The sequence below is a fragment of the Scyliorhinus canicula genome, chromosome 5, assembly GCF_902713615.1.
Source record: "Scyliorhinus canicula chromosome 5, sScyCan1.1, whole genome shotgun sequence".
Taxonomy (NCBI): Eukaryota; Metazoa; Chordata; class Chondrichthyes; order Carcharhiniformes; family Scyliorhinidae; genus Scyliorhinus; species Scyliorhinus canicula.
The window spans coordinates 172672894-173144002 of NC_052150.1; the positions used below are offsets into that span (position 1 = coordinate 172672894).

The following is a 471109-nucleotide window of genomic DNA, read 5'->3' on the forward strand; positions in this document are numbered from 1 at the left end:
CCGTCCTCTATGCGGGTGTAGCACAAAGATTTGAACATCCAAACGGAGTTTTGCTCTGGTATAGCAGTTCCGTCCACTCTTTTGTTTATGCTTATCATTCTTATCTTTGATTATCTGGGGTAGAATCCTTGTCATGTGCTTTCCAGCTCCTCGGGAGGTTTATTAGATTTCCAAAGTAATTCACTCAAAGAAGATGAACCTACAAGTCCAAACATACTGGCCTTCTTTGGATTCTGTCCTTTAAATAAGTTGTTTAAGGTGCCTGGTAACAATGGTGAATTCTGAAGTAAGCTGCACGCCCTGCGAGGTGCCTGCTTCTGCATTTTTGTCAAGATTGCTGGCAAGTCAACATAAATGCTGTTCACAATTCAGCCGCGTTGACTGGAGACTATTTTAAAATATACTCCTTAGAAAGGTCTGTCTTAAAATAACGGGGGAATCCGAAGTTTTCCAACCATCACAACTTAAGTGAGGGACTATCTACCACATGAATTAGTGCACGTAGGGCAGCGTGGAACTCTTTAGGGATACACGATGTGTGCACATTCTTCTATATTAGGATAACAGGTTCACCTTCTTATTTGTTAAGTACAATCCGACCATCAGAACATGCAGATGCCAGATGTGTTTATCTTTCCGGTGGATAGATCAAGGTGCAATAGACAAAACAGTTTATAGGAATCCTCCCCGTTTAATCACGATTGTGAGCGCCGATACAGAAGTTGAAGGAATAAATTGGCTCTGGTCAACGCGACAGCACATTTGGCGTATCTCACTTCGGGTTTATTTCCAGTTTACAAAAGTTCACCATAAAAGCCACTGAACCTTAAGTGCCTTTTTCTTTCATTCATTATGGAGTTCTGCCATTCACCCTCGATTGTGACTATGATTACAGGTATTGCTGCTCCCCCCCCCCCCCCCCCCTCATATTTGCACTGCCCATTGCTAAAATAGGTACCCGCATTGTTGGTTAGGAACATTTATACTGCGAGAGGGCTACATCAATTTTAATGCTGAGATACTGAACTTGAATTATGAATATATGGAAGATATGTAAAAATAGGCAAAAAGTTACACGCCTTGCTCTGCAATTATATTAATTGATATTGACTTCAGCAGGTTGCAGAGGAAGGTCATTCCAATTTAATTTTCGGCTTTAACCTCCAATTTGAATATGCCTCTTTGTGACAAATCGCTATGCATGCAAAACAGGAAATCTTATTGCTATTTTCCTAATCCCATTTGTTGGGGTTGCCTCCAAAAATAAACGTTAACCTTTCCTTTTCACCAAGCTCCAGAGGGAATCTGCAAAAGATAGGCTGAGAGGCTTTGGTTTAATACCATTGCCTTGCATCTGATAAAGGAAAGTGGATTCGCGTTAAATAATCGTTCGTGAGGGCAGCACAGTGGCGCAGTGGGTTAGCACCACAACCTCACGGCACCGAGGTCCCAGGTTCGATCCAGCTCTGGGTCACTGTCCGTATGGAGTTTACACATTCTCCCCGTGTTTGCGTGGGTTTCGCCCCCACAACCCAAAGATGTGCAGGGTAGGTGGATTGGCTACGCTAAATTGCACCTTAATTGGAAAAAATGAATTGGGTACTCTAAATTTATTTTTTAAAATAATCGTTCTCCACAAATTAGCAAGTGTTACAAAATAGTTCAGCAAACATACCTTCTTCGCCAAAATATATTTCCGAGAACATATATTTAAAATAGGGGATAGCCCAACGCAGTGATTTGCAACACTTTTTTTGGCATGAGTCCTCAGTAAGTAAATTAAGTAAAATAAGTTCCAGTACATTTGTATGCATACTCGTGTGCTGCAATGTACGTTGAGTTTGGGCTCACGTCGTTCCTTAATGCAAAGTATCACAAATGCGACTACCGAGCAGGGGTGGGTGGTCAGGGATAAATGTCATCTCTTTTCTCTCTCCCTCTCTCTGAGGTTTTACCTGTGATTATTTATCCTGCTCAGGATATTATTATTTCCAGAAGAGACCACGACAGTGCAAGTTGCACACAATATTAGGGAAGGAGTGGACTCGCTGGACTGGATGTCTTATTCTCGTGCCAGCCTTGCATTATCATTGCACCGGGTATAAAACATGCGCCGTGCTTACTGGAAAACAACCTGCTTGTTTTTTCATTACCCTAAAGAGAGGGAAATGCAGTTTATTTTTTTCACTGGGTGAGACTATTAAAAACACATTATGCTCATTGTCTAGTTCTATCTAATAATAAAATTGGATCAATGGATAGCACTTTAACGCCGAACATGAAGTGGAAATGCAGAGTTCGCCAAAGCAGCTGTTCGGTGTAGAGTCAGAACAAAGAGAAAACCATTGATGTAGATCCAGCTTGTTTGTTCTAACCCCTGAGTTTCGGAGAGAGCTGATGGTGTCTCTTAAATTTATAATTGTGTATGATATTTAAATCCCCTATTTTGTTTTTGCAATACAAAAGGATATTTGAACATATAGGCGAACATGCTTCTGGGTCGTTTCATAAACTGAGTATCAGTCCTAACCCAGATTACAATCCCTGCCACATTTAGCACAAATGATAGGTGCATAAAATCTTACTTTTCGGTCCTTGGTGCAGAACAGCTTAATCGCCTCAATTTTCATTGGAAACTATATTGGTCAGAAACTGGCAACTAATTACTATAAGGCCAAGTTTCATAATTGATAGCAACATATTTTAAAATCAAAATTAATTTGTACTTCTGAATCCCCATCTCGGTCTCCAATTCGACATTTGCTTTTGTGATATACTTTGTCAAAATGTGACCATGCAATACAATAATTGTTCGGTTTTGACTAAAGTCTCACAAATCAGAATATTGTAAAAGTCAATTAGCAAAGTTTAAAGAAAAAGAAAACGAAAGCTACTACAATTTTACATGGACGCCATCCATACAATGCAAATGATGTGCAAATATGGAAGCCCTATGCAGGAATATAAAATAATCAGAAATAAACTATCATTTAATTGTTTTATCCAGAATCTCATTGGATTCTGCCGATAACTTGCCAATTCATTGTAAGGTCTTGTGTTCTCTTTCCTGTGATTACCACCCCTCCCCCCGTCCCCCTGGATACCCCTTTCTTGTTTTCATAGCTTAAAAAGCAGCTAATGTTTTATTACTACAGTTTAATTAGTTTTTGAGAATCTTTAAAATGTAATATATCCTTTATTTTAGACGTACATTTAACCTACATTTTATTTTGATGGGATTTTAAATATGCATGACAATTGATCTCTTTGCTGTTGTGTGGTTTTTACTTTAAGTTTAGCGGGTAGCTCGAAAACAAGTTACCTACATGACCTGTGTAGTTCTTAATGATTTCACAATGCAGATACCCACACTGTTTAAAGTCAGAAATGGCATTTTCGTGTATTAGAGCCTATTTCTCGAAAGACATAATCAAGAGCCTCTGTGTTATTTGTAACCGAAATGTAATAGAACAAACACAGAATGCAGGTTTTACAGTAGCTAAAGCGAGGGTAGGTTATTGTGGGGGGGGGGGGGGGGGGGGGGGGACTATAGAGGCTGATGAACGTCGCTTTGGTGCTCCATTGGACTAAATCACTTGGAAATTCACAACTGATTGGGGGGAGGGAGCTGCAATTCTACAATTAATTCAACGTAAACAAGAAAACCTTGGGAATTTCCTAAAGACATGCTTTGCTCTCGGAGTAGAATACCTATCATTCAAACTTTCTATCGACTGTTACCGAAAACTGGCACCGATAAGATCGAACAGATCGTTAAAGGGCATGTTTAGAGATCCGGCCTAAACAACATTTTCTGAACGGTTCCGTTTACCTTGCCTTGAAGCTTGGCTTATCTCTTTAGTTGCACCAAGCAAGCCAACCTTCATCCGTTTACAGTGCTTTTTTTTTAAAAAAAAGGTTTCCACGAGTAAAGACAACAAATTGGTACAGAAGCTAGAGGAATGCTGAGTGATTAAACAGGACACGAAACACATCACGACAAACGCCAATATTTTTCGCACGCCTAAAACGGATGCTTCATTCTGACCTGCTCCATTTTACAGAAACAATTGTCTTTCTTTCAACAAAAGAATGTAATAGTTTGACCAAAGTCATGAACTGCATATTATACATTAATTGCGAGTCGGCCTAATCGACTGATGGCTCCTATAAACACGTTTCAGGGTCTGCAGGAGTTTATATATTTTACGATCGGAAGGAGCATTCCAACTTTTCCTGACACACAGATTCACTTTGTCCCTGTTTCCTCTTGGAGCAGAGTCTCAATCACCTACAGTTAAAAACATAAATCTTCTTTGTGTGCGTAAATTACAAAACACAGTAATACTGATACTGATTTTATTGCAATCTCGTGGTTTAATCATTAGCACAATTGAATGTTTTATAGTGCGTATACCTATATTGCATTATTTAAAAAAAACATTCCACAGCAAAGCGGGACTGCAGCAGGAGAGTGCGGGGAAAGGGCCGCTGAAAGTAAAGAATTAACACGCCTCCACTTTTGGAAAATATCCCGACCCCACGTGTCACTAGCGTCTGTTCCCCTGCTGGGTCCTTTGCTGTCTCTGGGAATACCAATCGCAGATTAATGAAACAAGCCTGTTTGTTCTCAAAATTGGAGTTTTAAAAACACTATAAATTTAACCTGCGGATACTTGAGGCTCCACCCGCCTCTCAAAACTAAGACAATAAAGGAGCGATGTTAAAGATTAAACCCTGAGATTCCAATAAAATCGATAATTTGATTGTACAACGATTTTCCTGATTGATTGTGAAATGCTTCACAAATGTCCTTTGATGGATTGTTTCTGAATTGGCAAACAGCGTGTTAAGGAGGTCGTCTGTATAACACGATTTTTCTATATTTCTTGAAAACACAAACTTCACACAGTACCAGAATCCAATTACGACATCTTCCATTACGATCAGCAGTAATCTGTATTCAATCATTTGATTCTGTCGATTTTTTTTCTTCCTCTGGACAGAACGTAGGGTTATCTCTCGCCTTCTAACTTGAAATCCAAGAGGGGCTCATTCTGCTCGGAAGAAGAGCCGTGATGTCACAAATGTGGAATCACTTAAAAATAAAAGCCAGTTTACAGATTGATTTGTGTCAAACTGGTAATTTATAAAGATTATAAGTCTCATACTGTCATTTTAACAGTTGTGTACTGTTGTTGTTCTCAATATAACGCTTTGGTATTGCGCTCATTAAGCGTGACAGCCCGGCGAATCCGTGCACCTAATATTTTTTTGGGTGAACAGGTCGCCCAGATTGCATTTTAGATTCCTGTGTTTTAAGGCACGCCACTGCAAGCATTTACTGTCTCTTGATTGCAGCAATGACCAGGTTAGCCCATAAACCTATTCACGTCTAACAATAGGGATTCTCAACAATTAACAAGAAACAACATAATAAAGTCGTTTACAAAGAGCTGACTATTTACGATAAATTATCCAGTCTTTAGGAGAGCAGTGCGTAATTTCACACGCTTTGTAAGTAAATTGGGTTTCAGGGGACGCACACGCATTCTAGCTGTGCTCATCTCGTATTTTTAAGCAAACTCCATCCACAACATTCCGATGCTATCAGCATTAAATCAAAATGTCTAATTGTTAGATTTTTTTTTAGCAGATCGAAATGTTTTAAATGCTAGTTGTGATAAAGTTAATCTTACTCAGACTCTCCCAATGTAGCTTTTATTTTATCTGCCTGGCTGTGGCTTCAGAAACTCATTAGACGATTAAAAAGGTGGTTTTGATACGTTAAGATGTAAAGTTTTTTTAAAAATCGGCGTTATTAACTGTCGAATTTCATTAACTCCGATCAGGAGGAATGCTGATGCTTAGATTGCGGTGATTTAGTTTCATTTGCTTTATTTTGGGGGTGCTTTTGGAACAACAGGCCAACAACACAAAAGAAAACTGGACAACCCTGCTTAACAGCGAAATTAACATGTGAACTGCGGGGAAGAGAGGGCAAATTGCTAACCACACACAGATTCGCCATCTTTAATGGAGTTTAATTCCAGTTTATTCCTTAGCATGCTGCTGCTTAATATTGTGGAGAAAAATGTCAGAGGAGCGTATGTTATAAATCACACTAAAAGGAAGATCTGTTCCGCCTAAACTAATGAGGTAGTCACAAATTCGGTAAACACTAGTTCTAACTGAATAACAACAAAGACCTTGAGATCAGTGGAGCAATATGGCGGAAATTTTAAGCATTTCCTACAGGATATAAGATATCTACTACTGTTGTTTTATTTATCTCAACAGCTTGTTTAGGATAATCATCATTATTATTTGAACCCAGATTTATATACATATACATATAATCATGTGTGTGTGTATGTGTGTGTGTATATATATAAATCATTATGTGCAAGACAAAACCTTTACGTTAACGTATAATCCCTTCAACCCAACCAGCTAAACAATGTAGCCCATTCATTATATTTGCCGTGGAACATAGGCATTTGCAGTTTCGCAGATCATACCAGTTTTAGTAACTATAAAATAAGTGGCACTGACCCTGAAAATGGCCTTTGTTTGCAAACACAGCTGTTGCAATCTTTACATTGCAAACTAAGGTATGCGCAGCAGAGAATTAAATACGAAGGATGGTGTGAGGAGAAACCCAAGCATCTGGAGAGGCAAGCGGCCTTGTTTTGAAACTGTCAGTCCACTAAACCCCTATTGTGAGAGCCTCATGCAAAAATTTACCAGCCTTTTACTGCATTAATTTCAGGCCGCCTTAAAGTTAAAAAGAGGTAAAACAGAGGCGGGACATGTTTAAATAGACCAAAAAATGCGTTAGCAGAACAACATGAAATAGAAACTTTTATAACGCACACAGCAACAATGATTTTCACTTTTTAAAAAAGAAATCGAGATCACTCAATACAAGCGTGTGAATTCAATGTCCATACAAGACTTGTTGTTTCAACACCAAAATGCATTCAACTACATCACCTATATGAATATACTTAAATCATTGTTTGGCCTTCTGAACAACTCTTTACACACATAGAGATACCTGCTTTCATTAAATTATGGCTGCTGGGTGAACAATTATTGAGTCTTTAAGGAAAATGACACAAAATGAAGCTGTTTTGCTGAAAGCAACATTTGTGGGATGGTCTTTCCATCGTTAATTTTACAGTATTTCAAATGGTTTTTAATCAGTGCTTGACCAATGAGAACACCCCTTTTAAAACCAAGACTCTTAGGATAAATCATCGCAATATAGACTGCTAATAAGTCACATATGTCAACAATGGCAAAGTGTTCTACAGTTAGCAGCACATTAACTTAAATAAGCAATGTGTCATGCATGTTCGCTGGTTGAAAATTTCACCTATTTATGTACATGGATTAGGAATAAAATCGCTGTAGATTACAATAAAAGTAAAAGCTTTTGCTTTATCCATTATTGTAAAACGGTTCCAAAAAACATGCACAATTAATGGAGTATGAGAAGCATAGAGGATCGTATTGAAAGCTGAAATTACCACTGTCTGGTTCGAATATCGAGTGACCTTGGGAGATATAACAAGGGACTAGTCTGTGGTGATAGGGGGATTCAAAGTGGTATCTACTGACACTGCTAACAGCACCGTTAGTTACTCGTGTACTTTTATTCTGCACGTTCTGATTCATCATTCATGTAACAATTCTATAAATATTTGAATGTAAGTCATGAGAGTCCATAAAAAGATGTACAGAAGATAGTGACAACACAAGAGAACTTTCATTTTATGTTTCTGTTATTCACGTGGTTGTTCTCTTTGTAATTCTCTTATAATGCCAAAACTGGTTATGCATCCTGAAAAGTGAATTTACCAACACCAGCCTTACCATTACCACTTTCCAGAGACCTAGACACTTATGTGTGTGCAAAGCATGAATGTAACATCTTTTCTAAATAATTGATTTCTGTGTATTTCCCTTTGATTCAGTTTTACAAAGTTTACAACACCTTTATTTTAAACCACCACACTTATCTTGCATATCTCAGAGAACTAAAACGCTCTCATTGTGTGCAAAATATCTAATTAACATACCCATTTGCCAATCCATATAATTGTCATTCTTAAATTAAAATGCCAAGTGACTTTACCTACTGCCTTTCAAGCATTGTGTAAATAATAACATATTCGATTCTAGAAAAAGAAACAAAAGAGGTCCAGCTACATCTACATCATTTATGAACCTTTTCACTGCAAGGCTAAGTTATATAATATTAAGAGTGCAAACACTAGATTTTCTGGAGTAAGCCCCTGACTGCAGTAAATAAAGATGCCTCACCCAATTCTTTGTAATGCAGTTTTTTTGTGTAAATGTAAATATGGTTGAATGATTGTCATTTGCAGCATTCCTGGTATGTTCAGTGAATCTTTACTTCTGCATCACACGCAGAATTAGTCTAGTAAGGCCTGAAAGCTGTAAGTTGTCTGGTGGACCACGTGCCTGTATTATTTCTTCATTGTCTTCAAATTAAATGTTAAAATATAATGGTCACCAAAATTAAAAATCCCTGACTTAATTGATTCTACTTTGTATGCATTCCTTAATCAGTGATTTATTTATTGTTGTTTTTATCTTAGTTACTTGTGTGCAAGCCTGTATAAAGTTAGGTCAGATGAAAACACTTATGAAACATTAGCACTATAACTAGGGTTAATTTTGCAGCTATTCTCAGAATTCCAGTGGTGAGCATTTAAAGCAATTATTTTACGTTCAAGAACTAAAGGCAACAAAGCTTTGAAATCAGTAACCTGCTTGCGCTTATCTATCTAAACGGCAATGATATGGACTTTTTCAAGATAAAAGCTTATTTTATACAGAATGACGGCCATATTGACTCAGATGAAAGTACATTTTTCCTTCTTTTTAAGTTTAACACACATTCATACTTTGCCACGGATTCAATACAGCATAATCAATCACGCAGGCAAAACATCAAGTCATTTGCGATTTAAAACTGTAGTGCATAAATTTAATGGCTCATTTCTAACATTTCACTATGTCGACTTCTGACGTACAATGTGCAGTAACCTTGTGGAGGTACTAATAATTTGAACATTGATTTTTTTTATTTAAATTGCTTGAAAACAACTGTAAAACAACCTCAAAGTGACATTAGTAGTTCAGAAAGTGTACGGTGGAATGCCTCGGTCAGTAGATAGCAGTGTTTGATAAATCAAAAGAATAATCCACACGGAAGGTTTTAGGTCTTTAAAACAATATTCCAATATGAAATTTTGCTGTATGTCGAGACTTAATATCCGCCCATGGCTCATGGCAAAGAAAATAGGAAAGTAAATCTTTTAATATAATTTTGCACAAGCAGAAGTTTCCTTATCCAAAATATCTCTTTCATAAGTTAAATCGTCTGAATTTATGGCTAGGCGGGAGAGGTATTACAGCACCACCCATCTGCCATTTCCACACGGGATGGGCCTTCTGAGGTGCTTCGGGATCCTTAGTAGAGTTCAGTGAATAAGCAGGGCACAAATCCCCATCGTTGCCAATAATTAGTGACGGTGGAGGGGGAAAATTTGCCATGAAATTAAATGGCCTTTTCACCGTGGATGCTACACCATTGGCTACTCGTTTACGTTTATTTGTACCAGCAAATTCTTCTAGTGTTCCTTCATGCACATCTGTTTTACCTGTAAGACGCGGATTCTCTGATTTCACAATTGTTTTGACTGACGAGTTTTGCAAAGTGTGCTGTTTCCCTAGCACCAAAGTCCTGTAATTCCTTCTTATTCTTGCACCGTTTCGAAATTCGCAGTCCTCTAATACTGGAATGTTTAAAGTGCGTTGAAGGTCTTCGCTGCGTCCGCATGCGTTTTGGGACGTGGTGGCCTTTTCAGTGCACACATGGCTTTCTTTTGCTTTAGTCGAAAAACAGTCTGGTATTTTAGTTTCCCTTAAAGTGGTCACTGCTCGCTTCGATACATTGCACGCATACTTGAGTTTCTTCCCAGGCTGCTGAGTCACATATCCATACTCTTCCTCGCAGCTACTTTCTTCTAATTTCACTGTAATATTGTGCATAATTGCTTTCCCCATGTCTGCATCGTCACTCTGGATGCGGACGCCGGGGCCCTGACTGCTATCCGTGTTTAAACTCTGGAAAGCTGAGGATAGTGCGATGAAATTGCCGATTTTCGAGTCTTTTTCTGCATTTGCTGCAAATGGGGAATGGGTGTCCGCAGGCTGGGAAACTATTGTCACGTTGTTTTCTTCTGCACAGTGTGTTATAGATGCTCCAAGGCATTTCTTTAAGTCTGTTAATGTTCTTTGTTGTGGAAACTCGGTGTTTCCCTTTGGGTTAGGCGCAGGGCCCCCGTCTTTAGCACAGTTACTCGCCGATTCAGTCCTCTTCAGATAATGGGAAATTTCGGAATGTGGGAATGCAAGCTCAGATATCCTCTCATTATTTATCTCGGCAAAGCAACTTCCATAGCCAGTCGAGCAGCACACGTTGTGTGCCTTAATAGTCCAGTTCTGCTCGTTTCTCTTAACAATAGTGGCGGACTTTAAATTACAAAGGGAAGTTCGCCCTTCGAGGAGATCGCTACTGGCTGTTTCGTACACCACATTGTTGCTTTTGGCTTGGAACTGGTAGTGGAAACTGGGCTGCGTCAAGACAAGGGGCTTGCTGCAGATGCTCGAGAAGCTGGTCCGCCTGAATCGGATGCTTTGAACGGAGACTTGGCTGGAGACGGAGCTGGAATCGGATTCGGACGAGCTGTCTTCATCACTGGCCGAGGTCACGTCGGAGGATTCGGACAGCGAGTCCTCCTCCTCCTCGTCTGAAGAAGCCGAGTTGCTGGAACTCGACAAACTTGACCCAAAGTCCGAGTCGTTGTCTGCGCGATCAGAGAAGGAGCTCGACTCAGAGTCGCTGCTGCAGCTTTCCTGCAAGGGCCCCTGGTTACAATGCAGTCCGCTGCCAACATGGAATTTGTTCAAGCACTGGTAGCCTCCTTTAGCTTTGCAAGATTTCGGCGTAGCTGCCGCCAGCAAGACTCGCTTGGCCGTGCTCGAACTCCCCGAGTGTTTTTGAGTGATTTCACAGGAACTTTTGCGCCTTAAGTAATACGTCAACCCGGTAGCGTTTGGAGACTTGGGGTAATAGGCGATGGCGGATTGGTAAAACACGGGATGCCGGCAAATCATGCTCCGAAATAAGGAGTGGTTTGTGTGAAGTGCGACGCAGTTGCTTGATATTTCCGCGGTTTCATAGTTTGGGGGGATTTTGCAGTGTGATCGGATCATTTCAGTGTAACTGTGGCTGGTAAATTTGCTGTAGAATTGAGGTAGATTGGAGGCCGGTAGCGAGCTGCTGTCTCCTTGCAGAGCTCTGCTCATTCCAGCCAAAGGCTGGGCTTTTCCATTCAAACTCAACCAAACTTTGTTCTCTTTCAAAAAACTTGCGTAGCGATCAGTGGGGGCTTTCTCCTGGTTAAGTCCGGTTGATAACAATGTCCTGTTTATTTTTCTCCTCTTGGTCTTAAGAACTCGTTCAGTTCTGCACGAGGTGTACAGGGCTTCCACGTCCTCCCGAGAAATGAGAGTGCATTTAGCTGCGTGAAAAGCAATAGAATTTATTGCCTTGAGTTTCCTTAATTCCTCCAAATCGCAGTGATGCTTTTTCACGTTTAGATGGTCCATTCTCTTGTGCACAGTTGTTCTGGGAATGTTTTTCAGCAGATTAGTGAATACTTGGGAAAGCGCAAACATTTGCTTCCCTTTAATTATAAGGTAGCCAAGTCTCACGCCATCCACTTCTTCATAACCCGACTCCAAGTCTCCCATTTTGCCACCTAAATTATGTCCCACATTCGCTGGAAAAAAAACATCGACTGCGGAATTCGACATTCCTCATGGCATCCTGTTTAAAAACACATAGAATTATTGTTTCTGACACAGCTGATTAAAGAAAAAAACTTTGGGATATATTTAATACATAACATATGGTACGATAATAGATTTCTATTTAAAAAAAATCAACATCGCCTGTTCTTTATCTGAAGCTTAATTTTCAAGTGATGAGCATTGCTATACCTGCAATTTTAAAAAAAAATTCCAAATGCTCATGGATATACTGTATTGTATAAGAGAGAATGAAAAGAGAGAGGATAAAAATGCAGCTGCTATTCCCGTCGCTGCTTCTCCCACAAATAAGATGACAGAGTGAAGTGAGTTCGTCGGGAGACACCTTCATCAATTAATTCCCCTAAAGCCAGCTCTGATTGGATGTCACTGACAGGTGATGCAATAAAAATTGATATTCCACCCCCTTCCAAAAATCCCCCACTAATTAGCATAGCCTTATACTCCCACCCTCTTGCTGAAGTAAATACAGTTAGTATGCAAATCTTTAATATACACAGCACCTCCTCACCAACCCCCCCCCCCCCCCCCCCCACACACACACACCGCCCCCTCCCCCCGCCAAGACAAAACATCATCCAAAAAATAGCGCTTCAGCAGCCGCAAGCTACCTGGTTTATTTTATGCATTTATATATTATGCCTTCCGACATTGTGGATATAAATGTATATAGAAGAAGCCTGCACTTAATAGTTATATATTTGACTTTCCACGTTGTTTAGCTCAACCATTGCTTTCGATTCAAAACATTGATGCACGTATTATATGGATATTGCATTCATTTAAAGAACGAGTTCCCCCATGGGCTTCCGGGGCCATTAATTCCTTTAAGTCAAAAGTTCTAATCATATTTCATAAGAAAGATATTAATAATATTTTGTGGTTTTAATCTAAAATATATTTTCTCCTTAGGGGGGAAAACAAATCACCTTTCCGTACTCAGCCTCGAGTTTGCACTCCAGGCGGTTCAAGATTGCGCGTTCTTAGACAAATTGAATTTTATTTCTTATATATTGTCTTATTTGTTTAGCAGCACATGTTTAACAATGTGACGGGGATAAAGCCCACATTATATCCAGGATAGAACAGAATTCTAAAATGTTATAATCGTGCATTTAACATTTTCCTGTTTAACTGTTATTTGCAGAATGTATTAGCAACCTTGCTTCAGAAGCACAGCGTACGACATGACTGTTGGGCGAGCGTCCGCAACTAGCTAAATGCCAGGCTTATTTTCCCCCATTCTTCAAAGCGTATGAACTGAGCCCATAGCATGAAGCTATTAACAGGGGACCACGTATTAATTGGAACTTTATGATTGTAGAAATCGAGAAGCCTGGCGGAATATTTACATTTTTTAAATTCTGATTTTAAATTCGCCTTTACGTTTTCGAAAAAGGGACATTGTTCATTAAAAAACGTACTTTTGAATGTTAGCGTGCAATCCTCCCAGCGCCCCCCCCCCCCCCCCCCCCCCACATACACACAAAGATCTCCATGTGATAAATATGGTATTGCAACAGTCCCTCACTGAATAAGACGAGTGAACTTACTCGCAGTTCACACAGCAGATTAGCATAACATCCACAGCAAGAATCATAAACACGGATATTATAATGCCTCGTGAAACTGAACATACATATTAAATTGAAGTCAAGTTTTAAAAAAAAGTTTATCTCTGGATGAAAACAGACTGGATGGATCGCACGTATTTTGTGCTTTTTATAGAAATTTGTTTTCACAATGGCCACCTCGCTATTGGCGAAGCAGGTATCTGGAAACTGCCATGAAGACCTCCGCAACAACGTTAAACTTTATATTTTACTGCGGTGAAGAAAAAGCAGCGTGGATCGTGATTGAATATCCAATAATTTAATATACGAGAGCTCTTCTTGACCGGGCAGTTCAGCATAAAGGGAGTCGATTGCAGGCAGCGTGTAAAAATCTTGTACGGCAGTTGAGCGCTTTGATTGGGTATATAAGAAATGTTGTGCGGAAAGCCAAGCACTGTTCTTACAAATGTAAAACCGAACATGATACATAGATCGCCAGAAAAGGTCCACACACAAATTTAGACGCAATCCGAGAGAAAGTCTGAAAATTAGGGTGACCCAGTGCATATTAGGCGGAACAGAAGGGTTATTTGCGACGCAACAGTACTAAACTGCAGAGGGGCGATGGGTTACTGAAGCGATGAAAGGGAGCTAGTTATTTCTACAATCAAACTTCATTTAATGGTCAATGCACCAGACAACGCATCATTGCAGTTATTGCTGACGACAAGCAGATCTTTAATGCTTCTTTATTAGCCTTCCGTTTAAACGGTTCTTGGTTTGTAGAATTCTTAGGTTCACAGTATCATAAAATGTGTCAAAACAGAGACTCATACACAATAGTTGCGCTTCGCCCAAGTATAGGTCATCTTTACAGGCCGGCCTTCATGTCCATAAAGATGTATTGATTGTTATTAAAGAAATTCTGGATAACGATTTGCACAATGTGCTATTAAAAAAAAGCCCAACAGAAAATATAAAGACAAATTCAACACACATAGAGCTTTTGCCAATATTGAATAGTCTACACAGACAGTACAATGGAATAATCATCAAATCACTTTCCATTTATGCAGCTGATGTAATGTATAAAACTGGATTATGGGGACCATAAGGGCAAAACATGTCATGGCCGTCCATTTGGAGCACGCAAGGCATTTGGGGAACTCCTGTATATGCTAAACTGAGAACAACGAAGGCATATTTAATAATTTCTGCGTACAATTCACAAAATTACGGAACAATTACTGTCATACTTGCATTTTATACAACCATTTTTTGCTGTTTAATTCTGCCATCAGTTTTTTTTTTCCATCATCAATATTTGACAGAAAATGACAGGTCGCTCTTGCACATCACTAAACGTCGTACATCCCAGGCTGTTTAGGAACACGGGGTTGAATCTGAAGAGAAGCTTTTCGAGGCCCTTCCATAAGTACACGAAAGACAGGTTGCCTCCGGATGGAGTTGCTTGGCGAGCTGGTTTTTTTTGGTTACTAGCCACCGACATACATCATTGGAGTATAGGTGCAAAATCCTTGATTAAAATATAAGGGAAAATACACCAATGCAGTTATACAACCACACAGAGGGATTTTATATGTATATTTATCCAACGTCTAGATGTCTGAATTGATAACAGCAAGATAGCACAGCAAGGTGGCTGCCTGTCATTTTAATCAAATATAAGACCATTGTGAATGATTTGATCTCAGCGACAGCAACATCCTTCATAGGACAACAATGATTGTTCTAATTACAATAGCAGGTGATTCCCGCAGATACACACGATTCCTCATTTGATACATTAAACTTATAGTGTGGATAAATAGAATTTGGAGCAGTAACATAAAATAATCTATTTTCTGAATTTGAACATTCCGCAAACACGACATAATCCACTCGTACTACAGGATATTTTATATTCGCCGGGATAAATAGGAAACACAAATTAGCTGCAGAAATAAACTGTCGAACGAGATGGATACTCTAGCAGTAGGGTAAATAATCAAATATGATTTCCCTCACACAAAATATCATACTGCAGGTTTTAGAAATATATTCATATAAATACTTTTGCTTTATTTAAATTAAATTATGAGCAATTTTTAAATCACAAAGGACAGTAGAACTTAATGTGCTTGTTTTAAACACCAACTGCCATCCATGTTTGGATGGAATTGTATATCAACAGCTTTGATCTCAATTGTCAACAAATCTTATTTATCAATTTTACCCCTAAATAAATAAAAGCCTCGTGGCCTGTTTAACTTCATGTTGTGCGATGGTTCATGATTTTTAGTCAGAGGCCCCAGTTTATTTTTATTCACAGCCATCAGAAAGAGACGTGACTCACACATTTGCAGAATGGTTTCTTGCTTCTCTCCTTGGCCAAAAAGCGTTTGATTCGACAAAATAAGCTTTTACAACCATGCAATTAGCTGCACTGTTAAAATGTGTACTTTAGAAACTACGATAGTTAGCATATTAAACAGCTTTCGAGATGATGCAGTCACAATATATAACATATCGATAAGATGGAAAAGCAGACGTTTTAATGACACACTTTATCGAATTAATTAGACCTTTATATCTCTAGTCAAAAATCCCGACTTGTATCAAATTTATAATCACATCAGAACGATCTGTTAATCCACAATTTAATAGTAAGGTACATTTTAATATAGGATAGGTACAAAGGACAGTTGAGGGTTACTACAGGAAAACTATTGGAACTGAATGACACCAAGATGCGGGTTAATATTGTATATTTGTTCAAGCGACATCTAAGTTTAACCAATCCTGTTTACTTATAAAGTATTGTAATTGTGTTCGCCCGAATGGCATACTGTTACAAAAACAACGAGTCTTACTGCGTGTGGTGAAGTATCACTTCTGTGATCAATTTTAAGCACCGCAAAAGTGACACTTTATAAATATACCAGCTGCGTAGAATATTTACATATTGTTTGGTTTTTCTGCAAATTCATCACGTACTTAATAGTTGTTTTCCCCTTTTAGATGAATGCATGGCAAAAAGGAAAAAAATAGTTTGTCGAAGAATAAATGTTAACTGCGACTTGAACCGTCCAGGATGGATTTCCACCAGGAATTTGTTCTATTTTACTTGCATATAGACTGTATGCCAATTGTCTACTGACCCATAATCAAAACGTGTTGACCTTTCTACCCCTCTCCTGCCCCCTGACCTATCCCGAACTCAATGCAGCCTTTCTAAATTTGCAAAGCATTGAACATGCAAAAGGGGGGCTGGGGAGGCTTTGTTCTCGACAGACCATAAGAGTGTGCATTCTGCTAAAAAGAAAGGACTCCCTTTCTTATTGATAATGGTTAAGCAAGAAAAAGCAGCTAAGGGGACTATACTCCTCTCTCACAAGTATCAATATTCAAGTAATAGGTACCAAGAGAAATAAAGCAGGAATTCAGAATGTTCTGGTCAACCAAGTAATCATGATGAAAAAAAAGATCCACCCACACAAGTTCTGCAATTTTAGCTTGCATCAATCCTGAAAGTAGTATAAATCGGTTAAATTACGTAAGAAATTGTTAACTCCAGTCAGATGGCAAGAAGAGGTAGTGTCCCAAATAGTTTTATAATTTGTTGAGGGATGAACTTCCCTGTGTTGTCTATTTAAAGACAGAAATATTTATTCATAACCCTGCATTTTCCAATCAAGTTAGGAGAGACAATAAGTACCTTAATAGATTCAGATAGCTGTTAGCTGACAATACCATGTGAACCTTAATGTATGAGCTGAAAATTTTAAAAAAGTACTTTCAAGACACTGGGTTATGCAATTTTGTTAGGTTAACCGACAAAAATAAAGGTTGAAATGAAACTACTATTAGTTGCATCACAACACTTAGCTTGTGATGATACGTATCGTTTAAAATCCCCGTCAGGTTATAAAATTCACATGTTATTGGATTTTTAGATTGCTTAATTTAAAGTGTAATTACTTTGTGGCTGGGCAATAACTAACGATTAGCAACAGATAAAAACAAAGACCGTTGCCTATGACTAACCCAATTTCAACCTTCTTTCTAAACCTGTCATGTGCTTATACAGACAGTACACATTTATGATGAAAATATGGAATGTTTTCCAGCTTTAGTACATTGTGGCAGGGCGAACCATTGCCACAGTTTCGCTGAATATTTACTCGGGACTGGAATTTACATTTTCCTGGTTGAATTCACAATTCCGCGGAGAATGTAAACTTTGCCCAGGTTTTTGAATGCACTCTGTTGATTGTGCCTCACGAGGAACATGAACAAGACGATTTATTTCAAAATAAGGAAAACATTTTTGTAAGAATATTATTGGGACTTGGGGGGCAGTGTCTCTGCCATTGATTTTTCCTTATGCTTAAAACGCATTGACTTAAACCAAATTTAAACAATTGCAGTGCTCAAAGATACATAAGCAAAAGTACACTTCGAGGAAAATATTTATTTTTTCTGGGCTGTTACTGGAGTTGTATACCACTTCCTTTGAAAGTTCGGCATTCAATTCGACTGGCAGCAGCAGAATTAGGATGGACTAGAGGGTCGTAACGTAACCGATTCAGAAGGCGGGGGTCTACTTACTGCAACAACGTGCTCGGCAAGGCAGTCCTTAAAGAAACAACAAGATTAGGAAAATATATTGTGCTTTAAAGACCGAATGCTATATTTGTAGCGACCGCTGAAGAGCTCCTGAGATCTAGTATGCACGGAAACACTTTTGTCGATTTTAAAGCACAGAAGGTAAGCCATTTCCAAGCATGCCGTTGTTGGGTTCGTGGGCAGCAAGGCAGAAACAAAGGGAATTCATTCTCGATCTCGAAAATCACTTGGTCATTTCTAATCTACAGCGCAGTAAGGTGTTTTAAGTAGCAAATATCTCGATTGAAGATAAATTTCACTTTGGATGTTTTCAATCAGAATAAAGTTGGAAGGACAAAATGTCCAAGCGCGGAGAAAGCACGTCTGAGGTTTCCCGCAGAAATGTGAATTCAGCGTCTTAAAGCGACGCGGTATTCCCTTTTAATCTCGAACTGTACATATCATAAGTAATATTTTCAGCAGTCCAAAAGATTTTATGGCGAAAAACCGAACATATATAAAGGATTACCAGGTTTGCAAATACCGATGTGCATGGACTTTTCTGACTTTATACATATTATTTTTAAAAAAGGAATTCGCAACATTGCGTCCCACGTAAAGCTCAACATTTTTAACGCTGGTGACATGGAAGGATTAACGCAACACAGTTGATTGAACCTTTTTAATGCAAAGATTTCCGGAAAAAATACAGGGGGAAAAGGTAGATTTTTCAGTGAAGAATTTTTAATAACAAGATGTTTACAAATCAGCAGTGTCTAACGCATGCATTGAGAAATTCCAGTGCCAGCGGTTCTTTCCATGTCTAGTATCATCGTCCCTTTATCGACAGCGTTTTGAATCTAAAGTAAAATCGAACTTAAAAGAAAGCTAATCAGTTTGATAGCTCTGTATTTTGACTCTTTAACAAGCTGGTCAAAAAGGTTATATTTTAACTCGAGCTTGCAGCGCGCTTTTTGCAGATTTGATGAACCTACCGTGAATAGAGTGATAACCTCAAAATGAATAGGTGTTTTAAAAACTATAAATTCTTTGTGCTGTATTCCCGGGGATATTTAAAGTTCAAAAACTGCAGCAGATTCTTTATATATCTACGTATTAAAAAAAAGTAGAAATTAAACTATTTGTAACTTTCCAGATCTCCCACCCCGTCCCCGCCCCCTCCCCCTCCCCTCTCTGCTGCGCTCTGCAACTCAAATGTTGGGATCTGCAACTACTTAGTCTGATTCACGTGGGTAAGGCTAGGTTGAGTGAGTCACCTTTAACCTTCCCTCGTTCCGGCTTTGGCTCATTTATATACCCACAATGCCCATTTAGTCCATCAAAGCGCGCACGAGGAGGAGGAAAGCAGTTTTAAATAAAAGCAGCAGCAGCAGAACCGGAAGCTGAAATCCCCATTTCATTAAAAAAAACATTTTTTTTCTGGGGGGAGGGGGTTTAAAAAAAAGACCCGGAGCGTCCTGGAATGGGCTGACACTGAGCTTCTAAACGCGATCAGCCTATTGGTCGACGAGCTTGTCAATCACGATGAATCCACTCCCTCCCCCTCCCCCGCGCACACTGAACAAAAACACACACACAGAGTACCGGAGGCTCGCGCGCAGTTTCCGTTAACAGTTTCGGTTGCGCGTGAATATTCTCGCGCACGCCCCTCCCCCACCCATACTTCCTCCTCGTTCTCCCTTCGTGGGTCGCCAGTGCGCCTGCTCGAGCTGTCGGCCAAAGCTGAGCTCAGGCGGTTCAGAGTGCTCCCCCCCCCCCCCTCCTCTCCCTCCGCACACACACAGGCACGCGCGCGCACACACTCACACAACCTCCCCGCGCGCGTCAACATGGGTCTGCAGCAATGTGGGACGTGAATTTAAAAACAAGATTCTTCTCCCCCTCCCCCCATCCCTTTCCCATTTTGCTCCCCTATCTTTTCCCTCTCGTTTCCCTTCTACTCGTAGATGGTTTCAAGTGGACTTCCGGCTGACTTTTCAAATATGAAGGAGATGATTGGCGGCTGTTGCGTTTGCTCAGACGAGAGAGGCTGGGCTGAAAACCCCCTCGTTTACTGTGACGGACACGGTTGTAATGTTGCTGTTCATCAAGGTAAAAACAATGTGTGTGTATGTGTACAAACATAAAAATAGAACAGAAGCTGTGGGGCAAGGGAAACACCTCTCCCAGCCTGGGCGTGGAGGCCTCGGCCCCTGACTTTCTCCTTCAACTCCTCATCAGTTTTAGGCCTCGGAAGGTCAGAACTCGTTACTCATTTAAAAAAAAACTTCAAATGGTTTTTATGATGTCGTCCTGCTTCAGTAAGATTGGCTTAAGTGGATGATCTGTGTTTTGTCCTGTATATAAAGCGTCCCATTTGATTAGAGGTGATGCCTCATTCCCTAGATTCCATATCGTGACTTTATAGTTTCTTACATTTAACTGGAATGATACGATAGAATTAGTAATTAGTATCAATGTATGTATATGAATGCCTATATGTGGCTATACTCGTGCAGGTGTGTGTATATATGTATTATATATGTGCATCTAATTGAAGGGAGGAATAGGCTTGCGAGGCTAAATGGCCTACTCTATTTCTAGGTTCCAAATTTCTGTGTGTATGTACAGAATATTTGTACGCATCTCTAGATATGTGTATGTGCCATGGCATGTATCTGCAGTATGGGTACCTCTTTTGTGCCTCGATGTATGCTTGTATATAGTCTGCAAGAATGGCATGTATGTTGGCATTGCTGTGTCCACGAATGCTAGTCTGTTTAAGTCTGCATGCATGTATGTGTTGATACATGCATCTTGATGTTTATGTATGTCTGTATATAAAAAGTATTTGTCTTTTTATGTGCCAACACTACATGGATGCATGTATGGATACATGTATCTGTGCATCAAATATTTAGTCATGTGTGTGTATATACATCGACTTGTCTATACGTAAATGTATGGATGCACGTATAAACATCTGTAGATGTGTATCTAAGTGCACTTATATGTACACTGGAGTGGCACGGTGGCACAGTGGTTAGCACTGCTGCCTCAGTGCCTGGCACCCAGGTTTAATTACGGCCTTGGGTGATGTGTGAAGTTTGCATGTTCTCCCTGTGTCTGTGGGTTTTCTCCCGGTGATCCGGTTTCCTCCTACAGTCTAAAGATGCGCAGGTTAGGTGGATTGGCCATGCTAAATTGCCCCTTAGGGTCCAAAGGTTAGTTGGGGTCACGGGTTTGTGGGGGAATGGGCCTGTGCAGAGGCATGGTGCAGATTTGATGAGCTGAATGGCCTCCTGTAGGGATTTTATGGTGCACATTGATACAAATGCACTTATATATGTAATTGTGCACAATGAATGTTGTGTCTGTACATATATACTAGCACATCTATTTACATTTATGTCTATAACATGAATGCACATATCTGTGTATGTAATATATATATATATATATATATATATATGTCTGCATATATATATAATTGTATACATGAATATGTAAAGAACATGGGTGAATACATAATGTATACAATATGTGCATGTATACACGTATGTAAACATACATATTTGTCCACAGATATATTTGGATACAGATACATGTATCTATGTGTACAACCACATTTGTAGAAAGATATACTTAGTGGCTTGTCTATTTGTATGCATGTGAGTGTGTATGTACACTGCATGTTATATTGTGCACTGCATGTTATGATGTGTTTGTGTTTTTGTTGCAATGTTTGCACATGTACATGTTTTAACCTGTGAATATTTGCTTGTGCATATGGGTTTATATATGTAATGCATGTAAATGTATGCACACATGTTTATGTCCAGACTAAACACGTTTGTTTGCACATGCCATGCAGCCTGTCTGCATGCACGTGTCTACGTGCTTGTATTTGAGCATAAGTATATTTAATTTTCTGTCTGCGTATGTGTGTGTGTACCTGTACTTGTATTTGGATTGGATTGATTTATTGTTACGTGTACCAAGGTACAGTGAAAAGTATTTTTCTGTGTGCAGCTCAAACAGATCATTTAGTACATGAAAAGAAAAGTAAATACATAATAGGGCAACACAACGTACACAATGTAAATACCTAGACACCGACATCGGGTGAAGCATACAGGAGTGTAGTATTAATCGTCAGTCCATAAGAGGGTCATTTAGGAATCTAGTGGCGGGGAAGAAGCTGTTTTTGAATCTGATCGTGCATGTTCTCAGACTTTTGTATCTCTTGCCCGATGGAAGAAGTTGGAAGAGTGAATAAGCCAGGTGGGAGGGGTCTTTGATTATACTGCCCGCTTTCCCAAGGCAGTGGGAGGTGTAGATAGAGTCAATGAATTGGAGGGGGGTTTGTGTGATGGACTGGGCGGTGTTCATAAGTATATATGTAATTTTATCTGTTTGCATGTGTATGTTTTGTGTGTGTGAAACTATGTATACCTGTATGTGTATAACTGACATTTAGTGTACATGCATGTACACATATGAATATGTACATATATGTGATTACATGTACTTACAGATATGTACATGCACATTGTGCACACATATATATTTGTCTCTGGACTGCTGAGTGAAGATGCGCATGTTTGTTTATATGTATGTGTATATGCATGTGCAGAAGTGTACATGTGTCTGTACATCATGTATACATTTATACAGATATGTGTATTATTGCACATGTGTCTGTAAATGTGTGTGCATGTACCTATCTGGAGGTCTATATTTGTGTATATGTGTGAGTGCCTGTTTGTGTGTATGTGCACATCTGTGCAAATGAAATGAAAATCGCTTATTGTCATAGGTAGACTTCAAATGAAGTTACTGTGAAAAACCCCTAGTCACCACATTCTGGCGGCTGTTCCGGGAGGCTGGAACGGGAATTGAACCGTGCCGCTGGCCTGCCTTGGTCTGCTTTAAAAGCCAGCTATTTAGCCCTGTGTTAAACCAGCCCCAGTGTGTGCCTAAGCAATGTTGCTACCTTGACATGGATGCAGTCATATATTTACATGTATACATTATGTCTGCCTGTATCTGCATAAACGTTTGTGTATGTTCACATGTAAGTATTAGTCTGGATATATACTTTAAGCATGTTTGTACGTATATTATCCATGTGCTGATATTTAAACATTCAAATGTATGTTGCGTTTTCTTATGTTTTTTGTGTGTAAATGTATTATGTGGAGATGTTTGTGTATTTATGTGTGAGGTGGCATTCATGTATAACAGTAGAACTGTGGTTTGGCTCGCTGCTTATTTCTGTCACTGTCATCCAGCAGAGGAGGATATATCTGCCTCATGGGACCTGGTGTCTCAAATTTGGTAGCACTGGCATAATTTAGACCACTTTTAAATGTAACATATTTGTCTTTTGTCATTTGATTCTCAGAAGTTTTACTATGTTTCTCAAAAACACGTGGCAATAATTAGAAAAATAATATTTTTTAACTAGCCACAAGCACAAGTGATCTGGTAATTAAATGCATTTAATAATTTGAATTATTAAGCTAAGGAAATGCAACATTGTTTCTCTCTCACAAGTGTTGGTAAATAGGCGGTTCACATTTCTAATGTTCAAAACAAAAGTAATCAGCTATTCAATATCAAAATTTAACTATGATTTCTGTAAAAAATATCCAGGTGAATTAAAATGAGGAAAGTCTCTTAGTACATTTTGAGATAACTAGCGTATAAGATTTTAATAACAATTAAAGCTACAACAGGTTTGTAATCAATAAATCTGCTATTTTCTCCCTTGTACTCTGTTTTAAATTAAAATAAGGATTATCATAGATAGATTTTTTTCAATTTAGGGATTATTATTACTCTTATTTTGCCCTGCAGTGGAAATGTCCTCACTCAATAACTTTTAATGAATGCAAACCAAACATTATCTCTTATAAATTAGATATAGATTTTTCTTGAATAACATGTTTGAAATTTGCAAACGTATTTTTTTCAAATAATAAACAAAAAAACAGAAAGGTTGTAGGATGTTGGATGATAAACATTGCATTTTTTGGCTAACTTAAATGCTCTGATGCATTCTGTGAAATAGTGTACAATGTACATGGCATATTTGCTAGTCTGAACTTAACACAGAGCCTATGTTGTGGACAAAAAAGATTGTATCAAGTCCAGTCTTTTGAAGGGAGTTGAGGTCTTCAGGTAAAAATTTTAATGGAGGCCTTAAAGGACAAAACAAAAATAATTGAATATATTATTTTGGATATGTATTTTATTAAGACTTTGTTTTGAAATCTTTCTTTGGAAAGTAAATTTTATTAGCATTTTTATAAACCAGTTTTTCCTCAAGTATTTTGTGTAATTTGAGTGGTTCTTTACAGACTGACCGAAGTTAACACTGGGTTTTGATTAAAATAAATTGCATGGGATTTTTGGTTTCAAGATGTTACAGGAAGTAAGGCTAATATCTATAGAATTATATGACAAATGGAACAGTTTTGTATGTGAATGTACTGCTGCTTTTAGTGTTGTTTAAATGGTGGTAAGTTGGAAATAGCTTGTTTTTCCCCCTCTTTGCTATTGCAGCATGTTATGGCATTGTGCAAGTACCCACTGGACCGTGGTTTTGTCGAAAATGTGAATCGCAGGAAAGAGCCGCTCGAGTGGTGAGTCCACGACTTTCTGAGGCCTGTACGAGCTTTATCTCCGGTTTAACTGTCGCTCTAAACTGCTGCTGACGAACTCCAGCAATGACGAGATAACCTGATATTGTAATTATTGCAGTTTCAAAATGAATAGTTGCAATAAATTCCTTCATAACCTCAGTTTGTGGAAATTGGACTAAATGGAAATATTCAGTCCAACAAAATGCAAAGTACAAGCGCTTCGTATCTTATTGCTCTTCACAGCGATTGTGAGTTTTTTACTGTACAAAAACGGACTGTGTTCTAATTTTGTAAAGCTATATAATGTCGATTGAACAGTTCTGTAGTCAAGGATTCAGAACTTGTGTCACAGATTGTTAAGACACTAGGATAAAATGATGGTCACTGGCGTAACAAAGCTGTTGAGATGGCTGGATGTGATTTCTTCTCTTCCCTTCCCCCTTTTATTATGGCTCACGTGCCGGTTTTGCAGAGAATGTGGATTTTTTTAATTCCCTAGTTGCCTGGTGTCGATTGGTGGAGCAATCACGTTGGGAGCATAGAACCGTCATCATTGCGTGCTTTCACTACATGATCAGCGGCCTCCCAAAGTGACGAAAATAAAATATGCGGAAGACGGTGAACTGCTGCTATTTGCAGTATGTAGGGCAGCGCCTCAACGACATTCATTTAGCAGAGCTACAAGAGGGAGTTGTTTTTCAAAACCGAAGGATCGCCGCCTTAGTACGTTTTTCTGGGGCGGAGGTTGACTTGGGCTGTTTTTAAAAAAAGTATTTAATGAGTAAAACAAGGACTTAAACATTTCAATCGTGGGCTGAAACAAGCGATTAAAAATTTTTTTTTAGCTGGTTGAGTTTCGATTGCCCCGAAGTTGTCGGAGTGCGAATGCTCGTTTGCGTCTTCATGCAAACGGCTCCGCGTATTGTTTGTGTATGTGGGAGATGGCAATTCTGCATTGGTATATTAGCAAATTTTATTAGATGGCAAAATGATGGAAAAAATAGTTCAGTTGTGCTGCTCTGTTAGAGGTATTTGTGTATGCGTCACAAGACCAATGCACAACAATGTTATTTAGGAGTAGAAAGGCTAGAGCAAGTGACATTTTCAGCGCAGTTGGGGGTAAAATAAGTGGAGCATGCTAATTTACGACGCTATGCATATAGAGTGGGATCTTATTGAAGTATACGAGGTTGGGCGTTTGAATCGAAACCGATTTCAATAAATGACAGATACTAGGTGACTTAATTGATTGTGATTAATTCTAGCGACAGCACAGCTTGGCAGCGAACGCCAGTAGTTTACATGTGGTATAGAGTAGAGTACTTGTTTATTTTTATACCTTTCTTTTTCCAAGAAATGTGAACTTTGCCCTCATAAGGATGGCGCTCTCAAGAGGACCGACAACGGAGGTAAGTACATTTTAACAAGCTAAACTGTCCTATGTTCACGACAATGTTATATATTTGTGCATGTTACAAATCGTGTGTTTAGTGATAATTGTGTGATTGTACGGATATCGCCATCCGGTTAATAAACAGGGAAAACACGATTCTTTCGTCAGTAGGCATAACTTTTTAGTTGGACTCAAATGCTATTTTAGAGAGAAAATCTGTATAAAAGGCATTTAGTTTTGTTATCTTAGTTTAGATTTTTAAATGAAATTTTGCAATTGGTTATCAAGTGAAGGTTGTTAAAACAAATCTTGTTTTTCTAAATATTTACAGTAATTCAAAATTTGAATATTTGTTGGAAAGCAACTACAGAAGGAATTTCTGTATAGTTGATATGCTATCTGCTTTCAAGATCACATTCATAATACTAATAATAATAGCCTTTTATTGTCACAAGTAGGCTTCAATGAAGTTCATTTTGAAGAGATTAGTCGTTGGATATATGCAAGGACATATATCTTGATACTTGGGTAGCATTTGCTGATTTTGTATTTTGTACTTCTCATTTATAGAAAACAGTGACATTAGGTCTAATAACTCAAGAGTGAATGTTCCATGTGATTTATTTGTTCACACAGCAATGATTTTTTTCACACGCTGAAAAGCAAATATTAAGTATATAGTTTGAAAAGTGGACTCCATCTAGTGGCTGATTGTATGTGAAATGATTTCTATTTGTGCTGTGTATGCTGATTTCATAACAATATGTGGTTTGCACGTCTATGCTTGAGGGATGGCAGCATAAAATGTATTCAGTACTTGGCATGTGAAATTATTTATCTGCGTAACTTTTAAAATAGCCTACTTTATTTGAAGTGGGATTTAATAAATGCAAACTTAATACCTAGTCTTTTCTAGCTGAATATTTTACTTTTGGTAACATGCTTGAGCTTCATTTTGCAACTGAAGAATAATTATAATCTACAGTGATATATTTGCTGCTTTTATGAGGAAAGTTTTAATATAGATGTATGATATAGTAAATTTTACATTCCTATATATTCAACGTGAGCACCAATTTGGGATCAGAGTGCTGAATACGCCATCTCTGACCGTAAAGGGGGGGGGGGGGGGTGTGAGGGAGGTTCAGATTTGGGGCACACTCTTCTTATTGACCTTGGAGCCTCCCCAGATCGTCATCCTCCCAACCCCTGGTTCTTTCCTGGTGAGGCCCCGGGACATTGGCTCAGGCACTGTGTTACACTACCTCTGCTGGCCACTGCAGCACTGCCGAGAGGGTTTGGGAAGCTGTTTGCCAATCTGGGTGGTTGACAGCCCTCCAAGGCGGGGAATGGAAACCCTGCTTGCTATCAAATAACACTGATGAAATGCTCTATTTTTAATAAGAGTATTAAACTGAAAAGTGAGTCCTAAATACTACTGTACGTATAGTTTCATCAAACAGAATATTATTACTGAAGATCTGGTTGAAAGAAATGGGTGGTTTCCCTTGTTTGGCAAGTTTGATTCCTGACTGAATTAACTGATGTGAATTTCTGTAGCAGTTGTGCTCTAGAATCATAGAATCCCTACAGTGCAGAAGGAGGCCATTTGGCTCATCAAATCTTCACTGACCCTCTGAAAGAGCAGCCCATCTAGGCCTTCCCCGCTCTCTCCCTGTGACCCCACCTAATCCCTGGGCACTAAGGGGCAATTTAGCATGGCCAATCCGCCTAACCTGCACATCTTTTGACTGTGGGAGGAAACCGGAGCACCACGCAGACACGGGGGGAAAGTGCAAACTCCACACAGGCAGTCACCCAAGGTCGGAATTGTGCCCAGGTCCTTAGCGCTGTGAGGCAGCAGTGCTAACCACTGTACCACCATGCCACCCTGCAAGAAAAAACATGACCTAACTTGTTGGATGGTTATCTTGTGAATTTGCTTGTTGTGAGTGCCATGTGTGTGCATGAGATGAAGATTGGATCAAGGTTGTGGTGTCTTCCATAGTCAAATAGTTTGGCACTATCTAGAGTCTCACTTGAAAAATGACCAGCTAAGTGACTTGGTGGAGAGCTGCTGATGCCTGTTGAACTATTCCTCCGCACAAGATAATCCTCTGAGGAGAGAACCATAGAATGACCTCCTTTGTGCTGTAACATTCGGCCAGTCATGTCTATGCTGGCTATCTGCAACAGCAACTCGGTTAATTCCCCCTCCCTTGCCTTTCCCCGTAGTCCTCTAATTTTCTTTTCTATGACAACACCTCCAGCTTTCCAATTTGTTCAAATGCTAAAGTCGCTCAACCCTGGGATAATTCTCCTAAGTCTTTCCGGCTCTCTTTCCAGTGCATTCACACTCTAGGAAGTTGGGTGGCCAGAATTGGACTCTATACTCCAAATCAGGCTGAACAAGTATTTTATAAAGGTGCACCAAGGGCGGCACGGTGGAGCAGTGGTTAGCACTGCTGCCTCATGGCGTCGAGTACCCGGATTCGATCCCGGCTTCGGGTCACTATCCGTGTGGAGTTTGCACATTCTCCCCGTGTCTACGTGGGTCTCACCCCCACAACCCATGCTGAATTGCCCCTTAATTGGAAAAAAATACATTGGGTACTTTAAATTAAAAAAAAAAGAGGTTCACCGAAAATTCCTTGCTTTTGTATTCTGTGCCTGTATTTGTAAGACTCGGGATCCTGTAAGTGGAAGGGATGGAAGTAATCATTTCTTTCTCTTATTCCCTTGATTCATTTTGGCAGGCGTTGACTCTTTTAGGTTTGCTCAATGAGCTTATCTATTAAGTAAACGTAGAGTCAGAAGAGCAAACAGACCGACTCAAAGACAACTGTCTTAGTCTTAGAATTGCAGTACCATACTAATTAAAGTACTGAGTGCCACTGTGATGTAATCATGAGTAGGATGTGTAAAATTCAAATTTTAAATTAATTGTTTTGTCTTTGATTTGTACATGCACTTCAGTTGCAATAAATGGGAAGAATATGCATAAGGAACCTGCCATAGTGGCATATATGCTGAGGCTTTTAATAATTTTGTTTGTGTTCATAGCATGTTGCTTTGTATGAGCACTGTCTACTTTATATTATGTACTTCATTAAACAGGACACATTATTTATGTCCAAAGAATGTCCTTGTTCTTATAGGGTGAAACAGGATAAGCATATGTACAATGGCATGGCAGTTCTCTTGCTCATAATCCCTGTTTGACACAGTGTGATTTATATCTCCTGAAACTGGAGCTCCCGCAGACATCTGCAAGGTTTCTAAAGTTTAAAGTTACCTGTCCCCATTAAAAGTCCTATTGGATGGTGATTTCAAATAGGTCGTGGTGTTCTGCAAGGCATGACTTGCGTTAATAAACCTAATTCTCGTGGTACTCTTGTCGGCAATTTTTTCTTTTGTAAACAGTTTCAAAGAAGTTAGTGAAATATTGTTCCTGATTGTTTTACACTATAAGGAATGAAATTAATTAAGGTGTAAGGAATATTCATTACTACATGATGGTGTTTTGGCCATGGTGGTTTCAGGAATGTTTGCTTTTAGCACTCAAATGCCTATTGTTTTGGTTATATAACCACTTAAATCTGTACATTACCAACTTTAATGAAATATAATTTTTACTGAATCTTTTTTCAATGCACTAATTATTTGTATGATGCTTTTTAAAAAATCTGTATTTTAGAGATTTTACTGTGAGATCTGTAATGGTAGCATGAAGTTTGTAAAGCACAGACTGTGTGGAATCAGCTATAAGCCTATGCAAAACTGCTGGAACTGTTGGGACTTGCCATTGGGAAGATCTCGTTTCAGTTATTCTTTTAGTTTGTGCGAGTCCCTATGGATTTATATTGACTTGTGATCAGCTGTGTAAAATTTGCCTGGTAATATTAGAATAATATGAAGATATTACTGAGCACTTTTCCGCTGTATAAACAGATTTCCCTAGTAGTTTATCGCAACTCCGTATGCACTGGGTGTTGACAATTGCATGAAGTTTTATTCAGCATATCGCATCTTACCAAAAGTTCATAGTCTTGATTTGCTTTGTGACAAATTGATCTCTCCCCACCTACTGCAGATTATCTGAACCCTCTGATGCTTAGTTGTCTAGGTTTTTAGAATCCTTGGGTTGGATTCTCCATTGGCAGGGTCCTCCGGTTTGCTGGCAGTGCACTTGTGGCCATTGATTTCCTGATGGCGTCGGGGTGCCAACAATGGGAATGCCCATTGGCCGGTTGCCGGGATGTAGGATCCCGCTGCCGGTGGGGACGCGCCGCACCAGAAAATGGGTGTGGTGGGATGGAGAATTCTGCCCCTTGTCTTTGGACTTCTATCTCTCCTGGATGGTTTAGATGGTTAATATGAAGAATAGCTGGCACAAACAATTATGGCTGGTTCTAAAGTTAGTTTGATTTCAAATCTGTACTCGTTTGTTCTTAATTTGGGCAGTTATTTGGCCGCAGGAAGTTAGCTGATTTTCTGCTTTTGATCAGTATCCAGTGACCCTTGCTAAAAGCCCATGTAGAAAGACATGGCAATATATTGTAATTTCTTTGGTCCAAAATGCTTGGGACTAAGTTGTTTCTGGATTCTGGAATTTTCTGGATTGTAGAATGACTTTGGAATGACTAACCACAAGTTGGTGAACTGGAAAACATTGTAGACGTAAATACTTGTAAAAATAAATTTAGAGTACCCAATTCATTTTTTTCCAAATAAGGGGCAATTTAGCATGGCCAATCCACCTACCCTGCACATCTTTGGGATGCGAGGGCGAAACCCATACAAACATGGGGAGAATGTGCAAACTCCAGACGGACAGTGACCCAGAGCCGGGATCGAACCTTGGACCACGGTGCCATGAGGCAGGAGTGCTAACCACTGCACCACTGTGCTGCCCTTAGATATTTACCTGAGATATAAATGGCTGATCATCAACAGCAGGAGCAGTCAGGGTGACTATCTACTGAGGGTGACAACTACTGTGGATTACAAGCCTTGCATTATATGAACACAACGTTGAGTTTGTTTTAACATTTTTACATTGGACTGATACTTCATACCTGCTCTGATTGCTCCAGCACTGTGTTTCCAAAAAAATTGTGATCTAATCAGCAGTAAGAAGGAGTTAAATGTTCATTATCTTTACTGAGCCCATGCCTTTTTGATTTATTACAGCGCCTGAATACTCGAGTGGCAAGTCCATGAGTTGCTTGTGTCTGTTTAAAAGATTTATGGCCAACTGGTGTTTCTGTGCAATAGATTTTTGGACTCTGGGAGGTTACAATACATTCTTAGGTGCAAATAGCTTGCTGACATTTGCTGTCCCGAATCACACATGTAAAATGGCAAGGGATTGTATGGGTGTGCTACCTTTTCAGCAAGGTGTTGAGGACTTCAGAAGTGGTGGGGTCAAAATTGATGTCAGAATTTGGAAGAAAGAAATTAGAACGAAAAAATTAAGAATGTTTTATAGAATGTGCTTTGATATTTGTCTATCGTTTTAAGTTTTTATTACAATAAAAATGTGCATTGACATACTTTAATTTATACTTTGTCACTTGACACAATCCCATGCTGTATGCAGCAAATTATTTTGAAATGATTATTATGTCAAAGTAGAGTGGCATAGTTCCTTACAGGGATAAATCAGATTGGTGTTAGACCTAATATTCATTTTGTAATCTTGTGAAGTTACTGAGTTGTTTAGTTCCCTTAGCACTCAATGGCTTTTTGTCAGATGAATTACCATTTGTCACGTACTTCTGTATGCCTGTGCTTGCATGTAACATTTTAAATGTGGAGCTACAAGCTGCAGTTTATTCATTTTGCTGCTCTAAAGCTAAAGTCCATTATTATTTTCAAAACTTCTTTGTCTTAAATTGTAGTTTTTGAGGTGCCAGCTGGCCTATTGAGCAGACTGTTTTAGAAGTCTAGACAACTTAATTCAAATGGATTAAAATCACAACTGTTCACATTTAGTTCTTGAAAATTTATTTGTTGAGTTGCAATGCCTGAGCTTCTCTGGAACTTGGTCTTCATTGAAATCTTCAACAAAATACATGGACCTTTATGAATTAAAAAAAAATGTTATCCAGTGCCTTCCTACTTTTAAACGTGAGATTACAGTTTCAGGAATATAATTTTCTTTCCAGAATTTAATATGGCATTAATGTTGTGTCTGTTCCAAGTGTTGAAATGGAAATTGAAGGGCAGCACGGTGGCCTAGTGGTTAGCACAGCTGAGGTCACGGCGCTGAGATCCCAGGTTCGATCCCGGCTCTGGGTCACTGTCCGTGTGGAGTTTGCACATTCTCCCCGTGTCTGCATGGGTTTCGCCCCCACAACCCAAAAAAGTGCAGAGTGGATTGGCCACGCTAAATTGCCCCTTAATTGGAAAAAGTAATTGGGTAATCTAAATTTATTTATAAAAAAGAGTAAATGGAAATTGTTATTATATATTTTGATAAGCAGCCTTATTTTAAAGCTTAACAGCTGGTAGTGCCCGTGATTCAGAATGTGGAAGAGTGAAGCCGATACACAGGCTTTGTAAATTTATGTTGTTAAAATTAGTATCCTTGGACTTCCGGCGGCAGCTATGAAGGAGTAAGTCGCACATTTGGTGGCTCCTGCTCTGGTTGGACTTTTGGACCTTTCCCCCGTTTTTCTACCGGACTTGAATTGTAAAACGGATGTTAGTGGCAATTGTTTACTGAATTCCCACTTCGGTGCATGGAGAGAAGGACTAGCAGTGTTCGTAAGGGCAGAAACAAAAAGATGGAGAAGGCTTGGGCTGTAGCTGTAGCAGAAGACTGCGTGGCGGAGGTTTGGACCTCGGGCTTGTCGACCCAGCAGTCTATGGAGCAGCTGATGCAAGTCATTCAGAAAAGCTTTGCTATGCAGAAACGGGACTGATTGGACCCGATAAAAGAGTCTATTGAGCGGTTGGAGCCTAGATTGGATGCCCAGGATCGGGTGATCCAGAAGGTGGAGAAGGTGCTGGCTGAGCAGAAGGAATATAAGACTGCGGTGGAGCTGGAGGTGGGGATGCTGAGGGACCAGCAGAGAAGCTCCTGGAGCAGGTGGGGGACCAAGTAAATAGGTCCCGCCGGCAGAACCTAAGAATCGTCGGGCTCTCGGAGGGGTGTGAAGGAATGGACGCTGGGGCATACATCGCAGACATGTTTGTGAAGCTGCTGGGGCTTGGGGCATTTTCCCGGCCCTTGGAGGTGGATAGGGCTCACAGAGCACTCGCGAGGAAGCTGCGAATGGGAGACCCTGCCGAGGGCAATGGTGGTGAGATTCCACAGGTTCTCTGATGAGCGCATTTACAGTGGGTCAAGCAGACACTGAGCTATAAATGGGACAATAGCATCCTGCCGATTTACCAGGACCTGAGTGTAGAGGTGGCCAGGAGGAGAGCAGGCTTCAACCAGATCAGGTCAATCCTTTTTAAGAAAAAGGTGAAGTTTGGACCATTATATCCAGCCCGTCTCTGGGTCATGCATGAGGATCAGCACTTCTACTTCGAGTCACCTGAGGACGCATTGGACTTTGCGAAAAAGAAAGAGTTGGTGATGGATTGAGAACTTTTGAACTTGGCTGCAACGTTCATGTTTGTTTTTTCTTTTTGTTTTTCTGTTTTTGTAAAAAGTTTCTCGTTTTGCGTTTCATGGAAGATGTTTGTGATGCCGTTGGCATTGATTTGGAACCAGCGGTAGAACTGAGTGAGTTGAGGTTTTCATTTGCACTGTTGGGGGTTGGAGGTGTGCTTGTTTTTATCTTGGTGTTTTTCTGTTCGGCAATTGTGTGGGGATTATTTGATGTTGGAGTTTGTTAGTATGAGTGGAGGTGGGGGGGGAAAAAATAGGTGGGAGAATATCTGGTGCCGGGGATGGGGGCCACCAAGCTAGCTGGGCGAGCTAGCTCTGAGAAGCGCAGTGGGGGGGTGCATATGTTTGGTTTAGTAAAGGGGTTGGGTTACAGTATGTTGTTACTTGGGGGGGGGGGGGGGGGGGGGGGGGGGGGGGGGGAGGTGAATGTTCTGCTGACGAGGGAGGTGCTTGGGCTGAGGGACAGAGAGGAGGTTGGGGGCGGGGGCTGCCTGGGAATGGACCGGTGGAGGCGCGGACCACAGGCTGGAGGCAGGCCTAAAAAAGGGGATGGCTGATCGGCAGAGGGGGGTGGCAATGAGCCCACCACATAGGCTGATTACCTGGAATGTTCGAGGGTTAAATGGGCCGGTCAAAAGGGCACGTGTGTTCGCGCATCTTGGGGATTTAAGGCGGACGTCGTAATGTTGCAGGAGATGCACCTTAGAGTAACTGGCCAGGTTACACTGGGGAAAGGCTGGGCCAGTCAGGTCTTTCACTCGGGACTAGATTCAAAGACCAGAGCGGTCGTGATCCTGATCAATAGGTGGGTGGTATAGTCTCGGACGTGGGAGGTAGGTACATTATGGTCAGTGGGAAGCTAGAGGAGGTGCAGGTGATATTAGTAAATGTGTATGCGCCAAATTGGGATGATGTGGAGTTTACAAAGTGGATGCTGGGGAAGATACCGGACCTGGACTCGCACAGGTTGGTCATGGGAGGGAACTTCAACACAGTTATGGACCCCGGCTTGGACTGGTCAAGCTCAAAAACGGGCAGGGTGCCTGCAATGGCAAAGGAACTAAGAGAGTTTATGAGGCTGATGGGGGGGGGGGGGATTACAATTTCAGACCATGCTCCGCACTGGGTTGACCTGCAGGTTAGTAAAGACCAGCGCCCGGACTGGAGTTTAGATGTGGGATTTTGGCAGATGAAGGGGTGTGCGAGCGACTGAGGAAATGTATTCAGAGCTACCTGCAGGTCAATGACACGGGGGAAATTTCAGCAGCGGTGGTGTGGGAAGCATGAAGGCGATGGTCAGGGGGGAGCTGATCTCGATCCGGGCCCATAGGGAGAAGATGGACAGGGCAGAGACGGACCAACTGGTAAAGGAGATACTACAGATTGATAGGTGGCATGCGGAGACCCCAGAGGCAGGGAACGGCGGAGGTTACAGGCAGAGTTTAGCTTGCTGACCACAGGGAGGTGGAGCAGCTGAGAAAGGCGAGGGGGGGGGAGATCTATGAACATGGAGAGAAGGCCAGCAGAATGCTTGCACAGCAGCTTAGGAAGAGGGAGGCAGCTAGGGAGATAGGGAAAGTAAAGGACGGAGATGGGAACCTGGTTGATGATTCAGTAGGGGTGAATAAGGCATTTAGGGATTTTTACAGCAGGCTGTACACGTCGGAACCCCCCTACGGGGCCGGAGGGGATGAGGCTCTTCTTGGAGGGGCTGAATTTCCCAAAGGTGGACGGGGAGTGGGTAGAAGGGCTGGGGGCCCCAGTTAGGCTGGAAGAGATAGTGGAGGGCTTGAAGGCCCCGGGTCCGGACGGGTACCCAGTGGAGTTTCATAAAACGTGCTCGGGGATATTGGGGCCTGTGTTGTTGAGTATATTCAATGAGGCAAGGGAAAGAGTGGTGTTGCCCCCGACAATGTCACAGGGTACGATTTCGCTGATTCTTAAGAGGGACAAAAACCCGGAGCTGTGTGGGTCCTACAGGCCGATCTCCCTGTTGAATGTAGATGTCGAGTTGCTGGCCAAAATCTTGTCCTCCAGGATCGTGGATTGTGTTCCGGATGTTATTGGGGAGGAACAGACGGGGTTTGTTAAGGCAGGCAGTTGGTGGCCAATGTCAGAAGGCTGTTAAATGTGATCATGATGCCCCCGGAAGGTAGGGAGATGGAGGTAGTGATTGCAATGGATGCAGAAAAGGCTTTTGATTGGATAGAGTGGGACTATCTGTGGGAGATACTGTGATGGTTTGGATTCGGGCGGGGCTTTATTGACTGGGTCAGGTTACTGTATCAGGCTCCTGTGGCAAGTGTATGGACGAATAGGACAACATCGGACTATTTTAGTCTGCACAGGGGGACGAGACAGGGCTGCCCCTTCTCTCCACTGTTGTTTACGCTGGCGATAGAGCTGTTGGTAATTGCTCTGAGAGCCTTGAGGGGCTGGAGAGGACTGGTCGGTCGGGTCGGGGGGGGGGGGGGGGGGGGGGGGGGGGGGGCACAAGGTTTCACTCGATGCGGATGACCTGCTTCTGTAAGTTTCGGACCCAATAGAGGGGATGGAAGAAATCATGAGGACTGTAGGGGATTTTGGCCGGTTTTCGGTGAATAAACTTAATATGGGAGAGAGTGACATGTTTGTGGTCCAGGCGAGGGGTCAGGAAAGGCAGCTGGGAGAGCTGCCATTTAGGTTACCAGAGGGAAGCTTTAGGTACCTAGACATCCAAGTGGTGTGGGAATGGGACCGGCTGCATAAATTGAATCTGGCCTGGCTGGTGGACCAAATGAAGGACGATATTCGGAGATGGGGCGCGCTTCCGTTGTCTCTGGCTGGGAGGGTGCAAATGGTGTAGATGACAGTCCTCCCGAGATTCCTATTTGTATTTCAGTGTCTCCCCATCTTTATTCCGCGGTCCTTTTTTTAAGCGGGTCAACAGTGATCACGGGTTTCGTCTGGGCGGGCAAGACCCCGCGAGTAAGGAAGGTAATGCTTGAGCAGAGTCAGGGAGAGGGTGGGCTGGCGCTGCCAAATTTTAGCAACTATTATTGGACAGCTAATATAGCCATGATCAGGAAGTTGGTGGTGGGGGAGGAATTGGCATGGGTACGTATGGAGGCGGCCTCATGCAAGGGCACCAGTTTGGGGGCATTGGTAACTGCGCCTCTGCCGTTCCCGCTGGCACGGTACTCCACCAGCCCAATGGTGGTGGCGGCCCTGAGAGTTTGGGGCCAGTGGAGGCAGCATGTGGGAGCATCGGTCTGGGCCCCAATCTGTGATAATCACTGGTTTGCCCCAGGGGGTATGGACCGGGGGGGGGGGGGGGGGGGGGGGGGTTCTGGTTATGGCAGAGAACGGGGCTTGAGAGGATGGGGGATATGTTCATAGAGGGGAGCTTTCCAAGTATGAGGGCTTTGGAGGGAAAGTTTGGGTTGGCGCGGGGAAAGAAATTCAGGGATTTGCAGATGCGGGACCTCCTTCGTAAACAGGTGTCAACCTTCCCCATCTACCGCGAAGGGGGATTCAGGACAGGGTAGTTTCCAGAGGGTAGGTAGGGGAAGGGAGCGTCTCGGACATTTATAAGGAGCTTATGGGGTCGGAGGAGACGCAGAATGAAGCGCAAGTGGGAGGAGGAGCTGGGAGGTGAGATAGAGGATGGTCTATGGGCAGACGCGTTGAGTAGAGTCAACGCGTTTGCAACATGTGCCAGGCTCAGCCTGATGCAATTTAAGGTTGTTCACCGGGTCCACATGACAGTGGCCCGGATGAGCAGATTATTTGAGGACAGGTGCGCAAAATATGCGTGAGGACCGGCGAACCGTGTCCACATGTTTTGGACATGTCCAAAGCTTAGGGGATTTTGGCAGGGGTTTGTGGATGTCATGTCCACGGTGTTAAAAACAAGGGTGGCGCTGAGTCCGGAGGTAGCGATTTTCGGGGTGTCAGAAGACCCATGAATCCAGGAGGAGAAAGAGGCAGATGTTCTGGCCTTTGCTTCCCTGGTAGCCTGGAGACAGATACTATTAGTATGAAGGGACTCGAGGCCGTTGAAGTCAGAGACTTGGCTATCGGGGGGGGGGGGTAGTGGTTTTGTTAGAGTAGCAGGTCAATAAGGGTGGGACCTGTACAAGAGGTAAATGGCTTTTTCACTGTTTATGGTTTCATGTATATTGTTTATTTTGTTGTTTTTACTATACCAAAAGTGCCTCAATAAAATGTTTATTTTAAAAAAAATGAGTACCCTTAAATGACAACAGATTTGTTAACCTATAGTTGCATAGTATAAGGTTCTACTGCAGGGATAAGGGAACTAGTTTTATGATAGGAAAATGAATAGACCATTCAGCCCCTCGAACCTGCTCTTCCATTCAACTAGATCATAGTTTAAAAAAAAGTATTTTTGAAGCTGCTGACATTTCAATTTACCCCGAGAAAGTCGACGAATGACTGCCACCTCCAAGAGAACCCTAGTGTAGACCTTCTTAAGGCAAACTTTATTTCCTCGAGGCTGAGAAACCCAGCCATGTCAATAACCCACGTCTCTACACTCGGGGGACTTCGAGTCCCTCCACATTAATAAAATCTGTCTCTGGGCTACTCGGGAGGCAAAGGCCAAGACGTTGGCCTCTTTCGCCCCCTGAACTCCTGGGTATTCTGACACTCCAAAGATCGCTATCTCTGGACTCGGTACTACCCGTGTGTTAAGCACCTCGGACATTGCCCTCACGAACCCTTGCCAGAACTGTCTAAGCTCCGGGCATGCCCAAAACATGTGGGCATGGTTTGCAGGGCTGCCCTTGCACCTCACACAGCTGCCTTCTACCCCAAAAAACTTGCTCATTCTTGCTGCCCTCATGTGTGCCCAGTGGACCACCTTAAATTGAATTAGACTGACCCTGGCACATGATGAGGAGGAATTAACCCTGCCCAGAACCTCTGCCCACAGACCCGCTTCCAACTCCTCACCTAGCTCCTCCTCCCACTTGCCACAGATCTCCCATCCTTCTGATGCCTGCCCCCTGCCAGCTCTGGAACCCACCATCCATCCTACCCGGGACAAACCTGTGGTTGTTGCATATCGGGGTCCAGACCGACGCTCCCTCCACCTTCTTGTACCTCCTCCACTGTCCCCAGATCCGCAGTCAGCGAGAATGGCAAAGGAGCCGTTATCGAAGCTCCCAGACTAGTACCTTTACATGACACCGCCTCCAGCTGCTCTTCCCCCCCCCCCCCCCCCCCCCCCCAAAAGAAAATCACCCACTTCCTAATCATAGCTATATTGGCCGCCCAGACTGTGCTCCAACAGCGATCTCCTTACTCGCGGGGTCTTATTCGCCCACACACAGCCTGTAATGATCCTACTCACCCGCTTAAAAAAGGCCTTGGGGATGAAGATGGAGAGGCACTGAAAGACAAACAAAAATCTGGGGAGGAGGACAGTCATTTTCACGGTGTGCACCCTACTTGCCAGTGACAGCGGGAGCATGTCCCACCTTTTAAAGTCCCCTTCCATTTGCTCCACCAACCGGGTCAGGTTGCGCCTGTGCACGGCATCCCATTTCCTGGCCACCTGTATACCCAGGTGACGAAAACTTTTCTCGACCATGCTGAGCGGCAGCTCTTTCAGTCTCTCCTCCTGCCCCTTGACCTGGATCACAAACAGCTCGCTCTTTCCCATGTTCAGTTTGTACCCTGAAAAACTTCCAAAATCCCTCAGGATCCGCCGAACCTCCCCCATCCCATCCACAGGGTCCGAAATGTACAGGAGCAAATCATCTGCGTATAGCGAGACCCGATGTCCCCTCCCCCCCCCCCTCCCCGAACTAGTCCCCGCCAGTTCCTCGAGGCTCTCCGTGCCATAGCTAGTGGTTCTGTAGCTAGGGAAAATAGTAACGGGGAGAGGGGACACCCCGCCTCGTTCCCCGGTGAAGCTCGAAGTACCACGACCTCAGCCGGTTTGTACATACACTTGCTACAGGCGCCTGGTACAGAAATTTCACCCAGCCAATAAAGCCCTCGCCAAACCCAAACCTCCCCAGTGTTCCCCAGAGGTACTCCCACTCCACCCGGTCAAATGCTCTCTCTGCGTCCATCACTGTTACCACCTCCGCCTCCCCTCCCTCTGAGGACATCATAATAACAATGAGATCATAGTTAATCATCGACTTCAACACCATTTTTCTATGCTATCCTCACATCCCATGATGCCATTGCATCTAGAAAACTATTGATCTCTGTCTTGAACATACTCAATGACTGAGCGTCCACAGCCCTCTAGGGTAGAGAATTCCTAAGATCCACCACTCTCTGAGTGAAGAAATTGCTCCTCCTCTCAGTCCGAGATGGCAGGCTCCTTTATTCTGAGACTCTGTTCACTTATTCTTGACCTGAGCACCACCCCCCCCCCGAGAAACATCCTTTCTGCATCAACCGTGTCTAGCCCCAAGAATTTAGTAAGTTTTACTCTCATTCTTCTAAACTCTAGAGAATACAGGCCGTCTCCTCAAAATTTCGTTGTGCAATAAGTTCCATCATCCCAGGAAATAGTCTGGTGAACCTCTGCTGCTCTCCCATCTATGGCAAGATTATCTTTCCTTAGGTCAGCTGACCAAAACTCTGTGCTCAACTTCAGGGGAAGGGAAACCCCTCCAATGTCCACAGTCTGATCTGTCCCAATTACGGCATTGAAGATGATCACAATTACGGCATCTCTGAGATCCCTGGCATGCATTCTTCCTTCTTGACTAGGGTGATAAAGGTCGTGCATTTGTGTCCATAGTGCCTCTTTGTTGCATTTTAGTATTTCACCGAAAATTCCATCTGCGCCGGAGGCTTTGTTGTTTTTCCTAACATTCCAGATCCCGAAATTCATTTGTGGTAGTGAATTCCATAGATTCACTACTCTCTGGGAAGGGCCGGGATCGAACCTAGAACCTCGGTGCCATGAAGCTGCAGTCCTAAATACTGCGCTACCGTGCTGTCCCACACACATTCAAATCATAATCTACCTCACCGAAGTGGATAACGTCACATATACCTACATTATACTGAACCTACCATGCATATGCCCACTCACTTAGCCTGTCCAAATCCTGTTGAAGCATCTCTGCACCTTTCTCACAGATCACCCTCCCACCCAACTTTGTATCATCTGCAAATAAATTTGGAGATAATACATGTAGTTACCTTATCCAAATCATTAATATATATAATGTGAAAAAGTGAGTTAGCACAGGTACCTGTGGTACCCCACTTATCACTGCCTGACAATCAGAAAAAGACCCATTTATTCCAACAACAAACTTTCTATCAATCTCGAGACACTGCCTGCAATCCCATGCGCTTTAACTTTACACAGAAATCTTGCTATGTGAGATTTTGTCGAAAGCCTTCTGAAAATCTAAATAAGCCACATCCGGCAGTTCTCCCTGGTCAACTCTACTAGTTACACCTTCAAAGAATTCCAGTAGATTTGTCGAGCATGATTTCCCTTTCCTTAATCCATGCTGACATTGTCTGATTATGCCACTCCTTTCCAAATGCTGTGCTATGAAATCCTTGATAATGGATTTGTATATTATATATTTGTAATCAGTTATGGTAAAGGGTAAAATGGCAGGAGATCCCAGACCCGTGTTATGCTCCTCGTGCGCAATGTGGGAGTTCAGGGACGCGGCCGATGCCCCTGACTCCTTCATGTGCGGGAAGTGTGTCCAGCTGCAGCTCCTGTTAGACCGCATGATGGCTCTGGAGCTGCGGATGGACTCACTTTGGAGCATCGGCGATGCTGAGGAGGTCGTGGATAGCACGTTCAGTGAGTTGGTCACACCGCAGATTAGGATTGGTGACGGAGACAGGGAATGGGTGACCAAAAGGCAGAGAAAGAGCAGGAAGGCAGTGCAGGTGCCCCTGCGGTCATCTCCCTCCAAAACAGGTATACCGTTTTGGATACTGTTGGGGGAGATGACTCACCAGGGGAAGGCAGTAGTAGCCAGGCTCATGGCACCGTGGCTGACTCTGCTGCACAGAAGGGCGGGAAAAAGACTGGCAGGGCTATAGTCATAGGGGATTCAATTGTAAGGGGAGTAGACAGGCGTTTCTGTGGTCGAAAACGAGACTCCCGAATGGTATGTTGCCTCCCGGGTACTCGGCTCAGGGATGTCTCCAATCGGCGGCAGGACATACTGAAGGGGGAGGATGAACAGCCAGTTGTCGTGGTGCATATAGGCACCAACGATATAGGTTTAAAAAAAAGGGATGAGGTCCTACAAGCAGAATTTAGGGAGTTAGGAGATAAGTTTAAAAAGTAGGACCTCAAAGGTAGTAATCTCAGGATTGCTACCAGTGCCACGGGACAGTCAGAGTAGAAACTCAAGAATAGTCAGAATGAATACGTGGCTTGAGAGATGGTGCAGGAGGGAGGGGTTCAGATTTTTGGGACATTGGAACCAGTTCTGGGGGCGGTGGGACCATTACAAACCGGATGGTCTACACCTGGGCAGGACTGGAACCAATGTCCTAGGGGGTGCTTTTGCTAACACTGTTGGGGAGGTTTTAAACTAATGTGGCAGGGAGATGGGAACCAGATTAGGAAGTAGAGGTCAGTAAAGAAGCAGCAACTAAAGCCAGGACGGTACGAGACAACAAACTCAATTTGACTAAGGGGAAGAGTAGACAGGGAAGAGATGATGAACGCAAAGGTGGTCTGAGGTGCATTTTTTCTAATGCGAGAAGTGTAGCAGGTAAGGCAGATGAATTTAGGGCTTAGATCAGTACCTGGGAATATGATCATCATGATGTGGAGATGCCGGCGTTGGACTGGGGTGAGCACAGTAAGAAGTCTTACAACACCAGGTTAAAGTCCAACAGGTTTGTTTCAAACACGAGCTTTCGGAGCACGGCTCCTTCTTCAGGTGAATCCTCACCTGAAGAAGGAGCCGTGCTCCGAAAGCTCGTGTTTGAAACAAACCTGTTGGACTTTAACCTGGTGTTGTAAGACTTCTTACTGGGAATATGATGTTATTGGTATTACTGAGACTTGGTTGAGGGAAGGGCAGGACTGGCAACTGAATATCCCAGGGTATAGATGCTTCAGGAGGGATAGAGAGGGAGGTAAAAGGGGTGGAGGAGTTGCATTACTCGTCAGAGATGATATCACAGCTGTGATTAAGGAGGGCACGATGGAGGATTCGCGCACTGAGGCAATATGGGTGGAGCTGAGAAATAGGAAGGGTGCAGTAACATTGTTGGGACTTTACTACAGGCCTCGCAAAAGCGAGCATGAAGTAGAGGTACAAATATGCAGACAGATTACAGAAAAATGTAGGAGCAATAGGGTGGTTGTGATGGGAGATTTTAACTTCCCCAACATTGAATGGGATTCGTGTAGTGTTGGAGGCGTAGATGGAGCAGAGTTTGTAAGGAGCATCCAGGAGAGTTTTTTAGAGCAGTATGTAAATAGTCCAACTCGGGAAGGGGCCATACTGGACCTGGTATTGGGGAATGATCCCGGCCAGGTGGTTGATGTTTCAGTCAGTGATTACTTTGGGAATAACGATCACAATTCCGTAAGTTTTAGAATACTCATGGACAAGGACAAGAGGGGTCCCAAAGGAAGAGTGCTAAATTGGGGAAAGGCAGAGTATAACAAAATTCGGCAGGAGCTAGGGAATGTGGATTGGGAGCAGCAGTTTAAGGGTAAATCCACATTTGAAATGTGGAAGTCTTTTAAGGAAAGGTTGATTAGCGTGCAGGACAGACATGTTCCTGTGAAAATGAAAGATAGAAATGGCAAGATTAGGGAACCATGGATGACAGGTGAAATTGTGAGACTAGCTCAGATGAAAAAGGAAGCATACATAGGATCGAGGCAACTCAAAACTGATGAAGCTTTGGAGGAATATCGGGAAAGTAGGACGAATCTCAAACGCGCAATAAAGAGGGCTAAAAGGGGTCATGAAATATCTTTGGCTAACAGGGTTAAGGAAAATCCCAAAGCCTTTTATTCGTATGCAAGGAGCAAGAGGGTAACTAGAGAAAGGATTGGCCCACTCAAAGACAAAAGAGGGAATTTATGCATGGACTCAGAGGAAATGGGTGAGATTCTTAATGAGTACTTTGCATCGGTATTCACAAAGGAGAGGGACAAGACGGATGTTGAGGCTAGGGATGGATGTTTAAATACTCTAGGTCAAGTTGTCATATGGAAGGGGGAAGTTTTGGGTATTCTAAAAGACATTAAGGTGGACAAGTCCCCAGGACCAGATGGGATCTATCCCAGGTTACTGAGGGAAGCGAGGGTCGAAATAGCTGGGGCCTTAACAGATATCTTTGCAGCATCCTTGAGCACGGGTGAGGTCCCGGAGGACTGGAGAATTGCTAATGTTGTCCCTTTGTTTAAGAAGGGTAGCAGGGATAATCCAGGGAATTATAGACCTGTGAGCTTGACGTCAGTGGTAGGCAAACTGTTGGAGAATATACTGAGGGATAGGATCTATTCACATCTGGAAGAAAATAGACTTATCAGTGATAGGCAGCATGGTTTTGTGCAGGGAAGGTCATGTCTTACAAACCTAATAGAATTCTTTGAGGAAGTGACAAAGTTAATTGATGAGGGAAGGGCTGTAGATGTCATATACATGGACTTTAGTAAGGTGTTTGATAAGGTTTCCCATGGCAGGTTGATGGAAAAAGTGAAGTCGTATGGGTTTCAGGGTGTACTAGCTAGATGGATAAAGAACTGGCTGGGCAACAGGAGACAGAGAGTAGTGGTGGAAGGGAGTGTCTCAAAATGGAGAAGGGTGACTAGTGGTGTTCCACAGGGATCTGTGCTCGGACCACTGTTGTTTGTGATCTACATAAATGACCTGGAGGAAGGTATAGGTGGTCTGATTAGCAAGTTTGCAGATGATACTAAGATTGGTGGAGTTGCAGATAGCGAGGAGGACTGTCAGAGAATACAACAAAATATAGATAGATTGGAGAGTTGGGCAGAAAAATGGCAGATGGAGTTCAATCCAGGCAAATGCGAGGTGATGCATTTTGGAAGATCAAATTCAAGAGTGGACTATCTGGTCAATGGAAGGGTCTTGGGGAAAATTGATGTGCAGAGAGATCTGGGAGTTCGGGTCCATTGTACCCTGAAGGTGGCAACGCAGGTTGATAGAGTGGTCAAGAAGGCATACAGCATGCTTGCCTTCATCGGACGGGGTGTTGAGTACAAGAGTTGGCAGGTCATGTTACAGTTGTATAGGACTTTGGTTTGGCCACATTTGAATACTGTGTGCAGTTCTGGTCGCCACATTACCAGAAGGATGTGGATGCTTTGGAGAGGGTGCAGAGGAGGTTCACCAGGATGTTGCCTGGTATGGAGGGTGCTAGCTATGAAGAAAGGTTGAGTAGATTAGGATTGTTTTCGTTGGAAAGACGGAGGTTGAGGGGGGACCTGATTGAGGTCTACAAAATTATGAGAGGTATGGACAGGGTGGATAGCAACAAGCTTATCCCAAGAGTGGGGGTGTCAGTTACAAGGGGTCACAATTTCAAGGTGAGAGGGGGAAAGTTTAAGGGAGATGTGCGTGGAAAGTTTTTTACGCAGGGGTGGTGGGTGCCTGGAACGCTTTACCAGCGGAGGTGGTAAAGACGGGCACGATAGCATCATTTAAGAGGCATCTAGACAGGTATATGAATGGGCAGGGACAGAGGGAAGTAGACCTTGGAAAATAGGAGACCGGTTTGGATAAAGGATCTGGATCGGCGCAGGCTGGGAGGGCCGAAGGACCTGTTCCTGTGCTGTAATTTTCTTTGTTCTTCTTTGGACTCCAGCAACTTCCCTGCTACCGACGTTGGGCTCATTGGTCTATAGTTCTCTGTTTTCTCTCTATCTCCTTTTTGAATAGTGGGGTTATATAATAAGTTTTATTGTCACAAGTAGGCTTACATTAACATTGCAATGAAGTGACTGAAAAATCCCGAGTCACCACATCCGGGTGCCTGTTAGGGTACACAGGGAGAATTCAGAATGTCCAAATTACCTAACAGCACGTCTTTCAGGACTTGTGGGAGGAAACCAGAGCATCCGTGGAAAACCCAAGTAGTCACTGGGAGAACGCGCAGACTCCGCACAGACTGTGACCCAAGCCGGGAATCGAACCTGTGGCCCTGGAGCCGTGAAGCAACAGTGCTAGCTCCTGTGGTGCCGTGCCGCCCTGCCACCCTATTAGCTACCCTCCAATCTATAGGAACCATTCCAGAGTCCAAAGAATTTTGCAAAGCAACCACCAATGGATGTAGTATTTCTAGGATAATTTTGTCCTGTTTTACTTGCTGGTGAGTCTCATTAAAACTTGTGCTTAAGAGGAGCAGCATGGTGGTGCAGTGGTTAGCACTGCTGCCTCATGGAGCAGAGGACCCAGGTTCGATCCCGAGCCCGGGTCGTTGTCCATGTGGAATTTGCATATTCTCCCCGTGTCTGCGTGGGTCTCACACCCAGAACCTAAAAGGATGTGTAGGTTGGGTGAATTGGCCATGCTAAATTACACCTTAATTGGAAAATAATTTAAATACTCTAAAAGTATTTTAAAAAAAAATTTGTATTAAAGAGTTGGGTCGCTTCTGGATAGGAGGATCCAGAAGGAAAGAGTGGAGACTGGTATTTGTACTGATCTACAGCATCACACTATGATTTAGTGGCCATCACTGAAACATGGTTAAAGGATGGTCATGACTGGGAGATAAATATCCAAGGGTATCAAACTATTCGGAAGAACTGAGTGGATGGTAAGGGAGGTGGTGTAGCTCTGTTATTTAAGGGTGACATCCGGGCAATAGTAAGGGATGACATCGGTGCTATGGAGGATAAGGTTGAATCCATTTGTGTGGAAATCGGGAATAGTAAGGCGAAAAAGTCATTAATAGGAGTAGTCTATAGGCCACCAAATAGTAACATTATGGTGGGGCAGGCAATAAACAAAGAAATAACGGATGCATGTAGAAATTGTACAGCAGTTATCATGGGGGATTTTAATCTACATGTTGATTGGTTTAACCAGGTCGGTCAAGGCAGCCATGAGGAGGAGTTTATAGAATATATCCGCAATAGTTTTCGAGAACAGTTTGTAATGGAACCGACAAGGGAAAAAGCGATCCTAGATCTGGTCCTGTGTAATGAGACAGGATTGATTAATGATCTCATTGTTAGGGATCCTCTTGGAAGGAGCGATCACAATATGGTGGAATTTAAAATACAGATGGAGGGTGAAAAGGTAAAATCAAACACTAGTGTTTTGTGCTTAAACAAAGGAGATTACAATGGGATGAGAGAAGACCTAGCTAAGGTAGACTGGGAGCAAAGACTTCATGGTGAAACAGTTGAGGAACAGTGGAGAACCTTCCAAGGGAGAGACACAAATAACATGGCAGTGACTGATAGAAATGAGGCTATGACAGGTGAGGACCTTGAGATGATTGTTATCACTAAGGAGGTAGTGATGGGCAAGTTAATGGGGCTAAAGGTAGACAAGTCTCCTGGCCCTGATGGAATGCATCCCAGAGTGCTAAAAGAGATAGCTAGGGAAATTGCAAATGCACTAGTGATGATTTACCAAAATTCACTAGACTCTGGGGTGGTCCCGGCGGATTGGAAATGAGCAAACGTGACACCACTGTTTTAAAAAGGAGGTAGGCAGAAAGTGGGTAATTATAGGCCAGTGAGCTTCACTTCGGTAGTAGGGAAGATGCTGGAATCTATCATCAAAGCGAGGCATCTGAAAGGAAATTGTCCCATTGGGCAGACGCAGCATGGGTTCCTAAAGGGCAGGTCGTGCCTAACAAATTTAGTGGAATTTTTTGAGGACGTTACCAGAGCGGTAGATAATGGGGAGCCAATGGATGTGGTATATCTGGATTTCCAGAAAGCCTTTGACAAGGTGCCACACAAAAGGTGCCACACAAAAGGTTGCTGCATAAGATAAAGATGCATGGCATTAAGGCTAAAGGGCAATTTAGCATGGCCAATCCACCTACCATGCACATCATTGGGCTGTGGGGGCGAAACCCACGCAAACACGGAGAGAATGTGCAAACTCTACACGGACAGTGATCCAGAGCTGGATCAAACCTGGGACTTCGGTGCCGTGAGACAGCAATGCTTGCCACTGTGCTGTCCAGGAGATTATTTTTAAATTACCTTTAATTTGACTTTAGTTTGAGAGTTGACATCTCAGTTGGAGGGTGGCACGGCGGCGCAGTGGTTAGCACTGCTGCTTCGAGGTGCCGAGGATCCGGGTTTGATCCCGACCCTGGGTCTCTGTCCGTGTGGAGTTGGCACATTCCCCCTGTGTCTGCATGGGTCTCGCCCCAACAACCCAAAGATGTGCAGGGTGGGTGGATTGGCCACGCTAAATTGTCCCTTAATAGGAAATTTTTAAAAAAAAAGCTCAGTGCTGACAAGAAATTTGTACTTCGTTTTGAGGGTTTGTGGTAGTTTTACAATGGAATATTAGCAGCAGAGTTCAGATTTAGAGACACCGTAATAGAGAACGTTTAATCCAGGTCATATACATCTCTGTCTCTACAATTAATTTGTATGACATTTAATGAATAAATAAAATAATTAAAAGAAGCAAGTAGTTGAGTTAAGTGAAGTTTGTAATGTGTATATCGATATGTGCACAAAATCTGGCTGCTGTGAATGATGCTGCAGCTGTGGACCCAGGTGATGAGAATTTTTGAAATTGAGTTGCTTGTCAGGTGCAGTACAGTTTATTTTGATACATTGGACGTCTCTGTACTATCTCGATCGTAGATATATATTTGTACAATTACTAAATCATCTTCAATCATTTTACCTGAACCAAAAATAGTCTTAAACATTTTTATCTGTTTGCCTCAATTCAGTAATATATTTTGCATTTTTGGTTTTCTGGTTGGGAAAGGAACGATTGAGATTTATTTTAATTACTAACTACTTGATCTGGCCGTAACTACTTAAAACTGTGTCAATGTGTGTTTGTATTTTAGGGTGTTATATTGGCATGTTTGTCGTACAAGAGCATGAAAGTTCAACTGAAAATAAGGCCCATTACTTTGAAAACAAAATATTAGCTATGGGAAAATGTATATAGCGTATTCTGCAGAGAGTTATCATAATCACTGGAGAGAAGATTGTAATATTTGGATTTTCACTGTTATAAATATATTAGTTACAGTTCTTTAAAGATTTAAAGAGTTTGTGATCAAAGTGATTACTATATAGTGGATCACTCTAGGCTAGAATTGTTTCTGCCTGGCAGTTAACATTGCGGGAGGGGGATGGTGTTAGAAATTTGAACCATCTGGATGATTGTCAGGAATGCTGAGCTACAAGGTTCTTTGTTGGTCTTCCACCAGTGTTTCCCACGTGTGTCTGGCATAGTGCCACGTAACAGCACAGTGCGTTTAATGTGTCATATTCTTAGACTATTGGTTTGGAAACCCTACCAGCCAAGGAACTGACACATGCCAAGCTGTTCATTCAACGCATTCAGCACATTACTAGGATTTTCAAGCTATGTGCCGGGATGCCTTTGGTCAGTTTGATATGAATGTAATGCTATGTTTTCTTTAATTGCTCACAGACTGATTTAAGGAATTTTTTTCTTATAAACTGAATTGAAAAGATTTTGTTTTTGTACTTAACAGACAAAATCTAAACTTTGTGTGACTTTCTGTAGTTTATAATGTTTTTTTTTTGTTTTGTTTTGATTTATGTGCAGGTTGGGCCCATGTGGTTTGTGCACTTTATATTCCAGAAGTGCAGTTTGCAAATGTTACTACAATGGAACCCATTGTACTGCAGTACGTTCCCCATGAACGCTTCAACAAGGTAATTAAATTATTAAACCCAAACCAAAATTATACTAATTTTCAGATAGTTTGTAGTGAAAGCATTCAAATATGCACTTCCAACTAAATTGTTTCAGGCTTGGGTCTTGGGGATACCTATAACACATCATCTTGCTACAGTAGCTAGTCTTAGCTACTTATCCATTGTGTAATCTGTAGGAACATCTAATTAGATGCTTTTCCAGGATATGGCATCATAAAATCATAGAATAATAGAATCTCCACAGAGCAGAAGGAGGCCATTTGGCCCATTGAGTTTGCACCGACCCTCGGAAAGAAAGAGGCCCACTCCTCTGCCCTATCCCCGTAACCCCACCTAACCTGTGCATCCCTGGACTCTTAACGGCAATTTTTTATCATGGCCAATCCACCTAACCTGCACATCTTTAGATTGTGGGAGGAAACCGGAGCACACGGAAGAAATCCATGCAGACATGAGGAGAAAGAGCAAACTCCACACAGACCAATCCACCTAAACTGCACATCTTTAGACTGTGGGAGGAAACCGGAGCACACGGAAGAAATCCATGCAGACACGAGGAGAAATAACAATCTCCACACAGACCAATCCACCTAACCTGCATATCTTTAGACTGTGGGAGGAAACTGGAGCACCTGGAGGAAATCTACGCAGACACGAGGAGAAAGTGCAAACTCCAGACAATTAGTGACCCAAGGCTGGAATTGAACCTGGGTCCCTGGAGTTGAGAGGATGCAATGCTAACCATTGTACCACCATGCTGCATCATTTGCTCTGTATCATTGCATGTGGGCTTCCTGTTGATTCTAAATGTTAGCTCCAAACGCCCAGTAAATATCCTCACCCATTTGAAATTTCAGTTTGAAATCGGGCCTTTTAAGTAGCTTTCTGCATGGGTAGCGAAAATTTTGAATCACTTATTCTAACTGTTCTTAAATGTCTCTTTCCATAATATGCAGTGTAAGAAACAGAAGTTAGCAGACTCAAATTATCAGGCATACTACATTTCGCTCATGTATTTTACCTGGGGGAAACCCAGACGGGAACTCATTTTACAATGTGTGATTGTGAGCAAGTGTCTTTTACATTTCTATTTTCACAAAACAAAACTGACAGATTGTTTTTCTTCTGGATTAGTTTGCTCTTGAATGTGCTTAAAATTATTTTGTCTCCCACCAAGAATTGATGGTTGATTAGTTATTAATTTGTCACCTCCAACAAATGTCCAGCATTAAAATTGAAATCAATTACTTTTGAAGAGCAAAGATACGTAGTACGTATAGTTATAGAGCAGTATGTTTCAGTTCAAATTAAGTCGTAGAGAGACAGCCAGATTGATAACAAATTAGATTGAGAAACCTCTGAAGTTCTGTTCTTTTCAAATTTTTCCTTTTTTTCCCTGAAGCCAGTGACTCTGGTTTCAGGAAACAATTGTCCATATATGGTGGTCATCAAAATCCAAAATGGTATACGTTAAGTGAAAACAGAACTTGTTAGCTAAAACAGTCTGGCCTGCTAGAAATCAATCAATTCAACACTGATGTGATTGAATGTTCCATTCAATCTTGTTCAGTACCAGCTTTAGGCAGTGCTTTATCTTGCTAAGCCATGGAGTCCTCTATTTTTTAAACATTAATTTTTCAAGCATATTAAACAATTATATTTTTAAAAACAGCTTTACTTTTTTAAAATTTAGAGTATCCAATACTGTTTTTTTTCCAATTGAGGGGCAATTCACCTACCTTGCACATCGCTTTGGGTTGTGGGGGTGAAACCCACGCAAACACTGGGAGAATGTGCAAACTCCACACGGACAGTGACCTAGGGCCGGGATTCGAACCCAGGTCCTCAGCGCCATAGGCAGCAATGCTGAGGCAGAAGTGCTAACCACTGTGCTGCTGTGCTGCCCCAAAATGGCTTTACTTTTAAGTTTTTCTCTCATGGTATGTCAGACTGTCTGTTACTAGTACACAGCTAATGCGATTCAGCTTCTTGTAACTCACACTCCATTTGCTTTCAGAGTGGAGTATGTACTTTCTATGACTATGGGAAGGTAAATTGGCTATAAATCAAGATCTGTGAATCGCGACTTAAAAACTACATGATTGATTGTTTTTCTGTTCTGGCTGTAAAAATCTGCCCTGAAGTGTAATAAGGTGGAATTTATGGATGTGGAATTTTGAATTCCACTTTGCAAGATACAGCACCTTAAAATATGCCACAACTAACCCAACTTTGCTGTGCTTTTTGGAGAGAGAGAAAAGAAGGTGATGCCCGATAACCTAAATGAGGCTCAGAACAGGTGTCTGCTCTGCCAAATACAAAATGACATGGCTGAAATAGAATTCTGTAATCAAGTCAACTATGGTAGTTTTAGGATCTCTTGGATCTTTTAGATTTCTTGGGAAAGAGATGAGGAGAAATTTCTTCACCCAGAGAGTGGTGAGCCTGTGGAAATCGTTACCACATTGTGTGCTTTCAAGAAGCTGTTAGATATAGCATTTGACCATGTGGAGTTTGCACATTCTCCCTGTGTTTGCGTGGGTTTCGTCCCCACAACCCAAAGATGTGCAGGATAGGTGGATTGGCCACGTTAAATTGCCCCTTAATTGGAAAAAATGAATTGGGTACTCTAAATTTACTTTAAAAAAGTATCGCACTTGGGGCAAAGGGGATGAAAGGATATGGGGGAAGGTGGGATTAGGTTATTGAGTTGCATGATCAACCATGATCATAATGAATGGCGGCGCAGGTTCGAAGTGCTGAATGGCCTCCTCCAGCTCGTATTTTCTATGTTTCTATTTGGTAATTTAATACCTGAACCTAATGGGTATCTCTCGTCCAAAGCACTGTTGATTGACCCAACTTGTTTGGCAGATTGATGTAACCTAGAGGAGTATATGTATCATTGAGGCCTGAGATTCTTAATCAACCAATGAAAATGCAAGAGTACAAAATCAAAAATGATAAGCAACTCTAAACAAAAACACAAAATTAAACTTAAAGAGACAAAGGTGACGATGTTCACCCCCACCCCAGAGTGAAACACTGGTGAATCTGAAGCCCCAAATATAGCACCAATGGACATGGATTTAAAATCCACTTGAAGAATGCCCGATATAGTGCTTAAAAAAAAAAAAAAAAAAGCCCAGAATCTGGCAAGTTTGGGGCAGGACCAATACACAAGTGTACGGTTAACTGGGGCAAGTGAACAATGATCACATCTGTCGTCCATGTTTGGAAAGAACTCACTCATCCTTGTCTTGGTCAAGCGCATCCTGTGTAACACTTTGAACTGAAGTAAGCTCAACTGGGCAGAAAAGGATGTGGAATTGACCCTGTAAAGACCCTCCCTTCAAGCCTCACTAGAAGGTAAAGGACCAAGCCACCTGCCATCTCTCCCTCGCTCCATTTAGTGGGGCGGGATCTGAATAGAGAATATAGCCATATAGTTCCGAAATAGATGCCTCGCCAGGCTGACTTGAGGATAAAATGTTCTTTGACCAGGAAGGGGAAACCTGATGGGAAAAGTTACAAACCTGAAAATAATGGAAGAAGCTAGAATTGGGTAGACCGCTCTCTAAAACTAGCAAACCTCCCCTCCACGCATTAAGTCCCTTTGCTTTCCAAGATTTAAATGATGGATCCAAACCAGAAGCGCTAGAACATAAACAAGCAGCTTAACATCCATGTTTAAAAGTGAGATGGGGTGGTATGAACCACACTCGGTCGGGTCCTTGTCCCTCACGAAATAGAGGCTTGGGTGAGGGTTTGTTCAAAGTGTTACACAAGCTTATATCTAACAGCATCAGAATTTTGGATGAACTTAAGCATTTGGATGTTGGAAAACAGAAGGATGGCCAAGTTTCAGCTGAAGATTAATTGAGGTTGGTGGAGACCGGCAATATTGCAGAGGTGGAAGTAGGCAGTCTTTGCATTAAGAGGTGATTTGGAGTTCGAAGTTGAGCTCGGGGTCAAATATGATGCCAAGCGCTAGTTTGGATTTAGAATTTTTATCTATCAAATCCCTTGAAGGTCTCATCCCTCCATATCAGCGCAACTTCCAACACTCTAAGTACTCTATGTTCCCCTAACTCTTAATCACCAGTTTTATTCCCCAACTGTGTCCTCCCCTCCATTGCCAGCCATAGCTTCAGCTACACATGTCCTAGCTTGAAATCCTTTCCCTAAACTTTTTTACTGTTTTTAAAAAAAAAAAATTTTTTTATTGGAATATTTTACAGAAAATATAAAACATAACGACAAACAATGAAACGCAACAAAATAACCCATAATAGCTGTAACACCCCCCAGATCGTATCGACGCATGTATCACATCCCCCCCACCCCCCCAACCCCAATGAACAACAAAAGAACTTAAAAATAAATTAAATAAACAAACATAGTCATCGACCCCCCCCCCACCGCCTAAAGAACCCTTGTACCGACCCTCTCAGGGCGAATTTGACCTTCTCTAGCTTAATGAAACCCGCCATGTCATTGATCCAGGTCTCCACGCTTGGGGCCTCGCATCCTTCCATTGTAGCAAGATCCTTCGCCGGGCTACTAGGGATGCAAAGGCCAGCACACCGGCCTCTTTCGCCTCCTGCACTCCCGGCTCCACCCCAACCCCAAAAATCGCGAGGTCCCCATCCTGGCTTGACCCTGGATCCCACCACCCTCGACAACGTCCTCGCCACCCCCTTCCAGAACTCCTCCAGTGCCGGGCATGCCCAGAACATATGGGCATGGTTCGCTGGACTCCCCGAGCACCTGACACACCTGTCTTCACCCCCAAAGAACCTACTCATCCTCGTCCCAGTCATGTGGGCCGGTGCAGCACCTTGAATTGGATGAGGCTAAGCCGCGCACACGAGGAGGAAGAATTAACCCTTTCCAGGGCATCAGCCCATGTCCCGTCGTTGATCTGTTCCCCCAGTTCCCCCTCCCACTTAGCTTTCAGCTCCTCTACTGACGCCTCCTCCGCCTCCTGCATAACCTTGTAGATATCAGATATCTTCCCCTCTCCGACCCAGACCCCCGAAAGCACTCTGTCACTCACCCCCCTCGCGGGAATCGAAGGGAATCCCTCCACCTGCCGTCTAGCAAATGCCTTTACCTGCAGATACCTGAACATGTTTCCCGGGGGGAGCCCAAATTTCTCCTCCAACTCCCCCAGGCTCGCAAACCTCCCATCAATAAACAGGTCCCTCAGCTGTCTGATGCCCGCTCTGTGCCAACCCTGAAATCTCCCATCAATGTTCCCCGGGACGAACTTATGGTTCCCCCTTAACGGAGCCTCCATCGAGCCCCCCACTTCTCCCCTATGTCGCCTCCACTGCCCCCAAATCTTGAGGGTAGCCGCCGCCACCGGACTCGTGGTATACCTCGTAGGAGGGAGCGGCCACGGCGCCGTTACCAGGGCCCCCAGGCTTGTATCTCCACAGGACGCCCTCTCCATCCGTTTCCATGCTGCCCCCCTCCCCCTCCATCACCCACTTGCGCACCATCGACACATTGGCTGCCCAATAATACCCCGAGAGATTGGGTAACGCCAGCCCCCCCCATCTCTACCCCGCTCCAAGAAGACCCTCTTCACCCTCGGGGTCCCATGCGCCCAAACAAAGCTCATGATGCTACTAGTTACTCCTCCTCTTTTAAGGTCTCCCTCAAATAACTCTCTTTTCTACAATAAATTTAGAGTACCCAATTCATTTTTTCCAATTAAGGGGCAATTTAGTGTGGCCAATCCACCGAGACTGCAAATCTTTGGATTGTGGGGGCGAAACCCACGCAAACACGTGGAGAATGTGCAAACTCCACACGACAGTGACCCAGAGCCGGGTTCGAACCTGGGACCTCGGCGCTGTGAGGCAGCAGGGCGAACCCACTGTGCGAAATAACTCTCTTTAACCAACCTTCTAGCTTCCATCCTAACGTCTCCTTTCTTGGCTCGGTGGTTACTTTTCTCTGATTACATAGATCCCTCTCAAATATCACAAGACATTTTCCAGTGTTGTTTTTCAAAAAAATAATTTTTCACATTTTCCTCAATTTACACCCACCAATAAACAATCAACGGTAACAAATACAGTGTCAACCCCCAACAATCCCCAAAACTCTGATTTTGTTAGATATAAGCTTAGAATAAACAAATATTTAGTAGCCTAAAATAGGCTCTGCAACAAAAAAGTTAGGGAAAAGAGATTAGTGCAGTCCTTTGCCTATATCCCCAGTGCCACAGATGAAAGCACTGGATACTGTAAAGGCTATGATGGGTACTGACAACATTCTGGTAATAGTAGTGAAGACTTGTGCTTTTCAGAATTCTGTGGTAACTCACCTCCTGACTCACGAAAGGCTGTCTGTCACCTACTGGTCACATGTCAGGAGTGTGATGGAATACTCTTCCTATTTACCAGGATGAGTGCAACTCCAGCAACAATGAAGAAGCTCAATACCATCCAGGGCAAAGCAGTCTGTTTGATTTGCACCTCATCCACACCTTAAAACATTCACTCCTTCCAGCAGTGTGTACCATCTGCAAGATGCACTGCAGCAACTATAAATTCTACGATTCTAACTCGCCCAAGGAACCTTCGATAGCACCTTCCAAGCCCATAACCTCTATCACCTTGAAGAACAAGTGCAGCAGAACCATGGGAATGCTATCACACGCAAGTATCCCTCCAAATCTCACCATCTTGACTTGGGATTGCATTGCCATTTCTTTACTGTCAATGGGTAAGAATTCTGGAACTCCCTTTCTAACAGCACTGTGGCTGTTCTTAAACCATATGGACTGCAACAGTTCGAGAAGACTGCTCACCACCATCTTGAGAGCAATTAGGGATGACAAATTAATTATGACCGAGCCAGCGATACCCACATCCCCTGAATGAATATCCTAACTAGCGGAAAGGACAACCGCCTATCACTGCTGCATTCTGTGATCTGTATTGGTTCTCAGTCTACCACTTAGCTATAATTAAGAAAAGGACTTTACAAAATTGAGTTAAAAGTCCACTTAAAATATTGAAGCCTCTTGTACACATGTCTTGTCAATGCTGTAACATTTACCTTGTTGAGTTCAGTATATGTTCGTAATGCGCTTGCTACATAAATTTGGATTTTCACATTATAGGGTTGCTGTGCTCTCCGTAGAGTTCAAAATGTTTTGAAATATAGTCGCGTTTAGTTTTATTGTTACAGATGAAAGAATAACCTGTCAAGATATCATGTTTTGAAACCTTTATATGTTAACAAGTGACTAAAGCATTATTTTTGTATGAATGTTCCCCACTTATAAAGATTAGACACCTCACTCTCCGCAGAATTCTAGTCTTTATTACAATCAGCCCACGATTGCTCCCAGCCTCTGTGAATTTATATTTCCTCTTCTCATCAAGTCGTGCTTTTAGGCTCTTCCCTTAGTCTTCGGGAGGTTTCTTAAATCCACTACCAGCAGCAATGACTGTCCTGATGATTTTCCCCCTTTGGCCAAGGCAGGATGCATCTACTGAAATCCTTAAGATGGCTGCAGGAGTTGGCTTGTAGTTTACAATGTAGCTTCTCTCCGCTGACCACGCAGAACTACTGCCTTTCTGTGATATTAGGAAGCCTGTAACTTGATCCATGCAGCAATGTGAAACACATTAACATTGCATTTAGGTAGAAATGCTGATTAGGGGGCAGCATGCGTTGCAGTGGTTAGCACTGGGACTATGGTGCTGAGGACCCGGGTTTGAATCCCGGCCCTGGGTTACTGTCCGTGTGGAGTTTGCACATTCTCCCCGTGTCTGCTTGGGTTTCACCCCCACAACCCAAAGATGTGCAGGTTAGGTGGATTGGCCATGCTAAGTTGCCCCTTAATTGGAAAAACAATAATAATTGGGTACTCTAAATTTATAAAAAAAGAAATGCTGATTAGCTATTCTTGACCCCCAGCTCTTTCATGTCAGAAGTAAATGGACAGTTTGCAGTACAACTGTTTACAATCCAATACCGTCAACACCTTTATGAAGGAGATTCAAAGACTCATTGTAAAGTTACAGATTGCTGCTCTTATCCCTAAGTGTAAACATTTTGCACCTTCTTTCCAGTAAAATAATCAAGCCTTCCTCCAGCAGACTTCAGACAGGACATGTTTACCCTGAATTTAAAGACTGTCCCAAAACTTCATAATCTTTTGAATCTTACATTGGTAACAAGGTTCAGATTAATGATTAATTGTAAAAGTGAAGAGTCCTTCACGAGTTGTAGAATATGGTGCTGTATATTTTTAAAACTTAATACAGATTTGACACAAATGGAAGCTTTTCGAGCCAGAAAGATGTTATTCCAGACTTCAGGCCTTGCTGTCTTTTGTATGTACAAATAACTTGGATGAATGAAATAGAAGTCTATAAGGGGCAGCAATTAGTGAGAATCACTTTAATGAGGTTCAAAAAAATGTTTTTTTTTAAAGAATTAGTTTATATGTTACTTTGACAATGCGCACAAGTGTATATTGTAATGAGAAACCAATGAAGGAATATGTGTTTACAGTTGAATAATGAAAATGCTGATTGCGAAAGATGCGTATTGGGGTTATCGGGTAATTCTTGGCCACAGAGGAAAAGGCACATTACCACTGCTGGATATTTATTGCGTTAACAAAGGATTTTATTACTTTACCAGTTATTTATTTATTTACTTTAAATAAATTTAGAGCACCCAATTAATTTTATTCAATTAAGGGGCAATTTAGCGTGGCCAATCCACCTAACCTGCACATTTTCTTTGGATTGTGGGGGCGAAACCCATGCAAACATGGGGAGAATGTGCTAACTCCACACGGGCAGTGACACAGAGCCGGGATTGAACCTGGGACCTCGGCACCGAGAGGCAGCAGTGCGAACCCACTGTGCCACCGTGCTGCCCTTAACTTTACCAGTTGTGATTGTAACTGTTATGCAAAACATTGTTGCTCTGTCATGCTGCAAGATAATCAGATAATAATTCTTGTCCCTTCAATGTGGTATTTTACATGAAGGCCAAATGCAAATAATTAGGATAATTTTGAGGAGCAATGAAGAAATGTAGGTTTTCCTTTAGCCAAAAGTTAAAATATCAGGGTTTAGGTGGATTTGCTGTGGTAAATTGCCCCTCAATATGCATATTAGGTGGGGTTGCAGGGATAGGGCAGGATAGTGGACTTAGGTCAGATGCTCTTTCAGAGGGGGGTCAGTGCAAACTTATTGGACCCAATGGCTTCCTTCTGCAGTGTAGGGATTCTATGGGACATGTTTTAAAAATGAGAAATTAATAAAGTCGTTGGGCACAAGTTTTGAACATGGATAATAGACTTTTGGATTAAGTTACCAGGCAGGCCTTTGAAGTTCAGAATAGAAATAGATCTAAGAGGTCCTAATGTATGCTTCAAAAGAGAGAAGGGGCCACACCTTGTGTATTGTGTGCAATTTTGGCCTCCTAGTTTGAGGAAGGACATTCTTGCTATTGAGGGTGTCCGGCAAAGGTTCACCAATTCCCGGTATGGCAGAACTGACACATGAAGAAAGACTGGATCGACTGGGCTTGTACTCGCTTGATTTGGAACAATGAGAGGGGATCTCATCGAAACATAAAATCCTGATGGGACTAGATAGGCTAAATGCGGGATGTTGGAGACGTCCATAACTTGGGGGCAAGCCATTCAGGACTGAGATGAGGAAGAACTTTTTCTCTGAGAGTTGCGAACTTGTGGAATTCTCTACCACAGAAAGCTATTGGGGCCAGTTTGTTGGATATATTCAAGGACGTGGCATTTGCAGCTTAAGGGACCAAGGGGTATGGAGAGAAAGTGGGCGTGGGATACTGAATTTGCATGTTCAGCCATGATCATATTGAATGGTGGTGAAGGCTCGAAGTGCCGGATGCCCTACTCCTGTACCTATTTCCTCTTCCTGTAGTAAATTTGGAGTTGAAATCAAATTAAATGGACGTGGTTGCCCTTTTGATCTTTCCCTGTTCCTTTTTGTCATTCAATACATAACTCTGCAGCAGCACTGCCTAATTCTGTCTGCACAGTTGCATGTTTCAAACTTACTATCAAAATTGTTACCAAATTGAATATATTATGTAGGTACTGTAGAAGGCATGTTAACTGCAGTTAAGTGATTAAATGATCATGAAAGTAAGCATGTTGTTGCAAAATGATTAATCTACTGTATTAGGTTTAATTTACAGCCGAGATTTAAGAAATTTGTTATTAAAATTGTGTTCATATTCATTTAAAAAAAAAAAAAAAAAAAATTTTTATTAAAATTTTTACAAAATAAAAACATCTCAACTCTATTAACAAAACAACCGCGGTAACGCCCCAAGAACAATACCCACCCAACTTCAAAAGCAACTACAAACAAAAAAAAAAAAAAGAACACCCAAACAACAAATCCCTTCAGGGCAAATTTCACCGTCTCCAATTTAATGAACCCCGCCATATCATTGATCCAGGCCTCCACGCTTGGTGGCCTTGCATCCTTTCATTGGAGCAAGATCCTCCGCCGGGCTACCAGGGACGCAAAGGCCAGAACACCGGCCTCTTTCGCCTCCTGCACTCCCGGCTCCACTGCAATCCCAAAAATTGCGAGTCCCCAGCCTGGCTTGACCCTGGATCCCACCACCCTCGACACCGTCCTTGCTACCCCCTTCCAAAACTTCCCCCAGCGCTGGGCACGCCCAAAACATATGGGCGTGGTTCGCTGGGCTCCCCGAGCACCTAGCACACCTGTCCTCGCCCCCGAAAAACCTACTCATCCTTGTCCCAGTCATGTGGGCCCTATGCAGCACCTTGAACTGTATGAGCGTAAGCCTCGCACAGGAAGAGGAGGAATTCACTCTCCAGGGCATCCGCCCATGTCCTGTCCTCAATCTCCTCACCCAGCTCCTCTTCCCATTTACCCTTTGGTTCCTCCACCGAGGCCTTGTCGACCTCCTGCATCACCCGGTATATGTCCGAAATCCTCCCTCCTCCAACCCACACCCCCGAGAGCAACCGATCCCGCACCCCTCGTGGGGGCAGCAAGTGGAACCCCTCCACCTGCTGTCTGGCAAACGCCCTCACCTGCATGTACCTAAACATGTTCCCCGGGGGGGAGCCCAAACTTCCCCTCTAACTCCCCCAAGTTCGCGAACCTCCCTTCCACAAACAGGTCCCTCAACCTCCTAACCCCTGCCCTGTGCCAGCCCAGAAATCCGCCATCAATGCTCCCTGGGACGAACCGATGGTTCCCCCGTATCGGGGCCTCCATCGAGCCCCCCACTTCTCCCCTATGCCGTCTCCATTGCCCCCATGTTTTGAGGGTAGCCGCCACCACTGGGCTCGTGGTATACCTCATTGGAGGGAGTGGCAAAGGCGCCATTACCAGCGCCTCCAGGCTCGTGCCCACACATGATGCCGCCTCCATCCTCTTCCATGCTGCCCCTTCCTCGTCCATCACCCACTTACGCACCATCGCTGCGTTGGCAACCCAATAGTACCCACAGAGGTTGGGAACGCCAGCCCCCCCTATCCCTGCTCCGTTCCAGGAACACTCTTCTCACCCTCGGAGTCCCATGCGCCCACACAAATCCCGTGATACTCCTGTTGACCCTCCTAAAAAAGGCCTTCGGGGTAAGGATGGGGAGGCACTGGAACAGGAACAAAAACCTCGGGAGCACCGTCATCTTAACGGACTGCACCCTCCCCGCCAGTGACAGCGGTAACATATCCCACCTCTTAAACTCCTCCTCCATCTGCTCCACTAACCGTGTGAGGTTGAGCTTGTGCAGGGCCCCCCCAGCTCCCAGCCACCTGGACCCCATGGTACCTGAAGCTCTTCCCTGCCTGCTTCAGTGGGAGCCTACCAATCCCCTCCTCTTGATCCCCCGGATGCACCACAAACAACTCACTCTTGCCCAGGTTCAACTTATACCCCGAGAAACCCCCGAATTCCCCAAGAATCCTCATCACCTCCGGCATCCCCCCCACCGGGTCCGCCACATACAACAACAGGTCGTCCGCGTACAGCGACACTCTATGCTACCCCGCACCAGGCCCCTCCAGTTCCCTGACTCCCTCAATGCCATGGCCAGGGGCTCAATCGCCAACGCGAAGAGCAAGGGGGATAGGGGGCACCCCTGTCTCGTCCCCCGGTACAGCCGAAAGTACTCTGACCTCCTATTTGTGGCTACACTCGCCATCGGGGCCTCGTAGAGCAGCCTCACCCATCGGATAAACCCCTCCCCAAACCCAAACCTCTCCAACACCTCCCACAAATACTCCCACTCAACCCTATCAAAGGCCTTCTCCGCATCCAATGCCACCACTATCTCCGCCTCCCCTTCCATGGCCGGCATCATAATGGCATTGAGGAGCCTTCGCACGTTCGTATTCAACTGCCTTCCCTTCACAAACCCCGTCTGGTCCTCATGAATGACCCCGGGCATGCAATCCTGTATTCTAGTGGCCAGGATCTTTGCCAGCAGCTTAGCGTCGGTGTTTAGCAGCGAAATCGGCCTATATGACCCCCACTGCAGAGGGTCCTTGTCCCGCTTCAGGATCATGGAAATCAGCGCCCGTGACATAGTTGAGGGCAAAGCCCCCCCCTCCCTTGCCTCGTTAAAGGTCCGGACCAACAGGGGGCCCAACAGGTCCAAATACCTTTTATAAAATTCCGCCGGAAACCCGTCCGGCCCCGGCGCCTTCCCCGACTGCATGCTCCCTATCCCTTTGACCACCTCCTCCAGCTCGATCGGCGCCCCCAGTCCCTCCACCTGCTCCTCCTCCACCCTCGGGAATCGCAGCTTCTCCAAGAAGCGCCCCATTCCACCCCCCTCCACCGGGGGTTCCGACCGGTACAGTTCCGCATAGAAGTCTCTGAAGACCCCATTAACATCTACTCTCCGCACCACCTTCCCAGCCTTATCCGTCACCCCCCCAATCTCCCTGGCCACGTCCCGCTTTCGGAGCTGGTGTACCAGCATCCTGCTCGCCTTCTCCCCATACTCACACGCCGCCCCCTGTGCTTTCCTCCACTGAGCTTCCGCCTTTCCCCCAGCAATCCCTCCTCTGGAGCCTCCACATATCTCCTATCCACCCGCACCATCTCCCCCATCAGTCTCTCCCTCTCCCTCTGCTCCCCCCTCTCCCTATGGGTTCGGATGGAGATCAGTTCCCCCCTCATCACCACCTTCAATGCCTCCCAGACCATCCCCACTCGGAACTCCCCGTTGTCATTGGCCTCAAGGTACCTCTCGATACACCCCCGAACCCTCTCGGCCACCTCATCTGCCAGCAGCCCCACCTTCAAGCGCCAGAGGCTGGTCCCTCTCTTCCCCCAGCCCAAGGTCCACCCAGTGCGGGGCATGATCTGAAATGGCAATGGCGGAGTATTCCACATCCTCCACCCTCGAAACCAACCCCCTGCTCCGGACAAACCCCCCCCCCCCCCATCTGGTCCATAAATCCCCTCAACACCTTAGCCCCCGCCGGCCTCCTACCCGTCCGGAACTTGGATCGATCCAATGGGGGATCCAGTACCGTGTTGAAGTCCCCCCTGCATGATCAGGCCCCCCACCTCCAGGTCCGGAATGGGGCCCAACATACGCCGCATAAACCCCGCATCGTCCCAATTTGGGGCGTAAACATTCACCAACACCACCCGCTCCCCCTGCAGCTTACCACTCACCATCACATATCTCCTGCCACTGTCAGCCACCACGTTTAACTCCTCAAACGACACCTTCTTCCCCACCAGGATCGGCAACCCCCCGACACTTCTCATCCAGCCATGAATGAAATACTTGACCCACCCATCCCTTCCTCAGCCGAACCTGGTTCACCACTCTCGGGTGTGTCTCCTGGAGCATGGCCACATCCGCCTTCAGCCCCTTCAGGTGCGCAAATACCCGGGCCTGTTTGACCGGCCCATTCAGCCCCCTCACATTCCAGGTTATCATCCGGATCAGAGGGCTCCCTGCCCCCCTCCCCTGCCGATTAGCCATACCCCATCCCTTGCCCACCACCGGCCAGTGTCCCCCGCTCTGCCAGTTTCCCATGGCGGCAACACCCCCCCCCCCCACCCATCACCCCCTGCGTCCTCCAGCTCCTTCCTGACCGTTTCAGCAGCAACTCGGTACCCCCCCCCCCCCCCCCCCCTGGCCCCCCCAAGGCTAGGACCCCTCCTAGCCGCGCCCCTCCCTCCATAGCACTCCCGTGAGCCAGCTAACTTCTGCTGACCCCGGCGACTCCCGCCCTACCTCCAACTCCTCCCCACGTGGGACCATCAATGGTTCCTCCTCCTCCCCCCCCCGCTCTTGCGCGGGAAAAGAAAACAGCCAGCAACGACCCGCGCTTCTCAGCACCGACCCCGCCCCCACCATCTCCCAGCGCGGGAAACCCGCAGAAAGCCCATGCTTTCGCCCTGCCCGGCCCCGCCTCCTCTAGGGCAACTCCCATTGTCAGTCTCCCCCACCAGCTCCCCGAACTCCCCGTTTACCCCCCTGCCCGAACCCGTCCACCAGACCCCTACAGAAAAACCCATACAGAAAAGACAAATCGACATCGCCCCACCCACCCTAAGGCCAACCCACATCTTACATTAAACCAAGCAAATACAAATACAGTATTATACAGCATCCCCCATCTTAGACCCTCAGTTTGAGTCCAATTTCTCGGCCTGCACAAAGGCCCACGCCTCCTCCGGGGACTCAAAATAATGGTGCCGATCCTTATAGGTGACCCACAGACGCGCCGGCTGCAACATGCCGAACTTCACACTCCGTCTATGGAGCACCGCCTTCGTCCGGTTAAACCCGGCCCTCCGCCTCGCCACCTCCGTACTCCAGTCCTGGAAGATCCGCACCTCCGTGTTCTCCCACTTGCTGCTCCGCTCCTTCTTGGCGCACCGGAGCACACATTCACGATCCACGAACCGATGAAACCGTACCAACACCGCCCGCGGCGGCTCGTTCGGCTAGGGCCTCCTAGCCAGAATTCTGTGGGGCCCCTCTAACTCCAGGGGCCCCTGGACGGACCCAGCCCCCATCAGCGAGTTTAACATAACCGCCACATAGGCCGTCAGGTCCGACCCCTCCAGCACCTCCGTGAGGCCCAGGATCCGCAAATTCTTCCTCGACTGGTTGTCCAGCTCCTCGAACCGCTCCTGCCATCTTTTATGGAGCGCCTCGTGCATCTCCACCTTCCCCGCCACGGCCTCATCCTCCCTTTCGGAGGCCTGCTTCTGCAGCTCCCGGATCGCAGCCCCCTGGGCTGTCTGGGTCTCCATCAGCTCCCTGGTGGTTACCTTCAACGACTCCAGCAGCTCCAACTTAAGCTCCTGGAAGCAGCGCAGCAGAGTCGCCTGCTGCTCCTGGGCCCACTGCCTCCAGTTGTCCGTGTCTCTGCCGGCCGCCATTTTGTCGTCTTCCCCCGCTTTTTCAGGGGTGCTTTCTCCGTTTTTCTCCTTACTCCACTCCTGGTCCAGACCATAGGACCGTAGGGGTCGACTCCTGTCCTCTTCCCACGTCGAGATTTGCCGACACAGCTCCGTTGGGAGCCCTGAAAAGAGCCCCAAAGTCCGTTTTCAGCGGAAGCTGCCGAATGTGCGGCTTAGCTCCGCATTGCCGCCACCGGAAGTCCCGGTGTTCATATTCATAACAATGATTTTGAAACATTAACATTTCAAATCAATTGTGTGTGCTTGGAAAATGAACTGTCAATCTTAATATTTTTATGTTTATTTTTACCTTGTAAACTACAGCAGTTCCAGTTTCAACACAAAATCATAGCTTGGTCTGCTTTTGAGAGAGACCTTCATCAAAAGGCTCCAGATTCATTGAAAGATAATTTTAAAAAAAATTAAATTTAATGTGCCCAATTTTTTCCCCCAATTAAGGGGCAATTTAGAGTGGCCAATTCACCTACCCTGCACAGCTTTGGGTTGTGGGGGTGAGACCCTTATAGACGCGGGAAGAATGTGCAAACTCCACACGGGCAGTGACCCGGGGCCGGGATCAAACCCAGATCCTTGCCACCGATGGGCAGCACTGCTAACCACTACGTGTCCCACGCCCTCTCCCTCTCCCTCTCCCACTCCCTCTCCCACTCCCTCTCCCTCTCCCTCTCCCTCTCCCTCTCCCTCTCCCTCCCCCATTGAAAGATAATTGACCTGAATTGTTCACTCTCTCTCTCCACAGATGCTGACTGACCTGTTGAATATTTCCTGAATATTCCATTCTTATCCCATGTTCATGGTAGTTTAATATACCAACTAACCACAGCGCTGCATCAGTAGAATTAGGGACGTTAAAATTTTTTTTCTCTTTTATAGGTCTTCAAGGTCCACCTTGCTGTTCTGTTGCAGAGAGGATGGGCAGTTTTTGGCCAGTGACTACCTGTCACTGGCTGTTTAAAAATGCTTAATATGACTTGCATTTTTTGGATACGTAAGATTTTCCTCCTTTCCCTAATTTGAGTAACAGCTCACCTTGGTGGTACAATTGTATGCTTCTGGGAAAGAGTCTTGTCACCCTGAGATGTTTAGCGTTCAGTGAGTAGGATGGTGTTGGAAAAGGCAAATAAGTAATCAAGAGTAAAAATAATTAACTGGAAGAGGGCCGGCTTCAATTGGGCAAGAACGGAGCTGGGCCAGTTGGACTGGAATTAAAGGTTGGCGAGAAAAACTGTAGCTGCACAATGGACTACCTTCAAAACAGAAATGGTCTGGACACAGTCAAGTTATACTCCCTTAAAAGGGAAAGGTAGGACAAACAAATCCTGAGCTCCTTAGATGAAAAAGGAGATAACATTTAAGATCGTGAAGAAAAGTGTGCTTATGACCAGGTGTAAGGTAGAAAATTCAGTTGAGAACCAAGAGGAATACAGAAGGTTCTGATGGGAGATTAAAAAGCTCACCAGAGAAGCAAAGAGGGATTATGAGAAAAGACTGGCAGCCAACAAGAAGGGGAATTTCGAATTATTCTATAGACCGAGAAATAGTAAAAAAGTTGTAAAAGGCAGATTAGAGACCTCAAAGGGAATTTACACACTGAGGCTGGGGGCATGGATGGGGTATTAAATGAATACTTTGCATACTTCTTTACCAATAAGGTACCTGGGACATGGTGATAGATGAAGGAACTCTCCCTCGAAGGGTTCAAAATTGAACAGAGTGTTGAATAGACTGTTGCTACTGAAAGTTGACAAAGCACCTGGACCAGATGAGGTACATCCAAGGATATTGAAGGAAGTGATAATAGGAATTGTGGGGTGCTGGCCATAACCTTCCAGTCTTCTCTCGACTGAGGGAAGGTCTCTCGACTGAGGGAAGGTCTGGTGAATTGCAAATGTTGTATTCTCTTGTTCAGAAAAGGTTGTAAGAATTGCCCCAGCAATTGCAGGCCAATCAGTTTAACTTCAGTGGTGGGCAAGCTTCTGGAAACAATTATTCTGGATAGCATTAGTGGTCACAAGAAAAAATCTGGGGTGGACTTCCGGTTGCGGCTATGCGGAGCTAAGCCGCACGTTCGGCAGCTCCCGCCAGGAACGGACTTTTGGGCTCTTTTTAGGGCCCCCAGTGGTACTTATTCGACGATTCCAGACATGGGAAGGAGTCAGCAGCAGTTTCCCATCGGTATATGGCCTGGACCAGGAGTGGGGCAAGCAAGAGAGCGGTGGCAGCGCCAAAGAAAAAGTGAGGGAAGAAGCACAAGATGGTGGCCGGCGGAGACCTAGAGGAATGGAGGCAGTGGGTGCAGGAGCAGTAGGAGACTCCAGCGCTGCTTTCGGGTGCTCAAAGTGGAGCTGCTAGAGCCGTTGAAGGCTTCCGTCGACAAACTGCTGGAGACTCAGACAGCCCAGGGGGTGGCAATCCGGGAGATCCGACAGCAGGCCTCTGAAAGAGAGGATGAGGCCTCAGCCCTCGCGGTAAAGGTGGAGATGCATGAGGCGCTCCACAAAATGTGGCAGGAGCGGTTCGAGGAGATGGAGAACCGGTCGAGGCGGAAAAATGTGCGGATCCTGGGCCTCCTGGAGGGGTCGGACCTGGGGGCCTACGTGGTTGTCCTGCTGAATTCGCTGACGGGAGCTGGGTCCTTCCAGGGGCCCCTGGAGCTGGAGGGGGCCCACAGAATACTGGCAAGGAGGCCCAAGCTGAATGAGCCGCCACGGGCGGTGCTGGTGCGGTTCCACCGGTTTGTTGACCGGGAATGTATGCTCAGGTGGGCCAAGAAGGAGCGGAGTAGCAGGTGGGAGAACGCGGTGGTGCGGATCTACCAGGACTGGAGTGCGGAGGTGGCTAAGCGGAGGGCCGGGTACAACCGGACGAAAGCGGTGCTACACAGCAAAGGAGTGAAGTTTGGCATGTTGCAGCCGGCGCGTTTGTGGGTCACCTACAAGGACCGACACTTTTACTTCGAGTCCCCGGAGGAGGCGTGGGCCTTTGTGCAGGCCGAGAAGTTGGACTCAAACTGAGGGTTGAGTGCGGGGGTCTGTATGCAACTGTTATTTTCTGAGGGGGGGCTTTCTGTTTAATGCTGGTTCTGTGTTTTTTCAGGGCGGGCGGGGCGCTGTCTTTTTGCGTGGGTTCGGTGGATGGGCTCGAGTTGGGGGGTAGATTTGCAGTGTGGGGAGCTTGGTGGGAAGGGGGCTGGGGCCCCGCGAGGGGCTTGGGCCGTCAATGGGAGCTGCCTTAGAGGAGGCGGGGTTGGGCAGGTGGAAAGCGCGGGTTGCTGCTGGAATGGCCAGGAAGGAGCTGTAGTATGCAGGGGGGGTCAAGGTGGGGGGTTTGCCGCTGTGGGGAACGGGCCGAGCGAGGGGCACTGGCCAGTGGCAGGCAGGAGAAGGGTTATGGCTAGTCGGCGGGGGAGGGGGCAGGGAGCCCCCTGATCCAGCTGATAACTTGGAATGTGAGGGGACTGAATGGGCCGGTCAAAAGGGCCCGTGTGTTTACGCACCTGAAGGGGCTGAAGGCGGACGTGGCTATGCTTCAGGAGACGCACCTGAAGGTGGCGGACCAGGTTAGACTGAGGAAGGGATGGGTAGGCCAAGTGTTTCATTCATGGCTGGATGCAAAAAATCGGGGGGGGGGGGGGGGGGGGGGGGGTGGCGATCCTGGTGGGAAAGAGGGTGTCGTTTGAGGCGTCAAAAGTGGTGGCGGACAGCGGCGGGACGTATGTGATGGTGAGCGGCAAGCTGCATGGGGAGCAGGTGGTGCTGGTGAACGTATACGCCCCGAACTGGGACGATGCGGGTTTTATGCGGCGCACGTTGGGCCGCATTCAAGATCTGGAGATGGGGCGCCTGATAATGGGTGGGGACTTCAATACAGTGCTGGATACCCCATTGGATCGATCCAGGTCCAGGACGGGTAGGAGGCCAGCGGCGGCTAAGGTGTTGAGGGGGTTTATGGACCAGATGGGAGAGGTGGATCCTTGGAGGTTTGCAAGGCCGAGGGCCAGGGAGTTTTCATTCTTCTCCCATGTGCATAAGTCCGATTCCCGGATCAATTTCTTTATTATGAGCAGGGGGCTGGTTTCGAGGGTGGAGAATGCCGAATATTCGGCGATAGTCATTTCGGATCATGCCCAGCAGTGGGTGGACCTCGAGCTGGGGGAGGAGAGAGACCAGCGCCCGCTCTGGCGCTTGGAGGTGGGGCTGCTGGCAGATGAGGAGGTGGGCAGGCGGGTTCGAGGATGTATCAAGAGGTATCTGGAGGCCAATGATAATGAGGAGGTTCGAGTGGAGATGGTTTGGGAGGCATTGAAGGCGGTGATTAGAGGGGAGTTGATCTCCACCCGAGCCCATAGAGAGAGGAGAGAGCAGAGAGAGGGAGAGGCTCGTGGGGGAGTTGGTGAGGGTGGATAGGAGATACGTGGAGGCTCCGGAGGAGGGATTGCTGGGGGAGCGGCGTAACCTTCAGGCCAAGTTCGACTTACTGACCACCAGAAAGGCGGAAGCTCAGTGGAGGTAGACACAGGGGGCGGTTTATGAATATGGGGAGAAGGCGAGTAGGATGCTGGCACATCAGCTCCGTAAGCCGGATGCGGCCAGGGAGATTGGTGGCGTTAAGGATAGGGGAGGGAATGTGGTACGAAGGGGGGCAGACATCAAGTCTTCAGGGACTTTTACGGGGAATTGTATCGGTCTGAACCCCAAGCGGGGGGGGGGGGGGGGGGGTGCTTCTTGGACCGGCTGAGATTCCCGAAGGTGGAGGAGGGGCAGGTGGAGGGACTGGGGGCGCCGATTGAGGTGGAGGAGCTGGTCAAAGGGATAGGGAGCATGCAGTCGGGGAAGGCGCCGGGGCCGGATGGGTTCCCGGTCGAATTCTATTAAATGTATGCAGACCTGCTGGGTCCCCTGTTGGTTAGGACCTTTAACGAGGGGGGGGGGGGGGGGGGGGGCTTTGTCCCCGACTATATCCCGGGCGCTGATTTCCTTGATTCTAAAGCGGGACAAGGACCCCCTGCAGTGTGGATCACACAGGCCGATCTTGCTTATTATTGTACACGCTAAGCTGTTGCCGAAGATCTTGGCCACAAGGATAGAGGACTGTGTGCCGTGGGTCATCCACGAGGACCAGACTGGGTTCGTGAAGGGAAGGCAGCTGAACACCAACATACGGAGGCTCTTGAATGTTATTATGATACCGGCGGTAGCGGGGGAAGTGGAGATAGTGGTGGCGCTAGACACGGAGAAGGCCTTTGATAGGGTTGAGTGGGGGTACTTGTGGGAGGTGCTGGAAATGTTTAGGTTTGGGGAGGGGTTTGTCAGATGGGTGAGGTTGTTATGAGGCCCCAATGGCGAGCAGGCCACGAATAGGAGGAGACCGGAGTACTTTCGGTTATACCGAGGGACGAGACAGGGGTGTTCCTTGTTCCCCTTGCTCTTTGCGTTAGCGATCGAACCCCTGGCCATGGCGTTGAGGGAGTCGCGGAACTGGAGGGGACTGGTGCGGGGTGGGGAGGAGCACCGAGTGTCGCTTTATGCGGATGACTTATTGTTATATGTGGCAGACCCAGTGGGGGGAATGCCGGAGGTGATGAAGATTCTCAGGGAATTTGGGGACTTCTCAGGGGATAAGCTCAAACTGGGTAAGAGCGAGCTGTTCGTCATGCACCCGGGGGACCAGGAGGAGGGGATTGGTAGGCTCCTACTAAAAAGGGCGGAGAGGAGCTTTAGGTACCTGGGAGTCCAGGTGGTCAGGAGCTGGGGGCCCTACACAAACTTAATCTTACAAGGCTGGTGGAGCAAATGGAGGAGGAGTTTAAAAGATGGGACATGTTGCCGCTGTCGCTGGCGGGCAGGGTGCAGTCAGTCAAGATGACGGTGCTCCCGAGGTTTTTGTTCCTGTTCCAGTGCCTCCCCATCCTTATCCCGAAGGCCTTTTTTAGGAGGGTCAACAGGAGTATTACGGGATTTGTATGGGCGCACGGGACCCCGAGGGTGAGAAGGGTGTTTTTGGAGCGGGGCAGGGATGGGGGGGGCTGGCGCTGCCCAACCTCTGTGGGTACTATCGGGCTGCCAACACAGCGATGGTGCGTAAGTGGGTAATGGACGGGGAAGGGGCAGCATGGAAGAGGATGGAGATGGCGTCCTGTGTGGACACGAGCCTGGAGGCGCTTGTAACAGCGCCGTTGCCGTTCCCTCCAACGAGGTATACCACGAGCCCGGTGGTGGCGGCTACCCTCAAAATGTGGGGGCAATGGAGACGGCACAGGGGGGAGGTGGGGGTCTCGATGGGGTCCCGATACGAGGGAACCACCGGTTTGTTGCAGGGAGAATCGATGGTGGGTTCCTGAGTTGGCACAGGGCAGGTGTTAGGAGGTTGAGGGACCTGTTTGTAGATGGGAAGTTTGCGAGCCTAGGTGAGTTAGAGGAGAATTTCGGGCTCCCCCGGGGAACATTTTTAGGTATATGCAGTTAAGGGCGTTTGCCAGGTGGCAGGGTTCCCTCTGTTGCCCCCATGTGGGGTCCAGGACAGGGTGCTCTCGGGGGTGTGGGTTGGAGGGGGGAGGATTTCGGACATGTACCAAGTGATGCAGGAGGTAGACGAGGCCTCAGTGGAGGAGCTGAAGGGTAAATGGGAAGATGAGCTGGGTGAGGGGATTGAGGAGGGGACGTGGGCGGATGCTCTGGAAAGAGTGAACTACTCCTCTTCATGTGCGATGCTTAGCCTCATACAGTTCAAGGTGCTACATGGGGCTCATATAACCGGGACGAGCATGAGTCGGTTCTTTGGGGGCGAAGACAGGTGTACTAGGTGCTCGGGGAGCCCAGCGAACCATGCCTATATGTTCTGGGCATGCCCAGCGCTGGGGGAATTTTGGAAGGGGGTAGCAAGCACGGTGTCGAGGGTGGTAGGATCCAGGGTCAAGCCAGGCTGGGGATTCGCAATATTTGGGGTTGCAGTGGAGCCGGGAGTGCAGGAGGCGAAAGAGGCCGGTGTTCTGGCCTTTGCGTCCCTAGTAGCCCGGCGGAGGATTCTTCTTCAGTGGAAGAATTCAAGGCCCCCAAGCCTGGATCAACGATATGGCGGGGTTCATCAAATTGGAGAGGGTGACATTTGCCCTGAGGGGATCAGTACAGGGGTTTTTCAGGTGGTAGCAGCCTTTCCTAGATTTCCTAGCAGAACGGTAGGGAAAAAAGGCCAGCAGCAGCAGCCCGGGGGTGGGGTCGTTTTGGTGGGTTGGGTTGAAGGGGCGTGTACAGGTGTTCTTTGGTTATGATGTATTCTTTTTGTATTTAACGGGGGGGGGGGGGGGGGGGGGAGGGGTTGTTTGTTCTTGTTTTTCTTAGTTGCTAATATATTTTTTTTGTTTCGTTAATATTTTCTGTTATTGATATTTTGTGAAAATCTGAATAAAAATTATTTAAAAAAGAAAGAAAATCTGGGTTAATTGGGAAGAAGGGGAAAATCTTTCTTAACTAAGTTTTACTGGAGTTTTTTGAGGAACTAACGTAAAGGGTCAATGAGGCTGTTGATGTGGTGTATAAGGACCTTCAGAAGGCATTTGATACAGGGCAACACAACAATAGTGAACAAAGTTATAGCTCATGGAATAAAGGGGACAGTAGGAATGTAGATACAAAGCTGGCTGAATAAAAGGAAGCAGAGCGTAATGGTCAGTGGATATTTTTCAGGCTTGAGGAAGGTTTGTAGTGGTGTAGCCCAGGTGTCCGTATTGGGAACCTTGCTTTGCCTGATATATATTAATGATCAAGCTCTTGGTGTGCAGGAGAAAATTTCAAAGTTTGTAGATGACGCAAAACTTCGATGTATTGTAAACTGAGGAGGACTGTATAGAACTGCAAAAGTGTATTGACCAGTTGGCGGAGGGGGGCAGATAAAGTTCAATATGGAGAAGTGTGAGGTGATACATTTTGTTAGTGAGAAAATGGAAGAGACAAAAATAAGGTGTAAAATTCTTAAGGGGGTGCAGGAACATAGAACATAGAACAGTACAGCACAGAACAGGCCCTTCGGCCCTCAATGTTGTGCCGAACAATGATCACCCTACTTTAAACCCACGTAACCCGTATACCCGTAACCCAACAATCCCCCCATTAACCTTACACTACGGGCAATTTACCATGGCCAATCCACCTAACCCGCACATCTTTGGACTGTGGGAGGAAACCGGAGCACCCGGAGGAAACCCACGCACACACAGGGAGGACGTGCAGACTCCACACAGACAGTGACCCAGCCGGGAATTGAACCTGGGACCCTGGAGCTGTGAAGCATTGATGCTAACCACCAATGCCCCGTGAGGAGCAGAGGAACCTGGGTGTATATGTGCACAAATCATTGAAGGTGGCAGGACATGTGGAGAGAGCAGTTAATAAAGCATATTGAACTCGAGGCTTTATTATTAGAGGCACAGAGTACAAGGAGGTTATGCTGAACTTATGCAAGACACGAGTTAGACACTAGTTAGACACTAGTACTATCCTTCCATCTTGGGAAGGATAGTACTATTATTGGTGAAAGGCTAGCATTTAAAGAAAATTGTTAAATTTGTGTTATATTCCAAGTAGATGAAGAAATTGAAGAGTGATGTAACTGAGGTTACTAAAATAATGAACAAACCTGAGCAGGTACTTGCAGCACGGTGGCGCATTGGTTAACTCCGCTGACTCATAGTGCCGAGGACCCGGGTTCGATCCCGGCCCTGGGTCACTGCAATGTGGAGTTTGCACATACTCCCCATGTCTGCATCGGTTTCAATCCCTAAACCCAAAAAGATGTGCAAGATAGATGAATTGGCCATGCTAAATTGCCCTTTAATTGGAAAATAAGAATTGGATACTCTAAATTTAAAAAAAAACGTGAGCAGGTAGATGCAGAACAATTCTTGCCTGCTGGGACATCTAAAATGAAGGGATTTTATATTTGAAATTGAGACAAAGCTAGCTAAAACCAAATCCAGAAACAAAGTTGTTCAATATGTTGAACATACACAAAAGATTGTGACAATATGAATTGCATTTTCCCAGCAGGCCATAATGACATAACCCACTGGTGTTTAAAAAGGATGCAGATTCTTGGAAGTAAAGGTATTAAGGCAGAAGAAGAAGTAGTGGATGAAGGAATTGAGATTACAAATATGAATTTCTGTAGCTGGCGCGCACACACACACACACACACACACACACACACACACACTAGAATACACCAACTAAAACCCAGATTAGGATTAGTTAATTCAGGACTGACTGAACATTGAACCTGGAATCTTATGTTGCCTGCCTTGATACAATACCGGGCAGTACTTTCAGTAGGCTATTAAGAGATTGTTGGAAGATGCAAAATATTTTGAAGTCACCTTGGTGGTTGACCGTGAATGCCACTGGGAGTGGGAAATTAGCTGATTTGACAACCGCAAGCCAAATATAAAAGTAAGGAGAATTGAGAAATTGGGTGTGAAAGTTGATTTGCATGGGCAATGAAAAATTATTGGCTTTGGTATCTAGTGGGCTTTTGAACTTTCTCTAAAACTTAATGTGCCACAAATTTTTAAAGAAGTTACAGGGAAGGACAATATCTTTTTTTTTTTTTTTTTCTTTTTTTTTATAAATTTAGAGTACTCAATTCATTTTTTCCAATTAAGGGGCAATTTAGCGTGGCCAATCCACCTACCCTGCACATCTTTGGGTTGTGGGGGTGAAACCCACACAGACACGGGGAGAATGTGCAAACTCCACACAGACAGTGACCCAGGGCTGGGATCGAACCCGGGTCCTCAGCGCCGTGAGACTGCAGTGCTACCCACTGCGCCACCGTGCCGCCCGGAAGGACAATATCTTAACTGCTCAGCAATTTTGTATGCATTGGTCACAAGATTTAAAATGATCCTCAATGGTTAAGTGACCCTGGAATACAGATGGGAGAATGATGAAGCTGGGTATTCATTCAAAGTTTTAAACTAACCTTAGAGACAAAAAAGCAACAACTGGATTAGCAGGAGCTACTGAGAATCCATTCAGAGAAATTAATGCAATTGCAATATACAAACTTTGTAAGACATAAGAAATTAAGTATGAATTGACCATTTGATCCTTCAAGTCTGCTCCACCTTTCAACAAGGGTTTGAGGTTTCGACCTCAAACTCTACCGTCCAACACTATCCATATAATCCCTTAATTCCCCGAATACCTGAAAGTCGACTAACTTTTGCTTGAACATATGTAATGACTGTGCATCCACAGCTTTCCAGGGTTGAGAATTTCCAAAAAACATACACCGCCATTAGTGAACAATTTCCTTATGCCAGTCTCCAAAGGCAAACCTCTTGTTCTGAAACTGTGACTGTGAATTCTACATTCCTCACACGGAAAATATTTTCGCAGCATTCACCCTGTCAACGTCCTAAAGAATTTTATATGTTTACATCCAATTGCCTTTCCTTCTTCTTCCAGGCAATATGGGCCCAATCTCTCCTCAAATAATAATCTTTATTAGTGTCACAAGTTGGCTTGCATTAACACTGCAATGAAGTTACTGTGAAAATTCCCTATCGCCACTCTCGGGCTCCTGTTTGGGTACACTGAGGGAGAATTCAGAATGTCCTATTCACCTAACATCTTTCTGGACTTGTGGGAGGAAACCGGAGCACCTGTTGTAGACCCACCCAGACACGGGGAAAACTTGCAGACTCCGCACAGACAGTGACCCAAGCCGGGAATTGAACCTGGGACCCTGGCGCTGTGAAGCAACAGTGCTAACCACTTTGCTACCGTGCCGCCCTTCATCCCAGGAACCAGATTAGCAAATCTTTGTCACACTGTGGGGGAAGGTATTTCCTTTATTCGTTAAGGAGACAACTATATACACTGCTTCTGGTAGGGCCTCACCAATGCCCTGTATAATTGTAGTAAATATTCTTTACATTTATGATCCAGTATCTTTGCAACAAAAGCTTACCATTTACCTTGTTAATTGCTTTTGTATCTGTATGTTAATTTTGTGGTTCATGCACAAGGGCACCTGGTCCCTCTGCAGATATTTCACAGTATCTCTCATTCAAAATAAATATTTTTGTCTACCAAAGTGAATAACTTTACAGTTTGCCACATGGTATTCCATCTGCCATTTTCTTGACCGGCTCACCTTTGCATCCTTTTCACCACTTAACTTTCCAGCTAACTTTGTATTTTCCCCACTCCCCCCCCCAAACTTGGATACTTGGCACTCAGTCACATCATCTAAGTTATTAATATAGATTGTAAATAGCTGAGGCACAAGTATTGATCCTTGTGATATCCCATTAGTTATAGTTTGCCAATCTGAAAATTTCATGTTTACTGCCTATTTTATGACCACTAAACAATTCTCACTTTTATGTGAATATCTTGGGTAGTCCCTCAACGTCGAGGATGACTTACTTCCACTCCGGGGAGGTGGGTTCTGCGGTGGCTGAATTGTCTGATCCTGCTTCCGGTTGCGGCAATTAGTGAGTGAGCCGCACATTCGGTGGGCTCTCACTCCGGCGGAATTTGAGGACCTGGTTCCCCGGTTTTGCGGGACTGTGGAGTGGTGAAAGGACGGCCACTGAGGTGTGGAGGAGCGAGCAGAGCTACATGGAACCGCGGGTAGAAAGCAGCGAAAACGGGAGAGGAAGGGACAAAGGCAAGGTGCAGGCGAAGCTGACTCGGGAGCCAAGATGGTGGACCTACGAACCTCTGACCCGGCGATCCAGCAAGCGCTGGAAAACATGCTGTAGGTTATTAAAAACAGTTTTGAGTCGTTGAAGCGGGATAACTTGGACCCACTTCAGAAGGCAGTGGATCAGCTGAACCAGAGACTGGATGCCCAGGATGAAAAAGTTAAGGAGCTGGGAGAGGCGGTGGAGGAGCAGGCGGATGCGCAGACGATTGCGGTGCTAGAAGTCAACGGGTTGAAGGAGAGACAGGGAAAACTGCTGGACAGAGAGTAGAGGAGCTGGAAAATAGAGCCCGCAGACAAAATCTGAGGATCATCGGCCACCCGGAGGGGGCTGAGGGAGCTGATGCCACAGCGTTTGTGGCGGATCTGTTGATGCAGCTGATGGGGGCTGAAGCCTTTCCGCGACCGCCGGAGCTGGAGGGGGCACACAGAGTACAGACGAGACAGGTGCATCCGGGGGGGTCCTCCCCATCCGATGATGATTATTAGGTTCCACAGGTTTGTGGAAAAGGAGCAGGTGTTGCAGTGGGCAAAGAGTGCTAAGAGCCACATGTGGAATAACCGTGTTCTTCGCATCTACCAGGACCTAAGCCAGGAGGTGGCTAGGCGGCGAGCAGCCTTTAAACAAGTTAAGGAGGTGTTATTCAAAAGTGAAATTTGGTCTGCTCTTCCCGGCCCGTCTTTGGGTTATACATCAGGGCGAACACCACTACTTCTCCGAGCCCGAAGAAGCAATGGACTTTGCGAGGGATAAGGGGCTGGTCCCGAAAAAAGGACCCACGGACGCAAGCTAGGGTCCGTGAATTACCGTTTGAAGGGATGCCTACTGTGCCTGGACTGCTGGTCGACTGTTTACTGTTTTAAAGGTGCCATGTGGTGTATTTTTTGTGGGCAGTTTTTGCCGGGGGTGGGGGTGTTCTTCATGCTGTGGTGGGTACCTTTTGTTGGGCTCTCTGAATGTGCTGGAGCCGGTATTGTAACAAAAAGGCGGCCGGTCAGCAATGGGGATTAAAGATGTTGGTTGGGGGTTTTCGTTTAATTTATATCTCTGGTTTTTATGTTTGTTTCGGTTAGGTGATGTACGGGTACTGGGTTGTTACGGCGTTATTTTATTTATGCTCAGAAAGGGATGGGGGTTAACACTTCTCTGTGTACACAGGTGGAACTGTATTGTATCTGGAGCAGCCTCGCGGTGCTGTTTGATGTTTACATCTTTTTTGATCTTCCCATTTTAGTGAGATTGCTCCAGTGGGTTGGAGTGGGGGATGGTGTGCTGGGGAGTGGGGAGATGAGGTCGGGGAAACAATGGGAGTGGGACAAGTGGGCGCCGGAGCGATGAGTCACCGGGCTAGCAGATTGGCTAGTCAAGGGAGTCAGGTGGGGGGGGGGGGGGGGGGGGGGGGGGGAGAATACAGCCAATGGATGGCAGGGGTGGGGTTACCGGGGGATGTTGCTGGAGGAGGGGGGCGTGCTGTTCTGCTGACGTGGGGGGGGGGGGGATCTGAAGTAGGTAATGGAAAGGAGGTTGGGGGTGGAGGTGGCCAGGAGGCGAGCCAAGAATGGCGCGGCGCACGGGCCGGGCGCGGGCCCAAGAAAGGTTATGGCTGACCGCCGTTGTGGGAGGGGAGGGGGGGGGGGTGTTTGTGCCCCCCAAACAGGCTGATCACCTGGAATGTCAGGGAACTAAATGGGCCAGTTAAAAGGGCACATGTATTCACGCATTTGCTGCCTCTGAAGGCGGATGTAATTATGTTGCAGGATACCCATCTGCAAGTATCTGACCAGACTAGGCTAAGGAAGGGCTGGATCAGCCAGGGCTTCCATTCAGACTTGGATTCTAAATCCAGGGGGGTAGCAATTATGATCAATAAGCGGGTTCAATTTGAGGTGGAAGGCCTAGTCGCAGATGGCGGGGGCAGATTCCTTATGGTAAGGGAGAAGAGTGGTGCTGGTGAACATATATGCTCCAAACTGGGACGACGTGGACTTTATCAAAAGAGTGCTGGGGAAGATCCCGGACCTAGACTTACATATGGACTTTAGTACGGTCCTTGACCCGGGGCTGGACCGGTCTTGTCCCAGAACGGGTAGACTCCCAGCAATGGCAAGGGAGCTGAAAGGTTTCATGGAGCAAATGGGGCAGTGGACCAGTGGAGAGCCAGACAGCTGATGGGAAGGGGCTACTCGTTTTACTCACATGTTCATAAAGTATATTCTAGGATTGATTTTTTTATCTTGAGCAGGGACTGTGTAGGGGAGGTAAAGAATACGGAATATTCGGCAATCACTATCTCGGACCATGCCCCGCACTGGGTGGACCTGCAGGTCGGGGAGGTGAATTACCAACGGCCGCAATGGAGGTTCGACATAGGATTGTTGTTGGAGGAGGGGATATGTGAGAGACTTCGGAAGTGTATGCAAAACTACTTGCAGGTGAATGATACGGGGGAGGTTTCAGCAGCGACCCTGTGGGAGGCGCTGAAGGCAGTAGTGAGGGGGGGGAGCTGATCTCAATTCGGGCTCACAGGGTCAGGGCGGTCAGAGCAGAAATGGACAGATTGGTTAGGGAAATGTATCGGATAGACGAGGAGCATGCGGGGTCCCCGGGGGAGGACCTACTCAGGGAGAGACGGAGATTACAGGCGGAACTGGGGGTGCTATCCACGAGTAGGGCCGTGGAACAACTTAGGAAGGCGAGGGGAGTGGTGTATGAGCATGGGGAGAAGGCCAGCAGATTGCTAGCGCAGCAACTCAGGAAGAGGGAGGCGGCCAGGGAAATAAGTAGAGTGATTGATGGGAGGGGAGCAGAGTGGAGGACCCGGCAGGAATGAATAAGGTATTCCGGGACTTCTATAGTAAGCTGCATACTTCAGAACTCCCGGAGGAGATGAAAAGGTTCCTGGACGGGCTAACATTCCCAAAAGTAGGCGGGGGACTAGTGGACGGGCTGGGGGCCCCAATTAGAGCGGAGGAGGTATTGGGGCCTAAAGGCCATGCAGTCGGGGAAAGCCCTGGGGCCGGATGGATACCCAGTAGAGGTTTACAAGAGGTTCTCTGAGATAGTGGGACCGGTCTTGACTAGGGTTTTTAATGAGGCAAGGGACAGAGGGACCCTGCCACCGTTGATGTCGCAAGCCACCATCTCGCTGATACTGAAGCGGGGCAAGGACCCGGAATCCTGCAGGTCATACAGGCCAATCTCCCTGATCAATGTGGATGCCAAGCTCCTGGCAAAGGTCCTGGTGATTAGAATTGAGGACTGCGTACCGGAGGTGATAGGGGACGACCATACCGGGTTTGTGAAAGGCAAGCAGCTGACAGCTAGCTTGAGAAGATTGCTTAATGTGATCATGATGCCCCCGACGGGCAAGGAGGTGGAGGTAGTGGTGGCAATGGACGTTGAGAAGGCCTTTGACCGGGTGGAGTGGGGCTATTTGTGGGAGGTGCTTGGACGGTTTGGGTTCGGGAGGGACTGGTTAATTGGGTCAGACTATTGTACCAGGCCCCAAAAGCTAGCGTTTGGACGAACAGGGTAATGTCAGATTATTTCAGACTACATCGCGGGACCAGACAGGGTAGCCCACTCTCCCTGTTGCTGTTCGCGCTGGTCATAGAGCCGTTGCCGATTGCGTTGAGAGCTGCGAAGGGGTGTAAGGGAATGACCGGGGGGTGGGGTGGAACACAGGGTCTCTCTCTCTATGCGGACGACCTGCTCCTGTACGTGTCGGACCGACTGGCCGGGATGGAAAATATATTGGAAACATTGAGGAAGTTCGGCCGATTTTCAGGGTACAAATTAAATATGGCCAAGAGTGAGATGTTTGTGGTGCAGGCAAGGGGCCAGGGGAATAGACTGAAGGATCTGCCATTTAGGCTGGTTGAGGAAAGTTTCCGGTACTTGGGGATACAGGTGGCACGAGACTGGGGCAGGTTGTATAAGTTAAATTTGACGAGAGTGGTGGAACAAATGAAGAGGGAGTTTCGGAGAGGGGATGCACTCCCGCTGTTACTGGCGGGGAGGGTGCAGACTGTAAAGATGACAATCCTCCCTAGATTCCTGTTCCATCTTCCAGTGCCTCCCGATCTTTATCCCACGGTCCTTGTTCAAAAGGACTGGCAATATCATCAAGAGCTTTGTCTTGGCGGGAAAATCCCCACGGGTAAAGAAGGCGATGATTGAAAGGAGCCGCAGTGAGGGAGGGCTGGCATTGCCGAGTCTGATCAACTACTACTGGGCGGCTAACATAGTCATGATAAGGAAGTGGATTGTGGGTACGGGGTCTATCTGAGAGCGGGTGGAGGCGGCTTCGTGCAGAGACACCAGTTTGGCAGCCCTGGTCACGGCTCCCCTACCACTGTCGCCGGCCAGCTACTCCACCAGCCCGGACCAGCGAACCACGTTCACATGTTTTGGGCATGTCCTAAGCTTAGGGGGTACTGGGAGGGTATGCGGGGATCATGTCCCGGGTGCTGAAAACAAGGATGGTGATGAGTCCAAGGGTGGCAATTTTGGGGGTTTCAGAAGACCCGGGAGTCCAGGGCGAGAAAGAGGCCGATGTTCTGGCCTTTGCTTCACTAATAGCCCGGCGGCGAATACTGCTAGCATGGAGGGACTTAAAACCCTCGAAGACCAAACTATGGCTTTCGGACATGTCAAGTTTTTTCTGGGTATGGAAAAAATTAAGTTTGCCTTCAGAGGATCTATACTGGGGTTCGCCATTCATCGACTTCTTTGTGGGAGAGTGAACGTCAGCAGGGGGAGGGGGAAGATTATAGAGTAGGAGGGAAAAATCGGTGGGTAGTGTCTATGGGAGAGGAACGGGCTTGTGCAGTATGGTTTGATTGAAGTATTGATTTTACGTTGATGTTTGCACATTTTTGCTTTGTTTTTGTTATCTGTAACTGTTTACAATGCTGAAAAATATCTCAATAAAAATTGTTTTAAAAAAAATAGTCTGATCCTGTATCTGCAGACTCTGCCATACATTTGGCAGGTGGTGTTTGATGAGATGAGTGGGGCGCTCTGGATTCTGCGATCTCCTTTCGCTGTTTACACTTGACCTCCTCGTGCTGGATCCAACAACACTTGAGGTGATTGGCACCTTCGCGGATGCTTTTTCTCCAGTTTGTGCGTTCTAAGGCAAGCGATTCCCATGTGTTGATGGGATGTTGCATTTATTAGGGAGACTTTCAGAGTGTCCTTGTCACGTTTCCTCTGCCCTCCTTGTTATCTCTTGCCATTGCGGAGCTCGGAGTAAAACTCTTGTTTCAGGAGTCTTGTGTCAGACATGCGGGAATATGGCCCACCCATCGCAGCTGATCGAGCGTGACCAGTGCCTCGATACTGGGGATATTGCCCTGGGCGAGGACGCTCACTTTCGTATGCCTATCTTGCCAGTGGATTTGCAGGATTTTGGGGAGTCAAGATTGGATTGGATTGGTTTATTGTCACGTGTACAGAGTCACAGTTAAAAGTATTGTTCTTCGTGCAGCTCAAACAGATCACTCCGTACATGAAAAGAAAATACATAATAGGGCAAACATAATTGGTAATATCTCTCCAGGGAATTGGTAATATCTCTCCAGGGATTTGAGGTGTCTGATGTAAATTGTCCATGTTTTTGGTGCATGAGCTTGGGGCTGGATTTAAGGTTTCAGTCTTCGAACACCCTGTTTCTCATGCGTCCGAAGACTGCATTGGCGCATTGAAGTTGATGCTGGCTTTCATCGTCCAGTCTGCTTGCACCTAGAGGTGGTTGCTGAGGTATAGGAAATTATCCACGTTATCCAAGGGCTCACTGTGGATCTTGATGGTTGGGAGGCAGTTTTGTGTGGCTGGACAGGATAATAGAGAACCTTTGTTTTCCGGATGTTTAGTCTGACGGCCATTCTCTCATATGCCTCTGTGAACGTGTCAACGATGGTTTGTAGCTCGGTCTCTGAACGCGCGCACACACTGGCGTCGTCTGCATACTGCAGCTCAACTGACCCGGAAGCGTCGGGGGTTGAACAGCTTCCCATTTGTCCAGTCGGATAGCTCCACTCCAGCAGGGAGCTTCAGGGTGACTGGGTCGAATGTTGCTGCAAGGAAGATGGAGAAGAACATTGTTTTTTTTTTAAAAGATGAATTTGAGTACCCAATTATGAATTAAAGGGCAATTAGCATGGCCAAACCACCTAATCTGCACATTTTTGGGTTGTGTGGGGGAAACCTATGCAGACACGGGGCGAATGTGCAAACACCACACAGACAGTGACCCAGGTGCAGTATCATAGGCAGCAATGCCAACCACTGCGCCACCATGCTACCCAGGAGAAGAGCGTTGGTGCGATGGTGCAGCCCTGTTTGCACAGGTATGTGAATATATTGCCCCCATGAGACCTAATTTTGTATAATAACATATATGGGGCACCTGAATGTCTTTTGAAAAACCAAATACACTGGCTCCCCACCGTACCTGCATTAAGACTGGGGCACTGTCTGTGCGGAGTCTGCACGTTCTCCCCGATTTTGAATGGGTTTCCTCCGGGTGCTCCGGTTTCCTCCCATGGTCCAAAGACGGGCAGGTTAGGTGGATTAGCCATGATAAATTGTCCTGTCATGAGCAAAAAGGTTTGGAGGGGTTATTGGGTTGTGCGGATAGGGTGGAAGTGAGTGCTTATGTGGGTCGATGCAGACTCGGCCGAATGGCGGCCTCCTGCACTGTATGTTTATGTTCTGTGTAAGACACCCTGGGCTAGGGCATGGCTAATTCTAGCCCCATTTGACCCGGAGTTGCAACATAAGTGAAATTAGATGTCATTTTAAAATGCCTGAGGACCTGGCTGACCCTAATGAACTGCAGTCACCAGGTTTGCAAATTTAACACAAAAAAAAAGTTTATTATGTAACAGTAATATAATTAAACGCATAAAAATGTAACTGCTTAATACCTCTTGCGTCCCACTCTATTTAGAACATAGAACATAGAACAGTACAGCACATTACAGGTCCTTCAGCCCACAGTGTGCTGACCATTTATCCTCACCTAAGATCAATCTAACCTACATCCCTTCACTTTACTGCTGTCCATGTGCCTAAGAGTCGCTTAAATGTTCCTAATTACTCTGACTCCACCACCTCTGCTGGCAGTGAATTCCACTTTCTGTGTAAAGAACCTACCTCTGATATCTCCCCTATACCTTCCTCCAATCACCTTAAAAGTATGTCCCCTCATGACAGCCATTTCCACCCTGGGGAAAAGTCTCTGGCTATCCACTCTATCCATGCCTCTCATCACCTTGTACACCTAATATTTATATTTATACCTGTACATTTACATCTATTTATATTATATATGTTTATATATATGTAATATATAAACACACACACACACAAAAGAGGGAAAGGATAGTGGAGTATGAAGAAAAATGATAAAGTATAAAGGACGGCACAGTGGTTAGCACTGCTGTCTCACAGCTCCAGGGACCTGGGTTCGATTCCGGCCTCGGTTGACTGTGTGGAGTATGCACTTCCTTCCCATGTCTGAGTGGGTTTCCTCTAGGTGCTCCAGTTGCCACCCACAGTCCAAAGATGTGCAGGTTAGGTGGATTGGCCATGTTAAATTGCCCCTTTAGTGTCCAAACATTTAGGTGGGTTTACGGCTATAGGATGGAGGAAGGGCTTAAGTTGGGTGCTCTTTCCAAGGGCCGGTGCAGACTTGATGGGCCGAATGGTCTACATCTGCACTATAAATTCTATGATTCTATGAAAAGATCTCCGATACACGATAATGGTTTTCAGTTAAAGTCTTTCGGGAGTTTAAGCTTTCACTTCGATGTTCCTCCCTTTTCAGATTGAGAGAATTTTGTCTGACAAGGCTGTCGACTTTCTTTGTAAATTCAAGATCATTTGAACTATACAGTAAAGATGTGCTTATGCACACACTGGTTTTCAAACAATAAAACAGTCCTTTATTTCAGCCGAGAGAGAGAGAGAGAGCGCTCCTTCTTTGTTCAAGGTCTAATTACTTCTGACCAGCTCTCTCAGAAGCATCCAGCAGGAACCAAACATTGACTGTTGTAAGACAGAACACTGTCACTGGCCAACCCACACATTGCCAGCCAGCCAATCAAACTGACTTTCTCCAAAGCTAGTCCTTAAGATTGCCTTGGCGCCAACAAGTCTGTTCTCTGCTCTCCAAGAAACAAATCCTGGAACAAAAAGACAAAATACTGGGCAATCTCAACAGGTCTTGACAGCATCTGTGGCGAGATAAGGGAGCTAACGTTCGAGTTTGGGTGACTCTGTCAGAGCTAGAGAGAACTTGAAATTGGGTGAGATTTCATACTGTTGAGGGGTGGTGTGGAGCAATGGGGCTGAATAGAGGACCAAAGATGGGTGGAGATTGACAAAGATGTCGTGGACAGCAAGTCAAAGGGAATGTAAATGGATCAAAGCTAAGAAGGGTGCTGAGAGTGGCACATTGAGAGATCAAATTAATTAATGGCAGAACAAAGTTAAGCAGTGTGTCAAAGAACAACGGGGAACAGATGGCCTGAGTTTGAAGAGGGGGGGGGGGGGGGCACAATGGTGAGGGAGATATCGATTTGATGGAAGAAATGAAAATAAATTGATAGAAATAAATATGGGACGGAGGTGGAGGGGAGAGTTCACAGTCAGAATTTGTTGAACTCAATGGAATGTCTGGAAAGCTGTAACGTGCCTAATCGGATAGTGAGGTGCTGTTCCTCCACTTTGCACTGGGCTTCACTGGAATATTGCAGCATGTCAAGCACAGACACATGGACATGAGTGGACAGTGAGTTGAAATGGCAAGCGACAGGAAAGTTTGGGTCCTGATGCGGAAGGATGTAAGGTGTTCTACAAAGCGGTCACTCAGTCTGCGTTTAGTCTCTCCGATGTAGGGTGGACTGCATTGGGAGCAGCGAATGCAATAGACCAGATTGAAGAAGGTGCACATGAAGCGCTGCCTCGTCTGAATCCTGAAACACTGGCCTGATTAGCAGGCTACCTCAGCTGAAGACCACTGCGTAAAGGGACATTCCGATTATGAATCGACGGACCAAAAATGATCAAATGAAACAAAAGAAATGGCAACACAGGGAAATCAGGGAAAACAGGAAGTCTCTTTAACACCTGTATCATCCTTAAAAAAACTTGAATCAAATTGGTCTAATGTTTTCCCTTTCATAAATCTCTGACTTTTTGTTTCTTTATAAAAAATTTTAGACTACTCGATTCATTTTTTTCTTCCAATTAAGGGGCAATTTAGCGTGGCCAATTCACCTACCCTGCACATCTTTGGGTTGTGGAGATGGGACCCATGCAGATTCGGGAGAATGTGCAAACTGCATATGGTTTTCTAAGTGCCTAGTAGTCATATTTCTTATAAATAATAGCATTTGTCCTACTGTAATAAATTGATAGTTCCCTTTTTTTCTTCCTTTCTTAAACAGCAAGATTATTTTTGCTACCTTTAGGGGAGGCAGTGGCCTAGTGGTATTGTTGCGGGGTCCAGGGCAAGGTCTGAGGATCCAAGTTCAAATCCCACCAGTGCAGGTTGTGAAATTTGAATTAGAAATGTGGAATTATAAGTCTAATCATGATCATGAAATCATTGTTGATTGTCATAAAAACCCATCTGATTCACTAATGCTCTTTAGGGAAGGATCGCTGTTGACCTTACCTGGTCTGGCCTACACGTGACTCCAAATCCACAGCGATGTGGTTGACTCTTAACTGCCCCCACAAGGACAATTAGGAATGGGAAATAAATGCTGCCCCATCTGGCGACACCCATGTTCCATTTAAAAATATTTTTGTTATGTCAGGTATTGTGTTTGATATTTTGGGTTAGCCATTGTTATCACTGTTGACTTCAAAAGTCTATTGAAGGGTTCCCATAACCATGCTTTACGTTTTAAAGCTTCTATTCAGCAAAAAATAATTTAACCTGATGTGTTTTAATGTCTTACATTAAGCAATAGCCATAATAAGCTACGCCAGATTCTCAGCAAAGATGTTGAATTAAATTTGCAGTCAGATGCCAAAGATATAAAAGAAGGATTCCGCTGCCTTTTGACCAGTGTTTGAGATGGTTAAAATTGAGCCAATGTCTCAGGAAATTGGAGATTGGCACCACAGTTTTGGAAGTTGTCCAAACAGCTGTAGTCTAAGTTAGTCCAATGTCTGTTGTGAATAAACTCTCAAAAACCATACTTTGAGATTATATTGATGAGCCATTTAAAGAAATCTGAGCTACCTAAATATGCCAATACTCCTGGCACTTCCGGAGCCTCCTCTCCCAGTCAAGCCAGACACAGGAATCTCCTTTTCTATAAACATGTTTAGTTCTAATATGGTAATTAGCCATAGAGCACGAGGGACCATTGGCATCCCTCTTTGTTAGTGAGCCCCAAACAGTTGTATGTTTGAGTGGCAGCACTCTGAATGAAGCATGGGGCAAGGTAAGGTGGCATGCCTCCCTGAATTACCATAGCTGGTATGTGGATTTAACCCACACTATACTCCAGCTATCTAGCCAACTAAATTAGTTATGAGCTCATTCTGCTATAATTATTATACATTGACAGGATGGGATTAAGTAAATAGAGTAGGAAGAAGCTCCTGTGGAGCATAACCAGTACTGTTGCCAAATGACTTGCTAATGTACTGTAAATTCTATGTAATTGAATTGCAAGTGGTGCCTGAGGCAGTAGGGAATTTCTTTTGTCCTTTTTGTTTGTGAAATAGTGAATACTTCCTGCTCGTGTGATTCTAGAGTTTTAAAGAATGATAGGAAGCAACTAGCATTAACTGCTCTTGCACTTTCACATGCGAGTTTCATGATAGATCGGTTTTTCCAAGTGCTTGGAAAGTCCTGTTCATTTTTAAATGATGACATATGGCCTGACTCCTTCTGTTCCTTGCATTTTACATTTAACTGAAATCATAGAATCTCAGCAGTGCAGAAGGAAGCCGTTCAGCCCATTGAGTCTGCACCGACCCTTCAAAAAAGCAACCTACCTAGGCTCACTCCCCTGTCCCATCCTGATAACCCCACCCAACTGTTGGACACTAAGGGGGCACTTTAGCATGGCCAACCACCTAAGCTGGACTCCTGGATAAATTGCAACTAATAGTATGTTTAATTATTGTGTTTCATTGTACATCTGGTTAGAGATGCCAAATAAGTTTTTCGGCGCAACCTGAAAATGAGATTTAAAAAGACATTGCTTACTAAGGGACTGTCTCATGAGGCAAGATTGTTATGTGCTTCATTATGGTTAAGAATGCTTAATTTAGGGCGGCATGTGGCGCAGTGGTTAGCACTGGTACTGCGGTGCTGAGGACCTGGGTTCGGATCCCGGCCCTGGCTCACTGTCCATGTGGAGTTTGCACATTCTTCTCATGTCTGCGTGTGGGTTTCACCCCCACAACAAAGATCCACCTTACCTTGCCCCATGCTTCATTCAGAGTGCTGCCACTCAAACATACAAAGATCTGGTGGGTTTCATCCAGCAGAGGGCAGCAGAGCAAAGCTACTGATCAGCTGTTCCGGGGGAATTTGCATACGTGCAGTGCGGTCAGCCTAAGTTGAAGGTGAACCGGCGAAGGAGACCCAAGGAGTTTGAGTGAAAGCAAGCATCCAGCAGAGGGCAGCAGAGCAAAGCTACTGATCAGCTGTTCCGGGGGAATTTGCATACGTGCAATGCGGTCAGCCTAAGTTGAAGGTGAACCGGCGAAGGAGACCCAAGGAGTTTGAGTGAAAGCAAGCATCCAGCAGAGGGCAGCAGAGCAAAGCTACTGATCAGCTGTTCCGGGGGAATTTGCATACGTGCAGTGCGGTCAGCCTAAGTTGAAGGTGAACCGGCGAAGGAGACCCAAGGAGTTTGAGTGAAAGCAAGCATCCAGCAGAGGGCAGCAGAGCAAAGCTACTGATCAGCTGTTCCGGGGGAATTTGCATACGTGCAAGTTGAAGGTGGTTTGTGGAAGGGCTGTTGGCAAGTGACAGTTAAACCCGAAACACTTCGTGAGTGTTTCCCACCCTACCTCCTCCTCTAACCAACCCCCCCACCCCACGGTGGTTGGGAAGCGGGAGCAGGGGCCTGTCATGAAGGTGAGTGAGTGCCTTTAAATTTGCTTAACTTTCAGCGGGAGCAGGGTTTGAGGTAATATCAGGTAAGCTCTTCCTTTCTTTTTCTTTTTCTTGTTTTTTTTTAAATCTAGAGGTGATGTCAGGGAAGGCAGTACAATGCTCCTCCTGCAGAATGTTTGAGGTGAGGGACGCCGTCAGTGTCCCTGCTGATTTCATCTGTGGGAAGTGCACCCAACTCCAGCTCCTCAAAAACCGTGTTAGGGACCTGGAGCTTGAGCTGGATGAACTTCGGATCATTCGGGAGGCAGAGGGGGGTCATAGATAGGAGCTTCAGGGAAGTAGTTACACCAAAGACTGGAGATAGATGGGTAACTGTAAGAGGGACTGGGAAGAAGCAGTCAGTGCAGGGACCCCCTGCGGTCGTTCCCCTGAGTAACAAGTATACCGTTTTGGATACTTGTGGGGGGGACGACTTACCAGGGGTAAGCCATGGGGTACGGGCCTCTGGCACGGAGTCTGTCCCTGTTGCTCAGAAGGGAAGGGGGCAAAGGAGTAGAACATTAGTAATTGGGGACTCAATAGTCAGGGGCACAGATAGGAGATTTTGTGGGAGCGAGAGAGACTCACGTTTGGTATGTTGCCTCCCAGGTGCAAGGGTAAGTGATGTCTCGGATCGTGTTTTCCGGGTCCTTAAGGGGGAGGGGGAGCAGCCCCAAGTCGTAGTCCACATTGGCACTAACGACATAGGTAGGAAAGGGGACAAGGATGTCAGGCAGGCCTTTAGGGAGCTAGGATGGAAGCTCAGAGCGAGAACAAACAGAGTTGTTATCTCTGGGTTGTTGCCCGTGCCACGTGATAGTGAGATGAGGAATAGGGAGAGAGAGCAATTAAACACGTGGCTACAGGGATGGTGCAGGCGGGAGGGATTCAGATTTCTGGATAACTGGGTTCTTTCTGGGGAAGGTGGGACCTCTATAGACAGGATGGTCTACATCTGAACCTGAGGGGCACCAATATCCTGGGGGGGAGATTTGTTAGTGCTCTTTGGGGGGGTTTAAACTAATTCAGCAGGGGCATGGGAACCTGAATTGTAGTTTTGGGGTACGGGAGATTGAGAGTATAGAGGTCAGGAGCACAGATTTGACTTCGCAGGAGGGTGCCAGTGTTCAGGTAGGTGGTTTGAAGTGTGTCTACTTCAATGCCAGGAGTATACGAAATAAGGTAGGGGAACTGGCAGCATGGGTGGGTACCTGGGACTTGGACGTTGTGGCCATTTCAGAGACATGGATAGAGCAGGGACAGGAATGGTTGTTGCAGGTTCCGGGGTTTAGGTGTTTTAGTAAGCTCAGAGAAGGGGGCAAAAGAGGGGGAGGTGTGGCGCTGCTAGTCAAGGACAGTATTACGGTGGCGGAAAGGATGCTAGATGGGGACTCTTCTTCTGAGGTAGTATGGGCTGAGGTTAGAAACAGGAAAGGAGAGGTCACCCTGTTGGGAGTTTTCTATAGGCCACCTAATAGTTCTAGGGATAGAACATAGAACATAGAACAGTACAGCACAGAACAGGCCCTTCGGCCCTCGATGTTGTGCCGAGCAATGATCACCCTACTTAAACCCACGTAACCCGTATACCCCTAACCCAACAATCCCCCCATTAACCTTACACTACGGGCAATTTAGCATGGCCAATCCACCTGACCCGCACATCTTTGGACTGTGGGAGGAAACCGGAGCACCCGGAGGAAACCCACGCACACACGGGGAGGACGTGCAGACTCCACACAGACAGTGACCCAGCCGGGAATCGAACCTGGGACCCTGGAGCTGTGAAGCATTGATGCTAACCACCATGCTACCGTGAGGCCCCAATGTAGAGGAAAGGATGGCGAAGATGATTCTGGAAAAGAGCGAAAGTAACAGGGTAGTTGTTATGGGAGACTTTAACTTTCCAAATATTGACTGGAAAAGATATAGTTCGAGTACATTAGATGGGTCGTTCTTTGTACAATGTGTGCAGGAGGGTTTCCTGACACAATATGTTGACAGGCCAACAAGAGGCGAGGCCACATTGGATTTGGTTTTGGGTAATGAACCAGGCCAGGTGTTAGATCTGGAGGTAGGTGAGCACTTTGGAAACAGTGACCACAATTCGGTGACCTTTACGTTAGTGATGGAAAGGGATAAGTATACCCCGCAGGGCAAGAGTTATAGCTGGGGGAAGGGCAATTATGATGCCATTAGACATGACTTAGGATGTGTTGGTTGGAGAAGTAGGCTGCAAGGGTTGGGCACACTGGATATGTGGAGCTTGTTCAAGGAACAGCTTTTGCATGTTCTTGATAAGTACGTACCAGTCAGGCAGGGAGGAAGGGGTCGAGCGAGGGAACCGTGGTTTACCAAAGAAGTGGAATCTCTTGTTAAGAGGAAGTAGGAGGCCTATGTGAAGATGAGGCGTGAAGTTTCAGTTGGGGCGCTTGATAGTTACAAGGAAGCGAGGAAGGATCTAAAGAGAGAGCTGAGACGAGCAAGGAGGGGACATGAGAAGTCTTTGGCAGGTAGGATCAAGGAAAACCCAAAAGCTTTCTATAGGTATGTCAGGAATAAAAGACTGACTAGGGTAAGAGTAGGGCCAGTCAAGGACAGTGGTGGGAAGTTGTGTGTGGAGGCTGAGGAGATAAGCGAGATACTAAATGAATACTTTTTGTCAGTATTCACTCAAGAAAAAGCTAATATTGTGGAGGAGAATGCTGAGACCCAGGCTATTAGAATAGATGGCATTGAGGTGCGTAGGGAAGAAGTGTTGGCAATTCTGGACAAGGTGAAAATAGATAAGTCCCCGGGGCCGGATGGGATTTATCCTAGGATTCTCTGGGAAGCCAGGGAAGAGATTGCTGAGCCTTTGGCTTTGATTTTTAGGTCATCATTGGCTACAGGAATAGTGCCAGAGGACTGGAGGATAGCAAATGTGGTCCCTTTGTTCAAGAAGGGGAGTAGAGATAACCCCGGTAACTATAGGCCGGTGAGCCTAACGTCTGTGGTGGGTAAGGTCTTGGAGAGGATTATAAAAGATACGATTTATAATCATCTAGATAGGAATAATATGATTAGGGATAGTCAGCATGGTTTTGTGAAGGGTAGGTCATGCCTCACAAACCTTATCGAGTTCTTTGAGAAGGTGACTGAACAGGTAGACGAGGGTAGAGCAGTTGATGTGGTGTATATGGATTTCAGTAAAGCGTTTGATAAGGTTCCCCACGGTCGGCTATTGCAGAAAATACGGAGGGTTGGGATTGAGGGTGATTTAGAGATGTGGATCAGAAATTGGCTAGTTGAAAGAAGACAGAGAGTGGTAGTTGATGGGAAATGTTCAGAATGGAGTTCAGTTACGAGTGGCGTACCACAAGGATCTGTTCTGGGGCCGTTGCTGTTTGTCATTTTTATAAATGACCTAGAGGAGGGCGCAGAAGGATGGGTGAGTAAATTTGCAGACGACACTAAAGTCGGTGGAGTTGTAGACAGTGCGGAAGGATGTTGCAGGTTACAGAGGGACGTAGATAAGCTGCAGAGCTGGGCTGAGAGGTGGCAAATGGAGTTTAATGTGGAGAAGTGTGAGGTGATTCACTTTGGAAAGAATAACAGGAATGCGGAATATTTGGCTAATGGTAAAATTCTTGGTAGTGTGGATGAGCAGAGGGATCTCGGTGTCCATGTACATAGATCCCTGAAAGTTGCCACCCAGGTTGATAGGGTTGTGAAGAAGGCCTATGGTGTGTTGGCCTTTATTGGTAGAGGGATTGAGTTCCGGAGCCATGAGGTCATGTTGCAGTTGTACAAAACTCTAGTACGGCCGCATTTGGAGTATTGCGTACAGTTATGGTCGCCTCATTATAGGAAGGACGTGGAAGCTTTGGAACGGGTGCAGAGGAGATTTACCAGGGTGTTGCCTGGTATGGAGGGAAAATCTTATGAGGAAAGGCTGATGGACTTGAGGTTGTTTTCGTTAGAGAGAAGAAGGTTAAGAGGTGACTTAATAGAGGCATACAAAATGATCAGAGGGTTAGATAGGGTGGACAGCGAGAGCCTTCTCCCGCGGATGGGGGTGGCTAGCACGAGGGGACAGAGCCTTAAATTGAGGGGTAATAGATATAGGGCAGAGGTCAGAGGTGGGTTTTTTACGCAAAGAGTGGTGAGGCCGTGGAATGCCCTACCTGCAACAGTAGTGACCTCGCCAACATTGAGGGCATTTAAAAGTTTATTGGATAAGCATATGGATGATAAGGGCATAGTGTAGGTTAGATGGCCTTTAGTTTTTCTTTAGTTTTTTTTTTCCATGTCGGTGCAACATCGAGGGCCGAAGGGCCTGTATTGCGCTGTATCGTTCTATGTTCTATGTTCTATGTGCAGGTTAGGTGGATTGGCCTTGCTAAATTGCCCCTTAATTGGAGAAACAAAATAATTGGGTACTCTAAATTTATAGTAAAAAAAATGTTTAATTTATAAGTTAACGGGCTTGAAGATATTTAATGCTTAGTTATGAACCTAAATAGGGCAGTACGGTGGCGCAGTGGTTAGCACTGCTGCCTCAAGGCACCGAGGTCCCATGTTCGATCCCAGCTCTGGGTCACTGTCCGTGTGGAATTTGCACATTCTCCCCATGTTTGCGTGGGTTTCGCCCCCAGAACCCAAAGATGTGCAGGCTAGGTGGATTGGACTTGCTAAAAATTGTCCCTTAATTGGGAAAAAAAATGAATTGGGTACTCTAAATTTATGATTTTTTAAAAAACCACTGCTACCTCAAGGCACCGAGGTCCCATGTTCGATCCCGGCTCTGGGTCACTGTCCGTATGGAGGTTGCTCATTCTCCCCATGTTCGCGTGGGTTTCGCCTCCACGAACTAAAGATATGCAGGGTAGGTAGATTGGCCACGCTGGATTGCTTCGTGGTTGGTAATTTTAAAAAATAAGTTATGAACCTAAATCACTGGAAATGGTCAGCGTCTGTGTGTGTCAATTTTTGTGTGTATCAATTTCAGTATTTAATTATTGTTTGATGGAAATATGGATGTTGGACTGTGCTTGTCTACTCCAACATGGATGTTGGAATGCAGGTCAGGGTCTGCACTTTAAATTTGGTGTGAAACATTGCCATCTGGAGTTGCAGACATACTATTTTATCTCTTTGTTCTATTAAATATAATAATTAGAGGGGGAAAAGCCCACTTAATGCAGGGCTCTTTTGATCTGGAGCCAGAACTGGCAAACACTTCACCACTTTGCCATAAAACGTGAAGGGTCAACCATTGTCTGATAATGCATTGCGTGGTATTTGGTTTTCTGATTATTAGAAAACAGCACATTCATTAATTTTGTGAGCAATGCCACAGGAGAACTAGTAGATAACACCTGAGTACGTGCTTTGTCTGTGAATAAAAACATTAAATTTTTCAATCTGCAAATTCATGTTGCTTCTATCTGATCAAGTTCATGTTGCAAAAAACCCCACAAATGAATAAGCAAGATGCTAATGAAGCATAAACAATACATAAAAGGTAATGATCATAATCAGCATTGATAATCTATTGACCTTTTCTCAGCAGTAGCACTCTTGCCTCTAAAATTGAAAGGTTGTGAGTTCAAGTCCCATTCCAGAGACTTCAACACCTAAACCAGGCTGATAGTTTAATGCATTCCTGAGGAATAATTGCTATTGGAGGTGATGCTCCATCCTTCAAAAGAAATGTAAAACTGAGGCCTGCCTGCTTTTAGATGGATATAAAAATTTCATTACATTATTTGAAGACGAGCTGGAGAAGTTATTTTGGTTTCCAACATTATCCTTCAATCGATAGAACAAAAGCAGATTTTCTGGCCATTTCTTTTGAATAAGAATTTGATTGAAAAAGAAATAATAAAGGATAAGGAAAGCATGCTTAAATTTGGAAACGTACACAGAAAAAAGCAGGAGGCGGCCATGTGGCATTTTGGAGCCTGTTCCGCCATTTATTATGATCATGGCTGATCATAAAGTTCAATACTCTTGTGTGTCTGTCCCCAAATATTGCTTGATTCGCTTAGCATCAAGAGCTATATCTAACTCGTTGAAATTGCACGATGTTTTCACCAAGTACTTTCGTGGTAGTGAATTCCACAGATTCGCCACTCTGGGTGAAGAAATTTCTCCTCACCTCCAACATAAAGGGTTTACCCCATTATCCTCAAACTATGACCCCTAGTTCTGGACTCTCCCACCATTGGGAACATCTTTCTCAATCTATCTTGTCTAATCCTGTTAGAATTTTATAAGTTTCTATGAGATCCCTTCTCACTTCTATTTAAAAAAAAATAAAATAAATTTAGAGTACCCAATTCATTTTTTCCATTAAGGGGCAATTTAGCTTGGCCAATCCACCTACCCTGCACATATTTTTGGTTGTGGGGTTGACACCATGCGGACACTGGGAGAATGTGCAAACTCCACACGGACAGTGGGCCGGGATCGAACCCAGGTCCTCAGCGGCATGAGGCACCAGTGCGCCATAGTGCCACCCACTCTTCTTGACTCCAGTGAATCTAATCTTTAACCGACTTAGTCTCTCCTCGTATGACAGTCCTGCCATCCCAGAATCAACCTGGTAAACTTTTGCTACACTACCTCTACAGCAAGAACATCTTTCCTCCAAAACTATACACAATACTTAATTACCTGCAAAAGTTCGCATTTGAAGTTTAGTCTTGCATCTTTGACTTTGTCTATATATATATATATATATATATATGTATATGTGTTTCTGGAACCTACCTCTTCATTCACCTGAGGAATGAGCAGTTCTCTGAAAGCTAGTGATTCGAAACAAACCTGTTGGACTTTAACCTGGGGTTGTAAGACTTCTTACTATACAATTTCAGTAAAGCACTTCTGTCCCTAAACTCCAATCCTCTCGTAATGAAGGCCAACATGCCATTTGCCTTCTTTACTGCCTGCTGTACCTACATGCTGACTTTCAGCGACTGATGCATGATAACACCAAGGTCTCGCTGAGTTCCACCTCTCAATTTACACCCCTTCAAACATTGACCTGCTCTCCTATTTCTGCTGCTAAAACAGATAACCTCACATTTATCGATCTGTGGAGAGGAAGACCATTGCAAATACCTAGCCTGTAAACATTCAATGAGTGAAAAAGCTCCACCTAGTCCTGCCGAACATCTTCCAGGGAGCAATTGCCTCTCTGTTGTACCTGAGAAGCACCACCACAATTTTGGAATGACTGGCTGAATAGTTTAAAAAAATTATTAGTAAGATTTTTTCTTCACAGCATGTACTACAGTTTACATCTGTCAACGTTAATGTCCCACAACTATACTTGCACAACACCTGAGCAATAAAAGCCAGGTGTGGGGGTTGTCTAACTGAGTTGGCTTGATGTCAGTGACGTGGGTTCAATCCCCGTAACCGCTGAGGTACCGTAATTTCCGGACTATAAAGCGCACCTGACTATAAGCCGCACCCACTGATTTTGAAATTTTTTTTTATTTTGAACATAAATAAGCCGCACACGTATATAAGCCGCAGGTGCTTACCGGTACATTGAAACAAATGAGCTTTACACAGGCTTTAACGAAATACGGCTTGTAACAAAAATAAAAAATTAGCGGTAAAGAATAGCCTACCAAGAAAGTCATTGGTCACTGTGGAGCGAAATCAATCCGATTAAGCTCTTAAGATTAACATAGAATCATCAGTTTGAAACATTAAAAATAAATAAATCATGTGTAAAAAGAAGTATTTTATTACTGATCGTAATCAAGATATCACCAACCCAGGTGATCAGAGTCACTATCCTCCTCTTGTGCACTGAAACCACTGAAGTCATCTCCTTCAGTGTCAGAGTTGAATAGCCTCAGAATTGCTTCATCCGATGTTGGATTGTTTTCATTGTCGCTCTCATCACTTTCATCCGGAGGCAAATTTCCCGCTGAGCTCATGCTGCCCTCTTCAACACGCAGCAATCCAGCTTTTCGAAACCCGTTGATGATAGTGGATTTTTTAACAATGCTCCACGCTGTCAGGACCCACTGGCAGACTTGACCATAAGTTGCTCTTCGCATGCGGCCCGTTTTAGTGAAGGATTTCTCCCCACTTGTCATCCAAGCCTCCCACTGAACACGAAGCGCCACCTTAAATGCACGATTTAAACTGATGTCGAGTGGCTGTAAATACTTTGTTGTGCCCCCAGGAATCACAGCTGGAATTGAGTTTGTCCTCTTGATGGCTTCTTTCACAGAATCTGTTATGTGGGCCCTCATGCTGTCCAAAACGAGCAATGCCTTGTTCCTGTGAAAGAATCCTCCCGGTCGCTTGCCGTAGCACTCCGTATGCCATTCGTGCATTAGGCTTTCCGTCATCCATCCTTTCTTGTTGACTTTCACAACAATTCCTGTAGGGAATTTTTCTTTTGGTATCGTCGTGCGTTTAAAAATCACCATCGGTGGAAGCTTTTCTCCCGATGCCGTGCAACTCAGAACACAGGTGAAGTGCGTTTTTTCATGCCCAGTTGTTTTCAGCATGACGGATGATTCACCTTTCCTGTTGACAGTCCGAGTGAGAGGCAGGTCAAATGTCAGAGGAACCTCATCCATATTTATGATATTGTGCGGGCCAATGGAATGCTCCGCTATCTTTGCATCAATGAATTTGCGGAAGTTTGAAATTTTTTCCTCGTAGTCGGGAGGGAGCTGCTGACACAAACTCGTCCGTACCCTGATGGACAGGCCTTTACGTCTCATAAATCTGAGACACCACGATGGTCCACCTCTAAAATTCTCAAACTTCATTGCGGTGGCGATTGTTTTGGCTTTCAGTCGGATCTGTACAGTTGAAACACCTCGGCCGTCTGCTCTCTGCATGTTGACCCAGTCTTCGAGCTCATTTTCTAGTTCGGGCCATCTGCTTTTCTTCCCTCTGAAAGCTTTAGTTGTCTTTTTGCACTGAGTCAATTCCTCACGCTGCTGTTTCCAACGTCTTATCATCGACTCATTAAGACCAAGCTCTAGTGCAGCAGCTCTATTTCCTTTTCCAACAGCCAGATCGATCGCCTTCAACTTGAAAGCTGCATCATATGCATTTCTCCGTGTCTTTGCCATGATGAGGGTGACAAAATGACTACCGTAATCAGAATGATGGGATGTTTGAGCGCGCTCGATTTAATCTAAACAGTAAGCTAAAAAGTTACATTGTTTTACCTTGACCCGTTACGCAATTTCATTGGTTTAGTGAAAAGAAAGCGGGAAAAATCCATAAATAAGCCGCGTCGTTGTATAAGCTGCGAGGTTCAAAACGTGTGAAATAAGTAGCGGCTTATAGTCCGGAAAATACGGTAGTTCATGGAAGCCTGCCTCCTTGCCTTGCCCCATGCTTGATGTGGAGAGGTGCCTCTCAATCTATATAACCAATTGCATCTCTCTCTGGAGAGAGCCATATGGTCCCTTGTGCACGATGACAAATTACCCTAAAAACAAGTGGCATTTCTTCAAATAGGTTTGGAAAAGGGGACATATTTCAAAAGTTTAATCTGAGTAGCATCAGTACTCTTTTTTTTTTTAAAAAAGAGGCTGTGTCTCTGGCTGAGAATGTACTATTTACAAATCTGTTTTCTTGAACAATAACAAAGAAACAAGTTTGTGGACCTGTTTCTCAGCTGAGAGAATTCTGAAATGAAGATTGAAACAGGATATAGTCATGATGTCTAAATTTTTGCTTGTTAAGTCTTTCAAAAAATAATACCCTAATTTAAATTTTAACTGACGGTAACCAACTCTTTTAAAGTGCAATATAAACAGACCCCATCTCTTGGAATCCCTCACACACCCCTCAAAATGAACTTAACCATTCCCAAGTACAGGAACTCAAGTCCCCCAGTCATACTGAGGCACAGGGCGGAAAAGCTGACCCCCACCCCAACTAGGCCCCCTGTGAGCAATCAGCAAGGCGAAGGCTAAAACATTTGCCCCCACTCATGTCTGTAGCTCTGGCAAGTCTGACAACCCAGATATTGTCCCCAGGGGGCTGGGCTCCAAATCCATGTGCAGGTTCACTGACATGGTGCTGAATAAAGACCTCCAAAATTTCTCCAGTTTCGGCAGGACTAGAACATATGTACATAGAACATAGAACAGTACAGCACAGAACAGGCCCTTCGGCCCTCAATGTTGTGCCGAGCCATGATCACCCTACTCAAACCCACGTATCCACCCTATACCCGTAACCCAACAACCCCCCCCTTAACCTTACTTTTATTAGGACACTACAGGCAATTTAGCATGGCCAATCCACCTAACCCGCACATCTTTGGACTGTGGGAGGAAACCGGAGCACCCGGAGGAAACCCACGCACACAGGGGGAGGACGTGCAGACTCCACACAGACAGTGACCCAGCCGGGAATCAAACCTGGGACCCTGGAGCTGTGAAGCATTTATGCTAACCACCATGCTACCCTGCTGCCCCTAGCATGATTGGCTAGACTCCTCCCACACCATTCTCAAATGTCCTCCACCCCCTCAAACAACCAGTTCATCCTCGACTTTGTTGGGTGTGCGCTGTGCACCACCTTTAGCTGTATTAACCCCAGCCTCGCGCATAAGGTTGCGGCATTCTCCCTCCGCAACACCTCTCACCACAACCCCACCTCCTGCACAACCCCACCTCCTGCGCCACCCCCAGCTCCTTCTCCTAATTGGCCTTAACCCCCAACAGCTACACCATGTCCTCCGTAATCCACCCATAGATCGCCGAGATGATGCCTCCAGCCCCATCACCGACATCACCCCCTCCAACAATGTGGAGGCTGGTGCCACTGGCAATGTTGGGAAAATGGTCTTCACAAAATCCTGCACTTAAATATACCTAAAGGCCTTCAGACCCCATCCCCCTCAGCAGAATCCAAAACTTTGCCACCAACTCTTCCAAACTCGCAAACAGCCCTTCTAGAAATAAGTCCTTCATTTCCATCACATCCCGCTCTTTCCATCCCCGAAACCTAGACTCGGTGGCAATTCGCTCAGATCGGCATCAGCTTCGACCCCGCCCCTAATCTAAAGTGCTGCTGAAATTGCCGCCATATCTTTGGCGTAGCCACCATCACCGGACTCCCCGCGTATTTCTCTGGGGCAAACGGGAGTGGCGTCGTTAACAGCACCTGCAACCCCGACCCACGACAAGAGCCTGCCTCCACCCTCCCCCACATAGCCTCCGGCTCCCTACTCCAACCCTGCATCTTTGCTGTGTCTGCTGCCCAATAGTAATACAACAGGTTTGGAAGGGCCAGAGCCCCTCACTGCCACCCTCTCTGAAGCACTGATTTCCAAAACTTTGCTACCGTACCTGCCCAGACAAACGACAAAATCAACTGTTCCACCCCCATAAAAATGCTTTTGACAAAAAGACCTGTAGGCACTGAAATAAAAATAAAACCCGTGGCAAGATATTCACCTGCATCCGACCTGTCAATGATAGGGGAAGGCTGTTCCATCACAACTAATCCGCCTTGATCCTACTCAGCAGGCATGTGAAATTCAGTTTTCGTAGCCGGGCCCATTCTTGAGCCACCAAATACCTAAATTTGGGAGTCGCCACCCAAAACGCCAACCCTCCAAGCCAGCTCCCGCCCCGGAGAAGGTACCAAAAAGCACTTTCTAAATTCGGCTTAGAACCCGAAACAGCCCAGAATCTCCCGAGCAGCCGCATTACATCCTCCACCATGGAACCCGGGTTGGAAATGTACAACAACAAATCATCAGCCTATAAAGGCACTCTGTGCTCCAACAGCCCCCCCCCCCCCCCCCCCCCCCCCTTCACTATCCCTTTCCACTTATCCGAGCATCTCAACGCAATGGTCAAGGGCTCTATCGCCATTGCAAACAGGAAGGGATATATGCTTCGTTCCCCTATGTAACTGAAAATACCCCAAATTCACCTCATTTGTGCGCGCACACTCCTTTGGTTCCCAAGATAACAACTTACCCCTCGCCACAAACTTAGGCCCAAACCTCTCCAACACCGCTCTGCACTGTCAAATGCCTTCTTCGCGTGCAGTGCCACCACCATCTCCAGCTCCCTCCTGACTGGGAGAGCACCACGTTTTAAAAAATAAATTTAGAGTACCCAATTATTTTTTCTCAAATGAAAGGGCAATTTAGTGTGGCCAATCCACCTATCCTGCACATCTTTGGGTTGTGGAGGTGAAACCATACAGACGTGGGGAGAATATGCAAACTCCAACAGACAGTGACCCAGGGCCAGGATTTGAACCAGTGTCCTCAGCGGCACAGTCCCAGTGCTAACCACTGTGCCACATGCCGCTCCAGAGCACCATGTTTTTAATTCTACTTAATAAACCATTGACTTCCAGAAAACGTGTAAGCTGGTCCTTAAATGTCTTCTAAATTCCACAATTGCTTTGTCTCATTGCAATATTGGAAGTAAATTGTGTAATTAGAATGGCACATTCTTTACACAAGTGAAATGTCACATTTTAATGATTTATAAAATATAATTTTTCAATTTGCTGCAGTGGCTTGGTGGACTGTTGTAGCAACCACTGAATGCAGATGTTGTACTTGAGTGCTGTCTGATAGGTTTTCAAATTAGATTTATTGACCGTACCATTTCTGTTCAAAAACGTTGTTTCCAATTAAAGGGCAATTTAACGTGGCTAATCCACCTACATCTTTGGGTTGTGGAGGTGAGACCCATGCAGACATGGGGAGAATATGCAAACTCCACACTGACAGTGACCCGGGGCTGGGATCAAACTGGGAACTCGGCTCCATGAGGCAGCAGTACTAACCACTGTCCCACTATGCCGCTCGTCCATACCATTTGTAAGGGATCATTAAGTTTCTAAATATTTCCCCATTTTTGTTGTATACAGATAAAACAGGTTTTCTAGAATGTATGTAGTGGCCTTATTCCTAGCTAGACACCTGTTGCCTTAATGCATGTAAGTTGCTGCAGACTTTGGACTTGTCAGACGCAATGGGCGATGGTGTACAAGAAATGCCAATGGCCTGGAGTTTGAGGTGGTAATGATATGAAACTGTCAACATTCGCTGTCAGTACTCCAGTGGAACTGGCAGCAGCTTTGTAAACCTACATATGCGCAGCATAACGTGGAATTCCAGAAGGGGAGAGGAAGTCAACACAATAAGTATTACTGGCGAAAAGCACTCGGGAAACTAATGGGGCTAAAGACTGTTAAGACTCCTGGATCTGATGGGTTGCATCCTAGGATATTCAAGAAACTAGCTTCAGAAATATTGGATGCACTGGCAATAATATTCCAAGAATCCTTAAATTCTGGAGAAGTCCCAGAGGATTGGAAAACTGCCGATGTAATACTCTTATTCAAAAACAGAGAGACACAAACGGATTACTACAGGCCAGTTAGTTTAACATCTGTCATTGAGAAAATGTTAGAGTCCATTATAAAGTATGTAATAGAACATGCAGAGTCAACATGGCTTCATGAATCATGCCTGGCAAATTCATTTGAATTCTTTGAGGTGATAGTGAGCAAGATAGATAAAGGTGAGCCAGTGGATGTAATATACTTGAATTTCCAAAAAAAGTGTTCAACAAGGTAATGCACGAAATGGTTAGCACTGTTGCTTCACAGCGCCAGAGTCCCAGGTTCGATCCCCGGCTTGGGTCACTGTATGTACGCAGTCTGCACGTTCTCCCCGTGCCTGCGTGGGTTTCCTCCGGGTGCTCTGGTTTCCTCCCACAAGTCCTGAAAAACGTGCTCGTTCGGTGATTTGGACATTGAGTTCTCCCTCTGTGTACCCGAACAGGCCTGGCGACTAATGGATTTTCATAGTCAGTAACTTCATTGCAGTGTTAATGTGAGCCCACTTAGAGTTTGCACATTCTCCCCGTGTTTGCATGGGTTTCGCCCCCACAACCCAAAGATGTGCAGGGTAGGTGGATTGAATATGCTAAATTGCCCCTTAATTAGAAAAAATGAATTGGGCACTCTAAATGTAAAAACGAAAAAACAAAACAAATGTAAGCCTGCTTGTGACAATAATAAAGATTATAATTATTATAAAAGGCTACTCAATTAAACAAGAGTCCATGGCATTGGGGGTTGTATATTAGCTTGGATAAAGGATTCATGAACTAATAGAAGACAGAGTTGGGATAAGAGGGGCATTTTCCAGATGGCAATCTATAATAGTGGAGTGGCAGAGGGATCAGTGCTGGAGCCACAATTATTTACAATATATAGTAATGACTTGGATGAGGGAAGTGAATATACGATTGCCCTGTTTGTGTATGACACAAAAACAGGTGGCAAAGCAAGTGTGAGAATGGCACACAGAATCTACAGAGGGATATAGACAGGTTAGGTGAGTGGGCAAAAACTTGGCTGATACAGCACTGGCCCTGCACTTGTGGGAGATGTTTACAGACTCGCCTTCCATCTACGCTAGCACAAGCCTCAAACACGCTGATGCCTAAGAAAGACAAAGACCCAACAGAATGTGGGTCCTACAAACCCATTTCTCTGCGAAACGTGGTCACGAAAATACTGGCCAAGATCCTAGCCAGGAGACTGGAGTGCTAGAGGTGGCAGCAGAAGACCAAATCGGTTTTGTCAAAAGTAGACAGCTAACATTGAACATCAGGTGTCTGCTGAACGTGATAATGACCCCATCCAGGGAGAGGACACGGGAGGTGATCATATCCCTAGATGCAGAAAAGGCCTCCGACAGAGTCGAATGGAAGTACCTCATAGAGGTACTGGAGTGGTTCGGGCTTGAAGCAGGGTTCACCACCTGGGTGAAACCCCTGTACAGCGCTCCCACGGCGAATTTACGGATGAATACCATCAGCTCTAAGCACTTCCAGCTGCCCAGAGACACACGGCAAGGATGCCAGTTGTCCCTGCTGCTGTTTGTCCTGGTGATTGAACCACTAGTGATTGTGCTCGGGGTGGCAAAGAATTGGAAGGAGAGCAGACCGAGAGTACAGAGTCTTGCTCTATGCGGATGACCTGCACCTCCATGCTACTTTGGACCCACAAAGTAGCATGGAGGGAATCATGGTGCTCTTGAAAGGGTTTTGGAGCCTTCTCGGGTTACTAACTGAACCGAAGCAAAAGTGAGATCTTCCCAGTGAACCCGCAAGGGGAGGGGCAGAGCTGGAGGGTTTGCCATTTAAACAGGCCGGACACAAATTCTGCTACTTGGGGATCCAAATCATGCCTGGACACTGATCAACAAATGGAACCTGACCAGTCTGGTGGAGGATGTTAAAAAAGACCTGCAGAGATGGGACAAACTCGTACTCTCCCTGGCAGGGAGAGTGCAGACTATCAAGATGAATGTACTGCCCAGGTTCCTCTTCCTGTTCAGATACAAACTGATCTACATTCCCAAGGCCTTTTCGACTAGTTAGAAAAACTGATCTGAGTGTGTGTGACTGTGTGTGACTGACGGTGTCTGACAGATGACTAAAAGGGGAGGGGGGAGGGGGGGGGGGGGGGGGAGGAAGAAAAAGTACTAAACGCCTACTGGAAAACGTAAAACAAGACTCTGCAACCGTTGTAAATAACGTAAGACAACTGAGATAAATAATGGAAGACGAATGATGTGTATATATATTTTTGTGTTTGATGTATGTTCATGTTTGTCGTTCTGTATAATATGAAAAATCCTTAATAAAATCACTAAAAAAAAAACTTGGCAGACGAATATAATGTACGAAAATGTGAAGCTATGCACTTTGGTCGGAAGAGTAAAGGAGTTGAATATTTTTTAAATGACGGAAGCTGCAGCATAGGAATTTGAGGGTTCTCATACATAAATCACAAAAAGCTTGCATGCAAGTTCAGGTAATAGGGAAGGCAAATTGAATGTTGACCTTTATTTCAAAGTGAACTGAATATAAAAATAGTGAAGACTTAATAAAATAAGGCACAGTTTTAGTCCCCTTTATCTAAGAAAAGATATACTGATTTTAGAGGCACTTCACTAGGTTGATCCCAGATATGGAGAGATTTTCTTATGAGGAGCGGATGAGTAGGTTGGGCCTGTACTCATTGGAGTTTAGAAGAATGAGTGGCAACCTTGTTGAGACATATAGGGTTCTCTGGATCTTGACAGTGTAGATGTTGAGAGGTTTTTTCCCCTTGTGCAAGGGTCTGAGATCAAAGGGTATAATCCCTGAAGTAAGGGACCGTCCAATTAAAACAGAAATGAGGAGGAATTTCTTCTGAGAGGTAGTGAATCTGTGGAATTATTTACCGGAGAGGGGTGTAGAGGCTGGGTCGTTGTAGACCGATTTTTAATCAGTAAGGAAATTGTGGGTTATGGGGATAAGATGGGAAAGTAGGGTTGAGGATTACCATTTCAGATAAGACATATTGAATGGTGGAGCAGACCCGATGGGCCAAATGGCCCACTTCTGTTGCTACGTCTTATGGTCTACGTTGGTATCAGTAGTTTTGTATTTGCCCAAAAGGGTGCGTCTTTGAAGCACACCCAGATTGCAATTAGTGGAATACGCTATTGGGCCTTCTCCGCCATTAAATAAAATCACGGGTGATCGATTGTGCCCTGAACTGCACTTTCTTGCTTGTCCCCCTCAACTCCCTTGTTGATCAAAAATCTGTCTAACTCTAGCCAAAATATATTGAATGACCCAGCTTCTCACTGCTGCTTGAAAGAGAATTCCACAGGACTTCTGGTGGTGACCATGGTGTGACTGATCGCACATTTGGTAGCTCCTGCACATGCGGTGTTTTTGGACCTTTCCCCAGCGAATGGGTGGATGTGTTGAGGAAAAAAGGTGCAGCAGTGGTGAAAGAAGTGGGTGTCCCACTGGTGGATTGAGTTGTGATCAAGGAGTAGTTTTAAAAGGAATGAGCAGTTGCAAGAAGTTATACTTGCAATACAGGAAGATGGCGGAGGGCAAGGGTCCAGCCCTAACGTCTCAGTGGTCGATGGAGCAGTTGATAGACTTCTTGAATGAGAAGTTCACCCAACAGAGGAAGGAGACTTTGGTAGACCTGGCAAGGACCGTGGATCCAACAACCACCTGGAAACAAGGCTGGAAGCTCAGCCAGGTGAACCAGAAGGTGGAGGAGACAGTGGGGAAGTATGAGGAGGCAGCTCACCTTGATAGCTGAGTTGGGTATGATGCAGGATACTCTGAGGCGGCTGCAGGAGAAGGTGTAGGATTTGGAGAACCGGTCTTGGAGGCAGAATTTGAGGATCACGCGAGCAGCGAGGGAGCGGATGCTGGCTCGTATGTGGCTCGGATGTTTGAGAAGTTGCTGGGAGAGGGGGCCTTTGAGCAGCCGTTGGAGGTGGATTGGGTGCACAGGGTACTGCTGATGAAGCCGCAGGGTAATGAGCCGCCGAGGGCGTTGGTGGTGCGGCTGCACTACTTATTGGATAAGGAACATATCCTGAGATGGACCAGGCAGATACGTCGATGGGAGGGCAGTGAACTTCGTCTGTACCAGGACCTAGGTTCGGAGCTGGTCAAGAGGAGAGTGGGGTTCAATAAGGTGAAGGCTGCCCTCTTTAAGAAGGTGAAGTTTGGAATGCTGTACCCGGCTCACCTCTCGGTCAAGTTGTCATACGGAAGGGGGAAGTTTTGGGTATTCTAAAAGGCGTTAAGGTGGACAAGTCCCCAGGACCGGATGGGATCTATCCCAGGTTACTGAGGGAAGCGAGGGTCGAAATAGCTGGGGCCTTAACAGATATCTTTGCAGCATCCTTGAGCACGGGTGAGGTCCCGGAGGACTGGAGAATTGCTAATGTTGTCCCTTTGTTTAAGAAGGGTAGCAGGGATAATCCAGGGAATTATAGACCTGTGAGCTTGACGTCAGTGGTAGGCAAACTGTTGGAGAATATACTGAGGGATAGGATCTATTCACATCTGGAAGAAAATAGACTTATCAGTGATAGGCAGCATGGTTTTGTGCAGGGAAGGTCATGTCTTACAAACCTAATAGAATTCTTTGAGGAAGTAACAAAGTTAATTGATGAGGGAAGGGCTGTAGATGTCATATACATGAAGTTTAGTAAGGCGTTTGATAAGGTTTCCCATGGCAGGTTGATGGAAAAAGTGAAGTCGTATGGGTTTCAGTGTGTACTAGCTAGATGGATAAAGAACTGGCTGGGCAACAGGAGACAGAGAGTAGTGGTGGAAGGGAGTGTCTCAAAATGGAGAAGGGTGACTAGTGGTGTTCCACAGGGATCTGTGCTCGGACCACTGTTGTTTGTGATCTACATAAATGACCTGGAGGAAGGTATAGGTGGTCTGATTAGCAAGTTTGCAGATGATACTAAGATTGGTGGAGTTGCAGATAGCGAGGAGGACTGTCAGAGAATACAACAAAATATAGATAGATTGGAGAGTTGGGCAGAAAAATGGCAGATGGAGTTCAATCCAGGCAAATGCGAGGTGATGCATTTTGGAAGATCAAATTCAAGAGTGGACTATCTGGTCAATGGAAGGGTCTTGGGGAAAATTGATGTGCAGAGAGATCTGGGAGTTCGGGTCCATTGTACCCTGAAGGTGGCAACGCAGGTTGATAGAGTGGTCAAGAAGGCATACAGCATGCTTGCCTTCATCGGACGGGGTGTTGAGTACAAGAGTTGGCAGGTCATGTTACAGTTGTATAGGACTTTGGTTCGGCCACATTTGAATACTGTGTGCAGTTCTGGTCGCCACATTACCAGAAGGATGTGGATGCTTTGGAGAGGGTGCAGAGGAGGTTCACCAGGATGTTGCCTGGTATGGAGGGTGCTAGCTATGAAGAAAGGTTGAGTAGATTAGGATTGTTTTCGTTGGAAAGATGGAGGTTGAGGGGGGACCTGATTGAGGTCTACAAAATTGAGAGGTATGGACAGGGTGGATAGCAACAAGCTTTTCCCAAGAGTGGGGGTGTCAGTTACAAGGGGTCATGATTTCAAAGTGAGAGGGGGAAAGTTTAAGGGAGATGTGCGTGGAACGTTTTTTACGCAGAGGGTGGTGGGTGCCTGGAACGCTTTACCAGCAGAGGTGGTAGAGGCGGGCACAATAGCATTTAAGAAGCATCTAGACAGGTATATGAATGGGCGGGAACAGAGGGAAGTAGACCTTGGAAAATAGGAGACAGGTTTAGATAAAGGATCTGGATCGGCGCAGGCTGGGAGGGCCGAAGGGCCTGTTCCTGTGCTGTAATTTTCTTTGTTCTTTTTTGGGTGACTTATTTTTTTAAAATTTAGAGTACCCAATTCATTTTTCCAATTAAGGGGCAACTTAGCGTGGCCAATCCACCGAGCTTGCACATCTTTGAGTTGTGGACTGGCAGGACAAGGAGGACATTGAACTTTGGAGGAGGGGTTCGTTTTTGTTAATTTTGCTTTCTTTCTCTCTGGGGTCCATTGTTCTGTCTTCTTCTGTGGAGGATGGTTGTTTGCTCTTTTCTTTGTTTTGGGGTTTTGACTGTTGGTGTTGTTGTTTGCACCAGGATAGTGTTTGAGTGGGGGAGTGGGGGGTAGGCCACTAGGAGCCATGGGCAGGGGCTGCCAGGTTAGCTGGGTGTACCAGTTAACGGAAGCGCAGTGTGAGGTGAGCAGGTGGTTAGAATATTGATGGGAGTTGGGATTGTTATTTTGTGAGGGGGGGGGGGGGGGGGGGGGGGGGGGGGGGGGGTGGGGGGGGGGAGGGACTGCTGGCAGCGGAGAAAAAAAAGGAAAAAAGAAAGACAATTCCACAGATTAATGACCTGAGAGAAGAAATTCCAACTAATGGAAGTCCCGTTATTTTTAAATTATAATCATCTTTATTAGTGTCACAAGTAGGCTTACATTAAGTACAGTGAAGTTATTGTGAAAGTCCCCTTGTCGCCACACTAAGGCGCCTATACATTGAGGGAGAAATCAGATTGTCCAATTCACCTAACATAGAACATAGAACATTACAGCGCAGTACGGGCCCTTCTGCCCTCGATGTTGCGCCGACCTGTGAAACCATCTGAAGCCTATCTGACCTACACTATTCCATTTTCATCCATGTGTCTATCCAGTGACCACTTAAATGCCCTTAAAGTTGGCGAGTCTACTACTGTTGCAGGCAGGGCGTTCCATACCCCTACTACTCTCTTGAGTAAAGAAACTGCCTCTGACATCTGTCCTATATCTACCACCCCTCAATTTAAAGCTATGTCCCCTCGTGTTGGTCATCACCATCCGAGGAAAAAGACTCTCACTGTCCACCCTATCTAACCCTCTGACTATCTTATATGTCTCTATTAAGTCACCTCTCAGCCTTCTCCTCTCTAACGAAAACAACCTCAAGTCCCTGAGCCTTTCCTCGTAAGACCTTCCCTCCATACCAGGCAACATCCTAGTAAATCTCCTCTGAACCCTTTCCAAAGCTTCCACATCCTTCCTATAATGTGGTAACCAGAACTGCACGCAGTACTCCAGGAGCGGCCGCACCAGAGTTATGTACAGCTGCAGCATGACCTTGTGGCTCCGAAACTCAATCCCCCTACTGATAAAGGCTAGCACACCATATGCCTTCTTAACAGCCCTATTAACCTGGGTGGCAACTTTCAGGGATTTATGTACCTAGATGCCGAGATCTCTCTGTTCATCTACACTACCAAGAATCTTGCCATTAGCCCAGTACTCTGCATTCCTGTTACTCCTTCCAAAGTGAACCACCTCACACTTTTCCGCATTAAACTCCATCTGCCACCTCTCAGCCCAGCTCTGCAGCTTATCTATGTCCCTCTGTATCCTGTAACATCCTTCAGCACTATCCACAACTCCACCGACCTTCGTGTCATCTGCAAATTTACTAACCCATCCTTCTACACCCTCTTCCAGGTCATTTATAAAAATGACAAACAGCAGTGGCCCCAAAACAGATCCTTGCGGTACACCACTAGTAACTGAACTCCAGGATGAACATTTGCCATCAACCACCACCCTCTGTCTTCTTTCAGCTAGCCAATTACTGATCCAAACCACTAAATCACCTTCAATCCCATACTTCCTTATTTTCTGCAATAGCCTAACAATCATGTCTTTTGAGACTTTTTATTTTTTATTTTTAAAAATAAATTTAGAGTACCCAATTCATTTTTTCCTAGGGGAAATTTAGCGTGACCAATCTACCGAGCCTGCACATCTTTTGGTTGTGGGGGCGAAATCCGCAAACATGGGGAAATGCGCAAACTCCACATGGACAGTGACCTAGAGCCGGGATCGAACCTGGGACCTCAGTGCCATGAGAAACCTCAGAAACCGGAGCCCGTGGAGTAAACCCACACAGACATGCGAACATGCAGATACAAAGTGACTCAAGCTGGGAATTGAACCCAGGTGTCTGGCGCTGTGAAGCAACAGTGCTAACCACTGTGCTACCGTGCCGCCCATATTGTGCCCAGTTTTAGGTTCCCCTATACTCTCGTCAAACCCTAATAATCTTTTATGTTTTAATAAGAATCTCTCCGAAACTCCAATGTGTTATCGGCCAACATTTCAACCTTTTCTTAAAAGGCAATCCCTTTGCTTGAGGAATAAGCTCAGTGAACCTTCTCTGAACTGTCCAGTGCAAGTATTTTCCTCAAATAAGGGACCAAAACTGCATGCAATGCTCCAGGTGCAGTCTCATCAATGCCTTGCAACAGTTGTGCCAGACTTCCCTACTTTTAAACTCCAACCCACTTGCAATATAGGCCAACATTCCATTTGCCTTCTTAATCACTGCTGTTGTGTGCACATGCTAATGTTTTTGTGATTCAGGTACATGGACTGCAGATCCCTCTGTACTACAGCATTCTGCAGTCTCTCTCCACTTAAATCATATTTTGCTTTTCTATTCTCCCTGTCAAAATGGACAACCTCACATTGTAATCCATCTGCCAAATTGTTGCCCACTCTGTGTTTGTTTGCAAACTCTTTGTATTCTCCTCAGGAGGAGATAAGTGACACAGGTGTAATGTAATGTCACTGATAATGTAGAGGCTCAGGCTATTGCTCTGAGGGCATCGGTTCAAATCCCACCACATCAACGGTTGGAATTTTACAGTCTACATCCCACCCCAGGCGGAAGTGAAGAAACCACTGGACGAACTATACCATCAACAACCAAGAAACAAATCACCCTGAAGCCCTGACAATTGTGGCTGGAGACTTCAACCAGGACAATCTCAGGAAGATTCTACACAAACTCCATCAACATATCTCTTGCCCCACCAGAGATGCAAACACCTTGGACCACTGCTACACGAGCATCAAAGGCGCCTACCGCTCCATTCCCTGACCACACTTTGGCAAATCCGACCACAAGTGAGTACTCCTACTTCCGGCTTACAAACAGCAACTCAAGTGTGTTGAGCCAGTCAAGAAAATCGTGCAGTGCTGGTCCAAGGCTTAGGAGGACATCCTCTGCGATTGGAGTCTGTGGACTGGTCCATATTCAAGGTCGCAGCAGCTTACCTGGAAGAGTACGCAACCACCGTCACAGACTTATCAGTAAGTGTGTCAAGGACTGTACCAAAGAAGACAATCGGAAACCTGGCTCAACCAAAGGGTTCACTCCCTGCTGAAGTTCCGGACGGAGGCATTTAAGTCTGACGACCCTGACCTATATAAGAAATCCAGATGCAACATAGAACATGCAGTGCAGAAGGAGGCCATTCGGCCCATCTAGTCTGCACCGACCCACTTAACTCCTAACCTTATTGGACACTAAGGGCAATTTAGCATGGCCAATCCACCTAACCTGCACATCTTTGGACTGTGGGAGGAAACTGCAGCACCGGGAGGAAACCCACGCAGACATGGGCAGAACGTGCAGACTCCGCATAGACAGTGACCCAGTGGGGAATCGAACCTGGGACCCTGGCGCTGTGAAACCACCGTGCTAGCCACTTGTGCTACCGTGCTGCCCACGTGCGGAAAGCAATCCGGGACGCCAAAAGACAATACCACATCAAACTGTCCCAGGCCAACGAAACAAACCCATGGCGTCTATGGCAGGGCTTACATGAGATCACATGCTACAAAGCAAGGCCGGCAGAATATCTGGGGCTGGAGCATCCCTCCCCAATTAACTGAACAAGTTCTATGCCCGCTTTGAACAGTCAGCCACACATCAGTGCCACGCACCCAAACAACCCTGGACACACCCACTATTACAGCCTTTTGAGGTAAGAGCTGCCTTTTTGAAAGTGAACCCGCGGAAAGCGACAGGTCTCGATGGCGTTCCTGGGCGAGCACTCAGAATCTGCGCTGACCAACTGCCGAGTGAATTCACAGACATCTTCAACACCTCACTCCTCTGCTCCAAGGTCCCCACCTTCAAGAAGACTACCATAATACCAGTACCAAAGAAGAACTAGGTAGCCTGCCTCAATGACTACCGACCGGTGGCCCTGACGTCTGTTATCATGAAATGCTTTGAGCCGCTAGTCATGAGACGGATCAACGCCAGCCTCCCAGACTGTCTCGATCCATTGCAGTTGGCGTCTCACTGCAACTGGCCCACAGCAGATGCTATCTCCGTGGCTCTACAATCAATACTCAAACACCTTTACAACAAGGACACCTCCGTGAGACTTCTGTTAATAGATTACAGCTCCGCCTTCAACACCACTATCCCGACGAGACTTAAACCAAACTCTGCAATCTTGGACTTGATCTCACCTTGTGCAGCTGGATCCTTGACTTCCTTGACAGACCTCCTTTCTTGAATGGCAATGCAATATTTCTGGTTTCCCAATCGACTGGGACCTCTGGAATATGTGTGGAAATTTGGAAGGTTACAACCAATGTATCCATTATCTTTGCAGCCACTTTCTTTCATAACATAGGATGCAGACCATCAGGTTCTGGGGTAGTCAGGGTGGCACAGTGGTTAGCACTATCGCATCACAGCGCCAGGGACCCGGGTTCAATTCCCAGCTTATGTCACTGTGGAATCTGCACGTTCTCCCCGTGTCTGCATGGGTTTCCTCCGGGTGCTCCAGTTTCCTCCTCCCACAAGTCCCGAAAGGCGTGCTTGTTCGGGGAATTGGACATTCTGAATTCTCCCTCGATGTACCCAAACCGGTGCCGTAGTGTGGCGACTAGAAGATTTTCACAGTCAGTAACTTCATTGCAGTTAGAATGTAAGGCCTACTTGTGTAAGGCCTACTTGTGAAACTAATAAAGATTAGATTAAGATTATTTTATATTGTTGTCAGTCTTCAATAATTGGAATTATATTTTCAATAGCATGCTAACTTTATTTTCTAAACACCCATGCTGGCTCTGATAAGTTGTTTTTGTTAGTGGAATGTCATATTTCTCCATTGACTTTGGGTCACTGTCTGTGTGGAGTTTGCACATTCTCCCCGTGTTTGCGTGGGTCTCAGCTCCCACAACCCAAAGATGTGCAGGCTAGGTGGATTGGCCACGCTAAATTGCCCCTTAATTGGAAAAAATGAATTGAGTATACTAAATTTATATTTAAAAAAATAATAAAAAATATTTCTCCATTGACTTTTAAACCACATTTAAAAAAATGTAAACTACTACTACGTCAACGACCCCCCGCCGAGAGAACCCTGTCATGGGCCCTCTCTAGGCAAACTTTATTTTCTCCAGACTGAGAAACCCAGCCATGTCACTAACCCAGGTCTCTACACTCGGGGCTTCGAGTCCCTTCGATTGGATTTGTTTATTGTCACGTGTACCGAGGTACAGTGAAAAGTATTTTTCTGCAAGCAGCTCAACAGATCATTCAGTACATGGGAAGAAAAGGGAATTGAACAGAATTCAAGAAAATACATGAGAATACATAATAGGGCACCACAATATATACAATGTACTACATAAGCATTGGCATCGGATGAAGCAGACACGGGTGTAGTGTTAATGAGGTCAGTCCATAAGAGGGCTTTACATTAATAGGAACCGTCTCCGGGCTACCAGGGAGGCAAAGGCCAGTATGTCGGCCTCTTTTGCTTCCTGAGGCCTCATGGTAGCATGGTGGTTAGCATCAATGCTTCACAGCTCCAGGGTCCCAGGTTCGATTCCCGGCTGGATCACTGTCTGTGTGGAGTCTGCACGTCCTCCCCGTGTGTGCGTGGGTTTCCTCCGGGTGCTCCGGTTTCCTCCCACAGTCCAAAGATGTGCGGGTTAGGTGGATTGGCCATGCTAAATTGCCCGTAGTGTAAGGTTAATGGGGGATTGTTGGGTTACGGGTATACGGGTTACGTGGGTTTAAGTAGGGTGATCATTGCTCGGCACAACATCGAGGGCCGAAGGGTCTGTTCTGTGCTGTACTGTTCTATGTTCTATGAACTCCCGGATCATCTGACACACCAAAGATCGCTATCTCTGGACTCGGCACCGCCCACGTGTCTAAGATCTTGGACATTGCCTGAGCAAATCCCTGCCAGAGTCCTTTAAGAGCCGGGCATGCCCAGAACATATGGACATGATTTGCAGGGCTTCCGACACACCTCGCACATTTATCCTCAACCCCAAAGAGCTTTCTCATCCTGGTTGCCGTCATGTGTGCCCGGTGGACCACCTTAAACTGAATTAAGCAAAGCCTGGCACATGATGAAGAGGAATTGACCCTGTTTAGGGCATCCGCCCACAGGCCCGCACCCAGCTCCCCGCCTAGCTCCTCCTCCCGTTTGCCCTTAAGTTCCTCCCCTGGGGCTTGCTTCGCCTCCTGAAGTTCCTGGCAGATGTCCGACACCTTCTGCTCCCCTACCCAAGTGCCAGAGACCACCCTATCCTATATCCTGCGTGGGGGTAGCAGCAGAAATGATACCACCTGTTTTTTGAGAAAGGCGCATACCTGAAGGTATCTGAAAGCATTACCAGGGGGCAAGCTGAATTTCCCCTCCAGCGCTTTCAGTCTGGGAAAGGTCCCGTCTATGAAAAGGTCCCCCATCCTTTTAATGCCTGCCCTATGCCAGCTTTGAAACCCTCCGTGTATCTTGCCCGGGACAAATCTGATTGAGTATTGGGGTCCAAACTGAGGCTCCCTCTACCCCCCTGTGTCTTCTCCACTGACCCCAGATCTTTAATGCCGCCACCACCACCGACTGGAGGAGAAGCGGGCTAGCGAGAACGGTAGAGGCGCCGTTACAAGTGCCCCTAGGCTGGTACCTATGCATGAGGCCGCTTCTAACCGCTCCCACGTCGACCCCTCCCCCAATACCCATTTCCTAATCATGGCTATGTTAGCCGCCCAATAGTGGCTGCAAATGTTCGGCAGCACCAGTCTCTTTACTCGCGGGGGTCTTATTTGCCCATACGAATCCCGAGATGATCTTGTTCACCCACTTAAAGAAGGACTTGGGGATGAAGATGGGAAGGCACTGGAAGACTAACAGGAATCTGGGGAGAACCGTCATTTTAGCGGTCTGCACCCTCCCCGCTAAAGATAGCGGGAGCATGTCCCACCGTTTGAAGTCCCCCTCCATCTGCTCTACCAGCTGAGATAGATTAAACTTGTGGAGGGCATCCCACTTTCGAGCCACCTGTATCCCTAGGTACCGAAAGCTCTTCCCGACCATCTTCAGTGGAAGCTCTCCCAGTCTCTCTTCCTGCCCCGTAGCTTGGATCCCCCCCCCCCCCCCAACCACCGAACCAACCCCTGCCAGTTCTTTGAGGTCTGCAGTGCTATAGCCAGCAGCTCTTTGCAAGGGCGAATAATAACGGGGAGAGGGGGGACCCCTGCCTCATCTCCCGGTGGAGCCTAAAGTATTCCGACCTCACCCTGTTCATGCACACACTGGCCACGGGGGCCTGGTAGAGTAGCTGGACCCAACCTATGAACCTCTCTCCTCCCCAAGACGCAAATCCACCCAGTGTGGAGCATATCGGAGACCCACAGACTCGCCGGATGCAACAGCCTGAACTTCACCCCTTTGCTGTGGAAGGCCGTCTTAGCCCGGTTGAATCCAGCGCGCCTCTTGGCCAACTCTGCTCCCAGATCCTGATAAATGTGGATTACGCTGTTCTCCCACCTGCTGCTCCACTCCTTTTTAGCCCATTGCAGGACTCGTTCCTTATCTGAGAAGCAGTGGAACCGTGCCACCATGGCCCTCGGCGGTTCATTCGTTTTGGGCTTCCTTTCAAGGACTCTGTGCACCCCATCCAGTTCCAGAGGCCGAGGGAATGCTCCGGACTCCATCAGGATCCTCAGCAACGTGGTCATGAATGCGCTTGCGTCTGACCCCATCGCACCCTCAGGTAGGCCCAGAATGCACAGGTTTTGCCTCCTGGACCTGTTTTCAAGATTTTCCAGCCTCTCCTGCCACCTCTTGTGTAGGGCGCCGTGTGCCTCCACCATGACGGCTAGGCCCAATATCTTGTCTTCATTATCGGAGACCTTTTTCTCAATCTCCTTGATCGCCGTCTGCATTTTCTGGGTCTCAACCATTTTCACCATTGAGGCCTTCATTGGGGTCAGCATCTCCGTTTTCAAGTCAGCAAAGCAGCTTCTAAGGAGCTTCTGCTGTTCCCACGACCACTGGGCCCACGCTGCCTGATCCAAGCCAGCCGGCATTTTCTGTTCCTGTGCCTGTTCCTGCCGCTTCTCACTGGTCATTTGTTTGGCCGTCCTGCTCCTGGTCCCCTCCATAAACTGCTGTGGGGAGCCTTCTAGCGCCATTTGCCTGCCGATTTGTGTCGAAAAGGGGCAGTCAAAGCTCCTTAAAAGGGTCCGTTAACGGCGGGAGCTGCCGAAAACGCGACCTACCTGCACATGGCCTCCACCAGAAGATCGTCTGTATGAAATTTTTAACTTCCATCTAAGTTGCATCATCATTTATTACGCTATCGAAAATTTATTTTAGAAGTGAAGGAGAAAGTGCTCATAACTTCGCTTGCTCTCGGAGAGTACTTCTCTGTGCTACTCAGTCTGCTTGCTAATGTTATTGCTGCTGTCGACTGGAGATTCCCTTGACTTGCCAGATTTAAATTGTCATTGAGAAAGCAGTAAACCACACTACAGAGATTGTCCGATCTTTGTAGGCAGCTTTCTTCAAGGTCAATGTTAGTGCTGCCGACTGCAAATCCAGCCTCTTGAGAATGGTTGTAGCAATAACTTTCATTTCGTGGTGATGGTGATTGTAAGATTTATGAAAACCCTTTCTTGGTTTCCGAAGTTTTATGGTCCTCTTGTTTCTTAATTTATTAATTGGTGGCCTAGATTGCAATAGGAACAGGGTATTGGTTTATATTTAGGTACTTGAAATTGCTACACTCGACCTGAGAAAGGATGGTGATTCACATTCATGGTATATTAATACCTGCACTCTGCTTTTTGAGATTGGATAAGGTTTCTTTGTTTAATGAATTAAAATTTACTGATCACTTTTGTAATGATGATGTTTAGCTTAATGTAAATATCTTAGGAAATGATAGAAATAAGGAAAGGATACTTTGTTCAATAAGCAACCATGCTTTTTTTGCTAATCTCTACCCACACGTCATCAGTTATCTGGCAGCGTGGTAGCATAGTGGTTAGCACAGTTGCTTCACAGCTCCAGGGTCCCAGGTTTGATTCCCAGCTCTGGGTCCCGTGTGGAATTTTCACACACTCCCCGTGTCTGTGTGGGTTTCCTCCGGGTGCTCCAGTTTCCAACCCACAGTTCAAAGATGTGTGGGTTAGGTGGATTGGTCATGTTAAATTGCCCTTCATGTCCCAAAAAGATTAATTGGAGATTATGGGGATAGGGTAGGTACGTGGGCTTGAGTGGGGTGCTCTTTGTAAGGGCTGGTGCAGACTCGATGGGCCGAATGGTCTCCTTCTGCACTGTAAATTCTATATGATTGGCCACGCTAAATTGCCCCTTAAGAGCCGGGAATTGAACCCGGGACTTGAAGCAACAATGCTAACCACTGTGCTACCGTGGCAGCAGTGTATTCCTTCCCGATGATGCACTACAACAGCTCACTGAGGCTTCTTTGACAACACGTTCCAAATTCCCCCCACCACCAACTATAGACCACGTACAGGCGCCACCTCACGCCCTGGAGAGGTACCATCCATGCTGTTGGAAATGGATTCTCTGCAACAGCTGGGAGGACAGACTTGCTAACATCAACATCATTGAAGGAGCCAAGAGCACCAACATACAGCCTTGAGCAGCTGAAACCAACTCCGCTTGACTGGCCTGGAGTTCCTTCGGTGGACAATCATATTCGTTAGTGAGTGATTGCCGAACAAGAAGACTAGCAGAGTTGCCATTTTGATGCTCATGGTCAACAGGCATGTGGAAGTACAACATGAGTTCACATTGCCATTGACCAGGTTTGGAAATAAGCTTGCAAGTAATCCCCCAAGTTTGCTAGTGATCCCCTCAAGAGGTTGCAAATGAAACCCTTTTTGAGTGGCCGTGGGAAATAGTATTTCCCTGAACGACTGAAGGTGAATAAGTAATAAATATATGACAACTACATATGTATGTTATATAAATTTCACAGGCCAACCTCACTTTTCAATTTGAAACCAGCATTTAACCATCCATGTGAGTACTTGACTTTTGTTATTTCAGCTCCTTATCGATTTAGCTTTAATTTTCATGCATCGTTTTCTCTCAAGTCAACTGGCTGGTATTAACATCAGCTGAATTAGAGAGTGTGGTTTTAGAGGCAGATAATAGCTGACAAATTTACTGATTTCCTTTGAGGAGGTTGTATATCTGCAGGATAAGGCTGTCAAAACTTGTTTTCTAGTACTCCTGTGAAGCACCTTGGGATTTTATTTATTGCATTAAATATGCTACATAAATACAAGCTGTTTTTGGGTTCAGGAAGTTTGAAACTGTCCCACTATCAAGTAACTTTGGAAGCTGATCATTGATTCGCTATGGAATAGGAACCAAAACATTCGGCTGCTCTGAAGTATGAGCTAATGATAGTCAGCAAAAGACTGTGGAAGACCGAGAGGTGCTAGAGTCAAAACTGGATTGACTGTGAAATCAGAGGTTGAAATAGGGTTTATAGGGCAACACGGTAGCACAGTGGGTTAGCCCTGCTGCCTCACGGCGCCAAGGTCCCAGGTTCGATCCCGGCTCTGGGTCACTGTCCGTGTGGAGTTTGCACATTTTCCCCGTGTTTGCGTGGGTTTTGCCCCATAACCCAAAGATGTGCAGGCTACGTGGATTGGCCATGCTAAATTGCCCCTTAATTGGAAAAATTAATTGGGTACTCTAAATTCATAAAAAATAAGAAATTGGGTTTATTATGGTATTTTTTGTGAATGAATCAGAGGATGTAATATTTTACATTACATCAGTGTTTTTTTTTTACAACAGCAAATGGATGTATTGACCAATGTACAATAATTTAGAGATTTGGTTACTCTTACGGGCGCCTGGTCAGCTCTCCACATTGGCTAAGAGATTGGACCAGGACCATAACTTTTTAAGTTGTTAAATTTTTTTTTTAGCATACCCAATTCATTTTTTTTCAAAGGGGCAATTTTAGCATCGCCAAATTCACCTATCCTGCACATAATAATAATATCACTATTGTCACAAGTAGGTTTCAATGAAGTTACCGTGAAAAGCCCCTAGTCGCCACATTCCGGCGCCTGTTCGGGGAGGCCGGCACGAGAATTTAACCCACGCTGCTGGCATTGTTCTGCATTATAAGCCAGCTATTTAGCCCACTGTGCTAAACCAGCCCTGATCCATCTTTGGGTTATGGGGATGAAACCCACACAAACACAGGGAGAATGTGCAAGCTCCACACGGACAGTGACCCAGAGCTGGGATCGAACCTGGGACCTAGGCACCATGAGGCAGCAGTACTAACCACTGTGTCCCCGTGCTGCCCATCCTTTTCAGTTTTCAAAGTGATGCGGAATGATCGACTCGTTCCAGGAGTGATAATATAAAAAATATTTAAACAAATGCAAAACAATATTTTAACTTTTACGCTTCAACCTAACAATAACAGATGACATGTAGTTTCTTAACCTTTACACACAAATTCTCATTAAACAGCACCTTAAATGAACATGCAGCTCTCATTCCACTTACATAGGCAGGCAAAGATGATACTAGCAATTTTCTGCTGTTAATTAATTTCCTTTAGAACCCTTTTGAATACCTGTCTCTGTAACAGTTGTTTCATGACCTCTCTTGATGGCTTTTCAAATCCTCCCCACCTGCACAAAACAGGATTCTTTCGTTCCCTCTCTCTGAGCTCCGCCCAGCCTCTCAAACAAAGGTTGTCTCCTGGGGTGTTCAGACTTGAACCCAATATCCTTACCGTGGCTGTTTGATTTTCCGCTCCCGTTTATACAAACGAATAGAGCCATGCTATTGATATACAACTAATCTCCTACTGATGGGCGAAGAGGCCATCAGACTCTGGAATGGGCTAATGGCTGGTCAGACAGGAGTGTCCCGAAGGACAATGGATCTTGACTGACTTACCCTTGCTGAACAGGGGCATCCTGCGTATTCCTGCTAACGAGTTTAAGTCTGCATGGGACAATGTAACTCAGGCCAGGCGTAGGCTGACTCCGTGCTAGCAGTTTTTCCCTCAGTCTGTTTAACCCCTAAATTGTCTGCTACATCTTTGATCCCATTTCTGGACCCAAGTTCCCAAGATATCCATCTCTTAACACCAGGTTAGTGTGCAGAAAGGTGACAGACGAAGTTCAACATGATAACTAAAACTGTGGCATCAGAAAAGGGAAAATACATTCTGTAATAAATGTTATATGTTTCAGGTATCAGAGCAGAAAGGGACCTTGAAGTTTTGGTGGGTAACTGTTGATGTGTTAGGCAGGTTGGTTCGATGTGGACTGCACTCTGCAGGGAAGTTAGAAACAGATGTCTAACACTGGAGAAGATCCAACACTGTTTTATTCAACTATAGAACTGCTATACATATTCAGCTGTGGGTCGACTGGTGACCCTGTAGTAGCCTGACCAGACTTACTAGCTATCGCATGGTGTTTGCACTCGCTAGCTCGTGCACTCTGACTGTCTCAGTAGCTGGGTCCCGAGAGAGCGGGAAACGTAGTGCCCTCTGGTATTATAGTGGTAGTGTCCTGTCTGGTGATTGGCTGTACTGTGTTGTATGCTTACTGGTCATCCTAAGTGTCAATCGCTGCCTGTCTGCATCTCATTATATACATAAGTGGATATTATGACCTCTCTTTTCCCCCCCCCCCTTTTCTTTTTAGTTAAATAAATACTGAGGTATGTATACGTGTATATAAATATATATAAACGGTGCTTGAACAAACGTATATACATGGGAAGGTGTCGATGGTGCAGATACATGGCAAACAAAGCAATATTTACAAAGGTTAAATCGATGAATTCAGTCCCAAAATTTACAAAAGTTCAATCTACAGATTCAGTCTTTGTGATGGGTGACGAATTCTTCTCGATCGCCACAGAGGTGGATCAGGAGCCGCCTTCACGTGGATAGATGGGATTGGTGCCATTGCGGTGGTCGCGTGGGCCGGCAGGATCGCTAGCAGATCGGTGGCCTAGTGGCAGGGTACGTCCGGAGGAAGTATGATGGCCGGCGGAGCACTGCGGTCAGGTGGTGGGCGTGGAACTCTTCGCAATGCCCGTCTGTTGCGCCGTAGCAGGGAGCCATCAGCCATGCAGACAAGGAAAGACCTTGGGGCAACTTGTTTGACAACAACAGCTGTGGCTGACCAGCCACCCTCAGGCAACTGGACGCGAACATGATCGGCTGGAGCCAGCTCGGGTAGATCCGTGGCACGAGCATCATATGTGACCTTCTGTTGGGCCCGGGACTGCTGCATCTTTTTGTAAAACCATGAGGTGGTCAAGGTCTGGAACATGGATGGCTGGAAATGTGGTCCTCAGAGTGCGATTCATGTGCATCTGCGCTGGAGATAACCCAGTGGACACTGGGGTTGCCCTGTATGCCAGCATTGCCAGGTTGAAGTTGGAACCTGAGTCTGCAGCTTTTGCACAGCAACCGCTTGACAATATGGACCCCTTTCTCGGCCTTCCCATTTGATTGCGGGTAGTGGGGACTGGAGGTAACGTGACGGGAGTTGTAGGACGGTGCAAAATCAGACCATTCCTGGCTGTAAAAGCATGGACTGTTGTTGCTCATTACCGTGAGCGGTATCCCGTGCCTGATGAATGTTTCTTTGCAGGCTTTGATGATCGTCTTTGACGTGAGGTCGGACAGTTTCACCACTTCTCGGTAACTGGAGAAGTAGTGACCAGGAGTACGTAGTCACGCCCCTTGGCGTGGAAAAGGTCTACACCTACTTTGGACCACGGAGAGGTCACAATCTCGTGCTTTTGCAGTGTTTTCTTGGGTTGAGCCGTTTGAAACTTCTGACAGGTGGGGCAGTTGAGGACTGTGTTGGCAATGTCCTGGTTAATGCCCGGCCAATAAACCGCCTCCCGAGCTCTGCGTCGGCATTTCTCGACTCCAAGGTGACCCTCATGGAGTTGACCCAGCACCATAGCCTGCATGCTCTGAGGAATAACGATCCTGTTGAGTTTCAGAAGGATTCCCTCCACAACCGTCAGCTCGTCTTTCACGTTAAAGAATTGGGGACATTGTCCCTTCTGCCAGCCATGGGTAAGGTGCTGCATCACACGCTGCAGTAGAAACTTGGCCGTTTCCTCACGAATTTGGACCACCCGTTCGTCAGAGGCTGGGAGGTGGTGGCACACAATTGCACTTGTGCTTCTATGTGGCAGATGAAGTCACCTTGTTCACACGGTGTGGTGATGGATAGGGCATCTGCAATGATCAGCTCTTTGCCTGGCGTGTAGACAAGTTCGAAGTCATAGCGGCGGAGTCGAAGAAGAATTCGCTGTAACCGAGGTGTCATGACATTTAAATCCTTCTGGATTATGTGGACTAGAGGCCTGTGATCCGTTTCCACAGTGAATTTCGGCAGGCCATAAACGTAGTCATGAAACTTGACTATTCCTGTCAGGAGACCCAGACACTCCTTTTCGATCTGGGCATACCGTTGCTCAGTGGGCGTCATGGCCCTGGAGGCATATGCCACTGGAGGCCAGGACAAGGAGTAATCTCGCTGGAGGAGCACCGCCCCAATGCCGTCCTGGCTTGCATCAGTTGATATCTTGGTTTCCTTGGTTGGGTCGAAGAATGCTAGAACTGGGGACTGTGGTGAGCTTTGCCTTCAGCTCACACCATTCCGCTTCATGTGTGGGCAGCCACTGGAATTCCGTTGACTTCTTGATGAGATGGCGGAGGGCCGTGGTGTGGGATGCCATATTGGGAATGAATTTCCTGAGAAAGTTGACCATCCCGAGGAAGCAGAGGACCGCCTTCTTGTCCTCCGGGGTCTTCATGCCGTTGATCGCCAAGACCTTGTCAGCGTCTGGCCGCACACCCTGCTGCGAGATGTGGTCACCTAGAAACTTAATATCTGATTGACCAAATGAGCACTTGGCCCTGTTGAGCTGGAGACCATGTTCATGAATTCGCTGGAAGACCTGCTTGAGGCGAGCGATGTGTTCCTGGGGCGTTGTGGACCAGATAATCACGTTGTCCACGTATACTCGCACCCCCTTGATGCCCTCCATCATCTGCTCCATGATGCTGAGAAACACTCCGGAGGCAGATATGATGCCGAAAGGCATGCGGTTGTAGCAGTAGCGACCGAACGGGGTGTTGAACGTGCACAGCTTGCGACTGGACGCGTCCAGCTGTATTTGCCAAAAGCCCCGGGAGGCGTCCAGCTTAGTGAAGAATTTGGTATGAGCCACCTCACTGGTCAACTCTTCACGTTTCGGGATCGGGTAATGCTACCGCATGATGTTGCGGTTTAGAGCCTTAGGATCAATGCAAATGCGGAGCTCCCCTGATGGCTTCTTTACGCAGACCATGGAGCTGACCCAGTCTGTTGGCTCTGTGACCTTCGAGATGATGCCCTGGACTTGGAGGTCCTGTAGTTGCTTTTTCAGACGATCCTTGAGGGTCGCCGGCACCAGGCGTGGTGCATGAATTACAGGGGTGGCGTTCGGCTTCAGCAGGATTTTGTATCGGTATGGGAGTGTGCCCATTCAATCGACTACGCTGTGGTACTGCGTGATAATGTCGTCTATGTCGGCTTGCAAATTTCCATCGGGCGAGGCCGTCGCCGGTGACGATGACATGATGTGGACTCGCTGAACCAGGTTCAGGAGCTTGCAGGCGTGAGCACCGAGCAGGGATGCCCTGTCAGGCCTGACGATTTCAAACCGTAATGTTGCCTTGATCACCTTGTTGGATACCCCTAGTTGACACGAGCCACTGCCAGCTATGGCATTGCCATTGTAGGCAAGGAGCTGGCAGGCCGGTGGAAGGATGTTTGGTCGAGCCTGGATGGTGTCGAGGTCGGATTGTGAGGTGAGGTTCGCAGACGCGCCAATGTCCAGTTTAAATTGGATGCAAGCCTTGTTAACTGTGAGGACAGCACACCACCTGTCGTCTGGATCCACACTGAGGATCGAGAGGCGTTGCGCAGGTGTGGTGGAGGCCCATTCTCCCCGTGTTTGCGTGGGTTTCGCCCCCACAACCCAAAAATGTGCAGAGTAGGTGGATTGGTCACACTAAATTGCCCCTTAATTGGAAAAAATAATTGGGTAATCTAAATTTATATTTAGAAAAATGTGTGGTGGAGGCCAGCTCATGTGTGCTTATGATGCCCACCCAATATGGAGACTTGAGGCAGTCAGCATCAGGGTCCGTTGGGCTGTGGGGATCGGAATCTGGCATGCCTTGCTGTATTGAGCGGACACTTCTGCGCCGCAGCTGGGATCGCTGGCTGCTGAGCGGTGGAACAGATCTGCAAAGGGGTGCGTGTGGCCAAGTTTGCCACACTGGAGACATCGGTGTCCTTTTGCCGGACATTGCCGCTTTAAGTGGGCAGAGCCACAATTCGGACACGTCATGATGCTGACGTCAGCGCGTTCCGTGCGCCATCGCGCATGCGCAGTGCGGTCAGTCGACGTACGCACCTGCGTAGTCAGGTTGTCAGTCTCATCGTCCACTCGGTCATGGCGCGCATGTGCAGAGATCTGGGAAAAGCGCGCAAAATGGTCACTCTCCTCGATGCTCAGGCCCTGTATCTGTGCGATGGCCTGCACCATTCCCGCCTCGTGGGAGGCCAGCTTTGCAGTTTCTGCCGCCGTGATGTGGGAGTAACGATTCTTGGCATTCTCATGGACAACACACGTCTCAATAGCGGCAGAGAGGGTCAACTGTTTGATTTTAACGAGCTACAGTCGTTGAGTCATAGTTACAGGACTGCGCTAGGATGCGGAGATGGGTCAAGAAGGAGTGAAAAGGTTCATCCTTACCCTAAAGCCTCTGTGGAAGACGTACCCGTCAAAAGCTCTCATTCACCTCAATGTCGCAGTGGCTGTCGAACTTCAGCAGGACTGTTTTGAATTTTGTTTTGTCTTCGCCGTCGGCGAACGTAAGGGAGTTGTAGATATGGATAGCGTGATCCACCAGAGTGGAGAGAAACTACGCTATCTTTCTGGCATCCGATGCTGCCTCGAGGTCGGAGGCCTCGATGTACAAGAGGAACTTTTGCTTGAAGATTTTCCAGTTGGCGCCGAGGTTGTTGGAGATGCGGAGTTGCAGAGGAGGCTGGATGTTTTCCATTTCGCTGGATGGCTGCTTGCTGGTCAATGCTGATTCACTCGAGGTAGGTCCGTCAATTTCAGTACCACTCTGGTACCATGATGTGTCAGGCAGGTTGGTTCGATGTGGACTGCACTCGATGGAGGGAAGTTAGAAACAGACGTCTAACACTGGAGAAGATCCAACACTGTTTAATTCAACTATAGAACTGCTAGACATATTCAGCTGTGGGTCGACACTATACTGATCTGACTGGTGACCTTGTAGTAGCCTGACCAGACTTACTAGCTACCGCATGGTGTTTGCACTTGCTAACTCGTGGACTCTGACTGTCTCAGTAGCTGGGTCCCGAGAGAGCGGGAAACCTAGTGCCTTATGGCTTTATAGTGGTAGTGTCCTGTCTGGTGATTGGCTGTACTGTGTTGTATGCTAACTGGTCGTCTTATGTGTCAATCACTGCCTGTCTGCATCTCATTATATACATAAGTGGATATTATGACAGCCGTTAGCTCCAGAGTAGTGATGAAAGCAAATAAACAATTATTAAATGGGTTATCAAACAAAAGGTGTGACTTATTATTTTGAGACAGTGTGATGTTGAAGTTGTAGATTGCTTTAGTGAGGCCACATCTGGAATGACATAACAAATTACAGCTCAGCACCAGACCATTTGGCCCAAATATTCTGTGCAGGTGAATTCCATACTAGTGCCCTCCCATCCTACTTCCATTTCACCGTAACAGTATATAATTCTGTTCCTTGTTCCCTAATGTACTTCCCTAACTTGAATACATCTATGCTATTTGCCTCAATTACTACTTCTGGTATCGAGTTCCACAGTCTAACCACTCTCTGGGTAATGACGTTGCTTCTGAATTCCTTATTGAGTTCAGATGAGGACCACATGATTGATTACTCATAACTCGGCTCTACAATTTAAGCGAAGCTTGTGTGCACTGGAACTTTGCTCCTTGGAGAAGAGGAATATGCGTTTCTCAGATATGTTAAACTTTAATACATAAAATCTCTGGCAGATGCAAGTTGCAAGGATTAGGTGACCTAGTTTAACATAAAGCATTTCAAAATGAGGAATGGCAGCAATGTTTACTTGACCTAAAATGTTGATAGACTTGTGGAACAGGTTGTGCCTTGTGGCGTGGGGGATTTATTTTAAAGCAGTAGATAAATCATTTCATAAAAGAGATCGGTCATTGTGGGCCATAGCTTCAGAGCTCCCCAGCATTGGGCAGTGGGTAGCATAGTGGTTAGCACAGTTGCTTCACAGCTCAAGGTCCCAGGTTCAATTCCCGGCTTGGGTCACTGTCTCCCCGTGTCTGCGTGGGTTTCCTTCGGGTGATCCAGTTTCCTCCCACAGTCCAAAGATGTGCAGGTTTGGTGGATTGCCCATGCTAAATTGCCCTTAGTGTCCAAAAGGTCGGGTGGGGTTGCTGGGGTTGCGGGAGTTGGGTGGAGGTGTGGGCTTGGGTAGTGTGCTCTTTCCAAGGGCCGGTGCGACTCGATGGGCCGAGTGGCCTCCTTCTGCACTGTAAATTCTATGAAATCTATGAATTCTCTGAAATTGAATTTGGGGATACCCCAAAGATGTGGTGGGGAATCCCTGAAAGCTTCCCAGGTAAGGGTTTGCACTGCAATTTTCCAGAAGTACAAAGTTCCTCTGGGCAATTGCCCTGCACTGGAAACCATCCGGAAATGTGATTTGTATCACAAACTTTGGAGGTTCTGGCTTTGTTAAACAAATTAGTTACCCAGAAAAAGTTAGAATTAAAACCTCTTCTGATTTGTGGGTAACTATTATAAAGGCTCAGTCAGACGTCCACCACCACCCCCTGACTCACTGTGGGATACCCTCCCCACCCCTGAACTCCATCTAAATCCTACCATTTAAAAACTTGCCATCTCCCTGGCCTGTCAATTTCAATGTGACCTTTAACTTCAAAAAAATAAATGGTGTCCTTTGCCGTAAGACCATAAGTCATAGGAGCAGAATTAGGCCACACGACCCATCGAGTCTGCTCCGCCATCCAATCATGGCTAATACGTTTCTCATCCCCATTCTCCTGCCTTCTCCCATAACCCCTGATTCCCTTATTAATCAAGAACCTATCTAGCTCTGTGTTAAAGACACTCAATTGATTTGGCTTCCACAGCCTTCTGCAGCAAAGAGTTCCACAGATTCACCACCCTCTGGGTGATGAAATTCCTCATCTGTTTTAAAGGATTGTCCCTTTAGTCTGAGATTGTGTTCTCTGCTTCTAGTTTTTCCTACAAGGGGAAACATCCTCTCCACGTTCACTCTATCCAGGCCACGTAGTATCCTGTAAGTTTCAATAAGATCCCCCCTCATCTTTCTAAATTCCAACGGGTACAGACTCCAGAGTCCTCAAACGTTCCTCATGCAACAAGCTCTTCGTTCCAGGGATCATTCTCCAACGGAGCTGGACTTTGACATCTCGAGGACAGCTGTGTTGCCTGGATTCAATCCGACCTGAGTTTGAAGGTCGTGCGAGACAGGCATGGAAGAAAATCCAGAGTGGCAATCTGACACTGATTGCCACTCTGAGGATGTTACCGTCCTATTTGTTCCAAAATAATAGAAATATATTTTGTTTTCCATCTCTCCCTTTGACTGGGTTCATTTGCCTGCCTTGCTGTTTGCCTTTTCTTTTTGATTCAATCGATTCTTTTGTTTTAAAAGGTACTTTATTTCCGAACATGTTTTATACAGTAACACAACTTTAACATCAAACAGATTATACAATTTGTACATTTAACCCCCAACCCCCACCCCCCCACCCACCCACCCACGTGACAAACAGAGCATTGCATATAGTCATGACCGGCCTCCACTGTACCTCGGAGCCCTAGTCTGACCCTCTTAGGGCAAATTTGATTTTCTCCAACCTGAGAAACTAGTACAAGTCTCCCAATCATGCTGTGACCCCTGGTGGCATGACCTCCAATTCAAAGGGAAATCAGTGAGGCCAAGGCAACAACATCGGCCATTTTACTCTGACACCCCAAAGATTGCCGGCTTCATTTCAAACCCAACAATCTTTGATTGGTTCCAAAACACCACATCCCAAAAGTTCTCCAACTCCACCCCCCGTCCGAACATATGAGCATAATTCGCCTGACCCCCCACACCTCTCATCTGTCCACTACCTCCGAGGGAAAAAAATACTCATCAGAGTCATGTGGACCCGATGCACCACCTTAAACTGTATAAGACTCATCCTTGCGCAGGAAGAAGTTGACATTGCATCGCACCATAGTCATCCCACCTCTCCCCCAACCCTCCCACTGTCACTTGATTCTCACACAGTGGAGCCATCAGTGAAAGTGCCTCTTCAGATGGTTCCAAATTTTTATGGACGACTCCACCACAGGACTGCTCGTGTACTTCCTCTGGGTGAATGGCAGCAGGGCCGTCACAAGGATCCTCTGGCTTGTCCCCTCGCATGACGACTCCTCTAACCTGACACAACCTGCACTTTCACTGCCCAATAGTCATGCAGCAAATTTGGGAGCGCCAGTCCCCCGTCCCGCCTCTGCTTTTGCAACAGGGTACCACTAACCCTCGGCCCCCTTCCTGTCTCCACAAATACCGAGATTAATGCATCTACCTTTCGAAAAAAGCCGTTGGGGAGGAAAATCGGGAGAAACAAACAGGAATATTGGCAGTATGTTCATCTTTGTCACCTGTACCCGCCCTGCCAAAGTGAAATGCAGACTATTCTCCTCCACCAACCCTGTCAGGTTCCACCTCTGCATTGTGACCCACTCATGTGATGCCTGGATCCCCAAATACCATAACTTCTCTCTTGCTACCGTAAAACGGCAGAGCCTCCAGATTTGCCTCAAAACATTTACTGGGAAGACCTTGCTTTTCCCAACGTTCAATTTATAGCTCGAGAAGGCCCCACATTTCTCAGGTAAGCCCATGATTCTTCCCATGCTTTATATTGGATCCGTCACGAACAGCACCAGGTCATTGGCATGCAGAGGTACCCTGTGTCCCCCCCCCCCCCCCCCCCCCCCCCCTCCCCCCCCAATCCCCCGCCACTGAGCCAAGGCACAAAGAGCCATCGCCCAGGGCTCAATCGCCAACATGAACGTAGCGGGGACAGTAGACACTCCTGCCTCGTTCCCCTATGCAGCCCAAAATATCCAGTGTTTGTTTCATTAATTTGCACACTTACCATGGGAGTCGCATACAACAACCGAACCCATGCCCCACAAACCTCCCCAGGATTTCAAACAAATACCTCCACTCTACCTGGCCAAAATCCTTCTCGGACACACTCCAACACTTCGTTAGCCCTGATGGTTCCTCCAGCACCTGCCTTTTCCCCTCCAACTCCAGGAAGTCTAGCCTGCCCAGAAACTGACCCATCGCAGCCTCCTTGCCCCGGGCCCAGCCCTATACAGTCCCTGTAGAAGGCTTTGAACACCAAATTTATCCTTTCTGGATCCGACACCACCTCCCCCATCCTATATGATAGTGGGCCAATATATAGATCGCCTTCTCCCCAATACTGGTACTGCATTCCCGTGCCTGCCGCAGCTGACCCGCCACCCTTCCTGTTGTCAACCGGTCCTCTTACTTTCGCCAGCAACTCCTTCCTGGGGGCTCCAGAGTACCTCCTAGCCACCTCAATTATCTTGTTCTACAATCATCTCTACTCCCTCCCTGTTCTATCTTTATGGGCCTTGAACAAGATAATTTCCCCGGGACAACCGCTTTCAAAGCCTCCCAACGCCGATACCTCCCCACTCTGATTGAGCGTGACATAATTCTTAATCTTCAATGTCATCTTCCTGCAGAACTCTTCGTCTGCCCAAAGAACAAAGAAAAGTACAGCACATGAACAGGCCCTTCGGCCCTCCAAGCCTGTTCCGACCATGCTGCCTGTCTAACTAAAATCTTCTACACTTCCTGGGTCCGTATCCCTCTATTCCCATCTTATTCATGTATTTGTAAGATGTCCCTTAAATGTCACTATCGTCCCTGCTTCCACCCTTCCTCCGGCAGCGAGTTCCAGGCACCCACTACCCTCTTGTGTAAAAAAAAACTTGCCTCGTACATCTCTTCTAAACCTTGCCCCTCGCACCTTAAAGCTATGCCCCCTAGTAATTGACCCCTCTACTCTGGGGGAAAAAGCCCCAGATCCAACCTCCACTCCGGCTTCTGCGCTTGACCCAAACAAATTCTCACATCTAGATAGTGCGGAGCGTGATCCGAAATCCCTATTCCTGCATACAGTATTAAGCTGCCTCCACCTCTCTTAGCACTGCCCGGCTCACCACAAAAAAAGTGGCCTATATATACCGTATACACATGTGAGAAGGAGTACTCCCTCTCTCACAGCTGTCCAAACCTCCATGGGTCCACCATCCCCATTTTCTCCACAAACCCTTCCATTCTGCATTCTTGACCTCCCCATCGACTTAGGGCCCTCCTAACAATCCTCAGTTCCAGTACACAATGAAATTTCCCCCACACCCCCATAATCAGCTGGTCCAAGTCTGCAATCGCCTAACTGCCTCTTCATGATCCAATGTCATGCAATTAGGCGCATATACATTTACCAGTACCACCGGAGTTCCCACTCGCTATCACAACCACTCCCCTCTCGGGTCCCACACCTACCTAGCTCCTGTAAACCCCGTTTTCTTATTCAGCAGTATGGTGACCCCCCCGTCGAAGCCCGAGTGGAACACTTGCCTCTCCCACCCCTTCCTCAGCCTCATCTGATCTTTCACCTGGAGATGCTGTCCTGCAGGAAAATCAGCTGTGCTCTCAAACTGTGCAGGGCATAACAAACAAGAGTGCAATACGATTGAACATTGTACACCATAACCCCAAAAAAGGAACAATTTAACTTCAACACAAAAATACAAAAAAGGTGGTGCAACCACTGCAACCTTTCACAATCGGCAAACAAAAACATACGACAAATTTTAACAGATAAAACCTCCACCCATGACCACCACCAGAAGTGATTCAATCCATTCTATGATTCTTAGAATGGTTATAGAACTGATGGGGCCATTTGGACCATCGAGATTCTGAAAGAGCAATGCCCTTTCCTTGTAATCCTGCCTATTTGTTTAACTTCAGGTTCTTCTACAATTCCTTTTTAAAAAAATAATTTTTATTGAAATTTTTTGAAAAATATATATCAACAAAACAGTACAATAATAATAATAAACACCCCCCCGGCACCCGTAACAACGCATATAACAAACCCCCCCCCTCCCCAACCCCAATAAACAACAGAATAAATTAACAATAAGCAAATTAACTTAAACACTAAACCCCCCCCCCTCCCCCCTCCCCGCCCCGGGTTGCTGCCGCTGCTGACCTAGTACCTTATCGTTGAGCCAGAAAGTCGAGGAAAGGCTGCCACCTCCTAAAGAACCCTTGTATCGACCCCCTCAGGGCGAACTTGACCCGTTCCAACTTAATGAATCCCGCCATGTCATTAATCCAGGTCTCCACACTCTGAGGTCTCGCATCTTTCCACTGCAGCAAGATCCTCCGCCGGGCTACTAGGGACGCAAAGGCCAAGACATCGGCCTCTTTCGCCTCCTGCACTACCTGCTCCACCCCAACCCCAAATATCGCTAGACCCCAACCTGGCTTGACCTTGGATCCCACCACCCTCGACACCGTCCCTGCCACCCCCTTCCAGAACTCCTCCAGTGCCGGGCATGCCCAGAACATATGGGCATGGTTCGCTGGACTCCCCGAACACCTGACGCACCTGTCTTCGCCCCCCAAAGAACCTACTCATCCTAGATCCGGACATGTGGGCCCGGTGCAGCACCTTGAACTGGATGAGACTAAGCCTCGCACATGAAGAGGAGGAGTTCACCCTCACCAGGGCGTCCGCCCATGTCCCCCCCTCAGTCTGCTCCCCCACCTCCACCTCCTACTTAGCCTTCAGCCCCTCTACCGAAGCCTCCCCCACCTCCTGCATTACCTGGTAGATGTCAGACACCTTCCCATCCCCGACCCATACCCCCGAAAGCACCTTATCCCTTACCCTCCGCGGGGGCAACAAAGGGAACCCCTCCACCTGTCGCCTAGCAAACGCCTTGACCTGAAGGTACCTGAACATATTCCCCGGGGGGAGCTCTTACTTTTCCTCCAGTTCCCCAAGGCTCGCGAACCTCCCGTCGATAAACAGGTCTCCCAACTTCCTAATGCCCGTCCTGTGCCACCCCACGAACCCGCCATCCATGTTCCCTGGGACAAACCGGTGGTTCCCCCTCCACCGAGCCCCCCCCGCTTCCCCCCTGTGTCGCCTCCACTGCCCCAAATTTTGAGGGTAGCTGCCACCATTGGGCTCGTAGTGTACCTCGTTGGAGGGAGCGGCAGCAGCGCCGTTACCTCCACAGGGCGCCATCTCCATCCGTTTCCATGCTGCCCCCTCCCCATCCATTACCCACTTACGTACCATCGAGACGTTAGCCGCCCAATAGTACCCAGAGAGGTTGGGCAGCTCCAGCCCCCTCTATCCCTGCCCCGCTCCAAAAAGACCCTCCTTACCCTCGGAGTCCTGTGCGCCCAAACAAATCCCAGAATGCTGCTGTTCACCCTCCTAAAAATGGCCCTCGGAACGAAAATGGGGAGGCACTGAAACAAAAACAAAAACCTCGTCATTTTCTAGGACTGTACTCTACCCGCCAACGACAACGACAGCATGTCCCACCTTTTAAATTCCTCCTCCATCTGCTCCACCAACCTAGTAAAATTGAGCTTGTGCAGAGTCCCCCAGCTCCTAGCCACCTGAACCCCCACGTACCTAAAACTCCTCACTGTCCTCTTTAGTGGGAGCCTACCAATCCCCTCCTCCTGATCTCCCGGGTATACAACAAACAGCTCACTCTTGCCCAGGTTCAATTTATATCCCGAGAAACTCCCAAACTCAGCAAGAATCGCTATCACCTCCGGCATTCCCCCCACCGGATCTGCTACATACAATAGCAAGTCGTCCGCATACAGCGACACTCGGTGCTCCTCCCCACCTCGCACCAAACCCCTCCACCTCCTCGACTCCCTAAGAGCCATGGCAAGAGGCTCAATTGCCAGCGCAAAGAGCAAGGGGGACAGGGGGCACCCCTGCCTCGTCCCACGGTGGAGCCTGAAGTACTCGGACTTCCTCCCATTTGTCGCTACACTCGCCATCGGGGCCTCGTACAGCAACCTCACCCATTTAATAAACCCCACCCCAAACCCGAACCTCTCCAACACCTCCCACAAGTACCCCCACTCAACCCTGTCAAAGGCCTTCTCCACATCCAATGCCACCACAATCTCCGCCTCTCCTTCTGCTGCCGGCATCATTATCACATTTAGCAGCCGTCGCACGTTAGTGTTCAGCTGCCTCCCTTTCACAAAACCCGTCTGATCTTCATGTATCACCCCCGGCACACAGTCCTCTATTCTAGTGGCCAAGATCTTCGCCAGCAATTTGGCATCTACATTCAGCAGTGAAATCGGCCTGTATGAACCGCACTGCAAGGGGTCCTTATCACGCTTCAGGATCAGGGAGATTAGTGCCCGAGACATCGTCGTGGGCAGAACATCCCCCTCACATGCCTCGTTAAAGGTCCTGACCAACAGGGGGCCCAACAGGTCCGCATATTTCTTATAAAATTCAACCGGGAACCCATCCGGTCCCGGCGCCTTCCCCGACTGCATGTGGCCAATCCCACTGACCAGCTCCTCCAACTCGATCGGCGCCCCCAGTCCCTCCACCTGCTCCTCCTGCACCCGTGGAAATCTGAGCCTGTCCAGAAAATTCTCCATTCCACCTCCCACCGCCGGGGGCTCCGACCGGTACAGTTCCCTATAGAAGTCCCTAAAGACCTCATTGACCTCTGCCCCCTGCTGCACCACAGTCCCATCTCTGTCCTTCACTCCACCAATCTCTCTAGCCGCGTCCCGCTTACGCAGCTGGTGCACCAGCATCCTGCTCGCCTTCTCTCCATACTCATAGACCGCTCCCTGCGCCTTCCTCCACTGTGTCTCCGCCTTTCTGGTGGTCAATAAATCAAACTTGGCCTGCAAGCTACGCCGTTCCCCCAGCAATCCTTCCTCCGGGGCCTCCGCGTACCTCCTATCCACACTCAACAACTCCTCCATCAGTCTCTCCCTCCTCTCGACCCTCTCCCTATAGCCTCGGATGGAGATCAGCTCCCCCCTAATCACTGCCTTCAGAGCCTCCCACACCATCCCCACCTGGACCTCCCCAGTATCATTGACCTCGAGGTACCTCTCGATACATCCCCAAACCCTCCTACACACCTCAGCCAACAACCCCACGTCCAGACGCCAAAGCGGGCGCTGTTCCCGCGCCTCCCCCATCTCCAGATCCACCCAATGCGGAGCATGGTCCGAAATCGCGATAGCCGAATATTCGGCCTCCTCCATCCTCGGGACCAGTCCCTTGCTCAGAACAAATAAATCAATGCGGGAATAAACCCTGTGCACATGGGAGAAAAAGGAGTACTCCCGAGCCCTCGGCCTCCAGGGATCCACTCCTCCCATCTGGTCCATAAACCCCCTCAATACCTTGGCCGCCGCTGGCCTCCTGCCTGTCTTTGAACTAGAACGATCCAAGAGGGGATTCAGCACCGTATTGAAGTCCCCCCCCCCCCCCCCCCCAAATGATCAAGCCCCCCACCTCCAGGCCAGGAATGCGGCCCAACATACGCCTCGTGAAACTAGCATCATCCCAATTTGGGGCGTACACATTAACCAATACCACCCTCTCCCCCTGCAGCTTACCGCTCACCATCACATATCTGCCACCACTATCAGCCACAACCTCAGATGCCTCAAACGCCACCCTCTTCCCCACCTTCCCCCCTTTTCCAGGGGAGCTGCTGCCGTTTTTCTCCTCTCCCCACTTCGAGTCCGAACCATAAATTCCGGGGGGGTTTTTGCTCCAGACCCCTTTATCCACCGGGAATCGTCGAATCAACGCCGTTTGGGGCCCTTAAAAGAGCCCACAAGTCCTTTTAAAGCGGGAGCTGCCGAACGTCCGCTGCCCAACCTCTCTGGGTATTATTGGGCGGCTAACGTCTCAATGGTACGTAAGTGGGTAATGGATGGGGAGAAGGCAGCATGGAAACGGCTGGAGATGGCGTCCTGTGGAGCCACGAGCCTGAAGGCACTGGTAACGGCGCCGCTGCCGCTCCCGGAAGTGATCTACAATTCCTTTTTGAAGGACTTAATTGAATCTACCTTGCATCACACCCTCAGGTAACCCAACTCTTCCTCCCACTTACACTTCACTACCCTTATCAGGGCTCCCTCCCAATCCATCAACTCCGTGTAAATTTTTGACACTTTACCCTCCTGTATCCCTGTTCTTGACACCATCTTGTCCTGTAGCCCCTGGGGCGGCAGGTGAGGAAAGGACGGTACCTGCTTCCGAACAAAATCCATCACCTCCAAAAACTGGAACCCATTCCCGGAGGGCAACTCAAATTCCTCCACCAACACCTCCAGCTCGTGAATGTTCCCCCAACGAATAGGTCCCTAAACCGCTCAATCCCTGCCCATTGCCACCCCCAAAACCTATGATTCCCACAGATCGGTGCCCAAACTGAGGCCCTCTCCAGATTTAGGTGCTGCCGCCACTGTCCTCACACCCTCAGTGCCGCCACCACTACCGGACTTGTGGAGTACCTGGCCGGCGAAAACGGCAGAGGCGCCGTCAACAGTTCCCCCAAACTCTAATCCTAACGAGACGCTGCCTCCATCTGCTCCCATACCAATCCCCCCCCCCAACCCGGGCTTAGACAAACCCCGATATATGTGCATTCATCCTCCTTAAAAAATACCTTGGGGATAAAATCAGGAGATTCTGGAACACAAACGAGAATCTCGGGCGAACTGTCATCTCCACCGACTGCACCCGCCCTGCCAGGGACAGCGGGAGTACATCCCGCCTCCTAATATCCCCCTTCATCTGCTCCACCAACCGTGCCAGATTGAGCTTGTGCAGCTGCTCCCACCCCCTTCCACGCCACCTGAATACCAAAGCTCGCCCCCACTGCTCTAAACGGCAACTCCTCCAGCCTCTTCTCCTGCCCCCTCACTTGAATCGTAAAAACTTTGCTCTTCCCCATATTCAGTTTATATCCCGAAAACTTGCCAAACTCCTCCAATATACCCATAATCCTCCCAATATCTTCCAAACGGTTCGAAATTCAGAGCAGCAGATCGTTCGCGTACAGCGAGACCCTATGCTCCACCTCCCGTACTATCCCCTGCCATTCCTTTGATGCTCCCAGCGCAATTGCCAATGACTGTATAGCCAAACCAAAGAGCAATGGGGAGAGTGGACATCCCTGCCTCCTGCCCTGATGTAGCCTGAAATATTTGAAACTTACCCGGTTTGTGCCCGATACAATAGCCGGACCCAATCCAACAATCCCTGCCCAAACCCGAACTGCTCTAGCACCTCCCACGGTCCCCTTCCAACTGGTCGAAGGCCATCTCAGCATCCATGGTGACCACCACCTCCACACTTCGTCCCTCTGGGGACATCATTGAAAGAAAAATGTAGAGTACCAAATTATTTTTTCCAATTTAGGGGCAATTTAGAGTGGCCAGTCCACCTAACCTGCACATCTTTGGGTTGTGAGGGTTGAATCCCATGCAGACACGGGGAGAATGCGCAAACTCCACGCGGACAGTGACCAAGAGCCGGGATCGAACCTGGGGTCCTCAGCGCTGTGAGGCAGCAGTGCTACCCACTGCCACCATGCCACCTCTCATTATAACATGTAACAGCTGCCTGATGTTAGACGACAAATGCCTCCCCTTAACAAACCCCTTCTGGTCCTCCACTATCATGAAACCAAAATCTTGGTCAGCAACTTAATGTACACATTTAACAATGTATTTGGCCTCTCGGACCCACACTGCTCCAGATCCTTGCCCCTCTTTAGGATTAAAGAGATCAAGGCTTGCAACAGCGTAGGGGAGAGCACCCCCTTGCTGCCTCGCCTCATTAAACGCCCTTATCAGCAGGGGTCCCCAAATCAACAGAAAATACTTTATAATATTCCATTGGGATCCCGCCCGGGCCTTCCCCGCCTGCATCGCCCCATACCCTCCACCAACCCAATGGGGGCTCCCAATCCCTCCACCATGTGGTCCTCCACACTACGGAACTCCAAACCCTCCAAAATGGGTCTCATTCCCATCACCCCTGCTGGGGTTCCGACTCCTACAATCTCTTAGAAAAATCCCCCAACACCCCATTCACCCTCACCGGGTCCACTTCCGTATTCCCACCCCTACCCTTCACCTATCCAATCTCCCTTGCTGCCTCCATTCTCCCACCCACACTCTAGAAACTACCCTGTCTTGTATCCCCCTTGGTGGTAGGAACGGGAAGGTTAAAACTTGCCTGTGTAGGAAGTTCCGCGCCTGCAGGTACCTAAATTTGCTTCTCCTCGCCAATGCAAATTTCTCCTCCAGCTCCCGCAGGCTAGGAAAGCTCCCCTCTATAAACATATCCCCCTCCTCTCAATCCCTGCTCTCTGCCATCTCCGAAACCCTCCATCCATCCTTCCAGTGGCAAACCGGTGATTACTACAGATCGGAGACCACACCGATGCTCCCTCCGCTCCCACATGCCTCCTCCATTGCCCCCAGTCCTTCGGGGCCGCCGCCACCACCACGGGGCTGATGGAGTACCGTGCTGGTGGGAACGGCAAAGGTGCTGTTATCAGTGCCCCCAAGCTGGTGCCCTTGCATGAGGCCGCCTCCTCTTGGCTGCCCATACAAAGCCAGTGATTACCTTATTGACCCGTTTAAAAAAAGGACGGCGGAATAAAGATGGGACACACTGAAACACAAACAGGAGTCTCGGGAGGACCGTCATTTTCACTGTCTGCATCCTCCCAGCTAGTGACAACGGGAGCGCGTCCCATCTCCAAAAATCGTCCTTCATTTGGTCAACTTGTCGGGTCAGATTAAGTTTGTGCAGCCCTTCCCATTCCCGCGCCACCTGGCTGCCTAGGTACCGAAAGCTTCCCCCTGCCACTCGAAACGGTAGTTCCCCCAGTCGCCTCTCCTGCCCCCTTGCCTGGACCGCAAACATCTCGCTTTTCCCCATATTTAGTTTATACCCCGAAAACTGGCCAAATTCCCCCAGAATCCTCACAATTTCTTCCATCCCCTTCAGGGGGTCCGATACATATAGGAGCAGGGCGTCCACGTAAAGCGAGACTCTGTGTTCCACTCCCTACCCGGATCAGCCCCTTCTAGCTCCTTGAGGCTCTCAGCGCAATTGCCAGTGATTCTATGGCTAACGTGAACAACAGTGGGGAGAGGGGCATCCCTGTCTCGTCCCCCAATGCAGCCTAAAATAGTCCGATGTTCTATTCGTATGGGGCAGCACGGTAGCATGGTGGTTAGCATAAATGCTTCACAGCTCCAGGGTCCCAGGTTCGATTCCCGGCTGGGTCACTGTCTGTGCGAAGTCTGCACGTCCTCCCCGTGTCTGCGTGGGTTTCCTCCGGGTGCTCCGGTTTCCTCCCACAGTCCAAAGATGTGCGGGTTAGGTGGATTGGCCATGCTAAATTGCCCGTAGTGTCCTAAAAAGTAAGGTTGGGGGGGGGGGGGATTTGTTGGGTTACGGGTATAGGGTGGATACGTGGGTTTGAGTAGGGCGATCATGGCTCGGCACAACATCGAGGGCCGAAGGGCCTGTTCTGTGCTGTACTGTTCTATGTTCTATGTACGCTCTCAGCAGGAGCCTGATACAACAACCTGGCCCAGTCAATAAAGCCCCGCCCAAAACAGAACCGTCTCAGTACATCCGACAGATATTCCCATTCTACCCAATCAAAAGCCTTCTCTGCATCCATTGCGACCACTACCTCCACCTCCCTATCTTCCGGGGCATCATGATCACATTAAACAACCTTCTGACATTGGCCACCGACTGCCTTCCCTTAATAAACCCCTTCTGATCCTCCCCAATAACATCCGGGACACAATCCTCAATCCTAGAGGACAAAATTTTGGCCAGCGGTTTGGCGTCCACATTCAATAGGAATATCGGCCTATAGGACCAACACAGCTCCGGGTCTTTGTCCCGCTTCAGGATCAATGAGATCATGGCCTCTGACATCATCGGGGAAAGCACCCCATGCTCCCTTGCCTCATTGAATGTCCTGCCGAAACTTTACCCATGTCGTTGATTTCCAGGTAGTTCTGAATATATTTCCTCAGCCTCTTCGTCAGCTAAAAGTCCCACGTTCAGCCTCCAGTGTGGGCACTGGCTACTCCTTGCTAACCTGTAGGTGAACCCAGTGTGGGGCATTATCTGAGATTGTGATTGCCGAATACCCCGTGTCCACCAACCCCGTCAGTAGAGCCCTGTTCAAAATAAAGAAATCAATCCGGGAGTACACTTTATGCACGTGCGAGTAGAAGGAAAACTCTTTTACTCTCGGCTGTCCAAATCTCCATGGGTCCACCCCCCCATCTGTTCCATGAACCCCATTAGCTCCTTTGCCATTGCTGGCACCCTGCCCATCTTTGAGCTTGACTGGTCTAAACCATGGTCAATAACTGTGTTAAAGTCCCCTCCCATGACCAACTTATGTGAATCTAGGTCCGGGATCTTCCCCAGCATCCTCTTTTATAAACTCCACATCATCCCAATTTGGCGCATACATATTTACTAGCACCACCTGCACCCCCTCTAGTTTCCCACTGACCATAATGTACCGGCTTCCCACATCCGTAACTATTCCTCCCTCCTCGAACACTACTCGCTTATTAATCAGGATCACGGCCCCTCTTGTATTCGAGTCCAGCCCCGAGTGAAAAACCCGTTGGACCCATCCCTTCCTTAATCTGATCTGATCAGTTACTCTAAGGTGCGTCTCCTGTTGCATTACCGCATCTACCTTCAGTCCCCTCAGATGCACGAACACGCGTGGCCTTTTAACCGGCCCATTTAGTCCTAATACATTCCAGGTGATCAGCCTAGTTGGGGGCCCCCCCTTCGCTGATCAGCCATCACCTTTCTTGGGCCGGTCTCCAGCCTGTGCCCCACGCCTCCACCGGCCCGCCCCCAGGCAGCCTCCGCCCCCGACCTCCTTTCTGTCCCTCCACAAAAGTCTCCCCCACCCCCCCCCCCCTCAGTAGCAGCACAATGTAAACCGACCCCTTCGACAAGCATAACATCTGCTCACCCCCCACTGCGCTTCCGTGAGCTAGCCCGCCCAGCTAGCTTGGTGAGCTCCGCCCATGGCACCAGACAATCTCCCATCTATTGGGCCTTTTCTGCTCGTCTCTCAGCATCCCCAACTCCACCGCAGTTTGATGCTCCTCGTTCTGTACTTTCTGGATTGCCCGATCTTGGGCATCCAATCTGAGCTCCAGCCGTGCAATTGATTCTTTAATCGGGTCCAAGCATTCCTGCTTCTGCTTGGCGAAGCCCTCCTGGATAAATTGCATCAGCTGCTCCGTTGACCACTGGGTCGACAAGCCAAGACTCCGGTCATCCGCCTGCTTACCCCTGCTGCAGCTTCATCCCAAGCCTTCTCTGTTTGTCTGTTTCTTCCTTTGCGATCACTTCTAGTACGCCTCTCAAATGCAGCGATGTAGGAATCCAATCAACATTTGCCTTTACCATCAATTTTCCAAATCAAGTCCGGTAAAAAAAATCGGGGGAATAGGTCCAAAGGTCCGACCCGAGCGGCAGCCACCAAATGTGCGACCTACTCCTTCATAGCTGCCACCGGAAGTCGGGCATCGCAAGAGATCTTTTGACACCTGAAGAAAGACATCTGACGTTGTCAGAAGAATGCAGGATCTGTAGCTGAAGTCTTCAGAAAATTTGGCTGTATTTCTTCAGAAGCTGCTCCTCGCTTGTTTCAGCTGGCCTTCCAGGCGCACAATTCTGAAGTGCCTGGAAAGAAATTGCTAATCTGTTTGCAGACATTTTTTTTTAGAAATGTTTTTTATTGAGTTTTCATATTTTATATCCAACAAATTACTAATTATTAGAAAAAAAAACACGCAAAAATTAACATGTACATTTACAGGTAAGCATCTTCATAATAACAACTGTGGCCGGCATACATATTTGACATTCCCCAATATGGCTGAGGCACATGTTTATAGGCATTTATTTACAATTTGGTTTTGAGCCTTAGCTTGCCATCAGACTGTCGCTTGCGGCTTTGTCCTTCCTTTTTTTTTGGAATAATTTTTATTCAAGTTTTCAACAACAAATTTTATCACAACAGAGAAAAACAGTAACCCCTCCCCTCCAATACAAAAACAATAAATTAACAAGAAAAATAAATAAGCATAAAACCATGCGAACAAACCCCCATAACGAACCCGTCCATTTTCCGCTGATTCTTGGCCACCCGACTATTCTTCCTCTTGTTGGCCACAAACAGGTCCCGGAACAATTGCATGAATGGCTCCCACGTTCTGTGGAAGCCGTCGTCTGACCCTCTGATGGCGAATTTGATTTTCTCCATTTGGAGAGATTCCGAGAGGTCGGACAGCCAGTCTGCAGCTCTGGGCGGTGCTGCTGACCGCCAGCCAAACAGGATTCTACGGCTGCCGATTCTACGGCGGGCGATCAGGGAGGCAAAGGCAAGGGCTGCAGACATTTCTTTAACTAAACTGCAAAGAGAACAGATACTTGACTTCTGCTCACACCCAATCTTTAAAACTCAACTAAACTGTTTTTCTGCAAAATGCCTGGTACCTCAACTCCTCCCATTAATTACATAATTTTTCCAAGCTGAAAAACGGTGTATCTAATTAACTCCCCTTAATCCAAACAAAATTCCATTAGCTCAAGCTTTAACGATGCCTTAATTGCACATCTGGCTCCCAAAATCCTTCAATCGAGGGCTCTTTAAAAACACTACCACAGCAGTCATACACATACTATCCTAAACCTTTAACCCTTATTGCACCAAATACATAACTAGATATATGTATGTGTACATGTCTGAGTTAGAGTACAACTGAGATGTGCTCCTCATGGATACTGCAACTCTAACAGTTGTATTCCCAAAATTGAATTGCATATGTTGACATTGCAGCTAATAGTGAATGCTGAAAGAAAGTGTGATAAAAGCTGCAGGAACAAGTGTTCACTGTAGGGAAGTTTAAAAAAAAAAAATGTATTAAAATATTTGTGATCCCGTGATGTTGTTGACCTGATTGATCCGATTTCACATGTATTGTGATCTCACAATTATTAAGAATTGCTGATTTAAAAAATTGTCTATTTCTCCCCACAGACTTGCTACATCTGTGAGGAACAAGGTCGTGAAAGCAAAGCAGCAACTGGTGCGTGTATGACTTGTAATAAACATGGATGTCGACAGGCTTTTCATGTGACTTGGTTAGTATTATCATTTATTTTGTGAGAATAGACATAAGGACTCCAGGTAATGCATACCTAGAGTGCCACATTAAGCGTTATGGTCGGGATGATCTCCACTACTCTGTGAAAGGAGGGAAGCAGTTAGTTTAACATTTGTTGTTGAGAAATTGTTGGAATCCATTATTAAGAAAGTAATAACAGGACATTTGGAAAATCAAAACACAATCTATCAGAGTCAGCTTGGTTTTATAAGGTGTTGCTCGAGCTCTGAATAATGGGGATCCTGTAGACGTAGTATATCTGGACTTCAAGAAGGCATTTGATAAGATGCCGCATAAAAGGTTAATTAATAACAAGGTAAAATAACAGGAGGTTAGGGATAATTTAATACCTTGGATAGAGGAGTGGCTAAGCGACAGAAGGCAGAGAGCTGGGATAAATGGGTCCTTTTCTGGTTGGCAAGATGTAACTAGTGGGCTGCTGTAGGGTTTGGTCCTTGACCCAATTTACAATCTATATTAATAACTTGGATGCAGGGATAGAAGGTATTAAGCCAAACCTTCAGATTACACTAAAAAGTTGGGATAACAAGTTGCAGTAGAGAAATAAGAAATTTACAATTGGATATGGATACGTTAAGGTGAGTCGGCCAAAATTTGGCAAATGGAGTTTAACTTGGATAAGAGAGGTTACCCATTTTGGTTGGAAAAAATAGTACGGCAACTTATCATCTAAATGGAGAGAAACGTCAGAATACTTTGGTGCACAGAGATCTGGATGTAATTGTGTCATGAATCACAGAAAGCTAGTACGCAGGTACAGCTGGTAATTAGAAGGCAAATGGATTTTTGGCACTTATGGCTAAAGGAATAGAGTATAAAAGTAGGGAATATTCCTGTAGCTGTACAAGGCATTGGGGAGACCGCCCCTGGAGTACTGAGTACAGTTTTGGCCTCTTGAGGAGGGATGTAGTTTCATTGGAGACAATTAAGAGGAAGATCACTAGATTTCCTCTAGTACAGGGGCAGCACGGTAGCATTGTGGATAGCACAATCGCTTCACAGCTCCAGGGTCCCAGGTTCAATTCCGGCTTGGGTCACTGTCTGTGCGGAGTCTGCACATCCTCCCCGTGTGTGCGTGGGTTTCCTCCGGGTGCTCCGGTTTCCTCCCACAGTCCAAAGATGTGCAGGTTAGGTGGATTGGCCATGATAAATTGCCCTTAGTGTCCAAAATTGCCCTTAGTGTTGGGTGGGGTTACTGGGTTATGGGGATAGGGTGGAGGTGTTAACCTTGGGTAGGGTGCTCTTTCCAGGAGCCGGTGCAGACTCGATGGGCCGAATGGCCTCCTTCTGCACTGTAAATTCTATGTAAATTTAATCCAGAGATGAGGTTTGTCTTACGAAAAGTGTTTGAGCAGTTTAGGCCTATACACTGTTGAGTTTAGAAGAATGAGAGGAGATCTAAATTGCGGTATATAAATGAAAAAACATATTGACAAAGTAGAAGCAGTGTGGATGCTTTCTCTTGTGGGGCAATCTAGAATGCGAGGTCATAGTTTTAGGATAAGAGGTAGCAGATTAAAAAAGATGAGGAGAAATTATTTCTCTCAGAGTCATGAATCTGTGAAGTTCACTACCCCAGAGTGTGGTGGATGCCGGGACATTGAGTAAATTTAAGGAAGAGAGAGACAGAATTTTAATAAGTAATGAGTTGAAGGGTTATGGAGAATGGACAGTAAAGTGGAGTTGAGGCCGAAATGAGATCAGCCAGGATCGTATTGAATGGCGGAGCAGGCTCGAGGGGCTGAATTGCCTACTTCTGCTCCAAGTTCTTATGTTCTTAAGTTTGTTGATCTACCTGACAAAGCACTGTGCTTTTACATGTTGAGGCACTTTTGAACTAGGAATAGAAGGCATGTCACAACAGTTCTTAGTTATAGACACTGGATATTACACATTAGACGCAAACAGCAAAATATTTGAGTTAAGCAGTGATGCTCCTCGCAATTGAAATATCAGTTGACAGTCTTGCCTGGACTTGCACATGTATAATGGCCATCTGGGATGTCTGCTGATAACATGGAATAGTTCCCCTGTATGATATGGTAACTTCAGGAGAGGAAATTAGAGTTTTTGGAAGGAATGTTGGGAAAAGGAAGATATCTAATCGGCATTGGCCATTCAACCCAATTCGCGTCTATGCTGATATTAATGTTTTTCACAAACGTCCACCCCAACTTTAATTATCTCTCGCAGAGACAAGTGTTGTGTTTGGTCCTTTGTAGTTAAACACTTCGACTTGTCCAAACCAGAATTGTTTATCGAGTCTTGTGTGGTAAGATGGCAATCTGATACAGAACACGTTATCATGGAGTCTGCAAACTACTCCTCTGGAACTTGCACCTAGCACTGACCATTCACATGTATGTTTCATTACCTCTCAATTGTCTTCTGAAGATGGCTGGGTGTTTCTCCCTTTATATCGGAGTCACAGGTCAAAATGACCTTGTTCTAGAGACCGCATGTTGCATCTGTACCGTCACCTGCTGGCTGGTGATCGGCACCTTCCAATTATGATGTATCCCACAGGCATATCATAACATCCCCTTTCCTCACAAAACATTAAGATAATTTTTTTACAGGTAACATTAAACATTAAACTTTATACATTCATTATTTTCCTTTTTTTTGATTTAGAGTATCCAATTATTTTCTTTTCCAATTAAGGGGCAATTTTAGCGTGGCCAATCCACCTACCCTGCACATCTTTGGGTTGCGGAGGTGAGACCCACGCAGACATGGGAGAATGTGCAAACTCAACACGGACAGTGACCCAGGGCCGGATTTGGACCTGGGACCTTGGCGTTGTGAGACAGCAGTGTTTGTACATTGAGTATATGTAGCTGGTAAAGTGACCGAGTTTTATTAAAGTGTCCATAAACATGTTCCTGACAAGTGTCCATTTCCTTTGTACAGCTCTCATTCTTTCGAGTTGTTGTCCTCCTTGTCAGAGACTGGTTTACTTGCCGGCACCTTGCTTCTCTTGCGCTTCGCCCTGTGCCTTTGAAAGGCCTGTGTCCAAGATTGCCATACTTGTGTTACCAGTCGCTTTCTCTTTCTTGCATGATATTGCTTGTTACTTGCGATTGTTTTCTTTGCTGGTTGGTTGGTGGGATGAATTAGTTCTCTCCGTCTTCTCTTTTTTTTCTCTGAAGTGTTAGGACATGGGGTGTATTTTGGCATAATCTCTTGGTTTTTTTTTGTCATAGCAGTCTCTGGCATGGCGCTATTTGTCGTTGCATGTTGAGTTGTTTGCAGAGGGTTAAGCATTATGTCATCTCTGGGTGGTGCAACCACGCCCACTTATGTGGCCTCATCGACATGCTGGATTACCTCGGTTTCTAGTGCCGGCGTGAAGGATGTAACTGGGATTAGTGGATTCAGCTCCTCTTGGCGTGCTGGAGCATCGGTGACTTTCTCTTCATCACTGGCGATTACTATACTTTTTGGCTGAGCTGATCCAGGCACTGGCGTTCTTGCTCAAACACTGTAGAGCTGCATAATTAGATAGTCATTAGGTCATCCTCAGAATCAGTGTCAGAGTTGCCTACTATTGTAATCTCCACGTCGCTGTAATCAGCATCTTCATCTGTGTCTTCCCATTCGTCATAGGTGTCATCGACTGTTTGGGAGTAAATTACTGGAGCAGTTTCAAGGACTTGTGGACTTGTGACCTCTTGAGGCCAGTTTTTCCAAGTTTGGGACGACTTCTTGCGTCTCTGGTTCAATCTATAGCTGATCTTTGGTAGTATCAACAGCTTCAGTTTATACATGCGGATCTCCAAACTCCTGCACTCCACAGAGTCCAACACGATTGTGCTGCTGGAAAAGCGATGTGCAAGTAGCTCATAGTGTTCGTCATCTGTCTCACCTTCCATGTCATCACTTTCTGCATCATCGTCGATAACCTCAAGCAGACATTCATAGTAATCGTCCTCGGATTCAGATTCATTGTCAGTCTTTTCAGCTGAAAAATATAATTTCACATACGGAATTATTAGTTCACGAAATAGAAGGCAAGTTCAAAACCAGCCTTTTGTTTGGCCGCAAAGCTTGGCTTAAAATTCCACTCTGTGGAACTTCAGTGCGACTGAAGAATTTGAAGAACGATTCATTTGATATAGTTCTTGTCGCTGTTCTTGGTGTGCTCTGACACTTGTACTTTGGTTTCGTTCCGATTGTTACACTTTTGCTTTCTCTCCAGTCGATTGTGCAGCCAAAGATTTGTGGTTCAGCAAAGATCGATTTCAGCGGCTGTGACCCAACTCGTGCAGTTTAGTCATAGAATTTTCAGTGCAGAAGGAGACCAGTTGGCCCATCGAATCTACAGCGGCCCCTGAAAGCACCCAACCTTTTTTTAAGGGGCAATTTAGTGTGATCAATCCACCTACCTTGCACATCTTTTTGGATTATGGGAGTGAGACCTTCGCAGACATGGGGAGAATGTGCAGATTCTACACGGACAGTGACGAAGGGCCGGGATTGAGCCTGGGTGCCCGGCGCCGTGAGGCAGCAGTGCTAACCACTTGTGCCACCTTGCCACCCAAGAGCACCCTACCTAAACCCACACCTCCACTCATCCCCGCAACCCAACAACCCCACCTAACGTTTGAACACTAAGGGCAATTTGGTGTGACCAAGCGACCTAACCTGCACATCTTTGGATTGTGGGAGGAAACCGGAGCACCCAGGGGAAATCCACGCAGTCATGGGGAGAACGTGCAGACTCCGCACAGACAGTGACCCAAGCCAGGAATCAGTGCTAACTGTGCTACTGTGCCCCATTCGTGAAATATTCATTAGGCCCGAATGTAAACTCCAGAGTGAAGCTCCATGGATTTCCATACTCTGCCTATTCAACAGTCCCATCTCGCAGATGCTTTAATACGGGTTCTTGATGCTCTCGTATCATGCCATTGAGCCTGTGCACGTTCTTCGAGACTGTTAACTTGAATTACAGGATGCTCACCGGCAGTTCCGTCCCCTTGTCTGATTTGTCGTCCTCCACTGGGATTTCGTCTAAATCTTCATACACCTTGCACACCGTAAGTCCTTGCAGTGATTCACTGTGCTCAGTTGACCAGCCATCTTCCAGGATGTTTAGCTGCTTGACTAGATTCAGGGATTCACATGATTTTATTCCAAGTACTTGGTCCACATCCATATCTGCAGAGTGAAAGAGTATTGTGTGCTTCATGCCTGCCACTGAGTGCACTAGTTCGCAAACGTCAAAGGTCTCCAGAGTTCATGTTCCTAAGTCTATCATCAGCCCTGCCTGATCAGCAAAGTCCCGCTTCGCGTATAGCTTTTGCAAAGTATGTCGACTCATGAGGTTGGCTGTCGCTTTAGGGTTAAAGTCACAACAAATGAAAGTATCATTTAGCATTACCTTTGATTTGAGTACGGATGTAAAGGTTTTTGGAGTGTTCTTATAATCCTCATTCTATTTTACGATTTTATTTTCTCAGAGTTTTCTGCTTTCTCGCCGCGATGTAATCGATGAAAAACTGTTCTTCCGAGGCAATTCTTAGGGGGGTGCTGAGGTTCCCGAAGGTGAAAGAAGGGTTGGTAGAAGAACTAGGGGCCCCAGTAGGGATTGAAGAAATAGCAGAAGGGCTGAAAGCCATGCAGTCGGCTAAAGCCCCGGGGCCGGAAGGGTACCCAGTGGAGTTTTATAAAAAGTTCTCCGGGATGCTGGGGTCGCTGCTGATGAAAACATTTAATGAGGCAAGGGAGAGAGGGGTGCTTCCCCCGATGATGTCACAGGCCACGATCTCACTGATTTTGAAGCAGGAGAAGGACCCGGAGCTATGTGGGTCCTACAGGCTGATCTCCTTACTGGGTTAGGCTGCTGTATCAGGCGCCTGTGGCGAGTGTATGAACGAACAGTTTGACATTGGGCTATTTTGGGCTGCTCTGGGGGACGAGGCAGGGATGTCCCGCCCTCCTCTCCCCGCTGCTGTTTGTGCTGGCCACAGAGCCGCTAGCAATTGTGCCGAGAGCCTCAAGGGGCTGGTTCGGGGAGGGGTGGAATACAGAGTCTCGCTATACGCAGATGACCTGCTCCTATATGTTTCTGACCCACTAGAGGGGATGGAAGAAATTATGAGGATTCTGGGGGAATTTGGCTGGTTTTCGGGTTGTAAATTGAACATGGGGGGGAAAAGTGATATGATCGCAATCCAGGCAAGGGGGCAGGATAGGCGACTGGGGGAGTTGCCGTTTAGGGTGGTAGGGGGAAGCTTTTGGTATCTAGGCATCCAGGTGGCACGGGAATGGGAACGGCTACATAACCTAAATTTGACCCGACTGGTGGACCAAATGAAGGAAGACTTCCGAAGGTGGGACATGCTCCCGCTATCAATGGCTGGGAGGGTACAGACAGTGAAAATGATGGTCCTCCCGAGATTCCTGTTTGTTTTTCAGTGCCTCCCCATCTTCATTCCACGGGCCTTTTTTAAACGGGGAAACAAGGTGATCTCTGGTTTTGGATGGGCAGGCAAGACCCCGCGAGTAAAAATGGGGATGCTTGAGTGCGTGTCGCGTCTTTTCGTCCGACGTCACTTCGTCCAACGACACTTCGTCCACGTCTTTTGGTCCAACATCTTTTTGTCCGCCCGTCTTTTGGTCCAACGTCACTTCGTCCAATTATCCAATTACAAATTAACTCCGTATAAAACCATTTAACTGATAAAATGCAAGTACAATACAGCAAGTGAATTTAATTGCTAAAATGCAAGTAATTGATAAAATGCAAGTAAAATGCAAGTTGAAAAATGCAGTTTAAAAAATCTAAAAATGCAGTTAAAAAATCTAAAAGTTTACTAATTACTTAAAATTCCCGAATTAAGAAAGAGAACGGTAATATCTATCCTTTAACGAGGCTCGTTAAAGGAAAGAGACCGGTAATAAAAATCCTTTATTGCATATTATACCTTGCTATGTGCATTGGAGAAGATTTATATTTACAAAAAGTTAATGTGGGGAGTGGAGTGGAGTGCTACTAAGCAAGTTACAAAAAGTCAAGTTACAAAAAGTCTTTTACAAAAAAAATCATCCGACAAAAAAACGTAACAAGTCACAAAAAGTCTTTCACGAAAAAAATCATCGGACAAAAAGACGTTGGACCAAAAGACGGGCGGACAAAAAGACGTTGGACCAAAAGACGTGGACGAAGTGTCGTTGGACGAAGTGACGTCGGACGAAAAGACATAGCACCGCTTGAGTGTAGACAGGGTGAGGGTGGGTTGGTGCTGCCAAACTTTAGCAATTACTATTGGGCGGCAAATATAGCCATGGTTAGGAAGTTGGGGGGGGAGGGGGATCTGTGTGGGAGGGAGTAGAGGCGGCATCATGTGAGGGCATTCGTAATGGTATCTCTGCCGTTCCCGCTGGCACGGTACTCCACGGTACTGGTGGTGGTGGCCCTGAGAGTTTGGGGGCAATGGAGGAAACATGAGGGAGCATCGGTTTGGTCTCCAATCTGCAATAATCATCGGTTTGCCCCGGGGAGGCTGGATGGAGGGTTTTGGAAATGGCAAAGAGCAGGGATCGAGCGGATGGGTGATCTGTTCATAGAGAGGAGCTTTCCCAGCCTGAGGGAGTTGGGGGAGAAATTTGATTGACGGGTGGGAATGAGTTTAGGTACCTGCAGGCGCGGGACTTCCTACGCAGGCAGGTCTCAACCTTCCCGCTCCTTCCACCAAGGGGGATACAGGACAGGGTAGTTTCCAGAGTATGGGTGGAAGAGGGGAGGGTTGCAGACATCTATAAAGAACTCATGGGGTCAGAGGAAACGCAGATCGAGGAGCTGAAACACAAATGGGAAGAGGAGTTAGGAGGGGAGAACGAGGGATGGTCTCTGGGCGGATGCGTTGAGTAGAGTCAACGCGTCCACATCATGCGCCAGGCTTGGCCTGATACAATATAAGGTTGTTCAGCGGGCGCACATGACAATGGCCTGGATGAGCAGGTACTTTGGGATAGAAGACAGGTGTGCAAGGTGTGCGGGAGGACAAGCAAACCATGTCCGAAGCTTAGGGGATTTTGGCTGGGGTTTGTGGATGTCACGTCCACGGTGTTAAGAACAAGGGTGGCACTGAGCCCAGAGTTGGCGATTTTCGGAGTGTCGGAAGATCCGGGAATCCAGGAGGAGAAAGAGGCAGACGTTCTGGCCTTTGCCTCCCTGGTAGCCCGGAGGCAGATACTATTAGCTTGGAGGGGCCCCTGAAGTCAGAGACCTGGCTCACTGATGTGGCTAGCTTTCTCTGTCTAGAGAAAATCAAGTTCGCCCTGAGACGGTCAGTGTCAGGGTTCGGAGGTGGCAGCCATTCGTCGACTTCTTTAGAGAAAATTAACTGTCAGTGGGGGTGGAGGAGGTTAGTTTAGTTTAGATTAGTGTGTAAGAAAGGTGGGATCTGTGAGGGAGGAAGACGGCCTTTGCATGTACACTGTTTCTTCTGTTATTGTTACAAAATCACAAATACCTCAATAAAATGTTTTAGATTACTTCTGTGATATCTCATCTTACGGCATGCACCGCTCATGCATGGTCCATGGTGGAACGCGCAAAACATTGTTTTGCAAAGTGCCCAACATGGCTGCACCTCGAACACACTTTTTTCCCAAAGGTCGGACAATGCTGTGGGCCATGTCGAGTGCCACACTTTTGGCACAACATGGCAGCAGCGGCTCCTTTCGTCAGCTTAAAATGGCCACCCGCGAGATCAGTGAGGGGTAGAATGCTTGGTGCCATGGGCGGGGGCTACCAGACTAGCTGGGCGGGCTAGCTCACGGAAGCGCAGTGGGGGACGAGCAGATGACTTTTCTGTTATGGGGGGTTGGGACTGTTGTTTTCTTTAGGGGGAGAGGGGGTGGGATGGGGGAGGAACTGTTCTGACAGGGAAGGGACTGGCACTTGGAAACAAATGGGAGATTGATGATGGTGGACACCCAACGGCGGGCCTGAGGAGGTGCGGGATGCGGGCCTTAGGCTGGCCTAAGGAGGGTGATGGTTGATCAGCAGGGGTTGCGCCCCCCCGACCAGGCTGATCACCTGGAACGTGAGAGGGCTGAATGGGCTGGTCAAGACAGCTTGTGTGTTCGCGCATTTGAAGAGGCTGAAGGCGGACGTGGCAATATTACAAGAGACACACCTAAGGGTGGTGGATCAGACTAGGCTGAGGAAGGGTTGGGTTGGGCAGGTATTTCATTCGGGGCTAGATTCTAAAATGAGGGGAGTTGTGATCTTGGTTAATAAACGGGTTTCATTTGAGGTAGGGAGTATAGTGGCAGATTTGGGGGGTAGGAATGCTATGGTAAGTGGGAAGTTGGAGGGGATGCCAGTGGTCTTAGGAAATATTTATGCACCAAACTGGGATGACGTGGAGTTTGAGGCGGATGTTGGGGAAGATCCCGGACCTGGACTCAGGTCGATCATGGGAGGGGACTTTAATACGGTCATTAAAGTGTGGGGGGAAGATCCGTGGAGGTTTGGGCGGCCAAGAGTGAAGGAGTTTTCCTTTTTCTCCCAGGTTCACAAAGTGTACTCCCGGATTGATTTTTTTTGAACAAGACTTTGCTGGCGGGTTGTGGTGGAGGCCGAGTATTCGGCGCCTGTTGTGTCAGACCATGCCCCACACTGGGTGGATTAAGAGTGAGCAAGGAGGGGGGAGGGGGAGGGAGGGAGGGGGGGGGGGGGGTCAGCGCCAACAACGGAGACTGGATGTAGCAGATGAGGCGGTGTGCGGACGGGTAGGAGAGGCCATTCAGAATTATTTGGAGATAAATGATGCGGGGGAAGTTTCGGCAGCAACCGTATGCGAAGCGCTGAAGGCAGTGGTTGGGGGGGGGGGGGGAGCTAATTTTGTTCCGGTCTCACGGGAAGAAAGTGGAACGGGCAAAGACGGACAGGTTGGTTAGGGAGATACTCCAGGTGGATAGAAGGTAATCTGAAGCCCCGGAGGTAGGGTTGTTGAAGGTGCGGCAGAAGCTAAAGATGGAGTTTGAGCTGTTATCTACAGGGAAGGTGGTGGGGAAGTTGAGTAAGGCGAGAGGGGCAATATGAGTATGGTGAGAAGGCCTGTACAAAGCTAGCACACAGTTAAGGAAAAGGGAGAAGGCCAGGGAGATAGGAAGAGTGAAGGACCGAGGAGGAAACACTGTACTGCACCCAGCAGAGATGAATGGGGTGTTTAAGGAGTTTTACAGTCGGTTGTATGAGTTGGAGCCCCCAGCTGGGGTTGGAGGGGATGAGGCAGTTCTTGGAAAGGTTGAAGTTTCCGAAGGTGGAGGAAGGGTTGGTGGAGGGGCTGGGAGCCCCTATCGGGATTGAGGAAATACTGGAGGGATTGGAGGCCATGCAGCCAGGCAAGGCCCCGGGGCAGCTACCCAGTGGAATTTTACAAGAAGTTCTCTGGGATGCTGGGCCCGCTGCGGGTGAGGGCATTAAATGAGGCAAGGGAGCGGGGTGTTCTCCCCCCAACAATGTCACAGGCCTTGATTTCATTGATCCTGAAGCGGGAGAATGACCCAGAGCAATGTGGGTCTACAGACCAATCTCACACTCCCGCAAAGAAGTCAATAAATGGTTGCCACCTCCGGGCGAACCCCTGTACAGATCCCCTCAAGACGAACTTAAATTTTTCCATACCCAGGAAACTCGACATGTCCGCAAGTCACAACTCAGTCTTCGGGGGCTTTTAGTCCCTTCACGCCAATAGAATTCGTCGCCGGGCTATCAGGGAAGCAAAGGCCAACACATAGGCCTCTCTCTCCCGCTGGACTCCCGGGACTTCCGAAACCCCAAAAATTGCCACCCCTGGACCCATTGTCACCCTTGTTTTTAGCACTCGGGACATGACGCCCACAAATCCATCCCAGTACCCCCTAAGCTTAGGGCATGCCCAAAACATGTGAACATGGTTCGCTGGTCCTCCCGCGCACCTAGCGCATTTGTCCTCTATCCCAAAGAATTTGCTCATCCGAGCCACCGTCATGTGGGCCCGGTGAACGGCCTTAAATTGAATCAGCCCAAGCCTGGCACATGTCGCGGTCGAATTTACCCTACTCAGGGCCTCTGCCCACAGCCCGTCCTCCATTCCCCCGCCTAGCTCCTCCTCCTATTTAAGTTTCAGTTCCTCCGTCTGGGACCCTTCCTCCCTCATGAGCACCGTATAAATATCAGAGACTCTACCCTCCCCTTCTTCCCCCCTAGAGACTATTCTGTCTTGGATCCCCATTGGCGGGAGGCGTGGGAAAGATGGGACCTGTCTACGAACAAAGTCCCACAACTGTAGGTATCTAAAATCATTTCCCCTTACCAGCCCAAATTTCTCCTCCAAGCTCCTCAAACTCGCAAAGCTCCCTTCCAGGAACATATCGCCCACCCTTCCCACCCTCGCCCGCCGCCATACTCGAAACCCCCCATCCATACTCTCGGGGACAAACCGATGGTTGTCGCAGATTGGCACCCAAACCAACGCCCCCGTCTCCCCTACATGCCTCCTCCACTGGCCCCATATCCGCAGGGTAGTGCCATCATAAGTTGACACTCACATATTTTGTCCAAGTGTTGTTGAGCAGCAATGCAGATTTGTTCAACCTATCATTACACTTCATCATGTGGTACCTAGCCATTTAGGTCAGCAGGGTCCTAGGATTGATACCTGATCTTTGTTGTTAGTTGATTTCATCTGGCCCTAAGGTTGGTGTGCTGCAGTTATTGTGTGCTTGGGTGGGGAGGGGAATAATTTACGTTCCAGTTTCTGATTGCTAACTTCTGCTCCATGTTGCAAAGTGCATGTCTGTTAATATCGCTTGATCATCGAATTAGGATTGACTGTGGTGCGCCTATTGTAAAATATTCTGATATTTATTGTCCATGCTTATACATGAAGATAGCCACTTAGTTAAATTGCTTGCAAATGGATAATGCACACTGTTCCTCTGGAGGCACACTCCACTAATTTTAATTTAAACAACATAGGTGCACACGGGCAGAGCTGCAATTTAGAGCCAGTTGAGCAGCATAATACTAATGAAGTTTAATTATCCAAAAACTGTACAGCTACTAGAATACAGCTTCATGGTACTCGTTCAGCCTGAATTCACTTAGCTGTTAGTCCCTTGGCTTGCAGATATATCTAGAGTTGAATGGGAAGCATCAGCCCTTAGCAATGGGTCCAAATCAGATTATTCTATTCATGAACTTGGTTGCTGTTTAGTCTATAGTGCTTTCAAATACTGCAGGCCAGTTTGGCGTAGATATTTGATTCACCAAGTTCTGCCAGAGAGTTGATTTGGCTCTGAACTTCTACTAAGGAAATTCGGCATGTCCACATTAACCCTTACCAACTTTTACAGATGCACCATAGAAAGCATCCTATCGGGCTGCATCACAGCCTGGTATGGCAACTGCTCGTCCCAAGACTTCAAAAAACTTCAGAGAGTCGTGAATACCGCCCAGTCCATCACACGAACCTGCCTCCCATCCATTGACTCCATCTACACCTCCTGCTGCCTGGGGAAAGCGGGCAGCATAATCAAAGATCCCTCCCGCCGGCTTACTCACTCTTCTAACTTCTTCCATCGGACAGGAAATACAGAAGTCTGAGAACACGCACGAACAGACTCAAAAACAGCTTCTTCCCCACTGTCACCAGACTCCTAAATGACCCTCTTATGGACTGACCTCATTAACACTCCACCCTGTATGCTTCATCCGATGCCAGTGCTTATGTAGTTACATTGTATATCTTGTGTTGCCCTATTATGTATTTTCTTTTATTCCCTTTTCTTCCCATGTACTGAATGATCTGTTGAGCTGCTTGCAGAAAAATACTTTTCACTACCTCGGTACACGTGGCAATAAACAAATCCAATCCAATCTGGTTTTGCATATTGGAGTCACTTCCATTCCATTCTACCACCTCTTTTCTCCCATTCCCCCAAAGAAGGTTAGCCACTAGTTTGTCATGAGCCAAATGGGTTTGACCCCTTGGTCAGATGTGCAGCCAGTCTCAAGAATTTCAGCACAATGCTGATTTATAAATTCTCTCAAATCCAACTTTTAGGCAATGCTTTCCACCCACTATCACCTCGATATTGAGGCCGGCCATGGCGACTAACCTGCTGCTCCAGCTGAGGCAAATTAATTCATTATAATTAATGGATTCTCCTTTCGCTTTGACGGATGAGTGTTCAGCCAAAAAAGACCAGTTTACAGTATTGGTTGATGTCATCTTGTCATCATTTGCATAAGTGATTGCAAGTACTGCATATGAAGTCATTGTTGGAGGGATGAATGGAGGGGCTTTGAGCTGCAGTCTGTTCTCCTCGGATGTTGAAATGTGTGGTGACAATGATATTGCCATTTGAAATTTGTCCAGGGTTTCATTGAACATACATTGGATCCACCTTGCAACCTCTGAGGTTGGCTTTCAGATGTCTTTATATCCAAGTTTGGGACATCCTCTGATGTCGGTTCCTATTCTCGCCTGGCGGTAGAATACTGCTGTTGGTGTGTGGGTATCCTCCATGTAAACCACGTGATCAACCCATCGAAGCCGAGTTCTGATGAACATGCTTTCGATGCCAGGTATACAGCACTTTGCAAGGATCTTAGTGTTGGGGATATTGTGCTCCAACTTGATGTTGCAAAGAGATCTCAGATAGTGGTTGGAATGCTTCTAGTTGAGCTGTTGCAAGTTGCAGAGGTGGGGGAGGCGTCTCAGCTCCCACTGGTCTGCCATGTCCTGGATCGTGTGTTCTCATTCCAGGGGCAAACCCAACCTGCCTGCCCCACCGACCACCTATAACTCCTGCTGACTGCGGAGGCCTCTCGCATTGCAGCTGAAGGCCATTGCTAATTTGGAATTGACAATCATAGTGAAGTGAGCATTTCACACATCCCAAGTGGATCCCCATGAGTAGGTGTGCTATGTTGCATGTGGGGGTTACTGCCTCGCATCCCAATCAGACTGATGCCTGGACACTGCCTGAACACTGCGGGAGGCAATGCCACATATTCAGCGGCCAACATTCAAATAATGCGGGGGGGGGGGGGAAACTAGAAGGTCCCGGGGTGGAAGACCCCACTGGTTGTCGGTCTCACACCCTCTCTCAATTCCTTATAGATATCCCATGGTAAGGATGATATCTTGGACCCCGCTGAAGCTGTCCTAATGGTGCTGCTGGCAGGCCTGGTGGCCAGATGCCGGAGGAGGCGCCGGCAGCAGCGTCGAGGCTCGAGACGACGACCCATGTGCAGGCCCGGCCCCCCCCGGCTAGGCTCAAAGTATACCGGCGTCGCTGGTCTTTCCAACAGATGACGGACAGAGTGTCGCAGGAGGCTCCGCCTCAGCAAGGGGATGGTGCGACACCTGTACCATGTCCTCGCGGATGTGGAACCACGTGGAGGAGGAGAATACGTACTCCCAGTGGCAGTCAAGGTCACCGCAGCCCTGAACCTCGACGCCTCTGGATCATTCCAGGACTCGAGCAGGGACTTGTGTGACGTCTCACAAGGTCACGGATGCCCAGTCTGCCTGGGCAGTGGACTATATAAATGTTGACATGGACCAAGCCCAACAGGATGCCTGGGCAACTGGTTTCTCCGCCATTGATGTGAAGTGACTCGATGGTACCAGGGGATAATAGATGGCACGCATGTTGCCTTGCTCTCACCGGGCCACCTGGGAGTGCCCTAAATCAACAGGAAAGGGTTGTACTCCCTGAACATCTAGCTTGTGTGCGACCATCGCATGAAGATCATGCACGTGTGTGCATGCTTCCCAGGAGTCAGCATGGCAGCTACATCTGTGAGGTGGTTGGATATCCCCGGCCTCTTTGTGGATCACCAGCTGATGGCCAGTTGGCTCTGGGAGATGAGAGGTACCAGCTGAGGACCTGGCTAATGACGCCAGTACGGAGACCGGTGACCGAAGCGGAGACCTGATGAAACAGGACCACCAGAGTTGGCATTGAGTCTCCTTAAGATTCGGTTTTGACACCTCGACCGCTCTTGTGATGCACTGCAATATACCCCTCGCAGAAGGTTGCCTGCGTTGTGGCGATCTGCTGTGTCCTACATAATCTGGCATAGTAGTGGGCGACGTGCTGCAGGTGGAGGAATATGTGGCCACCTCGGATGAGCAAGCGCAGAATAGGAGAGACTGGAGGACAAGCCTGGGGAGGACCCGCAGGACCAGCGGCAGTGGCAAGGATCCGGCAGTCTGGAGGGCCAGGGAGGCCTTCGACCTCACCCGCTTCACTTCTATTTGAGAAGGATCAAGATCAAGCTCTTCCAAAGTATGGTACTGGGAAGTGACTCAATGGTATAATTGCACTCACTGGATTGTTGGATTGGAAAATTGCTGAGTTGTTCCAGCCATGCCTGTTTATTAAAAGCTGCTTGTCGTTTGCTGAGAGAATGGGACATAGGACTTAAGAGCAGGCCATTCGGGCATCCCAGCCTGCTCCACCATTTGTAAGGTCATGGGAGATTCAGTTGTGGTCCTAATTCCAACTTCCTGTCTACCTATCCCTTAACCCTTGTTTCCTTTTGTCTTTCAAAAATGTATCTAACTCGGCCTTGAATACTTTCCGTGACCAAGCTGCCACTGTTTTCTGGGGAAAAAAATTCCACGGACTAACGACACTGAGGGAAAGAAAGTTCTCTTAAAATACCTCTTATTTTTTAAATATATTTTTTATTGGATTTTAAAATTTCTACAAATATTGCAACAAAAAAAGTCACCAATGCAGGATACAGTCAACAATATAGAGCTAGATCACACCCATCACTACATAACACAAAATAAAATTCACAAGTACCCCAGCACTACAGGGAATTATATTTGTACCAATATAACGCAATCCAACCCCCATCCAGGCCCGGGACAGAACAGACATCAGTCATACGGCTACAAAATGATGAAGAGACGCTCGGCAGCAACAGGTCACCAAAGATATTCTCATACTCTGTCTCTCACATGGTCGTACCCAGGGCCCCCCCCCCCCAACCCACCCAGGGGATCGACACGATACCCAAAATTTAAGATATTCTATAAATACATTAAGGGGAAGAGGTTAACCAGGGAAGGTGTAAGGCCCATAGAGTCCAAGGGAGCAATCTGTGTGTGGAGCCGCAGGACATTGCTAGGGTGCTAAATGAATACTTCTGATCGGGCTTCACTCTGGAGAAGGAGGACGCTGGTACAGAATTTAGGAAAAGGATGTGAGGACCTTGAACAGGTTGACAAACAAAGTGAGGTAGTATTGGAGGCTTTGCCGGGCTTAAAAATAGACAAATCCCCAGACACAGATGAATTGTATCCGAGGCTGCTGTGGGGCTGGAAATTGCAGGGGATCTGCCACTAGTTTTTAATTCCTCTCTGGCTACGGGAGAAGTGCCAGCGGCTAATTTTGTTGGCTTTTCACGAAGGGAGGTAGAGATAAACCAGGGAATTGCAGAACGATGAGTCTCACGTCAGTGGTAATGAAACTATTGGAGAAAATTCTGAAGGAGAGAATTAATTTCACTTTGAAAGGCATGGGTTGATTAGGGATAGTCAGCATGGCTTTCTTAGAAGGCAGTCATGCCTAACAAATTTGATACAATTTCTGATCAAGTGACCAAGTGTGTGGATGAAGGAAGTGCACTCGATATCATTGATATGGATTTTAGCAAAGCCTTTGACAAGGTCCCACCATGGGAGACTGATGGGAGACTGATGGGAGACTGATGGGAGACTGATGGGAGACTGATGGGAGACTGATGGGAGACTGATGGGAGACTGATGGGAGACTGATGGGAGACTGATGGGAGACTGATGGGAGACTGATGGGAGACTGATGGGAGACTGATGGGAGACTGATGGGAGACTGATGGGAGACTGATGGGAGACTGATGGGAGACTGATTGAGAAGGTTGAGGCACATGGAATTGAAGGACAGTTGACCAGATGGATCCGAAACTGGCTTATAATAGGACACAAAGGGTGGTGTTCGAAGGCAGTTTGAATAACTGGAGAGCAGATGAATAAGTTCATAGATCATAGAATTTACAGTGCAGAAGGAGGCCGTTCGGCCCATCGAGTCTGCACCGACCCTTGGAAAGTGTACCCCACCCAAGCCCACACCCTATCCCCATAACCCATTAACCCCACCCAACGTTCTTTGACACTAAGGGCAATCTAGCATGGCCAATCCACCTAAACCGCACACCTTTGGATTGTGGGAGGAAACCAGAGCACCCGGAGGAAACCGATGCAGACACAGGGAGAACGTGCAGACTCCGCACAGACAGTGACCCAAGCCGGGTATCGAAGTTGCGACCCTGGAGCTGTGAAGCAAATGTGCTAACCACTATGCTACCCTGCTGCTCTAAGTTGTTAAGGCATACTGAACACTTGCCTTTATCAGTCGTGGCATAGAAAATACGAGCAAGGAAGTAATGTTGGAGCTGTACAGACTGTTCGTTAGGCCAGAGCTGGAGTACTGTGTGCAGTCTGGTCACCTCACTGGGAAGGAGTGCTAGAGGGGGTATAGAGGAGATTCACCAGGATTGTTGCCTGGGATGGAGCATTTAAGGGGAGACTGGATAGGCTTGAATTCTTTTCTTTAGCACAGAGAAGACTGAAGGGGGAATATAATTGGGGTGTATAAGATTATGACTGGTTTGAATAGGGTAGGAAGCAGCTGTCCCCCCTGGTTGAGGGGTCAATCACAAGGAGCATAGTTTTAGGGTGAGGAGCAGGAGATTCCGAGGAGATTTGAGAAAAGAAAATCTGGACTGCACTGCCTGGAAAGGCAGTAGAGGCTGGCAACCTTACAACCATTAAAAAGCACTTGGATGATCACTTGAAACACCATCACAATCAAGTGCTGGTAAGTAGGATCAGCACGCGATTAGGGTAGTTATTGTCGATGTAGACTTGATGGGTCGAAGGTTCTTTTCTGCGCTGAACGACTCTGACTCAATGACCTGCTCGGCTCTGCTCATCTTCCCTCTAACCAAGACGGGAAAGGGCGACATGGTGGTGCAGTGGTTAGCACTGCTGCCTCACGACACCGAGGATCTGGGTTCGATCCCAGCCCCGGTTCGCTGTCCGTGGAGTTTGCACATTCTCCTCGTGTCTGCGTGGGTCTCATCCCCACAATTCAAACATGTGCAGGGTAGGTGGATTGGCCATGCTAAATTGCTCCTTAATTGGAAAAGTTGAAAAAGTAAAATAAAAAAGATGGGGGAGACAACAAAGAACACAGCCCTCCGTTCACCATGAGGATTATCAGACGTTGTAAGACCTAATATATTTAAGATTGAAACTGCACAAATCCTGCATTCAACATTTGTCTGAACATGAACTTACTAAATCAGAATAACCAGCGATATCACACCCATATTGCAGTGAAACACCCATTTCACTGTAGGGAAAAGGACAACATCAAACCAATGACACTATCAACAGGGAGCCATGTCCACGATAATGACTGAGTTACAGGGTAATCCCCAGGATAAAGACTTCAAAGAAAGCAGAGGCCAAGTATAGAACAGGATTAACAAGCACTCCTCAGGATCTTTGAAGGATTCCAGCGATCGAATCATGATAAGTACGTACCAGTCAGGCAGGGAGGAAGGGGTCGAGCGAGGGAACCGTGGTTTACCAAAGAAGTGGAATCTCTTGTTAAGAGGAAGAAGGAGGCCTATGTGAAGATGAGGCGTGAAGTTTCAGTTGGGGCGCTTGATAGTTACAAGGAAGCGAGGAAGGATCTAAAGAGAGAGCTAAGACGAGCAAGGAGGGGACATGAGAAGTCTTTGGCAGGTAGGATCAAGGAAAACCCAAAAGCTTTCTATAGGTATGTCAGGAATAAAAAGACTGACTAGGGTAAGAGTAGGGCCAGTCAAGGACAGTGGTGGGAAGTTGTGTGTGGAGGCTGAGGAGATGAGTGAGATACTAAATGAATACTTTTCGTCAGTATTCACTCAGGAAAAAGATAATGTTGTGGAGGAGAATGCGGAGACCCAGGCTATTAGAATAGATGGCATTGAGGTGCGTAGGGAAGAAGTGTTGGCAATTCTGGACAAGGTGAAAATAGATAAGTCCCCGGGGCCTGATGGGATTTATCCTAGGATTCTCTGGGAAGCCAGGGAAGAGATTGCTGAGCCTTTGGCGTTGATTTTTATGTCATCATTGGCTACAGGAATAGTGCCAGAGGACTGGAGGATAGCAAATGTGGTCCCTTTGTTCAAGAAGGGGAGTAGAGATAACCCTGGCAACTATAGGCCAGTGAGCCTCACGTCTGTTGTGGGTAAAGTCTTGGAGAGGATTATAAAAGATACGATTTATAATCATCTAGATAGGAATAATATGATTAGGGATAGTCAGCATGGTTTTGTGAAGGGTAGGTCATGCCTCACAAACCTTATCGAGTTCTTTGAGAAGGTGACTGAACAGGTAGACGAGGGTAGAGCAGTTGATGTGGTATATATGGATTTCAGTAAAGCGTTTGATAAGGTTCCCCACGGTCGGCTATTGCAGAAAATACGGAGGCTGGGGATTGAGGGTGATTTAGAGATGTGGATCAGAAATTGGCTAGTTGAAAGAAGACAGAGAGTGGTAGTTGATGGGAAATGTTCAGAATGGAGTTCAGTTACGAGTGGCGTACCACAAGGATCTGTTCTGGGGCCGTTGCTGTTTTTCATTTTTATAAATGACCTAGAGGAGGGCGCAGAAGGTTGGGTGAGTAAATTTGCAGACGACACTAAAGTCGGTGGAGTTGTAGACAGTGTGGAAGGATGTTGCAGGTTACAGAGGGACATAGATAAGCTGCAGAGCTGGGCTGAGAGGTGGCAAATGGAGTTTAATGTGGAGAAGTGTGAGGTGATTCACTTTGGAAAGAATAACAGGAATGCGGAATATTTGGCTAATGGTAAAATTCTTGGTAGTGTGGATGAGCAGAGGGATCTCGGTGTCCATGTACATAGATCCCTGAAAGTTGCCACCCAGGTTGATAGGGTTGTGAAGAAGGCCTATGGTGTGTTGGCCTTTATTGGTAGAGGGATTGAGTTCCGGAGCCATGAGGTCATGTTGCAGCTGTACAAAACTCTGGTACGGCCGCAATTGGAGTATTGCGTACAGTTCTGGTCGCCTCATTATAGGAAGGACGTGGAAGCTTTGGAACGGTTGCTGAGGAGATTTACCAGGGTGTTGCCTGGTATGGAGGGAAAATCTTATGAGGAAAGGCTGATGGACTTGAGGTTGTTTTCGTTAGAGAGAAGAAGGTTAAGAGGTGACTTAATAGAGGCATACAAAATGATCAGAGGGTTAGATAGGGTGGACAGCGAGAGCCTTCTCCCGTGGATGGAGGTGGCTAGCACGAGGGGACATAGCCTTAAATTGAGGGGTAATAGATATAGGACAGAGGTCAGAGGTAGGTTTTTTACGCAAAGAGTGGTGAGGCCGTGGAATGCCCTACCTGCAACAGTAGTGAACTCGCCAACATTGAGGGCAGTTAAAAGTTTATTGGATAAGCATATGGATGATAATGGCATAGTGTATGTTAGATGGCCTTTAGTTTTTGACTTCCCATGTCGGTGCAACATCGTGGGCCGAAGGGCCTGTACTGCGCTGTATCGTTCTATGTTCTATGATCGAACCATGGCCAGCAGGGATGATACCGGTTCGGCCATCTCCAGCCCCTCACGATTCGCGTCGGCAACTTGGCAGGCCAAATCGACCCCAGGCCTTGAAAACAGGATATGTTGTGCTGCATTGAAGCTGATACATCCATCCTCCAAATCAAGAGCCCCAAAACATGGCATCCAATTCTCGAACTTACTAGGAAACTATTCCACCACCTCGCGCCAAGGACTGGTCTCAGTGGTTGATCTTGCTCTCTCGCTCCCTCTATCTCGCTACCTCCCTCGCTCGTACGCTCCCTCCCTCGCTCCCCCTCTCGCTCCCTCTTCCTAAATCTGTCAGGCTGGACGACAGGCCATGCAGCAGGATCCCACCAGTGCAGAAGTGGACCCTCGCCAGAGACAGTTCTCGCTCTTTTCCAAGAGCCACCTCGTGTACCCTACAACTTGTGGAATTGAGCCCTGATACCCTGTACCACAGTCGGGATTTTCAGCCAGAGCAATATCTTCATTGGCAGCCATCATTTATCGATGCACACAGCACTGTTAAGACATTGAGCATTGCTTAATGGCAACTATGGCACGGAAAGCAGGACCCCACCCCTGTCTACTCCAGTTAACACGAATAAACTAGATTTAAGCATTTTATCTCTGCTCTTTCATGTAGAGACACCAGTCAAGCACTTCTTGGGACATAGTACACCGGGAAGAAACATATGAAATGCACACCAGGGTGAAAAGATGGATTAAAAGATGAACAGAGCCAAAGCTCACGAAAACGCAGCCACTGCTGCACTCTCATCACATGATCTCTCTCTCTCTCTCTCTCTTCCCCCCCCACCCCCAAACACCTTTTTAAAGAAAAAAATGTCTACCCTAGTTCTCGTCTCCCCCACAAGAGGAAACATTCTTCCTGTACCCCCTCTATCAAATCACCTCAGGACCTCGTGTTTCAATAATATCACCACTCATTCATTCAATTTGTATAGGCCCAATCTGTTCAACATTTTTTATAAAATAAGCCCTTCATCCCAGGAAAGTCTAGTGAACCTTCTCTGACTGCTACTAATGCATTCTATCCTTTTTCAAATAAAAGAGACTAAATACTATAAATAATGCTGTAGATGTGGTCCCAAATAGGCCTTGTGCAGCTGCAGTAAAATGTCCTAACTTCCCCTTGCAATAAAGGCCAACATTTGACTTTTTAATTTCGCAATTATTTACTGTGTCTGCTTATCATCATATATCCAGTTCCTTCATTCATGTTGTTGATGGAGATTATGATGTGTGATGGACACACCCACCATTGGGAACATCCTTCCTGCATCTATCCTAACTAGTCCTGTGGATTTTGTAGATTTCTATGAGAGTCCCCTTATTCTCCTGAACTCCAGCGAATACAATCCTAACCGACTCATCTCTCCTCATACCTCAGTTTCGCTATCCCAGGGATTAGTCTGGTAAACCTTCTCTCGATGCCCTCTTAGAGCAAGAATATCCTTTGTCAGATAAGGAGACCAAAACTGCACGTGATATTCCAGGTGTGGCCTCACCAAGCCCCCCTCAATTGCAGCAAGATATCCCTACTTCTGCACTCTAATCCTCTCGCTATGAAGGCCAACATATCATTTGCCTTTTAAAAAATAAATTTAGAGTACCCGATTATTTTTTTTCAATTGAGGCAATTTAGCATGGCCAATTCACCTACCCTGCACATCTTTTTGGGCTTTGGGGGGTGAGACCCACACAGACACGGGGAGAATGTGCAAACTCCACACGGACAGTGACCCAGGGTCGGGATTGAACCTCCGGTCCTCCACACCATGAGGCAACGGTGCTAACCACCGTACCGCCCACCATTTTCCTTCTTTACCATAAGCTGTACCTGCATGCTTACCTTCAGTGGCTGGTGGACGAGGACACCCAGGTTTCGTTGCACATTCCCCCCTCCTAATTGATGGTAATTCAGATGATAGTCTGCCGTCTCGTTTTTGCTACCAAATTGAATAAGCTCTCATTTCTCCAAATTATACTGCATCTGCCCACTCACTCAACTTGTCCAAATCATACTGAAGGATCTCTATTTTATATATTTCTATCCGTAGTAATGGAAACTCACATTTCTCTATGATAGATGTTAGGTGAACTGGCCTACAGTTTCCAGATTTCTGTCTCCCACCTTTTTTTGCATAAATGTGTTGCATTTGCTATTTTCTAATTCCCTGGGGCCTTTCATTATTTTAGGAAATTTGGAAGAAGATAACCAATGCCTCAACTACTGTACAGCCATTTATTTTAAGTAAGAAGTCTTACAACACCAGATTAAAGTCCAACAAGTTTGTTTTGAACCACTAGCTTTCGGAGCACTGCTCCTTCCTCAGGTGAAGGAGCAGTGCTCCGAAAGCCAGTATTTGAAACAAACCTGTTGGACTTTAACCTGGTGTTGTAAGACTTCTTACTATGCTCACCCCAGTCCAACGCTGGCATCTCTACATAATTTATTTTAAGACAATAGGATGTAGGCCATCAGGTCCTGGGAACCTGTCATCCTTTAGGTCTAATAGTTTTCCCTGGTGATGGGGATTGTAAACTTCCCGCCTCACCTCAATTTCAAGTATTTTTAGTATGTTTTCCAAGTCTTTGTACAATGAAGATAGATACAAAATACCTTTCAACTCCTCTGCCATTTCCTTATTTTTCCATGAAGTTCCTGAGATAATTTTGCACAGAATGCACATAGATAGGGAGACAAGGGAGGAACGCCAAAAGTTGGCAGATGATATCTTGGATGTAGACCACAGCTACTTGGATGACTCAACCCCAGAGCTCCTGGCTTGTAAGAAGAAGCTGCAGATGCAGTTTGACCTGTTATCTACAGACAAGGCAGTGTGCCATTTGGGGCCCTCATGAGGGTTATGTATGAGCTTTTGGAGAAGGCCAGTCATCTCTTAGCTTGTCAGTTGAGGCGGCAGGTGGCCTCCCGAGAGATTATTCAGGTCAGACACTCGGGTGGCAGGCTGGTGTCAAAGTTAATGGGGCGTTACATTATTTCTTTACTTAATGTAGACACCAAGAACTTGGCCAAAGTGTTAGCATGTAACCATGACTTCAAGTTATTGGGGAAGCTCAGATAGGTTTTTTTAAAGGAAGGCAATTGTCATGTAACATGCAGTGATTGCTAAACGTGATGCTTTTCTCATGAGGGATCGGATCCAGGCGTAATTGTCACATTAGATGCCGAGAAGGCGTTTGATAGGGTAGAATGGGGGTATCTTGAACTAAGTGACTTGCTAGGCCATTCTGAAGAGGCATGAAATGAAAAAATGAAAATCGCTTATTGTCATGAGTAGGCTTCAATGAAGTTACTGTGAAAAGCCTCAAGTCCGGAGAGGTTGGTACGGGAGGCTGATGTGGAGATGCCAGCATTGGACTGGAGTGAGCACAGTAAGAAGTCTTACAACACCAGGTTAAAGTCCACCCACCAGGTACGCGGTACATACTCGTGCGACTCGGCCAATGTTGTCTACCTCATACGCTGCAGGAAGGGATGTCCCAATGTGTGGTACATTGGCGAGACCATGCAGACGCTGCGACAACGAATGAACGGATATCGCGTGACAATCACAGGCAGGAATGTTCCCTTCCAGTCGGGGAACACTTCAGCAGTCAAGGGCATTCAGCCTCTGATCTCCGGGTAAGCATTCTCCAAGGCGGCCTTCAGGACACGCGACAACGCAGAATCATTGAGCAGAAACTTATAGCCAAGTTCCGCACACATGAGTGCGGCCTCAACCGGGACCTGGGATTCATATTGCATTACATTCATCCCCCACCATCTGGCCTGAGCTTGCGAAATCCTACCAACTGTCCTGGCTTGAGACAATTCACACCTCTTTAACCTGGGGTTACACCTATCTCTGGATCTGTAAAGATTTAATTACCTGCAAATCCTCGCATTCTAAGCATTGTCTGGCATCTTTGAATTTGTCTATATATATATATATATATATATATGTTTCTGGAACATACCTCTTCATTCACCTGAGGAAGGCGCAGTGCTCTGAAAGCTAGTGTTTGAAATAAACCTGTTGGACTTTAACCTGGTGCTGTAAGACTTCTAACTATTCTGAAGAGCAGTTAAGAGTCAACCACATTGTTGTGGATCTGGAGTCTCATGTAGGCCCGCCTGGGTAAACATGGCGGATCCCCTTCATTCGTGAACCAGAAATTCAATGATAGTTGTCAAGGTCACCATTGTCTTGTTTTTATGTTGCAGGATGACTGACACCATTGCTGAAAACTAAATTTATTACTGACACATTTTCAGAACATTAACAAGGCAATTGCGGCCTGTTGCAATCTCCCCTTGCATGTGCATCTAACCACCAGGTGGCTCCTTGAAGTATAGTGTACCATATTGTATCTAATACTGGAGTCCACTACCACAATCACACTATTATCATGACAACCATTACTGAGACTAGCTTGGTTTACTAGTCCAATGGCATTATCACTATCACCATCACTACCTAAGTAGTGCTCCAGCTCTGTTTTGATCCAAGCTAATGGCGTTTTACTTGGTGAAATAAGAATATAGTGGGAAATTGAATTCTTGATTGATTGCAAGAGATGAAGCTGGGATCGCATTTAAAGTAGCATTTTATATGTTTGTGAAACTGTTGGGGGAGGGTTGGAAAGAAGGAAGAATGAACTTCAATCACAGGTGCAACCTCTTCAGATTTTGCATCATGTAATTTGGTAATTTTGGTACTTTTATCTTGACAACTTTATTGTTTTTTGTTCAGTGCACAGCTGGCAGGACTTCTGTGTGAAGAAGAAGGTTCGGAAGCTGATAACGTTAAATACTGTGGCTATTGTAAATACCATTTTGGCAAGTTGGTAAGTTCTATGAGTTTTTCATAAGTAATGGCAAGAATTTTGTAAAGAAAAATCCAGAGTAACAACCCTTTGTGATTGAATTGATTTTCTGCAAACAAGCTGGGGGAAATGTTCTACCATATAACCTTGCTTGCTACTCTATGGTAGTACACACTTTATATCGTTCTGACCTCACCATTTCACTTATGCTGTACAGGGTATTTTGCGCGCACACACACATATATTATATATATATATATATCTAATATGTATATTTCGTAGAAAGGGATGTGGACTGCCTGTTACTCTGAAGGTAATTAACAAATGTAAAAAATCTTGAACACTTAATTGGTAATGAAATAATGTTAAAACTAGAGTATTTTCTGAGTTTAAAAATTTGGTTTTGATCCACTTCAGTGAGTGGAGATAAGAAATTAGTAGAAAAAAGATAAATGGCAGCACTAAATGCAATACAATTTATAATTAGTACTATTTTCCTACATAGATTATATTGAATATCTGGCAACGTAAAAGCATCCATGCCTTTGCTACTCATGGCCAGCCTCTCCTACATTCTATCGCGCCAGCACAGTAGCACAAGTGGCTAGCACTGTGGCGTCACAGTGGCTTCACAGCTCCAGGGTCCCAGGTTCGATTCCCCGCCGGGTCACTGCCTGAGTGGAGTCTGCACGTTCTCCCCGGGTCTGCGTGGGTTTCCTCCGGGTTCTCCGGTTTCCTCCCACAGTCCACAGATGTGCAGGTTAGGTGGATTGGCCATGATAAATTGCCCTTTGTGTCCAAAAAGGTTGGGAAGGGTTATTGGGTTATGGGGATAGGGTGAAAATGAGGGCTTAAGTAGGTCGGTGCAGACTTTATGGGACGAATGGCCTCCTACTGCACTATGTTCTGCAGACTTGAAGTGATCTAAAATTATACTGCCCATGTCCTGACACACCAACTCCTATTCACCCATCACTGCTGTGCATGCTTACCTATATTAGCCCCTAGCTAAACAACAGTCCGATTTTAAAGTTCTCATCCATGTTTTCAAACCCTTTCATCGCCTCACACCTCCCTCTCTCTGTCGTCTTCTCCAGCCCTAGATATTGGCCTCGAGCATCCTTGATTTTCTATCAATGACATGTCTTTAGTTGCTGGAATCCGAACTTCTGCAAGTTCCTTACTTCTCTCTCTCTATCCCTATTTGCCCTCCTTTGAGACATTCCTTAAAACGTATAATTTTGAGCAAACCTATGATTATCTATCTTAAAATCTCCGTACTTAAAATCTCCATACTTGGCTGAGTATCAGAATTTGTTTGATAGGTTGCTGTGATGCATATTGGGACATTCGTTTCATTAAAGGTGCTACATAAATAGAAGATTAACAAAAAAAGAAAGACTTTGGGAATTTTAAATCAAGCCTTCAAACAAAGAGTTAGCATGAATTGCCTTTGTTCACAGCCTGTTAAGAATGTTTTAATTGTATTTAAACTATAAAACTGCTCCTGTCTGGAGTAGGCAGTCTGTGTCTCACAGCCTATAGGAGAATAGGTATTACTAAGGTTTTGTATGCAAAAGTTTGATACTTTGTTTCCATCACAGTCTCTTGCATAAACGATCAAATGCTGAGCTTGGTCTGGCTCCTCTGGGAGGTGGTAGTTTTTGCTTTTGCCACTAGATTAGTAATCCAGAGACCCAGGGGAAAATCTAAGGACCTGGGTTCAAATCTCATCATAGCAGGTGGTGAAATTAGAATTCAATAAAAACCTGGAATTAAAAGTCTAATTTTGATCATGAAACCATTGTTGGTTGTTTTACAAATCCATCTGGGTCACTAATTCCTTTAGGGAAGGAAATCTGCCGTCTTTACCTAATCTGGCCTACTTGTAACTCCAGATCCACAATAATGTGGTTAACTTGCAAATGCACTCTGGGGAGATAGGGATGGGCAATAAATGCTGGCCAGCCACCAGTGCCCACAGATTTAAAAAATAATAATTCCATTTCCTGCCTCGCTGTCAATGCAGCCAGTTCTGGAGGTGGTGCTTCCGAGATACTTCCAGACATATCTGGAGTACTGTATTGGTCACCTTATTTAACGATGGATGTAAATGTGTTAGAAGCAGTTCAGACAATAGGGCGGCACGGTGGCGCAGTGGTTAGCACTGCTGCCTACGGCGTTGAGGACTCTGGTTCAATCCCGGCCCCAGGCCACTATCCTTGTAGAGTTTGCACATTCTCCCCGTGTCTGTGTGGGTTTTGCCCCCACAACCCAAAGATGTGTAGGTTAGGTGGATTGGCCATGCTAAATTGTCCTTTCTTTGGAAAAAAAATTAATGGGTACTCCAAAAGTTTAAAAAAAAGAGGCAGTATGGCGAAGGTTTACCAGACTAATACCTGGAATGCGCATTTGTCTTATGAGTAAAGGTTAGGATTATATCCGTGGTAGTTTAGAAGAGTAAGAGGTATGGTAGCATGGTAGTGCAGTGGTTAGCACTGCTGCCTCACTGCTCACTGAGCGCGCGGGTTAGATCTCGCCCTCTGGTCACTGTCCGTGCGGAGTTTGCACATTCTCCCTGTGATTGCGTGGATCTTGTCCCACAATCCAAAGAGGTGCAGGGTAGGTGAATTGGCCATGCCAAACTGCCCCTTAATTGGAAAAAAAAGAATTTGATACTTTAAATTTATTTTTAAAAAAGTAAGAGGCGACTTGATTGAAATATATAAGATGCTGATGTATTGACAAGGTGGATGTGGGCAGGATGTTTCCTCGTGTAGGAGAATGTAGAGCTAGGGGTCACGCCTTATAAACAATGAGGTGAATTTTTTCCCCAGATGGTCAAGTCTTTGGAACTATTTTCCTGAAAAGGCAGTGGAAACAGAGTCTTTGAATATGTTGAAGGCTGAGGCAGGGGTGTCTCCTGTCCCCCCCTACTTTTTGCGCTGGCAATTGAACCCCTGGCTAAGGCGTTGAGGGAGTCGGGGGATTGGAGGGGGCTGGTCCGGGATGGGGAGGAGCACCGAGTGTCACTCGACGCGGACGACCTTTTGTTGTATATGGCGGACCCGGTGGGGGGAATGCCGGTGGTGATGGGGATTCTCTGGGAATTTGGGGATTTCTCAGGGTATAAGCTTAACTTTGGGAAAAGCGAGCTGTTTGCGGTACACCCGGGGGACCAGGAGGGCTGGATTGGGAGGCTCCCACTGAAAAGGGCGGAGAGGAGCTTCAGGTACTTGGGGGTTCAGGTGGCCAGGAGCTGGGGGCCTTGCATAAGCTTAACCTCACAAGGCTGGTGGAGCAAATGGAGGAGGCGTTTAAGAGGTGGGACATGCTGCCACTGTCTCTGACGGGTAGGGTGCAGTTAGTCAAGATGACGGTGCTCCCGAGGTTTCTGTTCCTGTTCCAGTGCCTCCCCATCCTTAACCCGAAGGCCTTTTTTAGGCGGCTTAACAGGAGCATTACGGGGTTTGTGTGGGCACACGGGACTCCAAGGGTGAGACGGGTGTTCTTGGAGCGGGGGGGGCTGGCGTTGCCCAACCTCTGTGGGTATTATTGGGCTGCCAATGCAGAGATGGTGCGAAAGTGGTTATTGGATGGGGAGGGGGCGACATGGAAGAGGATGGAGATGGCATCCTGTGTGGGCACGTGCCTGGAAGCGCTGGTAACGGCGCTGTTGCCGCTCCCTCCAACGAGGTATACCACGAGCCCGATGGTGGCAGCTACCCTCAAGATTTGGGGGCAATGGAGACGGCACAGGGGGAAGGTGGGGGCCTCGATGGGGTCCCCGATACGGGGGAACTACCAGTTTGTTCCAGGGAGAATTGATGGCGGGTTCCTGAGTTGGCACAGGGCAGGTGGCAGGAGGCTGAGGGACCTGTTCATAGACGGCAAGTTCGCGAGCCTGGGTGAGCTGGAAGGGAAGTGTGGGCTCCCCCCGGGGAACACCTTTAGGTACATGCAAGTAAGGGCGTTTGTCAGGCGGCAGGTGGCGGGGTTCCCTCTGCTGCCGCTGCGTGGGGTTCAGGACAGGGTGCTCTCGGGGGTGTGGTTTGGAGAGGGGAGGATCTCGGCAGCGTACCAGGTGATGCAGGAGGTAGACGAGGCCTCGGTGGAGGAGCTGAAAGGTAAATGGGAGGAGGAGCTGGGTGAGGAGATTGAGGAGGGGAAGTGGGCGGATGCCCTGGAAAGGATGAACTCCTCCTCTTGTGCAAGGCTTAGCCTCAAACAGTTTAAGGTACTGCATAGGGCTCATATGACTGGGACAAGGATGAGCCGGTTTTTTGGGAGCGAGGACAGGTGTATTAGGTGCTCTGGGGGCCCAGCAAACCATGTCCACATGTTCTGGGCATGCCCAGCGTGGGGGAATTTTGGAAGGGTGTAGCAGGGTGGTATCGAGGGTGGTAGGATCCAGGGTCAATCCAGGCAGGGGACTCGCAATATTTGGGGTTGCAGTGGAGCTGGGAGTGCAGGAGGCGAAAGAGGCCGGTGTTCTGGCCTTTGCGTCCCTAGTAGCCCGGCGGAAGATTCTTCTTCAGTGGAAGGATGCGAGGCCCCCAAGCGTGGAGGCCTGGGTCAATGATATGGCAGGGTTTATTAAACTGGAGAGGGTGAAATTTGCCCTAAGGGGGTCCGTGCAGGGGTTTTTCAGGAGATGGCAACCATTCCTAGATCTCCTGGCAGAACGGTAAAATCAAAAGGTCAGCAGCAACCCGGGGGGAGGTTGTCTCTTTGGTTTTGTTTTGGGTTGATTCGACGGGCATTTATTTATTTTTTTCTCTTTATATATACGGTGGGGGAGGGGGGGGGGTTGTTCTTTTTGTTCTTAGAATTTTCTGTTACTGATTTCCTATTTGTGAAAATTTGAATAAAAATTATTTTAAAAAAAAGAATATTTTTAAGGCAGAGTTGGTTAGATTCTTGGAAAGCAAGGGGGTGATGGGTTGTCGTGGGAGGCAGGATGCAAATTTGAGGTTACTATGAGATTAGCAATGATCTTGTGAAATGGTGGAGCAGTCTCACGGAGCCTACTCCTCCTTGTTCATGTGATGGGTATTATTATGAGGTTATATTAGGTGGGGCATGTGCAGAGTTTTGGTAGTTGATGGAGTATCTCTGTCTTGAGCTGATGGTGAGCCCATAGTCGTTGGGTACTTGTGAAAGGCAGTCCATTATCCATTGAAGGCCTTGCTCAGTGGCTGACATAAAGGCATAATCATTAGCAAACAGCAATTCCCAGCATCTCTGATACCTTAGTTGAGGATCTCGATTTATCTTAGGTTGAAGAAAATACCATTTGTTCTGAATTGGATGTATATTCCATCAACATTTTCATCTATTATTCCAGAAAACATGGCAACAAAGAATAGGCTGTGACATACCCTTGCTTCATACCACTTGTTACCTTTGCTTCACACCATTTGTTACCTCAAAGGGGTCAGTTGTATTCACCACAGCTGTCATTCCATTGTGTGATGATTATACCAGGTCTACAACTTTATCAGGACACCCAGGTTTGGTTAAGACTTTCCATAAGATCCACACGTCAGTGAACAAAGGCACAGTCGAGTTCCATTTTTGTCACTGGAGTTTCTATTGTATTTGCCGAAGATCATGTCACAATTGCCTCTATCTTTCCTGAACCCACTTTGATTTTTTTCTGGCAGCACACATTTTGCTTTGTGGTTTACCAGACTGCTGAGTAGGACTCTTGCGACAGTCTTACCAGCCATCACAAGCAGTGAGATTTCTTTCTGGTTGCCACACACACATTTTGTCGTTCCCCCTTGTACATGTGAGCAGTTGTGGTATCATTGACTCCTGGGGAATGACTTGTTAGTCCCACATCCTGTGATTATGATGTGAATTTGACAGCTAACTGAGCTTCCCCAGATTTTCAAATTTCTCTTGAGGTCCTGTCTGAACCTGGAGCTTTCCTTGTGGGCAGGGATCTGATGACTTTGTCAACCTCCACACAGAAGGTTTGCTGTCCACATTTTCACTCTAGCTAGCCTGGAAGTTTTTCTATAGTGACCCCATTTATGGTGGATGGGCAGTTAAGCACATCCGAAATTCCTCAGTCCAGTGCTCTTTGCTAACTATCCTGTCCGTCAGGAGAGATTCGCTGTCTGTGCTGAGAACAGATGAATAGCCGTGTGAGGGAGAGTCATGCACAGTCTTACAAAGAACAAAGAAAAGTACAGCACAGGAACAGGCTCTTCAGCCCTCCAAGCCCGTGTCGACCATGCTGCCCAACTAAACAATCTTCTCCACTTCCGAGGTCCATATCCCTCTATTCCCATCCTATTCATATATTTGTCAAGATGCCCCTTAAATGTCACTATCGTACCTGCTTCCACCACCTCCTCCGGCAGCGAGTTCCAGGCACCCACTACCCTCTGTGTAAAAAAAACTTGCCTCGTACATCTACTCTAAACCCTGCCCCTGGCACCTTAAACCTATGCCCCCTAGTAATTGACCCCTCTACCTTGGGGAAAAGCCTCTGACGATCCACTCTGTCTATGCCCCTCATAATTTTGTAGACCTCGATCAGGTCGCCCCTCAACCTCCTTCGTTCCAGTGAGAACAAACTGAGTTTATTCAACCGCTCCTCATAGCTAATGCCCTCCATGGCAGGCAACATCCTGGTAAATCTCTTCTGCACCCTCTCTAAAGCCTCCACATCCTTCTGGTAATGTGGCGGCCAGAATTGAACACTATACTCCCAAGTGTGGCCTGACTAAGGTTCTATACAGCTGCAACATGACTTTCCAATTCTTATACTCAATGCCCCGGCCAATGAAGGCAAGCATGCCGTATGCCTTCTTGACTACCTTCTCCACCTGTGTTGCCCCTTTCAGTGACCTGTGGACCAGTACACCTAGATCTCTCTGACTTTCAATACTCTTTAGGGTTCTACCATTCACTGTATATTCCCTATCTGCATTAAACCTTCCAAAATGCATTACCTCACATTTGTCCGGATTAAACTCCATCTGCCATTTTTCCGGCCAAGTCTCCAAACGATCTAGATTCTGCTGTATCCTCTGACAGTCCTCATCACTATCTGCAATTCCACCAACCTTTGTGTCATCTGCAAACTTACTAATCAGACCAGTTACATTTTCCTCCAAATCATTTATCTATACTACGAACAGCAAAGGTCCCAGCACTGATCCCTGCGGAACAGTCTTGTGGGCTGAAAGGAAATTCCTTACAAAGAACAAAGAAAATTACAGCACATCACAGTGCTGATCAGTGAGGTCAGTGAGAATGATGTTCCTCATTAACCCAAAATGTGCCACTGGTCCCATCTTATCGTGTTGTATCTTTTTTGTAAGTTGGTCCTTGGACTGAGTGTCGCTGTTGAGGCTGGGATTTATTGTTTTAGATGGGAGTGGCTTGCATGGTGCTTCAAAGGATAATTACGAGTAAAATACACTGGTGAAAAACCAGTTGAATTTTATGACAGCTTGACAGTTTCCTGGTCATCTTTACTGATACCAGATTTTCTAAACTGAATTGTAATATTCAAATTACCACGACCTAGTATTATCACAACTATACTGCCGTTTCTTAGCAAATGCCTTTTGAAGTAAAAGAATGTCAATTGAATAGTAAACCAATAACAAACCTGTTAGTACTACATGATGTCTTTAAATATCTCTGATGAGCGGGTCTTCATGCTAGTTGGTTTAATTTACTAATTGCTGCTGAGGTGGTTCAATTTCCTGTTTTTGTTTGCTTAAAAAGTGGCCGGGTAAATTTCAGGTTGCACTGCCATCCATTCCTACTTTGTCATTTGGAGATATGATTACAAGTGAAGGTTAAGCCCAATGAGAGCAATTCTTGAAGAGCAAAATACTGGTGTGATGGTAAATGGAAAACAAGAAAGGGTGGCATGGCAACTGCCACTAGTGTCTATCACCCAAACTCAGGTAAAAGCTCATTGAAGAGCAGTTCGAGTATTAACAGACCTCTCACTCCCAATTTAGCAAAGTCTCGGCACTTGTTACAATTTCTCTTGTACCCGAAATCTGATTGTCTTCATTCACTTCAAATTTCTGTGTGTTGCCCTTGCTGCATTGCAAAAACAAACCTCAAATCCAGAACAAATGCAAATTTAGCAAACAGCACTGGCAAAAAAAAAATAATGGCCCTCATGCAAGCATATATTGTCCATCTTGTGTGTTTGTTTTCCTAACTTGGTGCTTCTACAAGTGGCTACAACTTTGAAAGTTGAAGGCTGCTGAGCTCTCATTGAGAAAGCTTTAGATAGCCTTGGAGGACGACTTTAAGCAACTCTGGGCATACATGGCTCTATTGCAGTCTGCGGCATTTCAGCATAGATTGCACCAATTTGAAGAAATAACAAATTACCGTGCATTTTTGCAGCAACCTTTTTGGTATTAGAATGTCCCAAAGAGCTTTGCAAGATTATATAGTCACTTGCTGTAATGTAGGAAATATGATAACCAATTTTTGCATAGAAAACAGCAAAGTAGTCTGACCCAAAAATAAGCTTCAGAAGCATAAGCGCAAAGAAAAAAATGCCAAGGAAAAGCACAATGGAAGACTTGGAAGCTGAAGACAGAGATTTACAATTCCTTACTGTAACAGAAGACTCCGTTACACCTCCGTTACAAAGCCCAGCTTCAAATCCCAGAGCAGACCTAGCAAGGGTGAGCTAAATATTTTAAAATTCCAGGCGACAGCAAATCCTGGGAAATCTTTAACAATTTCAGAGTCAGAAGTGCAGTTTGGAAAAGAAAAAGCGTTGCTCAAGCCTGATCCCCCAAATCAGCGCCTTAATAGAACTCGCTGTGAATTATTTTTATTGATAATTGATTGAATACTTTGGGACTTTTCAAACACAGCTAAAGGAAAGCAAAAGCCAGGATTTGAAGAATTCGGGACTTGCCAAAAATGATGAGCAAGAGAACTCTGCAGTAAGCCGTTGTTGGAAATTTTACTTTCAAACTGTACAATCACCATTGTAGCAGAGCCTGCTAAAACTGGCAAGTGCAGGAAATCCCTTTGTCGCCGACGGCAGTGTCATCTTCAAATTCAGAAACTTCTCAAAGACAGAACCTACACTTAACTCTTAGCATGGATCAGAATCCACACTGACAGTTCAATTTGTGTTAATCCAAGGCCCAGATCAGTCATATAATTGGGGGCTTTGGAGGAAAATATTCATAAGATACAACATCTCTTTGCTCTGTAGAGGGGGCCGGTTTAGCTCAGTTGGCTCGGCAGCTGGTTCATGATGCAGAGCGAGGCTAACAGCGCGGATTCAATCCCCGTAACGGTTTAGGTTATTTGTGAAAGCCCACCTTCTCAACCTTGCCCCTCACCTGAATTGCGGTGATCCTCCAGTGATATAACCACCAGTCAGCTCTCCCTATCAAAGGGGAAAACAGCCTATGGTCATCTGGGACTTTCGCGACTTTACTTGGGAGGCCCGATTGTGGATAACATTAGGTGGATTGGCCATGATAAATTGCCCTTGGATAAATTCACCAAAAATAGGTGAATCGGGGTTACTGGGTTACGGTGATAGGGTGGAGGCGTGAGCTTAAGTGGGATGATCTTTCTAAGAGCCGGTGCAGACTCAATGGATAAAATGGCCTCCTTCTGCATTGTAAATTCTATGAGAAACATTATTGCAAAATTAGTGAATTGCCTGCTACATTTGAAGAGGTACTAAAATCTTTCAATGTTTATTTTAAGCTAAGAAGTAATAAAGTACTCTAATTAAATTTAACAGCAAGTCCTGAAGCCAGGGGAAACTGTTGATTGATTTATTCATTATTGATCTGTGCAGGATGGTAGAAGATTGTGAAACAGGGCAACTTCAAATCTGAACTTGTCAGAGTCAGAATAGTGGTAGGAGTAGCAGACGACATACTTTCTGACTTCATGCAAGAAAGTGGATCTCACCGTGGAAAAGGCAATCCAGATAGTTAGGCAGTCAGACCACTGTAGCACCGAACCATTTTAAGGGGAGAAAATAAATCGTGGCGTGGAGGCCAACCCATATTTCAGCTAATTAGCCCTTAGTGTTGGGTGGCGTTACTGGGTTATGAGGATAGGGTGGAGGTGTTGACCTTGGGTAGGGTGCTCTTTCCAAGAGCCGGTGCAGACTCGATGGGCCAAATGGCGGCCTCCTGCACTGTAAATTCTATGATAATTGAGCAACCAAAACACAGGACTTTCTAGGCCAAGGAAAGCAACATCTGAATCGGTCAGCAGAGCGACCAGTGCTGTGGAGCAAATCTTCCCTCCAGGTGAGATCAATGTCCTGCAATTTCAGCTCAATGCTTTCCGTGCAACAGGATTGGACACTATGGCAAACTGTGCAGGGTGAAAATTCTGAAATCCACAGAAGGCCCAAAGATTATCCACCAGGTTGAGACGGCAAGCCGGAGGAGAGACAGCCATGCCCCTTGGGTGAGCTCATTTGGCTTCTCATTTTGGAATGCAGACATTTAAGTAGAAGGCCATTTAGCAAATTTTAAATTAGACACACGAGGCAAAGGGGCAGTCAGTCAGATAGACGGCTATGTTTGGTGATCCAGTGGCTGGCGCTGCCCACAGCACCCCTATATGGGGCAGGAGTCTTAAAACATCTTGCAGGTGACACTGAGGTTACAATCCAAGAGATTGATTCACAGTCAGGAAAGTTCATTACTAAACTGCAAAGCATGTGTTGAACTTAATCTGTTACAGGAGATTGGCAAGATCAGCTAGCAAAGGGCCTGACTGCAGATACAAATGTGTGTTCCTGATACTGTTCAGTCTGAGGCAACTGAAAACGCACACAGGATCACAGACAGATGCTAAACCAGATTGCCTACTCACATCATATAATCCCACCGCACTCACGCAGCAGGTGCAGCGCAAATGGACAAGATGACCAATATGGGAGTCATCTCTCCAGTCATACAACAATCTACATGGTGTTCTGGGATTGTCCCAGTCCTAAAACTTGAGTGGGTCCATTCATACACAGCTCAATAAAACCGTAGTGGGGCAGCATGGTGATGCAGTGGTTAGCAATGCAGTCTCACGGCGCCAAGTTCCCAGGTTCGTTCCCGGCCCTGGGTCACTGTCCATGTGGGTTGCTCCCCACAATACAAAGATGTGCAGGCTAGGTGGATTGACCACGCTAAATTGCCCCTTAATTGGAAAAAATGAATTGGGTAACTTAAATCCATTTAAGACAAATTTTTAAAAAATAAAACCGTAGTTAGGGTAGCACGTCCCACGTCCTCAATCGACAAAAGCCTGACCAAACTCGTGAAGAAAATGGTATTTTTGAAAGAGATGCAAACAGCGGCTTTTTGCAGCTCCCTCTTCGTTTATTACTCTGCCCCACATTGGGTGCCACCATTTAAGGGCAGCACAGTGATTTGCACTGCTGCTTCACAACACCAGGAACCCTGGTTCGATTCCAACCTTGAGTGACTGTCTACATGGAGTTTACACGTTCTCCACGTGTCTCTGTGGGATTCCTCTGGGTGCTCTGGTTTCCTCCCACGGTCCAAAGATGTGCAGGTTAGGTGGATTGGTCATGCTAAATTGTCCCATACTGTCAAGGGATGTGCAAGTTAGGTTACAGGATTGAGAGGTGGGCGGCAGAGTGTACCTGGGTACAGTGCTCTTTCAGAAGCTTGGTGTAGACTCGATGGGTCGAATGACCTGCTTCTGCGCTGTGGGGATTCTCTGATTCAGTTTGCCAGATTTTGCTTTATCTGCCTGCCATGTGGAATCATGGTGGCGCCAGAAATAGAACCATAGAATTCCTACAGTGTAGAAGGAGAGGCTATTGAGCCTATTGAGTCTGCACCGACCCTCTGAAAGAGCACCTTACTAGGCCCACTCCACCGCACTATCCCTGTAACCTAACTTGTACATGCCTGGACCCGAAGGGGCAATGTAGTATGGCCTATCCACCTAACCTTCACATCTTTGGACTGTGGGAGCAAACCCCCTCACAGTCACCCAAGGCTGGAATTTAACCTGGATCCTTGGTGCTGTGAGGCAGCAGTGCTAACTACTGTGCCACCTCAACATAGCATGTCAACCATCGGCGGTCGTTCGTTTGCTACATGGACAGTGTATTGCCTCATAGTGTAATGGTAGATGGATATGACAAGAGACTCACAGCAGTCTTAGAGTCTGCAGGAAACTGGGCAGAAGGTGATCAAGTCCTGGGCCACATTGTCAGCAACAAAGGCATGATGACCGACCGACAAAAAACCAAGGCTATCAGCGTGTTCCCAACTCCATCCTCCGTTCTAGACCTGCAGTGATTCTTGGGCCTGTTGAACCAGCTGGCAAAATACTTATTGAATTTAGCACAAATACCAGAACCAGAGGCATCTACTTAAGAAAGACTATGCATGGTGCTGGGACACACATCAAGTGCAAACATTCGATAACATCAAAGCGGTGCTTCTCTCCACGGACATTCTGACCCACGGCAAGCCAGCTCTGCTCATCACCATAGAAATAGATGCTTCGTTCATAGGTCTGGGAGTGGTCATATTCCAGGAATAACTGGATGGAAGTCGCCAACCTGTGTACTATGCATACAGAGTGCTGTTGGACATGGAGATGAGGTACACCATCATAGAAAAGGAAGCCCCAGCAGTTGCATGGGCATGTGCAAAGTTTTCAAAATATATCATCAGCCTCAAGATTGCAATCGAAACTGACCATAAGCTACTAGTCTCCTTGTTGGGTGAGAAGGAGTTAGCAAAGATGCCTCCTGAAATCCAGAGGTTTCCCCCACGCCTCATGAGGTTCGCCTATACGATGGAACGTATCCAAGGTAAAAAAAAAACAAGCAATGGCAGGTGCATGTTCACGGGCCACATTGAGCCTCCCGACAAAACTGGATGCCAACTTCATTGAACAACTGCAAGCGTCCTCCCATGTGTGTGTCTCTCAGGTCCGTGGTGCTGTTTGCACCCAGGTGATAACAATTTTTATTTTTTCTCCCATGTGCACTCGGAATACCAGCGAATCAACTTTTGTGTGGTGGATAGGTGTCTCCTCCCTTTAGTGGAGGTGGCGGACTACTCAGCGATTGTGATTTCAGATCATGCTCCACATTTTGTTGATTTGGCACTAGAATTGGGTCCCTCCCAGGGTCCACCATGGAGATTGGATGTGGTTTTATTAGCAGACAAGAGATTTTGTGAGCACGTGTCAATTGCTATTGGGGAATATATTAAATTTAATAGAAGAGTCTCTCTCACCTATGCTGTGGGAAGCCCTTAAGGTGGTTATCAGAGGGGAGATAATTTCCTACAAAGTGCACATGTGAAGATAGCGAGGGCGGAGTGGCAGAGACTGGTGGGTTCCATTCTTGAGATGGATCACCACATGCCCCAACCCCGGAGCTTTTGGCAAGTAGGAGAAAGCTGCAATTTGAATTATTATTGATGGATACGTTCAAGGAGTGTATTTCATGAACACAGGGAAAAGACCAGTCGCCTCTTAGCTCACCAGCTGAGGCGGCAGGCAGCTTCCCAGGAGATTGAACAGGTACATGACTCAAGTGGCAGCCTGGTTTCCGCCCCGCTTCCGGCAGAGCGGCTTTTTAATAAAAATAAAAATGTTTTTTTATTGGATTTTTGCACAGAGTATATTTTGCCGTTATTTACCCAGGATATGATATATCTATATATACGTAAGTAGGCATCCATTCCTGCCGGCGAGGCATTTCCGGAGGGCAATCCTCGAGTGGGTCTGGTGCTGGTGTTGCCCCTCGCTTCTCCTGGTCGGATTTCTCCGCCGTTGTCTTCTCGTGCGTGCTGCCGCTTAATCCAGTCCTCCCATCTTCCGCCTGTGTTCTCCTTTTTCTCTGTTCCTGTGGATGTCAGGTCGCTTAACGTTTCCCTGCCTGCCTGGTTCTCCGCTATTGTTCACTGTCTCTCTCTCTTCCCCTCCCCCCACCCCCACCCCCACCGTGGTTCGCCTTTCCTTCCTCTTAGAATGAGTTGCCCTCCCCCCCCCCCAAACACCTCCTGTTCTATCTCCTCCTCTCGTGCTTTGGCTGCTTTACCCTGGTTCCTGGCTACCTGGCTATTCTTCTCCTTGTTTGTTGGCCACAAACAAGTCCCGGAACAATCGGGTGAATGGCTCCCACGTACTGTGGAAGCCGTCGTCTGACCCTCGGATGGCAAATTTAATTTTCTCCATTTGGAGGGATTCCAAGAGGTCGGGCAGCCAGTCTGCAGCTTTGGATGGTGCTGCTGACCGCCAGCCAAACAGGATTCTACATCGGGCGATCAGGGAGGCAAAGGCAAGGGAGTCTGCCCTCCTCCCCAGAAATAGATCTGGCTGGACTGAAACCCCGAAGACCGCCACTTTCGGGCATGGCTCCACCTTCACCCCCACCACTTTGGACATTGCCTCGAAGAAGGCAGGCCAGTACTCCACAAGTCTGGCGCAGGACCAGAGCATGTGGGCGTGGTTGGCCGGGCCTCCTTGGCACCGTTCACATCTGTCCTCCACCTCCGGGAAGAACCTACTCCTTCTGGTTCTTGTTAAGTGGGCTCTGTGTACCACTTTTAGTTGCGTCAGGCTGAGCCTTGCGCAGGTGGAGCTGACCCTATGCAGTGCTTCGCTCCAGTGTCCCCACCCAATCTCGATCCCCAGGTCCTCCTCCCATTTCCTCCTTGTTGCGTCCAGTAAGGTGTCGGCCCCTTCTACCAGTCGGTTGTACATGTCGCTACAGTTTTCTCTCTCTAATATGCTTGTGTCCAGTAACTCTTCCAGTAATGTCTGTCATGGCGGTTGTGGGTAAGTCCTTGTCTCCTTTCGTAGGAAGTTTCTGAGTTGCAGGTACCTTAGCTCGTTCCCCCTGGCCAGCTGGAATTTCTCCGTCAGTTCGTCCAGTGTCGCGACCCTGCTGTCGGTGTACAGGTCCCTGACTGTCAGTGTCCCCTCGTCCTGTCTCCACCTTTTGAAGGTGGCGTCAGTCAGTGCTGGTGTGAACCTATGGTTGTTACAGATGGGAGCTTTGTCTGACATTTTGGTCAGGCCAAATTGCTGCCGTAGCTGGTTCCAGGACTGGAGGGTGGCTATCACCACTTGGCTGCTGGTGTGTTTTTTGGGTGGGGTGGGAGTGCCGCCGTGGCGAGGGCCCGGAGGGAGGCCCCCTTACAGGAGGCCTCCTCCACGCGCACCCACTCGGCTTCTGGCTCCTTGATCCATCCCCTTACTCGCTCGGCTGTTGCCGCCCAGTGGTAGAATTGTAGGTTTAGGAGGGCTAGCCCTCCCCTTGCTTTTGTTTTTTGTAAGACCGTCTCTGTGATCCCAGCATTCTTCCCCACCCATACGAACGCCATGATTAGTTTGTCTACTGCTTGGAAAAAGGCCTTGGGGATGTCGATCTGGATGGCTCTGAATAGGAAGAGATACCTGGGCAGCACGCTCATTTTGATCGTCTGTACTCTCTCTGCAAGGGCGAATGGGAGTGTGTTCCATCTTTGCAGGTCCTTTTTAATTCCTCTGTCAGACTGGTGAGGTTCCATTTGTGGATCCCTTTTCAGTCATGGGCTATTTGGATCTCCTGGTAGCGAAATTTGAGTCAGGCTTGTTTAAACAGCAGTCCCGTTAGTGCTGCCCCCCTACTTGTGGGTGTACCGGGAAGATCTCGCTTTTGCTCATGTTGAGTTTGTAGCCTGAGAAGGCGCCAAACTCTTTCAGGAGCGTGATGATTCCGTCCATGCTGCTTTGTGGGTTCAAGATGTAGAGGAGCAGGTCATCTGCATAGAGACTCTGTGCTCTCTGCCGCCCCTTTGGATCCCCCTCCAGCTTTTTGCTGCTCTGAGCGCAATTGCTAGTAGCTCGATTGCTAGGGCGGACAGCAGCGGGGACAGTGGGCATCCTTGTCTGGTGCCCTGTGCAGCTGGAAGTATCGGGGGTTGGTGTCGTATGTCCGTACGCTCACCATGGGAGTGTTGTATAGGAGTTTTACCCAGGAGGTGAATCCTGTTCCAAGCCCGAACCGCTCCAGTACCTCTGAGGTATTTCCATTCGACTCTGTCGAAGGCCTTCTCTGTGTCTAGGAAGACGATCACCTCTGGTGTTCTCTCCCCGGAGGGGGTCATTATCAGGTTCAGCAGGCGCCTGATGTTCGAGGTAAGCTGTCTACCTTTGACAAAGCCCGTCTGGTCTTCTGCGACCAGTCTTCTAGCCTTTTGGCTAGAATCTTGGCCAGTATTTTGGCATCTGCGTTCTGCAGTGAGATGGGCTGTATAACCCACATTCCGTTGGGTCTTTATCTTTCTTAGGTATCAGCGAAATTGAGGCCTGTGCTAGTGTGGGTGGCAGTGTGCCCTTGGCCAGCGAGTCTGTGAACATCTCCCGCATGTGCAGGGCCAGTAGATGTCTGCCGGGAATCCGTCCGGTCCCGGCGCCTTCCCCGCCTGCATGGAGCTTATGCTGTCCATGATCTCTCCCAGTGCTAATGGTGCTTCCAGGCCCTGTTTTCTGCCCTTCCCAACTACTGGTATGTCCAGTCCATCAAGGAACCATTTCATCCCAGCCTCCCCCATTGGGGGCTCTAAGGTGTACAGCCCTTGGTAGAAGCCCTGAATGCCTTGTTGATCTTTTCTGGCTCTGTTTGTAATGCACCTCTAGTATCCCTGATTTACACAATTTCTCGGGTGGCTGCCTGATTTCTCAGCTGGTGTGTCAGCAGGCGGCTGGCTTTGTCTCTGTGTTCGTATAGGGTCCCACATGCTTGGCGGAGTTGAAGCACTGCTTTCCTGGTGGAGAGCAGATAGAAGTTCCTTTGCAACTGTTTCCTCTACGCCAGGAGCTCTATGGTCGGGGCCTCAGAGTATTTACGGTCTACCTCCAGTATGGTGTCAATCAGCTGCTGCCTAGCCTCCTTTTGCTCCCTATCTCTTTGCGCTTTGAAAGTGATGATTTCCCCTCTTCGTATGGCCTTTAGCGCTTCCCAGAACGTGGAGGGCGAAATCTCCCTGTTCTGATTGTTCTCTGCGTATTCTGCTATGGCCTGTGATATCTTTTCATTGAAGGCCTTGTCAGCTAACCCAACCTCCATGTGGGGCGTTGGGCTCTGCCCGTTTCCAGCCTCACGTCCATGTAGTGTGGAGCGTGGTCTGATATCAGAATTGCGGAGTATTCCACTTTGTTTATCCCCGGAAGCACTGTTTTCCCCACCACAAAGAAGTCAATTCTGGTGTATACATTGTGCACTGGGGAGAAGAATGAAAACTCCTTCTCCCCTGGGTGGGTGAACCTCCAGGGGTCCATCGCTCCCATCTGTTCCATAAAGTGACCGAGTTCCCTTGCCATGTTTGCGGTTTTCCCCGTCTTGGGTTCAATCTGTCAGTCGTAGGGTCCTGTACAGTTGAAGTCATCGCCCCCCCCCCACCCCCCGCCCCCCGGTGGGCGCATACACGTTAACTAGTACTACTGGTGCCCCATCCATGGTCCCGCTAACCACGATGTACCGTCCCCCTGGGTCCGCAACCGTCTTTGTCGCCCTAAACATCGTCCATTTGCTGACCTGTATGGCAGCCCCCCTGGCCCTCGTCCCGTAACAGGAATGGTAGGTCTGTCCCACCCAGCCCTTTCTTACCCGCAGTCAGTCCTGCTCTCTCAGGTGTGTCTCTTGAAGGAAGATTCTGTCTGCCTTCATGTTTCTTTGGTGGTTGAGGACTCTGGGTCTTTTCACTAGGCCGTTGAGTCCCCTTACGTTCCAGGTGACTATCCTGGTGGGGGGCTTCTGTCCCGTTGCTCCTGTGGGATTAACCATATTCACCTGGTGGACGCGCCCTTGCCCTCTGGGGTTCCACTTGTTGCCGTCCTGGATGGTCGCTGTCACTGCTCTCTCCATGTGGTCGGGCCCCTGCACTCCGTGGCTTCCCTCCGTCCAAGGGGCCCCACCCATGGTCGCCAGCTGTGCGACCGCCACGCGGGTAGCCTCCTTCACTTTGGGGTTTCCCTTCGCCCAGAGGCCGTACTGGGTGGATGCTTGCAGCGATTCCTTGTTCCGAGCCCTTGGTTGCGACACTTGTGTCGCCCTATTGCTGTTCCTTTTCTAGCCTTGTTTGTCCCTCTGTCCCTGTGTTCCGCTCCCCCCCCTGTGCCACTCCCCCCCCCCCCCCCACCCCCAGTCCCTCCTTTTCCTCCCCCTTCCTCCCCATCTCCTGTATGTCCCTCCTTTGTTCCTCTTTCCCCTGCTCCTGACCCCATTCGCCCTCCCGCCCCTGTTGAGTGGTCCCATCCGCCCTCTGCCTGGCGCCGTCCCCTCTGTTGGGGGCGCGCTGCGGCCCTGCTTTTTTGCATGTCCCCTGTGCTAGCTTTCTTGCTGGTGCGGCGACCCCCCTCTGGGGCATTATTGTCTCGCTTCTCCCCCACCCAGCCTCTGCATTTTTTCGCCCACTCTTCCCCCGCTCACCCTGTTTGCTCACCCTTCTCCGTTACTCTCATCCTTGTGCTGGGGCCTGGTTTCCCACTTATGTTGGTTCGTTAGGTAGCGGTTTGCTTTTCTTGTTTAAAAAAATAATTTTAATTCAAATTTTTCAACAACAAATTTTCTCCCAACAATAAAGTAAACAAGGTGTAGAAATAAACAGAAAGAGAAATCCCCCCCCCAGTACAAAGCAATAAATTAATAACTTAATAACAATACAAAAAAGAAGAAAATAGCAAACACACCGTCGCAAAACCAAACCCCCTTAACAAACCCTGAACCCCACCCCCCCCAGGTTGCTGCTGAGATTGACCACCCTCTAACCCTCCGCCAGAAAATCGAGAAAGGGCTGCCACCGCTGGAAGAACCCTTGTACCGACCCTCTCAGGGCAAACTTAACCTTCTCCAGCCTGATGAACCAAGCCATGTCATTGATCCAGGCCTCCGGGCTCGGGGGCTTCGCGTCCCTCCACTGTAAGAGAATCCTACGCCGGGCTACTAGAGACGCAAAGGCCAGGGTACTGGCCTCTCTAGCCTCCTGTAGTCCTGGCTCCGATGCTACTCCAAAGAACGCGAGCCCCCAGCCTGGCTCCACCCTGGACCCGACCACCTTGGACAAAGCCCCCCCACCCCCTTCCAAAACCCCTCCAACGCCGGACATGCCCAGAACATGTGGGTGTTGTTCGCCGGGCCTCCCGAACACCTCCCACACCTGTCCTCTCCCCCAAAGAACCGGCTCATCCTGGCCCCAGTCATGTGCGCCGTATGCAGCACCTTCAGCTGAATTAAGCTGAGCCGTGCGCAAGAAGAGGACGAGTTCACCCTCCCCAGGGCATCCGCCCATGTCCCACCATCGATCTCTTCCCCTAGCTCCTCCTCCCACTTCGCTTTCAGCTCCTCCACCGAGGCCTCCTCCTCTTCCTGCATCATCTGATAAATTGGCAAGATCCTACCCTCACCGACCCACGTCCCCGAGAGCCCCCTATCCTGCACCTCCCTAGGCGGCAGCAGCGGGAATTCCGCCACCTGCCGCTTAACAAATGCCCTAATCTGCATATATCTGAAAGCATTCCCAGGGGGGAGGCCCCACTTCCCCTCCAACTCCTCTAAAGTCACAAACTTCCCATCGAGGAAAAGGTCCCCCATCCGCCTGATGCCTGCCCTATGCCAACTTAAAAACCCACCATCTATTCTCCCTGGTGCAAACCGGTGATTGATCTGTATCGGGGCCCACACTGAGGCCTTCCCCCCCCCCCCCCCCCCCCCCCCCCCCCCCATGCCGCCTCCACTGCCCCCAAAATTTGAGGGACACCACCACTGCCAGACTCGTAGAGTACCTTGCCGGGGGGGAGTGGGAGCGGTGCCGTCACCAATGCCTCCAAACTCGTACCCACACAGGACGCCACCTCCAACCTCTTCCATGCGGCACCCTCCCCCTCCATCACCCACCTGCGAATCATTGCCACCTTCGCAGCCCAGTAATACCCACACAAGTTGGGCAACGCCAAGCCGCCTACCTCCCTTCCTCGCTCCAGGAATACTTCCTCACTCTCGGGGTCTTCCGCGCCCACACGAACCCCAGAATACTCTTATTAACCCTCTTAAAAAAAGCTTTCGGAATCAATATGGTGAGGCACTGGAAAAGAAACAAAAACCTCGGGAGCACAGTCATCTTAACTGACTTGACCCTACTCGCCAAAGAGAGTGGCAGCGCGTCCCACCTCCTGAACTCCTCCTCCATCTGTTCCACCAGCCTCGAAAAGTTTAGCCTGTGCAGGGCCCCCCAGCACCTAGCTATCTGGACCCCAAGATATCTAAAGCTCCTCTCCGCCCTCTTCAATGGGAGCTCTCCTATCTCCCTCTCCTGGTCCCCCAGGTGCAGCACAAACAGCTCACTCTTCCCCATGTTGAGCTTTTAGCCCGAAAAATCCCCAAACTCCCCAAGTATCTTCAACACCTCTGGCATCCCCCCTGCCTCGTCCCCCGGGAAAGCCGAAAGTCCTCTGACCTCCTCCCATTCGTCACCACACTCGCTACCGGGGAGCTATACAGCAACCTCACCCAGCTGATGCATACCTCACCAAACCCAAACCTCCTCAGCACTTCCCACAGATAGCTCCACTCCACCCTGTCCAAAGCTTTCTCCGCATCCATCGATGCTACTATTTCTGCCTCCCCCACCGCTGACACCATCATCATAACATTGAGAAGCCGCCGCATATTGACATTCATCTGCCTCCCCTTCACAAACCCCGTTTGGTCCTCATGGATAACCATCGGGACCACATCTTCCAGCCTCCTGGACAGTACCTTAGCCAACAACTTTGCATCCACGTTGAGGAGCAAAATCGGCCTGTAAGACCCACACTGGAAGGGATCCTTGTCCCGTTTCAGGATTAGTGAGATTATTGCTCTAGACATCGTCGGGGGCAGAGCCCTCCCCTTCCCTCGCCTCATTCAGGGTCCTCACAAGCAGCGGGCCCAGCAGATCTGAAAACTTCTTATAAAACTCGGGGCCCCGGTGCTTTCCCTGTCTGCATGCTCCCCAGCGCCTCCATCAGCTCCTCCAACTCGATTGGGGCCCCCAGACCCTCCACCCGCTCGTCCTCTACTCTTGGGAACTCCAGCTTATCCAGAAAGCGGTCCATCCCGCCCACCTCCCTCGGGGGCACCGCCCGGTACAGCCCCTCGTAAAAGGATCTGAACACCCCATTAATGTCCCTGCCACTCCGCACCAAGTTCCCTCCTGCATCTGTGACTCCCTCTATCTCTCTCGCTGCCTCCCGCTTCCGGAGCTGGTGGGCCAGCATCCGACTTGCCTTCTCCCCATACTCATATACCCCCCGCCCTCCTCCACTGTGCCTCTGCCTTCCGGGTGGTCAGTATATCAAACTCCGCTTGGAGACTGCGACGCTTCCTCAAAAGTCCCTCCTCCGGGACATCCGCATACCTCCTTACCATTTCTTCCACCAGCCTCTCCCTCTCAACCCTCTCCCCCCTCTCCCTGTGCGCCCGAATGGATATCAGCTCCCCTCTAACCACTGCCGTCAGCGCTTCCCAAACCACCCCAACTTGCACCTCCCCGTTATCGTTGGCTTCCAAATACCCCTCTATACCTCTACGGACCCGCCCACATACTTCCTCCTCTGCCAGAAGCCCCACATCTAACCGCCACAGCGAGCGCTGATCCTTCCCCTCCCCCAGCTCCAGGTCCACCGAATGCAGAGCATGGTCAGATATGGCTATCGCCGAATACTTTGCCCCCGCCACTCTCGGGATTAGCGCCCTGCTGAGAACAAAAAAGTCAATCCGCGAATAAGCCTTGTGGACATGGGAGAAAAAGGAGAACTCCCTACCCCCGGCTCCAAGGGGCTACCCCTCCCATCTGATCCATGAACCCCCTCAGCACCGAGGCCGCCGCAGGCCTCTTACCCGTCCTAGACTTGGAACGATCCAGAGCTGGATCCAACACAGTATTAAAGTCCCCTCCCAAGATCAAACCCCCCCCCCCCCCTCTCCAGGTCCGGGATCTGGCTCAACATTCGCTGCATGAAGCCCGCGTCGTCCCAGTTGGGGGCGTACACATTGACCAGAACCATCCGCTCCCCCTGAAGTCTACCACTCACCATTACGTATCTACCTGCACTGTCTGCCACCACACTCGACGCAACAAATGACAAGCTCTTGCCAACTAAGATCGCCACCCCTCGATTCTTCGCATCAAGCCCCGAGTGAAACACCTGCACCACCCAGCCTCTTCTCAGCCTCACCTGATCCGCCACCTTAAGGTGCGTCTCCTGGAGCATAGCCACGTCCGCTCCCAGCCCCTTCAGGTGCGCCAAGACCCGGGACCGCTTCACCGGTCCATTCAGCCCCTCGCGTTCCATGTGACCAGCCGAATCTGGGGATCTTCCCCCTCACTCTGCGCCGGTCAGCCATAGCTCTCCCGTGGCTCACCACATGCCCGGAGAACCCCCCAGGCCCGTTCCCCACGGTGGCAGACCCCCCCCCCCCCCCCCCCCCCCCCCCCCCCCCCCCCACAACCTCCCCCTTCACCAGCCGTTCCCCTACGGCCCCTGCAGCAGCAACCCGGTACCCCCCCCCCCCCCCCCCAAAGCTAGGCCCCCCCCCCCTAGCTGCGTAACCCCTACCATTGTACTTCCGTAAGTCAGCCGACTCCTGCTGACCCCGGATTCTCCCGCCATCCCGATGACCCCCACCCCCCGGATGCAACACAGCCACCATTCCCCCCTCCCAGTGCTGGCCCCGCCTACTACTCCAGCGCGGGAAGAAACCCCGCCCCGCGCTTCCATCCCAAACCCCGCCCCCCCCGACGCAACACGCAGGAAAAAGACGTGCACATGACCCAGCGGGACCGCGAACAGCTCCCCAACCCTCCACTAATGAAAAAACGAAAAAGCACCAAAATAAATAAATAACAGCCCCAAAAAGCAGAACAGCAAAAAGGCAACATCAAACACAGCCAATAAAAACGAAAGGATACCAAGGAGGACAGAGCCTCCGGACTATGTACATCCTTCCCCAGCCCCCCAGTCCTCAGTTCGAGTCCAACTTCTCTGCCTGGACAAAGGCTCAGGCCTCCTCCGGAGAATCAAATACGAGCTGGCGGTCCTTGTAAGTGACCCAGAGGCGGGCCGGCTGTAGCAGGCCAAACTTCACCCCCTTCCTGTGAAGCAGTCCCTTCGCCCGATTGAAACCAGCCCTTCTCTTCGCCACCTCCGCGCTCCAGTCCTGATTTCTACGTTCTCCCGCCTGCTGCTCCTTTCCTTCTTCGCCCATCTCAGCACGCACTCACGGTCAACGAAGCGGTGAAAGCGGACCAGCAGCACCCTAGGCGGCTCGTTTGGCCTGGGCTTCCTCAACAGCACTCGATGGGCCCCCTCCAGCTCCAAGGGTCCTTGGAACGATCCCACGCCCATTAACGAGTTCAGCATCACAACCACGTAGGCCCCCAAATCCGAACCTTCCAGCCCCTCCGGGAGGCCCAGAATCCGCAGGTTCTTCCGACGGGAGCGGTTCTCCATCTCCTCCACCCTTGCCAGCCATTTCTTGTGAAGCGCCTCGTGCGACTCCACCTTCACTGCCAGGCCCAGGAGTTCGTCCTCGCTCTCCGAGGCCTTTTGCTGTAGCTCTCGGATCTCCGCACCCTGAGCCGTCTGAGTCGCCATGAGCTTGTCCAGCGAGGCCTTAAACGGTTCCAGGATCTCAGCCTTCAGCTCTCTGAAGCAGCGATGGAGCAGCTCCTGTGCTCACTGCTGCCATGCTGCCGGTTCCCCACCCCCTGCCAGCTTGTTTTTCCTGCCTTGCACCCTTTCTCTGCTCCAAAGCCGATTTTTGACTGCTCCGCACCTGGTCCAGTCCATCCACTGGCAGATAAGCACAGTGGATGTGTTCCCACCCGGGGAAAAGTCCAACCAGCACCGCTTCGGGCCCTTAAAAGAGCCCAAAAGTAGCGGGAGCTACCGAACGTGCAGCTTAGCTCCGCATCTCCGCAACCGGACGTCCTAGCAGTTTGCTTTTCAGGGTGCGCTTGCCATGTTGGGGGTGGGGGCAGGGCGCGTACCTTTCCTCCCTGCGGCCTCCTTTCCTTCTCCCCGGGGGAATGGGTGGGGGTCTCCCCTCGCGCCTCTCCCCACGCGCCTCTCGCTCCTCTTCCCTCGCTCTCGCCGTGGGAGTGCCCAGTCGGCCTGGCTCACGCACCCGGGCGAGCGTTCTTCATGGAGGGAACGGGGTGCAACTATGTTCCCGCCCTCCGGAGCTCCTCTGTGTGCGACCGCTCCCCTCCGCAACCGGAAGTTGAATACCCCGGCCAGTGCGGCTTTGAGACGTTTAATCCGCATCTTTCTAGATCAGAGCCTCTGAGGGAGAGTTCAGTCCTAACTGATTTTATTTGGATGGAATATCCATCCCAACTGTGGCGGGGCATGAAGAGCTGGATTCCCCGTTGAGCCCAGAAGAAATTATGAAATACATTAGGTTGATCAGACGAGTAAAGCTTCTGGCCCTGATGGCGTCCCCATTGAGTTTTATAAGATGTTTGCGAGGATATCAATACCTCTAATTTTAGATATGTTTGATACCTCCTTATTCCAGGTTTAATTGCCCTTCACTCTTGCACAGGCGTATATTTCCTTGGTTCTTGAGAAATACAAAGGCCCAACAGAGTGTGGGTTGTACTAAGCTATTTCACTTTTAAATGCAGACGTTAAGTTACTTGCTAAAGTGCTGGCACAGCAGCTGAAGCCCTGCCTCCTAGAGCTGATCTCAGCAGACCAGACAGGCTTCGTCAAAGGTCAGTTGTCGGTCAATATGCGTTGTCTGTTAAATGTTATCCTCTTCACCCCCCCCTCGCTACCCAAATCGGAGGTGATTGTTTCCCTAGACGCTGAAAAGGCTTTTGATAGAGTGGAGTGAGGATATCTCTTTCAGATTCTTGAGAGGTTTGGATTTGTTTATATCCTGGATTTTTTTTTTGTATCGGGCCCCTACTGCCTATGTTGCACAAATGTGTTGAATTCTGGCTACTTTTTGCTGAATAGGGCACGCTGGGATGGAATGGAATGTCCATTGTCTCTGCTCCTGTGTGCTTTGACAATAGAACCGCTTGCCATAGGGCTGAGGTCTTCTATTAAGTGGAGGGAGATAAGTCAGGGAGGGGTGGAGTAGGTAACGGACCCAGTTTCCACTATGGACGGAAAATGAACCTGCTTGGGAGTTTTGGCTCTTTCTCTGGGTACAAGTTGAATTTGATTCAGAGCAAATGCTTTCCGGTTAAAACCCAGGAGTGGGGAGCTTATCTGGGGATGTTAACTTTTCACCTTGCTAGATCTAGCTTTCGTTATCTGGGATCCGGATGGCTCGCGATTGGACCTCACTTATTAATTAAGTTATATTACTCTTATTCAAGGTGTCAAATTTGACTTAAAGAAGTGGGACAATCACTTCCTATCCTTTGCGGGCAGGGTTTAGACTATTAAATTGAAAGGGCTCTCCAGATTTTTGTTTCTTTTTAATCAAACAAAATTTTCATTATTACAAATACAATAAATCCTAACCCCATATTATTCTAGAAGTACACCCTCCTAGTCCCCCAATTCCCCTCACCCCCCCCCCCCCCCCCCCCCCCCCCAACAAAGAGAACAAAACTTTAGTCAGACTAAAAAATAAGTCAACCTCACTCCCTGCCCCAAATACAGCTGACGGTAACCAGTTCCTCGCAAAAGGGGACGAAGGACTGCCACTTCAAGTAAAACCGTTCAAAATCCCATCAGGTGCCCCAACAAAGGCAAGTGCTCAGGTGCACCTGTCCCTGAGAGCATCACTCACACCTATCCTCCACCCCCCCCAAGAACCGGAATCATTAGACATACACAGCAGAAGTGGGACCAACTGATCAACAAATTCTAAAATCCACCCACACACGGTGCTTTGCCCATCAACATCAACTGAATGCAACCCATGATCTCTTCCAGCCCTCTCAATATCTCCAACTTCTGCCTCTCCTACTCCACCTCCAGGAAGATCAACCCATCCAAAAATTGCTTCATTGATGCACCCTACTCTGTATTCGTACAACCTGTCGTAGAAAGCCTCAAACACCTCATTAACCTTCTCTGAGCAGAAACTATCATGCCACCCGAATCTCTAACCTGCATTATCTCCTGGGAGGCTGCCTCAGCTGGTGAACCAACAAACAACTAGATTTCTCCCCATACTCATAAAAAGTTCACCTCGACCGACATAGCTGGGTCACTGCCTTTTCAAATGACAACTCAAAATCCATTTGCAATTTCTTTCTGTCTGTCAATGACTCTAGTGTCAGGGAGATCAGGTACTGGTGGTCCACCTTGAGAATGGAATCCACCCGTCTCTGCCTCTTCACCTTCCCAGATTTATCCCAATGCACCTTAATAGTGATAATCTACTACCCCCCCAACCTTCACGGCCTCCCAGAGCGTGGAAACCACTGCGCCACCGTGTTGCCCCGCCAGGACCTTATTAATGAATGCCGTGCCATCCCAGTTGGTGCATAAACTTTAATTTATTTTTCAGTGTCTCTCCACATTTCTCCCCAAGTCTTCCTTTGTTGAAGCTAATAAATTAGTGTCCTTATTTATTTGGACGAGTAAGACTGTAAGGATCCACAAGGTGTTCCTTTAGAGATTGACAATCAGGAGGCTTGGCTTTACCCAATTGATTATTTTACTATTGGGCAGCCAATATTCAGAAGGTACTATTGTGATATCTGTGATATGGAGGTGAGTTCCTGTTAGGGTCCTAGCCTTGGGGCAATAGTAACTACATTGCTGACGTTTGGTCTGGTAAGATTAGTTCTGAATCCCCCCCCCCAGCCGAAGAGAAATTTGTCTTGGTGGGGGGACTATTTCATGCATATATGGCCAGATATTATCAGCAGAGTTGGATGAGGTAAAGATGAAATGGGAGGGTGAATTGGGTCCCATTCTGCATGATGAAGTTTTGAGCGAGGCCCTCCACAGGATCAACTCCACGTCCTCTTGTGCTCGGCTGAGTCTGATCCAATTCATGGTGTGCTCAGGATGCATCTGACTAAAACAAGGACGAGTGGATTATTCGCTGGGGTGGAGGACAATTGTGCGCGTTGTTCTTGGGTGGACGGGAGGCGAACCACAATCGTGTTCTGGTCTTGAACCAAGTTAGGAAGCTTTTGTGTCTTTTTGTTTTCCAACACTATGTTAGCGATACTCAATTGTGGACTTGGAGCCATGTCCGCTGGTGGCCATTTTTGGAGTGTCAGACTCGCCAGTGCGCTAGCCCGGGTGGAGGCGGATGTCCTCGCCTTTGCCTTGTTAATGATCCTGAGACGGGTTCTGCTTGGGTGGAGGAATCCTACCCGCCCAGTGCCTCAGCTTGATTGGGTGACCTCATGTCTTTCTTACATCTGGAGAAGGTTAAGGTTAAGTTCACCATCAGGTCGTCGGTAGAAAGATTCTACCTAAGATGGTCACCATTCATTTCTGTTTTTCAAGAGCTAGTCGCCAACAGTTGTTAAGGGGACTGGTTTGCTTCTGTGGAGTTAAGTTAATTAACAAGCATTTTGCTTGTTTGCCTTGTTCTTTGATATTGTAACTTGGGTTAATTGTTTGATACTATTTTGTTCATAATGAAAATTTTCAATAAACATTTTTTTAAAAAAAAGCATGTAATTTCCTTTAGTAGTGGGATAATACTCCAGATGGCTTGAGATAAAGCAAATATATATGACTACCACAGAGGCATTAACTAAGGCACCAAAAGAGATGTTTGTGAGCCATGGCATCCCAGACGAGATCATGTCCGATAACAGCACAGAATTTTCAGATGAGTGCTTTGCATGCTTCTCCATCATGTCTGTCTTCCAGCTCCCCGATATACCCACAAATGGGTAGAATCGTAGAATTTATAGAGCAGAACGAGGCCATTTGGCCCATTGAGTCTATACTGGACCCTGAAAGAGCACCTTACCTACGCCTACACTTCCACCTTATCCCCGTAACCAAGCAACCCCACCTAATGTTTGGACACTGGGCAATTTAGTGTGACTGATCCACCTAACCCACACATCTTTGGACGGTGGGAGGAACCCGGAGCACCCGAGGAAACCCATGCAGATGGGGGTAGAACGTGCAGACTGCACAGACAATGACACAAGCGGTGAATTGAACCTGGGACCCTGGTGCTAACCACTGTGCTACCGTGTAGGCTGAATGAGGTAAAAAAGCTCCTTTTAAAAAAAAAAAGAGGACTTTTCAACAGTACTGCTCACATATAGGTCCACTTCTTTAGATGCGTCCTGACCCCATCTGACCTCCTGGTGAGCAGGAACTTAGCACACAACACCCAATTCTGTTTTAAAAAACTTATACATAGAACATACATACAGTGCAGAAGGAGGCCATTCGGCCCATCAAGTCTGCACCAACCCGTAAGTCCTCACTTGCACCCTATCCCCGTAACCCAATAACCCCATCTAACCTTATTGGACACTAAGGGCAATTTAGCATGGCCAATCCCCCTAATCTGCATGTCTGGCAGGGGCTGGTTTAGCACACTGGGCTAAATCGTTGGCTTTGAAAGCAGACCAAGGCCAGGCCAGTAGCATGGTTCAATTCCCGTACCAGCCTCCCCGAACAGGCGCCGGAATGTGGCGACTTCATTGAAGCCTACTTGTGACATTAAGCGATTTTCATTCATGTCTTTGGACTGTGGGAGGAAACCGGAGCACCCAGAGGAAACCCACGCAGACACAGGGAGAATGTGCAGACTTCGCACAAAAAGTGACCTAGCGGGGAATCGAACCTTGGACACTGGGCACTGTGAAGCCACAATGTTAGCCACTTGTGCTATTGTGCTGCCCTACCAGGGTTGATCACCAAGGATTACCAAGACATCCAAGAAAGAGAACAGACTTCCAGGCAGAAGCAAGTTCCCCCTAAACAGAAGGGACAGCAATTACAGACAGGTAACAAAGTCTGGATAAAAGGCCCTGAGAGAGACGGTACCCTCGTTAGAAAGGACGAGGACCAACTTCACTTCTACCTGGTTGGCACAGTGGAGGGCACAGTCAGGAGGAATAGGAGGAGTCTCCTCCTCATTCCTAGACTGGGGAGGTGGGGTGGGGGGAGGGTCGTCATAATGTAGTACAGTAGTCCCCCTTTATAACGCGGGTGTTGGGGTCCAAGACAGCCACCCGCATTGCATCCGAGCCGCGGATATCCACGATGGGGGTTTTAAATTTATTTAAAAATCTATGCATGCGCTTCCCATTGTGAGTCTACGGGGGGCGGGGGGAGAGGTCAGACCCCCGTAGACTCACAATGGGAAGCGCATGCATAGATTTTAAAATAAATTTAAAACCCCCATCGTGGATCTAATTAAAACAAGCACTGCTGCATTTTTAACAACTTAAAAGTTGGATTGGAGGGAGAGAGCAGCCGGCAGTGTCAATTTCAGCGGCCGGCTGATTGTTTCAGTGAGAGAGCAGCTTCCCTCTCCGGATCAAAGTGAGCCGGCCGCTGAAATTGACACTGCCGGCTGATTGGAGGGAGAGAGCAGCCGGCAGTGTCAATTACAGCGGCCGGCTCACTTTGATCCGGAGAGGGAAGCTGACAGTTGGGGTCCATAAGCCCCCCCGCCGTATATCGCGAACCGCGGTATTGCGGAGCGCGGTATAACGGGGGACTACTGTAATGACAATGTAAATGTAAGAAAAGACTGGCCGGCTGGGGACGGCTGTTGGGGTGGCAATGTAGTTTGAGGGTCTGGAGTAATGTGGGATTGAGTAGTGCTACCTACAAAGTGATTTAAGAGAACACATGACCTCTACCAAAGGTCAGTTGAGTATTGGACAGAGCCATGTATACCAGTAGGCAAGGCGACATCTTGCTTTATTGTATATCTGTAAATAATTCTTAGAGCCAACAAAGAATTACAGTTAACCTACATTTGACTATGAAACATAAAAACTAGGAGTAGGCCATTTGGCCCTTCAAGCCTGCTCCGCCATTCAGTATGATCATTCCCGATCTTCTATCTCAATGCTATGTTCCTGCTTTCTCCCCGTACACCTCGATGCCATTAAAATCTAAAAAAATTATCTATCGCTTTCTTGAATACATAGATGCCACTATCCTTCGAGTGAAAAAGTTTTTCCTCATCTCAGTCTTGACTGGTCTACCCTGTATCCTGAGATGGTGTCTCCTGTTTCCAGATTCTCCAGCCAGGGAAAACATCCTCCCTGCATCTGGTCTGACCAGCCCTGCCAAAATTTTGTACTTCTCAATTAGATCTCCTCTCATCCTTCAAAACTTAGTGAATACAGGCCCAGTCGAATCAATCCCTCATAGGATAGTCCCACCAACCCTGGTATTAGCCTAGTGAACCTCTGCTACTTTTCCATTATGGCAAGTATATCCTTTCTTGGTAAGGACACCAAAATTGCACACAATACTCCAGGTGTGGTCTGACCAATGCCCTGTATAACTAAGTAAGTCACCCCTACATCTGAACTCAAACCTTCTTGCAATGAAGGCCGACATACCATTTGCCTTCCTAATTCCTGCACCTGCCTCGCCATTTCCATTGATTGGTGTATAAGGGCACCCACATTCTTTTATACATCCACTCTTCCCAAAATATCACCATTTAAAAATCACCTTTTTGTTTTTCTACACTGAAGTGTTTAACATCACATTTAGTCACATTGCACTCATCCATGTGTTTGTTCAGTCGCTCAACTTTTATAAATCACGTTGAAACCCTCTTGCATCCCCCTCGCAACTGAGTTCCGCCCAGTTTTGAGTCGTCTTTTGGTTTCATTGCCTGCCACTCGGAAAAAGACCCATTTCTTTCCACTTGTTTCCTGTCTGTCAACCAATTCTTGATCCATGGCAATTCATTACTCTCATCCCATGTGCTTTAATTTTGCCCACTAACTTCTCATCAAAATCTTTCTGAAAGTCCAAATACACCACATCTACTGGTTCTCCCTTATCTATTCTACGAGTTACATCCTCAAATAATTCCAGTAGGTTTGTTGAGCATGCTTTGCTGACTTTGTCCAACCCCGTTAATGCTTCCCAAATGTTCTGTTATCATGCCTTTTATAATAGACTCTAGAATCTTCCTCACTACTGTCAGTCTTATTGGATGGCAATTTTTCCTTTTTTCTCTACCCTCCAATCTGTAAGAACTGCTACAGAGCCTGTACAATTTTGCAAGATGACCACCAATGAATCCAATATTTCCAGGGCCGCTTCCTTTAATACTCTGGGATGTAGATTATGCCAGCCTTTAACCCCATTAGATTCCTGGTACCATTACCTAACTAATACTGATTTACTTCACATCCGCCCTCTCACGAGACCCTTGGTTCTGTCCTTTCACTAGACCTTTAAAAAAAAAATTCATTTTTCCAATTAAGGGGCAATTTAGCACGGCCAATCCATCTACCCTGCACATCTTTCTGGAGGTGAAACCCATGCAGACACTGGGAGAATGTGCAAACTCCACATGGACAGTGACCCAGGACCGGGATTGGAACCCGGATCCTCAGCGCCACAGTCCCAGTGCTAACCACTGTGCCACGCGCTGCCGTCATGTGATTGTTAGTGGGTCCTTGGTGGGCACCTCAGTGGTTCTGGTTAACATTTAAGCAGCAAATTAGGATGATATGGGTTTTCTTAATACATTGCTGGCCTCCCTGACTAGACTGAGATGAGGGGTTTGTTGTATGAAGAGAGATTGAACAGTTTCGGCCCATACTCTCTAGAGATCAAATTGAGGTTTACATGATAAAAAGGTAAGTAGATGTGGAATGGATGGTTCCTCTTGTGGGGCATTCCAGAACGAGAGATCATATCCTTAGGATAAGAGGTAGCAAATTTAAAACAGAGATGAGGAGAAATGACTTCTATTAAAGGGTTATGAATCTGTGGAATTCGCTAACCCAGAATGCGGTGGATGCTAGGACAGTGAGTAAATTTAAGGAGGAGGCAGACAGATTTTTAAATTGGTAATGGGTTGAAGCGTTATGGAGAATGGGCAGGACGGTGGAGTTGAGGCCAGGATGAGATCAGCCATGATCGAATGGCGGAGCAGACTCGATGGGCCAATGGCTTAATTCTGCTCCTTTATCTTATGGACTTAATTGTGTTCTAGATCGTTAATTGTGTTGGATCGATCTAGGATGGCAAAGGTGTTATTGGCTTATATGGAATAGGGGCAGGGGAGGGGGCAGGACCATGGTGATGTTTACACTTGGGAGATAAAGATGTCTCATTTTTTCCCCCCATGTCCAACAGGTCAACTCATGGATTGACTTTTTTATGATGGGAAGGTCTCTCCTTCCCTGGGTGAAGAAGGCGGGGTATTCAGCTACTGTATAGTGATTTCGGACCATGCTCCACATTTTGTGGATTTGGCCCAAGAGTCGGGTTCCTCCCAACGTCTGCCATGGAGATTGGATACTGCGCTGTTGACAGATAAAGGTTTTTGCGATCATATATCCTCCGCCTTTGGGGAGTATATCAAATTCAATGAAAGTGAGTCTATCTTTATGATTTGGGAGGCCCTTAAGGTGGTCATTAGGGGGAGATAATTTCTACAAGATACACGTGGACAGGGCTGAGGGTGGAGCGGCAGAGGCTGGTGGACTCCATCCTTGAGATGGACCATCAGTATTCGTCCTTATGCCGGAGTTATTTGCGAGTAGGAAAAGTTACCCACGTAGTTTGATTTGCTATCAACAGGTATGCTAGTGAGACAGCTGCGACGCTCGAGGAGGCATTTTATGACCACCGGGAGAAGGCCAGTAACCTTTTATCTCATCAGCTAAAGCGTCAGGCGTCCCGGGAGATTGTGCAGATAAAGGACTTGGGCAGCAATTTGGTTTCTGCCCGGTCTAAAGTCAATACGGCTTTTGAAACATTTTGTAGGATTTTCTATAGAGCGGGGTCCCTGGAGAAGGATTGAACCATGGCGGCATTTTTGGATGGGCTGTCCTTTCCATTGGTGGAAAGAGAGAGAGGCGGGAGGGGTTGGATTTCCTGTTGGGTCCTGAGGAAATTATGAAATTTACTGCAAACGGGTAAGGCTCCTGGCCCTGATGGATTCCCCAAGGGGAATCAAGACATTTGCAGGTCAATTGATCCCATTAATATTGGACAAGTTCACTGACTCTTTGACCCGGGGTTCGTTGCCCATTACATTGGCACAGGCCTCTATTTCCCTGATCTTGAAGAAGGACAAGGCCCTACGGAATGTGGGTCGTTTCGTCCCATTTCGCTTTTAAGCACGGATATTAAATTGCTCGCAAAGATGCTGCCACTGCAGTTGGAGCCCTTCCTTCCAGAGGTGATCGAGGCTTCGTTAAGGGTAGCCATGATGTGGGGATGCCGGCGTTAGACTGGGGGTTAGCACAGTAAGAAGTCTTACAACACCAGGTTAAAGTCCAACAGGTTTGTTTCAAACACTAGCTTTCGGAGCACCGCTCCTCACCTGAGGAAGGAGCAGTACTCCAAAAGCTAGTGTTTGAAGCAAACCTGTTGGACTTTAACCTGGTGCTGTAAAACTTCTTACTGTCGTAAAGGGTAGGCAGTTGTCGGCCACTGTACGTCGGCTGTTGAATATCGTTCTCGCCCGCTCTCTTGTACCCGAACCAGAAGTGATTGAGACCATGGACGCTGAAAAAGCATTCGATAAGGTGGCGTGGGGATATCTCTTTGAAATTCCTGGGAGGTTTAGTCTTGGGCAAAAGTTCATTTCTTTGGTTTGTTGACTGTATAGGGCCCCCACAGGGCAGCACGATAGCGCAGTGGTTAGCACTACTGCTCACATCGTCAAGATCCCAGGTTCGATCCCGAAACTGGGTCACTGTCCATGTGGAGTTTGCACATTCTCATTCTCCCTGTGTCTGCGTGGGTCAATCCCCACAAACCAAACATATGTGCAGGGTGGGTGAATTGGCCATGCTAAATTGCCCCTTAAATGGGCAAACAAAAGAATTGGATACTCTAAATTTAAAATAAAACTTCGCCTGTCCCTGGCGGGCAGGTTCTAGACTATTAAATTGAATGTCCTCCTGAGGATTTTATTTTTTTTTTGTCTCCCCATTTTTCTCCTTAAATCCCATGTGCTAGAGTTAACAAATTGTGTCCTCTTTTATTGAGCAGGCAAGACCCCAAGGATCCGTAGGGCATTTCCGTGAAGGGATAGACTGTCAGGTGGGTTAGCTTCGCTCAGTTTGTTATTTTATTATTGGGTGCTAATATTGAGAGAGTATTTGGGTGGCTGAGTGATCAGGGTTCCATTTAGGGGCAAATGGAGGTAAGTTCTGGTAGGGGCACTAGTTTGGGTGCTTTAGTGACTGACTCGCCTGACTGTTCTCTCCTGTGTCCCCCCTGAGAATCTGGAAGGAGTTCTTTTAAAAAAAAATAAAAATTTAGAGTACTCAATAATTTTTTTTCCAATTAAGGGCCAATTTAGCATGGCCAATCCACCTATCCTACACATCTTTGGGTTGTGGGGGTGAGACCCACACAGACATGGGGAAAATGTGCAAACTCCACACAGACAGTGACCTGGGGCTGGGTTTGAACCCGGGTCCTCAGCGCCGTAGGCAGCAGTTCTAATCACTGCGCCACCATGCCTCCTCATCTGGAAGTAGTTGAGACAGCATTTTAAATTTAACTCCATGTAATTGTTAGCCCCTATCTGTAATAATCATCACTTTGTGCCGGCGAGCTTGGACTCGATGTTTAGGACATGGGAGGGTAAGGATCTGGAATGGTTTGCGGACTTGGTCGTGCATGGAAGGTTTTACCAGTTTTGATTGGATTGGATTCGTTTATTGTCACGTGTACTGAGGTACAGTGAAAAGTATTTTTCTCCGAGCAGCTCAAGCGGAGGAGCTGTCGGAAAAATTTCAAACCCCTGCGAACAATATTTTCAGATTCTTCCAGATTCATGATTTTTTGCAGAAGACGATTCTTTATTTTCCCCGGTGCCACCGTCCTCCCAGTTGAAGAGGATTTAATCTTTGACCGGGTCTGGTGGACGGGCGTATTTTGAGTATTTATGGTCAGCTGACTCGGCTCCATTGAATGAGGTGAAGATAAAATAGTCGGGTGAGTTTGGTCCTATTCTGGATGAGGTATGGAGCGAGGCTCTTCATAGGGTCAACTCTTCGTCCTCCTGTGCTCTGCTTAGTTTGATTCAGTTCAAGGTGATGCACAGCACTCATCTGACCAAGGCAAGGAAGTGTTTTTTTTCTGGGGGTAAATGGCAGGTGTGAGCGGTGTTCTTGGGGCCGGCTGATCATATGCACATGTTCTGGTTGTGTCCCAAATTGTATAGCTTTTGAGACCCCTTCTTTAATACCATGCAGTGATTCTTCATGTCGAGCTGGAGCCTTGTCCTCTGGTGGCTGTTTTCTGGGTATGAGACTTGCAGGTGCTGCAGACAGGGGTGAAGGTGGATGTCCTCTCCAATACCTTGTTAATAGCCAGGAGGTGGTTTCTGCCCAGTGCCTCAGCAAGGTTGGGTGACCTAATGGAATTTCTGCATTTGGAGAAGGCATTAGGTGATTGGTTGAAGGATTCTACCTAAGATGGCGGCCATTCATTATTTTTTTTCAAGGTGCTAATCACTGTCAGTTGTTGAAGGGTTTTTTGTTTTAATTCATTGAGGGGGTGGACTGGATTTGTTGATTGTATTCTTTATATATCATAACTTGTAGCATATGATGTGTATTATATTTTCTATTGAAAAAGCTTTTAATAAAAAAAAAAGATTTTAAAAACAAGTTTCAGCTTGCTTCAAATAGCATTCTGTACTCCAGATGTTGATCCCCCGATAGGCCTGCGGCCAATGAATATCACTGGCTCCCCAAGCAAATCTTTGTGTTTAAAAATGTTTTCTTTTAGAAGAGATAGCAGTATTTATCTAGTGCATGTGATTACGGTTTGAGTGACTCCTCTACATTTTCACGACAAATCGGGTTGACTGCATGCAAAGAAGAAAAGAGTATATCCTCCTTTTCTTTTACAATAAAACTTAATTTGAGGGGATTGCATTGACCCAAGTGCACAATCTGGGCTAAATCGCTGGCTTTTAAAGCAGACCAAGGCAGGCCAGCAGCACGGTTTAATTCCCGTACCAGCCTCCCCGAACAGGCGGCAGAATGTGGCGACTAGGGGCTTTTCACAGTAACTTCATTGAAGCCGCCTCGTGACAATAAGCGATTTTCATTTCATTTTCATTTCGTTCCATTTATTTATCCAAAATAAGTAGTAAGAACTTTTAAAGGGGAATACAAGAAATGTGCACGGGATATCAAGAACAGCACTGCAGGTTTAAAGAAGTAAATTAAGAGAAATAGAATAATATAGTCCCCTTAAAGACCAACATGTGGAGACATCTTGCATTTTGCAGTGTATTATTATACTTTACCCTGCTCAAAACATTTTTCAGTTCAAACTGGCTGGAAGTGTGAGATGACGACAGCGTGGTGAGAGTATCCTGGTGTTAGGAACCTCCGTGGGATGGCATGGAGGACAGTGTACCTTAACTAATGAGACTTGAGGATTGAGAAATAAAAACAGGGAGCCACTTGAGGTGGGATGGGGGTTGGACTTGAGTCAAATCGGGTACAGAAAGCAGAAAAGAAAGATTGGATTGTGAGAGAGAAAAAAGTGGGGAGAAAAGATAAATCAAACTTTTAATTTTGATCTTTGTAAACTTTCAAACAATTCATGACCTGAAGGAATGAGACACCACAGCTAAATTGTTAGAAGTTTAAAAAAAAATTAGCGTACCCAATTATTTTTCCCCCCAATTAAGGGGCAATTTAGCATGGCCAATCCACCTAGCCTGCCTATCTTTGGATTGTGGGAATGAGACCCACTGGGAGAATGTGCAAACTACACATGGAAAATGACCCGGGGCCGGGAATGAACCCGGGTCCTCAGCGCCATGAGGCAGCAGTGCTAACCACTGCGCCACCGTGCCACCTAAATTGTTAGAAGTTATGAACAATTAACATTATTAAAAGGGCACTTAATGTTAGTCATTAGATGCCACTTTCTGTGGTGAGTTTTATTGGTAGTTAATGTGCAAATTCAGCAAGTTCTTAAAGAAAACAGAGTAGCAGGCTAAGGAATAGGGGCTGTATGTGTGAAGCAAACTGCAGGGCAGTGTACATTTATTTTTAAATTCCGAAGATTGAGAAGTATTGGTGTGTTCTTAACTTGCTGGCAGGTTTGCACATTGATAATGGTGCACGTCATTAATGTCACTATTTTAACAATTTTATACCCGATCTAATTGAAAGTCCCAAAATGACGGACTTGCTAAACACTTGCTTTGAATCCACCGTTACAGTCAAGGGTGAGTACCAAGTCCCAGAGTTGGCAAAAAGCCAAAAATAAATTAAGGAGGAAACTAAGATTCACTATTATCAAATTATAGAAGCACAGAAGGAGATATTTTGCTCTGCTTTCTCTGTGCTGACACAGCTCAACTCGTCCCACTCTACTGTCCTTTTCCAATACCCCAACATTTTTTGTTCACTTGCATGTACTTATCCCAATTCCCTTTTGAAAGTCTAATTGAATCTTTCTCCACCAGACAGCCAGGTTGTACAATCCAGATCCTAACCGCTTGCCGTGTAACATAGCTGTTCTCTTGTCTGCCGTTGGATCTTCTACCAATTGCCTTAAATTGGTGTCCTCTAGATCTTGATCCTTCTGCAAGTGGGAGCAGTTTCTCTCTTTCTACTCCATCTAGACCCCTCATGATTCTGCTCATCTCTATCAAATCACCTTTCAACCATCTCATTAAGGAGAAAATCGTCGCTTATGCAATCTATCCACGTAACTGATGTGCGTCATCCCTGGAATTATTCCTGTAAATCTTTTCTGCACCCTATCTAAAACCTTAGACACAGTACTCAAGTTGAGGCTGAACTAGTATTTTGTAAAGGTTCATCATAACTTCCTTGCTTTTGTACTCTAGGCCTCTATTTATGAAGCCCAGAATTGTTAAGTGCAGAAGGAAGCTCTTCGACCCATCATGTCTGCAACAGCTCTCTGAATGAGCAATTCTCTTAGTCCCACTCTCCTGTCTTCTCTCCTTAACCCTGCACCTTCTTCCTTTTCAGTTAACAGTCTACTTCCCTTTTGAATGCCTCCCTCAGGGAGCCTCACGGTAGCATGGTGGTTAGCATCAATGCTTCACAGCTCCAGGGTCCCAGGTTCGATTCCCGGCTGGGTTACTGTCTGTGTGGAGTCAGCACGTCCTCCCTGTGTGTGCGTGGGTTTCCTCCGGGTGCTCCGGTTTCCTCCCACAGTTCAAAGATGTGCGGGTTAGGTGGATTGGCCATGCTAAATTGCCCGTAGTGTAAGGTTAATGGGGGGATTGTTGGGTTACGGGTATACGGGTTACGTGGGTTTAAGTAGGGTGATCATTGCTCGGCACAACATCGAGGGCCGAAGGGCCTGTTCTGTGCTGTACTGTTCTGTGTGTTCTGTGTGATTGAATCTGCATGCACCACACTCTCAGGCAGAGCATTCCAGACCATACCAACTCGCTCTGTGAAAAAGTTTTTCCTCATGTTGCTTTTGCTTCCTTTACCAATTGCTGTTAACCTGTGCCTTCTCATTCTCAATCCTTTCCTGAATGGTAACAGTTTTTCCCAATCTACTCTGTCCAGACCCACCCTGATTTTGAATACCTCTATTAAATCTTCTCTCTGCTTCCTTTTCTCCAAGGAAAACAATCCTAACTTGTTCAAGCTATCTTCATAACTGAATTTCCAAATTCCTCGAACCGTTCTCCTAGATATTTTCAGAATTCTCTAATACTCCAGCTGAGGCCGAGCTTGTGTCTTATACAAGTTCAACATAACTTCCTTGCTGTTTTTCTCTGTGCCTCTATTAATAAAGCCCAGCATGCTCTATGCTTTATTAACCTTGCTCTCAACCTGCCCAGCCAACTTCAATTGCTCGTGCACATATACACCCAGGTCCCTCTGCTCGTGCATCCCCTTAAGAGTTGTGCACTTTACTTTTATACTGTCTTTCCATGTTCTTTCTACCAAAGTGAATCACTTTACATTTCTTTGCATTGAACTCCATCTGCCACTAGTCTGCACATTCCACCAACTTGCCTGTATCCTTTTGAAGTTCTACTTACCGTTCACAATGCTTCAAAGTTATTATCCACAAGTGTTATGCCTGTTCGCCGAGGTCTAGGTCACTGATAAATATCAGGAAAAAACAAGGGTCCCAACATTGACCTCTGGGGAACTCCACTCCAAACCTTTCTCAAGCACAAAAAAAAATCCATTAACTGCTACTCTCTTTTTTCTGTCACTCGGCCAATTCCATATCCATGTTGCTACTGTTCATTTTCTTCCATGAACTATAGCATTGCTCATAAGTCTGTTGTGCAGTACTGTATCAAATGCCACTTGGAAGTCAATTCACACCTTCATCAACTCTCTGTACCTCTTCCAAAAAAACCAGCAATTAGTCAAACACAATTTTCCCTTAAATCTATGCTGGCTTTCTTTAATTAATCTGTATTTGTCCAGGTGACTATTAATTTTGCCCTGAATTATTGTTTGGGGATGTTTCCCACCACCACAGTTAAACTGACTGCCCTGTAGCTGCAGAGCTTATTTTTACAGTCCTTTTGAACAAAGGGGTGAAATGTTTGTAATTCTCCAGTCCTCTGGCACCGTCCCTGAGTTTGAGAAAGACTGAAAAATGATGGACAGTGCCTCCACAACTTCCACTTCACTTCTCATATTGGGTGCATCTCATCCAGTCCTGATGTCGTATCAACTTTAGTGCAGGCAGCCTATCCAATGCTACTTCCTTATCAATTTAGCCCCATTTAGTATCTGAATTATCCTTTTCACCATGGATTGGGCACCATCATGGATTGGGTAGCATGGATCAGGCAGCACAGTAGCGCAAGTGGACAGCACTGTGGCTTCACAGCGCCAGGGTCCCAAGTTCGATTCCCCGCTGGGTCACTGTCTGTGCGGAGTCTGCACATTCTCCCCGTGTCTGTGTGGGTTTCCTCCGGGTGCTCCGGTTTCCTCCCACAGTCCAAAGGCGTACAGGTTGGGTGGATTGGCCATGATAAAAAAAATTGCCCTTAGTGACCAAACCCAATCCAATCCAATGCACAAAAAGGGTTAGGAGGGGTTATTGGGTTACGGGGATAGGGTGGAAGTGAGGGCTTAAGTGGGTCGGTGCAGACTCGATGGGCCAAATGGCCTCCTTCTGCACTGTTTGTCCTATGTTGTATCATCTTCCTTGGTAAAGACAGGTACAAAGTATTAATTTAATACATCAGCTATGCCCCTTGCCTCCATCTGTAAATCCCTTTTTGGAGCCTAATTGGTCCTACCTTTACCACCATTTTACTATTTATAATCAGATGGGATAAGTCTTTGGGATTCCTTTTTAGTTCTTTTCATATTTCTTCTTTGCTTCTCTTATTTGTTTCTACAACTCCACTTTGAACCTCCGATATTCAGTCCGGTTCTATCCGTCACAAGCACATGTTTCCATCTTTATCTTCATTTCTATCACTTTTTTGGTCATCCAGGGAGCTCTGGATTTGTTTGCCCTGCATTTCCCTTTCAAGAGAAGTGACTTGACTGTGACTGAACTATGTCTTCTATGATAGTAGCCCATTGTTCAGCTATTGTTTTTAACGTCGTTAATTTATTTGATTCACCCAAGGGATGTGGCATTGTTGACAGGCCAACGTTTATTACCCATCCCTAATTGTCCATGAGAAAGTGGTGGTGAGCTTCTTCTTTGAACCATGTGGTGTAAGTACATATACAAATACCATGTTGGGTAGGGGGTGCAGGATTTTTGACCCAGCAAAAGTGAAGGAATGGCAATATATTTCCAAGGCAGGATGGTGAATGGCTTGAGGGGAACTTCCAGGTTGTTGTTTTCCCATGTGTCCACTGCCGTTGTCCTTCTTGATGGTAAGGGTCGTGGGTTTGGAAGTTGATTTCGAGGAGCCTTGGTGAATTCCTGCAGTGCATCTTGTAGGTGTGTGTCAGTGGTGGAGAGAGTGAGTGTTTATAGATAGCATGTAAATCATGCACGCTGCTTTGTCCTGAATGGTGTCAAGCTTCATGAATGTTATTGGAGCAGCAATAATCTAGGCAAGTGGAGAGTATTCCATCACACTCCTGACCTGTGCCTTGTAGATGGTGGACATGCTTTGGGAAGTCAGGAGGTGAGCAGATAAGTGGCAAATGACGGCCAATGTGGAGAAGTATGTGATGATGCATTTTGGTAGGGAGAACATGGAGAAACAAAACAAAATAAGGGGCAAAGTTCTTCAAGGCCTGCAGGAAGCAGGAGGACCTCAGTGTATATGTGCATCGATCATTGTAAGTGGCAGGACAGGTGGAGAGAACTGTTAATAAAGCACATATAAAGTTCTGGGCTTTATTTAGAGGGGCATAGAGTACAAGAGCAAGGAAGTTGTGCTGAATTTATTCAATGCACTAGCTAGACCTCAGCTGAAATATTGTATCCCATTCTCGGCAGCACAATGTGAATGCATTGGAGAGAGTGCAGAAGAGGTTTACAAGAATGTTCCACGGATGAGAAACTACAGTTATGAGGATAGATTGGAGGGTTTGGGACTGTTCTCTTTGGAGAGAAGAAGGAATTTGATCAAGATATTCCAAATCATGAGTGGACTGGACAGAATAGAGAAGGAGAAACTGTTCCCACTTGGAAAAGGATCAAGAACAAGTGGGCACAGATTTAAAATGATTTGCAAGAGAAGCAAATGTCATGCAAGAATAAACCTTTTCGTGCAGTGAGTGGTTTTAAGTCTGAACTTCACTACTTGGAGGTATGGTGGAGGCAGGTTGAATTGAGGCATTCAAGAATGTATTAGATGCTCACTTGATGTGCAGGGGTATGGGAAAAAGACTGGGGAAATTATACAAAGTCATGTTACTTGCTTGGAAAGCTGGTGAAGACACGGTGTACCAAATGGTGGCCTCCTGTGCTGTAACAAATCTGTGATTCTGAGAGTTACACACTGCAGGATTCCTAGTCCCTGATCTGCTCTAGAAACCACAGTATTTGTATGGCTATTCCAATTTAGGTTTCTGGTGGGTGGTAACCCGCAGGATGTTGATAAAGGAGGATTCAGTGAAAGTAATGTAATTAAATGTCAAATGGAAGTGGTTAGATTCTCTTGCTGGAGATGGTTATTGCCATGTCATTATCATCCACTACTGTTTCCTCTTTCCCCGCCATGTGACTTTTGTTCCCCTCCGCACCCAAAGAATTTTGCTCCTTTTCCCATAACTTGAGTGGAGCCATTCCATATCAGATGGGTGTGAACTATTAAGGTCAATAAAGAATTCAAAGACTGGATTGCAATGCATATTTGTAAGTGCACAAAGTGTGTTGCATAAGGTTAGTGAACTACAAGCACATGTGGGAATTTTGCAGTAACTTCATTGTGGTAATGTAAGTCTACTTGTAACACAATAAAGATTATTAGTAATGGAAATGTGGCTGACAAATGATGAAAACTGGATGCTTAATATACAAGGATATATGAAGTATTCAGAAAAGATAGGAAGGACATAAGGGAAGTGGGGATGCGGTACCAATTAGGGAGGACATTGTAGTTTTGGAAAGAGTGAATGTCCTTGAGGGACAGAATCCGATTGGTTAGATTTGAGAAGCAAAATTAGTATTTTATAGGTCTCTAAACGTGCAAGAATTAGAGTGGTGATAGTTGAGGACTTTAAAAAAAAAAAAATTAATTCATAGGATGGATGCAGGCATCGCTGGCTGGCCCAGCATTTGCCGCCCACCCCTAAATGCCCTTAAATTCAATGTTTTGCTAGGCCATTTCCGAGGGTGAGTCTGGAGTTACATATAGGCGAGACCAAATAAGGATGGCAGATTTCTTTCCTTAAGGGGCATTAGTGAATCAGATGGGTTTTTATGCAAATAACTTCATGGTCATCATTAGACTTTTAATTCCTAATTTTAAAAAAAAATTCTAATTTCACCATCTGCCGTGGCGGGATTTGAACCTGGGTCCCCACAGCATTACCCTCGGTCTCTGGATTATAATACCACTATGCCACTGCCTCCCCAAATTGCCCAAATATTCATCTGGATATGTTAAAAGATAAAAAGTGGATGGAATTTCTGAAATGCATTCAGGAGAACTTCTTTGATCAGTATGTTCTTGGCCAACTAGAAAGGAGTCATTACTGGCTCTGATGCTAGAAAATCAGGTGGACCAAGTGTGTGTGTGGAAATATTTTTGGAACAAAGAGCAATACAGCACAGGAACAGGCCCTTTGGCCCTCCAAACCTGTACTGGTCATGATACCAACCGTTGCCAAAACCACTCAGCACATCCTTGTGCCGTGTCCCTCTATACCCATCCTATCCATGTGTTTGTCAAGATGCCTTTTGAACGCTGATAAAGTATCTGCTTCCACAACTTCCCCTGTCAGCGCGTTCCAGAAACTCACCCTCTGTGGAAAATCCTGTCTCGCACATCTTTAAACTTTGCCCCACGGACCTTAAACCTATACTCCCTGGTGACTGACCCCTCCACTCCTATCCATCTCCCTCCGCTCTTATCTGTCCCTCTCCGCCCCCTCCGCTCCTCTTCACCCCCTCCGCTCCTCTCCGCCCCCTCCGCTCCTCTCCGCCCCCTCCGCGCCTCCCCGCCCCCTCCGCTCCTCTCCGCCCCCTCCGCGCCTCCCCGCCCCCTCCGCGCCCCTCTCCGCCCCCTCCGCCCCTCTCCGCCCCCCTCCACCCCCTCAGCACCTCTCTGCCCCCTCCGCGCCTCTCCGCCCCCTCCGCGCCTCTCCGCCCCCTCCGCGCCTCTCCGCCCCCTCCGCGCCTCGTCGCCCCCTCCGCGCCTCGTCGCCCCCTCCGCGCCTCGTCGCCCCCTCCGCGCCTCGTCGCCCCCCTCCGCGCCTCGTCGCCCCCTCCGCGCCTCGTCGCCCCCTCCGCGCCTCGTCGCCCCCCCCGCGCCTCGCCGCCCCCTCCGCGCCTCGTCGCCCCCTCCGCGCCTCGTCGCCCCCTCCGCGCCTCGTCGCCCCCTCCGCGCCTCGTCGCCCCCTCCGCGCCTCGTCGCCCCCTCCGCGCCTCGTCGCCCCCTCCGCGCCTCGTCGCCCCCTCCGCGCCTCGTCGTTCAATTAGATCACCTCTCATTCTTCAACTCTAGAGACGACAGGCCCAGTTTTCTAAATCTCTCCGCATCAGACTATCCTGCCATCCTGCGGATCAGTCTAGTGAACCTCATTTGCACTCCCTGTATGGCGAGTATGCCCTTTCTTAGATAAGAAGACCAAAACCACTCAGCACATCCTTGTGCCGTGTCCCTCTATACCCATCCTATCCATGTGTTTGTCAAGATGCCTTTTGAACGCTGATAAAGTATCTGCTTCCACAACTTCCCCTGTCAGCGCGTTCCAGAAACTCACCCTCTGTGGAAAATCCTGTCTCGCACATCTTTAAACTTTGCCCCACGGACCTTAAACCTATACTCCCTGGTGACTGACCCCTCCACTCCTATCCATCTCCCTCCGCTCTTATCTGTCCCTCTCCGCCCCCTCCGCTCCTCTTCACCCCCTCCGCTCCTCTCCGCCCCCTCCGCTCCTCTCCGCCCCCTCCGCGCCTCCCCGCCCCCTCCGCTCCTCTCCGCCTCCCCGCCCCCTCTGCGCCCCTCTCCGCCCCCTCCGCCCCTCTCCGCCCCCCTCCGCCCCCTCAGCACCTCTCTGCCCCCTCCGCGCCTCTCCGCCCCCTCCGCGCCTCTCCGCCCCCTCCGCGCCTCGTCGCCCCCTCCGCGCCTCGTCGCCCCCTCCGCGCCTCGTCGCCCCCTCCGCGCCTCGTCGCCCCCTCCGCGCCTCGTCGCCCCCTCCGCGCCTCGTCGCCCCCTCCGCGCCTCATCGCCCCCTCCGCGCCTCGTCTCCCCCTCCGCGCCTCGTCGTTCAATTAGATCACCTCTCATTCTTCAACTCTAGAGACGACAGGCCCAGTTTTCTAAATCTCTCCGCATCAGACTATCCTGCCATCCTGCGGATCAGTCTAGTGAACCTCATTTGCACTCCCTGTATGGCGAGTATGCCCTTTCTTAGATAAGAAGACCAAAACTGTACACCATACTCCAGGTGTGATCACGGGCGAAATTCTCCGACCCCACGCAGGGTTGGAGAATCGGCCGGCAGCGGCGTTAATCCTGCTCCCGCCGGGTTTTTTATTCTCCGACCGGCCAAAAACCGGCGTTGTGCAAATCCCGCCGGCAGCGTCTGGAAACAGCTGGCGCCGGCGGGATTTCATTATATTTTTCTTTCACCAAATCTCCGGCCCGGATGGGCCGAAGTCCCGCCGACGTGGGTAGGGGGGGTGGGGATGGGGGTGGGTAGAGGTGGTGGGGTAGGGGTGGTGTTGAGGGGGGGGGTTGCGGCGTTGAGAGGAGGGGGGGACCCGTCGTTGGGGGGGGGGGACCCGTCGTTGGGGGGGGGGATAGGTCGTTGGGGGGGGGGGGAGACCCGGCGTTGAGAGGGTGGGGGGTTGCGGCGAAGAGGGAGGCGTGCACCGTCGCCCCCCCCTCTGCACGCCCCCCCCCTCTGCACGCCCCCCCCCTCTGCACGCCCCCCCCCTCTGCACGCCCCCTCCCTCTGCACGCCCCTGCCCCCAACCCCCCCTCACCACCCCTACCCCCCTCACCACCCCTACCCCCCTCACCACCCCTACCCCCCTCACCACCCCTACCCCCCTCACCACCCCTACCCCCCTCACCACCCCTACCCCCCTCACCACCCCTACCCCCCTCACCACCCCTACCCCCCTCACCACCCCTACCCCCCTCACCACCCCTACCCCCCTCACCACCCCTACCCCCCTCACCACCCCTACCCCCCTCACCACCCCTACCCCCCTCACCACCCCTACCCCCCTCACCACCCCTACCCCCCTCACCACCCCTACCCCCCTCACCACCCCTACCCCCTCCAACGCCCCACCCCCCTCACCACCCCTACCCCCTCCAACGCCCCACCCCCCTCACCACCCCTACCCCCTCCAACGCCCCACCCCCCTCACCACCCCTATCCCCTCCAACGCCCCACCCCCCTCTCCACCCCTACCCCCCTCTCCACCCCTACCCCCCTCTCCACCCCTACCCCCCTCTCCACCCCTACCCCCCTCTCCACCCCTACCCCCCTCTCCACCCCTACCCCCCTCTCCACCCCTACCCCCCTCTCCACCCCTACCCCCCTCTCCACCCCTACCCCCCTCACCACCCCTACCCCCCTCACCACCCCTACCCCCCTCACCACCCCTACCCCCCTCACCACCCCTACCCCCCTCACCACCCCTACCCCCCTCACCACCCCTACCCCCCTCACCACCCCTACCCCCCTCACCACCCCTACCCCCTCACCACCCCTACCCCCCTCACCACCCCTACCCCCCTCACCACCCCTACCCCCCTCACCACCCCTACCCCCCTCACCACCCTACCCCCTCACCACCCCTACACCCTCACCACCCCTACCCCCTCACCACCCCTACCCCCTCCAACGCCCCACCCCCCTCACCACCCCTACCCCCCCTCGCCGCCCCTACCCCCCCTCGCCGCCCCTACCCCCCCTCGCCGCCCCTACCCCCCCTCGCCGCCCCTACCCCCCCTCGCCGCCCCTACCCCCCCTCGCCGCCCCTACCCCCCCTCGCCGCCCCTACCCCCCCTCGCCGCCCCTACCCCCCCTCGCCGCCCCTACCCCCCCTCGCCGCCCCTACCCCCCTCGCCGCCCCTACCCCCCCTCGCCGCCCCTACCCCCCTCGCCGCCCCTACCCCCCCTCGCCGCCCCTACCCCCCCTCGCCGCCCCTACCCCCCCTCGCCGCCCCTACCCCCCCTCGCCGCCCCTACCCCCCCTCGCCGCCCCTACCCCCCCTCGCCGCCCCTACCCCCCCTCGCCGCCCCTACCCCCCTCGCCGCCCCTACCCCCCCTCGCCGCCCCTACCCCCCCTCGCCGCCCCTACCCCCCCTCGCCGCCCCTACCCCCCCTCGCCGCCCCTACCCCCCCTCGCCGCCCCTACCCCCCCTCGCCGCCCCTACCCCCCCTCGCCGCCCCTACCCCCCCTCGCCGCCCCTACCCCCCCTCGCCGCCCCTACCCCCCCTCGCCGCCCCTACCCCCCCTCGCCGCCCCTACCCCCCCTCGCCGCCCCTACCCCCCCTCGCCGCCCCTACCCCCCTCGCCGCCCCTACCCCCCCTCGCCGCCCCTACCCCCCCTCGCCGCCCCTACCCCCCCTCGCCGCCCCTACCCCCCCTCGCCGCCCCTACCCCCCCTCGCCGCCCCTACCCCCCCCTCGCCGCCCCTACCCCCCCCTCGCCGCCCCTACCCCCCCTCGCCGCCCCTACCCCCCCTCGCCGCCCCTACCCCCCCTCGCCGCCCCTACCCCCCCTCGCCGCCCCTACCCCCCCTCGCCGCCCCTACCCCCCCTCGCCGCCCCTACCCCCCTCGCCGCCCCTACCCCCCCTCGACGCCGCCCCCCCCATCGACGCCGCCCCCCCCATCTCTCAACGCCGCCCCCCCCCATCTCTCAACGCCGCCCCCCCCCATCTCTCAACGCCGCCCCCCCCCATCTCTCAACGCCGCCCCCCCCCCTCAACGCCGCACCCCCCCCTCAACGCCGCAACCCCCCCTCGCAACGCCGCAACCCCCCCTCGCAACGCCGTACCCCCCTCGCAACGCCGTACCCCCCTTCCTCTTCGCCGCAACCCCCCACCCTCTCAACGCCGGGTCTTTCCACCCCCCCCCCCCAACGACGGGTCCCCCCCCCCCCCCAACGACGGGTCTCTCCCCCCCCCCCCCCCCCCCCCCCCCCCCCCCCCCCCCCCCCCCCCCCCCCCCAACGACGGGTCTCCCCCCCCCTTCTCAACGCCGGGTCTCCCCCCCCTCCTCTCAACGCCGGGTCTCCCCCCCCCTCTCCTCTCAACGCAGGGTCCCCCCCCCCCCCTCCTCTCAACGCAGGGTGCCCCCCCCCCCTCTCCTCTCAACGCAGGGTGCCCCCCCTCTCCTCTCAACGCAGGGTGCCCTCCCTCTCCTCTCAATGCAGGGTGCCCCCCCTCTCCTCTCAATGCAGGGTGCCCCCCCTCTCCTCTCAATGCAGGGTGCCCCCCCTCTCCTCTCAATGCAGGGTGCCCCCCCTCTCCTCTCAATGCAGGGTGCCCCCCCTCTCCTCTCAATGCAGGGTGCCCCCCCTCTCCTCTCAATGCAGGGTGCCCCCCCTCTCCTCTCAATGCAGGGTGCCCCCCTCTCCTCTCAATGCAGGGTGCCCCCCCCTCTCCTCTCAATGCAGGGTGCCCCCCCCCTCCTCTCAATGCAGGGTGCCCCCCCCTCTCCTCTCAATGCAGGGTGCCCCCCCTCTCCTCTCAATGCAGGGTGCCCCCCCTCTCCTCTCAATGCAGGGTGCCCCCCTCTCCTCTCAATGCAGGGTGCCCCCCCTCTCCTCTCAATGCAGGGTGCCCCCCCCTCCTCTCAACGCAGGGTCCACCCCCCCCCTCTCAACGCAGGGTCTCCCCCCCCCCCTCTCCTCTCAATGCCGGTACCCACACCCCCCCTCCCCCTCCCTCTGAAGGCCGGTACCCACACCCCCCTCCCCCTCCCCCTGAAGGCCGGAACCCACACCCCCCTCCCCCTGAAAGCCGGTACCCACACACCCCTCCCTCTGAAGGCCGATACACACACACCGCCCCCCCCTCCCTCTGAAGGCCTCCTCCTCCCCCCTCCTCCTCCCCCCCTTCCTTCTCCCCCCTTCCTTCTCCCCCCCTCCTCCTCCCCCCCTCCTCCTCCCCCCCTCCTCCTCCCATCCCTTCCTTCTCCCTCCACCCCTTCCTTCCTTCCATCCCTCCCCCCTTCCTTCCTCCTCCCCCCCGTCCTTCCTTTCCTCCTCCCCCCTTCCTTCTTCTCCTCCCTCCCCCTGCCTTCCTCCTCCCCCCCACCACCTTCCTATCTCCCTCCCCCACCTTCCTTCCTCCTCCCCCACCTTCCTTCCATCGCCTCCCCCACCTTCCTTCCTCCCCCCCACCTTCCTTCCTCTCCCCCCCCCACCTTCTTCCTCCTCCGCCCCCAACCTTCCTTCCTCCTCCCCCCACCTTCCTGCCTTCTCCCCCACCTTCACTTCCTCCTCCCCCCCACCTTCCTTCCTCCTCCCCCCACCTTCCTTCTCCTCCCCCCCACCTTCCTTCCGCCTCCCCCCCCCACCTTCCTTCCGTCCTCCCCCCCCACCTCCTTCCATCCTCCCCCCCCTCCCCCCTTCCTTCCTCCTCCCCCCCCCACCTTCCTTCCTCTCCCCCCCCCTACCTTCCTTCCTCCTTCCCCCCCCAACTGCCTTCTCCTCACCCCCCACCTTCCTTCCTCCTCCCCCCCACCTTCCTTCCTCCCTCCCCCCACCTTCCTTCCTCCTCCCCCCCACCTTCCTTCCTCCTCCCCCCCACCTTCCTTCCTCCTCCCCCCACCTTCCTTCCTCCTCCCCCCACCTTCCTTCCTCCTCCCCCCCACCTTCCTTCCTCCTCCCCCCCACCTTCCTTCCTCCTCCCCCCCACCTTCCTTCCTCTCCCCCCCCACCTTCCTTCCTCCTCCCCCCCACCTTCCTTCCTCCTCCCCCCCACCTTCCTTCCTCCTCCCCCCCACCTTCCTTCCTCCTCCCCCCCACCTTCCTTCCTCCTCCCCCCCACCTTCCTTCCTCCTCCCCCCCCACCTTCCTTCCTCCTCCCCCCCCACCTTCCTTCCTCCTCCCCCCCACCTTCCTTCCTCTCCCCCCCACCTTCCTTCCTCCTCCCCCCCACCTTCCTTCACGCCCCTCATCTGGTCTCTATGCAATTGCAGCACACCTTCTTTACTCCTGTACAGTAGGGTTGCATGGTAACACAGTGGTTAGCACTGCTGCTTCACAGCACCAGGGCCCCAGGTTCGATTCCCGCTTGGGTCACTGTCTGTGAGGAGTCTGCACGTTCTCCCCATGTCTACGTGGGTTTCCTCCGGGTGCTCCGGTTTCCTCCCACAAGTCCCAAAAGACGTGCTGTTAGGTGAATTGGACATTATGAATTCTCCCTCTGTGGACCCGAACAGGTGCTAGAGTGTGGTGACTGGGGGATTTTCACAGTAATTGTTGAGTTAATGTAAGCCTACTTGTGACAATAATAAAGATATTATTACTCAGATCCTCTTGTAATAAATGAAAAAATACCATTTTCATTCCTCGTTGCTTGCTGCATCTGCATGCTCGTTTTTAAGTGACTGTGTTTGCACATTCTCCCCGTGTTTGAGTGGGTTTCACCCCTACAACCCAAAGATGTGCAGGGTAGGTAGATTGGCCGCACTAAATTGCCCCTAATAAATTGGAAAAAATGAATTGGGTACTCTAAATTTATAAAAACAAAAACTAACAAAAAAATAATAAATTCTGATATTTTCACTACTGATGTGAAACTAACAGGTTTGTAGTTCCATGTTTTCTCCCTCCTTTCCTTCAATAGTGGCGCTACATTGGTTACTTTCTAGCCTTCACGAACGTTTGTCTCACAGTGGTTTTATGGTTTTAGCTCAATTATTTTATCTTTCAACCTGTCTTCATGAGATCCTTTGAATTAGGCTGCTTGCAGATGAGGAATGCCATATTTTAATTGATGCACCCAGAATAGCCCTATAACTGCCGACATTGGAACAGTTTTCTGTTAAATTATACCAGGATATTCATCTCTGCGATTCTGCCTGGGAGTTGCTACAAAATATTTTTCACTCTCTTTGTAAAATAAACTCCTTACATTAGGGGTAAAGTGTTAGTTTTGATCTATGTTCTCCGGTCCTGCTTTCACGGTTTACTTTTGTCTCCAAGGTTAATAGCTGGAGTCTGAGTCTTAGATCAGACCCATTAGGATTCAGCCCTGATCTGATAGGTGCAATGCATGAATAGCATCTCTATTCCTTTGTAACCAGAACTGATTTGTGTTTCAACTGTAACTTCTGCTGTTTTGCTATGTATCGAATCCTGTTTAAGGCTTCAAAATTATATTAGCCGAGCATTGATAGGACATTAAAGGTACTGGAACTTTTAGGTACATTTAAACCATACCCATTAATTCACCAGAATTTGTGGAGTATATGCATATCAATTTCATATACTCCCGTGTGAGCATGGGTTTCCTCCGGGTGCTCTGGTTTCCTCCCACAGTCCATAGATGTGTGGGTTAGGTGGATTGGCCATGCTAAATTGCCTGTAGTGTCCAAAAAGGTTTAGTGGGGTTACTAAGTTACGGGGATAGGGTGGAGGTGTGGGCTTGGGTAGCGTCCTCTTTCCAAGAGCTGGTGCAAACTCGATGGGCTCAATGACCCCCTTCAGCACTGTAAATTCTATGAATTTCCCTTTTTATCTGCACACTTGAAATTTTGAATTACATTTCTTTAACTATTCTTCATCCCACTTACATACTGTTTAGCTCAAAGTGCTTTCTAGGCTATTCTTGCGGTGGGGGTAAATCTGGATCATTCTGAATAAGTGGGCGGTGTTCTGGCTGGGTATGTGAATCTGCTGCGCTACTGGTCCAGCCCAATTTCACTGATTCGGCGATACAGAGGCCAAGCTCTCAGTGGCTGCTGCTCTCTTATGGAGCCTGTAGACTGCTTTCCTGCACTGGACTAACCGCTTGTCTCTGGGGGTTGATGCCACCGGAAGTGTGGCCAGATAGGCTCTGTTGGGGTGTGTGAAGGACCGAGGCTTTTTAAGGTGAAGGGGCTGACACGAATGGGGCTGGGAGGGTATACTAAAAATTGGGGCCTTGGGCTTAGGCCAACAGTGATTTTCCTCCACTCCAACTCTCCCACTGAGGCAGGAAGGGTGGGAGGAGTCTGAGGAGGAGATGAATGAGGAGGAAGGGGGTGTGGCATGGTGGCTCAGTGGTTAGCACTTCTGCCTACGGTGCTAAGGACCCAGGTTCAGTCCCAGCCCTGGGTCACTGACTGTATGGAGTTTGCACATTCTCTCTGTGTCCGTGTAGGTTTCACCCCCACAACCCAAAGATGTGCAGGGTAGGTGGATTGACAACGCTAAATAGCCCTTTAATTAGAAAAAATTAATTAGGTACTGTAAATTTTAAAAAAGCGAATGAGGATGGAGAAAACTTAAATGTGCGCAATAGTGTCTGTAAAAGTTGACCATGTCTTGTGGCTCTCGAATGACTGGAGATTTTCCTGATAAATCTGGAAGGTTCAGAAAGCTTGGTCACTGCTAAATTATAAAGCACTCTGGGATCTCTTGAGCTTGTAAGTTTAATACAATTTTCAAATTTTATCTATTTGCATTGAGTTTCTATTAGTTTTACTTAGTCCTGCAAATATGTGCATGTACACAAAAATCTATTTTTGAATTAAATTTACATGTAGATCTCTTGCACCCTTCAATCTGCCTCATACATTGGGAGTAATTGTGCAGAAATTGAATGTTTATGGCTTATTGGCTCAGGCGCCTCCGCTCCTTGGGGCCATAACCCGGAGGTACCCCAGAAAGTGTTCTGGGGAGAAGTACCCCAGTGATACCTCAGAAGTCCCTATGCAAGGATTGCATGGGAATTACCTGGAAAGTTTAAACTTCCATTTGGCAATTACCCTGTACCTGGAACCATCCAAACTCTGATTTAAATCTGAGACTTCAGATGATTCTGACTCTCTTAGCAGAATAGTTATCCAGAAGAAGTTAGAAGGATAAAACCACTTCTAACTCCTGGGTAACTTGTGGAGAGTCTTAAATGAGAAGAGGTGAAGAGGCAGAGTCTTTTAAAAATATAATTCCAGAGAGTAGGTTGCTGAGGTATTGATATCCATTGGTGGGCTAAAGGAAAGTTTGATATACAAGAATTCTAACCAGTGTTTGGGGATGGAAAACCAAAATAGGTTAGTAAAGATCAGGGCATGAGCAATGCAATAGGATAGGATGCATTGTTAATTTTTGTTTTCAATACTTCCACAATAAAATGTTTCACAAAAGAATATTTCAAGATTCATATACTTTCCTGCAGAAACAGAAGGACAGAGATAAATACAGGCAACAAAAAATCAAGAAGTCTTTAGATTTGTCATCTACAGTTCCATCTCTCACTGTGACAACTGAAAAGGTAAGTGTCAATGCATTTTAAAATTAAAGTCCATTAGTGCATTGGGATTAAAATAGAATCCCAAATATAAATCTGTTATTGCTTCTGTGTCTCAAGTTTAAGAGTAAATTTTTCAGGCGTTTTGTCATCAGAATTTTAAACCTTTATATAAATCGAGCTGATTGACCTTTGAATGCTCTACAGTAATAAGTTAGATATTTTATCTTTCTTAGTTTCATCCTTTGTTTTATAAATGCGGCTCTCGGTGGGCATTTGGTCTAATGTGTAATCAGGCAAACCTTTTTGCCTGCCCCTCTCTAAAAGTAGGGTTCAGTTCCATGAACACAGTGGAGTACCTTACACTAGCTCGGACCACTTCATTAGATTTTAAGTAGTCTTGGTCAGAGCAGACGGGATGGGTCAAAGGGCCTTTTGTGTGCTGTGGAACTCTATGACACAAGCTGGATTTTATTAAATCCGATGGCAAGCCAGCAGGTGATGCAGGTGGCCATAAAATTGAGTGCCATGCTATGGCTGCTTTTCCCAGTGCCTACCCACCTGTTCTAACCCTGCTACAATTTTACCAGCAGTGGGGAGTTAGCAGGTTTTTTTTCCAGTGGAGTTGGCAGGAGGTTCAACTGCCCATGTGCAAATTGAGGCCCTTAAATGACCACATAAAAGCCAGCACCGCAAGTAACTAGGGTGCCATAGTGCGTTTCTGGTATTACTCTGGCACTATATAAATGAAAGAACAAATTCAATTTCAGGCACCAATGAGGGGCAAGAAACTATATAATGCATCATCTCTATTTGAGAGATCCTCCACTAATCAGAGAGATTTCAAATTTAAAATCTAACTGGACAGTTCAGATCTGTTCCCAAGAACAGTCACAATAATTATAACAAATAAACATAATTCTATAAGTATACAAAAGCAGCTTTAAAATCCTGAGGAATATTTATATAATCGGGTGCATCTCAACTGAGGTTAAATGATTTGAATATCTCAATATAAAGTTTGTGCTGGATCTATGCAAGCAAGATATTTTATAGTTAAAATATCGTAACTGTTGAGCAGCACAGTGGCGCAGTGGGTTAGCTATGTTGCCTCATGGCGCCGAGGTCCCAGGTTCGATCCCGGCTCTGGATCACTGTCCGTGTGGAGTTTGCACATTCTCCCCGTGTTTGTGTGGGCTTCGCCCCCACAACCCAACATGTGCAGGGTAGATGGATTGAACACGCGAAAATGCCCCTTAATGGGAAAAAAATGAATTGGGTACTCTAAATTTATAAAAGAAATATTGTGACTGTTATAATTGCAATTGCTAACGTTCCTAGAGTTGGTGTAGACGAGTTGCTTGTATCTGAGATAATTGCATTGATTCTTTGCATGGTTATTCCACATGCAATATCAAAATATTGGTGGTGGTTCTCTTTTGGCACCAGTTTGGTTCTTATTAGTTGGCAGCATATGTTCATAATCTGCATCTTTTCCTAATTTTAATTGTCTAGTCGTATACAAGCACCAACAGTGGCTTTATATCGGGTTCCTTGAAGAGGTTGGAAGAAACTACTGCTCGATTTACAAATGCAAATTTCCAGGAAATATCTACCCACCCTTCAAGTGGGAATGAAAATGCTGAGATTAAAGGGTTGGAGGTCAAAGGGAAGAAATCTGGAGGACCTGGTTCCAGTCAGAGGGGAAGAAAACCAGGCACTGGGAAGAATTCAGCTTGTACATCTGTTACAGCAGCATCAGTGAGCCCTTTTTCACAAGGTATGCTTAGATTTACTCGGGGATCCTGTCGTCTTTATAACAAATGGGAAATTTGCATTTTTTAAAATTGTTCTGACTGCTGTATGTTTGAAAGCATAAAGTCAAAGTATAAAAATATTTGCTTGCTTTCGACTATAGGCTAATTGACCACACAGCAATTATGTTTCGCTCAAAATAAAAAGTGAAAACTGCTGATGCACTTAAAATAGTTTATAAAGAATTGATTAAATAGTTATGAATTGGTACAAATATTTTAAACTAGCCAAACAGCTAATAACACTAAACCGTTTTCTCAATTCATTGCAAAATTGAATAATCTGATACTTTAAAATAAGTTTACGATTATATTCACACTTTGCTACCCTTGTTGCTAAACTCGAATTACTGGATAACCTTGAGCAATCATAAATAGGATCCTGCAGCTTGAACTGTAAACGTCTGACAATATGCAAAGATGTGTTTATTGGACTGTTTTAAGTAGAGGTTAAATAAACCATTCATTTCATATGCCCCTTTCATCTGTGAAATGGGCAGTACAGGGGTAATATAGTTGGTGCAATTCTAAATTTTGGGTGCATCTATAGTGAGAATTTGGAGCTGTAGAACACAAAACTGAAATACGAGTTAGTTACAGGTGTGTCACAGATGATTGTTTGGAGCAGTGTGAGATAAACTAAAATCACACGTGTGTTGTCAAAGCATTCGAGTTATAATGGTTTGGATGCAGTTTTGTTTTTGTAAATAATACAACTGACAACATTGATTGTGTTCACAACAATTTTTTAAGGTTTCTAAATATGGAGCTGCTATTACCATCACTTGATAATTTGTTTAACTGACTGGTAATTAAATAAATTCAAAAACAGCTTCATGAACTGTATAAAACAAATCGAGCAAGTAAGTGAACTTCAAACAGCCTTGGGAATTACATGAGTAAATTAGGTTAGGTTTTGGACATGAATGTGTGGAAGGTTGGGGAGGGAGGAGGAGAATCAGTTATAAAGAGAGGGGAAAAAAGCTACAGTGGCAAGGACTGCGCATTCACAAATTTCTGACCAGCTTATATACATTTGTGATTAAACTTTCTGGAACCAAAAAGTATATCTTGACAATGAAAGAATAGGCATTTGAGAACTTGAGTTTCCACTGCACAGTAAATTTCTCAACCGTTAAGTTTCAATCCAATTTTTTCATTCTGTCTCATGAACAGAAGACACTGAAAAACTCAGCAGGTTGTAGGAGAGAAACAGAGTTAACATTTTGTGTCCCTGGACTCTGTCAGAACTGAAAGGAGGGAGAATGTAGAAACTGCAATGAAAAGTAGCAACTTTTAAGAACAAAAAGTAGATGACTTAGTGTGAGGAGGGGGAGGGGGGATTTTGCATTGAGGCAATACATGTGTGGAATATTAAAAAGACAAAGGTGGGTTTAAGATGGAGGAGAAAGGTCAAAATCTAAAGTTGGCAAACTCAATGTTGAGTCCCGAGGACTGCAACGTGCCCAACCAGAAGTTGAGATGCTGCTCCTCCAGCTTGCGCTGAGCTTCACTGGAGCATTGCAGCAGGTCAAAGATGGACATGTGGGCATGAGAGCAAGCTGTTGATTCAAAATGGCATGCAACAGGAATGTCGGCTTCATGCTTGCAGACTGAGCAAAGTTGTTCCGCAAAGCAAACACCCTTTCTGTGTTTAGTCTCCCCCATGATACCAAATTGAAGGAAGTGCATCTCTCCCATGTGAGAAGAAAGTGCAAGTGAAACATTGTTTAACCTGAAAGGAGTATTTGGGGCCTTGAATGGTAAGGAGGAATGAGGTAAAGAGACAGGTTGCACCATCTGTGATTGCAAGAGATGTTGTCATGAGAAGAGGATGATGAGTTGGCCATGGTGCGGGAATGGATCAGAGTGTCAATCCCTGGGAAATGCTGATTTGGGGGTGTGGCGGGTGGTGTGGTGATGTGTTTTGTGGTAGCTTCGGGCTGGAGCTGGTGGAAATGGCAGAGGATGATCCTTTGAATATAGTGTCTAGTGGAGTAAAAAGTGAGGACAAGGGGGAATCCTGTCATGGTTAGGGAGGGAAGGGAAGGGGTGAGGGCAGACTTGCGGGAGATAGATTGAATCCGGTTGAGTGCCCCGTTAACCACAGGTGGGAGAATACCTTAGTTAATGAAAAAAAAACAGACATGCCAGGAACACCATTTTCGAAGATTACATCAAAACAAATGCGATGGAGGGGGAGAAACTGGGAGAATGGAATGGAGTCCTTACAGGGAGCATGTTGTGAGAAGTTGTAGTCGAGGCAGCTGTGGGAGTCGGGCTTTTGTAATGAATATTGGCAATCGGCCTATCACCAGAAATGGAGACAAAAGTCAAGGAAGTGAAGGACATGGACCTGAAGCTGAGAGAGGGGTGGAAAGTGGAAGGAAAGTTTGTTTTTAATTTTTTTCAATTTTTGCAATTAAGGGGCACTTTCGTGTGGCCAATCCACTTACCCTGCACATCTTTGGGTTGTGGGGGTGAGACCCACGCAGACACGGAGAGAATGTGCAAACTCCACACGGCCTGTGGCCGGGATCGAGTCCGGGTCCTCGGTGCCATGAGACAGCCACCGTGCTAACCACCGTGCCACCCTGGTGCCCAATTAGAAGGAAAGTTGATACATTTTTCCAGGTCCAGACGAGAGCATGAAGTAGCATCGATGTATCGGAAAAAGAGTTGCAGGAGTGGGTCTGAGTAGGACTGGTTATATGGGTGTTCCATATAACCCACAGAAGACGGGCATAACTGGGACCCATGTGGGTACGCATAACCACACCTTCTATTTGCAGGAAATGAGACAAGTTAAAGGAAAAATTATTTAGCTGCAGAACAAGTCCAGTCGGGCGGAAGAGAGTGGTGGTGGATGGGGATTGTTCAGGCCTCTGCTCAAGGAAGAGGCGGAGAGCCCTCAGACCTTATAAGGGATGAAGGTGTTGAGGAATTGGACATCCGTTGTGAAGAAGAGGCAATTAGGGCCAGGGAACTGGAAATTGTTGTGACTTGGGGGCTTCAGATGGATCACGAGTGTACGTGGGAAGCGGCTGAACTAGGGCGGAGAGGATGGAGTCTAGATACAAAGAAATTTGTTCCGTTGGGCATTTTCATTCTGCCTGTCTGTTTTAAACTCTACTGTTTTCTGCATTTAGTTTTCAGGATAAAAAGTTCTTAAAAGTGTCAATAATTTGAACCTTTGCTTTGCCTTTTAGCATTGTAATCTCTAGTACAAAATACTGTGAGACGTATATGCTTTATTTTAATGTTTGAAAACTGTGTTTAAATTTAAGGCTGGGTCTTTGAACTACTGAGCTAAAAATTTGCAGGCACAGTAAATGGAGCACTAGGGAAGAGGAAGGGCTCCTAGATTCACGAATGCAGTGTGGTAGGCTTTAGTGCTAGAAGTTGGTGGGGGTGGGGGGGGGGGGGGCAGAAAGAGAATGGAGAATGAAGGAGAGCCCCTAGGAACACCCTCTGAATGAAGTGAGAACAGATAGCCAGGGCTGTCAGTGCTGGTGTCTGGCTCCGAGGACTTGACAGAAGTGTGACAAAATGTTCAATGTGCTCATACCGGTGATCAAAGGATATCTCCTATCTGCAGCACCACCAACCTCACATGCTGTTCAAAGCACCACATCCAGATTTTTCACCTCTTAGCAGTCCCTAGAACCCAGGACTCCAACCTAACATGCAGATAGTACAGTTCACCCTCACAGCAATGCCAAATTCTTATCCAGCTCCCCCTGCTTCTCCATAACCCAGCTATTCAGCGGTGGCAGGCACAATACCTAAACGGAGTAGCGCTCAATAAATGACATTCTTCCCTTTCTTGCAGTTCAGGGTGAATCATAACTGGCAGGAGGAGTGCAGGACCAGTGGGGGACAAGGACATTTGCTCCTCCTGAGTTTTGCAGAGGACTCTTCCTTGGTGATTAACGCATGCAGAACCCAACTTTATATGAAAGATTAGGAAACGGGCAGCACCAATATCTGTTCTTTGGCTGTGAGCATCAGGTGAAATGGCGGAGCTTTTTTATCAGTGCTGTGTTATGTCGGCAGTGACAGAATCCGAAGTCACCCAAAACGTGAGGTAAGTCTTGGTTCTGTGCCCCTTTTCGATTTGCACCTAATGCTCATCCTGCTATATGGCCTTTGTGGAGAGATGGTGGCATTGTGGTAATGTCACTGGACTACTAATCCTGAGGCTCGGGCCTATCTGGGGATGTGGATTTTTATCCCATCATGGCAGCTGGTAGAATTTGAATTCAATTAACAAATATAAAGCTAGTGTCAGTAATGGTGACCATGGCAACCATCATCAATTGTTGTTTAAAATCCATTCGAACTCACTGATGTCCTTTAGGGAAGGAAATCTGATGTCCTTGCCTAATCTGGCCAAGATGTGGCTCCTTGATGTTTGACTCTGCTCTCGAGGGTAACTAGCGATGCCCACATCCCATGAAAGAGTAAAGAAAGGCATGATATACAAACTGCTGATAGTGTGACTATGGATCTCCTTACTTTCCAAAACATTCCCATCCCTCACACCTACTTTCCCTTGCTGATTTTCTGCAGTCTGAACTTTCCCATCTCCAAGAGGAAGAGAGAACAACACTACAGCACGAATGAAGAGACCCTGATGCTTGATCTAATGCTAGCAGCCACCAAAACAGATATTGATGGTGCATGTTTCTTTAAAGCTAGAATAGTGTCTTGATCTGCATGTGTGCCGAACAAGAATTGGCTACATTGGAAAAGATAGTTTGTGTGCAAGGTCACTGGATACTTGGATTGGAACTTGGATGGGGCATTATGCAGGAGAATGTTGATAAGCAGGCACATTGAAATGCTAGGTGCATTTACAGGCTGACCAGATAGCCTCCTGTTACTGCCATAAAACATGGAAGAGTCCAGCTCTAACTTGGCAGAGCATATTGTGCAGAGCTTCCCTTTTCCAGGGCTCTGTGGCATCTCCCTATTGTGTTCCAGACTTGACAGTGTAACTGCAGTGCCCCAGATTTATTCCAGCTTTTGTGTGGTCAGTTCACCAAATCCTCCGTGGATCCCTCGCTAAATCCAGATCTCCCCACAACGTCTCCAAAAGCATTCCATAAACTTTGCAATAACTCTAGTCGGTCTATTTCACCTTAATTGCAAATGGGATAACTGAATGCTTAATGTTCAAAGATACCAAGTATTCAGAAAACATTGGGAAGGGCAAAACAGTGGGAGTGGTGGTTGGGATTACCGCACTGGTTAGCGTCAGAAAGGGAGGATGTCCGTGAGGGGGCAAAGACAGAATCCACTAAGTTAAGCAAAAAAGGAGGCATGGTGGTGCAGTGGTTATCACTGCTGCCTCATGGCACCGAGGACCCGGGTTCGATCCCGGGCCTGGGCCACTGTCCATGTGGAATTTTCACATTCTCCCCGTATCTCAGTGGGTCTCATCCCCACAACCCGAAGATGTGCAGGGTAGGTGGATTGGCCATGCTAAATTGCCCCTTAATTGGAAAAAAATAATCGGGTCCTCTAAATTTACTTCTTTTTTAAATCAAAAAGGGGTATGATCTTATTACTTGGGGATATTTCATTTCATATTATTGGTCTGCAAACAAACAGAGAGACAGAGATAGCTGTCATATTCTGGGCCCGGCAAAAGCCTGCGGAGTCAGGTTTCTGGTTTTCCCAGAAGCCTTTGGAGAATACCCGCTCCGCCGCTGAAAGGGGGTGGTACCTCCAAGGACTTTCGGTCCAAATCTAGCTGGCTCAGAACCCACCGGTTCACGGGCAGCACGGTGACGCAGTGGTTAGCATTGCTGCCTCACGGCGCCGAGGTCCCAGGTTCGATCCCGGCTCCGGGTCACTGTCCATGTGGAGTTTGCACATTCTCCCCGTGTTTCCATGGGTTTCGCCCCCACAACCCAAAGATATGCTGGATAGGTGGATCGGCCACGCTAAATTGCTCCTTAATTGGAAAAAATTAATTGGGTACTCTAAATTTATTTAAAAACAAAAACACCGGTACACACTCGGAGAGTAGCTTGTATGGATGTCTGGCGACAGGGAAAAACTAGCGGTCCCCTGTTGACATTTAGACCTTCCTCCTGGACCTCCTGTTGCAGGATAGCACCCATGGTCCTTTACGGTGCCTTTATTTGGCCGCTTGGATGTGTTCAATGCCAGAGTTGAAGGATGGACCCGTTGTGCAGAGTGCATGCTATAATGGACGTTGAGCGGCGGATGGTGATATTACTGACCATGTGTGGGGCTCAAATGTACGGGATGATCGTTACCTCGTGTATCCGGTTGCGCCAGACACCCACACTCAAACAGACGGTCAAAATCATTGGCTGACATGTCACCACCCCTCCCTCCATCTCTGTCCAATGCTACTGCCTGATGACAGCAGAGCATGCCCGGGTGAGTCGGTGGCAGGCTTCATGACTCGGTTAAGGCGCCTTGCCATGTATCCACGTCGATCTAGGGCTCAACCTCGTTTTTTTAGGCCTCGGCCCGTTGATGGACAGGGTATATGAGGAACCCGACCGCTTGGTGAACCTGAGCATCATTGTGTGGCACCAGTGGTTCCGGTCTTGAAACCAGACGGGACCGTATGCCTCTGCTGTGACTATAAACTTGCGTTCAATACGGCTTCACAGTTGGATCCTTAGCCCATGCCCCATATAGAGGACTTTTGTGCCACGCTGGCAGGAGGCAGTGCATTCACCAAACTCAATATGTGCAATGCGTACCTGCAGCTGCCGCTGGATCTATCATCGCATAAATACGTTACCAACAACACGCAATGCCTCTGAGTATATAGGGTTGCCTTTTGGGGTTTCGTCGACCTACATGATTTTTCAGCGTGTTACGGAAGTTATTTTGCAAGGCCTCCCGCAAGTCACAGTATACCTGGATGATGTCCTGGTCACAGGCGCAATCGACCGCAAACATTTACGGAACCTGGTGACTGTGCTCCAGTGGTATTTGGAATCTAGCATCTGCTGCGGCAGAATAAGTGCGTTTTCACACTAAAGAGGATGTCTACCTGGGCTACCAGGTGGACAAAGCAGGGTCACACTGGGTGGAGAGCAGTGCGCGCCATACAGCTTTCCCCAGCACCAATGGACATAACAGGGCTTTGCTCCTTTCTCTGTCTGGTGAATTACTGTACGAAGTTCATCCTAAACCTGCCAACGGTGCTGGCCCTTCTGTTGAAGAAACACCAGGAGTGGCTCTGGGGCTCTGCCCAGGAGGCGGCTTTCCATCGAGTCAAACAGCGATGGGCATGTTGACCCATTAGAACCAGGGTAAGCCCCTAATTGTCACTTGTGATGCGTCGCCCTATGGGATCGGGGCCATCCTGGTCCATCGGATGCCGGATGATAGCGAACGACTGACCATTTTCGCATTCAGGGCACTGACCACCATCGAGTGCAAGTATGCACAGAGGAGGAGGATTTGGCGGTGGTCTTTGGAGTTTAGCGTTTCCACCAATACATCTATATTCGCCATTTTACTCTAGTTACAGACCACAAGCCACTCTTGGGTCTTTTTTGGTGGATAAGGTGAATCCGCCCATAGCGTTGGTGGGCATCCAGAGGTGGGCTGTGTTACTCCTTATGAGTATTCTCTAGGACATAGGCCAGGGACTCGGCTCATGCCAATGCGTTGAGCCAGCTACCCCTGCCTGCCACAGCCTCATCTTGCCCTCTGGCAGATGTGATAGTTTCTGCGTTGAAGTTTTTGGACTCTTTCCTGGTTACCGGATCTCGCATCCGTGACTGGACCCGGATGGATCCCAACCTTGCCTGGGTGCATTACCTCGTCCTCCGGGGTGGTCAGCATCACTAATTGCCCAAGGAGCTGCGAGCTTTTTCTAATCATGTCAGAATTAAGTATCAAAGTCTTTGTTCTGCTGTGGGGTACACGAGTTGTGATCCTGCCCAAAGGCCAGGCATTTATGTTAAGGGACCTACACAACGGGCACCGAGGGGGGGGGAGGGGGGGGGGGGGGGGTGACCAGGCTGTAGATGGTGGTGAGGAGCTATGTATGATGACCGGGCCTCAACGGTGACATTGAGAAGTTAGCACAGCAATGCTCCGTCTGCCAGGAACACCAGCAGCTTCCCGCCGCCACCCCCTTCGGACATCGGTGCGAAGTTGCGATGTGCCCAAGATCAGCAGGTGTGAGCCCCTGCCCCACATTGTCTGGCCCGTCATTTTGCCCTGGGAGAATAGGTTTTTGCCTGAAATATCGCCCTAGGTGCCCGTTGACTATCGGCACTGGGCTGCAATAGACAGGTCTACTATCCTATCGGGTTCAGGTAGAAGCCCAGTGGTTACAACCGCATTTGGATCATCTCTGGACGCGCTGATCTCCCTTGTGTCCATAAGCAGTGGCAAGTCCGTTCCTAAATATCCAGGTTCAGGATCTCGTAAATCTGTAATGCCATAGTCTACCCACCCCCGGACATCCCGATGATAATGTCCTTGTCAGATTCAGAGATGGAGCCCGGACCCCTGGGGCATCTGGTGAGGAAATTGGAGGTATAGGTTACGCCTGCCACTGTCCTGCCGTGGCGTTCCAATTTCAAAAGATGTTCTCTGGCGCGGTACACTCTGCCAAGGACGCCACCACCCTGATCTTCAGAGGTTCCTCCGGCACCAAAGAGGGTTTGTCAGCCCTCTGCTCCTTTGATCTCTCTTTCTTCTACCAATCAACGGTTCATGGGGGTGTTTGGACTTTTGGGGGGTTGGGGAGGGGGGGGGGGGGGGGGGGGTTTAAGATTTCATATGGCCTGACAAAAGTCTACTTCGTCAGGATCTGGTTTTCCCGGAAGCCCTCGGAAAATACATGCTCTCCTGCTGAAAGGTGGCGGGGCCTCAGAGGACTTGCGGTGTAAAGCCGGCTGGCTCGCAACCAGCCAGCACTCACTCAGAGGAGTAGTAAGTAGTAAACTTCAATTAATCTCCTGTTTATCCTGCAACCTGAGCAGGACTCCTTCCCCTGGGGGTGGTTATATAATAAAGGAGCAAATCTACAAGGAAATCGAAGATGTGCAAGAACTATAAAGCGGTGATATTGGGTGACTTTAGTTATGCAAATAATGATTGGGATAATGTATGTTCTTGGCCCAACTAGGAAGGAGGCATTGCTAAATTTGGTGCTGGGGAATTAGTTGAGCTAGGTTGGCGAAGTATCTGTGGGGAATATTTGGGTAAGAATAATTATTTGGGTAAGAATAATTATTGTATCATCAAGTTTAGGCTCGCAATGGAGAAGATTACAGGACGATATAGATGGACTGATCCCATGGGCAGAACAGTAGCAAATTTAACCCTAAAAAGTGTGAGGTGATGCATTTTGGGGAGGACTAAAAAGGCATGGGAATGCACAACAAAAGGTAGGATGCTAGAAAGTACCGAAGATCAGAGGGACCTTGGGGTGCATGTCCAAAGGTCCCTAACAGACGCAGGACAGGTAGACGAGGCATATGGGATACTTTCCTTTATTAGCCGAGGCATAGAATATGAGAGTGGGGAGATTATGATAGAGCTATATAAAACGCTTGTTAGGCACAGCTAGAATATTATGTACTGTACTGGTTGCCTCACTATAGGAAGGATTTGATTGCACTGGAAATTGTGCAGAGGAGATTCTCCAGGATGTTGCTTGGGCTGGAGTCTGAGTGAGGCTGGTTAGGCTGTTGTTGTTTTCTTTGGAACAGAGAAGGCTGAGGGGAGACCTGATTGAGGTGTTCAAAATTATGAAGGACATAGATAGGGCAGATAGGAAGAAACTTTTCCCCTTAGAGAATTCAATAACTAAGGGGCATAGATTTAAGGTAATGGGCAGGGGATTTAGAGGGGATTTGTGGAAAAACCTTTTCATCCTGAGGGAATCTGGAACTCACTGCCTGAAAGGGTGATAGAGGTGGGAACCCTCACAACATTTAAGAAGCATTTAGATGAGCATTTGAAACACCTTAGCATTCAAGGCTATGGAGCAACTGCTGGAAAGTGGGATTATAATAGGTGCTTGATGGTCGATTTAGACATGATGGGCCGAAGGGCCTCTGTCTGTGCTCTATGACTTTTTAAAAGTATATTTTTATTGAGCTATTTACATTTTATTTCACAAATTAACAAAGCCAAACAATATCAACAAAAGAAGAAGTTCCAACCGGCAACTTCCTCAACGAATATGCTCCTCTTGCAGACTTTACATTGCTAGACTTGGCCCAAATCCACACTTAGTGGTTTATGCACAGTGGTGTTCAGACATTAATTTGTCAGCAAACAAATCTCTTGTTGTTTTCCTCCCTTCTGCCTGGGTCCTCTGGGGTGCGTTAGTCCCCTATTATCTCCCTTTCTTTTGCTTCCTTCTTCCGTGATTTGCTCTGCGTCCCTTCCCTTCTCCCTACTTTATTGGTTGCTGGCTGCGAGCAGGTGTTGAAACAAGTTGATGAACGGCTTCCACGTCCTTTGAAAGCCTTCTTATGACCCATGGATGGTGAGCTTTATCTTTTCCAGTCTGAAAAATTCTGCCAGATTGGACAGCCAGCGTGCAGCTGCCGATTGCCAGCTGAGCAGGTGTCTCCGGTGGGCGATCAGGGAGGCAAAGGCTAGGCTGTCAGTCCTCCTCCCTGTGAATAGATCAGGCTGCTCATATACCCTGAAGACCTCCACTCATGGGCAAGGCTCCACCCTCACAACCCTGGACATGGTTTCAAAGAAGGATGTCCAGTAGTTGACAAGTCTGGGGCATGACCAGAACATGTGGCGCTGGCTGGGCCTCCCTGGCATCATTCACATTTGTCCTCCACCTCTGGGAAGAACCCGCTCATTCGTGTTCTTGTTTGGTGCACCCTGTGCACCACCTAGAGTTGCGTTCAGCTGAGCCCTGTGCATGTGGAGGTGAAGTTTGCGTAGCTCTTCTGACAGTTGCCCATACATGTCTGACCAGTTCCCACCCCTCGGTCGCTTGCTTTCAGTATTCTTCCTGGCAGTGACTGTCCTGGTATCTGGGGGTAGGTTGTTTCCTTGTGGACAAGGTTTTTAATCTGTATGTACTTCAGGTTGTTCCCTCTCGGGAGCTGACACTTCTCTGTGAGTTCCTCCAGGAACGCTACTCTACCGTGCATGTACATGTCCCTAACCATCAGTGTCCCCTCGTCCTGTCTCCACCTCTTGAAGGAGGTGTCTATTGTTGCGGGAATGAACCTGTGATTGTTGTTCCAAAGTGCTGCCTGATTTGATTCACTTTTGGAGCGTGCCCTCCCCCTTCCATTGTTCCTACCATGCTGGAAACGCTATGATTCTTAAGGATAAGGAACAATTTAAATAGAACTTTTAAATTAGAAGAGGTTGAACTTTAATGGCATGGATGAAAGGAGAATCTAGTCGGTGTTAAATGGAACCAAAGATTGATGTGAAAAACTTTAACTGATTTAAAAAAAATGTATTTTATTCCAAACAAACAGCAACTTATACAAAGACACTCTGCACACACAGACCACAGTTTATACAATCTTTTCCCCCCACCCCGTGACAAACAGTTCTGTAAACATTGTCATGAACAACATCAACCGTGTCTCAACCCCCACCCCTGCTGACCCCTCAACTCTAATCAACTGGAGAAAATCGTACAAATCTCCCAGCCAGGCCGTCACGCTGGCAGCATATCCGACCTCCAATTTAGCAAGATCCTTCGCAGGGGAATTAGAGAGGCGAGGGCCCCCATTGGGTCCGGCCTCACTTCCACCCCCACAATCTTAGATAGCGTCGCAAACACCACTTCCCAGTATCGCTCCAACTTCTCGTAACCCCAAAACATGTGTGCATGATTTGTCGGCCCTCACTCACTCAAATTTCTCACACTCATCGACCACCCTTTGGAGGAACCCAATCACTTTCGCCCGGGTCATATGTACCCTGTGCACCTCCTTGAACTGAATCATGCTTATCCTCGCGCATGAGAAGATTGAATTCACCTGACCCATCCTCGCGCACGAGAAGATTGAATTCACCCAACCCATTGCCTCGCACCACAGTCCCCCGCCTAATTCCCCCCCCCCCCCCCCCCCCCCCCCCCCCGGCAGCTCCTCCTCTCATTTGTTCTTGATCCTCCCCACCTGCGTCCCTTCCCCTGCTCCCCCATCCACCCATATATGACCCCAATCCTACCCCTTCTCAACTCATCCATGAGTAGCAGTTGCTCAATTAAGGTGTACTCCAGCAACCTGAAAACGTCCTCCACTCCTTCCGTGCAAAGCCCTTCATCTGCATATATCTAAATTCACTCCCCGCTCGACAGCTCAAACCTTTCCGTAACTTCATCAGACCTACAAACTTCCCTTCCAACTACAAGCCGCTCGCCCCTTCCAGCACCCCCTCCCTCCACTTCCCATCCATTACCCCCGCCGTAAACTTATGGTTCCCGCATAGTGGTGTCAACACTGACATCCACTCCAACTTAAAATGTTTCCTCAGCTAATTCCACACCCAGGCTTGACGACTGTACCACTAGTCTTCCCTTAAACTTCCCGGCACTAGTGGCAACGAGGCTGATGGTCCTCAGACTGGATCCCCTACAGGATTCCTCCTCCATCTCGACCCACTCTGACCCCCTCCCCCCTACCAAACAACGCCTCGCATCGCCTTTTCCACATTCACCGTCCAATAATAGTACAGCATGTTCGGGAGCATCGGCCCCCCTTTCTGTCTGTGTAACACGGTCCTCTTTACCCTTGCTACTTTCCCTGCCATTTAAGCTCCAAAATCACTGTGTCTGGGACCTCTTAATCAGCCTGTTTAACCCACGAATGTTCCGCGTTTCAATTCCTACCGGAGTCTTATGCCTCCACTCCCGTCTACCGTTAGCCATCTTCGCCCTCCAGCTCTAACTCTCCTAATACCATCCTAAACTGGGCCCATCCAAGATGACCCCCCCTCCACCCATGACCACGCTCCGTCTCCAACTCTGCCACGTCGCAGTCCAACTCTTCCCCCCCCCCCCCCCCCCCCCCCCCCCCCCCAACACCAAAACCCAAACCTGCCCACCTCTCGCAGCCTCCTCCCCTACCTCACTTCCATTCGTCAGCATTACCGGCCAGCGTGGCAGCTACAATGGTGATTTTTAAAGAAGAGTTATTCCCGGTAGAGGCTCATTATATTTCAACAAGTCCCTAAGTAAAGGGAACAAATGCCAGGGCTCCTTGATGACCACAGAGGTTGTGATGAAACATAAAAAAGAGGGTGTGTGATGCATTTAAGGTGAATTCTTAAAATGAGAATTAGGTCAAACACAATAAGTAGAGAGGGGGGTAGTGAAGAGGAAAATAAGACTGGCAACGCGTGGATGTGACAATAGAATGACTGCTGTTACTACGCCCTGGGCAAATGTGCGATCACTTCCAGAGTCACTGATCCCAGTGTCATAAGTTAATTAATGAATAATTCTTTGAAATATATTCCAAGTCTTTAACCCTTGGCTGCCCAATAATTACATTCAACATGTTTGTAAAGGTAAATACGATGCTATTTATTTAAACCGAGAACTGTCATGAAATATGCAGTAAATGAAATTGGTTAACAACAAGCTAATACCTACCATCCACTTCAACTGTCCCACCTTCTACCCACACACAAGACAAAGACAGAGGGGGAAAGGGATAAATATAATAAGGATGAGAGTCAGAAGATGAGAGTACTTGCCTCAGATGGTGTTTCCTTAGCACACTTTATTCACAGCACGCCTGCTGATTAAAGTCTTTGGTTTACAGCCCGTACTCATTTCGCTGCAGTTTATTTTGAAAACACCGGACACTAACCTTTCTCGGAGATGCAGAGACTTTATTTCTTCAGGCACCTGTATTGTAGAAAGGATAGTACTCACAGGCAGCAGGCATTCTGGAGCAACGCTTTATTTCTCATCAAACTGGGCTTCCAGCTCAAGGTTTGACCTCTGGTCCCTATCTTTCTGTAAAGAGAATCTATTTCACATCAAACCTTGCTTTAAATTCATGGTTTAACTTCAGGCCTCTGCAGTTCCAAGAGAATTTCACCCAGAATTGCTGGAGAGAGAGTCAGCTCTCACAGAGGTCTTCTGGACAGAATTAGCTGTATCTTTTTGGGAGCGAGTTAGCTGGATCCCATCACCAGGCAGCCAGAATCAAAACTAAAACCAAACTCAACCCTAGAGCTCTGAAAAACATTCCAGTCGGATCAGATCTAATCACCACCTGTTACCGGGCACAGCATACCCTTTTGGGCCAATTCATTGGCCACCAGCAAAATCAATCAAACCGAATCCGAGCTAATCTCTGTCATTGGTGGAGGTCAGTCTATAGCAGTGGCGTGCAGAGGTCTGGTGATGCCCGGGGCAAATCTTGATTGTATGCCCCAAAGACTCAAGTATAAGGCCTAATATACTGAGAAATATTATGAGAAAGGAAAACATTTTGAATATATAAACACAGATGAAACGTGAAATAAACGCTTTATTCGATTTTAATATAAATCAATCAAATTTATTAAGTTCTTTTCCCCAAATGATACCTCCTGTCACAAAACACCTAAACTACTTCACTTTTTACATCAGCTGTGAGAAATTCTTTTTCAATGCTTATTAAAGCCAGGTTGGTCAGTCGCTCCTGTGACATAGAAGACCTCAGATATGTTTTTTATTAATTTCAGTTTTGAAAATGACCTTTCACAGCTTGCGACTGAAAATGCGATTGTAAGCAGTAATCTGTATGAAACACACAGCGTCGGAAAGACAACCCTCCCATACTGCAGTAAAGACTCCAGAGAATCCTTAGGATCAGGGGGAACTCTATTCCCTCCAGCTCGAAGGAGCATCACAAAATCAATAATTTTGTCATATAACTGAATTGCAACCACATCATTGTCATAATAATTTGCAAAGTCTGAACATTCCTTTTTTAATTTCTCTCTTTCTTGTTCATCTTCAATCACTACTGAATTCAAGTTCAGAAGAAAAGAAAATTGGTTATTGAGTCTTTGAAGACGGACACTGCGGTCTTCAATTTCAGCTTTTAATCTGTTCACAATCTCTACCATTACTCTATTCATTTCTTCTTGTGCCGTCAGTCCACTATCTCTTGCTGACTCTCCAGGCATTTTTCTTCTTCTCCTTCTTCGTGCAATTGGTATTCCCCAATTTTCACAATATTAATTGGCTAAATCTATTGCATTGTGGATAATTTCGTCATTCTTCAAATTCAAGATATGAATAAGTCCTCTCAGATCACAAGAAGCTTCATGGAACCCCATTTTCGGATCCTGCAAACGTTTTGAGACTTTCTCCACTGATGATAAAATTGAGTACCAAAAATTTAATAAAGCTATAAACGGGAACTGTTGAATAGAGTTCAGTAGCGATCCTGCATCAGATTTAGTTTCCCTTGAAAATTCTCCTTCCAGCAGGTGTTGAAGGCTTGCAATAACGTTGTCACACTCTTCGTGGATTACTTGCACAGCATCATGGCTGGAACTCCATCTTGTGTCACACTGTCTTTTCACAGTCCGAGTGACAAATGATTTTAACACTTCCCAACGAGAAGTAGATGAAGAAAAAAAAGTAAAGAGTTTTTCTAGAATGCCAAAAAATGTAACAACAACAGGTTGCACCTCACTTGCATGGACACAGGCCAAATTGAGGCTGTGGTTCTCGCAGTTCACAAACACAGCTTTTGGGTTAACTTCAAGAATTTTTTGTTGAACACCTCCTCTCACTCCAGCCATAACTGCTGCGTTATCATATGCTTGACCACGACAGTCATTCATGGAAATTTTGTCATCTTCCAATTTTTCCTGAATTTTATTTACCAGGCTGACTGCATCTTTCTTGTTGACTTGAAAAAATCCCAGAAATGTCTCCTTTGTTTCTACTTTTCTGTTTTCATCAATATGAACGTAACGCAGAATTTCAGAAACCTGATCTTCATGGGCAATATCTGGTGTTGAATCCAGCATTATGCTAAAATATTTTGCGTCCTTAATTTCGGAAATTAGATTTTTCTTGACAGTTTCACCAAGAAGATTGATTATTTCGTTTTGAATTCTGTTGGACAAGTAGGTGACACTTTTTGGTTTCTCTTTCCCTCTCTGCAAGTGTTTTGCTAAGATGTCATCATATTTGGCCAAAAGTCTGATTGTTGCTAGAAGGTTTCCTGTATTTTCACTGACTGTCTCCCCTGGCTCTGATAACCCAGATATTCCTTCTCCTCTATGTCCACGATAGGCCAGATTCTGTTTTGCCAGAAAGGATATAACCTCGACAATCCGTTCAGTTATAGCTTTCCATCTTTTCTTTTCAGCAGACATTTGTTGTTGAAGTTCATCATCTATCGTAGTTGAATGATGGAGTCGAACTACGAGGTTCAGGTATTCCCTCATGTGAGCTCTATGAGAAGGGCTTTTCTCATGGTCAGGTATTCTTGGATTTAATTTTCTCCAAGTGGAGAAACCGTCTTCCTTTCCAAAGTTTGGCACAGACGACAAATGCTCCTTTGAAAACAAAAAGCAAACAAAACAGTAGCATGCTTTCCGATATGGAGAGTATAACAACCATTTTCTCTCCACAATTTCTCCGTTTGTGGAAACTTTATCAAACCACTGTTTGGAAAATGATCTCCCATCCTTCTCAGCAAATGGAGCACTTTTATTCTGATATCTTTCAGGGCTATGTTGTAATATTGTCATCTTCAAATGATCTGGAATCGGTTTCTTCAAACAGCCAAAATCACTTCTTTGCAAAAATATGCTAAAATCTTCTTTATTTTCTTCACATGGATCATCATCTTGACAACGAGACTGAGGAGAGAGAGTATTATGTTCTGACCGAGCTGAATCCGTATCAGAAAAATCCTTCTCTGCACCCACATCATCTTTTACTTCTCCAGGTTCTCCTACTTCTTCTTTACTTCTTTTTATCCATGCATCTAACGCCCCTCTTTGATGGGACTCTTCTTCGACTCTGGCCCTCTTTTTTTTTCCTGTTCTGTGCTCCACTCGGTTGTACACGAAATACTCGTAACATTTCATTTTCTATCTCAAAAACCGTAAGACGCATGAGAAAATGGGAAGAAAATGGTAAACAATCGGTCAGTTGCAGACGGATAAACCATATTTCATTTCTTTGTTCCTTCGTATCAAATTATTTCACACTGATTCTCCACTGATAATTTTGTGCAATTTATATCATAGACATGCAAATTAGTGGTATCTGTATTCGAATATTAGCATGTTAAGGAATAAATGTCTCCTATTCCGAGATTAAATGCCATAGCAGTCCTCTGATCATCCAGGCTTCACTCTTACTACATCCCAGGTAAATATTTCATTAAATATCACCACAAAACCTATAAAAACGTAATTGCACCTGTTCTAGAGCTATTCACTGACCTCTTTATCTTTGTCATCTCTAAGGTATAGGACGGCTGCCTGGTCCAGTTGACAGCTATAGAGAGGGTGCAGTGAAGAGCTTTAAAATGGATCAAAAGATAAAGAATATCAGTTCTGTGGATGGACTGCAGAAAAAGGGAATGTTGCCCCGGGAGAAGATTGAGAGATTTAATGGAGATGTGTTAAAACTTGTGAAGGGTCTGGACAGATTAGGTAAGATGGGGCTATTCCCATTGGCGGAAGAGCCAAGAACTAAAGAACACAGGTTTCAATTGATTGGCAAGAGAAGCAATGGCAACATTCAGAAAAGAAGTGTTTGTGCAGCGAGTGGTTTGGATGTGGAATGCAGTGCCTGAGAGTGTGAAGGACATAGGTTCAACTAAAGCTTTGAAAAGGGAGTTGAAGAAGTGCCTGAAGGGAACGAATTTTCCGTGTGGTGGGCAAGGTAGGAGTGAGGCAAAGTGAAGTGTTCTTCCAGGCTGCCAACAGGGACAGGGTGAGCAGCCTCACTGGGTGCAGCAGCCATTCTATAACACGATGTGGAGATGCCGGCGTTGGACTGAACACACTAAGAAGTCTTACAGCACCAGGTTATTCACCTGAGGAAGGAGCAGTGCTCTGAAAGCTAGTGTTTGAAACAAACCTGTTGGACTTTAACCTGGAGTTGTAAGATTCTTACTGTTCTATAACACAGGGTTGGGCAAGGCCAGGCCATTCGGGCCGTCAGCCCTGCACAGGCTCCTTCCAACTTCGCCTCATTCCCCCTGCTACCTGCTTCCGAATAACCTCCGCCAATTCCCCACGAGCTGGGCCTTGAGCCCAAAGCCGTGGGGCGGAAATCATAGCTATTCAAGTATTATTTCGCAAAAAGCACTCGTTCGTTAAAAACGCACACAGGGTGGCATTGCCGTCGATTCGGGAGAATTCGCGCCCTTTCTGTTCCCGCTCCAGCCGCCAAGTGGTAAGCCGCCACTTCACCAGCGGCGACCGCGGTGCGCAGGCGCGATCCATTCTCTGATTGAATGCCCCCATCCAATGGATGCCCGGGGCCAATGCACCGTCGCCCCCCCCCCCTCCTCTGCACGCCACTGGTCTATAGCTCCGCTTTGAACCAGCACAGACTCGGAGGTGATCTCTCCTGCTGCTGAAATCCTCTGCTTGAATTAAAGGCACAGGCCACTTGCGGTAAAAACACATGTCCATTAATCATACACGAGTCAAAAACGGCAAAAATAAAAGGAAGGGGAAATAAGGGAAGAAACAGGAAATACCCGTAGACTGTTAATATAAAAGAGAACCCAAAAATAGTTAAGTGGGTAATGGTTTTTCACACTAAAATAAATTAGTCTATGAATACCACAACAAACTGTGCCTTTGGTGTTAGCATATATACCATTAGATAACTTCAATTAAACAACTTTAAATTAAGAGCCATGCACAGTATTTCCTTACAACCAGAATTACTTGCTAAATAAGAACATATTTGATGCACCTTGTATCTTAGAACTACCCTTTATTAGCTCTGGTTACTTTAAATACCATCATTGTTGATGAGGATATATATGATTAATATTTCAATGTATTACAAATATGTTTGCACCAAAATAGTTTTGAGTGTTTATGATGACTGTTAACTGCAGCATGCTAGTAATTTGGTATAATTCATGTTCTTTCATCATTCTGACATTCGAAGGATTTGCATTTATTTATATTGTACTTTTTTACATCCTCAAGACATCCTAAACTATTTGGGGAGAATAGGATTATTTTTGAAAAGCAAACACTGATTTTATATAGGTGAACACAATAACCAGGTTTTGCATAGCCGGGCACTGCAAGCACCAAATAAAGGTCCAGATTTTATTTTGTTTTTGCTGGTACTGGTTGAGGAAGAATTGTTGAGTTGAACACCAGAACTGCTCCCTATTCGTTGAATAGTGCCATGGGATCTTTCATATCTACTTGAAGCAGGCATATGGGGCTTTGGTTTAAACCTCATCCAAAGGCAGCACTTCCAATAATACAACTGTTGTGCTGTTCTGAAATGGAGGTTTTGTGCTCAAATCTTTAATGGCGATTCACAGTGCAACTTTCTGATTCCGGGATAACACTACTGACTGAGCTGAAGTACCATTCATTCGGCATTGCTTGAAAAATTGCTTATGTGAGGAATGTTATTTCTCTTGATATAGTTTTGTTCAGTAAGTGCTCAATCTGCTATGATTAAGTTGCGATGGCCTATGTGACATTTGGGGACCAAGACTGTAATTTATGTTGGGGGTCATGGTTCCTTTAACAACTAAATCTCTTGAGGAGATGAATTCTGGTAAAGCACTAGACTGCTTGTAACTGATCCATGTGGTTAAATTGCCTGGGCGATGAACAATATAAAAAAGGTCAACAAGAAGTTAATTATAGTATTGAGTAGATTGTGAGGTGATTCTGGTCTCTCGCAGGGTTTCAGCTTGCTGCCGGAAACATTCTTTAAGCCGAATTCAGCTGAAATTTCATGTGCTGGCTAGAGGAGACTAAAACTGTTGTAAACTGAAGGACTCCTAACAATGAGTTGAACTTCTCGGGATAGCCAAGCAGAGAATTGAGATAGAGTTTTAGATGCAAGACTTCAGAATTAAAGAATCCTAGAACCAGGAGAGGACACTAGCGATGCTCGTGTTGATAGAGGAGTCCAGAACCATGGGATTAGTGAAGGAGAATTGAAGGGGCATCTTTGCCAGAAGTAAGCAGAAGGCCGAAGAAATCTCAACCCATGAATCAATCTTTTAAATTTACTAATCCCACATGGTTAATCTTCCACTTTAGGCCAAGTATCTTACTTGGATTTTTGAGGGTGCAAGTCAAACGGGTGTAGAAGGAAAATTGAGTTGAAAAATTTGGTCTAAAGTGTTGTAGCTATATTCATTGTACCGTTGTACTAGGGGCTTTTCACAGTAACTTCATTGAAGCCTACTTGTGACAATAAGCGATTATTATTAAGTTACTCTATTTAATGTGCATGACTATTTAAAATGAAAGTGTAGTTAATAGCATTCTCATTCCTTAATTTTGTGCGGTACAATTCTTTTGTTTCAAACCGTGGACCTGGACCTTTGTGATAAATACATTGATTTTCGGATGCTCAAAGAAAGTTGTTAATCTCTACCGTGATTATGGCAATTAGGGACTCTATCAAGTAGAATAGTGATATGGGTACGTTGGGTTTGCTAATGCTTAGGCTAACAGATGTTCACTATAAATTTTATTATCCTAAATGAATAGCAGAATGGTTTTGTCAATTGCTAAGACTTTTCTGAGAAAGGAAGATTTGTCCCTGAGTGATTTGCAACAATTAACAAAGGTTAAGTTAGTAGAATTAGTAAAAGTTTGAAGTTGGAGGTAAAAGCAGGTGTTAAAAATGTGGACATAGTGGATATTTTAGTCCAGCAGATGTAATTGGACAAAGAGAGGGAGGCTCAATTAGATAAAACGTTTTGAGATAGTTATGCAATTTCAGGACTCAATGACTACCGCCCGGTGGCCCTGACGTCAGTTGTAATGAAGTGCTTCGAGAGGCTGATCATGAAGCACATCACCTCCATACTCCCGGAACGCCTTGACCCACTTCAATTCGCATATCGTCGCAACCGGTCCACATCAGATGCCATTTCCCTGGCCCTGCACTCATCCATAGAGCATCTCGAAAACAAGGACTCCTACATCAGACTCCTATTTATTGACTACAGCTCTGCCTTCAACACCATAATCCCAGCCAAGCTCATATCAAAGCTCCAAAACCTAGGACTTGGCTCTCCACTCTGCAACTGGATCCTTGACTTTCTGACCAACAGACCACAATCAGTAAGAATGAACACCAACACCTCCTCCACAATAGTCCTCAATACCGGTGCCCCGCGAAGCTGTGTACTTAGCCCCCTACTCTACTCCCTGTAAACACACGTCTGCGTGACAAAACTTGGTTCCAACTCCATCTACAAGTTTGCTGACGATACGACCATAGTGGGCCAGATCTCGAATAACGACGAGTTCGAATACAGGAGTGAGATAGAGAACTTAGTGGAGTGGTGTAACGACAACAATCTCTCCCTCAATGCCAGCAAAACTAAAGAGCTGGTCATCGACTTCAGGAAGCAAAGTACTGTACATACCCTTGTCAGCATCAACGGGGCCGAGATGGAGATGGTTAGCAGTTTCAAATTCCTAGGGGTGCACATCACCAAAAATCTGTCCTGGTCCACTCACGTCGATGCTATCACGAAGAAAGCACAGCGGCGCCTATACTTCCTCAGGAAACTAAGGAAATTCGGCATGTCTACATGAACCCTTACCAACTTACAGATGCACTATAGAAAGCATCCGATCGGGCTGCATCACAGCCTGGTATGGTAACTGCTCGGCCCAGGACCACAAGGAACTTCAGAGAGTCGTAAATACCGCCCAGTCCATCACACGAACCTGCCTCCCATCCATTGATTCCATCTACACCTCCTGCTGCCGGGGGAAAGCGGGCAGCATAATCAAGGATCCCTCCCACCCGGCTTCCTCACTTTTCCAACTTCTTCCATCGGGCAGGAGATACAGAAGTCTGAGAACACGCACGAACAGACTCAAAAACAGCTTCTTCCCCACTGTCACCAGACTCCTAAATTACCCTCTTATTGACTGACCTCATTAACACTACACCCTGTATGCTTCAACCGATGCCAATGCTTATGTAGTTGCATTGTATATCTTGTTTTGCCCTATTATGTATTCTCATATATTTTCTTGAATTTTGTTTAATTCCCTTTTCTTCCAAGTACTGAATGATCTGTTGAGCTGCTTGCAGAAAAATACTTTTCAATGTACCTCGGTACACGTGACAATAAACAAATCCAATCCAATCAGGTGAAGCACCTTGGAAAAGCAATTTGGAAAATTAATTATAAAGCTTGAATTGGAAAAAGAGAACTGTGGAAATTCGAACAAGCTCCAGAGAGAGAAGTTAGCATGGGAGAAAAGAGATGAGCAAAGAAGCAGAGGCGCAAGCCTGTTTGCAGATAAGGGGGTCAAAGAGATACCACACTGTTTACTGACGGAATGAATGAATGAAGACTCCAGAGGTAGAGGTCCACGTGGGACGTGGACGCCTTGCAGGTGATGTGGTTGATTTGAGGAACAGACTTCTTGAAGCTGCTGGTCTTTTCCACTGGGTTGCGGACATCCTGCATGGTCTGGTGAAGGCAGATGAGTTGCAGAATGATATGATTGTGCTGGACTGGCATTTAAAAATGGCGTAGGTGCGTTTGAACCTGCCAGCTATTGGTAGGTGGATGAACCAACTGCTGTCCCGCCAGGAATAACTTGCCTGTGCATAATTAAGAAGTTCCAAGAGCAGAATCTTGCACGGGATCCCACCATTCTAGGTGACGCGACAGGTCCTGGCGGAGACATCTGCCATTGCACTTCATCTCAAAATGAGAGAATTCTGCCCATTGTGTCTTGATCAGAGAATTCTTCTACACTGATGATAATGCAATACTCGCGGACCCAGAACCTTGGCTACAGAGGCTCATGGACTGTTTCCCACATCTATAACTTGTAATCCCTGACTATAACCTTCAAGAAAACCGTGGTCATGAGATAAGGTGGTACATCTCTGCTTCAATTTTAATAAATTACACCCCGCTGGAAGTGGTTCGCAAATTCTGCTACCTCGGGTCCAAGATGACAGACAATTTGTCCCTTAATTTAAAAAAAATAAATTTAGAGCATCCAATTATTTTTATTTTGCAGTTAAGAGGCAATTTAGCGTGGTCAATTTACCTACCCTGCACATCATTTTTTTGTTGTGGAGGTGAGACCCACGCAGACACTGGGAGAATGTATAAACTCCACACGGGCAGTGACCCGGGGCCGGGATTGAACTCGGATCCTCAGTGCCGTGAGGCAGACGTGCTAGCCAATGCGCCACCGTGCTGCCCGTAATTTGTCCCTTCATACAGAACTTGATTCACACACAGGAAAAGCAGCTACCATCTTTGGCTGATTCATATGAATGCATTGAATAGTGTCAAACTGACCCTTGGGAGTAGGCTGGTGATTTATAAGACCTGTGTTCTCAGCACCTTGCTGTGTGGCTGTGAAATATGGAAGACTTACAGCTGTCAAGAAAAGAAGCTCAACTATTTTCACTGTGGTGTATTATGGGTATATCTTGGCAAGACAAAATCAGGGATGTGGCAGTCCTCTCAAAGGCTGGGTTCCCAGGTTTCTAGCACTCATCAAACAAGTGGATTAGTTAGATTGTGCATGTCCATAAGATGCAAGGCGGTCACATGAGCAAGACTTCCTGTATAGTGAGATAGTTGGAGCCAGGCAGCTTCAAGGATGCTTGTGGGTGTGATATAAAGGCCCTGAGCATCGACTATTGCTCCTGTGGGCTGGCGTGCACCAATTCGCTGATTGGTGGCTACAGTGGGTATGCAGATGCCAACACCAAAAACCACAACCCACAAGCTTCACGAGAAGCACTTGTGGTAGAACCGTACTCTTAGGAGGGGGCATATTAGCACAATGGTTAGCACTACTGCCTCACAGCACCAAGGACCTGGGTTCAATTCTGGCCTTGGGTGACTATCTGATTCGAGCTCATACGTTCTCCCCATGTCTGCGTGGTTTTCATCCAGGTGGTCTGGATTATCCCTCCGTCCAAAGCTGTACAGGTTAGGTGGATTGGCCAAGATGTGTCGGGTTACGGTGTTAAACTGGGGAGTGGGCTCTTTCAGAGGTTGATGCAGACTTTATGGGATGAATGGCCTCCTTATGCACAGTATAACATTGTTCTATAATGAGGTGTACCGTTGCTCTTTGTCAAACTAGTGCCATGCAATCCTTTTATATTCATCTGTGAGTACAGAGATGATCATGATTTAACTTCTCATTTGGAAGATGTCATTTCTGATAGTGGAGCACTCAATTTTGAAGTGGATTGTCAGCCAACATTTGATGCTGAAGTCGGACTTGAGCCCATAACCATCTGACTCGAGAGGTGCTCGAGTGCTACAACTGAATAGGGTCCTAAATGTCGTTGAGTCTCAGCAGCAATCATAGATTATCATAGAATTTACAGTGCAGAAGGAGGCCATTCGGCCCATCAAGTCTGCACCGGCTCTTGCAAAGAGCACCCTACCCAAGGTCAACACCTCCACCCTATCCCCATAACCCAGTAACCCCACCCAACACTAAGGGCAATTTTGGACACTAAGGGCAATTTATCATGGCCAATCCACCTAACATGCACATCTTTGGACATCAATGGGGGTAATACAAGAGTGGAGGTGGTGTCAGAAAGGTGATGTTGGCAATAGTTAATATTTTGTATATACACCAGGGGGGGTCGTTGGGGTGGCCTGAGCAGCCGGGGTCAGCAGGAGTCGGCTGACTTACAGAAGTACGACGAGAGGGGCAACGCAGCTGGGGGGGGGCCCTAGCTAAAGGGGGGGGGGGGGTGTTGGGGGGGGTACCGGGTTGCTGCTGGAAAGGCCAAAGGGGAACATTGGGGGGGGGATGGGGATCTGCCACCGTGGGGAACGGGCCGTGTGGGTGCTGTGGGCACATGGTGGACCGAGGGAGAGTTATGGCTGACCGGCGCAGAGGGAGTGGGTATAGCCCCCCGATTCAGCTGGTCACATGGAATGTAAGGGGGCTGAATGGGCCGGTCAAGCGGGCCCGGGTGATTGCACACTTGAAGGGGCTAGGGGCGGGTGTGGCTATGCTCCAGTAAACGCACCTTAGGGTGGCGGATCAGGTTAGGCTGAGAAGAGGGTGGGTTGGACAAGTGTTCCATTCGGGGTTGGATGCAAGGAACCAGGGTGTGGCGATTTTGGTGGGAAAGAGCTTGTCGTTTGTGGTGTCGAGTGTGGTGGCGGATAGCTGTGGCAGATACGTAATGGTGAGCGGTAGACTCCAAGGGGAGCGGGTGGTGCTGGTTACTGTGTACGCCCCAAATTGGGACGATGCAGGCTTCATGCGGCGCATGCTGAGCCGGATTCTAGACTTTGAGATGGGGGACTTGATATTGGGAGGAGATTTTAATACAGTGCTGGACCCAACCCTGGATCGTTCTAGGTCCAGGACCGGTAAGAGGCCGGCGGCGGCCACAGTGCTGAGGGGGTTCATGGACCAGATGGGAGGGGTGGACTCTTGGAGGTTTATGAGGCCGGATGGGTAGGGAGTTCTCGTTCTTCTCCCATGTCCATAAGGCTTACTCCCGGATTGACTTTTTTGTCTTCAGCAGGGCGTTGATTCCGAGGGTGGTAGGGGCGGAGTATTCGGCGATAGCCATATCAGACCACGCTCCGCATTGGGTGGACCTGGAGCTGGGGGAGGGGAAGGATCAACGCCCGCTGTGGAGGTTAGAGGTGGGGCTGCTGTCGGACGAGGAGGTATGTGGGCGGGTCCGGAGGTGTATAGAGGGGTATTTGGAAACTAATGACAATGGGGAGGTGCAGGTGTGGGTGGTCTGGGAGGCGTTGAAGGCGGTGGTTAGAGGGGAGCTGATTTCTATTAGGGCACACAGGGAGAGGGGGGAGAAAAAGGAGAGGGAGAGGTTGGTGGAAGAAATGGTAAGGGTGGACAGGAGGTACGCGAAGGTCCCGGATGAAGGGTTTTTGAGGAAGCATCGTAGTCTCCAAGCGGAGTTTGACATATTGACCACCCGGAAAGTGGAGGCGCAGTGGAGGAGGGCCCAAGGGGTGGTATATGAGTAACGGGAGAAGGCAAGTCGGATGCTGGCCCACCAGCTCCAGAAGCGGGAGGCAGCGAGGGAGATAGTGGGAGTCAGAGACGGAGGAGGGAGTCTGGTGCAGAGTGCAAGGGGTATTAACGGACTGTTCAGGACCTTCTATGAGGAGCTGCACCGGTCAGTGCCCCCTGGGGAGCAGGGTGGGATGGACCGCTTTTTGGATAAGCTGGAGTTCCCGAGAGTAGGGGAGGAGCGGGCGGAGGGTCTGGGGGCTCCAATCGTGTTGGAGGAGCTGATCAAGGCGATGGGGAGTATGCAGACAGGGAAAGCACCGGGGCCTGACGGGTTCCCGGTGGAATTTTACAAGAAGTTCTCAGACCTGTTGGGCCCGCTGTTAGTGAGGACCTTAAATGAGGAGAGGAGAGGAGAGAAGGGGGGGGGGGGGGGGGCTTGCCCCCGACGATGCCCCCGACGATGCCCAGAGCATTAATGTCATTGATTTTGAAGTGGGATAAGGACCCCCTCCAGTGTGGATCTTACAGGCCAATCTCGCTCCTCAATGTGGACGCGAAGCTGCTGGCCAAGATACTGGCCAGGAAGGTGGAGGAAGTGGTCCTGCAGGTCATTCACAAAGACCGAACGGGTTTTGTGAAGAGGAGGCAGCTGAATGTCAATGTGCGGCGGCTTCTTAACGTCAGAATGATGTCGGCGGTGGACGGGGAGACGGAGATAGTGGCATCGATGGATGCGGAGAAAGCTTTTGACAGGGTGGAGTGGAGCTATCTGTGGGAGGTGTTGAGGAGATTTGGGTTTGGTGAGGGATTCATTAGGTGGGTGAGGCTGTTGTATAATGCTCCGGTGGCGAGCGTGGTGACTAATGGGAGGAGGTCGGAGAACTTTCGGTTGTACCGGGGGACGAGGCAGGGGTGCCCCTTGTCTCCCCTGCTGTTCGCGTTGGCGATCGAACCCCTGGCCATGGCGCTGAGGGAATCGAGAAACTGGAGGGGGATTGTGCGGGGGGGGGGGGGGGGGGGGGGGTGGAGGAGCACCGGCTGTCGCTATATGCGGATGATTTATTGCTGTACATTGCAGATCCGGGGGGGGGGGGGGGGGGGTGCCAGAGGTGATGAGGATCCTGGGGGAGTTTGGAGACTTCTCAGGCTATAAGCTCAGTGTGGGGAAGAGTGCGTTGTTCGTGGTGCATATGGGGGACCAGGAGAAAGAGATAGGGGAGCTCCCGCTGAAAAGAACAGAGAGGAGCTTCAGATACCAGGGAGTCCAGATAGCCAGGAGCTGGGGGGCCCTGCATAGGTTAAACTTCACGAGGCTGGTGGAGCAGATGGAGGAGGAGTTCAGGAGGTGAGATGTGTTGCCACTCTCCCTAGCGGGCAGGGTCCAATCGGTTAAGATGACGGTGATCCTGAGGTTTTTGTTTCTCTTCCAGTTAGGTGATTATTATTATTAGGTGATTATTATGATTCCGAAGGCTTTCTTTAGGAGGGTTAATAGGAGTATTACGGGGTTTGTGTGGGCGCAGAAGACCCCGAGGGTGAGGACGGTAGTCTTGGAGCGAGGCAGGGAGGTGGGTGGATTGGCGCTGCCCAACCTGTGTGGGTATTACTGGGCTGCGAACGTGGCAATAATTCATTGGTGGGTGATGGAGGGGGAGGGAGCTGCATGGAAGAGGATGGAGCGGCGTCCTCTGTGGGCATGGGTTTAGAGGCGCTGGTGACGGCCCCGTTGCAGCTCCCCCCAGCAAGGTACTCTTCGAGTCCAGTAGTGTTGGCTATCCTCAAAATCTGGGGGCAGTGGAGGCGGCATGGGGGGAAGTGAAGGCCTCAGTTTGGTCCCCGATACGGAGGAACCATCGGTTTGTACCAGGGAGAATAGATGGAGGGTTTCTGAGTTGGCACAGGGCAGGTATCAGGCGGATGGGGGACCTCTTCCTAGACAGGAAGTTTCAACCTTAGAGGAGTTGGAGGGGAAGTGGGGTCTCCCCCCAGGAAATTCCTTTAGGTACATGCAGATTAGGGCGTTTGTTAGGCGGCAGGTGGTGGCGTTTCCGCTATTGCCGCCAAGGGGGGTTCAGGTTAGGGTGCTCTCAGGGATGTGGGTCGGCAAGGGTAGGATCTCTGCAATTTATCAGGTGATAGAGGAGGGGGAGGAGGCCTCGGTGGAGGAGCTGAAAGCGGAGTTGGGGGAGGAGATTGAGGAGTGGACGTGGGCGGACGCCCTGGGCGGGTGAATTCCTCCTCTTCTTGCGCATGGCTTAGTCTAATCCAACTAAAGGTGCTGCATAGGGCGCATATGACTGGGACCAGGCTGAGCCGGTTCTTTGGGGGAGACGACAGGTGTGGCAGGTGTTCGAGGAGCCCAGCGAATCACACCCACATGTTCTGGGCGTGTCCAGCATTGGAGGGTTTCTGGAAGGGGGTGGCGGGGGACCTTGTCCAAGGTGGTCGGCTCCAGGGTGGAACCGGGCTGGGGGCTCGCCATTTTTGGGGTAGCATCGGAGCCGGGAGTGCAGGAGGCGAGAGAGGCCGGTATTCTGGCCTTTGCGTCCCTAGGGGCTGTTTAGCACAGGGCTAATTCGCTGGCTTTGAAAGCAGGCCAGCAGCATGGTTCGATTCCAGTAACAGCCTCCCCGAACAGGCGCTGGAATGTGGCGACTAGGGGCTTTTCACTGTAACTTAATTTGAAGCCTACTCGTGACAATAAGCAATTTTCATTTCATTTCATAGTAGCCCGGCGAAGGATTCTTTTACAGTGAAGGGACGCGAAGCCCCCGAGCCCGGAATCCTGGATTAACGACATGACCAGGTTCATTAAACTGGAGAGGGTCAAGTTTGCCCTGAGGGGGTCGGTGCAAGGGTTCTTCCGGTGGTGGCAGCCTTTTCTTGATTTCCTGGCGGAGCATTAGAGGGGGGTCAACTTCAGCAGCAACCCGGGGGGGGGGGGGGGGTATGCTACCAGTTTGTTAGGGGGGTTTGTTCTCATGGTTTTACGCTTATTTCTTTTTCTTGTTGTTAATTTATTGTTTTTGTATTGAAGGGAGGGGTTACTGTTTTTCTTTGTTGTGATAAAATTTGTTGTTGGAAAATTTGAATAAAAATGATTTAAAAAAAAAGATTTTGTATATAAAACTCTGCTCTGGGCTGAATGTGACAGTAAAGTCCCATCAGTATGATTCAAGCTGAGTGAGCAATCAGGGAGGGGAATAGAGTTCTTGGTGGAGCCTGCAAGCAAAAGCTTTAGTTTTACTGGTATTCATTAAGAGGGAAATATGGCGGATGAGAATTTAATGTGAGACGGGCACTTAGACAGACCAGGGTTCTTTGTTTTATTTTTTGAAATGTAAATCTCTCTCCTTGACACTTTTTTCTCTTCCTCTTTGTCTTTTTTCTCTGTCTCTACCTCTCCTACTCTTTCTTGCTTCTTCCCACTGCTTCTCCCCTGCTGTGCTGAGTAAAATATTGTGCATTTCAACACGTGATCTTATCAGTTTGATCATTGGCAACTTTGGAAAACAAAAGTATTTCGCAGTTGACCATCTTTTTGTTTATGGTCTGAAAGCAGCAAGCAAACCATTGTCCTCTTGGCCAGCTGTAACAATAAAGGAGACTAGAAAAAACAGATGGCAAAGGCAAAACCTCTTCAACATTTCTGTTGGGCAGTCATACTGATGGTCAAATCAGCAATGCAGTTTCTGATGCAATAGATTCAAGGTTGTAAAATTCAGCTACATAGTATCAGGTTTTCTGGTGCTACTGGTACCGATTTTCCTCCAAAATGGTGTATGTGCACATTTCTAGTGCTAGCCCTGCCAATAGTAATTTTCGTGAGGGCAGATAGCATCCATCTGAAGTATGGAGAGGAGGCAGTTTATGACATCAATTTGCATGTAATGCTTATTTGATATTAGCACTGCCATTTTAGGGCACAGCGTTCTGGCTTGCCCTCTCAACTTTGCACAGCTCAACATGTGTTCAGCAGCAGGCAAGAACACCCACCAGCAATATTTAAAGGGATCATCAAGAGCTTTAAGGTTGGTTGTGGTTGATTTCTACTGGCTGTTTCTGTGATTGTAGACGTGTTTGATAATTTCAAGAGTTCATAGAATTATAGAATTTACAGTGCAGAAGGAGACCATTCGGCCCGTCGAGTCTGCACCGGCTCTTGGAAAGAGCACCCCACTTAAGTCTACGCTTCCACCCCATCCCATTAATCCCACCCATCCTTTTTGGACACTAAGGGCAATTTAGCATGGCCAATCAACCTAACCTACACATCTTTGGACTGTGGGAGGAAACCAGAGCATCCGGAGGAAACCCATGCAGACATGGGGAGAACATGCAGACTCCGCACAGCCAGTGACCCAAGCCGGAAACGAACCTGCGACCCTGGAGCTGTGAAGCAACTATGCTAGCTACTGTGCTGTCCTTGTTGTTTAAAGTCATTGGTGTCTGTTTAGAATTGTGTGGTACATGCTGTTCTGACTTTAAAAATTCTTTAGCTACTTGCTCCCAGTCAAAGTGCAGCAGTATGTATCTACCTTTGCCTAAGCATGAAAAAAGAGAATGAGCAAGAGGTGAGGCAGAGCAGGAAGAGGGAAAAGGACTCTCATGTGGAGGCCATACCCATCCAGGGTGTTCAGGGAGTAATTCTCCTGAACGTCAGTGAGAAATGATATTTCAGAGATCTCCGCTTCACTAAGCATGTCCTTGCTGAAATCTTCCTCATCCAGAAGTTATAAGTACAACCTCTGTGAGAGGCATTGCCAGCAGCTGTGAAGGTGGCTGTGACCATGAATATTTCGTGGCAGACCTCTTCCAGGCCAGAGCAGGCAATGTTTGCAGCTTCTTCCAATTCATTATCAGCTGTTGCATAAGTGAGGTCCATTGAGTCTCTGTATTCCAAGAATACATATCATTCTGTCTTCCAAGAGAGAGGTATGAGCGCACGACTTCATCAGGATTGCAGGCTCCTCCATGATGCATAGTGCCATTGCATGTGAACAAGTCACCATGTCAATTTTGAGATGTACCAGAAACAAAAGGAATTTCACGGTGGCGTGCAACAACGTGTAATGAATCAAGAAGGTCTCTGCTCTGTCCCCTTGCAGCAATAACGGTGCCTTCCTTCTGCTGCAGTCCGCTGTGCTATTTGTACCATGATAAATTTAAGAGTTGCTGCTGAGCCAGGGCCGGCTCAAGGCACCGGCAACTCGGGCTGTCGCCCGGGGCGCTATGTGCTCGGGGGCGCCAGAGACTCGGGTCCCGCGCATGCGCAGTTGGGCCGGTGCCAACCAGCGCATGCGCGGTGGCCGCCCGCCCCCAGGGCGGCCCCCCGGCTCGGTCCACCCCCCCCCCCCTCAGCCCCCCCGCCCCGCCCTCGGGTCTGCCCCCCGCCCCGCCCTCGGGTCCGCCCCCCCCGCCCCGCCCTCGGGTCCGCCCCCCCTTCGGGTCCGCGGGGTTGGAGCCGGTGAGATCAGACAGTGTGTAACCCGGGGAGGATGGAGCCAGTGAGATCAGACAGTGTGTAACCCGGGGAGGATGGAGCCAGTGAGGTCAGATAATGTGTAACCCACATTAAATGTGCCGAAAGCATGCAGTAATAATAACATTTTGATGTGTACTGTGGATATTTCCTGGAGTCAGGCAGTTGCAGGCATGAAGTAAAAGAAAGTAACCTAATTTATCCTGTCAATATTTGTCTCCTTTTCACTGCTACGATGATCAGATCAGTGAATGATGGAGTGCGGAGGAATCACATGGTGGTTCGTAAACAGGAATGATAGACCGTAGAACAACAGGATTGTGAGAATGTGACGACATGGAGAATGCAACAGGGAACAATTAACTGCAATGGTTTTGTGCTAATTCAAACCACATTGGTTGTCTCTTGGATTTGTGCACGACCCAGTTCACTGAGGAAAGAAGTCCTGTTTATTCTCTCTTTCACATCTCTCTTCCCACCCCCCTCCCATCTGAAGGTATTTGCTCTTACCCTTGACTGCGTGCTTCTCCACCCTGTGCTTACTTTGCCTTGAGCCTTTTCAATTCCGTCCCATTATAAACTGTGTTCACCATTTGCAATTTAACCTTGAGATCTAGTGGGAGTGGAATTCCCGTGAATGGTGGGAGTTGACTATTTCCATTTGCAGTTATTTACTCTCAGTAATTTCCTTCATTGCCAGGGGAACAACCTGTGAGATCTTAGTCCAAGAGTTGGTTGTTATAATTTATACGTGAAAGACAGTGAAACATTCAGTGTCAACTCCTGTCTATGTATTCTCTGGTCTGGGAGTGGGACCATCATCTGGAATCCTGGAATTTCCATACCTGTGAAACAGGGTTAGAACTAGATGGTTCAAAGAAGGGTAGTTTGCTGTTTTCTCCCCCCACAATAGCAGATTATTTGGATGACCCCCCTCGGGTCCGCCACCCCCGCCCCTCCTCGGCCTCGCCCCCCCGCCCCTCCTCGGCCTCGCCCCCCCGCCCCTCCTCGGCCTCGCCCCCCCGCCCCTCCTCGGCCTCGCCCCCCCGCCCCTCCTCGGCCTCGCCCCCCCGCCCCTCCTCGGCCTCGCCCCCCCGCCCCTCCTCGCCCCCGCCCCCCTCACTCCCCCCCCCCCCCCCCCCGCGCCCCCCCCCCCCCCCTCGGCCCCGCCCCCGCCCCGCCCCCCCGCTCGCCCCCCCCCCCCCCCTCGGCCCCAGCCCCGCCCCCCCCGGCCCCGGCCCCGCCCCCCCCAAGGGCGCCGAAGTTCAGCTTGCCCGGGGCGCCAGCAACCCTAGAGCCGGCGCTGTGCTGAGCAACAAGGCCTATCGTCTGATGATATGTTTCATGACTTTAGTGTGCAATTTTCTCTCCTCCCGAACAGAGCTTGGGTGTCCCTACACCACATGGACTATAGCAGTTCAAGGTGGTGGTTCACCACCGCCATTTCAAGGACAGTTATGGATGGCATGAAGTGGTGGCCTCGCCAGTAACAATCACTTCCCATAGATGAACTTTGAAATATCATGCATGTGTATATGACAACGCCATACTGCTACATGAAATGTGATAGGAAAAACCATTGTGGTGTTAAAGCAATGGCTAGCTGCCTGGACTTCTCTGGAGGTACCTGACAATATCTGGCGATGTGCATGTCAAGATTCATGGTCCCTGGGGCAACGCACTGGTGAAGTGGTTAGCCCTGCTGCCTCACGGCCCTAAGGTCCCAGGTTTGGATCCCAGCCCCGGGTCACTGTCCATGTGGAGTTTGCATATTCCCCCCATGTCTGTTCGAGTCTAAGCCCCACAACCCAAAGAAAGTGAATTGGCCAGACTAAATTGCCTCTTAACTGGAAAAAGTGAATTTGGTACTGTAAATTTTTTTTTTTAAAGATTCATTCTTCTGGTGGCATGGTAGCACATTGGTTAGCACTGGTGCTTCACACCACCAGGATCCCAGGTTCGATTCCCAGCTTGTATCACTGTGCTGAGTCTGCACGTTCCCGTGTCTGCGTGGGTTTCCTCTGGGTACTCCGTTTTCCTACCACAGTCCAAAGATGTGCAGGTTAGATGGATTGACCATGCTAAATTGCCCTTAGTGTCCCAAAAAGGTTAGGTGGGGTTACTGGGTTATGGGGATAGGGTGGAGCTGTGGGCTTAGGTAGGGTGCCCTTTCCAAGCGCCGGTGCAGACCCGCTGGGCCAAATGGCCTCCTTCTGCACTGTAAATCCGATGAAATCTATGGGCTCTATCGAGCTCTGGAGGGGGTGTGAATGCACCCTTCCCGCATCATCTTCCCAAACATCTGCAAAAAATGCACCATGGGAGTCAGGACTTCCACATCCTCCAGCAAACACCATTTATCGTATTTTTGCTGGCCACCAGAGTGATCTCAGCCTCCAGCGAGGCAATTTGCTTCGACAAAGTCGTCTTCATGCCCTTAATCAGCGCACCAACCTCCGTTTCTTTCTCAGAGGTTTTCTCCAGCTTCGACTGTATGGGACCCAGGGCAGCCTGTATTGATTTTCGAAATCCCAAACATAACTTTCCACTGTTTCTCGAATTGCTTCTCAAACTCCGTCGTCATCACACCAGCCGACATATTGGCTGTGATTGGTAGTGGCCAGAGTCACAGGAGCAGCCACCGACATTTTCTCCACTGAGGAACCCTGTGAAGTCACTGAGTCCATTGGTGAATTTCTATCTCTAGGTTTCTTTCCTCTGGCCCTTCTTGGGCAGCACAGTAGCACAAGTGGCTAGCACTGTGGCTTCACAGTTTCAGGGCCCCAGGTTCAATTCCCCGCTTGGACATTGTCTGTGTGGAGTCTGCACGTTCTCCCCGTGTCTGCGTGGGCTTCCTCCAGGTGCTCCGGTTTCCTCCCACAAAGATGTGCATGTTAGGTGGATTGGCAATGCTAAACTGCCCTTAGTGTCCAAAAAGGTTAGAAGGAGTTATTGGGTTATGGGGATAGGGTGGAAGCGAGGGCTTAAGTAGGTCGGTACAGACTTGATGGGCCGAATAGCCTCCTTCTGCACTGTATGTTCTTGTGTTCCATCTCTTTATTGAGGGCACCGTATATTAAAAATAATCGCTTATTGTCACAAGTAGGCTTCAATGAAGTTACCGTGAAAAGCCCCTAGTCACCACATTCCGGCACCTGTTCGGGGAGCCCGGTATGGGAATTGAACCCGTGCTTCTGGCCTTGTTCTGCATGACAAACCAGCTGTTTAGCCCACTGTGCTAAACCAGCCCCTTAAAAAAAAAAAAAATTATTCAGTGGATGGGATTTTTTTGAAAAAATAACCCCAGAAACAGGGCAAAAAAAGCCAAAATTAAGAACTCTGCCGGGAGCTACCTCTTGCGCGACCTCTCCCTACATGCAGCCACCGGAAGTATCCCTTGTATGTGAAGATTCATAATGATTTGCTGTATCCTGCATAACAACCCTTGTTACCAACTAGATGGCCACCAGCTGAAGAGGAGAAAAGGAGGAGCAGCACCCAACTGAGCACCTTTCTGGCTGGGTTATCCTACTATATCCATTACACCAGTAAATGTAACTTCAATTCCCCATTTAAGAGAGGCAGCACGGTGGTGCAGTGGTTAGCACTGGGACTATGGCACTGAGGATCTGGGTTCGAATCCCGGCTCTGGATCACTTTCCATGTGGAGTTTGCACATTCTCCCCGTATCTGCGTGGGTTTCACCCCACAACCCAAAAGCGAATGCAATGTTGTCATTTATCTCAAGAGGGTTGGAATATAAAAGCAGCGATGTGCTACTGAGCCTTTATAAGGCTCTGGTTAGGCCCCATTTGGAGTACTGTGTCCAGTTTTGGGCCCCACATCTCAGGAAGGACATACTGGCACTGGAGCGTGTCCAGCGGAGATTCACACGGATGATCCCTGGAATGGCGGGTCTAACATATGATGAACGGCTGAGGATCCTGGGATTGTATTCATTGGAGTTTAGAAGGTTAAGGGGAGATCTAATAGAAACTTACAAGATAATACATGGCTTAGAAAGGGTGGACGCAAATAAACTGTTTCCGTTAGGCGAGGAGACGAGGACCCGTGGGCACAGCCTTAGAATTAGAGGGGGTAAATTCAGAACAGAAATGCGGAGACATTTCTTCAGCCAGAGAGTGGTGGTCCTGTGGAATTCATTGCCGCGGAGTGCAGTGGAGGCCGGGACGCTAAATGGCTTCAAGGCAGAGATAGATAAATTCTTGATGTCGCGAGGAATTAAGGGCTACGGGGAGAATGCTGGTAGGTGGAGTTGAAATGCCCATCAGCCATGATTGAATGGCGGAGTGGACTCGATGGGCCGAATGGCCTTACTTCCACTCCTATGTCTTATGTGCCGGTTAGATGAATTGGCCACGCTGAATTGCCCCTTAATTGGAAAAAATGTGTTGGGTACTCTAAAATTTTGAAAAAAAGAGGTACCGGGAATCTGTCAGGTCCCGCCGCCTTTCCCGCCTGCATGGAGCTGATGCTCTCTGTAATCTCTCCCAGTCCTATTGACTCCCTTTGCCTATCGTCCCCCACGACTGGCATGTCCAGGGGCTGGTTTAGCACACTGGGCCAAATCGCTGGCTTTGACAGCAGACCAGGGCAGGCCAGCAGCACGGTTCAATTCCCGTACCAGCCTCCCTGAACAGGTGCCGGAATGTGGCGACTAGGGGCTTTTCACAGTAACTTCAGTTGAAGCCTACTTGTGACAATAAGTGATTTTCATTTCATTCCAGTCCATCGAGGAACCGTTTCATCTCCGTGTCTCCGTTCGGAGGTGTACGGTCCCTGGTAGAAGGTCTCAAACGCTCGGTTGACCTCTTTATGCTCGGTCACCGGTCTGCCTCTGCTAATCTTCACCTGTGGTATTTCCATTGTGGCTGCCTGCTTTTTCAGCTGGTGAGCCAATAGGTGGCCAGCCTTTTCTCCGTGTTCATAGAAGGTCCCCCGTGTCTGGCGGATTTGATGCCTTCCTGGTGGATAGCAGGTTAAAGTCCATTTGTAGCTTTTTCCTCTCCTCCAGAAACTGTATGGTCGGGGCCACGGAGTTCTTTCTGTTGACCGTCTAAAAAATTTAGAGTACCCAATTATTTTTTTTCAAATTATTGGGCAATTTAGCATGGACAATCCACCTACCCTGCACATCTTTGGGTTGTGGGGGCGAAACCCACGCAAACATGGGGAGACAGTGCCAACTCCACGTGGACAGTGACCCAGAGCCGGGATCAAACCTGGGACTCGGCGCCGTGAGGCAGCAATGTTAACCACTGCGCCACCGTGCTGCCCTGGAATCGATCAGTTGTTGCCTGGCCGACCTCTCTTCCCTATCTCTACCCACTTTGTAGGCTATAATCTCTCCCCTAATCACAGCCTTCAGTACTCGCCTATGGCCTGTGATGTTTTCTGGCAGAAGGCCTTATCGCCAAGAAGCACGTGTCCAACCTCCACGTGGGACGTGGGCATGGCCCGTCTCCAACCTCACATCCACGTAGTGTGGATCGTGGTCGGAGATAACTATCGCGGAGTATTCCGCCCTTACTAATCCTGGAAGCACCGATTTTCCGACTGCAAAGACGTCTATCCTTGAGTATGCTTTGTGAGGGGCAGTACAATGGCGCAGTGGTTAGCATTGCTGCCTCACGGCGCCAAGGCCCCAGGTTCGATCCCGGCTCTGGGTCACTGTCCGTGTGGACTTTGCACATTCCTCCCGTGTTTGCGTGGGTTTCGCCCCCACAACCCAAAGATGTGCAGGGTAGGTAAATTGACCATGCTAAATTGCCCCTTAATTGGAAAAACTGAATTGGGTACTCTAAATTTATTTTTTAAAAAGAGTATGCTTTGTGCACCGGCGAAAAGAACCAGAGTTCTTCCTCAGCAGGGTGTAGGAACCGCCATGGGTCCATCGTCCCCATCTGTTCCATGAATGCTCCCAGTTTTATAATAATAATAATCTTTATTATTATTGTCACAAGTAGGCTTATATTAACACTGCAATGAAGTTACTGCGAAAATCCCCTAGTCACCACACTCCGGCGCCTATTCGGGTCCACAGAGGGAGAATTCAGAATGTCCAATTCACCTAACAAGCATGTCTTTCTGGACTTGTGGGAGGAAACTGGAGCACCCAGGGGAAACCCACACAGACATGCAGAGAACTTGCAGACTCCTCACTATTTCAACATCCTGGCAGAGGCAAACAAATTCATACGGACCAATGGCCTGGACAAGGGGCAGACAAGGCAAAGATGAAGGCTGATCAGAGGAGTATCGCTAAAGAAATAGAGACTCATTGGACAGTTAATAGGTTTGCGCGGGTCTGTGCTGCCTCGCTCTGATCAAAAAGACCTGGTCACAGGAAACAACGAGAGCAGGGGAATGCAAGTGAGAGTACAGACAGAGAAAGCAGACAGTCAGTGGGCGTAGGTTCGGGGCTAGACTAGCCCTGGGAGGGGGGGGGGGCACCACACTAGCAGAGATAGCTAGCACGTGAAGACAGACTAAGCAAAGGGGACCTCGGTGCCAATCTTTTAACTTCTGTTTCCAGGGCATCATCCAGGTTGTGGATTGCCCTCTCCTGTGCTTCCACCTTCTTCCCCAACCCATTGATCGTCTTTTGTATGGTGACCATCGCCCCTGTCACCGTCACCTGGATTTTGATCCGGATTGCTCTTTCATGGCGGTCAGCTCCTTCATGAGGAAGGTCTTCCATCCGTCTCTAGGTGGTGGGGGATGGGGGGGAAGGCTGATGCTTGGACTGTTGGTCTCCCTCTCTCTTGGGTTACCGGGGCCCCCTCGCCTCATGGGCCCACTGGTTCATCCGCTTGCTGCTCGTGGCCCTTTCCGCTAGTTCTGCCATCCCTTGGACTCCTTGAGCTCCCGTTTTCTGGCATTTTAGTGTTTCTTCTCACCGTTGAGGTTAATTTGCCTTTGACGTTTTGGGAAAATCTGTCTAAAAGTTCCTATTTGGTTCTGGTCTGGAGGAGAGTCACCTGATGTGCGTCCACTCAGCACATCACCATCACCGGAAGTCCTATATTGAGGAACTTCTGCTTCAGTTCAAATGGAAACTGAGCTTGAGTCTTTATCATTTACGGCATGGAAGGGGACCATTCCACCCATCAAGTCCAAACCAGTTCGCTCTGGAGCAATCTGGTCAGTCCCGTTCCCCTTGCTCTATCCCTGTGGCCCTGTAAGTTAATTTCCTTTTGAAATCATTTATTGTCTCTGCTTTCACCAAAGGGCAGCAAGGTGGCCCAGTGGTTAGCACTGCTGCCTCATGGCGCCATTGACCCGGGATTGATCCCGGCCCCGGATCACTGTCTGTGTGGAGTTTGCACATTCTGCGCGGGTCTCACCCCCACAAACCAAAACGATATGCAGGTTAGGTGAAGTGGCCATGCTAAATAGCCCCTTAATTGGACAAAAAGAATTGTGTACTCTAAATTTTAACAAAAGTCTCTGCTTCCACTATTCTCGTGGGCATTGAATTTGTTATTGCCACTTGCTGCGTAATTTCTCTCATATTATCTTCGTGTCCCCTGGTCCTTTTATCATCAGCTAAAGGGAACAGGTTCTTTCATCGTCCTGTTTGCCTCGATCAAATCTCCCTTCAGTCTTCTATGCTCCAAGGGGAACAACCCCAGCTTCTCCAAACAAACCTTGGAATTCAAATCTTCCATCGCTGGAATCATTCTGATAAGTCTCTGTTGCAACTTTTCAAGGATCCTCACATCCTTCCTAGAATGTACTGACTAGAACTGGAAGCAATACTATAATTTGTGGCCTAACCAGAGCTTTCTAATGGTTTAACATAGCTTCCCTGTTCTTGCACTCAATGCCTCTTCTTACTCTATTTTTGAAGCCCAAGGTACCCAATGTTTTGTTAACCGCCCTCCCATTAGACCCTGCCACCATCAAAATCTACGTGAATACACTTCCATGTCACACTCTCCTTGTACACTCTTTAGAGCTGTGCCATTGAGTCTATAGTGCCTCCCCCTGTGAGATAGAAAATTAAAGCCTATAAGTTGAAATACTTTACATACTAAATATTCCTACATTTTTAAGTGAAATAACTTAAATTATAAAATGTAAAATAAAAATACTAACTCTTTCTGCTCAGCTTCCACTTGCTGATCCTGCAGCTTAGCGTCTCCCGCTTGTCCGACCGATTGGCTTTCTATCGCACCGATCCTCTGTCTCCTTGTGTCTCTGGATTGCCACTTCATTGGCTGTCCGACTCGCTAACTGGCTTGCAGCTGCCTCCTGCTTTCTAACCCTTCAGCTTGTTGCCATTCCGGTCCTGGCCCCCTGCCCTGCCCCTCTGCCTAGCTCCTATCATGCTCCCTGACCCCCTAGCTTGCTGCCAAAACTCATCCTCATCGAACCTCCCACTCTTTGCATTTTCTGCTTGATGCTCCATTCACCTAAGCCCTTCCTCTGAATGAGCGTTCTGGAGATGAGCAGTGAGAGATCGGAAAGATCAGCTTTGAAGCAAAAGCAGCTTTTATAGTGATATGTATATGCGCTGGTGTATAAAGAGTTAACAACTACATTATAGTGTAAGACAACCACTAGATGGCAGCACTAGATTCATGTATAAATAAGTGAACTCAAAGGCTCTTGGGTCTCTTCGAACCAGGAGATACAGTTTAGTTAATACTTACGTTAAATAAAGTTAATACTTATTCTGATTTACTTTATAACCAGTGATAGTTCTGTAAGAGTGAATAAACTCTTAATATTTAATTCATTATTCATTAGACCTATTTTGCTTTGAATTGAAGATTGGTATTTCTGTGAAATCTAGCTATCAGATCATTCTGGAAGTAAAGCAAAGTGTAACAACATATTACAAACAAGTAATATAACAGCTTTGAGTTGCAATGTTGTGGAGGTAAGCTGGAGAAGGGTTGATGAGCCAGAAGGTTGTTGGCTAGCAGGAGTGATAGTGAGAGGGAGGGTTCAGGAGTGAGAGAGGCTGCTCCAAAATGATCCAGATGGGTCACATGATCATCAGATCTAGTGCAAAACTATGTTAAACCAACTTCTGACACTAAATGCAAATATTGTCTCCACAATGTAAAAGCGGAATTATGCAAAATGGGGCAACTTAAACTAGGGACTTACTGTATCATCCTCACAGTTTGCCACTCTTCCAATTTTGGTATCATCAGAAAACTTTGAAATTTTATTGTGTATTTCAGTATCAAACAAAAGCAGTGGGCCTAGCACTGATCCTTGGGGAACACTACCGTCTACCGTCCTCCAATGTGAAGAATAGCCATTTACTGCAAAGATAACAAATTTCCTTAAGTCAATTATTTTATTTAAGTAAAAATACTAATCTTTATTAGTGTCACAAGTAGGCTTACATTAACACTGCAATGAAGTTACTGTGAAAATTCCCTAGTCGCTGCACTACCCAAGCCCGCTTGGGTACACTGAGGGAGAATTCAGAGTGTCTAATTCACCTAACTTGTGGAAGAAAACTGGAGCACCCGGAGGAAACCCACGCAAACACGGGGATAACGTGCTGACTCCACACAGACTGACCCAAACCGGGAATCGAACCCGGGTACCTGGTGCTGTGAAGCAACAGTGCTATCCACTGTGCTACCATGCCGCTCTTTTGACACTGACCCTCCTGTTCCATTTGCTTCAACTTTGTTTTTATTTTAAGGAAACATTTTATTGAAGCATTTGTAATTTTCACAGTTTAATAAATTAACATTCTAAACAGCCTAGTGTTTATATGGTATTTTGTCAAACACTTTATTAAAATCCATATTAATAACATTCATCCCATTCTCTTCATCAACTGTTTCTGTTCCTTCAAAAACATTCAGTTAGATCAGTGAAGCATAATCTGCCTTTTACAACTCTTTTGCTGGCTCTCGCTAATTAATTCAAACCCCTCCAAGTACCTGTTGATTTCCTCACCCCACCACTCCTCCCTGGCTTTTGTTTCTAAAACCTTACCCGTCATTAATTTTAAAGCAACTTAGTTTTGAAGAATGCCCTTCCTTGAACAAAGATGCCTCGTGCACCATTTTCCAATCCTCTGGCATCTCTCCCGGACCTTGGCAAAATTAGAAGATTATACCCATCCTCAGTCACAACCCCCACTTTCTTGCCATCCAGATCTGATGACTTATTCACTCTTAGCATTGGCAGCCTTTTCTGTATCTCCTGCGCCTCAATTTTGATGCCAACCATTACATTGAACATTTCCACTTCTACCAATATTTTATCAGCGCACTCTTGCACAGTAAATACTGACGCTAAGTGCTCATTAGGTGTTATAGTATTGCTCTGTACCTCTAAGCGACATCACTTATTTTGTCACTAATAGGACCCACTCTACTTCTTACAACTCACATTCTGTTGACATGCAGTGAGAAGAGTTTGGGTTCTCTTTTACATTGACTGACATTCTACTATTCTCATTTTCCCTGTTTAATAGTCTATTTTTCTCCACTTCTCTCACCTATTCTCATAAGAACATATCTTCTGACACTTGCAATATTTTGCATAATCAATATTGCTACCCTACCTTTTTATTCTGTGTCTTTTATGAACCTTTTTTTATATCCTTGAATATCCTCACCTGTTAAGTTGTGTTTCCATTTTTGCCACTACATTAAATTTCTACACAGATATTTGAGCTTGTAGCTAACCAGTCTTATTCTCCACACTATGTGCGTTTAAGTACATACATTGTGGATGTGAGCATGGGAATAGATGTGCTTCCGTGGGCCCTGACGCTACTCGCTCTTTAATCCTCTCATTTATCGTGCTCACACAGGTCATCCTTACCTAATACAGGAGTGAGAACTCCATATTATATCCCTGGAAGATTTCTAGCTAAATGTTGGTGACAAAATGCCGAGAAGTCCTAGGAAAATGGTCAACAAAAGAGGGCAGCCAGAAGCAATTGGAGTGGACCCGACTCCTCAACATGACGACTTCATCCTTGAATGGGCTCTCGATCCAACATTCTCGAAGGCATTACGGCTTATGACTGCTAATATTATTAAGGTTGCGTTATTAGCGCAAAATACTTGTGCTCATGCTACAGAACTGCAGAATACTGGTCAAGGGCTCGATGAAGCAGAGGAGAGAATCCTTACTGTCAAAAATGAAACCCTCCGTTGAGGCCCGCGTGAAATCTTTGGCAAAGCAGTTACATGGTATGTCAGAATTCCTGAATGATGAGGGCAGCACAGTGGTTAGCATTTCTGCCTCACGGTGCCGAGGTCCCAGGTTCTATCCCGACTCTGGGTCACTGTCCTGATGGAGTTTGCACATTCTCTCCGCGTTTGTGTGGGTTTCGCCCCCACAACCCAAAGATGTGCAGGGTGGGTGGATTGGCCTCACTAAATTGCCCGTTAATTAGGAAAATGAATTCGGTACTCTAAATTTAGTTTCAAAAAAGAATTCCTGAACGATCTGGAAAACCAAGGCCGAAGGAAAAATGTCTGGGCTATCGGTTTATCAGAAGGAGCTTGAGAGTAAACTGCCAGTTAAATTATTTGAGAGCTGACTACCATGTTTTGTTAATCTGGGCACGAAAGCTGAGAATATTAAATTAGAAGGGGTGTACTGTATCCCGCCTTTGAGGCCTCTATGATGGAGCGAAGGTCTCTTCTGAGATTTCTTGGCGGCGATACAATAGAGGCACAAGGATTTCGGTGAAGTTAGAAAATGTCTGAAGGCTACCTGAATGCAATATGTCCTGTAATATCCTGCTACATTGAGGTTGATATCCGATACCCTGTAAAGACGTTCAACAGTACGGCTAAGGCCATGGCCTCCGTGGAAGACACTAATTTTGGAGTAACAATCTGCTGTGCACTGTAAATTCTGGATTCTATCACATGTCACTATAATTCCTTCCTGATTCTGTGTTATTTACCACGCTAATAAGGATGGTTTAGCAACTGAGCCCTACAATGAATGTTTTTTCTCAAGAATATCAATGACGGGGCGGCACAATGGCGCAAAGATTAGCAATGCTGTCTCACGGCGCCGAAGATCCGGGTTCGATCCCAGTCCTGGGTCACTGGGTCGACAATTTTTTTTCCTTTTAGTAGGATGTAGTACTCCCCGCACATTCCAGGAGCAGAGTTTCAAAGTAGCTCTTGCCATTGCTTATTAAGCAAAAGAGAGTATAGGATATTGACGCAAAAAGAAAAAAGCTTATAAGCCAAAGATTTTTGTTCCCCTCTTGGGCATGCACCAAAACATACCTCCCCATCTCCAATAATGCCAGAGGCACCATTGACACATTATAAAAGTATTTTTGATACAAGACCTGTACCGTTGATTCTTTAACCCCCAAATTTAAGAAAAAGTGCAAAGTCTAAGGAGGCATTACTTACCAAATCAGAAGACCCATCGGGCTGTACCTGCAGACTTTCCACCTTTACACCGGGCCGTGTCCCTACAAAAAAAACAAGATATGCCACAATAAGGATGAGTACTGAATGCCCTTTCTGCATTCACACCCCTCCTCATTAAGACTTAAGCCACTCAGTCACCTCCCAGCAGTGGCCTACTCATATGTATCAGGATTAAAGCAAAGGAGTCTGTATGTGAGTGTGTGCACCATTTTGCCATGTTTTCTTGGCTTTATCCTCTCTTCCCCCATTCTCTCGTTTGTCCTTTCAAGGTTTTTTTGTTGAAATGGAGGTGACAGGCAAATGATTAAGCTGATCCAACTATGTTGATGCCCTGCCCTCCTGTCTTTTTCTGCACTCGTGTATGGAGAAATATGCTGTACTTTGCCAGTTTTGAGGGTTTGTTGCGTTATTTGTAAAAATGGAGAAACTCTAATAAAAATATATTTAAAAAATGAAAACATACATTATAAACCTATCTTTGAGACTTCCGGTGTCGGCCATGGTGTGGGCCGCACACAAGATAGCTCCTACCTGGAAGTGTTGGTTTTGAATCTTTTCACCTGATTTTCGGGGACCTTGGTGGAAAGTTGTGGAGAGTGGAAGGTGATAAGTTCTCTCCTGGCCTGGGATGTCTATGGGATATCAGACCTGGTTAAAGACGGTGAGAGCCACGGCAGAGTTGGACGGGACTCGTGACGCAGCACAAGCTGAGAAAATGGCAGATGGGAAGGGTCGTCGTCAGTGGCGAAGCTGCAAATGGATCAGTTGATGAGCTTCACCAAGGAGGAATTTCGGCAGCAGAGGAAGGAGATGCAGGGGATTCGTTGAAGGTGATTGAGGGGGCCGTTGCACCTCTTCCAGGGACATTGGATCAAGGGGAGAAGCGCTTGGAGGCGTAAGGGGCGAAGATCCAAGAGGTGGAGAAGGTAGTGTCCGATGAGAGCAACCAAATTCTTTTTGATGAGGAAATGGCAGTCCTGGGGGACGTTTGCAAGTCCCTGCGGGCGAGGGGAGAGGCTCAAGAGAATCGATCTTGGTGGCAAAATCAGCGTATTGTGGGCCTGCCAGAGGATGTTGAAGGAACAAGCACCACGCTTTATATCGCAAGGATTTTCGCAAAGTGGGTGAAGGAGAAATTTCTCGACACGGCCCCGGACGTGGACACGGCTCATAGGTCCTTGAGGCAGAAGCGGAGAGCAGGGGAGTCGCTGTGGGCAGTGATCATGCGTATGCACATGTTTCATAGAATTAACAATGCAGAAGTCCATTCAGTCCATCGAGTCTGCACTGGTCCTTGGAAAGGGCACCCTACCCAAGCCCACACCTCCGTCCTCCTGTAATCCAGTAACCCCACTCAACCTTTTTTTTGAACACTAAGAGCAATTCAGCATGGCCAATCCACCTAAACTGCACATCTTTGTACTGTGGGAGAAAACTGCAGCACCCGGAGGAAACCCATGCAGACATGGGGAGAGCGTGCAGACTCCGCACAGCCAGTGACCCAAGCCGGGAATCGAACATGGGACCCTGGAGCTGTGAAGAAACTGCTAACCACTGTGCTACAGCTGTCCTTTCAGGAGAAGGAAAAGATTTTAAGGTGGGCCAGAGTGAGTCAGGATTGCAGCTGGTAAGGAAAGCGGATCCAGATATACCAGGGCATTGGGCCAAGAGACGGGTAGGGGTCAATGAGGCCAAGGCAACGCTGTATTGGTGCAAGATCTGCTTTTGGGTATTGTACCAGCTAAAATGTGGGTACATTTTGAGGTCTGGGATTATTATTTTGTGAATTATTTCGTCAAGGAGCGTGGGTTGCGGGATAGATGAATGGGAGACATTTGTACCCATCAAAATTTGGGTGTTATATGGTTGGGTGTTACGTGCCGTTTGTAACTGGCAGTAGTCACTGTGTCTCTCGAGCCTCTTGGTGTGAGGCACATATTGTTTAACTTTTGTACCTTTTGTAAAGTTTATGATTCGTTATGCTGGTGGCTGCATGGGTCCCGAGGAAATTGAGAATGTAATGTATGGGGTTTCTTCAGCGTGCTTTTCTTTTGTTTTTATTGTTATGGGGTTGGGACACTGGGCGGGGAGAAAAGGGAAAGGCGGTGGTGCAGGTCGGGGGGAGATGGGTGAGTAGGGAGGTGTAGGTGGTGCCCTTTGGGCCTCCATGTGGGAGTCGCCACGCTAGCAGGCAATGCTAGTGAAGGGGGAGCTGCGGTGATTAGGCAGTGTGGGGTGGGGCAGGGGAGAGATGCGGCAGAGGTGGGATGCGACATGATTGGTGTGGATGGAGGGGGTGGCCATCTTAGGTGGCCCCAGTTTAGGGTGGAGAAGGGCGCTGGGTAGAGGCAGAGTTTGGTTGTGAAGGCAGATCATAGTGATTCTAGGCAGAAGCCTTCGGTCAGATTTGTGATGTGGAACGTCCTTGGGTTGTATGGGTCAGTCAAACAGTCCCGGGTGATTGTACACCTGAAAAGTTTAAGGGAAGAGATGATTTTCCTGCAATAGAGACACTTGCGGGTGAAGGATTAGATGCGGCTGAGAAAGGGATGGTTGAGGAAGGGATGGTTGAGGCAAATATTCCACTTGGGGGTTTGACTCAAAGTCGAGGAGAGCCGCGATCTTGTTTAACAAGAAAACTGTGTTTATGGTGGCGAGGGAGGTGCGAGAACCGGGGAGTAGGTTTGTGATAATTGTGGGAGCACCCATGGTGCTGATGAATGTGCATACGCCCAACTGGGTGATGTTGAATTTGTGAGGAAGTTGTTAGGTGCGAATCCAAACCTGGACTCTCACCAACTGAGTGTGGGCAGGGATTCTAATTGTGTAATGGAGCTGAGGATGGACAGGTTACGTTCCAAGTCGACGTGGAGGATGGGAATGGCGAGGGAGTTTATGGCGTTCATGGATCAAATGGGGATGATGGATCCGGGGGAGAGGGAGTACTCCTCCTCCTTGCATGTTCATCGGGTGTATTCCCATATTGCCTTTTTCATGGTGGGAAGGTGGTCAAGGGTGGTGGGGGCAGAATATGTGGGGATTGTGATCTCTGACCACGTGCCGCATTTCTTGAATGTTAGATTTGGGCCGGGCGCAGAGGCTTGTGTGGAGGTTGGTTTTGTTGCTGTACCAGATAAGGAGTTCTGAAGTAAGGTGGCAGGGTCGATCAAGAATTATGTGGAGCTTAATCAAAATGGAGAGGTCTCGTTGGCCATATTTTGCGAAGACTTTGAAGGCGGTGGTTTGGGTGTTGGGGGTGGAAGGAAATCATTTTGTTTGAATCTTTGTATCCTCACTGTCTAAAGGGGGAGGTCCCAGAGGATTGGAGAATAGCAAATGTTGTTCCTTTGTTTAAGAAGCGTAGCAAGGATAATCCAGCTAATTACAGGCCGGTGAGCCTTACGTCAGTGGTAGGGAAATTATTGGAGAGGATTCTTCGAGACGGGATTTTCTCCCACTTAGAAATAAGTGGACATATTAGCGAGAAGCAAGATGGTTTTGTGAAGGGGAGTTCGTGTCTCACTATCTTGATCGAGTTTTTCGAGGAAGCGACGAAGATGATTGATGCAGGTAGGGCAGTGGATGTTGTCCATATGGAACTCAGTAAGACCTTTGACAAGGTCCCTCATGGCAGATTGGTATAGAAGGTGAAGTTGCAAGGGATCAGAGGTGAGCTGGCAAGATGGGTACAGAACTGGCTCGGTCATAGAAGACAGAGGATAGCAGTGGAAGAGTGGGTTTCTGAATGGAGGGCTGTGACAAGTGGCATTCCTCAGGGATCAGTGCAACCGTTGCTGTTTGTAATATATATAAATGATTTGGAGGAACATGTAACTGGTTTGATTAGTAAGTTTGTGGACAACACAAAGGTTGGTGGACCGTCAGAGGATACAGCAGGATATAGATTGGATAGTTACTTGTGCGGAGAGATGGCAGATGGAGTTTAATCTGGGCAAATAAGGTCATGCATTTTAGAAGGTCTAATCCAGATGTGAAATATGCAGTAACTGGCAGAACCCTTAAGAGTATTTATAGGCAGAGGGATCTGGGTGTTACAGGTACACAGGTCACGGAAAGCGGCAACGCAGGTGGAGAAGGTAGTCAAGAAGGCAGTCATGCTGCAGCTGTATAGAGCCTTAGTTAGGCCACACTTGGAATATAGTGTTCAATTCTGGTCGCCACATTACCCGAAGGATGTGGAGGCTTTGTAGAGGGTACAGAAAAGATTTACCAGAATGTTGCTTGGTGTGGAGGGCATTAGCTATGAGGACAGGTTGGAGAAACATGGTTTGTTCTCACTGGAACGACTGAGGTTGAGGGGCGACCTGATAGAAGTCTACAAGATTATGAGGGGCATGGACAGAATGGATAGTCAGAAGCTTTTCCCAAGGTGGAAGAGTCAATTACTAGGGGGTGTAGGTTTGTGCGAGGGGCAAGGTTTAAAGGAGATGTACGAGGCAAGTTTTCTTACACAGAGGGTGGTGGGAGTCTGGAGCTCGCTGCTGGGGGAGGTAATGGAATCAGTGATTTTTAAGAGGCGGCTTGACAAATACATGAATAAGATGGGAATAGAGGGATATGGTCCCTGGAAGAATAGGTGGTTTTAGTTCAGTCGGGCAGCATGGTCAGTGCAGGTTTGGAGGGGCGAAGAGCTTGTTCCTGTGCTGTAATTTCCGTTGTTCTTTTTTTTGTACTTTGAGTCCCACAAAGATGGGACTGAGAGGGAGAAGAGGCGAAGGTTGCTGGAAGAGGTATTAGAGGTGATAGGAGGTATTCTGGAGCCCCAACTAGGGAGTTACTGGTGCAAAGGAAGAAGCTGCAGCGGCAGTTTGTTCGGTTGATGACGGGGAAGGTGGTGGGGCATTTACGGCAAGCGCAAGGGGTGCAATACGAGCATGGGTAGAAGGCGAGTTGACTGCTTGCTCACCAGTTGCGGCGACAGGCAGCGTCAAGGGAAATTGTGCAGGTGAGGGTGGCAGGGGGGAGGTAGTGTCGGAGCCAGGAGAATCAATGAGGTGTTTGAGACCTTCTATCAAAGCTGTATGGGGGTTGCAGGAGGTAATGGAGTGCACTGGCATGACGCAGTCGGGAAATGTGCCAGAACTGGACGACCTCCAGGTGGAGTTCCATAAGCATTTTGTGGCAGAATTGGCTCACCATCTGCTGAGCATATTCAATGACGAGGTCGAGGGGGGCACTGGGAAGGAGAGAGTTACCGGTTACGCTAGCGAAGGCGTCCATTTCGCTGATCCCAAAGAAAGGGAGGACCTGATGGAGTGTGGGTCAGATGGGGTTCATGAAGGAAAGCAGCTCTCCAGTAATATCTGGAGGTTGCTACATGTAGTGATGACCTCCTCAGAGGCGTGACCTGGATAGTGTCAATGGACGCAGAGTAGACCTTAGACCGAGTAGAGTGACAATACCTGTCGGAGATTCTTGAGTGGTTTTGGTTAAGGACGATATTTGTGGCGTGGGTGCAGCTACTGTCTGTGTCCCCAATGGCAAGCATGAGGACAAATGAGATGAATTAGGAATATTTTGGGTTGCATCGGGGGAATGAGACAGGGGTTGTCCGCTTTTGCCATTGCTGTTCGTGCTGGCGATTGCATCCCTTTGCATGCATCCACTGAGTGCAGAGGATTGTGAGGGGTGGCAGGGAGCACAGGTTGTCACATGCCAATGAGTTATTGTTGTTTGTGGCAAACCCACTGGAAAGTATGGGGAGGATTATGAACTTGTTGGGATATTTGGGGATTTTTCCTGGTATAAATTGAACGTTTGGGAAAAATGAGGTCCTTCCGGTAAATGCTTCGGCATGGTAGGCAAATTTGGGGCACTGCTTTTCAAGTCGCCCACTATGCGGAATCTGACGGGCTTGGTGGAGGAGGTTGGAAGGGACTTCAAAAGGTGGGATGTCCTGCATTTGACACTGACAGGGAGGATGCAGGTGGTAAAAGTGAATGTAGTGCTCACATTTCTGTTTATCCTCCAGTCTCCCAATTTTCCTACCGAATGCCTTTTTCCTGAGGGTGGACAAGCTGATATCTGAGTTTGTTTGTGCGGGCAGAACACTGAGGGTTAGTAGGGGTCTGTTGCAAAGGCGGAGGTGAGATGGTGTCCCCGAATTTGCTGCATTATTATTGGATGGCAAATGTCAAAATGATGCGACAATGGGATTAACTTTAGAGTGAAAGCATGACTTTGTCCGCATAAGATGTGTGATGGTCATTCCCACTAATACAGTCATGGACTGTAGCATCTTTGACAGATGTGTTGGTAAGACTGAGGTCAAGGAGGTGTTGATCACAGAGTACTGATTCATGAGGGACTGCGGTAGGTGATGATCTTCAGGACGTTTCATTGTGATATCTGACCCGATGTCTTGAGACTTAATGCAGCCAGAGTCCATGTAGAGGACTCCCTGTGCTACTCCGTCCCGACTATATAACACTGTACCCCCACCTCTAGTGCTGCCAGTGGGAGAGGACATACCTAGAAATGATGATGATGGAGGAATCAGGGCCGTTGGCTGTAAGGTATGATTTGGTAAGTATGGTTGTGTCGGTTGTTTACAGAATCTGTGGGATAGCTTTCCCAATTTGGGGACAATTCCCCAGAGGTTCATGGGGGTCGTTTGGGCAGGGTGTGCCATTGTTGTTTCCGGTGCCAAGGGTGGTCCATCCAGTTTTATTCCTTTTCAACTTTTCTCTAGCTGCTTGGTGCAACTGAGTGGTTTGCCTGGCCATTTCAGAGGGCGGTTAAGAGTCAGCCACATTGCTGTGGGTCTGGAGTCATGTGCAAGCCAGACCAGGTAAGAATGGCACGTTTCCTTCCTTCAAGGATGTTGGTGAACCAGATGGATTTTTTGCAATAATCCAATAATTTCATGGTCACGGTTACTGAGACTAGCTTTTAATTGCAGACTTTTAAATAATTAATTATTTGAATTCATAATACACCAGCTGCCAGCCTCTAGATTTGCGTAACATTACCATTCCACCACCGTACTACGCTGCTACTACTCAATTATCTTCATGGTTTCAGCTCACTGCTGGCTACTGCCTCAGTCATGGTTGCTTCAATGTTGGTGAGTTCTGTCTCCTCCATTGAGGTCAGGAGATGCAACCATGCCTGACCCTATTGGTTTAGTGCCATTGCCTCTAATTATTCATTACCTTCCCCTGCAAGAAAAAGGTAAGTGTTTCAGTGAGTGTGGGGAAAAATGTGTTTAGGTTGTTGGGGAGTGCAATAGTTAACTGTCAAGAGTGTTTGTGGGTAATTGTAAGTTAATTAGCTACTTCACTGGGTATGTACATAAAGGTATAACAAGTAAGACAAGGGGGCGGAGAAGTTTTATGTCAAGGGAATAAAGATGAGTTTGAAGAAGTCAAGACTTGGTCTCTGTCTTTGCCATCAAGCAGCAATTGAAACTTAATGTGGGTAATTGGCTGCCAGAGTTTAATAGTTTGTAGCGTGAGGAAGCTGTGAGATGAGTATGAGGATTATACCTGTGCTAAGTGTGTGAGGGTTTCATGAAACCAATTGCTGGATCTGAGTTGTAATAGAGATTGCTTGTGGTTGAGCGATGGGCATGTGATGCACTAAGCAATGTGAACCTACTACTGTAGTACAGTTAGTGGGTATGACAATAGACGGTATGTTCACTCGTAAATTTCTTTCAGAGCAGCAGCCAGTTCCACACGGCGAGACTTGACTATCTTGTCCCATTGTCTTTTCAACTTTGTTGGACTCCTTATGGGCAGATGACATCGCCTGCTGCAAGGCTTCCAGGGTAGCATTGGAAAATATTTGGAGCCTGCTGTCTACCATGCTGTGGAATTCTAGTGGCTATCCCAAATGAAATCACTTTCAGAATTACTTCCCATATCTGTTCTTCGCAAAAGATACATCTCCTTTAAGAGGTGTAGACTGATTTTAATTGATGAAAGCTATCCTTTAGCAGCGACACGGTGGTTAGCACTGCTGCTTGACTCACAGTGCCAGGGATCCGGGTTCGATTCCAATCTCAGGTAACTGTCTGTGTGGAGTTTGTACATTCTTCTCGTGTCTGCGTGGTTTTCCTCCGGATGCTCCTCCCACAGTCGAAAGATGTGCGGATTAGGTGGTTTGGTCATGCAAAATTGTCCTTTAGAGTGGGGTTGCAGGAATATGGCAGGGTATTGGACCTAGGTTGGCTGGTCTTTCGAAGGATTGGTGCAGATTCGATGGGCCAAATGGCTGCCTTCTGCACTGTAGGGATTCTATGATCCTCAGGCAAACCTCTTACGATTTAGTGTCTCCTGCTCAGGCATGCAGCCACTCAGCAGTGCGCTTCGCACTAGCTGCTTGCTACAACTATTTAAATTAGCAGACGGAATTAAATGGGTGTGCTGTCAGTTTTAGAAGCCACGGGTGCGGGTTAGTCTCGCATTGCCTGCAGAGTTCTGATCTTCAGGGCTTATTGAATTTCACAGCCTGAATGCTTCAGTTGGGGTTCAACCAAAATGCTGAAGTATCACTTTTTTTGTATTTCAAACCCCTTGAGGTAAAGGCCAACACTTCTTGAGTGGTTTTGGTTAAATTTTCCAATTTTTAGTTCCTTTGTGCCTTTATGTCCTTTTTTATATGGGCCAGAACTGAGTAGCATACCCAAATGTGGTCTAACCAAGGTTCCATACAACTTTAACCTTGTCTGATTTTGAATTTTGTTGCTCCGAAAATGAACTAAAGTTTTTTTTTGTATTTTGTTTAACTGTCCTACTATTTCTAATGATTTGTGAATCTGTGCCCTAATATCCCTTTGCTCTTTGACCCTAGTTCGATCCTTATTTTTGAGATAGTTGGTAACCTCCAAAATTACGACCTTGCAATTATCGGCGTTGAAATTAATTTTCTATTTATGTAGCTGTTCTTTGCGTTATTAATATCATCCTATATTTTGCTGCATTCTTTCGCAACATTAACCAACTACCCAGTTTGGCGACATCTGCAAACTTTGATTTATTTGTATTTCAGACTCCTGAGTCCATATCATTGATGTAAATCATGAACAACCAAATCCCGGAAAACACCAATCCCACATTCTGCCACTCTAAGGAACTACCTTCAACTGTTACTTTCTGTTTCTGGTTTTTAACCAGTTTACTACCTATTATGTTCTTTGTCCTCCAACTTTGTGTTCTGCCTTAGTCGTGAGTCTTCTGTTGAAATCCAAGTATATTACATTAAGTACCTTGTCTACTCTTTTCGTTGCTTCAAATAAGTTAGTTAAACATGACCTACCTTTTTGAAATCTGTGCAGACTATTCTTTATTAGAATTCGTTACTAAATATTTTTCTATTTTGCTTAAAAAAAGACATGTTGTGTCAGCTTTTTATCTTGCATTCACCAGGACAGCTTACAAGAATGCCAATATTTAAGGGAACAACAATTTATACTGCATAATAAGAGAGTTTGATTGGTTGGCAAATGTTCTCTGACTGGTAGAGGTGTTACCCTGGAGTATACACCAGGAAACAGTTAATGGCTAAGTTTTTGCTCCAATTCAAACGGGCAGGTCAACTTTTCTATTTCGATCATCGGATTTGGGCATCTCTGGCTGGACCAGCATTTATGACCTATCGCTGAGGGTATTTGAGAGTCAACCATATGGCTGTGAAGCTGGTCAAGGCAATGCTGCAGCGAATGAACATACGTAGACATGCTCCTTCTGTTTGCAAAAGACAGGGTCCTGTGTGTGAATATATGTAACTTCTAGCATGTGCAAGTGAATTATGTTGCAAGTCTGACTGATGATCTTAAATTGACCATGATATGATAGAATTCTTTATCATGGTGGATAGTGACGTAGTTCATTCTAAGACTAGGGTCCAGAATCGCAATAAAAGTAGCAATGATAGTATGAGGCATGAGATGGCTATGATGGACTGGGAAACATTACTGATGGACAGGCAATGGCAGACATTCAAGGAACGAATAGGTGAACTCCAAAAGTTGTTTATTCATTTTGGCGCAAGATTAGAACGGGAACTGTGGCCAAACCATGGTTTACAAGGGAGATTAGAGATAGTGTTAGATTCAAAGAAGAGGCTTACAAACTAACAAGAAAAAGCAATAGACCTGAGGATTAGGAACAGTTTAAAATTCAGCCAATATGGACCATGGGATTTACTATGAAGGGGGAAGTACAATATAGAAGTAAACTAGCGGGGAACATAAAAACTGACTACGTTTCTATAGGTAGCTGAAGAGAAAAAGATTGATAAAAAAGAATGTACGCCCGTTACAGACAGAAATGGGGAATTTATAATGTAGAACAAAGAAGTGGCTAAGGAATTAAATTCATACTTTGCTTCTGTCTTCTCAAAGGAATACATGAATAATGTATCGAAAGTTCTGAGAAACACAAGTTTTAGTGAGGAGCTGAAGGAAATCAGTATGAGTAGAGAAATTAATGGGATTCAAGGTGGATAAATCTCCAGGGTCTGATCATCTTCATCCCAGAGTACTTAAGGAAGTAGCCCTAGAAATAGTAGATCAATTGGCAGTCGTTTTCCTAAATTCTTTGGACTCTGGAATGGTTCCTACAGATTGGAGAATAGCTAATATAAGCCCACTTTTCAAAAAGGGAGGTAGAGAGATAACGGGGAACTATAGACCAATGAGCCTAACGTCGGAAGTAGGTAAGTTGCTAGAGTCCATTATCAAGAATTTGGGATATTTATGGGTGATTGGGAGAGAATGGGTCAGCCCCAGTGGAAGGGATCAAGCGGAAGAAGGAGGAAGATTTGCGAATCAAGATGGGGTGGGGAATTTGGAGTGAAATAATGTGCCGAATCAACTCAACCACCTCCTGTGCAAGGATGAGCCTTATATAGTTGAAGGTGTCAAAGGGTCCATGTGACTCGGACCCGGATGAGTGAGTTCTTCCTGGGAGTAGAGGATGTGTGCAGGAGGGGGCCGGCGAACCATGTTCACATGTTTTGGGGGGTGTGTAAGGTTGATAGCTTTTGGGAGGTGGTGTTTGAGACTTTGTCGGGAGTTGTGGGGATTAAAAGGTGAAAAATTAACAAACAGTATGTACAATGTTTGTTTAGTGAAATGATGACGTGTTTGAGTGTGTTTGGAATAAAATATATTGTGGAAAAAAATGCCGAATTTCAAACCACCTCCTCAATTTATGCCATAGGAGAAAAGGGATGCTGATTGGTTGGCATGTGATAAAACTGGCCATCTCTTTCACCTCTCGGGCAGCACATCTCGAACCATTATCTCTTTTGTTTTCAAAATGAATAGGGGTCATCTGGGCTTAATGACCTGGGATGAGACAATTGACTCTTGTTGTCTTCACTTGAAGGAAACTCTGACCCAGGATTTTGCACATGATAGCCTGTCTAACTTCAGCTGAGGATTGGTTGCTTTGGCATGCTTTAAATGTAACTTTCTGTGAAGAAAAAACTCAAATATCCTGAAATGTGAAGATTTGTTATTCATAAGATCAATGCTTCCATTTTGTGTCAGAATTACTGGGTTATAATGATGAAGCAAAATTTATTTTTATTAGACATGATTCTAGGATTTCTGCTGGTCTTAATTGGACTTTTGTCTCTATTTATTTAAAAAATAAATTCAGAGTACCTAATTCATTTTATTTTCCAATTAAGGGAGGGGAGAGGGGGAGGAGAGGGTGTGAGGAGGAAGGGAGGGGAGGAGAGGGGGGGAGGAGGTGGGAGGGAGGGAGCGGAGGAGGGACGGTTAGAAGAGGAGATGCGGGGGAGAGTAGGAGAGGAAGGGAGGAGGAAGCGGGGGGAATACCAGAAATCTGAGTCCTCACCCCCTATGAAGAACGGGGCCAAGAGATCGCAGGGCCGACTGAGCAGATGAAATAGCTGCGTCTCTAGCAGAAATCTTTGTTTCCTCGTCCACAGGTGAGATCCCAGAAGATTGGAGGATAGCCAATGCTGTCCCGTTATTTAAGAAGGGTAGCAAGGATAACCCGGGGAATTAAAGGCCAAAAAGCTTGACGTCCGTGATATTGAAATTGTTAGAATAGATTAACAGAGATAGGATCTATGCACATTTGGAAGTGAATGGTATTATTAGCGACAGACAGCATGGTTTTGTACAAGGGAGGTCATGACTCACTCATTTCATTGAGTTTTTGAGGAGGTAACAGAAATGATTGACGAGGGAAGGGCTGTGGATGTTGTCTACATGGACTTTACTAAAGTATTTAACAAGGACCCTCATGGCAGGCTGGAGCAATAGATTAAATCACATGGATTCAGAATTGGCTTGGCCGTAGAAGACAGGGTAGCAGTGGAAGGGTGTTTTTCTGGATGGAGGACTGTAACTAATGGTGTTCTGCAGGGATCAGTATTGGGATCTCTGCTGTTTGTTATAAATCACTCACCTGATGAAGGAGCTGCGCTCCGAAAGCTAGTGATTCAAACACAGCTGTTCGACTGGAACCTGGCTTTGTAAGACTTCTTACTGTGCCCACCCCAGTCCAACGCTGGTATCTCCACATCATGTATTATACATAAATGACTTGGAAGAAAATGTTGCGGGTCTGATTAACAAGTTTGCGGACGATACTAAGATTGCAGGAGTGGTGCGGATAGTGATGAAGATTGTCAGAGAATATTGCAGGATATAGATAGGCTGAAAAATTGGGTGGAGAAACGGCAGATGGAATTTAACCCGGGCAATTGCATTTTGATAGATCCAATTCAGGTGGGAGCTATAAAATAAATGGCAGAACCATTAGGAGCATAAGACACACTGTCGATTTCTGGTCAGCACACTACCAGAAGGATGTGGAGGCTTTGGAGAGAGTACAGAAAAGGTTTACGATGATGTTGCCTGGTATGGAGGGTATTCGCTATGAGGAGAGATTGAATAAACTGGGATTGTTCTCCCTAGAAAGATGGAGGCTGAGGGGCGATTTGATAGAAGTTTATAAAATTGAAGGATATAGATATATAGATAGGGTGAACAGTTGGAGACTTATTCCCAGGGGCGGAAGGGACAAGTTCAAGGTGAGAGGGGATAGGTTCAGTGGAGATGTGCACGGGAAGTATTTTTACACAAAGGGCGGTGGTAGCCTGAAATGCACTGCCAAGTGAGGCAGTTAGCGATCTTTAAGACTTACCTGAATAGACACATGAACAGACCCCACCTCACCTGAGAGACATGTCCCATACACTGGTAAACATTTCCAAGACACTGCAGATCATGTCCCAGACGCAGGTGAACATTTCCTTTTTTTAAATAAATTTAGAGTACCCAATTATTATTTTTTTCCAATTAAGGGGCAATTTAGCGTGTCAATCCACCTAACCTGCACATATTTTGGTTGTGGGGGTGAAGTCCACGCAGAGATGGGAAGAATGTAGCAGGTGAACATTTCCAGGGGAGTAGTGTGGCCCAGTCACTGAGGGGCGTCAACACCGTGGTGTAGACCAGAGGGAGGTGCTAGGACTGGCAGAGCCAGATGACGCAAAGGCCACTGGAGCCAGTAACACTGTCAAGTCGGGCGGTGCATCCCGCTCCAGGCCCTTTAGAGGATGTCTGCCAAGGGCATCAAAGGCCGCAATGCACGGAAAGCGCAGGCTGCCTCCGCCTTTGATTAGAATTATGGGGGTAATACCTAGATGTTGCCGTAGACCATGTAAGATCAAGAGAGAGTAGCACTCTGGGCACTGGCGGGGGGCACTATCTAACTCGTTGGAATGGAAATATCCAATGTTCACTACTAAAACGTGTTAAATCTGATACATGTGAAGCCTTTGTCACATTAATCTCACAGAGGGTCTGCCTCCATCAACCCCTCTTGCCCCCCCCTCCCCCCAGGCACAGTGGCCCAAGATCAAATGCCCCCTCTGCAGACCCCGTTCAGAGGATGTGTGAGAGTGCGCTGTTAGCAGAAAGACGGAAGTCAGACTTTGACATAAACTGAGGAGTACCAGAGCTTACTGCTGAGTAAGTTATCATCACTCTCCTGCCCTGTATATTGACCACTGACAATGCCGACACAGGTTCATCACCTTGGGGTGATGTTACTTGGACTCTGGGAGGGTGGATCGGAGAAGTTGCAGGGGGGTGGAAGAGTGTACTGCAGTGTGCCATCAGTGCAGTCCAGACATCGGAACCACATTTATGAGCAGCCTGATTCATCGCTCAATGACAGCACGGGTGGCAACATAGACCTTGTTATTTCAGGTCTCTGCCTCTGACTCCGGCCTCTGCACAGCCGTCATCAGCCATGACTTCAGCGGGTACCCCTGATTCTTCAAGAACAAATCCATCATCTTGGGGCAGTCCTCGAAGATGCCGGGGATCTCAGAGTGCCTCGGGATATAGCTGTCATGTACACTACCTGGGAAGCATGCACACACATGTATGATCCGGAGGTGGTGGATGCACATGAGTTGAACATTCAGGTTGTGCAACCCCCTTCCTGTTGATGAAGGGCACTCCCTGATGCCCTGGTACACGCAAGGCGACATGCGTGCCATCAATTACCCCCTGGACCTGGCGCATCCTGGCGATGGTGGAGAATCCTGCAGCTCGGGCATCTTTGTGGTCTTGATCCAGCTCAAAGTTGATATAGTCTGCTGCCTAGGCTTGTGGACTGTAGCTTGTGATAGCCACACATGTCCCCGCTTGAATCCTGGAATGAACTGGTTGCACAAAGGTGCAGTGCTGCAGTGACCTTTCCAGTCATCGGGAGCAAGTGTCGTCCTTCACAACGGGGTGGCAAATCGTCGAGGACATGGCAGAGGTGCTGCACTGTCACTTTGAAACAAAGTCTCCTTCGGCACATGCTGTCTGCCATCGCCTCGAAAGAGCAATACAGTAACGCCTTTACAAATTGGGCTGTCGCTGGCCTTCCTCTCTGGGTTCCTCCTCAGTCTGATGGGCAGCCGGGTCTTCAGGGTATGAGGCAGCCCCCTGCACATGGAGTGCCACCTCCAGCCTGCGGCAGCACTGCGCCTTATCCAGTGTCTGGCCGCCTGGGCTTCCACCAGCACTGCGAGGACTGCCTCTGCAGGACCAACATAATCATAATATTGTTAATCTGTAAGGTAGAGGAAAAGGTGAGAGACCAATGATCAGGTAGGGCTTCCACCCTAGGACCCTTGAATCTCCCAAGCCTCCCCACTCTTCCGTGTCCCCCCTTCTCTGAGTGCCATCCAGCGAGCCAGTTGTGATGGAGAACCTCGCTCTGCACACTTACCCCCGGCTACATTAGGAGCTCCCAGACCCCAGACTCCTGCCTGGAGCATTAGGGAGACTGTGCTCAGCTGCCCTCCCCGAGTCCACACACTTACCCTATGGTCGCGAGGATATGCCCGGTGCTGAAGCCCAGCTCTTGTGTTTAATTGTTGGCTGCTGCCTCTCTGGTGCTGGCGCTTCTGGAGTCAAGGCAAACTGGTCAGGCTTCAAAGTTTGATTGAAAGGCAATGCAATAATCATCGCCTGGGACATAGTACGTGTATCCACTAGAAGCCACTTGAGAATATTTTGTTTTTTAAACGGTCGGCAGTACCTTTATATAAAAAGATGAAAACAAATTACAAAACAGTCCATATATCACATTAACCAGAACCGACAAGGAAAAGTTACCATGCCATACACACACAAGCACCTTTACACTACAGAGCATCGGTACAAACAAAAATCTACACCTGTGCATTTATGCAAAGAAAACCAAATACACTAACATTGAACAGAGCTGTGAAGTGTTCTCACAACTAACAAGGCCAATTCCTTATTAGCAATAGCCTTCACCTGTGAAGACTCTGACCTGCACGTTTTTGGTATGACAGCCAGACAGGCAGCAGCTGTAGTTACCCGTTTAAAAAATATATAAATTTAGAGTACCGAATTCATTTTTTCCAATTAAGGGGCAATTTAGCATGGGCAATCCACCTACCCTGCACATCTTTGGGTTGTGGGGGGCGAAACCCATGCAAACACAGGGAGAATGTGCAAACTCCATATGGACAGTGAGCCAGAGCCAGGATCAAACCTGGGACCCTCGGCGTAGTTGCCCATATTATGGGTATCCATAATATTTAAAGAGGGCTCAAAGGCCTCGCAAGACGAAAAGGCCCATGCCCCTCTGGCCCAGGGTGACCCCGACCTTGAATGCGTCAGCCCCTGACTAAGCTCAAACCCAGCCCCAGCCCGGGCACTGGGGGGTGTTTGAGCTACATGCCTGAAAATGGCTACTCACCTCCTCAGTTTCCCTCAGCAGCCATTGCCGCAAATTCATCTTTTTTAAAAGTGTAATAAATGACGGCCATGTGATTTCTAGCTGGGGAGCCGGTTAATTCCTGGAAGGCTATCACGTTCAACTTCAGTCTCGCTAATGAGATGGAAATTAATGTAGATTAGAGTTAATGATGTGATCACCATATTTGGGCGAGATTTGGAACTGGTCATCGGGAGCAGGCTGGTTAGAAAACTGTCCCTTCCTGTTATTTAACCAGCGCTCTTGGATCCATGCCCAAGGCAACGTGGTGGTTAAATTACGGCAATTGTTTCTCAGGTAATATGTTAAACTTAAACCACAGGTACTTGGTTAGTTGGCCGGAAATGGTTCAAGGACACTACTTGAACACAGCTCTGCCAAAACTGTTTAGCTGCCTGTTGATTTGTTTGTTATTTGTGTAACTTTGCACTATCTATGACATTGTTGCCTACATACAAATAATGACACTGTTTTTGAAGTTCTAAACATCTGTTTTGTGCAGACATGGTAACATGCTTGCAAAATGCAAGTTTTTGTTTATTTCTTTGTTTCATGTGTCTTTAATAGTTACAACACTTTGTAATTCCCAAAGAGTTGTATGACCCCAATTTAAAATTCCGCAATTTTTCAAACTCTGCTGTCTCACTTTCCACTGACCCAAACAATTCTAAATTAATTCTTCGTTAGTTTAAAATTGGCACTGCTCCCTGATATATTAAAAGTTTCCTTAAGTGAGTAGATGCTATTTCGACTTGGTTGAATTAATGTGTAACAGGGAAAACTTGGTCGCAAAAAGCGAGCTGACCTTTAACAGTTTAGATTTATCAATCCATGCATCGGCTAAATATATGGTGCAGATAGCTGAGCACAAAACAAGATTTTAAAAAATATTATTGAAATACCTGAGTAATTGAAATGCATCTACCATTCCTTAATTCAGCTGCTGAATTGGTCAGCAAAAGATACTTTATTAGCTGATTCAACCGCGAATGAGGCTTGCTCAAGGAATACTGCTTTTGAAGTGTGCGCTTCTTATTACTTTGTAAAAATACTGTAAATCTGAAGTGAAAATTCTTTATTTGTTAAGCTGCACCTTGCTTTCTCGAGAAAGCATGAAGATTTTAAATAGATCTATAAAAAAGATGTAAAAGGTGAATGAGGTCATGGTGCTCTAATTGGTAGAGCTAATCATGACATTTGTATTTTGAACTATAAATTTTAGGTATGATTAAGAAATCAAAGTCCTGTTCTTGATTTTTGCACTCATCTCACTCATCTCTCTTGTAACTTACTCAGTTAACTAATATTTCTGTTGCAGGCAGTCTATTGGGGACCCCAACCAGTGTAAAATCATCGAACAGTTCAGTCCAATCACCACAAGAATTTCAAACTTTCGCCGAACCAGAAACAAAAAGTGACGGTCACAGTCATTCACAACTGTCTTCAACCAGAGAGACAACTAAAGGAGAAATTCTTGACCAAGAAACAACTTTGATTAGTGCTAGTCCTGTGCTGGGCCTTCCACTGACATCACCCGGACCTCCCCAAACAATAAACATGGAACACTCAGAGAGTGGTTGTGGAGATTGTGACATCTCCGATGTTGCTACTGTGACTTCAACTGCTGTACCAGGGCACAGAAGAGCTCAAACTTCAGTCATGGAGGAAGCAACAGTAAAAGAGAAAAAACGAAAGGGAAATAAGAAGTACAAACATGGACCTGGCAGACCAAAAGGAAGTAAAAATAAGGATAGCATTTCCCAACTGTCTCTCTCTTCTGCATCACCATCATCATCTATTACATCTGCTGCAGGAAGTGTGGCAAGTGCAAGTCTGCAGAAATCTCCATCTCTTCTCAGGAATGGAAGTTTACAGAGTCTTAGTGTCAGCTCATCTCCAGCTGGTTCAGGTAGGTGTATAGATATGTTTTTGTATCAAAAACATTTCTTACAATATGAATGTCCACATAATATGTTTTATTCTCCTTTTTACTCCCCATTCCATAATCTTCCCCATTCCATAATCCTCCCCACTCCTTAATCCTCCCCACTCCTTAATCCTCCCCACTCCTTAATCCTCCCCACTCCTTAATCCTCCCCACTCCTTAATCCTCCCCACTCCTTAATCCTCCCCACTCCTTAATCCTCCCCACTGCTTTATTCTCTTCTCTCAACACCTTTTTCCTCTTCCCACAAATCCTCTTTCTCTTCCCACAAATCCTCTTTCTCTTCCCACAAATCATTTGTCCTCTTCCCCCAATCCTTTGTCCTCTTCCCCCAATCCTTTGTCCTCTTCCCCCAATCCTTTGTCCTCTTCCCCCAATCCTTTACCCCAAAATCCTTTTTTCCTCTACCCCAACTCCTTTTTTCTCTCCCGATCTCCTCTTTCTCTCGCCTTCTTGCGTTTTTTCTCCGCCCTTCTTTTCCCTTTGCTTTTCCCAGAACCCACGCAGCTGCCAGCATAACGAAACATAAACTGTACAAAAGGTACAAAAAGGGACAAAAGTTAAACAATATACACCTGGCACCAAGAGGCTTGAGAGACGCAGTGACTACTGCCAGTTACAAATGGCATAAAGCATCCAAGCATATAACATCCAAAATTCCTCAAACAAATGAGAACAAATCCTTACCAGCTGCAATCCTGACTCACTCTGGCCCACCTCAAAATCTTTTCCTTCTCCTGAAATGGCAGTGGATAGCACAGTTGCTTCACAGCTCCAGGGTCCCATGTTCAATTCCCGGCTTGGGTCACTGTCTGTACGGAGTATGCACGTTCTCCCCTTGTCTGCGTGGGTTTCCTCCGGGTGCTCTGGTTTCTTCCCACAGTCCAAAGATGTGCAGGTTAGATGGATTGGCCATGCTGAATTGCCCTTAGGTTAGGTGGGCTTAAATGGGATGCTGTTTACAAGAGCTGGTGCAGATTCGATGGGCCGAATGGCCTCCTTCTGCACTGTAAATTCTATAATTCCATGACTGCCTCTCGGCCCGCTTCCCCACCCACCGTCTGCCTCTTGCCCGCTTTCTCCCCCGCCTCCCGTCTGCCTCTCGCCCGCTTCACCATGCCGTTGCCTCCTCGACTGCCTCTCACCCGCTTCCTCCACGACTGCCTCTCGCCCACGACTGCCTCTCGACCGTTCTCTTCCCCCCCCCCCCCCCAGCTGCCTCTCGTCTCTTCCCTCCCCCCCCCACCCCCCTCGCCAATTGCCTCTGGCCTCTTCCTCCCTGCCGCCCTTTGACCTCTTCCTCCCCGTCACCCACCTGCCTCTATCCCCGTCCCGCCGCCTCTTCCCCCTCATCACTCTCTCGCCTCTTTCCCCCTTCGCCGCCTTTCGCCTCTTCCCCTCCCAGCGCTGCCCTCTCGCCTCTTTTCGCCCCCCCCATTGCCACCCCCTCAGCTCTTTCACCCCCCCACCCCCTCGCCACTCTCTCGCTGCTTCGCCCTCGCCGCCCTTTCGCCTCCTCCCCGTCTCGCCGCCCTCTCGCCTCTTTCCCCCCCCCGTCTCGCCGCCCTCTCGCCTCCTCCTCCGTCTCGCCGCCCTCTCGCCCCTTCCCCCCTCGCCGCTTCCCCACCCTCACCTCCCCCTTGCCTCTTCCCCCCTTGCCTCCCTCTCACCTCTTTCCCCCCCTCGCCGCCCTCCGCCGCTTCGCTCCGCCCTCACGCCTCTTTCCCCCCTCGCCGCCCTCTCACCTCTTCCCCCCCCCACCTCGCCGCCCTCTCGCCTCTTTCCCCCCCCCTCGCTGCCCTCTCGCCTCTTCCCCCCCCCCTCGCCACCCTCTCACTGCTTCCCCCCCCCCCTCGCCGCCCTCTCTCATCTTTCTCCCTCGCCGCCCTCTCGCCTCTTCTCCCCGTCTCTCCACCCTATCGCCTCTTCCCCGCCCCGTCTCACCGCTTTATCGCCTCTTCCCCCCCCGACTCGCCGCCCTCTCGCCTATTCCCCCCTCGCCTTTTCCCCACCCTCACCTCCCCTTCGCCTCTTCCCCCCCCTCGCCTCCCTCTCACCTCTTTTCCCCCCCTCGCTGCCCTCTCGTCGCTTCGCCCCCTCTCCGCCCTCACGCGTCTTTCCCCCCCCTTGCCGCCCTCTCGCCTCTTCTCCCCCTTGCCGCCCTCTCGCCTCTTCTCCCCCTCGCTGCCCTCTCGCCTCTTCCCCCCCTCGCCGCCCTCTTGCCTCTTCTCCCCCCCCGCCGCCCTCTTGCCTCTTCTCCCCCCCTCGTCGCTTCCCCCCCCCTCGCCACCCTCTCGCCGCTTCCCCCCCCCCCTCGCCACCCTCTCGCATCTTTCTCCCTCGCCGCCCTCTTGCTTCCCCCTCGCCGCCTGCCTTGTCTCAAGCCACCCCCCCCCCCCACCACCCTCTTGCTCCCCTTTGCCTCCTGCTTGCCAGGTATGGGAAAAACAGCCGTGGATTGAACTTAATTGAAGTAAATGTGGGGTGCCAGGTTTTAGCTTGAAAATGTGAAAATACATGTGCTTTGAGGAGTAGCTAGGTTATATCCAAGAGTGGGAAAATTTACGGTTCAGGTTCTCAAGATGTTAAAAGCAATGTCTCAAATGGTTGAGGCAATTAAAAACGAAGTCAACACCTAAATATACTGGTGGAGCACGACTCCCCAGGCTGGTGTTGATGGGGTCTGTGCCATAGTAGCTATGATTCTGTTTACTATGCGTTAGGTTGTTGCTTCAATGCTCTCACAACTTTGGCACAATCCCTAGATGTTAGGGAGGAGATTTAGCAGGATTAAGTCGGCTATGCCTAGATTGGATCCTGATTCGATGCTTAGTTTGCAACTGAGTCGACAATCTTGTTTTGTTCTTGTTATTTTTTGTAGCCACTTGCTTGGCTAACTCAGGGCAGTTTGTGTGAGACCATATCAGCCAGCAAAAACTGCAGTTTTTTTTTCTAAAATATATTAGTGAATCAGTTGAGTTTTGCAACTGGTCGAATGCTGCAAATTGCTATTTTGTTCCCTTTTTTTAATGAACCTTGCCAATATTGTTGGCAAAGTAATTAACCAGTGCAAATTTTGTATCCTTATTAACATCTTTACTGTTTAATTTATAATCTTTGCATTAAGCAGAATGAATATTTAAGTGCAATGATTCTGCATGCTTCAGGAAGCTTAAACTAATTAGATGTAAGAATTCATGAATCATCAAATTTAATCAATTTTCTGGGTCAACAACCGCTAGTCTTGTATTAATGCGTTGCAATGCAAGAATGTGTTGTTTCCTTCCTTTGATGAAACCTGAGGCATAAATGAAACAAAGTAAAAGGAAGCTGGCCTTTTAATCCTTTTTGATAACAATTACCATGGATCTTAATTTGGGGATTAAATTTCTGTGTCTTCAGAATAAGCAAATGAACAATGTTTCATTATTGTCAAATTACTTTGGAATTTGTCTTTTAAAATAATCTATATTTAATGTTACAATGATATCCAACATTTTGCAGCCTGTATTTTTAACGTATTTTTGTTAAATAAAAGCAGAAACAATCAGTATATAACATTAAATTAAATCTGATGTATTGGTTGGTAAATTAATGTTGTATCAGAAAGCTGATGCAAAACTCCTATTCCCTTGACCTTATTCCATAGCCATGCAAATTTCCCCCCTTTGAACATTATCCAGTTCCCTTTTGAACATTACCGTTGAATTTGCTTAATAATAATAATAATAATAATAATAATAATAATCATCTTTATTATTGTCACAAGTAGGCTTACATTAACACTGCAATGAAATTACTATGAAAATCCCCTATTGCCACACTCCCACCATTCCCTCAGTTGTACATTCCGTAACATAATACTGCATTTTGTCTCTGGCTCTTTTGCTAGTTTAAATCTGTGTTCTCTGGTTACTGACCACCTTGTCAGTGGGTGCAATTTCTCCTTATTTACTCCATCAAAGCAATTCATGGTTTTGTACATTTCTATCAATCTCTCCCTTAATCTTCTCTGTTTTAAGGAGAACAGTCCCAGCTTTTCCTATCTCTTCTCGTAACTGAAGCCCCTCCTTCCTGATACCTTCCTACTAATTCTCCTTTACATTCTCTCTAAAGCCTTGACATCATTCCATTAATGCTCAGACCGCTGAACAAGTGGTTTCAAAGGGTTTAGCATGAATGAATTGTTTTTACACTCAATGTCTCCACTTATCAAGCCATGGATTCCAAATATCTTACTTGTCTACTTGTCCTGCCACTTGCAAAGATTTCTGCCCATCTTTCTGTCCCTGTATCCCCATTAAAATTGAACCAGATAGCTCATGTAGTCTCTTCTTACATTGCCTCTGTGGCACTGTTTGTGGGTTCAAGTTGCACTACAGGGATTTGAGCAGAAATTGTAGGCTGACATTGCAATTCAGTGTTGAGGGAATGCTACACTGTCGGAGTTGACGTCATTTGGAGGAGATGTTAAACTGATAGCTCGTCTTCCTTCTCACCTAGATGTAAAAGTTCCCACGATACTATTTCAAAGAAGAGAAGTTATCCCTGGTGTTCTTACAATATTTGTGGTGAAAGTTTATGAGACACTTTGATGCTGACATTGAAAATTGAGAGTTGCTAACTCTATCAGTCACTGAAGATTAAGATTTAAGAGGAACACGCTTGTCAGTGATGCATCTGTTGCAGTTTGAGTAATTAAATAGAAGTCCAAGGCTGGCAAATATTGGCATTAATTGCAAGAGGAATGGAATGTAAAAATTGGTAAGTTTTACTGCAGCTGTACAGAATCTTGGTGAGACACTTCTAGCGTATTGTGTACAGTTTTTGTTGTCTTATTTTAGAAAAAGATAGAATTGCATTCGAAGCAGTTCAGAGAAGGTTCACTTGATTCATTCCTGGGATGGGGGGCTTATGTCATGAATAATGGATGAACAGGTTGGGCCTATACTTATGGCATTTAGAAAAATAGGTGATTTTATTTAAACATCAAAGATCTAGAGGGGATTTAATAGGATAGAAATCGGGAGGATGTTTCTACTTGAGAGAGACTAGAATGGGGGCCACAGTTTAAGAACAAGAGGTTTATCCTTTAAGATGGAGATGAGATAATTGATTGATTGATTGAGCATTATGGGGGGCAGATAACAAAAGTGGAGTTCAGACTGCAAGCAGGTCAGCCATGATTTTTTTGAACAGCAGAGCAGGGTGAAAAGATTGCTCCTCCTAAATTCACTTTGTGAGGAAGAGGGAGGATGAAAAATACATTACTTACACCATGAGCAATATTGAAAATCCACCCAAGAAAGATTAAACCCAAAAGTAATGTATTTTATACCATAAAAATGGGAGAGAAACAGACTTCAAAGAAAAGATGAAAATTGCTTATTGTCACAAGTAGGCTTCAAATGAAGTTGCTGTGAAAAGCCCCTACATTCCGGTGCCTGTTTGGGGAGGCTGGTACGGGAATTGAACCGTGCTGCTGGCCTGCCTTGGTCTGCTTTAAAAGCCAGCTATTTAGCCCAGTGTGCTAAACCAGCCCCTAAAAATATGGAATGCTTCACGAATTTGCATGTCATGTGGAAAAGTTAATTAGACTTTATCAAGTCTTGTGATGTGATAGTACCTATAATAATACTTGGTTTGTCTGTCCAGACTGTTTTGATTGACCAATTTAAAGGGCACATTTATTGGTGGGTTTATTTGATTGATGAGTAGTGCCTGGTGCATGTGAAGGGCAGTGGGGTATGCAAAAGACTTTAGCGCTTGGCATGTGTGCACACCAAAGGTTGTTGGTACGGTCGGGTGGGGGACGGGAGGGGTGTTGGCATGGTTTTGGGAGCCCAACAGGATAGGTTGATGCAATGGTTGGGTTGGCATGGTATGAGAGGAAGTGAATGGCATGGGATGGAGATTGCAGGCGTAGGGTGGATGACGTGATGGAATTGGTTAAGTGTGGCAAAATGCTGGACAAATATTTGATACAATTTATCATTTGAAAGCTATTCTTTGTGGTGAAAATGAGGATGTACTAGATTTGAATGAAAATATTTTAGAAAAGCTGTTAGATGAATTAATACAGTGCATCAGCCTTGGTCCTTTAGATGAGGAAGATGATTACAGTATACACAGACTCTCCAGTTTCCATGCAGTCTAACCCAGTGGGCATAACACCTCATGATCTTAAATCTGAGGAATGATCCGTTATAATGTTGCTACAAAACTTTAATCCTTGCCGAGGACCCCGGTTCAATCCCGGCTCCGGGTCTCTGTCCGTGTGGAGTTTGCACATTCGCCCTGTTCCTAAGTGGGTCTCACCCCCACAACCCAAATATGTGCAGGTAGGTGGATTGGCCACACTAAACTGACCCTTAATTGGAAAAAAAATAATTGGGTTCTTTACATTAAAAAAAAAACTTGAATCCTAAACAATGACTTAATTGTTGCAGAAGATTGGTGTTTAGAAAGCTGTTTTCTTTCATGGTAGATGCTGAAATTATAAGAGGTAGATTTCAAGGAAATATAGTCTTCATTCTTTGAATAATATTGAGCCCATCAGATGCGCCCCTTAATTGAAAAAAATGAATTGGGTACTCTAAATTTATATTTAAAAAAAGTTTGGATGAAAGATTAATTAGAAATCCTATTGTTTTGACAAGCAAGTGTTTTGCAGGTCCCTGCTAGTTATAAATATTATGTTGATTAAACCTGTATCTTTCAGCATCTGGAAAGTGCATAATACCTTATCATTGTCCATGAATTGTTTCAGTAAATTTGCTGTAATACAATAATAGATTAAGTTTTGGTTGCAGCACAAGAGTAATTTAAAAAGCCAAAAACTGGTTCTCATCCTGGATGAATGATTAATGGCATAGGATTTATATTAATATATAGATGAAAGATTGTTATCCTTAGATGAATGGGAAGTTTCGGACAATGAGTTAGTATGAATTTTTAAGCTGAGATTTACACAACCAATTTTTCTTTTCAGGTATTTACACAAGTATTGAAGTACCAGTTTCACTGCAGAATACACTACCAGGCTCAAGCTGCAGTACTCCACTTTCCAGTTCTATTTTACCTCCACAAAGTGCAACCCATTCACAGCCAATGAGCACGTCACCGTTGGCCACTGTTTCTGTTTCAACTATGGTTTCCACTACCCAGGTAAGAGATTGTTTACTGTTTGTAAGAATTAAAATATCATAACATGACCAAAGAGAAAATCATATTCCATTTTCTTTATTCCAATAAGATTAATTTTTTGCTCCTTTTTATACCAATTGTTTCATCTCTTTTTCCCTAAAAGAATTTGCCTCCTGATTATGGTACAGTTCAGTGGGCATCGAATGCTCTCTGATGCTTTATATGCAAATTCTTTGTAATTTAGTTTAAACTGTTACCAACAGGTTACTTACTGTGGGGCCATCACAGCTTATCTGTTGTGTAATAAAATTACATCACCATCAAAAAAAATAATAATTTGAAGAAGAAAGTCTCTCGTGGTCATGGACGAAGGAAGCTATTTCTGTTGCAATATGGAGCACTTCTGCAAGGTGGTCATCGCTAGTGGTGGATCTTTTCTTTGATATATTGAATTCCATAATACAAAATGTCTGTTTGCAGATGCAAGTTGACCCAAACAGTACAAGCATCTTTTGATAAGCCCTGATCTTCGGAAAGTGCTCCCAAAGAGAAAATGCTGGAAAATCTCAGCAGGTCCGGCAGCATTTGTAGGGAGAGAAAAGAGTTAACGTTTCGAGTCAAAATTACCCTTTGTAAAGCTGAAAGCTTTGGAAAGTGCTGTTCACCGAGAGATGCGTAAAACCTTAGGAGTGGCACTGATTTGAAAGTCAATAGACTGAAAGTCAATAAACTGAAATTGGCCTCCAGTTGGAGAGTTGTCCACATTGCATTGAATAGGGAGGAGATTAAGACCATGTCATCTTCTTTCATAAAATCGTCAGAGCAGCGGGAAAATTCAGCATTCAAAGCAAGCAGCAGTGTTCTATGTTCAGTGCAACATCTTTTCAGGTTCTGATCAGATATTGTAATCTGTTGCCAAGTGGAAGGTGTGTCAACTTCTTGCCTTCAATTTAACAGGAAAAGAAGAGCTACTTTGTCATGAAGGCCTGGATAAGGAAATGCATGTCATGAGCAAAAAATCTTGTAGTTTAGAATTCAGCAGTTTAGAATTCAGTGGAATAGAATTTGGTAGTTTACATCAATGGCAAACGTGACATCAACCAGCAAGTTCACATTTTTGCCAGTCTAGCTAGAGATTCTAATAATGATCACAGTCCACATCTTCGGGGTCCTATTGATCAGAAACTGAACTGGACTAGCTATATTAATACTGCGGCTACCAGAGCAGATCAAAGGCTATAACTCATCTCCTGACCCTCCCAAAGCCTATCCACCATCTACATGCACAAGTCAAGAGTGTAATGGAAGACTCTCCACTTGCCTGGATGAGTTCAGCTCCAACAAAGACGCTCAACACAATCCAGGACAAAGAAGCCTGCCTGATTGCTCCCCTTCCACAAACATTCAATTGCTCCACCACCGGCAAACAGTGTCAGCCGTGTGTACCATCTACTGCAGCAACCCGCCAAGGTTCTTCAGCCATTACCTTCCTAACTCACAACCACTACCATCTGGAAGGAGAAGAGCAGCAGATACCTGGGAACTCCACCACCTAGAGATTCCCCTCCCAAGTCACTCATCACCCTGACTTGGAAATATATTGTCGTTCCTAAACTGTCACTGAGTCAAAATCCTGGAACTCCCTCCCAACAGCACTGTGGGTGTACCTATATCTTGGGGACTGCAGCGGTTTAAGAAGGTAACTCACCACCTTCTGATGGGCAATAAATAAATGCTGGCTTAACCAGTGACGCCCACATCCCATAAATGATTTTTAAAAAACATTTTGAGACACTGTTATTTAGTGATTTCAATAAATCTTTTCCAGTAGTTCTGTTTTTCATTGACAGTATTGAAGCCAGTTCATCTGTAAACTCAAAATTTGTGTCAATGCCTCGTATGAAAACCACCAAAGGACTCTGTCTTTAATGTCTGTGCCATAGCGAAGTAAGGAAAATCCTTTACCTTACTTTTCACTGTTGACCCAGGTTCTCCGATATTTCTTCCATACGCCTCGTCACAGTTCATCTTGTCTTGTCTGGTATTGCAGCAGAGTCAACCAACCATTCCTTTGTGAATTCTCCCTTGGAAAATGACTTGCTATTCTTTGCGATGTGTCATCATGTGGCTCGCCCTGGTAATTCCATCTTTTGGCGCATATAGTCTGGTTAAAAGAAAATTGTGCCTTTTTCTTTTGAGCAACCACCTCATGCAATTGTCTAGCTTTCTCGTCAACGATATTCTTATATCTTCTGCATGTTTGCTTTTGAAGAATCGTTTCAAGCTGTATTCCTTGACTACTGCAACACTTTGCAAATTAAGCACATAGCTTTCTCTGCTACATCCGTAAAGAGGTATTTGGAAGTACATTCCTTGTTAAACACTGGACATTTAGAATCTACTTTTCTCTTCTGCGACAAACTCACATTTGTATTACACCCCTCTACTGAAGCGTTGCAAATATGTATCCCTAGAAAACGGAAAACTGCAAAATAACTAATTTTCGCGGCTCTCCCCAATTAGCAATGTGATCATAGCAACCAAACTAAGGCCCTTACACTGCGCGCAGACATTGCATTGCCGCTGTGCAACATTCACTGAGAAAAGCAATTTTGATCAAAAAATCTTAATTATTTTTTGGTCAGGCCTGGGAGTTATGTAAGTAATTGGCGTCGGATCCGGCCTGGGGTCAGTATTTTGCCTGTCCCTGGCCTAGCCTGATGCTGCTCTCACTCGTGTAATTCCAGCAAGAAATAATGATCAGGCACATGATACCCGGATGATTTTTTTTACCCACCTCTCTGTGGCTAATTTTAGTGCCTCACTGCCTGGAGCAGATTAGCAGTACGAAAGGGCATCTAACTTGGGAGCCTTTGTTGTACGATAAGCTACTTCCCCACAGTGGAGCTGAAATATTAAAAAAAAAAAAAATTTAGTGTACCCAATTAATTTTTTCCAATTAAGGGGCAATTTAGCGTGGCCAATCCACCTAGCCTGCACATCTTTGGGTTGTGGGGGCGAAACCCACGCAAACACGGGGAGAATGTGCAAACTCCACACGGACAGTGACCCAGAGTTGCCTGCCATTTGGAAAAAGACCCTTTAATTCCTACTCTTTGTTTCCTGTCTGCCAACCAGTTTTCTATCCATCTCAATACACTACCCGTAACCCAATGCGCTCTAATTTTACACTCAAAGAGATAATTTAATTAATTGAGTCACTGGAACAGACTTGGTTTTTACCTTTCAGAAGGCAGTGGCACAGTGGTATTGTTGCTGGACTGGTAATCCAGAGACCCAGGATAATGATCCCGGGACCCGAGTTCAAATCCCACCATGGCCGGTGATGGTATTTAAACTCAATAAAATTACTTAAATTAAAAGTCTGATGGTGATCAGCAAACCATCGTCGGTTGTCATAAAAATCCATCTAATGTCACTAATTTCCTTTAGGGAAAGAAATCTGCCACCCTTACCTGGTCTGGTACATGTGACTCCAGACCCACAGCAATGTGGTTGACTCTTAAATGCCCTCTGAGACCGCCTAGTGAGCCACTCTGTTGTATTCAACAACAAAAACACAAAAGAAAAAAGGAATGAAAACCAGATGGATCACCTGGCATCGAACCAGGCACCAGAAATGCCAATGACAATCCCAGCCCTGCCGAACCTGTAAAATCCTCCTTACTAGCATCTGGGGACCTGTGCCAATGTTGGGAGAGCTGTCTCATGACCAGTTAAGCAACAGCCTGATATAGTCATACTGATTACCACATACTGGCCTCAATCAGCTGATGAATCAGAACTCTTCGATATTGAACACCTCTTAGAGGAAGCTCTTGACGATGGCAAGGGCGCAGAATATGCTCTGGGAGGGGGACTTCAATGTCCATCACCAAGAGTGGCTTGGTAGTACCACCAAAGACTGAGCTGGCCGGGTCCTAAAGGGCATAGCTGCTAGACTGAGATTGCAGTAGGTGATAAGGGGACCAACAAGAGTGACAAACATACTTGACCTCATCCTCACCAATCTGCCTGTTGCAGATGTATCTGTCCATGACCGTATCGGTAGAAGTGACCATCGCACAGTCATTGTGGAAACAAAGGCCTGTCTTCACATTGAGGATACCCTCCATCGTGTTGTGTGGCGCTACCACCGCACTAAATGGGATAGACTTGAACAGATTTAGCAACTTGAGACTTGGCATCCATGAGGCGCTGTGGCCATCAGCAGCAGCAGAATTTTATTCAACCCCACTCTGCAACCTCATGGCCTGGCATATCCCCACTCAACCATTACCACTAGCCAGAGGATCAACCCTGGTTCAATGAAGAGTGCAGGGGAGCATGCCAGGAGCAACATCATGCATACCGAAAAATGAGGTGTCAACCTGGTGAAGCTAAAACACTGGACTACTTGTGTGCCAAACAACATAAGCAACAAGTAATAGACAGAGTTAAGTGATTCAACAACAAACGTATCAGATCTAAGCTCTGCAGTACTGCCACATCCAGCCGTGAATGTTGGTGGACAATTAAACAACTCACTGGAAGAGGAGGCTCCACAAATATCCCCATCCTCGATGATGGAGGAGCCCAGCACATATGTGCAGTAGATAAGGCTGAAGCATTCGCAACAATCTTCTGCCAGAAGTGCCGAGTGGATGATGCATCTTGGTCTCCTTCAGACCTCCGCAGCATCATAGATATCAGTCTTCAGCCAGTACAGTTCACTCCATGTGATATCAAGAAACGGCTGAAGGCACTGGATACTGCAAAGGCTATGGGCCCTGACAATATTCCGGCAATAGTATGGAAGATTTGTGCTCCAGAATTGCGTACATCTATAATAGTGGCATCTCCCTGGCAATGTGCAAAATTGCCCAGGTGTGTCCTGTACACAAGATACAGGACAAATCCAACCCAGCCAATTACCGCCCGATCCGTCTACTCTCCATCATCCACAAAGTGATGGAAGGGGTCATGATCAGTGCTATCAAGCAGCACTTACTTAGCAATAACCTGCTCACGGATGCTCAGTTTTGGTTCCGCCAAGATCATTCAGCACCTGACTTCATTAGAGACTTGGTTCAAACATGGGCATGACGGCACAGTGGTTAGCACTGCTGCCTCACAACTCCAGGGACCCGGGTTCAATTCCGGTCTCTGGTGACTGTGTGGAGTTTTCACTTTCAGTCTGCTCTGGGTGCTCCTGTTTCCTCCCACCGTCCAAAGATGCATAAGTTAGGTGGATTGGCCAGGCTAAATTGCCTCTTAGGGTGGGGTTGCAGGAATAGAACGGGGGATTGGGCCTCGGAAGGGTGGTCTTTCAAAGGGCTGGTGCATACTCAATGTGCCGAATGGCCTCCTTCTGTACTGTAGGGATTCCATAATATGGACTAAAGAGCTGAATGCCATAAGTAAATGACTGCCGTTGACATCAAGGCAGTATTTGACAGAGTATGGCATCAAAGAGCCCTAGTTAAACTGGAGTCAGTGGGAATCGGGGAAAACTATCCACTGGTTGGAGTCATACCCAGCACAAGGAAAATGCTTGTGCTAGTTGGAGATCAATCATCTCAGCTCCAGGACATCACTGCAGGAGTTCCTCAGGCTAATGTCCTAGGCCTATCCGTTTTCAGCTGCTTCATCAGAGCAGGTCAAAGGCTAGGAATCCTACGGCGAGTAACTTGCCTCCTGAACCCCCCCCCCCCCCAAAAGCCTGTCAACCATCAATCCACTGTCGAGTGCCCCAGCAGCTCAAAACATACCCATACCCACAGTCACAGCTTCTGAAATCAGATTGGCCTTCATGAAAGTGAACTCTCGAAAGACAACGGGTCAGAATGGGATCCCTGGTCATGCACTCAAGAGTCTGCACGGACCAGCTCGCAGGTGTGTTCGTGGACATCTTCAACCTGTCCCTACTCTGCTCCGATGTCCCTACCTCCTTCAAGAAGACCACCATCATACCGATCCCAAAGAAGAACCTGGCAACGTGACCACCATCCGGTGGCCCTGACATCAATCGTAATGATGCGCTTCGAGAGGTTGGTCATGAAGCGCATCAACTCCATACTTCCAGAATACCTAGATCCACTGCAATTCACGTACCACCGCAACCGGTCCACAGCAGATGCCATCTCCCTGGCCCTTCACTCATCCCTAGAGCATCTCCACAACAAGGACACCTACATCAGACTCCAATTTATTGACTACAGTTCCGCCTTCACCATAAGGTCACGGTGATCATGGGGGACTTCAATATGCAGGTGGATTGGGTAAATAACGTAGCCAGTGGATCCAAAGAAAAGGAATTCATGGAATGCTTACAAGATGGCTTTTTGGAACAGCTTGTCATGGAGCCCACAAGGGAGCAGGCTATTCTGGACCTAGTGCTATGTAATGAACCAGACTTTATAAAAGATCTTAAAGTAAGGGAACACTTAGGAAGCAGTGATCATAATATGGTTGAGTTCAGTCTGCAGTTTGAAAGAGAGAAGGCAAAATCGGATGTAATGGTGTTACAGTTAAATAAAGGTAATTACGAAGGCATGAGAGAGGAACTGGCGAAAATCGACTGGAAGCAGACCCTAGTGGGGAAGACAGCAGAGCAAAAATGGCAGGAGTTTGTATGCATAATTGAGGACATTGTACAGAGGTTCATCCCCAAGAAAAGAAAGATTATCCGGGGAGGGATTAGACAGCCATGGCTGACAAAGGAGGTCAGGAAATGTATCAAAGAAAAAGAGAGATCCTATAAAGTGGCCAAAAGCACTGGGAAATCAGAAGATTGGGAAGGCTACAAAAACAAACAGAGGTTAACAAAGAGACAAATAAGGAAGGAGAGGATCAAATATGAAGGCAGGCTAGCCAGTAATATAAGAAATGATAGTAAAAGTTTCTTTCAATACATAAGAAACAAACGACAGGCCAAAGTAGACATTGGGCCAATTCAAACTGATTCCGGAAGGCTAGTGATGGGAGACGAGGAAATGGCTGGAGAACTTAATAAGTACTTTGCGTCTGTCTTCACAGTGGAAGACATGAGTAATATCCCAAAAATTATAGAGGGTCAGGGGGCTGAGTTGAGTATGGTTGCCATTACAAAAGAGATGGTGCTAAAAAAGCTAAAAGGTCTTAAAATTGACAAATCTCCTGGCCCCGATGGGCTACACCCTAGAGTTCTGAGGCAGGTGGCTAAAGAAATAGCGGAAGCGTTGGTTGAGATCTTTCAAAAATCACTGGAGTCAGGGAAAGTCCCGAACGATTGGAAGATCGCTGTTGTAACCCCCTTGTTCAAGAAAGGATCAAGACAAAAGATGGAAAATTATAGGCCAATTAGCCTAACCTCGGTTGTTGGTAAAATTCTAGAATCGATCGTTAAGGATGAGATTTCTAAATTCTTGGAAGAGCAGGGTCGGATTAGAACAAGTCAACATGGATTTAGTAAGGGGAGGTCGTGCCTGACGAACCTGTTAGAATTCTTTGAGGAGGTGACAAGTAGGTTAGACCAGGGAAACCCAGTGGATGTGGTCTATCTGGATTTCCAAAAGGCCTCTGATAAGGTGCCACACAGGAGGCTGCTGAGTAAGGTGAGGGCCCATGGTGTTCGAGGTGAGCTACTGGCATGGGTTGAAGATTGGCTGTCTGACAGAAGGCAGAGAGTTGGGATAAAAGGTTCTTTTTCGGAATGGCAGCCGGTGACCAGCGGTGTCCCACAGGGTTCAGTGTTGGGGCCGCAGCTGGTCACCATATATATTAATGATCTGGATGAAGGGACTGGGGGCATTCTAGCGAAGTTTGCCGATGATACAAAGTTAGGTGGTCAGGCAGGTAGTGCTGAGGAAATGGGGAGGCTGCAGAAGGATCTAGACAGTTTGGGAGAGTGGTGCAGGAAATGGCTAATGCAATTCAACGTGAGAAAATGTGAGGTCTTGCACTTTGGAAAAAAGAATCCAAGCATAGACTACTTTCTAAACGGTGAGAAAATTCATAATGCCAAAGTACAAAGGGATCTGGGAGTGCTAGTCGAGGATTCCCTAAAGGTAAACATGCAGGTTGAATCTGTGATTAAGAAAGCGAATGCAATGTTGTCATTTATCTCAAGAGGGTTGGAATATAAAAGCAGCGATGTGCTACTGAGCCTTTATAAGGCTCTGGTTAGGCCCCATTTGGAGTACTGTGTCCAGTTTTGGGCCCCACATCTCAGGAAGGACATACTGGCACTGGAGCGTGTCCAGCGGAGATTCACACGGATGATCCCTGGAATGGCGGGTCTAACATATGATGAACGGCTGAGGATCCTGGGATTGTATTCATTGGAGTTTAGAAGGTTAAGGGGAGATCTAATAGAAACTTACAAGATAATACATGGCTTAGAAAGGGTGGACGCAAATAAACTGTTTCCGTTAGGCGAGGAGACGAGGACCCGTGGGCACAGCCTTAGAATTAGAGGGGGTAAATTCAGAACAGAAATGCGGAGACATTTCTTCAGCCAGAGAGTGGTGGTCCTGTGGAATTCATTGCCGCGGAGTGCAGTGGAGGCCGGGACGCTAAATGGCTTCAAGGCAGAGATAGATAAATTCTTGATGTCGCGAGGAATTAAGGGCTACGGGGAGAATGCTGGTAGGTGGAGTTGAAATGCCCATCAGCCATGATTGAATGGTGGAGTGGACTCGATGGGCCGAATGGCCTTACTTCCACTCCTATGTCTTATGGTCTTATAATCCCAATCACGTTCATATCAAAGCTCCAAAAGCTAGCACTTGGCTCCTCACTCTGCAACTGGATCCTCGACTTGCTGACCACAGACCACAATCAGTAAGAATAAACAACAAAATCTCCTCCATGATAGTCCTCAACAAAACCTCCCCCATGATAGTCCTCGATACCGGGGACCCGCAAGGCGTACTTAGCTCCTTACTATACACCCTGTACACACACGGCTGCTTGGCAAACTTTGGTTCCAACTCAGTCTACAAGTTTGCTGACGACACAACCGTAGTGTGCTGGATCTCGGACAACAATGAATCAGAATACAGGAGGGAGATAGAGAACCTAGTGGAATGGTGTAACTACAACAATCTATCCCTCAGTGCCAGCAAAACTAAAGAGCTGGGCATTGGCTTCAGGAAGCAAAGTACTGTACACACCCTCGTCTGCATCAACAGGGCCGAGGTGGAGATGGTTGACAGCTTCAAATTCCTAGTTGTGCACATCTCCAAACATCTGTCCTGGTCCACCCACGTCGATGCTACCACCAAGAAAGCACAACAGCGCCGTTAGTTCCTCAGGAAACTATGGAATTCGGTATGTCCACACAGACTCTTACCAACTTTTACAGATGCACCTTAGAAAGCATCCTATCTGGCTGCATCACAGCCTGGTATGGCAACTGCTCGGCCCAAGACCGCAAGAAACTTCAGAGAGTCTTGAACACAGCCCAGTCCATCACACAAACCTGCCTCCCACTCATTGATTCCACCTACATCTCCCACTGCCTTGGGAAAGCGGGCAGCATAATCAAAGACCCCTCTCACCTGGCTTACTCACTCTTCCAACTTCTTCCATAGGGCAGGAAATACAAAGGTCTGAGAACACACACGGACAGATTCAAAAACAACTTCTTACCCGCTGTTACCAGACTCTTAAAACAACCCTCTTATGGACTGATCTGATTAATACTACACTCCTATAAGCTTCACCAATGCCGGTGTCTATGTATTTACATTGTGTACCTTGTGTTGCCCTGTTATGTATTTTCTTTTTATTTATTTTCATGTACTAAATGATCTGTTTGAGCTGCTCGCCGAAAAATACTTTTCACTCTACCTCGGTACACGTGACAATAAACAAATCCATCCATCCACCATCAACAAAGCACAAGTCAGGAGCGGAATGGAATACTCTCCACTTGCCTGGATAAATGCAGCTTTCACCTCCCTCCCTATTCTTGTTAAAACATCTAAACCATGGAGCATCGAACAACCATTCCTGCCCCTGTGAAATCCATGTCTCCGTAATGGCCACAACATCATAGTTCCAAGGACCGATCCATTGCCTCCGTTATTCCTGACATTCCTTGCATTGAAACAGACTCACTTTAACCTATCCCACTGAGTGCAACTTTGCCCTATTAACTGTCTATCCTTCCTCACAGACTCGCTGCATACTATTTCTGCTCTGTTCAACAGCTACCTTATCCTCTGATCCATAGCTCTGGTTCCCATTCCCTGCCAAACTAGTTTAAACCCTCCCGAAGAGCTCCAGCAAACCCCCCACCCAGGATATTGCCTTTATATATTGCCCTTTCTTCACTGTCACTGGGAAAAATCCTGGCACTCCCTCCCTAACAACACGGTGGGAGTACCTACACCTCGAGGACTGCAGCGGTTCAAGAAGGCAACTCACCACCACTTCCTTAAGGGTAACTTGTGATGGGCAATAAATGCTGGTTTAACCTGTGATGCTGACATTCCATAAATTAATTTTTAAAAGGATGCTTCCTCCCTTGGGGCAATTGAGAAGGAGCGGTCAGAATTTTAGGATAAGGTGTAGCAGAATTAAAAGTTTTTTTTATTATAAATTTAGAATACCCAATTCATTTTTTCCAATTAAGCGGCAATTTAGTGTGGCCAATCCACCGAGCCTGCACGTCTTTGGGTTGTGGGGGTGCAATCCACGCAAACACGGGGAGAATGTGCAAACACCACATGGACAGTGACACAGAGCCGGGATCGAAACTGAGACCTCAGCGCCGTGAGGCAGCATAGCTAACCCACTGTGCCACCGTGCTGCCCTGATTTAAAACAGAGTTGAGATGAAATTATTTCTCTCAAAGGGTTGTGAATCTTTGGAATTTACTACTCCAGAGTGCGGTGGATGATGGGACATTGAATAAATTTAAGGAGGAGATGGACAGTTTATTAACGGGTTGAAGGGTTATGGATAATGGGCAGGAAAATGGAGTTGAGGCTGAGATGAGATCAGCCATGATCCTACTCCTTAGTGGAGTGGGCTTGAGCGGCTGAATTGTCTACTCCTCCTCGTTCTTGTGTTGCTTTTTTGAAACAAGTTAGGAACAAGTTGGTGAATAGTCTGCACGTTTTATGGAAGCCTTCCTCCGATCCTTTAATGGCATATTCTATTTTCACTAGTGTGAGAGGTTCTGTCAGGTCGGACAGCCAGTCTGCAGCCTTGGGTGATGCTGCCGATCATTAGCCAGTTGGAGTCTGGTTGGCTATCAGGGGGACAAACGCTAGGCCGTTCGCCCCTCTCCCCATGAAGAGCTCAGGCTGTTCTGACACTCGAACAACGCCACTAGCGTTGGGCCAGGTTCCACCCTTACCCCCACAACCTTGGATATGAAGAAGGATGTCCAGTACTCGACAAGTCTGGGGATGACAAGAACATGTGGGTGTGGTTGGCTGGGCCTCCTTGAAACCGTTCACACTCGTCCTCCACCTCCGGGAAGACCCGTCTCATTCTTGTTCTGGTTAGGTACGCGCTGTGCACCACCTTTAGTTGCATAAGGCTCAGCCTTGCGCACATGGCGGTGAAGTTTGCCCTTTGCAGTATTTCAATCCAGAGTCCTCCCCTCATCTGCCTGCCCAGCTCTTCCTCCCATTTCTCCCTTGTCTTGTTCAGGGGTGATCTGTGGATGTCTGTATAGTTCCCATCTCCTAGCCAGTCCACAGTCATTAGTCTGTCCACTAGTGAGTGTCCTGGTACCTGGGGGAATGCTTTTTTTAAATAAATTTAATGCACCCAATTAATTTTTTCCAATTAAGGGGCATTTAGTGTGTCCAATGCACCTAGCTTGCGCATCTTTGGGTTGTGGGGGCGAAACCCACGCAAACATGGGGAGAATGTGCAAACTCCAGACAGACAGTGACCCAGAGCCGGGATCGAACCTGGGACCTCGGCGCCGTGAGACTGCAGGGCTAACCCACTGCACCACCCTGCTGCCCATACCTGAAGGAATGTTGTTGTCTCCTTGCGGAGGAAGTTTTTGATTTGATTGTATCTTAGTTTGTTCCCTATCGGTAGGTGGAACTTGTACGCGAGTTCCCCTAGGGTCGCTACACTGCCTTCTACATACATTTCTCCTACTGTCAGAGTATGTTCGACCTGTCTCCACATTTTGAAGGATATGTCCACTGTCTTGGGGGTGAATTTGCAGTTTTTGCAGTTGGGGTCCATAGTGGACATTTCAGTCAGACCAAAGTGATGTTGCAGTTGGTTCTATGTTCTCAGCATGTGGCTGCTACCTCTGAACATTTTGAGTATCTGACTGGGTGGTCGGGGGGATGTCCCCGTGCAGGAACTGTCCTCCATTCTGCACCCGATTCCTTGACCCATCCCCATACCCTTTAAGCAGTGGCCACCCAGTGGTAGTAAGAAGTCTTACAACACCAGGTTAAAGTCCAACTGGTTTGTTTCGAATCGCAGGCTTTCGGAGCACAGCTCCTTCCTCAGGGATATTCCAGAGGGATATAGATAGTTTAAGTGAATGGGCAAGGGTCTGGCAAATGGAGTACAATCTTGGTAAATGTGAAGTGATCCATTTGGTAGGAATAACAGCAAGATGGACTTTTATTTAAATGGTAAAAAAATGCAGCATGCTGATGTGCAGAGGGATTTGGGTGTTCTTGTGCATGAATTGCAAAAAGTTGGTTTGCAGGTGCAGCAGGTAATTAAGAACGAACAAGGAAAATTGCAGCATAGGGACTTCCGGTTGCGGCTATGCGGAGCTAAGCCGCACGTTCGGCAGCTCCCACCAGGAACGGACTTTTGGGCTCCTTTTAGGGCCCCCAGCGGTACTTGTTCGACGGTTCCTGACGTGGGAAGGAGTCAGCAGCATTTCCCCAACAGTATATGGCCTGCACCAGGAGTGGGGCGAGCAAGATAGCGGAGGCAGCGCCAAAGCAAAAGCGAGGGAAGAAGCACAAGATGGCGGCTGGCGGAGACCAAGAGGCATGGAGGCAGTGGGCGCAGGAGCAGCAGGATGCTCTCCAGCGCTGCTTTCGGGAGCTCAAAGCAGAGCTGCTAGAGCCGTTGAAGGTTTCCATCGACAAGCTGCTGGAGACTCAGACAGCCCAGGGGGTGGCAATCCGGGAGATCCGACAGCAGGCCTCTGAAAGAGAGGATGAGGCCTCAGCCCTCGCGGTAAAGGTGGAGATGCATGAAGCACTCCATAAAAAGTGGCAGGAGCGGTTCAAGGAGATGGAGAACCGGTCGAGGCGGAAAAACTTGCGGATCCTGGGCCTTCCGAGGGGCTGGAGGGATCAGACATGGGGGCCTACGTGGTCATCCTGCTGAATTCGCTGATGGGAGCTGGGTCCTTCCAGGGGTCCCTGGAGCTGGAGGGGGCCCACAGAATACTGGCAAGAAGGCCCAAGCCGAATGAGCCGCCACGGGCGGTGCTGGTGCGGTTCCACCGGTTCGCTGACTGGGAGTGTGTGCTCAGGTGGGCCAAGAAGGAGCGGAGTAGCAGGTGGGAGAACGCGGTGGTACGGATCTACCAGGACTGGAGTGCGGAGGTGGCTAAGCGGAGGGCCGGGTACAACCGGACGAAGGCGGTGCTGCACAGAAAAGGAGTGAAGTTCGGCATGTTGCAGCCGGTGCGTTTGTGGGTCACCTACAAGGACCGACACTTTTACTTCGAGTCCCCGGAGGAGGCGTGGGCCTTTGTGCAGGCCGGGAAGTTGGACTCAAACTGAGGGTTTGGTACGGGGGTCTGTATGTAACTGTTATATTGTCTGAGGGGGGGGGGGTTTCTGTTTAATGCTGGTTCTGTATCGTTTTCAGGGCGGGTGGGGGACTGTCTTTTTGCGTGGGTTCGGTGGATGGGCTCGAGGAGGGGGGTAGACTTGCAGTGCGGGGAGCTGATGGTGGGAAGGGGGGCTGGGGCTCCGAGAAGGGATTGGGCCGACAATGGGAGCTGCTTTAGAGAAGGCGGGGTCGGGCAGGTGGAAAGCGCGGGCAAAAGCCCGCGCTGAGGATTGATGGGGGCGGGGTCGGAGCTGGGAAGCACGGGCTTTTTTCCCCGCGTGAGAGCAGGAGGGGGAGGAGCAGAGCCTGCTGGTGGGCACTGGGGAGGAGGGGTAGTCCCACGCTGGGAGGGGTCGGAGGAGTGGCGGGAGTTGCCGGGGTCAGCAGGAGTCAGCTGGGAACGGGCCTAGCGGGGGGCGCGGGCAAGTGGCGGGCAGAGGAAGGGTTATGGCTAGTTGGCGGGGGAGGGGGCCAGGGGCCCCCTGATCCGGGTGATAACCTGGAATGTGAGGGGACTGAATGGGCCGGTCAAACGGGCCCGTGTTTACGCACCTGAAGGGGCTGAAGGCGGACGTGGCTATGCTTCAGGAGACGCACCTGAAGGTGGCGGACCAGGTTAGACTGAGGAAGGGATGGGTAGGCCAAGTGTTTCATTCAGGGCTGGATGCAAAAAATCGGGGGGGGTGGCGATCCTGGTAGGAAAGAGGGTGTCGTTTGAGGCGTCGAATATGGCGGCGGACAGCGGCGGGAAGTATGTGATAGTGAGCGGCAAGCTGCAGGGGGAGCGGGTGGTGCTGGTTAACATATACGCCCCGAACTGGGACGATGCGGGTTTTATGCGGCGCATGTTGGGCCGCATTCCAGATCTGGAGATACAGCTTCATTACAGTGCTGGATCCGCCACTGGATCGATCTAGGGCGGGTAGGAGGCCAGCGGCGGCTAAGGTGTTGAGGGGTTCATGGACCAGATGGGAGGGATGGATCCTTGGAGGTTTGCGAGGCCGAGGGCCAGGGAGTTTCCATTCTTCTCCCATGTGCACAAGGCCTATTCCCAGATCAATTTTTTTGTTATGAGCAGGGGGCAGATTTCGAGGGTGGAGGATGCCGAATATTTGGCGATAGCCATTTCGGATCATGCCCCGCACTGGGTGGACCTCGAGCTGGGGGAGGAGAGAGACCAGCGCCCGCTCTGGCGCTTGGAGGTGGGGCTGCTGGCAGATGAGGAGGTGGCCGAGAGGGTTCGAGGATATATCAAGAGGTACCTGGAGGCCAATGATAATGGGGAGGTCCGAGTGGGGACGGTCTGGGAGGCATTGAAGGCGGTGATTAGAGGGGAGTTGATACACATCCGAGCCCATAGGGAGAGGAGAGGGGGAGGCTGGTGGGGGAGTTGGTGAGGGTGGATAGGAGATACGCGGAGGCTCCGGAGGAGAGATTGCTGGGACAGCGGCGTAGTCTTCAGGCCAAGTTTGTCCTATGGACCACCAGAAGGCGGAAGCTCAGTGGAAGAAGGCACAGGGAGCGGTGTATGAATATGGGGAGAAGGCGAGTAGGATGCTGGTGCATCAGCTTCGTAAGCGGGATGCGGCCAGGGAGGTTGGTGGAGTTAAGGATAGGGGAGGGAATGTGGTGCGAAGGGGGGTAGGCATGAATGGGGTCTTCAGGGACTTTTACGGGGAATTGTATCGGTCTGAACCCCCAGCGGAGGGGGGGTGGAATGAGGCGCTTCTTGGACCGGCTGCGATTCCCGAGGGTGGAGGAGGGGCAGGTGGAGGGACTGGAGGCGCCGATTGAGCTGGAGGAGCTGGTCAAAGGGATAGGGGGCATGCAGTCGGGGAAGGCGTCGGGGCCGGATGGGTTCCCAGTCGAATTCTATAAAATGTATGCAGACCTGCTGGGTCCCCTGTTGGTTAGGACCTTCAACGAGGCAAGGGATGGGGGGGCTTTGCCCCCGACTATGTCCCGGGCGCTGATTTCATTGATCCTTAAGCGGGACAAGGACCCCATGCAGTGTGGATCATACAGGCCGATCTCGTTGTTAAATGTAGACGTCAAGCTGTTGGCAAAGATCTTGGCCACAAGGATAGAGGACTGTGTGCCGCGGGTCATCCACGAGGATCAGGCGGGGTTCGTGAAGGGAAGGCAGCTGAACACCAACATACGGAGGCTCTTGAATGTTATAATGATGCTGGCGGGGGAAGCGGAGATAGTGGTGGCGCTAGAGGCGGAGAAGGCCTTTGATAGGGTTGAGTGGGGGTACTTCTGGGAGGTACTGGAAAGGTTTGCGTTTGGGGAGGGGTTTGTCAGTTGGGTGAGGTTATATGAGGCCCCGATGGCGAGCGTGGCAACGAATAGGAGGAGATTGGAGTACTTCCGGTTACATCGAGGGACGAGACAGGGGTGTCCCTTGTCCCCCCTGGTCTTTGCGTTGGCAGTCGAACCCCTGGCCATGGCGTTGAGGGAGTCGAGGAACTGGAGGGGACTGGTGCGGGGTGCTTTATGCAGATGACTTATTGTTATGTGTGGCGGACCCAGTGGGGGGAATGCCGGAGGTGATGAAGGTTCTCAGGGAATTTGGGGACTTCTCAGGGTAGAAGCTCAACCTGGGGAAGAGCGAACTGTTCGTCGTGCACCCGAGGGATCAGGAGGAGGGGAATTGGAAGGCTCCCACTAAAAAGGGCAGAGAGGAGCTTCAGGTACTTGGGGTCCAGGTGGCCAGGAGCTCCCCCACACAAACTTAACCGTACAAGGCTGGTGGAGCAAATGGAGGAGGAGTTTAAAAGATGGGACATGTTGCTGCTGTCGCTGGAGGGCTGGGTGCAGTCAGTCAAGATGACGGTGCTCCCGAGGTTTTTGTTCCTGTTCCATTGCCTCCCCATCCTTATCCCGAAGGCCTTTTTTAGGAGGGTCAACAGGAGCACTACGGGGTTTGTGTGGGCGCATGGGACCCTGAGGGTGAAAAGGGTGTTTTTGGAGCGGAGCAGGGATGGTGGGGGGGGCAGGCGCTGCCCAACCTCTGTGGGTACTATTGGGCTGCCAACGCAGCAATGGTGCGTGAGTGGGTAATGGACTGGGAGGGGGCAGCATGGAAGAGGATGGAGATGGCGTCCTGTGTGGGCAAGAGCCTGGAGACGCTGGTAACGGCGCCGCTGCCACTCCCTCCAACGACGTATTCTACAAGCCCGGTGGTGGTGGCTACCCTCAGAATTTGGGGGCAATGGAGACGGCACAGGCGGGAGGTGGGGGTCTCGATGAGGTCCCCGATACGGGGGAACCACCGGTTTGTTCCAGGGATAATTGATTGTGGGTTCCTGAGTTGGCACAGGGCAGGTGTTAGGAGGTTGAGGGACCTGTTTGTAGACGGGAAGTTTGCGAGCCTGGGTGAGTTAGATGGGAAGTTCGGGCTCCCCCGGGGAACATTTTTAGGGACATGCAGATAAAGGCGTTTGCCAGACAGCAGGTGGCGGAGTTCCCTCTGTTACCCCGCGTGGGGTCCAGGATAGGGTGCTCTCGGGGGTGTGGGCTGGAGAGGGGAGGATTTCCGACATGTACCAATTGATGCAGGAGGTAGACGAGGCCTCGGTGGAGGAGCTGAAGGGTAAATGGGAAGAGGAGCTGGGTGAGGAGCTGGTGGAGGGGATGTGGGCGGATGCTCTGGAAAGAGTAAACTCCTCCTTTTCTTGTGCGAGGCTTCGCCTCATACAGTTCAAGGTGCTACATCGGGCTCATATGACCGGGACGAGGATGAGTATGTTCTTTGGGGGCGAGGACAGGTGTACTAGGTGCTCGGGGAGCCCAGCGAACCATGCCCATGTGTTCTGGGCATGCCCAGCGCTGGGGGAAGTTTGGAAGGGGGTAGCAAGCACGGTGTCGAGGGTGGTAGGATCCAGGGTCAATCCAGGCTGGGGACTCGCAATATTTGGGGTTGCAGTGGAGCCGGGAGGGCAGGAGGCGAAAGAGGCCGGTGTTCTGGCCTTTGCGTCCCTAGTAGCCCGGCGGAGGATTCTTCTTCAGTGGAAGGATGCGAGGCCCCCAAGCGTGGAAGCCTGGATTAATGATATGGCGGGGTTTATCAAATTGGAGAGGGTGATATTTGCCCTGAGGGGATCAGTACAGGGGTTTTTTTTTAAATTTAGATTACCCAGTTATTTTTTCCAATTAAGGGGCAATTTAGCGTGGCCAATCCACCTCCTCTGCACATTTTTGGGTTGTGGGGGCGAAACCCACGCAGACACGGGGAGAATGTGCAAACTCCACACGGACAGTGACCCAGAGCCGGGATCGAACCTGGGACCCCAGCGCCGTGAGGCGGTTGTGCTAACCACTAGGCCACCGTGCTGCCCCTATACAAGGGTTTTTCAGGTGGTGGCAGCCTTTCCTAGATTTCCTGGCAGAACGGTAGGGAAAAAGACCTGTGGCGGGGGGGGGGGGGGGGGGGGTCGTTTCTGTGGGTTGGGTTGAAGGGACGTGTATATGTGTTCTTCGTTTATGACGGGCGTTAATCTATTTCTTCTTTTTTGCATTTAACGGGAGGGGGGGGGTTTGCTCTTTTATGTTTTCTTAGTTGTTAATGTTTTTTTGTTAATATTTTCTGTTACTGATATTTTGTGAAAATCTGAATAAAAATTATTTAAAAAAAAAGAAAATTGCAGCACAGGAACAGGCCCTTCGGCCCTCCCAGCCTGTGCCGATCCAGATCCTTTACCTAAACCTGTCACCTATTTTCCAAGGATCTACTTTCCCCTTTTCCCCGCCCGTTCATATATCTGTCTAGATGCATCTTAAATGATGCTATCGTGCCCGGCTCTACCACGTCCACAGGCAAAGCGTTCCAGGCACCCACCACCCTCTGCGTAAAAAACTTTCCACGCACATCTCCCTTAAACTTTCCCCCTCTCACCTTGAAATCGTGACCCCTTGTAATTGACACCCCCACTCTTGGAAAAAGCCTGTTACTATCCACCCTGTCCATACCTCTCATCATTTTGTAGACCTCAGTCAGGTCCCCCCTCACAAAAACAATCCTAATCTACTCAACCTTTCTTCATAGCTGGCACCCTCCATACCAGGCAACATCCTGGTGAACCTCCTCTCACCCTCTCTAAAGCATCCACATCCTTCTGGTAATGTGGCGACCAGAACTGCACGCAGTATTCCAGGCCTAACCAAAGTCCTATACAACTGTAACATGACCTGCCGACTCTTGTACTCAATACCCCGTCCAATGAAGGCAAGCATGCTTTATGCCTTCTTGACCACTCTCTCAACCTGCGTTGCCACCTTCAGGGTACGATGGACCTGAACTCCCAGATCTATCTGTACATCAATTTTCCCCAGGACTCTTCCATTGACCGTATATATTGACCGTATAGTCCGCTCTTGAATTAGATCTTCCAAAATGCATCACCTTGCATTTGCCTGGATTGAACTCCCATCTGCCATTTCTCTGCCCAACTCTCCAATCTGTCTATATTTTACTGTATTCTCTGACAGTCCTCCTCGCTGTCTGCAACTCCACCAATCTTAGTATCATCTGCAAACTTGCTAATCAGACCACCTATATCTTCGTCCAGATCTTTTATGCATATCACAAACAACAGTGGTCTGTGCATGGATCCCTGTGGAACACCACTCGTCACCTTTCTCCATTTTGAGACACTCCCTTCCACCACTACTCTGTCTCCTGTTGCCCAGCCAATTCTTTATCCATCTAGCTAGTACACCCTGAACCCCATACAACTTCACTTTTTCCATCAACCTGCCATGGGAAACTTTATCTAATGCCTTTCTGAAGTCCATGTATGTGACATCTACAGCCCTTCCCTCATCAATTAACTTGAAATGAAATGAAAATCACTTATTGTCACGAGTAGGCTTCAATGAAGTTACTGTGAAAAGCCCCTCGTCACCACATTCCAGCCTGTCCGGGGAGGCTGGTACGGGAATCGAACCGTGCTGCTGGCCTGCTTGGTCTGCTTTAAAAGCCAGCGATTTAGCCCAGTGAGCTAAACCAGCCCCTAATTAACTTTGTCACTTCCTCAAAGAATTCTATTAGGTTTGTAAGACATGACCTTCCCTGCACAAAACCATTCTGCCTATCATTGATAAGTCTATTTTCTTCCATATGTGAATAGATCCTATCCCTCAGTATCTTCTTCAACAGTTTGCCTACCACTGACATCAAACTCACAGGTCTATAATTCCCTGGATTATCCCTGGTACCCTTCTTAAACAAAGGGACAACATTAGCAATTCTCCAGTCCTCCGGGACCTCATCCGTGCTCAAGGATGCTGCAAAGATATCTGTTAAGGCCTCAGTTATTTCGTCCCTCGCTTCCCTCAGTAACCTGGGATAGATCCCATCCAGACCTGGGGACTTGTCCATCTTAATGCCTTTTAGAATACCCAAAACTTCCCCCTTCCTTATGCCAACTTGACCTAGAGTATTTAAACATCATCCCTAACCTCAACATCCGTCATGTCCCTCTCCTTGGTGAATACCGATGCAAAGTACTCATTAAGAATCTCACCCATTTCATCTGACTCCACACATAAATTCCCTCTTTTGTCTTTGAGTGGCCAATCCTTTCTCTAGTTACCCTCTTGCTTCTTATATACGAATAAAAGGCTTTGGGATTTTCCTTAACCCTGTTAGCCAAAGATATTTCATGACCCCTTTTAGCCCCTTCTCTTGCGCGTTTGAGATTTGTCCCACTTTCCCGATATTCTTCCAAAGCTTCATCAGTTTTAAGTCGCCTAGATCTTATGTATGCTTCCTTTTTCATCTTAGCTCGCCTTACAATTCCACCCGTCATCCATGGTTCCCTAATCTTGCCATATCTCTCCCACATTTTCACAGGGACATGTCTGTCCCGCACTCTAATCAACCTTTCCTTAAAAGACTCCCACATTTCAAATGTGGATTTACCCTTAAACAGCTGCTCCCAATCCACATTCCCTAGCTCCTCCCGAATTTTGTTGTACTTGGCCTTTCCCCAATTTAGCACTCTTCCTTTAGGACCACACTTGTCTTTGTCCATGAGTATTCTAAAACATACGGAATTGTGATCGCTATTCCCAAAGTAATCACCGACTGAAACTTCAACCAAGTGGCCGGGATCATTCCCCAATACCAGGTCCAGTATGGCCCCTTTCCGAGTTGGACTATTTACATATTGCTCTAAAAAACTCTCCTGGATACTCCTTACAAATTCTGCTCCATTTACGCCTCCAACACTACATGAGCCCCATTCAATGTTGGGGAAGTTAAAATCTCCCATCATGACCACCCTATAGCTCCTACATTTTTCTATAATCTGTCTACATGTTTGTACTTTTACTTCACGCTCGCTTTTGGGAGGCCTGTAGTAAAGTCCCAACAGTGTTACTGCACCCTTCCTATTTCTTAGCTCTACCCATATTGCCTCAGTGCGCGAATCCTCCATCGTGCCCTCCTTAATCACAGCTGTGATATCATCTCTGACGAGTAATGCAACTCCTCCACCCCTTTTACCTCCCTCTCTATCCCTCCTGAAGCATCTATACCCTGGGATATTCAGTTGCCAGTCCTGCCCTTCCCTCAACCAAGTCTCAGTAATACCAATAACAACATATTCCCAGGTACTAATCCAAGCCCTGAGTTCATCTGCCTCACCTGCTGCACTTCTTGCATTAAAACAAATGCACCTCAGACCATCTGCCCATTTGTGTTCATCATCTTGTCCCTGTGTACTCTTCCCCTTAGTCACATTGAGTTTATTATCTAGTACCTTACTGGCTTTAGTTGCTGCCTCTTTACTGACCTCTAACTTCCTAATCTGGTTCCCATCCCCCTGCCACATGGAATTTGTCCTTCATTGTTAGAGGGATGGAGTTTAAAAACTGGGATGTTATGTTGCAGCTGTATAGTGTGCTGGTGCGGCCACACATGGAGTTTTGAACTCCTTACTTGAGAAAGGATGTACTGGCACTGGAGGGGGTGCAGAACAGATTCACTAGGTTGATTCCAGAGTCGAGAGGATTGGCTTATGAGGAGAGACTGTAGACTGGGGCTGTATTCATTGGAATTTAGAAGAATTGGGGATGATTTGATAGAAACATAAAATTATGAAGAAACAGATGAGATAGAAGCAGATAGATTGTTCCTACTGGCAGGTGAATCTAGAACTAGGGGGCATAGCCTCAAAATGAGGGGGAGCAGATTTATGACTGAGTTGAGGAGGAACTCCTTCACCCAAAGGGTTGTGAATCTGTGGAATTCCCTGCCCAGTGAAGCAGTTGAGGCTACCTCGTTGGATGTTTTTAAGGCAAAGATAGATTTTTGAACAGTAAAGGAAGTAAGGGTGAGCGGGCTGCAAGTGGAGCTGAGTCCACAAAAAGATCAGCCATGATCTTATTGAATGGTGGAACAGGCTCGAGTGGCCAGATGGCTACTCCTAGTTCTTAGTTCATTGCATGAAGATTTCAGTATAAGAGTGATAATGTCTTGCTGCCATTGTACAGAACCTTGGTGAGACTGCACTTAGAGTATTGTGTACGGTTTTGGTCCCCTTACCCAAGGAATGGAAAACTTGCCAGAGAGGGAGTGCAACAAAGGTTCACCAGACTCATCCCTGGGATTCTTGTACGTGGAAAGATTGAGGACGCTCTGCCTATGTTTTGTAGAGTTTAGAAGAATGAGGGTTGATCTCATTGAAGCATCTAAAATTCCTACAGGAATCAACAGGGTATATTCGGGAAGGATGTTTCCCCTGCCTGGGCAGGGTGGTGGTGTCTAGAACCAGTGGACACAGAATCAAAGTTAGTCATTTATGACTGCGATGAGGAGTAAATTCTTCATTGAGTATGATGAATCTTCGGAATTCTCTACCCAGAAGCCTCTGGAGGCTCAATCATTGAGTGTACTCAAGACAGAGATTAATAGATTTCTCATTACTACAGATGTTCAAGGATATGGGGATAATGTCAAAAACCAACTTTGAGGTAGAAGTTCGGCCATGATCTTGGTTTTTTAAAATAAATTTAGAGTACCCAATTATATATATATTTCCAATTAAGGGACAATTTAGCATGGCCAATACACCAATCCTGCACAACTTTGGGTTGTGGGGGTGAAACCCACACAGACATGGGGAGAATGTGCAAAGCCATGATCTTGTCGAATTACTGAGCGGACTAATTGCTCTACACCTCTATTTCCTATATTTCTAAGGACGAGTAATGGCACACTCTCAAACTCCTGTGCAAGGCATGGAACACAAGAAAAATATTAAAACTCGGGCAGATAAAGAAAGGTTGTGTTGGAAAATCAAGATGAGGCTTGACTTTTGGTGTTCCCTAATGCAGTATACAGCATTCATAGATTGTAAGAACTTGCCTTTATCCAACACTTTTTATAATCTCAATGTCTCAAAGCAATTCATTGCTGATGAACAATTTCTTCACTATTGTAACGTAGGATAACTCTTAATTTGTACAGAGCAAGGTTCCACAAATATCTCTGAGATACATTATTAGAAAACATTTTTAGTTGTATTGATTAAGAGATAAATATTGATTAGAAAACTGTGCAAACTCCCCTGGTATTCAAATTGTGCAATTAGATTTTTTGTAGATTATGTGCTTAGACCCTGCAGCGGATCTTCAACACAGAATGACCTAATGCAAGGGCTAACATGCTAACACCAAGCTAAGATGTGGAGATGCCAGCGTTGGTCTGGGGTGGGCACAGTAAGAAGTCTTATGACACCAGGTTAAAGTCCAACAGATTTATTTGAAATCACCAGCTTTCGGAGTGCAGCTCCTTCATCAGGTGAAGCTAAGACTAACACCCAAAGGAATATGGACAGTTCAGATGTTTCTATATTTCAAGCAGTGCTGCATTAAAACTAGTCATTAGGTGATGAACAGGGTAGGAAGGTGTCTATAAGTAAAATAATAATCCCCCCCATGTGTTTATAATCATCTCCTCATCTACCCCCCACAAACAATAGTATCTCCATCAACACATGGCTGAGATGGAAAATTAGATGCAATTATATGCGGGTTCTATTAAAATATCAATCCATGACATTGTGTCTTCACAAAACTAGTGGCCAAGTCCAATCTATTATCATATTTTTTCTAGTTTTCTTGCCTATTAAGCTTTTAGTTTTGGTGGAGCACCAACAAGCAGTTTATTTTAGGGTTGCAAAGTATTTTGCTCTAAAGCAGATTACAGAATAATAGCGTAATATGGTTTGAAGCTTTGGCAGGATGCCAATGAGAAGCAGAGTCATCATGCCCGAGTCCAAGATTTTCAGGTGGCAGAAGCTGAAGCACCGTTACACTTGTTCTGAACAAATCCCCATAATATTGCATTGAGGTTTTTCATATCTTGATCTACGATCTCTGCAATTTCGCTAATTAAGCGGGATCTTTCCACAACAGTTTATAATACATGGCATAATGCGCTTTTAATCGACAGAAAGCAAAATTATTGAACTTGCCTGCAGTGGGATTAGTTTTCAAGTTTTTAAGATTGCTTATTAAGGCCTTCAAAAAGTGCAAGAAAAATCTACTTTAATCATTAACCACTCAATTGTTCAAGCAGAATACTTAAATCATTCATATGTGCTGCATTATCCAACCTATTTAGAAAATATGACCATGAGCTTACAGCTGTTGTGTATCAGGTCCCAACGCCTCCATTCTTTCTACGCCACTGAAGTACCTAATCCCTGGAGCAGCACAGTGGTTAGCACTGCTGCCTCACAGTGCCAGGAGGCCGGGTTCAATTCTGGCCCCTGGTGACTGCCTTTGTGGAGTTCGCACGTTGGTTTCTTTCCATAGTTCGAAGATGTGCAGGTTAGGTGGATTGGCCATACTAAATTTTCCCCTTAGTGTCCCAAGGTCTAGGTGGTGTTACTGGGAGTGGGAGGGGATTGGGCCTAGGTGGGCTCTTCCAGAGGGTTGGGGCAGACTCGGTGGTCCAAATGACCTCCTCCTGGACTGTAGACTGTCAGTGGAACAATTCTCATGAATGTTTTCTGCACCACCTCTAATGCCTTTACATCATTCCTAAAGTGTGGTGCCCAGAACTGAATGCACTACTGTACTCTAATTGAGGTCAAACCAGTGTTTAACCTAACATGACTTCCTTGCATTTATGCTCTGTGCCCCTATTGATAAAGCCCAGGATGCTGTATGCTTCAGCAACCATTCTCTCAACCTGTCTGCCACCTTCAATGAACCCAAATGGAAATTTTGTCACTTCAGCATATGCATAGAAACTATGCGCACATGCAGAGAGTCTTGCTATCTATGTGTCTGTGGAAAAGAGCTGGGGAAGGGGAGAGACGGGCAGGCAGTGGGAAAGGAAAAAGATGGTCAGATAGTGGGAAAGGAAGCAAAAAGTTGAGCTGATTTTCAGGAGTGCTATTGATGAGACATGGAAGCTGTGATACACGGGGCTTGTTTGGGTCACATAGTGTTATCCAGTTTGAAATTATATCGCATTTTTTTTTCATCGAATTTACAGTGCAGAAGGAAGCAATTCAGCCCATCGGATCTGTACCAGCTCTTGGAAAGTGCTCCCCACTTAAGCCCACACTTCCAACCTAGACCCGTAACCCAGCAACCCCATTGAACCTTTTTGGACACTAAGGGCAATTTAGCACGGCCATTCCACCTAACCTGCACATCTTTGGACTGTGGGTGGAAACCGGAGGAAACCCAGGCAGACACTGGGAGAAAGTGCAGACTCTGCACAGACAGTGACCCAAGCGGGAATCAAACCTGGAACCCTGGAACATAGAACAGTACAGCACAGAACAGGCCCTTCGGCCCTCAATGTTGTGCTGAGCCATGATCACCCTACTCAAACCCACGTATCCACCCTATACCCGTAACCCAACAACCCCCCCCACCCCCCTTAACCTTACTTTTTATTAGGACACTACGGGTAATTTAGCATGGCCAATCCACCTAACCCGCACATCTTTGGACTGTGGGAGGAAACCGGAGCACCCGGAGGAAACCCACGCACACAGGGGGAGGACATGCAGACTCCACACAGACAGTGACCCAGCCAGGAATCGAACCTGGGACCCTGGAGTTGTGAAGAAACTGTGCTAACCACTGTGTGTCCGTGCTGCCCAATCGCTGTTATATTCAGTGATTTTATTTTGCAAGTTATCCCTGCTCTGAATGTCCAGTGCTGCACATGCATGCCAGTTTTTTTCTGGGCGAGAAATATCTGAAGGAATCTAACTGCCTTTAACTTTGATTCCTATGGGAGGCCATGATTCACAAAATTATTTCCACTTAAAGTTACGATTTGCAGGAATGTAATCACTACTTTAAGTGAGGTCTCAGTGTATTTCTTCTCAAGCACCTCTTTATTTAATCAGTTCTGTGGGATTCAAATATATCCCACACTAAAAAGCTACATTCTTTACGTAGACCACCTGGAAACCCATTCCACACATTAGCCTTCCATACTTTCACTCCGTCTTTATCCGTCCAATTGTTGTCATGGGCATGCACAAAACCTCCAGCAAGGAACTTGATTTTACAACATGGTTTTAATCTACCTTAAAATCATTCAAAGACTCTGCTGACAATGCCTTTTGAAGTCTTACAACACCAGGTTAAAGTCCAACATGTTTGTTTCAAACACTAGCTTTCGGAGCACTGCTCCTTCCTCAGGTGAAACCTTCCACAGATCTTCCTCAGGTCAGATGTCACCTGAGAAAGGAGCAGTGCTCCGAAAGCTAGTGTTTGAAACAGACATGTTGGACTTTAACCTGTTGTAAGACGTCTTACTGTGCTCACCCCAGTCCAACGCCGACATCTAGGTCACCAACGATATAGGTTAAAAAAAAAGGGAAGAGGTCCTACAATCAGAATTTACAGAGTTAGGAGATAAGTTTAAAAAGTAGGACCTCAAAGGTAGTAAACTCAGGATTGCTACCAGTGCCACGGGACAGTCAGAGTAGAAACTCAAGAATAGTCAGAATGAATATGTGGCTTGAGAGATGGTGCAGGAGGGAGGAGTTCAGATTTTTGGGACATTGGAACTGGTTCGGGGGGCGGTGGGACCATTACAAACCGGACGGTCTACACCTGGGCAGCACTGGAACCAATGTCCTAGGGGGTGCTTTTGCTAACACTGTTGGGGAGGTTTTAAACTAATGTGGCAGGGGGATGGGAATCAGATTAGGAAGTTAGAGGTTAGTAAAGAAGCAGCAACTACGCCAGTAAGGTACGAGATAATAAACTCAATGTGACTAAGGGGAAGAGTAGACAGGGAAGAGTTGATGAACGCAAAGGGACAGGTGGTCAGAGGTGAATTTGTTTTAATGCGAGAAGTGTAGCAGGTAAGGCAGATGAACTTAGGGCTTGGATCAGTACCTGGGGATATGATGTTATTGGTATTACTGAGACTTGGTTGAGGGAAGGACAAGACTGGCAACTGAATATCCCAGGGTATAAATGCTTCAGGAGGGATAGAGAGGGAGGTAGAAGGGGGGGGGGGATGAGTTGCATTGCTCGTCAGAGATGATATCACAGCTGTGATTGAGAGCACGATGGAGGATTCGAGCACTGAGGCAATATGGGTGGAGCTAAGAAATAGGAAGGGTGCAGTAACATTGTTGGAACTTTACTACAGGCCTCCCAAAAGCGAGCATGAAGTAGAGGTACAAATATGCAGACAGATTATAGAAAAATGTAGGAGCAATAGGGTGGTTGTGATGGGAGATTTTAACTTCCTCAACATTGAATGGGATTCGTGTAGTGTTGGAGGTGTAGATGGAGCAGAGTTTGTAAGGAGCTCCCAGGAGAGTTTTTTAGAGCAGTATGTAAATAGTCCAACTCGGGAAGGGGCCATACTGGCCCTGGTATTGGGGAATGATCCCGGCCAGGTGGTTGATGTTTCAGTCGGTGATTACTTTGGGAATAGCGATCACAATTCCGTAAGTTTTAGAATACTCATGGACAAAGACAAGAGTGGTCCGAAAGGAAGAGTGCTAAATTGGGGAAAGGCAGAGTATAACAAAATTCGGCAGGAGCTAGGGAATGTGGATTGGGAGCAGCTGTTTAAGGGTAAATCCACATTTGAAATGTGGGAGTCTTTTAAGGAAAGGTTGATTAGAGTGCAGGACAGACCTGTGAAAATGAGAGACAGAAATGGCAAGATTAGGGAACTATGGATGACGGGTGAAATTGTGAGACTAGCCAAGATGAAAAAGGAAGCATTCATAAGATCGAGGCAACTCAAAACTGATGAAGCTTTGGAGGAATATCAGGAAAGTAGGACGAATCTCAAGCACGCCATAAAGAGGGCTAAAAGGGGTCATGAAATATCTTTGGCTAACAGGGTTAAGGAAAATCCCAAAGCCTTTTATTTGTATGTAAGGAGCAAGAGGGTAACTAGAGAAAGGATTGGCCACTCATAGACAAAAGAGGGAATTTATGCGTGGACTCAGAGGAAATTGGTGAGATTCTTAATCAGTACTTTGCATCGGTATTCACAAAGGAGAGGGACAAGACGGATGTTGAGGCTAGGGATGGATGTTTAAATACTCTAGGTCAAGTTGTCATACAGAAGGGGGAAATTTTGGGTATTCTAAAAGACATTAAGGTGTACAAGTCCCCAGGACCGGATGGGATCTATCCCAGGTTACTGAGGGAAGCGAGGGTCGAAATAGCTGAGGCCTTAACAGATATCTTTGCAGCATCCTTGAGCACGGGTGAGGTCCCGGAGGACTGGAGAATTGCTAATGTTGTCCCTTTGTTAAGAAGGGTAGCAGGGAAAATCCAGGGAATTATAGACCTGTGAGCTTGATGTCAGTGGTAGACAAATTGTTGGAGAAGATACTGAGGGATAGGATCTATTCACATATGGAAGAAAATAGACTTATCAGTGATAGGCAGCATGGTTTTGTGCAGGGAAGGTCATGTCTTACAAACCTAATAGAATTCTTTGAGGAAGTGACAAAGTTAATTGATGAGGGAAGGGCTGAAGATGTCATATACATGCAATTTAGTAAGGCGTTTGATAAGGTTTCCCATGGCAGGTTGATGGAAAAAGTGAAGTCGTATGGGGTTCAGGGTGTACTAACTAGATGGATAAAGAACTGGCTGGGTAACAGGAGACAGAGAGTAGTGGTGGAAGGGAGTGTCTCAAAATGGAGAAGGGTGACTAGTGGTGTTCCACAGGGGTCCGTGCTCGGACCACTGTTGTTTGTGATCTACATAAATGACCTGGAGGAAGGTATAGGTGGTCTGATTAGCAAGTTTGCAGATGATACTAAGATTGGTGGAGTTGCAGATAGCGAGGAGGACTGTCAGAGAATACAGCAAAATATAGACAGATTGGAGAGTTGGGCAGAGAAATGGCAGATGGAGTTCAATCCAGGCAAATGTAAGGTGATGCATTTTGGTAGATCAAATTCAAGAGCGGACTATACGGTCAATGGAAGGGTCCTGGGGAAAATTGATGTACAGAGAGATCTGGGAGTTCAGGTCCATCGTACCCTGAAGGTGGCAACGCAGGTCGATAGAGTGGTCAAGAAGGCATACAGCATGCTTGCCTTCATCGGATGGGGTATTGAGTACAAGAGTCGGCAGGTTATGTTACAGTTGTATAGGACTTTGGTTAGGCCACATTTGGAATACTGCGTGCAGTTCTGGTCGCCACATTACCAGAAGAATGTGGATGCTTTGGAGAGGGTGCAGAGGAGGTTCACCAGGATGTTGCCTGGTATGGAGGGTGCTAGCTATGACGAAAGGTTGAGTAGATTAGGATTGTTTTCATTGGAAAGACGGAGGTTGAGGGGGGGGACCTGATTGAGGTCTACAAAATTATGAGAGGTGTGGACAGGGTGGATAGCAACAAGCTTTTTCCAAGAGTGGGGGTGTCAGTTACAAGGGGTCACGATTTCAAGGTGAGAAGGGGAAAGTTTAAGGGAGATGTGCGTGGAAAGTTTTTTACGCAGAGGGTGGTGGGTGCCTGGAACGCTTTACCAGCGGAGGTGGTAGTGGCGGGCACGATAGCATCATTTAAGAGGCATCTAGACAGGTATATGAACAGGCGGGAACAGAGGGAAGTAGACCTTGGAAAATAGGAGACAGGTTTAGATAAAGGATCTGATCGGCGCAGGCTGGGAGGGCCGAAGGGCCTGTTCCTGTGCTGTAATTTTCTTTGTTCTTTGTTCTTATCTCCACATAATGCCTTTTGAGGAAGGGAGTTTCAAAGACTCACTACCCTCTGAGAGAAAACATTTCTCATCTCTGTCTTAAATGGGAGACCCCTTAATTTTAAACAATGTTAGTTCTGGATCCTTCCACAAGAGGAAACATCCACCTCACATCACTCCCCTCTGTCAAAACCTCTTAGAATCTTAAAGGTTTCAATCAAGTCACCTATTCTGCTTCAAAACTCCAGTAGACACAAGCCTGGCCTGTCCAATCTTTCCTCTCAAGGCAACTTGCCCATTCCTGGTATTAGTGTGGTAAAGGTTCCCTGAACTGCTTCTTATGCATTTACATCCTTCCTTAAATAGGGAGACCAATACTCCAGATGTGGTCTTCCCAGTGTTCTGTACAACTGAAGCATAACCTCCCTGTTTTATATTCAATTCCCTTCGCAATAAACAATTACCTTCTATTGGCTTTCCTAATTTAAAGCTATATCTGCATAGTAGCCTTTTGTGATTCATGCACTCAGACACACCGATCCTTCTGCACCAGATCTCTGCAATCTCTCACTATTTAGAAAGGTTATATATTTTTTTTACTTTTCCTACCAAAATGGACAATTTCACATTTGCTCACACCATTACTCCATTTGGCAGATCTTTGCCCACTCACCGAACCTATCTAGATCTTCTTATAGTCTCCTAATGTTATCTTCACAACACAGTTCCTTATGTATCTTTGTGCCATCAGCGAATTTAACAACCATACATTTAGTGCTTTTATCCAGCTCATTTATATAACTTGTACGAAGTTGAGCCTCCAGCACGGACCCTTGTGGCACACCACTTGTTATGTCCTATCAACCAGGAAAACACTCATTTATGCCTGTTCTGTTTCCTGTTATCTGGCCAATCTTCTATCTCTGCTAATATGTTACTCCCTACAGCATGAGCTTTTGTTTTCTGCAATAACCTTTGATGTGGCACCTGATCAAATGCTGTCTAGAAATCTAAGTACAGTTCATCCACCGGTTCATTATCTACCTTTAACCATAGCACCTGTTACTTCACCAAAGAACTCCAATAAATTGGTGAAGCATGATTTCCTTTTCACAAAACCATGTTGACCCTGCCTGATGACCTTGAGTTTTTCTAAGTGCCCTGCCAACATCTTTAATAATAGCTTCTGTTTTTCTCTATGACAGATGTTAAGCTAACTACCCTGCTTTCTGTCTCCCTCCCTTTTTGAATAAAGGAGTTACATTTTCTATTTTCCAGTGTAGTACTGTAGAACCTTCCCCGAATCTAGGGTATTTCAGAAAATTAAAACCAACACATCTCGCCTGCGATTTCTTTTAAGATCCTAGGATGAAGTCCCTCAGGATCCTGGGACTTGTTAGCCGCAGCTCTAACAATTTGCTAAGTTCCAGTTTCTGGTGATTGTAATTTTATGGAGTTCCTCCCTCCCTTTCATTTCCTGATTTACAACTTGTTACTTGTTTGCTCTACAATGAAGACTGATGCAAAATAGTTGTGCAATTCATGTGCCATCCCCTTATTTTCCATTATTACATCCCAGTCTCACTTTCTGTAGGACCAACGGTCACTTTGTTAACTCTTATTTAAATATCTATAGAAATTCTTAATATGTCTTTATATTTTTGGCTATCTTTCGCTCGTGCTCTAATTTCACTTTCTCTCTCTCTTCCCCCCCCCCCCCCCCTCCTCCTTATTAATCTATTTGTCATTTTGCTGTTCTTTATATTCTGTCCAACCTTTTGACCTGTCACCTGTCTTTGCACAATTATATGCTTTTAGAAAAAGTTTGGTACTGTATTTAACTTTCCTGGTTAACCGTAGATGGTGGATACTCTCCTTGGAATTTTTATTTCTCTTTCGGATGTGGCTATTCTGTGTATTCTGAAAAATCCCTTATAAATGTCTGCCATTGGATCACTAGTGGCCTATTCCTTAAATCATTTGTCAACTTACTCTGCTTTCATGCCCTTCTAATTGCCCTGATTTAAATTTAGAATACTACCCTTGGACCCACTCTTCTCTCCCTTAGACTGAATGCAAAATTCAATCATATTATGATTGTTGCAACCTACGGATGCCTCCACTGTGAGATCATCAATTAATCCTATTTCATTGCACATTACCAGTATAGCCTGTTCTCTAATTGGCTCCAGAACGTGCTGTTTAAGACTCTATCCCAAAAACATTTGATGAACTCCTCATCCGTGCTACCTTTGCCCAACTGATTTTCCAGTCTATATGCAGATTAAGATCCCCGATGACTATCGCCATACCTTTCTGACGAGCTCCCATTATCTCTTCCTTGATCATCTGTCCTACTTTTTAGTTACAATTAGGAACCTGTCCACAACACCGACAAGACATTTCTTGTCATTATAATTTCTCATTTGAACCCAAACTGTTTCCAGATCTTGGGTCATCCCTTTCTAATGTGCTGATACCATCATTAAATGCAGCTCTCGAATCAGGTCCCCTAGAAGCCATATTCGGGGTGTCAGATCAGCCGGGATTGGAAGCAGTGTGGAGACAGATATCTTCGCCTCGCTGATTGCCCAAAGGCGGATTTTCAGCCCTGTGCCTCGGCATGGCAGGGGATCTGCTGGAGTTCCTAACACTCGAGAAAGTAAACTTCGAGTTGAGGGGTAGGATGGAAGGGTTCTACAACTCATGGACCTTGTTCATCATGAATTTGCACGAATTAGATGACATTAAACATTGGTGGATTGGGGGGGGGGGGGGGGGGGGGGGGGTTGGGAATGTATAAATTAATGATCATTTTTTTTCATTGGTGTTTTGTATTCAAAATGTTGGGAGCTGTTTGAGGGTGGGTGGGGTCAGGGGATTGTTGGCTTGGGGATTCACATTGTATTTGTTATTGTTAATTATTTGTTGTAAATATGATGAAAATGTGAAAAAGGAGAATAAAAATATTTATTTAAAAAAAATAAATGCAGCTACCCTTCCACTTTTAGCTTCCTGTCCTTCCCAAATGTCACGTACCCTTCCACGAGGGGCTGGTTTTCACAGTGGGCTAAACAGCTGGCTTTTAATGCACAATAATGCCAGCAGCGCGGGTCAATTCCCGCATCGGCCTCCCCGAGCAGGCGGCGGAATGTGGCGACTAGGGACTTTTCACAGTATCTTCATTGAACCCTACTTGTGACAATAAGCGATTATATCATATATTCAGGTCCCCGTCTGTCATCATGTGGTCATGTCTCAGTAATGGCTATCCGCTCCTACTTATTTATTTCTGTTTGCGCCATGAGTTCATCTGTTTTGTTACAAATTCCAGGTGCATTCCGATGCAGAATCACAATCATTCAGTGCAAAGGAGGTCCATAACGTCTGCACTGACAAGTGAAAAGTACTTGACCTACCTACCTAATCCTATTTACCAGCACTTGGCCTAAAGCCTTAAATGTTACGACGTGACAAGTGCTCATCCAGGTATTTTTTTGAAGGATGTGAAACAATCCGCCTCTGCCACCCCCCCCCCCCCCCCCCAGGCAGTGCATTCCAGACCATCACCACTCTCCGGGTAAAGAAGATTTTCCTCACATTCCCCTTAAACCTTCTGCCCCCTCACCTTGAACTTATATCCCCTTGTGATTGACTCTTCAACCAATAGGAACAGCAGCTCCCTATCCGCCCTGTCCATGCCCCTCATAATCTTCTACACCTCGATCAGCTCACCCGTCAGTCTTCTCTGCTCCAACGAAAACAACCCAAGCCTATCCAACCTCTCTTCATAACTTAAATGTTCCATCCTAGGCAACATCCCGGTGAATCTCCTCTGCACCCAGTCCAGTGCAATCACATCTTTCCTATAATGTAGCGCCCAAAACGGCAACACTATTCCAACTGTGGCTTTACTAAAGTTCAATGCAACTCCAATATTACCTTCCTGCTTTTGTAATCTATGTCTCGAAGGCCTTTTTCACTACCCTATTGATCTGCCTTCAGAGATCTATGGACAAACACACCAAGGTCCCTTTATTCCTCAGAACCTCCTAGTGTAATGCAGTTTATTGAATACTTCCTTATCCAATTACTCCTTCCAAAGTGTATGAGCTCACACTTTTCAGGGTTAAATTCCTTCTGCCACTTATCTGCCGATTTGACCATTCTGTCTATATATTCCTGTAACCCAAGACACTCAACCTCAGTGGATTTGCTGAAATCCACACAAATGACATCAGCTACACTACCCTTATCTACACACCTGGCCACCTCCTCAAAAGGTGCAATCAATTTGTTCGGCATTACCTTCTCTGACAAAGCCATGCTGACTATCCCTGATGAAACCTTGACTTTCCAAGTGGAGATAGATTCTCTCTTTCAGAACTTTGTCTGGTAGTTTCCCCACCACTGATATGAGACTCGTTGGTCTGTAGTTTCCTGCTTTATCTCTACAACCCTTCTTAAATAGTGGAACCACATTAGCTGTTCTCCAGTCCTCTGGCACCCCCTCCATGGCCAGAAAGGAATAAAAAATTTGGGTCAGAGTTCCTGCAATCCCCTCCCTCGCCTCTCACAGCAGCCTGGGTCACAATTCATCTGGACCTAGAGATTTGTCCACTTTTCAGCCTGCCAATAACTTCAATACCTTGTCACTACCTATGTCAATTTGCAATTTGCTCACGAATCTCGCAGTCTCACTCCCTGAATTCCATACTTACGTCCCATTTCTCCTGGCTGAAGATAGATGTGAAATATTCATTCAACACCCCACCAATGCTCTCTGGCTCCACCCACAGTTTGCCCCTTTGGTCCCTAATGGGCCCTACTCTTTCCCTGGTAAACCTCATCCCATTGATATACTTATAAAATATCTTGGGATTGTCCCTACTTTTACCAGCCAGTGCTTTCTCCTATCATCTCTTTGTTCGCCTAATTACTTTTTAAGCTCCACCTTGTACTTTCTGCACCCCATAATGCCTCTGCTGATTTGATCCTCTTGTACTTGTTGAAAGCCTCGCTTTTCCTTCTCATCGCATCCTGAAAATCTGTGGTCATTCATGATTCTCTGGGGTTTGTGACTCCTTCCTATCACCCGAGAGGAAATATGTTGGGCCTGTACCCTTCCCAATTCTTTTTTGAACACCCCGCACTGCTCTTCTGTAGATTTCCCCACAAGTAGCTGGTCCTATTCTACCTTGGCCAGATCCTGCCTTATTTTACTAAAATCCGCTGTCCCCCAATCCAAAACCTTTTTTTGCAATTTGTCTATTTCGTTGTCTGCTTCAAGCTTAAATTGTACCATGTTGCGGTTCCTATCCTCAAAATGCTCCCCTATCACCACTTCAACCACCTGTCTGGTTTAATTCCCCAGAATTAGGTCCAGCACTGCGCCGTCCTTCTTGGAGCTTCTACATATTGACCTAAAATGTTTTCCTGTATACATTTTAAGATATACACTCCATCCAAGTCCTTAACACTATGACGATCCTAATTAAAGTTGGGAAAGTTGAAATCGCATAATATAATTAGCCTATTGTTATTATCTTTGCACAAATCTCTGCAAATTGTGCACATATTTGCTCCTCAATTTCCCACTGACTATCTGGGGTCTATAATAAACACCCTAACAATGTGGCTGTCCCTTTTTTACTCTACCCACAAAGCTTCATTTGATGCCCCGTCCAAGATATCAGGTCTCCTTATTGTAGTAACTGACTCCTTAACTAATAATGCAGTGCCTCCTTCTCTTTTACTCCTCCCCTGTCTCGCCTGAAGGTTCTATATCCCGGAATGTTGAGTTGTCAATCCTGCCCCTCCCTCAACCACGACAAGTTAGTGAATGCTACGACTTTTAGCTTGATGGTGACTTCTGCTTTCTTTCTGCTGGAGGGGACCCATTTCTGTTGGTCTCTCGCCACGTTGTGCACGGTCTGCTCGTGTGGGTATGTTTTAAACTCCCAAGCATCATCTTCGCAGTGCAGCCTGCGCCACTGCTTGATTCCATGCACCAGGTAAGTAAAATAGCATTTCTGGGGTGGACAATTAACTACTAATTCAAGTTCAACATTTTGTAGCTGAATGGTAGGGGTTAGGGATGGATTTGATTTTGATTTATTATTGTCACATGTATTACTTTACAGTGAAAAGTATTGTTTCTTGCATGTTGTAAAAAAATAAAATGCATACCGTATATAGGGAAGGAAGGAGAGACTGCAGAATATAATGTTACAGTTATAGTAAGGTGTAGAGAAAAGATCAACTTATTACGAGGTACGTCCATTCAAAAGAATGATGGCAATAGGGAAGAAGCTGTTCTTGAGTCAGTTGGTCCATGACCTAAAACTTTGGTATCTTTTTCCTGGCGGAAGAAGGTGGAAGAGAGAGTTTAAAAGAGTTAGAATGAAGTTTTAGAAACATAGAACGAGAGTAAAAGATGGAATTAGAGGATATGCTGGGCGCAGCTTGCAAGAAGTCACCTCGCTCCGGCGCCATCTGGTCACTTATACACTGAGTATATGCCAAAGCATGATTTATAGTGCCAGAAAAATTGGGTCATCTTTCATGCCAGCTTAACTTCTTAAAGGGGAACATGGTGGCATAGTGGTTATGTTACTGAGACACAAGGGTGGCACAGTGGTTAGCACTGCTGCCTCAAGTCGCCAGCCCTGGGTCACTGTCCATGTGGAATTTGCGCATTCTCCCGTGTTTGCATGGGTCTCACCCCCCACAACCCAAAAAGATGTGCAAGGTAGGTGGATTGGCCCTTTAATTGGGAAAAAAAGAATTGGGTACTCTAAATTTATGTAAAAGGTGTCACTGAGACACAGGATCTGCTGACAGGTTTGAAGCCAATCTCAGTAATGTGATCATGAAATTATCATTGATTGTTGTAAAACCCCATCCAATTCACAAATGTCCTTTAAGGGAGAGAATTTGTTGTCTGTTGGTCTGGCCTATGTCTGACTCCATACTTACTTATGACAATAAGCGATTTTCATTTCATAAAAGGTGTGTTGCATTCAATTGCAAGTATTTCAATATGCTTAAAAATTGAATGACACAATATAAACATGGAACAACTTTTAGAACCAACTCATAAATCAACACGTGGAATTGCTCTGCATGAAGGATAAGCACCATGTAATCTGTTTCCATGTAAACTGAGCGTATGAGCCGTAAGCATTAAAGTTTAGAGTAGGCTATGTTCAGAATCACAATCAGAAATGAAATTTTTAAAATCTAAACTGTTTGCATTTTTTCCATATCCGGCGAATACATTTGTAAACGTCCTCATGCTTTTGAAGCATTGCTATTGGATTGGAAAACTAATTAAGCAGTCCTTTGACATCATGATTTCAATTTGAGATGATCAATGTAGGACTGTGACTTTATTTTGTAATCCCTCTTTTGCATTTGAAATTGCACCATATGGAATTCTCATCTACAGTTTTGAATATACAGTTATTAGGAATTCCTTATCCTTAGTTTTTGATGCATACCATTGAATTAACATTAGATGGTGCACTATTTTCTCATCAAATAATCAATTCAAATACAGTTGGGGAAAGGGGTTTTACAATGATACACAAAATATGATGCAGCTTATTGTCTTATAGTGTAGCTGTCAAAATGGGGCACTCAAAAGGTGGAAGCAAAAAAAAAAATGTCTCATACTTCCCGGCCATGCTTTTCTTCTGGGAATGAAAGGAATTTATAGCTGCAGGGAAAATTCTTTTCGAGCATGTGACTTGATTGAAAGAACAAAAGAAGCATAGTTGTCTGAATTTTAATCCAATTTTTCTCCACATTAGAATGTAGGATTATTCTATTTTACAAAAGATATTGGGCTTTTCACAGTAACTTCATTGAAGCCTACTTGTGACAATAAGCAATTATTATTATTATATTGCTGAATGTTGAATGAAGCTACATAACAATAGCAGTTTCAGGCGGTTTGAGCTTCTACGTCCGTCTTAAACTTGTTGTAAAAGGGTATTGTGGCTAAGAACTGAAGCTGGTTTTAACATGGCTTATCATGCGCTGCTGTAGCAACCATCAGTCTCTAGGCAACTGAAACACATTGACCTCTTCATTGAACTGAGTGTAGCAGTACTTCAATTTAGCAACCAGAGACAATACTGATGGTGTTGAGTGTGGCTAGCATGCTGTCAGATGCATGGTCAGGTTTTTGCATGTATTCTAATTTAATTTTTGTTTATGTTGGAAAAACAATGTACATAGACATTTTTTCCCCTAAAATTAAGTATTGTTCTCAATTGGTTAACAATTTTTAAAAACATAAATTTTGAGCACCCAATTATCTTTTTCCAATTAAGGGTCAATTTAGAGTGGCCAATTCACCTACCCAGCTCATGTTTAGGTTGTGGGGTGAGACCCACGCCGACACAGGGAAAATGTACAAACTCCAGACGGACAATGACTCGACGCCAGGATCTAACCCAGGTCCTCAGCGCCGTGAGGCTGTGGTACTAACCGTGTCGCCCCGAATAATTTAATGTAGAATTCATCATTATAAAATTAAATTCTCCATAGTGATGCAATAACTTTAACCTCAGACTTCAATGCTTTATTAATTCAGCATATTCTATTTATAGCTTTGTTTTTTAAAAATAAATTTAGAGTACCCAATTCATTTTTTCCAATTAAGGGTCAATTTAGCATGACCAATCCACCTACCCTGCACATCTTTGGGTTGTGGGGGCAAAATCCACGCAAACAAGGAGAATGTACAAACTCCACACGGACAGTGACCCAGGGCCGGGATCGAACCTGGGACCTCGGTTGCGTGAGGCAGCAGTGCTATCTACTGCGCCACCTTGCTGCCCTCATCTTTGTTTTAATAATGTACAAATCTACAGAACTCTGCTTTGGGTAGAGCTTCTGAGTCTGTTGATGTGGGAAGCTGCTGAGGATACCAGCTGAAAAGGTGAATTAATGGAATTACTTTCTTGTATTTTAATAGTGTCTTTTAAAATTTCATTTAGAAGATAAAACCTTGGTCTGTCCTCCTCTAAACAACCAAGAAATGAATCTGGTCTACCCAAAGAGAGGGTGACTACATCACACAAATTTTGATATTTTTGTCTAAAACGTTCCAGAGTAATTGCTGACTGTACTTATCCCAAAGCAACAGCACCAACCTTACAGTAAAAGTCTGTAGAGTATCTCCTGCCAAGATTGTTGGTAAATTGAGGCATAATTGGTACGCTAAAGTAGCCCTGGAAATTAAATGTCAGCAGAGGTTTAACTGTGACAGCCCAGCATTGGCCAGCGGTGAAATCTTCTGGTCCTGCTGTTATCGACAGCAGTTCCCGTTGAATGCACTCCTCGCCATTGGGAAGTCTGCGGCGGGGGAGTGCCATCGGCAGGACAGGATGATCCTGACGACATGAACGGACGAAAAGTTCCGGCCTAAATGTTGAAATTGATTTTTTAAAAAGAGCCATAGGAAAGAACTTGACACATAGAATCATAGAATTTACCGTGCAGAAGGAGGTCATTCAGCTCATCAAGTCTGCGCCGGCTCTTGGAAGCCCATACCTCCACCCTATCCCCGTAAACCAGCAACCCCACCTAACCTAAGGGCAATTTAGCATGGCCAATCCACCTAACCTGCACATCTTTGGACTGTGCGAGGGAACAGGAGTACCCGGAGAAAACCCACGTAGACACAGGGCGAATGTGCCGACGCCGCACAGACAGTGACCCAAGACGGGATCGAACCGAGGACCCTGGAGCTGTGAAGCAAATGTGCTACTGTGCTGTCCCACACAACGTGCTCCTCAGCAGTGGAGCACGCCTCACCAGCAACTGACTGTGGGATCTTCTGGTCCAGCCTTTGTCAACGGGGTTTTACGTCAAATTAGCCCCTCGTTGACGGGAAGCCCATGATGGGGGTGTGCTGTTGGTACGACCATATGATCCCCCCACCCCCCAAAAAAGCGTGAACAGCCAGAAAATCCTGTCCATGAGTCCGGAGCGAAGCAAGTGGGGTAATATAGTACAGTAGCTGCAAAAGCGGGACAAAAATTATTACAACTTTGATCAAAAATATTAATGATAGTGGCAGCACGGTGGCACAGTGGCTAGCACTGCTGCCTCACAGCGCCGAGGTCCCAGGTTCGATCCCGGCTCTGGATCACTGTCCAATCGACCTAACCTGCACATTCTCCCCGTGTCTGCGTGGGTTTCGTGCCCACAACCCAAAGATGTGCAGGGTAGGTGGATTGGCCACGCTAAATTGCCCCTTAATTGGAAAAAATGAATTGGGTACTTTAAATTTAAATATATGTATATTAATGATGCCATTAAAATTTTAAAATAAAAATACTGTCCTTGAGATTTAATTTTTATGTATTTCCTTCTCCATTACAGTTGTAATGCAGATTAAAGATTTGGTTGTTAACTAAAACATGAACTGAACTTAACAGGAGACCATTACTTCAGAGGAAAACTCCAGTACAAGAGTATATTGTAATTTGGGAACATACTTATCATTGAAAAATGTAGTCACATGGTGTATCATTTCAACTGTTATGTTGAAGATGCATTTACAAGCACCTGTGACCCAAGTACCCCTTTTCTTTTACTTCCAACAAAATTAGTTTATTACTTTAACTGTGCTTTCTATAAGCCTAACAGAATAAATTATCCTGTCTCCAAAAAAAAATGAACTTCTGTAGATGCAAATGAGTAAAAGCAATAAGAATGGTTATCATTGCTGTTTATGCTATTTATACAATTTGCTATATGAAAGCAGGCTGCAACATTTCCCTCCATTATAACAGTGACTAGACTTCAAAATTGCTTCATTGCCTGTAAAGCACTTTGGAACATTCTAAGGTTATGAAAGGGGCTATTCAAATGCAAGTTCATTCTTTTGGTGATGAGGAAAAAAGAAAAGCTTGCATTAGTATAGCACATTTTACAGCCAGCTAAGTACTTTTCAAGTGCAGTTATTATTGCAATGTAAGAAAATAGTGTAATAACATAGGGCTGATTTTATATTTTGAATTGCAAAAATTTATTTTTCAGACATTGAAAGTTATTATGCAATCTTACTCGAATTTTCCTATGTATATGTTAACAGTTCATGTTTGAGGTAGTGGTGACACCTTTGATATAGATCTGAGCTGTGATGGAGAAAATACAGGAAAATTAAATCTGAGGTACGGTATATTTATGTTTTATGGCATGATCAATATTTTTGGTCCAAGCTGTTGCATCACAGCTTGAGGGAGGTGGTGGCACACCATGTTGTCATTGGACTAATAGTCTAGAGACCCAGGATAATGCTGTTATTCTGTAATGTTGGAATACTATTATTCAAGAAGGGAGGAAGGGATAAACCAGGAAACCACAAGCCAATCAGTCTAACCTCAGTGGGGGGGAAATTATTAGGAGGCAACTCTGAGACCTCAAATTAATCGGTGTTTGGAGAGGCAGGGGTTAACCAAGAACAGTCATCATGGTTTTGTTGAGAGATATACCAGGATGTTGCCTGGGCTGGACACTTTTAGCGATTGAGAGATTGGATAGACTGGGGTTGTTTTCTTTTGAGCAGACTGAGGGGTGCTATGATAGAGATGTATAAAATGAAGAAGGGCATAGATAGAGTAAATAGGAAGAAATTTGTCCCCTTGATGGTGGAATCACTGACCAGGGGGATAGATTTAAGGTAAGGGCCAGGAGGTTTAGAGGGGATGTGAGGAAGAACCCAGAGGATGGTGGAAGTTTGGAACCCACTGCCTGAGTGGGTGGTGGAGGCGGAGACCCTCATCAAATTTAAAAAGTATTTAGATGTGCACTTGTGATGCCAAGGCATACAAGGCTACGGGCCACGTGCTGGAAAATGGGAATAGAATACTTACGTGGTTGTTTTTGACCGGCCCAGAGTCAATGGACGGAATGGCCTTTTCTGTGCTGTAGACCTCAACGACTATCACCTGGATTTGAATCCCACCATGGTGAAATTTGAATCTGGATAAATCTGGAATTAAAAGTCGAATGATAATCATGAAACTCTTGTCGATTGTTGTAAAATCCGTTTAGTTCACTAATGTCCTTTTTGGAGGGAATTCTGCTGTCCTTACCCGGCCTGGCCAACATGTGACTCCAGACCCATTGCGATGTGGTTGGCTCTTAAAATGCCCTCTGAAATGGCCTAGCAAGCCACTCAGTTCATGGGCAATAAATGCTGGCCCAGCCAGCCATGCCCAGATCCCATGAACAAATATTTTTAAAAATGCAAGAGGAAAGCAAGCTGTCTATGTACTTTTGTGATATAAATTATTTTACGTTGGTACTGAGGGGAGGGTACCCTGTTTCAAAATTAGTGTTTGTACCGTTTGGCCTTGTATATATTTTTTACTGTTTTAATAACAAGATATAGCCAATCCACCTTACCAGCACATCTTTGGGTTGTGGGGCCGAAATCCATGCAGGAACAGGGAGAATGTGCAAACTCCACACGGACAGTGACCCAGGTCGGGGATTCGAACCCGGGTCCTCAACGCCGCAGTCCTAGTGCTAGCCACTGTGCCGCATGCTGCCCTAACTTCATTATATTTTGATTGATAACACCCTTGTGAAGTTCCATGCGGTATTTTGCTACGTTAGAGGTGTTGTAATAAATGAAAGTAGGTATTAAGGCATAAGGTGATTATGAATGCTGGTTCAATAAAATCTGTAAATAGAGCTTCTGTGTTTGGATTTGGCCCCTCTTGGCTATTAGTGCTTGGAAATGCTTCTTTACTAATTCTTGTGTCATCAGGAAAAGCATAGCAGGTGCATTGGGGAATCCCAGGAATCCGCAACTCTCCCTCTTTTGGCTGAGTTTTTGATAGTTTACAGAATAGAGCTGTGTCTTAGCTACTGTTATACTGTTCAAATTCATCCCCTGCAGGAGTGCTGGTAAAGATGATGGTGAGATTACTATTGAGGCTGCCAAGGCAATGGCGAAAGCAGGACAAACATTTGGAAGGCCAAATAAGATGTTGAAGAAAGCAAGGGCCAAGAAGGCATTTCCAGCATGTAGGTATCAGAACAGGGTGCCTTACGACAGCATGATAGAACCATAGTCTGTGAAGAGGTAGTGCTTCAGCAAACAGGAAGTCGCTGACCTACATCAGTTGTTGCAGCAGAATTGGTGCCAAATACCATAGCACATACAATATTGCCTCGGCTGTAAAGGTAATGGTGGCTGCCAATCACTATGCCACAGACTCATTACAGGCAGCAACATGTGGCATCAGTAACAGTTTACTGTTCATCAAACAGGTGACAGATGCTTTCTTCTCAAGGAAACAGCAATTTATTGCTTTCCCAATTCTGGTTGCTGATCAGGCTGAAGGCGTCTTGATGCCATAATATTGTGGCAGTCTTCAATCCCCCTGTCTTCAAATCAGACAACAGGTATCAGGCTGCTGCTTCCTTGGAGATGTGGAGGATCCCCTCTACATGTTGCTCATGACTCCTGTCAGGATCCCTGAAATAGATGCAAATCACTGATATAATGAGAGCCACATGCATACTAGAGCTCTGACTGAGCAAACCAAAGGTGACCATAAACAGAGATCTGGTGCTTGTATCTGCACTATTGCCTCAAGCTAATCTCTAGATTTGTAGCAGTGTGCTGCAAGCTCCACAACGTTGCCAAGCGTTGCAACTGCCACAGTTGGAAGATTATGAGGAAGCCCATAGTGAAGGTAAAGTCATCATAGCCCCAGATGACCATAGGCTGCTTTTTCCATTTAGGGGGAGAGCTGACTGGTGGTGATTTAATCTGAAGATCATCACACCTCAGGTAAGGGGCAAGGTTGACAAGGCGGGCAATCATGAATAACTGCAGCCAGTACATGGATTGAACCCGAGCTGTTGGCCATGCTCTGCATCATGAACCAGCTGTCCAGCCAACTGAGCTAAACTAGTCCCAGCTGGCAACAAATTGCGATTCTCCTAAGTAAGCTTTCCGCTAAGCACATCAACAGTTTCAATATCTGTCCCATTCCTCCTACCTATCCTATCTTCTATACCTGCCAAAATCCTATATCTTTGGACTTTCTCTTGCTTAACGAGGAATTTGAAGATCAACATCAATGCAGAACAAATATAACCTCTACTTCATATTATGAATTTTAAGACTCCTTCAATCTCTTTACTGAGCTGAAATCACGATAAATAATCACTTAATGCTTGACCTTCATACTCATTTACCCTTTCTTGAGCTTCTCCGAGACAGTTCCCTGTCTCATGGAGATGTGAGGTTTCCAGTTAAGGCACTTAGGATGGCATAGTGGGCAACCCCACCTAGCTCTGTCTTGAGAGTAACAACTTAAACGGGAGTCCAGACAGCTGTCAGCATAGCAATAGGGCCAGACATCTCGTCAGTTTCTCAATCCACGAACGACAGCATTGATAGAAGTTTCCAATACATGACCATACTCCTTCGCCGTTCTTGTGCAGATAAGAGGCACTGTAGATATTCAGCTCCATCATAGTGTCATTGGCTCCATGAGAAGCTCATAATATACTTGATCAGGCAGCCTGCCAGCTTCCGATCAAGTGGCTTTGTGATTCTGCGCAGCCAGCTAATCCAGACTACCATGAGACACAGCAGTCTGGAACCATCCACGTTGTTGTTTGTCGCCACCTATTTCCTTGTTCTGAACATCTTTCTTCTGTGAGTCAAAGTAGTGTTCATAGATCTGGTGGATCTTCAATACCGAACCAGATAACTAATTTGAATATGTTTACATTTAAAATGTTAAGTACAGTTAACTTTTTAAACCTCAGAAAGCGTGTCAGTCTGAGACACATTGAGAGGCTTGCTGTTACATAGTTCACATCTAATTACCGCTTGCATGTGATTTCATGTGAGCAAATAACAAAAGCTTTGTACATTAACCTGATAACCATATGAACCAATATACTGTATTCTTTTTTTCCAAAATATATTATTTTTGGATTCATCTCTGGAAGATAATTTTTTTGAGCCAGTTTCTGGAAATGTTTATAATGATAAGACTTGAGAATTGTCATGGTTGTTTGCACATACTTCCCCCTCCTATTCACACTTCAAGAGATACTGGAACTGCTGACTGAATTTCATTTAAGCAACCATTTATCTATCTGCTATTTTAGGAAGACAGATACAGAGAGAGCTTTGCTGCTGCTGATAGACTCCTAGAATTCACTAGTGAACCAAATTGCACATTAAACTTCTATCAGTTCAAACCCCAGTTTCCACCTCCTGCAGAGAGGGAAGCCACAGGGGCCCTCACTTGATATAATTGTGAATTCTCGGCATCTCTTTTTCCATTGCCTAAACTTTGGACATCACCCACTGTTATCAAATCTAAAGGCCACACTTCCAGTGCCACCGAAGACCTCGCTCATCTTCCATCGCCACTAACTTTTTTGTCCGCCTCTATAACTGACACCAGGTGCCCACTGTAACCTGATGCATCTTTATGTATCTTCAGCTTTAAAATAAATATTTAGTTAAAGGAACTGAGAAATATTTACAGTTTTTGCTTAAATAGTTGCAGTATTTAACCATCAAGATATTTATTTAAAGATTCCAGAACACCATGCAATAAAAACAGAATTTGATTTAGCCATAGCTAGCCAGAGGCCTGATAACACCATGCACCTATGTTTTACCTTCTTAAAAAATAAATTTAGAGTACCCAGTTCTTTTTTTTTCAATTAAGGGGCAATTTAACATGGCCAATCCACCTACTCTGCACATCTTTGGGTTGTGGGAGTGAGACCCACACAGACATGGGGAGAATGTGCAAACTCCACATGGGACAGTGACCCGGAACTGGGATCGAACCCAGGTCCTCAGTGCCGTGAGGCAGCAGTGTTACCCACTGCGCCAATCTATGTTTTACTTTTAACAATCTTTCTTTCTGAATTAGGTGGTGTTACTATGGCTTTGAATTGTGTTTTTGAGACCTATTACTCCTGAGTTGCTGCTGCCTATCCTTCCCACTTGGGGAACTTATTGTTTATACTTTACTGTTTTTATTATTCTTCCCCTTCTCATGTCTTATGCTGCTGCATCTGCTTCACACTGGGCACAACATCTACTTTTTGCCACCAGTTGATTACTGCCTGTTCCCATTGTTATCATAGATTATCATAGAATTTACAGTGTAGAAGGAGGTCATTCGGCCCATCGAGTCTGCACCGGCTCTTGGAAAGAGCACCCTACCCAACGTCAACACCTCCCCCTATCCCAATAACCCCACCCAACACTAAGGGCAATTTTGGACACGAAGGGCAATTTAGCCTGGCCAATCAACCTAACCACATCTTTGGACTGTGGGAGGAAACCGGAGCACCCGGGGGAAACCAACACACACACGGGGAGGATGTGCAGACTCCGCACAGACAGTGACCCAAGCCGGAATCGAACCTGGGTCCCTGGAGCTGTGAAGCCATTGTGCTATCCACAATGCTACCGTGCTGCCCCACCGTGGGCCAGAGTTTAGAGAACCCAAAGTATATCATGGAGATCGCCTGACTCACAGCTTTTAATAGATTGTGGTATGGAGAGCACACGGCCCACTCTATAGGAATGGTACAGCAGAAATAGAAAAATATTTTTTAACGCAAAACGATGTTTATTTATGAACTCAAGTTAACCTTTTTAAAACATACAGTGAACATCTTAGCAACCATCAATACAAATACAGCCCCCAAAAATTACAACACTAAGTAATCCTTAATAACTTCCCAAACAACATCCAGAAGACAAAAGAAACACCCTTTAACAGAAGCACATCAGGTTTACATTCACTACTGAAAACATTTATAATTCTGAATTCACCAAATGATCAAGAGATAGTCTTTTCATGGCAGAGAGGTGAACAGTACACTTGCTTTATCTGGCCTCAGCTTCAACACTGAAAACAAAACTAAAACATACCCTGCAGCAAACAGCCTAAAACGAAAGTAAAAAGCTGACCGACAGCCCAGCTCCACCCACACTCTGACATCACTGATAAACACACTTTTCTTAAAGGTATTCTCACATGACACCATTAACAAAGCAAGTCCCCTTCGTCACTCCAAGACCTGCTGGCTACTGTTTGTCAGTTTACAATCTGTTTACTGTTTATTTCTTAAATTGCCTGCATTGAACTCCAGTCTGTTGCACTCATATACAGTGATGATTGCCTGGGGTCAGTATCTGGACCACTGCTCTTGTGATGTTTAATAACCTTAAACCTTTGGGTACACAGGTTGCAAAGTTTGCAGATTATTTGATTTCAGGAGAACGTGGACAGACTGGTGAAATTTTATACATATATGTGAAATGAGGCACATTAGGAGAAAAGATGAAAAAGACTTTCATTTATATAATTGAGATTAAGATGACCACAGATAAACCCAAAGCACTTTACATAAAACTAAGTACATTAGAAGTTTAATCACTGTTGTAGGAAATGTGGCAGCCAATTTCTACCGTCCGAAGCATTACTTGCCTTTTACCTTGGATGATTCCTGGCCTGCTCTTTGCCTGATTAACAAGCGTATAATCATTTTGATGTACACTTTTAAAAAGCAGACAACCAGTTTCACAGCTTAGTGTTGAGAAACTAATAAGCAATAGTCACCAGACAGGAGTAGTGAGTACATGGCATAAACATTTAGGTAGGGTGCCAAGGTATATCTGAGAACAAGATTGGATTTTTTAGCAACTGTTTAATGTGATGTAGGCAATGCTAGCAAGGCCAGCATTTCTTGCCCATCCCTGAACTGAGCGAAGTCATTTTGAAGGGCAGTTGAGAGGCAATCACATTTCTGTGGACCTGGAGTCACATGTAGGCTAGATGGGTAAGGGTGGCACATTTCCTTCCCTAAATTACATTAGTGAATGACGACAATCAATTCATGGCACAATTACTGAGGCTAGCTTTCAATTACAGATTTATTAATTGAATTTTAAATCCACCAGTTCCCACAGATTTGAATCCTGCACCTCTGGGTGACTAGTCCAGTGATATTGCCATTACACCATTGTCTTCCTGATGAGGAAAATGAGTTATATGGGGTTGCAAAGGAGCTGAGAGCATGAGGGAAAACAAATATGTAGAGTGCTAAAGGGGGAAAGGAAGCAGTAGGAAATGCAAGAGAAAAGTATAAATAATGGTTATGGAAGAAAGATTGAACTCAGGGTAAGGGGCATGGGGAAGAAAAGGGCAGCAAGAAAGAAGGGATAGGTGAAATTGGAGGAAAATGCGAGAGGTTGTGGAGAAACATGAGTGGAAGGAGAGGCAAATGGAAAGGAAATAAGAGAACCGAGGGGAAGGAGCAAGTGAATGCAGCAATGAAGCTGGATCAGTAGGAGGATGGGTAGCATAAAAATGAGCACTTTAGAATGAGGAATCCTCTCTCTTCTGTTTGATCTTCCTGAAGTTTAATGAACAAAAATAAAAACAAATAACATTTGCAATCCATAAAGTTAGTTGTTTTTCTCCATATCTCTCACTCACATTCAGTAACTTGCACAATTGTGTGTTAAGAAAAATACTGACACAAACTTTACTTGAGTAAAGCTGTTGACATTTGGCCACTTGATTTACTTTAATAATGCTGAAAAACAACTGAGCAGAAACTGTTAGAAATGGTAAGAAAATATTTCCGTTTGGCTAATTAAATATTATTCATAAATTTTGAGAAATTAGACATAATGCACATCCTCAGAATTCAGTCTCAGCCTTTAGGACAATCATAATCCTGAACAAAAATATAATGTCCAAGCCAGGGTTTATGGGTAACCTTCAAGGAGCAAACAAAACTCCGCTATTCAGGATAGGAGGGAGACAGAAAGCAAGAAACTGCAGACCAGTTAACTTAATGTCTCTCACATCAAAAATGCCAAAATCCTGTATTAAGGTTATAAGGGTGCTCAGAAAATCTCAATGCAGTCAGTTAGAGTCAGCGGCCATTAAGAGGAGGAACGGAGTAACTCTCAACATCGAGGCCAGGACAACCAACCAAAAATAACAGAGGCCAATAGCCCGCACCCTGGAAGCCAGCCAGGAGCACACGTGATGGTCGTAGCTTGAGGCTCTGATAGGATTTTGGCACTGAACTCTGGCTCATCCTCGCCAATTCTTTTCACAATTTCCGAAGACAACACCCCTAACAACTCATAAGCTTTATTTAAGTTGTTACTGCTTTTGAGCAACTTCGACAATTGGCTGCTACTTCCGGTGTGGACCATGGAGTAAGTGGTCACATACAAGGCAGCTCCTGCCCAAGGTTACAGAAAAGAGCTCTTTTTAATCAATACGGGGTGGAACTTTGATGAAAAGAACATAGAACATTCAGTGCAGAAGGAGGCCATTTGGCCATCGAGTCTGCACCGACCCACTTCAGCCCTCACTTCCACCCTATCCCCGTAACCTAACCGTTGGACATTAAGGGTAATTTAGCATGTCCAATCCACCTAACCTGCACATCTTTGGACTGTGGGAGGAAACCGGAGCATCTGAAGGAAACCCACGCAGACACAGGGAGAACGTGCAAACTCCGCACAGACAGTGACCCAGCGGTGAATAGAACCTGGGACCCTGGCGCTGTGAAGCCACAGTGCTATCCACTTGTGCTACCATGCTGCCCAAAAGATGTAGGTGTATGTTGGAGGAGTATTTCCCCCCAGGAATGGTCTGTCTCTTGGTTACCAGACCCGGCAGAAACAGTGAGGGATTTGGCTGATGCTGCAGCAAAGACAAAAGCCTCTACAAGCATGCAGGCGGGGGAAGGGCGAGCTCAAAGGCTTCAAACTGACTTGATGTTCTTTATTGAAGCTGAATTCCAGCAGCAGAGGGAACAACTGAGAAAAAAAACTCGCAAAGACCATTGAAGAAGTGGTGACGAGACCTCCTGTGGCGGCAATGGAGGAGTAGGTCGCGCATTCGGCAGCTCCCGTCTGGAACGGACCCTCGGACCTTTTTTCAGGAGTTTTCACGGACTTTTTGGGGCAGATTGGTGAAGCGAACACTGCTGAAAGGATTCCCTCGCTGTTGTATGGATAGCTGGACCAGGAGTGGCCGGGTGAAGCGTTTAAGTCCCAACAGACAGAAGCGTGCGGAGCGGGCGCCGAGGCACGGCATGGCGGCCGGTACAGACCAGGGTGCGTGGGCGCAGTGGTCACAGGAGCAACAGGAGTTCCTTAGGGGCTGCTTTGCTGATCTTAAAAAGGACATGCTGGCCCCGATGAAGGCATCAATAGACCAAATGATCGTAACTCAGGCAACACAAGGGAAAGCGATTAAGGAGATGGAGAAAAAGCTATCCGACCATGAGCATGAGTTGGTCGTATTGGCCCTCAAGGTGGAGGCACAGGATGACCTCCACAAGAAGTGGCAGGAGAGGCTGGAGGACCTAGAAAACAGGTCCAGGAGACAGAAATTTAGAATTGTGGGCCTCCTCGAAGGTGTGGTGGGGTCGGATGTAGGAGCATTTGTGTCCATGATGCTGGAGACACTGATGGGGATGGAAGTATTCCCTCGACCCCTGGAGTTGGATGGGGCGCACAGAGCCCTCGCAAGGAAGCCCAAGGCGAATGAACCGGCGAGGGCCATGGTGGTGAGATTTCATCGCTTCTCGAACAAGGAACTTGGCTTGTGGTGGGAAAAAAAGAACAGAGCAGCAGGTTGGAGAACAGCGTGATACGCATCTACCAGGACCTGGGTGTGGAGCTGGCCAAGAGGCATGCTGGATTCAACCGGGTGAAGGCGACCCTCTTCAGCAAGGGGGTGAAATTTGGGATGCTACACCCAGCGAGGCTATGGGTCATGTACAAGGAACGGCATCACTATTTTGAGACACCGGACGAGGTGTGGTCATTCGCCAAACCAGAAAAGCTGGACTCTAATTAAAGGACAGTTAAGCTTTGGTGGAATGCGGCAGTGGGGCTGGGGAACACGGTACCGTTTCTAATATAAGATTGTATACAATGTTGGGTGCGTGTAAGGGCTGTGGTGGTGTCTGGAGGGTGCAGTGTTTTCGGCAAAGTTGAGATATGGAGGGGGGAGGGGGCCCTGTACTTAGGCAATTTTTTGGGAAGTTGGAGCCTTGGTTCAACAAATGTCTCCTCACGGGCAACATTAGTGTCTTCTGTTTATTTTTTGTTTTGTATCACTATTTACTCACTGGGGCTGGAGAGGTAGTTTAATTGGTTTATTCATGTGGGGAAAAGGGTCCGGACAATGAGGCGACAGTCTGATCAGCGCCAGGTGCGGGAGCTGCCGGGGTCAGCATGGGTCAGCTGACTCTCAGGTGCGTAGTGGGGGATGAGCAAGTGCTCAGCTGGTGCTTGGTAGAGTTTTTGGGTCATGTGGCTGTTGGGGGAGGGGTGTGCTGCTTTGCTGACAGAGGAGGTATCAATTTCGGGGTACCAATTGAGGGTTGGGAGCAGTAGCTCCCTGTGGGCGTGGGAGCAGCTGGAGGCGGCGTCATGTAAAGGTACTAGTCTGGGAGCTTTGCTAACGGCTCCTTTGCCGTTCTCGCCGACCCATTACTCCAAAAGTCCGATGGTGGTGGCGGCACTGCGGATCTAGGGACAGTGGAGGAGGTACAAGAAGCGTCGGTCTGGACCCCGATATGCAACAACCACAGGTTTGTCCCGGGTAGAATGGATGGTGGGTTCCAGAGCTGGCAGAGGGCAGGAATCAGAAGGATGGGAGATCTGTTCATCGATGGACGCTTTCCCAGTTTGAAGGCGCTCGAGGACAAATGTAATCTGCCGCAAGGAAACGACTTTAAATATCTGCAAGTACGAGCCTTCCTGAAAAAACAGGTAGTGACCTTTCTTAAGCTGCCGCCACTGAGGGTACAGGGCAGGGTGGTCTCCGGAATCTGGGTGGGGGAGGGGAAGGTGTTGGATATATACCAGGAACTACAGGAGGCGGAGGAAACCCTGGTGGAGGAGCTCAAGGGCAAGTGGGAGGAGGAGATAGGTGCGGAGTTGGAAGCGGGTCTGTGAGCACAGGTCCTGGGCAGGGCTAATTCTTCCTCATCATGTGCCAGACTCAGTCTAATTCAATTTAAGGAGGTTCACCGGGCACACATGACGGCAGCGAGAATGAGCAAGTTTTTTGGGGTAGAAGATAGTTGTATGAGGTGCAAGGGCAGCCCTGCAAACCATGTCCACATGTTTTGGGCATGCCTGGAGCTTAGAGAGTTTTGGCAAGGGTTCGCGAGGGCAATGTCCAAGGTGCTTAACACATGGGTGGTGCCGAGTCCAGAGATAGCGATCTTTGGAGTGTCAGAAGACCCGGGAGTTCAGGGGGCGAAAGAAGCCAACGTCATGGCCTTTGCCTCCCTAGAGACGGATTTTATTAATGTGGAGGGACTCGAAGCCCCAGAGTGGAGAGACTTGGATTACCAACATGGCTGGGTTTCTCAGCCTTGAGAAAATAAAGTTTGCCTTAAGAGGGTCTACGCTAGGGTTCTCTTGGAGGTGGCAGCCATTCATCGACTTTCTCGGGGAAAATTTAAATGTCAGCAGCAGCAGCAATCCGTGGTGGGTGGTGAGTGCTTCATTGGGATGGTGTGGGAAGACTGAGTCACACGGGGTAATATCTATTTAATTGTTATTGTATATTCTCTTTTTGCACTGTTACTGTTCACTCTAGTTTTTTTTATTGTTACTACTGTTTCATTATGAAAAATTCTGCAAAACCTTAAAAAAAAAGACAATTGGCTGCTTTTGCTGAAGGAGGCTTCACTCGACAGAAGATTCTGAAGACTTATTTATGGAGCATTGAAATCAAGACATTTCATCCTTAGTCAATATGAAGACATTAAGAATCTAGCAATCAAAAACGTAGGAAGTTGAAGGCGAGGCAAGAGGACTAAGCAAGGCAAAAAGACAGTTTGGCACTTTACTTAAAAGTATTTAGCAAGGATGGCACAGTTGTTAACACTGCTGCCTCATGCCGCCGAGGACCCGTGCCCGCGTGGGTCTCACCCCTACAATCCAAAAAAATGTGCATGGTAGGTGGATTGGCCACTTAATTGGAAAAAAATAATTGGGTACTCTAAATTATTTTTGTGCAGTGCCCAAACTGCATGTTCATCCTCAACAACAACATTCACAAAAGGTTTTGGTGACTTGTCTGATGACTTTAACCTGCCAATTTCCAGAGACAAATCATCGCCTGAAAAACTTGAACAGAATGTGGACCCTGAAATGGGAATGGAACTACAAGATACTGCTCAAACTCGATGTCCTTCTGCTGAAGCGAGGGAAGAAACCTACCCAGAAGACACATTGCCTTATGGTCAAAATCTGTTCTACTGGGTATGATTGAATATTTTGTAATGAATAGACCAGAGAACAGAGTTAACGTGGAAAATTTGAGAAAAGAGTTTGAAGTGTGAGGCTAAAAGAATTTTAGATGTCATCATGAGTCCCTTTTTCTGATGTGAAAGGAGAAATCGGTTGATTTTTTTCGGAAACTCCTAAAGCTGTCTATTATTGCCTCACCCTGGTAAAGAGAAATTATCGTTTGTTGATGGTACTCTAACTGGAGAAATATTGGAATAGAAATTGCTGATCAGGAAACTTCCAAAATTGATATTAAGGCTATATGTATATTTATTCAAATATGTAAATTGTTTGGAAGAGTTGATTCTGTGTTCGCTGCTCAGTTTGAAAAGGAGTGTTCTTACTGGAGGAAAGTACTGAGACGTGTTGTTGCCACAGTCAAACTGCTGTCTTCTTTGGCACTTCATGAGAACATGATGAATCATCATTGCCAACTCAGAGGTAATTTTTTAGTCTGCCTTGAATATCTTCGTGAATTTGACAAGCTTCTCAAAGAGCATTTTAATAGTTATCAACATGTGGCTCAGGAAAAGCCAACATTTCCATTTCCAAGCACAGAACCTACTATGACTTCATCACTCTAATGGCACATCGGCTCTGAAACCGATTGCCTAATAAAGTAAAAGGTACCAAATACTATTCCATAATAATTGATTGAACACCATATGTGAGTCATGTGGACCAATTAACATTAATTTTATGACATGTGACCAGCGATGGTTAAGTTGTCGAGCGATTTCTCTGTTTTGTCCAGAGCCTTGAGAAAACAGTTTTGGATGTCATTCCACATTTAGGTTTGGACATCAAAAGTTGTCATGGGCCGAGCATCGATAATGCCGCAAATATGGCAGGAAAATATTCAAGTCTACAAGCAAGACTGAACAATGCAAGCCCTTGTGCATTAGTCATACCATGTTCCAGTCGCTCCTTGAATTTAATCGGCAAACAGCACATGAATCGTGTGAGGCAGGCATACAATATTTTGACTTTGTTCACTTGTATACCTTCTTTTCGGTTTCTATGTGACGATGGAATCAGCTTGGAGCAGGCACATGGAAAACATTTCACAGTCAAAACAATTTGTGTCATCAGGTGGCCTGAATGTAAAAAAAATGCTTATCAGACATAACCACATCAAATTCAGGGAAATAAAATATGGAAGCTGAAGCAAAATCTTTAGCAGAGAAGTTTAAAAAGTACAAAATTGCAGTTTTTACTTTTGTGGAACCTTTTATTTCAAAGAATTAATGCTGTCAGCAAATTGCTGCAAAATGTTTATACAACTTCATTGAATGCTTCACAATTGTTAGCCTCAATTGGAAGTTTTGTCATGGATTTCAAACTGACTATACCTCAGTGGACGCAGAGGCACTAACATTAAGAAAGAATATAGGTTCCTCTGATGATGAGAATCGTACAAGATATAGGAAGTTATTTTTTGATGAAAGTAGAGACATCAAATCACTTCAAACGGAAAGAGAAGATCATTTTTGAGACTGCCAATGTTATCTGTGACAATAATGGTGCAATTGCAGAGTAGACGTGATTCTTTGAAGAAGATTGTTAAGTAATTTTGGGTGGTTGGTTTTCGACAAACATTTGGATGAGAATGCTCAGAGCCACTCCAGTAAGATATTCATACACACACCAAGAACAAAGAAAAGTACAGCACAGGAACAGGCCCTTCTGCCCTCCAAGCCTGTGCCGACCATGCTGCCCGTCTAAACTAAAATCATAAAGTGAAAAACTCATTCATTTCATCGATAATTATGAGCTCTGTGCTTCGAGATCACCAGCTGATTTGTACAGACTTGCCTGTGATGATTTGTAGGCAACCATTCCAAATGTGGAAAACATTCTGAAGATCCTTTTAACAATCCGGTGAACGTTCTTTCTCTGCATTGAAAAGAGTGAAAAATTATCTGTGAATTATTACGATTTAGGGACATTTGACAAATTCAGCAATACTGTCAACTGAAAATGCATCCCAACAAGATTTTCCCCAAGTTATTTTATGAAGAAAAAATGAAGAACAACCATCTGAGTTGCCATGGATTGCAAACAACTGATGAAGCAAGAAAATCTAAAGAAATCTGTCACTCTACCATGTTCTCCATTCTACATTCTATTCTGCAAGAGAGAACATATGGTGGTCTGATATAGTGGCTGGTGGTCACATGCTGACAGTTATAACCAGTGAGTCACCATCATCCCCAATCGCTCTTTACTGGCCTTCAGAAAGTCTCTTCTTACTGTTCTGGACAATTAAAGAACAGAATTCTGCCAGACAGTTGCCACTGATATTAGACTTGGACTGGACATTCCATTTCATTGGTGTACTTGCTCCTGCACTGGACTTTTTCTGGCTCATTCTGTCCAACACTGACCTGCTGTGCTGCAGTAATATCATTGGCTGATTTCTCCATCCCGTTGCTCATCAGCCAGTTCATGTTTACTCTCTTCAAGACACACACATCGCAATATTGTCTATCTCTACCATCATGCTAACAACAGGTATTTAAATTTATCAGTATAGGATTGTTGTCATAAGAGTACTGTCTGTGAAACAGTGATTTTGGGTTTCTGTGCCTTGCAATGTGTGAGCTGAATTTGGGTTGATTTAGGAATGCATTTACGTCATTCGGACGGAGCTCAACATCATTGGGATAGGCTGCCACCTCACCAGGGGGTGGGGCGTGATGTGGGCACCCAAAGAGGGAGAGCGCAGGGCTGCCAAAAGTGTAAGTCCATTTCTGGATGTACTTTGATTTTCAGAAAGCATTTGACAAGGTGTCACATCAAAGGTTCCTTGATAAAATAAGAGCTCATGGTGCAGAGCATAACACATTAGCATGGAAAGCTAACAGGAAACAGAATAGGCATAAATGGGTAGTTTCCAGGTTAGCAATATGTAATAAGTGGGGTGCCACAGGACTTCAACTACTTGCAATATATATTAATGAAGGGACTGAATGTATGGATGTTAGTTTTCTGATGACGCAAAGATAGGTAGACAAGTAAGTTGTGAAGAGGACATAAGGATTATGTAAAAGGATGTAGGTATTTAAGTGAATGGGCAACAAGTTGGCAGATGGAGTATAATATGGGAAAATGTGAACTCATCCACTTTGCCAGGAAGAATAGAGAAGCAATATACTGCTTTTAGTGGGAGAGATTGCATAACTCAAGTGGACATAGGAATCTGGGTGCCCTGGTACACAAATCATAAAGTTAGTATGCAGATACAGCAACTGGTTAAGAAGCCAACTGGGATATTGTTTATTGCAAGAGAAAATAGAATTTGATAATTTAGGGTAAAGATAATACACCGCCACCTAGTGACTTGATGGGAAATTTTCAGTGGTCAGTATTGTAATGTGCCTTTCAGATTCCCATTTTTGTTGGCAGTTTGCAGTGGCATAAGAAAAGACGAAACCACAATTCAAATTAGAAATGTTTAGCACTTAACACAAAAAAGTATTCAAAATTCAATTTTTAAAGATTTTATACCATTTAAATGTGTATATATAGAATGTGATGAATCTTGACATAATATAATAATCCTTTTATTGTCACAAATAGACTTACATTAACACCGCAATGAAGTTACTGTGAAAAGCCCCTAGTCGCCACATTCCAGCGCCTATTTGGGTACACAGAGGGAGAATTCTCAGCTGGTATGGGAATCGAACCCGCACTGCTGGTCATGTTCTACATCACAAACCAGCTGTCTAGCCCACTGAGCTAAACCACACCCGAAAATATTTGGACTTGGATGTTTAGTAAATCACGGAAAGGGTAGATGAAAAAAGTTTAGTGTACTGAAGTGGTAGTGAATACTTTGGATAGCATATGAATATTCAGAGAGTGGGTACTGTGTATTACATAGAATATTCAGGAAAAAATAATGTCGTTCAGCCCTAGTAATCTGTGCGTATTGTCTACTCCATGCAAGTTCTCTCCTGTTCCATTTATCTCTTCTCGGCTTTTCAGCACATGCTTCTATTATTCAACCCATTCACATTTTGAAGCACCTCTGTCAGGTCACCTCTAAGTCTTTACCAAAGAAAAAAGTCGTAACCTGTTCAACCTTTCTCAATAGCTGGAATCTTCTCGTACTGTTCTTGAAAAATCCTTTTTGCACTTTCTCCAGTGCTTATATGCTCCTTTTGTAAGGAGACCAGAAGTGTGCACAGTATTATTTTAAATGCAGCTTGACTAGCATCCTATTTGAATTCAGCATAACGTCATTACTTTTGAATTGTATACCCGTAGAAATTAATTTGTGCTGGCAATGTCCGAGGTTGTGGGGTGAGGATGAAGCCATGCCCAATAGTGGCAACCTTCGGGGTATCGGATCAGCCAGAGTTACACATGGGGAAGGGGGCCAGCGGCCTTACTTTCGCTTCCCTAATTGCACGCCGGTGAATCCTGGTCAGCTGGCGATCGGCAGCACCACCCAAAGCTGCAGACTGGCTCGCTGATCTCTCGGAATTTCTCCACCTGGAGAAGATTAAGTACGCCAACCGAGGGTCAAAGGAAGGCTTCCTGGAGACTTTTCTGGGGGCAGTTTGTTGGCCTGTTCCAAAACCTGTTCAAGGCCAGCAATGAGGAGTAAGCTTTGAGGGGGGGTGGGGGGGTGATCCTGAGAGCAACAAAATGTACAGAGTTAGTTAAATGAAGGATAAAACAAACCTCTCTGTAAAATAAAGTAAATTAGCGCAGGCATGTAATGTATATGTATATACACAACAGCTGTTTATAAATATGAGAAAAGCCACTAAAAAGATTTTGGAAACAAAAAAAATTAATTTGTGCTTTCTTAATATTTAAAATTTCTAGCTTATGTTTCTTTTAGCGATTTATTCACGTGTATCCTTCCATTGCCCTTCTACTTCATTTAGCTTATCCTTTTGTACAGTTTAGTTTATGTTTATACTGTGGAAGTACTTCTTCTCCTCATACCTATCAATACCAAAGGTTATTTACTATTTAACTAGTATAGTGTAATGAACTGATAGTCAGCATTTGGGATAATTGGAAAGTAATAATCAGCATAAATAGTGCAAGGTGGCAGTAGTTAATTCAGAATATGAGTAATTGCGGAGACAATTATTGGTATGTGGGGAAAGAGTATTGCACATGAACATTCAGAGAGTGGGTACTGTGTATTACATAGAATATGTACTGAGAAGAGCAGCTAAAGGGGAGTGAGAAGTCCAGATAATGGTGTAAAACAGGTGCCAGAATATCCAATATGAGAGGTGATAACATTCCACACTTAAACGTGCATCATCCATTATATTCGGAAAACTAGCTGGAGGCTGCCACCAAAGGTTTTGTCTTTTTTTTAAAGTTTCTGATTTTTAAACTGTTCTTCATGGTTCCACAACAGTGGCAAAGACCATTACTCTTTCCTAATTATTCCCTTTGAAGCAATTTCTAAGAAGATCTCCAATCTTCTCAATGAAGCTGTTGATTCGGTGTATTGATCCCTTTTCTGGGGCAAAGAAAATCTAATTTTACTGCAACTTCAAAGTAGTTTCTTCATCGTTGGATGATCTGTCATTTAGCTTCTATAAGTTCACAAAAGGAAAGCGAGTTGCTAAAGTGAATGTTGGCCCCTTGGAAGATTAAACTGGAGAGTTAATGGGGAACACGAATGGCAAAGATGCTAAATCAATACTTTGCCTCAGTTTTCACGGTGGAGCCCCTCGTTCAAAAAGGGAGGGAGGCAGAATGTGGAAAATTACAAAGCAGTTACTTTAACATCTGTTGTTGGGAAATTGGTTGAATCAATTATCAAGGAAGTAATATCAGGACATTTGGAAAGTCAGAATGCTATCCATCAAAGTCAACATGTATTTATGAAGGGAAAATTGTGTTTGACAAATTTACTAAGGTTCTTTGAAGATGTAACCAGCAAAGTGGGTCATGGGGATCCTGTAGAGTAGTATATCTTGACTTTTGATAAGGTGCCGCACAGAAGGTTAATTCACAAGGTTACATCACATGGGATTCAGGGTAATTTATTAGCTTGGATAGAAGACTGACTGATGGACAGAAGACAGAGAATCAGCATAAATGGATATTTTTCTGGATGGCAAGATGTAACTAGTGGGGTGCCACAGAGTTCGGTCCTTGGGGCTCCAGCTGCTTACAATTTATTTAAACGACGTGGATGCAGGGGTAGAAGGTTCTATCGCCAAATTTGCAGACAACACAAAAATAGGTGGGACAATAAGTTGTAATGAGGAAATAAAAATCTTATATGGATATAAATAGGTTCGGAGAGTGGACCAAAATGTGGCAGATGGACTTTAACGTAGATACGTGCAGTTTGGTTGGAAAAATAAGACGGCAGCTTATTATCTTAATGGGGAAAGACTTTGGGGTGCACCGTTGCAAAGGGATCTGGGGGTCTTTGTTCATGATTCACATAAAAGTAGCATGCAGGTACTAAAGAAAGTGAATGGGATGTTGGCATTTATAGCTAAAGGAATAGAGTATAAAGGTAGGGAAGTTTTGTTGCAACTGTACAAGGCATTGGTGCGACCACACCTGGAGTATTGTGCACAGTTTTGTTCCCCTTATTTGAGGAAAGGTGCAGTGCCATTGGAGGCAGTTCAGAGGAGGTTCACTAGGTTGATCCAAGAAATGAGGGCTTTGTCGTATGAAGAGAGATTGAGCAGTTTAGGCCTATACTCTCTAGAGTTTAGTAGAATATGGGGAGATCAAATTGAGGTTTACAAGATGATAAAAGGGATGGATAAAGTAAACATGGAGAAGATGCTTCCTCTTGTGAGGCATTCTAAAATGAAAGGTCATAGTTTTAGGATAAGAGGTAGCAAATTTGAAACAGAGTTGAGGAGAAACAACTTATCCCAAAGGGTTGTGAATCTGTCGAATTCACCACCCCAGAGTGCGGCCGATGCAGTGACAGTGAGTAAAGTTAAGGAGGAAATAGACACAGTTCAAAGAAGAATTCTGGTGTCATTGTCAATATTTATTTTGCTATCAACAGATAATTTATTTAATTTGCTCTTTATTGAACCCCAAAGTGTGTAAATTGTATTCCATATTTACCTACTTAAAATCAGTGAGTAAATATCCAGCGCAGTACATTGCTTATGAAGCACTGAATATGCAGCCTAGGAACACTGGACTTAGGAGCAGAGGTAGGCCATTCGGCCCTTTGAGCTTGCTCCATCATTCAATAAGATCATGGCTGTCTGGTTGTAGTATGAACTCCACTTTCTTATCTGCACCCCCCCCCCCCCCCAACCCTTGCCTTTCTTGTCTATCAAAAATCTATTTAACTCTCCTTGAATAAATTCAATGTTCTAGCCTCCTCTATTTTCTGCAGAACAAAATTTCACATATTAATAACCCTTGAAAGGGGACCTCTTATTCTTATGTCTCCTAGTTCATGTATCCTTCACACGGCAGCACGGTTGTTAACACTGTTGCTTCACAGCGGCAAGGTCCCAGGTTTGGTTCCCGGCTTGGGTCAATGTCTGTGTCGAGTCTGCACGTTTTCCCCGTGTCTGCGTGGGTTTCCTACAGGTGCTCTGGTTTCCTCCCACAAGTCCCAAAAGACGTGCTGTTAGGTGAATTGGGCATTCTGAATTCTCCCTCAGTGACCTGAACAGGCGCCGACATGTGGCGACTAGGGGCTTTTCACAGTAACTTCATTGCAGTGTTAATGTAAGCCTACTTGTGACAATAATAAAAGATTTTTAAAAATAGGATCGTATGTGTTTCATTCTTCTAAGACCAGTGGGTATAGGCCCAACGTGTTCAACCTTTCTTCATAAGATAAACCCTTCATCCCAGGTATGAGTCAAGCTTATCTGAACTGCTACTAAGTCCCATATCTGGTTTGAAGTAAGGAGACCGAGACTGTGCACCGTACTCTACATGTGGTCTCATCAATGCTCTAGAGCTGCAGTAAGACTTCTCTACTTTTATATTCCAACCCCCTGCAATAAATACTAACATGCTTTCCCAATCACTATTTCAGCTCTATCCCCCAGCCTCTCTTTTCAATCTGTTCTTATTTCTGCCTTTTATTGCCAGCGCTTTTATCAACTTTCATGTCTTGATTCTTACAATTCCATTATTCCTGGATGCCCTTCTCCCTTCATTCTCTTTGAAAAAATATTTGTTCACTTTTTTATGTATTTGTTCATGGGATGTGGGTATTGCTGGCTAGGCCGGCATTTATTGCTCATCTCTAATTGCCTTTGAAAAGTTGGTGGTGAGCTGCCACCTTAAATTGCTGCAGTTTGTATAGTGTAGATACACACAGTGCCAGTGGCGTTAGGAAGGAAGTTCCAGGATTTTGACCCAGCGATAGTGAAGGAATGGGAATATAGATCTAAGTCAAGATGGTTTGTGGTTTGGAGTGGAGCTTGCAAGTGGTGGTGTTCCCATGTTGCTGTTGTCCTTGCAAACCTACAACCTTTACCGCCTAGAAGTGCAAGGTGCGGTGAAAGTTGCTGCAGTGCATCCTGTGAATAATACACATTTAAGGTGGTGGTTGATGTGCCAATAAAGTGAGCTGCTTTGATCTGGATTGTGTTGAGCTTCTTGCGTGTTGGAACTGTGCTCATTCAAGCAAGTGGAGAGTATTCCAGCATGTCCCTGACTTTTGCCTTGCCAGTGGTGGGCAAGCTTTGGGGAGTTGGGAGCTGAGTTACTCGCTGTGGAGTTCTCTGCCTCTGATCTGCACTTGTAACCATGTACTGAAATCAAGACAGTGATGAATCATAATATTTTATAGCTTCGAGTGAGGCTATTGAACCCATCGCATACCTGCCACTGTGTGAAAGAACCAACCACATGTGCCTTTTATTTTTTTAAATTTTATATACTTAACCCTTTCCCTATTAAAACCTATAACAGACTGACCACTGTTTTAGGCTTAACCATACTGTTAGCAAGCTTGGCATTCTAGTTGGACTAAGTTTATGATCCCATATCCTCCCCATTGCTAAGACTATTTACTTCTACCTCCTTAATAATGCCTATTTCAAACCATGTGTTCTCCCATCTGCTGAAACCCCCATCCCATTCTATTGTTACCTCCAACTTTGACTATTTATATATAAGTCCTCCCCCCCCCCCCCCCCCCCCCCCCCCCCCCCCCATTCCCCCTGCTGACTCAACCATCCTGGAAGAAATCGATAAACTGTTTCCATCTCCGGGCAGATCCTCTCAAGGCGAACTTGATTTTTTCCATCCTGAGGACTTCTGCAAGGTCGCTCACCCACACCCCCAGGTTTGGCAGCCCTGAGTCGCTTTACCTCAATGGGATCCGTCTCCAGGCTACAAAAGAGGCAAAGGCCAAAACGTCGGCCTCTCACCCCCTGGACTCCCTGGTTTTCCGGCACTCCAAAACTTGCCACTTCTGGACTCAGGACCACCTTCACCCTCAGCACTTCAGACATCACATCAGCGGACCACCGCCAGAATCCCTCCAGCTTCGGACAGGCCCAAAACACGTGGACATTGTTCGCGTTCCCTCCCCGCGCACCGCCCACACCTATCCTCCACCGCCTCAAAAAACCAGCTCATTCTAGCCACCGTCATATGCGCCCTGTGGACTACTTTAAATTGAATGAGGCTAAGCCTAGCGCATGAAAAGGATGCATTCTCTTGAGAGAGTAGAAGATGAGTGTCTTTGAGGGGGTAGAAGTTGTTTGTGAATGTTACGTTCATATGTTTTGGTCCTGTCCAAAGCTGGAGGACTACTGGAAGGAGGTTTTTATGGTAATCTCTAAAGTGGTGCACGTGAAACTGGACCTGGGATTTCGGGAGGACATCTTCGGAATGTTGGATCAGCCGGGATGGGAAACGGGTGCGAAGGCAGATGTTGTAGCCTTTGCCTCGTTGATGGGCTGAAGAGCAACCTCTCCACCCTGTGCCCTAGCGTGGCGGGGGGAACTTGTTGGAATTCTTGATTCGTGGGAAGGTTAAATTTGAACTGAGAGGATGGGTGGAGGGGTAATTCATGAGCTTTATTCATTACCCACTTTCAAGAATTGGATAACATCGAACATTAGTGGGGGGGGGGTGTTGGGAGGGTTGGGGCGAGTGGGACCGTCACCCCTCCCTCCCTTGCTACGCTACACCAACAACACCTTTGCCAGCAACATTCCCTTCCATTGCAAAACAACTATTCTATCCCCCTCTGCTACGCGTGCCACCTGATTACCCCCCACTGCGCTTCCGTTAACTAGCCCGCCCAGCTAGCCTGGCAGCCCCCCCCAAGCTGCCTAAGCCTCCTACCCCCAACTGATCTCCTCTTCACCAAGACCGCAACCAAGTCCTGGTAGACCCAAAGCTTGCTCCCCTCACAGATGCACCTCCTCGTCTGCCTCGACCATCCCGTATTTTCTCCTTGTCCAGGAACCGGTGACGATGCACCACCATCGCCCTCTGTAACTCATTCACCTGCGGCTTCCTCTGCTATGTGCTCTCGGACGACTTTCAGGGGCCGGTCAAAGTCCCCCTCCCATATCAGCTTCTCCAACTCCTTAGCTACATGCGAGTGAGCGTCCGCTCCCTCGATGCCTTCAGGCATCCCCATGATTCTCATGCCCTGCCTCTGGGAGCTGTTCTCCAAGTCCTCCACTCTCCCCCATAATCGCTGTTGAGTGTTCCGTATCACACCTATCTCAGCCGCCAACGAGGCAAGCTGCTCCTTGTGTTCTCCCACCGCCTCCTCCACTTTCCGAATGGCCTGGCCCTAGGACTCCAGCCTTTGCTCCACTCAGTCAATTCCCACTTTTTCTTTTTTTAAATTTAGAGTATCCAATTCATTTTTTCCAATTAAGGGGCAATTTGGCATGTTCAATCCACCTACCTTGCACATGTTTGGGTTGTGTGGGCGAAACCCACACAAACATGGGGAGAATGTGCAAACTCCACACGGACAGTGACTCAGAGCTGGGACTGAACCTGGGACCTCGGCGCTGTGCCACTGTGCTGCCCTCAATTCCCACTTTTAACGGCTCTACCACCATGGCTGGTCCTCCTGGGCCTCCTTCCTCTGTCAGCTAAACTTTTCAGTTTAAAAAGTCCACCAGTTGCTCTGCCAACCATTGGGCAAGCAAGGCAGATCCTTTACCCTCCACTATCTTGACCTGTTGCGCACAAAGATTCCCTTGCTCCAATTGCTCCCCTCTTCTCGACCCACTTCTGGTCCTTGGATCCATCCACCAGCCCCACCAGCGGAGTTGAACTTTTCTCCAGCCAGCCCTACACCTCTTGTCTACAAACATCCACCCTACAAGCAGGGGAAAGGTCCAATAAAACAGCCTCGAGCGGGAGCTGCCAAATGCACGACCACTCGCACCATGACCGCCACCAGAAGTCTGAACTCTCCACCTTTTAAATCAAATCTTAAAACTCTCCCTTTGACTAAATGTTTGGTCACTTGTTGTAATGCCTTCTCCTGTGACTGTCAATTTTTGTGATTATGCTTCAATGTACCGTCCATTGCGTCAGTTTACTACATGGAAGGAACAAGTTATAGTAGTTGTAATTTGCTTCTACCACTATTTCTGTTAGGGTGCTCCATACCTAACTTTCTGCCATTTTGTTATCAATTTGCTGACCAGTGGAATAGTTTTTGCCTCTTTTGGAAACATTCACCATTTTAGACATCACAATCCAAGTTTCCGAAACATTCTAATGCAAAGTGCCAGGTTTCTCTCACCTTTCCTCATAACTAAAGTTAATCATAATGCATCATCTCCATGGAGGTCTTGCACATCCCATTCAGCACTTTATACCTTCCTAAAGTAAGACACCTAAAATTGGATGCAATATTGTAACTGTTGCCCAGGTTTTGCATAGGTTTATTAATTCCTGCATAAATAAAGTTGAGTTCTTCAATAGTTGGAATTGAAATAAATCAAATGCAACGGGGAGAGAGTGACATAATGGGCATGTCACTGGACTCAATCGATATGTTACTGGACTCATAATTCAGAGGTCTGAGCTAATGCTCTGGGGACATGGGTTCAAACCCCACCCTAGCAGCTGATGGAATTTAAATTACATTTATAAAACCTGGAACTGAAAACTAATTTCCGTAATGGTGTCCATGAAAGTTACATCGATAGTTGTAAAAACCCATCTGGTTCACTAATGTCCTTGAGGGAAGAAAATTTGCTGTCCTTACCTGCTACATGTGACTCCAGATCTACATGTGGTCAACTCTCATAGGACTCACCTATGAGAAGAGATTGGTTTGACTGGGCCTGGATTCACTAGAGTTTAGAAGGACGAGGGGAGTTCTGATTGGAACGCATAAAATACGAATAGGAAAAGAGAGAGAAGATGCAGGGAGGATGTTTTTTAGATTGGGGAATCTAGAACCATGGGATACCATCTCAGGATATGGGACAGGCCATTTAGGACTGAGATGAAGAAAACTTTCTTCACTCCGAGCGTAGTGTACCTGTGAAATTGTCTACCACCAAGGCTGTGGAGGCCAAGTCATTGAATGTATTCAAGAAAGTGATTTTTTCTTTTTGATTTTAATGATGTTGAGATGCCGGCGTTGGACTGGGGTGAGCACAGTAAGAAGTCTTACAACACTAGGTTAAAGTCCAACAGGTTTGTTTCAAACACTAGCTTTTGGAGCACTGCTCCTTCCTCAGGTGAATGAAGTGTGTTTGAAACAAACCTGTTGGACTTTAACCTGGTGTTGTAAGACTTCTTACTTAGATTTTAATGGCACCAAGGGGTATGGGGACAAAGCGGGAATAGGTGTCATTGCGATAAAGGATTGGCCATGGTCACATAGAATGGTCGAGCAGGCTTGAAGGGTCAAATGGCCAATTCCTGCTCCTAGTTTCAGTTTCTGGGGCAATTGGAGATGGTAAACAATTATGGCATTGCCAACAGCACCCATGTCCCATAAAAATAATTTTTTTTTTTAAAGTGCAGATTTAAAAAAAAGTATTCCTTAATTTGACTTAAGCAGCCTCAAAATAAGGCCAATAGAATGCAACTTTTCTTTGCAACATACTGTGATTATAACGATACCAACATGTCCTTCTGCAGGACAGAAGGCTGATGTGATCAGGGTTGCCTCTGAGGGGGGGGGGGGGGGGGGGGGGGGGGGGGGGGGGGGGGGGTGACGGGCCTTTCGTCTGTGAGACCTTCAAGCCATCTTTAAATATTGTAGATACCCATAATAGGGGCAACTACAGCTGCAGCCTGTCTGTCCTACCAAACACTTCCAGGACAGAGCCCTCTTCTTGGTTATATGCTGACGGTCACTTTAACTCCCTTTGACTGAGAGCAGCCTTTAGCTTCACAGCTGACGGCTATTGCTAATAAGGAATTGGCTTTGTTAGTTGCAAGAGCACTTCACAGCTGCAGGTTGTGTTGGCTGCTTTCAGCTGTAAATGCCTGGATGCTGTTGTTCCTTTTTCTGTAGCGGGAAAGAAGGACAATACTTGGAGGATTTTGGAACACCAGGCTTGGGGACGTATGAGGCCGGAAGGCAATCCGGTTTGAAGTAAGAAGACACTGCGGGATCTGGTGCATGACATTGATCCAAATGGCGACCTGATGTGACACCGTTAAAGAAATGCTTTTGCCGATTGCTGATGTTTTTTTTGCTGTGGTGTGGTGAGTGCTGCATGTAACTGGCATGTCACCATGGATTAAACACGCTGGAAGTCAAGATGTTCAACTGCACCTTGAGTTCCACTGGAATATGTGGAAGCCAGGATTTAGTTCCGGTGAGATTGGGTCGTATGGGTGGACCTGCACAGCTGAGGCTCCTGGATGGAGAATGGCATTGATGCATGGACCAAGTCGCACATTGATGGACAGATCATTTATACGACAAAGTTCTGGATATGATAACACATTCTCAGGCTTATCCTCCATTTCTGTTGAGGAGCCTGCGAGAAGTGATGCAGTATATTTGGTTTGTTTTGTGAAAATGAGTTAATATAACTTTATTATTGTACCAATATGGAACAGTGATGTTTCCTTGCTGTTTAATGGTTAGTGTGATATGTGGAATGTTACATTGTTGATTTTCAAATCTTTGTTACTGTTGAACATTTAATAAACAAACTATTCTCAAGTGGTTTATCATGAGTACGCAGCCATGTCTCGGATGATGATTATTGCATCGCATTTCAATAAAACTTTGAAGCCTGGACAGTTTGTCTGAACCCCAGAAGCGCCAGCACCATAGAGGCAGCAGCCAACAATCAAACACTCAAGAGCTGGGCTTCAGCACTGGGAATATCCTCACAACCATTGGGTAAGTGTAGTTCGGGGAGGACATCTGAACACCTAATGTTCCTGGCAGGGTCCTGGGGTCATGGGGCTCCTGATGTGGCCAGGGGTGAGTGTACAGAGCGAGGTTCTCCAGTACAACTGACTTGGTGAATGGCCCTCTGAGAGAAGGCGGGACACAAAGGTGGGGGAGATTTGGGAGATTTGAGGGTTCTGGGGTGGAAACCCTCACTGATTGTTGGTCTCTGTCGTCTAATTCTTTACGGATGCAACAATATGGCTGATTATGTCAGTACCGCAGAGGCTGCCCTCGTGCTGGTGGAAGCCCAGGCAACCAGACTGCAGAGAAGGCGGCAGTAGCGTTGATGTAGGCAGCACCTCATGTGCAGGGAGCGGCCACGCACCCTGAAGACCCAGCCGCCCATCAGGCTGAGGAACCCAAAGGGGGACACCAAGGACGGTCTAAGGTGTACAGGCGTCGTTGATCGTTCGACAAGATGACGGACAGCATGTGCCACAGGCCTTTGTCTTAACAAAGAGACAGTGTGGCTCCTGTACCATATCCTCGTGAACTTGGCACCCGTGGAGGAGGAGGACACCTACTCCCAGTGGCCGTGAAGGTCACCGCAGCCCCGAACTGTTATGCAACTGTTTGATTCCAGGACCCGAGCGTGGACCTGTGCGCCATATCACAAGCTACAGCCCACCAGTGCATCCGTGAGGTCACGGATGCCCTGTATGCCAGGCAGCAGACTATATCAACTTTGAGCTAACCCAAGTCCACCAAGATGCCTGGGCTTCAGGATTCTCCGCCATCGCCGGATGGCCCAGGTTCAGTGGGTAATAAAAGGCACGCATGTCACCTTGTGTGCACTGGGGCACCAGGGAGTGCCCTTCATTAACAGGAAGAGGTTCCACTCCCTTAATGTTCAATGACTACCACCTCCAGATCATGCACGTGTGTGCACATTTTCCAGGAATGTGCATAACAGCTACATCCTGGAACACTCAGAGATCCCTGATATCTTTGAAGACCATCCCAGGATGATAGGTTGACTCGTGGGGGATAAGGAGTATGTTGAGATCCTGGCTGATGACGGAGACTGGAGACCACGGCAGAAACCCGAAGTAACTGGGCCCATGTTGCCACCTGTGCTGCCATTGAGCTACCGTTCCAGGGTAGTGACAACCCCCCACCTCCCAGAGCCCACTCAGTGGTTCTCACTCTTCTTGATCTTTTGTGGTCTGCTGCTATGTCTAGGTGAGTCCCCAGTATGCACATCAGAGCTGGAGGAAACCTGCTGCTTTCCCTGCGGCCTTTGATGCCCTTAGCGGACGTCCTCTGGGGAGCCTGGAGCCAGGTGTCACCGTGCCACCCTGTTCTGCCTGCTGCCCTTGTGATGTACCCGTGCAGGAGAGGGGGAATTTGGGAGAACTGGTGGAGACCGCCGGCATCTCCTTGGTGGCAGGCCGCTGATTGACCTCCAGTGCTTCCTCCTCCCTGACCGTGTCCGTAGGGCCTTGGGGGTCTCCATGGGACAGAGGGGCAGTTGAAGTGAGGTCAAGATGGTGACCTCCTGCAGCAGGCTTTCCACGCATTGTCCGCATGATCTCCTGCACACATAGCCTTTGGGACTCCTCCAATCGGCAATGCACTCGCTGTAATATCGCTGACATACCCTTCTGAATCTCACAGCCGTGTCCTAACATCTGCATGAGCTCTTGGGGGTCTCCATGGGACAGAGGGGCAGTTGAAGTGAGGTCAAGATGGTGACCTCCTGCAGCAGGCTTTCCACGCATTGTCCGCATGATCTCCTGCACACATAGCCTTTGGGACTCCTCCAATCGGCAATGCACTCGCTGTAATATCGCTGACATACCCTTCTGAATCTCACAGCCGTGTCCTAACATCTGCATGAGCTCTGAGATAACCTCGTCCAGAGGCTCGGCATCTGAATGGGATCAGCCGAGTCCTGGGATCCAGCAGACCTCTGACTGTTGACTCCCTTGAATGTTCCTGCCTCCACCTGGTGTGCATCAGCAACTGTGTGGTGTTCACCAGATTGTGCCCCAGAACCCTTCCATTAATGTCGCCCACCGAGGTGTGTGTCCCTGCGCTGATGGAAGGTGGGGGTGATAGCTGTGATGCGTCGACAGTGGGGTCCTCTGAGTTCTCCTCCGAGGTTATCTCATGAGGGGCCAGTGGGGTTATACCAACTCCGGATGGCTCGGTGCCATCAGATTGACTTCCTGTGACTGAATAGACATGTGATCAGTGAGAAAGAAGGATCATTTTGTGTGACATAAACGACACTTTTTTTTTTAAATTTAGAGTACCCAATTAATTTTTTCCAATTAAGGGGCAATTTAGTGTGGCCAGTCCATCTACCCTGCACATCTTTTGGGTTGTGGGGGCGAAACCCACACAGACACTGAGAAAATGTGCAAACTCCACACCGACAGTGACCCAGAGCCGGGATCAAACCTGGGACCTCGGCGCCGTGAGGCTGCAGGGCTAACCCACTGTGCCACCGTGCTGCCCTAACAACTGTCTCTTGAGACAGGTCATCTGGGTGAAGGGGCTGTGGATCCTCACCTCTGCGGCACAGGCCAACCTCTCTGTCATTGACTGCTGTCTCCTCGGTCAACCCCTCGATCTTCAGGGCCTGTTCCTCATATGGGATGTGGGGTGAGGACTCAGTTCTCTGGTACTTGGCACTTTCCTGCTTATCATGGGATATCTTCTCTTGAGGGGACAAAGAGAGGGCTTTGTGAGCTGCACACTTGATGGATCGAGGGGGCAGTGGGTCTGTGGCATGTGTGGGCTCCACAACTGGACCTGATGTGCTGGGGGGGGGGGGGGGGGGTGCTAAGGAACAAGCATGAAGATCTGATGTGGGGCGGGTGCGAGGTGTCAGCCAGTGATTTGAGTGGAGGGTGGGGGTTGGACATTTGTGGAATGGCAGGCAGAACTGATGCCAGGAGAGAAGTGGTAACTGCCTTCAAGGTGGGATTGGTGACCCTGCTGTTGGACCTCTGACCCCCTCAGGATGTCCGGTTTCTCATCCACAGCATCGAGAAGCCAGGCCAGGCCGGCAACCCTGAAGCAAGGAGCAGATCTGCGCACTGCCATGTTTGTGTGTTGACTGGAGTCGGTGGTGAGGGAGTGTTTAAAAGCAGCTCCCCTTGACAGTGAGGCGTGAGTCTGCCAAATCAGACAGCAAGACAGCCAGTAATGGTGAGGCGCTCGTAGGGGCTTATTTTCGGCACTAAGTGCTGTTAAATACGGGCCGCAATCTCGCCACCTTGGCCGTTGAGAAACACCTGCTAATCGCTCCCAAAATGACACCTAGACATTTTTACGTTAAATCACACTCATAATTTTAGCTGAACGAGTTCAAAGCTTGATTTTCCAATTTACTTTTCAACCGAACTGATTTGGCATCCATTCATTTATTGTTTGTATCATCTGTTGTACCATTAACCCCCTGGTGTTATATATCTGTCTGTTAAAATACTTTGATCCTTCTCCAGTGCTAATATATCTTTCTGACTTCTCTGCATTTAAAAGAAATTGTAGATTTAGACAGATATAATATTTTATTTATACATTGATTCTAGACAGATGTGTTTTAGTTGAGGTGGGTTATTGATGAACTATGATCCAAGGAGGGTGTAAAGTGCTACATATTGCATTTGGTTGTTCAGCCCTTCCTTGTCACTCTATGAATGAAAGAAAATTCAGTCATGGTTTACCAAAATCTAAACCCTCCCCCTTCTTTATGTAAGTCCTTCTGTGGGCATTTCTGCATTAGGCTAAACAATGGCACTGAATATGTTAAGCCCCTAACAATTAGGGAGCAGTTTGGGGCATTGAATAATGTCGAATGATGCAATTGAACCTGACAGCTTCAACAGTCAGCCCTACTCATGGGACCTTAAAAGTTGTTCACACTTGGTTTCATCTCTCATCACACGCTGGGTATTAAAACCCTGCTAGTGGGGAGCTCGGTAAGAAATTGGGCTGATTGTCAGGAGACCCTGCTTAGTGCATAGCTTGTATGGGACATTGACTAAGAGAAAAATTGTTTCTCTTACTTTTTTGTGTTTAGCATCAATTTGTTTGTTTTCTGTTGGTGCATTTATTTTTCTTGATAACATTCTAAAAACAAGATTCATTGCATTTAGTATCTTAAATATTTATGTATCCAAACATCTGGAACTTGTGAATATATTATTGTATTTTAATGTGTAAATTAAAGGTAAATTTCTGGAAGTATAATCCAAAGTTCTCAAGGTATGCAGCAAATTAGCCAATATGTAAAGCAAAATGATAACATTTTGGATGTCAGTAGGTGCTGATGGAGCTCGTGTATTATCCGAATACTCTGATGTTTTAAAAATATATTTTTAATTAAACCAGAACAATAAAGAGATGCAAACTTTAGTTTGTGTGTTGATGAATAATAATTTTTTTAAAACCAAAAAGACTTGAGAGTTGCTGGTATATGTATTCATTGGAATTAGATTTTCTTATACTCTTGATGCATCCTGAGTGGCTGGTATGATAAATACAATTGAGATGTAGACAGTCCAATTTTAGTACACTTTTTTGAAATTCTATTGAAGAAAAAACTGGCTGCCTTTCCAAACATCTCCAACAATCTGAGCAACTCCATTAATGCTGTCTCTCAGGAACACTGCAGAATCTGTGATGTCATCAGGAATCCTCTAGTTTCCATCAGGTGTGAAAGCCCCGGAGATTGTATTTGTAAATTATAGACTTCAATTGAAATAGGCAAGCTACTGAATATAAAATATCTTTGGTTCTAAGATGGTTTCTTAAAAATTCAGCTCTAGCCACTTGATCAAATGATGCTGACCTCAATAAGCATTCTTTCAGTTCTTTGATGTCACTCTTTTGAACTTTGTTAACTTGTTACTGGAGATTGGCTCGCTTGTCTGAATAATTAGTACGTGACAGGAGCCCACCAAAATTCTCTTGCCGCTGTAATAAGATAAATGTACACTGCCTCTTCTGGTTGAGTGAAGTATTAGCTGACCATTTAATACCTATTTGGAATTTCTTGAAAACTGTTACTTCGGAAAACAAACCTTGTCATATTTATTTCTGGTATTGAAGTTTAAATTTCGAATGTGTATGGAAATTAAAGAAAGGCACATTGGCTCATTTAATCTTTTGATCAAATTATTTGCATTGCAAAGATCTGTAAATGAAATGTTTTTCAGCTCTTATGCATTTGTCTAATTCTAATCCAGGTGAAGAAATATCATTTTGTTAATGCAATTATCGTACTTACTAAATAAACTGTACTCTTAAGGATGTTCTGGTTGATTCTATGTCTTAGGAAAATGTTTTACGGGGCAGCACGGTGGCACAGTGGTTAGCATTGCTGCCTACGGCGCTGAGGACCCGGGTTCGAATCCCGGCACTGGGTCACTGTCCGTAAGGAGTTTGCACATTCTCCCCGTGTCTGTGTGGGTTTCACCCCCACAACCCAAAAGATGTGCAGGACAGGTGGTTTGGCCACGCTATATTGCCCCTTAATTGGAAAAAATAATTGGGTACTCAATTTAAATTTTTTTTTAAATGTTTTACTTGATCACTTTGAATATTTGCATTCTTAGCATAATGATTTGAAAATAAATACACATTTGCATACTCATTGATGCCAAGAAACCACATTCTTCCAATTGCAAATTAGTTTAACAAAATATTCTTGCTGAGTATTTCTCCCTTAACTTCACTTTGGCCAGTAAGTGACCAAATATTAACCAAACTCCTAATTTTACATCTGTAGTGTTTTTTGCTTACTAACACATTTGTGAGAGAAGCTTGGAAACTTAAGCTTGTAGGTAGAGATTCCAGTGCAGTCCATTGTAAATTTGATGCAACTGATAGAATTACCAATTTCCAATTCATTTTTGTAAACTGGGACCAACATCTTTTGCATGAAGGTTATGTTGCGAATTTCAGATCTTACAAAAAGGAACTTTCTGATCATTGAACCTATTGTGTACATTGTATTTTCAGATTCTACTGTAATTGCTTTTGCTTGTTAATTATACTTTAGCACCATTACCCCTCAAAGATTTGCTCAGTGATACACCTTTTCTCGCTATGCATAATCTGTTAATGAGCAACAGTATTTTCTCACTGCTATTGTTTGTGGAAGACTTCAAATTATTATTCCAAATGAGGAGTGGAGTGGATGGAAGTGAAGTAATAGAACCTGTAAAATGAGAAGATAAAAGGGCTGGATTTTCATGGAGGTTCAGAGGCAAATGTGGCAACAATTTTGTTCTGCCAGCATGTTGCCGCTTTTATTTAGTAAGCGGCTGCTTTAGTATTGGGAGGGATGAGTGCGTTTGATGGCTACCTTCCTGTCAATGACAGGTAGTCAAATACAGGGGTAATTGAAGGCACTTTTCTGATGCTGGCATGCAAGCAAGTCTGGCTGATGGAGGCGGCCTCCTGGTGGCAGGCCAGGGTAACCAGCATTGCTTCCATTCCCCTCCATGTTGTTGGCCTGGTAGCTGTGGCCATTTTTTCTTTTTAAATATTGAAAAGTCTGCAAAGGGTGTCTCGATCTCGAAGATTCTCCAGTGATGAATGGCCTCCTATAGGCCCTCCAGACGCAGTTGCCTATCCACCGTCCTTCATTGCCAGGGCTCCAAAGTCTCTCTGTGGGTCCCACCACCAGTATTTGTGAATTCCTGACATGCATTTCACACGAATAACAGGATTGGATCCTGGAAACAGAAGTCCTGCCTAAAGACTTGATACTGCTGAACAGATCAAGCAAAACATAATTTGGCAAAGAAGAGAAAAACGGGAATGACTGATAGAATGAATGGATGTAAAGCAAATGAAAGTACTGATAAATTATATATGAGAATTAAGTAAAAGTGCATATAAATCAACAGCAAGAGAACACCAGAGGATCTAATAAAATAAATAGCCACCTTTATTTGTTGAAAATGTGAAGATATAGGAGGGATGTTGTGTGGCACGGTCACACAGTGGTTAGCACAGCACCAGGGTCCCAGGTTCCTCCCACAAGTCCCGAAAGACGTGCTATTAGGTAATTTTTGGACATTCTGAATTCTCCCTCTCTGTACCTGAAAAAGCGCCGGAATGTGGCGACTAGAGGCTTTCAAGGTAACTTCATTGCAGTGTTGATGTAAGCCTCCTTGTGAAAATAAAGATTATTATAAAATAATAACGACTAAAGACCTGAAGTGTTTTTAATGTTGATTCTTTTTAAATATTGCTTTCATCAAAGTTTACATCAAAACATGTATGTTGTAAAGCAGAGGTTTATAGAAATTTGATTTCTCTACCTCTGATCAAAGTAGTACTTTTTGTAGTATGTTTGTCTAGTCGCACTTTAATATCACAGTCTCACTTTATATTCACCACTTAATACAAGTAACTTCAGAGCCTGGGTAAAGGCATGAAAGGAATTATGCAAGAATTTGGCCAGCTGCTTGATGTAAGGGTTCATTTTTGCTTGTTTGGCTTAAGTCCCAGTAGAGGCCTTCAGAATTGTGGTTTGCAACATGAATGAATACAAACTTTGGAAGAGCTCACTACTAGTAGTGTTGGCTGACTGCCAACATTACAGTTACTCAGATGGGGTCATGGTGGAGCTGTGATTTATCGTTTAGTCTTACATTGTGAAAAACACACACTTGTGATGCCTTTTTGCTTCGATGTCCAACTTCATCAAAAAAATGAAGCAATGGAATGACTTTCGAATTGCTAACGATTCAGCATAGGAAATGTAGGTTTTAGTAGCTAAACTAGAGTTGGAAGCAGGACCTTCTGACCTCTGCAGACAGCCTGTGATGTGGAAGACTCTAGCATTTGAGAGACATCTGTTATCTACCTGACCTTATTTCGTAAATGGTTTAATAAGATTAAATAATTAGTAGGATTACCACACGATCCTCATGCTGCTAAAGTCCCAGTACTTGTGACCAGGCTGCATACATGAAGAATGCATGAAAACTGGAAACCATTATTATACACTTTCCCAGTGATTGAATGAGGTGACATTTCAGCTTTCCTGGAGTTGTTATTGATTGAATATTAGGGCCACACCTGTGGGTAATTCCACAAAATTAATTTCCTTACTTTTTATAAAGGGTTCAAATTTTGTGCTGTAGAAAATGCTCAATAAATTTGCATTTTGGAAATTTGTATTTTGAACGGTTTTCAACAGTTAGCCTGAACGAGATTCTTCTCTCCTCCTGCCCTAAAGATGAAACAGGCAGCATTGGTGCTTCACCTAGGTGATCATTCTGTGTGATACAAGATGATGGGTGTTCGCAAGTTATTTCAATATAGGCAATATTACACCAAGGTAGTCAAAGCCTTGATCTTCCCTTGTCTACCTACTTAAGTGCTTCTTGTACTAGCTTCGGAGAAATGGAAGGAGCAGCTATCCTTAAGTAATTTTTTTCCTCTTGAGCATGGAAACAATTGGGTGTTAGCATCTACTGTGCCCTGCTTGAGATCAACTAGGTTAGCATTGGTCAGAATACTAAGTCTGGGACTTGCCTCGTCCCTACAGCTTGGTACCACATATCAACTTATTTATCCAATGAGCAATGTAGTTTTTGAACTTATTTTCAGTAACTAATAGTACTTTTTATGTGTCAAAACCTTTTTGGTAAGATGCCCATGTGAAATTGGCCAAACGTAAGATTTTTAGTTATGGTGATAAGGTGAAAGGGCTGTTCGATTACATTCTAGCAGCCTACCACCATTCTAGCCAGGCAGAATTCAGGAGCATTGGCTGCCAAACCAGGCAGGAAACGGCTTGTAACATAGCCATCTGTGAATTCAAGTACAGAAATTGGAAGACCTGCTGGATGCCAAAGCTGTTGCATAGTAAGAGGCTGCAGAGTGGCTTGAAGAGGCTTAGGTAAATATTTAAAATGGAAAATTTCTGATCAGTGTGCTTCCCCAACCATGGCATTTTCTCTATCTTGGAGCACCCACATCTATTTGGAACTGCCTCGCAGCACTAACCTTATGTCATGGACTGTTCTTTTGCATTCCTGGTGCTAATTCCCACACACACCTGTTGGCCTTTATATTGTTCCTACCAACTTATATCAGGAGTCAATTCAGAACAATTTAAACGATGTCTGGCAATTAAAATAGTTTTGTACACGCACTCAACTCTCTGTCAGGGGTTTCTGCTTGCCACGCACCATATCCACTGTAAATGCCATACAAGTTAATATTGAGGCTATAAAATGAATTGTGCAATGGCTGATCACCCCAATTCCCCTTCCCGGCCCCCATATTAGACAATATTTTAAACAATTACTTGTCTTCAACTATTGTCCCTGTCCCTTGTCAATCTGCTGTCATCACTCCTCCTCAAAAAGCCAATACTTGACCCCTCTGCCTTTGCAAACAATGATCCCATCTGAAAAGCCATGATGTGGAGATGCCGGCGTTGGACTGGGGTGCGCACAGTAAGAGGTCTTACAACGCCAGGTTAAAGTCCAACAGCTTTATTTGGAATCACTAGCTTTCGGAGCTCAGCTTGAATTTGTTGTTGCTTCCCAAATTTGAAAAAAAACAGAAAATCGCTTATTGTCACAAGTAGGCTTCAAATGAAGTTACTGTGAAAAGTCCACTAGTCGCTACATTCCGGTGCCTATTCGGGGAGACCGGTACGGGAATTGAACCGTGGTGCTGGTCTGCCTTGGTCTGCTTTCAAAGCCAGTGATTTAGCCCTGTGATAAACCAGTTCCTATCTTTACTGGAACTCTGTATTTGAATCCCTCCAATCAGAGTTCTGCCCATCACAGCACTGCACAGTTCTTATCAGTGTACAGATTGCATCCTTTGTGACTGATTGCGACCCTCAGCATCGTTCCAGACTTGTTTGTAGCCTTTGACATGCTTGACCACACAAACCCCTTCAACACCTCTCCACTATCCATATAATTATAACCAGAGAATATTTTGAAATGGCTTCTCTTCCTGTTATTGCACCCTTACCTCTGGTGTCCCCCAAGGATCAATTCTTGGTCTCTTCTTATTTCTTATCTACATGCTACCCTTTGGTGACATCATCCAAAGGCACAACATTTGTTTTCACATGTGCACTGACGACACCCTGCTCAATCTCACCACCACGTCTATTGACTCCTCCGCTATTGTTAAATTATAAGACTGCTTTTCCAACTTCCAATTAAATATTGAAACAACCGAAACCATTGATTTTGGTCCCTGTTTCAAACCCCCTGGTAGAAGCCTGTGATTACGCCTGTTGCAGCCTTGGTGTCACATTTAATCCTGAGATCCGACCTTGCATTCATGCTATCTCAAAGATCATCTATTTCTACATTTCAAACATTTGCTTGACTTCAGCACTGTCTTGGCTCATTTGCTGCTGAAACCCCCATCCCTTTACTTGCAGTCTTTACTATTCCCACACGCTCCTGACTGGTTTCCCACATTCTACCCTCCATTTACTCGAGGTCATCCACAAATCTACAAATCTGCTGCCCATGTCTTATTTCACAACAAGTCTCATTTCTCTATGACCCCCTGTGCTTGCTGATCTACATTAGCTGCTGGTCCAGCAATGACTTGATTTTAAAATTCTCATCCTTGTTTTCAAATCTCTCTATAGCCTTGTTTCCCTCTATCTCTATTATGTCCTCCATCCGCTCAACTCCGATATCTTTGCTCCTCTGATTTTGACCTACTATGGATCCCCAATCCTAATTGCTCCACTATTGCCGTAGCTTCTATAGGTATGTAAAGAGAATAAGATTGGCAAAAACGAATGTAGGCCCCTTACAGTCAGAAACGGGGGAATTCATAACGGGGAACAAAGAAATGGCTGAGGAACTAAATTCGCATTTTGCTTCTGTCTTCACAAATTTTAGTGAGGAGCTGAAAGAAACCGGTACTGGTAGAGAAATGGTTTTGGTGAAATTAAAGGGAATGAAGGCTGATAAATCTTCAGGGCCTGATAACCTTCATCCTAGAGTACTTAAGGATGTGGCCCTAGAAATAGTAGATAATTTTCCAAAATTCTTTGGACTCTGGGATGGTTCCTACAGATTGAAGGGTAGCTAATATGAGCCCGTTATTCAAAAAGAGAGGTGGAGAGGAAACAGGGAACTATAGATCAGTGAGCCTAATGTTGGTAGTAGTGAAGTTGCTAGAGAACATTATCAAGTGTTTCTTAGCAGAGCATTTGAAAAGCAGTGGTATAATCAGACAATGGATTTATGAAAGGGAAATCATGCTTGACAAAACTACTGGAATTCTTTGAAGATGTAACTAGTAGAGTTGACTAGGAAGAACCAATAGATGTGGTTTATTTAGACTTTCAAAAGGCTTTCGACATGGTCTCACGTAGCAGATCACTATGTAAAACTAAAGTGCATGGGATTGCAGGTAGTGTCTTGTGATGAATAGAAAGCTGGTTAGCAGACAGGGAGCAGAAAGTTGGAATAAATGGGTCTTTTTCAATTAGCAGGCAGTGACCAGGGTACCGCAGGGGTCTGTGCTAGTACCCCAACTGTTCATATTATACATTAATGATTTGGATGAGGCTAATGATTAGATGAGAGAACTAAATGTTTTACCTCCAAATTTGCGGATGGTACAAAGTTGGGTGTGAGGTGAGCTGTGGGGAGGATGCAACAATACCTTAGGATGATTTGAACTGGCTGAGTGAGTGGGCATATACATGGCAGATGTAGTAGAATGTCGATGAATGTGAGGTTATCCACTTCCGTACCAAAAATAGGAAGGCAGATTATTTTTTAAAATAAATTTATAATACATTTTTTCCAATTAAGGGGCAATTTAGTGTGGCCAATCAGCCTACCCTGCACTTCTTTTGGTTGTGAGGGCGAAACCCACGCAGACACGGGGGAATGTGCAAATCCCACACGGACAGTGACCCAGAGCCGGGATCGAACCTGGTACATCAGTGACGTGAAGCAGCAGTGTTAACCACTGTGCTACTGTGCATTCTGCCCTGGCAGATTGTTATTTGAATGGATGTAAGTTCAGAGAGGTGGATGCTCTGCAAGACCTTGGTATCCTCGTGCATCAGTCTCTGAAAGTAAGCAGGTACAGCAGGTAGTGAAGAAGGCAAGTGGTATATTGGCATTCATCGCAAAAGGATTTGAAAATAGGAACAGAGATGTTTTACTGAAGTTGTATAGGACTTTGGTGAGGCCACACCTGGAGATTATGTACAGTTTTGAACAACAAAGAAAAGTACAGCACAGGAACAGGCCCTTCGGCCCTCCAAGCCCGTGCCGACTATGCTGCTCGACTAAACTACAATCTTCTACACTTCCTGGGTCCATATCCCTCTATTCCCATCCTATTCATGTATTTGTCAAGATGTCCCTTAAATGTCACTCGTCCCTGCTTCCACCACCACCTCCGGCAGCGAGTTCCAGGCACCCACTACCCTCTGTGTAAAAAAAAAAACTCGCCTCATGCATCTACTCTAAACCTTGCCCCTCGCACCTTAAACCTATTCTCCCTAGTAATTGACCCCTCTACCCTGGGGTAAAGCCTCTGATTATCTACTCTGTCTATGCCCCTCATAATTTTGTAGACCTCTTATCAGGTCGCCCCTCAAGCTCCGTCGTTCCAGTGAGAACAAACTGAGTTTATTCAACCGCTCCTCATAGCTAATGCCCTCCATACCAGGCAATATCCTGGTAAATCTCTTCTGCACCCTCTCTAAAGCCTCCACATCCTTCTGATAGTGTGGCGACCAGAATTGACCACTATACTCCAAGTGTGGCCTGACTAAGGTTCTATACAGCTGCAACATGACTTTCCAATTCTTATACTCAATGCCCCGGCCAATGAAGGCAAGTATGCCGTATGCCGACTTGACTACCTTCTCTACCTGTGTTGCCCCTTTCAGTGACCTGTGGACCTGTACCCCTAGATCTCTCTGACTTTCAATACTCTTGAGGGTTCTACCATTCACTGTATATTCCCTACCTGCATTAGACCGTCCAAAATGCATTACCTCACATTTGTCCGGATTAAACTCCATCTGCCATCTCTCCGCCCAAGTCTCCAAACGATCTAAATCCTGCTGTATCCTCTGACAGTCCTCATCGCTATCCGCAATTCCACCAACCTTTGTGTCGTCTGCAGACTTACTAATCAGACCAGTTACATTTTCCTCCAAATCATTTATACATACTTAGAACAGCAAAGGTCCCAGCACTAATCCCTGCGGAACACCACTAGTCACAGCTCTCCAATTAGAAAAGCACCCTTCCATTGCTACTCTCTGCCTTCTATGACCTAGCCAGTTCTGTATCTACCTTGCCAGCTCACCCCTGATCGCATGTGACTTCACCTTTTGTACCAGTCTACCATGAGGACCTTGTCAAAGGCCTTACTGAAGTCCATATAGACAACATCCACTGCCCTACCTGCATCAAACAGCTTTGTGACCTCTTCGAAAAACTCTTATCAAGTTAGTGAGACATGACCTCCCCTTCACAAAACCATGCTGCCTCTCACTAATACGTCCATTTGCTTCCAAATGGGAGTAGATCCTGTCTAGAAGAATTGTCTCCAGTAATTTCCCTACCACTGACGCAAGGCTCACCGACCTGTAGTTCCCTGGATTATCCTTGCTACCCTTCTTAAACAAAGGAACTCCGGGGCATCAGTGAGGATCCAAAGATTTTTGTCAAGGCCTCAGCAATTTCCTCTCTAGCCTCCTTCAGTATTCTGGGGTAGATCCCATCAGGCCCTGGAGACCTATCTACTTAATATTTTTCAAGACGCCCAACACCTCGTCTTTTTGGATCTCAATGTTACCCAGACTATCTACACACCCTTCTCCAGACTCAACATCCACCAATTCCTTCTCTTTGGTGAATACTGAATACCTCGCCCATTTCCTCTGGCTCCACACATAGCTTCCCTTGCCTATCCTTCAGTGGGCCAACCCTTTCCCTGACTACCCTCTTGCTTTTTATGTACGTGTAAAAAGCCTTGGGATTTTCCTTAACCCTATTTGCCAATGGCTTTTCGTGACCCCTTCCTGACTCTTTGCTTAAGTTCCTTCCTACTTTCCTTATATTCCACACAGGCTTCGTCTGTTCCCATCCTTCTCGCCCTGACAAATGCCTCCTTTTCCTTTTTGACGAGGCCTACAATACCTCTCGTTATCCAAGGTTCCTGAAATTTGCCTTATTTATCCTTCTTCCTCACAGGAACATGCCGGTCCTGAATTCCTTTCAACTGACACTTGAAAGCCTCCCACATGCCAGATGTTGATTTACCCTCAAACATCCACCCTCAATCTAGGTTCTTCAGTTCCCGCCTAATATTGTTATAATTAGCCTGCCCCCAATTTAGCACATTAACCCTATGACCACTCTTATCCTTGTCCACCAGCACTTTAAAACTTACTGAATTGTGGTCACTGTTCCCGAAATGCTCCCCCACTGAAACTTCTACCACCTGACCGGGTTCATTCCCCAATACCAGGTCCAGTACAGCCCCTTCCCTAGTTGGACTGTCTACATATTGTTTTAAGAAGCCCTCCTGGACGCTCCTTACAAACTCTGCCCCATTTAAGCCCCTAGCACTAAGTGAGTCCCAGTCAATATTGGGGAAGTTGAATTATCCCATCACAACAACCCTGTTGTTTTTACTCCTTTCCAAAATCTGTCTCCCTATCTGCTCCTCTATCTCCTGCTGGCTGTTGGGAGGCCTGTAGTAAACCCCCAACATTGTGACTGCACCCTTCTTATTCCTGATCTCTACCCATATAGCCTCACTGCCCTCTGAGGTGTCCTCCCGTAGTACAGCTGTGATATTCTCCCTAACCAGTAGCGCAACTCCGCCACCCCTTTTACATCCCCCTCTATCCCGCCTGATACACCTATATCCTGGAACGATTAGCTGCCAATCTTGTCCTTCCCTCAACCAGGTCTCTGTAATGGCAACAACATCATAGTTCCAAGTGCTAATCCAAGCACTAAGTTCACCTGCCTTACCCGTAATACTTCTTGCATTAAAACATATGCACTTCAGGCCACCAGACCCGCTGTGTTCAGCAACATCTCCCTGTCTGCTCTGCCTCAGAGCCATAATGGCCCTATTCCCTAGTTTTACCTCAATGTTTTCACCTTCTGACCTATTGCTCCGCTGCCCACTCTGGGTTCCTGATCTGAGGAAGGATCTTCTTGCTGTGGACGGAGTGCAGCAAAGGTTTACCAGGCTAATTCCTGGGATTGCGGTACTGTCATATGAGGAGAGACTAAATTTGTTCGGATTATATTCATTGGTGTTTAGAAGAGTGAGGGGGGATGTCGTAGAAACTTATAAAATTCTAACAGGATTAGACCGGGTAGATTCAGAAAGAATGTTCCTGATGGTGGGGGAGTCCAGAACTAGGGGTCATAGTTTGAACTTGATAATCAGTCATGATCATAGTGAATGGCACCGAAGGCTCGAAGGGCCAAATGGCCTACTCCTATTTTCTGTGTATGTTTGACTCGGCTTCAAGCTCTGGAGTACCCTCCCTGCATATCTCTACTTATCATCTTGAAACCTGCCTCTTTGCCTATGCTTTTCATCATGATATCTAATATCTCCTTATGTGGCCTTGAGAAGTTCTGTTACTTTAGAAGTTTCATATCAATATAAGTTGTTTTTGTACTTGTCACAGGTGGAATTATTTACAGTTAGTTTTTTTCAGCATCTGTGGTTTTTCTGGTGAGGAAATCTGGTTATATAGTGTGGAGTAGACATTTTAGAATGTGATTTTGTAGAACGCCATAGAATCATACGATACAGGAGGGCATTGAACTCATCTTGTTTATGTTGGTCTTTAAAAGAGATCCATTAGTCCTACTCCCTTTCTCTTTTCTTCATAGCTCTGCAAATTTATCCTTTTCAAGGGTTTAACCAATTTTTCTATTGAAAGTCATTATCAAATCTGCTTCCACCACCTTTTCAAGTTATGTATTTCAGATTGCAAAAACGCAGTGTTCAAAAAAAATCTCAATTTCCCCTCTGGATTTTATTTTGCCAATTATCTTAAATTTCTGTTCTCTGCTTACTGACCTTCCTACTAGTGGGAGCAGAGCCTCCCTGCCTACTTTATCAAAACCCCTCACAATTTTGAACATCTCCATTCAGTCATCCATAACTTCTCTGCTAAAAGAGCAAACCTAGTTTTTATAGTTTCTCCACATAACTGAAATCTCTCCTTCTGATATCATGCTGGTAAATACCCTCTCTGTACCATTTCCAAGTCAGTATGTTTATTGTAAATTGTACCCTTTCCAATTCAGTTTAAAATGGATCTGGAACAGAGAGAGTATAATTACGAATATGCAAAATGTTTCTATTTTACACCCTCTCAATCTTTGTATCCTATTTCAGTAGTATTTTCTTCCCCTGTAACAATACAATTTTGGCTCATTGGTACAGAAAAATGAAACCTCATTAACTGAGCACTTTAAAGTATAAAATAATTTTTTGTCAAATATTATTGTACTGTCAAATGCTGGAATCAGCAGGCAAGCAAATTACAACATAGTCATGCTTAGTTTTATATTATCGGCAAAGGGGACGGATTCCCTTGGTGTCGGGGGATCTTTTTGTCTTATTGGGTTAAGGTTTTGCAACATGAAGAATGGAGTAGTTACACCCAGCAGTTAATAAGATATATTGTTGCAGCAACATGCCTGTCAGTTTCACAATGCTTGGTAATCTGCAAAGTAAGAACACATAGCCAAGCTCACTGACCAAATACATTCTTCTTGAATTGAATAAACATTACAATAATTAAAACATACAGCTGGCAAGGCCAAATGATTTGGACCTCTGGGTAAGGCATTCATCAATTTTGTTAAAGTGAATATTTTAGGATATTTTTATTTGTATTAATTTCTAGTTTGAAAATGATAGAATAATCGTCTAAAGGCAGCACCCACTGTAGCACCAAACAATCAAGGCTCTGGTTTTCATTCTTGCTCTGTGGTGATTTAATTGGTCTCTGTTGGGACAGAAGTTGAGGTCAGGTAGGAAGGAGAAAATCAGCCAGGATTTTCACTCCTGATTGTTAGTTGCTGAAAAGTGGCAGACACTTGCCTGAGCAGAATTGGACTTTGCTATGTGGTAAAATACTCTTCTACGATTCACTAATTAGCGCATGAATCTAACAGCTAGAGGGCAGCCAGTAGCTATGGAATTATATACTAACAGTAGCAGAGGAAGGGACAAAGTTTATCTTTTAAAAAATGTTGAACAACACAGATTAATTTTCATCTCACTGTAAAACTGGGTGGTGTGAAAGAATGGTTTGGGCACTTGGTCTGATGGTATACGTTTTCACTGCTACACAGAAATACAGTTGGTCTTCACAGAAGCGTAATTGAAACTGAAAACTCACTATGTAAAGAAGAGTAGGCACAAACGTTTTTCCTACTTTTCTGTGATGCAGCTCTTTATAATTTTCCAGAATTGACAGCTTTAGATTTGCCCATTACAGCTTTTATGTACATTTCTAATTGTGCTGTATCGGTTCCTTCATAGGCAAGTGCACTTCCGGGATCTTCTTTTAATCTTGCACCATCTCACATGTTTGGAAATCGATTAAATCCCAACTCCGCAATGGCAGCTCTTATTGCACAGTCTGAGACCAGTCAAGCAGGTAAGTTTGAACAGAAAGGGACAAGAAAGATATATGCGGCACATGATTTCTGGGGGGTTTAATTTTTAGGAGATATACTACTGCGAATTAGTTTTTCTCTAGAAATTGCTTACTGATAAATTTAATACTGCAGCAGTTTAAAAAAATATACTAGATGTCAAATGGCGAGCCTTTACCAGTTTGTATGAATTATCTTTTCAGAATCTTGAGCAAATTTCAAGCAGTCCATTCAATTGAGACAGTGCTGGAGTGCAGAATTTGTGATCTTAGTAATGTTTAGCTGGGCTAAATTGCGACTTTTCAGACGGGCAATTTGTCAGTATCGAGGCAGTGGAGCTGGATGTCATAAATACACGTGAAAGCTAATCCCTACCTGTGAATGATGTTGCCAAGAGCAGAATATAGGTGGAGTAAGCAAAACAGTGTATGTGAAGGATGGATCTTTAGTGCTTGCCAGAGGTAACAATGCAGCAACGGGAAGAGAAGACATTCCAGGGTTCTGACTATGAGTTGATATGTTAGTGGAACCAAGCAAGCGCAGTTCCACTGAACTGGGGAACAGAGACAAGGTTTCGAGGAGGATGGTGTGATTCATCATTTCAAATTGTGCAATGATGGTGGAGAAGTAAAAATGCACCATGGCCATAGATGTAGAAGGTGTCACTTTATAAAAAAAACATTTTGAGTACCAAACACATTTTTCCAATTAAGGGGCAATTTAGCGTGGCTAATCCACCTACCCTGCACACATTTGGGTTGTGGGGGCAAAACCCACGCAAACACAGGGATAATGTGCAAAATCTATATGGACAGTGACCCAGAGCCAGGATCAAACCTGGAACCTCGGCGCCATGAGGCAGCAGTGCTAACCACTGCGCTACCGTGCTGTCGAAGAAGGTGTCACTTGATTACAACCATTACAGTGCACAAAGCAGACTGGCATTGAGGGAAGAAGAATGGGTACAGATTTTTAAGAGGGTATTAGTTTTTCAAAAATTCATTTATAGAACATAGAACATAGAACGATACAGCGCAGTACAGGCCCTTCGGCCCTCGATGTTGCACCGACATGGAAAATATCTAAAGGCCATCTAACCTACACTATGCCCTTATCATCCATATGCTTATCCAATAAACTTTTAAATGCCCTCAATGTTGGCGAGTTCACTACTGTTGCAGGTAGGGCATTCCACGGCCTCACCACTCTTTGCGTAAAAAACCTACCTCTGACCTCTGTCCTATATCTATTACCCCTCAATTTAAGGCTATGTCCCCTCGTGCTAGCCACCTCCATCCGCGGGAGAAGGCTCTCGCTGTCCACCCTATCTAACCCTCTGATCATTTTGTATGCCTCTATTAAGTCACCTCTTAACCTTCTTCTCTCTAACGAAAACAACCTCAAGTCCATCAGCCTTTCCTCATAAGATTTTCCCTCCATACCAGGCAACATCCTGGTAAATCTCCTCTGCACCCGTTCCAAAGCTTCCACGTCCTTCCTATAATGAGGCGACCAGAACTGTACGCAATACTCCAAATGCGGCCGTACTAGAGTTTTGTACAACTGCAACATGACCTCATGGCTCCGGAACTCAATCCCTCTACCAATAAAGGCTAACACACCATAGGCCTTCTTCACAACCCTATCAACCTGGGTGGCAACTTTCAGGGATCTATGTACATGGACACCGAGATCCCTCTGCTCATCCACACTACCAAGAATTTTACCATTAGCCAAATATTCCGCATTCCTGTTATTCTTTCCAAAGTGAATCACCTCACACTTCTCCACATTAAACTCCATTTGCCACCTCTCAGCCCAGCTCTGCAGCTTATCTATGTCCCTCTGTAACCTGCAACATCCTTGCGCACTGTCTACAACTCCACCGACTTTAGTGTCGTCTGCAAATTTACTCACCCATCCTTCTGCGCCCTCCTCTAGGTCATTTATAAAAATGACAAACAGCAACGGCCCCAGAACAGATCCTTGTGGTACGCCACTCGTAACTGAACTCCATTCTGAACATTTCCCATCAACTACCACTCTCTGTCTTCTTTCAACTAGCCAATTTCTGATCCACATCTCTAAATCACCCTCAATCCCCAGCCTCCGTATTTTCTGCAATAGACGACCGTGGGGAACCTTATCAAACGCTTTACTGAAATCCATATACACCACATCAACTGCTCTACCCTCATCTACCTGTTCAGTCACCTTCTCAAAGAACTCGATAAGGTTTGTGAGGCATGACCTACCCTTCACAAAACCATGCTGACTGTCCCTAATCATATTATTCCTATCTAGATGATTATAAATCGTATCTTTTATAATCCTCTCCAAGACTTTACCCACCACAGACGTTAGGCTCACCGGCCTATAGTTACCGGGGTTATCTCTACTCCCCTTCTTGAACAAAGGGACCACATTTGCTATCCTCCAGTCCTCTGGCACTATTCCTGTAGCCAATGATGACCTAAAAATCAAAGCCAAAGGCTCAGCAATCTCTTCCCTGGCTTCCCAGAGAATCCTAGGATAAATCCCATCCGGCCCCGGGGACTTATCTATTTTCACCTTGTCCAGAATTGCCAACACTTCTTCCCTACGCACCTCAATGCCATCTATTCTAATAGCCTGGGTCTCAGCATTCTCCACCACAATATTATCTTTTTCTTGAGTGAATACTGACGAAAAGTATTCATTTAGTATCTCGCTTATCTCCTCAGCCTCCACACACAACTTCCCACCACTGTCCTTGACTGGCCCTACTCTTACCCTAGTCATTCTTTTATTCCTGACATACCTATAGAAAGCTTTTGGGTTTTCCTTGATCCTACCTGCCAAAGACTTCTCATGTCCCCTCCTTGCTCGTCTCAGCTCTCTCTTTAGATCCTTCCTCGCTTCCTTGTAAATATCAAGCGCCCCAACTGAAACTTCACGCCTCATCTTCACATAGGCCTCCTTCTTCCTCTTAACAAGAGATTCCACTTCTTTGGTAAACCACGGTTCCCTCGCTCGACCCCTTCCTCCCTGCCTGACTGGTACGTACTTATCAAGAACATGCAATAGCTGTTCCTTGAACAAGCTCCACATATCCAGTGTGCCCAACCCTTGCAGCCTACTTCTCCAACCAACACATCCTAAGTCATGTCTAATGGCATCATAATTGCCCTTCCCCCAGCTATAACTCTTGCCCTGCGGGGTATACTTATCCCTTTCCATCACTAACGTAAAGGTCACCGAATTGTGGTCACTGTTTCCAAAGTGCTCACCTACCTCCAGATCTAACACCTGACCTGGTTCATTACCCAAAACCAAATCCAATGTGGCCTCGCCTCTTGTTGGCCTGTCAACATATTGTGTCAGGAAACCCTCCTGCACACATTGTACAAAGAATGACCCATCTAATGTACTCGAACTATATATTTTCCAGTCAATATTTGGAAAGTTAAAGTCTCCCATAACAACTACCCTGTTACTTTCGCTCTTTTCCAGAATCATCTTCGCCATCCTTTCCTCTACATCCCTAGAACTATTAGGTGGCCTATAGAAAACTCCCAACAGGGTGACCTCTCCTTTCCTGTTTCTAACCTCAGCCCATACTACCTCAGAAGAAGAGTCCCCATCTAGCATCCTTTCCGCCACCGTAATACTGTCCTTGACTAGCAGCGCCACACCTCCCCCTCTTTTGCCCCCTTCTCTGAGCTTACTAAAACACCTAAACCCCGGAACCTGCAACAACCATTCCTGTCCCTGCTCTATCCATGTCTCTGAAATGGCCACAACATCGAAGTCCCAGGTACCAACCCATGCTGCCAGTTCCCCTACCTTATTTCGTATACTCCTGGCATTGAAGTAGACACACTTCAAACCACCTACCTGAACACTGGCACCCTCCTGCGAAGTCAAATCTGTGCTCCTGACCTCTATACTCTCAATCTCCCGTACCCCAAAACTACAATCCAGGTTCCCATGCCCCCGCTGAATTAGTTTAAACCCCCCCAAAGAGCACTAACAAATCTCCCCCCCAGGATATTGGTGCCCCTCAGGTTCAGATGTAGACCATCCTGTCTATAGAGGTCCCACCTTCCCCAGAAAGAGCCCCAGTTATCCAGAAATCTGAATCCCTCCCGCCTGCACCATCCCTGTAGCCACGTGTTTAATTGCTCTCTCTCCCTATTCCTCATCTCACTATCACGTGGCACGGGCAACAACCCAGAGATAACAACTCTGTTTGTTCTCGCTCTGAGCTTCCATCCTAGCTCCCTAAAGGCCTGCCTGACATCCTTGTCCCCTTTCCTACCTATGTCGTTAGTGCCAATGTGGACTACGACTTGGGGCTGCTCCCCCTCCCCCTTAAGGACCCGGAAAACACGATCCGAGACATCACGTACCCTTGCACCTGGGAGGCAACATACCAAATGTGAGTCTCTCTCGCTCCCACAAAATCTCCTATCTGTGCCCCTGACTATTGAGTCCCCAATTACTAATGTTCTACTCCTTTCCCCCCTTCCCTTCTGAGCAACAGGGACAGACTCCGTGCCAGGGGCCCGTACCCCATGGCTTACCCCTGGTAAGTCGTCCCCCCCACAAGTATCCAAAACGGTATACTTGTTACTCAGGGGAACGACCGTCCATTATGGGATGGGTGTCACTGATTAGTCCAGCATTTATTGCCCATCCCTAGTTGTCCTTCAGAAGGTTAGTGACTAGGAGCAGTTTGCTAGACTTGCAAGGTTCAAGATGGATTTAGATTTTTGCCGACAGTACCTGAGGAGAGCAAAATATTTATGCAGGGACCAAGTAGGAAAATTGGGTGGTCAGAAGTTTAGTGCCAATGGGGTCCACAGAGCATAAGATGGTTGTCATGAACCAAGTGAATTTGGAAAAGTGCGAAGCGGAAAGGAGAGATGTTCAAGAAATGTGCAAGTGCAGGCCTAGTTCAAGGTGGCAGACATGAATTGAGAGGCATGGGGAACCTGTGTAAGAAGCTGAACTAATTGTCTCAAACTTAAAACAAAGAAGCCCATGAACTCCTCGTACTTGTTTTTGACTTGAGGACTGAGAGACCATCAGTGAGGAACTTAAAGAAAGAAAGCTGTTGTTCGTTTTTGCTCTCCAGGATGATCCTGGAGCAGCGGATGTTTTTAACAGCGAGAGATGAGGCCAAATAGCAACTGAAATGACCAAATCAGGCCTGATAATTCATGGCTAAGCCAGTTATATGGCAGAAAGAATCGAGTCTGCACCCCTTGAGGGCATGAAGATGAAATTGTACCAGAAGGAACAGCCAGGGAGGGACTGAGTAATGTTTTTGTTGAGCATTTGTACATCAAACGTGGAGGTAAGAGAGTGGTTAATCAGAATGACAGATGCAGAAACCTTAAGGCTAAGGAATGTGGAAGCGCAATTGTAAGTAACTTGGAGTGACACAGAGGAAAAGGCGTGGATGATTTGGGTGGTGAAGGATGGAATAAAGTGGTGGGAAATGGTCTCGGACAAGGTCATGGTCAAAAGTGGCCATATGCCAAAGTCAAAGGGGAGGTTGTGGATAATGTTAGAGTTTAATAATAATAATAATCGCTTAATGTCACAAGTAGGCTTCAATGAAGTTACTGTGAAAAGCCCCTAGTGGCCACATTCCGGCGCCTGTTCGGGGAGGCCGGTACAGGAATTGAGCCCGCGCTGCTGGCTTTGTTCTGCATTACAAGCCAGCTGTTTAGCCCACTATGCTAAACCAGCCCCAGCTTGTTATATAAAGGGAGCGGTGTAGAGAGGCTAAGAATGCAGTACAATCAAAGAAGAGCAGACAAGGGGAGTTGAGATAGAGGTTAAAATCGTACGGTACCGAATTTTCTCAGTTCAGATGTTTGACAGAGGATGCCTTCGATTAGATTAAAGAAAAGAGGTGAATTGCTAAAAATAGATGGTGCCAGACTGTTAGGGTGAGATTTGGTGGTGAGGGAACACCATAACAATTTGGGTAGGCCAAGTGGTGAAACATATAATCTAATAGGAGGTTTCAGTCAGGGACAACATGTCACCATTGAGTCAAATTTCTGACAAAGCCAAATTTCCATCACTACTTTTATCCACAGTAAGGTTCTGGTTGGCAAAGTTCATATTTGTGAGGCAACGGGTGTTTTGGAGGAAAATGCAAAGAAGCAGCAATTTTTCAACCTCTGAAGGAAGCTGTTGAGGAGGGTGAGTGGGATGGGAAAGTTGGCAAGATTAATTTACTGCTGCCTCTGTGCCAGGGACCTGGGTTCGATTCTGGCCTTGGGTGACTCTGTGTGGCATTTGTACTTCTCCATGTGTCTGCATGCGTATCCTCCCACAGTCCAGAAATTTGCAGGTTAGGTGGATTGGCCATGACCAATGTGTGGGGATGGGGCGATGGAGAACGCCTAGAAGAGTGCTCTTTCAGTGGGCCAGTGGAAACACGTTGGGCCGAGAGGCCTCCTTCTGTACTGTAAGGATTCTATGAATCCCCAGAAAAAATGCTGGATTCAGCAGTCAACAAGAGAAAAGGATAGAGCAGTTTTAGTCTCATTTCGTAGAGGATGGTGAGGATCTGGCACAAACTGCCTGAAAGGGTGGAGGCAGAAACCCTAATTACGTTTGTGCATTTAAAATACCATAACCTATCAGGCTGACGAGAGCTAGAAAGTGGTATGGATGAAATGGGTTTTTTCCGTGCAGTAAATTTCTAAGATTTCTCTGATTTGGGTTGTTGCTCATATGGAAGCAGCAATTGCATGGCTCAATGCACTCTTCATAGAAGCTTGGGATGGTGAAAAGAGAGTGGGAAAGTAAAGGAGTGGGTAAAATTGGGGATTGAGGGAGAGAGTACTAGAAATGAAAATCAACATGGCTGGTTGACCGGGATTGATGGTATGAAAACGGTCAAGGGGGTAAAGGGAGCTAGAAGTAATGGCCATATGTTTGGAGCAGCAGCCACTGAGGGAATTCCGATTACAAAGGTATGACCCGGATTAGGGGTTATATGTTCTGGTCCTGAAACAGAGACCAGGGAGGAATTGTTATGAGGGTGTCCTATAAGTTGTATAAATTGAAGTCTGATGTCCGCTGGTGGGATAAGGTTAGGGTGAGTCAATTTGGAACATAAACAATCCAATGTCCAAGTTCCAACAGTTGTAGACAGGGAGTGAATCCAAGAATTATGTGAAGGACAGAGTATTATACAGTCAATTCTTGATAATTTAGAGTTCAAAAAAATTCCAAATATAAGTAGGAATTTTCAACTATTGGACAAAATTCTCTGCCTCGTGACGGTGCAAACACAAACCACGGTTGGGCAGAGAATCGGGTGTCCAACCAGAATAGAGGTTCGTGCCCATGCCAATTCTGGTGCCATGCTCCGAAGTCCCTCACTGGTGGTGATAATGAGGTTTGGGTCTTGCGCAGGTGCAGTGTGCAAAAGTGGCATTAACAGGTTGAACACTTCATGCGCTGCCCTTCGTGATGCTCTGTTCAGCTCAGGTAGAAGTCTCGTAAGCGTGAATTGCTCCCTGGTTCTCTGCCCCTCTTAGGACAGATGACTCACCAGTGATCCCCAACCCTCAGGATCACCAGCTGTCTCCTCCTGGTGTGACTGGCAACGCTGACTGCCTCTGCCACCACCTACCAAGCAGTGTCCAGTAGGGCAGACTTGAGTCTGCAACCCAACTTGGGGAAGAGGGTGTCCCTCTGCTCCTCACTGGCATGGAGCTGTGTGTCCACCTTGGACTCCCAACCTCGGGGGGCAGGTCTTCTCTGAGCCATCTTGGTGGCTGCAGTGAGTGTGTGGTTTGTGGAGTGCTTGAAAACAACTACAGCTGCCAGGCTCTTTGGCACTAACTTTGGCCCAAGCGGTCAGAATGCCCAGCGGTTTGAATTCGCACCAGCAGACTGCTGGCTCATTAGCATATCCTGAATTGCTCCCCGAGTAGCGCCTCCAACGGGAATGTGAGCCATGTGAGATTCAGTCCCGGTGTCAGCAATTAGTCGTCCAAATAGAGAATTTCGCCCATTTTGTTTCAAATACTTCACAATGTTACTGAAGAGTGTACTGTTTTAGCCTTTAGGACAGATTACGGCAGAGTCAGTTCAAGATGTATCAAAGAAAATGCAAATAAACAAAATGGGCAAAGTTAGGATGCAGCATACTTTGAAAATGGCTACTCTGGATGGTGTGCCAGTCTTTGATACATCTGCAGTGTGCTGCAATTTTCAGGGGGGGTTGGCGAGCTTTGGCCGGAGTCGGCAACACACTTGTCTCCAATTAATTGTCTGTCACGATTGTTAAAGAGTTTGTTCATCTCGAGAGGGTCAGAAGGAGATTTTCAACATTGACAATTGTACATCGACAAATAGTGATGGGTTACAGTGAGGAACAAGGGGCCAAACAAAGCAAATACATGAGCAAGAGCAGCATAGGGCATTGTGAATAGTGTTCTTACAGGGAACAGATCAATCCGAGGGAGAATTGGTGAGGATTCTTGTAGCTGTGGGGAAGAAGCTGTTCTGATGTCTGGGTGTGCGGGTCTCAGACTTCTGTACCTTCTGCCTGATGGAAGGGTCTGGAAGAAGGCAATGCCTGGGTGGAAGGGGTCTCTGATAATGCTGTCTGCCTTCCTGTGGCAGCGGGAGGTGTATACAGAATCAATGTGCGGGTGGCAAGCTTGTGTGATGCGTTGGGCTGAGTTCACCACACTCTGCAGTTTCCTGCGATCATGGACCGAGCAGTTGCCATACCAAACTGTGATACAGCACGATAGGATGCTCTCTATCGCACATCTGTAGAAGTTTAGTAAGAAATCTTACAACACCATGTTAAAGTCCCAACAGGTTTGTTTCAAATCACTAGCTTTTGGAGCACTGCTCCTTCCTCAGACCTGACTGTGCTTACCCCAGTCCAACGCTGGCATCTCCACACTGTAGAGGTTTGTGAAAATCGATGCAGACATGCCAAACTTCTTTAGCTTCCGTAGGAAGTAGAAACAGTGTTGGGCTTTCTTGACTGTTGCATCAACGTAAGTGGACCAGGACAGACTATTGGTGATGGTGACCCCCAGGAACTTAACGCTACTGACCATCTCAACTTCGGAGCCATTGATGCAGACGGGAGTGTGTGTTGTGCTACGCTTCCTGAAGTTGATGATCAGTTCCTTGGTTTTTCCAACATTTTATGTGGCACCTTATCAAATGCCTTTTGGAAATGCAAGTATTGACCATCTACTGTTTGCTTGTATCTATCGTACTCGTTGCATCCTCAAACAACTGTAATAAATTTAATCTGATTAATTTAGCATTCCAAGTCAGTAACGTTCATCAGAATGTTCATTCACTTGAAATGTTAACTTTTTTTCTCTCGAATCATGTTGCCAGACCTGCTGAATATTTCTGGTATTTTCTGCTTTACAACTAAACCCTGGTATATTTAAGATTGCCACAAACTCTGGAACTAAGACTTTGAAGAGGGATGAACAGTTTAGATTTCAACTACTTTATGCAGAGCATAGTACATGTGCATGGCAGAGTAGCCAATTAGACGGCAAAGACGATGGGTGATTCTCCATCCTCGCTGTGCTCTCCCTCGAACAAAACATCGGTCACTCTCCGCAGGGGTGGGCCGCCATGAAAAGGGGGCGGGCGGGGGGAGAAGGCGCTGGGGGAGCAACCGCACTCGACATCACCATGCCAGCACCTCGATCATGTGTACCCTTTTCAGAGGCAACCCAGGCCCCTTCCCGTCTGCCCCACTGATCACCCATAACCCCCAGCAACTGCCGATGCCTCTGGCCGTGCAAGTGAAGGCTAATAGGGAATTCACAATCGTGGTTAAGTGAGCACTTCACACACCCAAGTGGTGGATGAAGTGCTCACTTAGGGGCGGGCCATGTAGCATGTGGGAATCATTATTTAGCATCCCAGTCAGACGGTGATACCTGGACACGATGCCTGAACGCTGCGGGAGGCGACATCACACACGTAGCAGCCAACATCCGAAAATGCAGGGCATAGGACACAGCTCCAGGAACATGTCACGACCGGAGGGTGGGTGAGTGCAACAGAGTGGGGACCAGCATCAGTCTGTGATATGTGCGGACGTATGGGGTGCAGAGTCTGGGCCCAGTGAAATGAAATGAAATGAAAATCGCTTATTGTCACGAATAGATTGTCAATGAAGATACTGTGAAAAGCCACTAGTCGCCACATTCCGGCGCCTGTTCGGGGAGGCTGGTACGGGAATTGAACCGTGCTGCTGGCCTGCCTTGGTCTGCTTTAAAAGCCAGCAATTTAGCCCAGTGTGCTAAACCAGTGGGGCCCTCTGCGGCCGTGAGTGCGTGGGCAGGGCGTTCCCGAAGGGTGGGGGGGATCAGTGTTGTAATGGAGGGTCCCGGGATGGGAGCCACCGCTGTTTGTCAGTCTAACACCTCTCCAATTCCTTACAGATATTGAAAGCTATGGATGGTATTTTGGACCCTGCAGAACAGGCTCCAGTGGTGGTATTGCTAGGCGGGATGGCCATATGCTGGAGACAGCGGCAGCAGCAGCGTCTGCAGATGCTCGAGGTGGCGGCCCAAGTGCTGGACCCCACCCCACAATCTGAGGACCCGGCTGCCCATCAGGCCCGGGTGAGTCCAAGAGGGGGAGGCCCATGATGGCCCAGGGTGTACAGGCGTCACTGGTCATTTGAACAAATGACTGACAGCGCGTGATACAAGAGTTTCCGCCTCAACAAGGAGATGATACGGCACCTGTGCCATGTCCTCGTGGATTTGGCACCACATGGAGGAGAAGGACACCCACTCCTGGTGGCCATCAAGGTCACGGAGCCCTGAACCTCGGGGGCATGTGTGGCACCTCGCAGGTCACAGCCCGTATGCTGGCCACGGATGCCCTGCTTGCCCAGGTGGAAAACTGTATAAACTTTGACATGGACCAAGCTCAACAGGATGCCCAGGCAGCAGGCTTCTCTGCCATCGGCAGGATGCCCCAGGTCGAGGAGCTGATAGGCTGCACGCCTTGTTCTCGCCGGGACATCTGGGAGTGCCCTACGTCAACAGGAAAGGGTTTAACTCCCTGAACATATTGCTCATGTGTGACCACCACATGAAGATCATGCATGTATGTGCATGCTTCCCAGGGAGTGCGCAAGGCAGCTACATCCTGGGGCAGTCGGGCATCCCCGGCCTCTTCGTGGACCACCCCAGGATGGGTGGCTGGCTCTTGGGGATAAGGGCATCCCACTGAGGACCTGGCTAATGACCCCAGTATGGAGGCCAGAGATCGAAGCAAAGACCCAACACAACGAGGCCCATGTGGCCACCCAGGCTGTCATTGAGCCGTGCATTGGACTTCTCTTGGTCCGATGTCTTGACCACTCCGGTGGTGCCCTGCAGTTCACTGCCTGGAGGGTTGCCTGCTTTGTGGTGACCTGCAGTGTCCTCCACTACCTGGCAGAGCAGCGGGGCGACGTGTTGGATGTTGGGGAAGAGGAACATTTTCCCACCTCCGAGGAGGAGGACGAGGAGGAGCACAAGGATGATGAGGAGGAGCCGGACCAGCAGGGGCTGGAGGACGAGTCCATGGAGGAACCAGAGGACTAGCTGCAGGGGCTCTAGGACAGGTGGTAGCGGTGAGGTTCTGGCAAGCCTGGAGGGCCAGGGAGGTCCTCATACTCTCCGCTTCACATAGGGCATAGCTTGGTCTGTCATCAATACCTTAACCACCCCCATTTCCCATTCTCCCAGGGTCTATGTAACATCGTTCTAGGGTGCTGGAACTGTCGGCACCGTCAGTGGGTCACTGTCGAGGGCAAGAGGATGATAATTCGCAGAGAGGTGAGTGACAGTGCTCCTCAATCTGTGCCATTCTGACCACTGTCTGGCTGCTGAATGCTCACTCATACCCATGGTGGTGCCCAGGGAGGGGGAGAGACCTGGAGAGATGGGCCAAGGGTTCCGTGATTCGGCTGTATTGCAGAAAAAAGTGACAGAGACGTCATACTGCTTATGGTCAAAGGTTTTTGATGTGTCACAAATGTCCAACAATTCCCCAATCACTCGATGGTGCTGTCCCACTATCCCACCCACCACCCCTGCCTTACCCCTTACCTACCCCTGGTGCCCTCAGTGATCCTCAACATGCTTAACCTTCCTTGCTCTACCACTATGTCTAGGTGTGTCCCCAGGATGCACATCTGAGGTGGAAGCAGCCAGCTGCTTACCACGTCCGTGGCGTTGATGCCTCTGGAGGACATCCTCTGGGGCCGGAGGGCCACGATGCACTTGTGGAGAGCACATGCACAGCCCCGGGGTTCATCTTGGGACAGTGGAGCAGCTGATTCATGCCCCGGCTGCCCCTGCATCATCTGGCTCTGCCAGCCCTGGCGGCTCCCCGATGTCTGCATTATGGTATTGACGCCCTCAGTGATGCCCCTCCGTGATTGGGCCAAGCTCTGCAGCGCCTCAGCAATGCCCACCTGCAACTGGGACAAGCTCCGCAGCGCCACGGCCATTCCCATCTGATAGCGGAACATGTCCCGCAGTACTTCACCAAGGTCAGCCTGGTACTGGGTCACATCCCCCAGCCAGTTGGACATTCTGACGAGGCCCTCAGGTTTGGCCGTCACTGACTGTGCCATGCTTTGGGGACCCCCATTAATGGTGCCAACGTCGTACACCAGGCTCTCCACTGATGTCGCCCTTTAGCAGTGTTGGCTTCGATGCCGCACATTGCAGGCGACATCTCCTGCACCCTAGCCTCTGGGACTCCTCCAAAAGTCTATGGACCTGCTGAACTGTCTTTGACATCTCCCTCTGAATTACCCAGCTGCTCCCTAACATCTCCATCAGCTCCGAGTAACCCTTTTTCATAGGCGCAGCATCCGGCTGGGTCCCCAGGATGCACACCTGTTTGTTGCTCACCAGATTATGCTCCAGAAGCCTGTCCACTAGCGTTTCTCAACGTATATCTGCGCTGGTGGAGGGTGTGATGTGTCGACGGTGGCATCCTCGGAGCTTTCCTCCGAGGTGGTCTCGCAGGGGTTGGTCCCAACCCAGATGGGCCAATGCTGTTGGCTGGAGGACCTGCTGGAGAATGAACATGTGGTCACTAGGAGGGATGGGTCAGTCAGAATGGTTATAAGTAACTCGTGTGTGATAGGTCCTCCAATGGGGTCCAGTGGTTCCTCAACTCTGCGGCATGTAGCGACATCCACATTGGTGGCCACTCTGTCCTCAGCCACCCCTATCACCTCCAGGGCACGTTCCTCAAAGGAGGTGAGGATTCGTATGTTTGGCACCCCTCCGCAAGTCTTGGCCCTCTCCTGGTGATTGTGGGGAGCATCTCCTGCAGCGACACAGAGAGGCATCGTTATTTGCATGCGTGGTTCACAGTGGTGGGCGGGGGTGATATGAAGGAAGGATTTGCAGGGATTGAGGGAGGGTTGTGGGCCACGTGGAGGTTTGGGGAGGGTGGGGGAGAAAGGTCTTGGTGGGGGGGGCATTATTGTCAACTCACCCGTGCTGCCCAGTCTAGGTTTTTGACCTTCTTGCAACACTGGAGGCCAGTCCTCCTGGATACACTCCCCGAGCTCATGGCCGCCACCAACTCGTCCCAGGTGGCACCAACTCGTCCCTGTGGCTTACCATCCAGGATCCTCGGGGGAACAGGATATCCCTCCTGGCTCCCCCGCATTGAGGTGCCTCCCCAGGTCTGCATCCCCGAATCTTGGGCCGGTCATATCGGCACCATGGCTGTGAGCTGAGTGGGGCTGGCTGTACAAGTGCTTTTAAGTGCTGCTTGACCTTGTTAATTGGGGGGGGGGTTGCTAGCGAGCGCAATCCTGGCAAATCGACTGTCGAGCCTTCGTTTATGACGTGAAGCCTGCAGGGCCTCGTTAAGTGGACCGATTACTGTTGAATAGTGTTCTGGGCCGAGTGCCGGGAAGCTCGCATCAGTTCTTGCTCCATACCGCACTTAGAAATCTTTCTGGAATATCGTGCCCAAAGTGTGTGGAAGATTTTAAAGGAGAATTGGATGGATATTTGAAGAAGTATGTGATTGAGTGCAATCCCTTTTGGGGACTGACTAGTCAGATGAATTATAAAGTATTTCACAGCCTTGTACCATTAATATTAAATAGAAACTACAAAGAATTTCATAATCCAGTAAATGAAATATCTAGAATTAATTCTGCACCCCAACCAGCAATGTCTGTCGGAGTGCAACAATGATACTGTAATCATATTGCACTTTCAATTCAGTTTTGGTTATTTTTAAATATATATATTTAGAGTGTCCAAACATTTTTTTTTCCAATTAACGGGCACTTTAGCGTGGCCAATCTACCTACCCTGCACATCTTTGGGTTGTGGGGGCGAAACCCACGCAAGCACGGGAAGAATGTGCAAACTCCACATGGACAGTGACCTAGAGCCGGGATTGAACCTGGGACCTCGGCGCCGTGAGACAGCAGGACTAACCCGCTGCTCCACCGTGCTGCCCCCCAGTTTTGGTTATTAATGAGAAAACAATTATTACTACTTTCATTTCTAGTCTAGAGGAGGAAGGGGAAATGGGAGGAGGGTATGTGCTTTACCTGCCTACCTGCAAGTTTCTTTTGGAGGGAAGCCTTTAATTGACCATTTAATTGCTTTCCTCCCTGTTTTTATCGAAAATGTTATGGTAGTCTTTTCTTCCCCACACAAAATATTGAAATCATAGTACAGTGATTAGACGTTAGTCTGTACAAGTTTTTTAACAGCAAAATGCAGCAGCATCCGAATAACAAGGATTACGTGAGAAACCAAGAATGGTTCAGTTTTATATTAATTGTGTTTTTTGCTGTCCTTTTTCTTTGAATCATGATAGCTGACTCATACTGATACTCTCACTTCAAATAAATAATTTTTGACTACTAAACAAAATTTTAAAAAGAAGATTGCTCGTTGTTTGAAACTTCCATCCTCTGAGAAATAGTCCATTGCTTTTTGTACTTTTTCTAGGAAGCTGGTTATTGAAGGATCTTATGGTATCTTCACTGTACTATTTGACACAAAATAATTTAGATGCTGGAAGGAAAATGTTCTTATTAAGTATTGTAGGTTATTTTCCTGTGCTTGTAGTGTAAATGTTTGACTAAAGTTATTGGTATACTGGAATGTTGCAACGTCTCCTGTGACTGAAGTGATTGATGTATTCAATTCTCTTAGTTTTGTGCAGTGAATAAGAACACACCACTATATTTTGTCATGAATGGGCTGAGCCTCCCTTTTATTGTTCATGCGACTGTATTAGATTACTTTCTATGTCAAAGATCGTAACCTACTAGAGTCAACATTTTGTTTGAATGGTAAAAAATGTGTCCCTTTCAGTTTTACCTTTCCTTTATTAATTTTGGTGGCATTTGTCTAAATCACTGTTGCTAATAGTAAGTTATTCTATAACTTGTAAAGAGGGATGGAGTTGCTGTTTCATTTTTCCGAAAGAATCAGTGACATCTGAAGGAAGCCATACTTTCTCTTTCTCTCCTCCCACCCATGACCTCCTGGGGAAGGGCTAAGCAATTTAACAAGAATGAATCAGTCATGCTTTTGGCTAGAAGAGAGGTCAGGGTTCACGTGACTCAATAACGGAAGGGAAACCCCTGTAAGGGGCCAGGCTGGGTTCTTTACTAGTAAACAAATCCTTTTCTAGAGATGGCAGTTGGTTAGCCAGTGCACAGCATAAATTAATTCCAGTATATTGGGCTTAAAATCTAAATTTACAACATTGTAATGCAAAGGAATTGTGAAAAACCTTAACAATTCAGGGTTAGGTGTGCATGGTTCTTAAGAAATACTCTTTGAGGTCACCCTTACTTTTCTTGTGTTGACATTTTTATTGGAAAGGGGGAAAAGCCATATTAAGCAAAGTGCCTTTGCTTCTAATCTCTTTCCTCCAGTTTCATGTAATTACTGATGTTTTTCTCTGATTTTACACCAAATCTTGTGAGGCAGTTTTCAGTGTCACTTGATAAAAACCAAAGCACATGTCTATAAAATCCTATTTAAGTCACTGTTGTGCATTTCCAGCATTTTCTTTTTTTATTTCAGTTCCTGCTTATTCTACATTAACTTCAGTAGCAGGAGCACATCAAAAACTGAAGGCCGTCTTGGAGGACAACATGTCTGACCTCTACAGTGGTAGGGACCACGGGCACAGAAGTAAGTCCAGGGAGTCCATAAACTCAAGTCCAGGGACAGAGCAACAGCTGAGGTAACCCCTAGGCTTCTCAACGAACCAGCATATGGTGCTTTAGATTCCATTGGAACTCAGTAGTCACCATCTGTTGGTCCCACCCAAATTTTCTTGCCCAGTTTTGGCTAATTGGGTAAATATAATTGGTCCAACATGCACAGCAAATTATTTGCAGAACAAAGAGATAATTTGGCCACTGGAAAGGGTTTTTGTCACTTGCCCATGTGGCTCTAGAATTGATTTTCCTCTAGTTTGATGGACCAAATGGGTGGATCTTTGTTTTGGAAATTGATCCTTTTTTCATTGTGCTACATGTTTTCAAGATTTCGTTCCACTATTGATTTAAACTTTTCTAATTATCTCCTCATCAGCACAATTTTTTAAACTTTGGGTTCCAGAATAATGAAGGTTGCTTTGGAAAAAGCCATCTTGCAAATAGAAATGTACCTTACAAATAATGTTGAACTGTTGGCCCTCACTCTCGATTTTCTATTGCCTGAAAGCATCATGTGTTGACTACTATTTGTGTTCACTCTTTCTGCACTGCACAAACTTATCAGTTCACTAATGATCTCCTAAATTAAGAAATTGACCTTAAATGAATAACTACTCCAAGTGCGTTTAAGTTTGGTTATTTCAGAGTTTCTTTTTCAGTGAAGCCTCGATTTCCAAGTTGGCACAGGACACTCACAAAAGTGAAAGAAAATGACAGGGGGTGGGGGAGGGGGAGTGTTATTTATTGGCACTGTCTGTGGCTCAATCTCTATGCAAGTTATCGGATTTATTCAAGTGGTCGGAGTTTCCCAGTTGTCAATTAGAAAATTTTTCCCACTACCTTGGTACAGTCTTCCAATTCTGCCTAAGCAATTAGTTTCTTTTTCCCATTGATGTAATTTTAGGTTTCTGCAGGAACTTTAAGAAACCGCTATTGATTGGGATTGAACTTGAAGTGAGCATCAGTTGATGGGAGGAGAAAGGAATTAGGACACAAAAGATTTGTTTCTTGGAGGCTGGTTTACAGGATTGAAGGAGCTGGGAACGAAGTACGGGCTGGAGCAGGGGAAATATTTAGATACATGCAGGTTCGAGACTTTGCCAGAAAAGAGATACGGTAAAGCTCCTGTACAACGCTCCCATGGCGAGTGTACAGACCAACAATACCAACTCCCAATACTTCCAGCTGCACAGGGGCACCAGACAAGGATGCCCACTGTCCCCGCTGCTGTTCGCACTAGCAATCGAACCGCTAGCAATCGCGCTCAGGGCAGCAAAAAATTGGAGGGGGATCCGAAGGGGAGGTAGAGAGCACAGAGTCTCACTCTATGCGGATGATCTGCTCCTCTATATCTCGGACCCACAAAGCAGCATGGACGGAATCATCGCGCTCCTGAAAGAGTTTGGAGCCTTCTCGGGCTACAAACTCAACATGAGCAAAAGTGAGATCTTCCCATTACACCCGCAAGGGGGGGGGGGGGGGGCAGCACTAAAGGGGCTGCCGTTCAAACAAGCCCGACATAAATTCCGCTACCTGGGGATCCAAATAGCCCATGACTGGAAAGGGATCCACAAATGGAACCTCACCAGCCTGACGGAGGAAGTTAAAAAGGACCTGCAAAGATGGAACACACTCCCGCTCTCCCTCGCGGGGAGAGTTCAGACGATCAAAATGAACGTACTGCCCAGGTTCCTCTTCCTGTTTAGATCCATTCCGATCTACATCCCCAAGGCCTTTTTCAAAGCGCTGGACAAACTCATCATGGCGTTCGTATGGGGGGGTAAAAATGCTAGGATCCCAAAGAAGGTCTTACAAAAAACAAAAACCAGGGGAGGGTTAGCCCTCCCGAATCTACAATTCTACCACTGGGCAGCAACAGCCGAGCGAGTAAGGGGATGGATCCAGGAGCCAGAAGCTGAGTGGGTGCGTGCGGAGGAGGCCTCCTGCATGGGAACCTCCCTCCGGGCCCTCGCCACGGCAGCACTCCCATCCCCACCCAAAAAACACTCCAGCAGCCCAGTGGTGACAGCCACCCTCCAATCCTGGAACCAACTGCGGCAGCAACTTGGCCTGACCAAAATGTCGAACAGGGCTCCCATCTGCAACAACCATAGGTTCAAACCAGCACTGACCGACGCCACCTTCAAAAGGTGGAGGCAGGACGGGGGGACACTGACAGTCAGGGACCTATACACGGACGACAGGATCGCAACACTGGACGAACTGACAGAGAAATTTCAGCTAGCTGGGGGGAACGAGCTACGGTACCTGCAGCTCAAAAACTTCCTACGAAAGGAGACAAGGACGTACCCACAACCGCCACGACAGACACTACTGGAAGACCTACTGGACGCAAGTATCCTAGAGAAAGGGAACTGTAGTGACATGTATGACCGACTGGTAGATAGGGACGACACCGTACTGGACGCAACAAGGAGGAAATGGGAGGACGACCTGGGGATGGAGATCGGGTGGGGACTCTGGAGCGAAGCACTGCATAGGGTCAACTCCACCTCCACGTGCGCAAGGCTCAGCCTGACGCAACTAAAAGTGGTACATAGAGCCCACTTAACAAGAACCCGTATGAGTAGGTTCTTCCCGGAGGTGGAAGACAGATGTGAACGGTGCCAAAGAGGCCCGGCCAACCACGCCCACATGTTCTGGTCCTGCCCCAGACTCGTGGAGTACTGGACAGCCTTCTTCGAGGTAATGTCCAAAGTGGTGGGAGTGAGGGTGGAGCCATGCCCGATAGTGGCGGTCTTCGGGGTTTCAGAACAGCCAGATCTATTCCTGGGGAGGAGGGCGGATGCCCTTGCCTTTGCCTCCCTGATCGCCCGCCGTAGAATCCTGTTTGGCTGGCGGTCAGCAGCACCGCCCAGAGCTGCGGACTGGCTGTCCGACCTCTCGGAATCTCTCCAAATGGAGAAAATCAAATTTGCCATCCGAGGGTCGGACGACGGCTTCCACAGAACGTGGGAGCCATTCATGCAACTGTTCCGGGACCTATTTGTGGCCAATGTACAAGAGGAAGAATAGTCGGGGGAAGGTAGCGGGAGGGGGGGGGGGGGCTACAGGTTCGTTACGGGGGTTCGATGGCTAGCTAAGGCCCAAAACCAAGCTAAATAAACATGTTGAGGGGGGGAGGGGCGGGGGGGGGGGGGCGCAGTTACTACTACGAAGATGCTTACCTGTAAATATGTATGTTAATTTTTGCGTGTTTGTTTTTGTTTGTTTTTTTTTTTTCTCTCTCCTAACAATTTGTAATTTGTTCAATATAAAATACGAAAACTGAATAAAAACATTTATAAAAAAATTTAAAAAAAAAAAAAAAAAAAAGAAAAGAGATACGGAGATTTCGGGTAGAGCTGGCTTCCACATTGCTGGAGCAGGTGCTGACGACAAGGGGACTGGCGAAGGAGCTAGTGTCGGTGGTTTATGAGGCTATTTTGGAAGAGAGGAAGACACCGCTGGAAGAAATCAAGGCAAAATGGGAGGAAGAGTGGGGAGAGGGTGTGGAGGAGGGGTTCTGGTGTGAGGTGCTCAGGAAGGTGAACACCTCTACCTCGTGCGCGAGGTTGGAGCTAATGCAGCTGAAGGTGGTGTATAGAGCACAAGGGCGAGGATGAGCCGGCTCTTTGAGGGTGTAGAAGTGAACGTTGCAGGCGGGGGTGGGACGCAAACCGCGTTCATATGTTTTGGTCCTGTCAAAAGATGGAGGATTACTGGAAGGAAGGTTTTAGGGTAATCTCTAAAGTGGTGCACCTGAAACTAGACCCAGGCCCTCGGGGGGCCATATTTGGGGTGTCGGACCAGCCAGGGTGGAAAACTGGTTCGGAGGCAGATGTTGTAGCCGTCGCCTCGTTGATCGCCTGAAGGCAAATCCTGTTCGGATGAAGATCAACCTCTCCACCCTATGCCCTGGCGTGGCGGGGGTCCTGCTGGAATTCTTAACTGTTAAGAAGGTCAAATTTTGACTGAGGGGAAGGATGGAGGGGTTCTACAATTCAGGGGCGTTATTCATTATGCATTTTCGAGAATTGGATTACATCGAACGTTAGGGGGCAAGGACGTTGGGAGAGTTGGGGGGGAGGGGGACTCTATGTGTTAATGGTGGCTATTGGTGATTTCTGATTCCTTTTTGTATTTGTTTATGTTAACATGTGGGCTAATGCTTGGGGGTTTGGTGGGAGGATAGGATTGTTGTTATTGATATGGGGATTGACATTGCATTCGTTACTGATTATTGATAATTGTTGGGTGTAAATTTGGGAGAAAATGTGAAAAAGGAAGGGAATTAAAATATTTTAAAATTAAAAAAAAAAAAACCAGAAGTGAGCCTCAGTTGAACCTGATTGAGGATTCTACATCAGTGCCAGCATTCATCTCATGAACATTGCTCTTTGAGCGGACTTATCATGGAGAATATTTGAATATTCCACTATTAAAATAAAAGAGCATTTAGTTTCTCATCAGCCAGTGATGTTGATCCAGCTAGAAACACACACTGGTGTTATAAATACCGAGTTCATGCTTCATAATATTTTAGAGGTAATTTTTAGTTCTGCAGAGATTAAAGTTTAACTGTATAAAATAGGATAAACTAAAGCTGTTGGAAGACTATTACACTTTCAAGATTGTGACCATGTTGACTTCAGAGGTTAACAGCTCGAAAGGTAAGATCATGAAACAGCAGGTGGGCTTACATTAGTGGAGAATTGGAGAGACCTTGCCTGCAATGAAATGCAACACAGATTTATTTTGTTTCGGGAGTTAAAGCTACAATTAATTTAGAAGCATTCAGTGAGCCCCGTAAGGCAATGTTGTCATGGAGATGGGTGGAGTGTAAAAAAGTTCTCGAGTTTTAATTTATCTGTGTGTTTGCTGGAGAGAGAGTGTTCTACAACATGGGGAAAGGCCAAACTGAAAAGGTGTGCTGTTAGCAGGCTCCAGAGCATACATGTTGCTGTGTAGTTGGGGCTCAGGAGAAGTCCCTGGATCTGTTTGATAGCCCTGTGCTATTCGGGTCAGGAGAAATCCTGAAGAGCTGAGAAAATGGTAGACGGGCTGGCCCCGTGCTGGAAAGGATTAGGGCTCAGAAGAAGCCCGGAGGGGGGGGCAGCACGGTGGCACAGTGGTTAGCATTGCTGCATACGGCGCTGAGGACCCAGGTTCGAATCCCGGCCCTGGGTCACTGTCCGTGTGGAGTTTGCACGTTCTCCCTGTGCCTGCGTGGGTTTCACCTCCACAACCCAAAGATGTGCAGGTTAGGTGGATTGGCCACGCTGAATTGCCCCTTAATTGGAAAAAAAAATTGGATACACTAAATTTATTTTTTTTAAAAGAAGCCCGGGGAGCCATTTAAAGCTTTGTGCAGCTGGGGAGATTGGAGCTTGGTGAAACTGACGATCAGTGCCAGCCCAGTGAAGCTAGCCAGTTAATAAAGAACTGAATTTGTGCCAGTTTGTTACAGTTGTGTGCAGGCTTGGAAATCCAGGGGAATGGAGTCTCAGGAGGTAAGATCCTGTGCAGTCATTGAGGTAGTCTGCGTTAGTCGCTTTGAGGGAATTCAAAGGCTGGATCTTTGAAAGTGAAAAATTTGGAGTCCCTCGTGAAGGAGATGAGAATATAAACGAGATTTGTTGACTCTGCGTTTACTGAAGTCTGGGCGGGTTGCTGAGAGAGCTGTGGGATTTGTCTTAGCCTTTTATCGTATGGTGTGGTGTTTAGCCGCAGGTTGCCTTGTTAGTTCATATGTACCTCACTTTAACCCTCGATGTAGAATACAAGATAGACATTATGAATTGTTACGTCTTTTTGACCTTGTATAGTAAAGTTTATTTTTGTTTGTTCTAAACCGATGGGTTCCTGTGCCTTTATTCACTTATCAAGTGGCTTGAATGATAACTTTCTTTGCTTCAAACAAAAAGTTAAAAATTTAAACGCTATGAGCATCAAATCTGGCATTTAATGAAAAAAATGAAAATCGCTTATTGTCACGAGTAGGCTTCAATGAAGTTACTGTGAAAACCCCCTAGTCGCCACATTCCGGCGCCGCCTCATTTGGTCAAATTCAAAGCACAAATATACAAAAATGGTATGGTAACCCAAGCACTGGCACTTTGAACCGCCTTCTTCAATGTAGTATTTTTCCAATGTTGGTTAAGTTACAGAAGTCATGGAATCCCCACAGTGCAGAAGGCCATTCGGCCCATGGAGTCTGCGAACTTCTGAAAGAGCACCCTACCTAGGCCCACACCCCCAGTATTCTCTCCTCTGGGTGCTCTGGTTTGCTCCCATAGTCCAAAGAATGTGCAGGTTCGGTGGCTTGACCATGCTAAATTACCCTTAGTGTCCAGGAATGTGCAGGTTAGGTGGGGTTACGAGTATAGGGTAGGAGAGTGGTTCTGGATAGGATGCTGTGGAATATAGAAGTCACCCCCTGATGTGGTGGCAGAGGTGGGAACCCTCGACATTTAAGAAGCCTTTAGATGAGCACTTAAAATGCCTTTGCATACAAGACTACAGAACAATTGATGCAAATGGGATTAGAATATTTTGGTGCATAATGGCTGGTGCAGACTTGATGAGCTGTAAAACTCACTGGGGCCGATTTTCTGCACTCGTTTGCCACAAGCGTAAATGGCGACACATGTGCAAAATCCCGCGATTCGGGAAACTAGATTCTTGCTGGCAAGATTTTGTTTCCTGATTGTCCCCGCCCATCGCCTGTGACACTAGGGCGGAAACCTCATTTACATTTTTGATGCATTGAACATAATTAAAGGGTCTCCCAGCCACATAGGGTGTTGCTGCCACATGATTCCCCCCCGGACTAAATATTCAAACTTCGCTGATGTTACTGCAGCGACATTCACAGCAGCTTCAGCAGACCAGAAATCAATCGAGAGGATCCCACTGGGAGGCGCAACGGTAAGTATAGCACCTGGGCGAGAGGGACATGCCTTGGCACAGGTTCGCAGGGACCTCTGGAGCCATATCTGGGGGGGGGGGGGGGGGGTTTCTTTTATGTGTGTTTTGGGGGGGTGTGTTGAAAGAGTAGATGCCAGGGAGGTGGTGGGCTTGCCAGTGATGGGGGAAGAGGTGGTGAGTAATGTTTCAGAAACAATATTCAGGGAAAAAACAAGTCAACACACACTTGAAGAGGAGAGCCAGCACAAATTGATACTGCTGCGGAGGAGGACTGATACATCTGCTCAGCGCTGATTGGTGCACCCTATAAAGATGGCGCCCCAATCTCTGTGGAGCCCGCCCCGCCAGACCAACGTCATTAATCACGCCCCCAGATTTTTTGCTTTGTTAGAGTGGCTGAAGATCTGATCTGAAATCCTGGCTTTGCATCTGGAGAGATACACATCTGTTGTCAGTCAGAGCCTGACACTCCATTCAAAATAGCCACTCTACGACATTACTGAACCAGATGGATTTTTATGACAATCGACAGTGGTTTCATGATCACCATTACTGGAATTAGCTTTTTAATTCCAGATTTATTAACTGATTTCAATTTTCAGCAGTTGCCGTTGTGGGATTTGAAGCCATGTCTCCAGAGCATTAGCCTTGGCGTCTGAATTACTAGTCCAGTGACATTACCACGATGCCACCAACTCTCCATCTGCCCCTTGTTTCCCCATTCTGTGAGCCTGTCTATGTCTTGTTGCAGTTCATTGAGATCATCCTCACTGTTTGTCACAACTCCAAGTATTCTATCATTGGCACATTCTTCAAACTTTGTTCCAAACAAGGCAATGTTTTTACTGAAGCTCATACCGCCTCTCCTATTCCATCCGCCTCAATTTTGTCACCAGTCTGTTATATGGTACTTCAAACACTTTCTTAAAATCCATATAGACCAAATCAATTGTATTCCCATTGTCAGTTTTCTCTGCTACATGAGCAAAAAGTCCAGTTTAATTAGTCAAGCCTTTACAAATTTGTGCTGGCTCTCCTCTTTACGTGCTTGTTGACTTGTTTTTTCCCTGCATATTGTTTCTGAAACCTTACTCACCACCTGATCTTAAACTGAATGACCTGTTGTTAGTAGGACTGTTTTTTCACCCTTGTTTTAATAGGAGTGTCCAAAGACATGCAGGTTAGGTGGATTGGCCATGCTAAATTGCCCTTCGTGTCCAGAAACGTTAGATGGGGTTATTGGCTTAGAGGGGTAGGGTGGAAGTGAGGGCTTAAGTGGGTCGGTGCAAAATCGATGGGCCGTATGGCCTCCTGTTCTATGTTCTATTTGCCAGTCTCCAATCCTCTGGTGGCACCGGCCTCCTTTCCCTTGTGTATCCACAACAGTGGCGAAAGCATTTTTGAGAAGCTGAACACTACTATCTGCAGAATCCTGAATTCAGAACTTCTTTACCTACTGGGGGATTTCAACACAAGAGTGGGTGGAGACCATGAGGCATAGCCCACCTGAATTGGACATCATTGCTTGGGAAAGATAAAGACAACAGGCAGAGACTACTTGAGCTTTACTGTTGCCATGAATTTTGTGTGACGAACGCCTTCTTTCAGAAGACATAATGCCACAAGGTGTCCTGAAGCCTTCAAGATCAAGGAATTGGCACCAGCTGAATCTGATTATCAGCAGGCGTGATTTTCTGAGCAACATTCTCAACAGACGCAGCTGCCACAACACTGACGATAATGGTGTGAACTAGGGTAAGGATGTACCCCTTTAAACTTTTTAATTCGCAACAGTAATGCCGCCCTTAAATGTGTGACGAATGTAGGGATTTCAGGTGTATTATTTGACAAGTATTTGGTGAAGCAATGATTAAAAGCCTGAGTTAGAGTGCGTTTGACTGCTGTAGTCATGTTTTAAAAGAATCTTGGTTTGAAAGACAGCTACGTTTTTAGGAGTCTGTGGTGCAATTAACCATTGCAAAAGCTTGGGCTAATGCAATTTTGTTTTAGTTAAGGGGATTCCCTGGGGCATTAATTAGATTTCAACTTAATGAGATGTCATTGCGAGGTGGAACTAAGGTTCAGACATTTTGAGAAGTTATTTTCGGTTGAGTTCTGATCTGGCTGGAGCTGAGACCAAGTAAGGAAGTTTATTCTCACTGTAGGTTAGTTAAGAGATTAACTGTACTTAAAGCAGGGCAGATTTGTCTGAGGACAACAGGGAGCTGAAACAAGCCAACTGAAAACAGATTTTCAAGACATCCAGCTAGAGTTTCTGCAGGTGTTCGGACCAGAATAAGATCTGTTCTGAACAGCACTGCCTAAAGATCTATTTCTTAAAGTAGAAGGCCATCAAGTCTGACCCCCCTTAACAAAACCATGCTGACTGTTCTTGATTAATCCTTGCCTCTCCAAACACAGATTAATTCTGTCTCTCAGAATTGCTTCCAATTGTTTCCCAACCACTGAGGTTCGACTGACTGATTAATAAAGTTTTGATTTAAAATACATAACCCTATTTCTTCATGCAACCAGACCTTGAACAAAGTATCATTTCCTCACAGTCTTACAAAATTAGAATAAAATAGTTTTGGTTCAGTACCCCCAGCCATTATTGGGATCATAATAAATGTCAACCCTACTGCCTGCTTAAAAAAAAAACAATTATTCTGCGATTTAATTTGAGCGTTACTCTCAGCCTTACCACAACAAAGCCAAATAGAACATACTTTGACTCACCATCAACAATACTGCACTCTCAACACACAGGAAGCAAGAGCATAAAATGCCGACTGGTTTGAAGTTAGCATCACTGTGATGGAACCAGTCATTGAAACCAAGCTCACTAACTACAAGACAGATACCAGGGGAAAACTGTGAATGCACCACAAGCCCCTCAAAGTCAGCAGACTGCTAGCAGTACACAAGTGGTTTCAAGTCTGCCAGACTACCCAGATGTCCTTCCAACATAGGGAATGTCAAGGGCATGTAGGAACGTAGGAATTAGGAGCAGGAGTAGGCAATGCAGCCCTTCAAGCCTGCTCCACCATTCAATCAGATCATGGTTGATCTCTTCCTGGTCTCAAATCCACCTCCCTACATGTTCCCCATATTCCTTTAACCCATTTCTTTTATCAGAAATATATGTATCTCGTTCTTGAAGCCAGATTCCACTGCACTATGGAGTAGTGAGTTCCACAAATTTAAAAAAAATAATAAATTTAGAGTACCCAATTTTATTTTTCCAATAAGGGGCAATTTAGCGTGGCCAATTCACCGAGCTTGCACATCTTTGGGTTGTGTGGGTCAGACCCACACAAACACGGGGAGAATGTCCAAACTCCACAAGGACAGTGACCCGGGGCCGAGATCAAACCCAGGTCCTTAGCGGTATGAGGCAGTAGCGCTAACCACTACGCCACTGAGCCGCCCGTGAGTTCCACAAATTCACCACTGTCTAAGAGAAGTAGTTCCTCCTCATCTCAGCTCTGAATCTTCTGCCTTTTAACCTATATCTGTGACCTCTAATTCTAAATGGCCTTACAATCAGAACATTTGGTCTACGTTTACTTTATCAATCCCTTTTAGTATTTTATATACCTCAATCAGTTCCCCTCTCAGCCTCCTAAACTCCAGCGAGCGTAAGCCCAAACTGTTTAATCTCTCATGCATCAACCCTTTCATTCCCGAATCAATCTGGTGAACCTCCTCTGAACTGCCTACAATGCCACCATATTCTTTCTCAAATAAGGAAACCAAAACTAGACACACTGCTCCAGATGTGGTCTCACCAACACCCTATACAATTGCAGCAACACTTCTCTACTTTAATACTACAGTCCTTTTGCAATAAAGGTTCCATTTGCCTTTTTGATTACATGCTGTACCTGCATACCAACTTTCTGCGATTCATAAACAAAGACATCCAGATCTCTCTGCCCAGATACTTCTTGAATCTGTTTTCCATTTAGATAATTTGCCTTTCTATTTTTTCCACCAAAATGAATAACCTCACACTTATCCACATTAAACTCCATCTGCCAATGTTTGGCCTAATCTCCTAGCCTATCAATATCTCTCTGTAAAATCTTTATCCCCTCTTCACTGCCTGCTTTCCCACCTATTTTCATATCATCTGCAAATTTTGCTATGTTACACTCTGTCCCTGCTTGTCCTGGGTCTCTGCTTCTCTCCCCCCCCCCCCCCCCCCCACTTTATTGGTTGCATGATACAAACAGGTCTTGGAACAAATTGGTGAACGGCTTCCACATCTTGTGGAAGTCTTCCAATCCTTGGGTGACATACTTTATTTTCTCCAGCCTGAAAAATTCCATGAGGTGGGACAGTCAGTCTGCAGCTTGGGTGGTGCTGCTGATCGCTAACCGAGCAGGAGGAGCTTCCAGCGGGCAATCAAGGAGGCAAAGTTAGGGTGTCAGCCTCCTCCCTGTGAAGAGCTCTGGATGCTCTGATACTCTGAAGACTGCCAGTAGTAAGCATGGCTCCACTCTCACTCCCACAACCCAAAACATGGCCTCAAAGAAAGACGTCTCGTACCCGACAGGTCTGGGGCAGGACCAGAACATGTGGGTGTGGTTGGCCGGGCCTCCCTGGCATTGTTCATACTTGTCCTGCACCTCCGGGACGAATCCGCTCATTCATGTTCTGGTTAGGTGCACCCTGTGCATCACATTTAGCTGCGTTAGGCTCATCCCTGTGCATGTGGAGATGAACTTTGCTTTGTGCAGTGCTTCGATCCAGAATCCTCCCCTATTTCCCTGCTGAGCTCTTTCTCCCATTTCTTTTTTGTCGCGTCCAAGGGTGAGCGTACCTCCTCTAATAGTCATCCATACATACCCACACGGTTCACCTCTCGTAGTCCACCCGCGTTCAATAGTCCTACTAATGAGTGTCCTGGTATCTTCCTCATGGAGGAAGTTGATCTGTATGTACCTTAGGTTGTTCCCTCTGGGAGTTGGAACTTGTCCATAAATTCCTGGAGAGTTGCTACTGTACCGTCTGTGTACAGGTCCCTAACTTTCAGTGTCCCCTTGTCCTGTCCATACCTCTTGAAGGAGGCATCCATTGTTGTGGGGATGAACCTGTGATTTTTGCAGATGGGGGTGATAGTGGACATCTCGGTTAGTCCGGAGTGCTGTCTCATTTGGTTCCACACTTGGACGGTGGCCACGACCACTGGGCTTTTTGAGTATCTGGCTGCGGGGCATGGAAAAGCGATTGTGGCCATTGCTTGTGTCCCCATACAACAGCTCACCTCCATTCTGACCCACTCCTCTCCTGGCTCCTTGACCCATCCCCATACTCTTTCTACGGTGGCCACCCAGTGGTGGAACTGAAGGTTTGAGAGGGCCAAGCCTCCCACATTTCTTCTTCGTTGTAGGACCTTCTTCCCAAACCTCGGACTCTTCCCTCCCCAAACCCATCTGATTCACTAATGTCCTTTTGGGAAGTAAATCTGTTGTCCTAACCTGGTCTGGCCGACTTGTGACTCCAGACCCACCACAATGTGGTTGACTGTTAACTGCCTCCTAAAGGGCAATTAAGGATGGGCAACAAATGCTGCGACACCCACGTCCCATGTAGGATTAAAAAGAAAATGGGGGGGAAAAAAACAAACGCCATGGTCAGTTTGTCCACTGTGGTGGAAAAGGCCTCTGATGTAGATCAGGAGGGATCTGAACAGGAAGAGGAACCTGGACAGTATGTTCTTCTTGGCCATCTGCACTCTTCCTACAGGGAAAATTTCACTCTTACTCGGGTTACGTTTGTAACCCGAGTTCCTTTCAGAATTTGAAAATGAAATGAAAATGAAAATCGCTTATTGTCACAAGTAGGCTTCAAATGAAGTTACTGTGAAAAGCCCCTAGTCACCACATTCCGGCGCCTGTTCGGGGAGGCTGATACAGGAATCGAAACGTGCTGCTGGCCTGCCTTGGTCTGCTTTCAAAGCCAGCGATTTAGCCCTGTGCTAAACAGCCCCTTTCATTATCCCTTTCATCCTGACCAGGGGTTCGAGATGTAGAGGAGCAGGTCATCTCATAGAGTGAGACTCTATGCTCTCTGTCTCCCCTTTGGATACCTCTCCACCACTTCGCTGATCTGAGGGCGATCGCCAGTGGCTCGATTGCCAGAGCAAACAGTAGCGGGGATAATGGGTATGAGTTGCTTCCATTCAACCCTGTCGAAGGCCTTCGCTGTATCCAGGGACATGATCACCTCCGGTGTTCTCTCCCCTGATGGGGTCATGATCAGGTTTAGCAGGCATCTGATGTTTGCTGTTTGCCCTTGACATAGCCCGTCTGATCTTCAGCAACTACCTCGGGCATACAACTCTCCAGCAGCCTCGCTTGAGCCTTCGCCAGGATCTTGGCGTCAGTATTAAGGAGTGCAATGGGTCTGTAAGATCCACACTCTGTCGGGTCTTTGTCATTTTGATATTGTCCATCCAGCCCCGGTGCATTTCCCCTCTGCGTGGAGTTACTTCTCTCCATTCTAATGATGGTTCCAGGCCCCATCCCCTATCTTCCCCCACGACCAGCATGTGTAGTCCATCAAGGAACAGCTTCATCTTCGTGGCCCTCCAGGGGCCCTCCAAGTAGAGAGCAGGTAATCGTCCATTTGTAGATTTTTCCTCTCCACCAATAGTTCCGTGGAGCAGGACTCCAGGCCGTGGAGTACTGCCGATCCACCTCCAGTGTGGAGTCAATCAGCTGTTGCCTAGTCCTCCTCTCCTTCCTATCTTTGAGTGCCCTCTATGCAATAATTTCTCTCTCTCTCCTCCCCCCGATCTCTGCCTTCAGTACCTCTCAGAATATGGAGGGTGAGACCTCCCGAATTTGGTTACAGGTTACATACCCCATCGATGGCTTGCGATATCCGCTCACAGATTGCCTTATCGGTGAGGAAGGCTGTTTTCAGCCTCCACGTGGGGGCGCTGAGCCCATTACATCTCCAGTCTCACATCCAAGTAATGCGGGGCACCTTCGGAGATTACAATTGCGGAGTACTTAGGTCCTACTAGCCCTGGAAGCACTGATTTCTCCACTACGACGAAGTCGATCCTAGTGTAGACCCTGTGAACCTGGGAGAAGAAGGAGACCTCCTTGGGAGTGTGAACCTCCATGGGTCCACCGTCCCCATCTGCTCATGAAGGCAATCATCTCCCTCGCCATGCTTCCCCGCTTGGGGCTGGATCTGTCTGTCATAGAATCATAGAATTTACAGTGCAGAAGGAGGCCATTCAGCCCATCGTGTCTGCACCGGCTCTTGGAAAGAGCACCCTACCCAAGGTCAACACCTCCACCCTATCCCCAAAACCCAGTAACCCCACCCAACACTAAGGGCAATTTTGGACACTAAGGGCAATTTATCATGGCCAATCCACCTAACCTGCACATCTTTGTGACTGGGAGGAAACCGGAGCACCCGGAGGAAACCCACGCACACACGGGGAGGATGTGCAGACTCCGCACAGACAGTGACCCAAGCCGGAATCGAACCTGGGACCCTGGAGCTGTGAAGCGATTGTGCTATCCACAATGCTACCGTGCTGCCTGTCATGTGGTCTTCTCCCATAATGGGTTGGTGGGAGTCTATGTTTTTAATTTTTTTAATGAATTCCACATTGTTCCAGTCGGGAGCCACTGGTGATCCTTCCAGGACAATACTAACCATGACATGCCGGCCCACTGGGTCCGTAAGCGTCTTTGCCACCGAGAATGCTGTTGTCTTATTAAGCAGTGTGGCCACTCCCCTAACCCTCATCTCGTAACATGATTGGTATGTCTGTCCTACCCAGCTTTCTGTCCTACTCAACTCTTTCCTACCCTCAGTTGTTCCTTCTCCCTCAGGTGCGTGACTTTGAGGAAGATTACATTGGCTGTCAGACTTTTCAAATGGGCAAAGACTCTGGGTCTTTTCACTGGGCCATTAAGACTCCTGACTTTCCAGGTGACTTTTCAGATGGGGGGAGGGGGTTTCTGTTCCCAGTCCGTATCTTTGCACAAATTCATTAACTTTGGCCGGTGCGGTGGAATAATGTTCTTTTCTTGAAAGGTTACTCCGAGCTTTGCTGGGTACAACAACTTGAACTGTACCTTGTTCTTGTACAAGGCCACCATAGCTGCGTTGAATTCGGCTCGGCGCTTGGCCAGGTCTGCCCCAATATCCTGGTTCACCTGGATCGCGTGTCCCTCTTACTTACAGGACCGTGTGTGTCTTGCCAAGTTCAGGATCCTCTCTCTATCCTGATACAGTTTTGAAATGATGGCCGGTGGCAACTATCCCGTCTTTGGCCTCGGCCGGAGTGACCTGTGGGCTCTGTCATTCTCTGGGGGTTTACGGAAGTTGTTCCCTCACCCCGACCAGCTTATCCAGCATCTGGGCCATGTTGCCTGTGGGGTTCTTGTCCTCAATACCATCTGCTCAGCCCACAATGCAGCCATTCCGACGGTGCAAATGGTTCTTCTTATCATCTACCTTGAGTGTTTCTTGGGTCGTAACCAACGTTGCCACCTCCATCTTCAATGAGGCAATTTGGTCACTTTGGCCAGTCGCTGCTTTTCACAGCCCCCTTATCGTTGCTTCCTGCACCTCCAACTATTGCTCCATCTTTTTCAGCACCTCCTTGAAGGCGGCCAGGACATCCGCAACCGTTGCCATCATCTCACGTTTAATAACATCTCGGTACTTTTGGAGCTCCTGCGCAGGAGCTCCAGCCACTGGTTTATTGGTACGTGCATCGGCGACCTGGCCGGCTTCCTTGCAACTCGCTCCGTGTGTTCGCCACCTCGTTCTCTCCCTCCAGACTCTTGCTAACCCCACCATCTCTTCTGCTTTTTGAGTTGTTCACAGACAGCTCTTTGTATCTGTGGTGAAATCTCCTGCATTTAGCATTTTTGGCGACCGGGGCTTTTCACAGTAACTTCATTGAAGCCTACTTGTGACAATAAGCGATTTCATTTTCATCTACCTTCAACAATTTCAACTTTCACCACTGAGGCAGTACTGTGGTTTTGTTTACTTTAGGTTTTTCTCTGCAGTAAAAATGATTGGTGAAGGCTGTTAATTTTGGCAAATCTGTTTAGCGGCTGTGTTCTACCGGAATTCCCTGCTTCTGCATGCAAGTATTTGTAAAGCTATTCCGTGTGTGTCAACTGTCGCTAATTTCCTAAACTAGAATGCAACAGTAAGAAGCCTGACAACATCAGGTTAAAGTCCAACAGGCTTGTTTCGAATCACTAGAATGCAGCAGGTTCTCATAATTCCTTGGACCTGAGTTTCCATAAGCCTAAATAAAATAATGAGCTGACACTGTGGTAGAATTTCACATTTATTATTTGGAGATATCTTCATGCTGCTAAACATTAGACTATATTTGATAATTCCACTTATGCATTATTTCTCTAACACGATCTTGGTGTTTACTCTGATCTCTGTGCCAGGATGGAATGCTTATTGACAATTTGTGTTTGAACCACCGAACAAGCCCTCAACTCAACAGTTGGTTGCCATCAATGGAAGTGGTACATTTTCCAAGTTGAGACGCAATTCATTCCTATGGTTATAGACAGTTCAGGATCAAATTTCTGATCTCAGCCTTGAAATCTCTAATCTTGCTGTTAGCCAAAAGGAATGTTCTCAAGTGGAATTTGAGATTTCGAGCCCCTTTGTTACTGGCTATTAAAAGTAAGAGGTTACAACTTTTAAGGGCAAATATCACATTAGTTCCTAGAGATTGCCATAGTTTTTCTCCAATTTACTAACGGAGTACACAATACAAAAATGGCAAAATTGCTTCATTAACTGCCCAACTGTCAATAGATGAGCATCTCATCCTAATTTATTAGGTGAACCTGACGTAAATCCGTTGTACGGGAACACAGCAGTTATTATTGTTGTTTCACAGCACCAGGGATCTAGGTTCGATTCCCGGCATGGGTCATTGTTTGTCTGGAGTCTGCACGTTCTCCCCATGTCTGCGTGGGTTTCCTCCGGGTGCTCCGGTTTCCTCCCGCAAGTCTCGAAAGACGAGATTGTTGGGTGAATTAGACTTTCTGAATTCTCCCTCCGTGTACCCGAATAGGCGCCATAGTGTGGTGACTGTAGGGGATTTTCACTAACTTCATTGCAGTGTTAATGTAAGCCTACTTTTTTAAAAAAACGTTAGTGTGAAAATCCCCAAGTCGTCACACTATTGCGCTGACACTAATAAAGATCCTTATTGTTAAATACTTTCTATAATTACTTTGAAGCAAATTGCTTTATGTTACAAATCTGATATGGAATTGTAGTGGTTAATGAATAATATATATTTTTAAATAAGTGCACTATTGCTCCACTGTAAATCCAGCTGTAAAATGGACTGCTGTAATTAAGAATGGAGACCTCAAAAGTTGACTTTCAGAGAAGATGCACTTCAAACTTCTTGTGAATTGTATTATCGAGATTTCTAAAGTAAAATATGCTTCAAAACAAATGAAGAGGCATGTATGGAGAATTTCAGTCATAATTTACTCGATGTCAATGATCTGAAGAACCTCAACAAAAATTAGAGTTACACACCTTAAGAGCACAAAGTAAGGTATCAACACTGTAAAGTATTGAAATGTCAGCTGAGGATTGCTATACTGTCAGGGATGCCAGCTTTCAAATGACATTATAGAGTACCAAATTTAATTTTTTTCCAATTAAGGGGCAATTTAACATGGCCAATCCACCTACCCTGCACGTCTTGGGTTGTGGGGTGACACTCACACTCACATGTGCAAACTCCACAGAGACAGTGATCCGGGGCCGGGATCAATCTCAGGTCCTCAGTGCCATGAGGCAGCAGTGCTAACCACTACACCACCGTGCCGCCCTACTTTCAAATGACATGTCGAAACGAGACCCCACCTGCCTTCCTCGGGTGGACTTTAAAAATTCTATGACACTATTTCACAGAAGAATAGGTAACTTTCCCCCTGTATCCTGGATAATATATATCACTCAATCAACATCACTAAAGCATGCTATCGAGTCATGAATTTAGGAAATAAGTGTATACATGGCATGGGGAAAATATATTTCAGGAAACAAATTCCTTGGCCAGTTTGGGTCTTTTGGACTGCTCTTATGTTTGCAGGAAAGGGCAGCACGGTGGCGCAGTGATTAGCATTGCGGCCTCACGGCGCTGAGATCCCAGGTTCGATCCCGGCTCTGGGTCACTGTCCATGTGGAGTTTGCACATTCTCCTCGTGTTTGCGTGGGTTTCGCCCCCACAACCCAAAAATATGCAAGCTAGGTGGATTGAACACGCTAAATTACCCCTTAATTGGAAAAGTGAATTGGGTACTCTAAATTTATTTTTAAAAATGTTTGCAGGAAAAATTGTCATTGCAGGGTTCAGGGTGGAACGGTGTGTAGACTGCGCGACCATACATTGCAGTTCCATATGATGAAGCTCTTCAATGGGAAGAGCTTAACGATCTTTAGTTAGTGACAATTGGGGTACAGCACTGGACTTGCGTTAGATATCTTGTTATTTGGATTATGTTCCCTGATTTGCATGTTTTGCAACATGATATTGTCCCATATGTTAATTGAAGCCAGACAAATAAAAATATAATAATAGTCTAATGTCTGATTGTGTTTATTTACTGTTAATATATTATCTACTCTATTCACAGGTCAAGGAAGTACCCTGTCACTTTCCTGCTGAAACTAAAGAGCAACACCCTCCACACCACCAAACAGTCACTAACACAGATACACAAAAACTCTGGAAAATGATATCATGGACACTACACTGGAAACCAAGTGCTTATGAGGAAGGATAGCAATGGTTTATTTGGAACAAAGATTCATTGTATATTGTGTTCCCAAAGAATAATCTGGGGGTTTAGGGCATGTTCCTCACTGAACCTCTATTAAAAAGGTCATTTGTTGAGCATGACATAAAAGGCGGTCGGATAACTAATTGTGGTTCCATGATTTTAATGTTTGCTTTCAGTTTCTAGCCTAAAGATTACCAGATTTCAGTTAAATTTCCCAATTTGAATTTGAACACTGAATTTCTAGATTGCCATCCAGTAACAGTCTCTGGGCTACCATAACCTGAAAGTAATTTTAGACTAGGTATCATAATTGAGTCAAGACTCTTTGGCGAGCCTGAGCTGCCTCATGCTTCTCCTCCATCATGGTTTAGGTGGACTAGTCTGGGTTAGTATCTATTGAGTTGTGCCTTCTAAGTCCTCTGAATGCAGGGCAGGAAAAAAATTATCTTGTCCCGTTTTGCCATTGCAATAGTGGAATTTTGAAATGTTCCTATTTGCCTAAATTGCCAACAGCACTCCTAATCTAGCAAATTTACTTTTCAGCTGTGACTGTAATGGTGGACAAGCAAAATTCACAATTTTTCTATTGGCTTCACAAATATATCTTACTCCATCAAAAAATGCTAAACACATGATTGACTTGTTGATGCTACCTCACTCCATTTCACAACTTTGTACTCATAATATTTTAAACTTTCTGTCCCATTGATATTTAGTGGCAGACAATCTGAGTTAGTTTTATTTATGCAATGGCCATGATCACATCTTTTTAAGTCTAACTTTGGATAGTAACTACAAAATTGCCACTTAACATTTTAATTTCTTTATGAAACATTAGTGCTTTAATCTCTCAGCAGCAGACAATATATGGTTTAGATGACTAGCCTTAAAAGCAAAAGGCATTAAAGAGCTAGAAAATCTGAGCCAAAGTTTGATGCGAAAACATTTAATTGATGCTAAAACTTTGAATATATTAAAGAGGCGGCTGGATATAGCACTTGGGGAGAATGGGATCAAAGGCTATGGAGAGAAAGCAGGATTAGGCTATTGAGTTGGATGATCAGCCATGATCGTGATGAATAGCAGAGCAGGCTCGAAGGGCCAAAAGGCCTCCTCCTGCTCCTATCTTCTATGTATCTATGAGGTTGAAAGATGGTTACCTACTTTTGTTATTTCATCACCTTGTTTTTTAAATAAAAGTGTTCCTCCTTTGACTAAGTATTTATTCTGCTGTTTTTCTCTTGATTTTCAAGGTCTGCACATCTGTTGCCTACAAGTGAAAGGCTTAATGCAGCTCTGAACTTGTCATTCAGAGATGTACAGAGCTGGCATTTTCCTCCAGTTTATTATTAAAAATTTCCTTTTCTCATTTTTCTTCTATTTCACACATTTCTTGTAGCTGATTAACTCTTGATTCAACCAACCAGCTGTTTGAGAACAGCTGCCACATTGGGAAGGGAGCTGACTTCTTGTTGTTGCCATCCTGTTGTGACTTACTGGTAGCTGCAATTGAGAACTTAGCTGCATACTGTAAACCTTACTATATGTTTTCAGCATGCAAAACAAATATTTGTATATAGTTTGGGAAAGAGATTAATTATTGTTTAAAATACTCTTATCTCTTTGTTATCCTTTCCCACTTTCCATCTTCTCACTAATGACTGGCCTAATGCAGAATGGAAGTTTGTGAAGTATAACTTAGAGTAAGGAGAATCCTTTATAGTAATCTATGCTAAATCTTTTAACAAAACATTTTGCATTCCCATTCCTTGAATAATTTTATTAATTAGTTTTGTTAATTTTGCAGACCAAGAATTGGACAATAACCGCAGTCTTCCTGGGAGGAGCAGTTCACCAAGAGGAAGTCTTTCACCACGGTAAACCATGGCATTACAAACTTTAGACAATAAAAATATTTCACTTTTTTGGTAATATTTTCCTGCATTTTCATGCCATTTCATCACCATCTTGGAATGAAGACAGAAACTTGCGCTGGACTGCAATGCTAATAGCCTACCAATCTCTCACCCCAGGGGCAAGAGGGAATTTATGCATAATTATAAGATAGCAAGTTGGGGACAGATCATCTTGGCTTAATGGCACATTCTCAATTCTGAGTAAAGATTGTGGACTCAGTTCCACACAACCTGAGCGCATAATCTAGGCTGACACTTCTGTGCAGTACTTGGAATGCTGCAGTCTCAAGAGGTGATGTATTTCATCTTTCTGTAAAACATTCTATGGCATTTTTTGACCAACTTCAATTAATGTCACTTCAATCAATTCTAGATTTAATTGGTCATTTGGTTTTTTTTTGCTGTTTGTGGAATCTGGCTGCTGTATTTGACTATATAACAGTCTACTTTGAAAGTATGATATAGTAGAAGTAGTTCCGTAATTTTTTAATACCAAATGATTGGAATGTTTGGTCAGTTGGAAAAGCCAGTGCTCAACAGCGGACCTATCCTTCATAAGAGTTTGTTTAATCTTCCTAATACTGGCCAAGCTTACCAAGATTCAACTGTAAATTCAAGTGGAACCCAAACCATTTGTATGAATTTACCTGTATGTCGTGGAAATCTGTCACTTATGTGGTGATATGCTTGTTCGTATGGCAAACTAATCTTTGGATATTAATCCACTATGCAGTCTTCATTATATCAAATAGTTATCATAGGTTATCATTTTACAGTTGATTGGAGAAGTAAAATACTCACTTTGCTGTGGCTACAAGTCCTTTATAATTATATGGTAGAACAGGGTAACTGTAGGCCAATTAACCTGATAGTAATAGGTAGACGCTCAAGGGAATCATTAGGGGGATGCAGTATATGACCACTTAAACAGAGAAGGCCATATCAAGAACATTGCTTCCTAAATTGCTAAATTGTTGCTGTGAAATTTGAACTTCTTTTCAAGAATGAGAGACATTCTAATGTTTTTAAAGTATGTTTATTAAGATTTACATATTAACAAACAATCACCAAAACACAAGAATACAAATATTACAAACAAAGAAAAGGTAACTAACTTTTCTTTTTAAAAATAACTTTGAGTACCCAATTATTTTTTTCAATTAAGGGTAATTTAGCGTGGCCAATCCACCTCCCTGCACATCTTTTTGGGTTGTGGGGCAAGACCCATGCAAACACAGTGATAATGTGCAATAGCCACACGGACTGTGACCCGGGGCCGGGATCGAACCCGGGTCCTTGGCGGTGTGAGGCAGCACAGCTCACCACTATGCCGCCCTGAAAAAGTAACAAACTTAAACACTATCTAAAACCCCCAACAGCTGACGGTGTCTAGATATTTCAAGAAGAAAATGAACAGTTGCCACCTCGGGTAGAATCTCTCCATTGAACCCCTGATAGTGAATTAACTTTTCTCTAAATGCAAAAAGGACGTTTAAATCCTCTAATCAGGCAAATACACTGGGCAGAGCAGGAGACCTCCAACCAAATGCTTTCTACCTCCGGACTGTCAGTGAAGCAAAGGGAACAACGTCCGCCTCTATCCCAGAGTGAACGGCCGGTGAATCCGAAACCCCCAAAATAGCTATCAGAGGACATGGGAGTAATTCCAAATGGAGTATCTCTGACATGGTGCTAAAAAAGGCAGCCCAGAAGCTGGTAAGTCTGTGATAGGACCAAAACATATGCATATGATCAGCCGGGGCAAGCGAACAGTCAACACATCTGTTCACATTTGGACAAAAACTTTCATCCTTGCCTTTGTCAGGTGCCTCCTATGTAGCACCTTGAACTGAATTAGGCTCAGCTGGGCACATAAGGATGTAGGGTTGACCCTGTAAAGGGCCTGTCTCCAAGCCTCTTTAGTGAGTATTGGGCCCAGTTCACCCTTCCATTTCACCCTCACCCATTTCAGAGGGGAGGGATCAGATGAGAGAATGTGGCCATATAGATATGAGGTAGACCCCCTATCAGGCTGAGCCAAGGATAGAATCCTCTCCAGTGAAGTGGAACGTGGAGCCAGAGGAAAGGAAGGGAAAGCCGTACAGGTGAAATCACGAACCTGAAAGTAGTGAAAAAGATGAGTTGTGGAGCTGAAATTTGTCCGTTAACTCTCTAAAACTGGTAAACCTCCCTTCCACAAACAAATCGCCAAAGTGCTCAAGACCCTGTATCCATGAGTTAAATGTTGAGTCCATCCCAGTGGGTAAGAAAAGGTGATTGTTACGGATGGGGGCCAATGAAAACAGGGAGAGGAGTTTTAAATGTTGTCGAACCCATTTCCAGATTCTCAGAGAGGAGACTACCACTGGGTTTGAGGAGAATATAATAGGAGAAAAGGGCTATGGTGCAGTAACTATGGCAAGGAGAGTTGATATAGTGCAAGAGCGAACATCCAGTGGGCCCCAGATTAAATTGGGATCGCTAATCCACAATAAGACTTTTTTTTAATATCAGCGGCCCAGTAATAAAACAATAGGTTTGGGAGGGCCAAGTCCCCTGTCGCTTTATCTCTCCGGAGCAGAGCACTGTGGATTCTGGGATTCTTACTCACTCAAATAAAAGCATATATCAACTTATTAGTCCAATAAAAAAGGATTTGGGTGACATCCGGCAGCAGATGTGTACGATGAACACGCACCTGGCGATACTCCGTTTCGAACCCAACCTTTCCAGCGCGATAATGCTGGCCTTAACCCTAAAAATTATAAAAATCGCTTGGGAACAGCGTGCCAATAAAATAAACCCAAGAATGTTAAAAATAGGAGAGAGGGGAGCCAAGTGTGCTCCTCGGACTCCAAAGTGTTCCTAAAATCGGTGGGGGACAAAATGGCGGTGACTAGCGTCGTCCTCTTCCCCCCCACCACCCCGCCCAACGCGTTTGTGTGGCCATTAGCCAACGACATCAGCCGCATTGTGTCAGTTGGACTGAAAAAATATTAGGGGGGGTGGCACTGTGGCACAGTGGTTAGCACTGCTGCCTCACAGTGCCAAGGACCCGGGTTTGGTTCCGGCCACGGGTCACTATCTGTGTGGAGTTTGCACCTTCTCCCTGTGTCTGCTTCGGTCTCACCCCCATAACCCATAAGATTTGTAGATAGACGGATTGGCCACGCTAAATGCGCGGAGTGTCCACATTCTCCTCGTGTCTGTGTGGGTTTCCTCGGGGTGCTCCGGTTTCCTCCCACAAGGCTGAAAGACATGCTTGTTAGATGAATTGGACTGTCTGAATTCTCCTTCAGTGTACCCGAACGAGCGCCGTAGTATGGTGACTTTCACAGTAACTTCATTGCAGTGATGATGTAGGCCTATTTGTGAAACCAATAAACATTATTATAATAAATTGCCCCTTAATTGGAAAAAATATTTGGCTACTCTAAATTTATTTTAAAAAATAAAAAATATTAATGTGAATTGGCCGGAGAAGTAAAAGGTCAGTAGACAAGTTCCTGATCCAGATATTTTCACATCCCCCCCCCCCAGTATTAGCTCGGGCTCATTGCGTGCTGCGGCCGAAACTTCGTGCAGAGCAACCATAATAAGCTTCCATATTTTAAGGAACAGGGACAGGTCTTGCGGTGGGCCAGGGAGCACCTGTGTGCTTTCTGCTGTGTTTACCTTACGGGTATGGAGGGGGGTCTTCTGCCCTTTCCCGCTGTGGTGTCGAGTTTCCTCCTCTCTTCCTCCCCCAATAGTTGTGAGCTCCTATCTTCTCTCTCCCTTTTCCCTCTAGTCACTGTTGGCTTCGAACAGGTCTTGGAACAGGCCGACAAGTTGTCACCATGCTTTGAGGAAGCCTTCCTCTGATCCTCGGATGGTGTATGTGATCTCCTCCAAGTAGAGAAATTCCGCCAGGTCTGCCAGCCAGTCTGCAGCTATGGGTGGTGCTGCTGATCACCAGCTAAGTAGGATTCTCTGGCATGCGATTAAGGAAGCGAAAGCTAGGGCATTAGCCCCCTTCCCCATGTGTAACTCTGGCTGTTCGGATACCCTGCCCTCCTTGGGCATGGCTCCACCTTCACCCCCACAACCTTGGACATTGCCTCAGAGAAAGCTGTCCAGAATCCTACAAATTTGGGACAGGCCCAAAACATGCGGGTGTGGTTGGCCGGGCCTCTCTGGCACCGTGCACATTTATCCTCCAAATCCGGGAGCAACCTGTTCATTCGGGTTCTGGTTAGGTGCGCTCTGTGCACCTGTTTGAACGGCATGAGGCTGAGCCTTGCGCAGGAGGAGGTGAAGTTGGCTCTGCTCAATGCTTCACTCCAGAGGCCCCACCCCACTTCTGTCCCCAGTTTGTCTCCTCATTTCCCTCTGGCCTCATCCAGTGGCATTCGAGCCCTGTCCAGTAGCTGTCCATACATTTCCCCGCAGTTTGCCCCTTCCTTTTCTGTCGCTTTTATTGGGTCCTCTAGCAGTGTGGTCTTAGGGGCCCTGGAGTACTCTACTGACTCCTTGCGGAGTACTTTACTTGGAGGTGCTTAAGTTCCTGTCCTGTCGGTAGTGCCATTCCTCCATCAGTTCTCTGTGTCGCTAGTCTGTTTCCCATGTAAAAGTCCCTGACTGTCAGCGTCCCCCATTTCTTGAAGGTGGTGTCTAATATGGCTGGTGGGAACTTGTGGTTTCTGCAGATGGGGGCCATGGGAGACATCTCAGTCAGAGCAAAATGTTGACTCGTATGATTCCACATCCTTAGTGTGGTTACCGCCACTGGGCAGGATTTGTACGTCGTCGAGGGGGGTGGAAGTGCTGCCGTGACGAGGGCCCGGACGACGTCCCCTTGTAGGAGGCCTCCTCCATCTGCACCCATTCAGTGTTGGGTTGTCATGTGAGAGTACCTTTAAGAAATGGGTGTTTAAGAAATGTACCTTTAAGAAATAGGTGTTTATCAGTGATGTCAGAGTGTGGGTGGAGCTGGGCTGTCTGTCATGTTTCATGGCCATCCAGAAGACAAAAGAAACACCTTTTCACAGAAGCACATCAGGTTTACATTCACTACAGAAAGCATTTATAATTCTGAATTTACCAAATAATCAAGAAATAGTATTTTGATGGCAGAGAGAATAGCAGTACACCTGCTTTTTCTGGCTTCAGCTCCAACACTGAAAAACAAAACTGAAACATGCCCTGCAGCAAATAGCCTAAAACAAAAGTAAAATGCTGACAGACAGCCCAGCTCCACCCACACTCTGATATCACTGATAAACACCCGTTTCTTAACGGTACATTTATTAAACACCCATTTCTTAAAGGTACTCTCACATGACAGGTTTGTGTACCCATCCTCTCCCTCTTTCTGCCATAGCTGCCCACTGCTAATATTGCAGGTTTGATAAGGCCAGTGGTAATGTTGCAGGTTTGGTAAGGCCAGGCCACCCCTATCTTTTCTCCTTTGCAGTGTTAGTTTGGAGACACACACACACTGATTGTTCTGTCTATGTTTTACCTGGATGTTGCCTGGTATGGAGGGCATTAGCTATGAGGAGAGGTTGAATAAACTTGGTTTGTTCTCACTGTATAGTCGGAGGTTGAGGGGTGACTTGATAGAGGTTTACAAAATTATGAGGGGCATAGACAGAGTGGCAAGTGAGAGGGTTTTTCCCAGGGTAGAGGGGTCAATTACTAGAGGGCATACCTTTAAGGTGCGAGGGGCAAGGTTTAGAGGAGATGTACGAGGCAAGATTTTTAGAGTGTAGTGGGTGCCTGGAACTCGCTGCCGGTGCAGGGTGGTGGAAGCAGGGACGATAGTGACATTTAATGGGCGTCTTGACAAATACATGAATAGGATGCCGTCCCTACAACCTTCCGCGGGAGTTCAGCTCCGTTATCCTGATGGCAGTTTACATCCCACCCCATGCGAACGTGAATATCGCACTGGACAAAATATTCACCACCGCAAATAGCCTTGAAACGAAACATCCCGAGGCGTTGTTTATTGTAGCTGCGGGCTTCAATCAGGCTAAGCTCAAGAGCGCACTACCAAGTTACCACCAATACGTCACCTGTTCCACCAGAGGGCCAAAAATCCTGGACCACTGCTACACAAATATCAAACATGCCTACCGCTCTATCGCCCACCCACACTTTGACTAATCTGACCACAAGGCTGTGCTCCTGCTCCCGGCCTATAAGCAAAAACTGAAGCGGGAGAATCCATCAAAGAAAGTCGTGCATTGTTGATCTGAGGAATCGGATGATCTCCTACAGGACTGCTTGGAGTCAGTGGACTGGTCGGTATTTAAAAACTCTGCGACCAGCCTGAACAAGTACACTACTACATAATTGACTTCATTAGTAAGCGTGTAGAAGACTGTCTGCCAAAGAAGCAAATCCACGTGTTTCCCAACCGGAAACCCTGGATGAACAGGGATATCCACTGCTTGCTGAAGTCTTGGAGTTCAAGTTGGGCGACCAGGATTCTATACAAGAAAGCCAGATATGACCTAAAGAAATCCAACAAAGATGCCAAAAGACAGTACCGGACCAAGCTCGAGTCCCAGGCTAGCCACACGGACCCCCGCCGTCTATGGCAAGGTCTGCAAGACATAACGGGCTACAAGATGAAGGCATGTAAAATCGCCGGCTTCAATGCACCCCTCCCTGATGAGCTCAACGCATTCTATGCCCGCTTTGAGCAAGAGGTCAGCGAGAGCGAGCCTTCCATCTCAGAAGCCTCGGATGAACTTGTATCTCAGATCACCATCGCAGACGTCATAGCAGCCTTCACGAAGGTCAACCCACGGAATGCCACTGGCCCCGATGGAGTACCCAGACGAGCACTCAGGTCTTGCACGGATCAGCTGGCAGGGGTATTTGCAGACATCTTCAACCCCTCTTTACAACAATCTGAGGTGCCTATCTGCTTCAAGAAGACTGCCATAATCCCTGTACCAAAATAAAGCCAAGCAGCGTGCCTTAATGACTACCGTCCAGTGGCTCTGACATCCATCATCATGAAGTGCTTCGAAAAGTTAATCATGGCACGACTCAACTCCAGCCTCCCGGATTGCCTGATCCACTACAGTTCGCCTACCGCTGCAACAGGTCCACAGCAGACGCCATCTCCATGGCCCTGCATTCTGCCCTGGAACACCTAAATGACAAAGACACCTATGGCAGACTCCTATTTACCGACTACAGCTCAGCCTTCAACACCATCATTCCTATGAAACTCATCGCCAAACTCCGTGGCCTTGGCCTAGGCTCCTCCCTCTGCGGCTGTATCCTGAACTTTCTAACCCACAGGCCACAATCAGTAAGGATAAGCAACAACATCTCTTCCACGATCATCCTCAATACCGGTGTCCCACAAGGCTGTGTCCTCAGCCCCCTACTATACTCCTTATACACCTATGACTGTGCGGCCAAATTCCCCTCCAACTTGATTTTCAAATTTGCTGATGACACCACTGTAGTGGGTCGGATTTCAAACAATGACGAGACAGAGTGCAGGAATGAGATAGAGAATCTGGTGAACTGGTGCGACGACAATAATCTCTCCCTCAATGTCAACAAAACGAAGGAGATTGTCATCGACTTCAGGAAGCGTAGTGGAGAACATGCATGTCTACATCAATTAGAACAAGTAGAACCGGTCGAGAGCTTCAGATTTTTAGGTGTCCAGATCACCAACAACCTGTCGTGGTCCTCTCTTCCCCCCCACCCCCCAATGCCGACACTATAAGTTAAGAAAGCCCTCCAACGACACTACTTCCTCAGAAGACTAAGGAAATTTGGCATGTCAGCTACGACTCTCACCAACTTCTACAGATGCACCATAGAAAGCATTCTTTCTGGTTGTATCACAGCTTGGTATGGAGCCTGCTCTGCCCGAGACCACAGGAAACTACAAAAGGTTGTGAATGTAGCTGAATCCATCACGCAAACCAGCCTCCCATCCATTGACTCTATCTATAATTTCCGCTGCCTCGGAAAGGTAGCCAGCATAATTAAGGACCCCATGCACCCCGTACATACTCTGTTCCACCTTCTTCCGTCAGGAAAAAATACCAAAGTTTGAGGTCACGTCCCAACCGACTCAAAAACAGGTTCTTCCCTGCTGCCATCAGACTTTTGAATGAACCTACCTCGTATTAAATTGATCCTTTCTCTGCACCCTGCTATAACTGTAGCATTATATTCTGCAGTCTTTCCTTCCTGTTATGGGCCAGAGATTAGAGAACCCCAAAGTGTATCATGGAGTTCACCTGACCCACAACTTTTAATTGATTGCAGTATGGGGAGCACACGGCCCACTCTACAATAGTGGAAATGGAAAAGTATTTTTTAAAGGGAAACGATGTTTATTCTATGAACTCAAGTTAGCCTTTTTAAAACATACAGTGAACATCTTAGCAACCATCAATTCAAATGCAACCCCCAAAGAATACAACACAAAGTAATCCTTTAAGCTTTCCTTTTAACATCCATACGACTTAAAACACATTTTACCAGAAGCACATCAGGTTAAAGTCACTACTGTTACTAGTTTTAAATCACCAGGATCGATTTACAGTCTTTAGATTACAGAGAGAGATTCATACACCTTCTGGCTGTGACTGCAGCTATCCAGCTCTGAAAACGAAACTAAAACACACCCTGCAGCAAACAGCCTAAAACAAAAGTAAAAAGCTGACAGATGGCCCAGCTCCACCCACACTCTGACATCACTGATAAACACTAATTTCTTAAAGGTACTTTCACTACAGATATTTATATACACACCCATTTATAAACACTAATTTCTTAAAGGTACTCTCACTACAGATATGTATATACACACCCATTTATAAACACCCATTTCTTAAAGGTACTCTCACATGACATTCCTTCCCTATGTACGGTATGCATCGTTTGTACAGCATGCAAGAAACAATACTTTTCACTGTATACTGATACATGTGACAATAATAAATCAAATCAAAAGAAAGGATGGAAATAGAGGAATATGGACCCCGGAAGTGTAGAAGATTTTAGTTAAGACGGCAGACGCATGTTCGGCGCAGGCTTGGAGGCTTGGTCCTGTGCTGTACTTTTCTTTGTTCTTTGTTTGTTTTGGAAAAAGGCCTAGGGGATGAAGATTAGTATCTGAACGGGAAGCGGGACCTTGGCAGTACGTTCATTTTGATCGTCTGCACCCTCCCTGCCAGAGAGAACAGGAGCACGTCCCACCTTTGCAGGTCCTTTTTGACTTTCTCTGCCAAGCTGGTGAGATTCCACTTGTGGATCTGTGCCCAGTCCCAGCTATTTGGATCCCTAGGTAGCAAAATTTGTTTTGGGCTGGTTTGAATGGGAGCCCTCCAACTCTGACCTTCCCCGGTTTGGGTTCACTAGGAATGTCTCGGCAGGTTAAGTTTGTAACCCGAGAAGGTTCCAAACTCTTTCAGGATCTGCACGATTGCTCCCAGTCCTTCCTGCGGTTCTGAGACCTAGAGGAGCAGGGCATCTGCACAGAGTAACTCTGTGCTCTCCGCCTCCCCTTTGGATGCCCTTCCAGCGGTTCGCGTCTCACAGCGATCGCAGGGGTTCGATTGCTGGGGAAAACCGGAGCGGGGACAGTGGGCATCTCTGCCTTGAGCCTATGTTCAGCTGAAAGTATTCCAAGCTGGTCGTGTTGGTTCTAATGCTCGCCTTGGGGCGTTATACTGGAGTTTGACACAGGAGATGAATCCTGCTTCTGGCCCAAACCGCTCCAGTACCTCGAGAAGGTACTTCCATTTGACTCTGTCGAAGCCTTTTCTGCGTCCAGGAAGATGATCACCTCGGTGGTATCTCCAAGGGGGTTTGGGATCATTATTACATTCAGCAACCGCCTGATGTTCATATTAAGTTGACAAAGCCTGTCTTTTTAAATATAAATTTAAGAGTACCCAATTCATTTTTTCCAATTAAGGGGCAATTTAGCGTGGCCAATCCACCTAGCCTGCACATCTTTAGGTTTTGGGGGCGAAACCCACGCAAACACGGGGAGAATATGCAAACTCCACACGGACAGTGACCCAGAGCCAGGATCGAACCTGGGACCTCGGCGCTGTGAGGCTGCAAAGCTAACCCACTGCGCCACCGTGCTGCCAAACAAAGCCTGTTCGATCTTCTGCAACCACCTCTGGTACGCAGATCTCCTGTCTTTTAGCCATCCTTCGCGAGTATCTTCGTATCTATATGCAGCTGTGAACTGGGTCTGTACGAACCGCATTCCGTCGGGTCTTTGTCTTTTTTGGGTATCAACGATATCGTGGTCTGTGCTAGCATAGGAGGCTGGATGCTCCTCGTTAGCGAGTTTGTGAACATGTCCCTTAGATGTATCAGGGCAGGCGCAAATTTTTTATAAAGGTCCACTGGGAACCCAGGTCTTTCCCGACTGCATGGAGCTGATGCTGTCCTGAATTTCTCCCAGATCTATTGGTGCTTCCAGTTCCTGACACCTGTCCACCCTCACAGCTGGCATATCCAGTCCGTCATGGAGCTGTTTCATCCCCGCATCGGAGATGTACACCCTTCGGTAGAAGGTCTCGAACGCCCGATTGACCTCTTTTGGTTCTGTTACCAGTCTGCCTCTGCTAACCTTCACCTGCGCTCCGTCCCTCGTGGCTGCCTGCTTTCTCAGCTGGTGAGCCAGTAGGCGGCCAGACTTTTCCCAGTGTTTGTAGAAGGTCCCCTGTGCCTGGCGGAGTTGGTGCACTGCTTTCTTTGGGGAGAGCAGGATAAAGTCCATTTGTAGCTTTTTCCTCTCCGCTAGCAGTACTACAGTCGGGGCCTCAGAGTACTTTCTGTCTACCTCCAAGATGGAGTCATTCAGCTGTTGCCTGGGAGCCCTCTCTTCCCTGTCTTCTGCACGCCTTGTAGGCTATAATTTCCCCTCTGATCCCCTTTTGTGCCTCCCAGAACATCGAAGGTGAGACTTCCCCGTTCAGTTTGTTAGTCACGTAGTCGTCTATGGCCTGTGATGTTTTCTGGCAGAAGGCCTCATCGACCAGGATGTCTGTGTCCAACCTTCATGTGGGGCGTTGGGCACGTCCTGTTTCTAACCCCACATCCACGTAGTGCAGAGTATGGTCGTAGATGACTATTACGGAGTATTCCGCTCCTACTATTCCTGGAAGCACCGATTTCCCCACTACAAAGAAGTCGATTCGGGTGTTTACCTAATGGACCGGCGACAAGAAGGAGAATTCCCTCTCGCCGGGGTGCAGGAACCTCCACGTATCCACCCTCATCTGCTCCATAAACGTTCCCAGTTCCCTAGCCATGCCTGTCATTTTCCCCGTTCTGGGGTTTGATCGGTTGGTCAACGAGTCCTGCATGCAATTAAAATCATCCCCCGTTATCAGTCAGTGTGTGTCGATGTTGGGGATTTCCGCCATGATCTTTTTTATGAAGTCTGTGCCGTCCCAGTTGGGCATGTACACATTTACCAAAAATACCGCTGACCATGACATACCGTCCCCTTGGGTTCGTAACCTTCCTGATCTTCGTAAATCTCGTCGTCTTACTGATTAGTATGGCTACTCCCCTAGCCTTCATCCCGTAGCATGAATGGTGCATCTGTCCCACCCAGCCCTTCCTTACCAGCTGTCTGTCCTTTTCCCTCAGGTGTGCCTCCTGCAGGTACATTATGTCGGCCTTCAGGCTCCTTAAGTGAGTGAAGACTCTGAATCTTTTCACCGGACCGTTAAGTCCCCTTATATTCCAGGTGACAATCCTGATGGGGGGGGGGGGGGGTTTCTGACTATACTTATCTGGTGGACGCGCCCTACACTCAGGGGTTTCCCTTGGTTAGGGGGCCGTCCAAAATAGCCATGGTCACTGTTCTCACCATGAGGTCGGGCCCCTGCACTCTGGGGCGCCCTTTTGTTCAGGGACCCTCCAAAGTGGCTGCTTGCATTGCCATGTTGATTCCTCGGCCTGTTTCCTGCCTGCCAAAGCCAAACTTGCTGCCAACTCTTTTCCCCTGTTCTGTTCCTTGTCTGTTCTGTGTTTCTCCGCCCCCCCCGTCCCCCATCTCCCCCTCCTTGTGTTTCCCCCCTGATGCACAATCAATGGACACGAAACGTAGATAAAGTCCGAACGATAGGCTTTAATACACAAGACGTGGACCCGGCAGCAGACGTACAGAAAAATGGCAGACTGCCGGGGAACACGGGTTCTTATACCCCGCCTCGTGGCCGCAGATGGCGACATTATCGAGATACGGGAAGGTTGCCCGTAAACCGTATTGGTCGACCATTCGGTCCATCTCCCGTTGGAAGTCCGAGATCCCGTTTGTGACACCGAAGGCAACCCTTTAAAAAGTGGTAGAGTCACCCATCCGCTTCGAACGCAGTGTACTTTTGGTCACTTGCGCGGATGGGGAGCTGATGGTAGGCGGACTTGAGGTCCACCGTGGAGAAGACCTTGTACTGCGCGATCCTGTTGACCAGGTCGGAGATACGTGGGAGAGAGTACGCGTCCAGCTGCGAAAACCTGTTGATGATCTGACTGTAGTCTATGACCATCCTATTTTTCTCCCCGGTCTTTACCACCAGCACTTGTGCTCGCCAGGGTGTTGCTAGCCTCGATGACCCCTTCCTTCAGAAGCTGTTGGACCTCGGACCTGATGAAGGTCTGGTCCTGGGCACTGTACCGTCCGCTCCTGGTGGCGATGGGTTTGGAACCCGGGGTGAGGTTTGCAAACAAGGACGGGGGATCAACCTTGAGGGACGCAAGGCTGCAGACAGTAAGGGGGGCATAGGGCCGCTGAATTTGAATGTTAAGCTCTAGAGGTTGCACTGGAAATCTAACCCCAGGAGTGCTGCCGCACAGAGGTGAGGAAGGATGAAGAGCTTGTAATTTTTAAACTCCCTCCCCTGGACCGTGAGGTCCGCTATGCAGCACCCCGTGATCTGGACCGAGTGCGAACCGGTGGCCAGAACGATTTTTTGTTTGACTGGGTAAACAGGAAGAGCGCAGCGTCTTACCGTGGCGGGGTGGACGAAACTCTCTGTGCTCCCGGAGTCCAGCAGGCAGCTTGTCTCGTGGCCGTTGAGGAGGATCTTCGTAGTTGCTGTGGGGAGAGTGCGAGGTTGCGACTGGTCCAATGTGACTGAGGCGAGTCCTGGCAGAAACTCCGAGTCGTCAACAGGCAGAGAGTAGTCACCTGCGGGGTCCTCGGTGCCGATCCAAGATGGCGGCGCCCGTCGGCCGCACATGGTGGGGCGTGGACAAAATCGCGGCGTCAGGGGCCCAAACTGGCGGCGCCCGGGTATTGCACGTAGTGGTGGGGGGTGGGGGCAGCGAGGTCCGCGGCCCGCACGGGGCCCCTGAGGAGAGCAAGGGGGAGGACCCACGGTTGCTGCTTGGGACCGCAGCAACTGCTTTAGATTGGCAAACGGCCACAAAGTGGCCCTTCTTGCCACAGCCCTTGCAGGTTGCGGAGCGGGCCGGGCAGCGCTGGCGGGGGTGCTTTGCCTGGCCACAAAAATAGCAGCAGGGCCCCATGGGTTTATCGGGGTGCCCTGCAGTGCAGGCCTGGGGGGGATCCGAGTCCGTGGGGGAGGGGGAGGTTGCATTCCACGCTGCCCAGGGGGCCGTCGCGCGAGCATTCCGACTAGCAACGTCTAGGGAGGAGTCGAGGGCTTGTGCCTCCGTGAGGCTTAAAGTCTCTCTCTCTAATAAAGATTATTATTATTAAATTTTAAATTTTGTTGAGAGCTTCCGCCATTAGTCGAGTGGTCAGTTAAGAAGCTGCCTCTGCCATCTTGCCTCTGGTTGATCCAAGAGGCTTCAGTCAGTTGAGCAGGTTCAGACCAGTTCTTTTTTTTTTGGCTTTGCCTCCCATGCGGCATCTCAGAAAAGAGCAAATTCTGCACAACAAAATTTCAGGATTTTCCGAGGAGTCAAAGGCCCCATGGTGCCAGGAAGAAGGGTGCACAAGTCACGTTTCCAGCGGGAGCCACCTTGAGCGGGTCTTCCCCTCACATCCTGCCACCGGAAGTCGAGAGGCATTCTAATTCTGCACTTGCATTAGACTAAATATAGCAAAGGTTCACTGGATTGATCCCTGGAAAGACAGGATTGTTCTATGACGAGGGGCTTAGTAAATTGGGTCTGTATGCTCTGGAGTTCAGAAGAATGAAATATGATTTAATTTAAACATACAAGATTCTGAAGAGAGGTTATTTCCTTGGCCGGGTATTCTACATCAAGGGGGCACAGTCTCTGGATAAAGGGAAAATCATTTTGGACTGAGGTGGAGAGAAATTTCTTTGTTCAAAGAGTTGTGAATCTTTGTAATTCTGTACCCCAGAGGTTGGGAATGCTGCATCATTGAATATATTGAAGACTGAGGCACATTATTGGTGTCTCATGGAATCCAGGGTTTTGAGGATCAGCCATGGTGTATTGAATGGCAGACCAAGCTCAAGGGGCTATATGATTTACTACTCCTATTTCTTGTGTTCTCATGTAATCTAATCTATTGTCAAATTCATTCCCACTAGATCGTATTTTGTTAGGAAGTTAGGAAGGCAAATACAATATTAACATTCATGTCATGAGGGCTAGAGTACAAGAGCAGTGATGTACCTCTGAGGCTGTATAAGGTTTTGATCAGACCCCATTTGGAGTAATGTGAGCAGTTTTGGGCCCCTTATCTAAGGAAGGATGTACTGGCCTTGGAAAGGATCCAGAGGAGGTTCACAAGAACTATCCCTGGAATGAAGAGCTTATCATATGCGGAGCGGTTGAGGACTCTGAGTTTGTACTCATTAGAGTTTAGAAGGATGCGGGGATCTTATTGAAACTTGCTGGATACTGAGAGGCTTAGATAGAGTGGATGTGGAGAGGGTGTTTCCACTAGTAGGAAAAACTAGAACCCGAGGATACAGCCTTAGACTGAAGGGATGATCCTTTAAAACAGATGAGGAAGAATTTATTTCGACAGAATGTGGTGAATCTGTGGAACTCTTTGCCGCAGGAGGCTGTGGAGGTCAAATCACTGAGTGTCTTTAAGACAGATAGATAGGTTCTTGATTAATAAGGGGATCAGAGGTTATGAGGAGAAGGCAGGAGAATGGGGATGAGAAGCGTATTAGCCATGACTGAATGGCGGGGCCGACTCGCTGGGCAGAATGGCCTAATTCCGCTCCTGTGTCTTATGGTCTTAAGTATAGGCTGTTTGATTTACCCTTCTTAAGAATTGAGAAATGGTCACCTGCTCAAAGACCTTTGCAAATGTTTCTAGAGAGCTGGTTGGTGAGAGGGATCTAGCAGTGATGCAGGATGTCTAGTTAGATTTTTCATTACCACCTTCTGCAGGATTTAGGTCTGCGCTGAAATCGATCATTTATTTTTGGATACTTTCAACCCCCAAGTCTGTTTACCTGCTACACTTTCACACAGCATGCCACTAAACCAAATGTCCACTGTCATTGACCAATCTGCATGTTTATTTTGGATCAAAATTTTGATTTAAGAATGTGATATTACTTAGTTTTTATTAATTGTTAAACAATTCACTAACCAAAGAGCGATATTACTTCAAAGGTGTTTTTTCTTAAAGCAGAGTGTCTTGGCCGCGTTGCATTATTCCCAAGTCAGTTGGAGTGCCATCTGAAACGGTTAATTTGCAGCAGGACAGACATGTTTGATTGTATCTGCCACAAGGAGTGGGAAATAAACGTCATCATTTTGGAAGACTAGTAGGGGGATCTTTGTTTTGAAAAAGTAGATTCCATAAGAATTACATAGACTAACTTTGTTGTGTTTCTTGGAAATCCTAAACTTTCAAACAGATCTCCTGCAAGTGGTTTACAGATTCGTTATGATCAGTCAAGTAACAGTGTCTTGGAGAACCTACCACCAGTCGCATCTAGTATAGAACAGTTATTGGAAAGACACTGGAATGAAGGGCAGCAGTTTCTTTTGGAACAGGGCAGTCCTGGAGAAGGTATGGAGAGGCTTGCACACTTGGTCACTTGGTCACTTTTCAATACCTCCATAATTTCACACTGCATAAACCTGCCTATTTTGTATTTCTGCATGGTCTTTTCCTTGCTGTCAAAGATACTTTTTTATTCTAATTACATTACTGTTGTCATAATTATCTTGCGGGTGCATCATGTTATATATACTACTAAATTTAAATAATTGAATAAGTCACATAGTTGTGGGTACCATTCTGCAACGGCATCTACGAAACACCGCCACCTCTTCATACCTCATGGGTAGTTTATATGGCAATTCTTTAACTCTTCTTCTGCGTAAGGATTTGTCAAAACATCAAGTGTCAATGTTACCAGATATCAGAGGTAACATGTTTATAACTTCCACAGATTTTTAAAATCTGTTCTTATAATGTGAGTGCCATGAATTGACTTTGAGAAGATGGTAGTCAGCTTGTGTTTTTGACTTGCAATCAATCTGATTAGATACATCCAGAGTACTACGAGGGAGGAAGTTCCAGGATTTTGATCCAGTGACAGTGAAGGATCAGTGATTATAGTTCCAACTCAGAATGGTCTGTGACTTTGAGGAAAACTTGCAGGTGCCTGTGTTCCCATGCATCTGCTGCCCTTATTCTTCTAGGTGACACAGGTTGCAGGTTTGAAAGCTGCTGCCAGACGAGCCTTGGTGAGTTGCTACACTGTATCTTGTAGATGGTCCACATTACTGATACTGTACCCATGATGGAGGAAATTGATGTTGAAGGTGATGGATGGGGTGGCGATCAAGCGTACTGCTTTTTCTTGGATGGTACTGAGCATCTTGAGAGTTGTTGGAGCTGGACAAATCCAGGCAAGTGGGGAGCACTCCATCATAATCCTGACTCGTGCCTTGTAAATGATGGGCTGTCTTTGGGCTGGCAGGAGGTGAGTTACAAGCTGCAGAATTCCAAGCCTCTGACCTGCTTTTGTAGCCACAGTATTAAATGGCTGATCCAGTTAAGTTTTTGGTTATTGGCAACCCCAGCATACTGATTTCTGGTGCATTTATGGTAATGTTGTTCAATTCCAAGGAGAGATGGTTGGATTCTTTCCTGTTGAAGATGGTCATTGCTGGCTACGTTTATGCTATGAATGATATATGCCACTTATCAGCCCAAGCGTGAAGATCTTTAAAAAAAAACTGCTTTATAGCTAAAAGGGTGAGCACACCACCATTGTTATGGATATATAATACCTCATTTGACAAGTGTTTTTTGTTTTCATCCATATGCTCCCCATAACCATGCTAGAATTATTGAATAAAAGGAGGCTATTGTAATAACCTCATTGTATCAGAACTCCGATAAAACAGGTGGAAAACAAATGTATTTAAGCATTCCTTTCATACTGTGCATATAGAGTTAAATAAGACATAACATTATGAAATAGAACAGCATAGAAGGAGGCCATTTGGCCCATAGGACCTGCGCCAGCTGTGTCAAAGAACAGTCCAGTCAAGTTGGTACCATTTTCGCAGTCTTTTCCCACGTTCCTGCATTTTTCTCTCCTATTTATCCAATTTCCTTTTGAAAGCTGTTATTAAAGCTTTTCTGCCTGCAGCCATACTAGTCTGAAAATGCCCGATCTCGTCTTATCTCAGAAGCTAAGCAGACTCAGGCCTGGTTAGTACTTGGATGGAAGACTGCCTGGGAATACCAGGTGCATCTGTCACCTTACAGATGCACTTGTCGGCTGTAGCTTGTGATATGCCGCACATGTCCCCGCTCGAGACCTGGAATGATCCAGTGGCATAAACGTTCAGGGCTACGGTAACCTTTATGGCCACCGAGAGTGAATGTCCTCCTCTTCCATGGAGTGCCAAGTCCGCAAGGACATGGCACAGGTGCCACACCGTCTCCTCGTTGAGTCAGAGCCTCCTGCAGCACATACTGTCCGTCATCTCCTTGTACGACCAACGATGTCTCTACACCTTGGGTCGTCGCCAGAAGGACCTCTGGGTCCTTCCTTTTTGGCCTGATGGGTGTGCATCAGCCCCTTGCACATGGGTGCCACCTCTAAACTGCGTCAACGCTGTGCTACCGTCTCTGACGTCTGGCCACCTGGGCTTCCACCAACACCTCGAAGGCTGCCGCTGCGGGGTCGAAAACACCATCCATCGTGCTAGCTGAAAGGAATTGGAGGAGAGAGGCCGACAATCACTTGGGCTTCCACTCCGGGATCCTCATTTTCCCCAAGCCTCCCCCACCCATTCGTGTCCCGCCTTCTCTGACTGTCATCCACCAAGCCGGATGTGCTGGAGAAGCCCGCTCTTCATACTCACCCCCAGCCATAGCAGGAGCTCCTAGACCCCAGATCCCTGCCAGGAACAGTAGGGGGTCAAAGTTTAGATACCCTCCCCTGATCCACACACTCGCCCTCTGGGCCTGTGGATATCCCCAGTGCTGGAGCACAGCTCTTGGGTGTTTGATTGTTGGCTCCCAGAAATTCAATGTTGCAAGGCAACGTCACATTAATACCACTTGTAAGCACCCTGAAATGGATTCTTTACATGGACTGCAGTTGTTAATTTGCAGTAGGTTGATTGGCTAAGACCTTATGGAGTATCTCATTGATGACTGCATGATTCCTTTACAGAGTTCATTGCTGTAAGGACTTTTGGGATGTGGTATCATGACATAGTGTTCATGTTTTTACACATGACTTTAAAGGCATAATTACAAATTTCTTCACCACCCCCCAACTCCTCCATTATCAGGCAGAAATTTGGCTGGTATTCCCAGTTCAATCCCTATCCATTTTCCATGACTTTTTCGACAATCAACCTTTTGCCCTTACCATGTATTCCTGCAGAAAGAAAGAATCCGGTTGCCATGTCTACAGGATGAAAAATTACAATATTTCTGTTCCTGTCCCACACCTTTCCCATGGCAGCTACTTCATTAAATCTTGAGCCAAGGGCAGAATGGTGGCGCAATGGTTAGCATTGCTGCCTCACAGCGCCGAGGTCCCAGGTTCGATCCCGGCTCTGGGACACTGTCCGTGTGCAGTTTGCACATTCTCCCTGTATTTGCGTGGGTTTCACCCCCACAACCCAAAAATATGCATGGTAGATTGATTGACCACTCTAAATTGCTCCTTAATCGGAATAAAATGAATTGGGTACTCTAAATTTAAAAAAAAATATCTTGAGCTAATGGAATACTTACAATGGGACATGGCAGTGTCCTCCATTACTTTTTACAGATGTCGCATTTTTTACTAATCTCTTTGAGTCTTGTATCCTCTTCATCAGCAGCACCTGCATCTTTTAGAAATATTTTTAATCTGTGACAAGGAGGGTAAGCAAATTATATAACTTTAATACAATCTATGCTTCTCCCAAATTCTTATAACCTGATACCATTGACACTTTTTCACATTCTGATTAGATATGTCAGATTGTGTTAAGGGTATGTAATAATTCCCTGATTGGATGAACTGCAGATTGATTGACTTTCCAAAACCAATTACTTTATCATGTTCCATGTCTAGTTTCATTTGGGCCTTTTTCATGGAAAGCTTCCTCAGCAGCAAGGATATCTCACTGGACACTACATCTGTACCCTTAAAGTGACTTCCTTCAGCTATCTTATAAGGAGTCGCCACTTTTCAATGACCTCAATGTGTTGTTAACTCCGAGTCTGAAACAAGGAAAACTTTCATGCTCCCTCATTGTACTTTGATCCTTGCTACTAAGTGAATCTAAATAATATTTTAACCAATCTGTTTCATACACTGTTGAGGTGCAAGCACTTTCAATTATCATAGAATTCCTACAGTGCAGAAAGAGGCCATTTGGCCCTCAAGTCTACACCGACCCTCTGAAAGAGCACCATACCTGTGCTCACTCCCCCACCCTATCCCCATAACTGTATCTAACCTGCACATCCCTGGACACTAAGGGGCAATTTCATCATTGCCAATCCATCTACCTTGCGCATCTTTGGACTATAGTCACCCAGGACTTGAATTGAACCTGGGTCCCTGGTACTGAGGCAACAATGCTAACCACTGTGACACCGTGCCACCCCATATGAAACGATAACTTGCTTCGTTGAAACTGGAGGTCAGACCTTCATCTCCCCAACTGACCTTGAAGCTTTTGCGCATGTGCACAGTTTTGCAATTCTTATGTTATTTGGGCCCAGGGTGCAGTGCTGAGAACAAAAATGGTGCAAAAACATGGGTCATGTGACTGAGAGCAGCATGCCATTGCAGTTGGTGTCCCAGGTGGGGGCCAGGGAGAGGTTGGATAGGTAGAGGGGACAGGAAAAAGTCCTAATAAAGGATTCCCAGAGAAGAACATGAACATGAAAACGTCCCAGTTCAGTTAAAAAGAGTAGAGAAAGTGTCTCCCATATAAAAGGTTGCGGGTAGAAGACTTTAAGTGAACAGGGTTCAGGAGAAGCCATCGTAATTGAAGAGGGCTTGCTAAAGATCCAAGAAGGCAACCGAAGGTTGGTGACACCATGCCACGAGCTTTTTGGGCAAGATTACCCCTTTACAGCAGTACTGTTCTGCTCAGCACAGCTGAAGAGCAGAAGTTATGCATGTGATTAGTGCGAGTGCATACTCTGGGATCAAGGGGAAAGGAATCTCTGGAGACCAGATTGAAACCCTGAGAGGTGTGCTGTCATTGATGCTGTCCAAGTTGAGCAATTCGCGGTGAGAATTCGAAGGTGCCATCTGGAGTTCCTTGTGAGAGATACAGAGTTTTAGTGAGATTAGTTGACTCGTGTTTTTTTTAATGTATTTTATTACAAACATGTATCAAAACAGGTTACAGTGAATAAACACCCCAGAAACATACTTCGCACCATCAACTATACAGTCTGTACAACTTTTCTCCTCTTTTCCCGCCCACACCTCTCACACTTATCTGCTAGAACTCACTCATTTTCGCCCAAGTCAGCTGCACACTGTGCACCACCTTAAACTGTATGAGGCCTATCCTTGCACAAGAGGAGGTCCTGTTTACCCGAGGCAGTGCCTCACTCCATACTCTCCAATTGTTCTCCCCTCCCAACTCCCCTTCCCATTTCTTCTTGATCTTCACCACCCGTTTGCCTCCCTGCTCCCCCTGCCACTAGTATATATCCCCAATTCTTCCCTCCCCTTCCGCATCCGGAAGCAGCAGTTGCTCCAGTAGGGTGTATCCCGGCAACCTGGGGAACCTCCTCCAGTCCTTTTGTGCAAAGTCCCTAACCTGCAGATACCTGAACTCACTCCCCCTTGGCAGCTCTACCCTCTCCCTTAGCTCCTCCAGACTGGCAAACCCTTACTCCAGATACCCTGACCAGCCCCACTTCCCTCCACCTCCTGTATACACGAGGGCAGCACGGTAGCACAAGTGGTTAGCACTGTGGCTACACAGCGTCAGGGTCTCAGGTTTGATTCCCCGCTGGGTCACTGTTTGTGCGGAGTCTGCATGTTCTCCCCGTGTCTGTGTGGTTTCCTCCGGGTGCTCCGGTTTCCTCCCACAGTCCAAAGACGGGCTGAATGGCCTCCTTCTGTATGTTCTATGTTCTATCCATCCCCTGGCTTAAACCCACAATTCTTGCACAGTGGCATTAGCACCGACATCCCTTCTACCCTAAAATGCATCCCCAACCGATTCCATATCTTCACTGTGGACGGCACCACCGGGCTCCCTGAATACCAGACCATTGGCATTGGCAATGCTGCCGTCACCATAGCCCTGAAACTGGATCCCTCACAAGATTCTCCCTTCATCCAAGCCCACTCTACCCCTTCTCCTTCCCACCACTGCCGCACCTTATCCACATTTTCCGCCCAATAATAATGAAGCATGTTCGGCAACGCCACGCCCCCTTCTCCCCCCCCCCCATGCTGCCTCTGCCTCTATAGCAGGGATCTCCGACCCTTGGTCCCTTCCCCGCCCATACAACCCCCAAAATAATCGTGCCCAATTTCCAAAAATAGTCCTTTGGTATAAAGATCGCGAGAACCTGAAAAATAAACAAGAACCTTGGCAGAATATTCATTTTCACCACTTGGACCCACTCGCCAACTTCAGCTGTAGTGTATCCCCCATGGCCTCCTCCACCAGCTTTGTTAAGTTCCACTTATGGCGCCCTATTCAGTCCCTCGCGACCTGAATCTTCAAATACCTGAACCTGTCCCTCGCTACCGTAAATGGCATCCCCCCTATATTATCACAAAAACTCCCAACCGCCAACAACCCCATGTCAAACCTCCACCTCGGCCTCCGCTCTCGTCCCAATTTAAACCGAAACTCCAGCCAGTGGGGCACATGGTCTGAGATAACTATCCCTGTATACTCTGCCCTCTCCACACCAACCAAAATCTCGTGGCTCACTACAAAATAAACAGTCCCATAAAACAGGAGGGGGGGGTGGGTGGGACCTGTGCACGGTCTACTTCATGGGCCTTATCGAGCACCCCTTCTGCTACCAGCCCCGCCAGCATCTTCGAGATGTACCTTGTGGCACTCGCACCTTCCACTCCTTCAGGCAGTCCCACTATTCACAGGTTCTGCCTTCTCGAAGTATTCTCCTGCTCCTTCACCTTTGTCCTCAACGTTTTCCAAAGGACATCTCTGAGCCCCACCTCCACTTCCAGAGCCACCACACGATTGCTGTGGTCCGAGATCACTCCTTCAGTCTCCCGAATCTGCGACTGCTGCGACTGTGACTTCAAACACTTCACCCGTTCCATCGAACTCTTCATGGGTGCCGCAGTTCCTTGGATGGCCTTCGAGCGATCCTCCCGCATTTCCTTCCTCTGTTGCCGGAATTTCTCCTTGAAAGCCATCACCTGCTCCATCTGGGGCTTTCCACCTTGCAACAACCCTTCTCCCTCTGCACTCCTTACACTGGCTGCCGCGCCAAAGGTTTCCCCCAACTCTTTGGCCAGGTCTCTCGTTGTCTCCTGCCGCATTTGATAACCAGCGGACATGCCACTCCGAGAAACTACTTCTTCGATCTTCGACTACCCACCCAATATCGGGTAAAAAGAGCTCTTTCTTGTGTCTTTGGGTTTTGGGGGTGAAACCACGCAAGCACAGGCAGAATGTGTAAACGCCACACAGACAGTGATCCAGAGCCGGGTTCAAACCTGGGGCCTCGGCCCCGTGATTTAATTTGTCTATCATCTGCCAGATCTGCTAAAAATGCCTTCTGTCCTCACCCTGCTGTTTGTAATTCCTCTGGCACTGTCATCTGCTGAACTATCTAAAAATGCTGCAATCATCGAGTCTTCCATCCTTTGTAACACCAGAAAGGCTCCTGGAAATGATCACTTCCTGTCTATTTCTGAGAACCGAATACCAGTTAAGGCCAAGAGCTTGAAATGAAAATCGCTTATTGTCACAAGGAGGCTTCAAATGAAGTTACTGTGAAAAGTCCCTAGTCGCCACATTCCGGCGCCTGTTTGGGGGAGGCTGGTGCGGGAATTGAACCGTGCTGCTGGCCTGCCTTGGTCTGCTTTAAAAGCCAGCTATTTAGCCCTGTGCTTAACCAATTTATCCATGTGTGACATATTGGCACAAGGTGGGTTGGTGCAGACTTGTGGTAACCCAGCAATTTAAATTTGGGCAGCATGGTAGCATGGTGGTTAGCATAAATGCTTCACAGCTCCAGGGTCCCAGGTTCGGTTCCCGGCTGGGTCACTGTGCGGAGTTTGCACGTCCTCCCCGTGTGTGCGTGGGTTTCCTCCGGGTGCTCCGGTTTCCTCCCACAGTCCAAAGATGTGCGGGTTAGGTGGATTGGCCATGCTAAATTGCCCGTAGTGCCCTAAAAAGTAAGGTTAAGGGGGGGTTGTTGGGTTACGGGTATAGGGTGGATACGTGGGTTTGAGTAGGGTGATCATTGCTCGGCACAACATCGAGGGCCGAAGAGCCTGTTCTGTGCTGTACTGTTCTATTCTATAAATGCACGCACTGATTAAGGAATCTCCAATCTTTTATATTGTCTGTAAAAGTCCTCTGTATATTCTTCCATAGAAAGACCATCTTTGAAAATCTATCAAAGTGAGGGCAGCATGGTGACGCAGTGGTTAGCACTGCAGTGTCAAGGCGCTGAGGTCCCAGGTTCGATCCCAGCTCTGGGTCACTGTCCTTGTGGAGTTTGCACTTTCTCCCCATGTTTGCGTGGGTTTTGCCCCCACAACACAAAGATAGGCAAGGTAGGTGGATTGGGCACGCTAAATTGCCCCTTCATTGGAAAAAATTAATTGGGTACTCTAAATTTATTTTAAAAGGGGGGAAAAAAGAAAACCTATCAAAGTCCCATCTTATAGACCATCTTTCTTGTAAATTTTATGAAGTTTAATAAAAGATCCAAAGCTTTATCAGTATCCATCTGATGGGCATCCAGTTCACAAAATGCTTTGCATCTGAATTTATTTTTGTTAGGAAGCAATAATGCCAAGCCATATCTAGTTTTTCTCTTCAGTAAGGATTTAGCTCATGTCCACATATCCATTTTTCCATTGGTCCTCAGTTTCTGATTCAAGAGAACATCAGTGGGTAATCATACCCAGATAATTTACCCTTCTTTCAGCGAAGCCATTCTTCACAAAAGGTAACTCAGATTACAATCTTCTGTCTGGTTAAAAAAAAATCAAATCTTAGTTTCCAGCCTTCATCTTTAGGCAATCATTCTCCATGTACCAGTGGCACTACTATTCAACAGAGATGCTGGCCATTGATTGGCTGGCATTTCTCAGTTAGCAGAACTTCTGCAGCAGGCAGATTCCTGTAAAGGCCGCTGTCACCAAAATTAAAGAAAAGGGCTTACAGTAACTTATGTGTACAAATTTTCAGATTTTGCCCAGTAAATGTTTAGTTCATTTCTTCCCCCTTTTTTTGACCTGGATTTGATTATTTTTTGAACTAGCAAGTTTGTAGAAATTATAAAGTAAAATCGAAAGAAGCCTAATCCCTGTAAAATAGCATTCAGTTTTGGAGAAAGAAATTAAGCGGAATTTCTATTTTAGGGATGAATATTCCAATGGATTCCAATAGCCCACAGTTACTGTATAGAATCAGAGAAGCTGCAGGACACACACATCATTTTTTCCATCAGGCTAGTGCTAGATCTTCAAATTCACTGCAATCCAATTATCCTGTTTTTCTCCTCGTATCCTTTTTCTATTTTCCCTTTTCAAATCTACATCCAATTCTAGTCTAAAAGATGTTCGAGTTTCTACTTCAATAGTCATTTTTAAAAAAAATTAGAGTACCCAATTCCTTTTTTCCAATTAAGGGGCAATTTAGTATGGGCAATCCACCTAGCCTGCACATCTTTGGGTTGTGGGGGCGAAACCCACGCAAACACAGGGAGAATGTGCAAACTCCACACGGACAGTGACCCAGAGCCGGGATCGAACCTGGGACCTCGGTACCATGGGGCAGCAGTGCTACTCGCTGCGCTACCGTGCTGCCCTCAATAGTCATTCCTTATGCATTTCATGTTTGAATAAATCTGTGAAAATCTTGTTGAAATATTTCTACTAATTTTAGCCCTCGTGACTCTTCAGATAAAGTCTATATCCTGTTGTTTTTTTTTTGCTTTTTTTTTAATTTAGAGTACCCAATTGTTTTTCCAATTAAGGGGCAATTTAGCGTGGCCAATCCACCTACCCTGCACATCTTTGGGTTGTGGGGGTGAAACCCACGCAGACACGGGGAGAATGTGCAAACTCCACAAGGACAGTGACCCAGGGCCGGGATTCGAACCCGGGTCCTCAGCGCCGTAGGCAGCAGTGCTAACCACTGTGCCACCGTGCTGCCCTATATCCTTTTGTTACCAATTTATCAATCAGTGGAAGCAATCTATCATTATTTACACTCTAAACATTAGACAATCTCAAGAACATCTACCTGTTTCAGCTAAATGAGTCTGAATTTCCAAGAAGCCTTCGCCTTTCTCTGTAGCTACAGGATAGGATTATTCATCCTGTCACCCCCAAAATGGAGGTTTCACTTTTCTTTTCTCCAAAAATGAAAATTTATAATGTGTCTTCCAATTTTGCTTTTTTAATTTCCTGCTAACTTGATTTTTATTAGTTCCTTAAATAATTCTGATTTATCCACACTGTACCCTTCCCTATACTGTGATGTCCAGAAAATAATACAAAACTCCCACAGTGAAATGAAATGAAAATGAAAATCGCTTTATTGTCACGAGTAGGCTTCAATGAAGTTACTGTGAAAAGCCCCTAGTCGCCACATTCCGGCGCCTGTCCGGGGAGGCTGGTACTGTGGACTCCTAATCAGTGTCTTTGACAAATTCAGCAGCATCACTTTTGTAATCACTGCTCCTTGCATAAAACCAGGACTCTTAAGCGTAGAAAAGCAATAGTGGTAGGTGATTCAATAGTCAGGTGCACAGATAGGCGTTTCTGTGGCCGCGAAAAGGACTCCAGGATCGTAGTTTGCCTCCCTGATGCCAGGGTCCTGGATGTCTCTGAGCTGGTACAAAGCATACAAAGTGTAGAGACTGGAGATGCATAATACCAGGGTCAGGTCGGCTAAGAGGAAGGGTAGGCTGGGAGAGGGTGAACTCAGTGGGCCTGGAGGTCTGGAGTGTATCTGCTTCAATGGACGGAGTATAACAGGTAAGATAGATGAATTTAAAGCCTTGATTCACGAGCGGTATTTGGATCTGGTTGCTGTAACGGAGACTTGGTTAAAAAAGCGACTGGACTGGAAGCTAAATATTCCAAGATATAGGTGTTTTAGGCAAGACAGGGAGGAAGGTAAAAGAGGTGGGGGAGTTGCAATACTGGTTAGAGATCATATTACAGCTGCACTGTGGGTAGAACTCGGAAACAGGAAGGGGGTATTCACAATGATGGGGGTGTACTACAGGCCTCCCAACAGCCCATGGGAAGTTAAAGAACAGATATGTAAGCATATTCTGGATAGATGTAGAAATAATAGGGTTGTTGCAGTGGGAGACTTTAATTTTCCTCATATTGATTAGAAATCCTTGGGGCTAGGGATCTGGATGGTGAGGAATTTGTTAAGTGTGTCCAAGAAGGTTTTTTGGAACAATATGTGGATATTCCGACTAGAGAGGGGGCTATATTGGACCTAATACTAGGAAATGAACCCGGCCAGATCATCAAAGTTGCAGTGGGAGAACATGTGGCAAACAGTGACCACAATTCCGTAAGCTTTCGGATGCTCATAGAAAAGGACGAGTGTTGTCCCAGGGTTAAGGTGCCAAATTCGGAGAAGGCTGACTACAACCAGATTAGCAGGATTTGGAGGCTGTGTTTGGAGAGGCTGTTTGAGGGTAAATCCACATTTGGCATGTGGGAATCTTTTAAGGAGCAGTTGATGGGAGTAAGGACAGGCATGTGCCGGTAAAAAGGAAGGACAGGAAAGGCAGGATTCGGGAACCATGGATGACCAGGGAAATTGAGAACCTTGTTAAAAAGAAAAAAGATGCATACGTGAGGTATAGGCAGCTAAAAACTGATGAAGCAGTTGAGGAATACAAGGAAAATAGAAAAGAGCTCAAGCAGTGAGTTAGGAGGGCAAAAGGGGGTCACAAAATGTCCTTGGCAGACAGGATTAAGGAGAATCCCAAGGCATTTTATACGTATATTAGGAACAAGAGGGTAGCTAGAGAAAGAGTTGGTCCACTCGAGGACAAAGGGGGGAAATGATGTGTGGAACCAGAGGAAGTAGGTGAGGTCCTTAATGAGTATTTTGCATCGGTATTCACAAAGGAGAGGGACACATTGATTGGTGGTGTCTCAGAGGGATGTGTAAACACTTTAGAACAGGTTGTTATTACGAGGGAAGAAATGTTAGGTGTGTTAAAAAGCATTAAGATAGACAAAGCCCCAGGACCAGATGGCATCCCAGATTACTGAGGGAGACGAGATGAAATCGCTGGGCCTCTAAGAGAAATCTTTGTGTCCTCGTTGGCCACAGGTGAGATCCCAGAGGATTGGAGGATAGCCAATGTTGTACCGTTATTTAAGAAGGGTTGCAAGGATAATCTGGATGATTATAGGCCAGTGAGCTTGACGTCAGTGATAGTGAAATTGTTGGAAAAGATTCTCAGAGATAGGATCTATGCACATTTGGAAGTGAATGGACCTATGAGCGACAGACAGCATGGTTTTGTATCAGGGAGGTCATGTTTCACTAATTTAATTTAATTTTTTGAGGAGGGAAGGGATGTGGATGTTGTCTACATGGACTTTAGTAAAGCATTTTATAAGGATCCTCATGGCAGGCTGGTGCAAAAGATTAAATCATAAGGGTCAAGGGTGAACTAGCTGGATGGATTCAAAACTGGCTTGACCATAGAAGACAGAGGGCAGCAGTAGAAGGGTGTTTATCCGAATGGAGGTCTATAACTAGTGGTGTTCCGCAGGGATCAGTACTGGGGCCTCTGCTCTTTGTAATATATATAAATGACTTGCAAGAAAACATAACAGGTCTGATTAGCAGGTTTGCGGATGATACTAAGATTGCAGGAGTTGCGGATAGTGATGAAGATTGTCAGCGAATACAACAGGATATAGATAGGCTGCAAAATTGGGCGGAGAAATGGCAGATGGAATTTAACCCAGACAAATGCGAGGTGATGCAGTTTGGTAGATCCAATTCAGGTGGGAGTTTAACCATCAGGAGTACAGAGACACTGAAATCTAGGCTTGCAGGTCCCCAGATCCTTAAGTGGCAGCATAGGTGCAAATGGTGGTAAGAAAGCATATGCATGCTTGCCTTCATAGGATGGGGTATCGACTATAAAAACTCAAATTATGTTACAGTTATATAGAACGTTGGTTAGGCCACATTTGGAATACTGTGTCCAATTCTGGTCACTGCACTACCAGAAGGATGTGGAGGCTTTGGGAGAGTGCAGAAAAGGTTCACCAGGATGTTGCCTGGTATGGAGGGTATTAGCTATGAGGAGAGATTGAATGAACTGGGATTGTTCTCCCTGGAGAGCTGGTGGCTGAGGGGCGACCTGATAGAAGTTTATAAAATTATTAGGGGTATAGATAGGGTGAACAGTTGGAGGCTTTTTCCCAGGGCGGAAATGACAATTACAAGAGGGCACACTTTCAAGGTGAGGGGGGAAGGTTCAGTGGAGATGTGCGGGGAAAGTTTTTTTTACACAGGTGGTGGTGGCCTGGAATGCATTGCTAAGTGAGGTTGTTGAGGTTGATTTGATTTGATTTATTGTCACATGTACCGAAGTACAGTGAGAAGTATTATTCTGCGGCCGAGGGAACGCACACAGTGTGTACATCGTAGACAAAATGAATAATCAACAGTACATTGACAAATGGTATATCAACAAACAGTGATTGGTTACAGTGCGGAACAAGGGGCCAAACAAAGCAAATACATGAGTAAGAGCAGCATAGGGCGTTGTGAATAGTGTTCGTACAGGGAACAGATCACTCTGAGGGGGAATTGTTGTGGAGTCTTGTAGCTGTGGGGAAGAAGCTGTTCCGATGTCTGGGTGTGCGGGTCTCAGACTTCTGTACCTTCTGCCTGATGGAAGGGTCTGGAAGAAGGCAATGCCTGGGTGGGAGAGGTCTCTGATAATGCTGTCTGCCTTCCTGTGGCAGCAGGAGGTGTATACAGAATCAATGTGGGGGTGGCAAGCGTGTGTGAGGCGTTGGGCTGAGTTCACCACACTCTGCAGTTTCTTGCGATCTTGGGCAGTGCAGTTCCCATACCAAGCTGTGATGCAGCAAGATAGGCTGCAGTCTATGACACATCGGTAGAAGTTTGCGAGAGTCGATGCAGACATGCTGAATTTCTTTAGCTTCCGTAGGAAATAGAGACGTTGTTGGGCTTTCTTGACTGTTGCATCAATGTAAGTTGACCAGGACAGATTGTTGGTGACAGATATCTGTGAATACACTCGCCAGCTGGTCTGCACAGGCTCTGAGTGCTCACACAAGGACTCTGTCGGTGCCCGCCGCTTCCTGCAGATTCACTTTCAAGAAGGCAGCTCTTACCTCTGAGGCTGTGATAGTGGGTATTGGTGTGTCCGGGGCTGTTGGGGCGGGTGATATGTTAGCAGAGATGTTCGCGACCTTTAAGACTTATCTGGATAGGCATATGAACAGACAGGGTATAGAAGGATACAGGCGGTTGGTCTAGATAGGACACATTATCGGCGCAGGCTTGGAGGGGTGAAGGTCCTGTTCCTGTGCTGTCTTCTTTGTTCTATGTCTGCACGTCCAACTTTTAAATTCTATTTTTCTGCACCCTTCCCTGTCTTTTCCTCCACTTACTAGGAATCTTACCAGTTATGGTGTGCTTCCATTCATTAAAATGTGCGACCTTCCATTTCTTTGCATTGATTGTTTCTTTAGTGCTGTGTTATTGGTGCGATTAATTTGCCTTTGAGTTAACAACACTATTTAATTCATTTTTTGTTTAAATAGTTATGGGAATGTTGAAATCACTGCATCAACTTCAAGTTGAAAATCGGCAACTAGAGGAGCAAATTAAGAATTTGACAGCTAAAAAGGAGCGCCTCCAGCTACTAAATGCTCAGCTTTCAGTACCCTTTCCTGTCATGAGTTCTAATACCAGTCCAACAACTCAAATACATCCGTTCACAGTGCAAACTGGTAAGTGACATTCTGCTTCATATGCTTGTGCATGTGATGCTAAAATTAATCTGACAAGTGATATTGTTTGCAATTAAAAATATTATGTTGTGTTAAAAATTAAATTTTAATGTATTCTCTTATAGTCCACAGTGCATCTTCCTTGCACAGCAGTAAAGGTCCCCATCTGAGCAACAGTTTTCTGCCTGAAAGCACACTTGCAATTCCAATCCAGGTGTTTCTTATTTATTTTACCTTGTATTTGAGATAATTGTTTATGTCATTTTCATTATACTGGCCAGGCTAACTCCAAAGTCTCAATCTTTGCCTCGTCAATTTATCATAATTTTCTTGTCTTTGATACCTCACCCTCTCCTGCCCAACTTGAGCTCCATTGCCCTTGTCTTCAAACTCTACTGTGGGGAATCCTCTTCCACCCCAAATAAACACTCACAGCTAGGCACACTCTCCTATTTGTTTTACACCAACCCTTACCTGCCATGACTGCTGTCTCAAGTGACTTAATAATAATAATCACTTATTGTCACAAGTAGGCTTCAATGAAGTTACTGTGAAATGCCCCTAGTCACCACATTCTGGCGCCTGTTCGGTGAGGCCGGTACGGGAATTGAACCCGCGCTGCTCGCCTTGTCCTGCATTACAAGCCAGCTATGCTAAACCAGCCCCATCTTACTCAATAGCTCTTCCGCCTTAGACCATAAGACACAGGAGCAGAATTCGGCCCAACGAGTCTGCTCTGCTGTTCAATCATGGCTGATATATTTCTCATCCCCATTCTCCTGCCTTCTCCTTATAACCACTGATCCCCTTGTTAATCAAGAACCAATCTATCTCTGTCTTCACTCGGTGATTTGGCCTGCACAGTGTTCTGTGGCAAAGAGTTCCATAGATTCGCCCATCCTCTGGCGGATGAAATTCCTACTCATCTCAGTTTTAAACGATTGTCCCTTTAGTCTGAGATTGTGTCCTCTGGTTTAGTTATTTTTTTACCAGTGGAAACATCCACTCTATCTCGGCCTTGCAGTGTCCTGTAAGTTTCAATAAGATCCCCCACCTCATCCTTCTAAACTCAAATGAGTACAGACCCAGAGTCCTCGACCACTCCTCATATGGCAAGCTCTTCATTCCAGGGATCATTCTTGTGAACCTCCTCTGGATCCTTTCCAAGGCCAGCACAACCTTCCTTAGATACGGGGCCCAAAACTGCTCACAATACTCCAAATGGGGTCTGACCAGAGCCTTATACAGCCTCAGAAGTACATCTTACTCTTGTATTCTAGCCCCCCTGCCATGAATGCTAACATTGAATTTGCCTTCCTAACTGCCGACTGAACCTGTGCGTTAACCTTGAATCCTGAACTAGGACTCTCAAGTGCCTTTGTGCTTCTGATTTCCGAAGCCTTTTCCGATTTAGAAAATAGTCTATGCCTCCATTCTTTAGTGCATAACCTTACACTTTTCCACATTGTATTCCATCTGCTACTTCTTTGCTCACTCTCCTAGCCTGTTTGAGCCTTTCTGCAGCCCCCCTGCTTCCTCAATACTTCCTGTCCCTCTGCATATCTTTACATCATCTACAAACTTAGCTACTGTGCCCTCCGTTCCTTCTTCCAGATTGCAGATTGTTAATGTATATTGTGAAAAGTAGTGATCTCAACACCGACCCCTGAGCCACACTACTAGTCATCAGCTGCCATCCTGAAAAAGACCCTTTTATCTCCACTCTCTGTCTTCTGCCAGTCAACCAATCCTCTAACCATGCCAGGATCTTACCCTTAACACCATGGGCTCTTAACTTATTTAACAGTCTCCAATACGGCACTTTGTCAAAGGCCTTCTGGAAATCTAAATACATCACGACACTGGCTCTCTTTTGTCTAACTTCTTTGCTACCTCCTCAAAAAATTCTAACAGATTTGTAAGGCATGACTTCCCCTTGATGAAGCCATGGTTACTCAGTCCTATTTTATCCTCCACTTCCAAGTCCTCCACAATCTCATCTTTAATAATGGACTCTAAAATCTTACCAATGACCGAAGTCAGGCTAACCAGCCTATAATTTCCTGTCAGCAAATAATTTCCTGTCTTCTGCCTCCCCCCCTTCTTAAACAGGGGTTAGCCATTTTCCAGTACTCTGGACCCTCCCAACACCAGTGGTCAGATACACCGAAGACTGCCACTTTAGGACCCGGCTCCACCGTCACTCCCATTCAATTTGATTCGATTTAATTTATTGTCACGTGTACCGAAGTACAGTGAAAAGTATTTTTCTGCGGCCAAGGGATCGTACGCAGTACATACATTGTGGACAAAAAAGGAATAATCGACAGAGTACATTGACAAATGGTACATCGACAAACAATGATTGGTTACAGTGTGGAACAAGTGGTCAAACAAAGCAAATACTTGAGCAAGAGAGTTGATAGTGTTCTTATAGGGAGCAAATCAGTCCGAGGGAGAGTCGCTGAGGAGTCTAGTAGCTGTGGGGAAGAAGCTGCTCCTATGTCTGGATGTGCGGGTTTTCAGATTCTGTATCTTCTGCCTGATGGAAGGGTCTGGAAGAAGGCAAAACCTGAATGGGAGTGGTCTCTGATAATGCTGTCTGTCTTCCTGAGGCAGCAGGGGGTGTAGACCGAATCAATGGGAACGTGGCAAGCGTGTGCTGCATTGAGCTGAGTCCACCACACTCTATCGTTTCTTGCGATCCTGAGCAGGGCAGTTGCCATACCACGGTGATGCAGCCGGATAGGATGCCCCCTATGGCACATCTGTAGAGGTCTGCGAGAGTTGATGCAGACATGCCGAATTTTTTTCGCTTCCGTAGGAATTAGAGACGTTGGGTTTTCTTGACTGTTGCATCAACGTGAGTGGACCAGGACAGATTGTTGGTGATGGGGACCCTCCAGGAACTTAAAGCTATCGGCCATCTCCACTTTGGAGCCATTCATGCAGACAGGGGGGTGGCGTGCACACATTCTTACAGGGCCCCGGTATTGAGGACTATTGTGGAGGAGATGCTGTTGCCTATCCTGACAGATTGCGGTCTGTTGGTGAGGAAGTCCAGGATCCTGCTGCACAGGGAGGGGTCAAGTCCAAGATTGCAGAGTTTGGTTATAAGTCTTGTCGGGATAATGGTGTTGAAGGCGGAGCTATAGTCTATGAACAGCAGTCTCACGTAGGTGTCCTTGTTGTTGAGGTGTTCCAATGTTGATTGTAGAGCCAGAGAGGTAGCATCTGCTGTGGACCAGTTGTGGTGATAGGCAAACTGCAATGGATCGACGCCAGCCTCCCCGTCTCGCACATAGCCGCTCAAAGCATTTCATGATAATAGACGTCAGGGCCACCGGTTGAGGCAGGCTACCTTGTTCTTCTTTGGTACTGGTATTATGGTGGTCTTAACCTTAGGTATTTCTTTGAAGAAGCTTGTCCCGATCCCAACAGGCCTGGGACATGCCCAGCACATTTGGGTGCGGCTGTCCGGGCCTCCTGGACACCATTCACACTTGTTCTCCACCTCCGAGAAGAACATCCTCATTCGGGGTTTCTGGTTAGGTGTGCTCTGTGCACAATTTTCAGTTGCATGATGCTTAGCCTTACACAAATGGAGGTGGAGTTGGCTCTGTTCAGTGCTTCGCTCCAGGGTCCCTACCCTATTTCAATCACTAGTTCTTTCTACCATTTTTCCCGTGTCTTGTCCAGTGGAGAGCGTGCCCCTTCTAGGAATCGTCCGTACAGGTCCCCGAAGTCCGTCCGTCCACCCCCCTAAGATTGCCTGCGTCCGGTAGTTCTGCTAACATTGAGTGTCTGTGTGTATCTTATCATCTCCTTGCAGAGGAAGTTCTTTATCTGTAGGTGTTGCAGCTCGTGTCCATTGGGTAGACTTGTTTTTTCTGTCAGTTCCTCTAACGTCGCTAGTCTGTCCTCCGTATAGAAGTCCCTAACAGTCAGTGTTCCCCCACCCTGTCTCCACCTTTTAACGGTAGCGTCCATCTTGGATGGCTCGAACCTGTGGTTGCCGTAGATGGGAGCCATAATGGACATTTCAGTTAGGTTGAAGTGCTGTCTCATTTGATTCCAGGTTCGGAGTGTGGCCGCCACCACTGGGCTTGTTGAGTGCTTGGCTGGCGGGGATGGGAGTGCTGCTGTGGCAAAGCTTGGAGGATCCTCCCTGTGCAGGAGCTCTCCATCCTCACCAATTCCGCTCCGGTTCTTTCACCCATCCTCTCACTCTTTCTGCTGTGGCTGCCCAGTTGTAGTTCTGTAAGTTTGGAAGAGCGAGATTCCTCATGTTTCTTTTTCTCTGTAGGATCTTTTTGGAGTTCCTTCAGCTCTCTCTCTCTCTCTTCACCCCCCCCCCCCCCCCCCAACCCCCCTCAGAACAAATGCCATGCCAATTTTGGCGACTAAGTTAAAGAAGGCCTTGTGGATGTGCATCAGTATGAATCTAAATAGAAAGAGAAGCCTGAGCAGCACGTTCAGCTTTATCATCTGCACCCTCCAGATTGGTCGGGTTGCATTTGTGGATCTGTGTCCAGTCTCGGGCAATCTCGATCCGCAGAGAGCGGAATTTGCATTGGGCCCGCTTGAATGTTACTCCCTCCAGCTCTATTTCTCCCTCTTTCGGGTTCACAGGAAATACTTCACTCTTGCTCAGGTTGAGCTTGTAGCCCGAGCAGGCTCCAGACTCTCTCAAGAGCTCCCTTCCATGCTGCTTTGTGGGGCCAAGATGTAGAGGAGCAGATCATTTGCACAGAGTGAGACTATATACTCTCTGTCTCCTCTTCAGATTCCCTTCCAGTTTCCCGCCACTCTGAAGGTGATCGCCAACGGCTCAGTTGCCAGGACGAATAGGAGTGGGGCCAACGGGCATCCCTGCCGTGTGCCTCGGTGTAGCTGGAAGTATCCAGAGCTGTTGGTCCATCCGCTCAATTGGGGGCGTTGTACATGAGTTTCACCCATGTGCTGAACCCTGTCCCCAGCCCAAACCATTCTAGTACCTCAGTGAGGTACTTCTACTCGACTCTTGTCGAAGGTCTTTTCTGAGTCCAGGGAGATGATCACCTCAGGTGTTTTCTTCCCGGATGGGGTTATTGTCACGTTCAGCAGACGCCTGATGTTTGCTGTTAGTTGTCTACCTTTAACAGAGCCTGTCTGGTCTTCTGCGACCACCTCTGGTACGCAGTTCTCCAGTTGCCTGACCAGGGTTTTTGCAAGTATTTTCACATCCACATTTAGCACCAAAATGGGTCTGTAGGACCCACATTCGGTTTTTCTTGGGTAACAGTGATAAAAGGGCTTCTGCTAGCTTTGGAGGCAATGTGCCCCTCGCTAGTGAGTCTGCAAACATCTCCCACAGGTGCGAAGCAGTGCTGCTGCAGATGTTTTGTAGAAGTCCATCAGGAACCCACCTGATCCCGGCACCTTCCCCGTCTGCATGGAACTGAAGGTCTCCCAGTTCTAGCAATGCTTCAAGCCCCCCTCCTCCTATCTTCCCCCACAACTGCAGGAGAGTGAGAGGAAGAGATTGACCCTCTGATGTATGGAGCTGAGGGCCAGAACCAGTCGAAAAAGAGGGAATCAGTTGGTTGGAGCGGGTGTGGCGCCTGCAACGCATGTGGACATGGCGGAGGGGCAGCAAGCAGCACTGCCGGCTCAATGGACATGGCGAAGGGGCAGCAAGCGGCACTGCCGGCTCAATGGTCGACGGACCAGCTGGTGAGCTTCTTGAATGAGAAGTTCACCAAGCAACAGAAGGAACGTCTGGAGGACTTGGCCTGGGCGGTCGATTCGATCAGGGCGGTGGCCAACCGCCTGGAAACAAAGCTGGCGGCCCAGGGTCAGGGCGATCCAGAAGATGGAAGAGGTGGCAGGGGAACATGAGGAGCAGTTTTCCTCAATGGCAGCAGAGATGAGGCTGATGCGCAATCAGCAGAGGCGACTTCAGGAGAAGGCTGAAGACGTAGAGAAGAGGCCACGCAGGCAGAATATAAGGATCGTGGGCCTGCCGGAGGTGATTGAAGGAGCCGATGCTGGCATTTATGTGGGGAGGATGCTGGAGAAGCTGCTCGAAGAGGGTGCATTTGCATGGCCGTTGGAGGCGGATTGAGCGCGCAACCGCTAATGAGGAAGCCCCAGGGTAACGAGCCGCTGAGGGCGATGGTGGTGCGGCTGTACCGGTTCCTGGACAAGGAGCGAATTATAAGGTAGGCCAGGCAAACGAGGCTCTGCACCTGGCAGGGCAGTGAAATAGAGTGTACCAGGACCTGGGTGCAGAGTTGGCCAAGAGGAGAGCGAGCTTCAACAAGATCAAGGCAGCCCTCTACAAGACGGGGTGAAGTTTGGGCTACTGTACCAGGCACGTCTGTGGGTGACCTACGAAGGCCGGGAATTCTACTTTGGTTCAGCGGAGGAGGTGGTAAATTTTGTTAAAGACAATGAACTGGCAGGAGAAGGAGGACTTTGAACTTTGGTGGAGGTGCTGTGATGTTGCTGTTGACTTATGTTTGGGCCATTTCTTTCTTTTTCGGCTTCAGGTTTGTTCTTTGTCCTTTGTTAAGGGATGAGGGGTTGGTCTCTTTGTTTGGGCTTGGGAAGGGTTATTTTTTGGTTACTTTGCACTAATATTCGAGGGGAGGGGAATCGGCAGAGGGTAGGATGCTAGGAGCCATGGGCGGGGACTGCCAGCTAGGCGGGCTAGTTCACGGAACCGCAATGGGGGTGAGTGGAAGGTCAGTGGGAGATGGGGGCAGGGGCTGTTGTTGGGGGATCTGGGTGGGGTGGGGTTGATGTACTGCTGACAGGAGAAGGGTATTTAAAGTGTAAGGGGAGGAGGATCGATGATGGTGGGGGCCCGAGGACGGGCCTGGGGAGGTGTGGGACACGGGCCCGAAGCTGGCTCAAGAGTGACTATGGTTGATGGTGGGGGGCCCCCCAATCAGGCTGGTCACGTGGAATGTGCGAGTATTGAATGGGCAGGTCAAGAGGGCCCGTGTGCTCGCACACTTAAAGCAATTGAAGGTGGATGTGGCCATGCGACGCACCTGAAAGTGGGGAACCAGATTAGGCTGAAGAAGGGATGGGCAAATATTTCATTCGGGGCTGGATTTTAAAACTAAGGGGGTGGTGATTTTGGTCAATAAGCGGGTAGCGTTCGAGCTGGGAAATATAGTGGGGGATGGTACGTTATGGTAAGCAGGAAATTGGAGGGGATGTCGGTGGTGTTCGTCAACATGCATGCCCCGAACTGGAATGATGTGGAACTTAGGGTAGCATTTTGGATAGCACAATTGCTTCACAGCTCCAGGGTCCCAGGTTCGATTCCGGCTTGGGTCACTGTCTGTGCGGAGTCTGCACATCCTCCCCGTGTGTGCGTGGGTTTCCTCCGGGTGCTCTGGTTTCCTCCCACAGTCCAAAGATGTGCAGGTTAGGTGGATTGGCCATTATAAATTGCCCTTAGTGTCCAAAATTGCCCTTAGTGTTGGGTAGGGTTACTGGGTTATGGGGATAGGGTGGAGGTGTTGACCTCGGGTAGGGTGCTCTTTCCAAGAGACGGTGCAGACTCGATGGGCCGAGTGGCCTCCTTCTGCACTGTAAATTCTATGATTATGAGGCAGGTGCTGGGGAAGATTCCGGACCTGGACTCTCATCAGCTGATTATGGGGCAGGGGGGGTTCTGGATCCGAGACTGGACTGGTTGAGCTCGAGGTCAGAGAGGGTGTCGGCTACAGCTAAGGAGCTTCGGGGTTTCAAGATGCACATGTGGAGCGGGGGGGGGGGGGGGGGGGGGGTAGATCTGTGGAGACTTGGGTGGCCGAGGGCAAAAGAATTTTCATTTTACTCCCATGTGCACAAGGTGTACTCCCGAATAGATTTTTTTCGTGGTGGATAAGACATTGGTGGCAGGGGTTCAGTATTCGGCATAGTGGCACGGATTTACAAGTGAGCGGGGGGGTCCGCATTGGAGGCTGGATGCGGGACTGTTAGTGGAGGAAGAGGTGTGTGAGCGGGTGAGGAAGGCCACCTGGGGGTATGTTGAGATTAATGACACGGGGAAGGTTTTGGCATGTACGGTTTGGGAGGCATTGAGTTTATTTTGATTCGAGCACACGGAGGAAATCCTGCAGGTGGACAGGAGATATGCAGAGGCCCTGGAGGAAGGGCTGTTAAAGGAACGCCAGAGGCTGCAAATAGAATTTGGGTTTTTATCCACGGGTAAGGCGGTAGGGCAATTGGGAAGGGCGAGAGGGGCGGTATATGAGTATGGGGAGAAAATGAGCAGGATGTTAGCGCACCAGTTGAGGAATCAGGAGGCGACGAGAGAGATTGGGAAAGTGAAGTGTTGTGTTATGCTTCTTCATGGAGCATAAGCTGCCTCCTTGATGTATACTCTGACAAAGGAAGGTTCACCCGGCAGGGGTGAATTGGGTGTTTAGGGAGTTTTATAGCAAACTGTTTAAGTCAGAATCCCCGGAAGAGGTTTTGAGGCAGTTTCTGGGAGGGTTGGAGTCCCCAAGGGTGATGAGCTGGTGGAGGGCCTGGGGGCCCAAATTGGGGTTGTAGAATTAGCAGAGGGGTTGGAGGCGATGCAATCAGATAAGGCCCCGGAACTGGACGGGTACCCAGTGGCATTTTACAAGACGTTCTCGGGGGTGTTTGGACCACTGTTGGTAAGGGGTAACTATTGGTAAAGATCCCGGCCATAAGGATCGAAGATTGCATCCCAGGGATAACCAGACAGGGTTTGTTAAAGGGTGGTATTTGGCGACCAACATTAGGAGGTTGCTTAATGTAATTATGATGCCTCCAGTGGGGTGCGAGGTTGAGGTGGTGGTGGCCATGGACGCAGAGAAGGCCTTTGATCGGGTGGAATGGGAATACTTATGGGAGGTCCTGGGGCGGTTTGGACAGGTAATTGTGGATTGGGTCCGGTTGCTATACCAGGCACCATGGCGAGTGTGCAGACAAATCGGGTGAGATCAGAGTACTTCATGTTGCACCAGGGGACGAGGCAGGGTTGTCCACTTCCCCCACTGTTGTTTGCCTTGGCTATAGAGCCGTTGGCATTGGCATTGAGAGCGTCGAGGGATTGGCAGGGGATAGTATGGGGGTGGGGTTCTGAGTCCAGAGGTGGCGACCATCGGTATGGCGGAAGACCCGGGAGCGTGGGAGGGGGCGAGAGAGGCCGACGTCCTAGCCTTTGTCTCCCTGGTGGCCCGGAGACGGATCTGACTAGTGTGGAGGGAATCGGAGCCCCTGAAGTCGGGGGTGTGGTATGACGGGGTTTCTCAAACACAAAAAAAATTAAATTCGCCATGGCGGATTCGTTGCAGGGGTTTACTTGGAGGTGGCAGCCGTTCATCGACTTCTTAGAGAAAAATTAAGCTGTCAGCATCGGGGGGGGGGAGAGGCGTGGGAAAGATGAGTAAGGACAGGAAAACCAATGGAGGGGTGGTTGGGGAAGGTGACATTGTTTGTGTAAGCCATGTTGGCTGGGTTCTGTGCCCGGGGCGTTTGTTGGTTATATAGTTTTGTTTTTGGTGAAATTTGATATTTAAAATTATAAATGCCTCAATAAAATATTTTCTGGAAAAAAATCCCTGAAGTCTTTTGCCCTTGGCTGGCCAGTAATTATAGTCATCCGGTTTGTAAATGTAAGCCCAATTACTGTTTACTTATAACGAGAACTATAATGAAATACGCAGCAGATACAGTTGGTTAACGATGAACTAATACCTAACTCCCACTTTAACTTGCCCCCCCCCCCACCCAAATATATATATATGTGTGTATATACAGAGGGGTGGAAAGCGGTCAGAAAAACGCAAGTGGAAGGGAAAAGAGTCTTTGTTTCAGGTGATGGTTTTTAGCATACTTTCTTTACAGTGAGCCTGCAGAATAATGTCTTTGTTGCAGCCTGTACTGGTCTTCTCCGTAGTTTATAAATACAGTACACACAACTTTCCTGAAGAGGCACTTTATTTCTCTTCAAACCCTTGCTTTCAGTTTGTCTTCATGCGTCTGTAGTTTCAGGAGTCCAACACCCACTGGCTTTTTGGAGAGAGACAACCCTCACAGTAGACTTTCTGGAGAGAGTTAGCTGGATCTTTCTGAAGAGGTTTAGATAGACCTTTTACTTCTGTGCTGCTGGAATTGAAACTTGAAACCTTCACATCTCAGGACTATTCCAGTGGGATAAGACCCAATCACCACCTGTTACCAGGCAGAGCAAAGCTTTATGGGTCAATTCATTGGCCACCAGCCAAATCAATGAAACCAAGTCCCAGCCCATCTTTCTCATGGTGCGGGTCAGTCTGCAACTCCAGTTTAAACCAGCACAGACTTGCACAGTGATCTCTCCTGCTCCTGGATTTGTTTGCTTGAATTAAATACAAAAGGCTGCTTGCCTTAAAGACACATGCCCATTAATCGTCCATTGATCAAAAATGTAATGGTTAAAAAAATGGGGAAATAAAGGAATAAACAAGAAGGACCGTTACACTGTTCAGCTGTTATCTCGTACAAATGCTTGCTGATACTCCTGGCTCCTTTTTTTCTAGACACTGCTACTCCCCTTTTAAAACTGCCATCACTGCCTTATCAAAAAGTCCACCCTGTACTTATTCCATATCCCATAAATGACCTCTCCTTCCTGAGGACCTTGAATGTGTTGTTCCCACACAAATCTCCAAATTTTCTCAAAATTTCCGGTTCAAATCGCCTATGTCCACTTTTCACCTGGCTTCCAATATCAAGGATAGTATGGTGAGCTGCTAATGCTGCGACCAAGGCCATTTTATCTAGTTTGGCTGCTTAGTCAGACTAAATTAAATTCGGGGTCCTGTTTCAGCAAGCTCTGAGCTTCATTCTCCATATTCTAATAATTAACTTCCATATTGGTGTCATCATCCTAACCTCACTGGTGCTAAAATTATTGTACTTTGTTACTTCCAGACTCTAGTCCTGCACCACCCTTCTTCCAAGTTCCATGCAACAAAACATACACAACTTGTCCAAAAGATTATCACCTGAATTCTGCCTCATTCACTAATCACCACTATACACGGAACGTTTGGCCCCCAGTTCCACAATGGACTTAATTCAAAAATCTTCATTCCCCTTTACAAATCTTTCGCTGACCTCGCCGTGTTTCAGCTCTTTAACTCCTGCATCCCAGTCCTTGAACTCAACCGTTCTGTGCAACATTCTGCTGCCTCCAGTCCATAATTGATGGAAGGGCTATTTCCTGCTCTAGAACTTTCACCTTCACCCATTCATTGTTGGTTTTCTTTGTCATCCTTACTAATTTTCAATGTTTGTGTTTTTTGAGACACTTTGTTTACTAGTTTGTTTACTTTGTTTATAAATGCAAGTTATTATTGAATTACTTGTCTTAGGTTTCTTTTTAAAGATGCTGCTTATTAAAGTTGAATGTTTTAATTTTAGGAACGAACTTCCAGTGGACATAGTACTAGCAGTTCATCTCTTGCTAGTCCACCCTCAACTGGACAGAGTCCAGCTCTGCAAGGATCAGGAATTCATCAGGTTAACTGTATGTCAGGAGCACTAGCTAGTGGTATGCAAACAATGGCCTCCACCATTCCCACAATGTCTTCAGTAGGTGGGTTAATGGGAACCTTACCAGGAAACCAGCTGGCAATCAATGGATTTGTGGGTGCTTTGAATGGAGTTATACAGACACCTGTGTCAATATCACAAAACCCAAATCCGCTATCGCATGCAGTTGTGCCACCTAATGTAACTGTTCCACTGTCTACCAATCTCAACAATAGGTAAGATATTTAAAATATTTCTACCCACATTTGAAAACTTGCTTTTGGCCAGTAAAACCAGCACTGAGTTTGATCTGTCTAATCTTAATGTAAGAAACTAAAATAAGAATGGAACTAAGCAATTGTCAATGAAGACATCTTGGAGAATAAAAGAATTAAAGTATACTTGTTAGGTGTTTTTCAGTGCCAGTACACAAGATTAAGTGCAGTCTCTCAAGCAAATTGCTTGGCATACAGAAGGTAACTGTAGCCGATCTAAATGATAATGAGGTGATACACGCCATAACAGAATAAGAAGGAGAAAGCTTAGTGGGCATGGAGAGGAAGTAGAGAAAGGAGGATCAGAAGATCATTTTTTTTTTATAATTTTAGAGTACCCAATTAATTTTTCCAATTAAGGGGCAATTTAGCATGGCCAATCCACCTACCCTGCACATCTTTGGGTTGTGGGGGCGAAACCCACGCAAACACGGGGAGAATGTGCAAACTCCACACGGACAGTGACCCAGAGCCGGGATTGAACCTGGGACCTCGGCGCCGTGAGGCATCAGGGCTAACCCACTGTGCCACCATGCTGCCCTCAGAAGATCATTTTGACAACAGACAATTTTTTCTAATTACATGTTGCCGAATTTATCTTTCTCCCTACTTTCCTTGGTCACGTCTACCATCCCTTTTGCTCCATCTGTGTTGTTATGAGCATCTGATTGCAGCACTCTTGCAAGTTAGCAGACAACTTCAGTTTGTTGAGCTGGGAAGGCACACTGGACAGCAAGCAGGACGGTTACCTGCAACAATGGGGAGTATGCTGGTGCCTAACAAGAGCAGGGAGCAATGCCAGTTCTGAACAGGCTAGCTGTTGAGAGATTGCAGAATTGCCAACTATAAGTAGATGTATTCCTGCATGTTTGATCATTTGATATTTGCTGGCAGTTTGAAAATGTTCTTACATTTGCTTTATGAAATTTGGAACCCTGTAGTTTGGTGATTTTGTTTACACTTAGACCGTGAACCTCACCACATATTCAGATTTATTTTTGTAACCATCTTATTGACTGCAAAGGAAAAGGTCATAATGGCACACAAGGTGGCCATTCAGACTCGCATCCATGCTGGCTCTGTAGAGCAAACCAATTTGTCTCATAGCCCCGTAGTCATGAAAGTTTATTTCTCTTGAGTGCCCATCCAATTTCCTTTTGAAATGAATGATTGACTTAACTTCCAACATCCCTGTGTGTGGCAGGTTTTAGGTCATTCTAGATGCTTAAAAAAATTCTTCCCAAACCCCCTTCTCCCGACATCCTGCCCATATCATTAAATCTGTATTGCCCTAGTTCTTATACAACCCGCTATTGGAAACAGTTTTACTTTGATTGACTACCTGTCATAATTTTGTACACCGTTGTCAAATCTCCTGTTTCCATTACCTTTCCACTTGCATTCCTCCTCTTTCAACCAATCTCGCAACCCTCACCTTTCTCAGCCTCTTGCATTCTGCTGAGCAAAGTCTAATTCGCCCATTTCCCCCTTCCTTGCTGACCTACACAGATACTCAGTTCCCCAATTCATTCAATTCCAAATCCTCACCTTGATGCTTTTCTATCAAATTTCCTCACCACGTTCCTCTGCCTCTGTAGTTCTTTGTCCAACTCTTTTCTTAAATAAGCCTTCCTCCAGAAAAGTTTTCTCCCTTGGTGGTAAGATTCAAGAAACTTTGAGGATAAGGGTTTTTTCCAAACTCCATAATTGCAAGTTATTATGTATTAGATTCTCACACCTTTTACTGAAACCAGAGACTAGACTAGGATACGCTGACTGCACATTCCTCGAAGCTCCAGTATCTTGAAATGGTTTCCATTCTCCAGATATGCATGGTGCAGGTGTTGACTACAAGTAAGATCATGCAGATGACCTAATTTGAGTTGTTGTATCTTAAGCGGGCAAATTATGCTTTCTCTTTTTCCCTTTCTCTGAAATATTGACAGCTAGTGGGGTAGGTAGTGGGACCATTCGCTCCACTAGTGTATGTCAGGAGGTTTTTTTAATTCATTCTTGGGATGTGGACATTGTGGCTGGGCCCAGAATTTGTTCCCCATCCCTAATTGCCCTTGAATTGAGTGGCTTACTAGACCATTTCAGAAGGGGGCAGTCAACCACATTGCTGTGAGTCTGGAGTCGCATGTAGTCCAGACCGGGTAAGAACAACAGATTTCCTTCCCTGAAGGACGTTAGTGAACCAGATGGGTTTTTACGACAATCAGCAATGGTTTCATGGTAATCATTAGATTTTTAATTCAAGATATTTATTGAATTCAAATTTTACCATCTGTCATGGTGGGATTCGAACCCAGGACCCCAGAGCATTACTCTGGTTTTCTAGATTGCTAGTCCAGTGACAACACCACTACGCCACCGCTTGGCCAAGACTGACTACCAATAATTTACCCACTCAATTCCCAGTTGCAATCATGTTGCCATTTTGTCACAAATAGAGGTGTGACATTAAACTACATTGTTATTGTTTTGTGTGCACAGCGACAAAACAGTAGCAACCCATTCTGCCAGTTCTTAACTTTTCCAAATCTGGAGTTCAACAGGCATCCTTACTTCCTCTCTGAATATTGAGACCCTCCACAATATCAATTAACTTGATATAAACCTGGCATCAAACCAGAAATCTCTGCACGGTTCAAGCATGATGCATTCATTTATTGAGCCAACAAGAAAATTTAAGAAGTTATTATGCAGTATGTGGAGAGACATTGAGACTTGCCAGTGTTGCATTTTGTAGCAGCATGCCATTGTAATATAAAGGTGCAAGGCAGAACAAAGATTAATGTGGGATTAGCGAATGGTACCACCCATTGTATGATGTATATAGTCACATGATAGACTTTGGAGTAAAGTCTGGAAGGAGCCATCATGGAGGCAGCACCCATGCATGGCAGTGCCTGGGGTATGTACATGGTTATGGATTAACAATAAATCGTTTATGTTTAAGATACAAGTCTCAAGACCTCGCAGTGAGCGACCAAAAAAATCTTTAACAACTGTTAAGAGCACAGCTGAGGGCAGCGCAGTGGTTAGCATTGCTGCCTCACGGCGCCGAGGACCCGGGTTCGATCTCTGCCCGGGTCACTATCCGTGTGGAGTTTGCATATTCTCCCCGTGTCTGCGTGGGTGAACCCACGATGTGCAGGGTAGGCGGATTGGCCACGTTAAATTGCCCCTTAATTGGAAAGAAATTGAATTGGGTACTCGAAATTTTAACTTTTAAAAAGCATGCTGATGTTAAATGCCAGAATATTCCAAATCCCAGAAGGGAAACTTGCCTGTTCTCAACAGCATTTTGCAATTTGGTATAATTTGAGGAAACAATAACCTCCCAAGAAAATCGAAACTCGAGCCTGCTCCACCATTCATTATGATCATGACTGATCATCAACTTCAATACCCTGATCCCACCTTTCTCCCCATATCCCTTCAGCCCCAAGAGCTATATCTAATTCCTTCTTGAAATTACACAACGTTTTGACCTCAACTACTTTCTGTGGTAGTGAATTCCACAGATTCACCACTCTCTTGGTGAAGACATTTCTCATAGGTTTTAAAAGTATAAACAACATCCCAGCAATAGTTACCACACCGTACACCTATATCTTTTGAGGTTGCTTCTGGCTTGGGATAGAGACAAGTGGCTTCCCAATCAGGCTTCCTCCCGGCATAGCTCATTGGGAACGGAGACAGCTTGCTGCCTTGGGCTATGGTCTCAGAACAGCTCCCTTGCATAGGGTGAGCTTGCCTCTGTTTGTCTTTTTGGTCTTCCTTTATCTGAACTAACCTTCTCAAAGGTTATTAATTACCTTTGGCAGTGTGAAATTTAACCTCTTTTTTGAACTTTTACCATTTTTACTTTAACTTTTGACTCTCTATTCTCCATTGTTGCCAACCTGCCTCAGGTAAACAAACTTCTGTTTGGAATGTTGCTGACCTAATCAGCATATCAAAAACTATAGTTCCATCAACTCAGCCAACCTGTATTTCTACAATTTCCATTTTAAAATAGTTTGTTCTTTACATATGAAACCATCAGAACCCATTCCCAAATATTGAATTTTTAAAATGTTATTACCATTTCCTAACACAACAAGGCAGTATTATTCAACTAGTGCGGAAAGCAATGTTACAGAGCGGTTACATTGCCAAAAGAACCTGCGTATCTACCCTCCCTTTGCAAAAAGAAAAGCAGCTTTGAATCAAGAATGTTTTATTCTATCCAAGTATTGAAATTGATGAATCTAGTCCAATTAAAAATGTGGCTTATTTTAGTGTATTTTATATACTATGTTTTTACAAAATATTTTTTGTTTGTAGTGTGCCAGGATTGAGCTTGCTCTCTGAGCAGAGACAACTGTTATTTCATCAACAGCAACAACCACTTCAACAATTGGTGCCATCTCAACAGCTTACTCCAGTAAGAATATTCTTTTATGACATTCCAAAAGAATAAGGTGCTTTTGATAGCTTGTTAATTACCATACCAATATATTGTAACTATTTTCTATTTTAAGTATATTATATAGCTTGCAAGTATAATTTAAATATATAATAGTATGATTTAAATATATAATTATACTAAGTTGAAAATGTAATACAACCGTATAGAGTAATTATATAAAGACCGTCCTTGCTCAACTTTTTGTTGAGGCTTTCGATTTTGGGCTGCAGAGTAGCACAATGGTTAGCACTGTTGCATCACAGTGCCAGGGTCCCAGGTTCGATTCCCGGCTTGGGTCACTGCCTGTGTGGAGTCTGCACGTTCTTGCCTTGTCTGTGTGGGTTTCCTCCGGGTGCTCCCGTTTCCTCCCACGAGTCTCGGAAAGATGTGCTTGTTAGGTGAATTGGACATTCTGAATTCTCCCTCTCTGTACCGAACGGGTGCCAGAATGTGACGATTAGGGGATTTCAACAGTAACTTAATTGCAGTGTTAATGTAAGCCTACTTGTGACAAGATTATAAAAAAATAATCTGTGGCTCGACCAGACACTGTAGTTATCCATATTTGCAATGAAAATGCATCATATGTCTAATTTAAAGGTGATTGATACATACTACAATAATTTGCATCTATATAGTTTCTTAAATGTCGAAAACATCCTGATGGAAACTAGAGTGGTGTAATGGTCACTGAGACTTAGAAGAAATCACTATACATTTTCAAAAAGTAGATTTTGAGAAGGCCTTAAGAGATTCACTCCCTTCACCACTCATGCACAGTGGCAGCAGTGTGTACCATCTACAAGATGCACTGCAGCAACTCACCAAGGTATCTTAGACAGTACCTTCCAAATCCACTACCATCCAGAGGGGTGATACAGGGGAACACTGCCACCTGAAAGTTCCACTCTAAGCCGCACGCCATCCTGACTTGGAAATATATTATGATGTGGAGATGCCGGCGTTGGACTGGGGTGAGCACAGTAAGAAGTCTTACAACACCAGGTTAAAGTCCAACAGGTTTGTTTCAAACACGAGCTTTCGGAGCACGGCTCCTTCACCTGAAGAAGGAGCCGTGCTCCGAAAGCTCGTGTTTGAAACAAACCTGTTGGACTTTAACCTGGTGTTGTAAGACTTCTTACTGTGGAAATATATTGGCATTCCTTCACTGTCACTGGGTCAAAACCCTGGAACTCTCACCTTAACAGCACGATGGGTGTACCTACACCAGATTGTCTACTGCAATTGAAGAAGGCAGCTTACCACCACCTTGACCAGGGCAATAAATGTTGGCCTAGCCATCAAATCCTACATCCCTTGAATTAATAACAAAAAGACTGCAAGACAGCCCAAGGCTTGGCTACAACTAGTAAAGTTGAAGGATTGGGAGTTGCAGAGCAGGCCAGAGTTGGAGATTCGAAGACCACTAGATTGGAGCAGTTTACAACATTGTAGTAGGGGGTAATGATGGAGTGATTTTGAAATGCTGATGAAAATTTTGAGCTTGATGTAATGAGTCAGAGAGCCAATAAAGATCAGTAAGGACAGTATTGATTGTGCCAATACACTGGAAACAGCTTGAAAGATATTAGAATATTCCAAGATAAGGTAACAGATGTTTTAGTGACATGCAAGCTGAAGTATGGGAAGACAATATTGTATAGGTAGCCTTGGTGAATATGAAATTTAGTTAAGAGTTCAAAGCTTGGATAGTAGTTGGAGAGGGTAGAGAAGTTAAAGGATGTCCAACCTATAGCTCATGAATGACTTCTGGTGGGTTGCTGAGCATTTTCCCTGGTATTTTGCCTTTACTAACTCTACGCATATTATTTTCATCCCTCTTTCCTGATTACTCTTGATCTATGTACTTAAATCCATGATGCAGATTTTTGCTGTCAATTAATGTGAAATTTACATTTTGCATGTATTGTCACTAAAACTAGGAACAACATCAAGCTCTATTTTATCAGATAATGCAGCAACAGCACCAACATCACCATGAGCTACAGCAGCTGCAGATCACTGGAACAACACAGATCCCTATGAATAATCCACTGGCAAGTGTCCAAACTCAGCCACTTCACTCAGCTCCTTCCAATCCTTTCATATCCATTCATACTGAAACTTCCACACCAAAGGTTGCAGTAAGTGTCATAGTCTGAAACAGTATATTTTACATTAGTCTTTGTTATGGAGGATATTTTACTCTGTTGCTTTTGTGCATATAATTGAATTATATTTCAAAGCTGTTAAAATTAAACACCGATTTAGCTTTTTATTTAGATTTTATTTAACACATAGGCACATAATGAACTGTTTTTATTTTATTTTTTTTGTTAACATAGAGAATATTTTTGCAATGCAACAGCTACATTTTAAGCTAAGTATTTTGAAGTAACATTATTTGAAAAATATAATGGAATTTAGGAAGTCGAGATGAGCGGTTTTAAGTTAATTATAAAAATGTGGAAAATGTTAACGCTGCACCTTTTCCTTTCTCTCCAGAGGCTCAGTGACAAAGGTAGTAGTCCTGTTTCACAGGAAAAAAGTTGACACAGGATTTTTAAATTCCAGAGTGTGTCTGCCCTTTTGTCACAGCAGTTCAACCAGCTGAAGAAGAGTGGCAAATCCACTGATAGTCATCATATATCAACATATACCCCAAATATCTTTCACAAGATGTTCCTATATCATCACAGCATTTGGTTTATGAGGCTTGCAGCTTGATTGCACTAATATCTTGGCTCACTCGAGTGACATTGGGCATCGAGGAATCTGAAAAATGAACTTGTTTTCAACTTCTTTGGTAAAACTCGAATCATCCAGTTTTGTGATTGTCTTGAACTGTTTTGATGGCAGTAAAGTTATGATTTTGAAATAAAATTTCTCTTTTAAATAACATGCAAGTTAGGTTGCAAAAAAAGTGATAAAGGAATTGTTCCTGGTTCTGCTGATGTGACAGGCATGGCTTGGGATTTGCATCACCTGAGTTTTTACATTGCATGCATTTTGTGTTTTGCTGTGAATGTGGTATTCTGCCAGGACCACCCCTAGTATAGCTACTTAGTTGTGGTGCAATAGGCTTCTGAGATTTCTTTTGGCTGCTGGGGGACTAGATCAATCTATAAAGTGGAAGAAATGGATTAGCCTGCCGCCAGGGAAAGTTCTTTTGAGGGATATGTTGGCTGTCAGCCCAACCAAGTGCCTGTTGCTAGGTCCGTTGTAAATTAGCTCTGGGCAGCTGAGTACACACTCGATCACAGTTCCTGTCACAGCAGCAGGAATTTCCAATAGTACATCATCTTCCTTTTTGGAAGGAATTCCCAGCTCTCTACATGGCCAAACCAGTTTGAACAATCTGTAGACCAACGCCTTCTACATATCCAACTGCAAGAGTGTTTGAAGTTACCTTGATAAGTCTCGAGGTTGAATGTTGCACAGTTCGTACCTCTCATCTGTAAATATGCTTTGGTGAATTTCAGTAATTGTGGGGAAAAATTGAAATATAAAACCTCAATATTTTGGTTTGTGATATTTCTAACTAGCAGTTGTGCAGTTGACTGGAAGAGTATTGTTTTATTAATTTATTTTTATACATTCAGGGGAATTTTAGAAAACATTAAGACCAACTGGATTTTGTAGATATTTACAAAGGAAACGCAGTGTGGTTCATTTTAGATTCTTACTTTCAACCCACTGTTTTTTCTGTAACAAACTTTGTACAGATTTGAAGATATTTGCTGTAGTGTTTATTTTACTTAGTTGTAAAATATCAAATGTATTAAAGGATGATATATAAAACTGTCTCAGCAATTATTGTTCATGGGCTGGTCTGCTAATGATTGTGGGACTAAAACAGTGAGTATAAATTAGTAGTCATGGAAAATATATCTGATGTTAATGACTCCTTTACTGCCTTCTGTCGCCTCCAGCAAAATTAGCTGACATTTTATTTATTTATTCCTTAAATAATAGTGCTATTGTATAAATATTTTTCAAGTGGTTTTTGGATTCCAAAGGAATTCAACTTGTGTGTTAGCAGTTTTTGTATGTTCAGTTTTTCAGCTGCCCTATTGCACATGAAGAATAAGTTGTCAAAATTAATTCTCTGCGTATAAAAGAAAATACAAGACAGATTTACAATGATTTAAGAAAGCATGGAAAAAGAGATATGACCCATCACCTCTTTCTTCCACTTGCTATGTACTTCATTCTGTACAAGTAAATGTCATGATAAAGGGAGACATTGTATCTCTCCTCCCAGAGCTTAAGTTCCCGAAATGCAAAATAGCCTTGCTTTGACATCTTTCTTAGCAACTGGTTTATCTTGTATTTCAGATTAACTGGACCAAATTGATCTTTACAAGATTTTTTGAATGCGAGATGTCTTAAATTTCAAAACTTTTTAAATTAGTCCTTAGATTTGCTGACGGCTGTTTGTGATGTCAGGTGCCTCATCCAAGTACAATATTCATAGCTCACAAAATTAACTTAGTTTTCCGTTCAAACCCATTATGACAAACGTAAGGAAACGCTCAAAGCTGTCCATTATAAACAAAACTAGTAACTTATTGGCAATGAATGCAATGCATTAACTCAAACAGAAGCTGATAATGACCACAGAAAGGGACCTACCAGTTATTCATGAAGGCCCCGCCTTCTCAACCTTGCCCCTCTCATCTGAGGTGTGATTCTCAGGTTAAACCACCACCAGTCAGCTAGCCTCCTCAAAGGGGAAAGCAGCCTACGGTCACCTGGGACTGTGGCGACTTTACCTTTACCTGTTTTAAATGAAGCACGTGCTTGATTGCAGCCCTTACTAAGTTGACTCAGTACATCATCAAAACAAGCTGCTCTCCCACCAGCACCACCCCCCCGCTTCCTGATTGGCATTAATGCCGATCTTCGCACAACCGTCAAAATTAATTTGGAATGTTGTCTAGGCCTTTCACCATTTTGAAGTCCTAAATCACTACCAAACTTTTCTCAATCAAGTAACAAATAGTTTAGTAGTATGCATGTTTTAATTCACTGTTCAAGGTGTTAAGTTTGTGTTTTAGCTCTATTTCACTTTGAAGGACAGACTTTTTTTGTCATTCATGGATTGTGAGCATCGCTAGCAATGCCAGAATTTCTTGCCGATCCTTAATTGCCCTCAAGAAGGTGGTGGTGAGCTGGCCTTTAGAACAACTGCAGTCTTTGTGGTGTAGACCAGTGTGTTTTAAACTTTTCTTCCTGGGACCTGTTTTTGCCAACTAGGCAACCTTGGGGACACACACCGACCTTTCGCCATGTTCACTACCTGTAATGCAAAAGCGGAGCCTGCTTGGTCCTCTATCTCATTTGAATCAGGAGGGGAGCGCAGCGTACATGTCAGTTGCAGACTTCAGCCATTCATTTATGAAAATGGAAAATCCAATCTCACACACTTAGGTCGTTGTGAAGGGCAATAGCAACAAAATGTGTGATTTACTCTGCACTGAATAGTCCTGGGAGATGTTACACCAGAATTCTTGGGCTTTTGGTGTTTTTTTAATGTGGAATTACAGGTCAGTTACAGCAGTGTATTTGGAGTCAGCTCTGTTTAATAACTGACTCGGGGGTTGGGGGAGGGTCTCAACCTCAAAAGGAATTTTTCACCCACCACTCTTTCAAAATCTGAAAATTCTCTCATTTGCCAGTACATCCCTGCATATGGGCAGCACTGTGGCACAGTGGGTTAGCCTTGCTGCCTCACGGCGCCGAGGTCCCAGGTTCAATCCGGCTCTGGGTCACTCCATTTGGAGTTTGCACATTCTCCCTGTGTTTGCGTGGGTTAGGGCAGCACGGTGGCGCAATGGGTTAGCCCTGCTGCCTCATGGCGCCGAGGTCCCAGGTTCGATCCCGGCTCTCTGTCCATGTGAAGTTTGCACGTTCTCCCAGTGTTTGAGTGGGTTTTGCCCCCACAACCTAAAAATGTGCAGGGTAGGTGGATTGACAATGCTAAATTGCCCCTTAATTGGAAAAAATGAATTGGGTACTCTAAATTTATTTTTAAAAAGTACTTCCCTGCATATAACACACACATGGGCTTTGCATCCTTATTTGCATTGGCACAATTGATAAAACCTTACCTCAAGAAATCATTTTTATACAGCTTTGTTCCCGAGTAAATTTATTCCTCGTAGGCTGCAGACCAGAGCCCCTGGAACTCTGTACAGGACATGCGGAGGGGTCTTGTGGAAGTCCACTCGTCATAGTTGACGTTCAAGGCGCTCTTTCTCCAAGTGCTCATATTAGCACTACTCTGTCCTGCCCTTAATTCTCCTGAGCAGCTCTCTCCAGCAGATTCCGTTGAGAGATTCTGGCCCTGCCTATTTGAGTCACTGGCCATCTCTTAAGAAAACCATTGGGGAGGAGGGGGAGGAGGTGAGCGGCGGGGAGAGGCGCGGAGGGGGGGGAGGAGGCGGGGGGAGGCGGCGGTGGGGAGGAGGCGGCGGTGGGGAGGAGGAGGAGGCAGCGGCGGGGAGGAGGAGGAGGCAGCGGCGGCGGGGGGGAAGCGGTGGGGAGGAAGGAGGAGGCGGCGGTGGGGAGGAAGGAGGAGGCGGCGGTGGGGAGGAGGAGGCGGTGACGGGAAGGGGAGCGGCGGGGGGGGAGGGGCGGGGGTGACTTGGGGAGGAGGAGGGGAGGCGGGGGAGGAGGATCGGGGGGGAGGAGGAGGAGGGCGGGGGGGGGGGGGGGGGTAGGAGGAGGAGGAGGGGGGGGAGTGGGATGGAGCGGCGCGGGGAGGAGGAGGAGGCGGGAGGGAGGCGGCACGGGGAGGAGGAGGCGGCGCGGGGAGGAGGAGACGGGGGAGGAGGCTGGCGACGGGGGGAGGCGGCGGCGACGGGGGAGGAGGCTGGCGACGAAGGGAGGAGGAGCGGCGGGTGGGGGTGCGGAGGCGGCGGGGGGGGGGGGAGGCGGAGGCGGGGGGGAGGAGGACCTGGCAGCGGCGGCGGGGGGAAGCATGCGGGGGAGAAGGGGAAGCTGCGGGTGGGGGGGAGGAGTCGGCGGTGGGAGAGGAGGTCGTGACGGGAAGAGAAGGCGGCGGAGGTGGGGAGGAGGAGGCGGTGACGGGGAGGAGGAGGAGCAGGCGGGGGAGGAGGACGGGGGGTAGGAGAGGCGGGGGGGAGGAGGAGGCCGGCGAAGGGGAGGAGGAGGATGCGGCGCCGGGGAGCGGCTGACGGGCGGAGGAGGCGGCGACGGGAGGAGGAGCCGGGAGAAGGGAGGGGAGGAGGCTGCGCGAGGGGAGGAGGTCGCGGGCGCCGGGGAGGAGGAGGCGGCGACGGGGAGGAGGATGGCGCGACGAGAGGATGGCGGCGACGGGGAGCGGGGCGGCGGGGGGGGAGGAGGCTGCGGGGGGGGAGAGGAGTGGCGGGTGGGGCAGGGGGGGGCGGCGGGGAGCGGGCGGCTGAGGGGGAGGGGGCGGGGGGGGCGGGGGGGGGGGGGGTAGGTGGCGGCGGGGGCGGCGGCTGGGAGGAGGCGGCGGCGGCGGCGGATGAGGCTGGCGGCGCCGGGGAGGAGGCGGCTGGGGAGGGGAGGCGGCGGGAGGAGGAGGAGGCGGCGGTGGAGGTGGAGGGGCGGGGAGGAAGGGGGGCGCGGGGAAAGCGGAGGCTGGGACTGGGAGCGGAGGCGGCGACGGGAGAGGAGGGGTGGCGGCGACGGTGAAGAAGAGGCGCGAGGGACGGAGGAGGGTGCGGCGGGCGGAGGTGCGGCGACGGGAGGGGAGCGGGGGGGGGGGGCGGTGGGGGAGGAGGCGGGAGGCGTTAGAAAAGGCGGCGGGAGAGACAGAAGAGGCTGGGGGACGGAGGAGGCCGGGGAGGCGGTAGGGCCGGGACGGGGGGAGGAGGCGGCGGAGGGAGGAGGAGGCGGCGACGGGGAGAGGAGGCGGGCGCGGGTGGAGAGGCGGGACGGGAGGACGGAAGCGGCGGCGGGGGGAGGAGGTGGCGGCGGGAGGAGGAGGCTGGCGCGGAGGAGTGGCGCGGGGAGGAGGAGGGGCGAGGCGGAGGCGGAGGCGGCGACGGGGGGAGGAGGCAGGGCGGCGACGGGGAGAGAGCGGGACTGGGCAGGAGGACGCGGCGACGGGAAAGGAGGAGGCGGCGGGGGAGGAGAGGCCGCGGGAAGGAGGAGGCGGAGCCGGGAGGGGCCAGGCGCGGGGAGGAGGAGGGCGGCGGGGAGGAGGCGGAGAGTGCGAGGAGGCGGGCGGCGAGGGAAGGAGGAGGCGGCGACGGGGAGGAGGATGGCGGCGACGGGGAGGAGGAGGCTGCGGCGGGGAGGAGGAGGCGGCGACGGGGAGGAGGAGGCCTTGGGCGGGGGTGAGGAGGAGGCGGCCGGGAGGAGGACGCGGCGCGCGGGGCGGAGGCGCGAGCGGAGGGGCGGCCGGGAGGGAGGAGGCGGGGGGACGGGGAGGAGGAGGCGGCGGGGGAGGAGAGGCGGCGCGGGGAGGAGAGGATGGCGGCGACGGGGGAGGAGGGTGCGGCGGCGACGGTGAGGCGGCGCGGGGGGAGGAGGTGGACCGGCGGGGAGGAGGAGGAGCAGGGCGGCGGAGGGGAAAGTGGGGAGGAAGGAGGATGTGGGCGAGGGTGGGAGAGGAGGCGGACGGTGGGGAGGAGGAGGAGGAGGTGGGGTGGAGGGGGAGGAGGACGCACGACCGGTTGGGGGCGTGGGGTGGGGGGGGGGGCAGCGAGCTGGTGGGGAGGACGGCGGCGGTGGAAGGTGGGGAGGAAGGAGCAGCGGTGGGGAGGAGGAGATGGGCGCGGGGGCGGGGGGAGGAAGCGTGGGGAGGAAGGAGAGGCTGGGGGGTGGGGAGGTGAGGAGAGAGGCGGGGAGGCGGAGGAGGATGAGAGAGGGTGAGGAGGAGGCAGGGCGAGGGAGGAGGGTGAAGGCGGGATGCGGTGGGGCGGACAGGAGG

General features: G+C 46.7%; 2 protein-coding genes and 1 pseudogene across 14 annotated transcripts; 2 read left to right on the forward strand and 1 right to left on the reverse strand.

Annotated features, from left to right (window-relative positions):
• Nucleotides 1–8993: 8993 nt before the first annotated feature.
• skida1 (SKI/DACH domain containing 1) lies at nucleotides 8994–19206 on the reverse strand. 3 transcript variants are annotated; one of them, XM_038798101.1, is made up of 2 exons: nucleotides 19091–19206; nucleotides 8994–11932 (listed from the first exon to the last, which is right to left on the reverse strand). In XM_038798101.1, the coding sequence occupies exon 2, from the start codon at nucleotides 11917–11919 to the stop codon at nucleotides 9403–9405; it is 2517 nt and encodes an 838-aa protein (XP_038654029.1). In that variant the 5' UTR covers nucleotides 11920–11932; nucleotides 19091–19206; the 3' UTR covers nucleotides 8994–9402. The 3 variants fall into 3 exon arrangements, with proteins under 3 accessions (XP_038654029.1, XP_038654028.1, XP_038654027.1); XM_038798100.1 differs by lacking the exon at nucleotides 19091–19206 and adding an exon at nucleotides 18099–18116; XM_038798099.1 differs by lacking the exon at nucleotides 19091–19206 and adding an exon at nucleotides 12106–12356.
• Nucleotides 18119–465981, forward strand: mllt10 (MLLT10 histone lysine methyltransferase DOT1L cofactor). 11 transcript variants are annotated; one of them, XM_038798090.1, is made up of 21 exons: nucleotides 18119–18257; nucleotides 20063–20207; nucleotides 24666–24745; nucleotides 26100–26154; nucleotides 49509–49618; nucleotides 142894–142997; nucleotides 168485–168578; nucleotides 221683–221778; nucleotides 223270–223534; nucleotides 285231–285821; nucleotides 292849–293024; nucleotides 378229–378346; nucleotides 394448–394558; nucleotides 415159–415228; nucleotides 431095–431249; nucleotides 445705–445893; nucleotides 446019–446107; nucleotides 457336–457682; nucleotides 462057–462156; nucleotides 464151–464324; nucleotides 464686–465981. In XM_038798090.1, exons 1-21 carry the CDS (start codon nucleotides 18219–18221, stop codon nucleotides 464731–464733), a joined length of 3156 nt encoding a protein of 1051 aa, XP_038654018.1. In that variant the 5' UTR covers nucleotides 18119–18218; the 3' UTR covers nucleotides 464734–465981. The 11 variants fall into 11 exon arrangements, with proteins under 11 accessions (XP_038654018.1, XP_038654016.1, XP_038654022.1 ...); XM_038798088.1 differs by having other exon boundaries at nucleotides 18121–18257; nucleotides 464124–464324; XM_038798089.1 differs by lacking the exon at nucleotides 18119–18257 and adding an exon at nucleotides 18766–18816 and having other exon boundaries at nucleotides 464124–464324.
• Nucleotides 432839–432957, forward strand: LOC119966681 (annotated as a pseudogene).
• Nucleotides 465982–471109: the final 5128 nt, after the last annotated feature.

Bases quoted from the DNA above. Each gene is read 5' to 3' on its own strand.
- skida1 (XM_038798101.1), bottom strand. From the start codon at position 11,919: ATGTCGAATTCCGCAGTCGATGTTTTTTTTCCAGCGAATGTGGGACAT.
- mllt10 (XM_038798088.1), top strand. From the start codon at position 18,219: ATGCACGGAAACACTTTTGTCGATTTTAAAGCACAGAAG. The intron at 26,155-49,508 runs GTAAGTACATTT...ATTTATGTGCAG, and splicing joins CAAGAGGACCGACAACGGAG to GTTGGGCCCATGTGGTTTGT. The intron at 457,683-462,056 runs GTAAGATATTTA...TTTTGTTTGTAG, and splicing joins TCTACCAATCTCAACAATAG to TGTGCCAGGATTGAGCTTGC.